Raw genomic sequence first — 461174 nt, 5'->3', positions numbered from 1 at the left:
TCTCTATCTACGCTACATTGATGACATCTTCATCATCTGGACCCATGGGAAGGAGACTCTGGAAAAATTCCACCATGATTTCAACAGCTTCCACCCCACCATCAACCTCAGCCTGGACCAATCTACACGGGAGGTCCACTTTCTTGACACCACGGTGCAAATCAGTGATGGTCACATTAACACCACTCTATATCGAAAACCCACCGACCGCTATGCCTACCTTCATGCCTCCAGCTTCCATCCCGGGCACATCACACGATCCATTGTCTACAGCCAAGCATTGAGGTACAACCGCATCTGCTCTAACCCCTCAGACAGAGACCAACACCTACAAAATCTCCACCAAGCATTCTCAAAACTACAATACCCGCACGAGGAAATAAGGAAACAGATCAACAGAGCCAGACGTGTACCCAGAAGCCTCCTACTGCAAGACAAACCCAAGAGAGAAACCAACAGGACTCCACTGGCCATCACATACAGCCCCCAGCTAAAACCCCTCCAACGCATCATCAAGGATCTACAACCCATCCTGGACAATGATCCCACACTTTCACAGGCCTTGGGTGGCAGGCCAATCCTTGCCCACAGACAACCTGCCAACCTGAAACATATTCTCAGCAGTAACTGCACACCACACCATAATAACTCTTGCTCAGGAACCAATCCATGCAACAAACCTCGATGCCAACTCTGCCCACATATCTACACCAGCGACACCATCACAGGACCTAACCAGATCAGCCACACCATCACTGGTTCATTCACCTGCACATCCACCAATGTAATATATGCCATCATATGCCAGCAATGCCCCTCTGCTATGTACATCGGCCAAACTGGACAGTCTCTACGGAAAAGGATAAATGGACACAAATCAGACATTAGGAATGGCAATATACAAAAACCTGTAGGAGAGCACTTCAACCTCCCTGGCCACACTATAGCAGACCTTAAGGTGGCCATCCTGCAACAAAAAAACTTCAGGACCAGACTTCAAAGAGAAACTGCTGAGCTTCAGTTCATCTGCAAATTTGACACCATCAGCTCAGGATTGAACAAAGACTGTGAATGGCTTGCCAATTACAGAACCAGTTTCTCCTCTCTTGGTTTTCACACCTCAACTGCTAGAACAGGGCCTCATCCTCCCTGATTGAACTGACCTCGTTATCTCTAGCTTGCTTGCTAGCACACATATATATACCTGCCCCTGGATATTTCCATTACATGCATCTGAGGAAGTGGGTATTCACCCACGAAAGCTCATGCTCCAAAACGTCTGTTAGTCTATAAGGTGCCACAGGATTCTTTGCTGCTTTTACAAATAAGCATTAAACACCTCAGCCTTCTTGATGTCATCCAATATTACCTCTCCATCACTGTAAATAGGTCCTCTATGTTTTCCTTTGTCTTTCTCTCCTCCTCATGTATTTATAGAACCTCTTCTTACTTCCTTTAATATCCCTTGCTAGATGTAACTCTTTTTGTGCCAAAGCTTTCTGATTTTGTCCCCTTGTTTGTACTATTATTTTGTATTCATCCATAGCAATTTGTCCACGTGTGCACTGTTTGTAGGATTTCTTCCCTAAAGAGCTCCTGATGCTGACATATTGACCTCTTACTAGTCTTCCTATATCCTCCACAATCACAATAGTTTGTTGTTGGGCCTTCAATATTGTCTCCTTGAGAAACTTCCAGCTTGTACTGAACTGCTTTCTCCCTTAGATTTCCTTTCTATAGGACCTTACTTATCAGTTCCAAGTTTGTAAAAGCCTGCTTTTTGGAAATCCATTGACCTTATTCCAATTTTCTCACTCCATGATTCTAAGCGAAGTAAGAAGCCTTTCATTTCATGATCACTTTCAAATTGCCTTCCACCTTCAGATTTGCAACCAATTCCTCCCTGTTAATTAGAATCAAGTCTAAAATGTCTGTCCCCCTGGTTACTTCCTCCACTTTCTGAAACAAGTCATGGCCCCCAATACATTCCAAGAACTTACTGGACGTTGTATCCATTAACTACCCAGACAAAGTGCCCCATGACTACAAGGTCTTGTGTTTTGGGTATCTATTTGTTCTTGAAATATCTTATGCATCTCTTCTTCCTGATAAGGTGGTCTACAGCAGACCCCTTCTTTTTCCCCTTTTATTTTCAACTTTCAACATATCTCGACTTTCAGCTGGTCTGCCTCTCACCACCTTTTGGACTTCAGGCCAAGTGCATATATTCTTGATTTATAATACAATACCTCCTTCCTTTCTCCCCTGCCTGTCCTTTCTGAACAATCTATACCCCTCTACCAATTTTCCAGTCATGAGTTTTATCCCACCAAGTCTCTTTGATGCCTGCTGAGTCACAATTTAGTTTATGGACTAATGCTTCCAGTTCTTCCTGTTTATGCCCCATACTCCTTGCATTTGTGAATACACATCTAAGATGTTGAGCAGATTCCTCCCCTGTTATCTTATCTGTTGCTCCTATGATCCTGTTGTACTTTTCCATCCCCCACCCCCTTTAGTTTTCGGTTAAGGTAATTTTTTTACACCTACCTGTGGACTTTTTGTCACCTGCTCCCTTTGAACCTAGTTTAAAGCTCTGCTCACTAGGTTGGTGAGTTGGTGCACAAAGATGCTCTCCCCTTGTTGGTTAGGTAGACACCATCTCTTCCCAGCAGTCCTCCTTCCTGGAACAGCATTTTGTGGTTGAGGAAATGAAAGCCCTCTTGTCAACACCATCTATGGAGCCATGCATTCATCTCCAGGAAGCACATGACAATGCCTGGGCCCTTATCCTCACTTCATGAGTTCCACAGATAAAGTGCTATGTAAGAACATCGGAACTGATCTAATGATCTGTCCAGCCCTGTATCCCTGATCCCTGATGACAGCTGGTACCCAATGCTTCAGAGAAAGATGCAAGAAACTTCAGAGCAGTCAATTATAGAGTAATTTACCCATACAGAATAAGGGAAGAGTATATGCGGTTACTGATTTTGATATAGGCTAATGCAAGCACAAATGTCAACTGGCTGTAGTTAGCATCTTTCTCTAGTGTCTCATTAGAGACACCAAGGATTGAATGGGCATGAACTATCCTGTCATCCCTAGAGGTGGTTCCTCCAACAAAAAATTTAAGCACATAGGCATTGACAAGGTAGTGAATAGACTTGCACGGTTGCTGCCTATGCTATATCTGTATTGTGAAAAAGAGGAATTTAGTCCCTAGGTTTGTCATTCCAACACTTCAGATGAAAGCCAAAGTCACTTGGCTAACAGGATAGTCCCATTTAAAAAAGTGGTGTGCAAGAGATGGAGGTATGAAGAGCATGGTCCTCTTGGAATGCCTAAGAGTTTTGTTTATGGTGACGATAAATTACAATGAAGAACAACTAAAAATGTTTGATAGAGATAGAGGAGATGTTTTTGTAAAAATAGAAGTCCAACATTATGAGTTTCAAAAAAATAATGTAAAGCAGCTGAAATAAATCTGTTTTAAATGTGCTAATCGAAGCATAAAATGTTTGTATTACAGATTGCACAAAAATTAGGCACTAAACCATCAAATGGAAATCATACTTTAAAAGATTTTAACAGTATTCAATTTATACTAAACAATGATCACCAGTGTACACTGAAAGATAAAATAATGAATCAAAACATTACAGATTTCATCACAAAGTTTTACTGCTCAGTAATTTCTTTTAAAACAATAAATAGTTAATTGAGCATTAACATTCACATTTGTATTTAAACATTACAAATGTACAAAGATTTTGGGTATCAGACATTTAGAACTTACTTTCACAAACACTCAGTGAGCCCACATCTTCACATTTTCCATTACAAATAAACATAATCATGTATTATACTGTTTGAAAACATAAGAAAAAAGGCACAGGAAAAGCAAATTCCTCACAAAACTTTCAGAGAACATTTGGAATGTCCACACAATTCTGTGTAAAGAACTATAACAATCAAATAAAAAAGGCAAATTATAAAGTATCTCAAAGGAAGTTCACTATAATGTTAAATAATGTAACTAATTGGGTCTGATCCTGTGAAGTACTATTAATCTTATGCAAGGTGTTGAACATCCTCAACTGAGGACAGTTAGCATCTTGTAGGCTCGAAACCTTTATTTGTTGAAATAACATAGGAAAAACAGCACAAGTGTTTCATTTCAACTTATAAAACGGTACTCTTCAAATTAGTGCAAATCCCCAATTTAAATGCAGTTTAGAACAATTATCATAGATCTTTTTTAACCTTCATGTAATGGAATGCTTAGGAGTTTCCAAAGCACTCATTAACTTCTGCTGGGTCACTTTTAATCACACTTCAGATCTCTCTCACTTAAATTTATTTTAAAAGGAAAAACTCACAAAGAGTAGTTACAATCAAGTGTAAATAATGAGAGATGGAATTAAGTAAAGAAATATGCTGCATGTTACATAAAACCTTTAAAAATCCAGAGTATACTGGATGCAGCATAACTCCTGCAGAAAGTATTAAGTGGCAGATTTCTCTTAGCATAATAAAAAGACTATTTAAAATAAGGCTTTGGTTAAATAAAAAATTGCTAAACCTCAGTTATGGTGAAAAAAGTGCAACATAGTCACCAAATATATACCTTCATCTCCAAGGCAAGAAATATGCCTGCCATTTACAACTGATTTGCATTGGTTTGTCTGTCTGAACTAAAAATAATATCCTACATAGCTGCAGCAAAACACCTTCAGTATAGGCAAATCAAATATCTAGGGCCTGATCCTGCAACATCTTATGCCCATTGAAATCAGTGGGACTACTTCTGTGAATAGTCACTCTCATGCATGTTTGCAAGATCAGGGTCCTTAATCTGTAACATTCAATTATTTTAGAATAGACTCACTCAGTTTCTTAGCATTTTCTAATAAGAAAGTACACCTCTACCCTGATATAATGCAACCTGATATAACACAAACTTGGATATAACGTGGTAAAGCAGTGCTCTGGGGGACGGGGCTGTGCGCTCCAGCTGATCAAAGCAAGTTCGATATAACACAGTTTCACCTATAACATGGTAAGATTTTTGGCTACTGAGGACAGCATTATATCGAGGTAGAGGTGTATTTGTTGGCAATCAACTGGCCTCAGTACAATACCTTACAAATACAGTTCTTGTATGTATATGGTAACATAAGGTAATTTTTTTAAAAAGTGCTTATTATTGGTCCATTCAAAATTGTTTACCTGTATGCTATCTTAAGATCAAACACTTAGCTCTGAAGAAAACACACAGTATCTCTGTTTACTGGTAACGTATTAATTCACTTGAGAAAAACGTAGTGAGTCTATGGAAGAGACTAGTATCTTCATATACAAAATAATTAGAGTTTTACAGTCACAACACATGCTCCAGCTCTTCCTAGGCACAAGGGTGCAACCTATAACAAAAACCAAAAAAAGGACTGACGAGCTATGTTTATAAAATAAATACAATCGACTTTATTAAAAAAACAGATTTTCAAAACAGATAATGTACCACAGTAGTTAAGGTTGTAATGTCATATTCGTAGGTGCTTTGTAACCTGACTTTAAAAATTAACAAAATAGGCTGAAGATTTGCATAAAAATGCTCAGAGAAACAGCAATACTTTCTTCTGCAGGACCAAATTCTGCTCTCTCTAAAGTCAATGGCACACTCCATAAACAGTACTCTTCACAGTAAAATAATATTTATTTGAATGTTTAAAAAATCAAGTATTTTTATTATATTTTAAAATGGGATTATCATCTAACACTGTACTTCTAAGTATAGCAGTACTTGGTACTGGGCCTTCATTTCATTGCTATGCAACAATCCTAATCCTGTAGATGACATTGAACAATATGCAGCATTGCTCATAGATTTGATAGAACCAAGAAAAGTCGTTGCACACTGCAAATAGCTTGTATTGTGCAGGTCTTTTCATGCAACTTTAACACAGCTCCTGATCACTTGACAAATGCTTTCAAGCAGCACTTGGAGGTTTGTGCATGAAGGAGAAAGTAGGGCAGACTTGAAGTCTATTCACCAGATGCTCATATACCATGATGATAATCATGATACAAGTATAGTATCTAGATAAAACAGATGCCAAGATGAGCTTATCAGACAAATCAAATCAGCCTTGATAAGAGGGACCTGATAATAGGCAGCAAGAGAACTAAATGGGGCCCTACAAAAAATTTTTTTAAATCTTATTTTGTTTTAAAAAGAAAACTAGAGGACACGTTCTTGTACTTATTTTCATCTATTTTTTTTAAATATCTTTGTTTCATCATACTGCACTATCCATGCTGAATACACAGTCTTCTTGATACTGGCCAAGATTTTCAAACATAGGAAAATGGGAGCTGATGGGTGCTCAGCACTTCTGAAAAATCAGATAATTGATTTAGGCACCTAACTTTAAACTTTTATTTTTGAAAATTGTGGTCTCTGTCCTTCTGCTATACCCCTACTGTCTTGTAATCTCATTACAGGTAAGCTCCTTAAGGCACGTACTTTATCTTTTTTCTTTACTTGGAGGCATCAAGCACACTTTTGGCATCACTAACATAAATAATACCATATACCGTACATACTTGTTCATAAGCTGAATTTTTTTTAGTAAAAAAGGGAAGCACCAGAGAAGGGGGTCGGCTTATGAACGGATATAGAGAGGGAGAGGTGAGACACAGCCCCTCTCTCCAACAGAGGGAGCAAGAAGAGGCAGCACAGACAACAGAGACAGAAGGGAAGAGGCAGGGCCAGAGTCTGTCTGCTTCTGGCCATGCTGCTCTCCCCCCAACCTCTGAAGCAGCTGTAGCTCCTGGGTTGGCAGGCTGGAGCTGTGCTACTCAGCCCTGCCCCACAGAGCGGGCTGTGGCCGCACCGCCCGGCCCTCCACAGCACACTGTGGCCATGCCACCCGGCCCAGCCCACTGGAACATGCTGCGGCCTTGCCACCTGGTCTGTCCCGCAGGAGCAGGCTGCAGCCACGCTGCCAAGCCTGCCGGAGCAGCTCCAGCCAGGTCAGAGACATCCTCCCCTGGCCCTCCCCAGATAAGGTGAGAAAGGATGGGATGGGGAGAGTGTGGGGGTCCCGGGCTGGGATCATGTGGGGGGTGGTCACAAGGATTACTCCCCTGACTCCCAGCTTCTCCCCCCCAAAAAAATTTCCCCACCAGTTGCTGTCCCGTCCCATCAGGGTAAGCAGCTGGCACGCTGGGACACTTTGTTTACTTAGGTTTACCTCCGTGCCTGCGGACACTCGAGGTAAACAAACCATCTCGACCCGGCAGCGGCTTATTCTGATGACCTAGGAGTCAAAGTTTGCCAACCCCCGAATTCCATTTTTACTTATCCATCTTGGGGGGTTTGGTTTATAAACGAACCAGCTTATGATCGAGTATATATGGTAATTTAATTAGAAACCGTACCTGTGTCCACTCATTCGTTTGGGGATCATAAGACTCCACTGTATTAAGATAGGTTTGCCCATCATAACCTCCAACAGCATACAATTTGTCACCAAGGAGACACACTCCCACTGCATCTCTGCTCATGCTCATGGAGGCCACTGCAGTCCACACATCTGTTTTTGGATCATACCTGAAAGAGAATTTTTGTAAAAGTCTAATATTGCTGCCTAAAATTCCATTAAAAATACTGAAATTGACTCTCAAGGTACTAGAATCAGTAAAGGAGTATTCTCTCTTCGGGTGTGAAATTAAAAGGATTTCTTACTTGTTTAAACCTTTCCCTTAAAAGCAGCATTTGGTTAATCATTTCACTGAGGCTGTACAGTCACATACAGAAACAGAAAAAGATACCTAGCACTGTTAACAATACTGTACATAACTTCATTTAGCAGTATATATGAATCATTTGTTAAAGAGTTATTTGAATTATCATCTTGTAAAGTTTCTATTATAAGCTAAATAGGAAAGGGTAAAGTAGCACAGCAATCAAGACACTTAAAATAGAAACAATTAAGTCCTTTTTAGAAGTTATTTAACAATCTATGACTAGAATAAGCTTTTTGATAACTTTACCAGTTCACCTTTTCACTAAGTTCACAATCCTGCAAACTGGACCATGTAACTTGGAGTAGCTTGTGTGATCGGGGTCCAAGTAATCTCCGGCCTATGTTAATCTTTTTTAGCTTTTACATAATAGATACAATTTTATTTTAATTTTTTCTTATAATTTTCCCCTCTTTTATGACCAAACATGCTCTGCTCCAGAATCAAGTTCTGCTGCCAGACTTTGTTAGAGTTTAGTGCTCTCTTCACCTTACAGACAGACAACTATTAAATCCCAAATCACATACAGAGTAATACAGTGTTGCTGAGGAGATTCATTGGACAAGTAAGTTGATCACTGCTTTTTGCAATAACTATAATTTATAGAAAAAAATGTCAACATGGCAAAATTCTTCTGCAGCAATTTACAGAAGTTTTCTTGCCATAAACCGGTGTCATTAGGATCAAACACAATAGTAGACAGGTGATACACTGAAAACACCTCAGTTAAATTTGAACCTAGAGTATATCTACAGTCTTTAACAGATAGGTCAGGAATTAAATTGGAGAGTCCAAACTTGTCTTTTAAAAACTTGGTTTTGACTCAATCTGTAAATGTCTCCTTTTCAGATTAGCCAGCGTAGTTACAAGCAGGGCCAGATCCAGCTTTTTTGCCGCCTGAAGTGGTGAAAGGGCAAAAAGAAAAAAAAAAGATAAAGCTGCGATCAGCGGGACTTCTACTGCACCACTTCATTCTTCAGTGGTAATTCGGCGGCCGGTCCTTCCCTCCAAGAGGGACAGAGGGATCTGCCGCCGAATTGCCGCCGAAGACCCAGATGTGCAGCCCCTTTCCAGTGGTCACCCCAAGCACCTGCTTCCTGTACTGGTGCCTGGAGCCGGCCCTGGTTACAAGACACAATGCCAAGAAAACAAACAAATTTCTTGAGGGAATCACATTAATAAAATGCTTTTAAGGCACAGGACTTTCAAAAGAAAATCTCTCTCTCACTAAGAAGGTATCCAAAACCACGAAAGTGAGTTTGGGGGATGAAATTGGTGTTGATTTCTTTGCATGAGATGCAAAGATGTAATGAGTTTTAAGTGTCTTTCTGGCACCTTTTTCTTTAGTGCAGCAGGTCTCTGTTGGAAGCACACATCTTATTCATGTAGAGTCACAGTGTGGAAAGACTGCGTGAAACTTATGCAGCAGGCAAAGTGCATTATGTATTGAAAGATAGTGAATTATGAACTATACAAAGTGTTTGTCAATTTGATTTATATAATTGATTTATATACCAATGTGATGCTCTTGAAAATATATCACAGTGTACAGTAGCAAACAAGCATTCACAAACTTCACAGTGAATTTTATGAAGCTAATTTTTAGATTACTATATTTGCATTAAAATTATTTTATGCTGGTTTTGCAGACATTTCAACACCTCCATCCCACTGATTTAGCACGAGAGAGCAAATCAGAAATAAACAAAACATGTACTGTAGCAATTTTATTCCAACTTCCAAATTAAAATTTGGCCTAACAAAGATCATTTAGTAATACATTTTAACCTATTTCATAATTTTTTCTAGATGCTATGTATGAATATCACATCATTCATAATCCTGTTTCAGAACTGAAATGTCAACCTCATCAGGTGACATTTGGGCAAAAATTGATGAACATCTTTCCCACGACCTTTCTTCAAGCGTCAGCACTTCCCATCTCTTTCTAAAATCTAATTTGTGTTGTGATGGGGCTGCATATCTGCAAGCCTTTCTGCAAGGCCTTGGTCCTGCAACTTCCAGATTTCATTTTCAGGTGCACAGCATTAGTGCACGAAAAGCTTGAAAGCAGCATTTCTGGGGCTTAGCTGGAAGGGTTTCTGAACTGGAACTGGGGCCGGTTCTGGGCATCACCTAAAGAAACAGGTGCTTGGGGCAGCTAATACCAAGGGGCGGCATGTCCGGGTCTTTGGCGGCAATTTGGTGGGGGGGGTCCCTCAGTCCCTCTCGGAGTGAAGGACCTGCTGCGGCTTTTTTCTTCTTCTTTGGCCAATTGGGGTGGCAGAAAATCTGGAGCCAGCCCTGACTGGAACCTCAAACAAAAGAAATCTGTGAATAAAGGAGTGGGCTCAAGAGTCACAGAAAAGGATGTGGGAAGTCATAGGAAAGAAGAGACTGGTAGCCTCTTGGGAGCAAGAGAGTTTGAAGGGATCAAATCCAGGGGAAGAAGATAGCTCCCATCCTGAAATTCCTTTCATTTCTGAAATGGTAGTGCTAAACACAGTTCAGGGTGGAGATTTAAAAAAAATCCTACAGGATTTAGCATAAGTCCCACTGACTTTCACTGAGGCTTGTGTTTCTTAGGTGATTTTGAAAATCTGCCCCCCTAGTAAACAGGGAGTGTGTTGTATCAGGAAAAAGTTCAGCTGGCTTAGTATGCCCATAACAGGATATTTCAGGGATCTGGATACCTGACAACAGTGAAGAGAAAATATGTGATTGCGTAGTACTAAGTTTTTACTATAATTGTCACTTGATTGATGAGACCTGTATAATTCACACCTACTTCTGCCTTTTGTGAGTAATGCAGTCATCCCAAACTTATTCCAATAACCATTTTCTATTAATCCATTTCAACTTTGGGATGACTGCATTACTCATGAATGGTGAACATACCTGATTTTCCCATAATATCAAGGGGAACCAGGAAAGTGGTGACATTAAAGGATTGGACAGAAATTGAATGGTAACTCATTAAAAAAGTTACCTTATGAATGGAGGAAGTTCTATCTCTTATGAAAGGCTAGTTTGGGTGAAACACTAGTGTTTGTAAGCATCTTGAATAAAAGTTTTTCTTAAAATGAATTCTGAATCCTTCAGTGAGATTGTTAGAAAACAAAATAATTTTTCTGGATAAAGTACAATAAGATGGTATTTTTACTCTGTTGGACATGAACCATATTATAAATAATATTTTGATTACATGGTATGCATCTACATATTTACTAGTATTAAAATTATATGACCATTTTAACAGGTTCTCATTACAGCTCTTTGTGAAAATCATGCCACACTTTTTCACCAGCACTATCCTCATCTAAGTATTACCTTTCCACACAGTCTGACAGTCTGGATGTCAAATTTGATGCCGGAGCATCATGCCCACCAATAGCATACAGGAACCCATTCCATGTAGTTACTCCCACACCTCCTCTTCTCTTTGACATTTGAGCACAGAGAGTCCATTTATTAGTATGAGGATCAAAACATTCCACAGATTTGAGACAAGAACTTCCATCCCGACCACCAACTGCATAAAGTCTGTAAAGAAAAGAAACTAACTGAACTCATAAAATAAATAATACAGCAATAGTATTTCCTCGTTTATAGATACATTTTTACACATGGTTATTCAGGAAAATAAAATTAGCTAGAATGAATTTGAAGGGGTGGAGAAAAATATAACAGAGAAATAGGTAATGATCTGGGGATTGGAAAAATACCTTTTTTCAAATGGTATCTTTGAAATAATGTTTATTAGATATTTTTGATAATATTCAATTTATCTGACCCACTTTTCACTGTATAGCCTTCATAATTGTTTTTTGTCTTTTGTCCTGAAGGTTATTATGATCCTAAGATTTTTTATAACATTTATTTTTTCAATCTTTATAGAAAGAGCCAATTTTAACTGGTCCTAAGCTAAAAAAAAGGTTTACCTCTGTTCCAAATAGCAAAATAATGATTTCAGTAAGAATTGCATAACAGGTTTGTTTGTTTTTTCAAACTTTTCAAATGAAAAGGTGCAAGCTTCAAAGGATGATTGTGGCTGAGGAATCTCTCAAATTTGTTAAGAAAAAAAGTTCAAAGGTCTTGAAATTTCAGTGGAAGGTTCTACAACTAGGACTCAGATGGAAGATAAGGTTTTGTTTTAATCTTTTTCTTTCAGCCCAACACATAATAATGATAATCAAGCATTTAAAATACTTGTCAACACATGTGATGTCCTTAATGAAGCACTTATGATCCATTCTATGGACGTAAGTGCTCTTGAAATTTTTTACTCTAAAACAAAGCCGATTTTTTGGTTTGCTGGCAGTTCTGGGGGCACAGGCAGGGAATCAAAAAAATTTTAGTTTGACCTGAACTGAATCAAAAAATTGCAATACATTTTGGTGAATCAAAAAAAATAGTTTCATGTCGAAGTCCCAACAAATATTTTTTGGGCCAAAACTACTGAATGAATTCACGTCACATTCACAAATAGTCCACTGAATAGTCCACTGAAACTGTGTTTTTCAATAAACAAACTATTAATCCAAACATTTCACCTAGTTCTATACCTAAGAGACTTAGGAGCCCAAGTCTCATTTTCAATAGTAACTTAAGTCTTGGTTTCAAAAGTGTTTAAAGAATCTAACTCACTTATGTGCTTTTGAAAAATGTTACCATATGCAATAAAAGTAATGGATTTAAAAAATTTTAAATATATATTCTTCCTGAAATCAGCAGTAGTTCAATCATATATATTGCAACACTAATGGGACCAGTTTGATCATTTAGCAACTATTTAATACATTTTAGTTTTCCTCAGTACTGGTAGCATGCTATCACAATAGGCTACTGCTCCAAAACAAAGCTCCCAAATACAATTTAAAAGTTACATTATTCATGATGGAGGTAGCCCGTTTCCTTTCTTTAGTGCAGCTCCCTCAGCATAGCAGGGTAGCATCCACTCTAGGCTGAAATAAAACTGTCTAGCCCTTTCCTTAGCAGTGGCATGCTCTCTGAAGTTCTCTGCATTTCAGTCTGATTATAGGAGAAAGAAAGAAAAAGAAAATGAAGAAGTTGCTACCCTAGTTTAAGAGGGAAGGAAGGACAGAGCATAAAGCTGATGGAGCTGCACTTGAAAAGGGAAAGAAAATGTAACTCCTCCACAGTGTGTAACCCCAACTTCCACGTCCTCTGTTATTTTAAACACAACTGGGTATATTATTCAGTAGCAGTACAGATTGCAGATGGTGAACCTGCATAACATAACTTTGGTGACGAGCCAGAATCAGTACTCCTCCAAAAAAATTAAACTCAATAAGGGCATCTCACAATAAAATCTGAACATCCAGCATCATCGCCAGGAAACTACTTACCAAAAAGTATCTGTTTAAAATCAGTGGTCCCCAACCTTTTCGTCTGGCAGGCGCCAGACGAGGGACTGTGGCGGTGGTGGAGCATCCGCCGAAATGCCGCCGAATTTTGGCGGCGACGCCTCTTGATGATGTCACTTGTCGGTGGCATCACTCATCGAGAGGCGTCACAGCCAAAATGTCACAGAAATTCGGCAGCATTTCGGCAGATGCTCCACTGCCAGCCAGGACACAGGCGCATTTAGATGCCCCCTGGGTGCCATGGCACCCACCGGCACCGCGTTGGGGACCCCTGGTTTAAATACTGTACACTTTTGCCTAAATTCCAAGCTGGCTGTTCCCCCTTGTAGAATGGGCATACTGAAGAAAGAAAGGACTTTGTACTGAGGTTTGATATGCCTCTTTAAAGCATGGTACAGTGAAATTCAAAATGACAGGGCCATATCAAAGCCTTGTTTTACCCATTTAAAAAAAAAATTCTGCCTCCAAATTTTAGCTCTTGATAATGTCCTCACATCCACTAGATGGTGTAGTTTGCCCTTTTCTAATACACAACGGTTTTTGGCTCATTCTAGTAACAGCTTTTCAAACTGATGAACAATTAAGGCACTACTTTAAGAATGGAAGGAGAAATCTAGTGTTAGATGCACTACAGGACTGGTGAACCTGAAGAAAAACTCAGAAATTAATAACGATGATCAGACAAGGGCAACTTTCACAGTATCCATGAGCAATCTGCAAACAGCAGACAGAATTGTGGGTATGCTACATACCCAATGCTCTTATTTTGAAGAATAGCACTCCATGAAGTATTCTAATGAAGAAATCAACACATCAGTAAAAGTTAGTAAGTTTAATCTGCTCCTGAAGTACAATTCAAAAGGCGTCATGAAGTGCCACTATTCAAAATGGTTTCATCTAGTCCAGAGAATGATACAGTCTGAATAATTGAATCAGCAGATACTATAAATGGTAACTTTAATATTGTCAGCATTTGCAAAAAATTACCACGCACATCTTTTCCTATGCTAATCATGGAAATAACTGATATCTCAGATACCATTGTGAAGTAACATTTGACAAATACCAGTTTTTTAGTAGGAACCAATATATGTTCATGTTTCAAATTAACATCACTTTTCAAAACATGGTAGACCAAATAGTCCTCGCTAGTCTCATTGTTTTAATTCCCTCTTAAGAATGAATACACTACAAAATAGTAACCTACTATGCAAGTAATGTGCCAGTGAAAAGTGGAGACGATTTTTCAAAGAACTTGATGAGCAAGTAACTGGAGAACATAATGAAAATGTTTTGAGAAAGTGTAAAATAAACATTCCAACCACTGGAATTTTAATGTCTGTCTTTATTTTAAAAATTACTAAACATCTGTAGGATAACAAACTTTAGACAGTCAGTAACATGGATTAATGAAGAATAAATCTTGACAGAAACTTGAGGTATATGTAATATTTTTGGGTTTTTAGTAAACCATTTGACATAATATCCAATTAATTTTTATCCTCAGAATGAAATCAAACTGCCACAAATATGCAAGTCACAGGGACTAAAAACTTGCCTAAAGGATCATAGATACAGTGAGTGGTAAAATACTGAGGCCTGGTCTACTCTGAAGGGAGGAGGGGGTGAATCAGTCTAAGTAATGCAACTTCAGCTATGTGAATAATGTAGCTGAAGTTGACATACTTAGACCTACTCGACTGCTGCCACTCCCCCACTGACTCTGCCTGTGCCTCTCATGGCGGTGGAGTACAGGAGTTGATGGGAGAGCGCTCAGGGGTTGATTTATCGTGTCTACACTAGATTGATCAGCAGGCAGCGATCAATGCAGCGATCTAGCGGGTAGTGTAGACATATCCTTAGATAGGGATAGGTACCTAGGCCCTGATTCAGCAATTTACTTAAGCATGTGTTTAACTTTTTTACATCAATGGAACTACTGACATGCTTATGTTAGGCATGTGCTTAAGTACCTTGTTAAATCAGATGTAAACTAATCTGCAATGTGATACTGCAAAGAAAAAGGGTCAAGAGAATTTTGGGCTGCTAATGCAGAAGCATCACTTTAGGATTTGGAGCAAGGAGGGACTCTATGCATCTGGAATATCACATTCAGGTATGGGCACCTCATTACTAGAAAGACAGACAAATTGGAGAGAGTTCAGATAATAAATAAATAATAATAATAAAAATAAAATAATAATAATAATGCTGAGGGGATTGATTTGTAAGGAAAATTTTAAAGAGTAAATGTGCAACTTGGTTAAGTCTCTCTCTATACTGGGGATTACGTGTATTGATTCAGCATCAGTATAGTTATCTGGGTACAAATATCCCCAGTATAGATACAGCTCAAGAGACTATTAAGAGTGTTATGATAATCTACAACTATTTGAAGGATGTGAACACCAAGGAGAGAAGCGCCATTTTTTAAGCGCTGCACACAGACTGTAACTAGGAGTAATTGGATAAAATTAAGACAGAAAAAAAATTAAGTTGTATATCAAGAAAAGCTTCCGGATAGTGATAATTATCAAACTGTGGAAAAAGTCCTCCATATGAAGTGGTGGAAGAAATGGTTATTTACTATAACTGTGGTTCTTCAAGATGTGATGCAGACGTGTATTCCATTTAGGTATGTGCGCATCCAGCCCACTGGAGCTGGAGAAATTTGCTTAGCAGTACCCGTAGAAGGATGGCATTCACACTTCATGGCCATACTCCCTCCCCTGACTACATGAGATAACGCTACCCTGACCCTCCCCCGAATGCCCGAAAACAATACTCCGCTATGGAAGGGACAGAGGGTGGGTGGTGAAATGCATGTCTGCACCACAGTTCAAAGAACTACAGTTACAGCACAGTTATAGTATGTAACGGTTTCTTCTTCTTCTTTTTCTTCCTGTGGGATCCATGCCCCTTTCTGGGGTGGTCCTGCTACCTTGGAAGAGACAAAGGCTGGCCAAATGTGCACTGCAGACAATACTGCTGCGGTTGTTGCTGAATGCCATAATGGTGCCTCTGCACCACTGGCATGTACACCCCCCAAGTACCCTGGAGTATTTGAAGGAGTGCAGTGTTTCATTAGTCTTGTCCAAGAACAGCATTTGGTCACTGAAGGGCAAATCCTCAATGGCAGAGGTGTCCATGACGTCCAGTGCGGACTGCAAGGAAGTCTTAGCCACCAAGGAGCTCCCAGTTACAAATACTTGAAGATCTTCTCACAAGGCCTCAGTCAGCTGGTCTGCGAACTATGACACAGCCATTCAGTTAATAAAATCATATTTGGACAGCAAGGCTTGCTGGTTAGCAATCCATATATGTAGGAAAAGGAAGGTGTAAATCTTCCTGCCCATGAAGTCCATTCGTTTGGAATCCCTATCCTTGGGGTTGGACTTAAACCTGTCCTGCTGGGCTCTGTCATTCTCTGCAATTACAACTAGAGAATTTGGGGCCAGATGGGAATAAAACCTCTCAAATACCTTCCAGGTAATGAAAAAGACGGTTACTCACCTTTGTAACTGTTGTTCTTCGAGATGTGTTGCTCATATCCATTCCAGTAGGTGTGTGCGCGCTACGTGCACGTTCATTGGAGACTTTTACCCTAGCAACACTCGGTGGGCCGGCAGGGCGCCCCCTGGAGGGGCGCCGCTATGGCGCCAGTTATATACCCCTGCCGGCCCATCGCTCCTCAGTTAGTTCTTGCCGGCTACTCCGACAGTGGGGAAGGAGGGCGGGTGTGGAATGGATATGAGCAACACATATCGAAGAACAACAGTTACAAAGGTGAGTAACCGTCTTTTCTTCTTCGAGTGCTTGCTCATATCCATTCCAGTAGGTGATTCCCAAGCCTTACCTAGGCGGTGGGGTCGGAGTGAGACGCTGCGGAGTGCAGAACCGCTGAGCCAAAGGCGGCATCGTCTCTTGATTGGGCCACGAGCGCATAGTGAGAAGTGAACGTATGCACTGACGACCAGGTAGCTGCACGGCATATCTCCTGGATTGGGATGTGTGCCAGGAAGGCGGCCGACGAGGCTTGAGCCCGAGTAGAGTGGGCGGTAAGACGGCCAATTGGGACGTGGGCCAAGTCGTAGCACGTCCAGATACAGGACGTTACCCATGATGAGAGCCTCTGAGCCGATACAGGCATACCTTTCATATGCTCCGCCACCGCTATAAATAACTGGGGCGAGCGCCTGAAGGGCTTTGTCCTCTGGATGTAAAAGGCGAGGGCTCGACGGACATCCAGGGTGTAAAGCTGTTGGTCCCTGCTTGATGCGCGTGGCTTCGGGAAGAAGACCGGTAGGAAGATATCCTGATTAATGTGGAAGGCCGAGACCACCTTGGGGAGGAAAGCCGGATGCAGGTGTAGCTGCACCTTGTCTTTGTGGAAGATCGTATACTGGGGGTCCGCCATCAAAGCACGGAGCTCCGAAACCCGCCTGGCCGATGTGATAGCTACCAGGAAGGCCGTCTTCCAGGACAGGTACAGCAACGAGCAAGTGGCCAAGGGCTCCAAGGGTGGGGCTGTGAACCAAGCCAGAACAAGGTTGAGATCCCAGGTAGGGGAAGGAGGCTTAACCGGTGGGTATAGGCGCTCCAAGCCCTTAAGGAATCTCGAAACCATCAGGTGAGAGAAGGTGGAACTGTTCGCCTCCCTTTGATGGAAGGTGGAGATGGCGGCTAAATGCACCCTTATTGATGAGAGTGCCAAACCTTGTTCCCTTGAGGTATCACAAGTATTCCAGGATAAGAGGGATCGAAACGGCCTCTGGAACTAGGGAATGTTGTGTACACCAAAGAGAAAACCGCTTCCACTTGGCGAGGTATGTCGTCCTCGTGGAGGGTGTCATAACTCTAGTCCCAGATTTGGACCTTAGCGTCCAAAATATGGGGGTTAGCATGAAAACCTCCAAGCTTAGTTACCAGCTTAGACCTGGTACTTGCTGCCACTACCCAAAAAATTAGAGTGTTTTGGGGCACTCTGGTCCCCCTGAAAAACCTTCCCTGGGGACCCCAAGACCCAAATCCCTTGAGTCTCACAACAAAGGGAAATAATCCTTTTTCCCTTCCCCCCTCCAGGTGCTCCTGGAGAGATACACAGAAGCAACCTCCATGAATCTAAGCAGAGGGAGTCCACCCTCTGTAGTTCCAGTCCTGGAAACAATAGCACTTTCCTCTTCACCCAGAGGGAATGTAAAATCAGGCTAGTAATCTAACACACACAGACCTCCCCCTGACTTCTTCCTCCCACCAATTCCCTGGTGAGCTGCAGACCCAATTCCCTGAAGGTCCCCACTAAAGAAAAACTCCAACAGGTCTCAAAAAGAAAGCTTTATATAAAAAACAAAGAAAAATACATACAAATGGTCTCTCTGTATTAAGGTGACAAATACAGGGTCAATTGCTTAAAAGAAATATGAATAAACAGCCTTATTCAAAAAGAATACAATTCAAAGCACTCCAGCAACTATAAACATGTAAATACCAAAGAAAAGAAACCACATAACTCACTATTTGATCTCTTTGTCCTTACACTTGGAAACAGAAGATTAGAAAACAGAAATCACTTCTCAAAGCTGAGAGAAAAGCAGGCAGACAGACAAAGACTCAGACACAAACTTCCCTCCACCCAGAGTTGAAAAAAAAAATCCTGTTTCCTGATTGGTCCTCTGGTCAGGTGCTTCAGGTGAAAGAGACATTAACCCTTAGCTATCTGTTTATGACAGAGGGTTTCCTGCTTCCCAAAAGGACCTGTTGGACCTGGGCCGAGCAGCGGAGCTCGGATTGGTTCAGCCAGACAGTAGCCACGCTGTCAAGTGCAGGGACTGCAGGTCTGGATGGTGAAGCCTGCCGAAGTCCTGCGTTATAAGATCTGGGCAGAGTGGCAGTGGTATCGGGATCGTTAGGGATAGGTCGAGCAGCATGGGATACCAGTGTTGCCTTGGCCATGCGGGGACTATCAGTATCAGTCTGGCCCTGTCCCTGCGGAGCTTGAGCAGGACTCTGTGCACTAGGGGAAAGGGTGGAAAGGCATAGAGAAGATGTCCCTTCCAGGGGATCAGGAACGCGTCCGAGAGAGAGCCCCGGGAATGGCCTTGAAGGGAGCAGAATACCTGGCATTTCCTGTTTTCCCTGGAGGCAAATAGGTCTATCTGGGGAAAGCCCCACTTCCGGAATACAGAAAGAAGGATGTCCGGATGGATGGACCATTCACGGGACAGGAAGGATCTGCTCAGGCGATCTGCGAGAGAGTTCTGGACTCCCGGAAGGAAGGAGGCTATGAGGTCTATCGAGCGGGCTATACAGAAGTCCCACAGTCGCATCGCCTCTTGGCAAAGGGGAGAAGACCGTGTGCCCCCCTGTTTGTTTATGAAATACATGGCTGTTGTGTTGTCCATGAAAATCGCAACACAATGGCCCTGTAGATGGTGTTGGAAGGCTTGGCATGCTAAGCGGACCGCTCTCAGTTCGCGAACATTGATATGCAGAGCCAGCTCTTGCGAGGACCAAAGGCCCTGGGTGTGAAGGTGCCCTAAGTGTGCACCCCAGCCCAGTGATGAAGCGTCTGTCGTTAATGACACCGAAGGTTGTGGTGGGTGGAACGGGCGACCGGCACACACCAGGGAAGGTGTCAGCCACCAGTTGAGGGAGTCCAGGGTTTTTGTTGGGACTGTGACTACCATGTCCAGGGCATCCCTGCGCGGACGATAAACCGAGGCAAGCCAAGTCTGGAGAGGGCGCATGCGTAGTCTCGCATGCTTTGTCACGAAAGTGCATGCTGCCATGTGGCCGAGTAGGATGAGGGTGGTACGGACAGAGGCTGTTGGGAAGGCTTGTAGCCTCTGGATGAGAGAAACTATAGCCTGGAACCTCTGTGGAGGTAGACTGGCTGTTGCAAGATTCGAGTCCAGCATGGCCCCGATGAATTCTATCCTCTGCGTAGGAAGCAGAATGGACTTGTCTAGGTTGAGGATCAGACCTAGATGGGAAAATAGGTCCTTGATGACGCTTACGTGTGCGGCAACCTGAGCCTCGGAGGCCCCTCGAATAAGCCAGTCATCGAGATACGGGAAAACATGAACTTGACAGCGGCGGAGGTAGGCAGCGACTACTGCCATACACTTTGTGAATACTCGAGGGGCCGAGGATAGGCCAAAGGGAAGGACCGCAAATTGGTAGTGGTGGCGGTTTATCACGAAGCAAAGGAACCTTCTGTGTGGGGGGTAAATCGCAATATGAAAATATGCATCCCTCATGTCGAGAGCAGCGTACCAATCTCCGGGATCCAAGGAGGGTATAATGTTTCCCAGGGATACCATGCGGAACTTGAACTTCACGATGACTTGTTCAGAGCTCACAGGTCGAGGATGGGCCAGAGGCCCCCTTTCGCCTTGGGAATTAGGAAGTACCTGGAACAGAACCCTCTTCCCCTTAGGTGCTCCGGAACCTCCTCTATAGCTCCCAACGCAAGGAGCTTTGAAACCTCCTGCAGAAGGAGTTGCTCGTGAGAGGGGTCCCTGAAGAGGGACGGGGAGGGAGGGTGGGAAGGAGGGGACGAAATAAACTGAAGGCGCTAACCACACTTGACCGTGCTGAGAACCCATCGGTCCGATGTTATCTGGGACCATGCAGGGAAGAATGCGGCAAGGCAGTTGGTGAACTGAAAAGGATCCTGGGAGGTAATTGGTACAGTGCTCCCGAGCGCACCCTCAAAAGTTTGGCTTCGGTCCCGCCGGTGGTTTGGCGGGTCCGGAGTTGTTACCCCCTTGCGGGCCTGATTGGCATCTGTGGGAGTTACGGCCTCTCCTTCTGGAGAAGTCCTGTCTTGGCCGAGGCGCGAGATAGTGACGCTGAGGCTGAGGGCGGAAAGGTCGCCTCTGGGTCTGTGGCGTATGCATGCCGAGGGACCGCATGATCACGCGGTTATCCTTCAAACTTTGGAGGCGCAGATCTGTCTTTTGGGAGAACAGGCCCTGACCATCAAATGGTAGGTCCTGTATAGTGTATTGCAGCTCTGGTGGTAGACCGGACGCCTGCAACCACGATATGCGCCTCATGGCGATCCCTGAGGCGACTGTTCTAGCTGCCGAATCAGCGGCATCTAGCGAGGCCTGGAGGGAGGTTTGTGCCATTTTTTTCCCCTTCTCCAGGAGAGCCGAGAACTCCTGGCGGGTTCGAGAAACTTCCCAACCGACTCCCATGTGTTATAATTGTATCTACTCAGGAGGGCTTGCTGATTCGCCACTCTGAGCTGGAGGCCCCCCGCAGAGTAGACCTTCCTTCCCAACAAGTCCATGCGCCTGGCTTCCCTCGATTTAGGCGCAGGGGCTTGTTGGCCATGGCACTCTCGCTCGTTAACGGATTCAACCACTAACGAACAAGGGGGAGGGTGTACGTACAGGTACTCGTACCCCTTGGATGGGACCATATATTTGCGCTCGACCCCTTTGGCTGTAGGTGGAACGGAAGCCGGGGTTTGCCAGATTGTATCCGCTCGAGCCTGTATGGTATGAATAAAGGGGAGGGCAACCCTTGTCGGGGCCTCCGCTGACAAGATGGTGACCACTGGGTCTTCCACCTCCGGAACTTCCTCCACTGGCAGGTTTATATTAAGAGCGACCTGGCGAAGGAGGTCCTGGTGCGAGCGGAGGTCAATTGGTGGCGGTCCAGATGTGGACGTCCCTGCTACTGCCTCGTCTGGTGATGAAGAGGAGGAGACCCCAGGGACCACTGGGTCTTGAAGCAAGTCGTGGTCCTGTGGGACGTCCTGGGGTGGGTCTTGCACATCCGCTGTCGCTGGGAGATGTTCTGCATCCTCTGGAGGGGGTCTGCTCACCGTGGCTTCTGGCGCCCTATGTTCAGAGGGCCTTGAGCGTGGCGGTGGATGTGGGGCACCTTGGCTCTGATGGTAAGCCCAAGGAGTCCAAAAGGACCACTGCTGAGGGTCCTGCTGGTTGTCCAAGTCCCCGTACGATGCTGATCCAGCATGGGAGGAGACTGATGGTGGACGAGATGACCATGGCGGTGCAGAGACCGCGAAGTGATGGTGCCTGCGCCCGCTGGAACCGTCCCTCCACGGTGCCAGGGAGCGGTGCCGCGACCCTCCACGGTGCCGAGATTGTGACCAGGACCTGCGACTAGCTCGGTGCAGGGAGGTCGACCGGTGCCGGGAGCCGTAATGTCGAGAACGGCTGCGAGAAGCCTGGTGCCGTGAGTGATGACGGGACCTGGAACGGTGCCGGTAGTGTCCGGACGGCGACCGGGACCTCGAGCGGTACCGCGAGTACGACCGGTACCGTGACAGGGAGCGGTACCGGGACTGCGAGCGGCCGCGTGATTGAGAACAATGGCGGGACCGTGAGCGTCTGCGGGACCTGGATCGGGACCAAAAGTGACAAAGTCCCATGGTACCGGGCGAAGAAGGTCTGACAAGGGCTGGCTTGCCTGTGGATTGGGGGACCCGCCTTGCCTGTGGATTGGAGGACCCGCACCGGCGGTGCAGGGGATCGAGGCAGCTCAGGCTCCGTTAGCGCGATCAGGTCCCGTGCTGCGGAGAACACCTCCGGAGTGGAGGGCATGACAAGCTCAACTGCGGCCCGCGCCGGGGAGCTGGTATGCACCGGACTCGACGGCTCGTCCGGGGCCGGAGTCAACGGTGTGGCGGAAGTTGACGCCGCGGCAGACGGCAGTGCCAGGCAGTCCGGTCTGGCTAAGCGCTCTGACTGCGGTGCGGGCATGGCAGCCGCAGGAGGCTTGTGCTTCTTGCTCGGAGATGACTTCGAGTGGTGCTGGGTAGAAGCCGGTGCCGGAGAAGGCCGGTGACTTGGAGTCTTCACTGAGGCATGTTCCGGTGCCGATGAAGCGGCTGATCTCGGTGCCGGTGTCGGTGCCGGTGCCGAGGAGTGGGGAGTCAGCGCTGCCTCCATCAGCAGCTGCCTGAGGCGAACATCCCGCTCTTTTTTGGTTCGGGGCTTAAAGGCCTTACAAATCTGGCACTTGTCTGTCAGATGCGCCTCGCCCAAGCACCTAAGGCAGGCTTCGTGCGGGTCACCCGTGGGCATCGGCCGACGACAGACCGCACACGGCTTGAAGCCCGGTGAGCTGGGCATTGGCCCGGCACCGGGGTCAGGGAAGGGGCTAACCCCCAATCCCGTCAAACTATCTACACTACACAAACTGAACTACTAAATACACTAACTACAATTAAACGAACTATATACAATAGGAGAAGATGAGTGAATCGCTAGGGAGGTGGAGAACAGCACGCTGCGCTCCACAGTTCCAACGACCGACACGGGCGGTAAGAAGGAACTGAGGAGCGGCAGGCCGGCAGGGATATATAACCGGCGCCATAGCGGCGCCACTCCAGGGGGCGCCCTGCCAGCCCACCGAGTGTTGCTAGGGTAAAAGTCTCCGACTAACGTGCACGCAGCACACGCACACCTACTGGAATGGATATGAGCAAGCACTCGAAGAAGAACAGTGCTTTCTCATGCACTTAGCCACAGGCGATACCAAAGGTGGCATGCTTCAGAGAGCCTTAGCCAGTTCATGGAACACATCTTTGATAGGGAGGGTGACTCTCCCAAGAATAGATAGCTGTAGGATATCCACTAATTTGTAGGTGTTCTTGTCATAAACAGATAGCTAAGGGTTAATGTCTCTTTCACCTGGAAAGAAGTAATCTGAACCACCTGACCAGAGGACCAATCAGGAAACAAGACTTTTTCAAATCTGGGTGGAGGGTTTGTAGTGTGTGAGTCCTTTGTCTTGAATCTCTCTCTCTCGGCTATGGGAGGACTTTTGTTTCCTGCTTTCTAATCTTCTGTTTCCAAGTTGTAAGTACAAAATATAGTAAGACAGTAAGGTTTTTATTGGTTTTTTTTTTGTATTTACATGAATATAGTTGCTGGAGTGGTTTGAATTGTATTTTTTTTGAATAAGGCTGTTTATTTAATATTTTTTTAAGCAAAGGACCCTGTATGTGTTACCTTAATACAGAGAGACCATTTTTATGTATTTTTTTTTTATATAAAGCTTTTTTTTTAAGATCTGTTGGAGTTTTTTTTTAGTGGGGAACTTTAGGGAATTGGGTTTGCAGCTCACCAGGGAATTGGTGGGAGGAAGAAGTCAGAGGGAACTCTGTGTGTGTTAGATTTACTAGCTTGATTTTGCATTCCCTCTGGGTGAAGAGGGAGGTAATTCTGTTCTCCAGGACTGGGAATGGGGAGTGTGGAGTCCCTCTGCTTAGATTCACGGAGGATGCTTCTGTGTATCTCTCCAGGAGCACCTGGAGGGGGGAAGGGAAAAGATTTATTTCCCTTTGTTGTGAGACTCAAGGGTTTGGGTCTTGGGGTCCCCAGGGAAGGGTTTCGGGGGGACCAGAGTGCCCCAAAACACTCTAATTTTTTGGGTGGTGGCAGCAGTACCAGGTCCAAGCTGGTAACTAAGCTTGGAGGTTTTCATGCTAACCCCCATATTTTGGACACTAAGGTCCAAATCTGGGACTAGGTTATATGACATGAGTGGCAGCGGTGAGATAGAATTCAGAAGCCAGTAGGAATATTATATTTTTCTTTTCTCTGCTAGGGGCTTTTTAGCAGAGAGAAACAGTTTGGTTTTAAAAAAGGGTACCAGAGAGAATTTTTTTTTCTGCTCTCTCTGGCAGTTTTTGGCTTGCATATTAAGCAAGGAAGCATTAAGCTGTGACAAACAGGTCTTTTGTGACAATAGCACTCCCATTGAGAGTCATTACCAGCACTATATACATGCAAATAAAGTGGTTTTTCTGGTTTACTTTACATTGAAAACAATTAGCTAGGAAGAAAGGGGAAAAGGCACTGTTGCTAGGCAGACCCCAGGAGGCAACAGAGCCTGCAGTTCAGAAGATAAACACCGGAGGGCACCCCAACACAAGAAAACAGGAACCATGCCTACCAAGACAAAAATGGAGGCCGAAGAACTAATCAAAAACGCCGAGCACAGGCGAGAGATGGAAAAAAACAAACAGGAACTGGAAAAAAGACTACAAGAGATGGAGCTGAGGGAAAGAGAAAAAGAGGCTACCCACAGGAGAGAGTTGGAACTCCTGAGAGAAACCCACCGACAGGCCATGGAATTAGAAAAGGCTAAGCAAAACACAGCCAACCCTAGCAACCCTGCGCCAATGATTGTTCCACAGCACAGGAAATTTCCCACCTACAAGGCAGGTGATGACACCGAGGCCTTCTTGGAAAATTTTGAAAGAGCCTGTCTTGGGTACCGCATCCCTGAAGACCAGTACATGGTAGAATTGAGACCACAGCTCAGTGGACCTTTAGCAGAGGTGGCAGCTGAAATGCCTAAGGGGAACATGAACGACTATAAACTTTTTCAAACCAAGGCCAGATACAGAATGGGGATAACCCCGGATCATGCCTGTCGGCGTTTCAGAACCCAAAAGTGGAAACCAGATGTGTCATTTCCCAAACACGCCTACTACGTTGGGAAAAATTATGAGGCCTGGATATCAGGACACAATGTTAAAACCTTGGAAGAACTGCACCTCCTCATACAAATGGAGCAGTTCTTGGATGGTGTTCCTGAGGACATAACACGGTACATACAAGATGGAAAACCCAAAAATCTCGCTGAGGCGGGGGAGATTGGAGCCAGATGGATGGAAGTGGCAGAAAGCAAAAAAGCTACTGTCAAGGGGAACGAATACCCCAAGGGGCACACCGACCATAAACCCTACAACCAAGGACAGCCAAAGACCCCACATACAACTCAAGCAAAGCCACAGACGCCCTATTCTTCCACCTCACCAGTCTCCAGTAACTCACCTCGGCCCAGTGACCCATCAGATGGAAGATGCTTTAAGTGTAATGAACTGGGACATATCAAGGCCAACTGTCCAAAGAATGCCATCAGAGTACAGTTCATTACACCACCATCACACCAAAGATCCCCAGGCCCAGATGCCTCTCAAATACCCTTGGAGCGAAGGGAAAATTTGAGAGTGGGCGGAAAGAAGGTTACTGCGTGGAGAGACACAGGGGCACAAGTGTCAGCTATCCACCAATTCTTCGTCGACCCCAAATTCATCAACCGAAAGGCCAAAGTGACAATTTACCCCTTCATGTCACAAGCTGTAGACTTGCCTACAGCTGAACTGCCTGTCCAGTACAAAGGCTGGTCAGGAATGTAGACTTTTGCAGTCTATGACAATTATCCTATCCCCATGCTACTGGGGGAAGACTTGGCCAACCAGGTGAAGCGGGCCAAGAGAGTGGGAATGGTTACACGTAGCCAAACCAAGCAAGCTTCCAGACCCATTCCTGTTCCTGAGCCGTCCACAGAGGCCCCGTCTGTGTTACCAGAGACCCAGACAGAGGTAGTGGACCCGGATTCCATGCCAACCACTGAAACAGCAACAGCACCTCCAGTCCCAGGCCCGGAACTGGAACAGCAACCAGCACCAGCGATTGCAACCACATCTTCAAACTCAATGCCAGAGGGCGCCAGCGAGCCAGAACTGGCAGAAGCAACAGACAGCCATACCCAAAAGGCTCAGCCAGAGCCTGAAAGAACCTCAAGTGCACCAGCGAAGAGCGGTTCACCAGCAACGGAAACAACCCCATCACCTACATCGCTTCCAGAGGGACCACGCCCAAGTCCACAGTCTAAGGAAGAACTGGTGACCCCAGCCTCAAGGGAACAGTTCCTGACTGAGCAGGAAGCAGATGACAGCCTTCAGAAAGCTTGGGCGGCGACACGGAGCACCCCACCGCCTCTCAGCTCTTCTCATCGATCCCGGTTTGTTATAGACCAAGGACTTTTATACAAGGAGATTCTTTCTGGTGGACACCGGGAAGAATGGCAGCCACAAAAACAGTTGGTGGTTCCAACTAAGTACCGGGGGAAGCTCTTAAGCTTAGCCCATGATCATCCCAGTGGCCATGCTGGGGTGAACAGAACCAAGGACCGGTTGGGGAAGTCCTTCCACTGGGAGGGGATGGGCAAGGATGTTGCCAAGTATGTCCGGTCTTGTGAGGTATGCCAAAGAGTGGGTAAGCCTCAAGACCAGGTCAAGGCCCCTCTCCAGCCACTCCCCATAATTGAGGTCCCATTTCAGCAAGTAGCTGTGGATATTCTGGGTCCTTTTCCAAAAAAGACACCCAGAGGAAAGCAGTACGTACTGACTTTAGTGGACTTTGCTACCCGATGGCTGGAAGCAGTAGCTCTAGGCAACACCAAGGCTAACACTGTGTGCCTGGCCCTAACAGACATTTTTGCCAGGGTAGGTTGGCCCTCCGACATACTTACAGATTCCGGATCTAATTTCCTGGCAGGGACCATGGAAAAACTGTGGGAAACGCATGGGGTGAACCACTTGGTTGCCACCCCGTACCACCATCAAACCAATGGCCTGGTGGAAAGATTTAATGGAGCTTTGGGGGCCATGATACATAAATTCGTCAACGAATTCTCCAATAATTGGGACCTAGTGTTGCAGCAGTTGCTGTTTGCCTACAGGGCTGTACCACATCCCCGTTTAGGGTTTTCACCGTTTGAACTTGTGTATGGTCACGAGGTTAAGGGGCCATTACAGTTGGTGAAGCAGCAATGGGAGGGGTTTACGCCTTCTCCAGGAACTAACATTCTGGACTTTGTAAGCAACCTACAAAGCACCCTCCAACACTCCTTAGCCCTTGCTAGAGAGAACCTAAAGGATGCTCAGGAAGAGCAAAAGGCCTGGTATGACAGACATGCCAGAGAACGTTCCTTCAAGGTTGGAGACCAGGTTATGGTCTTGAAGGCGCAACAGGCCCATAAGATGAAAGCATCATGGGAAGGGCCATTCACGGTCCAAGAGCGCCTGGGAACTGTCAACTACCTCATAGCATTTCCCAATTCCTCACTAAAGCCCAGAGTATACCATGTTAATTCTCTCAAGCCTTTCTATTCCAGAGACTTACAGGTTTGTCAGTTTACAGTCCAGGGAGATGATGCTGAGTGGCCTGACGGTGTCTACTACGACGGGAAAAAAGACGGTGGCGTGGAAGAGGTGAACCTCTCAACCACCCTGGAACGTCTGCAGCGGCGACAAATCAAGGAGCTGTGCACTAGCTTCGCCCCATTGTTCTCAGCCACCCCAGGACGGACTGAATGGGCATACCACTCCATTGACACAGGTAATGCTCACCCAATCAGAACCCCACCATACCGGGTGTCTCCTCATGCCCAAGCTGCTACAGAACGAGAGATCCAGAACATGCTACAGATGGGTATAATCCGCTCATCTACCAGTGCATGGGCATCTCCAGTGGTTCTGGTACCCAAACCAGATGGGGAAATACGCTTTTGCGTGGACTACCGTAAGCTAAATGCGGTAACTCGTCCGGACAACTATCCAATGCCACGCACCGATAAGCTATTGGAGAAGTTGGGACGGGCCCAGTTCATCTCTACAATAGACTTAACCAAGGGGTACTGGCAAGTACCGCTAGATGAACCTGCCAAGAAGAGGTCAGCATTCGTCACCCATGCGGGGGTGTATGAATTCAATGTCCTTCCTTTCGGCCTTCGAAATGCACCCGCCACCTTCCAGAGGCTGGTAGATGGTCTACTAGCAGGACTGGGAGAATTTGCAGTTGCCTACCTCGATTCTGTGGCCATTTTTTCGGACTCCTGGCCCGAACACCTACTACACCTGGAAAAGGTCTTTGAGCGCATCAGGCAGGCCGGACTAACTGTTAAGGCCAAAAAGTGTCAAATAGGCCAAAACAGAGTGACTTACCTGGGGCACCAGGTGGGTCGAGGAACCATAAACCCCCTACAGGCCAAGGTGGATGCTATCCAAAAGTGGCCTGTCCCAAGGTCAAAGAAACAGGTCCAATCCTTCTTAGGCTTGGCCGGGTACTACAGGCGATTTGTACCACACTACAGCCAAATCGCTGCCCCACTGACCGACCTGACCAAAAAGACCCAGCCAAATGCAGTTAAGTGAACTGATGAGTGTCAAAAGGCCTTTACCCAGCTTAAGGCGACGCTCATGTCTGACCCTGTACTCAGGGCCCCGGATTTTGACAAACCATTCCTGGTAACCACAGATGCATCTGAGCGTGGTATAGGAGCAGTGCTCATGCAGGAAGCAACAGATCACAACTTCCATCCTGTCGTGTTTCTCAGCAAGAAACTGTCTGAGAGGGAAAGTCACTGGTCAGTCAGTGAAAAGGAATGCTATGCCATTGTGTACGCCCTGGAAAAGCTACGCCCATATGTTTGGGGACGGCGGTTCCAACTACAAACTGACCATGCTGCACTAAAGTGGCTTCATACTGCCAAGGGGAACAACAAGAAATTTCTTCGTTGGAGTTTAGCTCTCCAAGATTTTAATTTTGAAATTCAGCACATCACAGGAGCTTCTAACAAAGTGGCTGATGCACTCTCCCGTGAGAGTTTCCCAGAATCTGGTAGTTAAAAAGTGTTCTTAAAATGTAGAAGTCTGTTAGTTATATACTTAGTGGTATATGTAAAGGTGCATGTGTTGTAGTAATCTGTTTATTTTCAAGTTCTAGAAGGAAATCGCCGCCAGTGAGCTTCCCCACTGTCTGCAATTTGGGGGGCGTGTCATAAACAGATAGCTAAGGGTTAATGTCTCTTTCACCTGGAAAGAAGTAATCTGAACCACCTGACCAGAGGACCAATCAGGAAACAAGACTTTTTCAAATCTGGGTGGAGGGTTTGTAGTGTGTGAGTCCTTTGTCTTGAATCTCTCTCTCTCGGCTATGGGAGGACTTCTGTTTCCTGCTTTCTAATCTTCTGTTTCCAAGTTGTAAGTACAAAATATAGTAAGGCAGTAAGGTTTCTATTGGTTTTCTTTTGTATTTACATGAATATAGTTGCTGGAGTGCTTTGAATTGTATTCTTTTTGAATAAGGCTGTTTATTCAATATTCTTTAAAGCAAAGGACCCTGTATGTGTCACCTTAATACAGAGAGACCATTTTTATGTATTTTTCTTTCTTTTTATATAAAGCTTTCTTTTTAAGACGTGTTGGAGTTTTTCTTTAGTGGGGAACTTCAGGGAATTGGGTCTGCAGCTCACCAGAGGGAACTCTGTGTGTTAGATTTACTAGCTTGATTTTGCATTCCCTCTGGGTGAAGAGGGAGGTAATTCTGTTCTCCAGGACTGGGAACGGGGAGGGTGGAGTCCCTCTGCTTAGATTCACGGAGGTTGCTTCTGTGTATCTCTCCAGGAGCACCTGGAGGGGGGAAGGGAAAAGATTTATTTCCCTTTGTTGTGAGACTCAAGGGTTTGGGTCTTGGGGTCCCCAGGGAAGGGTTTCAGGGGCACCAGAGTGCCCCAAAACACTCTAATTTTTTGGGTGGTGGCAGCAGTACCAGGTCCAAGCTGGTAACTAAGCTTGGAAGTTTTCATGCAAATCTGGGACTAGGTTATGACAGTTCTGACAGTTCTCTTGCAAGAGCTCTGCTTAGATACCAAGAGAAGTAGCAACATCTTAAGATTCTCCACTACGAAAGTGCAGGATGAACCAGAATGCATGGAATCGTCCAGAGATGAAGGCAAGGCTAAAGCTGGATCCTATTCCAGGGCTGATAGACTGAGAAAGGATAGACTCTGGAGTCTCTGCAGGGAGAAGGACCACCAGTGCCTAGGCCTGCAGCAGATCAACAGTCACCATCACAGACCTGGCCAATAATTTTGCCTTCGATCAAGATGAACAGCTGGAGCTGCGCAACCAAGCAGCACTCCATGGATTCCATGAAGGCTACTGACATAGATAAGGCATTGTTGGCCACTAGATGCTGGACTCTCCATCCTGACCACAAGATGAGTGCCAATCCCAGTACCTGTAATGGTCCATCAATAGCCCCAATGCTGCTCAGGAGATGGAAAGTGGGAGGATAATGACCCTGAGTCAAACACTGAGGAGTCTCAGGATCCTGGGGATAAGGGTGGAGCGAGAACAGGGGGACTGAGTAACAGGTCTGACTTGTCCATTGCCCAGAATGAGGCAGGAACTGTTGCTGCTGATGGAAGCAGTACCGCTGGTGCCGAGCACACTGGTGCCAGAAGAAGCATCAATCCTGAAGTCAGCAGAGGTACCAGAATGTCTAATAGTACAGATGTTGAGGGTGGTGAAAGCCACCATGGTAACATTCTCTGTGCTGACTACAGTGATGTCAAGCAGATTCCCAGTACCAAGGTCCCTCATACTGATACCAGTACTAGCCCTGCTTCCACAACCTGTGAAAGGGAAAATGGGGGCAGTGCTGACGGACCTAAGGGTTCAGCAGCTAGTTCAGTCGACAGGGCAATAGATGGCACAGCACTGACAAAGTCCTGGACCAACGAGATGCTGGAAACAAAAATCAGAGGTCTGTAGCTGCCTGGTGCACTGCTGATAGGGTAACAGTCAGTACCAGCATCTCCACTGTCGCTATCGGACTCGACAGACACCTAGGGGTTTCTAACCTCCCTACTCTACACTGGGGAAGGTTTGGAGGTACCCATGCCATCCTGTGTGCCGTCACCAACTCTGTGCTGGTCCAAACTTTCCCTGGGGGAGGCAGAATAGTCCACCCGAGACTTGGAGTGGTCTTGATACGTCTTATACAACCTTTTCCGTGAGGCAGTCAATGGGAAATGGCTTCTCTATTTCTTTGGAGAGGTGCCTGCTCTGGCACATGAAGCAAGAGCATGCTTACAAATTAAAGGTAATCTCTGACCCGACTAGGGCCTCGATGCCAAAGCAGACCACATGGCTTGTTCAAGCGGGTGCTGCTTGAAGTGAAGGTCCCGAGCTACTTGAGTTCATTTCTTGAATGATCTGCAGATCACACAACGCTCTTCAATGTGGGCCTGGCTGAGATACAGCAAGCAACGCATGTGTGGATTACTGATGGGGATTGCTCCCCCATATGAAAGACAACGTTTAAACCAGGGGTGGACAACCTGTGGCTCCAGCGCCACATGTGGCTCTTCAGAAGTTAATATGCGGCTCCTTGTATAGTCACGGACTCTGGGGATAGAGCTACAGGTACCAACTTTCCAATGTGCCAGGGGATGCTCATTGCTCAACCCTTGGCTCTGCCACAGGTCCTGTCCCCACTCCACTCCTTCCTGCCCCCTCCCTGAGCCTGCAGTGCCCTCACTCCACCTCCCTCCCCCCTCAGAGCCTTCTGCATGCCACAAAACTGCTGATCTGGAGATGCAGGGAGGGAAGCGGAGGTGCTGATAGGCAGGGCTGCCGGTGGTGGGAGGCGCAGGGGTGGGGGGGAGAACTGATGTGGGGCTGCTGACGTGCTACTGTGGCTCTTTGGCAATTTACATTGGTAAATTCTGGCTCCTTCTCAGGTTCAGGTTGGCCACCCCTGGTTTAAATGCTGGTTAGAGTGGCACAGAGGAAAATTAAACTAACACAACTAACACTATTCTAGCTAACAGGGTACTACTAACAATATACAACAAGAGAAAACTAAACTAGTTGAAGGGTTGTGAAGTTAAGACCACACAGACTCCAGCTCCAGCCACAGGCAGTAAGAAGGACTTGTCTTCACTACAAAGCTAAATTGGTGTTGCTATAATAGATGCAGCAGCATCTATTTAGCAGTCTAGTGAAGACATGCTCAACTGATGGGAGAGCACTTTTCCATCGATTTCTGTACTCCACCTCAATGACAGGCAGAAGCAATGTTGGCGGGAAAGCGTCTCCTGTCGACACAGCTCTACGTCGACTTGAGTTACGCTACGAACATAACTCAAAATGGAAAGCTTAGATCAACTGGCAGCAGTAGTGTAGACTCTGGCCTCAGAGAGGGCCAGAGCAGCATCCCCTCATGTTGCTGGGGAGGCACAAGGTATGAACCACCCCTCTACAGATACTGCGAGGCAAATTTCTCTGGCTCTGGTGCGCTGGGTGTGCACACACTTAAGTGGAATAACATGGATGTGTCTATCTATTGAATAAGAATCCTCATTGCCTAAGACTTTCAAAACCAGCCTGGACAAGATACTAGAAAATGTACAATAATGAACAATTCTGCAATGACATGGAGAAGCAGTATATCAACTTTTTTCACCCCCATTTCTTACTTCTATAATTCTTGACAGGTTTTTTTCACATATTCCACCTCTTCTATGGTTCTTTATATATTTGAGCATTTGTGTTTATAGCAAAATCATACAACTGATTAATATCATCTTTATGAGCTCACTTTATGATTGGACAAACTAACCACTTTCTTAAATTCTTTCTGTTTCTACCTGTGAAAAATGTGTGTGTTTAGTGAAGGTTCAAATGGAAACTCTGCAAAAATCACCTTCCATTACCAATTTCACCTGCAAAAGGTTAGGGAGATTTTCAGCCCATATCTTATAGGTACCTTTCTCTTTAGTGCAAGTGGCGTTAATAGTCTTTAAAATGGATTATTGTACACCCATATCTACAGCATCTATAGTATAGGCTAAAACTGTACTGCACAGCTATAGATGTTTTGTGGATTCTTTACTATAGACATGGACTAGTGGCAGAAATAAAAATACTATATTTTAGAACCCTTTTTCTACTTCTGAAAATATGGACTGGTGCAAGTCTTTGTTGGTTTAGTAAACTATGCTTTCATTCTTCTAAAAACATGAGAATTTGAACATGTCTTGTTTTTCAAAAAAATAATTGTGTGACTTGAAGTATTTTGCTTTAATTAGGTCATGGCTTTGAAAATGTAGTTCTAAACTATAAAAGCCAAAGAAGAAGAAACTATTACCTGTATTAATTAAAGTTTGGTTTTGGCAAATTTGATTATTTTGCCATTTGCAGAGTTACAAAACGTTAATTTTCATCAATACATAGGTTCAACACTAACAGAAACTAGAACTCCAACTGGTGCCTTCAGCAAATGTGCCAGGGACTTAATTAATAAGCAGGCAGAATTGCTTGCTTGCCCTTAGAGATGGCTCCTCTTTCACAGCACTGAAGCACATTGGGGTGTGACGGGAAAGCTTGCATAGTCAATGCTGTTCTTTTTCTACAAGAAGAGGACTTCTATTCCCAGTACTATCAACCAACATCCTTCATGAGCAATACATTCATTTTAAAATATTTCTAAAGCTACATTTAAAAAATTAATGTAAACAAAAATTGGACCAAATTATTTCTCAAGAAAATGCCTTTGCTTACTTTCCATTTAATACTGCTACACCAACAGTGCTCCTTGGAGTTGACATACTGGCTACAAAGTTCCATTGACGAGCCTGTGGATCCCACCTTTCAACTGTATTCAAGTAGCTCCAACCATCATGCCCTCCTACAGCATACATAGGACCTTCCAATACAGCTACCCCTAAAAAACAGAGAGAAACAACTGCTTCCTGGAAAAACAAAAGGCATCACTTTCCCATTACCCCTACCAAAAAAGATGCACCTTTAAATAAACACAAATCACATCCTCTTTTGACTGCCAATATTAAATATGTTCCACAGCAAATCAAAATAATTTGTCACTTTAATTTTAGCTGATTTTAGAGTTCAGATTTAGGCTAGTATCAAGATAAAACCAAATGAGCTTTAAAGAGAGATTTTAACTGCTCTTAATCAATCATAAGTTTAGCATTTTAAAAATTATGAAGTTATACATACCAAGGCCATGCCGATGTGTGGACATAGGTGGCATTACACTCCAAGTTTTTGTTCTGGGGTTGTAGCACTCCACAGTATTCAATGTCTTCAGTCCATCTCTACCACCAACAACATACAACTTATCATCTAATACTGCAACTCCAAACTGTAACCTTCTCCCATTCATATTTGCTACAGGAGTCCACATGTTGGTACGCAGTTCATATTTTTCAATGCTCGTAGCTCCTTAACAGTAATATATACAAGTTATAGTCAAAGAGAACAGTTGTTTGCAGTAAGTGTCCTATTTAAATTACTGACAGAAGGCTTGATCCTCCAACCTGCTGAGCCTTCTGGATTTGATCCTGAAATTCACTTAAACATATGCTTAACTTTAAAATGCAAATAGTATTCTTTATTTATTTTTTAATTTTAATTATATTATTTATTTTTTAAATGTTTTGAAGGGCAAGAGCCAGAATGATCAACATCCTTGCTGGATTAAGCCTATAAAGACCATTAAAATTTCAGGAAGTGACATAAAATGAACCTGACAGAGCTATATTTAGGTATTAAGATTAACCCCGTTATGTTAATCTTAATACCTAAATATAGCTCTGTCAGGTTCATTTTATGTCACTTCCTGAAATTTTAATGGTCTTTATAGGCTTAATCCAGCAAGGATGTTGATCATTCTGGCTCTTGCCCTTCAAAACATTTAAAATATAAATAATATAATTAAAATATATATATATTAGACCACATTTTCATTCATTTTTAGTTTGTGTATTAATTTTAACATTATATTAATATAGATTATACAAATGATGTTAGTTGTATGTCTATACACTGTGAATGCATATATATATATGAAATTTTAATGGTCTTTATAGGCTTAATCCAGCAAGGATGTTGATCATTCTGGCTCTTGCCCTTCAAAACATTTAAAAAATAAATAATATAATTAAAATATATATATATTAGACCACATTTTCATTCATTTTTAGTTTGTGTATTAATTTTAATATTATATTAATATAGATTATACAAATGATGTTAGTTGTATGTCTATACACTGTGAATGCATATATATATATATATATATATATATATATGCATTCACAGTGTATAGACATACAACTAACATCATTTGTATAATCTATATTAATATAATGTTAAAATTAATACACAAACTAAAAATGAATGAAAATGTGGTCTAATTCCCGTGGCATTCATAACTCACTAAAATGTTTCTAGTTATCACCACACAGTAGGAAAGCTCATAAAAGTACCATTCTGAGATACCTTGATAGAATGCTTTAATAGTCAATAAGGGTATGAGTTAAATATTCTGTAGCAGCTTTCACTTATTTTTGTTTGTATTCAAGTCTTCATTAATATTAAAATTTTATGTATAACTTCCTTAAGTTTTTAACCATGTTAATTAACATTCAAGTGAACAGAGGTGATTTTCCATTCATTTGACTGAACATTTAAATGAACAGAAGTGAGGTGATCCCATTTTAGGTTTACAACAACCATAACTCAGCTTCCTGTACACATGTAATATTTTTATTGCTATATATGTCTATTACAGAAATAAAAAACATCAATAGATATCTATTTATCTACTATTTATAATGTATAGCCTTTGAATGTTTTAATTTGTATCCTACATACATATCTAATAAATATATCTTTACAAAAATCTACTCAGCTGATTTTCAATATACACTGTCATCAACAAATATTATGTAAACCAATACCTTTTGTTGCATCCATTCCTCCAACTGCAAACAGCACTCCTACTGTAGACTTTCTAGGCTTTGTGCGGGGACTTTGCAACATGGGTCGTCTCTCGGGCAACAGATGGTATTTCATTGCTTCCATAATGAGTTTTTGACATTCAATGTCATCTTTAAAGAGGGCATTATTTTCCATGTCTGCCAGAAACTGACAAAAATAAAATTAAACATGTTTAAGTGCTAAGCAAACAGCAAGAAGTTTGAAAGAATAAAAATTATAATGGAACATTCTGTCTGAAAAAAGATTGCTGTCTGGTTTACAATACACACTCATCAGAATAATCACACAAATAAAATAAGTGTAAAATTAGACAAATCAATGTACAGAATACTCACATATTTTGAAATATATTTAGAAAGATAGAAGAAGGGAAGGAATGAGGTTCACCTTATTCTAATGGGCGATTCCTGCTCAATGCTCCAAAGGAAGACACGATCAATTTTTGTGTCACGGCCAATATACCCAGAGGAAAATGCTTCCTGACTATCAAATTTGCCACTCAATTTAACCCTGGCCATATGTATCAAGAATCACAATAATTATAGCAAAATATCTAATCTGGGGGTGTCAAAGACATTGCAGCACTTCAAAGTATTGAAGTATTCAAACTATTCCCAACTCTGCAAACGATCTATTCCGTGACCTTGTAAAATTCACTTTTCCTCTCTGTACCTCAGTACAGCACCTTAGAGGCTGAAATGGCAAAGCAGGAAGGAGGTAGAGGTCTATACAATGACATTTATACTAGGGCTGTCGATTAATCACAGTTAACTCGTGATTAACTCAAAAAATTGAGATTAATAGTATTTTTAATTGCACTGTTAAGCAATAAAATACCAAGTCAGATTCATTAAATATTTTTGGATGTTTGTCTACACTTTCAAAAATATATATATTTCAGTTACAACACAGAATACAAACTGTACAGTGCTCACTTTATATTATTATTTTGATTACTAATATTTGCACTCTAAAAATGCTAAACAAAAGAAACAGTATTTTTCAGTTCACCTAAGTACTGTAGCGCAATCTCTTGATCGTGAAAGTGCAATTTACAAATGAAGATTATTTTTTTTGTTACATAACTGCAAAACAATGTAAAACTTCAGCGTCTACAAGTCCACTCAGTCCTACTTCTTGTTCAGCCAATCGTAAAGACAAACAAGTTTGTTTATATTTACAGGACATAATGTTGCCTGCTTATTATTTACAGTGTCACCTGAAAGTGAGAACAGGCATTCGCATGGCACTTTTGTAGCCGGCATTGCAAAGTATTTAAACATATGTATGCCGCTCCATGCTTTGGCTACCAATCCAGAGATCGTGCTTTCATGTGATGACGCTCGTTAAAAAATAATGCGTTACTTAAATTTGTGACTGAACTCCTTGGGGGGAGAATTGTATGTCTCCTGCTCTGTTTTACCCATATTCTTTCATGTACTTCATATTATAGCAATTTCAGATGATGACCCAACACGTTATTCATTTTAAAAACACTTTCACTGCAGATTTGACAAAATGCAAAGAAGGTACCAATGTGAACTTTCTAGATATAGCTATGGCACTCGATCCAAGGATTAAAAATGTGAAGTGCCTTCCAGAATCTGAGAGGGTCGAGTTGTGGAGCATCCTGTCAGAAGTCCTAAAAGAGAAACATTTCGATGTGGAAACTACATAACCCGAACCACCAAAAAAGAAAATCAACCTTCTGCTGGTGGCATCTGACTCAGATAATGAAAATGAACTTGCATCGGTCTGCACTGCTTTGGATTGTTATTGAGCAGAATGCATCATCAGCATGGACTCATGTCCTCTAGAATGGCCACTGAAGCATGAAGGGACATATGAATATTTAGGGCATTTTGCACGTAAACATCAAGTGATGCTGGCTACAACAGTGCCATGCGAATGCCTGTTCTCACTTTCAGGTGACACTGTAAACAAAAAGTGGGCAGCATTTTCTCCTGCAAATGTAAACAAACTTGTTTTTCTGAGTGCTTGGCTGAACAAGAAGTAGGACTGAGTGGACCTGTGGGCTCTAAAGTTTTACATTGTTTTATAAATTCAACTTTCATGAGAAAGAGACTGCACTAAAGTACTTGCAATGGGAGAATGGAAAAATACTATTTTTTTTACAGTGCGAATATTTGTAATAAAAATAAATATAAACTGAGCACTGTGCACTTTGTATTCTGTGTTGTAATTGAAAACAATATATTTGAAAATGTAGAAAACATCCAAAACATTTAAATAATATTCTATTATTGTTTAACAGCATGATTAATTGTGTGAATTAATTGCGATTAATATTTTTAATCGCTCGACAGTCCTAATTTACACAGTGTTTATTACGATAGCATCTAAGCACTGCACACATATAAACACACTAAGACCTGGTCTACACCCAAAATGTAGGTTGAACTAGCTACATTGCTTAGGCATATGAAAAAGTCACATCTTCAAAAGATGTAGGTAAGCTGACCTAAGCCCTGGTATATGTTGATAGAAGAATTTTTCTGACAATTTAACTACCCACTTCTTGAGGGGGTGGATTAACTACTGTGACAGAAACCCCCCTTCCGTCACTATAGCAAGTGTCTACACTGCAGTGGCACAGCTGCAATGCCGTAGCTGTGTCAGTCTAAACATCTGTAGGGTAGAATCTCTTAAGATCTGCCAAAGGGGCAGTTGTAATGTAGACCCCTATTATGAGTGGGATGTTAGTTCTTCACGCTGTTCTTGGTTTAATCTTAGACTGCTACTTTTGAACACACCAATGAGTTTTCTTCTGTACTGGTTCTATGTGCAAATGCACTGATCAAACTCAACTTCATTTAATTGCAGCATGATGAAATGAGTCCCAGGTTCATCACATTTGCTAAAAACTCTACAGAACAGTATCAAGTACTCTAAAAAGTTAGGAAATATACATTAAAAGAGAACTGTGCACATTAGGTCCAGTAAAAAGAAGACTGAGGTCAGACATGAAAGCATAATTTCTTCTGGCGAGATGGTCATTGTGTATAATTCCCAACATAAACAAAAAGAGATGGAGACTGTGGCTCCTTCAGTAAGAAATATTGCTTTTCCTTATTATGATGCATGGATTGGATCAGGCTGGCAGTCAGCCATGACAGATCTCAAATTCCTGCCTGCCTCCAGAGATCCATCTCACTTTCAAGTGTACTAAGCAAGCACTCTCAAAGATTGCCCCAGTAGGTTAGTCAGGTTCACTGAATTGATTTGGTTATTGACCACAAAAGCATAAGCATCTCTTGTGAATTTAGAGCTGCCTAGATTTAACAGAGCCCACTGTTGGGTGGGGTGATAGTACATTTTCCCAGCGGGGCCTCATTGAAATGTTGTATCACACATAAACACAAAGATCCCAGGAGATAGGGTGACCAGATGTCCCAATTTTATAGGGACAGTCCTGATTTTTGGGTCTTTTTCTTGTATAGGCTCCTATTACCCCCCACCCCTGTCCCGATTTTTCACATTTGCTGTCTGGTCACCCTACCAGGAGATGAGTTGTCTAGCTGCTGCACCATCCTTTAAAAATTGTGTAGTGTGCACTCCCTCTGTGGAGGATCAGCTTTGCTAGCTGATACAAAGGAGAGAGGCAAGGCCATGGCTTCTACCTCACTCGTTTATTTCTTTTTTTTTTTTTTTTTTTTAAACAGACTAGTACTTAGGTGAGTGCAAGATCTCAACTGTGCCCAGCTGCAACATGGGAACATAAGGAAAGGAGGTACATTGCACTCATTCCTCTGACTTGTGCCTCCGTGCAGGAGCCAAACACAGTTTTCCCCTTAGTATGAAGTTTTGTACACCCACTTCCTTTTGAAAGTTTTGCACTCAAGTTATGTAATTCACTCGTCTGTGATATTCCTACTTTATTTTTTGTTTTTGTTTCTCAGCTCTCTTGGGCCTTTTGCATCATGCTGCAAAAATATCTAAAAAATACTAGATTTCTGTAAAACAAAAGAATCAATTTCACAACTATAAGGCCTTACTCCATTTTATGCTGGAAAAAGGAATATACTGCATACATATTTTTCCTTTGCCAAAAGTGATACATTCAGGTCAGCATAAAAGAGATAGCAAAATGAGTAAAGGCAGAGGTTCTCAAACTGTGGTCTGCAGACAACCAGTGGTCCACAAGCTCCATTCAGGTGGTCCGCAGATAGTTACTTTTAAGGTGCGTGCCTGGGCAGCCGCACACAAGAGAATGAAGGACCACCCACCTAATTAGTGGAGCCACACAGGTGTGGCTCCACTAGTTAGAGGCCTGGACCCTGAAGAAAACACACAGGTAAGGTGAGGTGGTGGCCTTGTGGGGAATAGGGGATAGGTGGGAGGCACAGTGGGGTGAAAAGAGGGGGTGGAGGGAATTTGGGATGTGCAGGGCTATGGCAGCCAGAGAAAGAGGTAACTTTCCACAGCACCAGGGCTGTGGCGGCTGGAGAGAGATGGCCCTACTTCCCAGCCTCAGCTGTGTGGTGGGGGAGAGACCCCATTCCTTCCTGGTCCCAGCATGGCAGGGGGGAGAGGGCACATCTACTACATTAGAAAGACTACAGATATTAAAATGTGAGTTGTGTGCTTTTATCTGTAGGGAAAAAAAGTTAAATATTATAAAGTTTTTTTTATGTAGCGCTTTTATCCAAAGTGCTTTACAATAGTTAGCTAATGGTACAAACATTTGGAAAGACCACTAAGTGGTCCGCTGAGACCCTCAGCAATTTTCAAGTGGTCCGTGAAAAAAGAAGTTTGAGAACCACTGAGTTAAGGAAGTAAACAGAACTATAGATTTATAAAAAAGTTTTCCATCAGATTGTAACAACTTCTGTTTTTAGACTAATGCAATATACCATAATCAATATTTTAAACGTGACTTTAGCAAAGGTTTGCTTCTATTTAAAAAGCAAATTAAAAATCCCTTTGCTTAAAACCATCAGTAAGAAGGAACAGTGCTTATCTTAGTTTTCATCATTCTCAGTTGCAATACTTCACCTGAGCTGCTTCTTTTAATACAAAGCAGTGCTTGCAGCTTTTATGATCTTATACTCATTTAATTATTAGAAAATTGCTAAACCAAAAGAAATGTTACAATGTTTTAAATGTTGGCATGCAATGCTTTATACTTGTGTACAGACAGAATATCAGTGTCACACTAGTGTCTAAAAACATGAGGAGTACTTGTGGCACATTAGAGACTGTGGGCTTGGCTACACTTGAGAGTTACAGCACTGGTGGTGGCTTTACAGTGCTGTAACTTACTCCCCGTACACACTGGCAAGTCACAAACAGCGCTGTATCTCCCCGGCTACAGCGCTGGCTGTACTCCACCTCGACGAGAGGAATAAAGAGAACAGCACTGCTCTTGCAGCGCTGGGGTGCCAGTATAAACGGTGATTAATCTTATTACTCTGTAACAGACCTCCAGAACCTTCCCATAATGCTTTTTAAGTAAAGATAACACTTTCTGTTTGTTGTGATGCCTCTGTTTTGTTGTGAACTCAGGGCTCCCAGAGCTGTTTACACTGGTCTACAATTTTTGAGAAGCCGTCTGCTTCAGAGATAAAATGTGATATTTATTATGTATTTTGATGGGCTGAATACAAATATGACAATTAAAACAACTGATTGGCTACTGTTTCTAAGATATTTAAGTTTTTACATTTTATGTCTATGTATATTGTGTAGATAGCAGAGTTTTAATCATAAATTGTAAACCTAGGTCTTTTCATGTGTTTATGGTTGCTTTACATTATAATATTTCACCTGTCCTGTTTATGTAACACTTTAAAAATCAGCAAAAGGGTTATATAAATAAAATGTATTATGAAACAAAAGGCAAAAAACTACTATGTACATAGTTTAGTCCTATTCGGTTTCTACTCGGCGCTTCTTGGCTTGTCTCTTGTATTCATTAAATGGAGCATCTCTTGTCACTGTCCAGCAATAGTCTGCAAATATTGATGGGCTCCATTTGCCCTGATAGCCTGCCAGGAGATTCCACTGCTGTAGTCTGGAGCCCAACAGCTCTTACTCTTGGGTAGTTCCAAATCCCTGACAAGGTCATTCAGTTCACCTTGTGTTATGAGGTGTGGTTCAGAGCAGGAAGATGGGAGAAAATGTGGGTCCTGTGACATTGATGGTTCAGGAGCAGAAGTTTCATCCTCTTCCTCTTCCTCGTCTGACTCAAGTGAGAATGATTCTGGTGCATCAGGAACCGGCAGTCCTTCTCCGTGGGGTATTGGGCATATAGCTGATGGAATGTTTGGATAATGCACAGTCCACTTTTTCTTCATTGACACACCTTTCCCAACTGGAGGCACCATGCAGAAGTAACAATTGCTGGTATGATCTGTTGGCTCTCTCCAAATCATTGGCACTGCAAAAGGCATAGATTTCCTTTTCCTGTTCAACCACTGGCAAAGATTTGTTGCACAAGTGTTGCAGCACATGTGTGGGGCCCACCTCTTGTCCTGATCTCCAATTTTGCAGCCAAAAGAAAGGTGATAGGCTTTCTTAATCACAGTGGTTATACTGCGCTTTTGTGATGCAAAAGTCACTTCACCACAAACATAGCAGAAGTTATCTGCACTGTTCACACAAGCACGAGGCATCTCTGGTCACTTTGGCTAAACAGAAATGTGTCCCTTTGCAAAATCAAACACTGACAAATAAGAGAGTACGACACTGTATGATTTCTAGAGCTGATATAGGGCAATTTGTTCGTGTGTGATGTAAGCTTTGTTATGATTGCATCATCCATGACTTCTAGGAATAACATGATGCAATTCATATCATGTATAATGCAATACCAGCTTCAGATTGCATCATTCATTGTTTTGCCTAAAAAGCAAGTACTGTCCAAACCCAGTCATAGATTTATTCATGGATCCAGTCAAAGATGTATTTTAGACATTTCTGGTTTAAACTGAGATCCCTTCCCTTTATAACTCACTTATCCTCTGCCATTCCTAAGTCAAGGGTCGTATATACTGACCCAATAGCATATCTTGAAAACTAGAGCCAATCAACAATTTTAAGCATCATTTTCGTTCTCAGTGACCCAGAATTAGTAAAGTGGGACTACATTTATTTCAGAAGCACTTTGGTCGTAGAGCAGTGTTATCTAAAAAACAAACACAGCTACTGTTTGCTCGAGCAGAGGCAGGCAGGGGGATGAATGTCCACAGCTAGTGTTTGCTTGAAGAGAGAAGCAGCCCGGATAGGGTCAGGGGGGGTCTGTTTTGGATCAGTTGCTTATCTGGTCTGAAGACTATTTGCATTTAGTGAATGAGAGAGGGCTGGGGAAAGGGGTCGAAACTTTTAAAATGATCGAAGGTTGGTGCTGTGTATCTTCAAGTCCTTAAAACTTGCAAGGCAGGGAGCTGACACAGTGTCAGCTCCAAAAATCCACTCTCTCTGTCTCCCCCATGCTCCCTGTCACACTCCACCCCACCCCTTTTGAAAAGCACGTTGCAGCCACTTGAACGCTGGGATAGCTGCTCATAATACACCACTTCCAACACCGCTGCAAATGCTGCAGATGTGGCCACATTGCTGCGCTGGTAGCTGTCAGTGTGGCCACACTGCAGCGCTTTCCCTACACGGCTGTACGAAAACAGCTTTAACTCCCAGAGCTGTACAGCTGCAAGTGCAGCCAAACCCTAACAAATTTATCTGAGCATAAGCTTTAGTGGGCTAGAACATTTGACATTAGGCCACTATACTCCAGAATAAAAAGAACCAGATAAGACAACTCCTTAACTGGCTGAATGGATTACTTCTGATGCAATACGTAAGTGCCTCTACAACACCACCAACCTCTGCATCCTTCTAGATCAAGATTAAGAGCAGGCACTGAAATCTGCTTTCCTGTAATACAGAAGGCTACCAATAGGACAACATTCCAACCTCAACCCGGCCCTTGGATCTACTTTTGAGATTGACAAATACTATTTAACCTTGGGGGGGGATGGGGGAGATCAAACCGTAAAGCTGTATAAATTAATACTTGTGGCAAAATACTTCTTTGCATCTCCAAATAACAAATATATCTACTCACTAGAACAGAGAACCCCAGCATAGCTATGATTTACTATAGCACAAGGCTTGGACCTATGAAAATAATTCCATGATAACTAAAAATATAAGCAGTCCAAGGCTGTTTTTGACTAAAAAACCCCAAACTGTGTTTTTGTGACTAAGTCCACTGTATTGCAATTCATTATAAATTAACATTCCCCACTGAAACAACCTTTGTCTTGACTTACATGTTTTACAAATGCTAACCATTTAATAGAATGCATTACAATAATTATAATTTAATTATAATTAATTCTGATTTTAGGTTTTAATTGATCAACACTGATAAAACAACCTCAATTGAAGAAAAAGAAATCTGTGTGTATCCAATAAAAACCTGCAAAACACTGGAAATGGTTACTTGTATCTAAGGGCTTGTCTAAATGGAGCAGTAATATGGATTATGGGAGCATGACTTCTAAAGCACACTTATGTGTTACTCATTAATTGGTCCATGCAGACCCCACTGGAGTGCACCAAAGGTTCTCTAGTGCGCTTTAAAGTAGTGCTGTGTGAAAGAGTACTATGTTAAAGTGCTCTAGAGAACATCACAAAGAGATTACTTATTACAATATATATATTATACTATACAATGTAATATACATTACTCATTACCGTATATAAATAAATAAACTCCCCAAAACAAATCCCCAATTATAAATTACAGTTTTCTGGGGATTTGGTTATTTATGTAGCTCCTTGAACCAAAGTTCAAAGGCATTTATAATTGAGCAGTTACAAATGGTGCATTAACATTCTAAGCACATCTGAAAAACACAAGCAGAAAAAGGTATGTTTATATATTTGAAACAAATTTTTTAGCAGTAATTTAAACAGAAAATTCTAAAGTACTAGGAGCTTCTGAAGAAAAGAAAGCTGAATCTCTCATAGTTAGGAATGTGATTAATCAACTTTTTCAGAATATGATCAAAGACCAGATACTAGCCACTGGAACCTGGTAAACAAATATAAAAACAAATAAAACAACCATGTCACAAGCCTTTGCAACAGCAACAAGATTTTCCAGATGTCTAGGATGCTGCTTCTGTCAATAAACTGAGATGCCAGAATGTATAATGGTAGCTTCAAAGAAATCTGTAAATAAAACTGATGATATAGAGGTTCCATTACAAATCTTGTTGCCATTAGCTTTACAGTCCTATAACATTCTTCTTCTTCGTCATTTAGCCAGATAGTTGGCTGTAGCGATTGTTCGCCATTTGGTCCGTTCCTGTGCAACTGCAAAGGCTTGATGGTCTGAGAGTCCAACATCAGAACAGACTTGATAAACTCATGTACTAGGGTGTCTGCCTTTGGGCCGCCTCCACTCCTCCATTGGTGGCTTTTATCCCGGATGTTACAAGCCACCCGGAGAACGGTATTCGCTGGAACGTCCTGTGGCATCCTTGCAAAGCATCCTTGAAAAGCATAAGGCACCACCAGTGGACAATGGCCCCAGTAGTCTGTAGACCCAAACAACCATAAACATTTGCATTACTGATGAAGTCATGCCACTTTATGCCCAGTATACGATGTTGACATTTTGTGTAGAAAGCCTTCAGCTTTGTCCAGTCTGCGCAGTGTAGTGTCCATGTTTCACACCCGTACAACAGTATAGAAGGATACAGCTCGAATAAATCCTGAACTTGGTTGTCATGCTAAGATGATGTTGATTCCATATCAGTTGTAGACGGCCCATGGCAGATGCTGTGATGCCAATCTGATGGAGAACCTCTGTGTGAGAATTGGAGGAGATAGTAAGAATAGAACCCAGATAGCAAAAGCTGGAAACTGATTCAATGGTTTCATTGTTCAAAGAGATTGGAGTCGCAGGTGGACCTGGTCCTATATTTTTCAGTTTTGTCTTTGACTACGAAGCATAGAGGAGACCAAACTTAGCTGACTCCTCCATATGCTGGAGTACCTCACGAAACCTGTTGGGGCTCTGTACTAAAAGAACATCATCAGCGTAATCAAGGTCTGTGAGCAAGAGATCACTGATCTCAATGCCTATGGACCTGACGGAATGCTGCATTATGAAATCCATTGGCCGACAAAAGAGTGCAGGGGCCAGAATGCAGCCCTGCCTAACACCAGATACTATTTTAAAAGGCGCTGACATCGGTTTCCCAGACAAACACAGGCAGTAGTTCCATTATGCAGTTCTCTAACCAAGTCCAGCAGAGTAATAGACATCTACACCCTTTAAGGCCTTCCGTAACACGACACAGTCTACTGAATCAAATGCAGCCTTGACATCAACATATGCTATTTGCAGGGGCTTCTTGAACTCTTGATGCATCTCTGACAACAAGTGAAGGGTCAAAATGACATCTAATGTGGAACTGTTCCTCATAAAGCCTGACTGTTGGGGACAACGCTTCCGATGTAGCAAAGGCTCCAGGCATGCCAGCAAAACATGCGCAAATACCTTACCTGGAACAGAGAGCAAGGTGATCGGCCTGTAGCTCTTACATTTGCTGCACGATCCCTTGCCCTTATAGAGCGAGATCACAATACCATCCTTCCAGGCAGTTGGTAGGGTTCCAGTTCTCCATACCAGATGAAAGATGGCCAGAAGTGATGCTGCTATAGGATCAATAGCATATTTTAGCAGCTCTGAGGGGATGCCATCAGCACCAGCTGCATATCCGTTTTTCAGTTTAGATATGGCATACTTCACTTCATTCAATGTTGGTACATCAGTACAAATGTTTGGATCCGGAACTGCAGTGAGTGCCAGATCATCCGGTTCTGAACAAGTGGCAGCTGGAGGATGGTTCAGGACACTGTGATAATGTTCCACACAGCGTGAGAGAATGTCATAATCCAATTTACATGGATGGCCTTGGCTGGCATTCAGGATACCATTTGTAGTGATTACCTCTTGACCACTGAGGTTGTGAATGGCGTGGAATCCTGGCTGCAAGTCGATCCTGGCTAAGCCAAATTCGACACCATCTGTCACTTGGTTATAATATGCCTTGCGATCGCGGACTGCTAGGGTGTTAAATTTTTGCTTCAGCTGATTACGAGTATGTTTATCACCACACTGACGCACTGAGGCCTTCAATTTAATTATCTGCCATGCTCAATGTGCTGGATGCTTATAGCCAATCGTCTGCTCAGTAGATTGGTTGAGGGTAGAAGAGAACAGGGACCAGGCAACCTCCATGTCATCTGGCAGGTTAGCTAGAGCTGAGAATCTGATGCTGACAACAATAAAAAACCTGTTGGATAAACCTGGCACATGGAGTTCATAGATGTCAAACTTCATCATCAGAGAGGGTTACCTGCTCACTGGAACATCAACACCATACTGGTAACTACTAGATGGTGATCTGTGTTCGCCGCGCATTCCACACCACGATAAGTTCTACAGCAGATGAAGATACGCCTATCATGTGTAATGATGTGGTCCAACTCCTTTTGAGTGACACCATCATGAAAGATCCATTACATTTTGTGTAAGCATTGCCACTTGAACCATGACCCAAGAATGGAAAGATTTTGGGAGGCACAGAATGTAAGCAAGCGGCAAGAGTTATTACTGGGTGTGCCTGAACCATAAAGACCAATGACCTGTTCACATCCAGTTTGCAGGGAGCCAGTCACTGCATTTAGGTCACTCAAGATCATGTGGAAGGACTGTGCATACTAGATGTTCAAACTGATCAGAGAAATGATCTTTAACTGAGTCAAAAAATTCCTCTGTTGACATACAGACTACCATGACAGTGAAGTAACCGTGTCAACGTTTAAGATGTGCAATTAGTAAACAAGGAGACACAGGCATCCAGGTTGTCAGGGAGGACTTGGTTTCATGTTGCAATAGTACTGCTACACCATTTAAATGGTTGTGGCTGCCAGACTACAGAAGGAAAGAATCGTCCACCTTATGACGTCTGTGATCTATCAGCCTTGCTTCTGTTAGTCCTGAGATTGATATACCAAGACGATCCATTTCGGGTGAGACAACGACCTGATGACCATACCTGTGAAGAGTTGCAACATTCCAAGTTGCAATTTTGGTGGACTGTTGGAGATCCCAGATACAATTGGATGTATTGTCATAATGTACTCCAGATGTGCCTGCCGACATCAGTGGACGTGTGTCCCCAAGAGGGCTTTGGCATGAACCCATCATGTTTCCACCGAGGGGAGACGGCACCGACAGGGCATCTACAGCTGAAAATAAGGCAGGGGCTTTAACCCTGGCGCTGAGTACTAGGTTATTCATGGTAAAAAAAAGAGCCAACAATTATCCCAGGAAATATCTCATCCCACTAGGATGAGATGGAGGTGCAGTAATGCAACCCTATTCCTGGTCTACCAGTACTGGCTTCGACCTGAGCCACTGAGTCTTTCCCGGTGACTTCCTTCACCTCAGGTAGCTAGGTGCAGATGCTACCCTGCATCTTTGCTGCCTATGTTAGCCATCATTTTCAGGGTTCACGCTGAATCTCTCCACCTCACATAATGCCCAAGGCAATATTTCAGACAAACCTTCATCGCTGATGGCATAGCTCCAACGAGCAATCCCCTACTTCAGATGCCCTGTAATTTTTTAAAGTTTGTGAGTTTAAGTCCTCACATCTCTACTTATAACAACATGGCTTTTAGTGAGCCCTCCAATTTTCTGTCTCCTTTCTTCCAAACAGCTTTGAACCTTCTACCATAAAATTGGAAACTGTTTCATTATATTTTAATATGTTTGCTATGTCACATAGCCCATTGCTGTGTAATCATGTAACAAAACATCATACTATAACGCACCCTTATGGGTCAGAGTGAAGGCTGTTGTTGCAACTTAATTCAATTTCCTGATTTATGTGTGATTAACATTCATTTTAAAAATACTTCAAATTTCATTTTTTGAGGAATCTGAAAAAATTGAATAAATGAAAAGGTGACAAATGTAGAATCAGAAATGGCAGCATACAATCTGCAAAAGATGGAAGAAAAGTGACACACATAATAGTGGTTGTAATCAAGTATTGTTTTGGTTTTTACCCTTAACATTTACTGTCCAATTAGTACTGATCAGCCCCAATTTCTCTTGGTTTTATATTTAAATTTACTAATTTTTGTAAATTCTATTTCCAAGGACTCTAGATGTTTCTATTACAGTAGATTAAAAGACAAGAACAATATAAAAACAGCTAAGAACATAAGAACGGCTATACTGGGTCAGCCCAAAGGTCCATCAAGCCCAGTATCCTGTCCTCTATCAGTGGCCAATGGCAGGTGCCCCAAAGGGTATGAACAGACAGGTTATCAAGTGATTCATGCCCTGTCACCCAATCCCAGCTTCTGGCAAATTTCTGCCCATCCTGGCTAATAGCCATTGATGGACCTATCTTCCATGAATCTATCTAGCTCCCTTTAGAACCCCATTACAGTATTGGCCTTCACAACACCCTCTGGCAAGGAGTTCCAGAGGCTGACAGTGCGTTGCATGAAAAAATATGTTATTTTGTTCAGCATATGTTTAACATAAGAAGTAAGCCTTGAATTATTTCCTGAAGGTCAATGGACTCTGACCTTAATACGTTTCTAAAGAAAGTGAATTACAAATTCAGGGACCCACAGCTCAGTAAGTTCTGTCATTGATTATGGAATACTCAAATGTAAACATCAAAAGCAAATGCCTTCTAGCCAATCCAGCTAATGATCATAAAGAGGACACAGGGTGCATACAACAGGGTCAAAGATCATCGAGTGCTTTAAAGATAATCATTAAGAGATTGAAGAAGGTCACAATTCATAGATGTTGATTAGTGAATTTTATTTGTATCTGTCAGAGGCTGATGAAAGCCTTAGTTTTCCCATCTACAAAATGGAGATGATTCTTACCCTACCTTACAGGGATGTTGCAAGTGTTCAGTTTGTAAAGCCCTTTGACATTATATAAGTGCTAAATATTATTAATTAAATCAATGAGAGCAGTTATTTTAATGACCCCAGAGCAGGTGGCATTCTCATCCATTCAAATACAAAACTGACTAGAGATGTTCCTCATTTATTTATCTCTATTTCTAAGAAACCAAAATCACTGCTAGTTGGGGGAACTTCCACATAGACAGTATAAGTATGTCCCCTAAAAATACTGATGTTATCCATGGGAAGAAAGAGCTAATGGTTTTATATTTGTAATAATTTACCTGTGGAGCAAGCAGCGGTAGCCTAATGTAAGCCAACAGCTTACTAAGTTCTTTCCTTCTCTGTTCCAAATCATGTCGAACCCAAGTAAGCAGTGCATTCAGTATAGTTTCTTCATTAGGAATATTCATATCATCACTTGCCAAAAGCTTTGCAATTTCAGCGGCTGGCAATAATAAAAACTCCTGGTTTCTAATTACTTCCATGAAATTCTCCTGAAAAAGAAAAAAGTATTTTCAATATGAACACTAAAGATCTATGGATAGGCCACTACTGTCATCCACTGCTGAAAGTTGTAGAAACATAATGTACTGAGATGCAGATTTTGCTGAGTAGAGTACAGCATGCTCCAGTAATGGGCATGTTTGTAAAGGTTCATTATAGTTAGACATTATAGTGTCAAACATAATTTCCAAAGAGTAAATGAACAGGAAAACAGTTCTAACTTTAACTTTCAGTAGGTTATTTTAAATTGTTTTTATTGTTTTGTAAGTCAAATACAGCTGGGTAAGGTATACAGATAGCGGAATGAAGATATAAAGGATTCACAGTACTGCACCAGGTTACAAATTAATTTTTTTAATCAACAATTACTCTTCTGATAGGTTTCAATTCTCCACATCTGCCCTTCCGTCATTTCTAGTAGCCTGTCCTCATTCCATGGTAGGAAGAAACAAAATATAAAATGTTTCCAACCATATGTGCACATTATTTAAAAATACCAGGATTTTTAGAAGATTTTGTGGAAGCTTTATTAAACTCAATTGCAAGTGGCAAAAAATCCACAAAAAACTAGAAGAGCAATAAGAAGCTTATAACAAATACATTTTGCCAAACTTGAATGCTTTTTTAATAGTACTGAAAGGGCAAGACCACAGTTTCTCCATGCTCCTTTGCAAGGGAACAAGAAGGCAGCATAAGGTGGAAAGAGTCTCTGATTCAAAATAATACATCTACACTGCAGTGGAAGACCCGTGGCACAGCTGTGGCTTACCCAAGTCAGCTGACTTGAACTTGCAGGGCTTCGTCTGGGGGCTTTAAAATTGCAGTGTAGATGTTTTGTGCTTGGGCTCGGGCTGCAGCCAAGGCAAGCTCAAATGTCTGCACTGCAATTTTATAGTCACACAGCCCAAGCCAGCTGACACAGGCTCTGAGACTCGATGCCACAGGTTTTTTATTGAAGTGTAGATATACCCAATATGGTCCGCTCCTGGAACAGCACATCTATATGTTTCCCTTTACTCAGAGATTGTAGTAACTTAATGATCAAGTCCAAAATTAGCAGACATAATGTAGATGAATTTTAGAAAAACATTTGTTTTAATCTCTAAAGTAATCTTACTCTTAAATTAATTGAAATCGGTTTGGATATCTAAACACGTGTATACTGAAAAACACTTTTTGTTTTTTTAAAGGTAAAAATAAAAGCCAAAATATCCACGGGGTAGGTGCGTTTGATAAGGGGACTGTGCAGGGACCAGTGTTAAGACCAACCCTATTTAATATCATAATAATAATAATTATCATAATTAATTATCTAAAAGGAGTAAACTCCATGTTAGTGAAATTCACAGAAAATCCTAAATTGGAAAGACCGTCATCTTGGAAAAATGCAAGTTAATATCTCAGAGGAAAAATAATTCAGTAACTCAAAACACAGATTTAATAACAGAGAAAAATCCAGCAGCAGTAGAGAGAAATACTGTTGAAAATGGCATTGCAAATCAGATATGAATTTGCAATACAAAATGGCAATAACTATGTTCATTACAGTTTTGGACTGCATTAGCACTCGGCATATCATCACAGAGGAGGGAGATGACTTTTGTTTTAAATATGGCTCTGGAAATACACCGAGTATTGCATTCAATTCTGTGCATCATACCAGAAAGATATTGACAAAATAAGGGAGCTCAGAGAAGAGGAACATAACCTGCAAAGGCTGGATGGATTGACCCTAAGGAAAGACTGAACAAGTTGAATATGTATTATTGCAACTAAAAGATATAAAAAGAGGACAAGGCACATGACTGTCTACAAATATCTAGTTACATTTTTAAACAAGCACCTTCATGTTTTCTCCCTTGTTGCCTCTCACATTTAAGAGGTGCTCCCCATAAATGTCCATAAAGCTGCCTCATTATCCATGTTCAAAACCCTCCTCTCTGCCATGATGCCTACAAAAAACTTGACAACAATTGGGATGCTGGCATGTGGAGATCACTGTCTAACATGTTGACCAATATTGTCTCATTGTTTCCTTGTACTCTCCCGTTTGTCTGTATCCATCTCTTGTCCCTTATGTTACACCAAGGCTATGTCTACACTACAGTGGCATAGCTACGGCACACATTTCTGGTTGCTACATATGCGCTGAGTCTGCTTCTCCATCCCTCTTCAAGCCTCTATTTCTGAGTTCTTCGCCTCATAAATAGTATGGATCTCTGCTGTTGCTCATGAATTACTCAAACAGCAGCAAGCTGAACTTGATCCAATTCTTGTAATATTTTTGCACAGTCCATGTGCTTCTGAAGACCAGCAATAAAAACTGACATGACTGTTCACTTTTCACTCTGCTTTAAAGCTTGAAAAAGCTCTGAGCAGAAGCTGCAGCAGAGATTCTGGAGCTCTCTTCTTGCACACTTGGACAGCACTGGTTTATAATCACTTCATATTCAGAAGGTTTTCCTTGCAACTTAAATGCTAGCAACTTAAACCAAAAATTAACACAAAAATTAAAGCTTGGAAGCTGCAGAAGTTGATGGCACCTGCCTGGGAAAATTTCCTATTCACCATAGGCAACTGGATTTTTCAAGCCCTGAAAAAAGTAGAAAAGACGGTTACTCACCTTTGTAACTGTTGTTCTTCGAGATGTGCTGCTCATATCCATTCCAGTTAGGTGTGCGCGCTGCGCGTGCACGCTCGTCGGAAGATTTTTACCCTAGCAACTCTGGTGGGTCAGCAGGTCGCCCCCTGGAGTGGCGCCGTCATGGCGCTGGATATATACCCCTGCCAACCCGACCGCTCCTCAGTTCCTTCTTGCTGGCTACTCCGACAGTGGGGAAGGAGGGCGGATTTGGAATGGATATGAGCAACACATCTCGAAGAACAACAGTTACAAAGGTGAGTAACCGTCTTTTCTTCTTCGAGTGCTTGCTCATATCTATTCCAGTTAGGTGATTCCCAAGCCTTACCTAGGCTGTGAGGTTGGAGTGAGACGTCGCAGAGTGCAACACGTCGGAGACGAAGGCTGCGTCATCCCTAGACTGCTGAACCAGGGCATAGTGGGAGGCAAAGGTGTGGACCGACGACCAGGTTGCTGCATGACAGATTTCATGAATGGGTACTTGAGTGAGGAAAGCAGCCGATGCCGCCTGAGCCCTGGTGGCGTGCGCAGTCACGTGGCCCGAGGGACATGAGCCAAGTCGTAACAGGCGCGGATGCACGACATTACCCAGGAGGAAATCTGCTGCGAGGAGACAGGTAGCCCCTTGATACGCTCAGCCACCGCGACAAAGAGTTGGGAGGTCCTGCGGAATGGCTTAGTTCACTCGATATAAAAAGTGAGCACTCTACGGACGTCTAGGGAGTGTAGCTGCTGCTCCCTGCGAGACGAATGCGGTTTTGGAAAGAAGACAGGGAGGAAGATCTCCTGGTTAACGTAGAAGGCCGATACCACTTTGGGGAGAAAGGCCTGATGCGGTCGCAACTGCACCTTGTCCCTGTGGAACACAGTATACAGGGCATCCACCGTGAGGGCCCAAAGTTCCGAGACCCGTCTCGCGGACGTAATGGCCACCAGGAAAGCGGTTTTCCAGGAGAGATAGAGAAGGGAGCAAGTTGCTAACGGTTCGAAAGGAGGGGACATGAATCTGGCAAGAACCAGGTTAAGGTCCCATGTAGGGGCAGGGCGACGTACTTGGGGGTAAAGGTGCTCTAGGCCCTTAAGGAACCTAGACACCATCGGATGAGAAAACACCGAGCGGCCATCTTCCCCTGGGTGGAAGGTAGAGCTGGCCGCCAAATGGACCCTCAGAGATGATACCGCCAGGCCCTGTTGTTTGAGGGACCAGAGGTAATCCAAGATGTTGGATATGGAGACCTCGGTGGGAAGAAAGTTCTGCTCCACGCACCAGCATGCGAAATGCTTCCACTTGGTCAAATATGTCGCTCCTGTGGAAGGCTTCCTGCTACCCAGGAGCACCTGTTGCACTGGGGTGGAGCAATGCAGCTCTGACTGGGTCAGCCACACAGGAGCCATGCCGTGAGGTGGAGCGACTGAAGGTCCGGGTGACGGAGCTTGCTGTGGTCCTGGGTGATCAGGTCCAGGTGAAGAGGCAGGGGAACAGGGTCGGCTATGGATAGGTCTAGCAATATGGTGTACCAGTGCTGTCAAGGCCACGCTGGAGCTATCGTGATCAAGCGGGCTTTGTCCCTGCGTACTTTCAGTAGGACCTTGTCGACGAGCGGAAATGGTGGAAAGGCGTAGAACAGGCGCGTCGTCCACACAAGGAAGGCGTCTGCCACTGAACCCGGTGAGAGGCCTTGAAAGGAGCAGAATGTCTGGCATTTCCTGTTCCCGTTAGATGCAAAGAGGTCTATCCGGGGAAACCCCCACTTCCGGAAGAGTGAAAGAGCAACGTCCGGGCGACGGGACCATTCGTGGGAAAGGAAGGATCTGCTGAGGCGATCTGCCAGCATGTTCCAAACCCCCGGGAGAAAGGACGCGATGAGGTGTATAGAATGGGCTGTGCAGAAGTCCCATAGTTGTAAGGTCTCTTGACACAGGGGCGAAGATCTCGTGCCGCACTGCTTGTTTATATAGTGCATGGCCGTTGTGTTTTTGGTGAATACTGACATACAATGGCCCTGTAAGTGTTGACTGAACGTCTGACAAGCGAGGCGGACCGCTCTCAGCTCCCGGACGTTGATGTGGCGGTCCAGCTCGTGAGATGACCAACAGCCTTGGGTGCCTCGGTGCCCAAGGTGAGCCCCCCAACCGAGGGATGATGCGTCTGTTGTCAGGGACGCCGAGGGCTGGGGCGGATGGAACGGGAGCCCCGTACACACCATGGAGGAATTCAGCCATCACTGGAAGGAGTCTAGGACGGTTGAGGGAATGGTGACGACCATATCCATAGGATCCCTGGCCGGACGGTATTGCGAGTTGAGCCAGGACTGAAAGGGCCGTAGGCACAGTCTTGCGTAGCTCGTTACAAACGTGCAGGCTGCCATGTGACCCAAGAGAGTGAGGTAAGTGCATACCGAAGTTAACGGTGCCGCCTGCAGCCTCCGGATGATGGCCATCATAGCTTGGAACCGTGACAGTGGTAGGCAGGCTTTGGCAAGAGTCGAGTCCAGGGTGGCCCCAATAAACTCTATCCTCTGAGTGGGGATTAGAGTCTATTTTTCCACATTGATCATTAGACCTAGATGTAGGAAAAGGTTCTTGACAGTGCGGACGTGACTGAGGACTTGCGTCTTGGAGGTCCCATGGACAAGCCAGTCATCTAGATACGGAAACAAGTGTATCCAACTGTGGCGAAGGTGGGCGGCGACTACAGCCAGACATTGGGTGAATACTCTTGGGGCTGTAGAGAGCCGTACGGGAGGACCGCGAACTGGAAATGTTGCCGGTTGACCATGAACTGGAGGAACCTCCTGCGAGGTGGGAAGATGGCTATGTGGAAGTAGGTATCTTGCATGTCGAGGGCAGTATACCAGTTTCCAGGATCCAGGGATGGGATAATGGTCCCCAGGGATACCATACGGAACTTCAACTTTACCATGTATCTGTTGAGTTCCCGCAGATCGAGGATTGGTCTGAGACCTCCCTTTGCCTTGGGGATTAGGAAGTAGCGGGAATAAAACTCCTTGCCCCACTCGTGCTCCGGTACCTCCTCTATGGCTCCTTTGGAGAGGAGTGTTTGCACCTCCTGTAGGAGGAGTTGCTCGTGAGAGGGGTCCCTGAAGAGGGACGAGGGAGGGTGGGTAGAAGGGGGGGGGTTGAAATAAATTGGAGGTGGTATCCAAGTTCAAATGTGCGTAGGACCCTACGATCTGATGTTAGCTGAGACCACGCAGGAGGGAAAAAGGAAAGACGGTTGGAAAAGGGCGGGGATGGATCCTTTAAAGAAACTGGTACAACGCCCTCGGGCACACCTTCAAAAGGAAGGTTTTGGCCCGGAGGAAGGCTTGGAGGAGCTTTGGTTCTGGCCCCCTTGGTTGCCTGATTGCCTTCGGCGGCCATTTCTGCCTTGCCGTCTGGCGAAGTCTTGTCTCTGTCAGCGTTGAGGGTAAGGGAGGTGCTGTTGGGGTCAGAAAGGCTTGCGCTGAGTTACTGGCATGTGCATCCCTAACGAGCACATAATGATCCTGTTGTCTTTTAGGATCTGCAGCCTAGGGTCAGTTTAGTCCGAAAACAGCCCTTAGGCCTCAAATGGAAGGTCCTGAATAGTGTGCTGGAGCTCCGGGGGGAGGCCAGAGACCTGCAGCCACGAGATACGGCGCATCGTCACGCCAGAGGCCAGAGTCCTGGCGGCTGAGTCTGCGGCGTCCAGGGAAGCCTGGAGGGAAGTTCTTACGACCTTTTTCCCCTCATCGAGGATCGCCGAGAACTCCTGTCATGCGTCCTGCGGAAGCAGTTCCTTAAATTTGTCTGCTGCTGCCCAGGTGTTGTAGCTATAGCGGCTAAGGAGGGCTTGCTGATTGGACACGCGGAGCTGGAGGGCCCCCGCAGAGTAAACTTTTCGCCCAAGCAAGTCCATGCACCTCGCGTCCTTTGATTTAGGGGCTGGGGCCTGCTGGCCATGGCGCTCCCTCTCGTTAACTGACTGGACGATGAGGGAGCAAGGAGGAGGATGTACACACAGATATTCATAACCCTTTGAGGGCACCATGTATTTGCGCTCTACTCCTCGCGCAGCGGGCGGAACAGAGGCCGGAGACTGCCAGATCGTAGTGGCATTGGCTTGTATGGTCTAAATAAATGAGAGGGCCACTCTAGTGTGGGCATCTGATGACAATATGTCCACCACTGGGTCTTGGACCTCCGGGACCTCCTCGGCCTGCAAGTTCACGTTCTGTGCAACATGCCTGAGGAGGTCCTGGTGGGTCCTGAGGTCAATTGGAGGAGGTCTGGTCGATGAGGTTCCAGCTACAGCCTCGTCTGGGGAGGATGAAGAGGAGAGACCTGGAACGAGCGGGTCTGATGAGGGCTCCGCCTGGTGGATCGTGTCCGTCTCCCTGGGGAGCTCGGAGTCCTGAGGCTGGGTCAACCCTTCCTCCATAGGAGGAGGAGAGGGATGGGTAATCGTGGCCTCCAGTACCCTGTGTTCTGAGGCTGTCGAGCGTGGTGGACCTGGGAGAGGGCCTTGGGCCTGATGGTATGCCCAAGGCGTCCAGAATCCCCACTGCTGCGGTCCATGATCTTGAGGCTGGGGCTCATTGAACAAGGCAGCAGACACGTCGGTGTCTGGGGCGTATGCACTATCCGCCTGAGAAGACACGGACGGCTGTCACGACGGCCATGGAGGAGCCGAATGAGGCTGGTATGAGTCCCTCGCTCCCGTCGTTGGAGATCTCCTCAGTGCCGGGGATCGGTACCGGGAATCGTATCGGTGCTGAGACCGAGACCAGGACCTGTAACCAGCGCGGTGCCAGGAAGTCAACCTGGATCTCGAGCGTCTGAGGTGGGACCGGCTGCGAGAGTCTTGGTGCCAGAAGCGGTGCCTAGAGCCGGAGCGGTATCGAGAGTACCGGCCGGGACAAAAGGTGGATCTGTTCCACGAGTACGACTGGTGCCGCCTGGGTGAGCGGTGCCGGGACTGCGAGCGGCGTCGAGATCAGGACCGTCCACGAGACCTTGAGCAGTGCCGGGACCTGGATCGAGACCGGTGCCGGCTCGTTGACTCCAGCGAAGGAGGCCTCATAGCGGCAGGCTTGCCTCTGGAATGCAGAACCCGCACCGGCGGTGCCGGGGGTTGAGGCAGGGCAGATTCAGTCATTGCAATAAGGTCCCTGGCCGAGGAGAATGTCTCCGGCGTGGAGGGAACCGTCAGCTCGACCACGGGTCTCACCGGGGAGCTCTCCTGGACCTGACTCGACGGCCCTCTTGGGACCGGAGTCGACGGTACCACGGTCGTCGGTGCCGCAGCAGGGGTAGGTGCCGGGCAATCCGAACGAGTCTGCGCCGAAGATGTGGAGGAAGCGGAGGGCCTTCGGTCAGGTCCCTGCGCCAGATAAGGCCGTTGCCGAGGTGTCTTGGCGGAGCCGGTGCGGTCCGGTGCCAGAGGACCGCCATCAGCACTCAGTGCCAAGGACGGAGGGTTAAGGGCTGCCTCCATAAGGAGAGTCTTTAAGCGAAAGTCCCTCTCCTTTTTAGACCGCGGCTTAAAGGCCTTGCAAATGCGGCACTTGTTGAAGATGTGCGATTCCCCGAGGCACTTTAGGCAAGAGTCGTGGGGATCGCTCGTGGGCATCGGCTTTTTACAAGCTGAGCATGGTTTAAATCCTGGTGAACCGGGCATGGGCCCGGGCACCGGGTGTGGGGAAGGGCTAAAGTCCAAACCCCGCTAACCTATGTACAACAACTAACTAACAACTATAAAACTATAAAACTAATTATACTATGGACTAGGTCAACTATATACAACAAGAGATCAATGAACAAAGAGAAGCTAGGGAAGTGGAGGACAGCTAAGCCGCCCTCCACTGTTCCAACGACCAACACGGGTGGTAAGAAGGAACTGAGGAGCGGTCGGGTCGGCAGGGGTATATATCCAGCGCCATGACAGCGCCACTCCAGGGGGTGACCTGCCGACCCACCAGAGTTGCTAGGGTAAAAATCTTCTGATGAGCGTGCACGCACCATGCGCACACCTAACTGGAATGGATATGAGCAAGCACTCTAAGAAGAAGCTATTTTCCTCTTCTCTGAAAATACTCATTTTCCTTTGGTTCACATTTTTTGAAAAGGAAAAAAAGCTAAATATTTCATTGAATAACTACTGCACGCTATCAACTGTTCTCAAATGAGCTAGAAAAGAATAAACATTTATTTTTTTCCTTGATGGATCGAGGATAATTAGAGGCTACATAAGTCACTGGACAGGTTACAAGACTGGAAGTCTGGAGTTCTGGAGTCTCTTCCTAGCTTTGCCATTCAGTAGCTATAAGACCCTTGCCTTAACTTTTCTATCACCATTTTACAGATGGGAATTTAAGGTGCAATTACACTCACTATCTTTTATAAAGCACTTCAGGATCTACAGATGAAGACACTATATAAGTACTAAGCATTGTTACTACAAAGCAATCACCACACAATGAACGATTTTCTTAAGTTAAAAAAAATGTTGATCTTAGAATAATTAATGACATTCATCAACTCTTACAAATTTGCATCAATTATATTTTAGTTCCCTTCCTGTCCTCAAAATAGAGGAAGTATACTGTACTTATTTTAGGACACGATGGCACAGCACCTTGATGTTACTTGAAATATCAAGTTAATGGAGATTATGTGATTCCGATCTCCTGGATAAACTAAAGAAATCACAGCAGTTACCCTTGTTGGAAATGTAGGATGTCCCCACGCCTGATATAACAGGAAGATGTTGGAAGTAAAACACTATGTTAGATGCTGCTTTGGAAAAAACAATCAAAAGTGCAAAAATTCTGTACTTTATGCCCTGATACAGAGATACTTAAATTAATCTTTTGGCTACTCTAGCAACATTTTTAAGTTTGTAGTCATGTGGCCCATTACTTTTTATAAATTATATTTACATAATAAGATAACTCTATGTATAAAAGATTAATTAGGTGTATTTGCACACACAATCCTGGTAATTGCATTTTTACATGCCTACATTATCAGAATCAAGCCCATAATGCCTGTTTATATGCTATTATGTCCACTACTAGTCACTTTAGACTGTTTCACTTACTATGTCCTGAGGATTTTTCAGGCACTGTCAAATTTTGAAGTCCAAAAAACTGATCTAGTTTGACAATAACCTTAAAGAGTTTTCTTATTCTTTGTCACAATGAGTAAACAGTCTATAAATTGAGTGACAACATAGTTAATAATAAAGTAATGAAACACTCATGTTCTTTTAGCAAAATAGCAACATACATACTTTTAATCTGAAGTGGTCCAGCATTCAAATCAATCCTACTTATATTTATACTTCAAATACACTGCACTGACTGAAACCATGCCAACGTTTTCAAGTGACACTAATGGATGTTGTTCAGATAGAGAAAGTCCATTAGTGGAGCTGGACCCACTGAGATTATTCACTGATGGATCTTCTATTTTGAGAAAATGCCCATTTCATGTGAACTGCTGGTCTCAAAGTACAGCAATGGTTTAAATTAGGTGCTTATCAAAATACTCATTGTTTCACACATAGCTTTTCCATATGACAGCATTAAAACTGAGTAGTTGTTTTAACTGCAGTGAAATTGTCTGCATGGTGAACTGCTCTTTCCATCAGATTAGAAAAGAAAAAGCAGCGACAAAAGAAAGAAAATGAATATATTGAAATTAAAATACAAAATATTTTATACTATTAATTTACCTCAAATTTCAAGTGCCTTTAAGAAAGGCAAAACAGTGTGGCAAAACCAACAGAAATTTCTCCAGTCAGGGTTATTTCAGTGTAACTCATGATCATTTGTAGCATATGAATAATTTATAAATTTTAACAAACAGCAGAATTTACAGAACTATAGATATTGTTAACCCTGATACTTTAATATTTTTAATGGAATGAGCATCAAGTGACTAGTATTCATTAGTGTTAAACATTTTTATTCTTTCAAATTGCTTTTAAACAAATGAAACTATTTTGGGATTTATTTGAATTGATGATTCAATTGGACTATACATTTCTATTCAGTTTCCATAGCAACATTAGTTTCAAACCAAAGGAACTGCTTCAGTATTACACATTATTACTAAAATTCAATTTCATGTCTCCACTGGAACTAAACAACATTAAAAAGGCCTTGGGAAGAATCCATCTAGCACAACTAATTAGTTTGAAAGTGGCTTTTAAAAATCCAGCTAATTTAAATTTGATTCATGGCAAAGCTTTAGAATCAGTAATTGTGCCACTGAAGTAAACAAAGGCCTAAAAGGTACGCAACTATTTTCCTGTGAATTGAACAACTTCTTACTAAAGAAAAGATGTGGAGTCAGTAATAAGTTAACTTTTGAGAAGCGAGATGACAACCAACAGTTGCTGTCAAAATAATACCAGCTGGAAGTACACCTTCTAAAGGGTAATATTTTAAAATGCATCAAATAATATTTTGTTAACCTTCTGATTCTAGCATTCCACTAGTAAATGTTAGAGGAACGTGACTAGACAGCAGCACAACAAGGACAATTATTTATTTAGAAAAAAACTGTTAGGGCAAGGAAGAAATAAGGAGTCTATTTTAGTGTGATTTTTTTTCATCATAACGTACAATGATTTCTCAGTCTCTCACAATTAATGATACTATTTCTCCTAATTATACATATCTGTTTTATTCTGTTCTTCCAGTCTCATCTGATTGTTTTATTGATGCTTTGTCTTCAGTCCATACTTGCCCAATAATGAAATCTTTTCTTATTATATACTGTGATTTGCACACTATTCATTCACATGTTTTAATAAACATCAGTATGTATGTATGCATTGTTAAATGTATCAATGATCTACCCACCTGAGAGGGAACTGAATCACACACAACAAGAATGCCGGGGTATTTGATTCTAATCTCTCATAGTAAACTTGAAGTGACAAGGTGGGTGAGGTAAACCACTTCTGTTGGTGAAAGAGACAAGCTTTTGAGATACACAGAGTTCTTCTTCAGGTCTCTGTGTGTACCTCAAAAGCTTGTCTCTACTATCCTGGGACCAACATGGATACAACAACAACACTGCAAACAATAGTAAGCTTGGACATTAAGTCAGAGGAAAAACAATAAAAAATAAAACAACCAAACAACGGGTTCCATTCAGCAAAAATTCAAAAGGTAAAAGGAGAATCGATGGATTTCTGATTCAATTATCCCAATTCCAATTAAGAAACACAAATTACACATTTCAGATGACATGGGGATACCACACAGGGAATAAAAGGCATTAATACTAAGTTCACTGATGTGGTATCCAGATGCCTGAGTTCAGTTCCCAAGAGCCTAGACCAGCAGAGGCCATGTCATGGGAGGAGGAGAGAAGTACCTCACGTAACTCTAGGAACTCCCATGAGCAAAGAGCAGCAGTGCTAACTGGCCACAGACAGATATGCCTCTTAGGGCTGGTCTACACCGGGGAATCGATTTAAGATACGCAACTTCAGCTATGCTATGTGTAGCTGAAGTCGAAGCATCTTAGTTCGACTTACCTGGCCACCCTCACGGTGGCGAGTCTACTGCCGCTGCTCCCCCGTCGACGCTGCTTACTCCTCCTGCCGAGGTGGAGTATGGGCGTCAATTCACGGATTGATTTATCGCGTCTAAATGAGATGCGATACATCGATCCCCGATAGATCGATTACTACCCACCAATCCAGTGGGTAGTATAGACATACCCTTAGGCTCTTACCCTTCTCTGATAGAGTTACCATAAAATGATACCTTTCAGGGAGGTAAGGAGAAAAATTAACAAGAGATATTGGTGAGGGAATGAAATTTAACAATGTCAGAGAATCAGACTTGCTCCAAATAAATCCTCAAACCCTCACTTAATTGCTGGCTATACTTCTGCACTTGGCTACTCATGATTCTACCTAAGAACGTATGTTCCTTGTTCCTATGTTGCTATATAGAAGGTGATTGAGTACATTTCCCCTACCAGAACACGGGCTCTGTGTAAGCTCAAAAGCTTGTCTCTTTCACAAACAGAAGCTGGGCCAATAGAAGTTACTACCTCACCCACACTGTTTCTCTAAATAGTCACAGGCATTTTTGAAGATTTTACCCATTACATTTTTTCTGACTAAATGGAGCACTACCAAGATAGAAAGCAGTACTTAATGTTACAGTATATAAATAGCTCTGATAATAACAATGGCTCTTAGGGGGTGAGGGTGGGATAGCAACATTTACCTCATGAAGGTAGATATTCTATATTTTCCTTGCTACAGAAAAATCAATGAATGGATGATGCTACAAATAAGGACATACCATGGTGAAATTGTGAGCCACTTTGTGCAAGTCAGTGCAACCCTGTGCATCAGCAAAAGAGCGGATTCCAAGGCAGTTGGATGGGTGAAGCTGTTTCATTAAGAACTTACAGCACGCTTCCACAACCTGGGAGAGCTGGAGAAGGCAAGCTGTAGATAACAGGCACTCAATATTATCTTCTTTTAATTCAAGGCGACCTAACAATATTAAAAGAAGGGCGCTCATTATTTATGAAAGAATATTGACTAATTCCAACAAGAGATTTTTCTGAACACACACACACACACACACACACAAAAAAGGTTTTTTTTGACAGACTAAGTAAGAGAGAGAGAGAAAATGTGACTGAAACGGTAGTTCTGGTTCCTCTGCTTTTATCTTTCATCAACCCCCCCAAAAAATCATAAACAACACAGAATTATTTTCAGAACATACTACAGAACATCGGACTAAGACAATAACATTCTTACAAGACAACCCAAAAATTAAAAAGTAGTAGCTTGCATAATAGAGTGCAAAGGAATTATGAAAAAATATTCTCCTTTCATCAAACAGGATGCATCTGAAATATTTTGACATTTGTCAATTAACTAGAGAGACTACATCCCACTGAGTTGCTCTAGGTAATGGCAGTAATAGCAGTTTTAATAAATAAAAAGTTGAATTGTATGGTGCAGCATTTCTACCAAATATCTGAAATCTAATAATGGAATATGATGTTCACTTAGGGACAGAACATCAGAGAAACTTTACCACCCTTTTCTTCATTCTTATTACCTGTATATGCATATTGAATCAAAGCCCACAGTGCATTTGGCTCTACACCTTCCATCTTGATTTCTTCCTGTCTTGCTTCTCTTACATCATTAGTAAACATGGCTGCAAAGTAGTCCGAAACAGAGGAGAGAACTAATCTGAGAATATATTGGAGAAAGGGGAGAGAGAGGGAAAAAAAGATCTTAGTGAAGCTGACGTTTGTTAATAAATGCTTCATTATTTTGGCCTTTGAAGGTGCATTGTACTGAGGAAAGCATTTTAAACTTGACAAACTGCTTCATGCCCCAGTTCCTTCCTATGAATAATGGAGTACTGTTACCGAAAGTACATTTTCCGCTGATGTAAATGATTTACCCTTTTAGTGCTCAATGACTTTTTATAATTGCCATATAAAAATAATACATGAAGAAGCAAATACATAGCATTAGATACTATATGAAAAATACCTGGAAAAAACAATCAATTATTAATTTTAAAATGGTAAAGGAATTACTTCTTAGTAATTTAAAAAATACTTTAAAATATTTTATTTAGGTTCCTCATTGATACAAATATCAATGACAGAACCTGCCTACTCAGTAGAAATGGAGATCATACAAATCAGAAAATTCCACATGTGAGTATAGTAAGTCAGTCACAGGAATATGGTAATAGTAGAGTTACCTTTTTTGTGTAAGCAGTTCACACATTACTTTGTCAACTGTTTGGGACGAGTGCATGTCTAGGTTAATGCTCAACAAAGAGTTATTTGCATCAGAGAGAGAGCAAAACACTTAATACATACAGTATTATAATAGTAATACATTTTTAAGAATTAAGGTAGGTGAAGATATGATTAAATAGAGTGGAAAAGGAAGGGGAATGCTTAGTAGTATTTCTTACAGATATTTGGATTAACTGGATGCGTTTTACAGATGAACTACATAAAATTGTGTCTTAGTTTAACAATTGCAAAGTTATAGATTGCTGACAGTGTTGGCAGCCATTACTTTTTATTAAATTGTGTCTGCATATCTTCCATCTGTTATCCATTGCATCATCTTTGTCCAGGGCTGCATCAGGTAAATACTTTTTGCCAGCCTTTTGGAGACAATGGAGATGGGTGAGAATGTGCAGAACTTGAATTAAACACAATTTGACCGTGAGGAAAATGGTTTAAAAACATTTTAAATATTTCAAAGGGCAGTATAACAGTATTCTGTAATCCCTGTAATACAAAATTACTTTTATTGCCCATTCTTGATAAACTAGATTATTCAGTCCCAGAGGATAATTAGAATAATTTGTTAGGATGACTATCCATGTGGCAGTTCTGGGTGTTTTAGCTTTTCATTTAAATAAAACCTCAGCTTCAAATACTGCCTCTCAGAATCGGATTCTGTACAGCATGAGTGTGGTAACAGATAAATTCATCTTGCCATTGAGGGAGATTTGGCAGATTGATTTGATATTCCCCTGTTCAGTCAGAAGCCTTAGATTGTCCGGGACCACGTAGTCATATTTCATCAGGCGAATGATTCTTTGGATGGACTAGATTTGAATGAGTTAATAAAACAAATTTTAAAATAACTTGTAATTCATTATATTCTTCCATTAAATTCAGAACCAGACATGTAAACTAAATATCTCACGTTAAAAATATTTAACATTCACAATACTGTAATAATATTTAGAGCTCTAATGGGAAAAAAAAGTGGTGGCTGCAACAGTAGCCTAGGCTAAGACCTAGTCTACACACAGATCACTGGTATAACTATTTCAGTAAGGGGTGTGATTTTTGCAATGTGGTTATATCTGTATAAGTCCTAGGGTAGAGACAGTTATACTACTGAAAAGATGCCTTACGACTGTACAGTTTATTTCCGTTCTGTACAAGCTATACTGGTAAAAGCACATTTAAGCTATGTCATAAACAGATAGCTAAGGGTTAATGTCTCTTTCACCTGAAGCACCTGACCAGAGGACCAATCAGGAAACCGGATTTTTTCAACTTTGGGTGGAGGGAATTTTGTGTCTGAGGTCTTTGTTTTCTGGCTGCCTGCTTTCTCTGAGCTTTGGAGAAGTAGTTCTGTTTTCTAACCTTCTGTTTCTAAGTGTAAGGACAAAGAGATCAGATAGTAAGTTATATGGTTTCTTTTCTTTGGTATTTGCATGAATATAAGTGCTGGAGTGCTTTAATTTGTATTCTTTTTGAATAAGGCTGTTTATTCAATATTCTTTTAAGCAATTGCCCTGTGTTGTGTCATCTTAATACAGAGAGACCATTTGTATGTATTTTTTCTTTCTTTTTATATAAAGCTTTCTTTTAAGACCTGTTGGAGTTTTTCTTTACTTCAGGGAAATTGAATCTGTACTCACCAGGGAATTGGTGGGAGGAAGAGATCGGGGAGATCTGTGTGTGTGTTGGATTTGCTAGCCTGATTTTGCATTCCCTCTGGGGGAATAGGAAAGTTCTTTTTGTTTCCAGGATTGGGAACAGAGAGGGGGAGTCACTCTGTGTAGTTTCACAGAGCTGGTGTCTGTGTATCTCTCCAGGAGCACCTGGAGGGGGGGGAAGGGAAAAAGGATTATTTCCCTTTGTTGTGAGACTCAAGGGATTTGGGTCTTGGGGTCCCCAGGGAAGGTTTTTCAGGGGGACCAGAGTGCCCCAAAACACTCTAATTTTTTGGGTGGTGGCAGCAAGTAGCAGGTCCAAGCTGGTAGCTAAGCTTGGAGGTTTTCATGCTAACCCCCATATTTTGGACGCTAAGGTCCAAATCTGGGACTAAGGTTATGACATGGTGGCAGTGGGTGGGATCTAGACAGAATCCAGAAGCCAGTAGGAATATTATATTTTCCTTTTCTCTGCTAAGGGCTTTTTAGCAGAGAGAAACAGTTGGTTTTATAAGGGAACCAGAGAGAATTTTTTTTTCTGCTCTCTCTGGCAGTTTGTGGCTTGCATGTTAAGCAAGAAGCCATTACCAGACTATTAACAGTCTTTTGTCACACAATAGCACTCCCATTGAGAGTCATACCAGCACTATATACATGCAAATAAAGTGGTTTTTCAGGTTTACTTAACATTGAAGATTAGCTAAAGGCACTGTTGCTAGGCAGACTTCAGGAGGCAACAGAGAGCCTGCAGTTCAGAAGAGAAACACCGGAGGGCACCCCAACACAAGAAAACAGGAACCATGTCTACCAAGGCAAAAATTGAGCCCGACGGCCAATTCAGAGAAGCTGAACACAGGCGACAACTGGAAATAAAACAAACAGAGATGGAAATAAGAGAGAGAGAAAGAGAGGCGGCCCACCGCCGAGAAATGGAAAAACAACAACAAGAGAATGAAGAGAAGGAAAAACAGAGAAAACATGAACTGGAGTTGGCAACAGCTGGGCTGCATGTGCCAGCCAACCCTAACAACCCGGCGCCAATTATTGCTCCACAGCACAGGAAATTTCCCACCTACAAGGCAGGTGATGACACCGAGGCCTTCTTGGAAAATTTTAAAAGAGCCTGTCTTGGGTACAACATCCCTCCAGAATGTTAGTTCCTGGAGAAGGCGTAAACCCCTCCCATTGCTGCTTCACCAACTGTAATGGCCCCTTAACCTCGTGACCATACACAAGTTCAAATGGTGAAAACCCTAAACTGGGATGTGGTACAGCCCTGTAGGCAAACAGCAACTGCTGCAACACTAGGTCCCAATTATTGGAGAATTCATTGATGAATTTTCGTATCATGGCCCCCAAAGTTCCATTGAACCTTTCCACCAGGCCATACCTGTATAAGTAGTTATACCACTTAAACTATACAATACAATTAAACTGGTACAACTCTTGTGTAAACACTGCCTTAGGCTTGGTCTACACTCAAAATGTAAACCGGCATAGCTATGTTGGCCAGAGGTGTGAAAAAACCACACACCTGACTAACATAACTATATCGACAAAAACCCCAGTGTAAATGCAGCTATACTAACCAAAGAGTTTTTCTGTTGGCATAGCTAATGTCATTCTGGAAGGTAGTGCTCACACACTGGCAGAAAAACTCCTTCTGACGGAATAAACTGCATCTAAGGGTAAGTCTACACTACGAAATTAGGTCGAATTTATAGAAGTCAATTTTTTAGAAATCAATTTTATACAGTCGATTGTGTGTGTCCCCACTCAAGACCATTAACTCGGCGGAGTGTGTCCACAGTACCGAGGCTAGCCTCTGAGCTCCGAGACCCTCCTAGCTGAGGTGATAGCCACGAGGAACGCGACCTTATAGGAGAGATACAGCAGTGAGCATGTAGCCAAGGGCTCAAAGGAGATGGGTCCGTGAGAGCAGAAAGGACCAAAGTAAGGTCCCAGGCCAGGACAGGCTGCCACGTATGTGGGAAGAGTCTGTCCATGCCCCTGAGGAAGCAACTGAGCAGTGGGTTCGCGAAGAGCGAGAAACCATCAGCCTCTGGGTGAAATGTGGAGATGGTAGCCAGGTGGACTCAAACCAAGGAGAGTGAGAGTCCCTGCTGCTTCAGTAAAGTAAGTAACCTAGTATGAGTGGGACCGGGGAGAGCAACGGAGCCTGTCCCTGCTGCTTTGCCCAGGAGTGCAGCAAATTTCCAGGCAGCCGTCACCGGCGATAAGAAGGAACTGAGGGGGTGGAGGGTTGACAGGCTCCTATATTGGGCGCCATGGAGGTGCCACTCCAGAGGGCGCCCAGGCCAACCTTACAGACGCTGCTAAGGGAAAATCTTCCAGCTGGCATACATGGAATGGACATGAACAATCTTCGAAGAACCAGTATTTTGTCTTTATTCCTGGTACCTATACACGGCAAACAAGTTACCTCTTCTTTTTTTTTTTTGACACTAAATAGATTGAGCTCTTTAAGTCTCTCTGTAAGGCATTTTCTCCAGCCTCAAATAATTTTTGTGGTTCTTTCTGCACCCCTTCCAATTTTTCAAACTTCTTTTTTAATACATGGACTCCAGAACTGGATGCATTATTTCAGTCTTGCCAAATCCAAATGGAGGTAAAATAACTGTCCTACTCTTACTCACTAGTTTCCCATTTATAGATCCCAGTATCACATTAGTCCTTTTTGCCACACCATCACACTAGAAGCTAACATTTAGTTGTTTGACCACTATGATCCCTAAAGCCTTTTCTGGGTCACTGCTTTCCAGACTACAGTCCCTCATTCTACAGGTATGGCCTGCAATTCTTGTTTCTATATGAATAACTTCGCATTTAGCATTTTGTTTAAATGAGCTCAGCTTATCAAGCAACCCAGGTTGCTCTGTATGACTGCCCTGTCCTCATCTGTATTTTAATCAGCATGATTTTATATTTATTTCCAGATCACTGATTAAATTGTTGAACAGCATCTGCCCAATTACCAATTCCAGCAGAACCCTACTAGAAATACCCACATTTGACTTACTGACAACTACTTTTTGAGATTTGTCAGTTGGCCAGTTCTTTATTGATATTGAATACTGTAGTACTAATTTTTTAATCAGAATGTTATGCAGTACTAAATCAAATGCCTTACAAAAGTCTAAGTATATTGCATCTATGCTGTTATGTTTATCAAGCAAATTTGTAATCTCAAAGAATGAATCAAGTCATAACCTATGTTCCATAAAACCATCTTGACAGGCACAGATATATCCCTATCCTTTAATACTTTGTCAATGAAATCCCATATCAGTTTTTCCATTATTTTGTCTCAAGCTAACTTGCTTATCATTACCCAGGTCATCCCACTTAACCTTTTTGATTACTGGCATATTAGTACTTTTCCAGATGAAATACACACACTACTAAAAATACCATGCAATTTATTTCAATTATTTCGCAAAACTACAAATGCCAAGATATTGGAGTCTTAATATCCTAGGAAACTGACATTACCTGCATACATGTTCAGACTTTTAAGATCCTAAGTGAAATATCAGTTTATTGCTTTCCAGTCTATTCTCCAGAACATAAAGATATATTTAAATATTTTCTGAAAAGCTGCTACATGTTAAGGCTAGCCAATAAGAACTGAAGGTACAACAATTACAGACAGTTTGGGTGTTTCATGTGAGTGGGAAACTATATAGGTAGGCTGGTCTTACAATTGTGCAAACAACAACACTGAATTAATTTGGAAGACACAAGGGAACATCCAATACACATGTAAATGTTAAATTTAATTTTTTCTTTGTGAACAGTAAAAAATACTACAGTCCTTGAAATATTTTGAAAATTGATTCTGGGAAGGGATTTTATTGTTTTATTGTTTGCCAAATCTTTGAGTTTATAGTCACAGGTGGGAATTAACATGGTATCCATTAGAATTACTTTTGATCATGTATCACAGGGAATATACAAAAGTTAATTTTTAGTTTCCAAAGTTAATTTGGTCAAAACCTCTTTCTTGAATCTTTTATTTTAAACCAAAATAGTTAACCCTCACACCACAGATGCACAAACATAAGTAAGCCAATGTAATTTATTTTAGAATTAGAATCTTTTAGATATTTACCTGTGAGCTGGAATTCTGCGATCACCAGCAACTAATACCACATCACATAGTTGTTTATGTCTCAGGTAGTTTTCCATCTTTTTAAAGGTTTGTTCAGCATGGTTGAGTGCCTGAAAAAATTCATCTGATGTACAAGGCTCCATAGTTTGGCAAGATGATAGAGTCTGACTGCTGTTGGAAGTCCTGAAGAACATAATAACAAAATCTTAGAATGGCTAATATTTTAATACAGCAATTCTGTTCATAGCTGAAACAATGAAAGTCATGCTTGCATTTAGAAGTGATATATATTACTCAGGTTAACATTTTGTCTCTCGCAATTACTTTCATTCGCATCTTCGTGTGTGTGCGCATGTGTGTGTCTGTGTCTGTGTGTGTTCCAAAGTCCATTGAAGAGTGGAAAGATGATCTAATGCAGTACTTCTCAATCTTTTGTACTGGTGACCCTTTTCACACAGCAAGCCTCTGACTGCGACTCCTCTTGTAAATTAAAACCACATTTTTTCCAGTTTGAGAACCCCTCATCTAGTGGTTAGGGACTTAGCCCAGAACTCAGAAGACCAGACTTGCTTTACCACAGACTTTCTATGCAGATTTAGGCAAGACACTGAGGCCTGGTCTATACTTAAAATCCACACCCCTGACCAATGCAGCTATGCTGATTTAGCTACATCTATGCTGGAGGTTACACTGATGGAAGAACGTTTCCATCAATCTAGCTAGAATCATTTGGGAAAGTCATGTTCCTATATAGACAGAAAAATCCCTTTCATCTGTGTAGACTACATCCATACTACCAGGTTATGCTGGCATAGCTATGGCAACATGTCTACACTGCAGCTGGGAGCATGTCTCAGCACGGGGAGACAGACGTGCTAACTCTGCTCAAGTTAGTATGCTAAAAATAGCAGTGTGGATGTTGCAGCATAGCCTAGCCACACAAGTTTGGGTCTAATGGGTTGAGTAGACTTGTACTTGGGCAGCTAGCCTTTGCCAGCACCATGCTGCAATCTCCACACTATTATTTTTAACATACTAGCTCGAGCAAGCTAGTGTGCATCTGTCTACCTAGGTGGGGAAGCAGGCTCCCAGCTGCAGTATACACATACCATTAGTCTCTTTGAGTCTTGGTTCCCCATCTGTAAAATGGGTATAACAACATTTCCATTTCCTTACAGGTTGCTGTAAGGCTCTTAGATACTATTGTAATGGAGGCCATATCAGTACTTCTGAGAGATAAATGTCTTAAAGTGCCCTTTCTATACAACTCCTTTGAGGATAAATTTGGAAAAATAAATATTTACATACACATAGTTATGACATGTATGCAGAAGAAATACACGGCTACCTCAATACAACGCCACCCGATATAACATGAATTTGGATATAATGCAGTAAAGCAGTGTTCCGAGGGGGCAGGGCCACGCACTCTGGTGGATCAAAGCAAGTTCAACATAACACGGTTTCACCTATAACGTGGTAAGATTTTTTGGCTCCCAAGGACAGTGTTATATCGAGGTAGAGGTGTATTTTTATTGTCACACATCTTGGAACATGAGTCAGTGAAAATACAGTTCAGTTAATAACACTTTCCCTTTTTACTCTTCCAAACTTAAGTCGATCTAAATGACATCGCTCAGAGGGTGGTTTTTTTACACCCCTAAATTGACATAAGTTACGTTGCTTAAGTGGTAGTGTAGACAAGGCCTAGGACTCCAATCCAGCTTAGAATTTAAGCATATGCTTTATTTTAATCATGAGTAGTTCTTTGGAAGTCAACTCACTACTTGGGTCTTAAAACATTAACACTGGGGACCACAGAACTGTCCAAGTGCCATTAGTTTAAGGGATTTTGTTTCTCCAAGCAAGATTTTTGATTAAGTATTTTTGCCTGGGAAAGTGGTTCATTGTTCGGTAGCGAAACAATTAATCACGGTGGCACTGAAGTAATCATAATTAGGCTTCAATATTAACAGCCTATTAAAAAGTGGGAGGGTGGAATACACACCTATCCTTTTACTGTTTCAAGCTGCACTGCTGCAGCTCAACAAGGACACAGAGCAGCAGTTTACAATGTGAAAGCTATATCTGAAAGCAGAAGAAAGAAATGTCAATTTTTTCTAAATTCTGGAGGAGGTGGGAGCACAGTGTCAGGGAACATGTAAACTGTGCATTTTTATAATCTCAGATAGTAACAAAGCAAACAAAAAAAGTAATTACTACATAAGAATTCTAGTGAGCACTAGCCCTGCCTACCATAATTAAGGTTACAAATCCATCATTCTTTATAAGCAGCTGTTTTCAAACATTCCATTTTCAAAAATATTCACTTTTTATGGCTTGTCTACACTTGATTCACTACATCAGTGTAACTGCAGGAGCACTTCAGTGTAGACTTCCTACCAACATTCCACTCCTCCCAAGAGGCAGTAGGTAGATCGAAGGAAGAATTTTTCCATCAACCTAGCACTGTTTACACTGGAGATTAGGTCGTCTTTACTATGCTACTCAGGGATGTGAATTTTTCAGACCTTTGAGCGATGTAGCTTTTTAGTGAAGACCATGCCTTAGACTGAGCTTCTCAATGCTTTGTTTTTGCCAATAAAATACAAATTTTAAGTCTGAGCAAACTTCATGATGGTAGAGTGAAAAAACAAAAACATATTTTATCCTTTTCCCATTAAAAAAAGTTCTAAATATCCTTTTTGGAACTAGTATATAGGACCAACATCTGAGATTTTAAACTTAGCATGAACATTGTTCATCTTGAGGACTAGTGCCTTTGGCTTGAAAAACAATTATTCAATAAAAATCATTTTTTAAAAATTGCCTAACAACACTAGTTGGTTAGTGCAGTTGGTTTAAACTAAGGCTTTGTTTTCACTGCGAAGAAAAAGTTGCATTTTACCATGGCATAACAAATATGCATTAGTTATCCTGCTGTAAAATTCTAGTGGAGACAAGTCACTGTGAGGTAAACTAGGTGAGGTCAACCACAGGCAGGATTATAAAGGCTGATCTCGCCTAGCACCCTCGCAGTAAAGGCTACCCGCAGTGCCTAGTCTCTACTAGGATTTTACAGTTGGAATAGCAAATGTGATACAGTTACCTGCTACACTCCAAACCCCCCCCCCACACACACACACCATACCATTTTTGCTGTGAAACCAAGCAGTGGTTAGGGTGATCAGAGAGCAAATGTGAAAAATCAGAACAGGGGGTGGGGGGTAATAGGCTTCTCTATAAGAAAAAGCCTCAAATATCGAGACTGTCCCTATAAAATCGGGACATCTGGTCACCCTAGCAGTGGTAAAAATACAGGAAGCTGCTGAAGTCTTTTCTAGACTAGGATTCACAACGGTGCTACCAATGGGAACTTTTTTACAAAAATCTTTAGTGCAAATACATTGTTCATGTATTCTGGTCAGTAGACGGAGGCAAGAAATGTAATTCACCACCGGAACTTTAAGACATCAGCTTTTTCTGAGTTATTAGTGTATGTAAACTGACAAATATTTATGAGATACTTCACAAAAATGGAATAAGATGTTCCTTCCCAGAACAGCTTACAATCAAAAATCAACAAGACATCAATTTAAGTAACAGAGTGTGTGGAAAGTTTGTTGAAAAGGAGAATGAGGTAGCGAGGACTAGGAGAAACATAGGGAGTAAAAGACTAGGGGGTTGGGGGGTGGGAAATTAGGAGGAAATGAGAATAGAGGTGGTTATAGGAGAGAGTAAGGGGAGAGAGAGAATATATAGCATAAAACTGGGCTAAATATTTTTCAGATGAGACTTGCTTTGATCATGGCTAACTACTTTCAGTCTAACAGGATAAGAAATAAGAAGCCAGGGAAGGAATTCAAATATTGAAGGGAGGTGGTATGGACAGAGCAAATGGAGATGACATTAATTGTAGTGTTTTGGAGAGAAGAGGGACAGGAAGGCTAAAAAGCATAATTTTACAAGCTGAAAAATGATAAAGGCATGGGCAAGAATTTTAAAGAGGGGTATGCAAAAAAAAAAAAGAATAAATTTTAGTGGTCCCAGAAGCAGCAGCAAATACCCTTTAGTGGGAAACTGGATATTTGGAAAGAGGGGGCATGATAGCAGGGGAAAAGAAGATGAGTGAAGGAAGACACTGAGTTTGAGAGAGTTAGAGACCAGGATTTAATGGTGATAGACAAGGATTAGAAGGAACTAAAAAAGATCTCTAGTTCTGTAAAGACTGAGATGACACTGATATCTAGATCTCAGAGATACACAAGCCAGTTGTGAAAAGCAGTACAAAACAAAGCAAATCCTCTCAAAAATCTGTCAGTAGAGTAAGACACAAGATACACGAGGAACAGACCCCTGTTGAGTAAAAAGGTCTTTGTCATAAACAGATGATTAAGGGTTAATGTCTCTTTTACCTGTAAAGGGTGAAGAAGCTCAGTGAACCTGGCTGACACCTGACTAGAGGACCAATGGGGGAACAAGATATTTTCCAATCTTGGTGGAGGGATGTCTTTGTTTGTGCTGTTTGTTGTGTTCGTTGTTCGCTCTTGGGGCTAAGAGGGACCAGACGTGCACCCAGGTTTTCTCCAATCTTTCTGAATCAGTCTCTCATCTTTCAAAATAGTAACTACTAGCTAGAAAAGGTGGATTAGTCTTATGTTTGTTTTCTTAACTTGTGAATGTGTATTTTGCCAGAAGGATTTTTACCTCTGTTTGCTGTAACTTTGAATCTCAGGCTGGGGGTGGGGGGGAATTCCCTCTAGTCTATATGAATCTGAATACCCTGTAAGCATTTACCATCCTGATTTTACAGAGATAATTTTTACTTTTTCTTTCATTAAAAGCTTTCTTTTTTAAGAACCTGATTGATTTTTTTTTTTTTTGTTTAAGACCCAAGGGGATTGGGTCTGAACTCACCAGGTATTGGTGAGGGGGGGAAAGGAGTGGGGGAGGAAGGTTAATTCCTCTTTGTTTTAAGATCCAAGGAGTTTGGATCAGTGTAGCCTCTCAGGGTAACCCAGGGAGGGGAAAGTCTGGGGAGGGGAAAGGAGGGAGGATGGTTTATTTCTCCTTGTTTTAAGGCCCCAGGGGGTTGGGGTTTGGGTTCCCCAGGGAAGGTTTTGGGGGAACAGGAAGTGTGCCAAACACTATATTTTGGCTGGTGGCAGTGTTATCAGATCTAAGCTAGGAATTAAGCTTAGAAGGGTCTATGCATGTCCCCACTTTTTGGACGCTAAAGTTCAAAGTGGGGGAAAAGACCATGACATGGTGGCAGAGGTGGGATTTCTAGGACCCAGAAGCCAGTGAGTTTTTTTCTCTCTCTCCTTTCTGGTTGCTTGGAAAGCAGCCTGAGGGCAGAGGTGTTAAGTTTTTTAACAAGGGCCTTTGTAAGAGGAGGCTCGAGCTGTGAGCCAGCAGACAGCCAGCAAAAGGCATTTACAAGTGAATTGTTTTCTTTCTTTCTACTTCTCGGGCATAGCTAGTTAGAAAATCTCTGTTAACCAAGCAGTCAGTAAGCTGCAGAGGGGGCAGCCAGCACAAGAAAGCAGGAACAATCAGTTCCAAGGAAGCCCTTAAACAGGAACGGGCAAGGCTAGAAGCAACAGAGAGAGACAACATACATAAGAGATGGATGGAACTAATTAATGCAAAAATAGCCAGGGAAGAAGCGGCCCAAAAAAGGGAAGAAGCGGCTCACAAAAGAGAAGAACAAGCCAAAGAGGCTACCCACAGAAGAGAGATAGAGAGGAGAGAAAAAGAAGAACAAGCCAAAGAGGCTGACCACCGGAGGGCTTTGGAGCTCCAGAGGGAGGCTCTGGAATTAGCAAAGGCTACGCAGAATGAAACAGCTAAACCTAACAACCCTTCTCCAGGTACTGTTCCCCATCCCAGGAAATTCCCCACCTACAAGGCGGGTGAGGACACTGAGGCCTTCTTAGAAAATTTTGAAAGGACCTGCCTTGGGTACAACATCTCTACAGACCAGTACATGATAGAGCTGAGGCCACAGCTTAGTGGACCCTTAGCAGAGGTGGCAGCTGAAATGCCTAAGGAACACATGAACAATTACAAACTTTTTCAAACCAAGGTCAGAATCAGAATGGGGCTGACACCTGAGCATGCCCGTCGGCGGTTCAGAGCCCTAAGGTGGAAACCAGATGTGTCATTTACCCGACACGCCTACCACATTGGAAAGAATTGGGATGCCTGCATATCAGGAGCAAATGTTAACACTCTGGTAGAGCTGTCCTTCCTAATGCAAGTGGAGCAGTTCTTAGAGGGGGTTCCTGAGGAAACAGAAAGGTACATCCTAGATAGGAAACCCAAAACTGTAACCAAGGCAGGGAAAATTGGAGCCAGATGGGTGGAAGTGGCAGAAAAGAAAAAAGCTACTAGCAAGGGGAGCGAATATCACAGGGGGCAAACCAAAAATAAACCCTATCACCGAGGGCAACCCAAGACCCCACCTACAACCCAAGGAAAGCCCCAGACTCCCTATTGTCCCACCTCACCAGTCTCCAGCAACCCACCTTGGCCCAGTGACCAGTCAGCGGGGCGATGCTTTAAATGTAATGAAGTAGGACATATAAAGGCCAACTGTCCCAAGAACCCCAACCGAGTGCAGTTCATTACACCACCATCACACCAAAGATCCCCAGGCTCAGATGTCTCTCAAATACTCTCAGAGCGAAGGGAAATTTTGAGAGTGGGCGGAAAGAAGGTTATCGTGTGGAGAGACACGGGGGCACAAGTTTCAGCTATCCACCAATCTGTAGTGGACCCCAAATTCATCAACCCAGAGGCCTAAGTGACAATTTACCCATTCATGTCAAAATCTGTAGACTTGCCTACAGCTGAACTGCCTGTCCAGTACAAAGGCTGGTCAGGAATGTGGACTTTTGCAGTTTATGACAATTATCCCATCCCCATGCTACTGGGGGAAGACTTGGCCAACCAGGTAAAGTGGGCCAAGAGGGTGTGAATGTTTACACGCAGCCAGGCCAGGAAACCTTCCAGACCCATCCCTGTTCCTGAGCCGTCCATAAGGGCCCTGTCTGTGTTACCGGAGACCCAGACAGAAGTGGTGGACCCGGATCCCCTGCCAACGACGGCAACAGCCACAGTGCATCCAGTCCCAGAACCGGAACTGGAAAAACAACCAGCACCAGAACCGTTGCCAGCACTGATGCCAGTGCTTGCAAACTCATCTCCAACCCCAACGCCAGAGGGCGCCAGCAGGCCTGAACTGGCAGAAGCAGCAGACAAACCTACCCAAGAGGCTCAGCCAGAGCCTGAAATATCGCATAGTGATGGCGAAAAGCGGTTCACCATCAACAAAAACAACTGCATCACCTACATCGCTTCCAGAGGGACCAAGCCCAAGTCCACAGTATAAGGAGGAACTGGTGTCTCCAGCCTCAAGGGAACAGTTCCAGACTGAGCAGGAAGTGGATGACAGCCTTCAGAAAGCTTGGGTGGCGGCACGGAGCACTCTACTGCCTCTCAGCTCTTCTAACCGATCCCAGTTTGTTGTAGAACAAAGACTTTTATACAAGGAGACTCTTTCTGGTGGACACCAGGAAGACTGGCACCCTCAAAAACAGTTGGCAGTTCCAACTAAGTATCGGGGAAAGCTCTTAAGCTTGGCCCATGATCATCCCAGTGGCCATTCTGGCGTGAACAGAACCAAAGACGGGTTGGAGAAGTCCTTCCACTGGGAGGGGATGGGCAAGGATGTGGCTAATTATGTCTGGTCTTGTGAGGTGTGCCAAAGAGTGGGAAAGCCCCAAGACCAGGTCAAAGCCCCTCTCCAGCCACTCCCCATAACTGAGGGCCCATTTCAGCGAGTAGCTGTGGATATTCTAGGTCCTTTCCCAAAAAAGACCCCCAGAGGAAAGCAGTACATACTGACTTTCGTGGACTTTGCTACCCGATGGCCAGAAGCAGTAGCTCTAAGCAACACCAGGGCTAAAACTGCGTGCCAGGCCTTAACAGACATTTTTGCCAGGGTAGGTTGGCCCTCCAACATCCTTACAGATTCAGGAACTAATTTCCTGGCAGGGACCATGAATGATCTATGGGAAGCTCATGGGGTGAATCACTTGGTTGCCACCCCTTACCACCATCAAACCAATGGCCTGGTGGAAAGGTTTAATGGAACTTTGGGGGCCATGATACGTAAATTCGTCAAAGAACACTCCAATGATTGGGACCTAGTGTTGCAGCAGTTGCTTTTTGCCTACAGGGCTGTACCACATCCCAGTTTAGGGTTTTCACCATTTGAACTTGTGTATGGCCACGAGGTTAAGGGGCCATTACAGTTGGTGAAGCAGCAATGGGAGGGGTTTACGCCTTCTCCAGGAACTAATATTCTAGATTTTGTAAGCAATCCACAAAGCACCCTCCGACACTCTTTAGCCCTTGCTAAAGAAAACTGTCTGAGAGGGAAAGCCACTGGTCAATCAGTAAAAAAAAAATGCTACGCCATCGTGTATGCCCTGGAAAAGTTACGCCCATATGTTTGGGGACGGCGGTTCCAACTACAAACCAACTATGCTGCACTAAAGTGGCTTCATACTGCCAAGGGAAACAACAAAAAACTGCTTCAACAGAGTTTAGCTCTCCAAGATTTTGATTTTGAAATTCAACACATTTCAGAAGCTTCTAAGAGTAGCTGATGCACTCTCTCGTGAAAGTTTCCCAAAATCAACTGGTTAAAAATTGTCCTTAAAATGTAAAAAGTCTTGTAGTTTACATAATTAGTAGTATATGTAAAGGTGCATGTGTTTTATTAATCTGTTTATTCTAAAGTTCTAGGAAAAAATCATCGCCAGTGTGGTTCCACACTGTCTGAGATTTGGGGGGCATGTCATAAACAGATGGTTAAGGGTTAATTTCTCTTTTACCTGTAAAGGGTTAAGAAGCTCAGTGAACCTGGCTGACACCTGACTAGAGGACCAATGGGGGAACAAGATACTTTCCAATCTTGGTGGAGGGAAGTCTTTGTTTGTGCTGTTTGTTGTGTTCGTTGTTCGCTCTTGGGGCTAAGAGGGACCAGACGTGCACCCAGGTTTTCTCCAATCTTTCTGAATCAGTCTCTCATGTTTCAAAATAGTAACTACTAGCTAGAAAAGGCGGATTAGTCTTATGTTTGTTTTCTTAACTTGTGAATGTGTATTTTGCCAGAAGGATTTTTACCTCTGTTTGCTGTAACTTTGAATCTCAGGCTGGGGGTGGGGGGGAATTCCCTCTAGTCTATATGAATCTGAATACCCTGTAAGCATTTACCATCCTGATTTTACAGAGATAATTTTTACTTTTTCTTTCTTTAATTAAAAGCTTTCTTTTTTAAGAACCTGATTGATTTTTTTTTCTTGTTTAAGACCCAAGGGGATTGGGTCTGAACTCACCAGGGATTGGTGGGGGGGAAAGGAGTGGGGGAGGAAGGTTAATTCCTCTTTGTTTTAAGATCCAAGGAGTTTGGATCAGTGTAGCCTCTCAGGGTAACCCAGGGAGGGGAAAGTCTGGGGAGGGGAAAGGAGGGGGGATGGTTTATTTCTCCTTGTTTTAAGACCCCAGGGGGTTGGGTTTTGGGTTCCCCAGGGAAGGTTTTGGGGGAACAGGAAGTGTGCCAAACACTATATTTTGGCTGGTGGCAGTGTTATCAGATCTAAGCTAGGAATTAAGCTTAGAAGGGTCTATGCAGGTCCCCACTTTTTGGACGCTAAAGTTCAAAGTGGGGAAAAAGACCTTGACAGTCTTTTAAAAAGCAACCTACACCTTTCACAACAGAACAATGCTAAAATGAATTTTCTGACCCAGGTTTGAAAAACAATAAAGAAAAAAAAATTTTTTTTAGCCCCCGTATGTATATGAGGCCTCTCTAAAGACAAACAGGACATTAATAGTTTCTATAACTGCTTTAGTTACTGAGAATGGTTTTATTTATATGTATGCTGACAATTTTGGTTTTCCAAGGGAAAATTTGTTTCATATTATCAGTGCGTCTATTCTGGTTTTGGTTTACTTTCTAGGACGGGGCCTACAGCCAGTACATACTCCTCTATGAGCCCCTCAGTTAGCATTACACATCTTAGTATCATCCTAATACAAACAAACTCACAACTGAGAAATCTACATACAACCATTATTTTAGGGTGGATCTACTTTGCGCAAGGCACAATACAAACACATAGGACATGCTCCCTGTTCCAAAGAATTTACAATCTAAAAAGACAACAGAGTGAGGGGTGGGGAGGAAGGATACACTATATTAGCAAACTGATCGGTGATGTCTGACACAGATCTGGTTAGTTCCATGGCATTGTTTTTGTTTTAATTTGTATTTATTTAATCATTAAATAACCTATCCCTAACAATCTTCCAGAGATATCTAGGTGAAATGAACTTTCTCTATGCTTAGCTTACACTAGAGTGGTGAGGTGTCCGGTTTTTCGACCAGAAGGTCCAGTCAAAAAGGGGACCTGACAGTGTGGGAGGAGACATGCAGAATACAAGATTATTATTTCCTCTATCATGCTGTGCTTCCACGGCCTGCAACATGGCACTCAGAGAGGAGTGCAGAAGCAAGAACTTTCCACACACACAACATTTCTCTCCTGCAGATCAATGGGTTTGGAACCTCATTCTCCTTTATGACAGAGGAGGGTGGATGGTGTGTGTATGCATGCGCACATCCGTCCATCCAGGTATTCCCTCTTTTACAGAAGAATTCAATGAAAGAAACTGAGTTAAAATGGATTTTCTACTCCCAGATGTGTCTTATTTCCACTGAAGGGAACATGGGGCCCTTATATTCGGAAGGAAATCCGAGTGCAACAAAGTATTTTTGTGCTACATAGTAAATGTGAAATTGTATTGTAGAAGAATATACACAGAAGACTGATTGTGTGGTTATTAAATCTCTTTACATTAATGATTACAAGCAGGAGAGAGCTTCCAACTGCTCAGTCAGTCAGACTGTGTCAATTGATGTGCCACATTGTTTGATATTTTTAGATTATTCCAGTTTGGGGTTCTTGCATACCTATTATACAGGGTGTGTAGCAGAAATGGTTTAGTACACACCTTATCTTGATGATGCAAGTGTACACAAACAAATGATTAAATGAAGCACCTTCTTAACCATTAGCATTAACTAGGCATGACATTTCACAATACAAAGAATACACACATCGGGCAAATAATTCTACATGATTCAGATTACGAGTGTAAACATACAGGAAAACAAGGATGCAGTTACTTTGTTAAAGGATACAAAAGCCAGACAAGATTTGTACTTCAATTGTGTCTCTTGTACTACATAACCCTTACCACTTGCAAAAACAAAACAAAAAACAGAACTCAACCACCATAAATAAAATTAAAATACCTAGATTATACACAGATTCCCCCTAAACTTTAAACAGATAATTGTAATACTCCACTTTTATTAACTAGCTTTATTGGTCATACTTCAGTTCCTTTCCTGTACTTCACCCTTTCTGAAAATCAAAATGTCTCTTTAATTTTAAAGACTGCACATGGATGTCTTTCAATGAAACATGGGTTTTTATACCAATTGTTTTCACCTTGAGAATATCCTCTTTTGTTTGTGTAGTGCTGTACATAGAAAAATTGCACTGAATGAGTAGATGTTTCTGAAAACATTAAAAAGACTATCTCTGAAGATTGAATGGTGATGCATTCATGTCATCTGTTGTAACTGTTCATAGAATTGTTTACAAAAACACATACGGAAAATTACCTCATATAGAAGATTCTTAGGTACTTTCTCTGAAACTCATTTTGTTGATAGCTAAATATACTTATTACAGGAAGACTAAATTGCTTTTTATAAAGCCTCATTATGCAGTTTTTCATTCCCTTATAATTCTGATAAATGTTTCCAATTCAGTGACAAAAGCAAATGCTATGTTGACTCCTAAACAGAGAGAATTTTTGTTTTGTTAAGGATATAAACCATAAATTGTGCAGTGTTTGCTCTTATCTGTTTGCCCTTGCACCAACTAAATTTTTCTATATATGGGTACACTCTCCAAAGGGAACGCAACATATTGAAACTATATTAACCAGACTGATCTATCTCTAATAGGCTTATTAATAAAACTCTGCCCCCTTTAAAAAAAGATAGGTCACACTTCTTTAGAATATCTAGTCACTGTGAAATAATTTTAAAAGCTAGAAAGCAAACACCATGAAAATTAATTTGAGATGGCAAGTTAGCTATTGTAGCATTTCTAATATTTACAACACCAAAAAAGGGCACAGCAAGACATGTTACTCTGTGTAGTATAGTTGAGCTAAGTAATAAAGGATGTAATGAAAATAAACTGACATTTTAGTAAAAACCGAGAAAAAAAGAGAAATTAAATTATGTATTACTTATTTTCCACCAATTAACATACACCTTTTGATAAAAACATTAGTGATATAACATATTATTTATTTTTAGCACCAGAAACAAGATGTAAGACAGAAACAAAGCTATTACCATAATTTTATGGACATAATTAGATTTACAATTTAAGATACTTGATTAGCACAGCCACAATCAGTTTAAGGCACTTTTCATGTTTTAATTTGCTGCACAAGCTGGTTGGCAATATATCAGTTTCAATGAATGAAGTAAATATTTTTTCTTTAAGTTGTACTCACATTCGGCTTCATAAACAACATATGAAAATGGACTTTAAAATATAGATTTATATGTTCAGATTTACAACTACAGAACACTGAAAAATACACATACATGAGAAAATAACTGAAATTCATAGCTAAAATAAATAAAATTTATTTTTCCAGTTGAATCTTTTATTCTCAAAAATACTTAAAGATTTCAGAGCTATAGAAATATTACCTCTACATTATTTCTTTCTAATTTAGTGTAAAACTAATTCTTAACACAGCTAAGCACAAAACAAATGTTACTCTAAAGTAATTTTAAAAAAAGCAGTATTGTAAAGCTATTGTATTCATATTATTTTCACTAGCTGTAAAGATTAATTTTGCTATAGGTTAGCTATATTAAAATTAAATTTTAATTTGGTAATAGCAAATATATTCAATTATATGTTCTGCCAGTTATTTTTATGCTTTTGATGCAATGTCACGATCAGAAAATTCTGAAGCATTTTAATCTAGGATAAATTATAGCTGACATTTGTAGGCATGAAACATAAAATGTCATTCAAGACATTAAATGACAACTAGTTTCCCAAAATAGGAAAATAACAATTAACCTGCATGAACTGCTGTCCGATTCATTTTCTTCTTCACTCGCTCCATCATCTGCTTCTGGTCTGCCAAGCCAACGTGCATCTCCACAGTTTTCTGTTGTGAACTCAAATGTAGGGACTTCAGAGGTGGATGCCATTGGCCAAGGAGGCAAATTCTGGAAATCCTGTTGGCTAGACCTTCTGTAACCAATTGATACCAAAGGTAATGGTAGGTTACCTGGATCTAAAAACTTTGTCCCACCAGTTGCATTTTGTCCTCTGTTCCAGAAGTCTCCCTGGTGGCTGTCCACTGCAGAATTAGGGACTGATGACTGGTGACCAAACCATCTCCATCTGATTTTTAAAATCTGCTTCACGTCAAACTCTTTTCGAGAGCCAGACATCCTCAATGAAAGCAAGTGATCGTCTAGGCAACAGGGCACGAAGCAATGCACATAAAAGAAGATTTGTGCATCCAACCAAGATTAGAGAAACATATGCTCTTCCTGCATATGGCAAGCAAATTTTGGGAGGGACTGCATTCACATACATAAAAGTGCTTTTTCAAATCATATGTCATCTGAATATAAACAAGTGGCAAGAGATGATGAAAAATACTGGGATGAACATACAAGGTGAAACAGTCACCTCAATCAAGAAAAATGCTAATCAGGTCACACTGAAGCAGCCAATGCACTTTCTATTGTTTTCCTTCACATCCTCTGACCATTAGCTTTCACAAACACTAACAGCATTCATTAAAGCCCTTTCAAATGCTGAATACCACCCTCTTTTCTTAAACCACAAATGACAGAGAATGTAATTCCTATGCTGCATCTCAGAATCTCTACTGCGCTACTGTGTTAACTCTTGCTACTACTAATAGGAAAAAAAAAACAGTGATTCTAAAAAGCAAATGAAACACTTTCTTGTACTGTTAAGAAATCACTTTTTAAAAAGGCTAAAATATTCCAATATGCTGATTCTATTTCAGGAAAATCTGAACTGGAAAGGATTCCTTATTTCTTTCCAGTTACAAGATATGCATCAAATTGTTTTTCAAACAGACTAGACGGCTCAGGGGACAGGTAAAGGGTTACAGAGTCTTTCATCTTGACATGCTGGTTTGAATCAAATCTGGGTCTGTAGTGACTGAAAGTTACTACTGATGGTTGCTTAGTAGCCTAGGAGAAATGTGCTAATGGTCTCAGTCTATTTACACATCCTGAAAACCATAACCTCAACTACAACTAATTGATCATCATGAAGGAGTTTGAGGCACCACAGACTCAAGGGGCATCAAGACCACACTATCTTCTCACCTCTAAAACTGGCCCCTACAGGTAAAACTTAAAGTGCACTGGTCAGACAGAGAAAAAATAAAACTGCCTTTACAGAAAGGAGTTCAGTCTCTAGTGCTATTTAGATATATATTTTAGATATATATATAATTTAACTTTCAAAATACTTTAAAATTTCATGTCAGAATTCTCTGTTTGTATTTGGAAAAGAAAAGGTCAAACAACAGGGATATTTTAAATATCCTATATTTACTCCTGGGGGTATTCTGCACCAAAAAATTTAAAATTCTGCAAATTTTATTGGTAAATAAATAAATGTGGAGGCTCCAGCATGACCGTGGGGAGCACAGGCCACTGACTGCACACAGGTGGGAAATCACCCTGCAGCCCTCACCCCGGGACATGTACTCAATGGTGAGGCTGCACCCTACCCTGACATAACGCAAGGGCCAGACCTGCCCCAGAAACACCCTGGGGCTCTGCCCTTCTGTGCCAAGCACACCAGATGTTGACAGGCAGGCTCAGCCCAGCAGGATCCAAGTGTGCAGGGGCATAGAGTGGGGAAATCCAGGTGTAGGGCAATAAGGGTTCTATGTGGGGCAATCTGGCTGCGGGCAGCTGGTCTGGGTACGGGGGGGATCTGGATAAACAGGGGCTCATTGGGAGAGGGGTTCCAAGTGGAGAGGCAATGGGACTTTGTGGGGGGGAGTCCAGGTGAAGGTGGTTGGGGCTCAGCAAGGGGTGTCTGGTTATGGAGAGTTCAGCGTGGGGGTGTTTCTGGGTGCTGGCTTGATGGGGTGCAAGTCCAGGTGCTGCTTGGTAGGGCTCAGTGGGGTGGTGGTCTATGTCTGGGGAGCTAGTCAGGTGCAGGTGGGGTAGGGCTTGTTGGGATGGGGGTTCAAGTGTGGTGATGCAGTCTGGGTGCAGGAGTGGGGTCCAGATGCAGGGAGGTGGGGCTTGGCCAGGGTGTCTGGGTGCAAGAGGGTGAGGCTTATTGCGGTGTAGGTTCAGGTTTAGGGGCCTCAGTTGGGGAGGGAGGTCTGGGTGCAGGTGGTGAGGCTTCGTGGGGCAATCTGGGTATGAGGTGGGTCCAGATGCATGGGCATTGGGCAGACAGAGGAGCAGCTCCCCATACAGTGACCCCTCCCCCCACGGCTGAGGAGCAATGGAGGCAGGAAGGAGGAGGCATGCGGATATTCCTGCAGCTAGAGAGGTTTCTGGACTTGGGTCTGACCCAGCCCTGGCCGCTCCTTGCAGGTGAAGAGGAAGTCCCATCCTCCTCACCCCTGCCAGGAATAGCAGCTAAGCCTGGCACAGGGTAGAAGCCACTGGCTGGTGCGTCCCCAGCTCCCCCCCCCACTGATTTACCTCTCCGCTGGCTGCTGCAGATGCCTGAAACAATGCACCTGTGCTGCTGGGGAGCAGTGTATGACCAGTTTTGTAGATTCCCTTTGCTTCCCCCATCAGAAAGTGATTTTTCTGCAGGGAAGCAAAGAAATCTGTGGGAGACATGAATTCTGCGCACATGCAAGTGGCATACTATTCCTCCAGGAGTATTACTATGTAAGACTGGAGGTTGGTTGAAAACTAGCTAGCAGATCAGGGCCGCCCGGGGGTGGGGGGAGCAAGTAGGGCAATTTGTCGCAGGGGCCCCCACAAAAATGGCTAAGGCTCCCTCCCTGGCCCTGGCCCGATACCACCTCCACCCCTCTCCCGGAGCCTCAGCACATCCACGAGCATCCCTGGACAGCGCCTGAGCTCCTCCCCACTCACAGCCACGTGGTAAGGGGGCGGGGCTGTGAGCTCCAGGGGAAGGGGCCCCCGAAATTGCTTTGAGAACCACTCATTTAACCCCTCTGAAGCCTCAGGGAACACAGGGAGGGGGGGGTCTCCCTTGGTAGGGTTGGGAAGGAGGTAGGCGGTGTAGGATATTGCTCTTCTCATGCAATCCCTCCCCCAGTGGCTAATTTTAAATGAAGCTACCGTCCCCTGACATGAATCTCCCTATGGCATTGAAATTAAATATAGACTATAATTTGGCATTTGAGAAGTGAAAGGGATGGTATCCCTAATGGAAAAGCTAACAGCTTGGCTCTTCTGCAAGCCTCAAACTGCTGAATGAACTTTAGGGTAGGGAAGGCTGTGCCTCCCAAACAGCCTGGCCCTGCCCCTTATCCAACCCCCACCCACTTCTTGCCCCCCCGACTGCCCGCCGCCCTCAGAATCCCCAACCCATCCTGCTCCTTGTCCCCTCACTGTCCCCCAGAGACCCCCCACCCACCTCAGGACCCCATCCCTGCTCCCTGTCCCCTGACTGCCCCGACCCCTATCCATCCACACACTGAGTCCTGACAGATCCCCAGAATGCCCATGATCCAACCCCCCCGTTCCCTGTCCGCTGACCACCCCCCCAACCTCTGCCCCCCTCCCTGTCCCCAGGACTCCCTGCCCCTTATCGAACCCCCCTGACCCCAGCCCATTCCCTCTGGCTTCCCCCTCACCTAGAGCCTTAGCGCTCCGCATCCAGGAGTGTCCCTGAACAGCGCTGCAGTGTGGCTCCAGTGGGGCCTGAGCTCCCTGCTCAGAGCCACGTAGTAAGGGTGGCGGGGCTGTGAGCTCCAGCGGGGCCTGAGCGCCCTCTGCTCGGCCTGGAGCTCACAGCCCCGCCCCCTTACCACGCAGCTGAGTGGGAAGGAGCTTAGGCCCCACCAGAGCCATGCTGCAGTGCTGTCCAGGGACGCTTCTGGATGCGTGGAGGCTCCAAGAGAGGGGAGGAGGAGGGATCAGGCCGGGGCCAGGGAGGGAGCCTCAGCCATTCTCGTGGGGACACCTGCGGAGCCCGGGGCAAATTGCCCCACTTGCCCCCCCTCTGGGTGGCCCTGCTTGCTGACTCATAAGGTGACCTCTAGTTCCTTTGAGTGGGTTCATTGTACAGTTGATGACCCTTGATGGGCCATCGAACAGGTTAGGCAGTGCTGGTGCCAGTCAGTTTGGAGGTGTCATCCAGATTCACAGAACAAGTTTGAAATAGAGATATTCCCTACAAATCTATAAATCATAATACATATGGGATACAAACATATAAACAAGATTATCGTACTGGGAAAATCATAACATTTTCCCTGACACACGGAATATCCAGCAAGATTTATTGCAATTTTATTACATTGATAATAATATCACAAAGTGTTCCACATATTCCACACAGTATAACACTGTTTTACTCACAGGAGAAGAGAGACCAATGAAAAGTTGGTATCTTTGTCTGCTAACTTGAGACTGAGCTGGGCATAATCTTTACATTTAAGCACTGTAAGGAAAAATATACGCATACACTTACCTCAGGTTCTTACCCCTTCATCAGGCTCATCCGTGCTCAGCTGGTGGGACTGACTAGACCTGTGATACTCAGACCTCAATGGTTCAAGGAGCCAAACTAGTGATCCACATTACCCAAAAGAGCCACAGAAGTATGAATTCATTGTTTCATTTACTATTTTTATATTCTATGTTCAACCTTTTCTTAATGCCCACATTTCCACAGCTGGTTTATCGCTGTGCCTACATAGTTTATTTTTCCTACAGGCCCAGGAGATCCAACACCTCCTGTCTACTCCAGCCAGGAGTGCATCTAGTACATGGAGCATGCATGGTCAATTGGGCAGCTGCATACAACAGGGGAGAGCTACTAGGTGAACTTGTCAAGGTGCGCAATCAGGAAAACACATTTTAAAATACTCAGGATTTTTAAAAGGCAGAGGAGTGACTTCCAGTCTACATGGACTAGAGGGTCAACAATCCTCTGGAATCTGAACTGATAAAAGCATTGGTTTTAACCCATAATGCTCAAAATTATTTAGGGATTGGTAACTTGAGGGAATGGTTCTTTCACTTGCTATCACAGCTGCAATCAATGGAAGTGCTTCAGTTTTCTCAATTTGTATCTACCAGATCCCAGATTTGTTAACCTTTGAAGCATGCCCAGATTACTATTTTTTAGGCAATTAGGAACCAAAAGGGTTGAGTGGGTGTATAGAATATGAGATTATTGTTGCTGCTTTTGTTGGATGGCTGACTTCATTTGATCAGAGTAGTATCACGGAATTTTTTTGATAATGATGATTTTATATCATACACAGAAGTTACATGATGTTTTACAAGACAGATCAAACCCATTCCCCTTTCTCTGTTGGACATGTATATCTAATATCAGTTTTCAGTGTCAATGAATATCAATATACAAAGGGGGTGCACAATTCATGGCTTCTGTAGGCTGAGCTTATTGCAAATACCAGGGACTCCATGCATCCCTCCATTCCTCCACACAAGCTCCCTGTGTGCCATGCTCCTATGACTCTCTATTTCAGGGACTTTCTCAACTTCTCCCAATTTTCCTTTGGCACAGGTTCTTTGCTCCCTCCCTCCTTCTTTATCAGGGTCCTCCATTCTCTCCCCCCTGCCAGGGGCTCTGGGTCCACTTGCATTCCTTCTCCCCATCCTCCAATGGCAGGGGCTTCATGCACTCTCTCCAACCTTTCCCCATGCCAGAGTCCACCAATCTCACCACCATCACCAGGTGTTCTATGCACCCCGATGCCCTCCATACCAGGATTCCCCATTTACCCCGCCAGGAGTTGTGTGCGCCCCTCCCCCACTCTCCACATCATGCCAGGGGCTCTAGTCCTCTAGCTTTCCCCCTCCCCCCCACAGCAGAGACCCCCATTCACCCCACCAAACAATGGGCTCTGTTTTCCCCCATTCCCTTCCCCCACAGCAGAAACCTCTGTTCTCCCCATCCTATCAGGAACTCTGTGCGACTCTCTTCCTCTACACCAGCAAATTGCCTTTCTTCCTAACAGATTGAAAGGGAGGGTTGAACATATGATGCCCTCTCCCCCTCACCAGAAGCAGACTTTTAGGAGGTAGGAATGAAAGAAGCCATCTCTCTCCTCTTCTCTCCCTCTGGCTACCCCTGCTGTCTGAGTATCCTACCCCTGGCTCCCAGGAGGGAAAACAACTATTTGTCTTCTGTCATTCATGGTGTCAATACGTTAAACTGTACTGGAGAGATGAGCAAGGACACTGTTGTGCTGCGAGGTGTTAATGGATGCCTTTGACAGATGAATCACCATTTGCCTCTTTAGATGTTATGATTGACCCCAAAATCATTAGTAATCTGACCAATGATGCTTAAAACTTTCCCTGAAATTTTGGAATTGATTGGGTGTGACAGTAAAAGTTACCATATTACATAAACAAAGAAATACCAGTGAGGTCAGCCAACAATGCATTGTTTTCCAGATGATCTTGTTAAGTTCTGCTGGAATTATTGTTTAAATATTAACTTAAAATATAACTTACAAGAATTTTGCAGTTTGAATTTTAAAGCATGATTCTATTCTAAAAAACAAAGAAAAAATGGCATCTTTTTGCTTATCCCCTCTCTCCATATTGTGTATTTGTGCTCAGTGTTCGTGAAGAATGACAGATGAGACAGGACAGGACAAGAAGTGATGAACACATTAACACCTAGGCTCATGTTCAGTTACTTCCTGTCTGTATTCAAAGTCATACCTACTTACATGTCAGCAAGTTTTACAGCTACAGTTAGCATGGCAAAGCCAACACAACTAAGAGACTGAGCTCAATTCTATCTTTTGTTCATATCAACAAAATAATTTCTTTCAATTCAAATTGCTCTTGTGCAAATCAAGTAAAGACAATGGCAGACTTGCCAACTCTCGTGGTTTTCAGCCCTTTCTACTTGTAGAACTGATAAATGAAATTGTTTTTAATTGTTCACTTTATTAATGTAACTTCTGTTCATCATTCACTACACTTGCCTACACTGTAACTTCTGTTCCATATTGTAATTCAAACCCCATTTTAAAACACTCACTCCATTTTGTAAAAGCTTCCTCCAACCTTCATTTTTGCAAACCCTGCTGTAATCTTATTAGTTTAGTTTAGATGTGTGAATGAGGTATGTATGAATGACGGAATCAATCTCCAGCCCCAGCCTGTCCTGATGAGATAAAGTTCAAAATACCAACAGCTGAAGACCTAGACAACAGCCCTAAACAAAGTAAGAAGCATCCATCCTAAAAAGAAAAGGACAACAGAACAACAGAAGGAAGATCAAAGCCAGTTCAAGGCTGAAAGTCACACCTGCAATTGATGGGTGATCAATCTAAACCCAGAGGAAGCGTGACACAGCAAGACCTATAGACTTTGAATCCAAACTAAAAGCCTATAAAAAAGAAGGGTGAGATGAGAGACTCTGGGTAACATTCTGCTGACAACATGGAAGGACATCAGTGCCTGCCCAACAGAGATCCAGCTTGTCCTTGTGCCTGGCTTTCCTGGCCAGTTAGCCGCCACAAGCTACGAACCCAAGCTACAAAATCAAGCTATGAACTTAAGCTATCTTCAGGATTGGTAACTATGCAGCAGCTGCAGAACATCTGATGTGTGTGTGTGTGTGTGTGTGTGTGTGTGTGTGTAGGTATTAGGTATAATGTGTGTGTATAAGAATTAAGATATTAGTTATAAATCAAATTGTTATCATAATAAATGTGACATCTTTCTCTTGTTCCCTTTAATAAGATCCTGCTGGTTTTTACTGGTCTAATATAATTGGTATAACATACTGACTTACTGGGAACTCCCGACAATTTACTACTTTTTTTGGTGCAAGGTTGTAGACTTAGTCATATAGAAATAAGAGAATAAACTGTGTTGTATTATGAAACAACAAAAGGGCAAAAGTTTTTTCAATTTTCTTGACTTCCCTCATAACTGAGATTATACAAATTTGGATTTCTCACACACTTTCCCCAGAGATAATAATAAAGCATATGTTCTAACAGTTTGTGCCTAAATTATATGAAATTATAATCCACTGTTTTTTGTAATAGGATGTTATGTATGCATTTAGATTAGATAAATATCACCAGGATCTTCAACGTAAATTAACAGGATTGCACAGGAGCAACTAATGGCCTACATTTAGTTTGCAGAACCTTTATCACGGAGAAAACACAAAAAGAAAAGAATCCACCTTAATTCTCAGAGCCCAGTTGAGTTTGTAGTACTCGAAGTTAAGGGGAAAAGAATTTTTTTTTAAACTTTGAAACTGAGCATATTTGATATGAGAGAGAGAGAGAGAGACAGAGAAACAGACAGATACACACATGCACAGAGGATGCCATAATGCCATTTGTATAGTCACTTCACAGGTTTGATTTACACTTGCTTAAAAAGTTAGGTCAGCATAGCTATGACAAAACATGCACCCGCGACCAACACAGCTATGATGACCTAATCCCAGTGGAGATGCAGCTATGTCAGCAGAAGAATGCTTCCATCAATGTAGCAAATTTTGTTCAGGAATGTAGTGTTCATATGCCAATGGAAAAACCCTTCTGTGCATGCAGGCTGCACCTACGCTACGGGATTATGCCAGAGTAGTTATGCTAGTATAATCTCTGTAGTGCAGACATATCCTCAGAGGCAAAACTTATTCACATGTACTTAACTTAGGGCATGGCTACACTTGCAGATGTAGAGCGCTGTGAGTTAAACCAGCTCTCGAAGACCACAGCAGGGAAAGCGCTGCAGTGTGTTCATACTATCAGCTGCAAGCGCACTGGCGTGGCCACATTTGTGGCACTTGCAGAGGCATTGGGAGCGGTGCATTATGGGCAGCTATCCCACAGAGTACCTCTTCCCATTCTGGTGCTGTGGCTTGTGGGAAAGGGTCATGAGGAAGCGGGTCATTCTGGGTCCTGTTCCAATGCCCTGTGATGCATTGCTTTGCATCCCAGCAATCCCTGTGCATCCATCCACATTTGGTGCCACTTTTAAACATTTTTTGTACTGCACACTGTCTTCCCTTTCGATCTGTGGGAATGGATTCCAAACTGCTGAGGAGTATGCTGATGGGTCTTGCCAGCATGTCATGAATTGCAGTCGAGTTACTCCATAAGCTACAAACTGCCAGTGAGGAGTCCGACGATGATATTGACTCGCATAATGCATATGATACGAGATTGCTTGTGGCATTCACAGACATGCTCACCACTGTGGAACGCCGCTTTTGGGCTCAGGAAACAAGCATTGAGTGGTGGATCACATTGTCATGCAAGTCTGGGATGATGAGCAGCGGCTGCAGAACTTTCAGATGAGAAAAGCTACTTTCATGGGAGTGTGCGCTGAGCTTGCCTCCACCCTGCGGTGCAAGGATGACCTCCTGAGGTCCCTTACAACTCTGATATTCTATGATTCTATGACATGAGATTGAGAGCTGCCCTATCGGTGGAGAAGCGGGTGGCTATTGCAATCTGGAAGCTGGCAACTCCAGACAGCTACCGATCGTTCGCTAACCAGTTTGGAGTGGGAAAGTCGATCCATTGGAATCGTATTGATGCAAGATTGCAGGGCCATTAATCGCATCCTGCTCAGAAGAACAGTGACTCTAGGTAACGTGCAGGACATTGTGGCTGGCTTTGCCTAACTGCAGAGGAGCGATAGATGGGACGCATATTCCAGTTCTGGCACCAGCCCACCTAGCCACTGAGTACATTAATCACAAGGGGTATTTCTCTATGGTTCTCCAGGCACTTATGGATCACCGTAGGCGTTTCATTGACATTAACGCAGGCTGGTCCGGAAAGACGTGTGACACATGCATCTTTCAGAACACAGGCCTGTTCAGGAATCTGCAAGCTGGGACTTTCTTCCCAGACCAGAAGATCACCATAGGGGAAGTTGAAATGCCCATTGTGATCCTTGGAGACCCCACTTACCCGTTAATGCCGTGGCTCAAAAAACCCTACACAGGGGGCCTTGACAGTAGCAAGGAGTGGTTCAACGACAGGCGGAGTCAGTGCAGAATGACTGTGGAGTGTGCTTTTGGCTGTTTATAGGACTGATAGTGTTGTCTGTATGGGAAGCTGGACCTGGACAATGACAACATCCCTATGGTTATATCCGTGTGCTGTACCCTCCGTAACATTTGTGAAGGGAAGGGTGAAAGATTCAGTCAGGCATGGACCTCACAGATTCAACACCTGGATGCTGAATTTGAACAGCCAGAGAGCAGGGCTATTAGAGGGGCCCAGCGCATGGCTGCAAGGATTAGCGATGCCCTGAGGGAGCAATCTGAGGCTGAATGCCACCAGTAATGTTTGGTGCCCTGCACGGGAGTGAAGTGCAGTGGTTCCAATGTAAGTAGGAATCTGTGTTTGCTATGTATGATGCACTGACTTGCAGTGCCTGTTGCTTTCCTGGGCTATGGTATCTTTTACTTAATGCAATAATAAAGAATGTTTTCAAAGCCAAAAAATTCATGTATTGAAAAGAAAATTCATTTATTGAAAAGAAACACAACTGCTTGGGAAACAGAAAGGGCATGACACATCTATGCTGTGTGGGATGAGGAAAGGTGGTGGGGAGGGGAATGGGACAATCATAGATTTGCGTATGTCCTGTTACCATACTCAGCCTTCCTGTCTGGAGTGCCCTGCAATGAGTACTGTACTTCTGGATGGCTAAAATGCACGGTGATGGGGGTTGAGTGCAGTGGGTAAGGGTCGTATTTTGCAGGGCTTGGTGATGAAGCTACAGGTGTTGGAGGTAGCTGGTCACAATAAGAACTCTGATGTTGGGGAAAGTGGGTTGGTGGTGACATGAGGGAAAGACATAAGGAAAAAAGAGTTTTGGGACAAGGGATGCAGGGTGGGGGAGGAGACACGGGCACGGAAGTGCTCCGAGTGTGTGTTGCTACGAGTGCCTGTACTGAGTCCACTTGGCGCTCCATGATGCTTAGCAGCCGCTCCACGCTTTGGCGTCAGCGATCTGCATTCTGTTGGCAGACCCTCCTTTCACTCTCCCTCCACTCCTGAACTTTTTGATTTTCATTAAGGGACTGCTGCATGACTTCATGCAGTATGTCCTCTTTGCTTCTTTGTGGACGCTTCCTGATTCTTTGGAGTCTTTTGGCTGTCGATAACAAAGACGGCTCGGATCTCAAGGTTGCATCTGTAAAGCCAAAAAGCAACACTTAACAGAGGCGCATTGTTCACATCAGACAGAGCAATGATTCAGCCAAACTTAGAGACAAATACAGTGTACACAATAGCAGAAATTGCCCGTCCCAAAGCAAGTGCACAGAACCCACAGAAGCCTCAAAATTTTAAGCAAGTACAAGGATAAGGGGGACTGATTGTTTCACGGCCATACTGTCCTCTGGGATTCTGTGCCTTGGGGAGAGCCAACAGCTGCAGGGGGCTCCTATACTGAACACTGTCCCCACAGGATGAGTTCATCCTGGAAGGTATCTCGCTGCTGAGGGTGACCTGGAAAGCAAGGGAGGGCTTTCTACTACAATGCGCCTTCCGCCCTGACCCAGATGCAGCTTGCCTGTGTGCAACAATGATCCCCCTGCCCATGACAGCACAGTGGCGTGGACATGTTAGCCTTACTGGGACAAAGAGCACAGCAGCTCTGCCAAGGAACCTGCGCAAGCGGATTGCCCAGTTTCTGCACGAGACCTTTGAAGACATCACTGAGGCCAATTACTACAATGTGAGAGAGCACATCGACGCCCTATTCCGCATCTAGGCATGCGAGCAGCTTTAACCCTTCTTGCCCCAAGAGTCCGCACCGAACAACTTCCTTCCCAAAATAAAAGCCACTTACCGGGCACCTCCTCTGCTGTTTGTTCTTCCCCCAAGCTCTGTCTGCTGAGACTGGCTACCTTCCTCCGGGCTTGAAAACAGCTCCTGGCTGCAAGCATCTAAGGATGCCGGCCTGTCCCCCTCTTCCTCACCAGCCTCGCTCCCGCTTTCCTCCTGCTCCTGCCTTGTTGAACTAGGCTCTGAAGTGTCCATGGTGGTCTTCCGAGTGGAAGTGGGGTCGCTGCTAGTATTGCATCCAGCACTTTGTAGAAATGGCAGGTAACAGAGCGGCAGTCTGCCTCGGGGGCTTTGCAGTAGGCATTCCGCAGTTCCTTCACTTTAACCATGCACTGCAGTGCATCCCGGTCATGGCACCTTTCCATCATGTCCCTTGATATCTACCCAAAAGTACTGTAATTCCTACGGCTGGAGCGCTGCTAGGACCAGACAGCTTCCTCCCCCCAAACGCTGACGAGGTCCAGCACCTCGCCATTGCTCCATACTGGGGATCACCTGGCGCATGGAGGCATGGTCACCTGGAAAGATTCGCTGAGAGCACTCCACTCCTTGCTGAGCAAACAGGAAGGAGATTTTCAAAATGCCCAGAGACTTTAAAGGGTGGGTCTGATGGTTGGTCACCTGAGGGCAGGGAAAGTAGAGTTCAAAGTGATCACCAGAGTGACTAGAATAGGCATTGTGGGACACTTCTGGAGGCTGATCAGCGCATATTAATAGACCAGGACGTCTACACTGGCACTGTGGCATTCCAGCTGGGATGCAGCAAGCATTATGTTTCTCATGGAGGTGGATTACCAGGAGTGCTCCAGCCACTGAATCTGGGCACTCCATGTGCCTTGCCAGTGTGGATGCGTCATGAGCTAGGGCATCCGGGGCAGCTTTAATGCACTCTAACTCTCAATTGTAGCCAAGCCCTTAATGAGATTACTCACAGTGCTTAGTTAAGCATGTGTGTAAGTCTTTGTAAGATTGGGGCTTTTAACTTGCAGACCAAAGAATCTATGCCTAAACACGTCTTTTCATAAGGTATAATATTCTACTTTATTGCAAATCATAAAAAAAATATAATTTACCTAAAGGCACACTGTCCTCTCTTTGTTAACATAATACTGTTGAAATTAATGGGAGTTTTATATACTTACAGTGGAGACACCCTAGAACAGCGTTTCTCAAATGCTGCCACCGTGGCTATATGCAGCCACCAGAGGCTTTTCTTGCAGCCACAGCCTCCTGGGCTGTGATGGAGAGGGGAGGGCAAAGTAGAGCCCCACTCCCCCTATATGTTGCTTCTGGATGCTGGGGCCAGCAGCAGGGGCTGGACTCTGCCCCCTCTGGAGACACCTGGGGCACAATGCTGGAGGAGTAGGCAGCCAATGAGTTCCCCACCTTCCCAGGCATGGTGGACCTCAGACTTTGGGCTTCAGCCCTCAGGTGGTGGGGCAGCAGGCTCTGCTTGAGGGCTTCGGGCTCCAGCCCTGGGCTCTGGTTGCACCGTGGCAGGCCCCAGACTCTGGCCACATGGCTTCAGGCTCCATCCCTGGACCCTGTCCTCCAGTCATGGAGCTTCGGGCTCTGGTCGCAGGACTTCAGGCTCCAGTCCTCCACCTCCCATCTGCCCTGACCCCCACTGCCTTCCCCATCCTTCCATCCAGGGCTTAATTTGTCCCCAGGCTTGCCAGGGCTGAGTAAATCTGCTGTGAAAAGGGACACTTGTCTGTTTGTAATATCACTTTTCACAACAGACTTACTAGCTAGCAATAAATACATTACAATGATTTGGACATGTACATGTGCATATTTACTTGTTTTTCCTAAAGCTAATCAAGTATTCTAGGAAAAATGCGTGAGAGCGGCCACCAAAAAGAGTTGGTGGCCGCACTCTGAGCAAACTAAAAAGTTTGTCCTCAGAACCCCTGCACTAGAACTTGACAGGCTCCAAATCAAGTAATAGAATACTGATTTTCTAGAAAGCATGAGGCTCTGAGCCTGTAAACACTTAAGGGCATGTGTAACTTTAGTCACATGAGTAGTCTTATAAACTTCAACAGGACGACTCAAGTGAGCAAGGTTCTGCAAACCCTGAAGTATATGCATGACTGGGAGCTTAATTTACCAAATTCTGCATTTGGAACCATTTACATTGGTGCTAATAGTTAAACTTGCACTAGAGGACAAGATAGATACCTGAAAGAATTCAGCAAGACAGTTTTAATAAATTATTTCCCACAAAAAGGTCTCAAGAATAATTTATCAAAATGAAGGGGGGAAAAAAAGATATTGGCGTTTAACTATTAAAAAGGAATTCAGGGCACTCACATTCTTAAGACGATATATATGGCCTGCTTCATTTGTCCAAGTGTTGAAGAGTGATAATCCAATATAATTAGTTACAACGTAGACACAATATTTATGCTAAGGAGATCATAAGGTCAGCAGATGCTATTTAACCTCAACTAGTCAATCTAAAGAAATACAGCTACAATATGAGCAGAGGCAGGAGAGAGATTTTATTTGTGCTAGACTTCTGTAGATAATAATCTATTTGAATTTTGTATAGGCATTTTCATAAAGATGTGAAGTACCCACAGTGCTAGAGAGGATTTAATACATCTAAATAAATATATACACACACACACACCCATTAAAAAGGTAAGTCTAAATAAGTCTCTATTATTTGGTATTTATTATCTCAGATTAATTTTTCTATTAAGAAATTAGGGTTTAAAATTAAACCTCCAAATGAATATATAACATCTACTGAAGCATTTTCAAGATCCAAAAACCAACACTCTTCTGTTCAGGTGTTTTTCCTGTTGTTGTTGCTGCTACTACCCTTTGATTTTACACAATTATATCATCATCATCATCATCCAACACCAATGCAACATCAAATACTATATTTTCAAGTTGATTATTCTGTCAAATCGATTATACAATTATCTGTTTATCCTGAGCAGCTCTTTTGTACTTCAAGTCAAGACCTGAGAGACTAAAGACTCAACTGATCAATAGAAGATTTTAATATTCCATTTAATTGTCAACTAAATAAAAAAATATAAATATAATTAAAGTCCTTATTTTAACTTCTGTAATTAGTTTCTTCTAATTCCAAAGATTGCTCTGTACTGTATAATATAGTAATTCAAACTTTAGAACATAATTAAACTTAAAAAAATTGATACAAGATTGCAAATACTGGCAACTGAAAATATTTCTAACAAACACTAGTCATCTATGTCTCAGCACAGATGAGCGCCTCAGCATACTTAAGATGTTTGTAACTGATCAAATGCACACTCTGGAAAGTTACCAGGCTTGCAAAACTATTTTTGTAGACATTTATAAATATAAAAATTAAAATATTAATCCAAAGAAAGTAGTTACATACAGAAAAAAAAACTACTTGTGTCTGAAGGCAAGTGATTACGGTAAAAGAAAAAAAGCCCTTTCTGTCCTCCTTTGTTTGCTTCCTTTTTGCTACACTCAGAGGATAAATGGGAACAGCCTGAGAGGGACTACAAAAAAAAGAAGGAGCTTTGTTTAGAGCAGAGACAGCATTCAGATTTATGGCACCATGACAGGACCTTTGAAGAGCAGCAATTGGACCTTGCTCAGCTCTCAGTCTTATTAATATAAGAAAAATAAATCTTATAACATGTCTCAGGACATGTCTACAAATTTAAACAGAGGCATAACATTTCCGCCTCTGAAGATGCAAGAGAGGAAAGGGTACTTTCTTAAAAATCAAACATGCCACTGCTATCCAAACCAACCTCACAAGTAAAAGAAAGGATAGACTACATCTCTGACAAACCAGTGGGGGTGGGAGGGGGGGGAAGGAGAGAAAGCATATTTCAGAGTTAAGGGATCTCTAATGAGAGAAAGCCAGGCTAGTAGTCCCATATGTTTAAATCTAGTGTTTCAACTAACTTTACCGGCTTCTGGAGAGAAAAGCAATGGAAGCCAGGGTCTAAGGCAGGGGTCGGCAACATACGGCACGCGTGACAAAAGGTGGCATGCGAGCCACTTTTTGATGACACGCGAGGTGAGCTGAGTCTGGTCCCACTCAGCACCCGCTGCTGGCCTGGAGGAAGGAACCTCAGGCTGGCAGCAGGCTGAGACCCCAGCTGGCAGGAGCTGGCGGCCGAAACCCCAGAGTGGGGCGGGCTGAGCGCCGCTCTGGGGTTCCCGCTGCTAGCCTCTTGCCAGCGGGGGTCTTGCCGCCGGTGCCACTCAGCGCCTGCTGCTGGCCTGGGTGAAGGAACCCCAGGCTGGCAGTGGGCTGAGACCCTGGCTGGCAGGAGCTTGTGGCTGAAACCCCAGAGTGAGGGTGGCCTGACCCACTCAACCCACCCCCAAAACCCCAGAGCTGGGCGGGCTGACCCACTCAACCCACCGCCGCTCTGGGGTTCCGGCTGCTCGCCCCTTGCCAGCCGGGGTTGCCGCTGCAGCCCCACTCACCTTGCTTCCAGTTGGAGTTCCAGCGCAGGCCCCCTGCCAGACAGGGTCCAGGCCTCTGGCTCTGCCCAGCCCTACCAGCCGCCAGCTCCACTCACCTCAGCTGCCAATCTGGGGTTCCAGCCGGTTAACGACTGATCACTCAGAAGCCTGTGTGCAGCTTAAAAGTATCCAAATACATGCTACCAAACATTGGAAAACTCAGCAAGGAAAAGCAAGGGCAAGGATCACATTAAACTAATAAGATCTGCATTTTAATTTAATTTTAAATAAAGCTTCTGAAACATTTTGAAAACCTTGTTTACTTTACATATAACAATAGTTCGGTTATATATTATAGACTTATAGAGAGACCTTCTAAAAAACGTTAAAATGTATTATTGGTATGTGAAGCCTTAAATTAGAGTGTATACATGATGACTCGACACACCGCTGCTGAATGGCTGCTGACCCCTGGTTTAAGGCATATATGGCTATATGAATTTAAGTTCATCTATATATCACAGTGGTATCCAAGTACAAGCATCTTGACTTGCACCTGGAAATAAACAGGAATATAGTCAGGGGTGAAAGTAGGCTGGTACGGTGTACCGGTAAGAAGTGGCTGCCAGTACTGGCCTGTACACAGCCGACGTTAAAGCGCTGCCCCTCCCCTCTCTATCCCGCCATCGGCGGTTGGAGGCCCAGGCCCTTTTAAAATCGCCAATGGAGCCTCAGGCAGCACAGGCCAGGCAGCACGAATGAGCTGGCTAAGGGAGATTGACCCCCAGCCCCGTCCCTTCCACCTGAGGTCCCACCTCTCCCATCTTCTGTGTTACTTTCACCCTTGAATATAGTGCATGTTCCCTGCAGCCAATACCCCTTAAGAGGTAAGCAGGCATATTCTCCATGAGCTCTAGCTTTCAAGTGATCTTCAGCTATAGCCCAACATGGGTTGTGCTGCAATACACCAATCTAGAAATCAAAAAAGCATGGATATCTCTGTGGTGAGGTCTGCCCCTGAAAAGTTTCACACATTTCTAGACAAGCAGAGATTAAAAAAAAAAACAAATAAAAAAAACAAACAAACAAAAGGCTCAGCAACTGCCACCTACTGACAAATTCTCGGAGTAGACAAATGTCCAAGAACACTGCCAAATTGCAAACCTCTTGAAGAAGGATGGAAAAAACACCTTTATAATAAGGGTGGAAGCAACCACTCCTGCACTCCCTTTAAATTCCTTCCCCTAACATCTGACTTGCTGAGACTAAGGCTATGTCTGTGCTACAGCAGCAGCACTGCAGCTACACTGCTATAGCATAGACATTTGCTACAGCAATAGATGGGTTTTTTCTGATGCTGTTGTAAATCAATTCCCTCAAGAGGCAGTAACTAGGTTAATGGAAGAATTCTTCTGACAACCTACTGGTGCCTATACCAGGGCTTAGGTTGGCTTAATTTAGGGGTGTGGATTTTTCAGACCCCTGAGAGATGTAGCCAGGTTAACCTAAGTTTTAGATGTAGGTCAGGCCACAACTTCAGCTTGTTCACTGTCATACAAGCCTCAGTTGCAGCTTGGCACTAGGAAAGCCTAAGGATATTGAACAACCTTATCTTGTTTTCATTACACCTATATGTATGTGTCATCTGCATTCCAGTAAGATAATTACCCAAATCATGCCACTATCTTCTCTAAAAGTCTCACAGTGTTGAACCAGAGGGATAATAAATTTTGTGGAACTCCACCACACAAGAGATCACTCAAGCAGCTGAACAACTGCCCAAACTTCTTAAAGAACAGAACCAGTTTAGAATGGTATTGTGTAACCAAACTAGGAAAATTGCATGGTCAAGAATTTCAAAGGCTGCTGACAGCTCTATACAGAACATCATGGACACTATTTCCTGTTGCCAACAGAATATGATGAAAATAAGGCCTGGTCTCTGGAGTGACAACTCTCAGGCTTCTTCTTACTTGGTATCAGAGAAAGAATGGCACTGAGAGTCAGACTTAGAACTGTGGTCCTTTCTTCCATTGACTGCTCCAATGGCATCTGAGACAGTCTTTGATGCATTAGAGGACAAATGAATTCTCTTCATTCCAGCAGACCCCAGAGTGGGACCTCTTGTGGATGGCTCATCTGCAGAAGGAGAAGGAATTTCTTCTCTCAGGAGAACTTCAGAGTCTGATGTGCCTCTCATGGACATCTCCATTAAAAATAGCTTCAATTATGCCTCTCTGGCTTTTTGAATGAATTTTGAAAAGGATTTGCCAACCACACATTTTGCAATGATATGGATTTCCCCCAAACAAAGACATTTAACATGCCTAACATTTAAAGGCATTGCTGCATCATCATATGGACAGGTTTTAAAACCTTATGATTTTGATTCAAACACAAGGCCGATAGGATTACTGAGTCCTGATACCAGGGCTAACTAATTTTACTCCCCACATACCCATCACCACTGGGCTGAACAAAATATCGAAAGACAAAAATAACTAGGAGTACACTCTAGATAGGACAGTAGCTAAGAGGACCCTGAGTTTTGCCGACTCACTGCCATGGGCATGAAGAAGAAACTGAATGGCAACTGGGGTTGCTGTGCCCTTTATGCCTTCTGAAAGAGAAGTGCAAGGGCATACAGGATGTATGCACAGCCCCAATGGATACTGCTGCTTAAAAACATTTTAAACTCTTGTGTATAGGGTGCATGGCCAGAATGAGGGGGAGCCTGCTGTGCAGATACCTGAGGAGCACAAGAACAAGAGGGCATTCAACAGCAATACAAGCTAAGAATTTTTTTACATAATATGTGAAACTGCAGGAGTCACTCACTGCTGCAGGAAGTTGCTGAGGCAAAGAAATTAATATTCAAAATGGGATTAGACATATATGGATATCAATATCCAAAGTTGCCATAATTAAGAATAATAATTTTGTGTAAGAGATTAAGTGTCATGCTTTAAGTGTCATGCTTTTAGTTTAAACCAATCTCTACCTATTAGCAATCAGGGTGAAACCTAATATTGGTGCAGATTACATCATATGTGACTACTGCAGAGTTCTTACACCTCTCTCTTAAGCATATAGGGCTGGTGACTGTTGGGGACAGGATGCTGGATTTCAGGTTTGATTCAGTATGGCAATACCTATGTTTGTGTTTGAGGGAACCTGCCATTGTATCCTCCTGCAAGGAGATATTAACCAGCCACTAAGGAACCCCCTAATTCCCTGTTATCATGCAGCCTGAGCCTGTGCTACACAGAAGGTCAAACTAGATGATCACAACAGTATTTTTTGAGCTTAAGTTTTATGAATGGTCGCAACAGCAATGTAATACTGCCACATTGCACATGGGAACTGACTGCTTTATGGAAAGCATAGATGGTACTAGAGGATGCTCAAAAGACATTGACACTTATATAGCAGCAGCTACTGCCATGTTCTGGACCCTTCAATGGCCTCCGTGGGGACAATGTGACATCAAACTTGCTACAAATCTGTAGAATCATAGCTACACCAGCTCTATTATATGGCAGTGACGGGTGCTAAAGAAGGCTGAAGTGCAGTGGTTTGACATTTTTGATTCTCATCATTTTTGTCAACTGCTCCATATTAAAGGGCAGGACAAGATCGGAAATTATGATATTTTTAGCTGAACCCAACAAACTGTCTCCATCAGGACTGGTTCAGTTTAGGGCTTTTCCTGGTATCTGTTATTAGGATGGAAGACCAACAGATTACAAAGCATATTTACCAAGGCACACCATTACATAGCCGGTGATCACACAGTTACAAAAAGCTCTGGTAGTACAATAAGATCACCAGTGATGGACATAAACTTAATATCCACCCAGACCACCTTAAGGACCTTGCCACAGACTGATCCGGGTGGCACTCAATCTGCAAGGAACCTATGGGCTTCTCTACATTTAAAATGCTATAGCAGCACACAGGGCCGGCTCTAGACACCAGCGTTCCAAGCATGTGCTTGGGGTGGCCCTTTTCAAGGGGTGGCATTCCAACCTCTTGAGGGTGGGACTTTTCAAGGGGTGGCCTTTTTTTTTTTTTTCTTTTTTTTTGCTTGGGGTAGCAAAAAACCTGGAGCCAGCCCTGGGAGCACAGCTAAGCCACTGCAGCCATGCCACTATAGTGCCTCAGTGCACACACCACCTATGAGAACGGGAGAGATTCTCCCATTTGCACAGGTAACCCATCTCTCCCAGAGGCTGTATCTAGGTCGATGGAAGAATCTTTCCATTAACTTAGCACTGTCTACACAGAGACTTAGGTCAGCTTAACAATGCCACTCAGAGGTATGCATTTTTCACTCCCTTGAGCAACATTATGCCAACTTAATTTTCTAGCATAGACTAGGCTTCTCTCTTTGAGATTTGTCATGATGATGATAAGAACTTATAAAAGCAGTACAAAACAGTAGTTGCTCCACTATCTATAAATCCTCCCACTACTTTTTAAAAAAAAAATTTTATTGTAAATATTGCATGTACATAACTGTTTTCAACAATATATCAATTAGATTCAATACTGTTGCCCCTTTTGGGCATGCTCACAAATGTTTCCATCACTTTCTACTGGCTTTTTGCTCATCATATACAGAGATACAACCAATCAATCCTCTAGCCCTTATGTTTTGCAATCAGCAAAAGGTGTAGGAATCCTGCAGTAGTCAGATATGATGAAATCTGCCTCTTGCTTAGTCCTTGCCATATGACCCAGTGCCTTGGGTGGCGATTCTGTTTCCACCCATCACTACATAAAAGGTATTTAATTGCTTCTTCAATTTAGCCTGAATGAAAAAGTTAATTAGCACACCCATCAGCTTTAACTTGGCATGTGATTGATATCAGCCAACACCATCTACCAACATAACACTACCAAATGGTGGGGATAAGTTTATGCTATTTATTTTGAAATAACTGATTGTGCTTTCCTGTTTCTTTTCAAACTTGTCTACTTTCTGTGGTGTCCTGAGACTTGTTCCATGACAAGATTTACTCTGATCAGGGGTGAAACCACACAGTTTTGTGATTCTCCTGAGTTTGCTTTTTTGACCCACGGTAACAATAAGAAGCATTTACATCAGTTTTATGGAGTTAATATTTCACTAATTTCTAGGATACATAATTGTGGAATTTTAGGAACAACTTGACTTTTATTGTGCATTAACTCCTGATTGATGAAGATAGTCTCCCTCCTCTCCCCTCAAAAGTCACAATAAAGAATTTACAGTCATATAGAGATATACATGAAAATCCAAAAATCATTACGTTATCCAGTCTTCTACATGCAATTTGATTTTTATAAGAGTAAACACACAATATTATATATGCTATACCAAATAGTATTACCCAGCTTTCTGATGCCAGCCAAACTCTCACTGAGCATGTGGACTGAACACTCAGGATTTAAAATTAGCACCTGCCCAAAGTAGGTAGACAGGGATGAGGACATATTAAATTTTCATCTTTGTAGGCCAACTAGCTCTCCTGCTGTCTTCCCACCTCTACCCATGTCACAGACCCACCCCTGCTTCACTCTGCTCCCTTCCCAACATTGATCTTCCACAAAGTAGAATGATGTCTGTGCTGAAGGCAGGTTAACCCTAACGAATGCCAATCCATGTTCATGTATTTTTATCACATAAGTATTATAAAGGGATAAGGTATCAGAGGGGTTGCCGTGTTAGTCTGGATCTGTAAAAGCAGCAAAGAATCCTGTGGCACCTTATAGACTAACAGACGTTTTGGAGCATGAGCTTTCGTGGGTGAATACCCACTTCCTCAGATGCATGTAGTGGAAATTTCCAGGGGCAGGTATATATATGCTAGCAAGCAAGCTAGAGATAACGAGGTCAGTTCAATCAGGGAGGATGAGGCCCTGTTCTAACAGTTGAGGTGTGAAAACCAAGAGAGGAGAAACTGGTTCTGTAGTTGGCAAGCCATTCACAGTCTTTGTTCAATCCTGAGCTGATGGTGTCAAATTTGCAGATGAACTGAAGCTCAGCAGTTTCTCTTTGAAGTCTGGTCCTGCAGGATGGCCACCTTAAGGTCTTCTATAGTGTGGCCAGGGAGGCTGAAGTGCTCTCCTACAGGTTTTTGTATATTGCCATCCCTAATGTCTGATTTGTGTCCATTTATCCTTTTCCGTAGAGACTGTCCAGTTTGGCCGATGTACATAGCAGAGGGGCATTGCTGGCATATGATGGCGTATATTACATTGGTGGATGTGCAAGTGAATGAACCAGTGATGGTGTGGCTGATCTGGTTAGGTCTTGTGATGGTGTCACTGGTGTAGATATGTGGGCAGAGTTGGCATCAAGGTTTGTTGCATGGATTGGTTCCTGAGCTAGAGTTATTATGGTGCGGTGTGCAGTTACTGGTGAGAATATGTTTCAGGTTGGCAGGTTGTCTGTGGGCAAGGACTGGCCTGCCACCCAAGGCCTGTGAAAGTGTGGGATCATTGTCCAGGAGGGGTTGTAGATCCTTGATGATGCGTAGGAGGGGTTTTAGCTGGGGGCTGTATGTGATGGCCAGTGGAGTCCTGTTGGTTTCTTTCTTGGGTTTGTCTTGCAGTAGGAGGCTTCTGGGTACACGTCTGGCTCTGTTGATCGGTTTCCTTATTTCCTCGTGCGGGTATTGTAGTTTTGAGAATGTTTGGTGGAGATTTTGTAGGTGTTGGTCTCTGTCTGAGGGGTTAGAGCAGATGCAGTTGTACCTCAGTGCTTGGCTGTAGACAATGGATCGTGTGATGTGTCTGGGATGGAAGCTGGAGGCATGAAGGTAGGCATAGCGGTCGGTAGGTTTTCGATATAGGGTGGTGTTAATGTGACCATCACTTATTTGCACCGTGGTGTCAAGAAAGTGGATCTCCCGTGTAGATTGGTCCAGGCTGAGGTTGATGGTGGGGTGGAAGCTATTGAAATCGTGGTGGAATTTTTCCAGAGTCTCCTTCCCATGGGTCCAGATAATGAAGATGTCATCAATGTAGCGTAGGTAGAAGGGACAATGTACTCCCTCAACAAGGCATTCTGATCCTATCTGTGCACTATTAGTGGTTTTAACCACACTATCCTACACAGCCTGATATTTATGGTCATCACCTCTATCATTAGAGCCTTAAAATGTCTGGTTGAGGATATATAATTATTTTGGTCACGTATTTATTTTTGGTTGTGTTTCAGAACAGTACTGTAAACTTGTCTCAGCAGTGTCGGAGAAAAACTCAGTTCTCACTTTCTGGTTGGATGCAGCAAAGTAAGATACTTTATTTCTCAAGCAATGCATAGAGGGAGAGAGTGCGCTAGGACACAGGGTTTCCCCCTCCCAGGCAGGTCTCTCTACAGGTAAACAATTACAGCAAGCATTTATACTTTTTGTTATATACAATAATAAGCAACAGCTGCATTTTGTTTATACATAGCTCATCCTGATACCTTATTTTTCTCACTTCTATTTAGACTCTAGTCTATAATCCTCATTTATCTACACAAGGTCACAAAAACTTCTCTCACAGTTCTTTCCCACTCACCTCACACAATCCTCGCTTCTACAAATCTCGCGTTATTAGGGTTATAGCTAGCCTAACTCTTTCTAACAGAGACTGTCATGCATTGAAATCCCCTTCAAATCCCTGTCAGTTCTTTCTCTACTGCCACAACAGTAACTACAAGAAGAACAAGAGAACAATGCGTTAGTTCTGTGTTATCCAGTTGTGATATTGCTTCTCTGAAGACTGATATAGCTACCTGATAACGTTCCCTTCCCACACCACAGTTAAAAATTCTTCTTTTATACATGTGCCTGGAAATAGTGACTACAATTCCTTAGTTTTGAAAAGTTTACAAGCATCTTGTTATGACATTACAACAGTGGTTCCCAAACTGGGGTTCATGAATCCCCGGGAGTTTGCAAAATGTTATAGGGGGTTCTCAGGAAAAAATTCCCTCACGGTGGGCAGAACTGTCCCCAGGGACTCTGGGCAGCACGGGGCCAGCAGCCCGGAGCCCCTGGACTTCCAAGAGCTAAGCAGATCAAAGCGAGCATATCTATCACACTGAGGAGATTTAAACTTTAAGACTCCTTATAAGAAATGGAACGGGAGGTGGATATTTTTTGCTGTTTTTAAAATTAAATAGGCAGCTAGTATTGTTTTTAAAATTATTATGAAGAACAAGTTTAAGCTTTCTTGTAACATCCGTTGTTTGCCTGGACTGCTCGAGACCTGAATGCTTGTGTATGAGGAACTCTTTGAGTTGGCTTCTTAAATAACTTCATGCTGTTTCACTTCTGATATTCCTGGATGAAACATAGGAGCCTTGTCTTATAACAGGTTTATTCAAAAAGAGATACAAGCTACGAAAGGGAGATCTTGGAAGAGAGTTACCATTTTAATAATGTAATAAAAATACTGGAATGATACATAATTAATAATAGTGTGTAATAATCATGTCATAAAAACAAATTTTATATTTCCAAGATCAATGCTTTTATAATTTATGCTCAGGTAAAGGAGAAAATCTCTGGAAATACTAATTTTTAGGAGAGGGTTCGTGAGACTTGGCATTTTAGTGAAAGGGGTTCACAGGTTGTTAAAGTTTGGAAACTACTGCATTACATAGATACTGTATCTATATATCACTCATTCTTTTTCCAACTACAATATACTGCTTTGCCAACTCTAAAATAGGTCATAATAAATAAATAGGTCAGCACTATGGATCATTAATAGTAATTTCCCAATTTCTCAATTAAAACTTCAGTCAGTCAGTTATGATTTCTTCCCATGAAATTTATTGCACCCAAAGATCAAGAAATTCCCATACAAGAAAACCTGCAGTAAAGCAAACAGAAACTCCATCCTTTTTGGAGATTGATATGTTAAAATCATGTATATCAAAATACACATTTCCAATAATTTAAGATACATCATATAGTTCAGCCATATTTCCTTCAGAAGTATTTAAACGTGTGTATTATGATCAGGTACCAACATATTGTGAATCAGCTCAGACATTTAGTGTAGGATCCTATTTGGTTATGATTAGTCTGCACATTAGCAGTTGAGAGATGTGTAATTCTTATTGTATGTGCATATAACTATAGATTATCAAACATGGGCATTGGAAAACCCTATCTTGTCACCTTCTCTCTCAGTATCTAATGAAATGTGTACCACTGCTTTTTTTTTTTTTTTAATTTATTATGCACCAGAAGTTAGACTAAATAAGAGATTATTGCAGAGGGTGGTGTTATTGAGAGTTGTTAGCCCCAGAGATGTTTCAGCTGGATTTTGTATGGTAGGACTATCAATTTAATTTTCTTCCTCAAAAAAAGACGGTTACTCACCTTTGTAACTGTTGTTCTTCGAGATGTGTTGCTCATATCCATTCCAGGTAGGTGTACGCGCCGCACGTGCACGTCTGCCGGAAACTTTTTACCCTAGCAACTCCAGTGGGCCCCTAGAGTGGCGCCACTATGGCACTAGATATATACCCCTGCCGGCCCGCCTGCTCCTCAGTTCCTTCTTACCGCCGTGTCGGTTGCTGGAACTGTGGAGTGCGGCTTGCTGACGTCAACGTCCCTAGCTCTCCTGTTCGTCTTCGTTGTTTGATTGTAGATAGTTCTTAGTTGAGTTGTAGATAGTCCTTTAGTCTAGTAGTTAGTTAGAATCTTGTAAATAGTTATCAAATGTTGCTTGCGGGTGGGCCGTTGCCCTCCCCGGCACCCGGCACCAGGCCCATGGCTGGCTCGCCGGGTTTCAAGCAGTGCTCGGCGTACAAGAAGCCTATGCCTACGAGCGATCCCCACGACGCGTGCCTTAAGTGCCTTGGGGAATCGCACATAAGCGACAAGTGCCGCATTTGCAAGGCCTTTAAGCCTCGCACTAAAAAGGAGAGAGACCAAAGACTTCGTGCTCTCCTCATGGAAGCGGCCCTGTCTCTGGCACCGGCGGTGCAGTCAGCCAGTTCTACTACGGCACCGGACCGCGCCGGCACCGGCAAGACTCCCCGGCACCGACCATCTCCGGCACCGGGAACAGATCTACGTCCCTCGGCGTCTGCGACACCATCAAGGCAGGCCCGAGCGGACCGCCCGGCACCTACCTTAGCCGCGGCACCTCCTGCAGGACTGCTGTCGACTCCGGGCCCAGAAGGTCCGTCGAGTCCAGCTCCACCTAGCTCCCCCGTAAGATCAGGGGTCGAGCTAAGGGTCCCATCGACGCCGGAGACCTTCGCCTCGGCCCGGGACTTAATTGCACTTACGGAGCCGCCTCAGCCGGCACCCCCGGGATGCATAACTTCCAGGGGTAAGCCGATGCTTCGAGCGCTGTCTCCCGAGTCCCGGCACTGATCACCCCGAGGCGCGAATGCTCACGCTCGGGGCGCCGCTCGGAGTCCCGGCACCGGTCGCCCAGATGGTACCGGTCGTACTCGCGGCACCGATCACCATCCGCACGGTCCCGGTCGGGCTCATCTCACCACCGGCACCGAGACTCCAGGAGCCGTTCGCCTCGGCGTTCGGCCCCGCGGTCGACCTCCCAGCACTGAACCGGTGGCAGGTCCCGAACCCGGTCGACCTCCCGGCACCGCGCTGGTGGTAGGTCCCGGTCTCCACTGCCGGCCCGGCACCACATTCACAGAAGGTCGCGGTCCCGCTCCCGGCACCGACATCGCTCCCGGTCGGGATCTCGGCACAGATCATCACGCCGTTCCCGGTCCAGATCCCGGTACCGATGTGGGTCGCGGCACCGAGCCTCGGCACCGAGGGCAGCGTCAGTCACGGCGCATAGAGCTGCATATCATCCAAGCTCGGCGCCCCCCTGGCCTTCTAGGGAGCCGTCGGTTTCCTCCCACACTGGCAGTGTCTATGCCATGGCACAGGACAGGCACGTGGGCCTGTTCCAAGACCCTCCGCCACAAGAACGAGGGCCTCCACAGTGGGGGTTTTGGACCCCATGGGCATACTCTCAGGCCCAGGGTCCGCAACACATTACCCCCCGCCCTGTGGCGGAGCGCAGACCACCGGAGGCGACGGCGTCTAGACCCCCTCACTCCCCGGAAACGGACGATACTCACCGGGACCCAGAGCTCCCTCCGGAAACGGAGGCGCAGCCCCTCACGGAACCCCCTGTGGACACCTTGTTGCCGGGGGTCTCTTCGTCCTCGTCTCCGGATGAGGCTGTGGCGGGCAGCTCGTCCTCCAGCCCCCCCCCCTCTGGATTTGAGGGCACACCAAGACCTCCTCCACCGGGTGGCACAGAACCTGAACTTGCAGGCGGAGGAGGTGTCGGAAATTGAGGACCCGGTGGTGAGCATCCTTTCATCCGATGCGCCCACCAGAGTGGCACTGCCCTTCATAAAAACGATCCAAACTAATGCCATTAACATCTGGCAGTCACCGGCCTTCATCCCTCCGACGGCTCGAGGGGTGGAGCGAAAGTACATGGCCCCCTCAAAGGGCTATGAATACTTATATGTTCACCCGACCCCCTGCTCATTGGTGGTCCAGTCAGTGAACGATAGGGAGCGCCACGGGCAAGAGGCCCCAGCGCCCAAGTCGAAGGAGGCGAGGCGGATGGACCTCCTGGGCCGCAAGGTCTATTCGGCGGGGGCGCTGCAGCTCCGGGTTTCAAACCAACAGGCCCTTCTCAGCCGCTACTCTTTCAATTCCTGGGTAGCGGCGGGGAAGTTTCTGGAGCTCTTGCCCCAGGATGCACGCCAGGAATTTTCCACCATCCTGGACGAGGGCAAGAAAGTAGCAAGAACATCGCTACAGGCCTCCCTTGATGCTGCCGACTCGGCCGCTCAGACCCTAGCTTCGGGGCTTACGATGCACCGGATTTCTTGGCTACAGGTCTCTGGCCTTCTGCCGGAGCTCCAGCACACAATCCAGGACCTCCCCTTCGAAGGCCAGGGCCTGTTTTCGGATAAAACAGACCCTAGATTGAAGGATCTAAAAGATAACAGGGTCATCATAAGGTCGCTGGGCATGCATACGCCGGCGACACAACGTAGGCCGTTCAGGCAGCAAAACCAGCAGCAGCAGCAGCGGCCATACTCTCAATTCCGCCCACGGCAGGACCTTTCGAGGCGCCGAGGCAGGAACAACCGCCGCAGGCAGTCTGGTGGGCAAACGGGGCAGAACCAAGGCTCCACCAAGGCCCCTCCAGGACCTAAGCCTTCGTTTTGAAGGTGCGCCCGGGGGCGCAGTACCAGTTTCCCCTCCGGATCCTTCCCTGCAGTTTTCCAATCGCCTTTCCTTTTTCCTCCCGGCGTGGACCCGAATAACGTCGGACCGTTGGGTCTTGCGTACGGTGCAGGCCGGCTATCACCTGCAGTTTTCTTCGCCCCCACCCTCCCACCCACCTTCCTCGTCCCTCTTCAGGGACCCCTCTCACGAGCAATTCCTCCGTCAGGAGGTGCATGCGCCCCTTGCCAAGGGAGCCATAGAGGCGGTTCCGGACAACGAGAAGGGCAAGGGGTTTTATTCCCGTTACTTTCTAATCCCCAAATCCAAGGGCGGCCTCAGGCCCATTCTCGACCTGCGGGAACTCAACAAGTATATCGTGAAGTTGAAGTTCCGCATGGTATCCCTTGGAACCATCATCCCTTCCCTGGATCCCAGAGACTGGTACGCCGCCCTCGATATGCAGGATGCCTACTTTCATATCTCGATTGCCCCCCAACACAGGCATTTCCTCCGCTTCGTGGCCGACCGCCAAATTACCAATTTGCGGTCCTTCCGTTTGGCCTCTCTACGGCCCCGAGAGTCTTTACAAAATGCATGGCAGTCGTTGTCGCACATCTTCGACGTTGCCGCATCCACGTCTTCCCCTACTTGGATGACTGGCTGATCCGAGGCACGTCGGAGCTACAGGTCCGCGACCATGTCGACAGGATCAGCACCCTCTTTGCGACCTTGGGCCTCGTAATCAATGTGGACAAGTCTACTCTACTTCCCACGCAGCGGATAGAGTTTATTGGGGCCGTTCTAGATTCTACCCTGGCCAGGGCCTTGTTACCCTTGCCCAGGTTCCAGTCCTTGTCGGACATCATTCTACGTTTGCGAGCGGCCTCGATGACCTCTCTACGAACGTGCCTGGCCCTCCTAGGCCACATGGCAGCTTGCACGTTTGTAACAGCATATGCTCGACTCCGCATGAGACCTCTTCAATCATGGCTCATTGCGCAGTATCGTCCGGCCAGACAGTCGTTGGACACGGTCGTCACCGTCCCTCAGAAGGTGCTGGACTCTCTTCGATGGTGGCTGGATCAATCGGTAGTCTGTGCGGGGCTCCCGTTTCATCCGCCCCAACCTTCGGCATCCCTGACCACGGACGCCTCCGATCTGGAATGGGGGGCTCACTGCGGCACCCAGAGAACCCAGGGCTTGTGGACGCCACAAGAGATCAACCTCCATATCAACGTACGGGAGTTGAGGGCGGTCCGCCTTGCTTGTCAAGCGTTTGTCCATCTCCTTCAAGGTCGTTGTGTCGCGGTCTTCACCGACAACACAACGACCATGTTTTACATCAACAAGCAGGGTGGCACCAGGTCCTCTCCACTCTGTCTCGAGGCAATACGTCTCTGGGAGTTTTGCATAGCCCATTCGATTCACCTTTCAGCCTCCTATCTCCCAGGAGTGCGGAACACTCTAGCGGATCGGCTGAGCAGATCCTTCCGTTCGCACGAGTGGTCCCTCCGTCTGGACGTTGCCCTCTCACTCTTCCAGAGGTGGGGTCGTCCCCAGATGGACCTCTTCGCGTCCAGGATGAACAGGAAGTGTCGAACATTCTGCTCCTTCCAGGGTCGGGAGCCAGGGTCTCTAGCGGATGCATTCCTGATCCCATGGACAGCCCGCCTGTGTTATGCTTTCCCGCCCATCCCGCTGATTCACAGAGTTCTCATCAAGGTGCGCAGAGACAGAGCCCAGGTGATTCTCATAGCTCCAGCATGGGCCAGACAGCACTGGTATCCCGTGTTGCTGGATCTCTCAGTAGCCAACCCAGTTACCCTGCCCCTTCATCGGGACCTGATCACTCAGGATCACGGCAGGCTCTGTCACCCGGACCTTCCGTCTCTTCACCTGACGGCATGGCTCCTGCGTGGTTGACAGACTCTGAGTTGCGATGTTCCATCCCGGTTCGCGAGGTTCTCATGGGCAGCAGGAAGCCTTCCACCAGAGTGACTTACACAGCTAAGTGGAAGCGTTTCTCCTGCTGGTGTTCAGAGAAAGCTCTTCGTCCTACGGAGACTCCCGTCACCACTCTGTTAGACTATATCTGGTCCCTTAAGACCCAGGGTCTGGCACTGTCGTCTCTCCGAGTCCACCTAGCCGCCATCTCTGCGTTTCATCCTGGAGTGGACGGCTATTCGGTCTTCTCTCACCCTATGGTGGTGAGATTCCTGAAGGGGCTGGAGCGGCTCTATCCACAAATTCGCCCTCCAGCCCCTTCATGGCACCTCAACCTGGTCCTGTCTCGGCTCATGGCCCCTCCATTCGAGCCATTAGCTACCTGCTCCCTGCTCTACCTCTCGTGGAAGACCGCCTTCCTTGTGGCCATTACCTCAGCTAGACGAGTGTCAGAGCTGAGGGCCCTCACGGTGGACCCACCGTATACCGTCTTCCATAAAGACAAGGTACAGCTGAGACCTCACCCTGCCTTTCTTCCCAAGGTGATCTCAGCTTTCCATGTGAACCAAGAGATTTTCCTCCCAGTCTTCTTTCCCAAGCCCCATTCGTCCCGCAGGTAGCAGCAGCTCCACTCGCTAGATGTCCGTTGAGCACTAGCATTTTATGTGGACAGGACCAAACCCTTCCGCAAGTCCCCCCAGTTATTTGTGGCAATAGCGGACCGGGTCAAGGGGCTACCGATTTCCTCCCAAAGGTTATCTTCATGGGTTACCTCCTGCATCAGGACCTGCTACGACCTGGCCCAGGTTCCGACGGGCAGTGTGACTGCTCACTCCACCAGAGCACAGGCGTCATCGCTGGCTTTCCTCGCCCGCGTCCCGATCCAAGAGATCTGTAGGGCGGCGACCTGGTCATCGGTCCATACATTCGCTTCCCATTACGCCCTGGTCCAGCAGTCCAGAGATGATGCGGCCTTTGGTTCTGCAGTGCTCCAGGCCGCGACTTCTCACTCCGACCCCACCGCCTAGGTAAGGCTTGGGAATCACCTACCTGGAATGGATATAAGCAATCACTCGAAGAAGAAAAGACGGTTACTCACCTTTGTAACTGTTGTTCTTCGAGATGTGTTGCTCATATCCATTCCACACCCGCCCTCCTTCCCCACTGTCGGAGTAGCCGGCAAGAAGGAACTGAGGAGTGGGCGGGCCGGCAGGGGTATATATCTAGTGCCATAGTGGCGCCACTCTAGGGGGCGACTATCAATTTAATTTTCTTCCTCAAAAATTTAAGGTTGTACATACTAATCGTTCTGTTATCATGAATTTTGTAAAACTGTTTCATAACACCTTGTTTGTTTACATACATGATGTGTTACAAACACTGACACTTTTCATGTTACACTGGGCTTCCCAAAGTCATCAGATCAAAGCGATTAAATCAGAGCAGCCCTTTGACTGTATGCAAGTTTTGCTCAATGTACACTGTTCTAGAAGAGAAAAATACAGAGCCCCTCAATATAATTCATCATCCACTTTCAACAATATGCAACACTCATGCAAGCTACGTAAGCAGATTGAGAAAAAAATGTTTCTCATGTAAATAGACCCATACATTTTAAAAGTGCTGCACAACTCCAATTGGCTAGACACTGACATGATCAACTCTGCACAAATTTAGGAGATTCAAAGACCTTGCCCTGAGACAATCTTGTTTAAAATCATAGATAATTGAAGCAGAGGACAAAATATCTTTTTATTCAGTTATTTAGTACTACCACAAGTCTAGAATCAAGCTAAGTACCAAGCCACTGGGTGTTGCGAATCACGATCAGTGCTCCTATATAAAAATGTCTCTTTAGGATAAATTTTGAAGTTTTGTAAGGGGCTTTAGACACATGACTCCACTTATCATAAACAGTACTCATACAGATAAATTCCCACATTGTGCTTTGAAAATTCACTCCTCTATGTTAATCATAGAAAAGTAGGGCTGGAAGTGGCCTCAAGAGGTCATCTATTTCTAGTCCATCCTCCATCACTGAAGCAGAATTAAGCATATCTAGATCATCTAGGGTTGCCAACCCTCCAGGAATCGAACCCTCTAATGAAAGATTATGTCATATGATGAAGCCTCCAGGAATATTTTCAACCAAAACTGGCAACCCTAAGATCATCCCTGAGAGATGTTTGTCTAACCTGTTCGTAAAAATCTTCCATTGACTGGGATTCCACAATCTCTCAGGTAACTTGTGCCAGTGCTTAATTCTCCTTATAGGTCAGAAAGTTTTTCCTAATATCCAACATAAATCTCCCCTGCTGCAAACTAAGCCAATTACTTCTTTCCTTATCCTCAGTGGACATGGAGAACTTGATCGCTATCCTCTTTATGACAACTTTTTACCTATCTCAAGAATTATCATGAACTCCTTCAGTCTTCTCCAAACTAAATATGCCCATTTTTTTTTTCAATCTTTCCTCATATGTCATGTTTTTTAAACCTCTTATTTTTGTTACCCTCCCTGGGACTCTCCAATTTGTCTAAATCTTTCTTAAAGTATCGCACCCGAAACTGAACACAATACTCTATCCAAGGCCTCATCAATGCCAAATAGAGCAGAACAATTACCTCCTGAGTTGCATATGATACTCTGATTAGTACATTCAAAATATCTGCCTCTATCAACTGCCTAACATTGTTGACTCATTCCATTTATGATCACTATAACCCCCAGCTCCTTCCAGGCAGTATTACTGCCTAGTCAGTTATTCTCCATTTTGTATTTGTTCATTTGATTTTTCCTTCCTGAGTGCAGTACTTTGTGCTTGTCTTTACTGAATTTTATCTTGTTGATTTCAGACCAACTCTCCAATTTATCATGGCCATTTTGAATTCTAATTGTGTGCTCCAATGTGTCTGCAACCCCTTTTTATTGCTGCATTTCCAAAATAGTTTTTAGAAAACCAAATACCATTATTTGTTATTTTTACTTAGATTAAACTATTTCAGATAATAGAAACTCTCCTCTGTTCACTAAAGTGATCTCTCTTTTTTACTCTCAGACAGTAGAAGTCCAAAACATTTTAAGTACTAGCATATGAATCACCTAGTCCAAGTGTCTTTGGAAAAATTAATAATTTTCACTTACAATACTATCAAAAAAATTTAAAAAGGAAGCTTTGATTCTATGGCCAAGTTGTCTACCAATGGTAGACATCTCAATCAAAGAAACAAAAAATTAAGAAATTAATTCCTGACACACACCACTTTATCATGGCAATATCGGATCAATCACATTTTCAAAAAAAATGTGACAAGTTCCTTGGAGAATCCCTCAGAGAAGGCGCTTAAGGACTGAGCTATACCGCTTTTTCACACCAGCTCCCCTGGGTGACATAAAAATCTGCATATCAAAAATACACGATCCCTCGAGCTAATCTAATCCTTCCAGCCATTTTATCCTTCTTGGACCAGGAAATATTTTTCCAAAAATTCAAATAAATGGTGCAAATGTGCTGTTTTAGGAAATTTTATGCCTTAAGAATTAATCTTCGAGAAAACTAAATTTGTTTACAGTGTTGCCATTATGCCAAATGGGACAACCTCCTGCAACTTCATATTGAATCACAACATCAGGTCTCCTATACTTGCATTGTGCTATAGTATTGTGGAGAGGCTGCGAAGCGTGAGGGGGGAGAAAGGAGAGATAGGGATGGACTGCACATTGGAAAGGAAAAACTTTCAAAGACAATCTCAAAAAGGCTTTAATTGTAAGGTAGCTCTCTCCTTACTTATACTGTTTTAAAGATTAGCTGTAATTGCACAGTAGCCTAGTGGTCTGCCAAGAGACAGCTCACCTTTAGTTTCTTGACAGTGGTGGGAGGGGAGTAGAGAATGGAGGGAAGTCACTGTAAGCAATAGTCAAAATCCTTCTGTTTTCTCCTACCCTTTATTGTTCTCCCTGCTTTCTCTGGAAGGACTCTCTTCCATCTATACTTTGAGAAGAAGAACCCATGATCAAAAGTGAAACAGGTTAGGTGTAAAGCAGGCAACAAGAAGATCTTCATATTGGATTTCAACATTTATCAAGACTCCAAGTTCAGAATTATTTACACGAGAATGTTCCCGTCAATACTAGACCATGAGCATGAAGGGTGTGCATAACCACAGGAGGATTATATAAGACCACACACGGAAAACCCTATGTAAAACAGATAGAACAAAGAGAATCAATTTTTTTGGCCAATGAATCTTGGCAGTGAACCTATAAAATATGCATTTGTAAATCTATTAATTTAGGGGTTTTTGTGTGAGCTTTGGCAACATTTAGAAGCCAGAGCCATGACTATTCCCTTCATCTGTTTTGTTCTAGAATTGCAAGTATTTTTGCCACACCCCAAACCCAACTTTCTGAAGGAAAAATGGTTCCCTCCAGTTTAAAGCTTCTTCGTTTATAGGGAGTTACTAAGTAGGCCTCACTTTTCTTACTAACGAACAGCCAGGATTACAGTTCATTAAAAAAGTATTTTATGCTGCATTATTTAAAAATAATGGGGAGAAAATGCAGATGTTTGAAAAGCACACAACCAAAAACTTGAACTTTACAAATTTGAAGTTTTCAGGTTTGGTAAACCTCTGTCTGGATTTCTTTTCCCCTGGAGCTTTCCCCCCAAACCCTCTCCAACTGCAATCTCCTAGTTCTACTAAAGCTGATTCACAGTCACTCTTAGTTTAGTCAATGTTATCTTTTTTCTGATACTACTGTGATGAGCTGATGATTTTTCTGGTGATGCTGTCATGAGCTGACAGGTGAAATTCTCCAACACATATCCTGTTTGACAGGAGCAGTGAGCCTCAAAGACTTCTTGAGGAGAAAATATCCACATGGAATTAGAAGAGTACAATACTATGAGCTGTAGTAACTACATGTAAAGACTTCTAAATCTGGCAAGAGGTAACATATTCCACTTTCTATACAATATTTCCAAGTTGGGCAGCTCTTTTATTATAAATTCTGTTTTAGGTGATTGTGAAAGAGGAAGTTTTCATATATTCTACCAAATACCTTGGATCTTCCACTGAATGAAAGCAACTTCTGCAGTTAGTGTGCTACCACACAGGCACATGTTACACAACAGACTTGCAGATACCACAAAAGATGCTCTGGCAATAGACCAGAGGGCTGTTTATAAGCAAAAAGAAACCCAAATGGAATCATACACATGACGACTAAGCTAGCATCTAACTGAAAAGGCAAATTCCCTAAAGTTGTATTTAATTTAGGGATGATCAGTGCAATCTCCTTGGCTATATGAGTAAACAATAGTGGCTTTTTAGGACTTGTCTACACTTAAAACACAACAGTGGGACTGCTGCACCATGCAGCGGCCCTGCCATAGCACTCAGTGTAGACACTACCTACACCAAACAGGAGGGCTTTTCCATTCGGCATAAGTAATCCACCTCCCCAAGAGGTGGTAGCTAGGTTGACAGAAGAATTTTTCCATAGACCTAGCACTGGCTAGAGGGGACCTTAGGTCGGCTTAACAATCCCACTCAGAGGTCCAGATTTTTCACACCCCTGACTGACATTAAACTGACCTAATTTTTTAGTATAGACCAGACCTTGATGTCCAACAAAAGTAAAGAACAAAAATGTAGCATTTAGGAGTACTGCATTGCTCACTAAATAATGCCAACATGAATAAGAGTTGCAGATATTGGGAGGATACTATGTGAGAAAAATATTGGAAGAGGACTAAATTTGAAAAAGGAGCTCAGGAGAGCTGGCAGTTTCTCAGGGAGACAATACTAAAGGCACAATTGCAAATTATCCTAATGCGAAGGAAATATAGGAAGAATGGTAAGAGGGTATTACGGCTCTGTAGTGAAGTGGAGTGGCCTCCCTCCAGACTTGAGAGCGAGGGACCACTACCCTCCCCATGGTGGGCAGAGCCAGATCCACTCTACCTCCTTGCCAGAAATACCAAGGTAGGATAGGAAGTATAAAGGGAAGGCCCTGAAGCTCAGCTGAGTGGGAACCACAGAAGAAGACAGAGCTCTCCAGTCTGCTATCAACCGCTGCAGACGATCCTGTGCTGGACAGTGTCCTGCCTCTGGAGGAGACCGACCCCAGACAGGAGTTGCCAGGACTGCCATCTGCAGTATACCCTGAGGAGACAGAGGACCCTTAGACTATGAACCCCCTCTCCAAACTGTGGTAGGAAGTAGCCTGGAGAAACCACACTTTAGTCTGGTTTTGTTGCAAGAACAGGGGTCAGTGTGTTGCCGCTAGAATCCCCGCTGACCCAGAGGCAGAACACTCTGCCACTGTTAGAGCAGTGGGCTGGGAACCTGTGGAATCGGGTGGGCAAAATCTTACAAAAAGTGGAAACATGGATGAATTGCTAAGAAGATGCACAAAAGAATAGAATAAACATGTAGTGACAAAATCAGAAATGCTAAGGCATAAAATGAGCTACACCTAGCAAAAGACAATAAGAGGAGGCTCTTTAAATACATTAGGAGCAAAAGCAAGACCAAGGGAAATGTATTTCCTCTACTTAGAGAAGGACAGCTAATAAATTATGACAACAAGAAGATTCAGGTGTTTAATGTGTATTTTGCTTCAGACTTCACAAAAAAAGGTCAATCGTGACCAGTCATTTAATACAATATTAACCACAACGGAGAAGGAATGCAAGCCAAAATAGGGAAACAACACGTTAATGAATATTTACATCAGTTAGATGTATTCAAGTCAGCACACCCTGATGAAATTCATCCAAGGGTACTTAAAGAATCAGCTGAAGAAATCTCGGAACCAATAGCAATGATTTTTGAGAATTCATAGAGGAGGGGTAGGATCCCAGAGGACCAGAGAAGGGAAAACATAACACCTATCTTTAAAAAGGGGAACAAAGAGGATCCAGGGAATGATAGACCAGTCAGCCTAACATTGATATCTGGAAAGATACTGGAACAAATTATTAAAACAATAAATTTGTAAGCACCCAGAGGATATCAGTGTTATAAGGAATAGCCAGCATGGATTTGTCAAAAAGAAATCATGCCAAACCAGCCTAATATCCTTCTTTAACAGAGTTATTTGCCCAGAAGATGGGGGGAACCATTAGATGTGATGCATCTTGATTTTAATAAGGCTTTTGATACAGTCCCTTTTGATACAGCAAACCAGGAAACATGGTCTAGATGAAATTACTGTAAGGTGGGTGCAAAATTGGTTGAAAGATGGCACTCAAAGGAGTAGTTATCAGTGGTTTGTTGTCAAACTGGGAGGGGATATCTAGTGGGGTCCTGCAAGGGTCAGTCCCAAGTCCAATACTATTCAATATTTTAATTAATGACTTGGATAATGGAGTGAAGTAAGCTTATAAAATTTGCAGATGACACCAAACAGAGAGAGACACCAAGCAGTCTGGAGGACAGGATTGAAATTCAAAATGACTTTGACAAATTAAAGAACTGATCTGAAATCAACGAGAAGTAGTTCAGTAAAGACAATTGCAAAGTACTACATTTATGAAGGAAAAATCAAACGCACAACTACTAAATGGGGAATAACTGGCTAGGTGGCAGTACTGCTTAAAAGGATTTGGGGGTTATAGCTGATCACAAACTGAATGAGTCAACAATGTGATGAGGTTGCAAAGAAGGCCAGTATCATTCTGGGACGTATTATATATAGGAGTGTCATATGTAAGACTCAGGAGACAATTGTCTCGCTGTACTCAGCACTGGTGACGCCTCACCTGGAGTACTGTGTTCAATTCTGGGCGCCACACATTAGGAAAGATGTTGACAAAGTGGAAAGAGTCCAGACGAGAACAATATAAATGATAAAAGGTTTGGAAAACTTGATGTGTGAGGGAAAGTTAAAGAAACTGGGCATATTTAGTCTTGAGAAAAGACGACTGAGGGCAGACCTAGTAACAGTCTTCACATTTGTTAAAGGCTCTTATAAAGAAGATGGTGAACAATTTCTCTTCATTTCCACTGAAGGCAGGACAAGAAATAAATAGCTTAATTTGCAACAAGGGAGATTCAGGTCAGATAACAGGACAAACTTTCTAACTATTAAACTCTGGAATAGGATTCCAAGGGAGGCTGTGGAATCCGCTCCTGTGACCATTGTTGCCTGGGGAGGATCACACTGAGATTGCTCAATCAGGGCAAACTGCAAAGAATGATACAGATGATCCCCAAAACTGGTGGTTATTCTAGTAATTAGATTAACCAATCAAGCTACAAAACAGTTTCTAGAATACCTTACTGGTTACCCTGAAGCCAAACACACAGTTCCCTTAAAGCAATCCAGCCCTGTGCTCCCACCCAGACAGCTTAGTCCAGGGGTCCCCAATGCGGTGCCCGCAGGTGTGCCCACGTACTAAGTGCACACATGTACTGACCGGCGGACGAGCATTCGTCAAAATGCCGCCAAAATTTGGCAGCATTTTGGCGGCGATGCCTCTGGATGACGCCACTTGTCAGCGGCATGTCGATGGATGCTCGTCCGCCGCCACGGTCCTCCGTGGCTCGCCGTCTGGTGCCCACCAGACAAAAAAGGTTGGGGACCACTGGCTTAGTCAAATATGATGAGGATTACTGAAAATCTTGTTCATCAGAAAGTTCCATCAATCCCAGGGGAGTGGATATGTTACCCACCACGTCACTGAATATTTCAGATATTACCCAAATACATGCTTTCAGACAATTCTTATTACCTAAACTAAGATTTATTAAAAAAGGGGAAAAAAAAAGTATTATAGTTAAAAGGTTATACATAGAGACGTGAATAAGTCTTAGGTCAGTTTCATAGTAGAGATAGTGAGCTGCTGAATAGAAAAAGTTCTTTCCAGAATCGGTTCATCAGGTTACAGTCCAAATATGCAGTCTATATATAGACTTTGTTTTAATTATTTCATGAGAATTAGCAGGCTAATCAAAACTGAAGCTGGAGACCTCAGTCTTGCGACTCAAGCTTCTCCTAACCAAGCTTAAGCAGATCTGAGATACAGGATTGCAGCCCTAAAGTTCTTTTATAGATTTGTGGAAATCTATTGTTAGCCTCTTGACAGCAGGTATTCCTTGGGTGAAGAATAGTGGCTTTGAAGTAAAATCTATTTTCTATGTATACACAAATACTTAGTTGCATCAGCATAATATCCATTAATCAGTTCCTAGATAGTTTACTAAACTTCAAAAAGAAATATAGACAATGATGTTATTAAACTGAAGTTGCATCTAAATGTTAATATTCCCTTTTGATCTTTCAATCAATAGAATATAGTAACAGACAAGAATCATCTGGTTACATTGTTAACCTCTAACAAGATATGGGTAAACACAGACAAATACAATCACTATCTTCTTCTAATTCTCCAATAAGTCTGCATTTCAAAGCTCTAGTCTATCTAACATGGCTTTGTTAGCTATTTATAAGGAACGGCCCTAATTTGTCTTTAAAGGTAGAATTTGGGTCATTCAGCCTACAAGTTGCTTACCCCTTTCTGGCTCGGTGTCACACCATCACTGGAGGTTTTAAAAACAGATTGGACAAACATCAGGGATGATCTAGATTCATTTGGTCCTGTCTCAGCGGAGGGGGCTGGACCTGATGATTTCTTGAGGTCCCTTCCAGCCCTACATTTCTATGATTCTAAGAATTCCTGTGAAGTGTGACTGCAGATGCCAATGAATTCTTCACAATAATGGACACATAACATATGCAGAGTAAACTTGGTCAGATCTAGACCTTTCTGGATGGTCATCTGCATTTCCAGCCTTTTACCATCTAAGAAAAGAAATGCAGAGAAGCTGAGTTTGGCGCATAAAAGACACTGCAGTTGATTCATCACCATGTGATAATCAGCTATTTGCTTAGTAAATGACTCAATGAACACAGAATTTCCTCAACTTGTATCTTATCAGATTCCTTATCTTGAGGAACGTATCTGACAAAGTGGGTATTCACTCATGAAAGCTCATGCTCCAATACGTCTGTTAGTCTATAAGGTGCCACAGGACTCCTTGCTGCTTTTACAGATCCAGACTAACACGGCTACCCCTCTGATACTTGACAATATATTTTTAGTGCGCTAGCTCAAGTCTGTCTTCAAGGGCTGGGAGGCTCGCTCCCAGCTGCTGTGAAGACATACCTTATGGGGTGTGTGTGAGACAGCACAAGAAACAAGAGGTAAAGGAGAGGGAAGATGAACAAGGAAACAGGGGGTGGTATGACCATTCAAGTTGAAGGAAAGGGGAACTGACAACTAAATATTCAGATGTGTCAATACACATGTGCCCCAACAGTTTTACTGCTTTGAATGATTCTGTGGCTCACAAGGCATACCACTCAAGCTTCTATATTGAAATTGCTTGAGTGTAATATGCTCCACCCCCACGCCCACCCCCACAAAGTCAAAATGATGTTTTCCTAGAATTAGATAGGTAGTAATAAAGATAGTGGAACTGTGTAAAATGAGCACTGCTACTGATAATGTGACAGAAGTTAAAACAAATATAGAGAAAAACCTGTTTCTGTAATAATATATCACAACATCAATGAGTTCTAGACAATATTGGAAAACTGACTTTCTCCTCAATATCTCTTTATCAAAGATCCAACATTGAAAATGGTTCTATCGTTCAAGCAAGTAGCAGCTGATCAATTTCCATTTTTAATACAAATAAGAAATCTTAATTTAATTGGAGAAAACCCTTCAGTTATTATTGCAACAATTCACTTCACAGCGACTTCAAAAAAGGCTAGAGTCCTGTGTATATACATTTTTTCAGTATTCTTTTATCACCTTGCTTTGTGCAGATGTCAAAGTTATACCTTTTGCAAGTTACTTTAGCTTTCATCCAAAACAAATAAGAAGAGACTCGTAAGCTAAAACCTGTCAATATTACTGGAGTCATGAGATTCAACAGAGCTGTTACCTCCTCTTCAACATAACCATTCCTCTGAGTGCAACAATTCCATATACTGATTCAATAGTAAAATATTTTGTTTTGTTTTTCCCTCCCCTGATTAAACAGATTCTCATTTAATGCTTGTTTACAAATTAAATTTTTTCTGTATTTTAAAAAGAATAAAAGCAATTTATATCAGTTCAGATATTCTTATATGAATCATGCTTTGAAGGAGAGAGCAAAGGAGATAAAGCCACACGAGACTATGTTCCAAACAACATTAAGGGTCTGAAATCCATAAAAGTAAATTCAGGTCAAACTGTTCAAGTGTTCTTCACTTACTGAGGGGGTCTGACAACAATGTGTGGCACAACAAAAAAGGAAGGGATGGAATTTCAGTCTAACTTTGAAACTACTATACTTTTGTGGGCTAGTCAATGCCATAATATTTGTGACATTCTGTACCTTGGGGGAGCGCCCTGTAACCCCCATATTCCATATTTTATATATATAATATTGTGATGTTACATATAAAGCATGCCTTGCAAGGTATCAGGGGAAAGCTTATGATCTGCCAAAAATCATTTTTCTATCCATATATGTATACCATTAATGCATACAAAGTTATGAGAATTGTGTTGTATGGTTGTCACTAAAACATGCTGTAAGCTGGGGACATCAGCCAGATATTAGCTCCCCAGAGGCAACAGCAAAGTATGTAGCCACCACCCAAGCAGGGTGTCAACCAACCCATCAACAACTATTGTCCAGCAAAGAAGTTACAATGCAGTGACTCATGTACATGAGGCCATACCAGGGGAATTGCTCAACCTTGTCTGGAGACTCAGCAATGCCCACCCAGACATGCCTGGACTTTTGTTTTCCAAGCACATGGGCTAAAGGTATAAAACAGACACAGTGGCCACATGCTGTCCTTTCTCCTTCACCCACCTACACTGCAAGCAGCAAGGACACTCTGAAGACTCCAACTGATGGGACTGACCCAGATTTGAGGGGTGAAATCTGTGTATTATGAACTGCAATATCCCAGGGGGAGAGGGGGGAATTACTTAATCTAGATGTTGCCCAGCCTAATAGGGCTGGGAGTTTAGACTACATTCTTATATTTTCTTTTCTTTTGGTAACTAACTCTGACTTTTTGCCTATCACTTAATACCACTTAAAATCCACCTTTTATAGTCAATAAATTTGTTTTACTGTTTATCTTTACCAGTGAGTTTGTATGAAGTGTGTAGCAAATATGCTCAGGTTTGCAAAGGCTGGTGTATATCCACTTTCCACTGATGAAGTGGTGAACCAATTAATACATTTGCACTATTCATCTTGAGTGGCTCTGGGAGCATTCATGCAATCTAGCTGGGTGTGGGGCTCCACATGCGGTTGTGCTAAGTGATAACAGCGCCTGGAGGGGATTGCTGCTGGTCATTAGCAAGGCATTGAAAGAGACAGCCCAGGCGGGAGAGATTTAAAGGGGCAAAGTGGTCCCACGGTCCCAGGCTGCACCCTGGGGGGATCCCTCACAATGTTATTTGAGCATAGCTTGTTGTTAAAATAAAAGATATATAATAATTACCTATATTGTTTCTCTAGATGTTCATAGAGCCCTGTAGTTCCATTTGTTCTCGTCCCTCAATATGTTCCAGGTAGATAACAGAACCTAAAGGAGGAAAAACACACATTAAAATAATTAATAAAAAAGTGAATGGTTGAAAAAACTGGATGTTAGACTGTATCCACAACTAGCATGTAAAACTAACTGTGGGCAAGTCTCAAAATACAAGTATAGAATAAATTTAGTTCAATGCGAAATGTACTTCGTTTTCATCCCATGACAGCTGGTGTTGGAGAAATGTTTTAAACGAGTCAAGGTCAGGATTTTGCCATTTACACCATCAAAGGACTCTGTCTTAAAAACAAAGAGAGAGAGAAGGAAGGTCATCAGGACCACCAATGTCCTCCCCTGTTGTTTTTTAGAATCCACTGGCTCATATGCCCATACTGATGCTGTTCAAAGAGGCATCAACAGAAGCCTTTGGCAATTGCTATACTGGTCTCCTATGGCGACCTTAGAAAGTGATACGTGGTTTTAAGCACAGCTCCACTAGAATAATGTATTAAGTCACTTACTTGAGTATTTGCCTCTAAATGGCCTACGACAGCATTTCTCAAATGTGGCCACCGTGGCCGCATGTGGCCACCAGGGGCTTTTCTTGCGGCCACAGCCTCCTGGGCTGTGATTGGAGTGGAGGGCAAAGCAGGGGCTCCTCCCTCTCCCTGGTGCTCCTGGATGCACCACCTTGGTGTTGTTTGCTGGGGCCGCCAGCAGGGACTGGGCCCTGACCACTTCTGGAGACACCTGGGTCACAATGCTGGAGCAGCAGGCAGCCAGTGTGTTTCCCACCTTCCCAGGTGCAGTGACACTCAGACCACGGGGCTCCAGCTGCGTGGCGGCAGGCCCCATCCTCCAGACATGGGGCTTCAGGCTCCAGCCTCCCGTGGCCACTCACTCACCCCTCTCACTGCCTCCTCTGATCTCCCATCCAGGGCTTAATTTGTCCCCAGGCTTGCAGGGGTGTGTAAGTCTGCTGTGAAAAGTACTACTTGTGTGCTTGTTAATATCTCTTTTCACAACAGCTATCAATACTAGCTATCAATAAATAAATTACAATGATTTAGACATGGTTATGTGCATATTTATTTGTTTTTCCTAAAGCTAATTAAGTATTTTAGGGGAAAGCATGAGAGTGACCACCAGCAAGAGTTGGTCGCCACACTCTGAGGCCACCAAATAATTTGTCCTGGCCTAGGAGCATGATGTTTCAGTTCTGGGCTAACTAACTGTAAGACATATTGGAGGATTCAAATGTGTTTTAGGTGGTTCCGTAGGACAAAAGAGCACTAAGCAACAATTGTGAACCTCGTCTTTGCCCTTTCCCTAATCATGCACAAGTATAAAAAACATCAAAAGATCACAGTCTAGGCATACCTTTAAATCACTGGGAGAAAACAACATATGTAGTGACAAATTGCATAGATGGCATACAGAGTAAAAAGTAGCAGGAGGAAATTACAATGAGAGAGTAATAGGGCCTGAATCCAATTTAGATCAACATCCATAGCACAGTTACTCCTCAAGAGATAAGACATCTGACAGGGGACCAGAGAAAGCTCAGATGCATCTTGACATCAGCTAGCCTACTTCAGCAATAAGCAGCTGCCAGCTGATGTCTCAGATGTACTAAAGGTACAGTGAAGACCTTTTTGAGTCTCAGCGCACATAAACATTAAACACATTTTATTGCCCACTAGGGTTTTAAACCATGACAAACTGACATGGGGCTGAATATGGCTTTCCTTATCTATGCTGACCTCAAAGTCATGGAATAAAACACCTTCCCCTCTTGTGAGGTCCCAGAGCTCAGGCTCCAGTCCAAGCCTAAACAGCTACACAGAAATTTGATAGCCCTACACCCTTAGGTCTGCAAGCCCGTCATCTGACCTAGGCTAGCTGCAGGCATTTAAATGCTGTGTAGACATCCCCTAAGGAATTATCAGACTAAAGTCAGTAAGGAACTGAACTCAGAACACAGTGGAACAGTCTAACACCTTCTTCAGGTTCTCCAGTGACTCTCATCTTTGAAATCAAAGAGTTCTTGCCTAGCTGTGTGCTCAAAGCAAAAGATCCAAGAGTGGAAAATAAGAGATTATTTTATTTGGAAAAGCTATTTTTCTTACTCTTCTGAGGCCTGCTATGAAGACAATTCAGTATGATAAACAGGATCTGTAATCACAGAATCATAGAAATGTAGGACTGGAAGGGGCCTCAATAGGTCATCTAGTCAGTCCCCTGCACTCAACACAGGACTAAGTAATAACTAAGACCATTCCTCAGAGGTGTTTGTCTAATCTGTTGTTAAAAATCTACAGTTACAGAGATTCCACAACTTCCCTAGGCAATTTGTTCTAGTGGTTAATCACCCTGACAGTTAGGAAGCTTTTCCTACTGTAGAACCCAAACCTCCCTTGCTCCAGTTTAAGTTCATTGCTTCCTGTCCTATACTCAGAAGTTAACAAGAATAATTTTTTATCCTCCTCCTTGTAACAAACTTTTAGGTACTTGAAAACTATTATTTCCCCTCTTCAAGTACGTCTATACTACCTGCCGAAACTGCAGGCAGTGATCAATCCAGCGAGGATTGATTTATCCTGTCTAGTCTATACGCGATAAATCGACCCCCGAGCACTCTCCCGTCACGAGAGGAGCAGAGTCGACAGGGAGAGCAGCAGCAGTGGACTCACCGCAGTGAAGACACCATGGTGAGTAGATCTAAGTATGTTGACTTCAGCTACGTTGTTCATGAAGCTGAAGTTGTGTAACCTAGATCGACTCCCCTCCCCCACCCAGGGTAGACCAGGCCTTAGTCGTCTCTTCTCCAGACTAAACAAAAACATTTTTTTCAATCTTTCCTCATGCTTCATGTTTCTAGATCTTGAATCATTTTTGTTGCTCTCTTCTGGACTTTCTCCAGTTTGTTCACATCTTTGCTGAAATATAGCACCCAAAACTGGTACCTGCTTTTAAATGAGCTGCATGTATGAGGATAAGTACATTAATAATTAAGTGTTTTAAATCTCGTTTGAACTCAGATTTTCAAACTCATACACAAAATACAAATATTATGTGCATACACTGTCCGATCCACCAACACAAATTAGGATTTACTTGCACAGAATTTTAGGTGTTTATATAGCCTTCATCACTATAGTAGATGAGTGCTTCACAATGATTAACAGATATTATCTTCAACATCAGTGAGGTAGGTATGTATTATCCTAATTTTACAGATGGGAAACTGAGGCACAGGGTAGTTTGAGTGACATGCCCAAAGTCATACAGGAAATCTGTGGCTGAGCCAGGGCCTGAATTCAGGTCTACTAAGTCCATGTTTGGTGTTTTCACCACAAGACTATCCTTCCTCCCAAAAGTGAAAAAAAGTCAAATTCCCAAAAGGGTGTATGCACAGCGTTTGACACGGGCTGCCTTGTGTGATGGAGCAGGAAGCAGGGCGGATTTGACCTGGGAATGTTGCAGGGGAGTTACATTGGGGATGGGGAACTTCCCTTGAAGGAAACTACCTGAGCTGTAACCTGAGCCAGGAAGGGGGTTGAGAGAAGTGACACCTTCTGCTTGGGAGACTGAACAAAAGAAAGAGCTGCTGGAGGAGTTTTTTATTTTTCAGTCTTAGGCTGGGTGGTACAACGCAGGGAACCCCAAGCTGGGGTCTAAGCTCCCTGAACCCCCCAGAAGGACTTGATTGAGGGGTTATGCTTGTACTTATATGCTCCGCTTGGGACTGTGCTCCTGTCATCTAATAAACCTTCTGTTTTACTGGCTGGCCTGAGAGTCACTTCACAGTGAATCTCAGGAAGAGGCGTCCAGGGCCCTTACTTCCCCACACTCCGTGACACCTTGTTTATCAAATTGTTACATAAAAGATTTTAATCAAATTGTTACATTTCTAATGTCAAGTTACAGTGGGATTTTTTAAAATGCTCAGTGTCGATTTAACTCTGCTACCATTAGAGTAAATAGTAAAGCTCCTATTGAAGTCAAAGGAAGCAATGAGACCATTGCTGAGAACTTTTAAAGATATTACCCTTAATCTGTATTATCTATTATCTGTAAACAATATGAACATTCTCTGAAACCAGTAAGAAATAAGTAACTCAATGATAGAGCTATAATTCCATGAAGGAGCTCTGAGTGACATCAAACCATGAGGGCGAAGCTCAAATCTGGTTATGGACTTCTAGCTCCATAATTTTAAAAATGGGCTTGTATTCCATTCTACAGTATATTATACACACATACACCAGGATGACAGATGCATGCACTGCAGACAAGGACTGCCCGCTGCCCTTTCCCTTGCTGTTGCTATTCCTGTCTTCCCATAAATGACTGTTTGGGGGGTTGTTTTTTTAAGGATAGCATTTCCTCCCACTCCAGTACCTTATCCTGCACAGTGTGGCTCTTGCCTCCCACTCCAATGAAAGCTTCTTGGAGTGACTCTCATTATGATTGCCTTTTCCCTGCCAGCTCTGACAACGATTTGGGGGGCAGAGAAAGGCAATTACCAGCAATTAGTTTAAATTTAGTTCACAGATGTAACATCACATCTGTGAAATTGAAGATTTTGGAAGACAGGCTGCAGGATGCTTAATACTTAAGTCCATGTATTATAGGACAGTTCTGCACCCCTAACAATGCCACAATTTTGTCCATGAATAGAAGTTCTGGTACTGCAGCTTCTGTATTCCAAGAACTACTCACTGGTCCATTTAGCCTAGGATCTTGCCTCTAGCAATGATGTGCTTGACTGAAAGAACAGTGATTATTTTAAAATCCTATTTGAAAATGTTGTGCTTACTATAGTTATTGAGTAAGACCCAAGATTAATAGAAGTGAAAGCAGCTAGCAAAATTAATCTGTGTTTTACATTTTATTTTCTTTGTGCATTTGACAGCACTTTGCATGTATTCACATCTATCTTCCCACTGTACAAAGACTTATGGACTGGTTTTGCCAAGACTCAATTGAGTAAAGTTACTCGCGTGTTTGAGTAGTTCCATTGTCTTTATTTGACATTATTTGTAACTTTTGAACCTAGGAAGTGCAATTCTTATTCATATGCGTCTAACACTTTAAAAAAATTGCCTATTATCCTTCAGCTTTAATATTAAAAAAGAAAATTGATGTGATCCTAGTAAAACTATAGACTTTCAGTTTGTACATTATTATTTAAATGTCATTGTGTGGGGATGCAGAACTAAATGATAAGAGACTATCCAGAAAATTGCAAGTGAAGAAAAAAATGATTTAATTCTTAACAAATACATTCCTCCTCCCTCCGAGAATAAGTTATTTTCTTCATATGCCAAGAGGAGAACAAGTGTTCATGGAAACATCATGAATCTGCAGTTTCTGCAGATGTTCTACTGTGAAAGATTTTTAGCTTGATAATCAGTATCTTTAACATATTAATGTTCATAAAATGAAAAATTTAACTAAACTGTATCCTTTGAGATAGATGAAGCACATATGATTCTAATCTATTCTGGCTCTCATATTGTACCCATCACCATGATATCCAATGGTCTGATTATATATCCTCTAGTCAAACTTGCAAGTCTTTGCATATAATTTTCTGAATTAAATCAAAAGGGACAAAATTAAATTATATGTTACAGTAAATGTCACAGCTATTCATTGAAGCCCTGGACTCTAGCTTACCTAAAAGTGCTCTCCGTGTGGTAAAGCAGCTTAGAGTTGATTCTATTAAATTTCTACTTTGGCAGGCCATAAGATATTAACTTGTTAGAAAAATATAACCTTTCAATACAACAACACAACCTATTTTAGTTTTCTTTAAGCAAGACTAGGAATCAAGCTGCAACAACATACGTATTTAAGCAAAACTACATTCTCATCTTATGTACAAGAAATACTATGTTATACCACATCATCAAAAGAGAGCTTGAAGTTAATTGTAGCAATGTGTAAATTATATGTCAAAGAAGAAAAAAATATATTTGATTATGATATGCTGACAACTGGAAATGCTGCTCCCCAAAAATTGAGCAAAAAACTGTATGCTTTCCTTAAGTTTAAAGTAAATGTATGAAAACTCAAAGCTAACCAGTGGTTCAGTAAGTAGTTAAGAACCTGCTGTAATCCACACATCATTATCCACGTCCATAAAATACCAAGTAGAATTTTAAAAACCAACTTAAACTGTAATTATCAGTATTCAGACCTGGGCCCAGATCCTCAAAGGTATTTAGGTGCCTATCTGCCTCTTTAGGAACCCAAGTCCACCTCTTGAGGCACCAATGACATTTTTGAAAATCATCACACAGCATCTGCCTACCCCGCTAGGCACCTAAGTTTTGGTGGGTAGCATTCGCAGAGCCACCTATGCTTTGATGCTACCTCACAGCTAACAAGCAGCTTTAAGCCCTAGCTCAGGCTAGCTAGGGGGAACACCTGTGGGGCCCAATCCTGCAGGTATGCTCTGAGCACTCTGAGCACACTTAAGACCTGTTGACACCTCACAGCAGCAGGGCCAGATATAGACCAACAATAGATGAAAGGGGAACCACACAGCACCTGCACAAAAGAGGGTGAGAGTGAGAGATGTATTGACTGTGAGCAGGAAAGAGAGCAAGAGAGGAAAAAAAAAACCATAACAGTTTCAGCTGCTAGGGCACGGCCTACCAAGGCATCTAAGACAGGTCAGCCATTTAACTATAAGAGAGAGTTTGTGGCTGAGGATTCCAAGAGGACAGAGGTACCTTCTCTGGTCCATCAGCCAGGTCCACTAGGTCAACTGTTTAGGCACCTAAGTCCCTCTCCTTAGTGTTTCACTCTCAAGTAGCTTAGGGGGCTCTCTAACAAGCTGCTGGCTACGGAGGAACACTTTCTTAGGCACCTAATTCTCCCCATGCATCGTACAGGGAGCCTGGGCACCTAATTTAGGCTGAGTATTCCACTAAGTAGCAGGCCACCAAGGATATATGTCTACACTGCAAAAACATAGAACCAAAATAAATCAGAGCAGAAAATCTCAGAGCCCGAGTCTACAGACTCGGGCTTGCATTGCTTGTGCCATGAAGCTAAAAACAGCCATGCAAACATTCTGACTCAAGCTGGGGCTTGGACTGTGAAGCCCATCTCCTTCCCGGGCTTCAGAGCATGAGGTGGAATGTCTACATGGCTAATTTTAGCACCATAGGATGACCTCAAGTCTATAGACCAAGAACTTGCTGCCACAGGGTTTTTTTATTTTTGTTTTTTGGCAATATAGAATGTAGATGTACCCCAACATGTTAGTGCCCACCAAGCTGAATGGAGCAACAACTAAGTATACATGAGGATCTGGCTGGTGTTCTTAGCCCATGGGCCATGATCTTAAGATGGGCTGACAGAAGGTTTATATAGTTAAAAGACTGCCTCCCATTCGCTGGTAGTATAGTCAGGTCCCAAAGGTCAGCATTTTATTTAATATAGCACATGGAACAGATGGGATTTAGAGAAACAAAGAAGCATTTCTTGCAGCAACTACAAGGAGGTGGAAGAGGCTGTTGTTCCCTTGTCCAAATTGCCTATAGTGAGGAAGAGAAGTAGCATCTACCCACACAAGAAACTCTGTGAAAAGCACAGAAACTGATCCAAAGGACTGTAGGATGTGGTGTTTGAAGAAAAGCACAGTAATTTTGGATGACGGGGTAAGAGAAGGAAGATCACTCATCTATATTATGAACCTTCAAAGTTACTTTGAAATTAACAGCTTCTTTACCATCCATTGCAATGTGCCTTGCTATTTTAAAATAGAATATTTTTGGGGTATATTCAAATCTTGCCTGTCAGTGTTTGTAAGATAATGATGGGTAAGTGGAGTTCTATTCTCAGACCTGTAAGCACACAAATGACAGCCCAGTTCTTACACGTTACTCCATGCCAATGGATCACTTCATCTGTGCAGAGACACAGTGAAGTCTACGGGGGTCCACCAAGCAGAATCACTTGCAGGATTAGGGCCTATACATGCACAACCAAGAAAATAAATCCTATTCAAGAGCTGAAATGCAGAACTGTGGCTATTTATGGGAGAGTTTCTGAACTACGATAATGGAATTACTAAAATGTGTTTTACAAGATATTACACAGAATGATAAATTAACTGACTTTTCTAAAGATATAGACACTGCAGTTCTCTAGAACAAATAAGTGTCTGTAGTTTTACAACCAATCACACATATATACATATATGTATTTGGAATTATGTCCAAACTGAAACAATGCTATTGTTCCTATTTGTCACTTCAGATGGTGTTCTAAAATATATTTTAAAAACTGTGCTCTTAAATACTAGGTCCAAGGTTTTTTTTGGCAATTCACAATTTAAGATATAGTTCTTAAAAATAATTTTCTGGTAGAAGTGTGTCATCAACTTGAAGTACAGTTTTCATTTAGAACCCAATTCTGTTCCTGAAGTCAGCAGCAGAACTCTCACTCCAATATCATCATGCCACAGAATCTGATCCTGCAAACATTCTCTTTTTTATGTGATAGGATAGCAGATGATTGATACTGGAACTATAACTTTAGGCATTTTAGTAGTTAAATTAAGCATACATAATTGTTTGCAGGATTGGAGCTACACTTTCTCTTTCAAACTACATTTATCTAGCAATGATAAGCATATTTCTACGAATATGTTCCCCTCACATGTGCTACTGTTATGTCTCATCCTCACCCTAGTTCAAACACTCCACCCAATGAACAAAAATTAAGAATTGTAATCCACATATTACCTAGCAGTGCTACTATAAAAAAAAGCAGGCACAATACACTTTTACTGACACTGAAGTGAGTTTCTCTTTTAAAGAGTGTGGTGGTACCTAACATAATATCAATACAAATGGTCTCATTTCTCTTGCTTTCTATTATAAAAAGTAAATACATAAATGAAATAAAGACTCGTTATAATTTGTTCAATTTGTGCCCCATTAACTCCCTTTCAATTACACATTTCAAAATTCATCTTCAGTTATGCTAGAAGTCAACAGACAACAACAGTGCATTTCCAAAGGCCTTGCAATTAAACAAATATGTAAAGAAAAAAAGAGAACTGTTTCTCTGCAGAAATCCTTGGGGGCTTTAAACCACCAATAACAACATTCTGCCAACATTACAAAATATTGAACAACAAACAAAACAACAACAGAGATATCAAAACAGAGATCAACATCTATGAACTTTTCAAGAGAATACTCTGGCAAGGAAAAAGAGAAGATAATTCACATACCAGTTTTATGGTGGAACATGTGGGAAGTCCACAACACAGTACAATAAAAAATTTTAAACATACCAGAAGCCAAAATACTGCTAGTTTTGGTTGCTTTTTTACAAATCTTATTTTAGTTTGAGAGAGGCACAAATTTCTGTAGGCATTGGAAAAAAAAACAATAGAATTCTCCCAGAGTAGGAAAGGGAAAGGCCAATAATGGAACTATAATGGCAACTTCTGTTGATTTTAAATTTTGAGAATACCCGAAGTCATCAGAAGTGAGATTGAACATCATATTATGAAGACCTATTTTTCCTGATCTTATTCCTCATACCCAAAATAAAAACACTCATGGAAAGAATCTTCAAGAAAAGGAAGTGGAGGTATTGTTTCCAGCAAGATTAATCAACTGCCCATCATAAAAGAGTTTTTGTTTTCTTGAACAACTAAATCCTGATCCTTGCAAACACTTAGGACATCTCTACACAGGAAAGTTATTATACTAGTATACAGTAAGATGAAATTTAAACTGATATCGTGATACCACTGTCACTCCTGTGTGGCCACTCTTATTCTGGAATAAGGGTGATTTTTTTTTAGTTTATTTATGTTGTTTTGGAAGAGGTTTAACTAAACCAAAAAAAGCCTCTCTTATCCCATAATAAGCATATCCACATGTGGAGTAATATCAGTATAACTTGTTAAAACTTTAATAAAAAGCAGATTATTCAAATTCAGTATTTGTCCTCTTGCATTAGGCTAGTATGTGTGCGCTAGATTAGGCTCCTCAGACCAGATTTCTGGCTCGAGTGCCAGTGGGGCAGCAGGCTGCTCCTGCGTGTCAGGAGTGAGACACCCCGCTGTTCACGTCGGACTCCCCCACCCGCTGCCCAAACACACAAAGTTGAGTCACCTTTTGCACAAGTTTCAACACCACGCGATACTGACACAAGTTAAGTTCTCTCCCCCTCATCCCCGGGAGCTTCCTAGACGGGGCCGCCTGCTCCTCTGTACAGCGCCCAAGTCCAGCAGAGCGGCAGGATCGCTGCCCCTCGAGGCGCCTCCTCCCTGCAGCCTTCTATCTCCCGGCTGCCGAGCCATCAACCCGTCTCCCCTTCTCACCTCTCAGGGCCTGGGAGGGGGGCTTCCCTCCCTCTCTCGTGGCCCCCGCTACGCCAGGGGAAGGGAGATGCAGTCACCGGGCAGCCCCGTCCCCGGCCACCTCTGCTGCAGGACTTCCCGGCTCCAAACCCCGAACTTGTCCCCCAGGGATCCAGTCCCCCCCCGCGCGCTCAGGGCGGCTTCATCCAGGCGGATGGAGGGGACCACAACAAGGGGAGGGGCCCTCAGCAACACCCTCCGCCCAACCGCAGACTCCGCCTCGTCACTCGCGGGAGGGGAAGGCCAGCTCCTCCAACCGCCGCCCGCGCGCCAGCTGACAGTTCACTTCCGCACGCCTGAAGGGGAAGAAATTGGAGTCGCCGGCCGATGGGGGTGGAGATATGCAAAATAAGGGGCGGTGTCGCACCCACACAAGGCAGTGGGCGGGGTTGAGGCAGGTCGCCTCGGGAGAGAATGTTGCTTTAGGCCTTCTTCCCAGCAGCGTTAGGCAGGGATTCGGTAGGGTGGGGGACAGCACGGATGGAGCCATGCTCTCCTCGCCAGAGCTGAGGAGTCCCTCTGGCTGGCAGATGGGATGTAAGGGCGCTGCCACTCTTTCAGGATATTTATTTGTTCAGTCTGTACTAAAGTACAGGAAGGCCAAGTCTGCCCTGAGAGTAGAGAGTGTGATTCCCAGCTGGAGAGGGCATGCTTGCTCAGCTAGCTCCAGGAGAGCTAGCACTCATATAAAGAGTAGCATAACTGAAGTAGCACAGGTAGTGGCAGCAGGGCATGACTGAGCCGTGCTGAGTATGTAGCCACAGGATTTGGGCATGTTTGTAACATTCATTGAGGTAGTGCAAATATGTTACTCATCATACTCTTAGCTCATAGTGTAGTAGCCTAAAAGAGGGCCCCACCAATTATCCAGCTGCCTTTGGCAAGCAATCTTTATGAATATAAACATGAATGTATAAACAGATCCATCAGTTACCCCCAGAGGTGAAAGTAAGTCGGTCCGGTACGGTACGGCGTACTGGCAAGAGCCAGTATGCTGTGCCAGTCCGCACCGGCTTCCACGGTGGGGATTTAAAGGGCTCAGAGCTCCCCACAGCTACGGGCAGTCCAGAGTCCTTTCAATCCCGGCCGTAGCTTCGGTGGCTGGGCTGGGGCTGGGATTTAAAGGGCTCAGAGCTCCCCATGGCTCAAGTGCATGGAGGTGGTGTCAGAAGCTTGTCCAGAAGAAAATGACACCACTCAAAAATTATTTGGAGGCACCTGTATCCAGTGGTGAGCTGGAGCTGGTTCGCACTGGTTCACGTGAACTGGTCATTAAATTTAGAAGCTGGTTTAGAACCGGTTGTTAAAGGGGTGGGCAATTGGGAGAGGGAGGTTTTTCTGTCATTACACCAGCCCATGGGCCACATCTGGCCCGCCTGAGCTCCCCTGGCCCCTCCCTCACCTTCTCCCCTCTCGCAGAGCCTCAGCATGCCGTGCTGCCAGCACTCTGGACCACTGCTGGACAGCTCTGCAGCTCCTGCCGCTTTGAGTGGCATGGTAAGGGGGTGAGGCGGCGAGCTCCAGCAGGCCACATGGCATCCATACACGCTGCCCTGAGCAGCTAGTTAGGGGGCCGGGAGGGGCTGGGAGGAGAGGTTGGATAAGGGGTAGGCAGCGGTTGGAGGGGGTGGAGATTCTGGGGGGGCAGTCAGGGGATGGGGAACAGAGGGGTTGGGTAGGGGGTGTGGTCCGGGGGGGGTCTCAAGAGGGGGTGGTCAGGGGACAAGAAGTGGGGGGTGATGATGGGTTGCGGGTTCTAGGGGGGGTTCTGGGGGTCGGATGGGGGGGCAGAGGACTTGTACTCACCGGGCAGTTCCCTACTGGGTCTTCGGCGGCACTTTGGCGGCGGGCCCTTCACTCTCTCCGGGTCTTCAGCGGCTCTGAAGGGCCCGCCACCGACGTGCCGCTGAAGACCTGGAGCGAGTCAAGGACCCACTGCCGAAGAACAACCTGTCCCCGCCTCTCCTCCCCCCTCTCTGCCCCTATTGGACCCCTCCCCAAATACCCACCCTGGCTCCGCCTCTTCCCCAGCACGCCACGTTCCCCCTTCTCCCCCCTCTCTCCCAGGCTTGCCGTGAAACAGCTGTTTCACAGTGCAAGTGCTGGGAGCCAGGGGGAGAAGCAGAACACTGCGGTGTGCTCAGGGAAGGAGGCGGAGGTGAGCTAGGTGGGGCAGGGACTGGGGAGTTGGACTGCTGGTGGGTGCTTAAGTTTTCCCCGTGGGTACTCCAGCCCTGGAGCACCAAGGGAGTCGGTGCCTAAGGCATCGCTTTGGGAGAATGTGGTCAGTGAGGGAGCGGCCGCTTCCCCTGCTCCCTCCCAGCTATGCTTCTGGCCCCAACCCCATGCCCCGAGCCCCTTCCTGCACACTGCACCCCCTCGCACACCCCAAGCCCTTGCCCCAGCCCTATATTCATGGCCCTTCATGCAATTTCCCCACCAAGATGTGGTCCTCGGGCCAAAAAGTTTGCCCACCCCGGCATAGAAGCATGTCCTCTGAAATGGTCGTGGAAGCATGAAGGCACATACAAGTGTTTAGCATACCTGACATGTAAATACCTTGCAATGCCGGCTACAACAGTGCCATGTGAATACCTGTTCGAACTTTCAGGTGTCTCTAAGTAAATAAGAAGTGGGTAGCATTATCTCCTGTAAATGTAAACCAACTTGTTTCTCTTAGCCATTGGCTGAACAAGAAGTAGGACTGAGAAGATTTGTAGGATCTAAAGTTTTACATTGTTTTCTTTTTGAGTGCAGTTATGTAAACAAATAATAATTCTACATTTGATTCCACTACAGAATTTGTATGAGGTGAATTGAAAAATACTCTATTTTATCTTTTTTACCGTTCAACTATTTGTAATAAAAAATGATAATATAAAGTGAGCACTCTACACTTTGCATTATGTGTTGTAATTGAAATCAATATATTAGAATATATAAAAAACATCCAAAAATATTTAAATAAATGGTATACTATTACTGTTTAACAGTGTGATTTAAAACTGCGATTAATCACAATTAATTTTTTTAATAGTTTGACAGCCCTGGTTTCTAGGCATGATTTTCCTCTCACTTATACCATTTAATATTTAGTATACTTTCATTGTATTCAGTGGCCTTATTCCTCATTTATGCTAGTGTAAGTAACCAGAGACACTGGCTCTCTGAAACTCATGTAACAAAACATGTAAAAAAAAAAAAAGGCAAGTCTTGCTAGAAAAAGGAAATGAATAAGAAGTATTTTGCATAAGACCAACACGAAAACAGGAAGGAACTTCCCACCAGTATGCTAGATGAGAGTGACATGTGCTTGACTATGAGAAAAGCAGATCTCCTGAAATTATTAACAGCAATAATTATCATGTTCATTGTAAGTTTGCCTGAATTTTTCAAAACCAATGAAGGTGAGTGATCCGCTTTAAAGAATGTGGGCTCTTCTTTATTTTAAGGTCAGATTGCAGTTAAAAGAATTCACATGTACTTTCCCATGGGAGCCGATTGTGATGCAATTTTCTTACTGATAGTAAACTTTACAAAATGTATATGAAATGTGTCACTTCAATTAGCTTTTTGTTTATAATAGTTAACTATATACATTAATTATGAAGAATATTTGTCAAACAGTTACATATACCAGAATCAAAAATACTGTAGGTATTTTCATTTAATTTATGTTTTACTTCTTGCCTTTGGTGGGGGTTTTCTACAGAAGGTAATTGCTTGTTAGAATTATAACTATTTTGAACTTCTTGCACCCAAAGGCACAAAAATGTTTGTGACATTATTGTATTATACTTTCATTCAAAGAACATGAAAAATAGTTAATCCTGTTGAAGATATCAAAGTAGTATGTATGTATGGTGAACTGAAACAAAATAGTGCAGAATGGGTAGAACTGAGGAAATCAATCTCTTAATATGAATTCCAAATATAATTTGGTCATAGAAGTCAATACTGAGATTCGGGAGAATGAGAAAATGTATGAATAAAACATATATTAATTGTTATACCTTCATTTAAAAATCCATAGATAGGCTAACATTAAATTATAGGGTTTTTTTCTTCTGTATTCCAAAGTAGGACTTTGAGGAGAAAAACATAACAAGAAAAATGTCCATCTGATAAAAATGGTTCATTTTCCTGAAGGCTTTATGTTCATTTTTAATGAAAAGTGATATTCAGTAAAAACTCTGAAATTTTGGAGGTTAGGAAAGTTAATTTAATTTGAATTTATATTTTCATTTACCAAGCAAGAATTAAATGGATTCTAACTCTAGCATAAGGACAACAATCTGTAACTTACAAAATGATACTCCTGAGGGAATTCTATGCCAAAAAATTAAAAATTCTGCACATAATATTTTAAATTTCTCCAAAATTCTGCAGATTTTATTGGTCAATAAATAAATGTGGAGGCTCCAGCATGGCAGTGGGGAGCACAGGCCACTGACTGCACAGAGGTGGGAGACCACCCTGCAGCCCCGACCCAGGGACATGGACTCAGCAGTGAGGCTGCACCCGGCCCTTACATAGTGCAAGGCCCAGACTTGCCACTCCATGCCAAGCACACTAGATGTAGACAGGCAGGCTCAGCCCAGCAGGATCCAAGTGTGGAAGGGCTTACTGTGGGGAGATCCAGGTGTGGAGTGATAAGGGCTCTGTGTGGGGCAATCTGGCTGCAGGTACAGGGGGGGATCTGGATGAACAGGCTCATTGGGGGTGGGGTTCTGGGTGCAGAGGCAATGGGACTCTGCAGGAAGGGTCCAGGTGAAGGTGGTTAGGACTCAGCAGAGGAGTACGGGAGGGCTGGGTATGGAGGGCTCAGCTGGGATCTGGGTTCTGGCTTGGTGGGGCTCAGTGGGGTGGGGATCTAGGTGTGGGGAGCTAGTCAGGGTGATCCAGGTACAAGTGGGGTAGGACTTGTGGGAGTTCAAATGTCTGTGGAGGCAGTCTGGGTGTAGGAGTGGGGTCCAGATGCATGGAGGTGGGACTCAGAAGCGGTCTCTAGGTGCAGGTGGGCTCCAGATGCAGAGGGTGAGGCTTGTTGGAGTGTGGGTTTGGGTTCAGGAGGCTCAGTGTGGAGGGATTCTGGATGCAGGAGGTAAGGCTTGGTGAGGCAATCTGGGTATGAGGTGGGTCCAGATGCACAGAGGTTGGGCAGATGGGGGAGCAGCTCCCTATACAGTGACTGCTCCCCCCCCCCCACAGATGAGGAATGAGGGGGCAGGGAGGAGTGGGGGTGCAGAGTTTCCTGCAACGAGAGAGGTTTCTGGAGGTGGGTCTGACCCAGCCCTGGCCACTCCTTGAAGGGAAAGAGGAAGTCCCATCCTTTCCAGCCCTGCCAGGACAAGCAACTGAGCCTGGCACAGAGTAAGAGCCACCGGCTGGGGCGTCCCCAGGCCCCCCACCCCCCCGCAGTGATTTACCTCTCTGCTGGCTGCTCCAGATGCCTGAAACAATGCACGTGCGCTGCTGGGAAGCGGCGCATGACCGGAGTTGCGGTTTCGCTTTGTTTGCCCCATCAGAAAGTCATTTTTCTGTGGGGAGGCAAAGAAATCTGTGAGACACATGAATTCTGCATGTATGCAGTGGCACAGAATTCCCCCAGGAATAAAAATGACAAGATCAGTGGGATGCTTTAAGTTTTCAGATATTGTAGAAAGTGTAAACAAAGTTTTCAGATTGCCATACCTAATGTTTTATCTCCATGTAAAAGTGGCAAAAGTGCTAAGTAGTAATCAAATTGTTTAACAGTTTGGGGGGGAGGGATAGCTCAGGGGTTTGAGCATTGGCCTACTAAACCCAGGGTTGTGAGTTCAATCCCTGAGGGGGCCATTAAGGGAACTGGGGTAAAAATCTGGGGATGGTCCTGCTTGGAGCAGGGGGTTGGACTAGATGACCTCCTGAGGTCCCTTCTAACCCTAATAGTCTATGATTCTATGAACAGATTGCATGAATATACAGTGATGACATAAATGTTACTACAAGAGAACATGTTGACATTACTGTCAGAACCATGTAATAACTATTATTTCTAGTTGATTTTTGCATATATAGTTCCTGTTTAGATAACGCTGCATGGTATAACTGATGCAACCTCGAAATTTTTGTCATTTTGAACCTGCTGAATTTTAACAACAGTGTTGGTAAAATTAGAAAGTGCAGTTCTGCCTTAAGTGCTGCACTGAGGGTTTCAGAGGACTTAAAGCAAAGTATATGAGAAGCAGAATTCATCACAAAACTCTGTCTAGGAATTTTAAAACTAGCTACACCAGGTTATCTGGTTGCTTGCTAAACTATGTAACAATATGAGTTTTGTAAGAGGGTGTAAATACACTGGAATTACCAGCCTAGAATACACCATCTTAGAATTTGGCCGTATGTGTGTCCTCACAGCTGCATGGGCATTGTTAGTTAAAAATCTTCTTTAGGAGACTGCTCTTGTTCTGAGTTTTGTTTCAAACCTGAATCATGCAGATGTTTGCCGAGGTTCAGCTGAACTTCTGGCAATTTCAAATTAAGTGTTAAGGTAAAGAAATACTCAGTTAAAGCACACAAACAACTGTGTTGTATAGTGATACCCTGAGGAGGGAGGGGGGAAACAAGAAAATAAGTCTGTGTCTTTAAAATCAGTTTAATCTAATCTGAGACAAGGACTAATATGGCCACAAAGACTAATAGGCATCATTCATAATGGTAAGCTATTGCATGACATCACTACATGGCAGAATGAAGGCTGTTTGAGTGCCTTAATTGTGTGTTTCCATATCTTACATGTTTGGATTTCTTTTAGTTTAATCTTAATTCTGAATTTCCTGGATCTACAATGCTTGTTTTGATGATAATCACAACATGCATGTAATATATTTACCCTAACTTACTGATATGTGTTCTCAACCTTAACTCCACCTTAATGTAGTTGTGTGTCTGAGACAGTGGATCCTTGTTTCCTTAACTACAGTATATTTCACTATCTCAAGAAAGCATTATGAACTAAAAGGTATATCCTGTCACCACCCTTTTGTGGAAATGCAAGATCTATAAATAAAGCAGCAATACTGGTGCAGTTCTGTTGCAAAGCAGGGGTTCAGTTAGGTTGTGGATTGGCAGTGCAGGAGACAAAAGGCAAACTCCATGAGAGTGTGGGGGGGGGCCAGCGGAGACAGGTGGGGGCACATGTTACAACCTTGCCCACTTTATGGTTACCAGTCTGTTGCAAGTGGATCCCATCGCTGGGTCCTATGTGCTTCCAAGCTGAATGGATCTTGGTAGAGTCTAGTCATTGTTTCTCAGCTTAACCCATGTAGTTTAGCCCTTTCATGGACTATGTGGGAAGTGAATAAGGCACAATGGCAGGACTGAGTGAAATTTTGAATTTCTATCTGTGGTAAATTCTGACATTTCAACATTTGTTTTTGTCCCTAAAGAGGATGAAAAGTTGAAATTTAGAAACTTTTCATAGAATGGAAAAATCTGAAAAATTTAAATGAACAAATGTCTAAACATTTCATTTGGACATTTTAAATCCAAACAAAATATTTCCACACTCTCACAATTGAAATGTTTCATTTTGATTTGTTGAAATTATCCCAAATGCTTCATTTCAAAATTAACCTGTATTTTCTTATGGTGGTACATTGCGTTATGGGAGGTATAGCACAGCAGGGAGCCTGGCCCAAAGGGAGAATAGGGACATCAAGGTCCCAAACATCTCACATAATGCACCCAGAGTCATGTGACCACACCTCTCAGTCAGAGTGAAATCAGCATGTTGCCTTATGGGAGGGATGTTCCTCTAGGGGCCCCAGTCCATAGGAGAGAATAGGGACCAGAACAACAGTTCCCATATGATGATGGTACATACTATGAAAATACAGTTTAATATTTTGTTGAACTTACTCAAAATGAAACCCAACCCCAAATGATATATTTAATTTCAAGTTTCTTGATGGAAAATTGAAAATTTTCAGCAAAATCAAAGTTTTCCTGAAGAAAATTTCAGTGTTGCACAAACTCCATTTTGATGGAAAGTTCCTGAACAACTCTAAACATAGGCTTAGCAAAGGAACTTCTTAACCACAGAAACTTTACTCTTAAAGCAGCAGAGGGCTTAGAGATCTTAGAAAACGAAACAGGAGTCCTGAGCAGAGGGGAAAGTAAGCCAGTTCAGTCTGGCATACCAGCAAGAGCCGGTACACAGCCAACTGTACCAGCAGGGGGCTGCTTCCCCATGCTGGCAATTTAAAAGGGCCCTGGGCTCCTAGGCAGCAGCAGCTGGAGCTCCAGGCCCTTTAAATAGCCACCAGAGCCCGGGGTCGCAGTGGCAGCTGGGAGTACCAGGGCTCTGGCGGCAATTTAAAGGGCCTCCTACTGAAGTGGAGCCCCAGGCCCTTTTAATTGCCACCACCGTCCTGGCTGCCACCACAGCTACTGCTACCAGCAGTGATATAAAGGACCCAGGGCTCCCAGCAGCCGCTACTTCAGCCTGGGCTTTGGGCCCTTTAACTCTCAATTTAAAGGGCCTGGGGATTTAAAGTCCTTCTGGTTGAGGTCCCAAACCCCTGCTCAGGAACCTGGCCCTGTGTACTGGTAAGTCCTTTAAGTTACTTTCACCCCTGGTCCTGAGACACACCCTCCCTTGGTCTGACCTCACCTCTTCTCGTGAATCAAAAGGTTGTCAGTGATTTAAGTTAGGGAGAGTGTCTCCTGCTCTCACCTACCTGCCAGTCCTTTTTATGTGGTGATGGTTGCTCTCCCTCCCCTGCACACAGCAGCTCCTGCTCTTATGTAGGCCTATGTCTCTCTGCCATTACTCCACTAGGGACTACCAACTTCCCTCCAGTCATGGCCACCACTTTTGAGGAAAGTCAATTGTTCCAGAGGGATGGGCTGGTAGTTGAGAAACACATAAGAGGTTCTAGTCTTGATGGCTTCTCAGTGATAATGTTTCAGTGAGGTATCAAGCCTCTTCCCCAAGTAGAACGACTGCCTGGAATACATAAGAGGCTGCCTTCGGGTAAGTTTAGTTATATGTTCAGCACATTGTACGAAATGGAGTTCATAATTTGATACAGAGATATCTCACTCTGATATAGCACACTCAATAGTTCCACAAACTACATGGACAGAATACCTATGTAAAATATTTGTAGCAATAAGTAGCCATTTATAGCTTGAAAGCTGCAGTAATAACTTTGAGGTGGCTGCATAGGTGCTCAGCATCCTAGCTCCAGGATGGGAAGGAAAATTTAATTTCCTTCCCCTACACATTCTGACATAGATCATCTGCACAAATAATATTTACTAGGAGTTTACTTGGGCAGACAATAAGAATTTGTCTCCAAAGGTCCACATCTCTCTCACTGTGCAATTGAGGAGAGATCATGGACATTTAGAAGAAAACCTTCAACTTGCCTAAAGAAGGATCAGGCCCTAAATTTAGTATTTTTAAATGTTCTTTATAATATTATAACAAATTATTGTCTTATATTTTATGTGCATATGATATTTTAGAAATCACTGCAGTTTTTGTTTTTATGACATATTTATTACTCTCTAATCTACTATCACTAAAGAAGAGAAGGTAATTGACTTTGCATTTACTGTAGGATGTCTTTTTTTTATCCTGTCTGAAATTTTTCACTAAATTGATTCTGAGGCTAGTCCCCCTGGATGCTAGCACAGATGGCCTATTGCAACTGTCAGGCTACAATGAATGTTGGGCCAGTTTGGGGATGTATTTTCATCTCTATACATGAGAATTTATGACCATATAACTTCCATTAGTGCTAGTGGGAGTTAGATACTTAAAACCCTATTTCATGGAGATGAAAGTATACATCTAAATTGGAAGGTGAGCTACTGTAGTGTGGGTTCCCATACCATGAGCAGAAACAGAGTGGTTATTTGGTTTCCTAAGAAGCTGGTGTTAGGTACCAGCATTTTTGCTCTTTAATTATTTTCAGATTATAAAAAATATTTTAAGACAAGTACAAGTTCAATTATAAAAGTGAGCTGTACAAAAAAGCCTTAATGGTTATTTAGTGTGGAAGACAGTAGGAAAAAATAGGAGATTCATTCTCTTCCTTAATAATAAATTATAGAGTATCTTTGTATCACTTGTCCAAGGTGAATCGATGCACACTAGCTAAAACCAAAGAATACCAAAAAGAAGGAGGTGAAATAGGAGATAAAATTAGTGGATGATTTTTGTGTTAGAGTACACAAAAGCTGTAGTGTGGAGGTTTCAGGTATATATAATCTTGCTTTATGAGAGCATTATCTTTGGAGACAGGTTTAAATTTGACTACAGCTGTTCTCCAATACAATCACAAAGACTTATTGTTACCATGTAGGTTTCTGAGCAAACTTTCCCTCTGAAAGTGTTAAGGGCTTCATCTTTTTTCAAATAGGATCAAATCCTAAGAGCTTTGGAAGAGGAATTTATCCAGATACAATTATGAATGCAGGTTACAGAAGAGATTTAGTATTATTGAGCAATAAAATCCAGTATGTTAGACGTGAGAGGCATTCTTCTTTCATGCTCTCCCATTATACAATATGTTCAATATGCTGCCAGAATTCGAGAGAAAGTATGTTTCACAGTAGCATAGTGAAAGGATATCTATCTTTATACTTACTTGTACATATTTTACTATGTGCTTCCAGTATGACCATCCTTACAATATATAACTATCTTTCTTTTTGTTTTACAGCAAGCACTGTGATTATATCATGCATCGATGCTTGTTCATTAAATAATGTCACCTTTCCAGTCTGTGCTTTTAACAATTTTTCTGAAAGCTTCCTGCAACAAGGAAGTAAAAAACAGACTGTTTTTTTGAAGATCTTTATAAATTACTCTGATTTTCAAAATATTCCAAGTATTTGCCAAGTCTCCAAGACTGAACTGCAGCCATGTATTTTAAACTCAACCTGTGAATCTGAGGATGATATGAATGTTGTTCACCAGGGATCAAGATCAGAAGGTAAAGAACGAGAACAAGGGAAAAGAAGTGCTTAGTTTAGAGGTAGTTAATTACACTTGCATACGATTTTTTTCATTTTTTTGCCAGTTAAACCATCATGAAAATGCGATAAGCTTTATACTGATTCCTTAATCATAAACTCCTGGAAAACTCTGTGAATATATGTTCTTGGCCTTAGTAGCTTATTTTTGCTTTGCTACAAAGTGCATAATTAGTGCCAAATTCTGCCCTCAGATACATAGGCAGCATCATGAGTGCAGAATTTATATTTAGAGCTAAATCCTGCCTTCTGTGTTGTGGCCTCATCAAAAGCCTATTGAAGTCAAAGGGAGTCTTTCCATTGATTTCCATGGGCTCTGTATCAGGCCTTTGGTGCAGAAAGGTGATGTTATGGGAAAGAGTATAGAAATACTTTTCCTCCCTCTACCTGTTCCAGCAGCCAGCCGGAATACATCCACACGTCCTTAACTTGTACCATGATATGTTTCTAAAAGTTTGTACCTGTTCATCCTCCCATCTTCATACATTCTGCTTATATCCTTAATTTGCCCCTAAAGGGCATCCTGTCATCAGTTTTCATGCAGAACGCCTTACTGATTTCAATGTGGAGCTCTACTATGGAATATAATTAATTAAAAGATAGTTTTCCTGTGGTGGAAGGGGACATTGAGAGAAAATATCTGATGAATGGCTTTGAACACAGGATAATAAAACAAATGCTGATTAATAAGAGTAGACTGTATTTAGCTCTATACAAAAGCATGGGTATCAGAGAGCTACAATAATCCGTGTCAATATTTGCAATATTGAGGATGCTTAGTTCCAGAGTGACATTGAATGATTCAAGTTGGACAAGACTGAAGAAGTCCTAGCCTCCTTCCAGCCATCCAGGGCAGAGCAGGGAAGTCAGAATCTACACCTTTTCAGAGAGCGTCTCATCCTCTCTCTCTGGCATGCACTTCTCCATTGCTTCTGGAGACATTCTAGATTTTGCCGTCTCAACATGGGCTCTGCCTACTGTGACAAAGTTGGAATTTTCTGTAATATTTTTATGAATCCTAGGCATGCCTTAGTTTCCTCTGTATGTTGCATTACTATCTAGTGGATGCAAAGGTGTTAACACTGTTCCTGGAACAGTGCAGGAGGCAGAAGGTCTGTGTGTGTCACCTTGCTGTCTGAGGGAAATGAATAAAATCATTAAAGAACTGGCTCAAACTGACCCAAATCAACAGAAGGTCCAGCAAGACAGAAAGATGTCCCAATCAACATGTAATAACAGGAAACCCCAGCAGGCAGAACTTGGGAACTGAGCTGGAGAACAAGATGTCAGGTGACTGGATGAAGGGGGCTTTTTGGAGGGACTCAGGAGCCCAGACTGGGAGAGACTAGAGGGGACAAGAGAGGGAGCCAGAAATGGAGTCCGTCACAGCTTCACTGGCTCATCATAGCACTCCTTTGACCAAGATTGGACTATGGCTTAATTTCTGCCCCTCTGTGCTGACCTAAAGACTTTCAGATTCTGTGTGCCAGGTGACTACTAAATGGGTACCTTGTTTTAGAAAGGCTGCCTGTGTCACTGCAAACACTCACTGAAAGCACTGCGTCCTGAACGGGTACTGTACAAGCCTTCTGTAGGACCCTGGCTTGACTGGATTAATTGCAGGGAGCCACGGAGAGAGACAGGGATTGCTGGTGCCAATGGCTCAGTTTTGGAGTCATGGAGGTCATTAGCCTTCCCCTGTGGAACAGTATGGGCCCTGGGGGCCTGGCCCACTAAAGGGGTCACTCCCAGGAGATTAGTTACAGACTGGAGCATGGACCAGACTTTGTGATTCTGTGACACCTGCAAAAGCCAGAATAGGACCCCGACTGAGCAAGCGCCCAAGTCTAAGATATTGTTGTTATTTTCAAACTGCATGTATAAAAATGAATCCTCTAGCTTTTACAGATTAGTTTCCTGTACAGATTCGGAGAATAACCAGATAAGAAGTATATGGGACAAATTGTACCCTCATATTTGCTTGTTGAACCCTATTGATTTTGACAGAGGTATATGGATGTTACTGAGGGGAAAACATGTTCTGTTTTGTTGACATGGACATGGTGGAAGCCTCATAGCTTGAATCACTTAAAATTAGACTGGGCAAAGCTCTGGAAAATATTCCAAAATGGCAAGGAGATGGGCTAGATGCCCTAATAGGTCATGTCCAGCTCAAACCTCTATAACTTTCACATTTTTATTTTTAGTTTAGTGTTATCTCTGCCAATGACACATTCCAAAAAAACTTTTGCAGTTGGTAAATGAAGTCACTAACATTTACAAGGAAAACACATTTTGTATAGCAAAATCAATATAACTTAGATCCATTCTGAAGGCTTATTACATATATTACTGTCCATTTTACTACTAGTCAGTAATGACTCTTACTGTCTATTTATACGAATGGGGTTTAGTAGTGAGTTATGGTACTTTTATTTTGTAAGTACAATGTGCTACATAGCAGATCTTAATGTTTTTGATTTATTTGTAGTTCCAGAAGTGAGAGGATCATTAGATATGAAAGCAAAAAAATTTATTTCTTTCCATAAACATTTCAATTTCACTATGGCTTATGTGAATGAAGAAAGCGAGGAATACAACACTTACTATATAGTGGAAGTCCTCAGAAATTCTACAACCAGAAAAGGAAACACTACAGAAGAAAACATAAATCACTCATGTATAGCAGCAATGATGGAAGACCAGAATGGCTGTATAAATATTTCACTGCAACTACAGCCTTATGTGGAAAGTAAGTTATGAAAAGGGAATGAGAGGGCAAATCAAACATGATATAATATAATATGATATAATATGAATCTTACACTAAGGAAGGAAAACTTCCAATAGGCAACCATATGCAACTGTTTGAAAGTATCCCCTGAAAATGGAATGCAATTTTGATCACCCTTTAATGAAAGGCCACCTGAGCTAGACAACAAATGGTCTTTAGATAGTACCTTAAGGTACATTTGCTGTATATTTTTGGAAACAACCCGAGAGCGCTAACATCTGTGCCTCTGATTAACCTTTTTTCTGGCTTATAGTTCAGAGATTGATTGAATTTGTGTTTAACAAGAACTGATTTTTCTTATTTTTATTAGCTTATTTTTCCAAAGTTTTTGGCCCAGTCCTTCTCCCTTTGAAGTAAATAGCAAAATTCCTCTTGACTTCAATGGGAAAAAGGTCAGGCTGCAATGTCAGTGTCATGATGCAATGTTTCGCTTATATTCTAAGTCCAATATGCTTTGGGGAGAAGTCTTGGTCCAGTTAATGAAGACAGTCTCCTTGTGAAGACAATCTTTTTCCAGAGGATAGCCTGTCAACTCCTTAAATTTCTTCTTGTGCTGCATAGGCTTTTTAAGAACCTTTTCTGTCTGATTGTCTGTCATATTCAATGCCATAGAACATTTGCCATTGGGAAATTGGTGAACTCAAGTATTGTTTATTATTTATTTATGTATTGAAAATTCTAGATTTTTAAGTAGGCTGTGTCTTCACTAGGGAAAAATAGGTTAGTTCTTCACTCGAATTAGCCAACTGAAATTAACTATTTGAGGTAAAATACTAGTGAAGATAAGGCAGTTTGCAGTTATCACACAATTAAGTAGGCTGAGTTGAAGTCTAGACTGCCTCATAGTCTTTCACTCAATCTACTAACTTGCATTAAAGCTACAGTCTGTTAGGTCCTAACTAGAACTTTACCTCAAGTTAATTAACTCGACTTGAGAACATTTTTTTCCCTTAGATAGACAAGATCTAAAGTTTGGGATGTGTCCAGAGCATCAGGGAAATAAAAATCAATAAATATAGGGTAGCCAGGTGGGGAAGAGCCATAAAAATCTGGCCTTTGGAAGGGGAAGGCATAGGTAACTGCATAAGGCTGTCTCTCAGGGCAACTTATCCATGAGAATTGGGAGCTATCAAATGGAACCATTTTGTTACTTACTGGGTTTCTCTGTGGTTTTTCAGTTGTAACTGAGTAGGGGACCCAGTTAATACAGCTCTAAACGATATTAGCTACTGAAGAGATTTCCATGTAGAACTTGTGGGTTTCTGCAGCCGATATTTCCACAGAGAACAGCCTCCTTGTTGTGCTTGCCCTGGCCCCAAGATGCTTTCTCTCAATAGAGCCCTAATAGATGGGATTTCCTAGGAGGTGGTCTTGGAAGTGGCATGCCTCTCCCTTTTTGCATAAGCAAGAAGGTTTCCATAAGCACCATGTTCTTCCCTCTCCTGAATATGCAATTGGACTGTCTGGTTGTGGACACAAGAATAGGTGTATGTTGTATGCTGCACATGTTCCTTCTATTTCTCATCAAAACATATGCCCCTTTTTTGTTTATATCACACCCCCATGTAGATGTTGACTTTTGCAGTGTCTTCTCATTGACAGGGTCACGTATAATTCACACGAGTTGTTAATTCACACATTTTATTTAACTATCTCAGACATGCACTGTGATACATCCAGATGAAGATGAAACTTAATTCTAGACAATCCTACTGCAACCATGAAACTTAATTCCAGACAATCCTTCTTCTGAACAGCAGGGGGGTGAAGAAAGAGGAAAAAATGTTTTGTCTTTTCTTTTAAATTTATAAGCCACTAAGATACCCTGGTGATGGGTATGGTATAGATATCTACATAGAATGATGGATGACAGAAAAATAATTATGTATTGCTTTATTTTATCTTCTCCATTTTATTTTATAACAGATCCAATGTGTATGCCGAAGATTATTTGGCTTGTTCTGATTCCATTTGTTTTTGTGCTTACCATCATTACTGTTACCTACAAAGTATTCCAAGAAAATAAAAAACACATCCGTAAGTAATGTAGGGTGAAGCTATATACATTTAAATTCCTATAATTTTTAAAAAGTACATTCAGCTTTGCAATAGGCTACACCCTTATTTATTAAAGCAGTTTAAAGAATTATGTTTTAGTTGTAATATGCAATACAATTAAAATAATTGCAGATGGGAGATTGGAAGGCTCAGCAGATAAATAATATAATCTTTCCCCACTGGATCACAAGTTCAAATCCAGCACAGGTTGGCAGTGACTGAAATATGTTAGCAACTGACTGATGCCTGGTGGCCTATGTGAAATGAGCTGATGGTTTTGGTCCAGTTCTCAGAGATAGGAAACCACAATTAACTTCTTTGTTCAGAATCTCAACAGAAGAGCCAAAGACTGAATAGGCATAGAAACTGAAATATCCTCTTGCTCCTAAGGATGATCCCTGAAGGTTAGGATTGAGGCAAATTAGGTAGATGTGATGAAGCATTCACGGCAGCTGCCTGTTCTGAAGAGTGATAATCCAAATTCAGCCCTGGTGCAGTGACACAGAGGTCAACTGCATTGCACTTGCTTACACTGAAGCTGAATTTGGACCAGATGGCCCTTGTTTTCAGTGCTGTTAATTCAGCACCATGTATGCATTTTGAGTATTTAAAAAAGCATTTACTGTGCTAAAGTATTGACCACAATAATTTTCTAAACAGTATCTTCAACACTAGAGGCTAAATTCTGGCTGCTCCCAGGTGAGATCAGTTAGAGTAGAGGCTACATAGGGAACTACCTCCTTCCTAGTAACCCAGCACTCCATTGAGAACTAGACTTCTGGGCAACTGACATAATGCCTGCACCCAGCAACACTCTTCTGTACTGAAGGAGTGTGGCCAGCTGGCCTTTGGTACAAGCAGGTTTCTGCTTTCTGTGTGACTACCAGAACTCTGAGACCAGTAAGTGCGAAGGAGAGAACATATTGCTCCTTTCACCAGCATGTAAGGAGTGTTAGTAAGCAAGCATCCACCACACAGTGCTCACTAAGGCATCTGCCCAAAGCAGCCAGGATGCCGCTGAGCATTAGCACTCAGGTGTTACAGCTTTGTACTCTCCCAGTGCTCCAGAACTGAGCACAACCAGAATTTTTGATTATTTATATGGCTAAAATGATATCACTTATGTGCCTTTAGCCATCCTAACTCTGTGCACTGTCAGCCATTTCTGTAATAAAGGTACACTGTTAGGATTCTGGCTTTAATCATAATTGAGCAAGAGGAAGAAAACTAAATGTGTGGAAAATGTTTCTATTTAAAGGTGATCTCAAAGATTATTTAAATGAATAAGCACTAGAGTTGTCTGAGATCCTAAATCTAAAGCAAAATACATGGATGAAATTACAAATCAAAAAAAGAATATATTTTAAACTATATCATTAGAAAATTATTTTATCTTTTTACTTCCTGTCAGAACCTGTCAGAGGTTTTTTCCATTCTTTTCAAAAATACCAAAAAAACAAACAAAAAAAAAACCACCCCAACCCAAAAAGCACATAGCCCTGAACTCATGTCCTAGCAGGTAAACTAAAACTATTATATCTTGTAGTTTAATATTAAAAATATATTTAATAGTAATTTTAAGATTACCTATGCATTTTAAGGATTTAAGAGTAAGATTTTATAGCCTTTGGATCATAACCCGTGATTGTAATGCATACATTTCCAAGGTAATTAAACTATTTTTTGTATTTATTCTTAAACAATTCATTCCATCTTCAATTATGAGTTTCTCAGCATTTTCAAGGACATAATCAGTAATGAAAAATATTATTTAAATTTTCAAGCTTCTAAGCTTCCAATTACTGATTTGATTATAGAATTATAATTTCTATTAATAATTATTGTAATTAGTTAAATGTAGAATGTTGTATTTCATAAAAGCCCACATTAAAACAATGTTAAGGTTGCAAAGTCAACCACGCAAAAGTTAGAAAGTGTCAGAATTTAAGATTGCCTCTCCAATCTGAATTCCATCCCCTTGTGCATATGCGTTATGATACAGTCTTTAATTACATACTAGATTACTGGTGCCTCCCCTAGTATGGGGGGGCACCATATAAAGGGGAGGACATGTGACCTCCCCAACTCATGTTACCAGGGGGGTGGAGGGCTTTGTCCTCCTGCAGTGCCGGCTCCCCCCAGCATGGTCAGCTGCTCACAACCAGAGCCCGGAGTCACCAGCTGCCTGGGAGAGTGCCTGGCTGCGGCAGCAGCAGGCTGCCTCCCACCCGGACTTGGCTTCTTGGACAGCAGTTGAGTGAGTCAGAGCCCACGGCCCCCCAGCATGCTCAGAGTCAGCTCCTGTCCCCAGAAGCTGAGCCTGGGCAGGGAGGGGTGGCAGCGGCAGCCTGTTACCTCCCCAGGCTTGACTTCTGGGGACAGGAGTTGACTCTGAGTATGCCAGGAAGGGGAAGAGGTGGGACCTCTGACTCACTTGGCCACTGTCCCCAGAAGCTGAGCCTGGGTGGGGGGCAGCCTGCTGCTGCTGCAGCCAGGTGCACTCCCAGTTAGCCACTGTGCTGCACCAGACAGCGTGCTTGGAAGAGGCTCTGGCCCTGACCCTTCCTCCCTCTATCCGGGGCGGCTGCTGGAGGGCACTTGACCCTTCGTGTCCCTCCCAGGAGTCACCTCAAGGCCTCATTCAGTGCACAGGATGGACAGTGCTCAGGGAATGAGGCAACTGTTCAATATTTTTATCCTCATAATTAAGTTAGTGGCTCTTGCCTTATTACTGCATACCATTCAAAGCATGCAATTAATACAAAAGTATTCATTTCCTTCTAGGCTTTTATAGGGTTCTCCTCACCATAATATTTAAGGGACTCACAAACATTACAGAAATTATCTCCAAGGTGAGATATGAGAGCATTAGTATTCCCATTTTATGGATGGCGAAATTGAGATGAAGATTTGCCTGAGGCCACAGATGAATCAGTGGCAAAGCCAGGATTAAAAATCAGGACTTCTGGCCCTCAGCTTCCAGTCATTCCTCCAGACTGCCCTACCACTGTGCATCCATAGCTCCCATTGACTTTAGTTGATGTTATGAGTGCTCAGCAGTTCTGCATATCAAATCTTGCATGTCTTTAATTGGAGTTTCAGAAAATGAGGAACACACAATTAGAAGCTATCTGCCAAAATTTTGGCTTTAGTACTTTTCTTGGTATCATATAGGAATACTGCAGCAAAGGCAGCGACAGAACTGAATTTTCCTGCAGAGCATCCCCTTATCTTGACCTGAAGACAATCCTTTCTGTATTCTCTTTGACTTCCTTTCTACATGCCTTCAAATGAGGCAGGGCTCATACAAACAGCTTAATCCACTATATAATCCTGATTCTCCCATTTTTCAATTTTGGAGTGCTTGAATTTGTAACCTAGACAAGGTTAATTTAATTGTGGATATAATTCCCTAGGGTTTTTTAAAAGGTAAAACCAAATTCTATTAGAAAATAGTAACAACCATCCATAACACTTCATTGGTAGGGTTGAACTCTGAATCATCAGCATTGCAATATAGTTTTACTACAGAACTAACCATATCAGCCTATAGCAAGAGCAGGCTTTTCTCCTGATGGGGCATAGGGGAGAATGATTGCTAAGATCAGATGTTGGATCAAAAAGGTGGTCAAGGATAGCTCTGCCCTGTTCTCTCTCTCCCCATTTCCCCCTGGGAGGGGTGTGTGTGGTTTTTTCTCTATGTAGTGCTGTCATAGAAGAGGACAGGTTGCTGTGTCCATGAGGAGGTAATGTTAGGGGGAAGCTCAGCCTGACTCCTTCTCTTTCTGCTCCCAGACAGACTGTCTGCCCCCAGAACTCCCAGTGCAACATGTGATGCTTTTGCTTTAGCAACAGTTTGGACCTGCCCTTAGATTAGACTATTCATGTTCAGTTAATATTCTGGCAGGCTTCCAAAGTTATCCTGAGGTACATAAGTGTCTGAAAGGAAAAAATAATTTTCAAAAGCCAAACTTGAATGGAATTTCACTGGACAATGAAAAATCTGGCACCAAGGTTTTCTCTTGGCCCAATTTCCCAGTCTTGCTGTAAACAATAGAGGCATTAAAGCAACTTAAAAAAGGGCATAAGGCTCTTTTATAATGGAAAGTGTTAGGCAACCTAAATATAGGGGTTGCTATGAGCTCCCTGGTAACGAGTAATATATATGTAATGATACAGCTGAAGATAAACTATTTTTGTTTTAATCAGATAGCAAATATAGACCAACGGCAGCTTCTGTTATCCAACAAAAAGACAGCAAAAGCTCAAAAGAATCTACATCTACTAATATTATTCAGCTCCTTTCAGGTGAGTAATATATAAGCAAAATAAAAACCTAACTAATTCTGAAACAAAGAGAGGGGCCAAGAAAGACTTTCTAAGACATCCTGTCTTAATCCCTATATTTTGTAGAATTCTCACTACATCTTTCAGAATGTCTCTTCTGTCCTGCTCTTGGACCTCAGCAACAATGGTACCGTGATCCCTTCTCTTGTTAATCTTCTCTATTACTCAGCTATGCTCATTGAAGTCTGTCATGGTATAAACCCCCACTCTGAACCTCAGCGTTCAAGGGATGGGGTACCAGCACGAATTCCTCTAAGCTCAATTACCAGCTCAGTACTTGTAGCACTGCCACCAACGAGGAATTCCAGTGCCTGGTACACTCTGGTCCCCCCAAAACCTTGCCCGGGGACCCCTAAGACCCAGTCCCTCTGGATCTTAACACAAGGAAAGTAAACCCTTTCCCTCACCGTGGCCTCTCCCAGACTTCCCCTCCCTGGGTTACCCTGGAAGATCACTGTGATTCAAACTCCTTGAATCTTAAAACAGAGAGGAAAATCCACCTTCCCCCCTCCTTCTCTCTCCCCCTCCCAGACTCTCCCTGAGAGAGAAAGTAATCCTATCACAGAGAGAAATTAACCTTTCTCTCCCCCTTCCCTCCTTTCTCCCCACCAATTCCCTGGTGAATCTAGACCCAGTCCCCTGGGGTCTCACCAGAATAAAAAAACAATCAGGTTCTTAAACAAGAAAAGCTTTTAGTTAAAGAAAGAAAAAAACAGTAAAAATTCTTTGTAAATTTAAGATGGAATATGTTACAGGGTCTTTCAGCTATAGACACTAGGAATACCCTCCCAGCCTAAGTATACAAGTACAAATAAAAATCCTTTCAGCAAAATACAAATTTGAACTCCTTCCAGCCAAATACACATTTGCAAATAAAGAAAACAAACATAAGTCTAACTTGCCTTATCTACCCAGTACTCACTATTCTGAACATATAAGAGACTGTATCAAAGAAATTGGAGAGAAACCTGGTTGCGTGTCTGGTCCCTCTGAGCCCCCAGAGTGAACAACAACCAAAAACTAACAGCACGCAAACAAACTTACCTCCCTCAAGATTTGAAAGTATCCTGTCCCCTGATTGGTTCCCTGGTCAGGTGACAGCCAGGCTCACTGAACTTGTTAACCCTTTACAGTCAAAAGAGACATGAAGTACTCCTGTTCTATTAACCCTTAACTATCTGTTTATGACAAAGTCAATGGGATTTTTGCCATTGGCTTCAAAGAAAGCAGGTGGAACATAGCCATAGTTAAGCATGTTTTCCTAATATCTAGTCTAAACACTTCTTTCCTTTGTTTCAAACTGTTTGTCCTTGTTCTGCCATCTCCTGAGACTGTGAATAGCTCCCTTTATGTATTTTGATTAACTTGTACAGTTTAACAGACTGTAATAATATCCCTCCTGAATCACCTCTTTCTTAGATGATAAATATTTAGCTATCGCAGGTTCCTCATATATTCTAATGCTAGTATGTTGCCCCGTTATTTATTTTTTTCTAGATTTTGGATCTTCTTCTGAAATGGGGGGTAATTGAAACACACATTTGTTTTACATGTTATCATTCTATGTATAAAATCTAGAAAGACCATCACTTTGTTTAACAACTGCATTGCACTGAATGCTCTTATTTAGGTCCAGATCCTCAGATTTCAACAAGAGTTAGGTGCCTAAATGCCTTTGAGGATCTGGGCCTTAGTATCTTACTTCTGCCTATAAGTCTTTCATGGATTTGCTGCTTTCTAGTTAGCAGCCTCCAATTTGTATTTTTGCTGTTTATTTCCTATCCCTGTCTCATTGTTCAGTGTTTGTACAGCACCTAAGATAATAGGATCCTGGTCTAGCACAGGCTTTCCTAGATGCTATGATAAATAATTATAATACCTAGCAGTATTGCCTTACATTTGTTAGCACTGAATTGCAAGCCTGTTTGGTAAGAAGCAGGAGATGACTTAAGGTTGGGGAACTGTTCCCTCCCATGCAGGGAGTTGGTTTTGGGGAAGGGAATAACACAGCCCTAACTCACCCAATGTACAGGGGCTGGTTCAGGAACAGGTATGTGGGAATTTGTTCTTGCATGAAAGCAGATTGAGAAGATGAGAAGACATAATCAATTTGGGTGAATGCCCTCACATGCAGGGGCCTGAAAAGAGGCAAAAGGGGAGGGGAACAGGGCACTATAATCACTTCATTACCAGTACTGCTGTTACAGCAGTTTAAGGAAAAGACGGTTACTCACCTTTGTAACTGTTGTTCTTCGAGATGTGTTGCTCATATCCATTCCAGTTAGGGTGTGCGCGCCACGCGTGCACGTTCGTCGGAAGACTTTTACCCTAGCAACTCCAGTGGGCCGGCAGGTCAGCCCCTAGAGTGGTGCCGGCATGGCGCCCGATATATACCCCTGCCGTCCTACCCGTTCCTCAGTTCCTTCTTGCCGGCTACTCCGACAGTGGGGAAGGAGGGCATGTGTGGAATGGATATGAGCAACACATCTCGAAGAACAACAGTTACAAAGGTGAGTAACCATCTTTTCTTCTTCGAGTGATTGCTCATATCCATTCCAGTTAGGTGAATCCCAAGGCTTACCTAGGTGGTGGGGTTGGAGTGAGAAGTCGCGGCATGGAGCACTGCAGAGCCGAAGGCCGCATCATCTCTGGACTGCTGGACCAGGACATAATGGGAAGCGAAGGTGTGGACGGAGGACCAGGTCGCCGCCCTACAAATCTCCTGAATGGGCACGTGGACGAGGAAAGCCATCGATGATGCTTGTGCCCTGGTGGAGTGCGCAGTCACGTGGCCCGTAGGGGTGTGAGCCAAGTCATAACAGGTCCTGATACAGGACGTCACCCACGAGGAGATCCTCTGTGAGGAAATGGGTAGTCCTTTGCTTAGGTCCGCTACCGCCACGAAGAGCTGGTCCTCTACACATAAAACGCGAGTGCCCGGTGGACATCAAGCGAGTGGAGCTGTTGCTCCTTCTGGGACAAATGGGGCTTTGGAAAAAAGACAGGGAGAAAGATCTCCTGGTTGACATGAAAGGCTGAGACCACCTTGGGGAGAAAGGCAGGGTGTGGCCTCAGCTGCACCTTGTCTTTATGGAAGACCGTATACGGGGGATCTACTCTGAGGGCCCGGAGTTCTGACACCCGTCTGGCTGAGGTGATGGCCACCAGGAAAGCAGTCTTCCAGGTGAGACAGAGCAGGGAGCAAGTCGCTAACGGCTCAAATGGAGGACCCATGAGCCGAGTCAGAACCAGGTTGAGATCCCAGGTAGGGGCAGGGGGTCGAACCTGGGGGTAGAGACGTTCTAATCCTTTTAGGAATCTGGTCACCATAGGGTGAGAGAAAACCAAACGGCCATCTCCCCCCGGATGAAAGGTGGAGATAGCCGCCAGGTGAACCCGAAGGAACGATATCGTCAGGCCCTGCTGCTTGAGGGACCAGATGTAATCTAGAATATTGGTGATAGAAACCTCCATAGGGAGGAAACCCCTCTCCGTGCACCAACAGGAGAAACGCTTCCACTTGGCCGAGTACGTCAGTCTAGTGGAAGGTTTCCTGCTGCCCAGGAGTACCTGACGTACCAGGGTAGAGCACCGTAGTTCGGACCTGGTCAGCCACGCAGGAGCCACGCCATGAGGTGCAGAGACTGGAGGTCCGGGTGACGGAGCCTGCTGTGGTCCTGGGTGATCAGGTCCAGGTGAAGGGGTAGGGGGACTGGGTCAGCTAGAGACAGGTCCAGCAACATCGGATACCAATGTTGCCTGGGCCACGCTGGAGCTATCATAATCAAGCGGGCCCTGTCCCTGCGCACCTTCAGAAGGACCTTGTGGATAAGCGGGAACGGAGGGAACGCGTAGAACAGGTGCGTCGTCCACAGAATAAGAAAGGCATCCGCTACCGACCCTGGTTCCCGGCCTTGAAAGGAGCAGAACATCTGGCATTTCCTGTTCCCTCTGGACGCGAAGAGGTCCATCCAGGGACAACCCCACCTCTGGAAGAGTGAGAGGGCGACGTCCAGGCGAAGGGACCATTCGTGCGAAAGGAAGGATCTGCTCAGACGGTCTGCCAGCGTGTTCCGTACTCTGGGAAGAAAGGATGCCATGAGGTGAATGGAGTGGGCTATACAAAAGTCCCAGAGCCGCATCGCCTCCTGACATAGGGGAGAGGATCTCGTGTCGCCCTGCTTGTTGATATAGTACATGGTTGTCGTGTTGTTGGTGAATACCGGGACACAGCGACCTTGAAGCTGATGGGAGAACGCTTGGCAAGCAAGGCAGACCGCTCTCAACTCCCGTATGTTGATGTGGAGGGCCACCTCCTGAGGAGACCACTGGCCCTGTGTCCTCAGGGTTCCGAGGTGGGCCCCCCGACCCAGGTCTGAGGCATCCGTTGTTAGGGATACCGAGGGCTGGGGCGGATGAAACGGGAGCCCCGCACACACTATGGACTGGTTTAGCCACCACCGGAGGGAATCCAATACCTCCTGGGGGACAGTGATAACCGCGTCCAGCAGATGCCTGGCCAGACGGTATTGGCTGATAAGCCAGGACTGGAGGGGCCTCATATGAAGCCGCGCATAACCTGTAACGAAGGTGCAGGCCGCCATGTGGCCTAAGAGGGTTAGGCACGTCCTTATAGAGGTCAAGGGAGCCGCCTATAGATGCCGAATGATGGCCGACAGCGTCTGGAACCTGGACAGCGGCAGAACGGCCCTGGCCAAGGTGGAGTCCAGAATGGCCCCGATAAACTCTATCCTCTGCGTGGGAAGCAGAGTGGACTTGTCCACATTGAGAATAAGGCCCAAATCTCCAAAGAGTCTGCTGACCATGCGGACGTGGTTGCGGACCTGCGACTCTGACGTGCCTCGAATCAGCCAGTCGTCGAGATAGGGGAATACGTGTATGCGACTGCGTCAAAGATGGGCGACGATGACAGCCATGCATTTCGTGAATACCCTCGGGGCCGTGGAGAGGCCAAACGGGAGGACCGCAAATTGATAATGGTGGCGGTTGATCACGAACCGAAGGAAACGTCTGTGTTGTGGGAAAATGGCTATATGAAAATAAGCGTCCTGCATGTCGAGGGCGACGTACCAGTCTCCAGGATCCAGAGATGGGATAATGGTCCCCAAGGATACCATGCGGAACTTCAACTTCACCATATATTTGTTGAGTTCCTGCAGGTCGAGGATGGGTCTGAGGCCTCCCTTGGCTTTGGGGATCAGAAAGTAGCGGGAATAAAATTCCTTACCCTTTTCGTTCTCTGGAACCGCCTCTATGGTTCCTTTGTCGAGGAGTGTCTGCACCTCCTGAAGGAGGAATTGCTCATGAGAGGGGTCCCTGAAGAGGGACGAGGGTGGGGGGCGGGAGGGAGGCTGCGAAATAAATTGCAGACGGTATCCTGTTTGCACCGTGCATAAGACCCAACAGTCGGATGTTATTTGGGTCCACGCCAGGAGGAAGAATGAAAGGTGGTTGGAAAACGGAGGGGACAGATCTGTGGAGGAAACTGGTACAGCGTCCTCGGGCGCACCTTCAAAACGAAGGTTTTGGGCCAGTGGGGCTTTAGAGAAGCTCTGATTCTGTCCCCCTTGGTTGCCCGATTGTCTGCGCCGGCCATTCCTGCTTCGGCGCCTACTAAAGTCTTGACGCTGGTGGTACTGGGGATAGGGCCGGTGCTGCTGCTGCTGAGGCCGGAAGGGTCTGCGCTGTGTCCCGGGCGTGTGCGTCCCTAGTGAGCGCATGATGACCCTATTGTCTTTCAGGCTTTTCAGCCTGGGGTCAGTCTTCTCTGAAAACAGGCCCTGACCTTCAAACGGGAGATCCTGGATGGTGTGTTGGAGCTCCGGAGGAAGGCCAGAAACCTGTAGCCAGGAGATGCGGCGCATGGTAACCCCAGAAGCCAGAGTTCTGGCGGCCAAGTCCGCTGCATCCAAGGATGCCTGCAATGAAGTTCTTGCGACCTTCTTGCCTTCATCAAGAATCGCTGCGAATTCTTGACGCGCATCCTGAGGCAACAACTCCTTGAACTTATCCGCCGCTACCCAGGAGTTACAGGCATAGCGGCTAAGGAGTGCCTGTTGGTTAGAGACCCTGAGTTGGAGGGCGCCTGCTGAGTAGACCTTCCGGCCTAGCAGGTCCATGCGCCTCGCCTCCTTGGACTGCCCGTGGCGCTCCCTCTCGTTCACAGACTGCACGATGAGGGAGCACGGGGGCGGGTGGACATGCAGGTACTCATACCCTTTAGAGGGTGCCATATACTTGCGCTCCCCCCCACGTGCAGCAGGAGGGATAGAGGCCGGTGACTGCCAGATGGTATTAGCATTGGCTTGAATAGTCCTAATGAAGGGAAGGGCGACTCTGGTGGGAGCATCCGCTGAGAGAATGCTCACCACAGGATCTTCGATTTCCGAGACCTCCTCAGCCTGCAAGTTCATGTTTTGCGCTACACGCCTGAGGAGATCCTGGTGCGCCCTGAGGTCGAGTAGTGGGGGACTGGAGGATGACTTTCCCGCCACTGCCTCATCGGGGGAGGATGATGAGGAGACCCCCGGTAGGAGCAGGTCCACAGGGGGCTCCATCTGTACCAACGCCTCTGATCCTGGAGGGAGCTCAGGGTCCTACTGGTTAGACCAGTCTTCCCCCGTTGGAGAAAGGGGAGGGCGAGACAATGAGGCCTCCGGAACCCGGCACTCAGATGTCGCTGGTTGCGATGGAATGTGCTGAGGGCCCTGGGCTTGATGGTATACCCAGGGTGTCCAGAAGCCCCACTTTTGCGGTCCCTGATCCTGCGGAGGGGGGTCTTGGAAGAGGGCCGCGGGTCTGTCCGCGTCCAGAGCGTACATGCTGTCTGCCTGCGGTGAGACAGACGGCTGCCGGGACGGCCATGGTGGGGCCGAACGTGGCTGATAGGTCTCCCTCGGCCTTGACGTCGAAGACCTCCTCGGTGCCGGGGACCGGTACCGGGAATCGTACTAGTGCCGGGATCGGGACCGGGACCTGCCACCAGCACGGTGCCGGGAGGTTGACTGGGACCTGCCGCCGGCACGGTGCCGAGAGGTCGACCGGGGTGCTGACCGCTGACGAGAACGGCTCCTGGAGTCTCGGTGCCGGTAGCGGCGACTCGATCCAGACCGGTGCTGGGAGTAGTGAGACCGTCTGGAAGATGACCGGTGCCGCGAGTACCACCGGTACAGCCGAGGGGAGCGGTGCCGGGACTGCGAATGGCGCCTGGAGCGAGAACGTCCACGGTGCCGGGACCTCGAAGGGGATCGGTACTGGCTGGGCGAGTCCGGAGACGGCGCTCGCATTGTCGCAGGCTTGCCTCTAGATAAAACCCGCACCGGGGGCACCGAGGGTTGAGACAGGGTGGTTTCAGTGAGAGCAATTAGGTCCCGCGCCGAAGCGAATGTCTCTGGCGTCGAAGGGACCAACAGCTCAACCCCGGATCTTATAGGGGAGCTATGAGGGACCGGACTCGACGGACCTCCAGGGCCCAGAGTCGACGGAATCCCTGTTGGTGGTGCCGCGGCAGAGGTAGGTGCCGGGCGCTCCGCTCGAGTCTGCGAGGATGGAGTGGCAGACGTCGAGGGCCTTGCATCGAATCCCGGTGCCGGGGAAGGCCGGTGCCGGGGCGTCTTTCCGGTGCCGGTGCGGTCCGGTGCCGGCGTGGAGCCAGCGCTCTGCGTCGGGGCCACAGGGTTAAGTGCCGCTTCCATCAGGAGAGTCCTTTACCTCTGGTCCCTCTCCTTCTTTGTCCTAGGCTTAAAAGCCTTACAGATGTGGCACTTATCTGAAATGTGCGATTCCCCCAGGCACTTCAGACAGGCATTGTGGGGATCGCTCATTGGCATCGGCTTCTTGCAGGCCGAGCACTGTTTGAACCCTGGCGAACCAGGCATGGGCCCTGTGCCGGATGCGGGGAAGGGCTAAAGCCCAAGCCCGCTAACTAAGTATATATAGCTATGCTAAAAGTTAACAATAACGAAAAGTCCAACTACAATTTACAGCTATCTACAACTATGAGAACAATGAAGCAAAGGAGAGCTAGGGACGTGGAGGACAGCTATGCCGCGCTCCACAGTTCCAACGACCGACACGGTGGTAAGAAGGAACTGAGGAGCGGGTGGGCCGGCAGGGGTATATATCGGGCGCCATGCCGGCGCCACTCTAGGGGGCGACCTGCCGGCCCACTGGAGTTGCTAGGGTAAAAGTCTTCCGATGAACGTGCACGCGCTGCGCGCACACCCTAACTGGAATGGATATGAGCAATCACTCGAAGAAGAACTTGTGTATTAGGACTGTGAAGTTAGCACTGAAAGCTAGAGTCACAAGCCTCTAGTGTTTGTAATGAAATCCAGCAGAAAGAAATCAATATGAGTGGGCAGGCCAGGTACATAACCTTGCTACAAGAAATTAAAAAGCAATTGTATGGCAGGTATAGCGTGGATTGTCTACAAAGAGAGGAAGTCATCTGCATAAAAACAGAACTTGTGTCATCCCTTGACTGACAAGCACTCTGTTCTCAGCTCAGAACAAATGAAATGGGCTAGCAAACAAATGAATCCCCATGTCATGTGGAAATAACTCTGGGTCAAATCCTGCAGCCTTCTGAAGCACCATAGAAGGCCTTACACACTGGTTTGACTTACTGTGAGGCATATCCTAGGCATGGAAGGGGCACACAGGGTGACTCTACTCTTCTTTTGTGCCATTGCACTGGAGTTTGGGGCATACCTGTAAAATGTCCCTCAATTTATGTGAAGGCATACAGTTTAGTTCCAAAGTTACCTCCTTCCCACATAAAGATGGCATTCACTCACTTTTATTGTTGAAACTTATTTATATCAGAAAAAAAGAACTGTGAAACTGAGGTTATGGAAAGACTTATGTGCGCTAAGGGAATGCTGCCACAGCTTTTAAATTTTCTGCATCAATAATTTTGTTGTGTTCCTCATTTTTGGTCCCTTGTCACATATATCCCACATCAGGGCCTTGGCAGATAAGGTATTGTGGCCTGAGGCTCTATGACTATGCCCACATTTGACTAAATCCCACGTTAAAGGATAGATTCAAAACTATAGTAGCACCTTGAAATGGCTGTGCTGGTTTTTTGGATTCCATTCCTTCCATCTAAACAGAACCCACTGATATGGCTTCAGACAGGAATTAGTATTTGACCTTCTGAATGTACATTATTAGCAGCTCAGGGAGACTGGTGCATGGCTCAACTCACTGCAGGGTTGAGTGATAACCAACACGCTAAACTGAGGAAGTTATTCAACTTGGTCAAAATAACGTTGTTACAAGAAGGGAAAGAATAGTCCTGGGCTCAGAGTATTATTGATATTACTAGATGAACCATACTGTTTAATAAATTCCATGTAATTTGATTTCCTTATCTTTTTATAGATTAACACAAACCAGGAGTCCTCTGAAATAACTGTAAATGGCAAAAAATAAAATAAAATAAAATCCTAAGTCAGCAAATGGGAAAATAGTTTTAAAAAACTGTCTAGACTTGGGCACCTCACTGTTCATTCAGCATATTAGCGATAGCCTTGTCTTGTCAATTTCTTCAGCAGTTACAAGAGTCTCAATAATTTCTCTCAACAATCCCGTAATTTGTGGCATTTCAATTTTACTTAGAAAAGAGCAGATTGCATCCTGTCTGCCTGAGCACTCTTGGGAATACAATTTATATTCCCAACATTTAGAGAGCTGGCTAACTTCTGCAGATGTATTTATGAGCTTATTATTTTCATCCCTCAGGAAAGGAATGTGTCTCTGAAATCTTTTGTCTTTAGTAGCTCTCACTAATAACATTCTTGTTTTATCACTATGTTCACAATAGCATTGTTTAGCAGTGTATGTCTAAGGGTTTTTTGACCATTGAGTGTCTTATGAAATCCCAGTGTAGATTTATGATGTTGAAGAAAGAGCACGATACTGGTCTTAATGTTATGCTCCTTCCACTCCAGGCTACCCATTTGACTGAAAAGTTTCTTGCTTATGAACTGCTTTTACTAATTCCATGGGGCTGATTATGGAGCCATTCGCTGGTTTCAAACCACCATAACTCCATTGACTTGAGTGAAGTTACTCCTGGTTTACACCATATAGCAAGCAGAATCAAGACTACTTGGAAAGAAATGCTGTTTCTCCTAAGCACTAGTTTTAAGATCTGCCATTGCCAAGATGGATTATAAATATCTACTACCTCCATTGTCTCAGAGAGGCATACTCTGACTCTTTACATATTAGAATACATTCTCCAACTAACCTGTCTTGCTCATGACAATGCAAAGTTAACTTTAATGAACTTAGGACGTTTTGGTTGTTTTTTTTAAAATGAAGTTATGATACTCCTGCCTCTCAACATTATTAAATTAGCATTCACATCATAAGAGCTGAAGACAGACTATGAATAAATCCCAGTAATGTCACTGAATATAACAAAGATCATTATGTAGAAACAAATATGTAACTGAGAATTCAATAGCTTGTGAATTGTGAGGTATATTTTTCCAATATGTTATTTTGTTAGGTTCATTTTACCATCACATCTGTATCACTCAGCTGAAGTTTTAGGGCTATTTATGTAATTATTTTATGAAAATGAATGTAGCCCAGGAATAGGAAAGTACACACAGTAACCAGGTAAATCAATGCAATCCTGGCCCTTAAAAGGTATAAAAGATTGAACTCTACATTGAAACAATAGAGATACTATTAATTCAAAATCCCAAATTTTGCAAACACAAGGCCAACAGAAGTTTTCCCTGTGATTTTGTTTTTTAAATTTCAGTGGTAGCAGTTATTTTAAACAAATAAACATTAACCTGATGTGTTTGCAAGCCAAACAGTATGACATTAAGAAACTGAAACTGATTATATAAGATAAAAGTAAAAGTGATTTAATTGACTTTCTTTGTTCAGGAAAGAGGACTCTGCATAAGTAAGCAAGCAATATAAATGATGGAAAGGAAATTGGAATATTTAATACTCTTTCCATTTTAATTTTTTCAACCTATGACATTAGTAACATGGTAAATGAAATGGTTTGTTTAGTATAGGGGGTTTTTATTGACAATGACCTCTAATAATGAAGGGCTGTATTGTAACTTTACCATTTAGCCTGAGTAAGGGGCAGGATGTCACTGCCCTGAACAATCTGGTCAGGACCCAAGGCTCTGAGAATCAAAACCTGGTGCTTCCCCTTCTGTGCTGGTTTTGGGGCACCGGCCAATGTGTTCAGGAGCAGATCCTGCCCACTCCTCACTGTGTTAATGGGAGGCAAGTTTGTAGAAATTTTGGTGGTGCCCAGAATCCGCCCCCCTAAATCTACTCCCTCAACTCCGCCCCCACCTGCCTAAGGGTCTGGGTAGGGTTTCAGGGGGGCGGTCTGGGGTGCAGGTCCTGGACTGGGGATTAGGGTGCAGGAGGGGTGCAGGCTTTGGGAAGGGGTTTGGGTGCTGGGTGCAGGCTCCGGGCTCGGGCACGGAGTGGGTGTGCAGGAGGGGGTGAGGGCTGCAGGCTTTGGGATGGAGTTTGGGTGCAGGCTGTGGGCTGGTGGTGGGAGTGTAGGAAGGGATGAGGGGTGCAGGCTCTGGGAGGGAGTTTGGGTGCTGGGTGCAGGCTCTGGGCTAGGGCAGGGGGCGGGTGTGCAGGAGGGGGTGAGGGGTGCAGGCTTTGGGATGGAATTTGGGTGCAGGCTCAGCTAGGGGTGGGGGTGTAGGAAGGGGGAGGTGGTGCACGCTGGGGCAGAGGATCAGGCTGCAGGGGAATGAGGGTTGGGGCTGAGGATGAGGGTTCATGATGCAGGGGGGCTCAGAGCTGGGGCAGAGGCTCAGGGTGCGGGGGGATGAGGGCTCTGGCTGGGGCAGAGGATTAGGGTGCAGGGGGATGAGGGCTCTGCTGGGGAAGAGGGCTCTGGCTGGGAATGAGGATTAGGGTGCAGGGAGATGAGGGCTCTGGCTGGAGCAGAGGATTAGGGTGCAGGGGGATGAGAGCTCTGGCTTGGGATGAGGATCAGGGTGCAGGGGGATGAGGGCTGGGGCTGAGGATGAGGGTTTGGGGCGTTGGAGAGGCTCAGGGCTAGGGCAGAAGAACAGGGCCGCCCAGAGGATTCCGGGGACCTGGGGCCGTCGGCAGCAGGCGGCTCTGGTGGACCTCCCGCAGGCGTGCCTGCGGAGGGTCCGCTGGTCCCGTGGCTCCGGTGGAGCATCCGTAGGCATGCCTGCGGCAGGTCCACTGGAGCCCCAGGACCGGCAAGCGGCAGGGCACCCCCCGTGCGGTGAAATTCTAGAGCCGGCCCTGTTCGGCGGCGGGGGGCCCTTCCGTTCCGGGACCCACCGCCGAAGTGCCCCGAAGACCCATGGCGGGGGCCCTCCGCCGGCGAATTACCGCCGAAGTGGGACCAGCTGCCGAAGTGCAGCCTGCTCTTCGGCGGTAATTCAGCGGCGGGGGGCCCCCGCCACGGGTCTTCGGGGCACTTCGGCGGTGGGTCCCGGAACGGAAGGGCCCCCCACTGCCGAAGACTGGGTTGCGCTTCGGCGGCAGGTCCCGCTTCGGCGGTAATTCGCTGGCGGGGGGTCCTTCCCCCCGGAGCAGAAGGACCCCCTGGCCGGCAAAGACCGGGAGCGGAAGAAGCTCTGGACCCCGGCCCCGCAAGAGTTTTCCGGGCCCCCCGGAGCAAGTGAAGGACCCCGCTCCAGGGGCCCCAAAAACTCTCGTGGGGGCCCCTGCGGAGCCCGGGGCCTGGGGCAAATTGCCCCTCTTGCCCCCCCCGGGCGGCCCTGCAGAAGAACAGGGTAAGGGCAGCCTGCCTTGCCATTAGCGAATGGCAGGCGCTAGGACCCTGGGGCAGCAGACAGCAGTTCTACCGGGAGCTGATCTGCGAGCAGGCAAGGATGCAGCGGAGGGGGGATGCAGCGGAGGGGTGGAAGGTGGAGGCCGGGACCCGCTCCAGGCAGGGGCGCAGCGGGGCGGGGCAGTGGGGGGAGACCCACGGGGGCAGGGGCCGGGGCCGGGACCCGATTCAGGCAGGGCCGGGGGAGCGACCCAGCTCCAAATATTGCTAGAGCAGGGTACCCGGCCCTGAATATTCCTGGAGCCCGGGCACCTCGAGCCCATATAACTCACCACCTATGACTGTGTTCGTCCATCCCTGCCCTTATGTGTGGGAGCAGAAGTAGCAGCCTGGCTGTGGTTGGGCTCTTACAACATGTAGACTTCAAAAATGTGGGTAGCCCATGAAAGAGAGTATAGGGGCTCAGTGGCTACAGTGTGTGTAAATAAGTGAACAGGACACATTACCTCAAATCATTCAAATTTCTGCATTGTTTCCCTTATTGTCCTATTAAAAGGATAGTCTCTTGTCTCTGACATCAGAGAAAATAGTTCAAATCCTCCCTCAGCTATACCTGTGTAACCTCATTTAAGTCAATGTGGTATAGATAAGAGCAGAATTTGGCTCAATGTATAGAACAGTGTTGGCATTCCAGGGAACTCTAAGCCCAGGCCCACCTCTCCTACCTGTTCCGCAGTATTCCTTCTTGTTGAAGAAGGCAGGCAGGATGCATCTTCAGCAATGTTAAATAGATGTGAAGACTAGTTAAGAAGGAATTTTCTTTTTTAATCTTGGCCAAGTAGAACATCACATATTTGATTCTGTTACTCCTCAGTTAATATTTGACATAGGTGAGTGGTTGTCTCTTCCTCTACAGCTTAGATAGGTAATGCAGAGAAAAAAGCAAATCTTGTCACAATATTTACAACAGACTTCCCAGCTTTAAAGACATGAAATTTAGACAGAAAAGTATGAAATCTAATGACTAATTTGGGTTTATTCCTGTGTTTTACAAGGGAGGATAAAAAAAATATATGGGTCCAAGGCAGTTTCAGAGCAGCTATTTTATAGTCTGTATGTGATTTCAGCTGCCCAGGTCCAGTTATATCCACAGACTACAGGACCAAAATACTGGTCCAATATACGTCTGGGTCATTTCTCCATTTGATATGCAGGCATAACAGTGGGACTCTGAAGGGAGAATGGATACATTCACAAGTCTATTTTAGCCTTGTTTTTCAAATTTAATTACTTAAATGTTGAGAGCTGAATTGTACTTTAGAATTATATTTACAAAAATATGAGGCATAAATTAGAGGGCATGCTTGGACAGGATGTAGCTTAATCTAAGCAGCATAATTTGCCCTCCTCCTTGGAACATATAGAAGTTCCTTTGCAAGTTTGGAGGAGTTGTGGCTGTGCACGGAGCAGGTGGATCTGGAGTTAAGATACTATCTACAACATCATCCCATTTCAGATCTGCAAAAAATGTATCATATCAGATAATGCTGATCTCTTGAGTGCTAGCTTATGAAGAGCTTCCAGCAAGCTCCAATTTCTCCATTTCCTAATGGCTCAGACTCCTTATGTGGGCCCTACTAAGGTGTCTTGTCTATAGGGCAGCTTCAATGCCAGCCTGTTGGGGTGTCGTTGAACCCCTTCACTGCCACCACCACTTGCAGATGTATGTCAGTAACTGGGTGATTCCTGGGAGCACTCCATGCTCCCCCTGTAGCCACAATAGCCTTTGAACAGCATGCCCCTTACCTCTGTGGGGTGGTTGTTCAGCCCCTCCATATGGATTATGCCCTGGAAAGTTCACAGATTGAAAGCTACAGAGTTTTCTGCTTCCTGCTAGCTAATCTACAGTTTTATATGTAGGAGGGCTTGATTTAGCCCTGAATTTGCTCTTACTAAACATGCGTCTGTATTTTCACTGGGTAAAATTTTCAAAAGTTTCTAAGTGACTTAAACACCTAAATTCAGCTGACTTTCAATGGGACTTAGACTCCTAATAGTGGGGTTTTTTTAAATGTGCTTGAACAGATTAGGTGCCTAACTTTCATAGAAATCAAATGGGAGTAAGGTACCTGAAGTGTAACATTCCTCAGATGTTTTTGCCATTTATGAATGTGGACTAAAACTATTTTCTCTTTTAACAGAACCCAACCAACGAAGACCCACAGCTATCACACAAACAGCAGAGATATTGCCTGTAATTCCTGAACATGAGCATTCTCAGCAGGCATAGGAGGTAAACAAATACCTTAAACCTCTCAGATGATTCTGTTTTCCTATCTGTTGCTAAAATCAACAGATTGACCACATGCAATATGTACTCTAAATAAATTACATCGTACTTCTGGCCAAGATGCAGGAGGTGGTGAACCTGAAAATATGTTTCAGAAGAGCTAGATGGCAGGAAAACAAAATCAATTTTTCTTTTAGCACCAAGACTGATCAATAAACTAATCTTTTAGTCTGTTAAACCCTGTGTGCCCCTGAAGACTTTAGCAGAAACATTTGCACTATTTTTATGGTGTGGAGTAATGTGACCTGGATTTCAGAATCAAGGTGACAGTTGTTTCTGACAAGGAGTGAGGCTATGGGAACCAGAGAAAGCAGCAGGGGAAACAATTTGCTAATGAGTCATGAAAAGAACCATGTGTTTGAAATCATAAATAGTTTGCTGACCAAATTCAAATAGCAAAGAAATCCACCACCATCATTATTACAGCAGTCAGCAGAAATGACTGAAGATGTGGGTTTCAGTCAGAGGTAGGCCCAGCTGTGTGTGGAGTTCAGATTCACTTTCAAACTTCTTCAAAGTTCAGCAGCATCTGGATATAGGGTGCCAGTTCTAATCTCAATAGCAATGGAGACAGAGACAAGTTTGAAAAGATATACTTACTGAAAGGTGTTTTAATGTCTGAAAATGAAATAGATCATATTTGAATAAGTAAAATCAAAATACTAATGCAAAGCTGCATAGAAGAAAGGGGCCTACAGATACTTTCATAGAATTGTCATTGCATGTGAAAAATTACTGAGGTTAAAAGCTTAAGAAGATTCTTCATTATTTACATACATTAAGTCTGCAGTCTTACAGAAAGGATATACTTTTGGTTTAATCATAAATTTTCCTAAAAAAATTATTTACTAAAATACAGTTTGACTTCAATAGTTCAGGTGTGTTAGGAGTATTAGTGTCTATGTAGTTTTGCTGACTTCTACTTGCCTCTTTGGTTTTGGATATATATACATTTTTACTAATATGTGTGAACAAAGGGATTCTTACTAAGAACAAAGACACACTGTAAATGTTGCTTTTGCTTAAACCAGATGGTTTGTTAATATAATGGAAACAGATAAGCACTGGGCATTGTGGGAATATGAGCGCATTGGGCATGGTGGGAATATGAGCGCACACATGAAGACTGCCTCAACTCCTTATCTCAAGGCAAGGTCGAGCAACCAGTCAGGAGAGGCAAAAAAGGATTGGGGGGAAGGTAAAACACTGAAAGACCAGAGAAATGCCTGCCCCTGACCGGAGTACAACCTCACTTCTTACCCCTCGCATGGGGTATAAAAGGGGTGGGAATGAAGACCCCAACCCAGCAATCCCTGAAATGAAACATGACCATAAGTTGTTAGGGGTGTGACTAGGGGCGTGCACTGCAGGTATATTTGGGCCTGCTGAGGAGGTGGGAATGGGGACACAGGCAAGGCTTTGCGGTGATAGAGCTGGGAAGGGAGACACTGGGAAATAGACTTTTCTGGCGTGTAGAACTATGGATATGTTTGCTTGGAACTAATCCCAATAAACAGCGCATTGTCTGCACTTTGGACTTCTGCTCTTCTGCTTTCTGTCTGCATAACAAGAACCAGGGGAGGGGGTGAAGGGAAAACCCTCTAACAAGGAGGACCCATAGAGAAATCAGTTTGTGAATTGAAAACACTGAATTAGTTGCAGGAGTAAATGTTTTAAAAGCTATGGTAGGATACAGATGAGCTAATGACATAGCAAACTCATAGAGCTTTGATTCTGAGTGAGACTAGCTGGGTCATAGGCAGGATAATATAATACTTAAGAATATTGACCACTTATATAATGCTTTTCATTTATCATGGGATTTATGAAGGTGAAAAAGTATCATTCTCACCATTGTAAAGATGGGGAGACTGAAGCAGAGAAAGGTGAAATAACTTGCCCAAAGATGCACAGAAAGTTACTAGCAGAAATGAGAATAGACCTCAGGTCTTCCAAGGCCTAGTCCATTGCCCAGTCCTGTGATAGCAGCATAGACCAAAGTGGATTTGCCTCCTCTTCTGTGAAAATTCTCCTCTCCTCAGAACCCCGTCCACTTCTCCTCTGTACAGCATTTCCCTTCCTGTGGGAATGTCTCCCAACTATACATGTCCTCAGTGGTAGTCATCTCATTTTCAGATCCCCACCCACACATCTGTCCATTTCAGATAGACACTTCTCTCTTCTCTGCAGTGCAGGCATATACCTACGTCTAGTGTTTAGTTGTGGCTAAGAACTGTCTCTCTGGATTTTCTAAGGTTGCAGTAGTATCTGTTACTCAGATTCATATCACTGATCCAGAGACCACACTTTAGATCTGCTCTAGAGTCAGTTTTAAATATGACTTCAGTATCATTGCTAATTAGATTCACATCATGCTCCCTTGGTTCATAGAATAAAATGTGCAAGGAAAGAATGATGAGCTGCTTTTCGTATGCCCTAACTTCTTTCATTCCCCTATGTGCTGATAAAGAACAAAATGGCTTGTCTTTTTGCACTTGCAAAATGTGGCAGTCCAGGCTAGGCAGTTTGCATTTTGGGCCTTGTTTCTGAATGTAGGGTGTTTTACAGTGTTGTGATTTACTCTCTCGGGGAGCAAATTGAAAATTTGTGCAGTGGGACTTCCTGCCAGTCCAGTTTTCACAGGCACACTCCTCTCTCTATGAAAGGCAGCTATCCTGCTCTTATTTCCAGGTAGCACAGGCCTCAGTACATGTATATGGTGTAACTCAGGGTAAAATTTATTCACAGCAAGTGCCAAATAGTGTTGAGAGGGGAAGTGTGCCTATTCAACATCCCCCATAACAACAGTAGCCACCCTGTGAAGATGTAGTTATGTGTGGTACCAACAGTAAGCTGGAGGAAAGATAGACAAATGAGTGTCTGGTTCTTGTCATGAACCCCCAGTCTTGTTGCTGAACTCAGATCCTTCTAATGCCCTGGTGTGAAGTATTTGTCTTGCTAATAGTTAGGGACAGCTCAGTAGCCAATGACACAAACTTATCACACGCACAGTGGCAATGCCTGCTGAAATGATTTTTTTCCTTTCTAGGGAGGAGAGACCTACTGGGTAGATGCTGTAGATTTACTGCTAAGTCTATGCCTCTTCTTTTTTTGTATATATGCACGGTTCTTGGCTTCTCATTTGTTACTGCCATTGGTAAGCTCCCTGCTTTATTTTTTCTTTGTTAAATATATTCAGAGTGGAGTATCTCTCTGATTTTATTCCAAACAATATCTGACTATCACTTGCTAAGGTGGGAAACACACATCTGGCAAATCATGCTCTTTTAATTTTTTCCTAGATCACAGTACTTGTACATCTGAGTCTGTAGGTGAGGTTTGAACTAAAATTTTATTTAGTTAAGAAACACCCCTAACGTTCACCTGAAGCTGGCTTTTATTACTGTCCAAAACACTTAGCAGAAGGGTTTGATCCAAAGCCCATTGAAAACTATGGGAGTCTTTCCATTGTCTTCAGTAGGCTTCATATCAGGTCTATTATGCAGTGTTTATCTCTGCTGGCATGCTGAATACAGCCAGGATATCTGAGTGAAGTTAACTCAACTGGTAACAAATGGTTTAATAAAGGTTCATCAGCTTCCAGCACTGCAGCTTTTCTGTTTATTTGTGTCCTAAGTTCATCCAGTCTTTGTGTGGTATTTCAGGACACTCCTCACCATATTATCTGACTGTTGGGGCTGGAGGTCACCCCTACCTTTCATGTAGTATTGCTACCATCCATTAAACTCCCTACCAGCACCCCGCTAGGAAAATACAGGCCAAGCATCCCACGTGTTGAGACAATTCTCTTCAGAACACTTTAATAGCAAATTGTAAAAGGGCATGCCTGCTTTGTAGCACCCCCTTCTGCATATGACAGTGCAGGTCTCCCTCAGTTTCCCATTCTCTCTCAGGCCCCTTTAAGACTGCCACACCACATAAGGGTGTAAGACAAGATTTCCCTTGGTGGGGTTTTACTATATTAGCCTTAATAAACTTGATATAAAGTCTTCAACCCTACATCAAAATAAAAATCTCCCTGGCCTGCAGATTCTGCCCTTGGGTTCAGAGGTTGTGCATCCCTCCTTACTTCAGGCCTGTGGTTCTGGACCTCCAGTTGCTTCCTGCAGTAACCCTTCAGCCACCTCTATGTGGCACTCTCACTGGGCTGAGAGAGGTCCATAGCTAGCAGTCCTGCTGCTGTTTCCTGTTCCCTTCTGGATCTTTCTAGAGATCACCTGCCCTCTATCAGGACCCGTAAAGACTGTTAATGAGGCACAGTTGGACTGAACCCGTGACAGTATTGTTTTTCCCTAATTTAAAAGGTAGGGAAACTGAAACAAAGAGAGACTATACAGAACTTTAAAGCCTGCAAGTACCAAGTAGTATTGTTAGTGACTATGAGGTGACTTGTATTTTGGTTTGCCACTTCTATTTTGGTCAGCAGCAAATAATCCCCGCCCCCCACCATTACAATGAAAAGAAAAGCAGGAAGCTGAGAAGAGTGCAGGAATCTTGGGAACCTCAAATTCCAGAACATACCAGAATAGTGGTTCTCAGACTTTTGTATTGGTGACCCCTTTCACACAGCAAGTCTGAGTGAAACCCACCTCCCCTTAAAGTTAAAAACACATATTTTATATTTAACAGTATTATAAATGCTGGAGGTGAAATGGGGTTTGGGGTGGAGGCTGACAGGTCACAACCCCTCATGTAATAACCTCGTGACCCCCTGAGGGGTCGTGACCCCCATTTTGAGAGTCTTGTACCAGAAGGATAACACAAAATCAGTTTTACCAAAGTCAGACTATCAGCTTCAATTCCTGACAAATAATACAGTACTTAGGACCATGAGAGGACTAATGTTTAGGAAGGGGCATGTGATCAAGGTATGTTTCCTTTTCTGGCCATTCAAAAGAGAATAAGAGACAAAGAATTGCTGAAATAATAGATAAAACAGGGCAACTAACTATGAGTCAGACCATCCTGTTCCGTGAAAAACCCATTCACAGGACAGTCTCCTGTAAAGTCTTAAGAGATTTGAGGAGATGACTTTGTTTTTCATGGGTCAACCTGGAAGTTGTATGGAGCCTGATCTCCCATATAGTAACACAGAAGATTTCAACTGAGCAGACACCTTGAGTCCTGGGGGAAGCATATGCCCCGGGGAATGACTTTTCCTGAACTCTGTCCCTTTCCTACCTCTAAAATGTCCTCTCTTAACCCACAGAGCTTGGACTATGTGGAATCATCACAAAATGACTGCAGGTTGCCAGTCTCCCTAATCTCTGTGGTGACCTATGCAGTATAAGAACACAGATAGATATAGCATATGGTGGAACTGTTACAGCATCCCCATCTCAGAGTGTGTTGGGCCTCTGTCCCTGGCCCATGTAAGGGGAAACAGCAGCATGTTCTCAGAAAGATCATGAAAAAGGCATATCAGAAAAAAAACATTTAAAAAGAAAATATCATTTGGGAAATTAGAACCAGACATGAAACCAAGGGTCAGCACCACCCTGTTGCGCAATGGACACGTGACAAAATTACGTGTGTGTGTGTCTGTGTGTGTGTGTGTGAATGGGGCGAGGGGTTATGTCATTCAGTCATTCAATTTTTTGAAAAATTACCACAAACCTCAACATTTTTACCATGGACATTTGTGTCCGTGTATGGACACATTGCTGACCCCTGCAGGAAACTGACAATTCATGAATGAAATCCTACACTTTCACCTCTGCAAAGAGCAATATCCTAAAGTCAGCTGGATACAGAGATGCATTTTATAAAAATATGTGCACACTCATTTTCCTAGTTGTTGCTAGATTAAATTCACGCCATATAAATCAATATTACTGAACATGTTTTATTTACTGCATCTGTCTCTTTGGCAACAAAAGCTCCAAGGGTAGGAGGGGAGAACCCCCGTGTCCTGTCCCATATTCGTTCTTTTAATAAAGTAGACTAATGTCCAAGGCTCTATGAGGACTACTGTGGGACACACATTAAAGTTTATTCTTTTTTCCTACATAATTCTGGCACCATCAGTACTTTACATTGCAAAGTGCTTTGAGGTCCCTTGGATATGGACAAAGCTTCATTGTAATTTATTATTTCTATTGTGCCATGGTGCTTCACTGTCAAGTAAGACAGGTCACTCTCCCAAGGGGTTACAATCTAAGGATCTTATACTGTTCAGTTTGCAGGACGGAGATCTAAGATAGTTACTGCACAGTTAAGGGTGACAAACAAAAGGAGGATGTGGTTATAAGAAAGATTAAACTTCCTATAGCAAAGATAATCAGAAAAGAGAACCTGATTCTTTCCCTTATGTAAAATATAATGGTAGCTTGAGGGAGCAGAGCCTTGCAGGTGTGATAGGGCATAAGTCATTTCTGGACAATTAACTGAAAGGAGCTACAGAAAAGCCCAAACCCCATTCTATTTAATTGTGATCATCTTCTTTTTTTAAAGGGACCCTAGCAATCTAGCTGTGTTGGGCCTGATCTAAAGCCCGCTGAAATCAACAGGAGTCTTTCAATTGTCCTCAGTGGGCTTTGGATCAGGCCCTTCCTGCATTACTGGAAAGCATTCAGATACCATGATTATAGGCTCAGTATAATAATATTAATAGAATAGGCAACTAACAATAAAGTGAATTAGAATAATTTCAAGTAGACTCCTGCCTCAGTTTCTTTGTCAGTTTTTTGTGGTTGTGGTTTTAAAATCACATCTTCCTTACCTCTGAGTAAAGACTCACTCAAACAGTAGGAAAAAATGACTAATTAATTGTGAAGCTGACAAATCACAAATGTAAAAAGTAAATATGCTGGTGATAGGGGAGGAGACAAAAATAATGTTTGTCTGTTTTAGGAATCTTAAATGTTTATTTGTAAAAAATAGGCAAAATATTCAGACAAAAATATGATTTTTAAGTTGATGGGGACCCTTTGATTTTCCTTAAAATATATAATGCCAGTTATGCTCCAGGATACAGATTTTGTGGTGCTTTGCTATATTTGTATAATACTATAGTTAAATGTGGTGGGTTGGTAAGACTGAATGCAGTGACTTTTAGTTTGTAGCATTTAATATGCCAATTAGCCATTTTTGCAATGTGTTGCCCTTGATTGCTGTATACAACTTTCTGGACATAGATTCAGGTCAGCATATGGCCCCAAATATTGTAGTGAATGCATTACAGGCAAATCAGTTACACATTTATTTTCTAAATATCAGAGTGGAAAAGTTATTTTCTGCCCTTTTTGCCTCATTATATGTAATTTAATATGTAAATTAAGTTTTAAAATCCATTATGTCTGTTAGTGTAATGTGGCTTCTGGCATCACAAATTGCTGAGTACGTTTCAGAATATTTGGCATAACTAGCAGCTTCTGCTTAAAACACACACAGCACAATGTACTTTCCTCCACATCTCAGGATCCATCAGAAATTTAGAAGCTGTTAAAAGAAGGATTTAGTATTTACATTGCTTTGGTTGCAAGAGTGCCAGATTTGGCTGCAATGGGCACTACACAAACAGTTAAAAATTGCTGCCTTCCATTAGCTGGCACCAATTTTTGATACATTCTGTCCTGCTTATATTTGTCATTTTTTAGCTCACCTCAGCAGCTGCTTCAGCCATACAAATCCCCATCCTCAGAAACACTTTTTACCAAAAGCTCCTATGGGGTAATGTGAATGAAAAATAAGGTCAGAGAGAAAGATACTCTAGCTGGGATCCCAAATAACTTAACTGCCAGAATAGGAGGCGGGCCATCTTTTGCTTTGTCACTCAAGGTGGGAATATGAGATACATCTCAGGACTAAAGATGGACTTGATTTAGCTCTGGACATTGTCAGAGTTTGGTATTGCTCAGATATGGGGTTCTCCTTTGCCCCATTAGAGATAAGGACTAGCTATCAGGTCTGGATAATTTTCTGCAGCCCAGCTTCATTGAATATTAGACTTTCTTTCATTTGCAAATGAGGAAATGGCTACCCTCATTTAATTATTGACAAGCCTGTCCCTTGGTATGCTGGCATCCTAGGTAAGGATGGGATTTGATTCCTGCTTCAATTTCTCACTTGTTTGCTGCTCCTTTCCGCTCACTAGTTGATTTGGTCCCATTTTTCTGTCATTTCCTCTTTCAAAAGGGTGTCCCTGGTTGTGCTCATTCACCTCCAGTAGGCATCTATTCTTAAAAATACCCCCAGCATCGCAGCACCAGCTGCAGTGATGCATCCAGAAGCTATCTTGGCAGTCAGTGTAAAGGATTCTGGGATTCACTTGTCATAAAAAACCACAACTGAGCAGACACACAGATACCTTTTTTCATTATTTGGATGAGGGAAATTTTCATGTGCAGAATCTCAATAGCCAGGAAAGAACAGTTAGGGATGGGCCTATTGGTAGGTAGTGACCACTGTATCCCCTTTACATTGGGTATCCTGGGCTATCAGGGCTTCAGAATTCCCTGGCTATTGATTTTGCTCCTGTATGAAGCATTTCCTTCATTTTGTCTGTTTTTCATTAGAATTTTTTTTCTTTTGTGATAAAAAGGAAAATTCAGTACAGTGAAAGTTAAAAGAAAACTACATTTATTAAATATGTTATAACGGAATCTACTAAACATAAAGTAAATGAGAAGTGGCTCTCCTTTTTCTCCCACATTCCTTTTATCTGATAATAGTTTCTTCTTCAATTTCAGGCCTTCCAGTATGAAACATAATCGATACACCATGAAAGAAGCCATCTTCATTTCCAATCCATCCTTCCTGGCTACCTTAGCCAGCTCTTATTCCTAAAAATGCCAGGAACCTCAGATAACAGGATTTTGTATTAATCAAAACCACTCTATTAAAATACGAACAATGGATAAACTGATATCGTGCTGTAGAATCAACCTCATTGGAAGACTGTAGATTTCATATCTATTTTGGGTTCATTGAGGATTTATACTTACTCACAAAGTTGAGAGGTTATCCTTGCTAAAATTTTTCTTTCCAACTGAGAAGAAACTCAATTTGTATTCTCTGTGAAAAAATGAGACCATTTTAAATGGAAAAATATGTATATTTTGATGGACCATGGATGTTAGTTTGTGTAATGTGAATGTCATAGGTCACAATGATCCTTAAAGATGTCTGGCTGCTGCTAAAGAAGCAAGAAGGGTCACACATCATGGGCTAAATCTTGAAGCTCAATGTGAATACCATGGAACTTTTGCAGTGAAGTCAATGAGAGTTTTGCATGCACAAAGACTGCAGGATCTTAATGAGTTAAGGGAAAAATGTGGATAAATAGTGCAGATTTGGCTCCAAACTATAAAACCATTTTTTTTAAACAACTCATTAGCAGCACCAAATGAATTGGGTACTACTTGATAGATTGCAATCCTATTTTTGCATCAGTTTAGGTCATTAGTATTCAGACTCATTATCTCCGGCAACTTTTCCTTACTTTCCATTTATTACTGCTCCTCTGAGTGCAGTGGAGCTGTTTGGGCTGATCAGGGTCCCAAACTCATTCTGTGCTTACACATTATTTGTGGGTACAATTTAGCCATAAATTACCAGCAAGAGACTGAAATTGCAGAGCTAGGGCTTCTAACTCCCTTGTGCTAAATCCATCAGGATGAACAGATTGTAAACTGCCCATTGCAAATATGATATGCAGCAATTTAGCATCATGTTAATACTTCATACCCTCCATCTCTTACATTTATATGGCTTTTCCCTCCAGAAGCTTTCTGAAATTGCTTCTCTAGTCATTACACAGTACCAAGCAGTTCAGATTTAATAGGAACAATTGTGAACATTAGTTTTTGAATGGCTGAACCTATTTGAAATTTTTATATCTAGTTGGATAAACTTGAAATATTTATTTCTACTGCTTGTGTTGTCATATTACAAAAAATCCAGGGAAAAAACCTTGATTTTTTGAGTCTTTGGGGCTGACATGTTTAGTTGTAATAATAACTTCAAACCTTCCAGAAATGGCCTCTGAAATATAGTATAAAAAATAAACTTTTGCCTCTGTTGATGTGGTTTTCTTTATTTAAACTTACAGATTGAAGAGTGATGTTTAGGTTATCTTAAATCAATGACAGATTGCTAGTGCTTTTCTAGTGAAGATTTAAATGCTTCAAGGGATGGCACTTCCACTGCTTTCTATAGGAGATTACTCAATAACTGAAAGAGATCTCACTGTCAGGAATTTTTTTCTTCATATAAGCCTATTTTTTCTTTAATTTAATTCCATTACTTCTGCCAGACCCCATTATACCAGCCGGTAAACAAGACAAGAGAAGTCATTCTTCCGCTTTACTCTGCGCTGGTTAGGCCTCAACTGGAGTATTGTGTCCAGTTCTGGGCACCGCATTTCAAGAAAGATGTGGAGAAATTGGAGAGGGTCCAGAGAAGAGCAACAAGAATGATTAAAGGCCTTGAGGACATGACCTGTGAAGGACGGCTGAAGGAATTGGGTTTGTTTAGTTTGGAAAAGAGAAGACTGAGAGGGGACATGATAGCAGTTTTCAGGTATCTAAAAGGGTGTCATCAGGAGGAGGGAGAAAACTTGTTCACCTTAGCCTCCAATGTTAGAACAAGAAGCAATGGGCTTAAACTGCAGCAAGGGAGATTTAGGTTGGACATTAGGAAAAAGTTCCTAACTGTCAGGGTAGTTAAAACTGGAATAGATTGCCTAGGGAAGTTGTGGAATCTCCATCTCTGGAGATATTTAAGAGTAGGTTAGATAAATGTCTATTAGGGATGGTCTAGACAGTATTTGGTCCTGCCACGAGGGCAGGAGACTGGACTCGATGACCTCTCGAGGTCCCTTCCAGTCCTAGAGTCTATGAGTCTATACAATTCCTCTTTCTCCCTCCTTAGATGTCATTGGGCTAAACTATAACTTATGTAGTTATGCGATTTCCTCCTTGTCAATCCATCCATACCTTTTTGTTGCTCTCTTCCAAATTGTCTGTATCATTCTGGTACTGAGGTGTCCATACCTGAGCACATTATTTCATGTGTGCTGTTTCCTGGCTTGTGATGAGGATGACTATTACCACCTTGCTCTGTGATGCCTCTGTGTATGCAGCTCAAAATCCATATCACATTGCCAATGCATATATAATATGCAGGCAAATATTATCTCTCTGTGGCCTGGTCTACATTATGCGTTTAAACTGATTTTAGTAGCGTTAAACCAATTTAACCCTGCACTCGTCCACACAACGAGGCCCTTTAAATCGATAAAAAGGGCTCTTAAAACTAGTTTCTGTACTCCTCCTCGACGAGAGGAGTAGCGCTGGAATCAGTATTGCCATGTCGGATTAGGATTAGTGTGGCCACAAATTGACGGTATTGGTCTTCGGGTGGTATCCCCCAGTGCACCACTGTGACCACTCTGGAAAGCAATCTGAACTCGGATGCAGTGGCCAGATAGACAGGAAAAGCCCTGCGAACTTTTGAATTTCATTTCCTGTTTGCCCAGCGTGGAGCTCTGATCAGCACGGGTGGCCATGCGTCCCAAATCCAAAAAGAGCTCCAGCATGGACCATATGGGAGATACTGGATCTGATCGCTGTATGGGGAGACAAATCTGTTCTATCAGAGCTGTGTTACAGAAGACGAAATGCCAAAGCATTTGAAAAAAATCTCCAGGCTATAATACAGAGTCCACAGCACAATGCTGTGTGACAAGCATAACGGAAAGCCAAAGAATCAAATGGACGCTCATGGAGGAAGAGAGGGGGGACTGAGGACTCCAGCTATCTCGCAGTCCCCGCAGTCTCCGAAAATATTTGCATTCTTGGCTGAGCTCCCAATGCCTGTAGGGTCAAACACATTGTCCGGGGTGGTTCAAGGTATATCTCGTCAATTTATGCCCCCCCCCCGTGAAAGAAAAGGGGAAAAAAAGCATTTCTTGACTTTTTTTCAATGTCACCCTATGTCTACTGCATGCTGCTGGTAGACGCGGTACTGCGGCACTGAACAGCAGCATCCTCTCCCCTCCCTTCCCTGGTGGCAGATGGTACAGTGCAGAAGGACTAGTAACCGTCCTTGTCATCATCCCGTGAGTGCTCCTGGCTGGCCTCAGGTGAGGTCAGCTGGGGGCACCTGGGTAAAAATAGGAATGACTCCCAGTTATTCCCGGCAGATGGTACAGAACGGCTGGTAACCGTCCTCATCATAGCAACTGTGGGCTGAGCTCCATCAGCCCCCCCCCCCCTTTCATGTCTAAAGAAAAGATTCTGTACTGCCTGGACTATCATAGCAGCTGGAGGCTGCCTCCCCCTCATTTTATCTCACTAAAAAGTCATTCCTACAGTCTTTATTACTTCATCACACAAATGGGGGGACCCTGCAACGGTAGCCCAGGAGGGTTCCGGGAGGATGGAAGCAACGGGTGGGGTTGTTGCAGGGGCACATCCTAGAATGACATGCAGCTCATCATTTCTGTGGGATCTGACACGGAGCGGTTGTGTTTTCTGGTACACTGGTTCTCTAGTACACTTGCCCCATATTCCAAGCAGAACTGACTATTTTTAGATACGACATAAAGGAGGGAATGACCCGGGGAGTCATTCCCATTTTTGTCTTTGCGCCCCTGGCCGACCTCAGCAAAGGTCAGCCAGGAGCACCCATGACAGCAGCAGACGGTACAGAACGACTGATAACCATCTCTGCTATCTTGCAAAGGCAAATGAATGCTGCTGTGTAGCACTACAGTACCGCCTCTGTCAGCGGCATTCAGTACACATATGGTGACAGTGACAAAAAGCAAAAAGGGCTCCATCATTGCCATGCTATGGCATCTGCCAGGGCAATCCAGGGAAAAAGGGTGCAAAATGATTGTTTGCCGTTGCTTTCACGGAGGAAGGAATGAGTGACGACATTTACCCAGAATCACCCGCGACACTGTTTTTGCACCATCATGCATTGGGGTCTCAACCCAGAATTCCAATGGGTGAGGGCGACTGCGGGAACTATGGGATAGCTACGGGATAGTTAACTACAGTGCAACGCTCCAGAAATCGACGCTAGCCTCAGACCATGGACGCACACCACCAAATTATTGTGCTTTGTGTGGCCGCGTGCACTCAACTTTATACAATCTGTTTTACAAAACCTGTTTATGTAAAATCGGAATAATCCTGTAGTGTAGACGTACCCTGTGTTAATAATTCTTTTCAAAACACCAGTATCAAACAGAAACTGAGAAGATCTAGTATCTTTCTGTCCCAGGACGTCACCTCCCTGTGACTGAAATTTACTCTCTTTCATCTTGGCATGTGAAAATTTCCCTTTCATGTGTGCCCAGCTGTGGGTAAGGACATCAGTGGGAGAATGAAGAGGCATCAGCTTATCAAATGCAGCACAAGAAAATAGCAAGAAAATAATGCAATGAGGCAGTTATCTCAGAATACATATGATATATTCTTAAGGAAGTGCAATGAAGGGGTGTGTGCAGGGATGTGCATGAATTTCTTCAGTCCCCTCTTCTTGACAGGAGGTGCTTCCTGCTCAGTCTCCTTCCCACAAGGTTCCTGCTCCATGGCTCAGCCCAAGAAGGTGGTGCGAGGCTGGTCTCCAATCTCTCGCAAGGGAAAGGATAAGACTGAGTGAGCATGGTAGAATTATCAATAACACAGAAAAGGCAAAGGTGTCCAATAAATATTCTTGTTCTGTATTTGGGGAAAAAAACCAATGATGTAGTTTCATCATAGGATGATAACACTGTTTCTGTTCCACTAGTATTTCAGGAGGATTTTAAACAGCAGCTACTAAAGACAGACATTTTTAAACCAGAAGGCCCAGAAAGTTTGCATCCAAGAGTTTTAAAAAAGCTGGCTGAGGAGCTCACTGGACTATTAATGCTGATTTTCAATGAATCGTGGAACACTGAAGAAGGTCCAGAAGACCGGAAGAAAGCTTATGGTATGCCAATATTTAAAAGGGGTAAACGGGATTACCCTGGTAATTATAGGCCTGTCAGTCTAACATCAATCCTCGAAAAGATAATGGAGTGGCTGATAGGGGACTCAATTAATAAAGAATTAGAGGAGGGTAATATTAATGCCAATCAACTTCTGTTTATACAAAATAGATCCTGTCAAATTAATTTGGTTGATAAATGTAAGTGTTGATGTAAAAGACTTAGGCTTCTGTAAATTGTTTGACTTTGTACCTCCCATTTTGATTAAAAAAACTAGAATGATATAAAATTAACATGGTATTTTGATGGAGTGTATCAGGCCTTTGAGGACCCCTGCTGGAGGTCCTATCACACCCTGCCCCAGGAAAACTGCAGTGAAGGTGGGGCAGGGAAGCAGGCAGTCAGAGTGCAGCAGGCTCAGTTAAAAGGAGCTGCAGGGCCCAAGCAGGTCGGTTCATTGGTGGGACCAGTAGGGATGGGAGAGAGGAATTCTCCAGGCAAGGAGGAATGGGAGAGACCTTGCTCAAGCAGAGACAAGACAGAGTCTGTTCAGGCAAGGTGGCTTGGGTGAGACCCTGTTCAAACAGGGAACAGTCAGAGGAGGTGTAACCCTAGGGTAATGGATGAAGTTGATGGGAATGGGTGGGCACTAGCCCAGAGAATGAAGCAGCAGCAACTATTAAGGGAAGTAATATGTGGCTGCTGTTTATAGGGTCCATGCATTGGGACCTGGAGTAGTGGGGCAGACCTGGGTCCTGCCCCTGGGGAATTGACCTAAGCCCCAAGAAGAGGATAAGACCCATTTAAAAGCCTGAGCAAAGGGCTTGAATGTAATAGACTCGGGGAAGGGGCTGAAGACCCTGGTAAAGGCAGGCAGACTGTCTATTGACTGTTTGGTTAACCAACCCCTGGAAGGGGACTGAACGTAAGGAGTGAGCTGGCTGGATTGCTGGGACACCAGTGAACCATTGAGGACAAAAAGTCTCCAGAGAGAAAGCCCTGGTGGTACCGATATATAAGAGGGCAGAGATGGACTTAAAGCTACCACAGAAGGGGCTGAGAACTGAGCCCCGAGACGGGGCTGCAGATACCAACAAGGGCACAGCGACAGTCCTTTTTTGGACCTTTGTTATCCTGGAAGGGGTTCATCCATTTAGATGATGTGTGACTGAGCTGGAGAGCTTAGCCACTGAAAACCTGCCTGATGAGGGTAACAAACTACAGGGGACACCAGCTGATAGGAGGTGCTCACCACGTCATGGGCACACAATAAATGGATCAAAATAATGGATGTCTAGTAATTCCCTGTTTACAAATATATTATCACTGAGCAGGTTTGTTTCTAGTTGGGTCCCATAGGGATTGTTTTTTGGCCCTGCCATTTAACAATTTTATCAATGACCTGGCAGAAAACATAAAATCATAACCGATAAAGTTTGCAGCTGACACACAAATTGGAGGAGTGGCAAATAACAAAGAGGGCAGGTCATTAATACAGAGCCATCTGGATCGCTTGGTAAACTGAGCACAAGCAAACAATATGTGTTTTAATATGGCTAAATGTAAAGATGTATATGTAGGAACAAAGGATGTAGACCATACTTACATGGGGGACTGTATCTTGACAAGCAGAGACTCTGAAAAAGATTTTGGGGTCATTTTGGGCAGGGCCAGCTCCAGGCACTAGCTGCTTGAGGTGGCCACGGGGAAGGGGCAACACATCTGATTCTTTGGCGGTGGGTCCCTCACTCCCTCTCGGAGTGAAGGACCCGCTGCCGAATTGCCATGGAAGACTGAAGCGGTGGCAGTAGAGCTCCCGCAGATCGCGATCGTGGCTTTTTTTTTTTCTGCTTGGGGCAGCAAGAACTCTGGAGGCGGCCCTGATTTTGGGGTCATCAGCTGAACATGAGCTTCCAGTGTGACTCTGTGACTGAAAAGGCTTATGCGATCATGGTATACATAAACGGGATTTTCAAGTAATAGTAGAGTGGTCATTTTACCTCTGCATTTGGCATTGGTATGACTGCGGCTAGAATACTGAGTCCAGTTCTGGTGTCAACAATTCAAAGAGGATGTTGATAAATTGGAGAGCGTTTAGAGAAGAGCTATGAGACTGGTTAAAGGATTAGAAAATCAGTTTTCTAGTGATAGACTCAAGGAGCTCAATCTCTTTACCTTAACAAAGAGGCAGTGAAGGGGTAACTTGATTAGTCTGTAAGTTCCTACATGGGAAACAAATATTAGCTAATGAGCGCTTCTGTCTAGCAGAGAAAGGTATAGAACACTCCAGTGTCTGGAAGTCAAAGCTAGACACATTCAGATTGGAAATAAGGCGTACATTTTAACAGTGAGGGTAATTAACCATTTGAACAATTTACCAATGGTTGTGGTGGATTCTCTATCACAGGCAATTTTAAAATCAAGATTGGATGTTTTTCCAAAAGCTATGCTTTAGGAATTATTTTGGGGAAGTTCTATGGCCTGTGTTATACAGGAGGTCAGGCTAGATGATCAGAGTGGTCCCTTCTGGCTTTGGAATCTATGAATACTTTGCAGCCAAATGCTCCTCCACCCTGTCATGCACAAGAGAAAGACCCATCATTTACCTGGGGTAGTGTCCTCGTACTTTCCCTTTTCAACTACAGCAGCTTTCATTCATAGAGTTACAGTTAGCCCTTGTTATGGGGTTTGTTTTGTTTTCTACAGTTTATGCACTTTATTATGATGTTATATAGGTAATAGTCTCATTAAGTTCTGGGGAGTAGGGGGGAAACAATTAAGAACCGGACTCCATTAAAGAATCTTCTCCAAAGATGGTAATGGGATACAATCAAAGTGGGGAACCTCCTCTATTGCTGATTTTTTAGCAGGTCTGCACTTTGGAGAGAAGGGTTGGAGGTAAATATGATAGGGGGAAGTGAGCATTGCAGATCAAGTTTGATCAGGTCTTTCAAAGTAACTGCCCTCATTCCTTTGTGTTTTATTTCTTTGAATGTTCTGATCTTTGCCTCATCTTCTGCATGCTCATGCTTAATTTTTGTTTTACTTCAGAAAGGCTGTGACTCAGATCCTGCTGGAATTAATTAGATGTCATCTCTTCAATATTTTAAGCAATGTTCAGCACTTTAAAAAAAAGTCTCTTCTGGTACTGTCATCAGATCTTTAAAAAAAAAATCTCCCTTTTGCCACAGATCATGTCCTTTGTTTCTCCCTGCCTGGCTTGTGAATACAGCTGAAATTATGACTGTTTTCATTTTAATTCCACATTTATGCGCAATCATCAACAACCATGAGTTATAGCAATATTGCTGATATGCTGAGTCAGGTATCAAAATAATGGAAATGCATAGGTCCTATGATAAGAGTGGTTATTTTAGTCCTCATATTCTCAGTAGCAGAATTTGATTTTTCAGTAAATGAATTATACTTGTTTAAAGTCCAGAGGGCTTTCCAGTCAGATTGCAACAATTTTCGAGTAGGTCAGATTAGTTGACAGTGTCACTTTAAGCCTTGCTCTGAGATGGCTTTAAAAAGATCTCAGAAAACTCCTTACCCAGTCTTTCCATTCCTCTGAGACCAACAGAAGAGACGGGCTGTCATTTTGAATTAAAAATAGAATGTCTAATAAATACTACTACTAGTGGGTGACTGTTCATGTGAGAAAAAGTGCTTCTGTGAGTCAGACGATGGTAAAAGTTCTCTAATGTGTCAAACAGGACTCGTCTATCTTTCAGACTCATTGAAGTTGTTATGAAGCCTGACCTGCTGATGACACTGGCATTGTTAATAAAATATCTGAAATGCTGCTGGCTGCAATAATTTATTACAAGTAAAAAAGAAAGAGGTATGTTTTACAATTTAGAAAAAGATAATCAGTGGATAATTTAAAGGACTTCAAAAAAGTGGAAGTGGCAGTTCCTTTGTTCAGTCATGTTAGGCAGTGCATGCTGTAGTGTAGGAGTCAGTCACTGAGAAAAGCCATTTATAATTAAACAGCAAATAGCAGCAATAAATAAATTATACCTTTCTTTTTTCCATTTTGGAAAAAAATGCAAATACTTTTGATACAGACATACAAAAAATGCCCTGTCAAATAGTGTGAAATCAAACTAAAGTTGAGCTAGAAGCAGTCACCTGAAATAGTTGGGATTATTTGCAGGTTTGCAAATGTGCAGACATTCAAGCTCAACACACTTTTTCAATCCAATGTGTGTAAAAGCTTAGCTTATTCTGAAGCCTTCGTCTCTGGATAGTAAAAGAGTTCATAAAAGTGAATCATTACTCAACAACTAAATATCATGTTTTACAATATGAAAAATTGGTTTGTCCATGAGTATAAGTGACTTTCATAAACAAGATTTTTTTAAATTAAATATTTAGGATTTAGTAGTTTGAGATTTTCTTTGTGCAGATTTTACGAGGAATTATATATATCATTTCCTTTTTAAAAAAAATCTTTTCATTTAAGGTCAAAGCACTGATACACTACATGCATAATTTAAGTAGTACAGTGTTCTAAAGATCACCTTAAATAAGAAATCCCCTGTCTCAAATAATTTCACTCAACAGCTCCTTACTGTATCCCCTAGGGTTTCCCATACAATTCTGTTCAACCTTTAGTTAAAAGAACATTTTTATTAGACAACCAATTTTCGCTGTCCCCTTCAGTGTTTCCTTGTCAGGTTCAACTATATGTATCTTGCTCTGAACGCCAGAGGAAACCTGAGACACTTGCCCAATTTTAAATCCAAAAAGATTAACCTCCGCATAGGGGTAATATGAAACTGCCATAACTATTCCTTAGAAAAGATTCATTTGGCAGCAATATCACACTTACTCATACCGAATGCACAATTCTGATAAGTTTAGTTTGAACTGAAAGGCTTTTCTCAATTATAATTAATGGTCAGACTAATTTAAAGTCAATAACATCTAAGACGTAATAACTGATAAATAAAGGCACTTTACTTTTTGTGATACTCTCCCTTTAAAATGAAAACAGGATTTTAATCATGCACAATATACCGGTTTGACAACACTGTGATTAAACAAAAATATTGCTTTAAATAACGAGGTACCCATAGTAGGGCACTAGGCCTTGGAGGCATGCACACATCCCAGTGCACCCATGGTGGATTTGTGCCCTTTAAAATTGGGAGCTGCCAGTGCAGGGCACATGACTAGGAGAAAACCTGTGACCTGGTATATGGAAACGAAGTACAAAGCTTCTTCTCTCTGGGGCAGGGGAACAAAAAGGAGAGACCCAGGTTCTAGGAAGTTAGTGTGGGTCTCTCTGTAGTAGCTAGGTGGGGTATCAAAGGGAAGGGTGCCCTCTCTCTTCCCAACTGGATGATGCTGCGGAAAATTTGGGCAGTTAATACCCAATATTTCAAATTTATTTGCTTTTGTTTTGGGACTAGTATTTGGAAATAAAACAAGCCTTGAGGAAGGAGGGCTAGTGTTCAGAGTTTTATTCTACCTTCCCAGCCAGTAAGTTTGCCTACCACTTTACAGTATCTTTTCTATACTTTCCCAAGTGTCCCTCTTTGTTTCGTATTGGGCTATTATTTCAAGATGGTGTAAGTAATAATGAATGTCAGGTTTAGCTTGCCAAGTTCTGCTGCACAGGCAGAATAGAAATGGTGCATAACAAACCACAGAACTACATAATGAGTATCTCCCATCTAAATGATGAAATATTAAACATAGTCACTACACAGGTGACAGCAGAATATGGACCTCATTATGTAAGGCAGAGACACAGACCTGCTTTCTGTTAGCTCTTATTTAGGCTCCTTACAGTTACCATGCCTAGGCAGATACATGGCTTCTCATTTCTAACAAATACAATTATAACATTTCCGAGTATTCTATTCTGATTATGTTTATGATGTGTGAACACATTGCTTCAATGGTTAAATACATTCAGATGTTAGCTACAATTTTACAATATTTAAATAGAGCTCATCACTATATCAATATGAAAAATTACAGTGTAGCTTAGAAAAATGTAATAAACATGGACAATTCAGGAGAACTGGCTACTTAAATAACTGAAAGTTTCTACTGCCGTGAAGTAATAATTTTAACCTGGCCAAAATAAACTCTGAGGCTGAAGACTGTGAATTTATTAAGCACAAGATATGGATATCATCAAGTTTAACACAAGAACCCTTAAATTACTGTTATACTGAAATGTGCTTTCCGCCCTCTCAGGTTGGTTTTGTGCACAGAATTCCTCTTTCATGTTCCCACAAGATGCTTCAACTTGTGACCTCCCTGCCTTGTCTCTCCCAACTCAAACTTCTCATAACTCTTTCTCCTCCTCTTTGACCCTTATAGGAAAACTTAGTTCCAATCCCTCCCTAGCAGTAATCCCTCTTATTAAAAAAACTGTATTTAAAATCCAGATTTAGGTGAAATGATAGATTGGGGAGAAGGATGAGAAGATGAGGCAATACATTTGTCATGGGCACACAGATTGGGAGTTCCAAGGGCAACTGCCAACCAAAGTGAAGGGATTTGCTAAATTACTGTGTAGTTGTAAAGTATCAGAGGGGTAGCCGTGTTAGTCTGGATCTGTAAAAGCAGCAAAGAGTCCTGTGGCACCTTATAGACTAACAGACGTATTGGAGCATGAGCTTTCATGGGTGAATACCCACTTCATTGGATGCATGTGTAGTTGTAGAGTATGATTACTCTACAAATCCCTCTACTCTGACCTATAATGTCTTTCGGCCAATCAGAGATAAGGGACTGGCATAAATACAATAAGTATACAATTATGGGTCAGTACATGTACAGTTTTGCCTGTGCTCTAACTGGCTCAGACAATTTCTCTTCAGTATAATGTCTGATATGCATATTTTTCATAATTTTCATTAGCAGAAGTTTGCTTAATGTTGTACAGCTCTTTGAACACCAAAGCACCGTATGAGTGCTAAGGATTACTATCAGTTTGTCACTGACAAAATAATATTGGAATGCTCAAAACAGAGTTAATTTGCTTAAGTTAACTTGAGAGTTAATGAAGGTTAAATACAGAAACTAACTTTCAAAAGTAAACATTTTAAACTGAGAATTAAAATTGGGAATTTTGAAATGGTGCATCTGGACCAAAATGTTTAAAAAACATTGTTTTCAAATTTCCTTCGGACATCACTGTTTAGAATTGAAAATGTCAACATTAATAACCTGATTCATACTGAAGTCAATACTAACGTCAATAAACACTTCATCAGTTTAAACTGATGTGAAGAATATACAATAACTTGAAAAGAAATTACCTATTCTAATAACTACATCTAGTTAAAGAATTTCTATTTGATTTTTCTCAAATATTTCTCAAGTACTGCCTGTGCAAAATGGCTTTTAGTGTCCTCAAAAGGCCCCTCTGTGACCAGATGTCTTTTGTGCCATCTCTTCAAATTGCATACATTAAAGAGATTAGGTTTGTGGTTTCTTTTACACACAGTGATGACAACTGCTGGGAAACTTTCACTCTTGTGCTTTCAAACAATTAGTCTGGATATATGAAATCTGAAGAACTGGAAGCAATAGCTGGAAAGCATCCTGAATATAGGTAGTGCTGTTGCAGCCCTAATGAGAGAAAAGATGTGATTCAGTAACATATCTTTCATCTATCTCAGTGACTCTATTCATACTCAGTCTGGTTGGTGCTACATCAGGATACAAATTCATGTGAGATTTTAAAAGCTCTATCCAAGTACACTGGAAATCACAAGAACAGCCATCCGGAGTCAGACCAATGGTCCATCTAGCCCACTACCCTGTCTCCGACAGGAGCGAGTGCCAGATGCTTCAGAGTGAATGAACAGAAGAGGGCAATTACAAGTGATCTATCCTCTATCCTCCAGTCCCAACTTCTGGCAGCTGGAGGTTTACAGATATCCAGAGCATGGGGTTGCATCCTTGACCATCTTGGCTAGTAGCCATTGATGGATTTATCTTCTGTGAACTTATAAAATTCCTTTTTGAACCCAGTTTTATTTTTGGCTTTCACAAAATCCCCTGGTAATGAGTTCCTCAGTTTGACTGCGCATTGTGTGGAGAAGTACTTCCTTGTGTTTGTGTTAATCCTGATGCCTATTTAATTTCATCAAGTGACCTCTAGATCTTGTGATATGTGAAGGGGTAAATAATACTTGTCTATTTATTTTCTATGTAACATTCATGATTTTATAGACCTCTTTCAGTCCCCCCTTACTTGTCTCTTTTCTCAGATGAACAGTCCCAGGCCTTTTAATCTCTCCTTTTATGGAAGATGTTCCATACTCCTAATCTTTCTGTTGTCATTCTCTGTACCTTTTCCAATTCTTATATCTCTTTTGAGAAGGGGTGACCAGAATTGCATGCAGTATTCAAGGTGTGGGCATACCATGGATTTATATAGTGGGATCATATCTTTTGTTTTATCGTCTATCCTTTTCCTAATGGTTCCTAACATTGTTAGCTTTTCTGACTGCTGTTATACATTGAGTGGCTGTTGATTCCAAAAGCTTTGAGTGGTAACAGCTCATTTGGACCCCATCATTTTGTACATATATTTGGGATTGTTCTTCAATGTGCGTTACTTTGCACTTATCAACACTGAATTTCATCTGCCATCTTTTTGGCAAGTCACACAATTTTGTGAGATCCCTTTGTAACTCTTTGCAGTCAGCTTTGGACTTACAAAATTAAGATAGATACCATCTGCAAATTTTGCCATCACACTGTTCATTCCCCTTTCCAGATCATTAATGAAGATGTTGAACCACTGAGGTCTCAGTACACATCCTTGGAGGACACTGCTATTTATCTGTCTGCTTAAGAGATAAACAACCTTGTCTAAGGCTTTCTGAAAGTTCAAGTACGTGTTCAAACAATAACTCTTTTCTTTTTTGTAAAAAGTTTATAGCAAGCAAGCATCATTATATACAGAGGTATGTTGTCCCCTCTTTGACTGTGCATCACCTTCTAGAGAGAGTTGTGTGTGTAATGTAGGTGGAATATACCTCCATGAAGTCAGGAGCAGAATCAACTTCCCCTACTAATTTCAGACCTGTTGCATGAGGATGTAGCATGGCTGAAATCAGTGTTTAAAATTATTCATATATTGCAGCATAAATGCACTAAAAGAAAGTTATTAATTCATAAGGGGGGGTCACACTCAGAGGCCTGCTGTGTGAAAGGGGTCACCAATACAAAAGTTTGAGAACCACTGGTCTATTTGCTATTGACTATTCAGATAATAGCTCTTTTTTCCTTTTTTGTAAATGGCTCCCCAATGTTAGGTTAAAGCTACATAGTAACAATGCGCATTTTGTACAGTATAGATTTTTATGTTTAAAGAGAATATGTGGCTAGTTGGCAGAGCAAAAGAATGGGTGCCACAGATATAATAAACTTTAATCCTATATGAGCCAATCACTATCTGTTGATATGGTCTTTCGAATTCCTTCTGTCTCAGTCAACCTGAGTGTAAAACTGAGTAAAAAGCAGGAACTTTCTAAAACTTACTGAGCCTTTCTTGGTCAAAACTAGAACTGGGTGAAGAATGAGAAAAAATATTCATGAACATTTTGACTTCAACAGACTTTTGGTTTGACCAAGATTGCTCTTATTTTTATGCACTTGTGAATATTTGTACAAGTGCAATTTAGTCTGGTTGTATGTGTGTCGGATCATGGACAAGATTAATTTAATCGTAAAATAAAACTTGTTTTAGATCGTTGTAGGTTTTGAAGATTAGATCAACCAATGAGGGAAGAACACCACTGCTATACTTGAGTATCCTTGCAGCTCAAACTGTGAATATTGAATCCTGGAAGGAACAATCACAGTAAACTGTTCAAGCTAACCATAGCCTGAAATTATTTGTTTGGCAAATGTTTTATGTGCACAATCACAAATAATGAATAGATTAATAACCATAGTCTGTTCATAGGTAATATCTGAGCAGGAAAAAAGGCTAAACTTACTGAATAAATTGCACATTGTGAATTGTTCACCCAACTTAGTCAATACATTACAACACACAGTAGGAAAAGCATTTCATTTCTGTCAGAGTGTTCTTAGGAATCCTGACAAAATTTAGTATTACTGCTCTGGTCCAGCATTTGTGGATGACTTCTGAACTCAAAATGGAGTTGTTTATGAGATGGTACAGAATTACAATGCCATTATCGTTACATTTTTATGGTTCTTTATAGGGACATAAAGGTGTGTGCTTCATTTCAAAATGAGTTTATCAAAGTTTTTCCTACTGTGAAGAAATTGAAAGCTTACCTCTAATAGCACACTATTGACCATTGGGTTGAGGAGCTCTGCCTTTTTGCTGCTCTGTAGAAAGACAAATATTGACAAGATGTAATGCCAGGGCTAAACACAGATATTTAACAGTAATATATTTGCTTAGTAATGGATCAGTTTCGGCTGTATGAATTTTGAGAAAGCCTTGGCTCAGCTTGATTCTATTTGATGAAAATAAGGTTTTCAAGGAAATACACATGTTCAAGATAATTTTAATACTATGGCATACTACTTTTGATAACATTTAACACTCATCTCTCTATACTTCTTTATTTGCCTGGTACAAGATGAGCTCATTGTTTTATCTGATTCTTTGGCTATGTCAAATGCCACAGAATTTGAGGCCATCTGTAAGAATTTAGGACTGGCCAGTGGAGAGCATTTTTTTAAATGGTAGACGTGGTCAGAGCCTCTTCTCTCTCTGCACTTCACCTTGCCACATGATGGCAGAGAATTGCAGAAATAATTGCTTTCATCTAAAACTGAACAGGGAACTTCATTAGAACAAATAAAACAGTATTTTTTCAATTCACTGTAGAGCTTCTGCTTAGAACTTTCGCAGGCCCCTGTTCTGTTTGGTTTCTGTTACAGAGTTAAAGAAACAGGACAAATATCCTCACACCTTGTAAGCAGTTTAAGCTCTGAAATGTGTTTATGAAGAGGTAAATAGTATCTTTAAAAGAACAGGAAGGAGAGAAGTGGAGGCAGTTTGGAGGGAGATGGAAGAACAAAAGAAAGTGGGGGAGGGGGAAGGGGAAAGGGGAGAGAAGGAGGGTAGGAAGAGAAATAGCAGAACAGTATCTTTATTGTCCGGAACTAGAAAATCTATTCCATATCCCCTTGTTTAGCTGATTATCAATAAACCTCTTAAACATAAAGAAAGTGGTGTCAATTAAACACTATTGATTGTAAGAATCAATGGTAAATGCAAGCAGGAAAAAAGAAATCTAGAGCGATAAACAAAGGAGATACTTCCTAGTTCTGAATAATTGCTGACTTTTAGGAAAAAGGCCACAATTACATTATAATGACTATATGCCCGAATTATATAGCGCTGCTGCTATTCTGATGATAGAGCTCTTCCATTCTAAACAACTATTGCAGAGGCCTGTGGCATTCCCAGAAAGTTACCTTTTGTCCAGAATCAATCCAGCTGGGTATGTGAGTTAGCCAAATATTTGGAAAATTTGGCTGGTGGTTAACTCAGTGCACTTTATAATTATTATGTTAGACGCATGTAATTTTCATTCTGTACATCCTGCGATGGGAGCAGTGTAAAGATGCACAGTCTCTGTGATGAGCTCAAAGAGGGACTGGATTCCCTGTGACACCATTTTTTGCTGAGCTCCCATCCACACAGCCTGTTGGATGATGCTTCCTGCTTTCCTTAGTGCTGGTGGGAGCCAGCATAATCTCTTTCCCTGCTCGCGCAACGTGTGCCCCTGAAGGCACATGTGGATAGGGCAGTGGTTCTGCTGCACCAAGTACAGGGCCTGAGGCTGTCCCCTGTGTGGAGCATACTGGGGTCGGAGAGCTCCTTGTGCCCAACTTCTCAGTGCCCAGTGACAATTTGGGCCTGAAATCTGTGTTCCTGTAATGTAAAACCCTCCTGAATGCCTATGCACCAAGGGACAGAAATAAAGTTGCTGTGAAATCCTTAGCTCTGAATATCCTGAGTTGGGTCTGATTAATATTTCATGGCTAATTTTTTCTGTTTGCATACATTTATATGCTAAAACATGCTTAGAAAATGCAGATATAGGCAGATTCATCTGAAATAACTGGAAGCAATGTAAATTATTCAAAATAAAAGCAATCCAATAAATTATGTTAGTTTTTAAATAACTTTGAAAAAAATATCCAGTGATGCCCTGAAGTAGCTCGCAGGAGCCTCTTCTTATAATTCTAACAGGCCTGGGGAAACTTCCGTGTCTTTGATAAGAATTCATGCTCCCTGGATAATCCCTACCAGACATGACTTCACAAAACTATTTCTAAAGAGCAACTTTCTTCCCTTTGGACCATGCCAGATCACTTGATTGTCAGGTAAGTTCAAAAATATTTTGTGGTTGAGTTTATCACCTCTGCTCCCCTGACTCCCATAAAGGTCTTCTCTCCTCCTCCCCCATTTCAGGTCACACAAGCTATGTTACACTAGTAATATCCTCTGTACATTTTTCAGGAACAAAGTGTAAATGTTTCCAGCCAGAGCACTAAATAGAAGTTTGTTTACTTGCTATAGTGAGAGTGTGATTTTGTTTAAACAGAAAAAAAAAATGAATAGATTCTCTAGCCTTTCAATCTACTCACCACAAACACCAGGGGATTTATCAGTCACTATGGGATAATTTATGATGTGAAACCCCTCTGTTAACATGCTGCCCATGATAATGCTCCCAATGTTGTATGTGGGTGTTTTTGTTTTTTTTAATACAGATGCATATAGATGAAGGGGCTGGATAAGGAGCTGCTGCAGTTCTTGGATGTGTGTGGGCCACTCAGTGAGAGTGGGCTGGGGGAATGGCAGAGGGATACCCAGTAGGTCCAGGAACTCTATGGATCCAGTTGCTACAAAACCAGCATAAGGAAGGCAGGGCATATCACAAGATCTAGCAACAGTGGTGGATCTGCAGAAAGGGTGCTCTGTGTTCTGGATCTGGCTGGGGTTGGAGAGGACTCCAGCCTGCCCTATTTCTAGCCTTGCGCATAAAGCCAGTTTTCACAGGGGATGAGAATCTCTCTTAAAGAGGTTATGTTTATAAAAATAAACAAACAATAAAAAGGAAATGCTCTCATATCTTACCCCAGTGGCAGTTAAAGAATCAGAAAACTTCTTAGATAAAGACAATACTTCATTGCACATGGCACTTGTTAAACTGGTTATAAAAAAGAAAAGAGACAAATGTTAAAAATATACTCCTGCTTCATCTCAGAAGTCAAAGTTCTGCCGACAATCCTGTTTCTAATCAATTAAATTTTATCTTAAAGTGTCCTGGGATGTGCTCAACTGGTAAGTAGAACCATGATGGAGGCTTTATGCTTTGGATTTGAAAAATCCAGCACTGGTTACAGCTGGAGACAGGATACCAGAGTAGATCAAACACTGGTCTCTTTTGATATGGCAGGGTTTTGGTTTGTTGTAAAAATATTAGACTTTTAGTCTAATTATTGCTTCACTTAAGGTTATACCAACCCAATGACTAAAAATACCACTGGAAATAAATACTCCTGCTCCCAGCTAGAAAGAATGTAATGAGTTTTTTTTCTCTCCAAAGCAGTGGATTGTATTAATAGAAGAAGCATTGTCTAATGGTTAAAGCACAGGGTTGTGAATGAGGAGATCTGGATCTAGTCTCAGCTCTGTCACTGACTTGTTGTATAACTGTACCTCAGTTGGGGCTCAATCCTGCAAGGAGCAGAACATTCTGGCTCTAATCTAGCAGACAATTTAAGTACTGAATTTTAAATAAAAGTGCCCCCACTGACTTTAATGGGATTATTCACATGCTTAAAATTAAGTATGTGCATAAGTACTTTGCTAGATCAGGATCAGAATGTTCACTACCTTGTGGGGGTTATGTGCTTAGGGGTTAATCCAAACACCACTGAAGTCAGTGGGAATTTTTGTACTGTCTTCTGTGGGTTTTGGATTGGATCCTTAGGCCCCAGTTTTGAACCTGGGATTCTTGAAGTTAGGTGCCTACATCTGTGGGCAGGTCCGGCTCCAGGCATCAACATAGCAAGCAGCAAGCATAGCAAGCATGGGGCGGCCAACGCAAAGGGGCGGCACGTCCGGCTCTTTGGCAGCAGGTCTCCGTCCCTCTCGGACGGAGGGACCTGCCGATGAATTGCCACCGATCGCGGCTTTTATTTATTTTTTTTGCTGCTTGAGATGGCAAAAACGCCGGAGCCAGCCCTGCCTGTGGGTTGGCAATGAATTGGTGATGAATATGGCATAATGGCTTAGAAATAGATTTTTGTGTCCTTTTGCCAGAGTACAAATGATGAGACCCTACTGTGGAGTGCAAAAGCGAATTCTGCGCATGTTGGTATACTATCTTTGGTAGTGCTGGTAAAAAAATGCACCTAAAATGAGTGTGCACATTTCATCTCTAATATAGCAACAAAAAGTCATTAACTTGTGCATCTGTCGTGGTTTTTTGTAAAAAAAAATATCTGATATGCATGTCAGCAAATCACAGACAGTCTGTGATTTGATTGCCTTTGAAAATAGAGTGGCAAAAACTCTAAAGTCAGTCCTGTTTGTTGATCCATGGTGTGTTATGGTGTCTGCAAAAGCTCCGGACTCAATAAAACTGTGCGAATGTTAAGCAAGCTCATACTGATGACAGAAATAAGAAATAAAAAAAAATTATATTCACTTTGTCATAACTTTTGCTTGGTCCTGGGCTGTCTTTTCCACTTCTTGCCCATGAAGAATTAGCTCTGCTACTTTATGAAGCTGCTCGATACAACGAGCTGTTATCTCAGCAAGGCTTTCAATAGACAGCATGTAGACTTCCTGAAATGAAACCAACAAACAGTAACATAATTTCTATAGACTAAAAAAGAGATTTTGTAAACTAGGCCAGAGTACACACTGGGAGATATCAGTGCATACAAAGCCAAGGAATACCAGCTGTTACCCATCCTTGAGGAAAAGGGGATGCAAGTGTAAGGACCTCATGCTTGCTTATCTCCGAGAAGTGAAAAAGCAAAACTGCCATTCATTTCAATGGGAGCAGGGTCGAGTCCCAGGAGTTTCTATGGTGGAGTTTTTGGCTCTGGTCCTGATACATGCTGAAATTGAGCCCTTAACACTCATGCAATTTACACTGATTTCATAGGGATTTGAGAGGATCATGCCATTCCCAAAGCACATTTCCATACTGAAAATGAATTATACTCCTGATAAAAAATTCATTTTGCTAGCAACAAAATACATAAAACTCTTTCTAATCTCAACTCCCAGTGGTTTAGCAGTATCTGAAAATCTGTAACAACATAATCTATAATATACACAGTACAACACGGTTTCTTACATTTTAAAGTGTTTGGATTTTTTTAAAGGGAACATAATGGATTTTTTATTTGAGATCATTAAAAACAACACAATTTAACACTGTCATAACTTAAATTAAGAAATTCAACCACAGTTAACTAGACCCACAGAAGGCAATAACACTAGTGGGTATATTTAGCCTTAAGGAAGACCTTTCGTAAAAAAAATCGTAACCTTTTGGTTTGACTAGTAAATAATATTGCTACTTTACCAATCTGTTTATCCATGAATTTAAATATAAATTGATCATATATTTTTTCATTTATTGGCATCTAAAGAAAGAGTCACTGCCAAATGTTGAGACATGACTTTAGATATGGTACATTGCTACAGACAAAACACCATAGGATTTTCCCATCTCCCTGAATTTAATCTTTGATGTAAAAGGTATATTTGAGGCTTTTACTTTTTAAAGTTTAAAAAGTTATTATTGGCAGAGGGTCTGATCCTGCTGATTATTTACTCATGAGACTAATCTAATGGTGAAAAATACTTATATAAGTAAGGTTTGCAGAATTAGGGTCATAGCAATTGATTACCATCTCTTTTAAGTTCCTTTATAAAGCTAAATAACTTCTCCCCCTGGAGATATTAAAAACAACAGCACCACTCATAAGGATGAAGCACAAATGCTGGGTGTTTAGAGAATCCAGCCAAAGAGATTATGATTTTGTTTATGAAATTTTTCCTTCTAGGACTATTTTACCTCCACGGTTTTGTTTTTCTTCTCTTCTGTTTTATCACCACCATCTCCTCCTTGTTCAGTCTTTTGTTCATCCTCTTTGTTTTCCTCTGGCTCCTCTTCCAAGTCTAGTGATGTGGAGAAGTTGGTTTCTTTTAGCCAGTCATGAGCTTTTTTCCTAGCCTGCCAAACAAACCCCACAAAAAACCTCCTATTATTCAAGTGTGGAAGATCAAATAATGTTGCTGAAACACAAGTTAACAATACATTTCTTTACCTAGTTTTACTGTTCCACTCAAAATTCTTATTTACATCAGACATGTACATAAGAGAAAATCTTTCTGTCCACTGAAGCATTGCTCACCTATGGCCATATACTGAACTATATTATGCTGCCCTTAACCTGCATATAGAGCTATAATTAAGACTAAGGTTACCAAAACCTCGGTTTTATGCAGGATGTATCTAAGAAATAAAGAAAAGGGAAACTAAGATCTGACTGAAAAAGTGAAGCAGAATTTTTATAAAGAAAGAAAAAAATAAGCAAATTCTTTGAATAAGCTAAAACAAGTCCAAATTCAGAAACGAAATTAGAAGAAAGCAACTGGATTTTGAACTGCTTAGTACCAAGCCTATAAGTGGATCAAAGCAGAAACAGCATCAGTGATGTCTTTCCAGCCAACTAGTCAACGGACAAGTACCACTAGCCATTTCCAGTCAATGGACTCAGGCTAGTGGTACTCATGCTAGTGCTCTCAAAATAGTGGGGTAGCCAGTGCTTTGAAGTTGCATCCCACGCTGGAGTTCAGACACTGAAGCCTTTGGAGAGGGATGGGCTTCAGAGCCCGAGCTGCAACTTTCAAAGCGCTCTCTACACATCTATTCTGACAGTGCTAGAACGAGCCCTGCTACCCAAGTCTGTAGACTTGCTGTGGTTTGTGTAGATGGACCACAATAGTCTAAACCAAACCCTCATGTAAAGATCCCTATTCTATCTCTAAAGCTTTCCCCACTTTGAGATTTCTTTGTGTGGCCCATCATTCTGGGTTGTCAGTGAGAGAGTAGCTAGCTAGCTAGCCTGGCCTCCTGGTTCTGGTCTGACTCACCTAATCTCTTCTACCACAGCTCTCTCTATTTAACATCTTTGTGCCATCCACTATTTGCGCTCTGATCTGCCACCCTAGATACTACTCTACATTGAATTTCAGAGCAGCGCCCACTAGTTCTTCTTTATACTAGGTAGTGGAGGCAGGTTCTGTAACTTGCACCAACCTTATTAAGTTTGTCAGGAGTGGCAGCAACGTGCAATTCAAACAGTAGCTCAGTAAGCATGCTAACAAACTCTTCTTCCATGCCTGCTGCAAAAGGAAATAAGATTATTTCTGTGAGCATGTTGTTTTTGTCATTGCAGTCAAAAATCAAATCAAAGATCAGATCCCCACACATTTCTAGCACTATAGAACCAGCATTGGTTAGACCATGAGTCAGCAACCTCTGGCACGTGGCTCACCAGGGTAAGCACCCTGGCGGGCCAGACCAGTTTGTTTACCTGCCGCGTTGGCAGGTTCGGTGGACTGTGGCTCCCACTGGCCGCATTTCGCCGTCCCAGGCCAATAGGGAAGGCGGGAAGCAGCATGGGCGAGGCATGTGCTGGCCGCGGCTTCCTGCCACCCCCATTGGCCTGGGACAGTGAACCATGGCCAGTCTGAGCCACGATCGGCCGAACCTGCCGACGCGGCAGATAAACAAACTGGCCTGGCCCGCCACGGTACTTACCCTGGCGAGCTGCGTGCCAGAGGTTGCCAACCCCTGGGTTAGACTAATAAAATGTGAACGTCTCCACTCTTTGTTTCATCAAAGGAAAAAAGGGAGACGGCAGAGGCAAGAACTAGATGTATATTTTTAAGAACAGGTTAGACAATCACCTGTAAGGGATGGTCTAGGTAGACTTGGTTCTGCCTCAGCATAGGATGATGGTTTAGATGACCTCTTGAAGTCCCTTCCAGCTCTTCATTTCTATGATTCTGTATAAGTTACAGGTCGTGGCTTACCTCCCCAGAATTGCAGTGGGTCAGCAGAATCACCAGGGAAAAACACATGCAACTCCCAAAAGATAAGCCCCTTTTCTCAAATGAGAATATATATACACAACACAGCAGCATAACTAGAGAATATAAGGTAAAGGGTGTTTCCTGCTTATTCATAGGTTCCAAGGACAGAAGGGATCACTGTGATCATCTAGTCTGACCTCCTGTAAAACATAGTTCACAAAACTACCCCCAAAATAATTCCTTTCACTCTGTGGGGACTACAGCTAAAGAAGGTAATTTCCTTTTCACTTTAAATTTGAACTCTGGTTAAGCAAGACTTTCATTTCTGTGGTTTAGTCTATGGCAGAGGTTCTCAAACTGTGGTCCGTGGACCACCAGTGGTACACAAGCTCCATTCAGGTGGTCCACGGATAGTTCCCTTTACGGTGCGTGCCTGGGAGGTCATACACAAAAGAATGAAGGGCCACCTCCCTAATTAGTGGAGCCACGCAGGCGTGGCTCCACTAATTAAGTGCCTGAACCCTGGAGAAGATGCATATATAAGGTGATGTGTTGGCCCTGGGGAGAACAGGGGTAGGTTGGAGGGGGCAGTGGGGTGAGAAGAGGGGGTGGGGGGAATTTGGGACATGCAGGGTTGTGGTGGCCAGAGAAAGAAGCGACTTTCTCCAGCTCCAGGGCTGCGGCTGCCAGGGAGAGACAGCCCTCCTTCCTAGCCTTGGCTCTGTGGCTGCTCTGGCGGGGAAGATACCCAGGGTCAGTGAAACTATTTAGGCGACCGCACTAGGATTTGGGGGACAGTATTTTCTTCGGCAGCGACTGCGGTGGCTGGATCTTCGGCCGCTCTGGTCGCCGCCGGCATTTAGGTAGAGGGTGGGGAGCTGCCGCAAGCGGGGTGCCGCAGGGCAGAAGGGGAGAGCTGCCGCAGGGGGGGCACCTCAGGGCAGAGGGGGGATGCTGCCGTGGGGGGGATGCCGCAGGGTGGGGGCCCGGGGGGTGGGGGCACAAGGTGGAAGTTTTGCCTAGGGCGTGGAACATCCTTGCACCGGCCCTGGAGATACCCCCTCCTTCCCAGCCCCAGCTCAGGGGCTGCTGCGGCAGGGGAGAGAGAGAGAGAGACCCCCTCCTTGCCAGCCCCAGCTCAGGGGCTGCTGTAGCGGGGGAGAGAGGGCACATCCATTGCATTAGAAAGGTCAGACTACTGATATTAAAATATGAGTTGTGTGCTTTTATTTGTAGAACAAAAAAACATTATTATTAAGGTTTTTTTAATATAGTTCTTTTATCCAAAGCGCTTTACAATAGTTAGCTAACGGTACAAACAACATTTGGAAGGATCATTAAGTGGTCCGCCGAGACCCTCAGCAATTTTCAAGGGGTCCAAGAAAAAAAAAGTTTGAGAACCACTGGTCTAAGGTGCAGGAACTTTCTCTCATTGTAGAATGTTTGTGAGTAAACCACAGATTATCTGTGCTTGACCTCACTCTTGGTCATACAGATTCCTTTTGTCTGCCTTTGACAGCTCAAACTACAATCATTGTTTCCCCAGGGCCTATTGTGTTGTTTCTGTGGGGCTTCCCAAGATGCATATATTTTACTATCTTTTAGTTTATCTTTGACATCACAGATAATGCTTTCAAAGATGACAATTTCTGCCATGCAATTCTACCATTTTATCTATGTAATCTCCTAAGGTATCTATGGTAGGTAACTTATCGCTTAAATCAGCTTCTGTACCAGATGACTGGAGGATAGCTGACATAATGCTGATTTTATAAAAGAATTCAACAGTGACCCTGATTTTTACAGGATGGTAAGCCTCACTTCAGGATCAATCAAATTGGTTGAAACTAGTATAGTAAAAAATAGAATTATCAGACACATAAAAACAATATCTTGTGGAGGAGTCAACACAGCTTTTGTAAAGGGAAATAACATCTCACCAATCTATTACAATTCTTTGAGAGTGTCAACAAATATGTGGACAAGGGTGATCCAATCAATACAGTGACTTGGGACTTTCACAAAGCCTTTGACCAGGTCCCTCACCAAAGGCCGTTAAGCACACTAAGCAGTCATGGAATAAGAGGGGGAAGATCCTCTCATGGATCAGTAATTGATTAAAAGCTAGAAAATAATGCATAGAAATAAATGGTTAGTTTTCACAAAGAAGAGAGGTAAATGGCAGGATCCCCACAAGGATCTGAACTGGGACCAGTGATGCTCAACATGTTCATTAATGATCTGGAAAAGGAGTGAACAAGGAGGTGGCAAAATTTGCAGATAATGCAAAATTACTCAAAGTTAAGTCCAAAGCTGACTGCAAAGAATTATAAAGGGATTTTACAAAACTGGGTGACTGGAAAACAAAATGGCAGAAAAATTCAATGCTGATAAATGAAGAGTAATGCACATACAAAATGCTGGGGTCTAAATTAGCTGTTACCACTCAAGAAAGAAATCTTGGATTCATCATGGATAATTCTCTGAAACCATCCACTTAATGTGCAGCGGCAGTCAGAAAAGCTAGCCATGTTAAGAACCACTGGGAAAAGAATAGGCAATAAAACAGAAATATCATAATGCCCTAAATTAATCCATGTGCCCACACCTTGAATACCGTGTGCAGTTCTGGTTGCCCCATCTTATAAAAGATGAAATTAGAAATGGGAAAGATATGGGCAACAAAAATGTCTATGTTGAACTGTGTCATTATTTGCAGCCTGCTGAATCTAGAGAAGCTGTTCACTGACACATTGCACAAGAACCAGAATTTCTGATAACTTGTGGCATATAAAATATGATACCCAGTTCAATTACCTTGTCCCTTAATGTCTGGTAGCGACATGTGAAGTCATTGATATTAATGTAGCCTTAAGAATTAAGTACAGCCACTTTTCAGGTATACTCATCTTTTGTTGGGCATGAATATTACCACAGTTTGAAAGGAAACAGAAAACTATTGCAAAAACACATTTGTCCCTTTGGAAGCAAGAAGTGCCCTTTCCCCTTACTCCTGTGGATGCTGATTGTACCTGTCTGTCTGATACTAAAAAGGCATGGAAACGGGCTACACACCCAATCCCAAAGTTGCCAAGAATGAGATTTATGCAAATAAACTTTCTCAAAGATCCTCACACATCTTTCTCTTGTGCAGGCTCCACAGAGATAACTGCAGCTCAAAAGCTGTAGTAACATCCTTGGAGCAGCAGCAGAAGGTGAGAAATGGTCCAGGATGGGTCCTCAAGGTTACAGCAAAGAAACAAACCCTCCAAACAGTTTATTTGAAGGTAGAGAAGTGTTTTTCCTCCAGTTAAGTCTCTTATCTTTTGTATATGTAGAGCACAGCCAAATGATACTGTAGCGCTATCAAATACTGTGACCTCTTCTACAATGGGAAAACACGGTATCTAGCAAGACAGTTAGCCAACATGTGTTAATCAACATGTTTTTAGGTACCGCTGAGCACCTAGACAGAATTTAACATGTTCAAAAACATCTTGTCTAGGACCATGTCTTCACTGGGGAAAAAAAGGTTTCAATTAAAATCCCACTGAAGACAAGGCATTTCTAGTTTCAAGACAAGTTAGCGGGTTGAGTTACAGACTATAGGGGAGTTGGAGTTTAGCTCTACTTGGTAACTAATGATAAAACTCAACTGCCTTGTCTTTGCTGGGATTTTAACCAGAGTTATGTAACTCAAGTTAAGAACACATCTCTTATTTGCAGTGAAGACATGCCCTGGGTTTGACCAGGACCAGCTAACTCATAATTAAACAACATTGTCTTTGTTCACATGAGGTGCTCAGTGGTATTGAAAAACATGTTAAATAGTATTAAGCACACCTCTTTTTCCCAATGTAGTAAAGGATTATATCATGGCAAATTGCCGAAGGGCCCTAAACAAATCATTTTAGGTAAATAAATCAAATAAAAAAAGAAAAAAGACCAAGAATCTGCTCTGGGAAGGACACACCTCAGTGCAACCGGGGAAGCTACATTTGGTTTTGTAAATAGGATCAGAAACATGAATCCCTGTAAGTGGAGAATAGAAACCTAGTTTAAATTATATAGCCATTCGCAAATGAAGGTTGGCTGAATTAGAAACCTGCAACAGTTAATAAAACTGTGCTCTATCAGGGAACAAACGTTTACATCATTAGCAGAATTAAATTTAAAGATGCTGGATGTCATATTTATTTTAATTGCCTTTTATGGCCCTTTTAACTGAATTCTTTAAGTTTTATGGGCCTTTATGCACTGGCCGCACTCAATAAAGACATTTAGGAATGCATGTGTTAAATTCAGGGCATGGCCTGGTGCTCCTGTCTCACAGGCCTCCTGATGGTCACGAGAAATCCCTTCCCCCATTCTCCTGTTTTTTACACCTTTCCTGAAGATCCCACATTTTATTCTGGCTTAGAAAAGATAAGTAGGATTCTCTTAGGCACCCTCAAAGATGTTGTCTAAAGCAGACATTGCAGGGCAAAGTAAGGAGATGTGCACAGTGTCTTTGCAATGCTCCGTGCATGGCCAATCACAAGGGAAAGGCAGCAGCAAGCACTGAAAGTCAAGTGTCTCATGTGGGTGTGCTCACCACAGAGATGCCAGCCCTGCCCTCATGGAAAGGGCCTAAAGAAAATTAATTTTTTTCCAGTTTTTGAACCATCCTATAAAATTTAATACAAAATTACATCCTTGCTACTCTATAAGATTCTATAGGATGGTTAAAAAAAAAAGCCTTTAAGGCCTGATCCAAAGCCCACTGAAGTCTGTGGAAAGACTCCCTCTCAGCTCAGAGGGCTTTGGAGCAGGCCCATAGAAAGGATTACAAGCTCTGTGAATTTCTATTAGGTTTTAGAGTAATTTCTGCAGAACCCTATTGATTTCATCCCTCTTAAATTATATAGGATTTTCCCATAAGGGTTTATCTTGCTCATCGTTTCATACAGTTTAAGGCCAGAAGGGATCATTAGTCTTACATCCAGTATATCACAGGCCATTAATTTCATTTAGTTACCCTCATATTGAGCACAATAACTAGAGTTAGACTAAAGTATTTCAGCCCTCAGGAGATTGAGTTGTAGCAAAAAATCTAGCTCAGCTACATGCAAGTTTTCTAGTTGAGCTGCAAAATACCGGGATGTATAAACCAAATAGCTGGCAACTTTGCCCTCAAGAGATTCAACACAGCTGCCTGTAAGCATGTTACAAATATCTGAAAAGAAAATGGGTCTCCTCTCCATTTCTCAAAGGCCAGATTTCTCTCTCCATCTACTTTAGTAATTCTGTCTATGGCCAGATGTTAAACATTTAAATATTTAATATTTTTATAGTCTCTTTCAGCCTCTTGTATTAAAAAAATGCAACTTGACATTGTCCCCTTGTTTGTAAATATCTGTGGACAGATATCATGTGATGTGTACAAGATATGAAAGTTCCCTTGTGGAATTACTGCTTATGCAGTATGGGTGACATTTGCCACTGTGCAGAGGGAGAGGGCAAATCCTGTTCATCACTAAAGGGCTTATTACAAAGTGATACACAATGTACTGTATTATACTGCCTTTACTCTGTATGTGGAGCTACGTACACATGTAAATGGATCATGGGCCTTAAGTGGTGCATAGGAATTGCCCTGGCTTTCTGCACTGGGGTTACCCAATAAGCACGAATGTTACCCAATGTGCACTTATTGTGGTTAAAGGAAATGAGTCACCTCGAACAGTAGCTAATCTTACTGCAGCCTAAAATAACTGTTGGACTTTCTGAAGACCATTCTCTCGCTCCAAGATGTATTGAACATGTCTGTGGTTATCATTTCCTCTGTCACAAGGATGTATTTTGGTCTTCTAACTGATTTGCTTTTGCAGAGCAAAATCTGCAATGCTTTTTGCTTCAGTCTCTATCTTCAAGGAGCTCTATGGCTTAGGCTCAGCATATCTAAAAGATGGCTTAGAGCTTGAGAATGAGGATGTTGGTTGACAAGTCCCCTCCTCAGGCACAACTGAACTTTCCACCTTAAGAGTAAAGCTCACCTGTGCTGAAGATAGAACATTCTTCAGGGCTGTTGTGAGGCTGTGGAGTGAATTCCACAGGCATTAAAGACCATCACAGACCTCACCACTTTCCACTACAAATGCAAGCTATGTTTCTTTGATATGCTCTCTAGTATAAACTCAAAGTAATGTTTACATTAAAAAAACAACCCTACCAAATTAAACACTCCATTGCACACACAGCTTTCCCTTCAGGAGAGGATGAAAGAACAAACCACGAGACAGATGTTAGTCCCTTTGCTTAATAAACTATTGGAAGGTGCTAGGAGACTATGGTGATGAGGGCAATTATGTAGAATAGAACAGAATAGAAGTTGCTGCTGCCCCAGGCAGTGTCAACAATGAAATATCTCTAGACACTTCTTTTAAATGAGGTTTTATTTCAGTGATTCATAATTTCAGATTCTTGGCCACACATCTCTCAGTATTTTGCAAAATGTAGGGTTGTATAGGCCTGCATCACTGAGATTAGGAGAAGACCCTCATATGTAAAACAAGGTCTTCTAAGTTATTGAGGATAGAGTCCATTTCCATTGATTTCAAGAGCTCAATTCAAAATGCACAACCCAGGAGGAGAGGGCACTCCAGTGGCTGTGAGCTACCTATACAACTTTCTGATTCAGTCCTGTTTCAGAGGCTGCAGAGGCCCCTGGCATAACGTAGGCAGCCCTAGGGGGTCTCTGTAAGTTATGGAAACCTCTCTAGGCTGCCCTTTGGATCACAGCATGGTCTGGAATCCTCACAGTGCTGTATACTGCAGCCCAGCCTGTGACACGCCCTTGCTGCCCCCCAACACCCTCCCTAAGTCAGGACTTGCAAAGAGAAGCCTTGGAAGCAGCCTTATGGCTTTCTTCAACAGTGCCAGTGCGAGGGGAATCCTCTCTCAGCAGGGACTGGGGCTTTTAGGACCCTTTTGTGCCCTGCCAGCTCTTTTACCTCATGTAAAGGTGCTGGAGCAGGGGTAAGGATCTCATCCACTGGATACAGCCATTACGGGAGAAAATCATTGCTGAACTCCCCTAAACTTTTAGCCTATCGTGCATACACAATTTTATAAGCAGAGTCTATAAACCAGAATGTCAATCAACTGAGTTTGAAATGAACATCTAACAATCCAAGCTTCCCTAGTCTCCACTGTATTTACTTCTTTAGAAGAATGTTAGGGTATTATAGGGAAATTCACTCCAAATTGTCTGTCTACTCTCAACTCTCAATTAATTAAAGCATGCTAGTTTGGGTTAAAGTGTTTTTTTTTAAATTAAACATATAGATTTAACAGGTCTCAACTGGGATACACCAGTATTATTTTAATTACCTTTTTTTCCTTGATCCTCTTCATTATTTGATTCCTTTGGAATGAAGATCTCTTTAATAGCAATTAAGTCATTTTTCACAGTTTCCAGCTGCTCTCCATTAAGTGATGTTAAAAATGACTGAATCTGAGAAAGGAAATGACAGTGATCACTACTAACCCAAATCACCCCTTTCTTTACTGAAATTAGGAATTTTGATCCTGACCCCAAGGTGTGTTGAGCAGTAGACAAGAACTCCCATTAGAAGATCAGGTCCTTTATCTAACCTATCTACCTTATCTAGGGATTAATTACATGCTCATCTGCTTGGTATCCGAGTTTCTGACAAATATTACACAAAGCTTTACAAGATACTCAGGCCGCCTCCTGCTCCCAGAGCACGTTTTTTTGACAACATCTTATCATTATTCTGGGAAGGTTCTGGTGAAGAGTGGGTAGGCAGAGGGGAAGATTTGCTGTCAGCCTGAACAGCTGTGGCAGGGAATTCCAGAGTAGTAGTCCTGTTCCCTGCTCCCACAAGGCTTACTCACATTACCTACAGTCCAACTGTTTTGAAGAACCTAGTGGTCATGGCATGTCATCGTGCCTGAGAAAATCTGGTTCTAGCCCACTGAAAGTTTTGAAAATGAAGGCTATCAACCTAGGGGATGACTGCTAGTAGTCTGCTCTCCTCACAAGCAGCCTTAGTTCCACCAAATGCCCATAGGCTGTCTTTGGTGGACACTCACCAGTCTGCTTTTGTCTTCAGCTAGGAATCTCCTTGCAGAGTCCCCAAACTGCTGTCAGTTTTCCCCCGCATGTAGGCTGCTAGACCTGTAGTTGATACCCAAGCACTGAACACTCTTGCTTACAAGAGATGAACCTCATTTCATTATAAAGAAGTCTGCGAGCTCTGGTTAACTTGAATTTAAATGGACTCATGCTAAGTTTTGGCTGTGATGAATGAGAATGTGTTTTGTTTGTTTTTATAGGACCTGACTGTGATTTTTGTATTTACAATTCTACACCTAGAAATAGTTGCAAATGCTACAACTGTAGGGACATTAGGTGTCAAAGTGCTGTTGAAATGGGTCTGCAGTTATTTGTGTCGGAAAAATAGGAGGCAGAAGTGAGACCCTTTTAAAAAAGCAGGACCATTCTGTTTAAGAGAAACTATTCCTTATACTTCTATTTTTTGAGAGGGCAGGACTTTAAAAGAACTTTAAAGTCCTTTGGACTTTAAAAGAAAAAGGTAGAAGAAGAAACGCTGAGAAATGTATTTGAAAAATGTCATAATGTATAAATACCACCGCTAAGTGTGAACCAAAGCTTTCCTGAATGGCTGCACAGCAGAGCCAATAAACTGACCGTTGAAAGCTAGCTGTCACAGAGACCTAATTAACTTAAGCATGTATCTCAGAGTAATCTTACAGGGTTTGTCTACACAGCAGTGTAAGCCCTGGTCTGAGTCTGGACCCAAGGCAACCCTCTCTTGCATCCACACTGCAATTGTGCTAACCTAGGGCTTGGACTTAGGTTCCCAGGACCCCATAGGGCTGTAGGGTCTAAGCCTGAGTTAAACCTGGACCTAGGGTCCGAGTCCTATTGCTATCCTGTGTGCACACAGTCCCCTTTTGACTTGGGGTCCCAAGAATCTTCTAGATGTATCCTACAGTTTCTGGCGGCAGAGTAGCAGTGCTGCAGGCAGCCAGCACAGTGGTCTGGAAGTGCCATTACTGCTGGCTAAGCCTGCTCCCCATTCCTGCATCCTCCTGTGGTGGTGGTGGCTCTGGCTCCTGCGCCTCCTTGCTGTCATGTGGAGCTTGCCCAGAGCAGGGAGCAAATTTGCCAGTTGGGATGTGGCTCTTGGCTGTTGAGGATCATTGCTCCCCTGGCCGTGGTGAGCCAGGACCTCTCCCACTCCCTCTCTCTGCAGGGTGTGCTCTGATCTCTGGCCCTTGCTCCTGGGCTCCCACTGCCCTCTCTGGGGCTGCGTGTGCAGGGACACCCTTTCTGTGTGCACTGTCAGGATGGTGAGTGGGAGCTGGTGCCCAAACTTCCCCGCAGCCTCCTGGCATGCAGCGGGGGCAGGGATAAGGGATCCCCAGGGATGCACGCAAGCCTGGGGATGCACTTTACCAGTCTGCAGCCAGCAGCAGCCAGGCTGGGGTGTGTGTGTGTTTTAAGAGATGGGATCTTTGGGAGGACAGCAGCAATCCACCACCTTGGTCATGCAGGCAAGGGCCACATACCCTGGGTAGAATGGAGAAGGAAAGAAAGCAGCTAGTTCAGCCAAGAGCTGAAGAACTTGATTATTAGGCAGTCAAGTGGGTCACCAAGTTGGTTGCTTCTTGAGACTTGTTAGTAAAAAGTGGGAGTAAGAAAGTGCCAGCGGTTGAACACTGGAGGCTGCTTCTGCACCAGTCTTCAGCTGGGCCACGGTTAGAAGACTTTAGACAAGGTTGGTGACTCTGATGCAGTGTATGACCTTGTCATAAACAGATAGCTAAGGGTTAATGTCTCTTTCACCTGAAGCACCTGACCAGAGGACCAATCAGGAAACCGGATTTTTTCAACTTTGGGTGGAGGGAAGTTTGTGTCTGAGTCTTTGTTGTCTGTCTGCCTGCTTTCTCTGAGCTTTGGAGAAGTAGTTTCTACTTTCTAGTCTTCTGTTTCTAAGTGTATGGACAAAGAGATCAGATAGTAAGTTATATGGTTTCTTTTCTTTGGTATTTACATAAATATAAGTGCTGGAGTGCTTTGATTTGTATTCTTTTTGAATAAGGCTGTTTATTCAATATTCTTTTAAGCAATTGACCCTGTATTTCGTCACCTTAATACAGAGAGACCATTTGTATGTATTTTTCTTTCTTTTTATATAAAGCTTTCTTTTAAGACCTGTTGGAGTTTTTCTTTACTTCAGGGAAATTGAGTCTGTACTCACCAGGGAATTGGTGGGAGGAAGAAATCAGGGGAGATCTGTGTGTGTTGAATTGGCTAGCCTGATTTTGCATTTCCTCTGGGTGAAGAGGAAAGTGCTTTTTGTTTCCAGGACTGGGAATGGAGAGGGGGAGTCACTCTGTTTGGATTCACAGAGCTTGTGTCTGTGTATCTCTCCAGGAGCACCTGGAGGGGGGAAGGGAAAAAGGATTATTTCCCTTTGTTGTGAGACTCAAGGGATTTGGGTCTTGGGGTCCCCAGGGAAGGTTTTTCAGGGGGACCAGAGTGCCCCAAAACACTCTAATTTTTTGGGTGGTGGCAGCAAGTACCAGGTCCAAGCTGGTAACTAAGCTTGGAGGTTTTCATGCTAACCCCCATATTTTGGACGCTAAGGTCCAAATCTGGGACTAAGGTTATGACATGAGTAGCAGCGGTTGGGATATAGACAGAATCCAGAAGCCAGTAGGAATATTATATTTTTCTTTTCTCTGCTAAGGGCTTTTTAGCAGAGAGAAACAGTTTGGTTTTAAAAGGGAACCAGAGAGAATTTTTTTTTTCTGCTCTCTCTGGCAGTTTGTAGCTTGCATCTTAAGCAAGAAACCATTAAGGTTCTATTAAGAGTCTTTTGTCACACAATAGCACTCCCATTGAGAGTCATACCAGCACTATATACATGCAAATAAAGTGGTTTTTCAGGTTTACTTAACATTGAAGATTAGCTAAAGGCACTGTTGCTAGGCAGACTTCAGGAGGCAACAGAGAACCTGCAGTTCAGAAGATAAACACCAAAGGGCACCCCAACACAAGAAAACAGGAATCATGACTTCTAAGGCAAAAATTGAGGCCGAAGAACAAATCAAAGAAGCTGAACACAGGCGAGAGATGGAAAAACACAATCAGGAACTAGAAATAAAACAAAAAGAGATGGAGCTGAAAGAAAAGGAAGAAAGCATCAAACTGGCAGCCTTCCAAAGAGAACAGGCAGCCAAAGAGGCAGCACACAAAAGAAAACTAGAAGAAGAAGAGGTGGCCTACCGAAGGAAACAAGCAGAAGAAGAGTTGGCCCACCGCCGAGACATGGAAAAACACCAAACAGAAATGGAAAAACACCAAAAAGAAATGGAAAAACAACAAAAAGAGAATGAAGAGAAGGAAAAACAGAGAAAACATGAACTGGAGTTGGCAAAAGCTGGGCTGCATGTGCCAGCCAACCCTAACAACCCGGCGCCAATTATTGCTCCACAGCACAGGAAATTTCCCACCTACAAGGCAGGTGATGACACCAAGGCCTTCTTGGAAAATTTTGAAAGAGCCTGTCTTGGGTACAGCATCCCCGAAGACCAGTACATGGTAAAATTAAGGTCACAGCTCAGTGGACCTTTAGCAGAGGTGGCAGCTGAAATGCCTAAGCAGCAAATGAATGACTATAAACTTTTTCAAACCAAGGCCAGATACAGAATGGGGATAACCCCAGATCATGCCCGTCGGTGCTTCAGAACCCAAAAGTGGAAACCAGAGGTGTCATTTCCCAAACACGCCTACTACGTTGCAAAAAACTATGAGGCCTGAATAACAGGAAACAACGTTCAAACCTTGGAAGAACTGCACCTCCTCATACAAATGGAGCAGTTCTTGGATGGTGTTCCTAAAGACATCACACGGTACATACAAGATGGAAAACCCAAAGATCTCGCTAAGGCGGGGGAGATTGGAGCCAAATGAATGGAACTGGCAGAAAGCAAAAAAGTTACTGTCAAGGGAAACGATTACCCCAGGGGGCACACAGACCATAAACCCTACAACCGAGGACAGCCAAAGACCCCACATACCACCCAAGTAAAGCCACAGACACCCTACCCTTCCACCTCACCAGTCTCCAGTAACTCACCTCTGCCCAGTGACCCATCAGATGGAAGATGCTTTAAGTGTAATGAACTGGGACATATCAAGGCCAACTGTCCAAAGAACACCATGCGAGTGCAATTCATTACACCACCATCACACCAAAGATCCCCAGGCCCGGATGCCTCTCAAATACCCTTGGAGCGAAGGGAAAATTTGAGAGTGGGCGGAAAGAAGGTTACTGCGTGGAGAGACACGGGGGCACAAGTGTCAGCTATCCACCAATCCTTCGTTGACCCCAAATTCATCAACCCAAAGGCCAAAGTTACAATTTACCCCTTCATGTCACAAGCTGTAGACTTGCCTACAGCTGAACTGCCTGTCCAGTACAAAGGCTGGTCAGGAATGTGAACTTTTGCAGTCTATGACAATTATCCTATCCCCATGCTACTGGGGGAAGACTTGGCCAACCAGGTGAGGCGGGCCAAGAGAGTGGGAATGGTTACACGTAGCCAAACCAGGCAAGCTTCCAGACCTATTCCTGTTCCTGAGCCGTCCACAGAGGCCCCGTCTGTGTTACCTGAGACCCAGACAGAGGTAGTGGACCCGGATTCCATGCCTACCACTGAAACAGCCACAGCATCTCCAGTCCCAGGCCCGGAACTGGAACAGCAACCAGCACCAGCAAGTGCAACCACATCTTCAAACTCAACGCCAGAGGGCGCCAGCGAGCCAGAACTGGCAGAAGCAAAAGACAGCCATACCCAAAAGGCTCAGCCAGAGCCTGAAATACCCTCAGGTGCACCAGCGGAAAGCGGTTCACCAGCAACGGAAACAACCCCATCACCTACATTGCTTCCAGAGGGACCAAGCCCAAGTCCACAGTCTGAGGAAGAACTGGTGACCCCAGCCTCAAGGGAACAGTTCCAGGCTGAGCAGGAAGCGGATGACAGCCTTCAGAAAGCTTGGGCGGCGGCACGGAGCACCCCACCGCCTCTCAGCTCTTCTAATCGATCCCGGTTTGTTATAGACCAAGGACTTTTATACAAGGAAATTCTTTCTGGTGGACACCGGGAAAAATGGCAGCCACAAAAACAGTTGGTGGTTCCAACTAAGTACCGGGGGAAGCTCTTAAGCTTAGCCTATGATCACCCCAGTGGCCATGCTGGGGTGAACAGAACCAAGGACCGGTTGGGGAAGTCCTTCCACTGGGAGGGGATGGGCAAGGACGTTGCCAAGTATGTCCAGTCTTGTGAGGTATGCCAAAGAGTGGGAAAGCCTCAAGACCAGGTCAAGGCCCCTCTCCAGCCACTCCCCATAATTGAGGTCCCATTTCAGCGAGTAGCTGTGGATATTCTGGGCCCTTTCCCAAAAAAGACGCCCAGAGGAAAGCAGTACGTACTGACTTTAGTGGACTTTGCTACCCGATGGCCAGAAGCAGTCGCTCTAGGCAACACCAGGGCTAACACTGTGTGCCTGGCCCTAACAGACATCTTTGCCAGGGTAGGTTGGCCCTCTGACATCCTTACAGATTCAGGGTCTAATTTCCTGGCAGGGACCATGAAAAAACTGTGGGAAACTCATGGGGTGAATCACTTGGTTGCCACACCGTACCACCATCAAACCAATGGCCTGGTGGAAAGGTTCAATGAAACTTTGGGGGCCATGATACGAAAATTCATCAACGAATTCTCCAATAATTGGGACCTAGTGTTGCAGCAGTTGCTGTTTGCCTACAGGGCTGTACCACATCCCAGTTTAGGGTTTTCACCATTTGAACTTGTGTATGGTCACAAGGTTAAGGGGCCATTACAGTTGGTGAAGCCGCAATGGGAGGGGTTTACGCCTTCTCCAGGAACTAACATTCTGGACTTTGTAAGCAACCTACAAAGCACCCTCCAACACTCTTTAGCCTTTGCTAGACAGAACCTAAAGGTTGGGGTGTTCCTTCTGCAGGGTGAGTGATCTGCAGTTTGCACAAGCATACTATCAGCCACACACAAATTTATTTTTCATCATGTCATTTTGACTTGCACTGCATGGCAATCGAGACTACTTCCTCCCAAACACTGCCCCTCATAAAAAATGAGCTCGTTTTCCCCTCCGCTTGAAGCACATTCCTATAGGTACTATTTCCCCTCTGCCATTGGGCCATGGAAGTCTGTAATGTGAGCACACAAAGTACCCCTTACTTCCGCTGCTCAGGTACAATCAGCACTCGCCACGCTGGCTTCACTTTCTGGCTGAGCTACCAATCCAGTGTCTCCTCGTTGTCATAGGTCCTTTCAGAAGGAAGTGGCTCATGTCTGGCTTCACAAAAGTTGTGAAGAGCACAGCAAGCCACAGTAATGCAGACGGTCGTAATTACACTGGCATCTAAATGGGTTTGTAAACACCTCCAACAGGACATTAATCTGCCAAAAGCACATTCAACAACCATTCTACACCTGCTTAGAGTGTAATTAAACTTTTTTTTTGTCTGGACCTCTGAAATCAGGGTATGATTTCACAAGCCAAGGGAAAAGAGGGTACGTGGGTTCCCCAATAACAACAATGGGGACAGTAACACTAGTTATATCTATGACATTTGGTGGAAATAGTGTCCCTGCCTGTCCATGAATGTAGACTCCAGAGCAGCAAAAAACTCTGGCATCATTAACTTTTACTGTATAGCTCACACTGACATTCATAAATCTGCCTGTGTGGTCCACTACTGCCTGCATAACAATGGAGTAATACCCTTTGCGGTTTATGAACTCATGTGCTCCTTGAGCAAGGCCAACTATGGGCACAAGTCCCATCAACAGCACCGTCATCGTTAGGAAACAGAGTGTGCAGTAGAGTTTTCCCACAGTACACCATGTTCCTAGCAGGGCCGGTTTTAGCCATTTCGCTGCCCCAAGCACGGTGGCAGACCGCATGGGGCGCTCTGCTGCATGCCTGCGGATGCTCCACCGGAGCCGTGGGACCAGCGGACCCCCCGCAGGGACGCCTGAGGGAGCTGTGGGACCGGTGGACCCTCTGCAGGCATGCCTGCGGGAGGTTCACCGGAGCTGCCTGCCTCCATCCTGGCAACCGGCAGAGCGCCCCCCGTGGCATGCCGCCCCAAGCATGCTCTGGTTCCTAGGGCTAGAATGTTGACATTGGTGGGGGGCACTAGGCACTCTGGAATATGGTTACTTTTGACTTGGGTCAGTGCACTTCAATGTGGATGTCAAAGCTCTAGGTTTGAGCACGGGTCAGAAAATTCTTAACCTAGGGTTAAAATGCAACATAGATGCTCAAGCCCAGGTTTCCTTGACATGGGTCAGGTGACTCAAGTCCCAATTACCCTAGGTTACATTGCTGTGTAAACACAGCCACAGAGACTGCTTACATCTCTATTTATATCTTAGGCTGGTCAACAAGAAGATAATAACACAATGCAATAAAGAATATTTAGAAGTTAAATAAATAATCTGGAATGCATTTTCTTTTATTAACCTCTTGGTGTAGTTGGTGCAAGGTTCCTGAATATAAATGGTAATACTTTTAATAAAAACAATACACTTGAGTCTTGTGGTAAAGCTTGAAAGAGCATTAGCACCTTGTAACAGGTTTAAAATGCAGAACACATAATGTCTTAACAACTAGAACTTTCAATGGCAGATTTCCTTGCTTCCTTTGTGCTAAATCCTGGTCCCCCTGACTTCATGAGATAACGGGATTAACCCTTGGGACCAAATCAGTACCCAGTGAAGTCAATGAAAAAAACTCTTACTGACTTGTATGAGGAGATTAATGCTTACAAAAAGTATTTCACTAAACATTGTGTTTGTGCTTTATGCAGTTTGCATACTGTACCTTGGCTTCACTTTCATTTGACAGAATTTCCAGAGCTTCAAGATGGGACAAACCTTGGAACTCATCAAAAAGCAGCCCATAATGCGCTGTCCTTTCAACTATAACTTGCTGGGCCAATCTCTGCTTCTCTTTCTCTTTCGCTTCTCGCAACAGCTGCAAAAATATACATCATTCCTGTTGATTTATTGACTGCACTGCAGATTTGGCAGTTTTTATTACTCTCAGCCTCATCTCTTCTAGGCAGCAATAATAAAATTTGGTACTATATCACACCTGCAGAGCTGAAATTTTAGTCAGCCTCAGATACACCTCATAATTTTTTTTATTAACCTCTCTAATAAAATATTTAACAGTGTTCTATATGTGTTTTTCCCTATGGTAATTATTAACTGTCTTTAAAAACCAACCAACAACAAATTACATTGCTCATATCCTCAAATGCAGTGTTGGCTACAGGTAATACCTCATAAATTTTGCCACCATTTGCACGGGAAGAACAATCAAAAAGTCTTTACTTCATCCAGTGCCTGATACAGGTCCTACAGTACATATACATAGAGCACAATCTCTGCAGAATGCTGTTTCCAGGGTTCCTACTCACATCAAGTACATATATAGTGAATATATAGTGAAACTTGTTGTAAATGACCTTTGGACCCACAAAAATATTGTGCTTAACGAAGGTAGGGTTTTGCAATAAAAATGGATCAGAACTGTACTCCATACATTTGGGGATATTATGGAGTGCTCTCTTAATACAGAAGATTGCCTAAGAAGAAATGGCCTCTTGTACACATTTTCCATTATATTTATGGGTTAAATTTCACCGTATCCAAAGCCTATGAACCACTTAAGCCTATTTTGACATTTTACGCTTATGTGGCACTTTGGCCTTTTCCTGTCCCTCTGCACAAGGATGAAATATCTAGCTCTACCATGTTTGCACTATTTCCTATTTCAATTTGGTATCTTATGACATTAAAGTATTCATTAGATCACAAAGTATATTGTGTCAGATTTTCAAAGGAGACCCATTTTCAATACTGCATACACAATTCTTCATATCTAAATTTTGCATGCACAAATTGGATTAAAAGGAAGCAGTGGACTGCGACTCAGGAGAACTGGGTTCAGTTATTGTACCACAGACTTTCTGTGCGAACGTAGGCAATCACTTTACCTTTCTCTGCCTCATTTCCCCAGCTCTTATTACCTCCATTTAACACTTCCTTTCTCCCATCCCTTGTTTCCCTTGCCTATTTAGGCCCCATTCAGGACCAAACTTATGCATATACCTGCCCATGCAATTAGCTGGTTTCATGTAGATGTGTATTTTTGCAGACACAGCTGTAGTCCAGTGTTTGAAAAATTGGTTCTTACAATTTAGATGACTTTCTTCAGATCATAAATTTTCAGTTAGATCAAATTTTGAGTCTACACTACTTGAGAGAGTCCCCTTTATTACCAGAGTTGCAATATTACATTGCGAAGTGCCTTGGAATGCTTTACAAAAAACACATTACCCAAAACGAAGCCCTGATCTTGCAATCAGATCCATGTAGAAACTTCAACTGCAGTACTGAGGCCATAATATTTTATGGCTATACATATTTCTTTTTTAACAGTAATGGCCGTTCGGAGCATTGCTCAAGTAGATATAGGTAAAGTGTATAATTATGTAATTTGCTTAGCATGGATTAGTTTACTTTTGATCTGTTCTAATAGTATCATTCTGTTTCTGCTTACAGTGGTAGATGTTAAAAATGAAACATCTTATTGGGAGAAAAATATCTCACTGCAATATTACATTCTACAAACAGGAAAATATTGTGGTAATATAAAGGCGCCATTTTAATGTCTACTGCTATAGGATTTCCCTTAACCTTACTACCTATAAGTTTTATGCTACCTAGGTCTATCTGTGTTTATTAACACAGACACAGTTTATTGATGAAATTCTATTGCAGTGAGCAAAAGTAGTAAGCAGTTACTGAACATCTGTACCTGGAGAGCTAAAGTAACTGGTACTGGCAATGATTATATTCAGATTATACTGTTACAAGGTCTCTGAATCTTTGAAGACACAGCTCATGACTTGACTCATATGGTAAGGGCATGGTGCATTGCTGTTGAGTATGTTGTTCCCCTAGATGACAGCATTAATTTAAAAGGATATAAGTAATAATTTTTTACTGCTTTAATTTTTTTCCCAATAAAATGAATGCTATATTCCACTATTACTCATTCCCCAGGAAAGCACTACAACTATGTATGTATTGGTGTGAATACAGATTTATAACTATTAAGAAAACATTAAGGGTTTGAGCACTTCTCCAGAGTATGTTTATCACCTGACACAGTATCTTATGAAAATCGGTAACTGCACATCCTTGTTTATATGCAAGTGCTAATTTTACAAAACACATTAATTTGCAGTCCTGCAGAGAACAAAGTGGAGCTGACACAATGCATAATTTTTATTTGCATAAGTCTAACTATACTAAATTAACCCTACTACTGATGTGAATGAAATTCTTGCTCAGTAATCTGCAACCACATTAACAAAGAGGGTTTGAAGCAATCCAACCTGAGATAAGGAAACTGTTCTTTCCATCAGTATTTTGGTTTTCTTAAATCCAGGATCACTTTCTGCCAGGACATTCATGGTTTTCTTGCCGATAAATTCCAAAGCATCTAGACCACCTGTCAAAACACTTTTTCCCTGCACATAAAACAATGCAGTGTGGTTATTTTCTTTACACTTTATGTTAAAAAACATTGGTTCTGCTGACACTGACTTTGAATTTTTAACTCCCCAAAGTTTCTCCACCCTTACTAATAATAGGACTTATGACTTCATCAATCATCGCACTGTGCTTTGAATCCATTTTCCAGGAGAAAAAGTACTATACAAAGGTTTTATAATTAACTTATTTTGAATGATATTTAATAGCTTGAGGTCAATAAGAAATATGCCCAATAGCAATTCTCTTAATAAAGTAAAGAATAATAATCAGAGAGTAAAGCCATATTTACTTTGTATACATGGATGGGTCATCTTTTCCTTTAAATGGCATGCAGTGGGTCAGTGCAAATCTTAGGTACAAAAGGTTCCTCTGAAGTTAAGGACCCTTATGAAAGGAGCTCACCTCACTCATGTAACTGAGTTTTTTTTTCATTTGATAGCTGCAATGAACTGCTACATGGGAGATTCTCTCACATGAAGCTATTGATTCTGTGTCCTCTCACCAGCTTTATTCATCTCTCTCATTGGTTCAGCTACATGGAAGAAGAACCTACACTTGCTAACTGGTCTGTCTTTAGCCTAGACTCTATGTCTGGCAGCTTCTCAAATGAGGAGCTGAACATGGAAAACTTTACAGAGGTCTCAGCAGTTAAGACTGCCTCTGTTCTCAGTATTAGAACATTGAAGGAAACTTTTTTCAACAAGAGGCAGGAGTCACTACATTACCATGAGGAACCTGAACTGCTCTTTTTCTTCTCGATACCATTTGTTACCTTGATACGATGGCCTTCACCACCCACGTGGACAGCTGTAACTTTCCAGTTCTCCCTCCTAATTCTCCCACTTGCAGACTGGCCTCCCCATGGAGCTCAGGCAATCTCATCCAAACCCACCACCAGCAAATCGTAGATAGCTACAACCTCACTGACCCTGTGACCCTCACTGCAGCCCTCGGGGAGTGGTCAATGGAAATCTTCCCATGTTCCCACAATCTTTGACATTAGAGCGAAGCTATTCATGGTATGCTTCGAATGGGCTGGACAATCATTGAAAGGGAACTTCACCCTCACCAGTTTTGCACAAAGGAAACCCTGCCATCTATGCTACCTAGATGCTGCCTGCAATTTTCTGCAATCCCATGCTAGAGCACCAAGCAAAAGAGTTCAAAGGAAAATGACTGTAGAGGTAGCATTTTATACACACTGAAAGGAACAAGGCAAGGTGAGGATGGATAGTGGAGAGGTAAAATGGATGAAGCAACAGGATTAAGCAAAAGCTGGGATAGAGCGGAGGAGAGGGAAGAAGAGAGTGAAATGCAATGTTTAGGTTTTGAGCCTGGATCACAAGGAATATGGAAAGGACAATGGTAATAATGGATAAGGGAGGAAAGATGAATAGTTAGTTCAAATTTTGCTATGTTGAGTTTGAGATGGCACCAAGATATCCAGAGAGCAGTGTCAAAGAGACAGCTTGAGATGTGAGACTAGGCAAAGAGGGAGAGGCCAAGGCTAGAGAAGAAAAGGAATAATTTAGTAAAAGTCTTGAACCAAGCAAATGTAGGATTGTCTTGTTTTATCTGCCAGCAAAAATATCAGAAACCCTCCTCTCAAAGTTAATCACAAAGGACTTGATTTTAATAAAAATCACGAGAGCACCACACCTCCACATGACTCCCAAGACTTTGCATAGACATACACAGTGCAGCAGCCAGAATTTTTTTTAAACTAAGTCTAGTTCCAAATGTTCACTCAAAGGCCATGTCTACACTTTGAGCTAGCGATGTGATTCCCAGCTCACATACACATACTTGGCGCTAGCTCAATGAAACAGTAGTGGAGCCATGGTGGCATGGGCAGCAGATGTAGTGGCACGGTTCAAAAGCAGGCTGAATACAAACTCACCTGAATCTTGTGGGTAGGGCTCAGCATTGCTAAGCTGTGCCTCTGCTGCCACTGCCTGTGCTACTGCAGCTAGGCTACTGTTTATAGGTGCAGTAGCTCTCATCGAGCTAGCCTGAGTATGTGTATGCAAGCTGGGAATTGCACCCATAGCTCGCAGTGTAGGTGTAGCCTAAATTGGTTACTTTCTTTGATATACCTGAAACTTTATATTGAGCTAGTTATTTTTGTGTGAAAGTGTCATTGTAGATCTGTGGTTCAAAAACTGTTTTTCAAACAGTTACAAACTCCCAAACCCTCATCTTCAAATGTGACTTGCAATTAGAGAGCACGAAGCAGAACTTGAGAAGACAAGACACACTGGAGTTACTCACTGTGTTCTGTACAGCATTAGTGATTGTTGACAGCATCCCACGAGATCCAGATGAAGGAGAAGAGGCTGAAACCCCAATGGAACTCTGGTCTGGGGCATCGCTGGAATCTAATAAAATGAAAAAGAGCCAGGCACAACACATCTTCAACACTGTGCTATCTTCAACAAATCACAACCAACTGGATTCTGTCACCAAAATCTTTGAATTTCCTAAATTGTATACATTTGATAATTTGTCAAAAAGTTTTGTTCAGCTTGCACTAATAAGCTACTTACTGATCCCTGGTGTTTTGCTCTCAGTTGTGGCAGGTTGTGCGCTTTCTGAAGATGTTGAACTCGCATTATGAATTCTTAGAGTGGCTCCTGCTTTTTCCTTTACTGCAGTTAATCCATGACCTGTAATGGTACAAATATATTTTAGATGCAATTATGCATGTGTCTGTGATCTGGAAACACTCTTATTACTAATAACAAGGCATAATATTTAATGCTTAGTAAATACATTAATTAAAAATAAGGTGAAAAATCACAACATATGAAGCCTACTACATCTGCTTAACTTATTTTCTAGGTCAGAAAAGCCAGCTAGACCCTCATTTACTCACTAGTTATATTAACACATTTCAAACTCGTGTCCTGTATGTTAATTGAGCAGAAATAATGAAACTGAAATAGAATACAAATGATACGGGATACAGATTATTTTGTAAATCTTGTTACTATGACAGAGGAAGGTAAAGTGCTCAATCTTTCAGTTAATTAGTGCCTTCAGTGCTGATTAACTGAAATGGGAATTGAGGGTGCTCTGTGCCTCCCAGGTCTGGGGCTTAAGCGGAATTCAGATGTTTCATAAGAATGGATGGCCATACTGGATCAGACCAATGGTCCATCTAGCCCAATATGCTGTCATCCGACAGTGGCCAGTGTCAGATTCTTCAGAGGGAATGAACAGAACAGTTATCGAGTGATATATCTGCTGTCATACAATCTCAGTTTCTGGCTGTTAGAGGTTTAGGGACACCTGGTGCATAGGGTTGTATCCCTGAATCCCTGACCATCTTGGCTAATTGATAGACCCATCCTCCAGGAACTTATGCAGTTCTTCTTTGAACTCTGTTAATAGTCTTGGCCTTTACTATATCCCCTGGCAATGAGTTCCACAGATTGATTGTGCATTATGTGAAGAAGTACTTCCTTGTGTTTTTTTTTAAACTTGCTGCCTATTAATTTCATTGGTTGACCCCCTGAATTATGTGAAGGGGTAAATAACACTTAATTATTCACTTTCTCCACACCAGTCATGATTTTATAGACCTCTCTCACATCCCCCCTTAGTCATCTCTTTTCTAAGATGAAAAGTCCCTGTCTTTTTAATCTCTCCTCATATGGAAGCTGTTCCATACCCCAATCATTTTTGCTGCCCTTTTCTGAACCTTTTCCAATTCTAATATATCTTTTTGAGAGGAGTGACCAAAACTGCATGCAGTATTCAATGTGTGGGCATATCAAAGATTTACACAGTGGCATTATGATATTTTCTGTCTTATTATCTATCCTGTTCTTAACGGTTCCTAACATTGTTAGCTTTTTTGACTGCTGCTGCACTCTGAGCAGATGTTTTCATCGAACTATCCACAATGACTCCAAGATCTCCTTCTTGAGTGAAAACACCTAATTTAAACCCCATCATTTTGTACGTATCATTGGGATTATTTTTTCTAGTGTGCATTACTTTGCACTTGTCAAGATTGAATTTTATCTGCCATTTTTTTGCCCAGTCACCCACTTTTGGGAGATTCCTCTATAACTCTTTGCAGTCAATTTGGACTTAACCATCTTCCACAATTTAGTATTATCTGTAAACTTTGCCACCTGTTTACAGCCTTTTCTAGATCATTAATGAATATGTTGAATGGCACAGTTGCCAGGACAGATCCTTGGGGGACCCTGCTATTTGCCTCTCTCCATTCGGAAAACTGAACATTTATCCTACCCTTTGTTTCCTATCTTTTAGCCATATACTGGACCTTTCCTCTTATCCTTTGATTGATTACTTTGCTTAAGAGCCTTTGGTGTGGGACCTGGTCAAAGGCTTTCTGAAAGTCCAAGTACACTATATCCACTGGGTCTCCCTTGTCCACTTGCCTTCTGACACTCTCAAAGAATACAATTCATGCCAATCATCTTTTCTCCCAACATTTTTGGGGATATCAGATTTGTTCTCAAGTGTCAAGTATCAGAGGGGTAGCCGTGTTAGTCTGGATCTGTAAAAGCAGCAAAGAGTCCTGTGGCACCTTATAGACTAACAGACGTATTGGAGCACGAGCTTTCGTAGGTGAATACCCACTTCGTTGGATGCATGTTTTACTTGGATTGGCATTTTAGGAATCCTCTCCCTAAAAGTCCTGAGAGGTGATACGAAGGAGAGTTGAGCATGCTCAGGACCTTACAGGACTAGGCTCTGAACACAGATGCAGGGATTTCCCTTATGAACCTTTGCTCTCTAAATAATCAATCATCCCACTCTCCTGGGTTATCTTTTTGCTCTAATTTTAACCTTCAAATCATCTTCCCCCACTAATACTAACCAGCTTTAATATGGTATGTTACCTGGGCATTTGACTTTTGGACAGGAGGAGCTCTGGTTGGATCAGATGGCAGAAAAAAAAGCGTTACACCCTCAGGAAGGTATTTGGTAGGTGGTCCCATTGAAGTCAATGGGACTATTCACAACCTTAAAGGCAGGCTTAGGTAAAGATTGTTCTTTCAAAAGCATACAGTGTTTGCCAAACTCTGCTCCTACAGGAGTCAACAGGACCAGGGTTAGGACAATGCTGAGAGCTTCTGAAAATCCTCTTGCACATACCTTGCCAATTTGGGGCCTAAGTATGGTTAAGGAGGTGTTAATGATATTTCTACACACTTATGCTTCTCTGCCATCAGCTAAGTTGTCATGAGTTAAAAAGCTGTGATGTGAAAAATCAATCTAGAAAACAAATCAAAGACATTTCTAGAAATCTAAAAGGAACACAACTGTAGGTGTTTATTAACTATTGTCCATTCTCTCTAAGATTGGGAACTGCATGCATTTTATAAATTAAAAAATGAGTCTTCCCGGAGCTATTTTGATTGCTGCAAAACAGTTCATCATTAGCTAGAGTACAGTATAGTATTTATATGCATTTGGGGTATCCAATTAGAGAGAGATGCAACAAGCCATTGTGATTGAGGGTGGAGTGGAGGGAAGTTTTGCTGCATGATTCTGTGATTGCCAGATGGATTACCCATGAGATGCTCTATGAATTCAACAAGTATTGTCTGGGGACCATAAAATTACATAAAGTAACTCCACACTGTGAAACAGCACATTTGAGAGATCATATGCAAGAACAGCAGAGTATCTGGGGGAAAACACAAAGTTCCAAAGTACAGAAATCTCTTACAGAACAGACCTGCAGATTGTGCTGACTATGTGAAATAACTGATTTACTATTTTATAGTTTAGTCTACATGGGACTCTTGCATTTTACATTGAAACAATGAGACTTGGCAGCTTAGAATTTTTATTCGTCACAACAAGACGGCTGAAGTGATCTTTGCCTCATTTTTTCTGTCTCACAAACTGTAGTTGTATGTCAAACTGTGCATGGCTGGTTAGGTTACCAGCAATGAAACCGTGAGTCAACAGAGTTATTTCAGATTGGAATTCTACTTTATCTTTCCCTAGCCTGCTGTGCATTTTAATTGGTTCAGTGAAAATATTATTAGCATTAGTAAATTCATGATTCATTATTTTTATTGACCAACTTTCTGAGACTTGTTTAACTAATTGTTAATTTGTGCCTGTAAGCTAATATAGCTAGATACTCTATATTGCATTCCTTAGCATTTCTATTATTTATATTTTTACAAAAGGGAAGTCCAAAAGAAATGTCAATTACTCTTTTTTCTACTGAGTCATAAAATTGTATTCACCTTCTTTTGAGATCGTGACAAAATATTGCAGACAAATCAACATATACACAGCTACCTTGATATAACGCCACCCAATATAACACGAATTTGGATATAATGCGGTAAAGCAGTGCTCCAGGGGGGCTGCGCACTCCGGTGGATCAAAGTAAGTTCAATATAACACGGTTTCACCTATAATGCGGTAAGATTTTTTGGCTCCCAAGGACTGCGTTATATTGAGGTAGAGGTGTAATTTTAAAAAATATTAATTGCACATAGGAAGGGTGTACAGGGGTTTTTTTTGGTTTATTTTCCAGTTTCCTTACATAAAAATGATTTTTCGTTTTTCTTATATTCTGAAATGCTGGCCTGAAAAATATGCTTATGGCTTTTCAGCTACGCTTACATCTTCAAGAAAATGAGCATGCATATATTTGTTGCTGTATTGATATTTACATTACAAGAATTCTGCATTTGCAGAACTGTACCTTTAGCTTTCATGCACCACAGAACTGTGAGCCAAAAATTCAGGGAAACTGGATGTGGTTTTGCTGAACTAAGCTCTGAGCTAAGCACCTCTGACTATAACACAAGAAGCCGATTAGCTCAGAGTAGCGCAGCTGGGGCACATCATCATTGTTGAGGATGTACATGAATGAGGAAAAGCACAAATATTGTGGAAATACAAATTGTTTTAGAGCATGAGTGTGACAGACATTCAAATGAAAAATTATTTGTTATTTTAACAACATGGAAATGGGAGGGCTCTCCATGGTTCTGTGTTTTAGAGATGAAGACTTATTGATTTTGTTTTACAAAGTGGTGTCATATTTACGCAGATATTACAAATACAGTATCTTCTGACAAAATTAGTGACTCTTCTCTGTCCACCCTCTCTCCATGTGTTTCCTAATTAAATGTGTGGCTTTGGGTACGTCTACACTACGGGATTATTCCGATTTTACATAAACCGGTTTTGTAAAACAGATTGTGTAAAGTCGAGTGCACACGGCCACACTAACCACATTAATTCGGTGGTGTGCGTCCATGGTCCAAGGCTAGCGTCGATTTCTGGAGTGTTGCACTGTGGGTAGCTATTCTGTAGCTATCCCATAGTTCCCGCAGTCTCCCCCGCCCCTTGGAATTCTGGGTTGAGATCCCAGTGCCTGATGGGGCAAAAATCATTGTTGCAGGTCATTCTGGGTAAATGTCATCAGTCATTCCTTCCTCCGGGAAAACAATGGCAGACAATCATTTCGCGCCCTTTTTCCCTGGATTGCCCTGGCAGACACCATAGCACGGCAACCATGGAGCCCGTTCAGCTTTTTTTTTACTGTCACCGTATGTGTATTGGTTGCCGCGGACAGAGGCATTACTGCAGCGCTACACAGCAGCATTCGTTTGCTTTTGCATGATAGCAGAGACGGTTATCAGTCGTTCTGTACCGTCTGCTGCCATTGTAAATTGGCAGTAAGATGACGGTTATCTGTCGTTCCGTACTGTCTGCTGCTATCATGGGTGCCCCTGGCTGGTAACCGTCCTCATCATAGCAACAGGGGGCTGAGCTCCATCAGCCCCTTCCCTTTCCTGTGTAAAGAAAAGATTCTGTACTGCCTGGACTATCATAGCAGCGGGATGCTGGGCTCCTCTCCCCTGCACCGCTTAATGTCCTACCTGGACTGTCATAAAATGAGGGGAAGGCAGCCTCCCGCTGCTATCTCACTAACAAGCCACTGTTTCTTATTCCTGCGTTCTTTATAACTTCATGACACAAATGGGGGGTGACACTGCCACGGTAGCCCAGGAAGGTTGGGGGAGGAGGGAAGCAACGGGTGGGGTTGTTGCAGGTGAATGGCATGCAGCTCATCATTTTTGCAGGATCTGACACGGAGCAGCTGTGCTCTCTGATACATTGGTTCTCTAGTACACTTGCCCCATATTCTAGGCAGGACTGACTCTATTTTTAGAAACCATAAAGGAGGGATTGACTCAGGGAGTCATTCCCAGTTTTGTCTTTGTGCCCCCGGCCGACCTCCCCCTCATTTTATGACAGTCCAGGTAGGACATTAAGCGGTGCGGGGGAGAGGAGCCCAGCATCCCGCTGCTGTGATATTGAAAAAAGTCAAGAAACGATTTCTTTCCCTTTTCTTTCACGTGGTGGGGGAAGGGAGTAAATTGACGAGCTATACCCTGAACCACGCCGGACAATGTGTTTGAACCTACAGGCACTGGGAGCTCAGCCAAGAATGCAAATAGTTTTCAGAGACTGCTGTGGACTGTGGGATAGCTGGAGTCCTCAGTACCCCATCCCTCCCTCCATGAGCATCCATTTGATTCTTTGGCTTTCCGTAACGCTTGTCACGCAGCACTCTGTAGCCTGGAGATTTTTTCAAACGCTTTGGCATTTCGTCTTTTGTAACAGAGCTCTGATAGAACAGATTTGTCTCCCCATACAGCGATCAGATCCAGTATCTCCCATACGGTCCATGCTGGAGCTCTTTTTGGATTTGGAACTGCATGGCCACCCGTGCTGATCAGAGCTCCACGCTGGGCAAACAGGAAATGTAATTCAAAAGTTCGCGGGGCTTTTCCTGTTTACCTGGCCACTGCATCTGAGTTCAGATTGCTGTCCAAAGCGGTCACAATGGTGCACTGTGGGATACCGCCCGGAGGCCAATACCGTCGATTTGTGGCCACACTAACCCTAATCTGATATGGTAATACCGATTTTAGCGCTACTCCTCTCGTTGGGGAGGAGTACAGAAACCGATTTAAAGAGCCCTTTATATCGATATAAAGGACCTCGTAGTGTGGATGGGTGTGCCGTTAAATCGGTTTAAAGCCGCTAAAATCGGTTTAAACGCGTAGTGTAGACCAGGCCTTTGTCTCCACTTCCTTCATCTAACTGTCTCAAAGATAGAGGAGTGTCTCTTGGGTGAGAGGAGCATCTTTCAGAATTCCTGTCATTTTGGAGAAACACTCTACTTGGGGTAGTTTTTCTTGTTTTGTTTTTTGGTTGGTTGATTTGTTTGTTACAAAGTTAGAGGGTTTTGATTAGCAAGGGAAGGTGTTTGTGTAGAATGTTGTCACTGTCATTCTTGCTACGGTGGAAAGGCTTTTTCAAAGAGGAATGTTTTGGAACATATCCTAAAGATGGTCAGCCCTGCATTTGACTGATCACCTCTGGAAATTTGTACCAAATCCCCTAAATCAAGAACACTTTGTCCCCAGCTCTGACACTTCATCCCTGGCTTTGTGATCTTCATGGTCCCAGAGATGGAGTGCTTAATTTTTGCTAGGGCTTGCCAGGGCTGAGCTCTGACACTTCTGGGCCTGGCAGTTCAGAACTCAGGCACCTCTGGGCTTGCTGTGTCAATTATGAATATAAAAAAATTGCTTGAGCCCCAGCCCCTCTTTCATTGCAAATTAAGCATTGCAGAGGAGTGCAACTGTTGCAGACATCCATATGTTGAATTTTGATCTTTACGACAGCTGGAGCATGATCCATTTAATGTGTCAAAGATTAGGCCCAAGGCCTAAAACTGGCATCTGAAATTGGCTGGGAGCCAGCAGAGGGAGCTGAGCATGGCTTGGTGTGCTCACGGCAACCTCAACCATAGAAGAAGACAGCATATGCAGAACAGTGCTGCCCCCTGGTTCATATCTAGAAATACATGGCATCACAACATGCTCATCCTCAACAATGCTACTGGTTCCTCATGGATTTTATAGTCCAGGTCAAAACTGCCCTCTGTGTTTTTAAAACTCTTCAAGGACACATACCTGGGCTCGATTCTGATCACAGTTACACCATTATGTAAATCAGGAGTAAGTCCATTTAAAACAGTGAGATCAGATTCAGACCCCACGGATGTCCTTATTCCAAAAGACATTTATATGTATATGTTTTTATAACACAGCAACAAAATGACATATTAAATTCAATGTTGATAAATGCAAAGTAATGCACTCTGGAAAACATAATGCCAACTACACATGTAAAATGATAGGGTCTAAATTAGCTATTACCACTCAAGAAAGAGATCTTGGAGTCATTGTGGATAGTTCTCTGAAAACAACTATTCAGTGTGCAGCAGCAGTCAAAAAAAGCTAACAGAATGCTGAGAATCATTAGGAAAGGGATAGATAATAAAACAGAAAATATCATATTGCCTCTATGGTACGCCCACATCTTGAATATTGCGTGCAGATCTGGTCACCCCATCTCAAAAAAGACACACTGAAATTGGAAAAGGTAAAGAAAAGGGCAGCAAAAATTATTGAGGTCTGGAACAGCTTCCATATGAGGAGAGATTAATAAGACTGGGACTTTTCAGCTTAGAAAAGAGAAGACTAAGAGGGGATATGGAAGAGCTCTATAAAATCATGACTGGTGTGAAGAAAGTAAATAAGGAAGTGTTGTTTCCTCCTTCTCATAACACAAGAACTACAGTCACCAAATGAAATTAATAGGCAGCAGGTTTAAAACAAACAAAAGGAATTATTTCTTCACACAATTCTTTGCTAAAGGATGTTGTGAAAGCCAAGCCTATAACAGGGTTAAAAAAAAGAACTGGATAAGTTCATGGAGGATAGGTCCATCAGTGGCTATTAGCAAAACCAAGCTCTGAAGTGTCCTTAACCATTAGCGTAGCTAGGGGGAGCGGGCAAGCGGCCGCTCCCCCACCAAGTACAAGTGGTGCCTTTTTAATTTTACTCACTCTGGAGCAAAAAAAAAAAAAAAAAGGCAGCACTTTTACTGACGGGGCAGTGCTCTGGGTCTTCGGTGGCACTTTAGTGGCGAGATCTTCATTCACTTTGGGTGTCTTTGCGCACAGACTGGCTAACCTAGTAAGGAGGGCTTTAAACTAGGTTCGACGGGGACAGGTGAGCAAACCCCACAGGTAAGTGGGGAACAAAGACCTGGGAGATGGGTTGGAAACAGGAGGGAGCACGGGCTATAATGGCAGAGAGAAAGGAGGGTCAGGGCAAAGCTGGGAGGCAAGATCAAACCAGTATCTTAGATGCCTATATACAAATGCAAGAAGTATGGATAATAAGCAGGAAGAACTGGAAGTGCTAATAAATAAATACAACTATTACATTGTTGGCATTACTGAAACTTGGTGGGATAATACACATGACTGGAATGTTGGTGTGGATGGGTATAGTTTACTCAGGAAGGATAGACAGGGGAAAAAGGGAGGAGGTGTTGCCTTATATATTAAAAATGTACACACTTGGACTGAGGTGGAGGAGGACATAGGAGATGGAAGTGTTGAGAGTCTCTGGGTTAGGCTAAAAGGGGTAAAAAAGACGGGTGATGTTGTGCTGGGAGACTACTACAGGCCACCTAATCAGGTGGAAGAGGTGGATGAGGCTTTTTTCAAACAACTAACAAAATCATCCAAAGCCCAAGATTTGGTGGTGATGGGGGACTTCAACTATCCAGATAAATGTTGGGAAAATAACACCGCGGGGCACAGACTATCCAATAAGTTCCTGGACTGCATTGCAGACAACTTTTTATTTCAGAAAGTTGAAAAAGCTAGTGGGGGGAAGCTGTTCTAGACTTGATTTTAACAAATAGGGAGGAACTCGTTGAGAATTTGAAAGTAGAAGGAAGCTTGGGTGAAAGTGATCATGAAATCATAGAGTTTGCAATTCTAAGGCAGGGTAGAAGGGAATACAGCAAAATAGAGACAATGGATTTCAGGAAGGCAGATTTTGGTAAGCTCAGAGAGCTGATAGGTAAGGTCCCATGGGAATCAAGACTGAGGGGAAAAACAACTGAGGAGAGTTGGCAGTTTTTCAAAGGGACGCTATTAAGGGCCCAAAAGCAAGCTATTCCGATGGTTAGGAAAGATAGAAAATGTGGCAAAAGACGACCTTGGCTTAACCACGAGATCTTGCGTGACCTACAAAATAAAAAGGCGTCATATAAAAAATGGAAACTAGGTCAGATTACAAAGGACGAATATAGGCAAATAACACAGGAATGCAGAGGTAAGATTAGAAAGGCAAAGGCACAAAATGAGCTCAAACTAGCTATGGGAATAAAGGGAAACAAGAAGACTTTTTATCAATACATTAGAAGCAAGAAGAAGACCAAGGACAGGGTAGGCCCACTGCTCAGTGAGGAGGGGGAAACAGTAACGGGAGACTTGGAAATGGCAGAGATGCTTAATGACTTCTTTGTTTCGGTCTTCACTGAGAAGTCTGAAGGAATGTCTAATATACTGAATGCTTACGGGAAGAGGGTAGGTTTAGAAGATAAAATAAAAAAAGAGCAAGTAAAAAATGACTTAGAAAAGTTAGATGCCTGCAAGTCACCAGGGCCTGATGAAATGCATCCTAGAATACTCAAGGAGTTAATAGAGGAGGTATCTGAGCCTCTAGCTATTATCTTTGGGAAATCATGGGAGACGGGGGAGATTCCAGAAGACTGGAAGGGGGCAAATATAGTGCCCATCTATAAAAAGGGAAATAAAAACAACCCAGGAAACTACAGACCAGTTAGTTTAACTTCTGTGCCAGGGAAGATAATGGAGCAAGTAATTAAAGAAATCATCTGCAAACACTTGGAAGGTGGTAAGATGATAGGGAATAGCCAGCATGGATTTGTAAAGAACAAATCGTGTCAAACTAATCTGATAGCATTCTTTGATAGGATAACGAGCCTTGTGGATAAGGGAGAAGCGGTGGATGTGATATACCTAGACTTTAGTAAGGCACTTGATACAGTCTCGCATGATATTCTTATAGATAAACTAGGAAAGTACAATTTAGATGGGGCTACTATAAGGTGGGTGCATAACTGGCTGGATAACCGTACTCAGAGAGTAGTTATTAATGGCTCCCAATCCTGCTGGAAAGGTATAACAAGTGGGGTTCCGCAGGGGTCTGTTTTGGGACTGGCTCTGTTCAATATCTTTCTATGCCAACACTGATGTTGGCATAGAAAGTATGCTTATTAAGTTTGCAGACGATACCAAACTGGGAGGGATTGCAACTGCTTTGGAGGGCAGGGTCAAAATTCAAAACGATCTGGACAAATTGGAGAAATGGTCTGAGGTAAACAGGATGAAGTTCAATAAAGATAAATGCAAAGTGCTCCACCTAGGAAGGAACAATCAGTTTCACACATACAGAGTGGGAAGAGACTGTCTAGGAAGGAGTATGGCAGAAAGAGATCTAGGGGTCATAGTGGACCACAAGCTTAATATGAGTCAACAGCGTGATACTGTTGCAAAAAATGCAAACGTGATTCTGGGATGCATTAACAGGTGTGTTGTAAACAAGACACGAGAAGTCATTCTTCCGCTTTACTCTGCGCTGGTTAGGCCTCAACTGGAGTATTGTGTCCAGTTCTGGGCACCGCATTTCAAGAAAGATGTGGAGAAATTGGAGAGGGTCCAGAGAAGAGCAACAAGAATGATTAAAGGTCTTGAGAACATGACCTATGAAGGAAGGCTGAAACAATTGGGTTTGTTTAGTTTGGAAAAGAGAAGACTGAGAGGGGACATGATAGCAGTTTTCAGGTATCTAAAAGGGTGTCATCAGGAGGAGGGAGAAAACTTGTTCACTTTAGCCTCCAATGATAGAACAAGAAGCAATGGGCTTGAACTGCAGCAAGGGAGATTTAGGTTGGACATTAGGAAAAAGTTCCTAACTGTCAGGGTAGTTAAACACTGGAATAGATTGCCTAGGGAAGTTGTGGAATCTCCATCTCTGGAGATATTTAAGAGTAGGTTAGATAAATGTCTATTAGGGATGGTCTAGACAGTATTTGGTCCTGCTATGAGGGCAGGGGACTGGACTCGATGACCTCTCAAGGTCCCTTCCAGTCCTAGAGTCTATGAGTCTATGAGTCTTCAGCGGCACTGAAGCTTCATCCCCGAAATGCCGCTGAGGACCTGAGGAGCGAGCGAAGGTCCCGCCGCCGAAGACCCAGAGCGCTTCCCCGTCAGTAAAAGCGCTGCAGATGGTGGCACCTTTTTTTTTTCCACTCCCCCTCTGCCCTCCACCTGGCTACACCACTGTCCCTAGCCTCTGTTTGCCAGAAGTTGGGAATGGGTGACAGGGGATGGATCACTTGATGATTACCTGTTCTGTTCGTTCCCTCTGAAACACCTGGCATTGGCCACACTGTCAGAAGACAGGATATTGGGCTAGATGGACCACTGGTCTGACTCAGTAAGGCTGTTCTTATGTTCTTAATTGACATGAAGGGCTGTAAACTGTATCACTGATTCTCAATCTTTTCTGTACCATGACTCCATGTTACAAGAGTAAAAATATTTCAAGCACCATGTAGCCACAAAGAAAGGGAAGATGGCTGCAACCCCCTGAAATCTGTTCAGGACTACCAGGTTGCGAAGCATGAACTTTATTAAATGTCCTTATAATGTAAGAACTGTAAAAAATGTGTTATTTTTATGGCAGCTAAATCATGTGTGTGTTATTTCCAAAGCAATTTTTAACATCCATGTTATTTCAGTCTTAAGCACATCATGCCTAATCAGCTCTAATTTATGTAATGAAAAAGATATTTTCTGAAGAGATTGTCTTTTTTATGACCACACAAGGTATGAGCATAACATCCAGCCTTCACAGTTGATGTTATTCCTTATTCTGCAACAAGAGAAAAATGTATTTAGGGAAAGGAACAGCTTTTCACAGCATCTCAATGTTTCAGTTTCATATCATTTCAGGCATTTCCACTTCTGTTCAACACATAATTAAATTTAAGCTATGTAACACTGATTACTACACATACCTATGAACCACTCATGCATACAGTGACATCAGCAAGCTACATTTCATTTTCTCATACCGAATGACAGAAAGACATCAGCAGCACAAAGAAAAGCTTTATGTTGGTTGATATTTTGTGTACTGTTAAGCAGGATTAAGAACTGGAAGAGGAATACACACATGCACAAAATAATCAAGATAGCAGAATACTGAATATGAACAATGTGTAAAGAGACATATTATGCAGCTCTCTAATATCAATTAATTGATAATTCAAGTTAAATAGTGGCAGAATAGAAACCCAAATATTTTTTCACTGTATTATGGCATATTAATGGATGTGTAAGTTTAAACATGGGCATCTGATTTTTACAACCTATGTGGTGTGTTGTGCACATATGCCACAAATTAGGGAATAGGCTTTGGTAGGATATGAAGCCAGACCAACATCATAAGTGAAACAAATATATAACTTATGTAATGCACTAATATAAAGCAATACAACATTTGGATGCACTATTGTCGATTCATTAAAAACATGACCATTTCAGAGAAGGGGGGAAAGGGCAAAGAAAATGGATATATTTGTGACACAATGCAATGTTATGCTGTTCACGCCAAAGTGAGACTGATTCTCTTCTCAGTCACTTCAATAGAGCTACTCTTGACTTATGCCAGCAAGAAGAGACTCAGATCCAGCACGCTTTTAAACAAAAATCTTCTTACCTCATTAAATGGCAACCTACTTCATTCTTTCTCCCATTTCTCCATCTCAAACATTTAATTACTGTGACATCTAGTGTCAAATACTGACCATGGTTCATGTTGTAATTGTTACCAATCAAAAGGCATTATGAAAGCTTTTTGTTTAGCATTGTGTCACCAACAACAATGGAAGTGGGGATGCTGAGAAGAGGGGGAGCCCAACAAGACCAGATAAATGTCAAGGTTACTTTCGAGATGAAGGACATTTTCTTAAAAAAACAATTGTTTGTATATGTCGAAATAATTAGGTAGAGAAAGAAGATTGAATCCACAAAGAAACTGCTGCTAGAAACCAACAACAATGCTACTGTAAAAATGCCATTCTGTAAAAATGCTAATCTGTTTGGAAGTGCTAAATCAGGGCTTGAAGGATAATGAACATCCATTTCAGTTATCCTTGAGAAGAGCTGTTAGCCTTTTAAAATGTTAACTGGTCAATCACAACTGTGCAACCATTTCAGCTACTTTTACAAAGAACAATTTATAACAAATAAAGCAAAGGACAGTAAACATTTGTCATGCTTGACTGGGAACAGCAAGCCTGTTACAGAAATGAGATTACAAAGAAATAGCGAAGTCCAAATCTAAGATGTTGCTGCTAGTTTTAGTATGAGAAAAGTGGCTGTTTGTAGCACTTGCTACATTAAGGGAATGAGTAACATTCAAGTGCATTGCACCATGTGATGTCTGTTTTCTGTTATATTGGAACAGATGAAAGAGGAAGGGTGGGATGAATTACTCAGCTACTCAAAAGAATATTTTTAAGGAGAATAATAAATATTCAATAAAAGGAAGATACATTGCAAAGATTCCCCACTGATAGTATAAAAAGCTTTGCACCATTTCCTCTCTATACAGGAATTATAATACTGCTCAGAACTGTGGTCCATCTAGTCCAATATCCTGTCTCTGACAGTGGACAGCAATAAATACTTTAGAGTTGGGAGCAAAAATTCCTATAATGGACTATTAAGAAATAGCCTGTTTGTAGGAGGAATTTCTTCCTACCTTCAAGTAAGCAAAGCCTCACTTATGCCTGGAAGCATGGGGGCTTATATCTCATATAACAATGTTTCAATTTTATCTAGGTAACTGTGAGTAGTCATCCATAAAAATGTCTAATCCTTTTCTAAACCCTTGGATACAAAGCTCTTGGCTCCAATTATATCTGGTGGCAGTGAGTTTGACAGGTCAATTATGTGTTTAAAAAAAGTTTTACTAGTTTTAAATGTGCTTACTTTCAATTTCATTGAATGTCCCCTTGTTCTTCTACTATGAGAAAAAGTAACTATGAGGGTAACTATAGGCTTAGAAGGAACTGCAAGGGACATATAGACTAACCTCCTAATATAATTATCTAATGGTATGATATTTTCTATACCATGAATTGTTTTATATACGTCTATCATATCCCTCACACTCATCTTCTCTCTAAACAATGGCATTCTTTTTAATGTCTCTTCATACCATACATCATGTCTCTTTTTTAGTACTGAAGGGCCACATTTTACCATCACATAAAGGTGTCTCTCTTAATTACCTAATGAGAAATGTGCATGTGCAACTGAGGACAGCATTCTGTTTTGCATGTTAAATGCTGCTCTCAGTTATATGCCTGTTACATGCCAGTTATTTCCAATATATAACTAAGGATTGGATTTGGCCTTACTTAGATAATTTCAGCATACAATTCAGAGACAGTAATACATAAGAACATCAGAAAGGCTAGAGGTCATTAAGTCCCAGTTGCCTTTCATACACAAAGAGGGAGACATTTTTAATTAGATATATTTATCACACATTTAAAAAAATCCTATGTTACAAGAATATTATTAGAGTTGCAAAAACAAGCACACTTAACGTTAGGAAATACTAGAATACATGTTGCTTGTGTAGCCTTATTTCAGCACCCTAGGAAATTTGATTATGATACTGTCTTCATTATATGCTATTTTTTCCAAAGGATCCCTGCCTCATTCAGTGCACGGGATGGATGGTGCTCTCTTAAGGATCAGTTATTCAATATTTTGTTTTCTCCTCATTCTTCAAAGTGTGGCCTCATGTCTTACTTACTGTACACTATTCATACTGTGCTCTGAAGACATATTTATTAATTTCCTAATGGGCTTTTCTGTAGTTCTCTTTACTATAGAATTTGAGTACTTTATTAATATTATCAATTTATTTATTTTCACAACACCCTGTAAAGTTAGGTCCTGGTATTATCCCCATTTTATAGATGGGGAACTGTGGCACAAAGAGATTAAGGTCAAAAGTATCTACTAGTTTTGTGTATCCAATCTGAGATGCCCAACACTTGATTTTTCAGAATACAGAGCATTGTATTGCACTTTATATATTCAAAGCACAGTTCCCAGTTCTTCAGCTGCAGTGGTGAGGGCTCAGCACTTCTGCAAATCAGACCCCCAGGGTCTAAAGTTGAGCACCCAGAAAATTAGAAAATACAATTAGTGACCACATGGGAATTGTTTGGTTTAACATTACACAGGAACTCTGGGGCAGAGGGAGGATTAGAATCCGATTCTCCAGGGCAGCATTCAACTAAGCACAGAGCTGGCTCCAGGCACCAGCGTAGCAAGCTGGTGCTTGGGGCAGCCTATGGAAGGGAGCGGCACGTCAGGGTCTTCGGCGTTAATTCGGTGGCGGGTCACTTAGTCCCTCTCGGAGGGAAGGACCAGCTGCTGAATTGATGCCGAAGAATGAAGTGATGCGGTGGATTGCAGCTTTCCCCGCCGCCCTCGCCGCTTGGGATGGCAAAAAACCTGGAGCCAGCCCTGCTTAAGCATGAGACTATTCTTTCTCTTGCAAATCCTCTGCCTCATTCACTACACACATTCAGCTTCAGAAATAAATGAAGCAGGGATCCTACAGACAATAGCCTCCTTCACTAACAACCCTGATTCATCCCTAGAGTAGGTCCATTCTGTGCACTGAAAGAGGCAGAGGTCCTGTGGAAAAAATAGTACGTGATCTTGTAATTAAAGATGGTATCATAATGCATACACACAAAGGAGATGAACAGAGTTGCAGTAGTGATAAGATTTATATCCAGTGTAGGAGAACCATTAGACAATAACCTGATCACATAGTGGAGTAAATACAGTAACTCCTCACTTAACATGCTAGTTATGTTCCTGAAAAATGCAACTTTAAGCTAAATAATTTTAAGCGAATCCAATTTCCCCATAAGAATTAATGTAAAGGGGGGGAAGGTTAAGTTCCAGGGAAATGTTTTCTGACAGACAAAAGACATTATATACCTATATAGTATAAGTTTTAAATAATTTTTAACAATTTAATACTGTTCTCACGAATGATGATTGTGAAGCTTGGTTGAGGCAGGGGCATAGCAGGGTTGGGGCGCGGGGGCTTGCCCTGTTCTGCCCACCAGACATTCCAGCTGGGGAGCAGGGTCAGGGCGTGGGGCTTGCCCCATTCCACCGGCCTGGGGCTCCTGCCAGGGACCGGGGTGAGGCGCAGGGGCTTGCCCTGTTCCGCCCACCCAGGGCTCTTGCCAGGGAGCGGCCACGGGGGCTTGTCCTGTTCTGCCTGCCCAGGGCTCCTGCTGGGGAGCAGTGTGGAGGTATAGGGGCTTGCCCGCGCCCCAGCTGGAATGCCAGACAGGTGGAGCAGAGCAATCCCCCATGCCCCAACCCCGCTCCTGGGCAGGAGTCCCGTGCAGGCAGAGTAGGGGGAGCCAAACAATGTTATAAGGGAACATTGTAGGACTTTATGTTCTTTAATAGGTCAGCAACCGAATAGTAAAACAATGTTAACCAGAAAGATGTTAAGTGAGGAGTTACTGTATTTCATTTAGTAAAAAGACATTGATAAAGATGCATGCTAGCCATTATATCATCAAATACAGAAACTTTCTGAGCACTGTGTGAAAATACAGATATAATAATTGTAAGCAAGTTAGGTAATTGAAATAAGAAGACTATTGCATGACACATCTCACTTGCTTGGAAGAATGTTTTGTATTTCAGTACCCACAGCTCTCCTGCATATTTCTTGGTTATATTAAGAGATTCATAGAGTCCAAAAAGAAGGGATCATTGTGAACATCTAGTCTGACCTCCTGTTTAACACAGGCCATAGAACTTCCCCCAAAGAAATTCCTAGAGCAGATCCTTTATTTAAAAATAGTCAGTGAGGGAGTATCCACTAAGACTCTTGAAAAATTGTTCCGATGCTTCATTACTCTCACTGTCAAAAATGTATACCTTATTTCCTGTCTGAATTTGTCTAGCTGCAACTTCCAGCAGTGGGATCATTTTATACCTTTCTCTGTTAGATTGAAGAGTCGACTGTTACATATTTGTTTCCCCATGCAAGAAACTACCTATTAGGGGATTACAGTCAGAGGTCGGCAGTACTTATATGAAAGACTTTACACATGTGTTATTTGTAACAGCAATGCTATTATATGTATATAAAGTATAAACCTGAGAATACTGCATTTCCTTTCTGTTCAAAGCATATACATTTTTGTTTTAATCTAACATGACTAGAATCATAGAATATCATAGAATTATAGAATGTCAGGGTTGGAAGGGACCTCAGGAGGTCATCTAGTCCACCCCCCTGCTCAAAGCAGGACCAATTCCCAACTAAATCATCCCAATCAGGGCTTTGTCAAGCCTGACCTTAAAAACCTCTAAGGAAGGAGATTCCACCACCTCCCTAGGTAACCCATTCCAGTGCTTCACCACTCTCCGAGTGAAAAAGTTTTTCCTAATATCCAACTTAAATCTCCCCCACTAAACTCACTGCATCCATTTCTGAAATTCCTTGAAATGCCTATTAGTTATAATCTAAATAATCATAACATATACAAAGGCCCTGCTCGTGCCATGAGCTTGCTATTACATAGAAAATTCTCAGTGTTTAATGCCCATTACTTTACACAGCTTATATTTTATTCACTTTATCAAACCTACATTAATTCAAGGAATGATAGTACATTTGGATGTTAGTAGAGCCCACTCCCAAAAATCCAGGATTTAAATGGTGATTTGTGTGCATATAATCAAATGAAAATACTGTGATTTCTAAGTTATGACTCTATGGTCAGCATGGGTAAAAGGTGACTTTTTAACCCTTCACTGTTTGTGAAAGATGCCAGCCAGACTGCCTAAAGAGAATGAAGAATATGAATGGGCAACAGCAGTGAAAGTTTCTCCAACACTGTCCTCTCAATTTGCCTCAACCCTGATACCATCTTGAAGAGTGGGAAGGTTAATTCAGTCTTTGAACCTACTCAGTTCTTAGCATCTCTTTTAAGACTTCTAGTAAGGATGAAAATTAGACTGGTGTCTTTGTAATATGGCTAGCTGAAACTACAAATTCATGTCACATAAGAAATTGATAATGTAATATATTTTGGTCACTAGCGACCTAGGTTGGATTTGAAGTTTGAAGAGATATTAGAAGTTAAAAGAGCTTTACAATTAAAAAAAAAAAGATTCAGGATCTCCTCATGCTCTCTGAAACCCAATGGGTAGTTTATTGGACCTTGGACTTTCCATGAAAGCCAAAATGATTTACAAGAAGAAAATCCCTCTTTCTTCTACATTACAAAGGTCATGATAGCCCAGTAATTTTGTCATTCAAATCAGGATAAGATTGCTTATAAATCTTACAAGTGTAAGCAACTACTTTGACATTGTTGCTTTTAAGAGCATTAAAACTCTGATTTAAAAGTACTTTCCAGTGATGCCACAACCTTCAATGGTTGAACACTTACCAACTGTGGCAGAGGCTGTTGACAGCAGAGATTTGCCCCATGATCCCCAAGCTCCCCATCCACTTCCTTTAGGAGAGGAGTCCAAATCCTACAGAAGAAAATATTAAGTCCACTGTCAGAAATGTATGTTACCCAAAGACAGGGAGGAAAAATAACCAACATTAGAAAACAGAATCCAGCATGTAATAAATGACGACACCAGGCAGAAAATACAATATAATTACGTTTGTGATTCAACAGTAATGCCATCAGGGAATCTGCGGGAAGATAAACCCAAGAGAAGATACCGGCTTATATGCAATGGTGATGTTGCAGTGTTGCATTATTTTACTTACTGTCCATTGAATTGCACTTTAAATTGAGGTTTCTGATGAAAGTTTACGCTTCTGTGGCAGGCGTGGAGAAGAGAATAGCTATGGTATGCAGTCCTACATTCCCTTTCTCAAGAAAATAATTTGTAGTAGCTGAGATTATCATATTAGACTATTTTCAGTATTTCACATTTTAATACGGCTAAGAAACTAATAGCCTTGTTAGAACCTCTATACTACTTCTTTGTAACCTAGGTTCAATATGCACTGGACCTTTGGCCAGGAAAACAGGTTCATTAGAAAAGGTACATGTCTTATGTGCTTGAACTTCTTCACCGATTTTCAAAGGGGCAGAGTAAATAATCTCTTTCCTCCAGTCCTTGGCCTACAATTCCTTGTTTATAATTGATCAGACATCCTCTTAGTTTACAATATAACATGAAGAAGCTGCAGAGTGTGTTCTGATTGGACATGGATTCTATTCTGCTGACATGAAAAAATAAACAAGTTTTGCTTTTACGGATGTAGCAAACACTATATCCACAAGCAATAGCAGTATTGGTACTAAAGTAAGCAGTTCTGTGCACTCAGCTGAAGTAGAAAAGAACCCTCAACAGCCAAAGATACTTTAATTTCAGATGTCTCACTGTTTTATTTGGCTAATTAACTATAATTTTCAAAGTAGTGGGTAATAATAATATAAATAAATATATAGTAATAATAACTGAAACATTTCAAGATTTTGTAAATGAGCTCTATGGAACATACAATAGAAATGCCATCTGATAATGGTTAAACAGATGGTGAATTGTGGCTATGACTACCAATTAGCTAAGAACGGCGAATACAGCTAGTTTAGGAAAACATCCTCTTGCTTTTGAGCTCGTGTTTGTCCATCTGTCATGTCTTATCTTTAAAGGGCCCTATTCAGCAAAGCATTTAAAATGTGCTTAAGTCTCACTGAACTCAATGGGATTAAGCACATACCTAAATGCTTTGCTGTATAGGGTTAGATTTAGACTGTCATCTCTTCGGGGAAGGGACTGTCATTATTGTATGTTTGTACAGTTCTACAATGTGGCCCAAATCTGATTAAGGCCTCCAGGTGCTATCACAATGTAAATTTGAAAACAAACACATTCCTAGGACATTGTATAGGTTGCAAAGTCAAGAACTCAGAAATAAGGAAGCACCAATTTATAATTGCATACATGATCCAATTCTGCCCACTTTTTGGTCCATCCTGTGCACTGAATGAACCAGGGTGTGGGAGAAATTAAAGATCATAGTGCATATGCCCAGGGGGGTCAAATTAATGTTACATGGGCAAATCTGACTTTTCCTAACTTTGGAGTGCTTCACTGCAACCTAAACAGTATTATTTTAACACAGATATTTTTGGTATGATTCCTAGGTTTTTGTAAAAAATTGCCCATGATTATTTCATAGCAAGATGCTAGTGCAATGAATATATTATTTTTACAGCATCCTGTCCTTCGCACAAAGTGGGGAAACATGTTCATGATTCTGTCGTACAGAAAGCTAATCACCATCAAGGAAAGATGTTTTGGAAGAAAGTGGCAAGATTACTTACTGGACTGCTTTGTTCATTTGGTGTCATTTCTGACGCAGGTTCAGGATCAAGGCTCACAGATTCACTGCAGTCAGTACGTATGTTTCCAGTCACTTCTCCACTGGAAGGCTGATTTGCAATTACTTCTGCAGTCAAAGGATTTTCACTGATAATCATGTCCCCTTTGTGTCCATTACTAGTATTATGAGAAACTTGTCTCTGTTCATCTTGGGAAGACCCATGCAAGATCCCAGCTGTTTCACTGTGTTCTGCTGCATCATTAGCCAACACATCACTGCTAAGCATTGACATTACTTCAGGTTTTCCTTCAGTGGGTATTGCATCACTTGAGTCAGACATTTTTATTTCTGTTTAAAAAAAGCAAAGAAATTAGTATATTTATATTAGCTAATCAAAGTAATTTCAAATCCCATAAACTCTTAAATGACACAAAGGCACTGAATTAGATAGCCTTCCTCGCCATCCAACTGCAGATACAAAGCATGCTAATAATGACATAGAAGACTACAGAAATCTGTGTTGTAAATGTGCAGTGTTTCATCTATAGAAATCATCAGAGTTCATTTGTGAAGGCTAGTTATAGCCCTTGATCTTGGAGGAACTCCCATTAATGTCAATGAGAGATGCAGGCAGAGATCAAGGAGAGGACATATAGTCCATGTAACGAACACTTGATTGCTTAATATAAAGAAATCTTGCAGACTTAAAACCCTATATAGCCTTGTCCCAGTCTTTTTCTTTTCCTCACATTATAGACTAATAGACTCTAAGGCCAGATGGACCATCATGATCATCTAGTTTGACCTCCTGCACATTGCCAGCCACAAAACCTCACCCACACACTCCTGTAGTAGGTCCATAGCCTCTGGCTGAGTTACTGAAATTCTGTTTGCTTATTTAGCATTGGCTTCCGCTAGGTCCCTCCCATTATCTCACCAATGCAAGTGCAAGAAGAGCAGCCCCACTGTAACTCTTGCCATCTGGAACAATGCCTGGTCTACACTACGCGTTTATACCAAATTTAGTAGTGTTAAACCGATTTAACCTTGACCCGTCCACACAACGAGGCCCTTTATATCCATATAAAGGGCTCTTTCAACCGGTTTCTGTACTCCTCCCCAACGAGAGGAGTAGCGCTGAAATCGGTATTACCATATTGGATTAGGGTTAGTGTGGCCGCAAATCGACGGTACTGGCCTCCGGGCGGTATCCCACAGTGCACCACTGTGACCGCTCTGTACAGCAATCTGAACTCGGATGCACTGGCCAGGTAGACAGGAAAAGCCCCGCAAACTTTTGAATTGCATTTCCTTTTTGCCCAGCGTGGAGAGCTCACCATGCTGGTGACCACGCAGAGCTCATCAGCACACGTAACAATGCAGTCTCCTGAGAATCGAAAAAGAGCTCCAGCATTGACCACACAGAAGGTACTGGATCTGATTGCTATATGGGGAGAGGATTCTGTGCTAACAGAACTCCGTTCCAAAAGATGAAATGAAAAAACATTTGAAAAAATTTCCAAGGACATGATGGAGAAAGGCCACACCAGGGACGCAGTGCAGTGCAGAGTGAAAGTTAAGGAGCTCAGATAAGCCTACCAGAAAACCAAAGAAGCAAACGGAAGGTCCGGGGCAGGGCCAAAAACATGCCACTTCTATGCTGAGCTGCATGCAGTTCTAGGGGGGTCTGCCACCACTACCCCACCCCTGTCCTTGGATTCCATGGTGGGGTTGGTAATCTCAGCCATGGCTGAGGATTCTGCGGACGGGGCAGATGAGGAGGAGGAAGAAGAGAATGAGCTTGCAGAGGGCACACAGCACTCCGTTCTCCCCAACAGCCCGGAGCTTTTTCTCACCCAGACGGAATTACCCTCCCAGCACTCCCAAGCCACTAGCCCAGACAATGAAGCCATGGAAGCAACCTCTGGTGAGTGTACCTTTGTAAATATAAAATATGGTTTAAAAGCAAGCATTTTTTAATGATTGATTGGCCCTGAGGACTTGGGATGCATTCGCGGCCAGTACAGTTATTGGAAAAGTTTGTTAACATGTCTGGGGACGGAGCGGAAATCCTCCAGGGACATCTCCATGAAGCTCTCCTGGGGGTACTCCAAAAGCCTTTGCAGAAGGTTTCTGGGCAAGGCAGCCTTATTCCGTCCACCCTGGTAGGACATCTGACCACGCCATGCATGTAGCAAGTAATCTGGTATCATTGCATGACAAAGCCTAGCTACGTATGGTCCCGGTGATTGTTGGCACTCAAGCAACATCCGTTCTTTATCTCGCTGTGTTATCCTCAGGAGAGTGATATCATTCATGATAACCTAGTTGAAATTCAGGAATTTAATTATGGGGACAGACATGGCCATTCCTACTGGGCTGTTTGCCTGTTGCTTAAAAGAAATCCTTCCTTGCAGGTAGCCAAACAGCGGGGGGTGGGAGGGGGATTGGCACTGAGCTTTTTCGCGTTTGGCTAGCAGTGATCTTCCATGATACCAGCCATGTGGTGGGGGGAGGGGTAAAGCGATCATCCCAGAGAATTGGATGGGGGGGTGGTTTCTGCTGAAGCATGTTAACAGGAAAGAAGCAGCACTGAACGGGATTTGCCTGGTCTTTGGGAAAGGAGGGCACTGTGTATATGAAGGCTGCAGAAGCCGAAAGACAATGGCTTACCATGGATGCATGCAAGCCGAATTCTGCTGCCCGGACCTGCGTCTGTGAAATCTCTAACACCAGAGCGGCAAGCACTCAATATTAAGATGCAAAATGCGACCTTGTAGTGAAATCACATGTGCTATGTAAAGTGAATAGTGTTGTTCACCGTGAAAGAGCATTGTTCTGTAAAATGTATCTTTTTAAATACTTCTCCCCCTTTTTTCCCCTCCCTCATGCAGCTGCAAATTTTTTAAGCCTCCCTACTCCATCCCGATGGCTATCTCAGATAAGGCAGTGGGAAAAAAAGACGCGAGACGAAATGTTCTCAGAAATCATGGAAGTGACCCGCAATGAAAGAGCTCATCTGAATGAGTGGAAGGACGTGGTAGCAAATTACAGGAAAGATGCCAGTGAACGTGAGGACAGGAGGAATGCTCGAGATGAGAGGTAGCGGCAGGAAGATCAGAGCTGTAGGCAGGAAGATCAGCGGTGGTGGGATGCAACGCTGGGGCTGCTGTGTGATCAAACTGACATCCTCTGACATCTGGTGGAGCTTCAGGAACAGCAGCAGGATCAGAGTGCCGCTGCAGCCCCTGTGTAACCACCCTCACCACTCACCATGTTCCATATCTTCCTCACCCAGACGTGTAAGAACACGTGGGGGAAGGCTTCGAGCACCTGCCCACTCCACCCCCGTGGACAGCACAACCAAAAGGCTGTCATTACTTTGAAATTTTTTTAGTGGCCTTTTCCTTCCCTCCTATCCTCCTCCCAAACCACACCCAGGCTACCTTGTCAGTTCTCTCTCTCTTTTTATAATGAATTAATAAAGAATACATGATTTTTAAATGATAGTGACTTTATTTCCTTAGAAAGCAAGCTGTAATCGAAGCGGGAAGGTGGGTTGCTTACAGGGAATGAGTCAATCAAGGGGGCAGGGTTCATCAAAGGGAAACAAACACAGCAGTCAGACCGTACCCTCGCTCATGATGAAACTCGTTTAAAAAGCTTCTCTGATGCGCACCACTTCCTGGTGTGCTCTTCTAATCGCCCTTGTGTCTGGCTGCGCATAATCAGCGGCCAGGTGATTTGCCTCAGCCTCCCATACCGCCATAAAGGTCTCCCCTTTACTCTCACAGAGATTGTGGAGCACACAGCAAGCAGTAATAACAATGGGGACATTGGTTTGGCTGAGGTCTGAGCGAGTCAGTAATGTGCGCCAGTGCGCCTTTAAACAGCCAAATGCACATTCTACCACCATTCTGCACTTGCTCAGCCTGTAGTTGAACAACTCTTGACTATAGTCCAGGCTGCCTGTGTATGGCTTCATGAGACATGGCATCAAGGGCTAGGCTGGGTCCCCCAGGATAACTACAGGCATTTCAACATCCCCAACTGTTATTTTCTGGTCTGAGAAGTAATTCCCTTGCTGCAGCCATTTAAACAGAGTAGGGTTCCTGAAGATGCGAGCATCATGAACCCTTCCCGGATATCCCAGGTAGATATTGGTGAAACGTCCCTTGTGATCCACCAGTGCTTGCAGCACCATGGAAAAGTATCCCTTGTGGTTTATGTACTGGGTGCCCTGGTGCTCCAGTGCCAAGATAGGGATATGGGTTCCATCTATCGCCCCACCACAGTTAGGGAATCCCATTGCAGCAAAGCCATCCACTATGACTGCACATTTCCCAGAGTCACTACCTTTCGTAGCAGCAGCTTAATGATTGCTTTGGCTACTTGCATCACAGCAGCCCCCACAGTAGATTTTCCCACTCCAAATTGAGTCCCGACTGACCGGTAGCTGTCTGGCATTGCAAGGTTCCAGAGGGCTATTGCCACTCACTTCTCAACTGTGAGGGCTGCTCTCATCTTGGTATTCTGGCGTTTCAGGGCAGGGGAAAGCAAGTCACAAAGTTTCATGAAAGTGCCCTTATGCATGGGAAAGTTTCGCAGCCACTGGGAATCGTCCCAAACCTGCAATACTATGCGGTCCCACCAGTCTGTGCTTGTTTCCTGGGCCCAAAATCGGCGTTCAATGGCTAGAACCTGCCCCATTACCAGCAGGATCTCCAAAGTGCAGGGGCCCATGGTTTGAGAGAATTCTGTGTCCATGTCCTCATCACTCTCGCCGCCGCGCTGCCATAGCTGCCTCCTCCTCGCCCGGTTTTGCAGGTCCTGGTTCAGGATAGACTGCGCGAGATGTTTACAACGTCCACGATTGCGGTCTTGATCTGAGCAGGGTCCATGCTTGCTGTGCTATGGCATTTGAATAGTTCACCCAGGAAAAAAGGAGCGGAACGGTTGTCTGCTGCTTTCAGTGAGGGAGGGGTTGAGGCTGTACCCAGAACCACCCGCGACAATGTTTTTTGCTCCATCAGGCACTGGGATCTCAACCCAGAATTCCAAGGGGCGGGGGAGACTGCGAGAACTATGGGATAGCTATGGGATAGTTACCCACAGTGCAATGCTCTGGAAATCGACACTAGCGTCGGTACATGGATGCACACCACCGAATTAATGTGCTTACTGTGGCCGCATGCACTCGACTTTATACACTCTGTTTTAAAAAAACGGTTTCTGTAAAATCGGAATAATCCCGTAGTGTAGACGTACCCAATGTTTCTAGTATCCATCCTACATGTCATCCATATTCTAATCTCATGTGAAAACTGAATTTTTCTTTTCAACAGTCATTTTTTAAACTTTGAACCAGAACCAGAATTCTGTAAAGCATTTTCAAGTACTATTTGTATGAAAGCTGCTATAAAACATGCATTTTGATGTATAAAAATATGCTGTTCATTAGCAGTGGGGGTGCGTGGAGTCCATTCTTAAAATATTTTGTGACTCTTCCAGCTCTTGCAAATCCCACTTACAGTGAGTCTGATTCTGATTTCATTTGTACTGATGAAAACTAGGAGTAACTCTACTGAAGTCAGTGGACTGATTCCAGCTCTTGTGGCCCCTTTACACTGTCTGGTGTAAAGTGGCCATGCAGTGGGTTCTGGGGGGAATTTCTCTAAAATTAATTTAGTATTTGCAACCCTAAAGCCCCCCAGTGGAGTGTACTCCAGACAGATCTGGGACAGAGACTGCCCAGACAGGTCTGATTGGCTAGCCTGGGTAATGCTAGGTAAAACCAGGCACTGGAGCTGCTCTAATTTATACTGGGGACACTCTGGTTCCCAAAGCAGCCTGGAATCCAAAAGACAAAAAGATGGTGTAAAGCCATCTTTGCGTGATATTCCTCCTGGACTGCACCTTCTCTGCTGCACCTCCTGAAAGGTGCAATGAGATGGGATTGGAATCGGGCATAGTGAGTGTAGGCAGCTGATGCACACGTAACGCTTGAGGGAAAAGCATTTAAAGAAAAACTGAAAATCAGAGCAGGATATATATGCAGACAGGAAATATAGATGCATTTATTCAAACTCAGCTCTTTATTAATTACCTAGAGCCACAGGTGACATGACTTGACAATTCAGAAGTCTGTTTTACCTGCAAGGTTGCTGAGAACACAACCATATACAGCACAACAGGGGAGAGAGCACTGGGAAATAATTAATAGATTTTAAGGACAGACAGGACTACTCTGATCATCCAGTCTGACTGTGTGTATAACTCAGTCTAGAGAACTTCACCCAGTAATTTTTGTGGTGAAGGGAACTGTTCTTCCTTACTATGTAAGTGAACACTATTGAAATTTAGCAGTTTGTAATATCATCAGCTGCTGCAGAGAAATTATCTGAATGTAGGTTTTGAAAGACAAATGAAGGAGAACTGCCTTTCAGATATATTGGGCTTGATTCTTCTCTCATACCAGTTTTACACAAATGTAGGATCCTTAGCTCCCATGGAGTTACTTCAGATTTACAATAACAGTTAGTTTTCAAATATGAATACATAACTTCAAGAGTACAGTTTTAGTAGGTACATTCCTCATTTTAGGCCCAAATGTACTTCTGTCCCACACAAATCTGGGGCTCTCTCATGTTTTTAATGTTTTTTTTCCAGTAATTTTTTTACTAGTAATTAAAGTGATAGAAAAGTTTACATGCAATAAACAAGTGAACTCCACATTCAAGCTTTTTCTGGTATATGAAGTTGGTTATATCACTTAGGAATGTAATTCATTTTAACTGTTGATAACTCGCACTTTGGATTTTGGCTACTTGAGTTATATATAAACATATTTGTAATGAAAGACTATACAAAGAATCTGATTGATATGATTGAAGCAGAACTAGCTGGATTCTGATCTTGCTTACACTAGTGTAAATTAGGAGTAGTTTAACCAAAGAGTTAAATTGGTAGAAAACCAGAGAGGAGAGTTAATCCCTATTTATCTGAAATTAAAACTTTTTCCTTCACTTTTCAGTTAATTCTTGTTAACATTAGCTCATTTTCAGTCCTTTATAGTCTCATAAGAAATAGCAACATTTTAAGTTAAAATTACGTGATGATTGTAAGCTAATGAAATTGCATGTATGCAGAAAAATATATAGCGAGATTGCAGTCTGATCCTGTGAGATGAGTGAGATATGAGGGCTCTAAGCAGCTTGAAAGATCACACCCTAAGAAGTACAGAAGACATCACTCAAGTGGTTCCATTCTTTTCTCTCCTAAAGGCCCCAGAGAGTGTTTTGAGGGAATTGTTCATTTGTCCTGAAGGATCTCTTGTCAGAACTGCCATAGAGATTTATTTTCATCTCCTTTCCTGTTAAGAGGTGAATGTAAGGCCATTGGGAGAGAGATGATTTGAGCTGCAGTGCCATTGGCATGCAGAGGACATGCAGGCTCTAGGTTTCATTTTCATCAGTCCCACATGATAGTTTCCAGACCCACTGATTAAGAATGGGATGAGAGGGTGCTGTCAGAAGCTTAATCTGAATGAAATAGTGGTCATGTTAGTGCATTGGGTTGGGGAGAGAACTTGAAGGCAGGTCAGGGCATGGTTTCAGCAGCCATTAGTTTTTCAGCAGGCATTCATTACTGAAATGGCTTCTCCACGATTTGTTCAAGATGTTTGTTATTTGGATGGTGTTTTGGGACTGTGTGTCCCTAGAATTTCAAGTGCTTTCAGTAGCTCTCTATTCTGGAACTCACATCTACAGATGGTTGGGCATAGCCCAGGTTTGTTGGTTTTTATTGAGGGTGCAGTATGCCTGTTTGGGGCAGGGTTGTCATTTTTTGTTTGTTATACATTTAAAGAATATTTATTTTTCCCACTTCCCCTTCACTTCACTGAATTACTTTCCTCCTCCAATTGTCCTCATGCTGAAAAAGACAACAAACAACTGGCCCAGTTGTTTTCAGCAGCACTTTATCTGCTGTGTAATGCAGCTTTTAACTTGCACTTCTTACTTAAAATAGTAACATGGGAGACAATTAACATTTCTGACTCTGGTTCTTTGTAAACAGAGAACGTTATCAATTCCTGAATCTGGTCTCTCTGATTGATCCAGAAAAGATTACAGCTTTGTTACATTAGACCAGGGATCAGCAACCTTTGGCACGCGGCCTGTCACGGTAAGCACCCTGGTGGCCGGGCTGGTTTGTTTATCTGCCGCGTCCGCAGGTTCAGCCAATTGCAGCTCTCACTGGCAGGAATGGCGTGGGCCAGTGGTGCCACGATTGGCCAAACCTGTGGACGTGGCAAGTAAACAAACTCGCCCAGCCCGCCGGGAGCTTACTCTGGTGGGCCATACGCCAAAGGTTGTCAATCCCGGCATTAGACCTTTTTTTTTTTTTTAAATTTCACATTATTGCTTCCACCTGTGGAGCAACAGAGAGTGCTGGGGCAGAGTGACTACCAACATTTTAATGGCCATGTCATCTACTCCTGATCTGAACAGGAATTACACAGGAGTTAGGGATGGAAATTAAATAAAAAAAAAACACCATCCAGCGTAGAGAAGTTCTGTGCAGATTGTATAACAAAAATCCATGAGGGGAAAGGAGTGAATATTCAGCAATTACTGCACCTGAGGAAGGAGTGGCAATGGCAGAGTCCAAAGGTGTACTGTACAGGGGTCATAGTCATCTATTGGTTGAGCACTAACAGTATGCCTGGCATTGCACACGTAAGACATGATCCCTGTTCCCAAGAGCTTTTAGTCTTCACCTTGAATGGTCGCTTAGGGTATGTCTATACTACAATTAAACACTCGGGGCTGGCCTGTGTCAGCTGATTCGGGCTTATAGGACTCAGGCTAAGGGGCTGTTTAATTGTGATGTACACATTCTGGGGGACATTCCTCCATTGCAAGGTCTCTGAACCTGAATGTCTACACTGCAGTTAAACAGCCCTGTGAGCCAAAGCCCCACAAGCCCAAGTCAGTGGACACAGACCAGCCATTAGTTTTTAACTGCAGTATAGACAAACCCTTAGAATGTGTGTTAATTATTTACGCTAAACAATCTGTTCCACCTTATATTCAGCTGTGATACTCTGAGAACCTTTTCCAGACTTGAGGAAAAGTTCTTTGTAGCTCAAAGCTTGCCACTTTCACCAACAGAACTTGGTCCAATAAAAGATATTACCTCACCCACCTTATTTCTCCAAAATTGTGTGGTTTATTAAAGTTTGTATTCAAAGCTACAGCTACAGCAATGCTGGAGGTAAGAATTCAAATCCTATTCGGTGAATTTAGGAGTCTCAAGTGTATTGTTTATCCAATTTTCAATGCTGCATCCTTGGGGCAGGGACGAGTCTTCCTCTGTGTCTGTACAGTTCAATGAATACCATTGACAGTCAATGAACAGTAAAAGTCACAGATAAACAACAAGCACTTGGTGACATTTTAATTATTGGTTTATATTGTTATTTACTTATCTTTGGAAAAATGCATTTACAACTCACACTGGTTACATTTATCACAAGGTTAGCAATGTTTGCCATTATGAGTATAGCAAATACCACAAATGCGGAAGTACGGATACATTCTGTCTAGGTTTTAATGGTGTTTACTGGCTGATGATTCTGGTGGCACTACATGATGAGAAATAGTTTGTTTCTAGTTAAAGGATAGATTCTATCCAGAGATATTTGCACACAACTTCCATTGAATTCAGTGGAATTATGTGCATGTATATGATGGCATAATATAGCACTAATAGCTTAATTATGGACCTAATCCAGCAAAGATTTATATACACTTGTAAATTTGAGTGATACATATATACGACTTTACAGGATTGGATCCTATATTTGGAAACTCACCTAAGTTCATCATAAGTGAATGCAATTGGTCAGTTAAACCCCTTCCCCAATGAGTTAGGTAGGTATACAGCATTCTACTAGACAGAGGCTAACAACAGTTTTCAGAATGAAAGGAAACAAAAACAGCAATGAAAATGTTTCAACTCAGCATAATGTGTAATTCAGGTGGTCATGCACATGATCCTACAAAAAAGTAGCCTACATTCACATTAAAAAGTAATTGAATCAGTTAGCTCCTCTGTATCTAAACTAAGCACATGGAACCGTTCTTCTGTAGGTTTGAAGAAGGAAGATTCAGGGCCATGTTCACACATGCTGTAAGTGGACACATCTCTGTTGATGTTAGTGGAGCTGCATCCACTTATACCAGTTTGAAGTTTACAATCCTGTGTAAAGTTAGGAAAAGCTACACGAAGCTGTAAGAAAACAAAGATAGCTCCCTAGTTGAGTGCATCCCAAATACTATCTCTCCTGTTTCCTTGCAGCCTAAAAGCCACACCACGCTTTAAAAAGAACGCGTTAGTAGCAGTAGCAAGTAGTTTAGTAGTTCATCTCTGGGATTAGCGTACCCCCTGCTGGTTTCCAGCTTTAGATGCAAAGTTCAGAGTTCCTCAAAAGCAAAGATGAAAGCACAAATACAGAGAGGCATTTCAAAATAAATCTCAGTGTGCATTGACGCAGGGTATATTGCAAATGGTCCAGTGTGGGCATGTTTTTAAGCAGCAGGTGTTTCCCCTTTTGTTAGGGTCCTTAATTAACTGTACACTTGACCTTGATGGGATTCTAAAGAACCCCATGGAAATATCAGCTGCCGGGGAGAGGTGGAGGAATGATATTTGGGGGCGACGGGGCACACTGAAAAGTGCCACGAAGCCTGGAAAACAGCTCGCTGGATAGATTTGCTATTATTAACCCAGCTCCAGCCCGTACCCCACTCTCAGGGCACGAACCAGCAGCGGCAAGAACTCTGGTCCGCTAAAAGCCAGTGGAATCGAGTTCCCCCAAGGCAGGGAAGTTCCTTTGAAATCTCTCTAGACAGTCTCAGAAGTAGGAGAAGAAGGGGAAACCGTTTAGTTCCTTACCGCTTCGCAGCTGAGCTGTGCTGGGGCCGACGCGCCCCCGGCTCCTTCCTTCCTCCCTCCCCGCTACGCCACGTCGGCAGGCACTGGGACAGGGAGGAGGAGGAAGCGGGGCAGCTGCTGGCCGGCGGAGGGAGGGCTCTGCCTCTGCCTTCCAGTCACGCTGGAGCTGCTGCTTAATGCAACGGGCTTGCTGGAGCTTTCCAAGCCTCACTCAAACCAGCACAGCCTCGTGGGCTGGCCAGGACGGCGCGGCTTGCAGCTGCTGAAGAACGCGCGGAAGGAGGGGTTGGTCGAGCCTGGGGCGCGCACAGGCCGGGGCCTCGCGTACAGTGGCTCCCTTGGCCTGGGGGTGCTGCGGGGTGTTCCTAACCCCTGGGCTTTAAGTTTCTCCAAGCTGAAATCAGTCATTTGTATTCGAACAGCCCTTTAAAATAACCAACCTGCCACACCCCTCTGTTTGTGTGGCCCTGATACTTTTTGTGCAATTGCCTTAGGGATCGCCCCCCAAACCCTGGTCTTTCTTCTGTGCCTCTAACGCTGACCGACAGACTGAGGGAGATTATTAAGCGATGACTGCTAAGATTTTCCAAGCCGCTCCCTGTAATGGGACTTGGGCACCCAAATCCTGGAGGCAGCTTTGAAAATCTCAGCCTGGATCGAATGCTGCCCGCAAATGATTTCCCTATACCCCCCCCCCCCGAATTCCCCCAACACCCCGACCCCTAACAGTTTTGTGAACTAGTTACATACCAATTTAGTGACTGTTTGGAAATCTGAATTTAAACTGAAACATTAATACACACTTTAAAAGCTATACAGTGTATGATAAAATGTGTGTCTGAAGAAGTATAATAGATTTGAAAAGTATGAACATAGTGTAGCTTCCTTATACAGCTGTTGTTTTTTATGATGTCAGTGCATTCATTTCAGTGATGTTGGCCAACCTAATAATTTCAAATGATGATTTGTAAGCAAAGTCTAAATGAGCTCTCCCTGACAGCTAGTGATGAGCTGGGGCTGTGGGAAAAGGCTTCAGGGCCAGATTATATTTACATTCACACTTAATCTACCTAGGTATCCAGCAAACAGAGCTGTGTTGTCCAAGTGATAGATTTTGGCTGGGGTTGGGTTACAAACCACTTGAATGGCGGGGGGGAAATGGAGGATGAAATATTGTTGTATGAGTAAAGAGCAGTAGAACTGTACTTAGCCTGTGATGATTTGAAGGCATCGAGAGAGGGTGGGACCTGTCCTTCTCCACTGTTTAAAGACAGAGCTGATTAGGCTCCATAGATAGTCTTTTGTTCTGTTAAGTGACCACTGCAGCTGAAATCACTGACAATCAGGTCTAAGTGCTTAGTCCTGTTGTGGGGACAGCGTTCCTGTGAGTACAGTGTTTTTGTGTAAGAGACAGGTCAGACTGCGCTAGCAATGAGCGAGGTTCCCGCACTGAAAGCTCAGCTGAAATCACTGAGAGCTGGTGGAACCTCAAGAGACCAACTCTCAGAGGTCACAGTGGCAAGTGGCAGCAGAAGGTGACTGCGCAGGGCCATTGGCAACAGAGCGGTGGAGTGAACGGTGGCACAACGAACAGATGTGGCCAGAGCGAACAGTGAGCAGCTGGAGGAACAAACAAGGTGCCTTCTTGTCCCCCACCTGGAAGGTGTACTCATGTGAAAGCACCTCTGAACTCTGAGTCTCCACTGACCAAGGACAACACTGCTGAGTGGAGTGAGGTGGAGGGAAAAGTGAGGGGCATGTTAAATAAACATTTGTTTGTTGGAATATATTTTAGTCACTTTGCTCCAGAATGCTAGATTTGTGACTGGGAATGGACACTTATATCAATATGTTTCCTAGTAGGCCAAGATTTTTAAAATGCATTATTTGCCAAGGTTGTTATCTCACATTGTTGCTATCTTGAGAGGTCATTATGTTGGGGAGTTTCTGTACTAAATATTTTTATTATTATAATTAATTTTTACATAACAATGGTCATACTGGGTCAGACCAATTGTCCATATAGCCCAGTACCCTGTCTAACAACAGTGGTCAAGGCCAGGTGCTTCAGAGGGAATGAACAGAACAGGTAATCATCAAGTGACCATCCCCTGTTGCCCATTCCCAGCTTCTGGCAAACAGGCTAGGGATACTCAGAGCATGGTGTTGCATCCCTCCCCATCCTGGCTAATAGCCACAGATGGACCTGTTCTCCAGGAATTTATCTAGTTCTTTTTATAATTCTGTTATAGTTTTGGTCTTCACAGCATCCCCTGGCAAAGAGTTCCCTGGGTTGACTTTATATTGTGTGAAGAAGTACTTCCTTTTGTTTTTTTAAACCTGCTGCCTATTGATTTCATTGGGTGACTGCTAGTTCTTGTGTTATGTGAAGGATTAAATAAAATTTCCTTATTCACTTTCTTTGCACCAGTCAAGATTTTGTAGACCTCTAGCATATCCCCCCTCAGTCATCTCTTTTCTAAGATGAAAATTCCCAGTCATTTTAATCTCTCCTCCTGTTTCATACCCCTGATTGTTTTAGTTGCCCATCTCTGTACCTTTTCCAATTCCAATATATATTTTTTGGGATGGGGTGACCAGATCTGCACACACTATTCAAGGTGTGCACGTACCATGGATTTATATAGAGGCAATATGATATTTTCTGTCTTATTATCTACCCCTTTCTTAATGATTCCCAACATTGTTTGCTTTTTTGACTGCTACTGCACATTGAGTGGATGTTTTCAGAGAACTATCCACAGTGACTCCAAGATCTCTTTCACGAGTGTTAACAGCTAATTCAGATGCCATCATTTTGTATGTATAGTTGAGATTGCTTTCCCATGTGCATTACTTTGCATTTATCAACATTGAACTTCATCTGCCATTTTGTTGCCCAGTCACCCAGTTTTGTGAGATCCCTTTGTAGCTCTTCACAGTCTTCCTAGGACTTAACTATCTTGAATAGTTTTGCATCATCTGCAAATTTTGCCACCTCACTGTTTACCCATTTTTCCGGATGAATATATTGAACAGTACTGGTCCCAGTACTGACCCCTCAAGGATACCACACTTTATCTCTCTCCATTCTGAAAACTGATAATTTATTCCTACTGTTTGTTTCCCATCTTTTAACCAGTTACGGATCCATGAGAGTACTTTCCTCTTACCCCATGATGGCTTACTTTTCAAAAGTCAATTTAAATAAATACTTTTTTTTTAAATGTAAATTTTTTTTAGAACTCTAGACCAGTTATGTGTTTTGGTGTAACTTGCATTATTCTTATGTTAAATTTGGATAATCGTAACAAAACATTTACTTTATTCGTATCTCTTTTATATATTTCTTTGATCTGATGCCCCCCCTGTAAATTCGAACACCCCCCCTAATTTCAGTTCCTGGGGAAACCGCTGCTGCCAGCTGATCCGGCGGGTAGTGTAGACAAGACCACAGTTGCCACTTAAATACACCAGTGTTGGAGGATCTATTGCCCTGTTATCCCAATGCATTGAAACTACTGTGATCTAATTTGATCACTTTCATGGTTTACCAGCTCTCTTTTTGTGAGGTTTATTTATATAACTTTAGGCAGCTAAAAAAACAAAACACAGAACCACCAAGTCTCATGCCTTTCAGGAGGAGAGGACTGTTCCCTTTGAGGGAGTCATTTCAAAGTGTTTAGCCTCTGAGGAGGAAGGATATAGCAGTGAGTGTTTTTATCTGAGAGTACGTCTACAGTATGAAATTAATTCGAAGTTATTTTATTCGAATTTCCTGAATTGAGTTCATACATTTGATGTTGTGTCCCAACTAAAGCGTGTGAATTCATCGGAGTGTGTCCACAATACCAAGATTAGCACTGAATGGTGGAGCGTTGCACTGTGGCAGCTATCCCACAGTTCCTGCAGTCTGACGCCCATTGGAATTGTGGGTTAAGCTCCCAGTGGATGATGGGGCAAAAACATTATCACGAGTTTTTCTGGGTGTGTGCCATCACTTGCTCCTTCCTCCATGACAGCTACGGCAGATGCCATACTGCCAGCAGATGGTGCAGCACTGTGCACTGCCTGTCTCCTGGTATGTTGAATCCACTTCTAATGTCCTCTCCTCTTTCTATCTACTCTTTCATCTAACCATTTCCCGCTGTTTCTCGGCCATCGTGAACAGAGTCACACAGCTTCCGCAGCAAACTCTGCTTATGTTACTGCCGCAAATTCTGCTCTCACCACTTTTTCCATGTTGTCGGTCCTGGGCTCCCGTGGAAGCTACAGAGGGCAACAATTCCCTGCTGTTTCTCGCCCATCGTGAACAGAGCTGCACAGACAATCTGGAGAAAATGGCGGAAGCTGTCCTGGGCTCCCTTGGAAGCTACAGAAAACAACCATTTACTGCCTTTTATCGGCTTTCTTGAACTGAACAGCTCATTTCGCACTCTTTTTCAAGGATTACCCCTGCAGTCACCATTGCACGGCAAACATGGAGCCTGCTCAGATCTCTGCTGCAGTTTTGACCATTGTAAATACCTCGCACATTATCCAGCAGTATGTTCAGTACCTGCAAAACCAGGCGAGGAACCGAAGACAATGCGATTACTATACTGATGAGGACATGGACACAGATGTTCTTAGATGCACGGCATGTGGTGATTGGGAGATCATGAGGGCATTGGGCCAGCTTCATGCCATGGAGCGCTGATCCTGGGCCCAGGAAACAAGCACAGACTGATCAGATCGCATAGTGTTGCAGGTCTGGGATGATTTCCAGTGGCTGCGAAACTTTCATATGCATAGGGCCATTTCCATGGAACTTTGTGACTTGCTGTCCCCTGCCCTGAAGTGCAAAGACACCAAAGTGAGAGCAGCCCTCACCATTGAGAAGCGAGTGGCCATAGCACTGTGGAAGCTTGCAACGCCCGACAGCTACTGGTCAGTCGGGAATCAGTTTGGAGTGGGCAAATCTACTGTAGGGGCTGCTGTGCTGCAAGTAGCCAACACTATCATTGAGCAGCTGCTATCAAGGGTAGTGACTTTGGGAAATGTGCAGACCACTGTGGATGGCTTTAATGGGCTGGGCGGCTGGGGTTCCCTAACTGCAGTAGGGCGATAGACGGAATGCATATCCCCATCTTGGCCCCGGCACACCATGGCGGCCAGTACATAAACCGCAAGGGGAACTTTTCCATGGTGCTGCAAGCACTGGTGGATCACAAGGGACGTTTCACCGACATCAATGTGGGATAGCCAGGAAAGGTGCATGATGCTTGCATCTTTGGGAACTCTGGTCTGTTTGAACAGCTGCAGGAAGGGACTTACTTACCAGACCAGAAAATTACTGTTGGGGATGTTGAAATCCCTATAGTTATCCTCGGGGACCCAGACTACCCCTTAATGCCATGGCTTATGAATCCGTACACAGGCATCCTGGACAGTGGTAAGGAGCAATTCAACTGTAGGCTGAGCAAGTGCAGAATGGTGGTGGAGTGTACTTTCGGATGTTTGAAAGGGTACTGGCACAGTTTACTGACTCGGTTAGATCTCAGCACAACCAATATTCCAATTGTAATTGCTGCTTGTTGTGTGCTCCACAATCTCTGTGAGAGTAAGGGGGAGACTTTTATGGCAGGGTGGGAGATTGAGGCAACTCGCCTGGCTGCCAGTTTCGCACAGTCAGACAACAGGGCAATTAGAAGAGCGCAGCAGGGTGTGCTGCGCATCAGAGAAGCTTTGAAAGCCAGTTTCATGACTGGCCAGGGTATGGTGTGACAGTTGTGTTTGTTTCTCTTGAAGTTACCCACCCCCTATATATATGAAAGGAAATAAAGTCAAAATTGTTTAAAAACTGTTCTTTATTATTTGATGCACAACGCATTGAGAGCAGTTATAACGTAGACTGGGGGAGGTGGTGTGTGGGTTAGGGGGATGGAGAAGGAGGGAAGGACAAGTCCAGAAACCAAATCAAAAGTTCGCATATGTCAGCTTTCTGGTGCTTGTGCGATCCTCTGGGGTTGAGTGTGTGGGTCCCTGTAGCCTCCCGCCTCGTGTTCTTGGGCGTCTCGGTGAGGAGGCTATGGAACTTGGGGAGGAGGGAGGGCGGTTATACAGAGGCTGCAGAGGCAGTCTGTGGTCTTGCTGCCTTTCCCGCATTAGCTTCACCATACAGCAGAGCATATCAGTTTGCTCCCCTATTAGCTTGACCATAGGGTCCTGCCTGCTCTCATCGCGCGCCTCCCTCCTCTCTTTGTGTTCCTGTAATGCTTTATGGGACTCCACAATTGTTTGCCTCCACGCATTCAGCTGGACCCTATCAGTGCGAGAGGACTGCATGAGCTCGGCGAACATGTCGTCCTGAGTTTGTTTTTGACACCTTCTAATCTGGACCAGCCTCTGGGATGGAGTAGATAGGGGCCACGCTGAAACATTTGCACCTGTGGGAGGAGAAAAAGGGAGGGTTGTATTTTAAAAAATGCGTTGCAGAGAACAAAGGGGGCAGTTTGGTATGAGTAAGCCATCACACATGGCCAGACAACAGGATTAATCTTGCAGGCAGCCCCTAGGGGCACGCGGGATTCTGCTGCTTCTACATTCATTTTAATGCTTTCAAACTGCTGGGCCCCCTTTCCCACAGCAAGCAATGTCTGGTGGGTTTGTCATATAAAAGGAGGGCCTGCGGGCTCTCTGGGATGATCACTGCACACAACAACAACCCCCACCCCCTACCACCTGGCTCCGATCAGGCTCAGAGCAGGGATGAGCCATTTACTGTAAACGCAAACAACCCAGCACGGCTGGGTTCTGCCCCCCACCAACCCCCACCACGTGGCTCCAATCAGGCTCTCACTCACCAGAAGTACCTTCTCCAGGTTCATGGAACCGGAGCCTGCCTTGGGAGTGAGGGGAGGCTATTGGATCCAGCATTAAGATTAGTTCCTGGCTAGAGTGGAAAACGGATTCCCCACTTGCCGCCTGTGCACTGTCATCTTCCTCCTCCTCCTCTCTCTGTGCAACTCCCCCCTGGCAGGTGTCCGTGGACAGTGGTGGGGGAGTGGTGGCATCCACAATTGCATGGAGGTCAGAGTAAAAGTGGAATGTATGGGGCTGTGACCCAGAGTGCCCATTTGCCTCCCTGGCTTTTTGGTATGCTTGCCTGAGTGCTTTGATTTTTGTATGACACTGCTCTATGTCCCTGGAATAGCCTCTTTCCGTCATGGACCTGGAGACTTTAGTGTAAGTATTTGCGTTCCTTTATTTGGAACGTAGTTCTGCCATGACAGATTCATCTCCCCAGCATGCGATGAGATCCAGTACCTCCCGTTCAGACCATACTGGAGCTCATCTGCGAATCTGGGACTGCGTGATCTCCTGTGATGGTGGACTGTGCTGATGGTCACCTGTGCTGCTGGTGACCAAACAGGAAATGAAATTCAAAAGTTCCCGGGGCTTTTACTGCCCACCTGGCTAGTGCATTGGAGTTGAGAGTGTTGACCAGAGTGGTCACAAGGGAGCATCCTTGGATAGCTCCCGGAGGCCAATAACATCGATTTGTGTCCACAATACCTTTAACCCGGGATTACGATCTCTATTTAAGTGTTACTCCACTTGCTGAGATGGAGTACAGAAATCGAATTAAAGAGCCCTTTAAATCGAAAAAACCCATTTGGTCATGTGGACGGAATCATTTTTTTTCGAAATAACTCAGCTAATTCTGAAATAACAGGCTAGTGTAGACCAGGCCTAAAAGGAAGGCGTCACAACCTGAACTCTGCACATAAGGGTAGTATAGCAGCAGGCAAGAAGACAAAATGGAGAGAAGGGTGAAGAGGTGGGAAGGGGAGTTTAGCTAGGATTCAGTGGCAGAAATCGGCCAAGGAAGAGTGGTGAGAATTGTGAGCAGAAATGCAGGCAAAGGTAGAATGATAATTTATGTCTGGGTTTTGTTACATAACAATATATAAAATTTACGGCCCAAAGATCTTCTCTCAGATATGTGCATTCAGCTTCTATTGATATTAACTAGTGTTATGGGATTGTTGTAACTCAGAAGAAAAAGCCAAGGCTTGAACTGAGGGGGAAACAGGCTAACACAGTTCTCCTTGTTAAAACAAATGGATTTATCACAGTGCATATTTCTTGTACTTTGAGACTAACTGTACCAAAATGCAAAAATAAATAAATAGCCGTGTTAACAAGCTGTTTTTCATAGCTGTCATTACGTTTTAATGTTTATGCTGGCACGATGTTACATGACAAGACTGTGTAGGTCATGATATGCCACAAAAAATGTAATCGATGCCCCCCTCCAACAGGGCCAAATGTATACTTGCTAATATTTTCAATTATTATTATATTGTTATAGATATGTCTATATATTTGTTTGTGGTAGCACCTCTAAGCCTCACTTAATTATTAAATTCCTTGTAGAAAACTGAATTCAAAGTGAGAAGGAGAAATGTGTGGAAGCCTTGTGGAGCAGGGGACACAATGGAGTTATGACCAAGTAAGAGCTGGGAAACAGCTTCTGTCAGACACTTGTGATAACTGATTAATTCTCATATTTTTTTACTGAGGCAATGATGACACCCTCATACAGTATGAGCTGTATATCACTGGAAAATTACACAATAGGAGCTAAATGCATCATCTTTTGATATCAAAGAAAATTGGTAGATTGCAGTTTCTTGCTTTTTATTTCTGATCCTTCAGTGAAATAAATGTGACTACCTATGTGCATAAAGTTAAGTATGTTGAGTACTTGCAGGAGTATTTACAGTATATACATGAGTATTTGCAAGACAGGGAGCCCTAGTTATTTTTTTCAGTCTCTGCATTGAGTGAATCAGGATGTTAAAAAATAATTCAGAACTGTTCATACTAATTTCCAGTACGTTACTGTTCACTTTGTTCACAACAATGTTGTGAAACAAGTTCTGCATCATCTTTTGACTAAGAGAATGTTGATTGCAGGCTCTTGACAAACAACTTGTGGTTCTTGTCTCATTATTCCTCCACTTCCTTCCTCACTTTTTTGTAAGGCAGGACTCACCAGTTTCATTCTATGGAAAGTCAGTCTGTAGATTCATGAATAGCTGTTTGCCACTAGTGTTGTTCTTCCTCTGCTGGAGAAAAAGAAAAATAGTTACTCTTGTGTAGTGTTGCTTTATGAGCATAATGATATATGTTATGATATATTAAGGAATTTCACTAACAGAAAAGACTCTCAGTACTTCTAAATAAGTTGTGGTGCTCATAGAAGCATCATTGAAACCAGACAATTTTTCAATACATTTATCAAAGAAAGTACTCTGCAGTTCCCATTTTAAGGTAGGTGAGACCAGAATAAATATTGAGTAAATATATTTCCAGGGCATTTTAATAAGGATAAAAATCAGTGCAGACCGGTGATTATTACCAACATATTTTATATGATTTTATTGATTTTTGACATATAGTATATATTGACAATTAAATCTTGAAAAACACAGAGGCTTGTCCTCTGCTTTGTAGTGGATTTGGTAGAATTGTAAAAAAAACCCCACTTTTTTGACTTGAGCTGAAGGGGATAAGGGAAGCTCAGTAACTGGAGATCTATTTTACTCTTGATGGATGGTGGAGTTTTGTACCAATAAGGAAGCTGGTCTTAGACTGTCAGTTTTACAAACTTTGTAGAAGCCTGTGCATGGATCAGAAACATACAAACATAAAGCATAAACGTATAAAGTAAAGTGATATAAAGTTTTTAGCTAGGATGAATGTGTATTGGAAATGAATAAGCCTATGATACATGTCCTGTTGTTAAGTGTAATGATGAATTATGTTCTTAAGCATAGAAATTTCTTTAACTGAATTTATTTTTCTGTAGTTATGCTTTTAAATTTTGTTTTTGCATTTATCTCACTGGCTGATAAAAATACAGTAGTTAATTCCACTTATTGTTTCTTATGAATTAGTATAATGCTGAGATGTCTGGGTTGCAAATATTGCATAGAAATATTTAGTTCTTTCAAAAACAGTTCACACAGAAAATTGACTGTAAACAGAAAGTCATGGTGCCATAAACAGATAGTTAAGGGTTAATGCCTCTTTTACCTGTAAAGAGTTAAGAAGCTCAGTAAACCTGGATGACACCTAACCAGAGGACCAATAAGGGGACAAGATACTTTCAAATCTTGGTGGAGGGAAATCTTTGTTTGTGCTCTCTATTTTGGGTGTTGTTCACTCTTGGGACTAAGAGGGACCAGATGTCAATCCAGGCTCTCCAAATCTTTCTGAATCAGTCTTTCATGTTTCAAAATTGTAAGTAACAGCCAGGCAAGGTGGATTAGTTTTATTTTTGTTTTCTCAACTTGTAAATGTCCCTTTTTTTGCTGAGAGGATTTTACCTCTGCTTGCTGTAACTTTGAACCGAAGGCTAGAGGGGGTTCCTCTGGGCTATATGAATCTGATTACCCTGTATTTTCCATCCTGATTTTACAGAGATGATTTTTTTACTTTTCTTTCTTTAATTAAAAGCTTTCTTTTTAAGAACCTGACTGATTTTTCCTTGTTTTAAGATCCAAGGGGATTGGATCTGGACTCACCAGGGATTGGTGGGGGGAAACGAGGGAGGATGATTAATTTCTCCTTGTTTTAAGTTCCAAGGGGTTTGGATCTGTGGGCTTGTCTACATCAGAAAGTTGCAGCGCTGGTGAGGGAGTTACAGCGCTGCAACTTTGAGAGTGTCCACATCTGCAGGGCATCACCAGCGCTGCAACTCCCTGTTTGCAGCGCTGGCCGTACTCCCGTTTTGTCTCGGGTGTAGAGGATCCAGCGCTGGTGATCCAGCGCTGGTAATCCAATGTAGACAGTTACCAGCGCTTTTCTTGACCTCCGTGGAAGGAGGAAGCCTCTGGTAATCAAGCTGGTTTCCTTTCCCGGTTTGCTCTCTCGGTCCCGGAGCCAGCCAGCAAACCGCAGGGAAGGAGACCTGCTTGCTCGGGGTTCCGGGACGAGAGAGCAAACCGGGAAAGGAGACTAGCTTCGCCGCGGTTTGCTCTCGCGTTCCCGGAGCCAGCCAGCAAACCGCAGGGAAGGAGACCTGCTTGCTCGGGGTTCCGGGACCGAGAGAGCAAACCGGGAAAGGAAACCAGCTTCGCCGCGGTTTGCTCTCTCGGTCCCGGAACCCCGAGCAAGCAGGTCTCCTTCCCTGCGGTTTGCTGGCTGGCTCCGGGACCGAGAGAGCAAACCGCGGCGTTCCCGGTTTGCTCTCTCGGTCCCGGAACCCCGAGCAAGCAGGTCTCCTTCCCTGCGGTTTGCTGGCTGGCTCCGGGACCGAGAGAGCAAACCGCGGCGTTCCCGGTTTGCTCTCTCGGTCCCGGAAACCCGAGCAAGCAGGTCTCCTTCCCTGCGGTTTGCTGGCTGGCTCCGGGACCGAGAGAGCAAACCGCGGGGAAGCTGGTTTCCTTTCCCGGTTTGCTCTCTCGTCCCGGAACCCCGAGCAAGCAGGTCTCCTTCCCTGCGGTTTGCTGGCTGGCTCCGGGACCGAGAGAGCAAACCGCGGGGAAGCTGGTTTCCTTTCCCGGTTTGCTCTCTCGTCCCGGAACCCCCCTTGAAGCCGCCCAACAGCGCTGCAGTGTGGCCACATCTAACACCACTTGCAGCGCTGGTTGCTGTAAGTGTGGCCACTCTGTAGCGCTGGCCCTATACAGCTGTACTAATACAGCTGTAACAACCAGCGCTGCAAAATTTTAGATGTAGACATGGCCTGTGTTCACCAGGGAATTAGTGAAGCCTCTCAAGACTGCCCAGGGAGGGGAAGGTTTTAGGGGGGCAAGAAGTGATCCAGACACTGAAATTTCTGGATGGTGGCAGAGTTACCAGATCTAAGCTAGTAATTAAGCTTAGAAGTGTCCATGCAGGTCCCCACATTTGTACCCTAAAGTTCAGAGTGGGGAAGGAACCTTGACACATGGAAACATTTCTTTTGGTCTCAGGTTTAGTAGAAGTTTGTTCTAAATCTAAATTTGGGGCCAGATTTGACCCGAGAGTGTGTCTTTAAATGTGCAGTTTATGGTTTCTAGGAATTGTACTTGCTCTTTAGGAAATGAATGAATTCAGTGCTGCAAAAGTTTAAAAAAATGTTGAGAAGGTACTAGGTGCCAGAGGTGCATTAATCCTGCTCCTGCCCTCAGTGGGACACAACAAGGTAGTTCTGATTTGGGAGGACATACACCCATACTCATGCACCAGCAGATGGTTGCACCTATGAATGAGCATAGTGAAGTATAATGGTTAACAGTGCATTAGTACTAATGAGAATGTGCTTGTTTTGCTTTTCTAATTCATACTTTTTTTTTTAATATGTTAATCAGATAATATATAGGCATGAGTACAAAATTCAAACAGTGTCAATGGCCAGCCAGTTTGGCCATATAATCAAAGGGTTACCCTACCATAACCACTCTCTGATATATGATAGTCCCCTTCAGATTAAACAAAGTGTATTATGCACCATGTTCACTAGGGCAATAGGCATTTTATAGCCAGATTGTTGGACTTTGCCCATCTCCTGAAGTTTATCAGAGAGCACAGTCTTTACAGCTGACCATAATTGCCATGACAGAGGATAGATGATAATGTTGTTTGGATATAGCTGGTTCCTGGGTCATTTAGAGTTGTGCAGATGATACACAACACTGTGAATTCTTTTCTGGAAGCATTAAGTGAACATTTTTGCTGATTTCATTTTTGCATATTTTGACTGCACAGCTTTTTGAAGCACATTGGCACAACTGTGGAGGGCAGGGAGTTATCACAGTGCTTGTCCATATTATGTTGTGTTTTCACCTGTATTATCATTCTCCTCTTTTTTCCTGACACAAGGTCTCAAGGCTGATTCCTTACTCTGGCGCTTCGAGTGTGGAAGGTGGGGGCCCGAAAGGATTTAAAGAAATTAATACTGGCCACTCAGGCTTGTATTAAACCCCCAAGGTTACAGCTTTTCTCTGACCTTCACTTGGTAAATGCTGCCACCACCCAAGTGAAAAACTGCCTCTTGCAAATCCTGGAAAAACTCACTTGGGAAGTTTTCCCTAAGACCCCTCATTTTTTCCACCTCTCCCTTGGGGAAGCCGAGAAAGGAAACAAACAAAAGGGAAACCCAGCTGTTGCCATCAGCTAATTGAAAAACATATGCACAGATCTTTTAAGACACAAAATCAATCAGTTTATTTAAAAAAGTAAATTTTATTAAAACAAACAAACAATAATCTGGAGCTTAGGCTTTTGCTAGATTTAAAAAGAGCAATTCCAAAAATTAAGCACCCCAAATAGCTTTTTGGGAGGGTCAGCTTAAGGGTTACAAGCAAACAAAAGCATCTGGGGTTAGCACAGAAGAGTCCACAAGCCTTACAGAAAATAAAAGAAACAAACCTAATCACATCTATCTAAACATTCCCTGTCCCTGTGAATTCTTCTAGGTATGGATGATGAATTTTCATACCTGGTCCAAACTTTACACAACTTTCCAGCTGCCCCCGTCTCTTCAGCCCATAGAGAACAACAGAGAGACAAAGGGAAAGCTTTTTTTCCCATTTTAAAAAGTTCTAACCTTCCTATTGGCTCTTTTGGTCAGGTGCCCACTCCCTTTTCTTTACCTGAGGAACTTTTTAACCCTTTATAAGTAAAGCAAGCTGCCACCAAAAGGGACTTTATAGCTAACTGGCTGGCTGGGTGTCCATAAAAGGGAGCCCCACCACCCTTCATTTATCAGACCAGGCTTGATTTAAATTTCAGAAATAAAACATGACATGACTAATGATGTTTAAGACAAAACCAGTCATTTTAAGGTTGTTTCTTTGGCTTCCTGGGCTATACCAATGGAGGGTGACCAGATGTCCCGATTTTATAGGGACAGTCCTGATATTTGGGGCTTTTTCTTACATAGGCTCCTATTACCCCCCACTTCCTGTCCTGATTTTTACACTTCCTGTCTGGTCACCCTATACTAATGTTGCATCATGAGTCATTATGTCAGTTCATTATGTTGTGGCACCCTAAACTAGAAGAATGTGGAAAAAACTCATTGATTTGAGTGGTATGACTTGCTAAGTAAGTGCTAGTCTATATGAGTTAGGGTGGTAGAACTAGTCTGAATTAGATCTCAAGGAAAGTAAAGTTCTCGGACTGTTTTTGATGGTGTTATGGAATTTCAAAAATTAAGATATTGTTATCACAAATGATCAAGTGGCACTGTCTTACAAGTCATAGTCTTACAGGTTTTTGTTGTTGTTGGTTTTAGCATGCAAGAAGTGTATAAATCTTTGAAGAAAAGCTGTGTTATTATGTAACCCATGCCTGCTGGGAATGGTGCTCTGTCCCTCTCTAGTGACACCTAGATCACTTAGCTATTAATGAGTCTGCTACAGCCTTAATTACAAGACAGGTGGTTTTTACCTCACACAGTAAAGGCTCATGCATTTAGCTCCAGAGATCCCAGGTTCAATCCTGCTTGCTGACAGACCCTGGTTGTCAGAGTTACAATTAGTTTTGTCATATAGGTTCTTGATGGGAGCTGTGAAAAACAGCATGAGAGTTTGTTCTTTGCCTTAATCTCTCCAACAGAGTCAATTTCTTATGTAGAATTGCTTTGTTGGAACTAGGCATGTGAGCTTGTGCTTAGATTTCAGAAAGATGGGTTTTCCTGTATGCTGTTTGTGACCACCTCTGTTCACAAACTGTTGTGTATCATGTAAATAAACTAGTTATACTTAGAATCTACACAAGACTCCATGTCATTGATTATTCCTCCAGCAGGAAGCTGACTTGCAGGGCCTCAGCATCTGCTACCACTTGACAGAGGAGTGACAATATAATAATAGACCTATTTTTATCTTGACTTCAGTGTAGCTAGCACTGTGATGCCTTTAAAGTAAAAGAGATCTATCATTCTCCCTTTCAGATCAAAATGCAATTTAAATGGGACGTAGTTACAAAAAGTACTTTTAGAAACCATTTTATAATAGGAACTTACAATTAAACTGTTTCAACTAAAATGACAAAATGCTCAAAACCAGAATCAGAATCATGCTTTTTGACTTGGATTATTATTTAGTTCCAGAAGAAGATATTTGGGTGTCAATGTAAAACTTGTTCAACAGAAGAAATATTTAATTTATTTTAAAACAAATTCAATAGGAAGGGAAAACAATTGATGGATAGGCTGAAACGAGAAATAAAGAATTTATCCTACTTAGGCTATCACAAAGCATGAAAACATGCAGTTTAATAATATAATTAAATGAGCAAAAAGTTATATCAATAATGTCTGGAAAAACATCAATTTGTGGACAATACATGTGTAATTTCATAAGTAGTCAATAGATGGCGCAAACAACTTTTGGAAGGTTTGAGTGTTGTTAAACGTCATTCAAATAGGCAGTGTTACAGGAAGTTTGCTTTTTGTCTTTTCCTATATAATTTTTCTGCTTATTTGCGCAGCAAGTCTTCCTGGTAAGAAAGAACTATTAATTTATGTTTGTTTTAAATAGACCTCTGATTAACTTAAAGTGTTGTATACTCTGCATCTTATTTGGAAAATGAGACATGTTTTGTAAATCATTTATGAGCTAAAGTTTATTATTTGCTTTCTAGTCTGTGTGTGAGTGACTAGCGTAGCCTCATTTGAGTTCAGTAAATTCACTGAAACAAATTATAGCAATAGAAACACCTTTATACTGTCAAATATCAGACGGGTAGCCATGTTAGTCTGGATCTGTAAAAAGTGAAAAAAGAGTCCTGTGGCACCTTGTAGACTAATAGATGTATTGTATGCTCCAATATGTCTGTTAGTATATAAGGTGCCACAGGACTCTGTCTCCTTTGTACTGGTATCACTGTGTCTACACTAGAGGGTTCCACCGATTTAACTAAATCTATTTTTGTGCATATGTGTGTTTTCAGGATTGGAGATAAAGCAACAATATATTTTACCTGTATCAATTATATATTTTTACATCAGGTTTGTATCTTATAATGGTGTCTTACAAAATACATGGTCATGCTTATATGACTTTTCAATATATTCCATATATTTTGTGTATTAATATAGAGTTCTAATCTTAAATATTTAAAATGTTTTCCAATTATGACAAGAATTCATGATATCAGGAGTGCCTGGAGTTCATCTGTGGAGAAAACAACAGTTTGCAGTGTTGTTGTTGTGCCCGTGTTGGTCCCAGGATATGAGCAAGACAAGTATCAGAGTAGCCGTGTTAGTCTGTATCCACAAAAACAAGGAGGAGTCTGGTCGCACCTTAAAGACTAACAGATTTATTTGGGCATAAGCTTTCATGGGTAAAAAACCCACTTCTCCATGCATCTGAAGAAGTGGTTATCCACGAAAGTTTATGCCCAAATAAATCTGTTAGTCTTTAAGGTGCGACCAGACTCCTCATTGTTTTTGTGGATACAGACTAACACGGCTACTCTGATACTTGTCTTGCTCATATCCTGGGACCAACACGGGCACAACAACAACACTGCAAACTGTTGTTTTCTCCACAGATGAACTCCAGGCACTCCTGATGCAATTTAAGGTGCCACCGGACTCCTCATTGTTTTTTGAGCAAGACAAGGTGGATGAGGTAATATCTTTTATTGGACCAACTTCTGTGGGTGAAAGAGATAAGCATTTGAGCTGAAGAAGAGCTCTGTGTTTTGGAGCTCGAAAGCTTGTCTCTTTCAGAAAACAGTAGCAGAGTTTGCTTTTAGTCTCTCTCTGCCTGCATTACTCTAGGTTTAGCTAGCTGCCTCCTAAAGATTACTGTCGGCTATGTCAGTCACCAGTTTTCCTCGCTGTGCAGTTCTGTTAGCCTGTCAATCATATTGCTCTGATCCGCTCACCCACTGTGCCAGGTTTATACCTGTTTTGGAGTCTGGTCCTGGGAGGGTCTGATCAGGTGCTGCTTAAGCTCAGAGTGAGAAATGAACACATGACAAGAAGTGAGCTCCCAATATCTGTTTTGATCTTAGTAGCTCGGATTTTGACCCTTTGTCAAATGAACATTTATTTCATACTAAATGCAACAATCTTGGATTAAATCATATTTGGAAATTTTGCTTAAGAACACAAATAAAATTGAATATATTCCGATTTTAAACACCACACTCTCCCTAACCAAAAATACTATACAAAGCCAAGAACTGGTAAGCTTTATTGGCCTCACAGGCTCCGTCTGGAATCACTCTACCAAAACCTCTGTCTCATGTCTCTGGTGGGGGGTGGAGGGAGGGCTTTTCATTGCCACCACACTTGGGTAGTTCCTTGCTGCATTTACACCAGTAATATATATATATGGCTAGCATGACTGCCTGGGAGGGCATTGACTGTAATTCCATTCAGCCATTGTATAAGACTTCAACCACAACAATCTGTAGTTAACATTAGAATTTATTCAATTTACTTTGGGTGGGTGGTTAATGGTCTTTTGGATGAGACCTTAAAAATCAAGTTTTTTCTGTTCTCCGTGTATAATAAGGATCCTATAGAACTTTAAACACAGTAGGGATTTGCCCCTGTGAACTTGGCTTAAATTCCTCACCACTACCACACATATGGGTTGCCTATCTGGCTGCAGCCTACCAGGTAGGAGGTGATTGCATTTTACTGTTGCTCTGCTTATCAAGTTTAAGTGCTTTGGGATCATTCAGAATGAAAAGTGCCACGACCACGTCTCTCTCAAATGTTAGTTCTCAATTAATTATAGACCCTAAAGATCACAGATGTTGTGTTTTAACTCTTATCAATTTCATTGTACTACAGAGGATTCTGACTCAAACAGAAACTCTAGGCATGAGAAAGTGGACAAAGAATGTATGAATGTATATGTAAATAATTTGACTCTAATAAAGAAGAGGATTTATTTTAATAAAGCAGCTGGAAAATGTATAGCCTCCTTTCAGCTGGTCCTTACCTATAAAACATGGCTGAAAGTATGTCTTGGCAATAAGGGCAAAGAAAGAAAGATGGCAATGTACATTTCAGGGCCTTATTTAGCTGAGCTGTAGAATCACTTATGTGAACCGGGGGGGAGGCATTTCACTTAAGGTTTGATCCCGCACAGCACAGGGGGAGTGTTGTCCATACAAGCACAAAGTCAGAAAGTTAGGGCAGTGAATGCTGCTTTGCCCACTCCTGTTGAGCTGCAGTACAGAGCAGCCAAGTTGCTCATGTCTAGTAGCATGGAGTAAGTCCTAGTATGGGAACATATAAAGCTAAGTGTCTCATGCCATGCTGAGGGTTGCATTTATACTGCCATTCTCTGCCTACGCCCAGGTATCCACTGGGGACTACCATGATAAAAGCAAACTAAACTTAACTTGACACCTAAGCTAAAACCTGAACATAGGTCTCCGGAGGTGAAAATGCTGCACGTCTGAGCCCCAAGATTTCTAATTTGTTTCTCATTCTAGCTCAATATATTTTTTGTAAAAGGTGTTGTAAGTCAATGAGTTGATCCTCTGTTACTTAGTGACCTCCTAAAAGTTAACATAAGTAAAGGTTTGGGAAGGAATGTCAGTATGTTATGTCTAATACAGCAGCGGTTCTCAACCCGGTGTCCGGGGCCCCCTGGGGGGCTGCAAGTAGGCTTCAGGGGGTCTGCCAAGCAGGGCCGGCATTAGACTTGCTGGGGTCTGGGTGCCAAGCCCCAATACCCCAGGGCTGAAGCTGAAATCTGAGCAATTTATCTTCTCTGGGCCTGCTGTGGCATGGGGCCCCGGGCAATTGCCCTGCTTGCTGCCCGCTAATGCTGGCACAGTTGTGGCACAGGTGGGCCATGGAGTTTTTATAGCATGTTGGGGGTGGGGCTCAGAAAGAAAAAGGTTGAGAACCCCTTTAATAAAGTATAATTTCAAGGAAGGTTTGTGGGACTAGGAATGGGATAGAGCCTATTCTCCTCTAAGACATTTTCCGTCCAGCTAGGGTGGCAGTGACAGACAGGTATTGCTTTCTGATTGCTCTTTGACAGGTTATGTGAAATGACTTAGTTATTGGTCTCAATCCATTTCCTACTGGACAGAGGTTTATGTGACAAAACCTCCATCTACTGAAATTAATTGATGTCCTTGTTGGCAGCCTTAGCAAAGAACCCAAGGACTGGATGATCACGGAAACTCTTATTCCTAGAGTTGATCCCTTCCGTTCAAAATAAGGTGCATTTTTTACATTCTGAGGAAGTGTGCATTGTCCCTGCTCATGAATAAACAGCAGATTTCAGGTCCCCTGTACTGTCAGTCAGACACATTTTACAATTATATTAATTTTTTAAAAAGTAAGAGTTTAAAAAGTAGTGATTGTGTTTTTCCTCCTTAAACAGACAGTAAATAAATGAACATCAATGTGTGCTGCCTCTCCTGAATGGCAGAGTGCCTTCCATTGCTGTTAAAATCAGTGGGAGAGAAGGACACTGAGCACCTACCAGAATTAGACACTAACACTTATATTGGACATTCAGTCATTACTATAATGATTTAATGTGAATTCTTTTATAGGATTAGAACCAATATGGAGAAATACTGAAGAAGGGCAACAAGCATTTATAAAGAATAACAAAACAACATGGCAGAAAACAGAAGACTCCTCACAAACTTTCTCTTTTTTAGTAGTGTCTTCACATTAACTCTTTGGAACAATATCAAGCCATCTGATGAAAATGAATTTATTGCAAACTATTCTGGCAGCTTACTAGAAGACCATTATGATTATGAAACCAAGAGCCTGCTGCTCTCACACAGAAAGAGGCTTCAGTTTGCATCAGCAGATAACAAAATAAACCATCCCAGCTGGGATGTGGAACAAAATACTTCGGACAGTTTAGTACTGTCAAATATCCCAAAGGATGGAATCAGTGATTTAATACAACTATTGTCAAAATTCAACAAAACCTCAGGATTAAAAAATCTTGCTCTGAAAAATATTACAACATCCTGGGAAAACTTTATTAGAATCCTTCAGATTGTGTGGCATACATCCACTGAATATTTCAGTATCTTCAAGGTGAAACTGATGTCACATATTAACAAGCAACACTTCAACTACAATGGTACTTCACTGAAAGCAGTGATAATAACGAATGTTTCCATTGATGTATTCTATTTTTCACAGGATGACCTCTACTGCATATTTTCAGAGATGAACATTACAGCCTTGACAATATCTAATTCAAAGATAATACATATGCTTTGCCCTTCCAAACGAAGTCAATTTCGCTTTTTAAACTTTTCAAACAATGATTTGACAGACATGGTTTTTCAAGGCTGTAATAACTTAGATCTCCTGGAAACACTTATTCTACAGAGGAATCAATTAAAAAAACTTTCTAAGGTGAGCTCAATGACGAGTAAAATGAAATCACTGAAACACTTGGACATAAGTAGGAATTTGCTGTATTATGATGAGAATGAGAACCACTGCCACTGGGTTGGAACTCTGGCTAAACTGAATTTGTCCTCAAACAAATTGACGGACTCAGTTTTTGAATGTTTGCCAATCAATGTCCAAATACTTGATCTGCAAAATAACCAAATCAGAATGGTCCCCAAAGACATTACTGACCTGAAAGCTTTGAAAGAGCTAAATATTGCATTTAACAGGTTAACTGAGCTGCCTGGATGTGGTCATTTTAGGGGTCTGGAATTACTGAATATAGAAGAGAATTCAATTCTCATCCCATCATCTGACTTCTTCCATAGCTGTCAAAATATCAGAGAGCTCAGAGGAGGACACAATCCATTCCAGTGTTCTTGTGAATTACGAGACTTTGTTAATTTTGAAAAAAAATCAGGCGGAAGGTTGGTTGGCTGGCCAGAATCTTATGTGTGCGAATATCCAGATGACTTAAAGGGAACAGAGCTAAAGGACTTTCAGTTGTCTGAACTGTCTTGCAATACAACTCTCTTGCTTGTTATAGCTCTAGTTGTTACAGTGGTGGTAGTGGCTGTGACATCCTTTCTGTGTATCTATTTTGACATAATGTGGTATTTGAAGATGATGTGGCAGTGGACACAAACAAAACGTAGGGTTCGGAAGAGTCACCCTGAAGATCTGCAAAGCATTTTACAGTTTCATGCTTTTATTTCATACAGCGAACGGGATTCCCTCTGGGTGAAGAATCATCTGATCCCAAACCTGGAGAAGGAAGATGGGTCTGTACAGATCTGTCTGCATGAGAGGAACTTCATTCCTGGCAAAAGCATAGTTGAGAACATTATAAACTGCATTGAGAAAAGCCACAAATCAATCTTTGTTTTGTCTCCCAATTTTGTCCAGAGTGAATGGTGCCACTATGAGCTTTACTTTGCCCATCACAAATTATTTAGTGAAAGTTCCAATAGCTTAATCCTCATTTTACTGGAACCAATCCCGCAGTATCTCATTCCTGCCAGATATCACAAGCTGAAAGCTCTCATGGCAAAGAGAACATACTTGGAGTGGCCAAAGGAGAAAAGCAAACATGGCCTTTTCTGGGCTAACCTTAAGGCGACTCTTAACAGTAACCTGCCAATATCTGGCAAAGTGGTTGTAGAAACAGACTAAGAATTATTTTTATTTAAATTGTATTTTTATTCTGAGAAAATAATAAACATTGGATTATAATGATTAAGTGTCAGAGCGTTTCCTTTATTATGGTAGAAGCTATTTAAAAAAACACTGCCAATCAGTTTCCATGTAATTATCAAAGCTGCCTCCTAACTTATGGGAAAAAATTGTCATTTTAGAAACTGGGAGAGCCCTAAAGATGAAGAATACCTAAGAGTGTTAGTAGCCAGTGAATTAGATATGTGTTTGAAATGTGATATTACTGCAATAAAAGCCAGTCCAATTCTAGATAACCTACTGTATTCAGAGGCATGCAACAGAGCATGAGGTAAGCATCATGCCTACATGGCTTTAATGTGTCCACCCCTGGAATATTGTGTACCGTTCGGGCCACCGCCTTACCTGGAAGACATTGACCAATTGGAAAGATTTCTGAGCAACAGAAGTGATCAGCATGTGTAGGCGCCTTCCCCCCTCCTCCCCTCCCCTCCTGGCTTGCAGTGTTTAAGAGGGAGGGGGGAGGAGCAAGGACTCAGCATGCAGGCTCCCCCTCCCTCCCCTGCCTCCTGAACACCGCAAACCAGCTGATTTCCCTGAGCAGGAGGTGTGGGGGGGAGGATGGGAGAGCCTGCTCCAAGTCCTCACTCCTCCCCCATCCCTCCTACCTCCTAAATGCCACAAGCCAGCTGATTGCCCCAGGCAGGAGGGAGGGGGGAGGAGCGAGACTCAGCATGCCTCCCCCTTCCCTTCCCTGCCTCTTGCCCACAGCAGTCAGCTGACTTGCAGCGTTCAGAAGGGAGGGGAGGGAGGGGGAGGAGTGAGGACGTAGCGTGCGAAGTAAAGGAGGAGGAGGAGGTGGGGGGAGAAGAGGCGGGTCAAGGGTGGAGGCTTGGGGAAAGAGGTAGAGTGAATGGCCTGAGGGTTGAGCCCGGCAAAGTCAGTGCCTGTGCTTGCAAGAATAGCAAGAGGAGCAGCCAGACAATCCATCCTCTTCCACTCTCTGACTCCACCACCTCAACCAAGCTTCATACTCAGCAGTGATGATTGTAGTATTAAATTGTTTCTGTAAAATTGTTTAAAACTTATACCTGTATTAAATTGCTTGTTTAAAATTGTTTAAAATGTATATAATGCATTTTGTCTGGCCAAAAAAGAAAAATCCCTGGAACCTAACCCCCCACATTTACATTAATTCTTATGGAGAAATTTGATTCACTTAACATAGTTTCACTTAAAGTCGCATTTTTCAGGAACATAACTACAACGTTAAGTGAGGAGTTACTGTATATGTCACAGGATCTGGCTCACAACAGATACAATAATAAAACTTTAACACCTTCTGACCTCCTTTACTGCCTGAAGCATCATCACCCAACAAGTGGCAGTGTTCACTGAAGCAGACGCCAGGTGTTAAATGCTAGCCCCACTGAAGTCAATGGCAAAGCTCCCATTGATTTCAATGGGACCAGAATTTCACTGCAGACTACCAGGCTCCAGATTTTATACCTGGTATATAAAAACATAATTCTAAACAGATGCCAGTGTAAACAATCAGTACATTTATGCTAATAAACCAGATTTACATTATGAAATGTGCAGTCTGTTCTAGAGATTTTACTTCCTGTTTTTTATATTACGGAGTGAAATCTGTAACTTTCCAGGATGTCTGAAATGAATACCATGAGCCGAATTACTAGGAAATAAACAACACTTACAAATCCCGCAAATCTTGTTACATAAACATTTCTAACTGTTTATTTTTTTTTTAAATTAAAATAGAAGTGTTTGGCTTGTTTAAATGGTTACTTTTGAGTTAACTCTTTCCCTCTCCCAAAAAATCTTGCATCTCTAATTGTATTCAACTCACATTAATATAGCATCTGCACACATATATGCTCCAGTGCCATCCTCTGTAACGTACTCCTATGGTAACAAACAGCATTACATATGTCCCACTTAAAATATGTACTTCCCTTAGCAGAAAAAATGGAATTCCACAGTATCTCTGTTAAACTGTCATGCACATAATTATGAATACTATATGTTGTACCTATGGTTGTACATATAGTTGTAGATAGGGCTGTCAATTAATCACAGTTAACTGATGCAATTAACTTAAAAATTAATCACTATTAAAAATTAATTGTGATTAATTACACTGTTAAACAATATAATATAAATTGAAATTTATTAAATATTTTGGGATTTTTTCTACATTTTCAAATATATCAATTTCAATTACAACACAGAATACAAAGTGTACAGTGCTCAGTTTATATTTATTTTTATTACAAATATTTGCACTGTAAAAATGATAAACAAAAGAAATAATATTTTTAAATTCACCTCATAAACTACTGTAGTGCAATCTATTTATCATGAAAGTGCAACTTACATATGTAGTTTTTTTGTTACATTACTGCACTCAAAAACAAAACAATGTAAAACTTTAGAGGCTACAAGTCCACTCAGTCCTACTTCTTGTTCAGCCAATTGCTGTGAGAAACAATTTTGTTTATATTTACAAGAGATAATGCTGCCCTACTTCTTAATTACAAAGTTACCTGAAAGTGAGAACAGGTATTCACATGATGCTGTTGTAGTTGGTGTTGCAAGATATTTGTGTGCCAGATGCGCTAAAGATTCAGATACCTCTTCATGCTTTGGCTGTCATTCCAGAGGACATGCTTCCATGCTGATGATGCTTGTTGAAAAAAGTGTTAATTAAATTTGTGACTGAACTCCTTGGGGGAGAATTGTATGTCTCCTGCTCTGTTTTACCTGCATTCTGCCATATATTTCATGTTATAGCAATCTTGGATGATGACCCAGCACATATTGTTCATTTTAAGAACACTTTCACTGCAAATTTGACAAAATTCAGAGAAGATACCAATGTGAAATTTCTAAAGATAACTACTAAGCACTCGACCCAATGTTGAAGAATCTGAAGTGCCTTCCAAAATCTCAGAGGGATGAGGTTTGGAGCATGCTTTCAAAAGTCTTAAAAGAGCAACACTACAATGTGGAAACTACCGAACTCAAACCACCAAAAAAGAAAATCAATCTTCTGCTGGTGGCATCTGACTCAGATGATGAAAATGAACATAAGTCAGTCCGCACTGCTTTGGATTGATATCGATCAGAACCGTCATCAGCATGGATGCATGTCCTCTGAAATGGTGGTTGAAGTATCAAGGGACATATGAATCTTTAGCCGGGGAGGCAAGTTGTATGGGCCTGTGGTGCCCAGACTTCAGCAATATTCAGGGTCCAGGGGCTCGGCACCACCAATGTTTGGAGCCGGGTTTCTACCTCAGCCTGCCTGCCGTCCCTGCGCGCCTCCCTGGGGCCCCGGAGCATCCCTGACTCTCCCCTACAGCTCTGTGCTACCTCCGCTCTGCTGGCTCCCAGAATCAACTGCTGCCGCAGTGTCCTAGTGCCCCCCATTCACTAGTGGCAGGGCAAGCTGCCCTTACCCTGCCCTTCTGCCTCAGACCCTCCCCTTTTCTGGTGGGACCCTCCATCAGCATAGGGCCCACCCTGCCTGCAGTCACTGCTCCTGCCCCATGCTGGGCAAGGGCAGCTCCATCCCCCACCCCCAGTGAGGCTACAGTGAGGGGCAACAGCAGGGGAGGAGATTCACATGTGATGGCAGCCCCTCCCCCAACACCCACCCCAGGGGAGGCGAGGGGGCTTCCTGGACCTGAGAGGGGCCCTAGGAGCACGTTCAGTGACAGTGGTGCGAGGTGAATGTGCTGCTGGGGAGGGGTGTGAAGAAGGCCCCTCCCCCAGAGCTCGCTGCTGCCAGTGGGGAGAGGGATGGGGAGTAGTCCTCCTCTCTGGCCTCAGTCCTGGGGCAGCCTGCCTGCATCCCAAACTCCTCATCCCCAGCCCTGCCCCACTCCAGAGCTTGCGCCCCCAGCCAGAGCCCTCATCCCTTGCACCTTAACCCTCTGCTCCAGCCATGAGCCCCCTCCCTCAGCCCAAACCCCTCATCCCCAGCCCTCACTCACCCCACATTCCTACCCTCTGCCGTAGCCTTGAGCCCCTCCCACACCCAAACCCCTCATCCCCAGCCCCAGCCAGAGCCCTCACCCCCCCACCCATATCCTCTCCCCCAGCCCTGAGCCCCCTCCTGCATTGTGAACCCCTCATCCCCAGCCCCACTCCACAGCCCTCACCCCATGCCCCAACCCTCTGCCCTAGCCCTGAGCCCCCCTCACACCCCTAACCCCTAATCCCCAGCCCCACCCCAGAGCCCTCACATTTTTACATTATTTAAAAAAAATATATTGGCTTACAAGGCAGGTGTGGGGGGTAGGTCTTGGACCTGTTCTGGGCACCACCAAAAATTATACAAACCTGCCGCCTCTGTCTTTAGCACATTTGGCATGTAAATATCTTACAACAGTGCCATGCAAATACCAGTGCTCACTTTCAGGTAACATTGTAAACAAGAAGCAGGCAGCATTATCTTCTGCAAATGTAAATAAATTTGTTTGTCTCAGCTATTGACTGAACAAGAAGTTCAGGCTCTAAAATTTTACATTGTTTTATTTTTGAAGGCAGGGTTGATGTTTTTTACATAATTCTACATTTGTAAGTTCAACTTTCATGATAAAGAGATTGCACTACAATACTTGTATTAGGTGAATTGAAAAATACTCTTTCTTTTGCTTTTTACAGTGCAAATATTTGTAATAATAATAAATTTAAAGTGAGCATTGTACACTTAGTATTATGTGTTTTAATTGAAATCAGTATATTTTAAAATGCAGAAAACATCCAAAAATATTTAAATAAATGGTATTCTACTATTGTTTAACAGCATGATTAATCACAACAGCCCTAGAATTAGACAAAATAACAGTTTCTAATATTAAAGTAAAATATTACAGAAAATGCAACATGAACACAGCAAAGCAACCAAAGAAGTTGTGCACTTATAGTGTCTAATCATATAAGATAACATGATCTAACATTATGATCACTTGGGACAGCTTCATTTTGCTAGAACACTTGTCAATGGTAAACAAACATTATACTGAAGTCAATCAAGAATTCACAGCATGATCTGCTGCCTTTGAGTTACAGATGCAAGACATATAACATTCCTTTTTTAAAACCCACCTCCATGCCCACAAAGCAAACACCCACAAATCAAGCGAGGCAAGTGGCTATCTGTGATTACTGCTTTTCTGCTAAGCTCTGTCAGGGGCAGCTCTAGGCATTTTGCCGCCCCAAGCATGGCAGGCAGGCTGCCTTCGGCGGCTTGCCTGTGGAGGGTCTGCTGGTCCCGCGGCTTCGGCAGACCATCAGTGAACCCTCCACAGGCACGCCTGCGGAGGTCCGCTGAAGCCGTGGGACCAGCGGACCCTCCGCAGGCAAGCCACCGAAGGCAGCCTGCCTGCTGCCCTCACGGTGACTGGCAGAGCCCCATGGCTTGCCGCCCCAAGCACGCACTTGACGTGCTGGGGCCTGGAGCCACCTCTGAGCTCTGTTCACTTCATGATTCTTTTTCATCTTTGTAGCTCTCCCTAACTCTGTTTCCCCATTTTGTCCAGGGGTGGCTCCAGGCACCAGCACGCCAAGCGCATGCCTGGGGTGGCAAGCCACGGGGGGTGCTCTGCCGGTCGCCATGAGGGTGTCAGGCAGGCTGCCTTCGTCGGCTTGCCTGCGGAGGGTCTGCTGGTCCCTCGGCTTCAGCGGACCTCCTGCAGGCGTGCTGCCAAATCCGCGGGACTGGGGATCTCCCGCAGGCAAGCTGCCGCAGTGCTGTGCTTGGGGTGGCAAAATACCTAGAGCCGCCCCTGATTTTGTCCATTTATATTGTTTGCTATCTAACATAGTTGTGAGCTTTCTAAGGCCCAGGGCTATTTTCTTTATCTTCCTATGCAGGGGCGGCTCCAGACCCCAGCACGCCAAGCGCGTGCTTGGGGCAGCATGCTGCAGGAGGCGCTCTGCTGGTCTTCAGGAAGGCGGCAGGTGGCTCCGGTGGACCTCACGCAGGTGTGCCTGCGGAGGGTGCACTGGTCCCGTGCGACTTCAGTGGAGCCGCAGGACCAGCGGACCCTCCACAGGCATGCCTGCGGGAGGTCCACCCGAGCTACGGGACCGGCGACCAGCAGAGCGTCTCCCATGGCGTGCTACCCTGCTTGGGGCGGCAAAATGTCTAGAGCCGCCCCTGTTCCTATGCAGCATGTAGCACCAAGGAGGTCTTATCCTTGAATGGGGTTCCTAGGTCTTACCACAGTACTGATAATGAATAATAATTTCATATTTTGCCATCTGAGAATTATATATAATAAAAGGACTTTTCTGTTCCACACTCTTAAGTTGATTATTAAACATAGATGGGCCTGTTTTTTTAAAAGAACACTGGGTTTACAAACTTTTATTTTAAAAAATCCCTGATTCATTCTGTTTATTTTTATCTTGTTTTTGTCAGAGTGTCTTGTGCCTTCTTTTGTGATGTATCTTATCAGACCTTCGGCCATGCTATGGCTTTGGAAAAGCAGTGCACGCTGGAAGTAGTGAGAGAAAGCACTGATCCCACAATAGTCCTTGTAGGATAATAAATAATAATAACAGTGTTAGCTTAAGTTGGGTTAAGAAAAAAACATATTTGTTTTATAATTTGTGGCTACTAGGGAGAAGGCCTCAATCAACAAGTAAATGAAGGCCTTAAGTATAGTAAGTAATGTTATTTGTAGGGTGGGAAGGATATATGGTTCCAAAAGTAACTAATAAAGAGCTGCAGTAACAAGGCAAAGGGAAATTGTCTTAAAAAAACAAGCCCAAATCTTGCCATTGTTCTGCTGTGCAAACAAAGGTAGGGGGAGGAGATAAGAAGGGAAGGCCTTGGAGGAAGGAAAGTGGCAAGGATAAACTGCTTCAAACTGGATTTTTGCTAAAGCTACCAAGTTAGCTGAAGGGTATAAAGAAGTCCATAAATCTGAAAGTTCTTTGTCAGAGCCTGCCTGATCATGCTGGAGCACACCAGAATGAGATGGTCATTCCCATGTCTGGCCTATTTGTAAATATACTGACCATATGCTTATAAATATTTTGTTACTGTATTGGATGAAGTAACTGCTTATTTTAGGTTGTTAGACATGTTTAGAACAACTGCATAAAGTATCATTTGACCTTTGAATTTAATAAAGGACTTTATGGGTAAATTGGTGTTTGGGTGATTTCTCATATTAATAATTCCAATAGGCTGGAAGCATAGATTTATAGATTCCAAGGCCAGAAGGGATCACTATGATAATCTAGTCTGACCTGCTGTATAACACAGGCCATGGAACTTCTCCAAAATAATTCCTAGAGCAGATCTTTTAGAAAAACATCCAATCCTGATTTTAAAATTGCCAGTGATGGAAAAGCCACCTCTTGATTAATTGTTCCAGTGGTTAAGTACCCTCACTGTTAAAAATTTACACCTTATTTCAAGTCTGAATTTGTCTAGATTCAACTTCCAGCAATTGGATCACTTTATACCTTTATCTGCTATGCTGAAGAGCCCATTATCAAATATCCCCCGGTAGGTACTTAGAGACTGTAATCAAGTCATCCCTTAACCTTCTCTTTGTTAAGCTAAATAGACTGAGCTCCTTGAGTCTATCATCATAAGGCAGGTTTTCTAATCCTTTAATCATTCTCATGGCTCTTCTCTGAACCGTCTTCAATTTGTCAACATCCTTCTTGCATTGGGGACACTAGAACTGGACACAGTATTCCCACAGTGGTCACACCAGTGCCAAATACAGAGGTAAAATAACCTCTCTACTCTTACTTGAGTTTTCCCTGCTTATGCATCCAAGGGTTGTATTAGTTCTTTTGGCCTCAGCTTCACGCTGGGAGCTAATGTTGAGCTGATTATCCAAATCTTGACTCTCTAAATCTTTTTCAGAATCAGTACTTCCAAGGATAGAGTCCCCCATCTTGTAAGCATAGACTACATTCTTTGTTCCTTTAAGTATACATTTACACATATTAAAACACATATTGTTTGCTTGAGTCCAGTTTACCTAGTGAGGCAGATCACTCTGAATCAGTGACCTGTTGTCATTGTCATTATTTCCCACTCCCCACTATCTGTGTGATCTGCAAACTTCATTAGTGTTGATTTTATGTTTTCTTCCAGGTCATTATTAAAAATGTTAAATAGTATAGGGCTAAGAAGCAATTCATGTGGGATCCCAGTAGAAATAAACCAGCTCAAGGATGATTCCCCACTTACAATTATATTGTGAGACCTATCAGTTAGAACATAAGAACGGCCATATTGGGTCAGACCAAAAGTCCATCTAGCCCAGTATCCTGTCTTGTGACAGTGGCCAATACTAGGTGTCCCAGAGGGAATGAACAGAACAGGTAATCACCAAGTCATCCATCCCCTGTCACCCATTCCCAGCTTCTGGCAAACAAAAGCTAGGGACATCCCGGCTAATAGCCATTGATGGACCTATCCTCCATGAACTTATCTAGTTCTTTTTTGAACCCTGTTATAGACTTGGCCATCACAACAGCCTCTGGCAAGGAGTTCTATAGGTTGAATGTGCATTGTGTGAAAAAATACTTCCTTTTGTTTGTTTTAAACCTGATGCCTATTAATTTCATTTGGTGACACCTAGTTCTTGTGTTATGAGAAGGAGTAAATAACGTTTCCTTATTTACTTTTTCTACACCAGTCGTGATTTTATAGACCTCTATCACATTCCTTCTTAGTCGTCTCTTTTCCAGACTGAAAAGTCCCAGTCTTATTAATCTCTCCTCAGATGGCAGCCATTCCATACCCCTAATCATTTTTGTTGCACTTTTCGGAACCTTTTCCAATTCCAATATATCTTTTTTGAGATGACTACATCTGCATGCAGTATTAAAGATGTGGGCATGCCATGGATTTATATAGCAGCAATGTGATATTTTCTGTCTTATTATCTATTCCTTTCTTAATGATTCCCAACATTCTGTTAGCTTTTTTGATTGCTGCTGCACATTGAGTGGATGTTTTCAGAGAACTATCCACAATGACTCCAAGATCTCTTTCCTGAGTAACAGCCAATTTAGACCCCACCATTTTGTATGTATAGTTGGAATTACGTTTTCCAATGTGCATTTCTCTGCATTTATCAACACTGAATTTCATCTGCCGTTTTGTTGCCCAGTCTCCCAGTTTTGAGAGATCCTTTTGTAGCTCTTCGCAGTCTGCCTGGGATGTAACTATCTTAAGCAATTTTGTATCATCAGCAAATTTTATCACCTCGCTGTTTACCTGTTTTTCCAGATCATTTATGAATATATTGAATAGGACTGGTCCCAGTACAAACCCCTGGAGGACACCCCTATTTACCTCTCTCCATTCTGAAAGCTGACCATTTATTCCTACCTGTAGCGGGGTGATGACCTGCTCCAGCCCTGAGAGGGTTGGAACCAGCCCTGGGAGAGGGCTGGCAGGCTGGGAGAACAGCCCAGGCTGAGAGGGGAAACAGACGCAGCTGTGACCATGCCCCAAACAGAGTCAGCTGGCCCTATAAAGGGATTGCTGGGCTGAAGCTGTCAGACTCTCTTTCTGCCTTTAGAGGGAGAAGGGCCTGGCTGCTAGGAAGTGTACCTGGGTGCCCAAGGTGGAGCAGGGCTGGGGGAAGGCAAGAGGAGCTGGGGAGCTCCGGCCTGGAACCCCCCCACCCAAGACTGCAGGCCTAGGGTAAGGCCATCTGGGTACTGGGGTTGCAAAGGGGCAGCCAACAGGTAGGCAGAGGCAGCAGGTCCAAACTCCTTTGCCTGTGATGAGTGGCTGATACACTGCAGTCTGCCCCAGTGAATGGAGGCTAAGTGATGACTGGCAGTAGGCAAGACTGAGGCGAAGTGGGGATAGTGTCTGGGGGTTCCCCAAGGAGGGGGAGACCCAGAACTGGGGAGGGTTACTACCAGGGGGAAGCACTCCTGATAACAGGCACCAGGTCCTGGGAGGGACATGTGGCCAGCGGCAAGGTGGATCACAGACCTGCAGAGGGCGCTCTGGAGATGGGACGAGCTAATTCCCAGAGATGACCAGTAGGAGGTGCCGCAGAGGTGAGTCCACATCACTACACTACTCTTTGTTTCCTATCTTTTAACCAGGTACCAGTCCATAAGAGGACCTTTCCTCTTCTCCCATGACAGCTTGCTTTGCTTAAGAGCCTTTGGTGAGGGACCTTGTCAAAGGCTTTCTGAAAATCTAAGTACACTATATCCACTGGATCACCTTTGTCCACATGCTTGTTGACCCCCTCAAAGACTTCTAATAGATTGGTGAGGCATGATTTCCCTTTACAAAAACCATGTTGACTCTTCCCCAATAAATTATATGTGTCTGACAATTTTGTTTTTTACTATAGTTTGAACCAGTTTGCCAGGTACTGAAATCAGGCTTACCAGCCTATAATTGCTGGGATCACCTCTGCAGCCCTTTTAAAAAATCGGCATCACATTAGCTATCCTCCAGTCATTTGGTACAGAAGCTGATTTAAATGATATGTTACAGACTACAGTTAGTAGTCCTGCAATTTTACATTTGAGTTCCTTCAGAACATCCTCAGCCGTGAAGACAGATGCAAATAATTCATTTAGTTTCTCTGCAATGGCCTTATCATCCTTGAGTGATCCTTTAGCATCTTGATCATCCAGTAGCCCCACTGGTTGTTTAGCAGGCTTCCTGCTTCTGATGTTCTTAGAAAAATTTTTGCTATTACTTTTTGAGTTTTTGGCTAACTGTTCATCAAATTCTTTTTTGGCCTTCCTAATTATATTTTTACATTTCATTGGCCAGAGTTTATGCTCCTTTCTATTTTCCTCACTAGAATTTAACTTCCACTTTTTAAAGGATGCTTTTTGCCTCTCACTGCTTATTTTACTTTGTTGTTTAGCCACGGTGGCACGTTTTTGGTTCTCTGACTGTGTTTTTTAATCTAGGGTATACATTTAAGCTGAGCCTCTACTATGGTGTCTAAAAAAGTTTCCATGCAGCTTGCAGGAATTTAACTTTTGGCACTGTACCTTTTAACTTCTGTTTAACTAACTTTCTCTTTTTTGTGTAGTTTCCCTTCCTGAAATTAAATGCTACAGTGTTGGGCTGCTGTGGTGATTTCCTTGCCACAGGGATGTTAAATTTAATTATATTATGGTCACTATTACCAAGGGGTCCAGCTATCTTCACCTGTTGGACCAGATCCTGTGCTCCACTTAGGACTAAATTAAGAATTGCCTCTGCTCTTGCAGGTTCCAGGACTAGCTGCTCCAAGAAGCAGTGATTTAAGGTGTTAAGAAACTTTATCTCTGCCTCCCATCCTGAGGTGACACGTACTCGGTCAGTATGGGAATAGTTGAAATCCCCCATTATTATTGAGTTTTTTATTTTAATAGCCTCTCTAATCTCCCTGAGCATTTCATAGTCATTATAACCATCCTGGTCAGGTGGTTAGTAATTTATCCCTCCTGTTATATTCTTTTTATTAGAGCATGGAATTACTATCCATGGAGATTCTATGGTACAGTTTGGTTCATTTAAGATTTTTACTTCATTTGATTCTATGCTTTCTTTCACATATAGTGCCACTCCCTCACCAGGAGGATCTGTTCTGTCGTTCTGATATATTTTGTACCCTGGTATTACAGTGTCCCATTGATTATCACCATTCCACCAAGTTTCTGTGATGCTTACTAAATCAATATCCTAATTTAAAATGAGGCACTCTAGTTCACCCATCTTATTATTTAGACTTCTAGCGTGGTATATAAGCACTTTAAAAACTTGTCACTTTTTGGCTGTCTGATATTACATGATGTAATTGAGTGGGACTTTTTTTCATTTTACTGTTTCTCATCAGATCCTACCTGTATTTTATCATCTTCCACCCTCTCCTCCTTACTAGGACATAGAGAATCTCCATTGATAGATCCTCCCCTAAAGGATATCTCTGTCTGAACCACGTGCTCCTCCACACCTGTCGGCTTTCCCCCAGCCCTTAGTTTAAAAACTGTTTTACGACCTTTTTAATGTTAAGTGCCAGCAATCTGGTTCCATTTTTGTTTAGGTGGAGCCCATCTTTCCTGTATAGGCTCCCCTTTTCCCCAAATTTCCCCAGTTTCCAATAAATCGAACCCCCTCCTCCCTACACCATTGTGGAAGTAGAGCAAGAACTGACAGGGATTTCAATGCAAACAGTCACCTCTGTGAGCAAGAGTCAGGCTAGCTGTAACCCTAATAACGCGAGATTTGTAGAAGCGGGGATTGTGTGAGGCGAGTGGTAGAACTGTGTGAGAAGTTGTTGCAACCTTGTGTCAACAATGAGGAATGTAGACTAGCGTCTAAACAGAAGTGAGAAAAATAAGATTTCAAGATGACCTATGTATAAAGAAAATGCAGCTGTTGCTTATTATTGTATGTAACAAAAAGTATAAATGTTTGCTGTAATTGTTTACCTGTAGAGAGACCTGCCTGGGAGGGGGAAACCCTGTGTCCTAGGGCACGCTCTCCCTCTATGCATTGCTTGAGAAATAAAGTATCTGATTTTGCTGCACCCAACCAGAAAGTGAGAACTAAGTTTTTCTCTGACACCATCGTCTCATCCACTCGTTGAGACCTTGCAGTTCTGCCTGTCTGTCTGGCCCCTGCATCTGGAACTGGAAGCGTTTCAGATAATGCTACTATGGAGGTCCTGGACTTCAATCTCTTACCTAGCAGCCTAAATTTGGCCTCCAGAACCTCTCGCCTATCTTTCTCTATGTCATTGGTACCTACATAAACCACAACCATAGGCTTCTCCCCAGCATTACACATAAGTCTATCCAGATGTCTCGAGAGATCTGCAACCTTTGTACCAGGCAGGCAAATCACCATACGGTTCGCAAACCCAGCTATCTATGTTTCTAATGATCAAATTTCCCATTACTATTACTTGTCTCTTCCTAATAACTGGCGTTCCCTCTCCCGGAGAGGTATCCTCAGTGTGAGAGGATACCATGACATCATCTGGAAGGAGGGTCTCAACTATGGGATTGTTTCCCTCTGCTCCAGTTGGATGTTCTCCTTCCCGGAGACTTTTAGCCTCCACAACAGCACAGAGGCTGTCAGACTGGGGATGGGACCATTCTACTGTGTCCCGTAAAGTCTCATCTGTATACCTCTCTGTATCCCTTAGGTCCTCCAGTTCAGCCACCCTAGTCTCCAAAGCCCGTACACGGTCTCTGAGGGCCAGGAGCTCCTTGCACCAAATGCACACATATGCCACCTGCCCAGAGGGCAGTTAACCAGCTTTTAATCCATTTAATATGTTCCATGTTAATTTTATATCATTCTAGTTTAAAAAAATTTTTTTGTGTGGTATCACATCAAATGCCATACATAAGTCTAAGCATATTACATCAACTAAACTTGTAATCTCATCAAAAAAAGATATCAGGTTAGTTTGACAGGTTTTATTTTCCATAAACCCATGTTAATTGGCATTAATTATGTTACCCTCCTTTAATTCTTTATTAATCGAGTCCCATATCAGCTGCTTCATTATCTTGCCTGGGCTCAATATCAGACTGACAGCCTTATATTTACCCTGATCATTCCATTCACCCATTTAAAATAGTGGCACAACATTAGCTTTCTTCCAGTCTTCTGGAACTTCCCCAGTGTTCCAAGACCTACTGAAAATCAACATTCATGGTCCATCAGGCTCCTCAGCCAGCTCTTTTAAAACTCTTGGATGCAAACTCTCTCGGCCTGCTGATTTAAAAATGTGTCACTTAGTAGCTTCTCCTCAACGTCATCTTGAGATACCAGTGGAATGGAAAGAATGTTATCATCATCATATGCTGAAACTACATCTATTTTTCCCAAATACAGAACAGAAATAGTTATTGGACACTTCTGCCTTTTCTGCATTATTATTGATAATTCTACCATTTCCATCTAGTAATGGACTAATACCATTGTTAGGATTCTTTTTTCTCCTAATATACTTAAAAACGTCTTCATATTGTCATTAACTCTGCTGACCAATGATTTCACTTTATATCCCTTTGCTTCCCTTATCAATTTTCTACAATTCCTAGCTTCTGATTTGCATTCATTACTGTTCACTTCCCCTTTCTGCCATTCGTTATATATGATTTTTTTATTTTTATAGCTAACATCACTTGCCCCTTTAAAGCACCAAGTGTATATATTACTGGTCTACTTTTATTCTGCATATTCTGTGAAGAACTAATCCTGGGTGAGTGTGATGAAGACTTGTGCTTTCTAAACCTTAAAAAGATATAGATTTTGCTTTCCTGCATCTCTCTGCTAGTATGTAAAGTGGTCTGTCTGTATACCTAATTTAGGTATTTATACCATGCTAAGTGGTAATGCAGTATCCTTTCTGTTGCCCCATTCAGCCCCGCACCCCTTTCTGAGCATGGTACTTCTGCTGTCCTTATCCCCACTAGTGCCTGCTGTCAAATTGTGACTGCCTTCTGCATTCATGGAAAAAGAATGGCTTTCTGCACGTTTTTCCCACTTGTGCATCTGTGTATGGCCAACTATAATTTAGCCCTTTAGCTTTTGGAGACTATCCCATTTAACTTAGGCTGTGTACTCCTCATCCAATGATTCTCCAGGAGACAGTTGACACTTCTTGTATGTTGGTTTGCTTGACAGTTCTATGTGAAAATCCCATGGCTTTTTGTCTAGGTCAGCAATTTGCAAATAGTCTTTCAGAGCTCAGTTAAATGACCTGTGTGGTGTGTGGCACTTTAAGAATTCATTGTATTCTTTTCCCCTATTGGCCTGAGGATAAAGGCAGATAGTTGATGGTTCATAATTCTCCCCAGGAATTCATTACATTCTATAGATGATATTGACTCTCTTGATTTCTTTCAGGACTGAAAATTGTTAACAGAAGTTTACTTACCATTGTGGAAGTAACCTAGGAACAAAAAGCTACTTCTGGCACTTTACGGAAGTGATCACTGGCAGTAATATCTAATGGCAGGTTACTAGTACTGTTCAAAATCTTAGAATGGCTGAGCATAGGAAGGGAATGCTTGTAAGTAGGAGTGGGGAAAAATTTAAACTTGTGCTTGAGGCCCATTCAAGTGTCATTATTCTCCTGCCTATACTTTGCGCCAGAGGCATGACAGAAAAGCTAAAATATGTGTTGTGCCTTTGAATCCAATTTACTTCCCTGATTCCACATGGGAAAAAATAGGTTGGATTGTGGTCTGTAGTCCTTTGAGCAATTATTTTAGCCTCTGTCACAGAAGAGTCTGCTGGGGTAGCACTTATACAGCTTCCCATAAAATTAATTTTGGTCCAAGGAGAAATTGCTCACTTACATGGGGCATGACTTTTTTCTCCATGGGAAGGCCGCTGATCATGTATTCCTGTGGTGGCACTTACCCACAAGTTCTGGGAAAGTAGAAACATATTGGTCAGCAGACTCACCCACTTTCTGTGTACACTGAGGAAGTCTGTATATATTACTGCATTGAAAGTGGTAACTACTGAAGCATGTCAGTTATCAGAAAGAGGAAGTTTATAAATATACACAGGCCTTCAGTAGCCAAACAGCATTATCAGCAGACTTAATTCCTGGTGTCTCCATGGTCATCTTCATCAGTAGCAATAATATAGTTTACGAACAAACAGAACTAGTGCATAAAGACATTCAAGACTCACACGAATAGGAAAATATGCGTAAGGAGGAGGTTGCCATTCTGGTAATTAAAATATTATGCAGTGCAAGCCAGATTGTCTGAACTACGGCTGACTAAAGCTCTTGGTTTACCCTCCGGTTGCAGTATGTGAAACTCAGCTCTTGCTTAGCTTCAGTGCTATAGAATTCCCAAATGATGCAGAGATGAAGCTCAACTGCACAGCAGCAGAATCTGGGGACCCTACAAGAGTTTAGGCATTCTTCAGGGAGGAAATGTCAAGATCTTAGTAAAACTGGTGTTTTATTAATACTTTTTATGTGGAGAGAAAAAACAGGCTGCATTTTCTTCATCCTCAGGTAAACTTTGAATAGAAGTTTTCCTGTAACACTCATCTGTATAAAATAATAAGCCAAGAGGAAGTGGTGGTGGTGGTGGTGGTGGTTCAATACATGGCACTTTCCCTTCAGAAGTTAATGCTCTAGCACTGTGATTCTTGTGTAGACATTTAACTCTATGCAAGTTGGTGTAAAATTCTATTACATCAGATTTCTCCACCCGCTTACATTCATGATGGCATTTTACACACACTTTTCACACCTTACATAGGGGTCTAAATGATGGCAATCAGCAAGGCTATGGAGAAGTAAGCAAACACTCACTTGCCTGAGACATACAACCCAATGCCCTAGCAACTTGCAATCACTAACAAATTGTATGGATGAGTCCCACTGCTAATGGTCAAGTTCCAACTTGCTTAATGTTCTGCGAACTGTGGCAAGGCACCTCCTTCTCTTCCTGGGCTGCAACATTTCTCCCTTTGGCAGTGTGGGAGCCTGGAGTTCTGCTCCGGAAGTTTTATATTCACTCTGGTTAATTTTTCAATATTCAGAATATTCAATATTCAATATTCAGGGAAGGCCTGAGTAGTTCTCCTGAGCGAAACAAAAAACCCATATTCACAACACAAAAGAAATACCTTTCCCTGCCCCTCTATGGGGTGTTCCCTCACTACGCTGTTTCTGGTTGCCAGTCCTTCCACAAACAGCAGTTAACTTGGCTGTTTTCCCTATAGGGAGGAAGGCAGCCTTCCACCCAGGAGAAGCCTTGTCTCTGTGCTTCCTCTAATTGAGCAGCAGCTTGTTTCTCATGTCTCCCTCCTCTCTTGCACCAGAATAGGGTTTTTTTTTAAGATCGCAGGCAACCCATAATTGGACTCAGGTGTCTATAGTTAACCTGAGGTAGCCTCTTTTAAGTCCATAGGGAAAAAGCCCTTCACCATTCTGCAGCTGATATATCTGTCGGTCACCACTCTCTTACATCCATCAGGCTTAGCTGGCATGCTACGTTATCTTCCTGTCTGCAGTTTCAAATGGAGAAGTTATTCTTCACTCCTCCTACAAACTTGAGAGTACTGCTGGTTCTGAATGGCTTCTATCTTCCAACCCAGAAGTGTCTGCATTTCACTGGTGGGTGAGTAATCATGGTATGTAGAGGACTTTAGGCTGATTCCTGAGGAAAGGCGATATATATAAATGTAGGTGCTTATTATTAATAATAAATACAGATTTATTTAATAATGCATCAGCTGCAAACAAGCAGCAAAATAAAGATCACAGACAGAACTAAGATATTTGCATGAACATAGACCTGGTCACTGTGGAAAGTATGGAGTTTAGTCAGAATGCGTAGGATACATAAAGTGAAAAACTTCTACTTTTTACATTTTTAATGAAATGATTAAATCAGTGAAACGTTCAGATAAAGCTTTGCTCAGATAATTAATAGAAATAGCATCATGCAGTTTCTGTGAATGAAGAGTACAATGTTCAGAATAGGACTTTCATTTAAGGGGTACTGATTAATTCCTCTTAACTTTTGGTTACTATGGGCTTGTTTACACTTACAGCGTTGCAGCTGGGCTGCTGTAACACGTTATGACTACAGATCCTGACCAGAAGGAGATTTCCCCGGTCAGCCAAGATCTCTTCAGCATGCCCAATCCCAAAGCACAGACCCAGGCACTGGAGTTGCCCTCTGAAACTGAGGTGGAGAGCCACTCTAAAACTGCTGCAGAGGAAGCTCTACTAGTAAGTATTTGGTGCTGTGTTATAATACAAATCTATAGGGTGATTTAAACTACTGCCTTTTGGGGCAGAGGAGAAGTATACGCCTCTTTCCACGTGCTCATATCACCCTCCTGTTCCCCTCAGCATGTTCAAAATGACATCTGTGCCAGAGACTTTAAAGGCTTAGTTCCCTGAGGTATCAAATCCCCCAACTATCAGCCAAACATGCTGCACTACTTTTCCATTCTGCTTGATTCTTCCTTTTCCTCCCGGTCAACTGCTCTTCCTTCCCCTGTCCACGCAAGATGGTGTCACTGTGGGGGTTAAAAATCAAACATATTGCATGGTAGATGTGTTTATTGTAAAGGCAAAGACAGAAAGCAATAGAAAAAGTACTTTGGCTCACAGTTTGATCAGTGCCCTGAGCTTTTAGCTGCCTTTAAATTTTATGAGCTATATTGCCACAATTAGGCTACAGAGACATTTCAAAATGCACAGAGATTATAAGAGAGACAAGGTGGGTGAAGGGCCGGCGCTTGCATTCAGGCGGCTTAGGCAATTGCCTAGGGGGCCAGCATTATTAGGGGGTGGCATTTTGCCGGAGGGGGTGGCAGGCGGCTCCGGTGGAGCTGACGCAGGGGTGCCTGTGGAGGGTCCGCTGGTCCGCGGCTCCAGTGGAGCTGCCGCAGTTGTGCCTGCGGAGGGTCCGCTGGTCCGCAGCTCCGGTGGAGCTGCCGCAGTTGTGCCTGTGGACGGTCAGCTGCTCGCGGGACTGCGGTGGACCTCCCACAGGCACGACTAGGGCAGCTCCACTGGAGCAGCGGGAGCAGCCAACCGTCCGCAGGCAGAACTGCGGAGCCGGGGGACCAGCACATGGGTCAGCGAAATGGCCGTGCGCCTGGGGCGCTCAACCCCCTAGTGCTGGTCCTGGGTGGGTGAGGTAATATATTTTATTAGACCAACTTTTGTTGCTGAGAGAGACAAATTTTTGAGCTACATAGAGCTCTTCTTCAGGTCTGGGAAAGGTACTCAGTGTCACAGCTAAATACAAGGTTGAACAGATAGTTTAACATAAATTGTTAGCACATATTCTAAGTATCAGAGGGGTAGCCGTGTTAGTCTGAATCTGTAAAAGCAGCAAAGAATCCTGTGGCACCTTATAGACTAACAGACTTTTGGAGCATGAGCTTTCGTGGGTGAATACCCACTTCTTCAGATGCATCTGAAGAAGTGGGTATTCACCCACGAAAGCTCATGCTCCAAAACATCTGTTAGTCTATAAGGTGCCACAGGATTCTTTGCTGCTTTCACATATTCTAAGGCAGTGGTTCTCAACCAGCGGTCTGGGGGCAATCAGGTTTCATGGGGTCCGCCAAGCAGGGCTGGCATTAGACTTAATAGGGCCTAGGGCAAAAAGCTGAAGCCCCACTGCATGGGACTGAAGCTCAGGGCCCTGCCACCTGGGGCTGAAACTGAAGCCTCAGCAAGTTAGCTTAGCAGGGCCCCCTGTGATGTGGGGTCGTGAGCAATTGACCTCCCCCTAATGCCATCCCTGGCTTTTATATGCAGGACAACAGTTGTGGCACAGTTGGGCAGTGGAGTTTTTATAGCAAGTTGGGCGGGCCTCAGAAAGAAAAAGGTTGAGAACCCCTGATCTAAGGGACCATTCAAGGGTGAGGTGATCCATTAACACCCCTATAGACATAAGACAAAAATACTATATCACCTGTGGGTGAACACTTTTCACAAAGTGATCACTCACTATATCTGACCTATCAGTCCTCATCCTCAAAGGAAATCTTCACAACACTGTCAAACATGAACCTGGAAGCTTAAATTCATAACTTTACTAGACACTAAAAATCATGGACTGAACAAAGACACTGGATTTATGGCTTATTGCTGTGATGTGTTGGACCCCCCCTGACTGGGATGCCACCTGATGTACTGGGATTTCACTGAGCCTCTCCAGCTCCACCAGCCAGGGTTCCCTCTCCCTGCTTTGCTGAATGATGCTCTCCGGCCTCTTGTAGCACACACATGCAGGTAGGCCACACCTCGCTGCAGCCAAAGACTGAAGTCAGCTCTGTGTGAGAGGACTCCTCCCAACACTCACGTGCACACCTCTTTTGAGAGATAAACCCAGAATAATACTGTCTTGCACTGTATAGAAAAATCTGCACAGCACAAACTTATAAATTGCCCTCTTCCTTAATGTGAACAGAGATGTGCATGACTTCTCCCCCCCCCCATCCCATTATGAATTGCACAAACTGGGTTATATTATAAATAAGAAATAAGTTTATTAACTACAAAAGGTGAATTTTAAGTGAGCATAAGAGATAGCAAGAACCAAGCAGATTACTAAGCAAATGAAACAAAACATGCAAACTAAGCTTGACACACTAGAAAGGTAGGATACAAATTAGCAAATTCTCACCCTGAGTGATAAACAGGCTGGCAGATTCTTAAGGCACAAGTTGCCTTGGCTTTCCCAGGTTTTCGTGCACAGGCTAAAGATCTTAGCCTGGGACCATCACTTCTCACGTTTCAGTCTTTGTTCCTCAGGTGTTTTCAAGTGTCTTGTAGGGAGAGTGAGTTTCCCTCATGTTGTCATTGTCCATCTTTTTATTATCTTCCCCCTACTTTCTGGAAAGCTATTTTGCTGTGATCTGGGTCAAATAGTTCTCATTGTATAGAGCTATCTGACCTGGGTCAAACAGTTCCCATTGAACCTTTCCATGAATCCATTGGCATGAGGGTGATAGGGGGCAGTCTTAAGTAGTTTCATGCCACACACCTTCCATAGCTCATTGAACAACTGCGCCATAAAGTTTGCCCCCCAATCAGACAAAATCTCCTTAGGGAAGCCCACTCTGCTGAATATAGTGAGCAGGGCTCTTGTCACTGTCTCAGCTTCTATATTGGACAGAGTGGCCACCTCAGGGTATCTAGTGGCAAAATCCACCCCGCTAAGATATACTTGTTCCCCCTCTGAGCGGGGCACGTCATTGGACCCACAATGTCCATTGCCACCCTCAGGAATGCCCCCTGTATGACAGGTAAGGGACGCAGCAGAGCCCTCTGGGGTCCTACAGGTTTTTTCCTCTCCTGACACACCACACAAGACCTGCAATAATGTTTCACATCATTCTGTATTCCTGGCCAGTAGAAATTCCTCCTTAGCCTATCATAAGTCCTCTGTACCCCCAAGTGACACGCAAAGGGACCCTTAAGGGATCCAACCTGTCACAATTACAACAGTAGGTAACCCACTAACCACCCCTTTATGTCTTATGACTTGCAGGGGTGTTAATGGGCCACTTCACCTTAAATGGTTCCATAGAATACATGCTAAGTACTTATGCTAAACTAGCTGTTTGACGCTGTATTTAGCTGTGACACCGAATACCTTTCCCAGACCTGAGGAAGAGATCTGGCGTAGTGCGGCTCTCCAAAATGGCAGCACCCTCTTCTTCCTTGACCTCCAGCTACCAGCCAGACCTCCTGGCCTTGCTCCGATAACTGGACTGGGCCAAGTACAATGAGTCACTGGAGAAGCGCTGGGCCGAGGCAGAGCATCTGGCAATCCATGCCTGCCTCAAGCTTCCAAAACTTCCCTGTTGGTGTGTTGTTTGGGATAGGACCCATTCTCTTCTGGTGGTACGTCATCAGAACTGACAGGGATCATAAAGAGAAACTTATCCAGGAAGGGAAGTATGAGTGACCATTCAGTCTCAGCTCCTAAGTCCCAGGGAACTGGATGTTGCAGTGCTGCTGTTAAGCTATTCATAGAAAGTGCTGTATATTGTACATTGATGACGACTAATCCTCTATCAAAATACATTTTACATTATTATAATCAGAGGATTGTGAAAATAAACAAACAAAACAACAACAAAAGTTGGTCCAATCAAAGATTTTACCTCACTGACCATGTTACTCTAATATCCTGTGACTGACACAGCTACAACAGCACTATATACAGAGATTATAAAGATTCATGGCTAATTTTAATCAGACCTTCAGTTTTCTTAATCCCTTGGGTTCAAGCCAATTACTGCAGAAGTCTATTAATCTTGTAAATTTATTGAACTTTGTGCTGATATGCAGATGTTATAAAAGAGAATTTAAGTAAAAGAAAATGCGGTATTTTGACATGCACATTGTAAGGCAATGCAGCGTTCTCAGGGTCAGCCATACACTTAGTTTTTCCCTTCTATTCCTGCATCAGCTGAGGGAATAGTATGCTGGTAAATAGCAGTGCTGCCATGTCTTTCCAGTTTGCCCATTGCCTTTTTGAACAAAACCCTTCTCTGCATCTCGGGGATGTGTCTCAGGGTAACGTTCTCCAACATAACAGCCTGCTGAGGTGCGCATGCATTTAGTAACCTTCCCCCTGCTACTGCCTCACCCCACCCTGAGCCCACCAGCAACCCCACAGCCTACCACCCAGCTTTACAGGGGTCTTCAAGAAAGGAAAAGTAAGGTGGAAAATGTCTTACTATCTCCAAGTGCACCCCAGAATGGGAAGAACAGATGGCAACAACATTCCAAAACTGAAGAAAAAAGGATAACTTTTTGTAATTGTAGGCATGGATATTAGTATTGGGACAATAACTTCTTGTGCAGTGTCTCTGCTCCCCGGTAGCTGAAATGTCATGACCTTCACAGCGAGGGGCCTTATCAGCTGCTGAATATTTGAAAAATCTCTGAAGGAAGCTCAAGAGGATGAGGAGGAGATGTCTGGAGTAATAAGGTGCAGAAGATCAAGCAATAAAAACCTCGCAACACTGAGTCTCAGAACCCAGGCCAATTGACTCAGGCTCATGGGGCTTGGGCTGTGGGGCTAAAAATGCAGTGTAGACTTTTGAACTCAGGTTGGAGCTCAGCCTCTGATGCCCACCCCCTCAAGGGGTTTCAGGTCCCAGGCTCCATCCCAAGTCTGAATATCTTCACTGCAGTTTTTAGCCCCACAGCCTAAGCCCCTTGCGTCCAAAACAGCAGACGCAGGCTAGTCGCAGCTGTGCCACAGGTCTTTTTTTTTTTTTAGTGTAGTTATACTGCCAGAGGCTTTCGATGGAGCACCTGGACACAGAAGGGGAACATTTGGAGAATGATGAAAAGACATACAAGAAAGTCTGCAGGACATGATGCAGAAGCAAACAGCTCTGCTGGAGAACACTGTGACACTATATTCAAACCAGCAGGCCAACCTAGCCATGGCCTGCAACCTGGAGAGAGCACACGATATTGGGAACCCTCTTTCAGTTCCCCACGTCAGGCCCTTCCCATGTCACTCCACTCCGCAGGACAAGGGGAACAGTTTTGACCCCCCCCACCTCCCACATTTTTGTGAGCACATCAACACAAACATGAGCTCTTAGCACTTGAGGCATGGTCTGAGACAAGCATCACAGTGTTCTCCAGAGGTTTTCAGTTTGTGCTTGTCATGTTGATTCAAACATGGAAAGGAGGAGGAGTGTGGAAGAAGTGCCAGGAAGCCCTTCTGTGTACATATGGCTAGAAAGCCAGTCACAGTTGTAGCACCACTGTAAACAGTTCTCTTAATAAAGAGCTTCTTATGTTCTTACATGAAACAGCACTCAACATCTTGCATATTGAGCCCTGAAAAAGGCTTCAGTACAATGTGAAGTTGACAGTGAAGGTTTTGCTTCCTGTTTTTTGTACATATGACTGAGGAGAGACGTGGTAAATCTCGACATCATCTGTGCTATTATCAGAAACATCCATTGTTACACCATCAAACTTGTCTCAGTATTATTTTAAGCAGTTTGACTTTGGTAAATACTCTACGTAGCAGGCAGCTTTACTTCCAGATAAGCCATACGGTCATATAAGTATCCCATATGTTAAGATGAGCATGTAGACAATTGTTTCCTTGTACCGAACTGTAGTATCAGTATCTTAATAAAATGCAGTGAGATTCTGTTTGTTAGAAGTATTGAGAATGAGTGAAAAATATTCCACTTTATTTATCTGCTTTTTATCTGTGGTCATTATTGATTATAAAAGGAGTTTGCATTTGGAAAGAAATTCACCCTTATGCAGAGGACCAACATGAAAACTTGATATCACTTAAGTCTTGCCTTGAAGGGGTTAAGTGGGACTTAGGTGTTGCATAAGCCTTTTGCTAGCCCTTTGCCCAGGAGTACATTTCACTTGCTATTGACTTTGTAGGCTGTGTTCTGTATATATCCTTCATATTTTGGTGTGTGCATGAAGATGCTTTGAACTGGGAGACAAATGCCTTCAGAGAAAGGAGATAAAGAGTATTTAATGGCGAAATGGACAATAGTGGCTCATACTGTCTTTATTCACCCCACCACCAGACTCCAGGGGGCTGGTGTTGTTTCCTCTAATGTTGACTAGAATTATTTGAATTTTGAAATTTCAGTGAAAATTTTCATCTGAATGTTGAATTTCAACAAAAAAAGGGACAAAAATATAGCAAATATCTTGGCAAATTTCTCCATTTTCCAACCAGCGTAAAAGGGAAGTGGGAGTATCACTGCTGCTGCCTCTTCATGTTACCATTCTCTGGTAGGCTGAGCTGCTTCAGTGTTTGACTTTAGCACCAAACAGTGTTATGCATATGCGGTGCCTGTCTCAGATAACACTTCACCATAGTTCATACCACAACAGCATGCTAAATGTAAACACAAGGGAGAACAGTGCACAGCTTGGGTTCCTCCAAATCCTCACTTACTACGTCTCCTGACTTCATTTTCCCACAGCAGTGGGCTCACCTTCATATAGCTCTGTGTTTTACTGATATTTGGGGTCCTCTGCCAACCATGACTCAAAGCTGCAGATGAATGGGATCTGCCACTGTTTGGAGGGGGTGTGGGAGTCTCCCTGTCCTGGTGCTTCCTGGGAAATTTCAATATAGCCCTGTAGACCAGTCTGAGCTTGATATAAAACCAACTTCTGTCCTCAGATGCACTCATACAGCTCCTGTGGGGCAGAAGCTGGCCCATATTATTATAAAATATTGTTTTCCTCAGCAGTTACATTTCCACTTCATCCTGTTACTCTTCTGTTGTTGCCTTTATTAGCTTTATTTTACATGTATTTTTGCTTTCCTTGTCTCAAATTAAAAAGGGAACTGAGAGATGAGGGGAAGAGATTTTTTATTAGTCTAATCAAATTAGACTGAGTCTAATTAGGATTATACCACAGAATACATAAAAGTTGATTCTTGATTGTTATTTAAACAAAAATTACTTTAAGGGTGAGCTGAAAAGCATTTTACCTGCCTAGAACCAAAGTGCAGGGTTTTATATTTCTCCTGCAACAGGAGTCACTGGCACTTAAAGTCGGGTGTTCATTGCATTAATTACTTGCCTTGGGGTATGTCTATCATCATCACAGGAGGGGATTGCAGCTCAAGTGAATGCACCAGAGCTAGCGCAAGTACTGGGACAGTGAAGCTGTGGCAAGCTTCAGCATGGGTTAGCTCTGTGAATAATTACCCAGGGTTCTGAGTGGGCTTTTGCAGCCCATACTGAAGGGTGCACTGTGCATCTTCATTGCTCCAGGACCTGAGCTGGCTAGATTGAAGCTAGCTCGGGTATGTTTACTTGAGCTGCAATCACACCCTGTGAGTATAATATGGACATACACTTAGATGATAGTAATGCCACCAACATTCTTGGCCTGTTGTTGGGCAAACACCCCTTCAAGACTCTTCATAATGCTGAAAAGTTTGGCCATAAGATCAGTACATTGGGCCAGTTTCTGTCTCCACAATATCTGTCACCATGGAGATTTTAACCCACAGATCCTTCCTTATGCTGCTTTCCTCCTTGGCCTTTCTTAGAGCTTCTTGGTCTGTCCTGCTGCCACTTCAAGGCAATGCAGGGCTGAAACTAGCAGACGTGGGGGCCTTTGCAGTGCCATGAGGTTAGTGCTAGCTTTGTGTGGAATACTGGATCATACAGATACATTGACTACACTTTGGTCACACTGTAATCACATTGTTCTACACTTTTTGATATGTTGTAGTTGCTGTACTTAGGAGGAGGGACAATTCTTCCCCAAGCTCACTAGTTCACAGTGGGAATGAACACTCAGCACCATCTCTTTGGTGTAGCCTGCTCTCTGTCGCACACTGGCTGACTCCTTGAGCTGGTGGTGGGGGGAGTGTAGGGCCATGATTACACCAATTTTCCTGCCTGTAAACCAGGAGGAGAAACTCCTGTGCTCCTCTGAGTGTAAGGACTGTGCTTAGCTGACCTTTGGGCAGGGCTGCAAGGCTTGTAGCAGCTTTGTCACCTACTGTGTCAGGACCAGACCAATCTAGAACATCCTATGGAAGACTTTAGATCTGGAGATTCTGGGTCACAGTAAGATATTCTTATTTACATGAGATTTTTCCTTTAGTGCCTGAATACATCAATACTGTTTCAGTTTGTTTCACTTTAAAGTTTGCTGAGATGTTTGTATTTGCTAATACCTTTGCAGTTTCTACCTGTATTTTTTCTTTAAAAAGGCATCAGTATTTGTATCCATCCTACTGAAAAATACTAAATATTTAACAAAATAAAAGCACGAGTCTCTTTGTGCTGCTTTACCTTTATACTTAACAAAGAAATTGTCCTTGAGAAATTACCGGAAATAAATAATATGAATTTGATACTAATTTAGAAAAATAATGTGCAGGATATCATTTTTATTATATAAACTATGTGGTGAAATTATACTCTACCACATACCCTCATCTCACTAAAAATACAACAATGTAATCATACTATTTCTTTTTATAGGGTTGGAGTCAGCACTGAAAAGTACTAGACAGAAAACACAATTATCAACATCTTTAAAGAGCCAGCATAATACTGGAGGAAACCATGGGATTCCCAGCAAATATCTTCATTTTTGCTTGTATCTTTACATTCACACTGTGGAATAATATCCAGCTGTCTATGGAAAATGAATTTACTGCCACTATTCAAGCAGCTTTCTGGCTTGTGTTCCAAAAAGCCAGTCAAGACATACAACATATCTCAGAAAAATATCTCTGAACTTCATATCTCAGACTTCAGTTCTCTGCCTGAACTGCAAGTATTAAATCTCTCTCATAATCTAATCAGAGAGCTGGACTTCAATGTTTTCAAAGTCAATGAGAAATTAGAATGCTTAGATTTATCTCATAACAACTTGTGGAATATGTGCTGTCAGACTCTTGCTGGTCTTAGACATTTAGATCTTTCCTTAAATAAGTTTAAAACTTTGCCCATCTGTCAGGAATTTGGCAATATGTTGAACCTGGAAGACCTGGGACTGAGTGCCACAATGATACGAAAGTCAGACTTCAGAGGTATTACACATTTGCAACTGCATACTGTCTTCCTAATCTTAGAAGACCTTGCTCACTATGAAGCCAAGAGTCTGATAGTCTTAAACACAAAGAACCTTCACATGTTTTCCCAATAAACAAAAACTTTGCTTTCCCCTTTTGTATCATGGAATGAACACTTCAGAGAAGTTAGACTTGTCAAATATTATATATAACTCTACGGATTTCCCTTTCCCTCCTTTTGACCCTTTGAAATTCAAGACACTCAATCTGAGGTTCAACAATGTGGATTTGTCCTGGAGTATCCTTGTGCGAATTTTCATGATTGTTTGGTCTACACCTGTAGAATATTTCACTGTGAAAAAATTGACCTTTAGGGGATCTATTCAGAGTACAACCAATACTGACTTTTCACTCTTTAGACAGATTGTGCCCAATAGCTTTTCAGGTAGTTCAATGAAAGCACTTATACTGGACCATATTTGTACTAAGGTTTTTTCTTTCAAGATATTCTGTACAAAACATTTTCAGATATGAACATTGAAAATTTGACAATATCTGATGCGTATATGCCACACATGCTTTGCCCTTCTTCCACTAGCCTGTTTCAATATTTAGATTTTTCATACAATGCCCTGACAGATGAGGTATTTAAGAACTGTGACACTCTGACTCATTTGAAAATGCTTATCTTACAGAGAAATCAATTAGAGGATCTTTCCAAGGTGAGCTCCATGACGCGTAAAATGAAATAATTGAAACACTTGGACATAAGTAGGAATTTGTTGTATTATGATGAGAACCACTGCCACTGGGTTGGAACTCTGGCTAAACTGAATTTGTCCTCAAACAAATTGACAGACTCAGTTTTTGGATGTTTGCCAATCAATGTCCAAATACTTGATCTGCAAAATAACCAAATCAGAACGGTCCCCAAAGACATTACTGAACTGAAAGCTTTGAAAGAGCTAAATATTGCATTTAACAGGTTAGCTGAGCTGCCTGGATGTAGTCATTTTAGGGGTCTGGAATTACTGAATATAGAAGAGAATTCAATTCTCATCCCATCATCTGACTTCTTCCATAGCTGTCAAAATATCAGAGAGCTCAGAGGAGGACACAATCCATTCCAATGTTCTTGTGAATTACAAGACTTTGTTAATTTTGAAAAAAAATCAGGCAGAAGGTTGGTTGGCTGGCCAGAATCTTATGTGTGTGAATATCCAGATGACTTAAACGGAACCGAGCTAAAGGACTTTCAGTTGTGTGAACTGTCTTGCAATACAACTCTCTTGCTTGTTATAGCTCTAGTTGTTACAATGGTGGTAGTGGCTGTGACATCCTTTCTGTGTATCTATTTTGACATAATGTGGTATTTGAAGATGATGTGGCAGTGGACACAAACAAAACGTAGGGTTCGGAAGAGTCACCCTGAAGATCTGCAAAGCATTTTACAGTTTCATGCTTTTATTTCATACAGTGAACGGGATTCCCTCTGGGTGAAGAATCATCTGATCCCAAACCTGGAGAAGGAAGATGGGTCTGTACAGATCTGTCTGCATGAGAGGAACTTCATTCCTGGCAAAAGCATAGTTGAGAACATTATAAACTGCATTGAGAAAAGCCACAAATCAATCTTTGTTTTGTCTCCCAATTTTGTCCAGAGTGAATGGTGCCACTATGAGCTTTACTTTGCCCATCACAAATTATTTAGTGAAAGTTCCAGTAGCTTAATCCTCATTTTACTGGAACCAATCCCACAGTATCTTATTTCTGCCAGATATCACAAGCTGAAAGCTCTCATGGCAAAGAGAACATACTTGGAGTGGCCAAAGGAGAAAAGCAAACATGGCCTTTTCTGGGCTAACCTTAAGGCGACTATTAACACTAACCTGCCAGTGTACACTGAAATGATTGTGGTATAGACCACAAGATAATTTACCAATTCATGGATTTTATCTGTGTTAATTTTGCTTATAATTCAACTAGATGGATAAGAAACTCAACTGATTTACTGTGGAATTACACGGTATTAACCAAATCATCATCTTGCTCATAGTATTCATGATTGTGTACCCAAAAATACATGTAATAAATGTAGAAATTATTTTCACTTCTATTAGTGAAATCATTGTGTAAGAAGTGTTCTTATATAGTTTGCCTATTATAAAAGGGCAGAAGAGGAAAATATGTTCAGGGTGAATTTTTTTCTGGAGCTGTGTTCCCTTTAATACTAGTCATAATTGAAAATAATGGAAATGATGGGTGGGTTGGATGTAATGAAGTTCTGTAGCATTATGCTTTTTAAGGCTGAAATATGTCTACAAATAATTTTGTGCCTGACATGTTTTGAAGTTATGGCCTTATAAAATTTATTGCTTGTATTAAATAAAAGAAAGTTCTTTCTTAGGACTGTCATTGGATTTTCAGTTATGTAGTACAGCTTCGCTGTACTAAGTAGTAAGAACATAACATAATGGCCATAGGGAGTCAGACCAATGGTCCATCTAGCCCAGTATCCTGTCTTCTGACAGTGGCCAGTACTAGATGCTTCAGAAGGAATGAACAGAATAGGGCAATTATTGAGTGATCCATTCTATGGCTGCTTCTGGCGGTTTAGGGACACTAGAAGCTTGGGGTTTCATCCCTGACCATCTTGGTTAATAGCCATTAATGGACCCATCCTCCATGAACTTACCCTAGTTCTTTTTTGAACCCAGTTATACTTCTGGCCCTCACAACCTCTCAAGGCAACAAGTTCCACAGGTTGACTGGGATGTGTGTGAAAAAGTATTTCCTTGTGTTTGTTTTATTATTATTTTCATTGGATGAGCCCTGGTTCTTGTGTTATGTGAAGGGGTAAAGAACACTTCCCTATTCATTTTCTCCACACCGTTCATGATTTTATAGTCCTCTATCATATCTCCCCTTAGTTGTCTCTTTTCTAAGATGAACAGCATGATGTATTCACAGACTAGTTGTGTTCAATGGAACTATTCATATGCTAAATGCTAAGCACATACTAAAGAGACTGAGTCAAAGCCAATTTATGTCAATTAGAGCCTTTCCCCCCTCCATTAAGAAGCTTTCCTATGTAAGGCCTACAGGATTTGGCCCTATATTCCTCTTTTAATACTTCTTGCTTTGCTGCACTTAAGCATTCTGGTTGGCCTAGATCTGCTTACAAAGGGGGTACAGAATTTCTCAGAAATCTCTATTAATTATTTACTGTATATTAGTTAATACCTGAAGTTATGAAGAAAAATATTTAACATGGTAACACTCAAAATTGCTACAATCTACAGGGATCGGATCAGTCCATAACAGCCCACTTTTTTGGATCTTATTTTTGATGAAAAGAAGTTACTGTATATTTTGATAAAGTAACATGGTTTCTATTAGGAATTGACGAAGATATAACAGTAACAAAAGAGTCCTTTACTCTTTCAATTTACCACTTTTTTGACCAGATTGCCCTTACTTGGAAACACCACAATGGCTTGTTCATTTATAAAACACATTTTATTTTATTATAGCCAGTTATCTCCTTCAGCAACTAATGAGCAATCTACATTACTCTTCATTATTTTTAGCTGATGATAGATTAGACAGATAGACAGACAGACTACGCATAGTTTTGCAGATATTTAGAAAAGGTATTACATAAATTGTATTAAAGAAAAGTCCCTTTTATTTACAGAACATCAAAAACAAAGCAAAATATGCATTAAAAAGGGGAATTCCCATATGTTCTAGTTAGCGGGATTTTGGATTAGCAGAACTGATACTGAATTAGCCAATCTGTTTAATATTTCGATGCAGAAGCTTCTCATTTTTGGTAGTTCTCCTTTCAGCTCCAGACAGTGTGTTTTAACTCTCCTAGCCTGTTCTCTTTGCATGTGTGCAAAACCCGCAGTGGATTTAGCCACAGGCTTTGGAAGGGAGGGGGGTATGATATTGAAAGGGGTCTGGGGTTACTGATGTTAGTGTGGCTAAATCAGAGGTCAACAGCTTTTCACTTCCGTTGCCTGCTATCTTACAATTGTGTCAGAGTTTTGAGGCTTACTCAGAGGGGAGTTTGGCAGAAGTCCCAGTCACCCCACATGGGCTCAGGTTTGAGCTACGGGAGAAACACAGATGGTGCTGACCCCACACATTGGGGTTGGAGTCTGTCATAGGGTAGCTGTTCCCATGGATAGACGAAATGAAGCTTCCCTCGACGAGAGCAGGCAAGTCCAATCGAGTCAATTACAGAGGGCTGGGCTACACCTGGGCCTACAAAGGGCTGCTAACAGGCAGTTGCAGGGGAGGAATTGAGACAGGCTATGCGCCTGAGGAGAGAAAGCCATACTAGAGTACAGCTAGTTCCTGTGGTGGGGTCTCTGGAGCAAGAGGCAGGGGCTTGGGCTCCTGGAAGCAACCCTAGGGCTGTTGCCTTAGGAAGGGAGTGGAGCAGACTGAAACTGGGAAGCTTCCAGGATTAGAGGTGCCTGTCATGGATCACCCTGAAGCCTGAGGCTAAGTAATGAGTTAATTATTCATTAGTGAGGCTCTCTTGATTAAGAAAATAAACCTCCTTGTTGGAGGGGGAGACGCCTGGCCTGGTGACAGAGTCATTAATGCAGGGGTAGGAGAGAAAAATTCAGATTCTGACTCACACAGGGAATGCTGATTCATGACATAAGATCACTCTTTCAGGATCCGGGGGGAGCCTCAGGACTTTGAGGGTTCTATAGAGGTTAGTTGAGAACATGATTATGCAGGAGTGTCAGACAAAGTGAAAGTTCTGCAACACCTATGATAAGCTATTGAGAGGCGAATACATAGACTTTTTATCACCACTCCACCGGGAAGCTATGACAGACAGTAAGATGGGACAGGACAAGCAAAGCGAGGACAAGCCAAGCATCCAAGGGTGGCTAGAACCTGGACAAATAGGGAAGCATCTTTTTTAATTTACACAGATGTCATTTCAGAACAATTCCTGGAAAGAAGCTTGGATATAATCAGGAGGGCATATAATACATTTGGAGGCATGGCTTCGTTTAACTATGATGAGCGATTTAGACTGAGGGCTACAACTCAGACTAGGATTTGGTGGGACATCCTGCATCATATGCTGTGGATGGGATGCATGACACCATGGGGGCCAGGTATTCACACTGATAGTGGCTTGTTCACTACTCAGCATGTCCACCAGAGACTTGATGCTCTGAATAACGTTTGCTGGGCTTTTAATGAAGGTAGGTGTTTTTGGAACATGTACAGATTTCAACATGGCTGCAAGCTGTGTTTGGGGCCTATGCAGCCCACAACTGCTGTAGCTTTCAGGGAAGACCCCAATATGATAGAAGATTGGGAGGTAAAACCATAGGCGCCGACACTGCAGGTGCTCCAGGCCCCTTCTCCCCCTCCCTGCCAGCGACGGGCCCCCATTGATCAGCTGCTCGCCCTCCCTCCCAGCACATCCCACCTGAATTAGCTATTCAGTGGCATGTGGGAGGCACTGGGGGCAGGGGGAGCAGCAGCGAGAAGGAAGAGGTGGGATGAGAGGATGGAATGGGGCAGGAAGAGATGGGGCAGGGCTGAGCATGTATCAGGGGACTTCTCCAGATTCTGGGGAGTGAAGAGGCGGTTCCAGCCCCTTCTGGCCCCTGGGACAGTGCTCTGCAGCATGGTGGGCTGGCAGCTGCCTGAGAGAGCCTGGCTGGGGAGGTGGCTTCCACTTCTTGCCCAGGCTTGGATGCCATGGACCAGGGGCAAGCAAGCTGGAGTCCCCCATCCCCCAGCACCTGAGCTTGGACAGTGTGCAGAAGCCTTCTCCCCAGCCAGGTTCTCTCAGGCAGCTGCCAGGCAGCAAAGCAGCACCTGGGAAGGGCCAGTGTTAGAAGCCGCTTCCTCCCACCATGGAGAGCAGCAGAGCATGCGGGGTGTGGGTGTGTGTTCTAGACACACCGGGAGGACAGAGCACCTCACCCCCCGCAGGTAACATGCTGTGGGGACAGCGCAGTGGCCCTGTTCTGGGTGGTGGTGGTTGCTGGGGGGACATGTGACCTCCCCTTAGGCACCAGTTGTCTAGGGGAGGGGGCAGAATGGGGCAGGAAGAGGCAGAGCGGGGGCATAAAGAGGTGAGGCGGGTCCTTGGGGGGAAGGGGAGGAGTGGGGGCAGGGCCTGGGACGGAGTGAGGTTGAGCACTCCACGGAAATCAGGAAGTTGGCGCCTATGGGTAAACCTAGCACCCCCTGCTTATACCAGGTTATGAAATTGGGGACAGAGTTCAGGGAACAGGAAAGAGGAGCTGGCAGTGGGGGTATTGGGAAAAGCTTGTCTCCAGTTAAGCTCTGAGTGTTTCAGGTATTCGGCTGAGGTTATCCTAACAAGAAGTTGGGGCATATTTATAGGAAGTTTTTAATTTAATCTTTGGCCAGACAGTGAACCCTCTGGACCACGCCAAGATGCCTAATGGCTCCTCTGGAGGACAAGGGGTGCTTATTAGCAGCAAAGGATCCATCCTTGGCATTGGGAGAGAGGTATGAGGAAGGCTCTGTATCCCAACTGCCTTTTGTGTGATCTGTACGCTCAAATCCATGAGGCGCAGATTTGGGTACTGTGTAGCACTGGGTCTTGTGCCCTGGTAGTAACTCATGCTTCAGTGAAGACTATTCCAGGGGTGAAATTCTGACACACAGTGGGTGTTTTGCCATTGACTTCAGTGGAATCAGGATTTTGCCCATATGTCTTAAGTATATGATACTGTCTAATAACGTCACTGTGCCAGTATGTTGAATAGGCACCTTTTCAACTGTGTGTAATGATCATGCAAATATAATAACTAGATTTAGAAAAACAGACCTATTAGTAAAGGTTAAAAAAAACGGACATGTTTTGTCTTGAGAAGAGATGACTGCGGGGAGAGGAACTGATAACAGTCTTCAAATACATTAAGGGCTGTTATAAAGAGGATAGGGATCAAATATTCTCCACGTCCACTAAACGCAGGACAAGAATTAACAGGCTTAATCTGCAGCAAGGAAGGTTTAGGTTAAATATTAGGAAACATTTTCTAACTATACAGGTAGTTAAGCCATGGAATAGCCTTTCAAGGGAGATTGCGGAATTCCCATGACTGGAGGTTTTTAAGAACAGGTTGGACAAAGATCTGTCAAGGATGGCCTACGGTCACTTGGTCCTGCCTCCGTACAGTGGGCTGGACTTGATGACTTCTTGAGGTCCCTTCCAGCCCTGTATTTCTATGATAGGTGGTGTACCCAGAAATGGCCCTCCAATTGGATACAAAGTGGTATAAAAAAGAATGAAACATTCCTGAATTTTTTTTCTGTTTTGGTAGCAGTAACTATTTGGGGAATGGATTTGGCAAACAAACGTGAGTTTTTGAAGTGACAGAATGGTAGTGGTACATGTTATCAATTGCCAGGCCTGTAGATCACACTGGGTTATGAGCTTGGTAAGGGCATTTGTATTCATGGTTAAATCTTAACATATGTTTCTCTGCCAAGCATATGCCTGGGAATGATAATGCAATAGCCTGTACATTGTCTTGATTTCAGATGGACAGATTTTGGGACCTAGACCAACAAAGAATCAGAGCGGATGTCAGTAGCATTCTGGAACCTTAGCGTCTGATGGCTCTCACGGTACTATGGTGATCGGTATCACCATGAAACTTTAGGGTCTATGACAGGAATTTTAACAATTTTGTGCAATTTGAGGAGGAGAGAAAGCATGGCAATGATATTGCTGATTCCAGCCCAGATGCTTCAATACATGGTGTCTCTGGTAACCTAGGGGCTTGCAGCATCTACCATCTCCATTTGCCCTCTGGGCCTTACATTTGCCAGTAGCATGAGGGGTTACCCAGATCTTTGTAGTAGGTTCCTAATTTGAAGGATTTCAGTGGATTGGTCTTGGGACATGGATCCTAGAAAAGATCCATGTCATCACACCACTGTTCAAATGCATAGAGACTTAATGCAAGTTCTCAATCAAATATAGAAGCAAATAAGAGGCAGCCTTGTTCAAGGGTGCATTCCTAGTAATGTGTTTCGGACCTTTTAGAGTTGGCAGATTTGTGCCTGGTCAGCAAGGGATATTTTTATACTAGGTTTGGAATGGAGTGATTTACAATGGGAAGAGAAATCAGCCCATCTTAACTGTGAGGATCTTGAAAACCAATGGGGGAGGCGAGGTGAGTACATAATGCTACAGGCATAGGCAGTAGGTACCATAGGCCAAGGATGCAAAGCTTCCCCTAACCCAGGCCACACCCTCACCCATGCTCCACCTGAAGGCCTTGCTCTCCCTCCTCCTCTCCCCTGAAGCTTGCGGGGGCTCGGTTTGGGGCCAACCAGCAGCCCGGGATGGCTTGGGGTTGACTGGCAGCCCAGAGGTTGGGCTGGGGCTCAGGGCTACCCAATGAGGCTAGTGTGCAGCCCAGTGCTGTTTGGCCACAGCTTCTCCAGCTGCAGGGTGGGGTGGGGGGGGGAATGGGCTCTGATGGGTTGGGGGACAGAAGCGGTGAGGCCGCGGGGCTTGCCTTCCCAAAGTGGGTGTTCATGTGCTGCTGATGGCTACAGGAGGGAGGTGAGGCAAGGATTTGCACTGTAAGGGCACGAAGGACTTATACAGCAGTCATACCCATTGGAGAGGAGTCCCTTTTTATTCAGGGTGATGGAAGGCCCCTCACAACATGCAATTTGTTACAGTTTTCTAACAAAGGCTTAGGAAGTTCATGTTATCAGCCAGAAATCTGGTTCCCACTCTTTTTGGGTAGGGGCTGCTATGACTGCAGACTAGCTAGAACTAGGGGCCACAGTGATCCAGGCAACTGGGTGATAGCATTCAAGTGCATACAGGACATACATGAGACCCGAGGTAGAGAATCAGAGCTAATTCTCTTCTCTTTCTTTGAGAATCATCATGCAAATATGCCAAGCAAGTGGTAGTGTGGACTTGCAGGCGTAGTATTGCATCCTGGGTGCATAGGTGGGCCTCCAAGTGATTGGGCAGTTCACATCTGGGCCTGGGAAGTGAGGCAACCCTGAGCTGGCATGGAAAAAGAGGCATGCTGTGGGACCAGCTGATGCACCTTGTACGCTCTTTGACAACCAGGGAACAGACACTAGATGCAAATATTGTTCACCTCAGTTTAAAAAAAAGGGGTGGGGTGGGGAATGGAATCTATGGATATCTGAGTAGCTGGTGAGAGTGGGAGAGGCAGCCAAGCATTCTGCTGGTGCCTCCATGTGGCCGATGTCCAGTACAGTACTTGGTATGGAGGAATTTGAAGGAAGGCATCCTTTATGGGAACTGAGTAGGAGGGTTTCAGGCTCCTTTGTGTTATTAGTGGGGAGCTGATCCCCCTCCTTTTCCTGGCCCCTTTTAATGAAGCTGAGGAAGTATATGTGGCTCCATGTCGGGATCAGTGGGGGACCAACTCCCTTCTCCCTGCATTGTACAACTTGTTAGGTACTTCCAGATATTGTAAGTGAATAAAGTTGCAGCCTAATTAAACTAATCCATGGTCTCTTGTCTTTCATCCAGCTTGTTTAGATAATTAAAGGTGGCCTGATTTCAGAGGTTCCGAGAACCCACTACTCGCTGATTTCAGTGGCATACAGCATCTTTGTAAATGAGGCCATTTAATTAGGAGCCTAAGTATGAATTTAGATGCCTAGTTTTAGGAACCCAAGTTTGAAAAAGCTGGCCTGTAGAGGTGCAGACTCACTCCAGCGGCACCTCCTGCTGGGTTGTCCTTGGGAATTAGCATCCAGCCTCTGGAGCACCCTCTTCAGTCCAGTGTCTCACTGCCACTGCTGGCCCCTGTGTCCCTCCCAGGATCCCAGTGCCCCTTTTACTGGGTCCTGCCCCCTGGCACTACCCCCACAGTTCTGGGTCTCCCCCTCCCAGGGGAACCGCCACCCACTCTCCTCACTTCACCTCAGTCTTGGCTACTACCCAGCCTCTATCTAGCCCCCATTCACTGGGCCAGACTGCAGTATAAGCTACTCGTCACAGGCAAAGGATTCAGACCTGCTGCCTCTGCCTCCCCTTGGGCTGCCCCGTTGCAACACTGCACCTCTTCGGCCTATAGTCGGGCCTGCAGTCTGGGGCTTTCCAGGCCAGAGCTCTCAGCTCCCCTAGCCCTTCCCGCAATCTAGATGTCTTGCTTAGGTCCCTGCAGCCAGAGAGACACTGACAGGGCTTCTGTCTCACAGCCTCTTATAGGGGCCAGCTAGGCCTGATTGGGGCATGGCCGCAGCTAAGCCTACTTTCCCCAATCAGCCCAGGCTTCTTGCCCCAGCCACAGCCCTCTCCTGGGCTGTTTCAAGCCCTGCAGGGCAGGAGTGGGTAACCACTCCGCTACATGGCCATAGATTTTATCAAGTGTTGCCTGAAAGAGGATATTGTATGTTTGTCTTGGACTTGTTCATGAAATGACTTGTGGTAGAATTCAGTCCTATGCAGCACCAAGCTGATGCACTACTTAAGCATCACATACCAATTCAACCCCAGGTAAGTGGAGAACATGGCAACCTGAGAGATGGGTCAGAAATAGGATGGAGCATGGACTATAATGGCAGAGAGAAAGGAGGGTAAGGGCAAAACTGGGAGGCAAGATCAAATCAGTATCTTAGATGCCTATATACAAATGTGAGAAGTATGGGTAGTAAGCAAGAAGAACTGGAAGTGCTAATAAATAAATACAACTATGATATTGTTGGCATCATCGAAACTTGGTGGGATAATACACATGATTAGAATGTTGGTATGGATGGGTACAGCTTGCTCAGGAAGGATAGACAGGTGAAAAAGGGAGGAGGTGTTGCCTTATATATTAAAAATTTACACACTTGGACTGAGGTGGAGATGGACATAGGAGATGGAAGTGTTGAGAGTCTCTTGGTTATGCTAAAAGGGGTAAAAAACAAGGGTGATATCATGCTAGGAGTCTACTACAGGCCACCTAACTAGGTGGAAGAGGTGGATGAGGCTTTTTTTAAACAACTAACAAAATCATCCAAAGCCCAAGATTTAGTGGTGATGGGGGACTTCAACTATCCAGATATATGTAGGGAAAATAACACAGTCGGGCACAGATTATCCAATAAGTTCCTGGACTGCATTGCAGACAACTTTTTATTTCAGAAGGTTGAAAAAGCTACTGGGGGGAAGCTGTTCTAGATTTGATTTTAACAAATAGGGAGGAACTCATTGAGAATTTGAAAGTGGAAGGCAGCTTGGGTGAAAGTGATCATGAAATCATAGAGTTCACAATTCTAAGGAAGGGTAGAAGGAGTACAGCAAAATAGAGACAATGGATTTCAGGAAGGCGGATTTTGGTAAGCTCAGAGAGCTGATGGTAAGGTCCCATGGGAATCAAGACTGAGGGGAAAAACAACTGAGGAGAGTTGCCAGTATTTCAAAGGGACACTATTAAGAGCCCAAAAACCAGCTATTCCACTGCATGGCAAAGATAGAAAATGTGGCAAAAGACCACCTTGGCTTAACTATGAGATCTCGCATGATCTAAAAAGTAAAAAGGAGTCATATTAAAAAATGGAAACTAGGACAAATTACAAAGGATGAATATAGGCAGACAACACAGGAATGCAGGGGCAAGATTAGAAAGGCAAAGGCCCCAAAAGAGCTCAAACTAGCTACAGGAATAAAAGGAAACAGGAAGTCTTTTTATCAATACATTGGAAGCAAGAGGAAGACCAAGGACAGGGTAGGCCCACTGCTCAGTGAGGAGGGAGAAACAATAACAGGAAACAAGGGGTATGTCTACTCTACGAGATCATTCCGATTTTACATAAACTGGTTTTGTAAAACAGATTGTATAAAGTCGAGTGCACGCGGCCACACTAAGCACATTAATTTGACGATGTGAGTCCATGTACCGAGACTAGCGTCAATTTCCGGAACGTTGCACTGTGGGTAGCTACCCACTATCCCATAGTTCCCAAAGTCTGCCCCGCCCCTTGGAATTCTGGGTTGAGATCCCAGTGCCTGATGGAGCAAAAAACATTGTCGCGGGTGGTTCTGGGTACAGCCTCCCCCCTCCCTCACTGAAAGCCGCAGGCAACTGTTTCGCGCCTTTTTTCTGGGGTGAACTGTGCAAACACCATAGCATAGCAAGCATGGACCCTGCTCAGATCAAGACCGCAATCGTGGACGTTGTAAACACCTCGCGCATTCTCGTGCAGTCAGTGCTGAACCAGCACCTGCAAAGCCGGGCGAGGAGGAGGCGGCTATGGCAGAGTGGTGACGAGAGTGATGAGGGCATGGACATAGAATTCTTTCAAACCGCGGGCCCCCGCACTTTGGAGATCCTGCTGGTAATGGGGCAGGTTCTAGCCATTGAACGTCGATTTGGGGCCCAGGAAACAAGCACAGACTGGTGGGACCGCATAGTTTTGCAGGTGTGGGATGATTCGCAGTGGCTGCAAAACTTTCACATGCGTAAGAGCACTTTGTGACTTGCTTTCCCCTGCCATGAAAGGCCATAATACCAAGATGAGAAGTACTGAGCCTCACAGTTGAGAAGCGAGCGGCAATAGCCCTCTGGAAGCTTGCAACGCCAGACAGCTACTGGTCAGTTTGGAGTGGGAAAATCTACTGTGGGGGCTGCTGTGATGCAAGTAGCCAAACCAATCATTAAGCTGCTGCTACGAAAGGTTGTGACTCTGCGAAATGTGCAGGTCATAGTGGATGGCTTTGCTGCAATGGGATTCCCTAACTGTGGTGGGGCGATAGATGGAACCCATATCCCTATCTTGGCACCAGAGCACCAGGGCACCCAGTACGTAAATGGCAAGGGGTACTTTTCCATGGTGATGCACGCACTGGTGGATCACAAGGGACGTTTCACCAACATCCATGTGGGATGGCCAGGAAGGGTTCATGATGCTCCCGTCTTCAGGAACGCTACTCTGTTTAAAAGGCTGCAGCAAGGGAATTACTTCCCAGATCAGAAAATAACAGTTGGGGATGTTGAAATGCTTGTAGTTATCCTGGGGGACCCAGCCTGTCCCTTGATGCCATGACTCATGAAGCCATACACAGGCAGCCTGGACAGTAGTCAGGAGCTGTTCAACTACAGGCTGAGCAAGTGCAGAATGGTGGTAGAATGTGCATTTGGCCGTTTAAAGGCGCGCTGGCACACATTACTGACTTGGTCAGACCTCAGCCAAACCAATGTCCCAATTGTTATTGCTTCTTGCTGTGTGCTCCACAATCTCTGTGAGAGTAATGGCGGGGTGGGAGGCTGAGGCAAACCACCTGGCTGCTGATTACGCACAGCCAGACACCAGGGTGATTAGAAGAGCACACCACGTGCGCATCAGAGAAGCTTTGAAAATGAGTTTCATCACGGGCCAGGGTACGGTGTGACTGTTGTGTTTGTTTCCCCTTGATGAACCCCCCCCCTTGGTTGACTCATTCCCTGTAAGCAACCCACCCTCTCCCTTCGATTACAGCTTGCTTAAGGAAATAAAGGTCACTATCGTTTAAAAATCATGTATTCTTTATTAAAAAGTCATTATGAAAAGAGGGAGAGAACTGACAAGGTAGCCCTGGTGTGGTTTGGGAGGAGGATAGGAGGGAAGGAAAAGGCCACTAAAAAAATTTCAAAGTAATGACAGCCTTTTGGTTGTGCTGTCCACCGGGGGTGGAGTGCGCGGGTGCATGAAGCCTTCCCCCACGCGTTCTTACACGTCTGGATGAGGAAGATATGGAACATGGTGAGGGGTGAAGGTGGTTACACAGGGGCTGCAGTGGCACTCTGTGACCCTGCTGCTGTTCCTGAAGCTCCACCAGACATCGGAGGATGTCAGTTTGATCATGCAGCAGCCCCAGCGTTGCATCTCACCACCGCTGATCTTCCTGCCGCCATCTCTCATCTCGAGCATCTCTCCTCTCCTCACGTTTGACCCTCCTATCCTCACATTGGTCCCTCCCGTCCTCACGTTTACTGGCATCTTTCCAGTAATTTGCTACCACATCCTTCCACTCATTCAGATGAGCTCTTTCATTTTGGGTCACTTCCATGATTTCCGAGAACATTTCGTCTTGCGTCTTTTTTTTCCACTGCCTTATCTGAGATAGCCTTCGGGATGGAGTAGGGAGGCTTGAAAAATTTGCAGCTGCATGAGGGAGGGAAAAAAGGGAGAGAAGTATTTAAAAAAATACATTTTACAGGACAATACTTTTACTCTTTCACTGTGAACACTATTCACCTTACATAGCACATGTGATTTCACTACAAGGTCACATTTTGCATCTTAATATTGAGTGCCTGCGGCTCTGGTGTTAGAGATCTCACAGACGCAGGTCCGGGCAGCAGAATTTGGCTTGCATGCGGCCATGGTAAGCCATTGTCTTTCGGCTTCTGCAGCCTTCATATACACAGTGCCCCCCTTTCCCAAATACCAAGCAAAGCCCATTCAGTGCTGCTTCTTTCCTGTTAACATGCAGCAGCAGAAACCACCCCCCATCCAATTCTCTGGGATGATCGCTTTACCCTTCCCCCCACCGTGTGGCTGGTATCATGGAAGATCACTGCTAATCACCCCCCTTCCCCACCACCACGTGGCTGGTAGCAGGGAATATCCCTGCTAGCCAAACACGAAAAAGCTCAGTGCCATTCCCCTCCCCTCACTTTTCCCCCTGCTTGTCTACCTGCAAGGAAGGATTTCTTTTAAGCAATACGCAAATAGCCCAGTAGGAATGGCCATCTCTGTCCCCATAATTAAATTCCTGAATTTCAACCAGGTTACCATGAACGATATCATTCTCCTGAGAATTACACAGCGAGATAAAGAAAGGATGTTGCTTGAATGCCAGCTATCACCGGCACCATACGCAGCTAGGCTTTATCATGCAATGATACCAGACTACTTGCTACATGCATGGCGTGGTCAAGTGTCCTACCATGGTGGACGGAATAAGGCTGCCTTGCTCAGAAACCTTCTGCAAAGGCTTTTGGAGTACCTCCAGGAAAGCTTCATGGAGATGTCCCTGGAGGATTTCCGTTCCATCCCCAGACATGTTACAAACTTTTCCAATAACTGTACTGGCCACGAATGCATCCCAAGTCTTTAGGGCAAATCAATCATTAAAAAATGCTTGCTTTTAAACCATGTTTTATATTTACAAAGGTACACTCACCAGAGGTCGCTTCCATGGCTTCATTGTCTGGGCTAGTGGCTTGGGAGTGCTGGGAGGGTAATTCTGTCTCTGTGAGAAAAAGTTCCTTGCTGTTGGGGAGAACGGAGTGCTGTGTGCCCTCTGCAAACTCATTCTCTTCTTCCTCCTCCTCATCTGCCCCATCCGCAGAATCCTCAGCCATGGCTGAGATTACCACTCCCACCATGGAATCCACGGACAGGGGTGGGGTAGTGGTGGCGGACCCCCCTACAATTGCATGCAGCTCAGCGGAGAAGCTGCATGTTTTTGGCTCTGCCCCGGACCTTCCGTTTGCTTCTTTGGTTTTCTGGTAGGCTTGTCTGAGCTCCTTAACTTTCACTCTGCACTGCACTGAGTCCCTGGTGTGGCCTTTCTCCATCATGACCTTGGAAATTTTTTCAAATGTTTTTTCATTTTGTCTTTTGGAACGGAGTTCTGTTAGCACAGAATCCTCTCCCCATATAGCGATCAGATCCAGTACCTCCTCTGTGGTCCATGCTGGAGCTCTTTTTCGTTTCTCAGGAGACTGCATTGTTACGTGTGCTGATGAGCTCTTCGTGGTCACCTGTGCTGGTGAGCTCTCCAGGCTGGGCAAACAGGAAATGAAATTCAAAAGTTCGCGGGGCTTTTCCTGTCTACCTGGCCAGTGCATCCGAGTTCAGATTGCTGTCCAGAGCGGTCACAGTGGTGCACTGTGGGATACCGCCCGGAGGCCAATACCGTCAATTTGCTGCCACACTAACTCTAATCCAATATCGTAATACCGATTTCAGCACTACTCCTCTCGTCGGGGAGGAGTACAGAAACTGGTTTAAAGAGCCCTTTATATGGATATAAAGGGCCTCGTTGTGTGGAGAGGTGCAGCGTAGTGTAGACCAGGCCTTGGAAATGGCAGAGATGCTTACTGACTTCTTTGTTTCGGTCTTCACCAAGAAGTCTGAAGGAATGTCTAATGTAGTGAATGCTAATGGGAAGGGGGTAGGTTTAGAAGATAAAATAAAAAAAGAATAAGTTAAAAATCGCTTAGAAAAGTTAGATGCCTGCAAGTCACTAGGGCCTGATTTAATGCATCCTAGAATACTCAAGAAGCTAATAGAGAAGGTATCAGAGCCTTTAGCTATTATCTTTGGAAAATCATGGGAGACAGGAGAGATTCCAGAAGACTGGAAAAGGGCAAATCTAGTGCCCATCTATACAAAGAAAAGTAAAAATAACCCTGGAAACTACAGACTAGTTAGTTTAACTTCTGTGCCAGGGAAGATAATGGAGCAAGTAATTAAGGAAATCATCTGCAAACACTTGGAAGGTGGTAAGGTGATAGGGAATAGCCAGTATGGATTTGTGATAAACAAATGATGTCAAACCAATCTGATAGCTTTCTTTGATAAGATAAGGAGCCTTGTGGATGAGGGAGAACTGGTGGATGTGGTATACCTAGACTTTAATAAGGCATTTGATACGGTCTCACATGATATTCTTATCAATAAACTAGGCAAACACAACTTAGGTGGGGCTACTATAAGGTGGGTGCATAACTGGCTGGATAACCATACTCAGAGAGTAGCCATTAATGGTTCCCAATCCTGCTAGAAAGGTATAACAAGTGGGGTTCCGCAGGGGGTCTGTTTTGGGACTGGCTCTGTTCAATATCTTCATCAACGACTTAGATATTGGCATAGAAAATATGCTTATTAAGTTTGCAGCTGATACCAAACTGGGAGGGATTGCAACTGCTTTGGAGGATAGGATCATAATTCAAAATGATCTGGACAAATTGGAGAAATGGTCTGAGGTAAATAGGATGAAGTTTAATAAAGACAAATGTCAAGTGCTCCACTTAGGAAGGAACAATCAGTTTCACACATACAGAATGGGAGGAGATGATCTAGGAAGGAGTACGGCAGAAAGGGATCTAGAGGTTATAGTGGACCACAAGCTAAATATGAGTCAACAGTGTGATGCTGTTGCAAAAAAAAGCAAACATGATTCTGGGATGCATTAACAGATATGTTGTGAGGAAGACACGAGAAGTCATTCTTCTGCTCTACTCTGCACTGGTTAAGCCTCAGCTGGAGTATTGTGTCCAGTTCTGGGCACTGCATTTCAAGAAAGATATGGAGAAATTGGAGAGGGTCCGGAGAAGAGCAACAGAATGACTAAAGGTCTAAAGAATATGACCTATGAAGGAAGGCTGAAAGAATTGGGTTTGTTTAGTTTGGAAAAGAGAAGACTGAGAGGGGACATGATAGCAGTTTTCAGATATCTAAAAGGGTGTCATGAAGAAGAGGGAGAAAATTTGTTCATCTTAGCTTTAAGGATAGAACAAGAAGCAATGGGCTTAAACTGCAGCAAGGGAGGTTTAGGCTGGATATTAGAAAAAACTTCCTAACTGTCAGGGTGCTTAAACTCGGGAATAAACTGCCTAGGGAGGTTGTGGAATCTCCATCTCTGGAGATATTTAAGAGTAGGTTAGATAAATGTCTATCAGGGATGGTCTAGACAGTATTTGGTCCTGCCATGAGGGCAGGGGACTGGACTTGAAGACCTCTCGAGGTCCCTTCCAGCCCTAGAATCTATGAATCTATGAAACCCTAACACTTCAGTGGGAACTGGTGTGTGCATACTTCATTGGGCTGAGTGCTCAATACTTGAAATTCAGGCCACTTAGGGGGAGATTTTCATAGGCAGAAGGGAGTATAGTGCTATTGGCGAGTATATTGGTGTTTCAATACGTGGCACTGTTATCTCTGAGTCGTTACTGAATCAATGCCCCTGGAGGTGACTAGAGAAGATGTATAAAACTAATGTTCTAATCACTCCTAGTTATTAAAGACTGGATGGAATTTTTCACAAGAAAGCAACGTGACCTCTAGTGTCACTGCCAAATTCCAGCTGGGATAGTTACTTGCCTAATTTCTCCCCTATCCCTGCAATGTCAATTTGGATACAGAATTCTTAATTTACTGTCCTAAACTGCTGTGTAATATTGCTGTATGCTGTTAAAGAGCTGCCTGGCTAAACTCCAGAGTTGGCTACATGTCAGCACTGGATGGACTGACATCTATAATTATCTCTCTACATACTGCAGCAAACAGATATATTAATAGTTATTAATAACATAGGCCAGCCATCTGCCTCTACCTATATTGGACTTTTTCGAGTATTAAATTATACAGCAAAGAAAACTATCAGTATGTCAAAAAATACATATTCTTCTGTACCTTAAAAAACATTTACCTTTCCCCAAAGACCTAAAACAAAGTGAAAACATTTAAACAAATGATTATCATTAATTTTATTGAAAATATTGAGGTTACATTTACCAGCACTTGTTCTGTCCTATTTACAAGATGTAAAAAGAAGAAGTAAAACATCTTAACTTAGATTTCCTGACCTATGCAAAGCAGTGAAATCAACAAGCTGTTTCTTCCTGTTAGCTAATTTCTGGTATTCTGTTTGGTTGAAGCTCTCAAACTTAGTTTTGCTGGGAATCATGATTTTTTATTTTTTTCTAATTTGCAGGTAGCTGGGAAAGAGAGAATTTGATTCCTGAAGTTCTCTAAATATGATTGTTAACCAGTAACATTCTCCTATACTTTCCCTTTCCTCTGACAAAAGTCCAACTCATAGGCTAAATGTTAATTTCATTGTTTACATATCATACTGTGCTCTACTGGCATTTATAATACAATGCAGAGTCCCTCGCAAGGAGAAAACTTTTTTTTAATTTGTTTTTGGAAATGTTCCTTGTAACTTGTTTGTTGTAAATATAGTTTGTTTTTCTGAAATTGAATAGGACAGTGTACTTCTGGCCAGGGGATACACAAAATATTGGTTCCTCTTGGCTTTGGCTAAATGCCACAAAAATTTTCTTTTCCTCAAAGGTTAAGTGAGGAAATACGCTACGGCCAAGAGCTTTAAAAAATGAATGCCTAAATTTAGGCTCCTAGGGAGAGACTTTGAAAGGCACAAAGGAGGAGTTAAACACCCAGCTCTCATTGACTTTTAAATAGAAGTTGGATGTCTAAATGCCATTCATACCATGGAAATTCTCTCCTTAAGTCATAAGAGGCCTGATTTTTTTTGAAGTGTTGAGCACCAAGCAGCTCCCACTAAGTCATAGACAGTGACGCACCATGACATTTTTAGTCAGCCGTACAATTCTATGCTTGGATGCAAAATGGCATCCTCTATGCTGTGACCTTGCTCATATGGTGTGTGCGAGGTCACACTGTGTGGAAGATACTATTTTGTTCTACACAATGGTGTCCTCCATGTCATCTGGATTTCAGACGGAATTGCCCTGCTGTCACAGCTGGTCATAGGGCATGCAATGCATACACAGGCAGCACACCACTGGTCATAGAGCTTAAGTGGTACATGATATTTTAGTGGTGCCTCACCTTTGTGCTGGCCCCTCCATGGGGGTGAATTTCAACACCAGAGAACAGGATAAGTGTATTTTATAAACAAAAAATAAATATTTAACAAAGATTGGGAGTACAATCTTGAAAACATTAGTAGATCTGGGAGTGCAAAGACTGCATGATCAGACTCTCTGAGGAAAGCTAGATGTACTAGCTGATTAATTTTTTAAATGTCTGATGAAATTTTTTAATTGTAATTAATTCACTTATTTCTTAATGTTTGTCATTTCCCATGTTTATCTGTATTCATATGGAGTAAGGGCGACATCCAGTGGCCAGCTGTTTAATCGTTGTTGAGTATTTCCTGTGTTTCTCTTAAAGGATAGCTTACATTAGAATAGATAAAGCACACTCTTCCTCTGAATAAAATGTCACAATAGAAAGGTAATGAATTGCTTATCCAGTTCAACACATTCAGGAACATCTCCCAGAGCAGGTTCATGTACAGCAAACAACATAACATGCTGCTTAGAGCATGAGACTCAAGATGCAAAGATTTGAGTGCTATATTTACCAGTGATTTGGGGTTTGCCTTTTGGAAAGTCAGTTGCCTCTTGGTGCCTCAGTTTTCCTATTTTTTAAAATGCACATATCTGCTCATTTTTGCTAAATGCTGTGAGATCTGCCAATGCACAGCATTGTATAGGCACTAAATAATATCATGTATGCCCCTAACAGGTGGTTCCATTGAAACCATTAGGAACAGGTGCTAAACAAATGCTTTTATTTTCATGTATTTCAATTGTTGTTTGTAGGGACTTATTTTAGTGCATTTGTTTCTTCTGTATAGTTACCCAATACCATAAGTGCTCGTGATTTTGATTTGCTGGGCCTGTCTCCTCTCCCAGTTACTTCAGGGGGTTTTCCTAGTATTGTGTGTGTGTATGTATGAAAAGAACGCATAGAAGCTCAGAACAGACAAAGGGAGTCAGGGCAGGCTCCAGGGTTTTTGCCGCCTCAAGCAGCAAAAAGGAAAAAACAAACAAACAAACAAAAGCTGCGATCGTGATTTGCAGCTCTACCGCTGTCGCTTCAATCTTCGGTGGCAATTTGGCGGCTGGTCCTTCGCTACAAGAGGAGGTGAGGGACCCGCTACCAAAGACCCACCGTTTCTGATTGGTTGGGGAAGCCTGCTGGATGGTGCCAAACCGTGCTGGCCACCTCAAGCTGCTGCTTGCTGGGCTGGTGCCTGGAGCCCTCCCTGAAAAAACTAAAGAGGCAGCTTTTGGGTCTGGTGTTGGCTGTAAGTTAAGAATCTGCTCCTTTTTATTCTTGGTTCTTGGTTCCTCCTATGTTTGGAGGAGCAAGACTGTGATGCAATCTTCATTGTTTACACTGAATATAGGAAGAAAACACCAGACTCCATCAATTTCTACTTCCAAATGGAAGAGGGCCTCACAATTTGACTAACCATTCAGCTTGATTTTTCACACTTGCTCCCTGGTCATCCTAGTCATATCTCTTGTTTCAACTGCAAGAAGGTGCCTCAGACCTGCTTGGGGAATGTCACAGTTTACACTGCTGAGCTTGAGTGGAAGAAATTTTCATCTTTTTTTCTCTGTTTTTAGCTCAGATGATTAGCAACTTGGCATGATTGTTAAGCTTGGCATAAAAAGAGATTAATCTGTTTTATTAGCTCAACGAATGCCAAAATGTTTCCTAGAGGACTCATTTTTGTTATGACCGCTAAGTGAAATATGAATGTGCCAGAAAAATAATTAACTCAGAAATGTGAGCTACAACTTTCCTAATTGTAGCTGGTCTGTAGCTTGAAGCTGATACTGTAATGAACTGTCTAGCAGAGGTTCTCAACCTATTTACCATTATGGGCCACATATGCAGCTCTCTATGTGTTATGTAGGCCACATCCACACAATATATATACTACCTGTATGGCCCAGAGGATGTAACATGGGTCACATCTTGGTGCTGATTGGGCTGCAAGCAGCCTGCGGGCCGTAAGTTGAGAACCACTGGTTGTGCAGGCAGATCATGGCTCAGCTGTGTATCTTAAGCCCAATTCTTATAATAGCTAAAGGAGATTCTCCTTTAGCTCAAAAAATAGTTACCTGTGCATCTGAGTTCTCTCCCTTCTTTTACAGTGAATGGCCCTGGTGTACAGTGATGATGGCTAAGTTCTAGCTTGCCACAGATTTGTTACAGTAACTTAGATTTTTACTGACTTAAACTCTCAGTGAGCCTTGCTTTCAGGGCAGGATTCAGGGCCCACTGTGTTTGTTAAAATCAGGTCTAGTTACTGGTTTGAAATTCATGTATTTTAGTTTTCCCTACCAGGAGATAGTTGAAAATATTTTGTAAAGGATTTTAATAAGTAAGTAACTTGTGTACAATGTCAATCATTAGTTGCCTCTGTTAATATTGATTCAGAACAAGAAAGAGTCTGTTTCTATTTTCTGAGTGCTGTGCATAAAAGGCTTTGTATGAGTTTCTGGTCCTTGCTCTGGCTTCTTCACACTGCTCCAGTGATGCAAAACTGCCAGAAAGCCAGTTTAACCAACTACCTCATGATACCCCCAGTGTAGGGGCATCCCAAAGTGAGATTGGGACAACACAGCAAATCTTACACCACTTCCCTCGCCCCAGCCTACGGGATCAGGCTGCAATGTTGCTAGATTGTCCATTTGGTGCCACAGATACTGGGCATTAGAAAGACCAACCTCAGACCATGTCCAGGATCAGCACAAAAATGGCTTAAAGCCACCATTTCCCTACCTTGCCCAGAACATCATGTTGAATGCGCATCAGCTGGAACATAATAAGCAGGGTTATTGAGGCCACAAGCAGGAACAGTTCCTAGTCCTTTGTCTTTAAGAAAGATGCTCTGAAGCAGCCTCTTGCTGTGGTAACTATGTATTTCTTTCTGTAAAGAACAGTAAATAGACACGACATGCATAATTGAGCAACATGTAGATCACTGCAACCTGAAGCTACAATAAAATCCACACCCACTTCTTAAAATTACTTAAATCTCTGGATTTAATGGTCAAATGCATATTCCACCCTCCTTGTGGCCTTATATAACCCTTCCGTGTAGCACAGTTGCATTCTTCAGAATTAAAAGGCTTTGGTAAATAGCGTAGCACTGAAATCTGTCTGACTTTGTTTCTTCAGTTTCTGTAATGCTGTTGCTTTAGAGTTGAGCAGAAAGCTTCTGCAGGGTCTACATCAGTGGTGGGCAACCTGTGGCCCGCAGGCTGCATGTGGCCCGTCAAGGTAACCTGCTGGCGTGCTGCTAGCCAGTTTGTTTACATTTGCATGGCCGCCCGCAGCTCCCAGTGGCCGGGGTTTGCTGTTCCCGGCCAATGGGAGCTGTGGGAAGCAGGGACATGCTGGCCGCTGATTCACACAGCTCCTATTGGCCAGGAATGGTGAACTGCAGCCACTGGAAACTGCAGGTGGCCATACAAATGTAAACAAACTGGCTGCCCGTCAGCCGCAGCTGGGCCACAGATTGCTCACCAATAGTCTATATGCTTCTGTGCTGACTGCTGTGCACAGCAATTATTGACAATCCAGATCTGCAGATTATACAGTAAGTCTATACAAAGCAGTGGTTCTCAATGTATTTTGCAGCCCACAATTTGTTACCTGAGCTGCAGGTTGAGAATCAGAGTGCCCCCCCCCAGCCTCCCCACAGACCCCTATGCCCAGCACCCCAGCCCCTGCCCAGAGACCTCTCCACAGAGTGGGGCCAGGAGCAGACCTTGCTGTGGGGCTGGGGAGCAGGGCAGCCCCAGACCCCACTGTGCAGCAAGGCAAAGCAGCCCTTGTGGCCCCGGACTCTGCTGTGAGGGGCAGGGCAGCTCGGCAACCCCAGACTCTGCTGTGCAGGGCAAGACAGTTCAGAAGCCCTGGACCCCCTACGTGGGGCAGGGCAGGGCAGCCCCAGACTCCACTGTGCAGGGCAGGACAGCCCCGGACCCTACCGCACAGGCAGCGCAGCCTCGGATCCCACTTCATGGGGTAGAGCAACCCTGGTGGTAGGGCAACCCACCCTGCGGCACTGGGTAGTAGGGCAGCTTGGCCCCTGGACCCCACTGGGGTGGGCAGCAGGATAGTCGTGACCCCAGACCTGGCCATGCCAGCGTAGCATCCTGGTAGCCCGGACCACACCATATGGGTCCTTGCGCCTTTAGCACACAGCTGGGCCACATCTGTGTGCTAATTGGGCTGCATGCGGCCTGTGGGTTGAGAACCACTGACATAAAGTGTCTTAGTGCAGAACACACCATGGGGCATCGAGAGGGCCTAAGACACTCAGGCATGGTCTACACTACCCAGTTTTGTAGGCAAAAGGCAGCAAAACAGAGGAGGTGTACACACTAGAAAGCTACTTTTGGTGACAAAACTTTCCTGTTTTGCTGACAAAATAAAAAAACACCTCTACAAGACACGTAGAGCTTTTTGCAGCAAAGTTAGAGCAACAAAGTGTCAGTGTAGACACTGCATTTGTTAATAACTGGCCTCCAGGAGGTATCCCACATTGACCACTCTGCTCACTGTTTTGCACTCCGCTGCCCTGCATCCGGCTATACAGGTATGTGCTCCCCACCTCAAAGCCCCTCAAAGCTTTGAAACTGCTCAGCATGGAGACCTCACATAGCTCCTGCCAGCAGAGCATGCTGGTTCCAGCAGCAAACTCACTCCTGCCTGGACTACGGGGGAGGGGATGGATCTTCTTGGGTTGTGGGGAGAGGAGGCCATGGGAGACTTCTGAGAGAATCACAAAATCATTAATGTGGAATCCTGTGCTCCCACAACAGAGGCAGGAAGGCAGGGCAGGCTACTGCTGGGGAAGGCAGGCAAGAGACTCATGCTCTGCTGTGCAAAGCCAGGGAGGGAGGCAAGGGCTCTATGTGTGTGGGGTGCCCTCCACCCCCTTCCTCAGGACTGGCTGCATTAGGGTGACCAGATGTCTCCATTTTATAGGGACAGTCCCGACTTTTGGGTCTTTCTCTTATATAGGCTCTTATTACCCCTTACCCCCGTCCTGATTTTTCATACTTGTTGTCTGGTCACCCTAGGTTTCATCCAGCTTCTGTGTGAACTTAAAAAGATGACATGCCTGATCTGATGTACTCACTCTCCCCCAACAACACTTCCCCATCCCCCACTTCAGTTGAAAAGCAGCTGGCAATCTAATAGGATGCCCATGGAATGATGGGATTGAGAAACCTGCATCATGTGACGCTGTACCTGCCCCATGAGGCATTGCAAATCCTTCCCAAAGCACCTTGTGGCCAGTTGCACAGTGGGATAGCTACCCACGGTGCTTTCTGTGTCACTGCAAGAGCTGCTATTGTGGCTGCGCTCTGCCAACACAAATAACATAGTGTGGATATGCAACAGTGGTTTAATTAAAATGGTGGCTGTGTGTTGGCATACGTTGCGTTGACAAAACTCTGTAGTGTAGACCAGGCCTCAGTAAAGTAGCCTGTTCTTTGCAGGCTGCCCTCAGAGGAAAAGAGGTTGGGGGTTTTCAAGGGAAACAGGTGTGGGCTTTCAAAACTGTGGACTCCCATTGATCTGTGGGGGAACTCTGCCTCTAGCCCCACAGAATTCAAAGCACTTGTGTTGCTCCTCAGCTCCTCCATGCTACTACCTTGCAGAAAAAGTCCTTCAGAAGCTATGCCCTTATTGGCTGCTTTCCCCAGTCCATGGTTGAGTAGTAGCAGTTGGAGAAAAGCTGCTGGTTTAATTAGGGTCAGCATCATTGCTTTGAGGATAGCTAAAGAATTTGGGAGTGTATTGCAAAGTATATTAGGGGATGGGTTTACTTCCTTTCCCTCCCTAAACTGTGATATCAAACATATTCAGTTTATCCTTCAATGCAATTACTAGTTGCTTTATTATACTCCTGCATACAGATCTGCTGATTGTAGGCTCCTTCCGACAGGGACTATATTTTTGCTATGTGTTTATTCAATGTCTAGCACAATGAGCCTGGGGCTTCTAGGTGCTACTATAATTAATACAAATAAAATATACAGTATTATAAGAACTCTGTTGCCACCTCTGCTGCTCCATTTGTCGTTATACTGCAAACCATAGCCCCTCAGAACTTCACAGAAATAGGTAGGGATCCTATGCTTCCAGAGCACACATTCCCATCAGTGGAGACAACAGCAAGATTTTTGGGGAGAAAAACAAATATAGGCCAGACCATGAAATGAGAGCAGGATTCGAATGGGAAAGGAACTAAGAGAAGAAAAGCTGCTTGCCTTTGTCATTAGACATTGGGGCCATAAAAAAACCAGGGGCAGCTATAAAGATGGAGTTGGCTTGAATATTATAACTATGTCATATGAGAAAGGGATATCTGCTTTATGAGCTATGCAAAATCTTTCATCGAGACTCGGTTGTGAAACTAGAATTTGTTAATTGTTTTTAGCAATTTATCTGAGCTTGGATTTCTCACAAACAGTTCCGTGCAACTACTGAGTCAGTGATTCAATGTTTGGAATTCATATATCCCAGCATCATAGAGTCTTGTTTCTGTTCCGTGATTGAATGGCCTATACCTTACAATAAACAACATCTGCCTCAAACATTATTTATTCATTCGTTAAACTAATCTTGACTATGAACCTGAAATTCACTTTTTGAAAACATTAGTATAAAAAAGTTTGGTTGCTAGGGAATAGCAAATAATAGAGGGGATGGAACCAAAATCCAGTGACCTGTTTGCACTCAGTTTTTTGTTTTGCTTTACCCTCTTCATTCAGATGTATCCATAAGATATGTGGTGTGTGCATTGTAGTGAATCTAACCTTAATCTATATGACTCATAGATCAGCATATTCTTTAATGGATATAGAAGTATTTTGCATGAAAATATGTATGGTGCTTTAGCTACTCCAGCAATCTGACTTCTGAACGTTTTTTTAGGATTCAGAAATGGGAAATTGTGCTTCTGGATTTTTTTGTTTTGCATTTTAACAAGTGCTGATTTTACATATTTCGAAAGCTTCTTTTCTGAACATCCTGGTTCATATGCAGGTATGCTCTGTATGGTATATAACTACACGATCACATTTAATATTCTGATAGTTTTATTAACAAGTATAATACATATTGTATACTGTATATAGTATGAGGACTGTACAGTACAAATTTATGTTCACAGTTTGACATGACAAAATGTCATTACTGAATTCCCATTGGACTACCAAAGTAGAAACAGTGAAAGTACATTAAACATTCACATTTTTAGTAAGAAAGATTACCAAAATGTTTCAGTATTTGCAAGTTATAGTAATGCATGCTAGAAACCTTTAATTACCCACTCAGTTTTATTAGCTTATAAAATATATTACATTTTATTAAAAAAATTTCTGTATAGTTTATACAAGTATTAAAGTAAATGTAATATCCCTGCTATAGTTGCAGGTAATGTTTTAAGAAATGCTAAGCAGAAAGATTATTTTGACCCTCTAACATTTAAGGTACATAAATAGCAGAAAAGTGCTAATATCTGTAAGACAATGAACATTTTTGTAACCCTCTTAATACATGTAAAATGTTTTTTGTTTTGTTTTTTAAGAAAGGATTTGCATTAATTTACAGTTTGCTAACCTTGACAGAGACAAAACACAGACAACATATTCAGACAAGTTTGTGGCATTAGACAGATCACTACAGAACTACAGTGTATATTTAAATAAAACCACATTATCTGTCATACCTGTTTAACTCTGAAAGATTGTCTTGGAAATATGTAATCCATTATAATGTTGAATGGTACATACAGGTATAATATTAGTATAATTGTATTCCAAGTTACATACTATACAGTGCAATACTGCTAGTGCACAGGTTTTTCTTTTAAATACACAAAGCAAATCCTGCAGCGGAATTGTGTGTGTGTCTTTAGACCCAGTCCTGCTTCCATTCAGGTCTACAATAGGAGGAGTGAGCTCTCTAGATAGGAGCTGATGCTTGTTTAGTAATTTCCTTAGTTAATTTTTTTTGATGCACTCCCCAAACCAAAGTTAAAGTTAATGCCCCATTTAAAATGCAGATTCACATTTTAAACTAAAAAGATAAAATTTACTTTGTAATTGCTTTTCTGACTTCCCAGAAGATACGACACCACATATATAAAGTGAAAAATCCTATTACAAGGCATTTACATGAAACTATCTTATTTGGTTACAAATAATTAAGATTCTATTTAATATTTAAATTTAAACCTGCTGTCAGTGTCCTATATCAAAGCATATGGCCAAGGGCATTTTATAATTATATTGCATCTTAACAGTGTTTCTCCCTACAGTTCATTATAAATATCTTTAAACAGAGGCAAACAGGTTAACAGCTGATTTAATAGCCTACACCTCAGAGATTTAATACTCTGCTGGAGTAATTTCATTAACTTCAGTGGAGTTATGCCAGAAGAGCATGTAGCCCAGATTATAGTGAGCAAAAGATGCCAACACTTAACAAAACTGTTTTTATGAAAGATGGCTCTCCCCTCCCCCCCCAAAAAAAAGCAGCACAGGAAATTTAATGTCATGCAAAAATACCAAATTTGATGCAAATATATTAGTTAAAAATAGAAATGGAATTAGAATGTCTGACACTTGCCTTTCTTTATAGGATCTTATCTGCTTGTTTGCAGGTTATAATTGAATTGTTTTCATCCACAGCATGCCAAACATCTATCCTCCTGTGATATGTTTCAAAGTTCAAATTCAGCAGTGGATCCTGTGGCAGCTTATTAAAGTCAAGGAGTTCTTCATGTACGGAATAGCTAGCTGTAAATAACTAGAGCTTAATTTTGATATCAATTTCGATTCTGTGATGTTACTGGCACTTTAAAAAAAATGGTGCTAGTCTATGCTAGTTCTCTTTCAAGGAAGCTTTTTCATGTTAGTGACAGAGCCATGTATCAACAGAAGGCTGAGAAAATTTACCTGGTAATTACATTTCTAGCCACTTACGCAACTATAAATCTGGCATAGTTTCAACTGATTCCAGGAGAGTTACTCCAGACTTATAGTGGTGTAGGAGAGCAGAATGTGGCTCAGATCTCTTACACAAAACTTCAAGTGCTGGGAGATATGGCATGAAAATTCTCATTCCTCACTGTATGTTTTGACTGTGTGACACCACAGCACTGCCAAAGGGTAAGAGATTCCTTACATCAGGGGTGCTCAACTTTTTTCTTTCTAAGGCCCCACCAACATGCTATTAAAAACTCCACAGGCCACCTGTGGCACAACTGGTTTTCTGCATATAAAAGCCAGGGCCTGCGTTAGGGGGTAGCAAGCAGGGCAATTGCCTGGGACTCCCATGAAGCTGGCTTTGGCTTCAGCCCCAGGTGGTGGGGATTAAGGTCTCGGGCTTCAGCCCCATGCAGTGGAGCTTCAGCTTTCTGACCTGGGCCCCAGCGAGTCTAATGCCCTGCTTGGGGGAACCCCTGAAACCTGCTCATGGACACTTGGCGTTAAAGTTCAGATAGCTGTAAGGTCTAATTTTATTCTTTACCCTCCCAAATGTCTATACATATTTATACTACTGCCAGTTTTGCTGACAGAGAGGAGCAGCTGTGGATGTCAGGTAGATGTGAACCACACTGCCAAGAGAGTAAACTGGCACAGCAACTCTTGGATAAGCAGGATTTTCCAGGTGTCCACAGTGTTTAGGGTCATGAACACTTCCTGCGTCACAGGGTCTCAAATTCCTTCCCATAGAGGGCAGCATGCAGATATTTTCCTTTTCAATGGGTTTTTCCATGAGGTGAAAATTTGACGATGACATTTTCATATTGCAGGAACTATGCCTGATTTGAATGATGAATTAAAAAAAAACATTGTGGGGTATAACAGTCTAGACAAATACATCTTGTTTCCTTGTAGTGTCACAAAAGCAGCCAACTAATAAATGCAGGAACCTCCCTTTTAACGCAATTAACACCTCCAAAGTTCTGAAACAGATTTAGCATCAAACTTTACGTTGTTTTACTTGGGTATTTATTTTATTTTGTTAACTGAAATTGGGAGTTGAACCTTTCTGACTCAATTTGTTAATACGACAAGCACATCCATGGGATCTCTTGGTCCACCTAGCATCAAGAAACCAACAGAACCACAAATCAAATCAGTCATTAAATGGCTTATCAAGCCTACTCTCTTCATTTGAGACATTTACACAACTCAGTTTCTCACAGGAAGTGCTTCTTATTGGATGCCATTTAGCCTTTTGCCATCAAAAAAATCTTGTGAACTAAAATTTAAATACTGTAGTGTATCAAATTGGCACTCACTTCCACCAATGGTACAGTTTTAAGCATTTTGATATGACAACTGCTGCTTCTGAGGTATGATGAAGTTTTTAAAGAACAGGAAATGCAGGGGAGTGATTATCGAGGGATATATCTTTACCCCTGAAATGAGGTATGGTAGGTCTCTGTGAAAATCATTTCATGTCATGTCATAGGAGTACCGTGTGTTCCACCTATACGGCTGCACACAAAACAGAGTGTCACACAGGAATCACACACTTATGGAATCTACCGAGGCATCATGCAATAAACACAAGCTCATGTACTACAGTATAATACAAAAGATAGGTGAACTTGTTTAGAGGCACAATCATGTGTATACACCAATTTCTGCTGATGATTCTTCAAATATTATTCATTTAGTCCAAATCAGCTATCACGTAATCTTTCATTTACTTAGTTAGTTATTACAGTGTCATTCACTGTCTTGGCAGAGGGGATTTCTACAGTGAGAAGGTGTCTTTCTAAAAGTGTTGCTTTAAACATGCTGCTGTAACCAGCAATGTTGGAAAGTCCATTCATTGCACTGTTGAGCATAAAAGGAGAGTATCCTTTGCAGGGCTCGTAAATAAAGTCTCTGGCAAGGACTGGATATTCAATAACATTTACTAGTTGATCAATTTATGCTGGCTGATTATATAGCAAAACCAACAAAGTTGCTAGTTTACAAATTCCCTTATTCACAAAGGAATACATTACACATACTGTCTGTAGGAAGGGTTTGCTTAGCATCCCTAGAAAAAAAAATGTTCACATTCTTTAGGTCTGACCCGTGGCAAGGACATAGCAGGGTTAGATAACATCTATTACTGACCATATGGAACCTTTTAATTGTGTAAGTGCAGAGATTCAGACCAGCTGAATCCAAATTAAAATGCACACGTAAAAAAGAAAGCGTGATGGGCAGTTGAGGGACAAGAGACATTTAGACTAGCATATGGCGTTTCCTGTGGAGAGCAAGATGGTCCGAGCGTGAGAAACTACGGTCACAGTCCGGGCACTGGAAGGGTTTGATTCCGGTATGTTTCCGGAAATGTCGTGTTAGTTCATCAGAACGAGCAAACTTCCACGTGCATCCCTCCCAGGTGCACTTGTATGGCTTTTCACCTGGGAAAGGGAACAAAGAACAAGGAATTTAAAGTGGGGGAGAAAAAGGCTTCTCCAGGGTGTTTCTGAATGTTATCACAAAAATCTGTTAACTGCTTTATACCATATGATTCATCCTCTCCCTCTCTCATTCAGACCCCTACTAATTCTTTTCCGCTCATCCAAACTGACCTACCTAGGTAGCATAGTTTGTGAAGTTCTTGGTTTGCTTACGAATTTGTAAATGTGCATGAAGTGACTAGGTCAAGAAGGTTTTTGTGTTACATTTTGTTTGTATTACTCTATCAACCCATCCCTCCCTTTCTTACCCCTGCCATTGGTTTGTTACACTTGGTCTTAATCTTCGGTCCCTGATCCTGCAAAGACTTAGACTTAAATAAAGTTAAGCACAACCTTATGAAACTATTCATGTGCTCAAAGTAAAGCTTGAGTCTAAGCATTTTCAGGATCGAGTCCTTATGTTGTAAGTTCTTTGGGGGGTGATGATTGTCTCTTCTATACGTTTGTACAGCATCTAACACTACAGGGTCCCAATCTGGTTGCAGTCTGTTGCAGTCTCTACAAGTTACCGTAATGTCATGATGTTGTCATAAAAGGTTATACTTAAAGGGGGGTCTGCTTAACTAATGTCTTTTCTATGAGCCTGATTCTCATTCACACTAAGCTCCGTGACGTTGCTGAGGTGTAAATGGCCATAGTGTAAATGGGAATCACGCCCTGAATCTTCTCTGAACATGTCTTATTGTCACACACTTCCAGTGTTTGTCCAGACGTGTCAGGGCATACCTGGAACATGGTGATTGAGAATAGGTAGGGGGACATCTTTATTTGAAAGGAGCTCTTCGAAAAGAGCATTCAGAAGGAACTGGCCAGTGTTTAAGAGTGGCTGGATGCAATGCCCAAATCTTAAGACGCTTTACATTTGGCACCCAGTTCAGGCCTGTGTAAATGAGTGCTACTCCTATGGAAGTCTCAAAGCCAAATGTAGCAGTGATGTAACTTGTGAGGCAGTGCAACTTGCATTGATTTGGCATTTGGTGAGTGTGCAAACGAGTACTTTGCATACCATGTGGGCAGAAGCATGTACAGTAGGGAAAAAAGAAACTAACACAAGGAGCCTGCTTTGACTTACAACCTCCTGTTAGCTGCTTTTCCTGCTCCATCCCCCTTCTACTCCATGGCCTGCAAGGGCTTATCTATGCTTGGAGTGAGTGGTGTTATTCCCAGCTCAAGGAGACATACACTAGTTCTGACTGACCTAGAGTGCAAAAAATACATTGTTGCTGGAGCAGCACAGCGGGCAGAATGGGATGCCTAGAGTATGTACCCGAGACCATGGGCATGGGTGGCTAGCCCATTCCACTGCTCATGTTGTTCTGGCTACATTGTTTGCAGTGTGCCAGTTCAATCAGTTAGTGTGAGTATTTCTCCTTGAGCTTTCACACCCCAACTCCAATTGTAGACATACCCTATGTTACACACATTTTAACATAAGAACGGCCGTACCAGGTCAGACCAAAGGTCCATGTAGCCCAGTATCCTGTCTACCAACAGTGGTCAATGCCAGGTGCCCCAGAGGGAATGAACAGGTAATCATCAAGTGATCCATTCTCTGTCACTCATTTTGTAAACTCAAATGAATGTCAAGCCTGTCTAAACTGCATGACTTCACCATTTATACCTGACATGTAACCTACCATTACCACTGAATTTTAATCTTGGGTTTCTGTAGCCAACCCAGACTAAAGGGAAGATTTTATCACTACATGATGGGACTTCCTGGGACATGTGACTAGGACTCAGTGAGCTGGCAGAAGGAGATACATTTAGATTGCTTTACCCATTCTTTCTTTAGAATGTTGTCTTGGTGGTCTTTACTTTATCCAAATTGTTCTGTTTAAATTTACGCTAGCCCATATATTTCCTTTTGTTTGAAAAAGCCTGAAGCACCTGTTATATCTAGAGCTGGTCTTCTGCAGAAACTAGAAGCCTGGCCTTGACTGATCCAGACCAACATGGATGAAAGGAAAGTGTACCAAGACTCATACCTGTATGCGTTCTTCTGTGAGCTTTTAGGTGGGAGCTTTTAGTATAGACCTTGTTGCAACCTTCGTAGTCACACCTGTGTATTCTGCGTTTCCTTTGTGTGTCTGGAGATTCCACAGGTAAAGGTCTCTTTCCCGGCTGAACTATAACTGAAGGGTGATTCCTATGAAGTGAAGTTATAGTTATGACTGATGAAAAGTATTTGACAAAGTAAACCATATTGCAATGATCCACAATAGAGCCCCTTTATTCACTACCACTCTGTCTCTTAGCAATGTGAACTACATTACATGCATGTAAAAAAATTTAAGACAACTTAGCAAATTTCACAGATTTTTAGCAGTAATATTTTGATTCTTTCCTCTTTTGAATTTATTCACTTTGTGGCATGAGCAAAACCAAAGATGTTCTTCTCAGCATGCTTGGATTTTAATTTATTTTTACTTATAAAGGAATGAAAGTCAGACTTGTTTCTCAGGCAAGTACGCACAGGATTTCCAAACTCTCTCAGTTAGTTTCCAGTTAACTTTCATTGCTTTTATTTACATTTTTTATTCTTCCTTGGAAGGCAGCTAATTTGTTTTTAATTTAAAATAGCTTTTCCATATTATTATAGACATCATATCTTTAGTCTTAAAGCAGAACTCAGAGTCTTTATTGTTCCAGCCACTCCTTTAGAGAGTAATTAAGAATTTCCTGTTTGGTGCTGACAGAAGGGTGCGGCCTCCCTTTACGACTGACGTCAATTCCTAAAAGTAGAGTTTAGACTGCATGTCACACCCACAGGATGTCTGAAATTGGCACACCACCTTCATAAACATGATTTTCTTGCCTTTAACCCTACAGGTACTATTCAGGTAAGACATATATATATATATATTGCATGTACAATTTTATATTATATATATAAACAATTATGTGTATATGTGAATAAACACACCTTTCTAAGGATATTATCAGCTGCATATATAAATCACTGGGACCAGTCACGAACCTGCCTTCTATGCCAATGTCAGAGGAAGGAAAAGAGCAAAATATTTTTTTTAAACAGACAGGCCTTTTAAATCACACAGCTTCACCGGACACATTTTCCAAATGATTAATGAATACATATTACAGATTCTTAAATATTTTCTAGCTTTTAAGTGAAACTTAATATGCCACTTCCCGCAGCTCACATTGGCAAGGGAACAGTGACCTGCGGCCGCTGGGAGCTACGGGCGGTTGTGTCTGTGGACAGTCACTGTAAACAAACTGCCTTGCAGCCCGCCAGCAAATTACGCTGATGGGTCGCATGTGGCCCGTAGGTTGCCCACCACTGCTTTGAGTCCAGTATATACTTGGTGACTTCTCTGTGAGTCTAAGGTGCCATGAATAACTCAAAAAAGCATGCCTACAGATGGAAAAATTTGTTGTTCAACATCATATTAAATGTATTTAAAATATTATGATGGAGTCACCAGATTATGCTGTTATAGTTCTACATGTTCCTAGAATGTGAGCAAGTTTTTAGTCTTAGAAGAAATGTTCTATTATTGTTAGTTTTGTAATGTAGTAGTCCTTTGACAGACGTTGTGGAAGACAGAAGAGAGTAAATTCTCTGTTTTATTCTCTGGACTTGGAGGCAATTCTTGAGACACCAGCTTCTTGAGAAATAAGCATTGGTGTGCAAGCTGACACTGATGAAAGAAGAGGTTGCCTGCACGCAGTTTGTGATGGCCTTTGTTCCAGACTGGTATAGGTGTGTAAATAAAGCAAGTTACACTTAGAGTACATGCAGACTCCCTCTTTCTTATTCCTCTTCCATTGAGAAGCCAAGCAGCAAGACTACAGAATTCTGCAAGTGATTTCCAGAGGAGGACACTGCTTTAAGAAATGAGACAATGGTGCTGGAAGAAGGGCCAACATTATTAAGTAACTGCTGAAATAAAAGATCATTTGTAATTCCACAAGGTCTTGTCTCTGCTTACACAAGTATATCTGAATTTATTTGAGCCTTTCACATGTGGGTGTCTTCCCTCAACAAGAATGTCTTCCAAAAATCATGTTATGATAGTTTGTTTAAGCACGGCCTTGTCCCCACACCCATAGCCCACGTGATGATGGTAGCATGAGTCAAACTTTGATTTCACACAAACAAGAAAACACAAAATTAAGGCTTCATATTACGTTTCATCCATGTCTGTGTATGGCAATAATCTGAGAACAATACATTAACTTTGATTTAAAGGGAGAACTCTGATATTTCTTTAATTCCCATACAAAAGATGTTGACTTGGGTTAAGATAGCTAGATTGTACAATCCACCAATGTTTATTGTAAGATGTCAACGGCTTTTATGTATTTTACATACAACCCCTCCTCTCCTCCAATGTTTAGATAACAAATTCAAGAGTTAGAAAATGCCAGATTCATGGTTGCTTTTGCCACCTTCATTCAGTCTCCTTGTATGTACATCACATGCACTGAATAAGGCAAGGGTCCTGTGGAAAGATAGTATGTTATTATATAAATATAATAATGCATGTTCAGAAGGGGACCAAAATAAGGTTGCACAGGAAACTCAAAATTTGACTTTCCTAACTTTCAGGTGCTTGATTTTGCAACTAAAAGAATGATAGTTTAATGCAATATGACCTCCCTATCATGCATCAATAGTAGGATCTGAACCATGAGCCTTCAGCACTACAGCAGACCTAAAAACACTACATGGCAGTAGGAGAATGCTGATACGCCAGAGTGGAGGAAGGGCTGCTGGTGCCCAATGCTGGGTCCAGGGGGTGATCAAGGGGAGTCCAACTCAGCTCATTCTCTCTGGTCCACCCTAGGCTCCTATTGCTTGGCTCGCTCTCCTCCCACCCTTGGGAGGCGGGGGACTCCTGTCCCGTATGATGCTTCTGGTGGGGATGCTTCATGTGCCAGGCTGTTGAGGATGGAGGGATTATTGGGGGAAGCCCAACCCAGCTCTCCTCCAACTACTGCTGTAACTGTTCTGGCATTCCCAGCACAGTGTCTGCTGCTTTGGCTGAAGCATGGGCCAGGCTCTCTAGAATGTTCAGTGGCTGTGGTGGCTGCCAGAATTTTCCTGAGGAAATGGAGATTTTTAACACTACAACTGAGGTAGATCTGAATGGAGTTACATGTGACAAAAAAAGCACTTCTGCAACCCGAGAGGTTTCTCCCTAGCAAATACCACCAGAGGTGTTGCTCCTTCTCTAAGAAAAGGTCACAAAAATTCACCTCAGCCCCAGTGTAATATTTTTCCAGGTTACCACAGTTTAATACCTGTTTAAATATGGGCCTGGTTCTGCGAGACTATTACAGGAAGAACTATTATTGACTTCACTAGAAGCTCCATTTGTAGTGGTTTGCAGGACTGGGCCCTATATGACTTTAGGAACACATTATACAAATACAGAAGATCTATGTAGTTCACATGTACATAGCATGCATACTAACCATTACACTGCTGAAAACAAAGTTGAGGTTGAAAGTTAGAAGAGGAAAAAACTAAGCACAAAACCCAATTCATTTACAATCTGCAACCCTTATTTATGATATTTTACTAAATGTATCAAAGCACAGTAGCTTTCCCCTCAAAGAACCTATATTTTGTAGCTTGTGTATATGGAACCCTATGTACAGCAAGGCAGTATGTTTCATTATTCAACTGAAGATAGATACTTTAGGACTAATTACTTACTCTTGCAACATTATTTGCTGAGGAGACAAAGAGGTCATCATTGGAGGAGACATTTGTTCAGGATAGAACTCAGTCCCAGGCGATTCAATTCCTGGTTCTACTTTGATTGTTTTCTTTAATGTGGGCTTCTCATAAGATTCAATTACAGGCACTAGAGGGGGAAAAAATAAAATATATAGAGTGTTATGTGAGTTAAAAGGAAAGACAAAATCTGTACAAAACCGCCCAAACTAACAACATGATATCTTGCATCAAGACTCGTATTAGAATACAAGACTTTTCAATTTTCAGTCTATCTCGTGAGGAATTAGAATGCAACACAAGTCTATTCTTATGTGTACCAGTTCAAATCTAGATTACTTTTATTTATATCAATAGATTTATATGGGTATCAATGAGAGCAAAATTTGATCCAGTAAGACTAGAGGAAAATATTCACACAGTAAAGTCTAGGCATTGTATGTTTTAGAAGAAGACAAAAGAATATGTCTCCTTTTTTCATTTCCCTTCAAAATATTTTGACTTATCCTAAAAAACTCATGGATACACAGTTATTTTTCCAGATCTGACTAGCAAAAAAGGAGTAGTGACCCTAATTGCTTTGCTGGAAGAAAATGTGTCATGTCCCCTCTCTTCCCCCCAGCAACTGAGCAAAACAAAAACACCCCAAACCACACCACATCAAAGCAAACTAAAAAGACAAAACAACTCCTCCCCCAATAGCCAGCTGAATGGAGTGGAGGAACACCTCCCCATCCCCCCAAAAAACAACCCCTAACCACTGAATGGCACAGCAGTACAGCAAGCCCCCAGAAGTTGGCACCCAGGGCAACTGCGCTGCATAAAGGATCACTGGTCCCGCATAGAAGAGAAACATAGCACAACAGCACCCACCTGGCATGCTACTTGGATTTTCCAACTCTTCTGGAAGAACAGTAGACACCATTATAGGTTGCTGGAGATGTGGAGCATACATAAAAGGAACAGGCTGGACCACAAGTGGCTGTATAATTGGAAGTATTCCAGGGCTCCTAAGTCCAGGACGTGAAAGAGCAGCCATTACTGGAGGGATTGTTAATGGCATGGAAAAAGGTTGAACTCCTGGGGGAGGTGGTGGGGTGAATTTTTTCATAGGTGGGCTGGGTGAGGACAAAGTTAATCCAGGTGAGGCTCTTCTATGTACAGTCTGAAATTTCAGAGGAGAAGGAGAACTTCCAGCTGAATGTGGTGAGCTTCGTTTATTCACTGTAAGGTCAACTGGCTCCATTTGGATTCCATTAGATAGTCCTTCTGGGGGTTGATAGAATTTATTGTGCAACATATTTGGGGTAGGATAAATGACACTGTATTTGTTTGGCTTCATTTGGTCCATGTAACTGGACTGGTATGACTGTGACAAGAGGGGGGAAAAAAAAAAGGATGAGAATTGATACAGAAGCCATAACCATAGGGGAAAAAAACATAAAAATCTAGCACTAAGTTACTAATGGCTGATCAAGTGAAGGAAAATAAAAAAGATGCAGACATGGCATTTTTATGTACTCCTTTCTCTGAGAGAATGTACAAGATTTCTCACAAGGGAAATGATTCAATTTCTGATTCACTAATCAGTTGGGAAGCAGTACACAATACATGATGAAACAGGGAATAAAACCAGACAACTCAAGAGTTATTCAAAGTGCTTTACAAACATTTATTAAGCTTCATATCCATCCTGCATGGTAGGTACATTAGGTACTATCCCCATTTAGAGATGGATAAACTCAGGCACTATGGAGACTAAGCAAGATAGTGGTCAAGCTGGAAATAGAACTTCAGGCATCCTAAATCCCCCCCATTGTTCTAATAACTGGAAAACACTGCGCCTCAATCTTCACCAAAACAGAAATCTATTCTACACACAAAGCCCCCTAAACCAAAATGTATGCAACTGAGCTCCGCAAACAGTATCAGAAACAGTAAATATGAAAAAGCAAAGAGGGAAATGAGTACATCCTAAACTGTTTTTTCTTGGAGAGGGGTTGGGGAGAATGCAGCTAACTTGCTGTTTTAAACTTGGAAAATAGCTATCCGGAAGAGGGGGCAAAGGGGTCTGATTATCTGAGGTGCTGAATGAGTACTTCCTGTAAGTCAAGGGGAGCGAGCTGATGATGCTCTTTCAAGATTAGGCCCATGACTGATCCTTTCATACCTAAGCAATAACATTTTCCAGTAGAACACTGAGAATCATCATAGCACTGTATAATATGTAACACCTCTGAGATACTCTACTGAACAGTTTCCCATATTAAAAATGTGTAAAACCATGTTATTTTTAATGAAGGTAACTAGTTATATGAACTGATGAGATGTGCCAAAATATGAACTATGCAAAGTGTAGACTATCCATTCTACTAATATTTTATATCAGCAGTTTTATTAACTGAGTTTCCACTTGTGGTTCTTCGACAAGTCAATCCTCGCTCTGTAGCTATGCTGTTTCCTGACAGAAATAAAACACAGTTTAGATTTTTTGGCAGCACACTGGACCAGAAAGGGGATGTGGGACAAATTTTTAAAAACGGTAAGGATAGAGATAATTTATGAGCATAAAGTTAATGGATTCTAGTATACAGTCACTCCCATGATATTTTTAAATGCATTTTGTTAGGACTAAAAATTCTAGCTAGATCTTGCCTTGCTCTTACATCTGTATTCTTCTCCTCCTCCCAGGTATATTTTAACTGCTATTCATTTGAAGCTTAGCCAAAAATCTTATTGTAAAATGTATTGGAGTTATTGCCTTTGTTTTTATTATGGCAGGAAACAATTCTATGACACTTCAGAAAACGGGAAGTTCTTCTGTAGCATTGATATGATTGTAGCAACAGAGCTGAGTAGTTTATTCTGCACTCTATGCGTACACATAACTAGCATTAATTAAAAAAAAGTTACATACACATAGGGAAATTAAAAGAGAACTGCCACCTATGTGGTTGGTAATAACATTTTTCATTTCTAGTATTTACTTAAAATTATATAATTATATGGATTAAATGTAAGAATCTTTGTAGCAATTATATTCAGTTGATCTTAAAGGATTATTTTTCATATAAAATAGAACTTATGCTTATACCTATAGTAAATTAATAATTTAGCTATCATATCAGTATTTGTTTTTGATAATGAAGTTCACAGGAATTCATGTTTTAGATCTTTTAACTATTTTAGCACGTGTGCATCTCAGAGCAAGATATACACAGAACTCACAAGCACTGTTGAATAAGGAAATAATTATATTTATTAGAATTCTGAATGATCAAGGCCACAGACTACTGATGGAGTTTAATATTTAACAATATTTAGCATCTACTGAATCTGATTAAGGCATGGATGTAGGCAGAAATTCAAACACTTAATACATAAGCTGTATTACGTGCTTTTGTTAAAACTTATGTTATTGGCCTACAGTACAAAGTCCACTTGACTTCATTATGCTGTAGAAACATTTAGTGGTACAACTAGGCAACAGTGGAACCCTGGAAGAATTATCACAACATCACTGTGTGTACATTAATTTTTTGAACTGCGTTCCAGTATCAGTGAACAATAGTAGAATTCCTAGAACACTTTTCATCCAAGTAAAGTAATCTTATATTCAGACAATATAAGGTCCTGAATCTACAGACATTTGCGTATCTGCCTGCCTTCATGCATAAGAGTAGGCCCATTGTGTCACAGTCTGTGAAGTTTCTGCAGAACCAGTGCCTAACCAGTCTTTCTATTTTTAAAACCATACTATATTGAGAAGGCCTAGGAGGATTGTAACAGAGTAATAGAAAGGCAAAATAAAGAAAGACTATCCAATTAAAATCTTAGTTTAGAGAAGAAAATTTTTTCAGTAAAGCAGGAATCTGCAGAAGAATGAAACACCTTTGGGCTATAACCTAGTTCATTAAAACATTTTTCTTTCTTTCAAGACTCCAAGTCAAAAGAAACTCACATTGGCATTTTTCCAATCTATTAAAACAGTAGTGCAGAAAAATACTGTAATGAGTCTGAGCTGTTTGGGGAACTTCTTAGTATTAGTTTAGAAAAGTTAGAGATTAAATTCAAAGTAACAAAGACTTCAAAAATTAGGATGCTGACAATTATATTTTTAAAACAGTTGATTTTTTGGGGATGCAAACCTGCTCCTGACCTCTTGAATTGCTTTGAATGAAAGGTTTTCATTGTTGTAACTAAATTGGCACAGATTTGACTGAAGTCAGCTATTCTTTTGTGCCAGTCTGGAGAGGCTGTTTCATTTTTCTAAGCTTTCCTTTACTCTGAGATTTTACTTGCCATGTTCCTATTTGAACTGCAGATAATGTTAGCAATAGGAAAAAAGTAGGAGACAAAGTTTTTCTTTACAAAACTAAGTAGGAAAAAATTCTGTAATCTTAAAAAGCAAAAGAAGAAATGCTAGATATAGAAAACCTTAAAAGTCAATAAACGTATAAAGAAAACAGAAAAAAGTACAACTTCTCAGTTCAGATTATACATACAAAAATCATCCAAAACATAGTCAGCCATTTTCTACATTATATTAGGCACATAAAAAACTGAAACAAAAGTGCAGGCTATGACATTATAGATTAATGTAAAGTAAGAGTATTCTGTCAAACAAACAGACACAAATAGTATAGACAATACAAACCACTTATATTGCAACTCATATAGTGCTCTAGTGACGCTGCACTTCAAGTGAAGGGAAAGTCACTTTCAACTGACCCTCACTCCTCTTATATTGAAGTTTCATTTGTCTTCTAGAAGAGTGAAACTTCATTATGAATTAATTTTAATCCCTCTGGAATGCAACAATTACCATTATCAGACTGATAAGAATTGATACTTTTCAAAAAGATTGTGACTGCCCCCTACTTCTCCAGGCTGGCCTGGAAAAGCTGGCCATCACATAGGGGGAGCAGTAAAGAAGAATCTCTTACTACAAGAACTCCCAACAGTAACCAAGAGAAGTGGTTTGTGATCTTGCTCCCCACTAGGAGTAACTGCTTGGCCTTCCAGAGCCTCCGGTCACAACAGCCAGAGACCCTGAAGCCTGCAGTTTCAGGGAGTGAAGAGAGGTCTCCCATAAGAGATCTTTTCCTACTGGTAGATCCCATTCTGCTATGTAGGAACTCCGCTAACAGTGATGGTTTGTGTGAAAGATGTAGCTAAAGATGGCTCCAAATCAGCAAACAACTTAATCACATGAGCCTTCCACTGAAGCCAATGACACTACTAACATGCTTTAAGCTAAGCATGGGATTAAGATCTGTACTGAGCTGAAGGCTGTTAAAGAATCTCACCGTTGTCCTGTGACTGCAGAGGTGGTAATAGACCAATACACCTTGATTGGTCCCTTACACCATCTGCTAACTACTTATGCTAAACAATGTGTTCTACCTTGCATTTAGCTGTGATGCTGGGAGTACCTTTCTTAGACCTGAAGAAGAGCTCTGTGTGGCTGAAATCCTGTCCCTCTCACCAACAGAAGTTGGTTCAACAAAATACATTACCTCACCCACCTTGTCTCTCTAATATCCTGGGACTGACATGGCTACAACAATACTGCATACCCATCAAACACATACCCCTTAACTTTACAGTAACAATATACAAATGTTTTCTGTTTTGCAATGCTAAAAATAGAGGATCTCCTGCCGATGTAAAAGGAACATTTTACAAGTAAGAGAGTAATGCAAAATACCTTAGAATATAATTAACCCCAATTTAGAGTCAATTGTAGATTGCCGAAATACTACAGGATACTATATCACCGCAGAAGATTATTATAAAGGTGCAGGACTGTATTTGAGCATATATTCCTAAACAGTTTCTTATCTAGATACCTACATGGCCCACATCACTGGTTTACCTCTTTGGACCAACCAAAACTTTATCTCCTTATTGTCTGTCCTGATTAAGGACAGCAGGATTTGACCTATGGGAGGACACCTCAGTGGTCTGAGCATTGGCCTGTTAAACTCAGGGTTGTGAGTTCAATCTTTGAGGAGGCCACTTAGGGATCTTGGGCAAAAATCAGTACTTGATCCTGCTAGTTGAAGGCAGGGGAATCAATGACCTTTCAGGGTCCCTTCCAGTTTTATGAGATAGGTATATCTCCATATATAGGTATTCTCTCTATGAAGAACAAATGCAGGTAACTTGTAAGGTTTACTTTTTTGGCTACAGCTATGTGAAGGTAGTCAGGTAATTCATCTAATTGCAATTCAAATATGTCACTCATTCAAAAAAAAAAAAAGAAGCATTACTACAACTTCTCACTTGACAATTGGGCAAGATTAAGGGGCAACCAAGTGTGCCATATGCGCACCTATTCCCACCCACAATTGGCTGCTCCCATAAAGAGACATTCTGAAGGACTACTCTAAATAGTCCATAAAAAAGTTTGTAGTGAAACAACTCGACTACTTGACAGGCTTAGTGGTCCAGTTGAAGTCACATGAGAAGGGTGACCAGGATTTGACCTGAAATACTATATAATTTCCCCCAAAGCATTTTTATTATTCATGCTTACAAGATGAGATTTATTCACAAGTGCACTAGTTACAAAACACCTCAAGATATCATGTAGCTAAGGCACTTGATCTTAAAAAGTTGCAAACCAAATAGTTTTGGAGACTGCTTTGGGACACACAAGTTGTTCACTTCAATTCCAAAAGAAAGTAGGCACCACAGAAAAAAAGCAGCTTTGGCAAGTAAATTGTCACTGTCTTTGCCCAAGCATTTAACAAATGCTTGTAACAAATATTCACTTTATTTTAGGTGGAATTGAGATAACACTGTAACTAGATCTATTACATACCATCATTTAAATGTTTTCTTCATTTAATAAAATGTGCACAATAATTCAATGCCACAGACTGTATGGACCAATAGTAGGATGACAAAATACTTTGCGTGTGTGCTTTAACTATCTGAGAAGTGTAGCTAACCCTTTAAACCACATACTTTGAAAAAAGTTTTGGTGTTAAAACTTTGTAATTTGTTTCCTTCCCCACCCCAAACTTGTTAATGTCATAAGCTAGTGGTGTTTTTGTACAAATTTTGCATATACAATACATGGTGCATTCTGACATATTTTAATCTGGTTTTGCTATTAAAATAACTAATGATTTTTAATAGTTTAATTTATTTGATATCAAAGCAGCAGATACAACATGTTTAAGGCCTGATTTTAAAGGCTCTGAGCACTGTCAGCTGCCAGTGAAGTTAATGGAATGCTCATCTCCTCTGAGAATATGGACAATAGCTCTTCCACTATCAATCCCATGGGAGATGGTTAAGAAAGTTGGCTTGCTTAGGCTTGGTCTACACTTAAAAATTAGATCAACCTAGCTACAGGGCTAGGCCCTGAGTGCAGTAGTTAAACTTGACCTAACCTCTGTTGTAGATGTGGCCAGGTCAATGGAAGAATTCTTCCATCAACTTAGCTACTGTGTCTTGGAGAGGTGGATTAACTACATAGATAGAAAACCCTCTTCTGCTGATGTAGGAAGCATCTACGCTATAGCGACACAGCTGGAGGACAGACATCCCCTTAGTAGCTATGCTACTTTTCTTGCCATGCTCTCTTCACACTGAGATCCCCTTTCTCTTTAAAGGGGGCTACAGGCTAGCTGTCTGCTAAGGCCATATCTACACTTCAGCATAGTTATGGAACTGTAGCTATGCTGCTGTAGCCCTGCAGTGTAGACATAGACTACAGAGATGGAAGGAGTTTTTCCGTCACTGAGCAATGGTAGCATTATTCCATCAACCCAGCTACGTCAAGACTGGAGGCTGGGTTAGCATAGCGATAGTTCTCAGGGGTATGGATTTTCCACATCCCCAAGCACAGCGGCTATGTTGACCTATGTTTTAAGTGCAGGCCAGGCTTAAGTAGTTCCTGATGGTCTAGCTCCAAGGGAGCTGCTCTACTAGGGACAGCTGGGAAGACCAGCATCTCAAGGGTTTGGGGGACTAAATAGCCAGTTTGCCCATGGACGTAGACTCAAAACCTCCTACTCTCCTGAAGAAGAACTGAGGAATCTCTGAGAGGAGAATTTCATAGAATTTTCTTTCCTCCTTTGTACTTCTTATGAGAGAACCTACAATCAGGCCCAACATTATTTCCTTTTCCTAGATACACTCATTTAATGCAGTAAGTAAAAGGACTATTTAACAAAAGGGAATAGCTCTGTGATGGCTGGCCAGAGTGGTGGCAGAAAGTAATCTGCAAGACAGCGTTGAAGTCCCAGCACAGGGAAAGTACAATTTATCTTCAAATAGCATATGGAAGCACAATATCCCACTCCTGGGCTGGATTACTTAACTAAAGAAACACTCAAAGGTTATGGGTACACTAGAAATGTATGTGGACCTATTAGATCAACCTGTAGCCACTGTGGTGCATGTCCACACTATCTTCATTGGGTCAGTGGTGCGTGTCCTCATCAGGAGTACCTCCCACCAATCTAAGAAGGGCAGTGTGGGGAGCCGAGAGCTTGGTCTCCCCTTTTCTCTCAACGCCACTCCCACACTGGTAGCCAGGCAGCCATGTCAATGTCATGGCTCACGCCGCCAAGGCTTCTCCCCCTGGCTCTCAGCCTGGAGTGGGGTCCATTCTTCCCCTGGAAGTTGGTGGCAGATGGGCTCTATCTGCCTGGCAGGGACGCAGTATCTACACAGACACTATGTTGCCCTAACAACACCGACATAAGCCTTACGCCTCTTGTGGAGGTGGAGTTATTACGTTGGTGTAGTATGGCATTTGCATCGGTGGGAGAAAGGGCTGTAGTGTTGACATCGACATAATTAGGGCGACATAAACTGCCTTATGTTGACCTAACTGTGTAGTGTAGACCAGCCCATAGTATTTGTCAGCTGACTAAATCCCTGTTTCTCATTGCTAGAACAGGCATTTCCCTGCCTCTGCTCAGAAGACTGCAATGTAAACAACACAGCAAAAAAGTAAATTGTGGTTCTAAAATTCAAGTAGTTTAAATAATCTAAAGGTATTTTAGCAACCAACATAGACAAACGTATTTAAAACTGGATTTAAATTGATAGTGCCCCTTTTACATTTTTTAATTGGTAAAGGCAGCAAACTTGTCACTGTAAGCTGCTTTCTACTAAATATGACAAATAACAATATCCATGACAACTTTGTTTCTAGGGCCTCAAACTGACCCTTAAGTCTTGTATAACCACTGTTGGCAGGAACAGCAACAGCCAAAACAGAGATGATCTAATTTTATAAGTTTCTCATTACCAGCTTTCTGTCCAAATTTTTCCCTTTGCAACTATTTTCCAAGTACACGGAAGCAGAGAGACCTATGGCACCAGACTCACCCTAGAACAGCCTAGGGCCCAGATGTCCCTGCAAGGTGTTTATTCTTTCCCCCTCCCTCCCTCTGCATAGCTCTCATGGTAAATCTCAAATATCACCATGAAAAGTAAACATGGGGTTGGCATCCTGACCAATGTAAGCAACACTAATGGCACTGTCTCCAGAAAGAGAAAATAATGCTACTAATGTGCAAATTTAGCTATTGCTGTAACTCAGGTATTCCGTTTCACAGCAGTTCTCCGAGGAGGCCAGGCCCTGTGAAGTTCACAGGAATTCTGCCATTGATTTCATGGACAGCAGAAGCAATCCCTACATGGCAATCAGGGTGATAACATGTTTGAAACTTACCACTGAAATAGGTTCCATGGCTTCTTGCTTGATAGGGACTGGGTCAAACATTAGCATCTTTTCACTGAAATCTTCTGATGCTATGTCGTCCTGGACTACAGGAAGGGGAAAAAAACAAGTTAAGTTGTAGAAATGCCTAGAATCAAGTTTCTGAATTTTTTTTAACTCATTATTCCATAATATTAAATTTATTTGATTTAATTCTTCAAAATCTAGAGATAATCTTTATGTTTTCAAATATTCTATTATAATAAAACTGTTTGGTGGTAGGATATAAAAGTTATTTTGTAATTTCAGTAAAACCCTATGATCAGCATATATTTAGGCATAGTCCAGTGGATGATTGGTCAAAAAGTACCGAACAGGCATTCCATATACTTTTTTTCTATAAAAATAACCTTAATGAATTTATAATGAATGGAAATTTGTCATTAATTCCACAATGCATAAGCTATGAAATATCTGTATATAATAGGTCTTCTCAACAAGTATTGGGCCATGCTTTTTAAAATTCCTTAAAATGTTCCAGTATTATCAATTGCACAGTACCTTCCTAAGGAGCCCAATCCAATTGCCATGAAAAGGCATCCATTGACTTCAACAGAAGCCAGGTTGGGCTCTTAAAGTGCAGATCAGCACACCTACAGCATGGAGTTACTAGCTGTAATTAGCTGCAAGTTGCTGAAGACAGTATGTCCCAGCTCAGATCATGCACTTTTTCTATCATTCCAAGTTGAGATTAATTTAGGGTTGCCAACTTTCTAATTGCACAAAACCAAAAATCCCTTCCTTGCTCCTTCTCTGACACCCCACCCTCACTTGCTCCCCTCCCTCTGTCGCTTGCTCTTCCCATCCTCACTCACTTTCATCAAGCTGGGGCAGAGGTGTGTGAGGGCTCTGGTTAGGGGTGTGGGCTCTGGAGTGGGTCCCGGGATGAGAGTTTTGGCGTGCGTGGCAGTGCCAACCAGAGCCGCAGGGTCCCTTTTCAACTGGACATTCCAGTCTAAAACCAGATGCCTGGCAAACCTAGATTAATTTTTTGTTTAGCTGAAGAGACAGTGAACATGAAAAGATCTTAATTAGATTCAGGAAGAATGGCAGCCCAATACTTGTCAGACTCCAGTCAGTAAGCCTGGTGGCAATGTTGATAATACTCTGGTGCTTTGACACCTACTTCTACGCAAGGAAGAAATTAAAAACAAAGCTAATTTGGGGAGGTACAATAGACAGCCTCCCAATCAGACATCACAACTGATAATTTAACTATTTTACCAAAAGGAACTATGACAACTCAACCACTATTTTGAAACAACTGTACATTTCCAAGAGTTTCCTTATTAAAAACACGATTTCAGAATTTAGACTGTGTTCTGCGTAGCCAAAATTGCTTTAAAAAGGGAGCCATCTACTTTGTTAGCGTCTTGAAGCCTATTTTCAAGTCTATTTCATTTATAGTAATTTAACTATCCCAAGTAATAACCATATTTACACATTTACCAAGAGTGACAATTGTGGAGGAAGGATGAGAAGATGTCAGGGAGGACTAGGAGCCTTTGGAGAAGGACAGAGAAATACTAGAGAGGCTACATGGTAAAGCCAAATAGTTTAGACAAGTGAAGGAAGTTTATACTCAAAGACATTAAAAAGTTCCAGTTGACAAGATTTTTAAAAAAAAAATTGAATATCATTTATGAGAATGCAGATATCACATATGAGAAGGCAGAGCCACAAACAGATTCTTCCAGAGTACAGCCTGGAGGACTGGCAGAGTATTCCAGTTGACGAGAAGAGTATGGGACACAACGTCACCATCCCAGACAAATTATATGTCCTGTACAGTATATGCAGTGTTGTAGCCGGGTTGGTCCCACAATATTAGAGAGACAGGATGGGTGAGGTAATATCTTTCATATTAATATGAAATTCATAATATCTGTTGGTAAGAAAGACACTTTTGAGCTCTTGAAGAGCGTGAAAGCTTGTCTGTCTCACCAACAGAAGTTGGTCCAATAAAAGATATTACCTCACTCACCTTGTCTCTGTACAGTATAAAGACTGATGTTAGGTATTAACACATTCAATTGCATCCAGTAGGTGGCACTAGAAATCCATAACAAATAAAATGCTACTGTACTCTGTCAAGACAATTTCACTGGGCGTAAGCTTAAGACTCACTAATATATTAAAAGGTTTTAATTGTGTCTGGAATTTAACAGTTTAAATGGGACACAAGAATATATATGCCCCAAATTAGACCAATTCTATATTAATGAGCAAGCATGCAATAGTCAGTGTGTACGCATTTGAGAAAACAATTTGAGTTATGTGACAGAAAGAAAAAATGAATTGTTTCAAGCCTAGCAGGGATTTACTTTATAAATCAAGGGCAAAGTTTAATAATTTATGGAAAATACTACAACAGTATACTTTCTAAGTACTTGGAATGAACAAAGCTTGATTTCGAAAGAACAAACTAAAGCATCATTGAATATAAGCATGAATATCATCATCCTGGAAAAAGGGGAGGGCCTGATTAAACCAAGTTGAGAAAAGGAGAAACAGATACAGTAGTTCAAAGAAACTGCTAGTTTTGTCTAAATAAAAAGTAAGTAATAGCTTTGAAAGATAGAAAATTTTACAATTTGGATGTCTATGTTCATTTGTCAATATGCCTGTGAGAAAGTTTACAATTATGAAATCTTTCCTGCCAACTTCAGGGAATCATTTAAATTAGATATTTTTCTGAATTATGCATTTGATATAATTTTCTGAAAAATTAAATTTCCTAGTCCACTCTTCCGTGAAGGAACTTTGTCTATATATGACTTCCCAAAGATACAGATATATGCATCTAACAATACATGAATGGGTAAAAGATATTCCACAAAGCAAAAACAACCCAACCCTACACTGCATGCCAGTCTTCATATATATGAGAATTTGTAAATATTTGCCTTCAGAAGCTTTCCAGATGCTTTCCATTTTTTAATTTAAATGTGTTTTGGTGAAGTGACACCATCAATTTGTAATCTAGTCACTTGAAGGGAAAAAAAAGTTTAATAGTTTCAGATAATACACCTTCCCTCCTCCCCCAACCTACTCCCTCTGCCATTTGTTGTAGTTTTGAAAATCACATTTTTCTATTTTTAAGGTTTGTTTTTTCTCTCCTGCTGCTATGTGAGAGACCCACACAGAAAATCATAGAAAGCGACTAAGACCCATATCCTGCAAACACTTAGCACATGCCTAACTTTACATATGTAAAAGTTACATACACATATTTGCAGAATTAGGGACTAACTGACTGTACAGAGGTTAGAATGAAACTGACAACAGAAAGTATCTTGCAGACAGTAAAAGTGAAAAATTCTTGTCTTTCATAGTCATCTAAAATAGTAGATAAAATTTTTACTTTTACTGCTGTATCACAGTATATAAGTTGAGTGTCCCTTTAATGTGTTATACTGTTCTTTTACTGTACTATTCCTACCTAAATAGTAAGAGAGGCTGATTTTGGACAGAGGACACTACATTATGCATGATCTTTTGGTCCTGCCTGTATTCTCAGCTGGTGTAATATGGTGTAGCTCCACTGGAATCAGTTTACACCAGCTGAAGGTCTGACACTTATGAAATTGTTGTTCTGGGATAAACTCTAAGGGGGAAAATAAATGCATGAAACAATGTTCTATTTAAAAGAACAATGCTTGAATGGAAGAAAGACACACTGGTTGTGAAGCCTGAATTTACTTCAAGTAAGTAAACAAAAAAATTGTATTTTGTTATTTCTGATAATATTTTATAGTAAAGGTTCTGTAGTATACTTGTAAAAGTCATACATATGTAGGTATGCAAGATCACACTATACTCCCCTGCTATTAAATGTTTGAGAAGCAGGGGGGAGACTGCCTTATTTGTTTCAAACATAAGGTGTGAAGAATAGTAGGGATCTGCCTACACACTGATTTCGTAACATACTTGTTTCACAGCCCACAGCTTGTTTAGTAAATAAGATTAATTTATAGAAAACTAAAGTATCTTCTCAAGTACCCGTGGCACCCTTCTGAGAGCAAAGCAAGGAGAAACCATACAATTCACACAAACCATATTAAAAAAAAATCAGAAGAGTCGACTTTATCTTTCTCAAATTAGATGAGCTACTTTGCATAGAAGAGTTTTTATGTGGGTAAAAAAATGTATGCTGTATGTAATCTGAAACTAAATAATTAACTGCAATCCAGTAGGCAAACATTCCACCCTCTCTCTCTCTTTGCTAACAAGCCACCCAGTTTTACTTTCCTGCCTCCTCCCATTCACTCCACCCTATGGATCTTTGCCAAGGCAGTCCAACTTGTCCAAACAGGACATGGCTTTTGATAAGATTCTGCTCACACCCTGTATTTCTAAAAGACAAGCCAAGCAATTCATTTTTGTATGTAAATAAGGACAGGTGCAAAGGTAAAGTCCAAGCAAAGTCCCTCAACATTTTCACAGCTAAAGCCAAGCGAAAAGACAGCAGGTAAGAAAAAGACAAACCCTTGCCCTTTATTAAAGGAAAATGCTATGTTCAAATCCTATGGAATTTTTACCATCAAATTTTCTTGTCAACATCAGAGACGTCTCAGTTTTAACTTCTTGACATGTATGGTTTGATGTGTGTAAGAGTACTTAATACGTGTTCCAACTATAAGGATTTGTACAGACTATTTACTCTGGATGAGATTCGCCCATGGGCATAGCAGCCACAGCACTGTATCACTAACCAGGTGGAGGGCAGCTACAAAACACAGAGGGCTCTGCATACCCACACATTGGCCTACAAGCGCCTTATAGCTTTCTGTGAAGGCAGGTGGTTTTGGGTTGGGGGCTGGTCTTAGCCACACAGATCAGCAGTTACAAATCCTCAAGAGAGATGCAGAAGGGCTTTGGCCCAGTTCTAGTTACATATCTGGAATAGTGGTGACCAATGATTTGATCCACACAATGGCTAGGGCTGGTGAGAAGAGATTCTGCCCCTCCCATCCTCTGCACAGCACCCCACACAAAGACTGTTTATTCAGTTTTTGTGTCAGGGGAAACAGGAGATGGGACCCTATTTCTGCGTGAGGCTCAATCATTGTTTAGAAAATGCTATGTATTATTGGTATAATTACAAAGTAACTTAATTATTGCCACTACATCAGCTCTACATTAGTGCCCACCACTGTAGCTTTTACAGTAATGTATCAACAGGGCAACTTGAGTCAAGTGCCCAAGATTTTCAGCCATGATCTGAAACTACCTCTTCCTTCATAAGTCTCAAGCTAAACTTCCCCCCAGCCCTAATATTAAGGAGAAGTGATAATATTGGAAGAACTATACTGATGTCATCCAAAGGCCGGAGGTTTTCTGAGACTGAAAGAGAAATAATCTTCAATGAAGCCTTAAAAGATAGCAGAAATTTGTTCTCCTCTGTTGAACTAACAGGAGTCCCTGGAAGGGGTAAAGGAAATCCCCTCCACAGCTGGCAACAAGATTTCTTTGTATTCGTAGTAGTAGTTGCTGATCCAGGGCCTTCAGGAGCAAAATACATAAGAACATACTCCGACTTCCATGGGAAGTAAGCATGTGCTTAAGTGCTTTCCTTCATCAAGCCCCAAAATAGCACCAGACACAGAAAATCTCAAATTTAGATTAGCAATTAGATTCAGTCAAAGGGAATAAGAGCGAGAAGATTGAAAATCCAGGGCGTGTCTGCACTGCAGAGACTATACTGGCATAGCTATATTGCCATAGCTACGCCTGTGTAAACCCGTAGCACAGACACAGCCTACACAGATGGAAGAGGTTTTTCAGCCAGTGTGGGAACATAACCCCCAGCCCCCAATGATGGTGGCTACATCAGTGGAAGCATTCTTCCATCAGCACAGCTGTATCTACAATGGGGTTTAGGTCAGCACACCTATGTTGGTCATGGGTGTGTTTTTTTCACATCCCTGATGAATGTAGCTATGTCGACCGAACTTTTAAGTGAAGACAGGCCCAGAGACAGCACTGCTGGGGAAAGGATCAAAGCAGTTTGGCGCACAAAAAGCAGTACTGGGGAAAGTTAAAAGGAATTGGCTGTGCAACAAGAGACAATTTCTGCTAATAGGTAGCTTTTCCCCCTCCCCCAATAAAAAAACCCAGTGGACTTCCAATGGGAATTGGAACAACTCCTGAGACATGCTAGTACAGTACTGAGATTCAGAAAAAGCACATCACAACCTTCCCATTACTATAAATCACTTTGTTTGATCTAGAACTACTTTAACATATTAATTTGTCAGAAGCCATATAGCAGAGTAGTCCGTATTTCATTGAAATTTACAACTATGCTGTTCTGTACACTCCAGTATGTGTACACTTCAGTATGGCTGAAAAACACATTTTTCCATATTAAAAAAAAAAGTCTTAGAAAACAGTTTCTAAGGGTATTCATGAAAGATATTTGTTTTTTGAGTTTGAAGTTTCCACTGAGAAAACAAACTTTGCATCCATACAACCTTATGCAATCCCTATTTTATATATCTATTGGCCCTAAAGAAGAAAGAAAGACAAAATATCTTTAGCCACCTCCTTAGACAATACTGCATACAATACTCCCCCTTATCAGGGCAGACTGCTGTCTGGTTTCCTGTCTCAAGCTACTGCTTACAAGGAGAAATAGTTTAGTAAAGAGAACAGATCAGACCTCTGAAAGCAAGTGAAGTATGCAGAATGGTATGACAATCTTTCCCTTCCAAACAGAACCTTCTTATTATTTTTTTTAATTTAATAAAAAGTTAATTTTAAAGAGAATTTGAAAGGAAGAATAAAAGTAGCCTTTGTTCTATTCAGGAAGACTGGTTGGGAAATGGAGAGACAGAAAGAGTGTGACAGACCTCAAAGCTAATTTCACACACATAGAAATCAAAATCTGAAAAATCAGGTGGAGTGTCAAAAAAAAAAAAGTCAACATCAGGATACAAAATATCATCCTCTAATATTAAGGTACAAGTCTAATCTGTTACTTGCTCAAACATATTCCAGACAGACTTTTACACCTTTGACCACATGAGGCAGAGCTGAAAATCTCTACTATTAAGTGACCAAAAACACATTAATGAATAATAGTTTACACTCTTAATTTCAATGAAGATTTGAAAATAGGAAAGAAATGTGTGTGTGTGTGTGTCTCTCTCTCTCTCTCTCTCTCTCTATCTAGGGAAATGGAGAGAGAGAAAGTGAATGGTGACAATGGAAGAATGATTAAATAAATTTGGACTCTCTAGGAGTGGAGGTTTTGTCTCTCTTCTCGTGTACCAAAGTGTGTTAGCAACTTCCCCAATCCCCCCCATCTATTTCCATTATGGCTTATTTTAGTATTTAAAATCTGTTAGAGATTTATTTTTCTATTTAGCTAACACACACTTATACTAGTTTCCCTTGGGACACATCAACAATAGCTATTAAATTCCTAAAAGGAAACCTTGGTATTAGATAAAACATTAAAAGTCAAGCGTTAAATCTGTTCCTAAACCCGCTCTGCCAAACTTCACATTTTGGATTGGAAGCAACTAGCCTTAGAATGAAAACACAAAGCTTCAATATTGGCTGCATAGAAGAGTTTTATTTTTGAAAGGACCTCCTTCTAGCTATGACACTTAATTTAAAAAACTTGTTCTACAAAATGCAGAATTTTGTTGTAATATGAATCTCTGTTTCTGATTTTATAGAAACTTGACTACAGAAAGTTGTGAATAGCAAAATTTACTATACTACACACTGGTTTGCGGTACTAAACTAAAGCTAGGTCAACACCTTTTGCTGATCCAGGGAGAAAAGATGAAATATGACTGAGGCTCAAATCCTGTACAGTTTAACTAGTAGCTAAATTACAATATTTATTCACTGTGCAAGGACAATCTACTGTACATAATTTTCTAATAGCAGCAAAAGAACAAAAGTAAAAATCCCTAAAAGAGGAAATAAAGATTCTTAAAAATACAACTTACCAAAATTATTAGCTTGTGTGTTCACTTAAAATAATTCTTACACTTTATATTTCTGAAGAGACAAAAAGCAAAATAATGTAAGTATCCATATTTATGTGCATTTCAGTGAGTTGCTACTTATAATTTAGATATAGTTAAAATTTAGTTATCTGTGTTCACTAAAAGTGTCTCTAAATCCTATGATGCTTTCTGAAAAAAATATTGGAACTGTGTCCAACACAAACTTCCCCTTTTTTAAAATGTAACATCTAAAAGCCAGCATTAGCAGAAGAAAAATTTCAAAAACAAATTAAATAAAAATGATATATTTAAAGATGGAAACATTTCTGTGTGCATGCAAGGAAATGTATTTTTTTCAAACATAAGTGAGAGAGAAAGACAGTCCATCTCCTATTTTCATATGATTTCTCATTCATTTAGGGCCTGATTCAAAGCCCTTTGAAGTCAATGGGAATCTTTCTATCAATTTCAATGAGCTTTGGCTCTGATCCTTAGTTCTCCTACAGTCAGATGCAGAGTAACAGAAATATTTCTTATGTCCTCTTTTTGAATTTCCTCTTGATGTTTCTCTCTGCTGGTCCACAGCAGACAAAGGAAAACAAAATATGATATCAAAGCAGAAAAAACATGTACTTTACTCCTTCAAAAAGTGCTCAGAGTTTAGCAAAACATAGCACTGCCATACCCATTTAATCCAAAGAAAGTTGTTAAGTCTCTCATTTTCCTGCATTAAATCTGGAAGAGTACGGATCCTTGAATTCATGTAACAGTACGATATTTCCTCCCTTCGAAAAAAAATGGTACAATTCTAATCTTGATCAGAACTGGAACAGAAAATGATCATGATGGTATCTTCAGAACAGATGTGGGGAGAAGCCAACAGGTTTTCACATAAACGAATATACAGGGCTGGATTCTCTTCTCACTTGCACTGGTATTGCACCACTGCAACTCCATTGACTTTAATGGAATTATTCCAGACTTACATTGGCACGGGTGAGAGGAGAACTCAGACTCAATTTTTTTTTTTTTAGAGTCAAACAAGTTTTAAGAAAAGGGAATGAAACTCATTATTCACCCATGTAAATATATTGGAGTATAGAGTGTGTTAAAGGTTAACTCAGACTTCTCATGCTGACATAACACAGGCAACTTAAGCAATCGTGAGTGTGTAGAGACATGATAACTCACTGGGTGGGGACTGGGAGTTGCAGGGCAGTGACAAGGGGCCTGGACTGGGCTACTGGTCTACTTAAAAAAACAGCCTGAAACAGGAAAGAGCACACATATGCCACTTGGAATGTATGACGCAAACCCCAGCCTTGAAACAAAGAACAGGAAACAGCTCTGCTGGCTGTGCTGGAGAAAAAGCACAGAGAAACATTTAGGCGGCCCTCTCTGACCCTATATTCATGAGCAGCTGGAGTTTTTTAAACAACAACAGTGGGTGGAGGTGTTTGTTCATTGGGTGTGAATACAAACACTGTCTTTATACAGGAGACCTGCCCTATTTACAAACAAGAAAATATCTACACTAGAAGAGGACATGTGATTTTAGACACCACAGATCATGATAATTAACCTCAGCCTTCCCTTGGATTTCTTTTTGCCTCTAAGCTGCTAATATTTAACTACAGCCTGAATTTTATAACACCATACAGCTAACTCTTCACCTAAAATTATCTTCTTCAAAGAGAAAAACTGAACTATCGGGTCATTACAAGAATTAATTTTAAAAGTACAGCCTATTTTAGAAATCGGCTATTTTCCCACTGCAAAAATTCAGTATGGTTTGACAGCTGAAGACTGACATAATTTAGTGCACAGTGTTGCTGTATCTGTTGGTCCCAGGATATTAGAGAGACAAGGTGTGTGAGGTAATCTCTTTTATTGGACCAACTTATATTGGTAAGACAGACAAGCTTTCAAGCATACACAGAGCTCTTCTTCTCAGGACACTGATGGCAGAACTTAAATTTCAAGAGTTATTAAAGACTCACTCTGCTAAAACACATACCAGTAACAATCCACACTAATTTTTGCTTTTCTGTACTTTTTCTTTAGTTGCACTTATAGAATGAGATTTTAACTGCAGAACCAGTTAACCACAAATATTTTTTTTTATTTTTGACAAATCACTAATACCCCTCACACCAAAACCATTAAGCTGTCTAAAGAAGAAAACATACTGAGAATAAGGAGTTATGGGGGTGAAGAAGCACACCTCATCTACATGAAATGTATCAGAATAAGTTTATACTTCGTTTCATTCAGCACAAGTACTTCACTATTCTTCCTTTTACAACATGCTTTGAACTAGTTCCGCACGGTGGGTCGGACAGCTGCTGTACCAGATATTATCAGACATGGGAATGTGTTACTGCAAGTTATATGGATTAGCAGCCTAGAAATGACAGTAAACACCGTACATTTCATTTTAGTAACTGCAATTTCAGAAGTACGAGATTACAACTGGTTACAGAAGAATCTACACAACAGTGTATGGTTGTATGTTCTATAGTTATATTACCACTTCCTTATTTTCTTCACAATTAACATTTGGAAAGGTAAGTATCAAAAGTATCTAGGTACTTGATTAGCCCCTCATCATTGTAGTATCCTAGCACTTTCAAATGACTTAATTCACTTTTACATCATGACTTACCTAAACACTTTTGGTTTTGTAGTGCTGTAGTCATGTTGGTCCCAGGGTATTAGAAAGGCAAGGTGGGTAATATGGTTCTCACCCACCTTGTCTCACTTGTGGTTTTGGCTGATACTATAGCTGTTGTGTAGGTGTAGTGTATTTTCATAATATTGTAGGGCACTCTCATAACTGTTACATACTGACAACATTTCAGTTTCCTCACAAAAGGAAAGGACCATTTTATGTCTTCTTTCTCCACCCACCTCTCAACCCCAGGCTTCACCTACTATTATACATTAACCAGTGTAGGCAAACCATATTTACCTGCTTGGGTAAAAGGAAAGTATGGCACTCAACTAAACTCTGCTGCAGACTCTTGTATTTGAAAATATTAGTGCTATCAAACTAAATCATACATTTTAAAGAAAAAGGGATAAAGTTAGTTTGAAGTAAGTGTCCCCAGGGTCAGACAGGATTATTAAATCCAGATGTGGTTCCTCTCATAAAAGAAGTTCCTTATACAACAACCAAGACAGCACATCTTAAAACTATTCTATGGAAAAAATACATGAGTGAGCAGCAATTGTATTCTTTGCTTTCAATACAGATTAAAGAACATTTATGGACATTAATTTCAATAAAACCCAAACCACAAAGTCCCTCCATCCATGACCCAAGCTTGGCTTTTCATAACAACACCACATCCAAAGTTGAGCCCTGTGAATAGTGACACTTCCTGAGTTTTCAAAGGGCCACTATGTAGAGGCAGAGCACAAGCAAACAACGCAGGTGCAGTAAAACTGAATCAGAATGGATAAATAAATTGATTTCATCAAAGATTTTCTGACAGTTTGAACAATTCTAACCTAGGTATTACTCTTGATTTTTTGCTACTTTGTGCAGGATTTCAATGTGGGTCTTAAAGAACGATTTTCTCTAGTCCATCCACTCGCCTTGCACCCCCCAGCCAATTTCAGTGTAATAACTTACATCTGACAAAGATTGAAGATAAATATTCCTATTCCTATTTAAGTGTAGAAAAACAATATTCATTTAGGCAGGAAGTCAGTTATGGATGTCATTTCCAATTCCTTATAAAAGTTAAAATATAAAGTGTCAGAACTAAATATCATATTAGAGATTTGAACTTACTCCTAGAAAAGTGTTAAATAAGACTAAATATGTTAATATTTTATTTTAAAAACATTTTGGGACTAATTGTATCCCTGGTGTAACTCCACCACATTCAGTCAAGTTGCACCAGGGTTAAATTTGGCCATTAAACTATTCCACAGTGCTATGACCCTAATCATAACTTACTAGTGATAGTGTACTATTTAGAAAAACCAAACAACAAAAACAACCCTCTTCACCGTTTTTTCTCCCCACAGAAGACAAACATTTATAATCCAACAGAAGTGAATGAACCCATTACATTGTCCAACTCAATTTTGTACTTTAATAGCATTAGCAAGCTCTGATGACATTTTAAATTGTAGACTTGTCTATTCCACTGCAGTCCCCCATCTGCCAAAAGATGCTCTGGGGGTTGAAACAACTGCTACTGAGTAGCAGGAGCCGAAGAGAACTTCTCGTATTGTCCAAGTCAAGAGCCGGAAAGAAAAGGACTCCCTTTCATATGGAGACAATGGAGCGCCCCGGGATCAGCACCAGAGTGCCGAGCCAAAGGCCACACCAGGTGCGTGATTTTTCTTACCCAATCTCTGTAAAAGCCAGTAAGACAGAGGAAACCACAAACATCAGAGCAGACCCTTCTATTTTGTCCCCCCCTCTCTTGCAGCCTTTGCAGCAATCTCAGAAGCTGGGGATGGAAACATCCGCAGAGCCCCCCCCTCGGCCCCCTATACACACGTGACTTTCTGTCCCCTCTTCCCAGAAAGAGACGAAGTATCATCGGAGTTTGTAACCCCTCCTTCCGCCCTTACAAGCTGTGCAGAAACAGATACTAAAGCACCACAGGAGTTGGAGACAGAAAAATCCATTCTCCCCCCACCCCTGAAAAACTTTCGCAGAAGTTAGAGCGTGTCAAGCCGCCAGGACTGTCCGCGGGCGCAGCGGGGGCCCCCAGAGCAGCCCGCTCCCTCCCGAGCCTCAGCGGGCTCGCAGCTTTGCATGCACCCAGTTCGCCCCAGTGCTGACCCCTCCCCCCCTTCTTCCAGCAGCTGGAAACTTTGGCATGTTGCAGTCAGACGCGAGGAATAACCCCCCTCCCTTCCCCGCGCTCACCCTCAGCAGGGCAGGGGGGGTCTCTGCCGCCGCCCGAAGCCCTGCGATGGGGGCTGTGAAACAGAGCAAAGCACCCGGCCCGCGTCCCGGCTCCCTGCGGCTGAGGCTGTGCGCTCCGCGGTGGCCGTGCGTCTCTGGGCGAGGGGAGGGCGCTCGCTCGGCTCCCCCAGGCTCCTGGCACTAGTCTCCGCTGTCACATGACGCCGGCGCCGCTCGCTCTGCCAGGATCCCTTGGCCGGCGGGGTAAGGGGAGGGTCAGGGTGGGGAGCGCGGCCAGGGCGGCTCCCAGCCCGCTGGGTGGAGGCTGCGCTGGAGGGGCCGGGGCGAGTCACTGGCTCTCACACCCAGCCAGGCACGCACTGCTCCCCCCGCCCTGCCCCCGGGAGGCAGACAGACTCACAGACACTAATTATCCCCAGCACCGCGGCGGAGCTGCCGCCCAACCGGCCCTTCCAGGTGCTCCTCTGCCTCTGCCTCTCCCTCGCTGCGTGTCAGGCAGAGGCGTGCGCCTGGCACCCGGCGCCAACTACACCCCCCTGCCTGGCCGAGCAGCAAAGCTGCGGCAGCAGCCAAACAACCGCGCTGCGGGCGCCCCCGGGGCAGCAAGAAGGGAGGCGCTCAGGGCGGGCTGCTGCGGAGCTGGCTTCACAAACATGGGCTGGGCAAGGGCACCAGCACCCAGCCGCCCACAGAGCCCGACTCTGCAGCCCTTTGCAAAGCGCCTGGCGGGGCACGGCGGTGGAGCCGCTGCCCGCATGGAGCAGGGCGGGCACGGCTCCTCTGGCCAGGCTGCTTGTGTGGCTGCTGCCTGGAGGCGGACGCTTCCCTTAGTTACCATTGGCTTGGGGACTCATGTTCCATGTAACGTGGGTGCACCCACAGGCTCTGTGTGGGGCTGTTTTTAGGACTGGGCTCCATTGTGGCTCGGCGTTAGAGAACAGGGGCATCGCATACATGAAAGAGACAAGACGTGTAGTCTCATTGCTGTTAAATGAAAAGGGGAAACAAAGAAAAGAATTCCTTCCAATACCAGGAGGGGCTACCTTCTGCTCTCTGATACACCAGTGTACTGTGCTCAACAGCTGAGCCAACTTCTCATAAGTAAGTGTCTAACTTTAGGTACTTAATGGGGTTGGCCAAAGTGACCAGGTCAAGGCAACATAAGAAATCCTGAATTATGCTCTTAGGCACACCAATGTAAATCTTAAAGGAGTGACTGTGAATTTAGACTGCTTTCAGAATATACACTGACCCTTAAGTGGGAAACAGTGTGAGGACTAAAACTCACATCTCTTGACTTATAGTACGATCCTTTAACAACAAGACTGTTATTTTTATTTATTTATGGCCAGGTTCTGAAGCCCTTACTCCACAAACAGCCCCATTAACTTCAGTGGAACAATGTGTGGCCTCACATGCTACCCAGCCTGAATAAGGGTGTAAGAATCTGGACCTTAGTGACACTGGTGGGCTCAGTACTATTCAGACTATAGAAGAGGATACTGTCCTTGCCCCAAGGAGATTACAATCAAATACAATACAGTACAAAAGTGATATACAAGTTGAAGGTCTAAGGCTATTCAAATTTTAGAGTGACACAATAATGGGACAAATTTTGCTCTCTCACATACGCAACCACAGCATGAAAATGGTATTTGCCCCATGTCTCCAATTTATCTGCTTTTACTTAGGACAGGTGTCTCAGTGGAATCTGCTGAGTGCTCAGGACTTTTGAAAATCAGGTCACATGTTTAGATGCCCAAATGTGGATTTTAGAGCCTAATTTTAGGAGCCCATTTTTGAAAATATTGGCCTAAAGGTCCCAGCTTCATGGTTTAGACTATGATTCTGCCATTGGGTTGACACATTATGGTGTGTGAAACCATGCATTGCCCCAAGACACCTATAATACCTAAAAATAAGACCAGGCAAGGGACAAATCCTGCCTTCACTAAGGCACTGATGCTGCAGTAAGAGCTGTGTGGACAGATGAAAGCCCATTGGAGCATTCTGTGAATGCAGTGGTCCTGAGTGTACTTTTCTTATTGCAAGATCAGGGCCTTATTTTGTAAGTCAATGGGAGTTGCTGGGTACTCAGTTCTTTTGAAAATCAGACCTAAATTCAGTACCTAAATAAGGACTTTAGGCATCTGTTTTTCAGAAGATTGATTGTAATGTATTCCATTCCCTTTGATTTTTTTTATAATATTATAAAAGCAACACAAAGACCTAAAGGCAAAAAACCCTAGTTATTTAGGCATTCTGCTGTTTGCTTTGTTTACAAACACATTACAATCCATGCTTTTTTAGTTCAAAGATATTTTAATGTATTCTTTGGCTCATCTTAGCACATTCTCTAGGCAAACATGGTGTTTTAAAAACTGAACTAAGCATCAGTCTGAAACCCTGAAGAATATACACTGACACAACAATAATGAACCCTGGGATACAGGAGCTTGGTGACTCCAAAGGTGCCTGCTGAGTGATTATACTGCATCACATCATTATGCAGTGTTGTTGAAATATTATCATGTAACTCTTAAAATGTGAAATTTTATGTTATAAGGTTATAACATATATCAAAAATAAACACACACTTATTGTGTCAGTGCACACCAAATAGTCACAGTACATCTCAGTGTAATGAGGAGGAGCTGCTGCAATGCTCCTATATATATATATGCTCAAGTATAAGGTAAGATAAAAGTAATACTACTAATTATGTCCCAAGTCTACCTTAATTTATTCAGGTGGAGTTATCTCTGGCTGCACTGCTAATTAAATGTGTGAAATCTAGAACAGAATTGACTTAATCACAGTGTCATATTGTTGAATATATAACATATTTCCACTTGGTCTCTCTGCTGTCCCCTGCCCTGATATCAAAGGGAGTTTTGCCTGTTATAGCCTGATTCTGTTCCACCAGTGTAACTCTGTTGACTTCAGTGGAGCTACTCTGGATTTACACCAACACAAGTGAGAGGCAAATTAGAACTGTGAGTCATTTTTGGCTGAGCGAAGTATAGCCCTGCACTTAACTCGATGTTTATCTGTAATGCAATAACTTTTGAATGCTGCACCCTATCAATTTCAAATTTTCATGGAGTGTTCTAGGCATCCATGGGCACAATCTTATTGATTTGAGTGAGAACTGAAAAACTGGAAAGGGGAAATGAAAAACACGCAAAGCCCCAGGCACCTGGTTAGCACACACATTAGCTTCAATCAGATCTGAATCTGTTTCTAGATCAAAGACCTGGTCAATAGCAGTCATTAATACTCTCTATCTCTGTCCATCCTTCCAATAGAGTTTAAAATGTAGGGAAAATGGGGGACCTTGGTGTGGAGGAGGGAAAACAGGTTCACGCAGGGTCCCTGGCATGTGGCAAAGGAGGAAATGGGGGACACACACAATCTGTGGCATAGGAGAGGAGAACGTATGGGACTCTTGCATAGGGAGAGGAAGAATGAGGGGGCATCACTGGGTGGGAGAAGGTGACAGAGTTGCAAGAAATCACTGAAAAAGAGGTGTGAGAGGGAGCTAGTGGCAGAAGGGGAGCATAGAAGGAGTCAAGGAGCTTCTGTGGTGTGCAATGAGCTCAGAGTACAGCAGCAATAAAGTGGACCCCTAGTTAAAATGCTTAAAGGGCCAGTCCAAATTCATGGTAGAGGACCACATTCTCCCTGGTGAAATTTATCCCTGCTGAAGTCAGTTGAATTACAAGGATGAATTTGGCCCAAAGTACCTATACAATTATGTGTATTAAAAGTAAGCCACTTTTTTATTTTGCTTTCTAAGACAAAATTAATTTAAGTGAAATGCTGTAAAATCCAGAGTTGAGAACTGTGCTGCCACAAGCTTTGGAGGCTTCTATATTTTTAATCATTTCACTAATCTTTTGGTGCCCTGTTACCTACAGGAATTCACAGCCCCAAGTTAGGTTACCAGGCTCCCTATACAAGGCATGGGGAGAGTTAGACATCTAAAAAGGAATTCACAAAACGCTGAGACAAGGGTGAGGCCTCAGTCCTGCCCCTTAAAGGGAGTTGGCTGTCTAACTCTGGGCCGGAAGCATCTGTCTCTACTGAGGATTCACAGCCATTGGAGTTAAGCTCTCAAGTCAGGTTAGTTGTGTTTCACAAAAACCCAAGAAGAAACCAGTCATAACCTGGTGGTCAGAGCACTCAACCAGGAAGTAGGAGATTCAGGTTCAAAATCCCCCTTCTACCTCATATAAAGCAGGCCCTGGAGGTGACTGCCATGTTTGACTCAGCCCTATTTTCCACAATCATTTCTCATTCAGTTCTGGATGCTGGCTGGGGATGGAATCAATTTGCTGCTCGCAGTGAAAGCTTCTTGTATGGCCTGCTGTAGAATCTCCACAGTCAGGAAACACTTTATTAATAACAAATGGAAACTTCCCCTGTTAAAAAGTCAAGCCCTGATACTGCACACACACACACGAGTAACTTTTTATGCATGTGAGTGATCCTGTTTAAGTCAACCCGCGTAAGTGTTTGCATAATTGGGCCCCTATTGTTTAGGTGGAGGAAGGGTGGGGGTGAGAAGTAGCAAGGTAGAGCTCCAGTCTGTGTCTGTTGTGCAGGTGCAACGGGGAGGAAACAATTAGAGACATTTAGGTAGGAGCAGATTTCAACCAACACAACATGGGGCTGTCACCACTGCAATTAGTCAGTATGGTGCTGGCTGGCTGCTCTTTGTCAGTCCAAGCCCTAAACCTGCTACCACCATGGTTACTTTCCTAGCACTTTATTAATTAATTTAATAATTATTATTTTTATTCATCATTATTTATTATTATAAGAAATCTAACTCACAGCTGCAGCAATCAAAAATATATTGAAAAGGCTCAGGCCAGAGTTTAGCATCTGTGTGTGCCTGTGTCTGCGCTTTTGGGATCCAACATGTTTCTGCTGCATTTGTAATTGGTACTGGCCGCTGGGCTTGAATTTCACTACTGAAGGTCCACAGGGACCATTGTTATTATTTATAACATAGATTTGATCCAGAGAGACCTAAATTTTTCATATTCTAAAGTGCAGCACTAATTTCAATAGCAAATAGTAGAGATCCACATGTAGCTACTCTAGACTCCAGGGACCTGATTCTGATCTCAATTACAGTGGTGTAAATCCAGAGTAATTCCATCTATATTGACATAACTAAGATCTCCATCCGGCCATGTGTTCTTTTGAGAGCCAGTGTACAGCTGCTCAATTCCTTACTTCTGCTGGCTGGGCTTGAATTTCATTACTTGAGGTCCACAGGAACTACTTTAGATTTTGGTACACAGTGATGCTGAAATTCCTACCCAGTGGGTAAAATGAGGCACAGAAAGATGATGTGATTTACATAAATAGGCATATGGAGTCAGAGTTGAGAAATAGAGTCCTGTTGAGTACAGATACCAGATCTCTATCTACTATACGACTCCCAGAGAAGCTGACTGGAAGCAAAGTGGATAAGCAGTTCAGACGAGGTGGAACACTCCTTTGAGCTCAGATATTTTGTAGCATAATTATGTAAACCAGGCTTCTTTGTGTTGCTGATGACTCCTACTGAATAAATACTTGGTCCTTCTTTGCTCCCCGAAATGAGCCACAAAAGTCCTGAATGAATGATATTGTGCTCACTGATGTGACATTTGCTGCATTCAAAGAAACCTCACTATCTTTGCTGCTACCCTCGCAAATTCTTTCTTCAAGATCCATTTCCACCAACCATGGCCTAAATGTCTTTCTGTGTTATGGTCCATTTGGACATAAAAGGCTAGAATCTCAGCGGTTGTAATTTGGTATAGCTACATTGACTTCAGTGAAGCTATGACAATTTACAACCGCTGCGGATCTGCTCCATCCCGTAGAGGCTGCTTTGATTTTGCTCAGTCAAGCAGTTCAATGTGTGCATTGCTGAGTTCCTTCTTGCAGGCAATGATATCCTGGATCTAGCTACTGTAATTAGCCTAAACTACTGTATTTGCAGCGCTAGCTGGTAGTTATTTGTCTTGACTTACTGCTAAAATACTTAGGTCAGGCTCAAAACAAGAACTTTTTGTTTCTTTTTAAGATCTGCTTTGGGTTGATTTTTTTCCCCATTTCCAGAGCTTTGGGCATTTTTATTGGCACATGGCTTCTGTTTATCATAATTTTCTTTTGAACTATATAGATGTGAACACCACAGAAACTTTTGGGCTTGGGGCATCCACAAATTACAATCTGTTATATTTAGTATGTATCCTTGTATAAGAAGGGCATAGTATGTTGGGGGCAGGGGGAGGGATTTGGGTTTTCTATTCTCGGGGGAGCATTTTTGGGTATAGTTTGGGGTGATTTTTTTTCTGTTTCTAGTCTGTATTTTATTGGAGGAAATTACTTTTTGCACATAATTTACATTTTTATATATAGGGTGAGTTTGTTTCTATATATAGATTAAGAAGGGGTCATCAGAAACTCAGTCAGATTCAGGCGTGAAATAACTCTATTGACTTTAGTGGAATTTCCACACTGACAAATTAGTCATAATGCCCACTATTCAAAAACAGCCTCTAAAGGCATGCAATTTGAAGTGACAGTGTTTTGTTTATCCCAAAATCTGGATATTCATGAAAACTGTAAATACAATTTGAAAAGCTGCAGCTATTATAAGACCGTATGTCTTTGATTCTATTTCATTTTAATATCATGGAATATTTATTAAAAGTGAGCAAATTGCTCAGCTATACTGTGAAGTCCTAAATAACAAATTTCATTTCAGACAGAATCAATTCTTCCGTATCAGCAGGTGTTATGAACTCAGTGTGATACAGGTCAATGTCTTCTTTCTGTTTGAAATAATCCTGCAGAATCTGTTTAAATTCTGACTGGAGTTAACCATTGGTACATTCAAACCATTGTCTCATTCCAGTTCCTTCTGTGTTTCAGTAGCTAATTTTCAGCAGAGGCTATGACATCTGAAAACATATTGGCAAAATAATCTGATCCATAGCAGTACATTAAGAGCCAGTTTAATCAGGGAGATAAAGGTCATAATGTATCAGGTTCAAAACAGGCCTGGCCTTGAAAGGCTCCATTTCTAATTTTAAATTAGTATAATTATCCAAGCTGGAACATAAATAAAAACAAATCCCAACACGAAACTCATATTTACAGTCACCTTACTTTCACATAATAATCAAAACAGTAAAGTAATAACCACTGGTTCTTTTTATGTCTCTTACCATTAGGTAGTATTGTATGCATTAGCAAGAGCTATTCAGTTCTACATTTTCAGCAGCAAGTATTGCCAGCAATTTTTATTTCACTACAGTACTGAACTATAAATGGAGTAGTCAGAGTTTATTGTAAGAGATGTGTTTTAAATTCTTACCAGAAAAGTTTTCTGGATAAGACTTATTGCCTTTAGTTTTGTGAGGGTTTTACCTAAAAGATTTTTATAAGTGATATAAAATCACAATTCAAATATCCGTTTATTCCTAAACCCCTACCAGCCCTCTCTCCCTATGACTTAACCTGAACACAGTTTTGACCTTGAAAAGGAAGAGCCAGAGACTCCACGAAGTCTGCTAGGGACTTTGCTATAACTAGTGCTTTTATCAAAAACAACAAGGAGTCCTTGTGGCACCTTAGAGACTAACAAATTTATTTGGGCATAAGCTTTCATGGGCTAAAACCCACTTCATCAGATGCATGAAGTGAAAAATACAGTAAGCAGTATATATATATCACAGCACATGAAAAGATGGGAGTTGCCTTACCAAGTGGGGGGTCAGTGCTAACGAGGCCAATTCAGTTATGGTGGAAATGGCCTATTCTCAACACTTGACAAGAAGAGGTGAATATCAAGAGAAGGAAAATTACTTTTTGTAGTAACCCATCCACTCCCAGTCTTTATTCAGGCCTAATTGGATGGTGTCCAGTTTGCAAATTAATTCCAGTTCTGCAGTTTCTCGTTGAAGTCTGTTTCTGAAGTTTTTTTTGTTGAAGAATTGCCACTTTTAAGTCTGTTACTGAGTGTCCAGGGAAATTGAAGTGCTCTCCTACTGGTTTTTGAATGTTACAATTCTTGATGTCTGATTTGTGTCCATTTATTCTTTTGCATAGAGACTGTCAGGTTTGGTCAATGTATATGGCAGAGGGGCATTGCTGGCACACAGTGGCATATATCATATTGGTAGATGTGCAGGTGAACGAGCCCCTGATGGTGTGGTTGATGTGGTTAGGTCCTATGATGGTGTCCCTTGAATAGATATGTGGATAGAGTTGGCAATGGGGTTTGTTGCAGGAATTGGTTCCTGGGTTAGTGTTTTTGTTGTGTGGTGTACAGTTGCTGGTGAGTATTTGCTTCAGATTGGGAGGCTGTCTGTAAGTGGGACTGGCCTGTCTCCCAAGGTCTGTGTGAATGAGGAGTCGTCCTTCAGGATAGGTCGTAGGTTTTAGTTGGGGGCTGTAGGTAATGGCTAGTGGCGTTCTGTTACTTTCTTTGTTGGGCAAGTCCTGTACTGGGTACCCTTCTGACTCTGTCATTCTGTTTCTTCAGTTCACCAGGTGGGTACTGTAGTTTTAAGAATGCTTGATAGAGATCCTGTAGGTGTTTGTCTCTGTCTGAGGGATTGGAGCAAATGAGGTTGTATCTTAGAGCTTGGCTGTAGACAATGGATCATGTGATGTGGTCTGGATGAAAGCTGGAGGCATGTAGGTAAGTATAGCGGTCAGAAGGTTTCCGGTGCTTTTATGTGGATGGTCAGTGCTTTTATGTGGACGGTTCTCAGATATTATAGTGATGGGCAGCAGAATAAAACCCTAAAATAGATTAATATGTTATAAACATGTCTTTATGAGTATCTAGCTGTGTTGAGTACCTATAAGCCCTCCCTCCCCACCATTCTCATAATATATGAGACTCTCCAATCTTTACTGTATTTATCCTCACAATACGCCTGTGTGGTAGTGCTATTAGTTGCACCATATAGACGGAGAACTGAGGCACAGCAAGATTGACTGACTTGCCCAAGGTCACAGAAAGGTCTGTGGCACAGCAAGGAACTGAATGAGCATCTCCCAAGTTTTATACCTTGTCTACATCAGCGGCAGTATGTAAGATACAGACACTACACGTGAAGCTCCATGCTGCAGTGAAAAGCAGGCTGCATCCACACTGTAGCTCCACGAAGCAGTGAAAGGCTGTGGCGGTGAGGCTGACTCCCCTTGCCAGAGCCTTTCCCTGCTGCCTGAGTCTTTTGGGGACACGAGGAAAGGCTTTGCCAGCGGGGAGGCAGAGGGACAGTACACTACTAAAAATAGGAGTGTAGATGGGAGAGGTATTGCTTGGGCTTGTAGAGAGCTGTGTAAGAGAGCTCTAAAATTTTGGCATGTCTTTACTTGCCTAAGCAGTGCCTCACCATAACACTGCTATTACCTGTGCTAGGGGAGTGTGCATTGTATATACCCTACATAAGGAGTGTGCAGTGTAGACATACCCACTGGACAATCCTTCCCCTCTACACAGAGTAGCCCTATTTATTTTTTAAAATACTTTTTCCCTCATTTGGTGGAGTTCTTTATTGAATATTCAAAATTGTTTAATGTAAAAATACATTAGGGGAAATAGTTACAGCTGCACATTGTTTCATAAATATTTTTCTTATAAAAGATCGATGTCTCATTTTTGAATTTTTGTTTCCATTTTCATGTTTCCAGATAGTATTTTAAAAATACTGTCTCTTATTTTATTTGAGTCTTGCAAGGTGTGAATACACAGGCTTGTTCCACTGTGCTATCAATCATCATGTAAAATGCAGTCTGCTTTGTTGATGTTTCTCTCTCACACATGTGAACACACACAGTGACAGAAATATTGATGTTCTGTCATATGTACATATTTTAATGAAAACCTCACTAATTAAATAAATAGTAGAATGAAATAATCATCAGTAAAGCCTGTTCAGAGGAGTACATATCTTTATGTCTGCACGTCTGGGTCACAGAATTCAGAGAGGGAATATATCTATTAGATTATCATTATCTTGAGTACCTCACCCTCACATTTGCAGCTGTAGTACAAAGCATGTATATAATTTCATCATTAGAATATGAGCAAATACTTAGAGACTCTACAGCCAGCAGAAACATGAGATGAGGTTTATCTTGTAGGTCTGGTTTTTCATCTTAGACAGGGTGTGGTGTTACTTTAATAAATAAGCTAACTAATTACCTATTTACAGATTCAGCAAGCAGTAAGGTCACACTAGCATTTCTTTATATAGGTCATCTTGGTTAGGAACTATACTGAAGACATAAGATTAGTTAAACTATCTTGACATTCTCCTGGGGGGTTGTTTCTAACAGGCAGCAGGACGCTGACCTGTATCACACCCAGGGTATGTCTACACTGCGGATAAACTTTTAATTAAAGAGAAAAAAACAGTAAAAATTATCTTTGTAGATTTAAGATGGAGTATGTTATAGGGTCTTTCAGCCATAGACACTGGGAATACCCTCCCAGCCTAAGTATACAAGTACAAATTAAAATCCTTTCAGCAAAATACAAATTTGAACTCCTTCCAGCCAAATACACATTTGCAAATAAAGAAAACAAACATAAGCCTAACTCGCTTTATCTACTTAGTACTTACTATTCTGGACATACAAGAGACTGTATCAGAGAGATTGGAGAGAAACCTGGTTGCACGTCTGGTTCCTCTGAGCCCCCAGAGTGAACAACAACCAAACACTAACTGTACACACACAAACATCCCTCCCTCAAGATTTGAAAGTATCCTGTCCCCTGATTGGTCCTCTGGTCAGGTGACAGGCTGACAGATCTTGTTAACCCTTTACAGACAAAAAAGAGATGAAGTACTTCTGTTCTATTAACTCTTACTTATATGTTTATGACAATATCCAATCGATTTATAAATTGCCAGTAATGGACAATCCACCATGGCCCTAGGTAAATTGTTTCAATGATTAATAATCCTCACTGTTAAAAATGTATGTTGTATTTCCAGTTGAATATATCTTTGGAGCCACCAAGGTTGTATATCCCAGGGTTCTTAGTATCTTGCTACCTGAAGCTACTCTAGGATTTGGTTCATGGTGTATTGTGGGAGAACTTGTCTGTCATTCCCAAGCCTCTCTGTGGAAGTGTTCTTGGCCCACCAACACATCTAGCCATGGCATGTGCAGCTCTGCACATTATTTGCTTTTGTCCATTCCAGCCAGAGCTAAGCCCTGGATCCAGAACTAATGGAAGAGCTTTTCCTGCTCACAGCTGCACTGTTATTGCCAGACACAGATGGAGAGTCTGTGAGATAGTGGTGAACATTTCAGCAGCAGTTTTTGCCCATTTGAAATCAGTGGCAGAGGCTCTTGGGGGAAGAGGTTGGGTTACAGCAAAGGCTGCCACCTGTGGCCTGCTCAGAAGCTCCTACTATCAATGATGCCAGTTCACAGACACAATTACATAAAAAACAAAATTGGGGCCTGGCCTGGGAGGAGTGGGAGGACATCCCAGTAAGGGTCAGGGTACCCATGCTGGTTTTAACATTATTTCAGGTCAGGGAAGTCTTGGAAGATGTTAATCTCTTAGAAATACCAGAGTGAAGAGGAGGACTATGTTTCCAGGTCAGTAGAGGTATTCCATCTATCTGTGTGAAAGAGTTTTTTTTTGCATTTGGTGAATAAATTGAGTAGAGTTTGTACTGCATGAAAAAATTTCAAGCATCACCAGCCAGGAGTGAGGGAAAATTTAGGCACATATTAGCAAAATGTTAAGCTAGAATGAGGAGGGTTGCTAGTAGCAAAACTGCCCCCCCCGTCCCTACCCTCTCTCCAGTCCAGACAACATGCCATAAACGAATGGGGAGGGGGCACCATCCCCAATTACCTATCCCCAGTGAGACTTGGCTGCTTGCTACAGCCACTCGGACTTATACTCCAGACAGTCTTGGACACTGCTGCCATGATAGTTAGTGGCCTAACTCTCTAACAGCTTATCAGTGGAAAAGAATTACAAAGAGAGGCATATATGCCCAAATATGCACTCATGCATGCTAAGCCTATAATCCAGATTCTTTTTTGAATTCTGCCGACAACAGAAGCTAAATCTAACCCCCTGCATGTAATTCCTCCATTTCAACCCCTTCTACTTATGCAACAATCTACAATATAATAAAGGTGGCTGACACTACTTACCAGTCTCTGGCTCCAGGTCCGCCCTGGTGCCACTTTTTCTTTTGAATCCTTCCCAGGCCCATCCCTGAAGCAGATCTTTGGAATATGGCACCAGGATGTACCCTAGCCCGTCTTGCTGTGTAGCCTGATCCAGGGCCAGTTCCAGGGTCTGCTCCTCTGACTCTACCACCCAAGGCCGCCCGGGGGGGGCAAGTGGGGCAATTTGCCCCAGGCTTCAGGCCCTGCAGGGGCCCCCACGATAGTTTTTTGGGGCCCCTGGAACGGGATCCTTCACTCGCTCCAGGGGCCCTGGAAAACTCTCATGGGGCCTGGGCCCCCAGGCCTGGGCCCCCTGGGCCCCCAGAGCTTCTTCCGCTCTGGGTCTCCGCAGCGGAAGGACCCCCCCCACCACCGAATTACCGCCGAAGACCCGGCACTTCGGCATTGGGTCCCACTTTGGTGGTAATTTGGCGGTGGGGGGCCCCCGCTGTGGGTATTCGGAGCATTTCGGCTGCGGGTCCTGGAGCAGAAGGACCCCTGCCGCCGAATTACCGCCGAAGTGGGAGCCCTCCGCCGCCGAAGACCCCAGGCTCCCTGAATCCTCTGGGCTGCTCTGCTGCCACCTGACTCACCTGTAATGCTGTCCCTGACCCCTCTGCCTCTGATTAAACACAACCTTGGGGCACTCCTCTGGCCAGCTAGCGGCATGCTGAATGGGCATCTTCTGTCTATCTGAACTAATGATATGAGGTATTGATTTTGTGCCTTGTCTGAAATCCAAGTTGTTAATTTAGGACTCCTCAGAGTAGCTGAGAAATGTGCTAACTTTTAACAAATATTCAGTTATATTAATATGAAATAGAAACAAAGATGTCTTCCGGTCTCACAATTTGAAAAGATGCAGATATTGTATTACCAGTTTTTTCAGTATTACATGAAATGTGTTTGTAAAGTACACTTCATACAAATATCACAGGGCATGTTACATAATAAAAAAAATAAAAGCATCAAATTAAATCGTTTTCTAGCTAAACTTAAAAACATAAAAATGAGTCAGTGATTTACTCCTTCCTGGTCTTGCCCATCCATCCTACAACAGCTAGCCCTGGGCCTAAATTTTCATAAATGACTAGCTTGAGACATCTTAAATGGTCTCATTTTCAACAGGTGGGTGATCAGTATGTTCTAGAAATCAGGCCCCTTCAACCTATCTCAAGTTGGGCACTGAAAAATTCACTAGTCACTTTTCAAAACCTCATTCCTACTAACTGAAGGAGAAGGAGTGGGAGGAAAAAAGGATGATGTGTGTATGTGTAAGTATCTATGCACTGCTAGCACTCCAGCCACCTCTCCACATAGTTGACCAATCGGTTTAGGTCATTTCTTTTTTTATTTTAATTTTTAGTATGTAAGTTTAATTGGCTTGCTTCTGATCAGACTACACTTGTATAAATCAGGAGTAAATCCATTATGTTAAATGAAGTTACTGTGCACTGGGATAAAATCTGTTCAGTGAGATCAAATTTGGGCCCTATTTCGATCCTGCATTTCATAGACAGTACAGTACATGCTGATTACCAGTATGTGAATTCTGAAAAATGTCTGAATATTCCACTGTTTGATGGATGAAACTGCACAGAGATGGATTAACCTCCCCTTGCAAAGATATCAGTATAATTGATGTCTGAAGAAGTGTGATTAAATAAAATTGTCAGAGGAGGCACACAGTTAGGAAAAAACTGAGGTCAACAATCGGACGATCTCTGTTTGCAGAAGGCTGTTCTGCTTGACTGCCAGGAAAAAGTTACTGAAAACTGTCCAGAAATTGGAGTTTACCTCTCCTCTGCCATAGAGACAGGAAAGTCATGTTTGGCAGGACCATAGGTGAAGCCCTCACCACTGTTCCATCCCCTTTACAATATGTAAAAGTGCTAGAACAGTTCAGAGGGGATACAAAAGTCCAGTTCTGGCTGGGAGAGGATTCTCCTATACAGGTACTATGGAAGACAACTGTAAAGCTGCCTTCTAAGGATCTCCTTGCAAGCCCTGGCAAAAGTTGGGACTTGGAGAAAGAGGGGGCATGTTAAGGGCAGGGCTGCAACATGCACTGCTTTGGTGATTCTGAGAAGTGCTGCTGCAATAGGGCAGCCCAGGTAGGTTGTCAGGGGTGTCTAAATTATGCTGGAGATATTCCGGATACCAAGGCACCCCAGGATCAGGAGAGAGCAAAGGTGGCTTTAAGCCAGCATAGGCCCTTCAGCAATGCACGTTCTGTGCTGAATCTCAGAGGCACAGAACAGAATCTCACCCATAAATCATTCTGCAAACCCAGACAGCCTCAACTCAACCCCTGAAAATAGCATCTCCTGCTACAAGGAATTCTCATCTTATTTTACAGACATGATCACCTGCATCTGTGGTAACCTCATAGGACACCAAGAATAGGAAGTCTAGAGCAGAGCTAGAAGCACACCACCATCCTCCCAAGAATTTGTCTTGTTCACCCACGAAGATGTTATAGAACTATAGATGGCAACCAGGGCCACTACCTGCAATTTTCACCTCTGTCCTACCAGGGTGGTGAAAGAGAGCAGAGGATTCCTGGGACCCCTACTGCCAAAGATCATCAATACTTCCTTTGATGAAGGCAGTCTTCCACTCTCCCTAAAGCACCATCTAGTCACTACAAAATGAACACTTCCTTGAAGCTAGAGACCTCATAAACTACAGCCCAGTCTATAAATTTCCCTTTCTAAACAAACTAATTGAGAAGTTAGGGAGAGAAATCTCCAGTGCAGACAGTACCTGTTGCTCTTGTTGGCAGGGCTAGCTCTAGGCACCAACAAACCAAGCACGTGCTTGAAGTGGCACATTTTCAGGGGCGGCATTCCTGACGTCTTTTTTTTCCGCTTCTGGTGGCAAAAGCTTACAGCCAGCCCTGGCAGCAGCAGCGCATCACGCACAGGGACGCCCTGGGGCCACTGCGGTTCGCGCCGTCGGGGAGCAGCACCCGCACATTGTGGCTGGGCTGGGCAGGCTCCGAACGGGGGAAATTCGGGCTGGGGGCTGCCCAGCAGGGTACGTAGAGCCGCCTGCAGGTGCTGCAGGGCGGCTGCCCCCCAGTGCCGCCGCGGGAGCTGAGCGAAGTGGCCCGAACTGCCCAGAGACTGCAGCAGGGCAGCCAGAAGCAGCAGCTGCAGCAGGGCCCGCTATCCCGCTCTCTGGGGCTTCGCTCCCTCTGGGGATACCCTGCCCTGGCTCCTCAGCCCCCTTCCGGGGCAGTCCCCCGGCTCTGCCATCCCGGGTCCCGGCCGGTCCTGGAGGTGGGAGACCTGACTGGAGGGACCCTGGACTGAGGCGTGGCCCGGGAGCCCCGCTGCTTATCCCAACCCTGCCAGCGTTGGACCGGCTGGAGGCGAGTGGGGAGCCCAGTGCTGGGGCAGCAGCGGGTACGGGTGGGATGGGTGAGTGGGGGAAGAGAGAGCCCAGGGCTGGGGTGGCAGGGGGTGCTGGTGGGATGGGTGGGGGGGGAGAAGAGAGAGCCCAGGGCTGGGGTGGCAGGGGTTGTGGGTGGAGGAGGGCACTGGTGCGGGGGGTGAGGGGGCAGCCCAGGGCTGGTGTGGGGGCAGCCAACATTTTTTTTGCTTGGGGCGGCAAAAAACCTAGAGCTATCCCTGATTGTTGGTGACTTCTCTCTGTCTATAGAAAAAGGAAATGTATCCACACTCATTCTGCTGGACTTCTCTGTGGCATTTGATACTACAGATCCCCAAATTGTTTCTGTCTCATCTTGAAGCAGCTTCAGGGGTGACCAGAAATACCTTGAAATGGCCTGTGTTCCTTCCTCTCAGATGAGATGGGCAACTGATCCACCACTTCCAAAGTCCTTCTCTGCAGAGTCCAACAGGCTCTATCTTCACCACTATATCATTTAACTTCTATATGAAGCCATGGAGAGAACTGATGAGACAACACAGCGGTACACAAATGACACTCAACACTATATCTTCTTTACAGACTTACTCCTAGCTCACTCCTCTGCAGAGGATAAGCACATGGCCGACAAACCAACTGAATATTGCTTATGTCTTCCTTGTTCATATTAAACCTGCTGCTGTTCATTTCATTGGGTGACCCCTGATTTTTGTATTATGTGAAAGGGTAAATAACACTGCTCTATTCACTTTTTCCATACACTTCATGATTTTATGAACTGCTATCATATCCTCCCTTAGTTGTCCTTTTTCTAAGCTGAACAGCCCTAATCTTTTTAGTCTTTCCTCATATGGAAGCCATTCCATACCCTTGATCATCTTTTGTTGTCCCCTTCTCTGAACCTTTTCCAGTCCACTGTATCCTTTTTGAGATGGGGAGACTTAACTGGACACAGTATTCAAGGTATTGGTGCACCATAGCTTTATATGGTGGCATTATGATATTTTCGGTCTTATTTTATATCCTTTTTCCTAACAGTCCCCAACATGCTGTTAGCTGTTTTGACCTGTGTTGCACACTGAGCAGAAGTTTTCATAGAACTATCCATGGTGAGTCCAACATCTCTTTCTTGGGTGGTAACAGGTAATTTATAACTCATCATTGTATATGTATCATTGGGATTATTTTTTCCAATGTGCATTACTTTGGACATATCAACAGTGAATTTCTTCTGCCATTTTGCTGCTCGGTCACCAGGTTTTGTGAGATCCCTTTGTAACTCATCACAGTCTGCTTTGGACTTACCTATCTTGAGTAATTTTATATCATTTGCAAACTTTGCCACTGTGCTGTCCACCCCCTTTTTCCAGATCATTAATGAATATGTTGTAGCAGAGGTCCCAATACCGATCCTTGGGGCACCTCTCTCCATTGTGAAAACTGACCATTTATTCCTACTCTTTGTTTCCTATCTCTCCACCAGGTACTGATCCATGAAGGCCCTTCTCTCTTATCCTATGGTTACTTAGTTTCCTTAAGAGCCTTTGGTGAGGGACCTTGTCAAAAGCTTTCCAAAAATCTGAGTGCACTATATTGATTGAATCACCCTTATCAGCATGCTTGTTGACTCCCTTGGAGAATTCTAATAGATTGGTGAGGCATGAATTCCTTTTACAAAAGTTATGTTGACTCTTCCTGAACAAATTGTGTTTGTGTCTGATAATTCTGTTTTTGCCTATAGTTTCTACCAATTTGCCCATTACTGAAGTTAGGCTTACCGGCCTGAAATTGCCAGGGTCTTCTCTGGAGCCCTTTCAAAAGTCAGCATTGCATTAGCTACCTCCCAGTCATCTGGTATAAAGGTTGATTGCAGTCTATGCAACTATTGTGGAATTTGTATTGCTCCAGTGATTTAATAGTGCTGCTATTCTGTAATAGTCACTCTTGGAGGACCCTTAATGTGCTAAGTCTCTCTGGGGCTGATAGTTATAGATTTAATTTCTTTTTCAGTGTCAAACCATCTGTTTAGGTAATCACTTGACCTGAATTGCTGTGGTTTCTATGCACTACACAAACATTAATGTTTTTATCCTCAGCACAGCCTTGTGAATTAGATTTTACAGATGAGGAACTGAGGAAAACTGTGGACCAGCCAAGGTCTGAGTCCAGAGCAGCCAAGTCTTAGTCCAGTGTCTTAACCAGAAGACTATCCTTCTCCGAGGCTATACCTTACTCACAAAGCAGGTGGCAGATCAAATACTGCAGCTCACTAGGCTGTTGTCCAGTATCTAATATCTGATGGACTGATCCTGTGGAAATCACGTCATGTTAATAAAGATAATGGCTGCTTTGACCTTTGCATACTGATTCAAGAGGCCTTTTAAATGGCTGACAAACTCCCTCCCTGCTCCTTGTGAGTGTATAAAGCAAGCCCTTGCTACGAAATAATTGCTGGCTGAAATTTACAGTTCTTTACCTTTGGTGACCAACTGCTTGTCTCTTTTCTATTTGGATATTGCAATCCAGCAAGAGTGCAGGGAAGTGTGGCTGTTCTGCACTCACTTTCCCTGTTGCTTCCCTCTTTGGCCTCCTACCCCCTCCAGTTTCTTGTTCAGTATCACAAATCAATCCCCATCCATTTTATTGTGCAGCTTTTGTTTTCCAATCAGTGCCTTCTTTCAAACACTATTGGTGGTACATGCATATGTAATCTACGCATTTGCTTACGTGTTCAATAATTAATACTTTATCTCAATAGTCATAAATCCCTGTCAATATGCATATAAAATACATGTTCCTTATATTATTTTATAAATGCCTTTATGAATGCAGAGTTGTCCCCATTCTGCTCACCCACTGGAAGAACTCCTTTTTCAGACTCTCTGGGTGGGTGGGATTTCAGTAGTGTTCAGCACTGGCCTAATTCTGCTACTACTGAAATCAGAGCAGAGTTGGGCCAGCAATGAGTGTGTTTGAAAATCCCATCCTTTGTAAACAGTTTAGATACTCACATTGGAAATCCATTATAGCAATTGTAAGACTCGCTTTAGCATATTTGCAAATGGGCCGATATTCACTCCAGTATCAAGATGGGTCTTTTTTGCATTTCTTTATCCTACACCTCATGAATGTACTTTAAAAGGGCATTTGTGCTACATTTCCATCTGTAGGCTTCCCATCTGCATTGTCATCTCATCAGTATATTGATACTGAAAATGTTCCAACATCCCTCACGATGACAGCATCACTGCCTGGCTCAAATATCTACAAGATAATGGACAACACTCAGATCCCCACTCCAAACACATTGCCAAACTCATCCATTTCATCCTCACTCATATGAATTTTACATTCAACAACAAACACTTTGTCTAAACCATGGGAAGAACCATGGGTGCTAGGATGGCTCCCCAATATGCCAACCTCTTCACAGGCAAACTTGAGGAAGAATTTCTAGATAAATACGCTATGAAACCAATGGTATAGCTGAGATAAATTGATGATATTTTCATCCTCTGGATAGATGACTTAAACTCCCTCATAAATTTCCACCACAACGTCAACAACCACCACCCAGCCATCAAACTCTCTCTAGAAAACTCTTGACCAGCATCAACTTTGTGGACACCATGATCAGCTTCAGCAATAGAACCCTACTGTCAACTATCTACAAGAAACATACAGTTCACCACATTTACCTTCACAAATCCCCAAACATACCAAGAAATCTGTTATCTATAGCCATGCACTCAGATACCACAGAATATACTCTGAGGAGAAAGTCCAGAATGTACACCATAACACACTTCATAGAATCATAGAATATCAGGGTTGGAAGGGACCTCAGAAGGTCATCTAGTCCAACACTCTGCTCAAAGCAGGACCAATCCTAGACAGATTTTTGGCCCAGATCCCTAAATGGCCCCCTCAAGGATTGAACTCACAATCCTGGTTTAGCAGGCCAATGCTCAAACCAGGTCTAATATCATGGCATAGCAAAGCATGGTCTCGTTCATCCAGCGTAAGCAAAAACAGCCATAAATGGATATAAATGCACCAAAACACCAATCAACTGTAAGCCAAGTAATTCTACAATGCTAACGAGGCCTAATGAGATACAACACGTAGCTATAAATCTGCATGACTACAAATTAGATTGAACTCAAAATTCAAATCCAAACGGATCCCAAATTCTGTCAGGAAGTGAAGGTGGGTAATTAAAATATCCAGATCTGAATTCAACCCTCTCATTTTGGTTCTTGATCATTGCTGCAGGTTTTGTCTCTTGTTATGGCAGGGTTTGGTGCTGCTTTGAGTTGGTGGGTCCTGGTCTGTGGCGAGCTTGCTTCTGATGATGAGCTTGGTGTGGTGGGAGGGTGGGTTTGTTTTGAAGGCCAGAAGAGGGGATTTGGGAAAGATTTATTTCAGGATATGGTCCTCACTGAGTATGGGTTGTAATTGCTTAATGATACCCTGTATGGGTGCCAGTGTGGGGTGATATAACTAGGGACACTCTACCACAGAAATAGTTCATATTATGGAACAGGTCACCAGAATACCCTGAGAACCTACTTCAATATGGGAAAAAAAAACTCAAAAAAACCCATTTGACCACATACCCCTAGTTATAACCTATCACCCCACACTGTAATCCACTAACCCTTGCTTTTTGTCCTATGACTGCAGAGATATTAACAGGCCACTTCACCTTACAATAAGAATATGTGTTAACTACTTACACTAAACAATCTGTTCCACCTTCTATTTAGCTGTGACACTCTGAGTACGTTTCCCAGCCCTGAAGAAGAGCTCTGATAGTTCAAAAGTTTGTCTCTTTCACCAACAGAAGTTGATCTAATAAATGAGAGTAACTTATCCACCCTGGTCCTCTGGCCATGGTCCATCTTGTGCCTAATACAATCTTTCCTTGTTATCAACAGCTCAATAAAAAAAATCAAGGAAGGACACAAATATTAGGTATACTTCTAACAAAATGACTATAATGGCAGCAATATTCTGCATGGCAGTGAAAATGCAGAGTACTTGGGCTTTGAACATGTCCAGTCATTTTGTGGCATTTTTTTCTTTAATGATGCGTAACATGGAATATCTGCTGGAGCAAAGTTCACACCTTTGCTGAAAATTAATGATTAAAAATAAAAGAAGAGAGGCAGTAGTTCATATTGGGATTTACCCCATTATTTTTTGCTCTGTTATATTTGGGTATTTACTTTTGAAATCATGATTCAGTTGGAAGGTTAGGGTCTGGTTCAAAGTTAGTTGTCTCTTTTAAAATTTGATGGGCCTACAATATTCAAGGAGAGTAAATTCAAAGAAGGGATAACCAATAATCAGAATGAGATTTTACAGATTTATAATAAAAATGTATTTCAGCTATTTTTATTTAAGTTGCAAAATGCACAGTAACAGCTGGCTCAATGTAAGTGGAAAACTTTAAGGAAATAGTCATTTAAAAAAACTAATGAGATTGAGGTTAAATAGTTTATGTATTTAAAAACTATATGATTTTATCACTTTGGGGAAAATAGTGAAATTATTTTAAAATTAACAAGATTTTTCCTAACTATGGGCTGGGCATTTCCTATAGAATTTACCATTGAGCATAAAGTCTTTAAACGCTGCAAATCTTCCCAAAGAATATCACACACTGGACTTTGATACCCAACCCTTGTAAGCTGGAAGTTCTCAGAAGGAATTACTTTTGGTTTGGAAAGAGCTTAGTGTTATCGCACTCACAGGAGGACCAAATATTTATAATATTCAAGGAGGCTAGAATTACTTATATTTATACAGACACCCTCAACTTAGACATTTTCTCAGAGAAACATTTTATTTCCAGAACACTCCATGAAACAGTATTTAATCAGTTAACGAATCAGCTCTTAGAGGTAGAAGCAGTTAATAAAACATCACCAATCTGTATTCATTTCTTCTTAGCAAGCATGGAGGGTTGCTTCTCAATAGTCATTATGTTGGCTCTCTTCAGAAGACTGAATTTCACTTTTTGTTAATTAACAAGTATGGCCTCGATCCTGCAAAGACTTACCTATGTGCAAGAGTTCCATCAGAAGTACACCAAGACACCTTAGTCATGCAAATACTTTCAATGTAATCAGGGGGGAACTGCTTGGTAGATTAAGGCTTGTCTACACTACAAAGTTTTGTCCACAAAAGTTATGCCGCTTTAATTAAAGCACTTTAATTAAAACCAGTGTTGCATGCTAGCTCCTTGTGTCGGCAGAGTACATCCACACTAACAGTTCTTGCATGAACACAGAGAGCAGTGCACTGTAGTAGCTATCCCACTCTGCAATTGGCTGCAGGGGTGCTTTGGGAAGAGTTTGCAATGCCTCATGGGGCGTCACATGATACAGGTTTCTCAAAACCATTTTTCCAGGGGCACCCTAGTAGATTGTCAGTCACTTTTCAACTGAAGTGTAGGGAAGGGAGAGGAGAGTGGTGTGTCTGGAGCAGGGGAGGCAGCAGACTTACCGACCTATCCTGAGACAGAGGGAGCGGGACACCCCCACCATGTCAGCCTGTACCATAGCACAGCAGTCTCTCCTGAAGCAGCCAGCTCTGCCTGCCTGCCTATGGTTCTATGATTCCCTCAGAACATAGGGTTGCCAACTTTCTACTTGCACAAAACTGAACACCCTTGCCCTGCCCACTGCCCCACCCCTCCTCTGAGGCCCTGTCCATGCCCCAACCCCATTCACTCCACACCCCCCCGTCACTCACTGTCCCCACCATCACTCACTAACTCATTTTCACCGGGCTGGCTCATGGAGCTGGGGTGCAGGAGGGGATGAGGGCTCCAGCTGGGGATGTGGGAACTGGAGTGGGGCCAGGGATGAGGGGTTTGGGATACAGGAGGGGGCTCTGGGCTGGGTTGTGGAGTCAAGGTGTTCAGAGTATGGGAGGGGGCTCTGGGCTGAGACAAGGGGCTGGGGTATGGGAGGAGGTACGGACTCTGGGCTGGGGGTATGGGTTCTGGGGTGGGGCCATAAATGAGAGGCTTGGGGTGTAGGAGGGGGTTAGGGTGTGTGTGGGGGTTGTGGGCTCTGGCTGGGGGTGTGAGCTCTGATGTGGGGCTGGGGATGAGGGATTTGGGGTGCAGAAGGGGGCTCTGGGCTGGGGCTGATGGGTTCAGAATGCAGGTGGGTGGGAGGGCTTTGGCTGGGGGTGAAGACTCTGAGGTGGGGTGGGGCTAGGGATGAGGGGTTTGGGGTAGGAAGGTGCTCTGGGCTGGGATTGAAGGATTTGGAGGGTGGGAGTGGGATCAGAACTGAAGCAGGGGGTTGGGGCATGGAGGGGGAGTGAGGGCTCTGGTGGGAGGTGCAGGCTCTGGGCTGGGTCTGGGGATGAGGGGTTTGGGGTGCAGGAGGATGCTCTGGGCTGGGATTGAGGGGTTCAGAGGGCACGAGGGGGATCAGGGCTGGATTAGGAGGGTAGAGGGGACTCCTGCTGGGGGTGCAGGCTCTGGAGTGAGGCTGGGGATATGAGGTTTGGGGTGCAGGAGGGTGCTCTGGGCTGGGATTGAGGGGTTTGGAGGGTGGGACTGGGATCAGGGCTCGGGCTAGGGCAGGGGACAGAGGGACAGGCTGCAGGTGGTGCTTACCTCAAGCAGCTTCTGGAAGCAGCGGCAAGTCTGCTTTCCAGCTCCTATGCGGAGGTGCGGCCAGGTGGCTCTGCATGCTGTCCCATCCACAGGCGCTGCTCCTGCAGCTCGCATTGGCCGGAAGGAGCTGGAGGGGGGACATGCCGGCTGCTTCTCAGGAGCCGCATGGTGCAGAGGCTAGCAGGGAGCCAGCCAGCCCCACTGCATGGCGCCACCAACCAGACAGTCAATGGCCCCAACAGCATTGCTGACCGGAGCTGCCAGGACATCTGGTCACCCTACCTTCAAGTTCTCCCACAGCCTCCTCTGCTGCTGGGAGCGGCATCCTGAACAACTCTGTGAGCTCTCTGTGCTGAGGAATGTCAAAGAAGCATGTTAGTTGCCCCTCCCGCTTCCATGTAGCAGCAGTTTGCCTGCTGCTGTGTTCCTAGTGCAGAGCAGAACAGGAGCATTCCATGCTAATGATTTGCTCTTTTTCCCCAAAAAGGAACAGCTAGTTCAGCTGTCAGATACTCCCTGGAGCTTTGAAGGGGAGGGAGGCATGCCTGCAGAGCAGCAAAGATCAAAACAGGCAGCAGAGTGGTCACAGCAGGCATTGTGGGATACTAGTGGAAGCCAGTTATGTCGACAAAACAAACAGCAGTGCCTGCCTACACTGATGCTTTGTGACTTTAACTTTGCCACAAAAAGCTTTACGCCTCTTGGGAAGGCAGTTTTATTTTGTCGGCAAAACAGCAGAGTTCTGCCGCCAAAAGTAGCATTGTAGTTTGTACGCAGAGGTGAAAATAAGCTGGTACGGCATACTGTCAAGAGCCAGTGCATCATACCTTGGCGGCCCGGCTTCTCCAGGTGGCAATTTAAAGGCCCTGGGGCTCCCAGCAGCAGCTAGAGCCCCGGGCCCTTTAAATTGCCACCAGACCCTACTGCTGGAGCCCTGGAATAGCGGCAGGGCTCCGGGGGCTATTTAAAGGACCCAGGGCTCCCGCTGCCTCTATGGCCCTGGCCCTTTAAACCGCTGCCAGAGCCCTGGGCTGCCGTTGCTACCCCAGGGCTCTGGCGGCTATTTAAAGGACTGGGGCCATATCAGCGGCCAAGCCCTGGCCCTTTTAAACTGTTGCTGGAGCCCTCAGCTGCTACCCCTGCACTTACTGGTACAGGGTGGGCTGGGGCTGGCTCTGACCCCCCCATCCCCACTCCTTCTGGACCAGAGCCAGCCCCAACCCAGCCCTGTACCGCTAAGTCCCTATTTCTACTTTCACCCCTGTTTGTACACTTCTCCTGTTTTGCTGGCAAAAAGCAGCTTTTGCTGATAAACCTTTGTAGTGTAGACAAGGCCTCAGTATTGTAGAATGAAGCTCATTCATTTATTGGCCACATGACAGACTTGTTGTCAGAGACTGGGATGTGGGCAGTCATGCCCAGTGGTTGGAGTAGAAGCCAGGCCTAAGTGGTTAGAGCAGGAGTTGGGAGCCAGGAATAGGAGCCCAGAGACAGAGGCCAGATGCCAGAGCCAGAGTCAAAAGTCAGGAATCAGAGCCATGGGTCAGAGTTGGGTAAGCTGGAGTGAGGCAAGACAGGGACCAAAGCAGGAGTGGGGCTAGGAACAAGTAGGCACAACAGCTGTTGCAGCCATGGGAAAATGCTTTGAGCAACCGACAAACTGCAGCTGGCTTAAGTACTGGTCTGCTGACTCTTCCCACCAATCAGGCAGGGCAGCTAATCAGGCAGCCTACTACAGGCAGATGCACTTGTTAGGTTGCCTGGAGACTGGCTTTGCTGCAGGCCCTAATTCCTACTTCTTCTAAAGTAGGGATTATATAATTCTCATTTTACAGATATGAAACTGAATGATGGGGGAAGTAAGCCAAATGTTTTCTGCCTTTTTCTTTATAAAATGTGCATCATATTAGCTAAGTTAGAATACCAATACCAAGTTAGAATACCAAAAGAAAGAAACCAGTCAACGGAGAGCATGGCAACATACTAATATGATTATAAGGCAGTGTAGACGTGCACTTTCTCATTTGAAACTCATGCTAAATAATACCATTGAGTGCAACTTGGGGAAACTAGCAAAAAGGAAAATGTCTATCAGTTTTTCTTTTGTTCTTTTAAGATCCTGTTCAAGGAAAGATTGAGCCAGCAGGTTCACCAAAAGGCTATTGAGTATTTACTGGAACATATTATGCAGGATGGATTTTTTTCTGGCCAGTTGCCATTTTTTTTTTTTAATGTTGCTTCTGGTTGGCATTTTAGCCACGCAGAGAACACTTGTTTTAAGGACACGTTACATAGTTTTTGTATTTTCTTCATGACATTTTTTCCCCCTCTAAAACATGAACTATCATTATTGCTACTTAGTACAGATTGGCAAAATTCAAAACCAAGATGTGAACTGCCTCTTTTCTGAACTTTGATGAAGTTTGCATCCAGACTAGCATCCAGACTTTATGGTTTGGTCTCGTTTCTCCTTTTTTAGGAATATTTGTTCATACTTGTTTCTTCTGTAATCTGATTGGTTACTTTAAATTCTGTCAGTTTTACAGGTTAGACAAGCTACAGCTTCTGTGTCTATGTATGAACACATACGAGGATAGAAGAAACCCATAAGGCACGACACACCAAAATAGGATATCTTTTGACCTTAAGAATGTTAGGAAAGTCCTGAGATGGGGTTGGAGATGTGTAGGAATAAAAGATATAGGAAACATAGTGGAAAGGATTAAAACAACAGCACTATGTTCTGTGGTTTGAGTAAAAACTCCAGTTCTTAAGTCTAAAGTAAATTTTAAACGATAATTTTTTTGTGATTGTCTTCCTGAAGGTTGAAATTATGAAAGGCTAAAATGAATCAAAGTGGGATTTTTAAAATTAAAATATATGTTTATTTTAAAATATTGGAGGCTGCCTAGCTATAGTCTTGAATATTTGGTGGCTTTTAAATCTAAGAATCCCAATTCTTATCTCCTGTACAGTAGGGGGTCTGCCTGAAGTTTCAATATTAATTTGAAAATCTTTATCACTGCTGATACAAGGCAGGATTCTGATCTTGGTTACGCTGGTATAACCAAACAATGGAGTTACTCCTGTTTTACATCAGTATAAGTCAGAATCTCACACACCTATAGATTCAATGAGCATATATGTATTGTGAGCTAAACTCTCTGCTGCCTCCGATGGAGTTACATCAACAGAGAATTTAGCTTGTATATTTTAGAGGGAATATACTTTGGCCTGAAAAATGATAGCTTTAATTATATAAAAAAGATAATGTGCCTTTACACCATACCAGTGATTCTTTAGCAAACTCACACTGGAGAATCTTGAAAACGTCTCTCACAGGGTATCTATGGAATTCCTGTCATTTATATTCAACTAATTCAGACTGTGGTCTTAAAATTGGCTTCCTTCAATTGAGTTTTGTTATGCACTTGGCATGCTGTGACACCCAAACCTCCCATCTGCAGCCTGCACCTGCATTGCACAATATTTAACTCAAATAACTCTGAACTTCCTGGACCATTAAGGTGTCTTTAGGTTCACAGCTTGCAGTCTAGGTCATTCGTTGCCATATGAAAGAGATTTACGTGCACTAAATGGTGTAGATTTCCAGTTTCCGCAATTTTTCTTTTGTTCTTTGAAAAAGAGCATACAGTGTGGGATGTGAAGGGCAGTGCATACTATTTGCGGTTAGGACAGAAAAATATCAGATTTTGGGTTCTTTCCTTTTTGCTGTATGTCAATGGGTTATATTTATTCCTTTACGCAAAGCACACATGTCAGTTCTATAGACTATTGAGACTTTTTCCATTTTTGTTTACAAGATTGTTCACATAAATTAAATCCTATCCTCACTCCTGTGACTCTGGCATGGTTCTGCAGGGGAGCATGGTTCCAGGAAACCATGCCCCCCCTGCACGCCAGAGAGTATATCATCTCGTACTGATGGGAAGGTTAGGAGCACAGTGGGCTAGAGGCAGAGCAGATGGGTGCCCAGAAACTCCAAAATGACATGGAGCCAGTAGCCATTCATCCTGGTTCTGCCTCCCTGCCCTCGCTGATCTTGTTGGTAGATTGTCTGCTTACTCAGGCTGTGCACCGGAGACTGGATTTGACTCCATAAATCAGAAGATATCTATGATCATAGGAATTTCCAGTGGACTATGTACAGTATTTCTAACTCCAAGCATTCAAATATCATGAGTCAGGCACTAAAAATCATGAGAGTGGCCTTAAAAATAATAAGATTTTAAAATAATTATATGTATTGGGTTTCTTTGGTTTGCTTTCTGGCTTTGAGCCTTTGGGTACATTCTCATCATATCTTCAATTTTCCCCTGTGATCATGAAGACTTTTATTTAAAAATGAAAGCTGAACTTCTCACTTAATCACTTGACTCTAGAAGGTGGGGCTTTAAGAAGAACATCAAATATTGCAAGACTTGGGATAAAATTGAGATAGTTGGGAACAGTGCATATAGTCTGGTATCCTGCATTGGACAGTGGTCTACAGTCAGTCTTTCAGAGGGAGGTGTACCCGTACTCTAACTCCAATTTTCATTCCTTCAGCAAGTAACATTTAAGTGTATAGTAGGTTGAGAATTTCATAAGGAACTGAGTGCTATGACATCACCAACTTTATTAATCAGTATAGCTGAGAGACTAATTGATTTTTAAATAAAAAAAACTGAAAAAAAATTGGTTAATTTCATACCTGAACTGATTTTTGTTTTGTTTTGTTTTTTGTTTGGGTCCCAAAATGTTGTTTGGGTCAAACAAAATGTTTCAAATGACATTTTGAAATGATATTTCAAAACAAAATATCGTTTTGATTTTTTGGAAAACAAAATCCCTCATTTTTATTCAGCTGAAACTATTCTTTGAATTTGACCTGAATTCATGAATAGTTTTGGTCACCTCAAAGCTACAACTTTCAGCAAATTTACTTTTGACCAAAAAAATTCACTCAGCTCTATTGCTCAGCCTACATGATGGGTCAAATCCTATTCCGTGTTCTTCTAGGAGCACAGGAGATCCAACAGGTTTTAGAACTGGAGTAATACTGGAGCAAGTGGCTGGCTGCAGGAATTTACCATGAAGCTGTACTCTCTGGGGGTTCCATGCATCCTGGCATGCAGGAAATTTTAGGGAAAAAGGAAATCTAACCAGTGGAATTGCAAATCCACTGGCCACATCTCAATCTAGTTGCGGAGTGTCTGTGTAGCTCCACAGACTGGCTGGGAGAGGATTCTGTCTCCTCTCAGAACCACCACACCCTGCACATAGCTCATTTCTTTGGCTTGTCTACATGGATAAGATTTGGCCTAATGGCATCAGTTTGTTCACAGGCGTGGGTGCTCTAACTCCAAAGAACTCTCAAGATGCTGCTACTTTTTGATTGCTAGTAAAGGATAAAGCACTGCCATCAATTAATAACAAGTATAAATGTGTCATAAAGATCTTTGCTGACAACAACAAAAAAAGATGCTTGGTGTGATCTAACACAGGTCTGGGAGCTAGAAACTCTTGATTCTTGGCCTGGCTTTGACCTTGGTTCTCACTTTGTCCTTGGGCAACTCACATAACCTCTCTGTGCTTCCATTTACCTTCCCATAAAACAGGGCTAACAAAATTGCTTTACCTACCTTAGAGAAGTGAGGATTAATTAGTTATTGATTATAAAAAGACCTAAAGCACTAAATGCTGAGTATCATTATCATTTGTCAACATTTTAATATTCAGGATCTTCCATACACTATAAAGGGAAAATAACATTTAGGATTCACGTCTCTAGTCAATACTAAACAGACTGAAGTAAAGTAACGGGTTTGGGTGAATGAGAGGGAAGAATTTTCACAAAGGAACTTTTAGACCTACACATTCTAATATACTTTAGAAATGCTTTCAATAAAATAATAATTCAGCAAATCCATATCAACTCAGAGGAATCATAAATTGTGATAAATGAGTTACAGGGTCAACAGGAGACTTAGAAGTGTATTAAGACACAGATGCTCAGTATTTCAACAATTCCAGTGTCTGTCTAGAGACTGAAGACAGTAAGAAAAATATGAGAAGCATAGATATTAGCATAAACTTGCAGAAAAACCAACCCAATAGCATGACAGTAAATCCGCTAAAGCACTGGGAAGCTCAATTTAAGGCAAGAATGTAAGGCCCTCACACCAAGCAGACCAAGCAAAAAATCAGTGCTCAGAAGCGTTCTCAGCTGCAGGAGGCAAAATGCCAGCCACATTACTAATACAGCCTCCTTAGCCAGCTGATCTCTTTGGCAGCACTGGTGTCAGCTATGTCAGAGAAAGCTTAATGAGAGCAAAGAAGAAGGAATAGTAGGAAATTCCTTTAGGTAAGGCAAGGCTTTCAATATCCACAACTATCCAGACCATGCAAAGCTCAGAAGGTTGCAGATGGGTTAGAAAGTCACAGATTCTGGCTCTGTGGGACTGTGTTGCCAATTCTTATGATTTTGTCATGAGTCTCATGACAACTATTGTTTTCCTTAAAGTCCCAGCTACTGGAGTCAAGAGGCTATGTGATGATTTCAGCCTTCACTCTTAAAGAAAAAGTCAGTTTCTAGCCCTTGTCGCTGTGGCAAAAGCTTCAGAATGTGACCCCAGTGCACCCTAAAGGCTCAAAAAGCAGAATGCAAATACAAAGAACACCAAATCTATTATTTTTAAATAATCCCATGATTTGAAAGCCAATCTCGTGATTTTTGAACGTTTAGGGTTGGCAATACAGCACTGCTCTTTTCTTCAGAAAAGATGGCCTCCTGTGGAAGCTCTGTGTAGCATGGAAACAAAGAGCCACGCTTTGGAGAGCTGCAGGGTCCACAACAAAATAAAGAGCTTGTGTAGAGACCCAGAGCATCCAAATCTTTAAAGTTTAAACCTGCACCGCTGACCACAGGGCACTCCAGAGTTTTGTGGTACAACCAGCAAACAGGGCCAGGGCTCAGCAACACAGTACATTCTCTGGTCATTCTCCATTTAAAATTATAAAGTGAGTTTGGAGTGATGAGGTAAGCTCCTGTCATCTATGGCAAGGTTTTGAACACTTGGTAACTATTTTTAGCAACTCAGAAGGATTTTAATGCTTGTCTCTGGATGACTGGCCTGCCATCTGGCAGATTACCAGAGAAATCCAAATATTCTATGTCAGCAATTTGCTTCTACTTCCCCATCAATAATAATAAGCTGGAGGTAAATGTTTGGGGTATTTCAGTCCTCACTCTTGACTTCAGATACCGAGTTGTTAGCCAAGGAGAGGGAGGAGACCAACAACAACTTTGGGCTGTGGCTCCTTTAACAGTTCTTCGGCTAAGTCCAGTCTAATCCCTGCATCATCTGGGAGGGAAAATCCTACCCTCCAATTAGGAGGCCTGTAGAGTCTCTGAACACTTATCAGAGGGGTAGCCATGTTAGTCTCTATCAGTAAAAACAACGCGGAGTTCTTGTGGCACCTGAGAGACTAACGAATTTATTTGGGCATAAGCACCCATGAAAGCTTATGTCCAAATAAATTTGTTTGTCTCTCAGGTGCCACAAGGATGCCTCATTGTTTTTTCTGAACACTTAAAAACTCAGACAAAAGAACTGAATCTCATTTACAGTAAGGCCACTTAACACCTCTCTGGCAATTACTTACACTTTAAGGCTCCTTTACACTGACAGAGTGATGTAAAATGGCCTTAATAGAGCTTGTTTTCACATACAGCACTACCGTGGTGCAGCTATGCCGCTGTAGCGCTTTAGTGAAGATGCTACTATGCCAACGAGAGAGCTTCCTGTCTACACAAGGAGGTTAGGTTGGTATAACTACATCACTCAGGGGTGTGCATTGTTCACACCCTGAGCAATGTATTTATGCCAATATAGGTCTATAGTGTAGACCTGGCCTCAGTGTAAGAAAGAATTAGGCCCAAAGGGTTTAAAGATAGGAAGACCACTACAGGATTCACTTGCAGAGCCCTGCTATCAATACAGACATTTCCACAACTACAGTTATAGATTTCAAAGCTTCATGTTAGTCTTTAAATGCTTACTTTTAAAAACTGAAAATAACAGGCCAGATTCTTCACTGCACTACAGTCCTTTGGTGGCTGCTTTGGTGGCATAAAGGAGTTATAAACCCAATGGACTCAGCCAGCTGAGGATTCCCCCATAGCATAGGAATCCCTCAGATGCACAGAGCCAACTATCAGCTCCTTTGACCCAGCCATCACCACTGCAGAGGCACATACTGTTCTTTTGGGCACCCCTTCTCTCAACTACATTTAAAATTTATTAGGTGCAGCTGAGAATTTCATCTAAAGCTTTAAAAATTTCATATAGAACCAGGGGACATGCACTCATCAACAAGTCAATCCCTCATCCATATGAATTTCCACTTGGCTTTGAGTGTGTATGTGAGTATTTGTGGGCCTTGCGATGCAAGGCTTTGTAAGACCTATGTGCCCCTTGCACTTTTAAAGTGGCTTCACTTGCAAAAAGAGAAGCAGAATAGTCTTCTCATTTAATCCCAGTTTCCTCTTCTGCAAAGTAGGAATAATATTAAACTTCTGAACCACACAGGAAGCTTGTGAGACATGAGTGTGTTTGCAAAGCATTTTGTAATACTTTAGTACACAATCCAAAATGTTCACTAATTTATTATTATTGTGAAATACATAGATACCTGTGGAGAGAAGCTTGGATGCGTTCAGTGTTTCCATGATCTCTCATGAGAGTATAGATATTTTATTGAGCTAAAATATGTGCAGTAGTTGTGCAGTATAATTAAAATGGATTTTCAGTTTAGATTCCTAGCCCCTATCTCAGTTGCTAAAGACATTATCAATTTAACTCCTTTTAGTGGTCTCATGCCATAAACAAAATTGGTTCAGTTAGATTTGAGTTATGCATTAAAACTCTTTCCCCTATACGTATCACTCTCTCACTTTTGAACATAGATAACTCAGCAATAAGGCAGCCTCAACAAACTTGGCTTGTTTGACAGTGCTTGAATTTCAAAAAGATCTAAGACAAATTTGAAGAAAATTAATTGAGTCATTTTAAAATTATGTGGCCAAATTATCTGGAATTCCATGCTTTGTTTTTGACAATGGACCTGAGGGGGGGGTGGGTAGGGCATTAGAGGTTTAATGAGCCTGATGCCTGAAGAAAATGGCATTAATGCCATCCACTTCAGTGGTGCAGAATCTTGCCCCATTTCTTAAAGCATAAACACAAGAGAGCAGTTAATCTTAATTCTGCATTTCCTGACTTTGGAGTGCTTGGTTTTTCAATATTGTGTGGTCATGTCTGGTTATGTGTTAGTACCTACACGCACATCTACGATGACATAAAAATGGTAGTTTGTATAATATAAGAGAGATTAACATAGTGCCGGTATCTACATATACATAATATATTCATTCCCTGTTTTTTTCACTACTGGCAGTTCTTGAAACATGACATTTTTATATCCAACAATTTTTTCTTTCCTGTTTGGTCTATTTCAAGCCTATGTGGAGGGGCTTGTGGCAGTTATGAAATTGTTTGTATGTCTTTGAGGGAAAAGTAACTGTCATTCCATGGTTGCTTATTTCCTCAGCCTGAGTCTAAATTTTTTTGGTAGCATTTGATTATAAATGATGAGTGCAAAAGGAGCTCTGGCTTCTTACCGCTGTCATTCTTTGTTGCTTATTCCCAGTGATTTGACCAATAACAGGAAGCAAACTTTTCAAGTGGGACAAGCCACTGTTTGAGATAGTGTGTTGAAAGACATGATATAAAGTAACATCACAAAATCTTAACTCACTAGCTTTCAAGTTCAAAGTGTGTTTGATTTTAGAAGAGGAAGGATGGTCTTGAGAGGACATATAGAGCATTTTCTCCACAGGTAACCTAGGAAACCTAAAAGAAGTCACTTCGGGTTTGTTCCAAAGCTCATTGAAGTCAGTGTGAGTCTTTCTATTGAATTCAATAGGCTTTGGATCTAGCCCTTAATATGAGTTTCAGTATCCCCATCTCTTTGATGGGGATACCTATCTATTTCATAGGGCTGTTGAACATGTAGATCCTTGTATGGGAGGTACTATAAAAAGAGTATTAGTTATTAATACTGGCTGGTATTTTTAAAGGTACCTATGGGATTTAAGCACCCAATACCCACTGAAAGTCAAGGGGAATTGGGTGTCAGAAATTCTTAAATGACTGACAATCCCAGCCATTGTGTGCAGAATTCTATGCGCCAAGTATATAAATACAAATCTATTTTAAGAGACCTTGTAAATAAAATGAAAAACAGTTATTATTTCTTTTTGCATTTCCATAAAGGACCTTGTGGCCCAAGAACCCCTGGATGCCAACTGGCAGAGGATACAGAGTTACATAGGAGTAGAGGCAGGGGTGCTGGAATGGTGGGCGGCGGGGAGTGGGCCATGCCCTCCACCTTTTTTAACACAGGCATTCAATAGTTTGCAGGAGGTAGGGAGGGGGCACTACTTTGCCCTCCCCCTCCCAATCACAGCCCAGGAGGCTGTGGCCACAAGAAAAGCCCTTGGTAGCTGCATTTGAGAAACACTAGACTAGGACTGAACACCTGAAAGGTGAAAAGCAGGTTTTCTTTCAGGCAAGAAATGTTTATCTGTCTATTTATATGTAAACTAAGTATTGTATGATTCACAATGGTCCTCCATTTACAGTCTGAGATGAATGCTAATGAAAGATTGTGAAATCTTCAAAGAGAGGACGTTCACAGGGAGAAGTGAACCAGTTGAGGAGAGCCTTGTTTTCAAGTAAGGACAATGAATTTTGGGGAGAATAACTAAGGGGTACATCCTCATTCCTTCAATCTATGGGGACAAGTTACCGGGGGCTTGGTTTTATGAGAGGGGAATCTCAGCCAAACTGGTTGAAAATGCTGGGAAAAGGTCTTGGGGTAAGCTCTCGTGAATCCATGCACTTTATGTTGCTTGAGTGGTGCAAAGTGAATGGATACAAGAAAACCTGGGCCGCCTTCTTTTTACATGTAATACCTAAGTAAACACAAGTGTACCTGCTGACCTTCGATCTGTCCTTTATTAGCTGGTGAGGGTCTGGTAGGCTTTACCAAAGTGTGTCTCAAGGAGGTAGCTGAAGGAGGAGAAGAAAGTGGATGGGGGACCGGATATTAGCAGAGGGACCTGGCTTGCTTGCTAGCCTAAAAGGGCACATCTTCAAGCTAGAGAGCATGTCCAGGCCTCAATGGCTCAAAATTATGATGTAGTTTGTAGAATGAACTAGTCAGGGGTGCCCCTTTTTTTGGTGTATTAACATATCCAATCCCTGCTGTTCAGAGCCAGGCAAGATGGCTTTCGTGCCACACGTCTGGACAGCACCATTCCACTCACTCAGGTAAGCAGTAAACAAACTCAGTCTGTGCAGCTGGACCCCTGTGCCCATGTGGCGCCCCATGGTCAAAACCTAAGGGAGCAAGTAATTAGATAAGTGAAGTGTCTTCACCCGCTAAAGGCAGGATTTGACCTAAACTGGCAAAATGAACGATGGTTGTTTAAATTAAATGTAACTGTAAATATTTCTACTGAGCAGTTTTAGAAGCAAAGCTTACAAATGAAGTCATCTCTGCACTTCCCACCCCATTTTATGATTTGTTTGAAGTGTGTGTGCTTAAACAAAGTTGCTTACTTCTGAGAAACTTTTTCCTCTTTCTATAAGTAGACCCATGAAGCAGAAATGATCACTACATACAACATGACCTCCACACCCTTAGAGTTTTACAGCAGTACTTTGGTCTTATTCAATTGTTTACTTATGCAGTAGGTGTGGGACTCTAGTTTTGATAATCATTTATTACCTATTTTATGGCTGCTCAGGCAGTCTACAATTAGACCTTTAAAAGCAACCAGGAATTATTATTTTTTTTAATTGCCTGTCTTCAGAGTTATGAACCCAGGCTTGTGAGATGCCCAACACCCTCAACTCTCATTGAATTTGAATGGGAATTGAGAGCATATAGCACATCACAGGGTCAGATCCCACATGATGAACATCCCAAAGAGCAAAGGAAAGAGAGGCTTTCAACTTAGCTTTCATTTCTTTTCAGGTCTGCCAAAGAATCTGGTTAATGGCTCCTCTCAAAAGAAACTTTCCAGAATTCATTAGGGGGGTAACATCACAGCCACAGTGGAACATGGAGCTACTAGTCACCATATGTGGAGCATGGAGTGAGGTTATGCAGAGGAAGAATGGTCCAAAGATTAAGCTCTTTCTTGGTGCTCAGGAGACCTGGGTTCATTTCCTGGCTCTACCATAAGTTTCCTGTATGACCTTGGGAAAATTACTAAGGGTGGAATGCTCAAAAGGAGAAAGGTTTTCCATTGATTCCAAGGGAAGGTAGGCACTTCACGCCTTTTGGGCATTCCAACCTCGGTCTGTCTTTGCCTTACCTGTAAAATGGGGATAATAAAACTTCCTGACCTCAAAAGGTAATTGCGATGATATAAAATCAGAGGCATACAAGTACCATAGATTGATTGTAGTGAGCAGATTAATGCTATTTTTTACTACATTATATGGAATGGTTTTGTAAATTTGAAGACAATAAATATCTCAAAGGGAATGAAATTATAATAATATAGCAAAACCAAGCTATGCAGTACTGAAAAGAAATGCCATTTCTGCAATCCCTGAAAGCTGTCTGAATGTTTAACTGGGTTTTGATGAAAGATATGTGTCAAGCATAGTGAATGGAGGAGGAACCAGCCACTCATGACTTCAGCAGACTAAAAAAGAAAAGATATATTGGAAAACAATGAGATGCATTCTTAACTTTATAGAAGCCCAAATATGGTTTAAATTTTCAGTAAAGATGTGGGCCATTTCTTGCTTTCTCCAAGCCGGCAAACATACCTTTTGTTCCGATTCAATTGATCTCCATGCCTATTCATTCTTCCTAATTCCCTGTTTAACTTTCTTTCTGACCCTTTGTGGTGAACTAGGTGTCCAGATTCCTCAAGTGGCTTTGAAGATTCTTGCCTAGACTCTATCAAAAATTGAAATGTCTCAGTGAATCCTTTTCCTGCAACATTCTGCAGGCAGATGTCTATGACTTATCAAATGATTGCTGCTGACTGATTATTCAGTGTGTTCACTTCAATTACAAACCATCATATATTCAGTCTTAGCTATGTTTCCTGATTGGTTTTCTTCTTTAATTTATGTTTGTCATCATCTTTTAGAGTTGTTATTTTTCTTATGGCTAAATTTTTAAAAAGTCGAGGCCTAGGCTTGTATGCAAACATAATATGTGAGTAATTATATCTGGGACTGTGCATACAATTTCCACACTTGCACATGAAAGTGGGTAACTACAATGGTGAGGGAAATTCATAAATGGTAATTTGTCCTGGTTTTGGCCTGATTTTTGTACATAAGTGCAGTAAGTCTGAGTGCAGGATATATGTTTTACGAGGACACATCTCCATTCTGAAAAATGGCCCTCGTTGTCCACTTCCAGCTCAGACCCAAGGAGAATTATTTTAAATGAGGATGCGCACTCATGAGAGATGAGGAAAAACACCCTTTTACCTGGCACTCTGGTCCACAGGCAGCATGGCTCTTGCTGATTGTGGAAGCATTGTGTGTGAGGAGGTTTATGAGTCTGGTATCACTAAGGGGGGTGGTTTCTCAGGTTTCTCCCTTACCAGTTTTTACATTCCAGTGAAGCTGAGCTTGCACAACAAGGATGTCAATTACCGTTGCCAGTTGGTTTACTTTTCGTCTTTATGTGGTATTTAGCAAGCAAGGATTTGTTATTTCCTGCTTTAGTGAGAATAACAAAGCTGAAATAGTAATGCTCCTAATGCAGCTCCATTTACGGAAATGGTCTCCAATGGGCAGAAGTGAGTAGTCCGTTGTTTTGGCTGTAGAGTGGGCGTAGACTCAGAAACGGCAGGCTATGCAGTGCCACTTACTTCCTTCATCTTTCTTAATGTCTCTTTCACCTCCAGTGTCACCTTCCAATAAGCAGGTCCTGTAACTACATTTCTTTTAATCTACACCTGTGTTTTTTTCATTCTGATCTGAGGCAGTGTGGCATAATGGCTAGCACATTAGTCTAGCATTCAGGATACCTGGGTTCTATGCCTAGCTCTGCCACTGGCCTGCTGGGTGACCTTGGGCAAGTCAGTTCACTTCCCTGTGCCTCAATTTCCCATCCATAAAATGGGGCTAATAACACTAACCCCCTTTATAAAGTGCTTTGAGATGTAGTGATGAAAAGCTCTGTAGGAGAGGTAGTTAGTCATTAGTAGTAGGGCTGTCAAGTGATTAAAAAATTAATTGTGCTCTTAAACAACGATAGAATACCATTTATTTAAATGTTTTTGGATGTTTTCTACATTCTCAAATATATTGATTTCAATTACAACACAGAATATAAAGTATGTAGTGTCACTTTCAGGTGACATTACAAATATTTGCACTGTAAAAAACAAAATAAATTGTATTTTTCAGTTCATCTAATACAAATACTGTAGTGAAATCTCTTTATCATGAAAGTTGAACTGGCAAATGTAGAATTATGTACCAAAAAAACCTGCTTTCAATAAAACAATGTAAAACTTTAGAGCCTCTAAGTCCTACTTCTTGTTCAGCCAGTCGCTCAGACGAACAAGTTTGTTTACATTTGCAGAAGATAATGCTGCCTGCTTCTTGTTTACAATGTCATCTGAAAGTGAGAACAGGTGTTAGTATGACACTGTTGTAGCTGGTGTCACAAGGTATTTACATGCCAAATGTGCTAAAGATTCATATGTCCCTTCATGCTTCAACTACCATTCCAGAGGACATGCGTCCATGCTGCTGATGGGTTCTGCTTGATAATCTAAAGCAGTGCGGCCCGATACATGTTCATTTTCATCATCTGAGTCAGATGCCACCAGCAGAAGGCTGATTTTCTTTTTTGGTGATTTGGGTTTTGCAGTTTCTGCACTGGAGTGTTGCTCTTTTAAGACTTCTGAAAGCATGCTCAACACCTCATTCCTCTCAGATTTTGGAAGGCATTTCAGATTCATAAATCTTGGGTCAAGTGCTGTAGCTATCTTTAGAAATTTCGCATTGGTATCTTCTTTGCATTTTATCAAATTTGCAGTGAAAGTGTTCTTAAAATGAACAACATGTGTTGGGTCATCATCCGAGACTGTGATAACATGAAATATATGGCAGAATGCGCAGGGCTGGTGCAACCTATTAGGTGACCTACGCGGTCACCTAGGATGCTAGGATTTGGGGGGCATTTTCTTTGGTGGTGACTGTGGCGGCCGGATCTTCGGCCGCTCCGGTCGCTGCCGGCATTTAGGCGGAGGGAACTGGGGCAGCGGGGGCTGGGGAGGGCCACCTGCAGCAAGTAAGGGGGGGGAGCACGCAGGGGAACTCCTACCCCAGCTTGCCCCTGCTCCGCCTCCTCCCCAAGCACGCCATGGCTGCTTCACTTCTCCCGCCTCCCAGGCTTGCGGCGCCAATCAGCTTAGGCGCCGCAAGCTTGGGAGGCAGGAGAAGTGAAACAGCGATGGCGTGCTCGGGGAGGAAGCGGAGCAGGGGCGAGCTGGGGCAGGCAGCTGCCGCATGGCTTCCCGGGCTGGTGGGGGGAGCTGCCATGGCACGGGGGGCACCTCAGGGCAGGGGGGGTGGGGAGCTGCTGCACAGCTCCTGGGGGGGGAGCTGCCACAGGGTGGGGTGCCTCAGGGTGGATGGGGGAGTTGGGGAGCTGCCGCAGGGGAGTGCCTCAGGGCAGAGGGGGGGAGCTGCCGCGGATGTAGAAAAACATCCAGAAATATTTAATAAACAATAGAATACCAATTGAAATTTAATAGTGAGATTAATTGTGATTGATTTTTTATCACAATTTTTTTGAGTTAATCACATGAGTGAACTGTGACTAATCAACAGCCCTAATTAGTAGTAGTATTAACGTCTTTTGTCAATTGATCAGTGTCTATACAGTTGATTTTTCCTGCTTCTCCCTCTCTCTCTTTATAATTAAACTATTTCATATTCATTAACCCAGACAGTTTCTTGCTAGCCACCTTATTATGAGTTGGTTCTCTAGAGACGGTTGTGAACCAAAACAACCTTCCGAACTTTGCAGAAGTTTGGATAAACTTCACTTCTGTATATTGAGCTGAACCAAAATCTGATTATTGAATGTCCCAGGCATTTAAGATACTTTTGGACCTAAACAGTATAAGTTGACTCCACATCTAATTTTCACGTATTTTTGTAGAGATGAACCTGAACCAAAATCCTGGATTTAGGTTTGGATGCAGTTTGTAGCTCAAATCTATGTCTGTATGGATCAAATCTGAACATCACCTCAGAAAGTCCCAAAAGACAGAAAAGTTTGGATTCAGGCCTAAAGCCCAAAGCCACAAGTTTGGGAGAATTTATATCTGGGATTTTGGTCTAACATCTATAAAAATCCAAAATTTGGATCTATTGTTTTGGTTCTGGCCCTTTAAGTTACATTTCACCTATAGGATTTATAACCCTTTCCTAGCACTTATTATCATTTACCTTTGAGTCCTTGTGCCAGAAATCTGCACAGATATCACATCTAGTTTCAGATTTCTGTAGGCTTGCTCTTTATACATTGATACTAAGTGCGTCACCCTGTTGTATAAGTCAGACTTGTCACGTTCACGATTAATAGAGCTACGTGTTCAGCATTAAGCTGTGTGGCCCCTGAACTGCAGGTATGATTTTTCTATACCTAGCACTTGAATAGCCATCAATAGATAATCCTTACACCCACCTATTAACAACACTCCTCTTTTCAGCTTTAGTTATGGACTAAAGGTCTGGTCCAATACCCACTGAATTCAACTGAAAGACAGCCATTGATTTCTATGGGACCTGGATCAGACCCTAAGTACATCTCAGTTGACCCTTTCACCATTTAAGTATTTCTTACTAAACTGATTGTCCACCTATTGTGAAGAACAAATTATTTAAATTTTCTATTAAAAATTCAAATTTCAGGATCAAACTGGTGGAATTACACTCCCACTCAAGGGAGACTGTCAAACTGGGATTTTTCAATGACAATATCGTCAGGGAAGGGATGGGGATTGTTGGATTGTGGAGAGTGTGGGGTAGCTTGAAGGTAGCAATGCGGATCTGGTGAAGGTTAAGGAAAGGGAAAGGATTTGGATGAGTGAGAGGAGGGAGGATGACTAATAGAATGCACGAAGGATAGGGGAAACCAGGGGACAACTAAACATTTTGGTAAGCTTGACTAAGCCTTAGATCCTGCGCCATGTGCATTTTATAAATCAAACTCTAATCCTCCTGACCTTTGCGATCTTATCCAATAAAGTGTTTTGAGACGCACCAGTCAGTAAGTGAAGAGCACTAGCTTCTCAGCAAGCACAGTAGCCACTTTCCAACTCTAAATTATGGAGCTTCTTAAACACTTTTATTTGTCAAGATTAAAAACCAGACTACACTGAGGAATTAACCCCTATACTTTTCAAAGACTTACATGGAATTTAGGCACACAATCCCCATTTGATATTTATCTACAAAATTATGAGGCTGTCCAAAGGAATCAATTTATTATGACTCAGGTTAACTTAACAACCAAGAGAGTACCTCCCAAAAAAAAAAATCACTAAAACTGTATTTTGTAAGGATCTTCTGATTTACAAACTGGCCAGCCTGAGTTCAGCCAAACTTTAAAGAAACAAATTGCTCCCTAGCTGAGACTGCTCAATTTCACCCTCGAGTGAATTAAGAAAGCCAGGTTATAAACAGCTCTACAATATTATTTATTATGCAAGTACTAACTCAACCATAGCAGCTTCTCAAAGGAGACGCTACATTACATAAAAATAGTCACAGGGAAAAAAAAGATTTATCCACTGATAGTAGGTGATGTTTGCACAATCAACCATTATGATTAATAAAATGAGAGATCATTTTCAATCTCTCTCATCCACTCAGCCCTCTCTCATCATGTTTAAGAAGTACAGTAATATCTGAATCACAGAGATAAGACATCTTGCAGAAGGAACTTCAGGCAGTAAAATACTGGGCCTTAAGGATGTTAGTCCTTGGCTCCCTCTGAAAAAAAATGCAGCTTTATTCTCCCAAAGCTTGGGTACTAAAGTTTGAATTATCTCTTTTTATTCCAAAAAGCTTCAGGAAAATCAAGACCCACATTTTCGCCTTGAACATTATAAAAACTTTTGGGTGAAATTCTGGTTGCTTTGTGCAAATGTGCAAGCAGGGGAAGAGGGAACTTCTACATTGCTGCCCCAAATACAGCCCTACAGGACCTAGGCACCATACAGAACTAGTAAGTTTAAGTGCTAGGCTGTGACAGTGTTGACAACACACAATTTTATCATGTGTCTCACAATATTTGGTGCTTTGTCTTAAATCTTCATATTTCAAAATCTCATGATTTTAAGCTCATCCCATGTTTTGTTTTGTTTTATTTTTTTTTGGGAGGGGGAGGCTGAATTCATGGTTTTTGAACACTTAGGGTTGGCAGGACGGGGACCAGCTAGCAGCAATGGCTTTCTGAGGCCTCAAGGGCTCTGCTAGCAATGGTAGGTTGAAGGGGGAATTCACACTGCTGCTTTCTGCAGCATGCATAGGAAGCAATATTCAGTGCATGCTTCCAGCACTACCCAAGGCATTCTGCTTGGCTCTGCCTTGGACAGGCAAGATGCTTCACTATAACTCCATTTGATTGCTACAGCTCTACCCAGCAGTAGAGTTCCAAAGGAAAGCAACATCCCATTTTGACTCTTTGTGTGTTGTCTGTTAAATGTCACTTCTGCTGAAGATAGAGGAGGGAGTGGAGTGGGAATATCAAAGTCTATTCCCATGTTGTACCATCTCTAAATGCCATCACTGAATTGGCACTTCACTATATTTGTCAAGTATCAGAGGGGTAGCCGTGTTAGTCTGGATCTGTAAAAGCAGCAAAGAATCCTGTGACACCTTATAGACTAACAGACGTTTTGGAGCATGAGCTTTCGTGGGTGAATACCCACTTCGTCAGATGCATGTAGTGGAAATTTCCAGGGGCAGGTATATATATGCAGGCAAGGTAGAGATAATGAGGTAGTTCAATCAGGGCAAAATCAGTACTTGGTCACTGCCTAGTGAAGGAAGGGGGCTGGACTCAATGACCTTTCAAGGTCCCTTCCAGTTCTAGGAGATTGGTATATCTCCAGTTATAAAGAGGGAAGCTTCAAAATATACCTGGCATATGGGACAAAACATAATTCACGTGCTACCCCACTACCATCACTTCAAAGCACCAAAGTTCCTTACAACATTGTTAGAGTGCTGGTCCTTCAAAGTAATGTATTATAGCTGGTACCAGGAGCAGCACTGGAAGTGCAAAACTAATTTCTTCGACATAGCTTCCCCTCAGTAAGTTTCTTCTTCTTCTTCCTCCTCCTTCTCCCCTTCCCAATCCATGTGCACCAAATAGAGGCTTATAAACTAACCAGACTGCTTCTCCCATATGGTGAGAAGGTATAAGAGTGAGAGATACTATTCTATCTGTTTTTAAATATTTGGAACGTGCTCAGATACTGCAGTGATAGGGCCATACAAGTACCTATATAGATATGCTTAGCTCCATATAATCAGGCATGTTATGCAATCATCAAATAGTTAAATTAGGAAGCACGGGGAAGGTTACACCATGTGGGGATTGTACAGGAAAATACAATGGCTGAAACTAAAAATAGAGCAAAAACTGCTTACAAGTATAGTCTGGAAACAAACGAAGCAGTATAATTCTCAGATCTTTTTTATAAATGCTAGCCAAATGTGTAACAAATTGGAAGAATTCAGTGTTTTACCATAAGGAAAGAATAATCTTGGTTTAGCAAAATTCAAGAAATATTGATGAAGGAAAACCTCACCTTTCAAAACAATTGCTCTGCTTGGAACTGTATTTTGAAATGTGGATACTATAATTGTTTGAAAGCTGTTCTGTTAACTTTTTCAATCAGAAAATAATGTTTCATAGAATTGAAATGGAAACATATTAATTTTGAGAAATTTGACAGAAAAGTTTCAAAATGGTTCTAAATCAAAATAGGATATTTCATTTAGACTTTCTCCTATCATTGTTCTGATTTATTCATTTCCACTTTCTTGTTCCATTTCATTTTGTTTTAACTTTTATATTATATCACATTATAATATTAATGTCATTATATTTATTTGTATATTCAATATCAGGAGTTCTCAAACTGGGGTTCAGGACCCCTCAGGGGGTCACGAGATTATTACATGGGGGGTCACGAGCTGTCAGTCTCCACCCTAAACCCTGCTTTGCCTTCAGCATTTATAATGGTGTTAAATATGTAAAAAAAAAAAGTGTTTTTAATGTCTAAGAGGGGGTCGCACACAGAGGCTTGCTATGTGAAAGGGGTCACAGTACAAAAGTTTGAGAACCACTGTTCAATATTTTATATTAGATTTTATAATGTAGAAACATTATAAACATTTCATTTTGATAAGGCTGTTTTGATGTTTCCAAAGAAAAATATTTTGGAATATTTTGTTCTGCAAAATATGTCAGGATTGACTTTTCATCCCAATTCTGGACAAAAATAAAATTCAAAATTGCTATGGGATGGAAATTCCATTGTCTGACCAGCTCTCATGGATTACCTTTTATTCAATCCCGGGGGGGAGGGAAGGGGAACAGGGACCTCACTAATTTGCACATTCATGTTTACTTTTTATTTACTAATTAATGATAAATAGCAATTATTATTATAGCAGAGAATGCTCTTTATTTTTATATTCTTAGTTCCTCTTCCTTGTTGCTCTCAGTAGTAAATTAGTTGTAATTTGATTCTTTATAGCAGTGGCTCTCAACTTTTCCAGACTACTGTACCCCTTTCAGGAGTGTGATTGTCTTGTGTACCCCCAGGTTTAATCTCAATTAAAAACTACTTGCTTACAAAATCAGACATAAAAATACAAAAAAGTGTCACAGTTATTATTGAAAAGTTGCTTACTCTCTCATTTTTACCATATAATTATAAAATAAATCAATTGGAATATAAATACTGTACTTATATTTCAGTGTATAATATATGAAACAGTATAAACAGGTCATTTTATGAAATTTTAATTCATACTGACTTCACTACTGTGTTTTATGTAGCCTGTTGTAAAGCTAGGCAAATATCTAGATGAGCTGATGTACCCACGGAAGACCTTTGTGTACTCCCAGGAGTGTGTGTACCCCTGTTGAGAGTCACTGCTTTACAGGATAAGAAAAGATAAACAAAGCATCCTGTGCGAAATTCATCCCTGGTATAACCCCATTGACTGCAACCAAGGTGTTAGCTTAAGATAAAGAAACTAATGTAACTAACCAATTTAACCCACTTTTCACATAAATTACTCACTGAAACTAACCAATGTGCAATGTATTTTTATATGATAAGAAACTATGAACCGTAAAACTAGTTGATGTGGCTGCTGCTATGGAGATGTGGTACATACCGAATCCTGCCCACACCCATTTCTAGTTCTTCCTATGTAGTGCTGAAGATGCATTACCTAGCAAGAATGAATATGGCTTTGGAGAGGACTGGAGTTTGATGAGGGGAGGGAGTATCAAGCAGTCAACTCTTGAGTTTTCTTCTTTCCCCTGTGACAGGACTGCACTTCCTTGACTGAATCTCCTCTTTCTTCACCCTAAGTGGTGGGCTTTCTGTATCAGTTTGGAGCCTTCTTTGGAAGGGGAATAAGATGGGTGGAGGACTGCAGTGAGAATTTTATATCTGTATCAGTATATCTGTTACTAGCATACTGGGTGAATATTTTACTACGTGAAATCATCATGTTAAAATCAACTGCAACAAGAAAAAAAAGCCAATTTAGAAGAACAAACAACTCACATGAGTAGTTATTGCTCGGATGCCCTAGTGGGAACTGATATTTTTAGCTTCGTGGTTAGTACTTTGACTTATTCAAGAATGATGTATATCACCTGAAAAATGCAATTGGTAATAGAATACTGTATGGCTTCCTTCTGCTTTCGCAAGATGATGTACTCTCAGTCATAGAAAATCTTCAGGTTGTTTAGTTTGTGAATTACAAGGAAAATGGCATTAGAAAAAGTAGTGAATGTTCAGCGATGTCTGGCACGGTGTGCTAGTAGTATAGCTAATTGAAGAATAGCCTTGAGGAAGAGAGAGACAGACTCTGATGGCAAAAAAACAGGTAAAGGCTTAGCATAAGCATTGTTACTGACAGGAAGTGCTGTCTTCAGAATGCTGACTTGGCATATTAGGAATGAATTGTGTAAAAGGAATGGCACTCTTAAAGTGTTTACAGTCTCTTATCGGGCCTATCAATGTAACTCATGCTCTTGTCAGCAATGTGGCTGTGGCAAAAAATGCCTTGCAAATGCAGTTTAAGGTCATCTCAGCCCTTCAGCATCACAAGGCAACTCATGCAGTTTGCGACCACAGAAATGAACATGATGCTTCCTAAGAGGACATTAGAGATCCCCTGGCACTCTTTGGGTGTGTCTACACAGCAAAGAAAAACCCGCAGCTGACCCTTGCCAGCCAGCTTGGCTCATGGGGCTCAGGTGGTGGGGCTGTTTCACAGCTGTATAGACTTCCAGATTCAGGCTGGAGCCCTAGCTCTGGACCTCTCCCACCCTGCAGGGTCTAGTTGCTGTGTAGACATGCCCTTTTTAAGATGAGGGTTTGGCCTTCCACCAGACAGACAGCTGCTGCCCTCTATCAATTCCAGAGTTATTGGAACAAAAAGCACTGATTTACACTAGCTGAGGATCTGGCGTCTGCATTGACTTCAGTGGAACTATGCTGAACAACAACAGTTTTGAACCCATGTTTTTAAGTGCTTTGCTACCTCCTAGAATGAAAACTGCTGTATAAAATATAATTACTGTAAAAATAATTATCTAATTTTAAACACATTTCTTAATTTGCATAGGAAAGTTTTCCTCACCATGTGACCTTTCAGCCTGCTACTTCTTTGCTCACCAGAGAAAGTTTCTTTAAGACTGTTTTTTTCCTGCCTGTAGAAACAATAGAAAAGATCTTGGCTGCCATGATACAAATGAGTACAGACAAGTGGGAGAGAGAGAGGAAAGATTGGAGGTAGGATGATCTCCTTACATTTTTACTTCCAAACTACATAATCTAAAATACCTTCCTGCTTCTTTTCCACAAAATGTTTTCTCAGGAACATGGGGGAAGAAAAGAGAAGGATTAGAGTCTTCCAAATAGAGCTGGTTATCAAACTTGGGTGCCTGAAGTTAGGTACCTAAATCTGCATTTAGTGATCTAAAAAACTATTCCCAATTAGATATCAAAAATGACCAAACAGGTCTTTAGGTTTAGGCACTCAAGTTTGAATATGGGCCAAGAAATAGTAAGACTGTTACTGAACATAGGTGATTTTAAACTTGATTGTTGTTGTTTTGGGTCCTTCCAAAAATGTTGAATTAGCACCCTCCTCCCACAAATAGAGTATGGCATGTTTTTATATAGAATCCATCATACAAAGTGGGCCTGCCATTGAACCGTGGATGCAAATCTCAGTAATTTGCATGGGGTTTCATTTGCATCTGCAGAAATGGCCTTGTTCTTTGTGAAAATAAATATTTTATACAGAAAGATTAGAAAATATAGTTAATTGAGCTAAATACAGCAACTTTCATACAGGCACAAAAAGGAAATATAGCAATGGAGTACAGCCAAAGAAAAGAGAATTTAGAAGTGGTAGGACAAATTGTGCCCTCAGTTAAAACTCACGTAAACCCATTGAAGACTATGGATTTGCATAGGTGTGACTGAAGGTAGAATCTGGCCCATCAAAGTTGATGATTATTTATATGTTGTGGTAGCATGCAAAGGCTCCAATTAGGATCAGGACCATATTGAGCTCAACACCATGTAAACACAAAAGAAGACAGTCTTTGCTCTGAAGAGTCCCTAGGCCTTTCTTTTCACCTCTAATTTCCCATCTGTAAAATGAGCACCATAATGCTTTTCTTCATCACCACAACATTGTGATGATTCATGGTCAACAACAATAAAGTGCTTTGAGAACTTTTGATGTCAAGTACAATAGAAGCTACTGAAATAAGGACATTGCTGAGTTAATTTGGCTCACAGTAGAACAGTATAAAAGCTTCTCTCTCTACTCTGTCCTGTTTGGGGTTGGGTTTTTTTGTTTCTCTGTATTATATCAGCTTGTATATTTAGACTGAGTTCTTCAGAACACAAACTATCTTATGTGTTTGTTCAGCACATCTGAATTTGTATACTGTGGAGTGCAAAGTACATGCATGGAGCTTAGTAAACAACAAATATCGATAACTCTCCCCAGTTGCATCTGACTTGTGTCTGCTGCTTTTCCTAGTTATAATAACCTGTAAAAAATGCATTGCATAAAGCAGCAAATTGGAAAAAACCAAAACAAAAACTTTACCCGCACTATGTTCATTAACTCAAAATTCTGTACAGACACCTCAATATACACAAAACTGACTTTAAAACATTGCTACACATGGAATTAGATGCCTATGACATTTTAAGAAAGATGAACATAAAAACAGCCAAACTAGGTCACACTAGAGGTCCATCTAGCTCAGTATCCTGTCTTCCAACAGTGGCCAATGCCAGGCTGCCCAGACGGAATGGACAGTCCAGGTAATCATCAAGTGATCCATTCCATGTTCCCTTCACAGCTTCTGGCATACAGAGACTAGGGACACCATCCCTGCCCATCCTGGCTAATAGCCATTGGTGGACATATCCTCCGTGAATTTATCTAGTTCTTTTTTGAACCCTGTAATAGTCTTGGCTTTCACAATGTCCTCTGGCAAAGAGTTCTACAGGTTGATTGTGCTTTGTGTGAAGAAAGACTTCCTTTTGTTTGTTTCAAACCTACTGCTGCCTATTCGTTTCATTTGCTAAATCCTAGTTCTTGTGTTATGAGAAGGAGTAAATAACACTTCCTTATTTACTTTCTCCACACTAGTCATGATTTTATAGCCCTCTATCATATTCCCCCTTAGTCATCTCTTTTCCAAGCTGAAAAATCTCAGTTTTTTAAATCTCTCCTCATACAAAAGCTGTTCCATACCCCTAATAATTTTTGTTGCCATTTTCTGAACCTTTTCCAATTCCAATATATCTTTTTTGAGATGGGGCAACCAGATCTGCACACAATATTCAAGATATGAGCATACCAGGGATTTATAGGAAGGTAATATGGTGTTTTCTGTCTTATTATCAGTCCCTTTCTTAATGATTCCCAACATTCTGTGAGCTTTTTTGACTGCCGTTGCACATTGAGTAGATGTTTTCAGAGAATTATCCACAATGACTCCAAGATTTCTTTCTCAAGTGGTAACAGTTAATTTAGACCCTATCGTTTTATGTTGTGACAAAGTTCCTCCTCTACCTTGGTGGGTCCTGTGCTTATTGGCAGATTTGCACACCTTAGTGATCTTCCCCTTTGGTGGAACTCACAGTCTGGGTCACCTCCTCCTGTATCTGATCAGGAATTGGGAGGTTTGTGGGGAACTCGGACCCACCCTCTACTCCAGGTTCCAGCCCAGGGCCCTGTGGATTGCAGCTGTCTATAGTGCCTCCTGTAACAGCTGCATGACAGCTACAACTCTCTGGGCTACTTCCCCATGGCCTCCTCCAAACACCTTCTTTATCCTCACCACAGGACCTTCCTCCTAGTGTCTGATAATGCTTGTACTCCTTAGTTCTCCAGCAGCTCAGCCTCACAGCTCCTTGTGCCTCTTGCTCCCAGCTCCTCACACACCCACCACAAACTGAAGTGAGCTCCTTTTTAAACCCAAGTGCCCTGATTAGCCTGCCTTGATTGGCTGCAGGTGTTCTAATCAGCCTGTCTGCCTTAATTGGTTCTAGCAGGTTCCTGATTACTTTAGTGCAGCCTCTGCTCTAGTCACTCAGGGAACAGAAAACTACTCATCTAGTGACCAGTATATTTGCCCTCTACCAGACTCCTGTACCCCACTGGTTTGGATCTGTCACAATGTATAGTTGTGATTATGTTTTCCAATGTGCATTACTTTGCATTTATCAACAGTGAATTTCATCTGCCATTTTGTTGCCCAGTCACCCAGTTTTGTGAGATCCCTATGTAGCTTTTTGTAGCCTGCTATGGACTTAACTATTTGAGTAGTTTTGTATCGTCTGCAAATTTTGACACCTTACTGTTTACCCCTTTTTCTAGATTATTTATGAATATGTTGACTGGTACTGGTCACAGTACAGACCCTGGGGGACACCACTATTTACCTCTCTCCATTCTGAAAACTGACCATTTATTCCTACCCTTCCCCCCCTATCTTTTCACCAGTTACCAATGCATGAGAGGAGCTTCCTTCTTATCCCATGACTGCTTACTTTTCTTAAGAGCCTTTGCTGAGGGATCTAGCCAAAGGCTTTCTGAAAATCAAAGTATACTATATCCACTGGATCTCCTTTGTCTGCATTCTTTGTCCCCTCAAAGAATTCTAATAGATTGGTGAGGCATGATTTCCCTTTACAAAAAAAAGACAGTTATTCACCTTTGTAACTGTTGTTCTTCGAGATGTGTTGCTCATATCCATTCCAGTTAGGTGTGCGCGCCGCGCGTGCACGTTCGTCGGAAGATTTTTACCCTAGGAACTCCGGTGGGTTGGCAGGTTGCCCCCTGAAGTGGCGCCGCCATGGCGCCTGATATATACCCCTGCCGGCCCATCCGCTCCTCAGTTCCTTCTTGCTGGCTACTCCGACAGTGGGGAAGGAGGGCGGGTGTGGAATGGATATGAGCAACACATCTCGAAGAACAACAGTTACAAAGGTGAGTAACCGTCTTTTCTTCTTCGAGTGATTGCTCATATCCATTCCAGTTAGGTGATTCCCAAGCCTTACCTAGGCGGTGGGGTCGGAGAGAGACTTCACAGAGTGCAACACGGTGGAGCCGAAGGCTGCGTCATCCCTAGATTGCTGGACCAGGGCGTAATGGGAAGCGAAGGTGTGGACAGAAGACCAGGTCGCTGCCCGGCATATTTCCTGAATGGGCACGTGAGCCAGAAAAGCAGCCGATGAGGCTTGAGCCCTGGTGGAGTGTGCAGTCACGTGGCCCAGGGGGGCGTGCGCCAACTCATAACAGGCGTGGATGCAGGACGTTACCCATGAGGAAATCCTCTGGGAGGAGACGGGTAACCCTTTGACACGTTCCACCACCGCAACAAAGAGTTAGGGGGTTTTGGGGAATGGCTTAGTCCTTTCTATGTAAAAGGCGAGCGCTCTACGGACGTCCAGCGAGTGTAGCTGCTGCTCCCTGCGAGACGAATGGGGTTTTGGGAAGAAGATAGGTAGGAAGATCTCCTGGTTAAGATGGAAACCCGATACCACCTTGGGAAGGAAGGCTGGGTGTGGTCTCAGCTGCACCTTGTCTCTATGGAACATGGTATACGGGGGATCTGCCGTGAGGGCTCGAAGCTCCGAGACCCTCCTCGCTGACGTGATGGCCCCCAGGAAAGTGGTTTTCCATGAGAGGTAGAGAAGGGAGCAAGTCGCTAAAGGTTCAAATGGAGGGGACATGAGCCAGGTCAGAACCAGGTTAAGGTCCCAGGTAGGAGCAGGGCGGCGAACCTGGGAGTAGAGATGCTCCAAGCTCTTAAGGAATCTAGTCACCATGGGGTGAGAGAACACCGAGCGGCCATCCCCGCCTGGGTGAAAGGTGGAGATGGCTGCCAGGTGAACCCAGAGAGATGAAATCGCCAGGCCCTGTTGCTTGAGAGACCATATGTAGTCTAAGATCTGAGCAATGGAGACCTCGGTGGGAACGAAACTCCATTCCGCACACCAGCAGGTGAAGCGTTTCCATTTGGCCGAATACGTCGCTCTGGTGGAGGGCTTCCTACTGGCCAGGAGCACCTGCTGCACTGGGGTAAAGCAACGGAGCTCAGACCGGATCAGCCACTCAGGAGCCACGCTGTGAGGTGGAGCGATTGGAGGTCTGGGTGACGGAGCTTGCCGTGGTTCTGAGTGATCAAGTCCACATGAAGGGGCAGCGGGACAGGGTCGGCTATGGAAAGGTCCAGCAGCATGGAGTACCAGTGCTGCCAAGGCCACGCTGGAGCTATCATGATGAAATGGGCCCTGTCCCTATGCACCTTCAACAGGACCTTGTGGACGAGCGGAAACGGTGGAAAGGCAAACAGCAAGTGCGTCTTCCACAGAACAAGGAAGGCGTCCGCCACCGAACCCGGTGCGAGGCCTTGGAAGGAGCAGAACATCTGGCATTTCCTGTTCCCGCAGGATGCAAAGAGGTCCATTTGGGGAAACCCCCACCTCTGGAAGAGCGAAAGAGCCACATCCAGGCGAAGGGACCATTCGTGGGGCAGGAAGGACCTGCTGAGATGATCCGCAAGCGTGTTCCGCACCCCCGGGAGAAAGGACGCGATGAGGTGAATGGAATGGGCTATACAGAAGTCCTAAAGTCGTAAGGTCTCTTGACACATGGGGCAGGATCTCGTGCCGCCCTGCTTGTTTATATAATACATGGTCGTCGTGTTGTCGGTGAGCACGGAGACACAACGGCCCTGCAGATGGTGACGGAATGCTTGACAAGCAAGTCGGACCGCTCTCAACTCCCGGACGTTGATGGGGAGGGCTAGTTCACGAGGTGACCACAGGCCTTGTGTTTGCAGGAGCCCGAAGTGAGCCCCCCAACCCAGGGAGGTTGCGTCTGTTGTCAGGGACACCGAGGGTTGGGGTGGATGGAACGGGAGCCCCGGACACACCATGGAAGGGTCCAGCCACCACTGAAGGGAGTCCAAGATGTCTTGCGGAATTGTGACAATCATGTCGATTGGGTCTCTGGCCGGATGGTATTGGGCATTGAGCCAGGACTGGAGGGGTCTTAGGCGGAGCCTTGCATAGTTCGTTACGAACGTGCCGGCCGCCATGTGGCCCAGGAGGGTAAGGCAGGTGCGCACCGAGGTTAGGGGCGCTGCTTGCAGTCTACGTATGATGGCTGCCAAAGTCTGGAACCTCGAGAGAGGCAGAGAGGCTGTGGCAAGGGTGGAGTCCAGGGTGGCGCTGATAAACTCTATCTGCTCTGTGGGGATTAACGTTGATTTCTCCACATTGATCAGTAGGCCTAGGCTTGTGAACAGGCTTGTGACCATGCGGATGTGCCTGAGGACTTGCGCTTCGGAAGTCCCCCGGATAAGCCAGTTGTCCAGGTAGGGGAATACGTGAACACGTGAACACGACTGCGGCGAAGGTGGGCCTACACCATACACTTGGTGAACACTCTTGGGGCTGTAGATAGGCCGAACAGGAGGACTGCGAATTGGAAATGTTGCCGGTTGACCACAAACCGGAGGAACCTCCTGTGGGGTGGGAAGATGGCTATATGGAAGTAGGCATCTTGCATGTCGAGGGCGGCGTACCAGTCTCCAGGATCCAGGGATGGGATAATGGTCCCCAGGGATACCATACAGAACTTCAACTTTAGTAGGTATCTGTTGAGTTCCCTCAGATCGAGAATAGGTCTGAGACCTCCCTTGGCCTTGGGGATTAGAAAGTATCGGGAATAAAACCCCTTGCCCCGCTCGAACTCGGGAACCTCCTCTATGGCTCCTTTGGTGAGGAGTGTTTGCACCTCCTGTAGGAGGAGTTGCTCGTGAGAGGGGTCCCTGAAGAGGGACGAGGGAGGGGGGTGGGAGGGAGGAGTTAAAGCAATTTGCAGGCGGTATCCAGATTCCACCGTGCGTAAGACCCAGCGGTCCGATGTTAGCTGGGACCACACAGGGAGGAAAAGGGAAAGACGGTTGGAAAAAGGAGGGGATGGATCCATAAACGAAACTGGTACAATACCCTCGGGCGCACCTTCAAAAGGAAGGTTTGGGCCCGGAAGAAGGCTTGGAGGGGTTCTGGTTTTGGCCCCCTTGGTTGCCGGACTGTCTGTGGTGATCATTCCTGCTTCGCCACCTGGTGAAGTCCTGCCTCTGCCGGGGTTGGAGGAAGGGCCGGCTTTGCTGCTGTGGCCGGAAGGGTCTGCACTGGGTTACAGGTGTATGCATCCCCAAGGAGCGCATAATGACCCTATTGTCTTTTAGGCTTTGTAGCCTAGGGTCAGTCTTGTCGGAGAACAGGCCTTGGCCCTTGAATGGGAGATCTTGGATGGTATATTGGAGTTCCAGGGGAAGGCCGGAGACCTGCAACCAGGAAATACGGCACATAGTAACGCCAGATGCCAGAGTACGCGCAGCTAAGTCCGCAGCATCTAGGGCAGCCTGCAGGGAAGTTCTTGTGACCTTCTTGCCCTCATCCAGGATTGCGGAGAACTCCTGATGCGCGTCCTGAGGGAGCAGCTCTTTAAATTTGTCTGCTGCAGCCCAGGTGTTATAATTGTAGTGGCTAAGGAGGGCCTGCTGATTAGAGACGTGGAGCTGGAGGGCCCCAGCAGAGTAGACCTTGCGGCCGAGTAAGTCCATGCGTCTCGCCTCCTTGGACTTTGGGGCTGGGGCCTGCTGACCATGTCGCTCCCTCTCGTTCACAGATTGGACGACGAGGGAACAAGGGGAAGGGTGGACATACAAGTATTCATATCCCTTTGAGGGGACCATATATTTACGTTCCACCCCTCGTGCAGCAGGGGGAACAGAAGCTGGAGACTGCCAGATGGTAGTGGCCTTGGCTTGGATGGTTTTAATAAACGGGAGGGCCACCCGAGTGGGGGCATCCGCTTACAATATGTCCACCACTGGATCTTGTATCTCTGAGACCTCCTCGGCCTGCAGGTTCATGTTCTGTGCGACACGCCTGAGGAGGTCCTGGTGTGCCCTAAGGTCAAGTGGAGGCGGGCTGGTAGATGATGTCCCAGCGACAGCCTCGTTCAGAGACGATGACGAGGAGAGACCCGGGAGGAGTGGGTCTGCGGAGGGCTCTGCCTGAAGGACTGCGTCCGACTCCGCAGGGGGTTCCGGGTCTTGAGGCTGGGACAACCTTTCCTCCGCGGTAGGAGGAGGAGGACGGGAAATCGTGGCCTCAGGGACCCTGTGCTCCGAGACATTGGAGCGTGGGGGCCCCGGCTGAAGGCCTTGGGCTTGATGGTACGCCCAAGGTGTCCAGAACCCCCACTGCTGCGGTCCATGCTCTTGGGGCTGGGGTTCGTGGAACAATGTGGCCGGGACATCCGTGTCCGGTGCATATAGGCTATCCGCCTAGGAGGACACAGACGGTTGGCGAGACGGCCAGGGGGGGGCGCGATTGAGGTTGGTACGGGCCCTTTGCCCCCGTTGGTGGAGACTTCTCGGTGCCGGAGACCAGTACCGGGAATCATAACGGTGCCGAGACCGTGATCGGGACCTGCCACCAGCTCGGTGCCAGGAGGTCGACCGGGATTGGGAACGTCGACGTCGCGAGCGGCTGTTGGAGTCTCGGTGCCGGTAGTGGTGGCTAGAACTGGAACGGTGCCGAGAATACCGGGAGGTGGATCTGCGCCACGAGTATGACTGGTACCGCCGTGGTGAGCGGTGCCGGGACTGCGAGCAGTGCCTCGACCGAGACCTTCCATGGGACCTGGAGCGGTGCCGGGACCTAGGTGGAGATCGGTGCCAGCTCGTCGACTCCTGGGACGGAGGTCTCATGGCTGCCGGTTTGCCTCTGGATTGAAGAACCTGCACCGGCGGTGCCGGGGGTTGAGGCAGAGCAGACTCGGTCATCGCGATCAGGTCCCTGGCCGACGAGAATGTCTCTGGCGTAGATGGGACTGTCAGCTCTACCACGGGTTTCCCCGGGGAGCTCACCAAGACCGGAGTTGATGGACCTCTTGGACCAGGAGTCGACGGTATTACTGGCGTCGGGGCCGCGGCAGGAGTCGGTGCCGGGCGGTCCGCACGAGTCTGTGTCGCAGGAGTGGAAGCCGCTGATGTTCGTCTGTCGGGACCCGGTGCCGGGGAAGGCAGATGCCGAGGCATCTTCACGGTGCCGGCGCAGTCCGGATGCCGGCGCGGTCAGGTGTCGGCACGGTGTCAGCACTCGGTGCCGAAGAAGGAGGGCTGCCTCCATGAGGAAAGTCTTCAACCGATGGTCTCTCTCCTTCTTGGTCCGCGGCTTGAAAGCCTTACAAATGCATCACTTCTCGGATATGTGCGATTCCCCAAGGCACTTTAGGCAGGCGTCGTGGGGAATCGCTCATGGGCATCGGCTTTTTGCAGGCTGAGCACGGCTTGAATCCCGGCGACCCGGGCATGAGCCCGGGCACCGGGTGTGGGGAAGGGCTAGGGCCCGAACCCGCTAAACTATATACACAAAAACTAATTGACAACTAAGAACTAAGTACTCTATATACTAACAACAACTATATACAACAAATGAACAAGGAGAAGCTAGGTATGTGGAGGACAGCTATGCCGCGCTCCACAGTTCCAACGACCGACATGGCGGTAAGAAGGAACTGAGGAGCGGACAGGCCGGCAGGGGTATATATCAGGTGCCATGCGGCACCACTCCAGGGGGCAACCTGCCAACCCACCGGAGTTGCTAGGTTGAACAAAATCTTCCCACAAACATGCACGCACGGCACGCACACCTAACTGGAATGGATATGAGCAATCACTCGAAGAAGAACATGTTTATTCTTCCCCCAACAAATTATGTTAATCTATGTCTCTGATAATTCTGTTCTTTACTATAGTTTCAACCAGTTTGCCCAGAACTTCTGTACCTGGAAAGATAATGGAGCAATTAATTAAGCAATCAATTTGCAAACATCTAGAAGATAATAAGGTGATAAATAACAGTCAGCATGGATTTGTCAAGAACAAATTCAGGGTAACAAGCCTTGTGATGAGGGGGAGCAGTAGATGTGGTATATTTTGACTTTAATAAGGCTTTTGATACTGTCTCACATGATCTTCTCATAAACAAATTAGGGAAATGCACCCTAGATGGAGCCACTATAAGGTGGGTGCATAACTGAATGGAAAATCGTTCCCAGAGAGTAGTTATCAGTGGTTCACAGTCATTCCGGAAGGGCATAATGAGTGGGGTGCTGCAGGAATCGGTTCTGGGTCCTGTTCTGTTCAATATCTTCATCAATGATTTAGATAATGGCATAGAGAGTACACTTATAAAGTTTGTGGACAATACCAAGCTTGGTGGGGTTGCAAGTGCTTTGGAGGATAGGATTAAAATTCAAAATGATCCTGACAAACTGGAGAAATGGTTTGAAGTAAACAGGATGAAATTCAATAAGGAGAAATGCAGAGTACTCCTCTTAGGAAGGAAAAATCAGTTTCATACATACAAAATGGGAAATGTCTGCCTAGGAAGGAGTACTGCGAAAAGGGATCTGGGGGTCATAGTGGATCACAAGCTAAATATGAGTCAACAGCGTAATGCTGTTGCAAAAAAAAAAAAAAGCAAATATAATTCTGGGATGTATTAGCAGGAGTGCTGTAAACAAGACATGAGGAGTAATTCTTCCGCTCTGCTCTATGCTGATTAGGCCTCAACTGGAGTATTGTGTCCAGTTCTGGGTGCCACATTTCAGGAAAGATGTGAACAAATTGGAGAAAGTTCAGAGAAGAGCAGCAAAAATGATTAAAGGTCTGGAAAAAAAAATCTATGAGTGAAAATTGAAAAAATTGAGTTTGTTTAGCCTGGAGAAGAGAAGACTGAGAGGGGGCATGATAACAGTTTTCAAGTACATAAAAGGTTGTTACAAGGAGGAGGAAGAAAAATTGTTCTTCTTAACCTCTGACAATAGGACAAGAAGCAATGGGCTTAAATTGCAGCAAGGGTGGTTTAGGTTGGACATTAGGAAAAACTTCCTAACTGTCAGAGTGGTTAAGCACTGGAATAAATTGCCTAAGGAGGTTGTGGAATCTCCATCATTGAGGATTGTTAAGAGCAGGTTGGACAAACACCTGTTAGGGATGGTCTAGATAATACTTAGTTCTGCCTTGAGCACAGTGGAACTGAACTAGATGACCCTCGAGGTCCCTTCCAGTTCTATGATTCTATGAAGTCAGGCTTACCAGCCTGTAATTTACTGAGATCACCTCTAGAGCCCTTCTTAAAAATTGATATCACATTTGCTATCCTCCAGTTATTTGGTACAGAAGTTGATTTAAATGATAGGTTACAAACCACAGTCAGTAGTTCTACAATTTCACATATGAATTCCTTCAGAACTCTTGGGTGAATACCATCTGGTCCTGGTGACTTATTACTGTTTAATTTATCAGTTTGTTTCAAAACCTCCTCTAATGACCTCTCAATCTGGGACAGTTCCTCGGATTTGTCACCTAAAAAGAATGGCTCAGGTTTGGGAATCTCCCTCACTTCCTCAGCCATGAAGACCGATGCAAATAATTCATTTAGTTTCTCCGCAATGGCCTTATCATCCTGGAGTGCTCCTTTAGCATTTCTATCATGCAGTGGCCTCACTGGTTGTTTAGCAGGCTTCCTGCTTCTGATGTACTTAAATTTTTTTTTGCTATTACTTTTGGAGTCTTTGGCTAGCTGTTCTTCAAATTCTTTTTTGGCTTTCCTAATTATATTTTTATACTTCATTTGCCAGAGTTTATGCTCCTTTCTATTTTCCTCACTAGGATTTAACTTTCACTTTTTAAAGGATGCCTTTTTGCTTTTATCTGCTTCTTTTACTTTGTTGTTTAGCCATGGTGGCACATTTTTGGTTCTCTGTATTTTAAATTTGGGGTATACATTTGAGTTGAACTTGTATTTTGGTGTCTAAAAATATTTTCATGCAGCTTGCAGGGATTTCACTTTTGACGCTGTACCTTTTAATTTCTGTTTAACTAACTTCCTCATTTTTGTGTAGTCCCCCTTTCTGAAATTAAATGCTACTGTGTTGGGTTGCTGTGGTGTTTTCCCAAAAACAGGGATGTTAAATTTAATTATATTATGGTCACTATTACCAAGGGGTCCAGCTATATTCACCTGTTGGACCAGATCCTGTGCTCAACTTGGGACTAAATCAAGAATTGCCTTGCCTCTAGTAGGTTCCAGGACAAGCTACTCCGAGAAGCAGTCATTTAAGGTGTCAAGAAACTTCCTCTCTGCATCCCATCAATGTACCGAGTCAATATGGGGATAGTTGAAATCCCCCATTATTACTGAGCTTTTTATTTTAATAGTCTCTCTAATCTCCCTGAGCATTTCACAGTCACTATCATCATCCTTGTCAGGCGGGTGGTAGTACACGAGACCCCCGCTAGAACGCAGGGTTTTGGATCCATGCGAGGTCCCGCATTAATGCATGGACTGTGTTATAGCGGGGAGTGTGTTACCATGGATTCCAATGAAGGTAATTAAATTTGGGTTCCATGCGCGCTATATAGATGTGCACTCTAGCGAGGGTCCAGTGTATATCCCTCCTGCTATATTCTTAATATTTGAGCATGGAATTACTATCCATAGAGATTCTATGGTACAATTTGGTTCATTTAAGATATGTATATCTCCAACTTGTGCTCTACTCAAAATGGACATTGTCACACCAGTGTAATTTTCAAAGAAAAAGTTGTGATCTGAAAAATGCCCTTGATCATGCAGTTTAGTTCCTAAGATGTTTGCAGTAGCTTGGGACAGAGGAAGCATCATTACAAGGAAGACATGGCAATATGTCTTTGGACACTATAGTCAAACAAACTACACATGAATAAACCCCTGCACAAATATCTGGGTGCCAAATCTTCTGCAGCAAAAGGAATTCCATAAGATGCATGTTCAATGCATTCAAGTACACCTCTACCCTGATATAACACGACCTGATATAACATGAATTCAGATATAATGCGGAAAAGCAGCGCTCTGGGGGGGCGGGGCTGTGCACTCCGGCGGATCAAAGCAAGTTCGATATAATGTGGTTTCACCTATAATGTGGTAAGACTTTTTGGCTCCCAAGGACAGCGTTATATCGAGGTAGAGGTGTACATAGAACAAGCATGACAATCTGCAGTTGCACCACCTTGTGATTCCCAATAACGTTATAAGTAAATTTGTCTGGGACTGCCGGAGAGGGTAGTGTTTCTGAAGGGCCTTGACTGACCCTATACACCCTTATCTCTCACTGGTGCTGACTGTTTGGAGAAGGAGACCCAAGGCTCTAGGGCTTTCCATTTCAGCCACCTGCAAGTTTCTCCTGCAATCTGCATCTCCCTATTTGGAGAAGGGGAGAGGAAGCTTTGGGTTGCTGTGGGCCTAGAAGGGGAAACAGGAGATCTGGAAGGCCACAACTTACCCCCTGCACTCTGTGCCATAGCTTTGCCTCTCAGAAACACAGCTGCCTCTCAGCTCAGTTGCCTAGCAACCCAAATGAGCTCAGCTGGACCCAATAAACCATCACTAAGTGAATGTGCTCCCTGATTGGTCACAAGAGCCAACAGATCACCATTTTGGCTCTGTAGAAAGTGCAGCACAAGAGCTGCCCAGTGCATTCTATATTTGCAGCTGTGCTAGACCTGCTTCCTGCACTGGCCTTGCTCCAACCCTTGCCTGCTCTGCTTCAGCCCTAGTCCCTTCCTACCTCTGAACTCCTGGCTCCAACCACTGGCTTGTCTCCTGCCCTTTGGTTCTGTTCTGACTCCTGGCCCCAGTTGTTTGCTTGTCTTCTTACCATGCCTCTGGTTTTGGTCTGACCAGTGGGAAAAACTCCTGCTGTGACCAATAGGTTGTACCCCCTACAACTCAGCGTGCAATACTGCCTTTGGACTCTAGCTACAGCTCCTTTTTAATTCCCCCTCACATGGCACTCAGATGCTCTTGGCATTTATGCTCTGCAACTTGGCTCAATTTGCCATCAGAGTGAGCTATTTTGTCTCCACTGTATGGGCTGCCATAAATCTTATCTAATGTGTTGCTAGATTCCCCGCTGGACTGGGGGGATGGGGACATAGGTACCTAAAAGGGTGGCATTGTGTGACATAATGTGCTAGGGAGGAAGTTGTATACAAATAAAGTAGCACATTTATAAATAAGGATATATGTAGGTATGGTCAGAAAATGTTTTTTCCTGTGGAAGATCTCAATGAAGAAAAAACCCCGCATTGCAATTGTCCGTGGGAAAATGTTGACTTTTCTTCAATAACATACGAAGTTTTGGGCTTGAAAGCCAGAAAATATGAAGCTTAATTTATTTGGAAAAAGTCAATGTTTTCCACAAAGCAGACCTTTTTCAGGAAAATTTTAATTTAGTCAACAACCCAGTTTTCCACTTAAAACCAGGTTTGACAGATTTTTTTTTAGCAGTTCGGCCTGGTCCAATTCCCACTTAAGATAGAAGGAGTCTTTCCACTGACTTCTGTGGGAGTTGAACTGGTCTGTAAGTGCAGACCGTTTAATGAAGAAAGGTGAAGCAGTGAACATTTTCACTTTACCATCCCATCAGAAAATATTTTATTTTCCTTAGACTCACAACTTTATCTTTGCTCTGGAAAATTACATTAAGAAATCTACTCAAAAATGTTCAGAAAGATGCCAAAAGATGCCTTTCATGTATTCTGTTTGTCAAAGGGTGGAAATGGATGGCAGGAGGGAGATCACTTGATCATTACCTGTTAGGTTCACTCCCTCTGGGACACCTGGCATTGGTCACTGTCAATAGACCGGATACTGGGCTGGATGGACCTTTGATCTGACCCAGTATTACCATTCTTATGCTCTTATTTTTATGCACACACATATATATATACTTTAGTAGTTAAAGCTTGTTTGGGTTCTCACCACTTCCTTGGTTCCCAGAGGAAACTGAAAACACTGAAAACCCCAATAACTCTAATAATGTTTTATCTATAAGAGAACACAAAGAATGCTGTTTTAATTATCTTTTTACAGTAAATAAATAAGAGTCTCATTCAGGAATAGTATTTGGGGACTTGAGGGTAAGCAAGTCCTCATACTGCAGCCCTGGCTTTAGAGAGATAAAGTTTTGGGTCCAAGTCACTGGCAATGTTCTTTCAATATATGAAAACTGATTATGGTTTATAATCCATGATGGTATTATTGTTTGTATTACCCACACAAAATATTCTAGCATCTGTGTATTTCTTAAGGGAGCAAACATTCTGTCCATCACATGTATATGACTGCTGTAATAAAGCCATGTTATGAAAGACTATAATTACTGCAAGCAATCTCCTTAAAGTGTACAGCCAGGGTGTTGCACTAATATGAGAGTTCTTTGGGCATATTATATAGGATTAGCAGATTAGGTGGCACAGTAAATTGGGTATTTTTCTATAAGTACTGATTTGTCATAATAATTTATCATCAATTACTTAACACAGTGTGTGCTAGATTGTGATGTTTATACATTGCTCATAGTAAAGGGCAGCGAGGAACCATATTGCTTAAGGGGCAGAGGGACATCTGGAACTTGACAGTTGTACTGGGAGGAGAACAATCTGTAACACCCTTTAAAGGGTGCTGCACACCTACCCCAGCTGTGATTGCTTTTGCACAGCATAGACAGAACAATGACTCTCAGAAACTATGAAGGATTTTAAAGAGCAACTATTAAAGTTAAATATTTTTAAATCACAGGACCAAACAACTTGCACCCAAGAGTATTAAAAGAATTGGCCAAGAAGCCCTCTGAAGTATTAATGTTGAGTTTTAACAAATCTTGGAACACTGGAGAAGTTCCAGAGGACTGGGAATAGCTAATATTATGCAATGTTTTAAAAGGGTAAACACGATGACCTGGGTAACTATACATCAACCCTGGGCAAAATCATGGAAAGGCTGTACGGCAGAGGGTCTCAAACTTTTTTACTGGCAACCCCTTTCACATCACAAGCCTCTGAGTGTGACCTCCCTAATAAATTAAACATTCTGTTTAATATATTTAACACCATTATAAATGCTGGCGGCAAGCAGGGTTTGGGGTGGAGGCTGACAGCTTGTGACCCCCCCATGTAATGACCTTGTGACCCCCTGAGGATCCTGACCCCCAGTTTGAGAACCCCTGCTGTATGGGGTGCAAACAATAAAGGCTTAAAGGATGGTCACATAATTCATGCCAGTCAACATAGTTTTATGGAAAATAGCTTGAAACTTGATATCGTTTTTGTTAAGATTACAGGCTTAGTTAATAAAGCTTAATGTGTTAACATAACTTACTTGGACTTCAGTAAGGCATTTTATTTAGTCCCACGTGACATTCTGGTAAAATAAAATAGCACCATACAAAATATTAAATGGATTAAAAGCTGCTTAATTGATAGATCTCACATGGTGAACGTCTGTGGATCGGAGGTGATATGTGAGGGGGCATGTGGGGTCACATTCCGCCCCCCCCAATTTGCTGCTTGGCTTGTACTGAGCATGCTCAGTAACACTGCTAAAATTGGCTGCCCTCACTTTGCCCCCTCTTCCCCCTATTGGCAGGCATGGTTCGTCTCTGCTGTGGACTGTGTTATGCAGGAGGTCAGACAAGATGAACATAATGATGTCTTCTGGCCTTCAAACATCTATGGATCTCTGCCTCCTACTCCCTGACCCCTTACATTTGACTTGTTCCCAGTGGGGACCTTCTCAGTAGCAATTTTGAGTACAGAGGCTGCATTTCTGGCCAGATTTTACACAAACTACACAAGATTGCAGAAGGCACCTCCCCCCATAGCTCGACTGTGTAAGACCTGGCCCCACTCTAGGTCAGCTTTAGGCCTATTTCACCAATTCCCCTGAATGGGGCCACGTGCCTAAGAGAGCCCTGCTTCCAGTGAGAATCCCTTCCCTGGCTAGAGGTGCCCTTTTAATTTTTACTCAGCTGGTGGCGCTCTGAGTCTTCAGCGGCACTTCGGCAGCAGGTCCTGCAGTGCCGCCGAAGACCTGGTGCGAGTGAAGGACCTGCCGCCGAAGACTCGGAGCACCGGCCGGTGAGTACAAGACCCTCCCTTTTTTACATGTTTTTTTTTTTAAGTCATCCCTGCCAGGGCCCCACTGAAACTGTTCGAATTGGGCCCCGCACTTCCTAAAGCCCGCCCTGACTCTAGTTCTGTGTGAACAATATTTCAGTAACTACATAACGACAGGATAGTGTGTATATAATAGTAACATACAGTATGTAAAGAGAAGAGAGGTTTTCTTTGGTTTTTTATTAAATGGAACCCCATCTTTCACTAAATGGCACTTAGCAGCTATTTTCTCCACACTACTTCCAAAGAAACAAAAAACTCACTTAGGGCTTTGATCCTCTACTGCTAGGTAACCTTGAGTTTTGTGTAACAGAGACATTGTGTATGTCATCTCTTCTATGTAAATTGCATTCAGCTAGTATTCATCCAAATAGCACACAAAGGACACAGAGCCAGTGCAGGACTGGGAATGGGATAAGCAGGAAAATAATGGAGAGAGAAGATGTGGCACTGGCAGAAATAAACCATGACTGGTTGTTCATGAATTAGCACAGCTTTATGAAGAAGTGTGAGTACAGGTTAGACGTCAACCAACAACGGGTCTAGTATACACAGACCAGATAATTCAGGCTAATACTGATCTAGTTTATGAGGAGTAGTTTGATGAGAAGAGGTTCTGATCCTTAGAGAGATCAAAACCTTAGACTTGTTAGCCTCTGCTTTCCTCGGTCTTTGCTGCTATGGGGTTTTCTATCCTTTATTGTCGGAGATATGCTGAGTCAGTTCCATGAGCTGAATGCACAGGTCTGCTGAAGTAGCTTGGGTATCACCATTCTGAGTGTTATTTCTTGAAGGGACCCTTCTTTTAAAAATAGTAGTACTTACCGATGTGACAAATCATAGTGTGGCAAACTCAGGACACTTAGCTACCAAGAGTGGGGTAGTAATTAATCCCAGAAGGCTTAACCATGGAGGAATAAGGTTCAGCTGGAACAGGGGTTATCAGGGGGGGTAATTAGTTTCAGCTGGCCCCAATGGCTGGAGACCTTTTTAAACCCTCCCTGGCAGGGAAGCAGGGCGGGAGGAGAGAAGTAGAGTAGAGGCAGCTGAACTCTAAAAACTTTTTTTGCAAGGCAGGTTTCACTCTCTCCAGAAGGAGAGGACAACAGAACAAGGGCCTGACTGAGAAGGGATCAGCCAGACCCTGCGCGACTGTGAAGGGCTTTTGCTTTGCCCAAGCCTGTGTCTCCAAGGCTGAGAAGGACTGAGCTAGGAGAGGAGAGACAGGTACTTTGCCACACGTGGTGTCAGAAGTAGGATGTACTAGTGAGTGAGGCCCGGTGGCAAGCCATCACAGGGCAAGGTAAAAAAAAAAAAAAAAAGGGGGGAGAGAAAGGTTTTTTTTTTTGTGGAAAAATGGAGGATGTACTAAAGGCGTTGATGCAGGCCACCGCGGCTCAACAGGAGGCTACCCGAGTACTGGTGGCGGCCCAGCGAGAGTCCATACGGGTACAACAGGAGACCAACCAGCTGCTGCTGAGACAGGCGGCCCAAGATCGAGCCATCCTGACCGAAGTAGTGAACCAGTTGAAGGCCCTGACCACGATGACGCACACGGCCCAGGGGACCCGGCCGCTACGGACAAGCAACTACTTACAGAAGATGACAACGGATGACGATATAGAGGCGTATCTCCTCGCGTTCGAGAGGACGGCACTGCGGGAGGCCTGGCCCCAAGACCAGTGGGCAGGTCTGCTGGCTCCATTCCTGTGTGAGGAGGCCCAGAAAGCCTACTTCGACATGACCACAGAAGCAGCTATGGATTACCCTCCGCTGAAGGCAGAAATCCTGGCGAGGGCAGGCGTGACGCCAGCCATAAGGGCCCAGCGCTTCCACGAGTGGAAGTACCGGGAGGACAAACCACCGAGGTCCCAGCTATTTGATTTGATACACCTTGCGCGGAAGTGGCTCCGCCCCGAGGCCTGTGGGCCGGAGAAGGTAGTAGAAACCCTGGTATTGGACAGGTACATGAGAGGGTTGCCGCCGGACATACGGGGGTGGGTCCGCCAAAATGATCCCTCCTCTTATGACGATCTAGTTGCTCTCGTGGAGAGGCACTTGGCAGCCCAAGAACTTTCTCAGACCCCCGAGGGAGGAAGGCGCCAGTATCGGAGACCAGCCTCTGCACTGAGGCCCCGGTTTGCCCCAGCTCCAGGCCGGAAAATGGAGGGGAGGCAGGAGGCGGAAGAGCCGCCGGCAGTCCCGGAGAGACTGGAGGACTGGGGAAGAAAGGCTCAGGGGATAAATCCCAGCAGCCCGAAAAATAGGGAGCTGCCCCGAGGGGGTACCGCTGTTATGCCTGTGGTGAATTAGGGCATATTGCTGCCCAATGCCCTAATCTAGGAGAGCCCATGCAGTGTGAACTGGGAGATATAGGGGGACCATGCGAGCTAATAAGTCTAGTCGGGATTGCGATGGTCCCCCATAGGTACACTAGGCCCGTTAAGCTGAATGGTATAGAGACCACAGCTTTAATAGACTCGGGAAATGCAGTCACACTGGTCTCAGGGAAGCTGGTCAGGCTGGGCCAACTATCCCAGGCCAAGCACTCCGGAATATCCTGTGTACATGGGGATATCAGCTATTACCCGACCGTCCCCGTACGCATAGAAGTTCTAGGGAACCCCGCTGAGTTGACAGTGGGAGTCGTCCCGAAACTCCTTTACTCTGTCCTTATCGGATGAGACTTCCCGGGGTTTGATGGCCTACTCCCCGGGGACGAGGGAGAAGGAAAGAAGGACTCTGGGACCCAAAGGGTGGCCCAGATTGGGGACCCTCTCCCTACCTTCCACGAGTTTAGCCAGGATGTGTTCTTCCCACCGGGGAAGTCCAGGAAGACTCGGAGGGAATGGAGGGCGGATAAAAGGAGGGGGACGAGGATCCTGACATGGTACCTGATGCCTACACTAGCAGGAGAAAGAGGGAACTCAGCTGACAGTGGGACGGGTTCGGCCAACTACAACCCAATTGTTGGACCGGGTTCCCCAGGCTCTGTCCCTGAGGGGGAGACGGAGGTAGACCCCCTCGAAATAGGGCCAATAGGGACCGCACGCAGGACTTTTGGTCAGGATCAGGCCAATGATCCCATATACCACAACATTTTTAAGGAAGTAGTCGAGGTAAATGGGGTCCCAGTGGAGGGAAGAACTAAGGGCCCAGGGCCATATTATATGATTAAAAAAGATCTTCTGTATAGAGTAGTCCGCATCCAAGAGCAAGTCATCGAACAACTCTTGGTCCCCCGGAAGCATCAAAAAGCGGTAATGGATCTGGCCCACAGTCATCTATTTGGGGCCCACCTAGGGATGGATAAGACCCTCGATCGGATTCTACAGATTTTTTTTGGCCTAGTATTTATGCGGCCGTCCGGCGATATTGTTCCTCCTGTCCGGAGTGCCAAATACATGGGCCCCGACCATACTTAAGGGCCCCTCTGGTACCTCTGCCAATTACTGAGGTTCCATTCGAACGAATAGCTATGGACATAGTGGGGCCATTGGAGAAGTCGGCCCGGGGCCATCAATAAATCCTGGTAGTACTAGATTATACCACCCGATACCCCGAGGCCATCCCCCTATGGAATGCCATGTCCAAGACCATAGCCAAAGAGTTAGTCCAGATATTCTCCAGAGTAGGGATACCTAAGGAGATCCTGACGGACCAAGGGACCCCCTTTGTTTCTAAACTGATGATGGACTTGTGTACCATGCTCCACATACGGACCCTCAGAACGTCGGTCTACCACCCCCAGACCGATGGCCTCGTTGAACGTTTTAATAGGACGTTGAAGAGCCTGTTACGGAAGGTGATTAGCCGCGACGGAAAAGACTGGGATCCCCTGCTACCTTATGTACTGTTTGCCGTACGGGAAGTTCCTCAGGCTTCCACTGGATTCTCCCCCTTCGAGCTGGTATATGGTCGACACCCCAGGGGCATACTGGACCTGGCTAAAGAAGACTGGGAAGAACAGCCGAACCCAGGGAGAAACATTGTGGAACATGTGTTGCAAATGAAAGACCGAATAGCCCGAGTCATCCCTCTTGTGTGCGAACACATGGAGAAGGCCTAAGGGATGCAACGGACATACTATAATCGTCAAGCACGGTCCCAGAAGTTCCAGGTGGGGGACCAGGTGATGGTGCTCATACCCACGGCGGAGAGCAAGCTCCTGGCCAGATGGCAGGGGCCCTATGAGGTAATCAAAGCCATAGGAGAAGTTGACTATAAGGTCCGGCAGCCAGGTCGCCGGAAGCAGGAGCAGATATACCATATAAATCTGCTGAAACCTTGGCGGGATAGAGAAGTTCTGGTAGCTGCGCTGGGGGCACCATCCCCTAAAGGCGATCAGCCCAACCTGGTAGGAATATCCCCGGAGCTGACCCCGGAACAACGATCCAAAGTGGTCAGCCTGATCAAACGCAACCAAGATGTGTTCTCAGAAAAGCCAGGCAGGACTACTGAGGTTCACCATCACATCTTCACAGAATCTGGAGTGAAGGTGCACGTCAAGCCATACCGGATCCTGGAGGCCAAGAGAGAAGAGATTACGAAAGAGGTCAGGAAGATGCTGGCCTTAGGAGTCATTGAAGAGTCTCATAGTCAACGGTCCAGTCCCGTGATTTTAGTGCCTAAGCCAGACGGCAGTATGAGGTTCTGCAATGACTTCCGTAAGCTAAACGAGGTGTCCCAGGATAGATGAGCTGATTGACAAACTGGGAAAAGCCCGTTTCATGTCTACCCTTGATCTTACTAAGGGCTATTGGCAGATACTCCTGGCTAAAGCCGACAAGGAGAAGACAGCCTTTGCAACCCCAGAAGGACTATATCAGTATACTGTTCTTCCTTTTGGATTGCATGGGGTCCCCGCTACCTTCCAGCGGCTGATGGACAAACTGTTACGGTCCCATGGGGAGTACGCTGCTGCCTATCTTGATGACGTCATCATATATAGCCCCGACTGGGAGACGCACCTAAGAAAGGTAGAGGCAGTCCTGGATACCCTGAGAAAGGCCGGACTGACTGCGAATCCCTTCAAATGTTCGATCGGATTAGCTGAGTCCAAATACCTTGGATATATTGTGGGGAGGGGCGTGGTGAGGCCCCAACTCAACAAGCTAGAACGCCATACAGAAGTGGCTCCGACCACTCCGGAAAAAACAGGTCCGAGCATTCCTGGGACTCGTGGGGTACTATAGATGTTTCATTCCCCACTTCGCCACCAGGGCATGCCTAGTAACGGACCTGACCAGGGCTCGGGGCCCAGATATAGTAAAATGGTCTGCTGAGGCCGAAGCCGCTTTTGCAGATCTGCGAACGGCCCTCTGCACAGACCCCGTACTGATAGCCCCAGATTGGAGGGAGGAGTTTATCCTGCAAACAGATGCCTCTGAAGTAGGGCTGGTGGCGGTGCTTTCACAAATGGTTGGAGATGACGAACATCCTGTCCTCTTCCTCAGTAGAAAGCTCCTGCCTAGGGAACGGAAGTACGCCATAGTGGAAAAGGAATGCTTGGTGGTAAAATGGGCCGTTGAAAGCCTCCGCTACTATCTACTCGGATGGAGGTTTACCCTGGTCACGGACCATGCCCCGTTGCAGTGGATGCACCAAAACAAGGACAAAAATGCGAGAGTAACGAGATGGTTCCTATCGCTTCAACCCTTCCACTTCACGGTACGACACAGGTCAGGAGCCCAACATGGCAATGCGGATGGCCTGTTGAGGGTGCACTGCTTTCCGACCCAAGTAGCCCAACCCCATAGTGTTGAGCAAGGGGGGGGGGATATGTGGCAAACTCAGGACACTTAGCTACCAAGAGTGGGGTAGTAATTAGTCCCAGAAGGCTTAACCATGGAGGAATAAGGTTCAGCTGGAACAGGGGTTACCAGGGGGGGTAATTAGTTTCAGCTGGCCCCAATGGCTGGAGACCTTTTTAAACCCTCCCTGGCAGGGAAGCAGCGGGGGAGGAGAGAAATAGAGTAGCTGCCAGTGAGTAGAGGCAGCTGAACTCTAAAAACTTTTCTTGCAAGGCAGGTTGCACTCTCTCCAGAAGGAGAGGACAACAGAACAAGGGCCTGACTGAGAAGGGATCAGCCAGACCCTGCGTGACTGTGAAGGGCTTTTGCTTTGCCCAAGCCTGTGTCTCCAAGGCTGAGAAGGACTGAGCTAGGAGAGGAGAGACAGGTACTTTGCCACAATAGTAATAATCCCCTGTGGACTGGCCCACTGTGTAACATAATTTTGCAGGTGTACTGCTCCACCTTCAGGAGAAGGCATTTTGGGGGATGATAAAAACATAGAAACGCCCAAAGGCTTGAAGTGTCACCTTAGTAGACTGGGTTGAGTCAGGCACACCTTGTTTTTCTCATGTCTATTTATTACTCTGTGTTTTCTTAGCGTGTCTATTCTATTGGCATGCACAATGCTTACTCATCATGCCACTCATACTTCCAAGGCACTCTGGGTTTTAAGATCTATCATACCACTGTTACACAGCAGGCAGAATATGAATATTCATAGAATCATAGACATATAAGGCTGGAAGACCCTGGAGAGGTCATCTAATGCATCCCCTTATGCTGAGGCAGATCCAAGAATGCCTAGACCATCCATAACAAGTGTTTGTCTAAACTGTTCTTAAAAACTTCCAAGGATGGGTATTCCACAACCTCCCTCGGTAATCTATGCAAGTATTTAACTATCTTATAGCTAGAAAGTTCTTTCTAATAGCTAACCTAAATTTTGCTTGCTGTAGATTAAGCTGATTTCTTCTTGTCCTATCTTCACTGGACATGGAGAACAATTGATCACATCCTCTTTATAACAGCCCTTAGCATATTTGATATGATATTAATAAAGTTAATCAAAGAATTGATTGGTGTTATGTCTAAAAGGTAAAACAATATAAAATCACTGATATACTATGTAGACTAACTAACTAAGTTACTGAAAGATTATCTAAGGTAATACATTGACATAAATCCTTAAATAATAAGATATAGAAAATATTAAAATATCTAATTCAATGTACAATAAAACAAGGAAGATTGTCAAATGGTTTTCTTTAGCTGCAAGGGTTGAACAGGAGATTTCAATCTTTTTTTTTTTTTGTTATGCCTTTTTTTTGTTGGCTGTTGTGAATATGATGATTAATGATTGTTGGGTTACAGGACTGGGTCTAATTCATCATTTAATTCATTCATCAGTATATTTAAGATTTGTTAAGGAGTACTTAGAGCAAAGAATAGGCACTTCTTTTTTAATAGAGGGATAAATCTAAATAAATAAAATAAGTGATTTAAAAAAAGTCAAACTTGTTTATAGTTGATTTAGAAAACAAAGAAATCTGAAAGCAGGGAGAAAAATGAAAATGCAAGTTGCCAATGAGTTTTGTCACAAACAACATAACTGATAGATTCTACTGCAGTTGAAATAGAAGTAAACAAGCAGGCAAATCATAAGCAAAAGCAAAAAAACCCAGCAACCTCAAAACCCCAACCCAACCAACCCCTCCCGGTCCCCACCCACCTGAAAGCCCAGGATAACACCGCAACTGCTGCTAACGTCATGTTATTTAAACAAAGTGGAGACAGATCTGTGGGTCCAGAAATTTCTTGTACAATTCAAAGCAGAATTGTAGGGAACATCTGATTTTTTACATTGCAAAGGAAAGCTGTGTCGTGTTCGTATTCACTCAGAAAACAGCATTGGTTATGAGAGATCTGTATGTTTTTCAAGAGTGCAACCAAAATTTCCTCACAGCTCTCCCTCCCCTGCCCTGCATTTAGCCCCAAACTCCCTCCCCTGCATTCTCCCCCTGCCTCCTTTCCTACCCCCTCCCCATACACTGACCCTGGACGGACCCAACCCCAATCTCTCCCCCTACTGTTCCTCCATACCTTCCTGAGCATGCCCACAGTGCCTTTCACCCAGCTCTCCACACTGCCTTCCTGCTATTCCACACTCAGCCCCCTGGTTTTCCCCCTACATTGCCCTAAACCCAGTCCAGGCCAGTCCCATGTTCTCTCCATCCCATCCTCACCCTTGCAGTCTCACTGCCTCACACCCAGCCCCAAGCTCTTACCCAGAGAGGCAGTCAGACTGAAGATCACCAGTGTAGTTCTGGGAGCTGTGTCCCCATGCCTTGTATTTGGCTTCTCTGAAGGGACTGAGTGTGTTTGGTGCCCAAGGGCACTGGAAGGAGTGCCATGATGGGGAGGGGGGCGGGAAAGCAGGCTCATGGGGTTGCAGCACCTGTCAAATTTGGCCCCATCATCTCTCTGTCATGATGGAGGGGTGGCTGCGCCAAATTTCCAGGCCAAGTTAGGGGCCGAAAGGGGGGGGCATTTTCCCCTCATTGCTCCCTTGGCATATGCAGCACAGAATGATACTAGTGAGTATGGCAAAGACTCCTCACAGGCAGAGGTATGGGTGTTGGTAAAAGAACTCAAGCTGACATGAAAATAAATCTACGTTCCAGATAACATGCAAGTGTCACCTCCTTGGACTTGTTGCTGCTGACATCATAAACATGTGTCCTCTACTGATTTTCACAGAGTGTGTCCCAGAAGGCACTGTAATGAGGGGGAATTGCACTCCAAAGCCTAGAATTCCCATAGGCTGAAAAGACATGGAGAAGAGAATGAGAGCTGGGTGAATTCAATAATCATTGAGGAGAACTTCTGTTAGTAACAACTAAGACTTAATGAAAGATCAGCACTATATTAACTCTCTCTCCACTCCCAGTGAAGCAGAGACTTGAATATCGGTTGCCTGCATTGCTGGTGAGTGCCCTGACAACCAGGCTGTAGATCCAGTCTCTTGGGCCCAATGACTATTGTATTATTGATACAAAGTGGAACAACTTCAAGGGGAAGGATTGAGAGAGGCTGACCCAAGTGCTTAGGGCACTTTGATGGGAGATAGGAGACATGAGTGCAAAGCCTCACTGTATTTCAGGCAGAATTCAAACCTGGGTCTCCCATATCCTAGGGGATTACCTTACCTCCTGGCACAGGTGACGCATGGCGGGACATGGAGGGACAAGTGACTCCCCCCATCCCCCGAGACAGGGGCAGGAAGGGAAAGGGACTATGTCCTTCTTTCCCTGTGCCTCCCCCTGGCACTTTCCCTGCTCTCCCTGGCAGCCAAACAGGGAGTGGTACAGAGCCACTTCTGTCTGAGAGAGCCTGGCTGGGAGGCAGTGGTGGCGTGCTCCCTGCCTGGTCTCGGCTGCCGGGACAGGGGCCAAGCATGCAGGAGGAAGAGGGTCTCTGGCTCACTCAGCCCCTGTCCCTAGCAGCAGGGCCTGGGCGGGAAGCAGGCCACCACTGCCTCCCAGCCACTGCTGCCCTAGCTGCCGGGGACAAGGGCCAATCGAGCGGGAGCATCTTCTTCCCCACGGCATGTTTCTGGCTCACTTGGCCTCTGTCCCCACTATGGCATCCAGGGAGAGTGGCTGAATGTGCGGGCAGTGGGGAGAGGTGCAGGGAGAAATGGTCAGAGCCCCCTTTGCAGGTAATATGGGGTAAGGAGACTGTGGTGGCGCAGGGCTGGGTGTGGGAGAGGGGATCACTGGGCAGGGTAGATGTGAGATGGTCACATGTCTTCCCCTTTAGATTGTGCACCTCCTCCTCATATGGGGAGGCACGAGTCATCTATGCCTGGGCTGCATACCACCTCTTCCTGCATTGTTGTTTTGAGTGCAGCCTGATCTAGCAGGCAGCCTCTGAAAATGAATGGGCTCTGCCGATGTGATAAATCAAACAACATGTTGTTTGACGACCATGCTGGAGCTTAAGCATGAGCCAGGCACCTGTGTGTCAGAACGGAGGCAAGGCCAGTCGCAGAAGTTTAGGTGCCTTGGGGGTTTTATCAGTGGAAATTTAGGTGTCTAGGGAGTTCAAGCACTTCTAGGGCACTGTTCAGGGATTTGGAAGATCTAAATTTTGGACTTTGGTGTCTAAAGTGGGAGTTAGGCACACAAATTCCTTCGAGGATCTAGCCCTTGATTAATCTAAAGTTTGCTTGACAAATTGATAATGACATTCATTAAGGAATCCACAGTTCCATACTGGGAACCAAAATCACCGCTCCAGAATAGTCATGAATTAGAAAAAGTTTTCCACATTGTGATGCCCTGATTTATTATGATTTTATTTATCAGCCTGATAAGTTTAACATACTATATTAAACTCATCTATTTAAACTTTGTGAACACTGACAAGAGAACCACTTTAATTTTTGCTTACTGTAATTCTTCTACGGGACTTTGATCTCTAACATGCAAATTCTCAAGTCTGTACTTTATCTAAGTAACTCTCCAGCCCTCTTTGCAGGTGGGAGAGGGGAGCTTAAACTTGAAGAGACAGGATGACATGGCACAGATATGAAAGCATTATTATAGCAGTATCTTCTGGGAGGACATGATATACTCAACAATTCACATTCCTCCCAGAACCTCCTTATCTGTATTGTATCATGATTAAATAGAAAGCCTGTGATTAATTTAATTATGTTTCTTCTATTGATTGCATCATCAGTGGTAAAGTGATACCCCAAATTCTATTATATCTGAATATTCAATTTTTACTTTTCTATTCCTTTTATAGTTGTATTATATTTTACAGTTTCGTCAACATATCACACTGTAGGAACATTAGGGTAAATATGGTAAAAACACATCTTTTGGTTAAGTCATTTTAATTAAAAATTTACAGATACCATGTTCCTTATAAATTAGAGTTTTGAGTTGCCTAACTAAAGTAAAGACTCAAGAATTGCACCAATATCTTTGGGGAAAGAATGCAAACTGATGAGTTTAGCATCTTCTCGCAGGAGAAATTGCTGCAGTTATCACTTTAGTTGTGCCATGTCTTCCTGCTTCAAGTTAAAGCGTCTCACTCTTACCTTCAAAGCCCTGTTTTCTCTTCCAGCTTTCTTCAGCTGATTCTCTCTAATCTTCCTCTTCCTCCCTTTCCCTACTCTCCTTCCCAGCCACTCTAATCACTGTGGAGGTTGCCAATTCTCATGATTTTAATGCTAGCCTGAAGATATTTGGTGTGTTTCTTAAAGACCTAGCTCCTAGAGAAGTGACTATGTCATTTTCACTTTTGAAAAGTAAGTTTTAATCTCTTGTGGAAGAAAGCTTGAACGTGAACCCTAAAGAGTCCCAAACCAAGAGGCAAATTAAAAGAACCCAAAGCATAATTTTTGAAATCTCATGGTTTGGAAGCCAAGCTCATAAATTTGTGGGACCTACCCACTGATTTATAAGTGCTTGGGCTTGGCAACACAGTAAAGCCCCTTTTGTTTCTCCCATTCTTTGTATCATGCGGCTCTTGAGGCGTATTTAGAAACAGCTCCCATTTCTGCTCTGCCAAAAATACTCCCTCTCCACCAAACCACTCCCTTCTGTCTCTGGTGCTTATACAGTCCCCATTACTGCACTGAGTGCCTCACATTCTTTAATGTACTAATCCTCACAAACCCCCTAAGAGGTAGAGAAGTAGTATCTCCATTTTACAGTTGGGGAGCTGAAGCACAGAGACTAAATGACTTTCCTACAGTCATATAGGACATTTTTGATGAAGCAGAGAATTGAACCCAACTCCCAGGCTTGTGCCCTAACCACTGGATAATAATCCCTCTCATCTTTCCTTTAAAATCCATTTTCATCCTTGATTCTTTCCTACACTGATATAGCCAATATGCCATGTCTGAAATGCTGTCTGGTGTCTGCCTTCATAAGCTCTTTGGGGTGGGGGCCTGGTCTTCTTGTTAGTCTTGTAAATCATGATGTACATTTACTGCACTGTAAGCCTTCTTATTTCTGTAGGAGCCAAGGAAGTCAGCATCTCCCAGAGTGGGCTGAACTTCTTGTAGGATAGGTCCCTATATAAATAATAAATAAATAAATAAATAAAATAAATAAATAAAAATAATATGTAACCAATTCCCCAGCAAAAGCAGGCTACTTACAAAGTTCATCCTGTAACTTTCTGATCATTTCTCAGTCATCCCTCAGAAGTAAAGCTAATTTCTCTTGCATCTGAATGTTGACATTTTTTCATGTCAGTATTTTGCAAAGACAATGGTTACATTTTGGGCCTCTTGACCCTCATGTAGTAGAAAAATGATACAAAGTAAGAAATAAGATATTTAGGGTTGGGCCTACTGCAAGCACTTAAAGGTCTGTTAGGGAAATAAAGAGTAACATTCCCAGTGCCAAAATCAGTGATTTATTAAGTGAGCCATTTGCAAGATATGCACATGGTGAGTATTCGCCATCTTTGTGTTTATCGGACATTATTAAACACTGTTTGTGAAAGACATCCAGGGCAAAGGACACTAATATCAGAGACACAGTACATACAGCAGAGAAGAGAGAAGCAACCAGTAGTGTCCTCCAAAAGCAGCTCTGTCAGTATCAGACTTCACAGATGAAAGCAAAAGTACAGTGTCTTTGAGAATGGCTCCATGTTCAGGACTCTAACTGAAAGCAAAGTGGAAAGATGGAGATGCTGAAGAGGATCATGTTTTGTAGGTTTTCATATGTCAGGCAATGACAAGTGATGTGTTCTGATGTTTGCTGATATGGAAATCACGGTGTCTTCTGACAATTGGGGGTGATAATTTGGATTGAGAGCCAGTGATCGATGGGTGGCAAGGACCAAAAGACAGAATAACATTTGCGATAGGACAGCCTGTATGGGTTGCTAGGTGGAAAATTATATTCAGATTCTACAAAGGTTATTAAGACATAGAAGGAATTTTCTCACAAATTTTAAACCCAGGGCATAATTTTAATTATGCCCAAATGATGTTATTACCCAACATGGCTATGGGACTTGATTTTAAAGCCAACCATCCTTTTAACAACATAAAACAAAACAAAACAGAAAAACCAAAACAATGCAGCAGCAGCTAAAGAAAAGATTTCTCTTGTGTGGCTGCTATATGAACTATAGAAACTAAAAATATCTTCTTGCTGGCAAATTTGTCAACCTATGATATTTTAGTGGAACAATTCCATTGGCTTCATCTATTGTTGGCACAGATGATACAAATATTTTCCCAAGAAGCTATGAGACTGGAACAGAAAATTGCAAATGTAAGGTTGGTATTTTTCTGTCTTTTGCATTTTACCTTATTATGCAAGTATTTCTACTTAAATATGTGGGACTACTTACAAAATAAGGCACTATTCAATGCAAATGAGGGTTCAGTATCTGGATTCATGCACATAAAATGTGGTCACAAATATAAAATGTGTTCACAAATAGAATAGACACAGCGAACAAATGTTCTGTTGGCTCATAAAAATGGAGCAGGTAAACACACTGGATTTGTAGTAATTGGGTTGCCCAGCTAATTAGATGAGGTTTTAACTAGATGTGACAAGTAGAACCTTTTGATATTCTCTTGAATACCAAATAATAGCTTTCAAAAATTGATGAATAGCACAGCCAATTATTTAATTACCTCATGAGATTTTGAGATAGGAAAGGGATGAGATTTTGGCACTTGTATTTTATTACGTTTCTGTCAGTTAATAGAACTGATTGAGCGCCAAAGCTTCAGCTTTGTTCTGGGCATCTGGCTTCAGCAGCACCGAAGAGTCTCTGAGATAGGAAAATGCTTGACGGTGCTGCAATTCAGAATGTTTGGCGGGAGGGATAGGCCTACACCCCAAATCCAAACACCTATGTAGCTTGGGGAAGCTCAGGTCTGCATCTGAAGTTTTCAGTTAGGCCCATCTCTAAAGATACAGTCAAATAGAATAAACCCTAAACTAAACTGGAGTGAACTGCTTTTGTGTTTCAAGCAAAGTGCTGCCAGTACTTTGTCTGAGTGCCTCCCTATTGTTACATGACTGATGATTTGGAAAGGTCCTGTAAAACATTTTGCGTCTGATGATTGCTCTTCAGTGTGTGATTTGCATGAGAAATTTTAACTAGTGCTGAGAGTTTAAAATACGCACGCTGCTGTTCCTGCCTGTTCTAAGGTGTCCCCCATTGCCTTGGTAGAGCTCTCCTGCCTCAGCACTCACCAGGCTATTATATTTGGGCCTTGCACACTGGGCCACTATGTTCTTAAGCTTCCCGTAGTCTGAGTAGGCAGCAAGGCTGGGTCTCTTCTTGGCTTCTCTGGCATAAGTGCTCTGTCTGTTATTCCTTCACAGAAATGGGGGTTGAAAGGCAGCTGTCTTAGGCCCCCAGCACCAATGCCAACCCCAAAGCGCAGTGTAGCATACCCTTTTCCAGATCACTAACCTCGGGGAAGCTTTAGATTTACCTTTCCTTTTTCACTGACATGTGAAGCTAACAGACATACAGGTTTTGTAAGGATTCCCCCCCCCCATCATTCTTTTCCATAGCTAGCACAGGAAATATACAGATCTAGACTAAATAATAGACATATTTGTACACATCACCTTGCCTTAGTTTCTTAATCACTCTTTAGCATTCCTTGGGCTCAAGGAAGAAACCTCTAAGGAAACCAGGATCCTTCCACTACCCCAGCCCATGGCTTCTTCTCTGGAACATGGAACTGAGGAGAGTGAAGTCTTGTCTCCCTCTCCATAGGTGGCGAGAGACTCTTTCTTTTATAAGCTCCAGCCCCTTTGTCAGGTGATTCCCCCAATCAATCTTGACAGGACATCAAAGTCACCTACCAGGTGATCTGCTGCTTAGTTACCACTCTCCTACTGTTCAGACTTGAATAATGGGCTAGTCCTGAGTGATAGCCATTTCTTTGTGCTTCATTTAAATGGACAGTTATCAAAGTTTAAAGACCTTCATTGTTAGCCTTGCACCGCCACACAATTTTAGTCCAAGATGAAGGTAAAAAGGCAACAGGAAGGCAAAGCCAAGACTTACAATCCAAATGGAGTTTATAGTCTAACACAGACAAACATAAAGAGTCCCCAATATCAAACAGACTTCATAAACTGTACTTAGAAAGATTCCCTACATTGTCAAACAACCTATCCATTTTTGATGCCAAAACATTTTACACCATTCTATTTCAAAGCCATGCAACATCACAGAGGTCTTGTCGCAATTGTGCTGCTTCCTTGACTTTCTCTCTACTAGTGAAGATAAGTATCTCCCATAAATTCAGTAACTGTAGTTAGCACATGGTGGCAATAAGCGAGTAATCATCGTAAGTTAATGCTGTTTCTGAAGACTTCATAGGAAGTAAATCATGACAGGGCTCTCTCCAGCCAATGTGTTTGGTTCTTCACGCAGAGATGCCAATACAATCCTGACAGCTTTGTCTATTTTGTCTTGTAAAGATGTAAGTAAATCATCTGCACTTCACTACCCACTAGTATGTAGGGCCCTGATCCAATCCCCATTTAAGGCAAGGGGAGGGGGTCTTTCCACTGGATCAGGCTATAAAGCAACTTTCCATTTTTAATGCATCAGGATCCCACAAGACTAGGTGCAGTGAGTAAGATGGATTTTTTTTAAATTAAAGGCATGTGTGTTAGAAGCTAGGGAAGACTGTCTTAAGCATCATTAAACAAAAAGAAACCTTGGGGTAGACTCTCAGCTGGTGTAAATTCTTGTAGCTAATGGAGCTATGGCAGTTTACACCAGATGAATCTGGGCCTCACTTATTTCTTCCCAAAAGAGCAAGCATGTACTGCAGCGATGCAGGTCTTCCATTTGCAACATGGACTTTTAGACCCTGATTTAGCAAAGTACATAAGCCCAGATCCTCAAAGGTATGAAGGCACCTAACTTCCTGTCACAGGGTCAACTCGCCACTAGGGCAGCCTCCTCCTGGCCACTCTGGAACTTAGCTCCTTCTGTTCCTGTCCAACTGAGCCTCATTTAATTAATCACTGCTTCCTGGATCCTCCTCCAGATGAAGCCTGGGGAGTTAATTGACCCAGCTAAGGCCCTTAACCCCACCAGGGCTTGTGTGGGGCAGACACCTCATCACACTCCCATTAAAAAAGTCTGATCCTGCACAATTAAAGTCAGTGGGACTTTTGCCATTGACTTCACTATAAGCAGAATTGAGCCTTTAATGCTTTGCTGAATTGTTGTCCTACTCTACATGTTCTGGGGAAGCTTGACCTTGGTACAGTAACTGAGGAGAATGAGCAGCAAACTATTATAGTATAACAATTTTTACTCCCTTAATAACTAAACATTTCTGTTTGGAAAGTTCCCACTTATATTTGTAGTGTCCGTAATATAAGAGGAGTTGCTGCTCAGCTATTAAGCTCCTGAACCAGTTCCTACGTGTGACATCAAAACACCTTTAATTCTAGCAATATCCTATTGAATAATAATACAGTAGGAAATTCTTCAGTGAAGTAGAAATGCATTTCAACAACAGCCATTGCTCTGAGAGCTGGCATAACTATGTAGGTTTGTTATGTTTTGTATTAGTACTGTATATAGATACAGGGAGGATATTATAGTCATACAAAAATATTGTATTTATTGACAAAGGCCACATATTAAATAATGCAAGTCATATCAGAAACACCAGCTATCGTCAGCCTTTGTTGTTTTTCTCAGATTTCAATCTACTCTGTGCCAAGGACTTGCAGCATGAATCCTGCAAAGACTTGAGCATGTGCTGAACTGTATGCCCTGTGAGTAGTCCAAATGAAGTCAGTGGAACTACTCACAGTATGTTCAGTTAAGCACATGTGTAAGTCTTTGCAGGATCACAGCCTAACATGCTACATTTTTCTAAGCTAACTATAAAAAAAAAAGATTTTTTTTCCAATGATTAAAATAAGAAAATTTAAAAGTTGGCACATAGCACTAAGGACTAATAAAATGAGGGTCAATTAACAATATGGTTAACTTCTTTAAACCAACTGAAACTGGGTTAAAAATATTGAGTTGCTTTGTGGAAAAAGTAATAAAGATCTCTTATGCAATTAGTGTTGTATTTAATGTTATATTTAGACATATGAAGTGTTTACAGGATGTGAAGAATACAAGGCAACTATATTTTCAATACTCTCTCCTACAGATGGGGAAAAAAGCTGGCCCCATTCCATAGCAACTGCCAGCAAAATCAAGTTTGGAAGGAAGGAAGGCTCTTTGGTTGAAGGGGATGAAAAGAGAAATAACAGGCTTTGGAGCTGGGCTGGCCTGATGGAAGGACATTCGATCTGAGGCAGGTAATATCTATGGGGTGAGCTGGGCATTCCTGAACTAGGAAATAGGAACCCTAGGAACAACCAAGCATGGGGAGAAGACTTGGGCTGGACTTTACTTTGTCTTATTGTTCATTCGTTTGTTAATAACAGGAGAGGGATGTGTTTTAATCCTATACAGGGCTCAGAAAACTCATATCTCTTTAAAAGAAAAAAGTAAGTCCAATGGGATGATATGGCAACTGTAGTAGGTATTTTTTTGTATGGTAAAGTACAATGCTACTTGCAATAAGAAGCTGTGAAAAATCTTTAAGTCATCCAGCAATAGAGAGGTGGCACCACATTCTGCTCCCGGTTACCCCTGTTCTGCCCTTTTGGGATTGAACCACTATGTTCTGTATTTTCAAATAATAACTGTTCTATGGAGTCATTTTAAAACCATGATCTTGCTCCAATAAGTGTGTCAATCCGCACCTCAAATTTTGCTTGAAAATTCCTATTGGTGACAAATAAAATAACTATTTAAAACCCCACTATCTCTGATTTGTTTGAATTTGTACAAGTCTGTTAATACTTTCATAGATACGCTGGTTGACCATGAATATATGGTTGCTGCTGCTACTCCTGAGGTTGCAACTGTTATTTATTTTTGAGACTGTTGACAAGACCACATCCAAACAATATGGCATTCTGTACGTGTTTGCCCAAATCTCTTCTGGATTGTTTTAGAATCTGTTTATCACAATGCAGTCCATTTATTGCCCTAGAGCAGGGGTTGGCAACCTTTCAGAAGTGGTGTGCTGAGTCTTCATTTATTCACTCTAATTTAAGGTTTCACGTGCCAGTGATACATTTTAATGTTTTTAGAAGGTCTCTTTCTATAAGTCTATAATATATAACTAAACTATTGTTGTATGTAAAGTAAATAAGGTTTTTAAAATGTTTAAGAAGCTTCATTTAAAATTAAATTAAAATGCCGAGCCCCCTGGACTGGTGGCCAGGACCCGGGAAGTGTGAGTGCCACTGAAAATCAGCTCGCTTGCCACCTTTGGCTTGCGTGCCATAGGTTGCCTGCCCTAGGGAATGATTATTCTAGTTTGTCCCCTCAGTTACTTGTGATATCTTCTAGAGGCTCAGTTTCCCATCTTGCTTTGGATTCTATTATGCATTTCCATCTATATATATGGATTTTCACAGAGGCAAAATAAAATACATCAAAACAAAATTTTTTACCTATAGATCTTGTTGGGCAAAATGATGGTTTTCTTAGATTATCTCAAGAAAAATTAGATAGGATGTTTTGATTTTTCTTACATTTAACACATGAGAAAACTAGATCACTGAAGATGCAAGAGTCTATTTCCTTCAGCAGTAGAATTTTCTTCTTTATTTATTGTCTGAGTGGCCAAAATCATGCTGGTCCTTCACAGATACATGTAGAGAGATGCCTTTCCTGTCCAAGAAGGATACTGATGAATATTAGATATGAAAACAAGTGAGGGTAGTAAATAAATGTAGTGAAATAGGACAAGAGTTACAATCATATGATTGTGTGCTTGAGGTATGTACACATCTGGATTGTTCAACTGGTATTTTTGTTAATGATCTGGGGCCTGGAAAACAGTGTTAAGGAGGATATGCCATGCATAGGTGCACATGGAGGTGGGAATGGGAAAAGAAAGCAAAGGGGGTGGCTACGTTGGTATTGCAGATGAGGGGGAGTGTGGTAGGATGCTATATGTAGCTACTAAGGTTTTGCTACTGCAAACTGGTCCATGCAGAGAGGTCCTTACTTCCAAATGGAGTCTTAGAGTGAAATCCTGGCCCCGTGAAGTCAATAGGAGTTTTGCCATTGCTTCACTGGGGCCGTGATTTCACCCTTATTTTCTATGCAGGTTCAGCTCATGTGGAGCAGCTTGCAAAATTGGGGCCCAACATACTGGGTGCAATTGTATATTAGCCAAATTCTAGCATGAATAGTAAATCCAGGCTTCTCATCCTTGTGATTTAAAAAGTTCCACATATTCTCTTTAACTGTTTAGTACCGGTAGTACAGATTATAAAGGCCAACTGCTAAAGAAAACTGATGTAAGCCCCTGTGTATGTACTACATGCTCCACTGAAGGCCTGATTCTTTGAGATGCTGAATGCCCTCAGTCCCTGGGGCAACACACAACAAAGTGTTGTGGCTGGGTGGGGTAAATGCACAGCCAGAAACATCATTGTAACTTTTTGCCAGCCTTGAAAAACAAAACACAAAGAAAAAACACTGATAAAATGTGCAAGCACCCCCACCAAAAAACAGCCTAACAAACACATAACACATACTTTGTGAGTGTCTTCCGTATTCCAACATAAGATGTCACACACATGTTGCCCAACATGAAAAGCTTGCAATTCTGTAAGTAAAACAGAACAACACAGTCATCAAGTGGCTTAGCACTCTTCTGGCTATGTCTTAAGATACTGATACATTAAGGCCAATTTATTTACTTTTTCACCACATTACTAAACCAGTCCGAATGTGCTAACACATTTGACTGATGCTGAGCTGACTGGACAGGAGCATGGCTCTTTTGAAAATTGACAAAATTCAGAATTCAGCTCTCCTGTCTTTTATATGATTTTACTTTCTTCAATTTTCCACCCTTTTGATGCAATTAACTGGTGCAGTTTAGGACTGCATTCCACCAGGCTCAATTTCCTGATTACTTTTGTGTTTGGATTGGCTAAATAATAGAAAGGTTCCATTACATCTCAGATCATTTTGTGATTTTGTACTAGTGTACTGTCAGTTTCTTTCTGTTAATTAGTTCAAATCAGACCTCCAGTAAGATTCACTGGAGTGTCAACTGCTTGTAATCTTTTGTGTCCTACTGAAATTTCCTTCAAATGTTTTTGTGAATTTAATCTTGTTCTCTGATGTCCATAGTTCTATAAAATACTCTCTGTTGACAGCGGCATCTAATCACATATGGATTAATCCTAAAAGGAGCTTGTCATGGTATAATTCCCCACTCTGAACCTCAGCGTCCAAAAGATGGGGTACCAGCATGAATTCCTCTAAGCTCAATTACCAGCTTAGTACTTGTAGCGCTGCCACCAACCAGGAATTCCAGTGCCTGGTACACTCTGGTCCCCCCAAAAACTTGCCCGGGGACCCCCAAGACCCAGTACCTCTGGATCTTAACACAAGGAAAGTAAACCCTTTCCCTCACTGTTGCCTCTCCCAGGCTTCCCCTCCCTGGGTTACCCTGGAAGATCATTGTGATTCAAACTCCTTGAATCTCAAAACAGAGAGGAAAATTCATCTTCCCCCCTCCTTCTCTCTCCCCCTCCCAGACTCTCCCTGAGAGAGAAAGTAATCCTAACACAGAGAGAAATTAACCTTTCTCTCCCCATTCCCTCCTTTCTCCCCACCAATTCCCTGGTGAATCCAGACCCCGTCCCTTGGGATCTCATGCCAGAATAAAAAAACAATCAGGTTCTTAAACAAGAAAAGCTTTTAATTAAAGAAAGAAAAAACAGTAAACATTATCTTTGTAAATTTAAGATGGAATATGTTACAGGGTCTTTCAGCTATAGACACTGGGAATACCCTCCCAGCCTAAGTATACAAGTACAAATTAAAATCCTTTCAGCAAAATACAAATTTGAACTCCTTCCAGCCAAATACACATTTGCAAATAAAGAAAACAAACATAAGCCTAACTCGCCTTATCACCTAGTACTTACTATTTTGAATCTATAAGAACCTGTATTAGGGAGATTGGAGAGAAACCTGGTTGCACGTCTGGTCACTCTCAGAACCCAGAGAGAACAACCACCAAAAACTAACAGCGCACACAAAAACTTCCCTCCCTCAAGATTTGAAAGTATCCTGTCCCCTGATTGGTCCTCTGGTCAGGTGACAGCCAGGCTCACTGAACTTGTTAACCCTTTACAGTCAAAAGAGACATGAAGTACTCCTGTTCTATTAACCCTTAACTATCTGTTTATGACAGAGCTCATCATAGAATCATAGACTTTAAGGTGAGAAGGGACCATTATGATCATCTAGTCTGACCTCCTGCACAACGCAGGCCACAGAATCTCACCCACCCACTCTGGTATAAAACCTGTGTCTGAGCCATTGAAGTCCTCAAATCATGGTTTACAGACTTCAATGTGCAGAGAATCTTCCAGCAAGTGACCCGTGCCTCACACTGCAGAGGAAGGCGAACCCCGCCCCAGGGCTTCTGCCAATCTGCCCTAGAGGAAAATTCCTTCCTGACCGCAAATATGGCAATCAGCTAAACCCTGAGCATGGCAATAGGACTAGTCACATATGTCAAATTTAGCATGTGCTTACCTGTTTTTCTGGATTGAGGTTTTTGACTTCCCATTTAACGTAATGGGCATTGCAAGTGCTCAGCACTTCTCAAGAAGTGACCTGCCTTCACATCCATCCTGTGTGTTGAAATTTACAGTCAACTCAGTTCATTTTTTAAAATGTAACTTTAATCCAACATTTCAATGTTAAGAAAATCAGAAGGAATAGTAAATAACAAAACAAGAACTAATGTAAATCTGATGTGAAAATGTGACATGTTTTGTTACAGGAGTTTTGAGTTGTTATTAGCTTTTGTTATTTGGGTCTAAATGTAAAGGTTCTATTTCTGTTTATTAAACGTCTTTTTGATATTTGTATTTATGTAAATCTGTAACTGTGCCCTGGAGTCTTTGTACAAATGATGCTTTGGAAATGTAAATCTGACTAATACCACACCTACCCTTGGCTTCCAGCCCAGCGTCAGAATTTGACAGGAAGGGATGATTTAATCCCAGGCTGGATTTCTTGCTGGAGGGAAAGTTGGAGGCAGGGCTGACTCCACCTTTTGGTAAAGCATGTTCTATAGCCAACAATTTGAGCAAACATAGGGCCTGATATTGTACCAGATATGGAGAAATTCCCATTGACATCAATGAGAGATAAGTGGACCTTTATATAAATTTACCCAATTGAATAGTTGTCTTCTGCACTGTTCCTGCTGAGGGAGGCAATGTTTAGGCCTTAGCTACACTAGAAAGTTTTGTCGACACAAGGCAGCTTTTGTCAACAAAACAGGGAATGCATACTGTGACAGGGTCAGGCCAGATGGCTACAGGAGAGTGACAGAAGGTAGACATATTAGCCCCAGGTTAAGTAGGTCCCCTTTCCCTGGATAGGGTAACAGGGAAGGTTCCAGAACAATCAGGAACTTTCTGGAAACAATTAAAGCAGACAGGCTGATTAGAACACCTGCAGCCAGTCAAGAAGCTGCTAGAATCAATTAAGGCAGGCTAATCAGAGCACCTGGGTTTAAAAAGGAGCTCACTTCAGTTTGTGGTGCGCATGTGAGGAGTTGATAGCAAGAGGTGCAAGGAGTTGAGAGTGAGAGGGTGTGCTGCTGGAGGACTAAGGAGTACAAGTGTTGTCAGACACCAGGAGGAAGGTCCCATGGTGAGGATAAAGAAGGTGTTTGGAGGAGGCCATGGGGAAGTAGCCCAGGGAGCTGTAGCTGTCATGCAGCTGTTACAGGAGGCACTATAGACAGCTGCAATCCACAGGGCCCTGGACTGGAACCCCAAACCTCCCAACTCCTGATCAGACACAGGAGGAGTTGACCCGTACTGTGGGTTCCACCAGAGGGGAAGATCTCTGAGGCGAGCAAATCCACCAATAAGCACAGGACCCATCAAGGTAGAGGAAGAACTTTGTCACAATACACACTGCAATGCGACTTTTGGCAGCAAAAATACCCTGTTTTGGTGACAAAATAAAACCACCCGATGAGAGTCATAAGGTTTTTTGCACAAAATTTTTGTTGACAAAGTATGAATGTAGACATATTGCTTTAATTGGCCTCCAGGTGGTGTCCCACAATATCCATCTGGTCAGCAGTTTGAACTCCCCTGTCCTGCAGCCAGGTAAACAACAATTCACTCCTCCCCCTTAGAAGCCCTGTTTGCTCAGCGTGGAGATGTCTCATTGCATCTTCCCAGGTGACCATAGCAGGTTATCGCAGCAGATGCTCTCCCACTTGGACAGCTGCAGAGCTGCTGGATCTGCTCAGTATATGGGAAGAGGAGGGTGGGCAGTCCCAGCTGCACTTGAGCCATAGGAATTTTGATGCCTACGGGCAGATTTCTTGAGGCTTGTGTGAAAAGGGTTATGATTGGGACCACGCTGCAGTGCAGAGCGAAGATAAAGGAGCTGAAGCAGGCGTACTGTAAGGCGAGGGAGGCAAACCATCGCTCCAGTGCTGCACCTGAGACCTGCTGGTTCTATAAGGAGTTGGGTGCTATCCTCGGTGGCAACCCCGCCTCCATTGCCAAGAGCCCTGTGGATATTTGGTGGGACTGGAGGCTATGCAAAGAGGACCTAACCTGGAGGATGAAGTCACTGATGAAGAGGTGGAGTTAGATGACGATATGGAGCTCCTGGTGGGATCGCCTGGTGGAGCAGGCAGCCAGGAACGGTTCACCACTCCAGAGGTGTCTAGTCAGTCTCAGCAGTTGCACTTCGGCAAGCAAGAATCAGGAGAGGAGATGCCTGGTAAGTGGCTGTGGTTTGTGCAGTAGGTTCAGGGTATAGAAATGTACAAGGCTGGCTGTGTTTCTGTGTGCTGGACATTTCCTGTGTAGCTCATCAGTACAGCGGAACAGGGTGTTGATGCACACCGAGATCTCATGGGAATCCTCCAGAGTGATCTCCAGGAAAGTTTCCTGGAGGTACTCAGTAATCCTTTGCCAAAGGTTCCTTGGCAGAGCGGCTTTATTCCTTCCCCCATTGTAGGAAACTTTTCTGCACCATTCGGCAATCACTGGTGCAGGGACCAAAGTGTCACTCAGGCAAACAGCATAGGGACCAGGGCGGAAGCCACAAGTGTGTAGTAGATGTACCCTCGCTTCCCTGCTTACCCTTAGCAGTGAGATAGAATGACCCTTGTCTATGAAAAAGTGTGGGAGAATTTTAGAATTTTTTCCCTAGTCGGCTATACCGCAACCCTTACAGAATGAGTGCTCTTTTCCTCATGTAGAGTATCCTCCAGTCCCCAGCCAACACTCACCATGCTTTGAGTGTTCACTGAGATGTGTGCTTGCCAAGGGTCAGTGAGAAAGTGATTGCTATGTTACCATGGAGGTATTTTACTGAAGTGTTTCAATGCTGTGCATGAACTTAACAATTATGCTTCTATGCATCATTCCTTCTGCTTTGGCAGATGTAGCCTGGAGGGACACCTCCCACACACTGTCCGAGCCTCTCCACCAGATTAGAAAGCACCAAAGACAGAGCAAAGAAGGCATGTGTTCCGGAAGGTACTGAACTTCTCCAATGCAGAGAAAACGGAATGCAAGGAGTGGAGGGAAGCTGAAAGTTAGGACAGAAAAGAAAATCAGGAGTTTGTTAAAGACATTACTGAGTGGATAATTAAAGTCATGGAGGAGCAAACACAGATGCTGAAGTCCTTAATAATGCTGCAGACTGAGCAGATGCATGCCTGCCCTCACCTGCAGCACATTCAGACCTCTTTTCCATGCCTTCCCCAACTCCGTCCACACAATCCTTTCCACTTTCTGGGACTTCTTGGTTTCCCCTTTTCTCCACTCCCTCGGACAATTTGCAAAATGACCTACACACAGCTCTGAAAGTCTGCCCTTTCCTTTCCCACCAAGCATCTTTGTGTGTTTATGTGTGTTGTGTGTGTGGCTTCTTGTGCAATAAAAGCAAAGTTTTTGAATCGTAACTCATCTTTATTTGTTTCCTACAAATTGAGATAGCAGGCACTACCAATACATATACAGGCAGTTTAATCATATGCTTACTGGAATGTAAGGCCCCAAATGTCACCATTGCTTCCTAGCAAAACTACATGTAATGTAACATTGCAGCACCAATCACAGAGATATACATTACTGGTTCTCATTTTCAAAGTGTTGCCTCAAAGCCTCCCTGATTTGAATTGCCCCTCTCTGGGCCCCTCTGATAGCCCTGGAATCTGGCTGCTCAAAATCGGCAGCCAAGTGGTCTGCCTCAACACTCCACCCCAAGCAAACCTTTCGCCCTTAGCTTCACAAAGATTATGCAACGTACAACAAGCTGCTATGACCATGGGATTGTTATCCTCATTGAGGTCTAACCTGCCATAAAGGCATCACCAGCATGCCTTTAATCTGCCAAAGGCACATTCCACATCTGGCACCTACTCAGCCTGTTGTTGAACTGTTCCTTACTGCTGTCCAGGTTTCCCATGTAAGGTTTCAATAGCCATGGCTGTAAGGGGGTATGCTGGGTTTCCCAGGATCACTATGGGCATTTCAACATCCCCCACTGTAATCTTCTGGTTTGGAAAGAAAGTCCCTGCTTATAGCTTTCTATGCAGGCCAGTGTTCCTGAAGATGTGTGTCATGCATCTTCCCAGACTACCCTGCATTGATGTCAGTGAAACACCCATGGTGAGCCACAAGAACCTACAATACCACGGAGAAGTACCCCTTCCTATTGAGGTACTCTGTCGCGAGGTGGTCTGGTGCCAAAAGGGGAATATGTGTGCCATCTCTCACCCCTCCACAGTTAAGGAAACCCATTTCTGCAAAGCCATCCACTATTTCATGCACATTTCCCAGAGTCACAGTCCTTCATAGCAAGATGCAATTAATTGTCCTGCATACTTGCATTAACGCAGCCCCAGCAGTCAACTTCCTGAGTCCAAATTGATTCACAAATTGAGTCCAAATTGATTCCAGTAGCAGTCCGGAGTTGCCAGCTTTCACACAGTGCTTGCCACGTGCTTCTCTACCAATAGGGCAGCTCTCATTCTGGTGTTCTTGCACCATAGTGGTGGGGCGAGCTCTGTATACACTTCCAGAAAGGTGGCTTTCCACATCCAAAAGTTCTGTAGCCATTGCTCAGCATCTCATACCTGCATGACGATATGATCCCACCATTCAGTGCTTGTTTCTTGAGCCCAAAAGTGATGGTCTACCCTGTGCAGCTGTTCTGTGAATGCCAGAAGCAATCTAATGTTGCTCCTATCCATATCACACAGCATGTCAGGCAACTGGGAGCCTTCTTCAGTTAAGAACTTTGTGATTAACTGCACTGCCATCCACAATGTCTTCATGACAGTTATCAGAGCACAGGAGAGCAGTGCGCGATCCATCCTTCTCACAAAGATGCTGGGGTGCAAGGGCCATTGAAAAATGCCACACAAAAAAGCTGGAAGCCTATAGACTGCTGGGACAGAAAGCAGTGAATCATGGGACATTGAGCCTGTTCCCAAGATGTGTCATGATCCGCTCGGCTTTCCTGCAAGACCTAGCGGCAGAAGGTGTCAAGCTGGACTATGGGATAGGTACCCACAGTGCACTGATCATACTGTTGATGCTAGGGCCCCAAGTGACTGAGTTAGGGAATATGAACATGCAATACCAATTTTTATTATAGCTTTTTTTGAATGTTGACATAACATTTGTCTCCCAGACTCTGTAGTGTAGACAAGGCCTTAGAGATTAACACACTTGGATTTGATACTGACCTGGCTGGATTTCCTACATCAACCATATTCTTTAAAAAAATGTGTGAATTTAAGGTAATGAAAGGTACCAGACAAGAGGCTGAAATCCTCTGTTTATTCACAGAATTATAGATAGCATCCCCCTGATGCCACACAAATGTGTCTCAGTGCTGATATGGATTGACCACTTGCAGGGAGAGAAAGGAGGTCATACTAAATGATCATTTAAACCTTTGTTCTCCAGACTGACACTGCCTTCAAAGTTGCCAAAGAATGCTGATTGCCAACTGAGTTGGAGTGATATTTGTGAAATAAACACTTCTTCACTAGGAACTGCCCTGAGATAATCAAACTCATTTCATTTTAGTTGCACTGTGAACGGTAACTGTGCACTGCAGAAGCAAATTACATATAGCTGCCTTTTAATTCTTCCTTTCTGCATGGGTATTGTGGCATCATCTGTGATAGCTCCAGAAAATTATAGAACTCTGGGATATCTAGTGCCTTAATTATTCCTCTCCAGCCTAATGCTCATTTCCTTAGTTATCTGACGTACATTTATCTTCGGGATTTCTCTATGACACACCAGTAATGGTACATGGGTTACAATGGTTTGAGGGAGGGTCATAAATGCAGGCCTGTGGGGATGTGTGTGTGTGTGTGGGGGGGAGATGGACAGGGTCACCCCCGCCCCAAGATTTGCTGCTTGGCTTGTACTGAGCATGCTCACACAGACTGAGCATGCTCAGTAACACTGCTGAAGCTGGCTGCCCTCAGTCTGTCCCCTCCTCCCCCCCACTGTCTGTCAGGAACAGCTTGCTTCACATGCAGCAGCTGCCAGAAGCATTCTGCCTGTGAAGTGCTGAGGCAGGAAGAATATCTCTTGGGTACTGGGAGGAGTGTGCTTGGATGCAGCTTTTAACTCTTTTCAGAGGTGCCTCAGGTGTTCCCTTCAGTGCCAGTCTGAAGCTGCCAGCTGGTATGCAGGAAGGATAAGGCCCTGGCCACACCTGTATCGCATGGGTACTTCCTGTGGGGTGAGGTGTGCCTCTGGGAATGCTAATACACACCCCTCTCCTTGGTGTATTCAGGGAATGCAAGCATCAGCATTCTGGCTGTCCCACATGCAAATAATTAGGGAGTGGCAGGAGTGGAGTCTCTTCCTCTTCTGCCTCTGCATGGAGTAACCAGAAGCCAGCCCTAGTTTATCAGTCTCTCTCTGCGGTGTGCGTATGTGTATTTATTTACATTATCTATATAAATACTTTATGTAATTAGTGTTACATTTCTTATCTATCTATTTATTGTTGGTCTTGCATAAACATGCACAATCCTCTGAATAATGACAACAGGCCCAGGTTCTTTAAATGAAACAGCTCATCAGTTTGTTACTTGAAAAGTGTACAGAGGCAACTCCCCTGCTGCTGGTGTGGCTGTTACAGTCATTTTTTTCCTCTATCATTAAGAGCATCATAATTTGCCAGTAATCACTGGTTAAATCTTCTGTAGAAAACTCCCAGATTGTAAGGCCAGAAGGGACCACTGTGATCATCTGGCTGACCTCCTGCATAACATAGGCTCTACGATTTCCCTAAATTAATTCCTGTTTAGAGACTGGGATTACACCTGGATATTATTAGTGATTTGGCAATATAAAATTTGCATCCTCTTGGACCTCGGGGGCAGCTGCTCTCCAGCATACTATATGCATCCACCACGCGGGGTTCAGAGATACCACCAATGCCCCATGTGATTGCAACAGAGATAAATGCTTTGAGCCTGAAGCTTTTCTTATTTCCACCAATCCTACACCAGTGTAATTCCACTTATTTCAATTTAGTTACACCAACTTTACAGCAGTGAAACTGGGGTGCCAAGGAATGTTGAAGTGTAGTGGACTGACATTTTCAATTCTCTTTGTCTTTATCAGCTGCTTCATGTTAAATGGCAGAATAAAATCAGCAATGAGGATATTTGTAGCCAAACCCAGCAGTTGTCTCCATCAGCACTGGTTTGGTTTTTTCAGCTTTCTAAGTGCAGATATGCTATCAGGATGGAAGCCCAATAAATTACTAAACAAATTTATTCAGGAAAGCTGCTACGAGGCCAGCAATTGTATAGTCACCAAAAGTTCTGGCGGCATGATAAGAACCTATACTGACAACCAGCAAGACCATTTTAAGGACCTAGCTAGAGATCAATCCAAGTGGTGCTCAGTCTGCAAGGATGCTATATCCTTTTGGGATTTGTCTTGATGATGATGGTGAATTTACATTGGTACTAGTGAGAGGAAAGTCAGGCCCTTTGTAACTGATAACCTAGGAGAGACCCAGAGAAGTCAGCACTATTTTGGTGTCCAGATAGGAAGAATGGTCTTTTGAATTGGAGTTCAGGAGATGTGTTCCTGTAATGCTCCCAATGATGGTTCAAGAGCGTGAGTACCAATCTCAGGGCAGACAGTTAAAAACCAGGGCACAAACCCCAAATTGGTTGTGAGTTGTAAACTTAGATTTCACTAACCAAATGCACCAAGTGCAAACTTCTCAGGCACTTTAACAGCCTTAAAATGGAGTCACAGACAATCTGCCTTGTCTTGCAAGTGCATCTCTGTGATAGATGGCCCCTTACACCAAGAATCACAACAATATTCAGGTTATGCCTGATCCCAAAGGATCAGTTACTTACTCCATGTTAATTGTACTTTAGGTCTTACACCAAAGACGCTTGTAGCCAATCCAATAGTGAACTATATGAAGATGTATTAAATAGGAAAAGGAAATTGGAGTTATTTTCAAGGCTAAAGCAAGCAAACAGACACATGAATGAGTTATAGTCTTAGATTTCAAAAGGTAGTATAGGCTTCTATAATCAGCAAGCTGTATTTGATCTTTAGGGCTAACCCAGGCTCAGCAGCTGGGGATCTCTTGCTTATGCCTAGAAACACTCTCCCCACTTCTCCCCCTGCATGAATACAAGCAGCATAGCGATGTTTAGTTCCTTTGGTTTGGGGTTTTTAATCCCCCTCTTGCTATGTGCTCTGAGCTGCAAACTCATCAGATGGGAGGAGTCCACTTGCATGACTCATCTTCACAGGAAGGAGAGCAGAACAATAAGAGTCTTTAGTCCTTTTATTATATACAGTTGCAGAGGCTTACAATACAACTGCTCAGATATTACATTACACTTGTTAACACAGATATTAGAAGTAAGATTAATGCATGCAGCAATTCACAAGCATCCATAAACTACATACTTTCTTATAATTCTCATACCTATTCTATCAACATTAATCCACAAGTGAACCAGATAGATTCCAGATGTGCATCCGTCAGTGTCCCATTGAGACATGGGGACCTCGACATGAGCTGGCACTCAACCTGCCAGCATCACAGTTCCATTCCCAGCTCTGTCATAGACTTCCTGTGTGACTGGACAATTCATTGAGGTCCTCGCCCTGTGCCATTTATGTCAATGGAAGTTTTGCCATTGATTTCAATGGTTGTAGGATTAGGCCCCTTAATTCTTTCCCATCTGAAAATTGGGAATGAGAATTCTTTCTTTGACTGACTGGTCTATTTAGAGTTTAAGCTTTACAGGGCAGGAGCTGTCTTTTACTGTATACATAGCCTAGTACAATAGGGTCCTGATCTCAGTGGGGGCTTCTAAGCATTCCCATAATACAAATAAAATAATAATAATAAATAGTAAGAATTACAGTATTAACTCTATTAGTGTCCAAGATATTTGGTACCTACTTTTCAGCACTACAATAAGACAGGCTTACAAGAAGACATTAGTACTAGAAGGAGGGAAGGTCTATTAATGTGATATATGTAAAACAAGGAAAGATATGTGAATGAATACCAATATTGAGGGAATCCTGGCAGAAGTGAGTTTCCAGGAGGGATTGAATGAGTAGCAACTAGTGGCTTGGCAAGGTGCAGCATGAAAAATAGCTGTAGAGATGTTTGTGGGATAGATGGGCAAAAAGGAGGGCATTAATGAATTAATTTTCAAAGGTGCTCTGAAATGATGTGTGAAATCCTGTTTTAAAGCAATGACATGAAAACAGTTGTGACAGCAGAAGGGATGATATTTTTGATCTGGAAGATTCTGAAGCAGTTGGGGTTTGGCAGTTGGACAAGAGTGTGGTGAAGGGAGGTTTTGAAGGCTGATAGTCAACAGAGAGTAATCAAAGTGTGCTTCTACTTTGAAAAATTACTCTATAAAAGTTGCTTGTTTTTTATGTCCCAATGACCCTAGATCAATTCAGTTTGTGACATAGTGCAGGAGAACTTGAACTTTTTGGCAGGGGGAACTCAGCTCTCGCAGTAGGCTTCAAGGGCATAGTAATTACACTTCAGCCTAATTATGTGTCACTCTTTCACAGAATCAATGAGACATATCTTTACCTAATCACCTTGC

General features: G+C 43.0%; 6 protein-coding genes across 22 annotated transcripts; 3 read left to right on the top strand and 3 right to left on the bottom strand.

The window, feature by feature from the left end:
• Positions 1-5042: 5042 nt before the first annotated feature.
• On the bottom strand, positions 5043-138413 carry KLHL5 (kelch like family member 5). 5 transcript variants are annotated; one of them, XM_030563716.1, is made up of 13 exons: positions 138129-138413; positions 127730-127813; positions 84628-84804; positions 71366-71548; positions 64861-64997; positions 64084-64280; positions 50901-51113; positions 36594-36780; positions 34849-35073; positions 34390-34552; positions 11143-11355; positions 7447-7618; positions 5043-5426 (listed from the first exon to the last, which is right to left on the bottom strand). In XM_030563716.1, exons 3-13 carry the CDS (start codon positions 84759-84761, stop codon positions 5370-5372), a joined length of 1881 nt encoding a protein of 626 aa, XP_030419576.1. In that variant the 5' UTR covers positions 84762-84804; positions 127730-127813; positions 138129-138413; the 3' UTR covers positions 5043-5369. The 5 variants fall into 5 exon arrangements, with proteins under 5 accessions (XP_030419576.1, XP_030419579.1, XP_030419577.1 ...); XM_030563719.1 differs by lacking the exon at positions 84628-84804 and adding an exon at positions 73374-73453; XM_030563717.1 differs by lacking the exon at positions 138129-138413 and adding an exon at positions 137920-138008.
• Positions 138414-141474: 3061 nt separating this feature from the next.
• On the top strand, positions 141475-183562 carry TMEM156 (transmembrane protein 156). Its single transcript, XM_030563753.1, has 7 exons — positions 141475-141574; positions 148886-149158; positions 151690-151950; positions 153919-154029; positions 158260-158358; positions 173407-173498; positions 182267-183562. Exons 1-6 carry the CDS (start codon positions 141475-141477, stop codon positions 173493-173495), a joined length of 933 nt encoding a protein of 310 aa, XP_030419613.1. The 3' UTR covers positions 173496-173498; positions 182267-183562.
• Positions 183563-191902: 8340 nt separating this feature from the next.
• On the bottom strand, positions 191903-258979 carry FAM114A1 (family with sequence similarity 114 member A1). Of its 2 annotated transcripts, none has more exons than XM_030564291.1 (14): positions 258709-258979; positions 247751-248097; positions 245846-245933; positions 226876-226995; positions 226601-226707; positions 224170-224304; positions 221583-221735; positions 212981-213104; positions 204831-204916; positions 203583-203741; positions 202197-202336; positions 200618-200690; positions 197791-197844; positions 191903-195099 (listed from the first exon to the last, which is right to left on the bottom strand). In XM_030564291.1, the coding sequence occupies exons 2-14, from the start codon at positions 248087-248089 to the stop codon at positions 194998-195000; spliced, it is 1680 nt and encodes a 559-aa protein (XP_030420151.1). In that variant the 5' UTR covers positions 248090-248097; positions 258709-258979; the 3' UTR covers positions 191903-194997. The 2 variants fall into 2 exon arrangements, with proteins under 2 accessions (XP_030420151.1, XP_030420152.1); XM_030564292.1 differs by lacking the exon at positions 258709-258979 and adding an exon at positions 256957-257087.
• Positions 258980-267186: 8207 nt separating this feature from the next.
• On the top strand, positions 267187-280346 carry LOC115652356 (toll-like receptor 1). 5 transcript variants are annotated; one of them, XM_030564289.1, is made up of 2 exons: positions 267187-267205; positions 278236-280346. In XM_030564289.1, the coding sequence occupies exon 2, from the start codon at positions 278303-278305 to the stop codon at positions 280277-280279; it is 1977 nt and encodes a 658-aa protein (XP_030420149.1). In that variant the 5' UTR covers positions 267187-267205; positions 278236-278302; the 3' UTR covers positions 280280-280346. The 5 variants fall into 5 exon arrangements, with proteins under 5 accessions (XP_030420149.1, XP_030420147.1, XP_030420146.1 ...); XM_030564287.1 differs by lacking the exon at positions 267187-267205 and adding an exon at positions 267977-268029; XM_030564286.1 differs by lacking the exon at positions 267187-267205 and adding an exon at positions 274129-274194.
• A 16730-nt stretch (positions 280347-297076) lies between these two features.
• On the top strand, positions 297077-309683 carry LOC115652806 (toll-like receptor 1). The gene is given in 6 exon segments (XM_030565270.1): positions 297077-297433; positions 297870-298050; positions 306819-307009; positions 307011-307475; positions 307477-307841; positions 307844-309683. Coding segments are annotated over 4 exon segments (2370 nt in total). The 5' UTR covers positions 297077-297433; positions 297870-298050; positions 306819-306902; the 3' UTR covers positions 309277-309683.
• A 28197-nt stretch (positions 309684-337880) lies between these two features.
• Positions 337881-367283, bottom strand: KLF3 (Kruppel like factor 3). Of its 8 annotated transcripts, none has more exons than XM_030563195.1 (8): positions 366782-367283; positions 361888-361939; positions 354736-354919; positions 353873-353967; positions 345043-345538; positions 344149-344299; positions 340448-340608; positions 337881-338399 (listed from the first exon to the last, which is right to left on the bottom strand). In XM_030563195.1, the coding sequence occupies exons 4-8, from the start codon at positions 353927-353929 to the stop codon at positions 338218-338220; spliced, it is 1047 nt and encodes a 348-aa protein (XP_030419055.1). In that variant the 5' UTR covers positions 353930-353967; positions 354736-354919; positions 361888-361939; positions 366782-367283; the 3' UTR covers positions 337881-338217. The 8 variants fall into 8 exon arrangements, with proteins under 8 accessions (XP_030419055.1, XP_030419053.1, XP_030419052.1 ...); XM_030563193.1 differs by lacking the exon at positions 366782-367283 and adding an exon at positions 362573-365760; XM_030563192.1 differs by lacking the exon at positions 354736-354919.
• Positions 367284-461174: the final 93891 nt, after the last annotated feature.

Source organism: Gopherus evgoodei, chromosome 5 (assembly GCF_007399415.2).
Source record: "Gopherus evgoodei ecotype Sinaloan lineage chromosome 5, rGopEvg1_v1.p, whole genome shotgun sequence".
Taxonomy (NCBI): Eukaryota; Metazoa; Chordata; order Testudines; family Testudinidae; genus Gopherus; species Gopherus evgoodei.
Note: the sequence above shows the minus strand (reverse complement) of the source record. Positions and strands in the feature narration are given on the sequence as shown.

Coding starts and splice junctions, on each gene's coding strand:
- KLHL5 (XM_030563715.1), bottom strand. CDS start 85,007: ATGTCTGGCTCTCGAAAAGAGTTTGACGTGAAGCAGATTTTAAAAATC. Junction 35,074..36,593: donor AGGAATGGATGCAACAAAAG/GTATTGGTTTAC, acceptor ATTACTGTTAAG/GAGCTACGAGCATTGAAAAA. Junction 34,553..34,848: donor CACACATCGGCATGGCCTTG/GTATGTATAACT, acceptor TCTGTTTTTTAG/GGGTAGCTGTATTGGAAGGT.
- TMEM156 (XM_030563753.1), top strand. CDS start 141,475: ATGTGCTTGACTATGAGAAAAGCAGATCTCCTGAAATTATTAACAGCA. Junction 149,159..151,689: donor CCAGGGATCAAGATCAGAAG/GTAAAGAACGAG, acceptor ATTTATTTGTAG/TTCCAGAAGTGAGAGGATCA. Junction 158,359..173,406: donor TATTATTCAGCTCCTTTCAG/GTGAGTAATATA, acceptor CTCTTTTAACAG/AACCCAACCAACGAAGACCC.
- FAM114A1 (XM_030564291.1), bottom strand. CDS start 248,089: ATGTCTGACTCAAGTGATGCAATACCCACTGAAGGAAAACCTGAAGTA. Junction 200,691..202,196: donor CAAGCAAAAGTTATGACAAA/GTGAATATAATT, acceptor TTTTATAACCAG/TTTAACAAGTGCCATGTGCA. Junction 195,100..197,790: donor TCAATAGTGTGCTATTAGAG/GTAAGCTTTCAA, acceptor TTCTCTCATTAG/GGCTGCAACAGCACTACCTA.
- LOC115652356 (XM_030564289.1), top strand. CDS start 278,303: ATGGCAGAAAACAGAAGACTCCTCACAAACTTTCTCTTTTTTAGTAGT.
- KLF3 (XM_030563195.1), bottom strand. CDS start 353,929: ATGCTAATGTTTGACCCAGTCCCTATCAAGCAAGAAGCCATGGAACCT. Junction 344,300..345,042: donor AAATCCAAGTAGCATGCCAG/GTGGGTGCTGTT, acceptor TTCCCCCTCTAG/TGCCTGTAATTGAATCTTAT. Junction 338,400..340,447: donor TCACAGAAGAACGCATACAG/GTATGAGTCTTG, acceptor TCCCTTTCCCAG/GTGAAAAGCCATACAAGTGC.